Below are 516,897 nucleotides of genomic sequence, written 5' to 3'. Positions count from 1 at the left end.
TGTTTTTCAATTAAACCAGATTGTTACAGATCCCTTCCAGTCATTAGTGTGAAATCAAAATATCCAAATAAATGGATGTTGAAGTGTCTTACAGATTGTGACCTTGCTTCCCATTATGAGCTGACAGCTGCAGGCTTACGATAAAATGTGTAAACGCTAAGCTGACATGAGCAAATGTGTCTGTAGGATGTCACCTATAAACCACGAACGTTACCTCTTTTTTCACACCCTATAGACAAACTACAGCATCCAGTGTGACTCTTATCCGCGATCTCACAGAGCGTGCCTTGAACCGAAGAAAATGTCATTTAACGCCTCTACACAGGATTTGAATTGGGATTGTTTTTGCTGAATAGCAGAATTCTCATACAGTTGAGCAACCATTATTTTCTGCTGTTACAAATTAATGGCAAAAGTTTTCAAGGTGATGCTCTGTGGTGCATTACCAAGTAAAAGTCATTTGAAGGAGGGCCTCATGCTAGTACTGGGAACAGTTGAGCTGATTAAGGATAGGTTTTGCACCTGCCTCTTTGGAGGACCCCTCTTGAAAGATGTCCAAAAAAGCAAGATATAAAGTTGTAAACACAAGGGGAGGCCTGGTTAACTTTGGTCTTTATAAATCATGGGTGCCCAATCCTACAGAGTTCAGCTTCAACACATCTGCCTGTGAGTTTCTAGTAACCCCGAAGACCTTGACTAGCTGGTTCAGATGTGTTTCATTTGGGTTCAGACTAAACTCTTCAGGAAGGTGGCCTTTCAGTAGGAGGTTTGGACACCCTTGATATAGACAGACCAGAGTTCATCAGGATTTTCCTTGAATTTTTACTTTATATCTTTTTTTTTTCATCTTTCAAGATTGGTTCTCCAAAAAGGCTGGTGCCTGTGAAGGAATTTTTTAATAATCATAATTAACAACTTTTCCTCGCAGGATTAATATTTATATGCTTTTGAGACCTAAATGTCCCCAACACTTTGGCCAAAGTCAGTGTGTGTCTGACACATCTGAATATAACAAAAGGGGAAATTAAACTAGACATGTAAACTCTAAATCTAAATATATAAACGTATGACTTTGAGTAACAAAGTGAAGTAATCAAGAAATCCAGATTTGCTTTTACCTAGTAACAGAAGGGTTTGCTGAATTATATATTTGTAGAACCAATCATATTAGATAAAAATGATGTAATGATGAGTAATGTCTTGTTACCTTTGATATGCCCCTGTTCTATAAAAACTGTTGTTCTCTTTTTGCTGGTGGGATTCTCTCTGAAAATGGTCTGAGGTCCTGATTAAAGCAAATTCCAAGGCATCGTCTGGATTCTGTCTAATTGCTGCGCAGCAGGTTAGTGGAACACTAGAGATCTTATTCCCAAGTGTCAGTGTTCATAGGGGGCGAGACGTCGTCCGGCTCAGACTGAGGCTCTTAGATGGGGTTCTGATGTGGTCAGGTAGCTATAATTCTTAGGCTGTTAGTGAAAGTTCTAGAAAACTGGGACGCTTACATGGAGGTGTAATGTGTCGTCCATTCATTCATTCATTCATTCAAATCAATAACAACGATATCAGCTTACTTAGTATGTACTTGAAGTATATCAGGGTGGGGTGCACATCATTGCAATCTTTCAAAATAAACACAAAACATAACAGTTCAACAGTTCAAAAACAAAAGTTAAAACATAGGCATCTAATGCGGTCAGGGTGGGAGTCACCTGAGGATAATATTGCAGGTGTCAGGGATACCTGGTTTAACTTAAGTGCGTAGGGGAAAATCTACCACATGCCCGAGGCCATCGCAGGACCGCAGTCTGTCCTCGATTCGCTCAGCTGTAGCACGTGGCGCTCCTTCAAATGACTTTTACTTGGTAATGCGCCACAGTGCATCACCTTGAAATTATGCATCTCCTTTGGCTTGTTTCTGGGTATTGGTCCTCTCAGCTTAAGGCCCCTGGCAATCACAGGCCTTGGGCATTTTGCCCCATTACTCCTGTCCATAATCTGTCCATAGCTTATTTAGTCAAGGTATCAGCGTTTAAGTGCCTTGCAGTAAAATTCATTCTTCCTGAACCAATAACCACTGATTTCATTGATTAGCTGGTTGGAGAGGTACATGGTGTCATTTTGTTTGGTGAGGCTAAATTACTCATTGCAACGCTTCTCTAAAAAGAACCTCTGCTGAAGTATTAGCTTCATTACCTGAACTTTCCCAGCACTCCCCCTGAGATCATTCTCTGCAGTTCCTCTGTCTTTGGGTGCTTGTCAGAAACACTTCACGTCCTAAACCAATTAACCAAGCTCTTCTCAGAGTGCCCTGATCTCCTGACAGGCTGGGAGGAGAGGCTGTTGTGCGTCTAACAGGATCTCTCCCTGCTTCTCCTCCCAGTTCGCTGATTTAATTTGTTTGGTAATATGAGGATTGGCGTGTTCAGCCCAGATTCACTGCAAAGTGAAATTGGACAAGGGCATTGGAGCTTCAACATGTAAAACTGTCTCACCTTGACAGCTGGCTGAGTGGACTGGGGATTGCCTGCAGAGATACCTGAAAGGACCACACACACACACACCAATTCAGTCTCCATCGTATGGGTTCAGGGTACATCATGATGAAGGAGAAAACCTATGTTGTGTTTTTTAAAGGGAGGCATAGAGACACTTTGTAAATCTCTTGATCATTTTGGTTGCTGAACAGTGAACTTTTCCCGAATTGTCCGAAACACGGTTAATATACACTTCCTCTTGTCCATCAGCCTATAGACAAACGAAATGGAAACTGTTATTTACTGTGTTTTACTTCTCACTTTCTACTCCATAACTATGTTTAGATGGAGAAACACTGACACTGCAGCTACAAAAGATAATCAACTTTATCCAAATGTCAGTGAACATTACTTGGGTTGATTCCAGCCCGTCAGATCCTCTGCTCTTCATCATAGATCATACAACTTTGACTGACATTAATGGATTCCTGTGGGATTTTGCAGAATGCCGAGTATTTAAAGTTAACGTGTGTACATTGGAAATTTTATTTCCCCAGAAGGTGTAAACACTGTGCCACTTCCAGAACATAGCTGTTTGTTTGACCATTCTGACCAGCCCAGCAACACTGATTCAACCAATGGTGTGAGTTTGGGGCAGGGCTATCTGTTAGATTGACCAATGGCAGATAGGTTAAGTATTCTGCAAACCTGTTTGAAAACAGTTATAATTTTTGCTACTTTGCAGATGTCATTAGAGGCACATAAATTAAACACTTCACTTTTAGAAGACCCCATAAATTGGCTTAATGAGTGCAACTTTGTTTTCTATTCAAACAGGAAGTTTGGACAGGGCATCTCAAGGGGGTTGTCCGTTTTTTAAATTGCTAAAAGGCTTGAAGGGACAGTTCACCCAAAAATGAAAATTGTCATAATTTCACCATCATGTTGTTTTAAACCTGTATGAGTTTCTTTGTTCTGTTGAACGCAAAATAATATATTTTGAAGCATGTTGGTAACAATGTATTTTTATTTATTTTTTTCATACTATGGAAGTTTCATACAAACGCAAATTTCTGGTTACCCATATCTTCCTTTGCATTCAGAAAAATAAAGAAACTCATACAGGTTTAAAACAACATTATGGTGAGTAAAGGATTACAATATTTGGGTGAAATATGCCTTTAAGTTATTGTCACTGCATGAATCATGATTTGCTACTTGCTAAGTGTTTGATTGGATAAAAATATATGTAGTGCAGGGTGAGTCATCAATATTCTTGGTCTGTTTTCCTGGAAGAGAAAGACTGTATGTTTTAAATGGATCAAAAAGCATAACTATTTATATAGTAGCCTATATAAAGAGCTGATAAGTTAAGTAACAAGAATCAGCTTACAAATGTTTTTAGTGTTATATTATTGGCAAATTAAACTGAAATGACTGAATAAAATGATAATATCCAGCTGGTGGGTTAATTAGATAAAGTACATTAAACCGTGCACTGCAGACATTATTCCCAGACTCTCTGCCTAGTTGTCCTGAGAGACCGACACCAGGAGCATCTTAAGTCCGGCTCATTTCCACCTCCAGTGAAGGGAGACGGCTCCTAAGGTGTGTGTATGAGGTGTAGCCCTCAGGGAAGATAGCCGATCTCAGCCAATCCCAGCGCCCTGCAGACAGAAATGATCCTTTTGGGGACTCCAAGACTGGAGACTTGCTTTATTTTATTAATGCCTAAGTCAGAGAATATAACTTATGGTTGTTCAACATTTTTCTCTATTCAGTCTGCCATGTATTCATATTCAAAATAATTGCTTTATTCATAATAAAATCATAACATAACCATTTTGTGACCAGGCCCACATTAAATCTGTATGCGCAGAATCCACAAAAAGTTCTGCTATAATTTCCATAATCAGAATTCCCATCATTTAAAATGTTCTACGTGTCCCCATTCTCGTTAATTATAATTCTGTCAAATTACTTTATTTTAGCTACCAAAAAAAAAAAGGGTAGCTAAAAATTTTTTAGCTACCATTTTTAAACCAATTCCATAGATTTTCCTCCCAAACCAATGCTGAAAATCATCAAAATCAAAACCCTATCTGGGTTCTATATCTGGTATCTAACATCTGGGTTCTATCTATCTAATATCTGGGCCTGCTTATGAGTTTGGTTGAAATTCTAATATCATCAATAATATCATCAATGGCTGATCTTTAGTACATTGTGTCCAAACCAGATATTTAATTTGGTTTGCTATGATGAAATCCTGCTCTATTCTCTCTTAATGTTTTATGATAATCACTGGAGCAGCTCTGGAGGGGGCCAAATGGCTCTTTTCTGACATCCTGCTGTATCAGCAGCACAGCAGCATGTCGTCACCCGACCGACTGACGCTTCGGTATCCTGGGATTACAGTCTTAATGAAACATTCCCTGCACCATTTCTCTTTATGGCCTATAATGATTATTAAACAGGGCCGTGGCGCTATCAGGAAAGCACAATAAAAGCTAATGATGTAGCCAATGCTTTAGCCAAGCTTCATCAAAACACCTGATATTTCTGCATTGGGAATCCCTGATTAAATATTTAATTACATATTTCATACTTCAATTCACTGAGGACATTCATGTGGATTTGAGTGTTTGTACAAATGCTCTGGCGAGGTTCTTTTTAGTAGCCTATATTTGAGATGCATTGGGTCAGTGTGGTTGCTTATACCTTGATTGCTCAGGTTGGGTATGTGTTTTTAATCATGTAAAAATATTTGAAAGGGCTGCCTAGTTTTTTCTGAATCAACCATTTTGTCATGCAGAGAAATGATTCAAATTATAGAACAACACACAGCCGGCCCGTATCGTATGCTCTGTTAGTGTCTATGCATAAAGAAGACCTCGATTTATCCTGCTATTTGATTTCCATAAAACAAACATCACACTACATCATAGCAGCACTTGCTGATTTCTCCATATGCATAAACCATTAGCTTCCATTACAAGCAATGTGTTCAAGCTAATGAGCAAAGCATCGCTCCCTAGAGAGAAAAACAAACAAAAGGAAAATCAACTAAATCTAGTTTACAAAGCAAATCCTCCTCCTCACATAGACCGGCTGCTCTTTACAATCCGACAGACGCGGCTGGATACTGCCAACGTTTGTATGTAATGGGATCATGAGTTCAACTGTCTCAAATGAGATTTTAGAGGCTGTAACACCTAAAAATGATGTTTAATGGTGTTTAACCCTATAAAGCCTATATATCATGACGCCTTCAGGTCTCTAAATGATCAATATGATCAGAACTTTGCTGAAAAACCTGTTGTCCACAATCTACTACATGCCCTAGGAGTAACTTTTATATTGTTAGTAATATTTGAAAATGAACAGTACATTACAAACTATCAGAATTTCATCTTACCTTTCATCCAAAGTTTTTATATAAATAACAGCATCTGCACCAAATTGCACATTTTTACTTCTCACTATGAGCCATTAAAGCCTGATGCGTATGAATGTGATACAAAAACAAAACTCATATGCATAACTATTTTTTCATATATATTTTGTCTGACAAAATGTGTCAGGCTTTACAGGGTTAATAATTCAGGTGGCTTGAAATAATGTTTATGCTTTCTTAAACTCTGAAATTTCTAATAAAAAGTCATCAGCTGTTACAGAACACAATGTCATATCAAATTCTGTATTATTTTTTAAAACCATTTGCCTTGTAATTGATTAGCGCATACGATTATTATGTTCAATAAAGCAGAGGGAACAATAGAGCATACATGAATGCCTAAACAATTGGCGAATCTCTTTCCAGTGCTCCGGTTGAATTGGAAAGTACGTCTGCTTCTATTTTCATCAGCAGGCTAATGTAATGTCATGACTAATATTATCCCCATTGACATGACAGGCACAATTTATTTCTTAATACTCTCAGAGGGAAGCTATACTCAGCGGTGCTTTTCCATCTCACTGATAGCCATCAAACTGCGGCCCTCATTTCAAACAGGGCTCAGCCGTCGCACTGCCATGAGAAAAGGAGGCCTTTCGTTCACACTATTTCTCTCTTCTGTCTGTCCACCCAATCGCCTGGAGAAAAGTCAAACAAAACCATTTAACTTTGTTGTCCATTACAGCGGCATGATCTATTAACAAGAAGGCAGATGCATCCCAATGACAAATTCCAAATGTAATAGGATTCTGACTGATCATGATCCTAAATTATCTCTGAGGCGAATAGTGATTATTGCATGTTCTAACACCTTGAGCCATTGAGCTCATACAGCTATGAGATCATGGAGTCTGATTTTTTTGCATGATGATGATTAGTATTATTACATTCAGTAGTTCGGAGCTCATTTAAAAAGATCTATTAGGAAATAAATTAGGAATTAAAAAGTGTGAAGAGTCATTTAAATCTACTTTCACATAAATAAAGATAAAGACTGTACTTAGTAATTTTCTATAACAGTGTTTTTATGTGTGTGTGTGTGTGTGTGTGTGTGTGTGTGTGTGTGTGTGTGTGGCATGGAGTGGTGTTCTGAAATTAAGAGGCAAAGATTTTTTTTTTAAATCAAATGTAAATTCATCCATTAGTTTCAAAACAGAAAAGAAAGCAAATACAATTCTATTTTCTATTTTCACATTAACAATGTAATGTTCTATTTAGTATTAAATATACATGTCATCAAGTTAGTGTTTTTAAGCATTTTTATATTTATTCCAAAATAATAACTCAAGGCAATAACAATTAAAACAATATATTTGGTCACACTGTAGGTTAAGGGTCCAATTCTCACTATTAACTAACTAATGACTATGACTTTTGCCTCAGTAAACTCCTAATTACTTACTAAGTACTAATAAACAGCCAATATCCTGGTAATATGCATGCTAATTCACAATTAGTTAATAGTAAGAATTGGACCCTAAACTAGTGTTACCATATATTATATTTGTGAACTGATGTTCAGCTGTTCTTTTTAAGTCAACTTATTTTCAGATCATCAGTCATCAAGCTCGGTAAACATTGGTCACAGAAACAGAGATGTACCTGTAATTTAACAAAGCTGATTGCAAAGTGGATTTTTCACGAACTGCTCTGACAGACAGGTTGAAGATCCAAATGCAGTTTTATTGAGGCAATCCAAAATCATAATCCATGTAACAGGCAGAGGGTCTAAACCAAGGCAAACAATAACAGAGTCCAGGACATAGGCAAATAGGGAAAACCAGGGAAAACCGGGGAAAACCAGGGAAAACCAGGGAAAACAGGCAGGAGATCAAGACCATAAACCAAAGGAAACAAGAGAGTAGAAATGCAGTGTGACTTTAGCAAGACTTCGCAAAGACTGAGAGAAAACTCAGGGCTTATATACACAGACATTAACAAGCTAATGACATACAGGTGGATGTAGTCACACGATAATGAGTCTAGGCAAAGGTTTATGGGAACCGTTGTCCATGATGGAATGGCAAAGGACTAGGGAGGAGTGCCCTCTCGAGGCTATCATAGGCACTCCGGCCTCTAGACGCTCCTAAGACAGTCACATAAATCTAGGATGGAGGTCGTGCAGAGGCGGAACCAGGGGAGGGATGGAGGTCCATGGACAGGAAGCAGGACTGGGAACTGAGGAGGATTAATGAGCCAGGGCGGATCTGGCAGAGCAGGCAGGGCAGATGGCCAGGGTATCGCTGACGGGACTGAAGACCATCTCAGCGGAGCAGATGACCACCACAGTTGAGTAGACGGGACTGAAGTTCCCCACGGTGGAGCAGAGGACAACCACAGCAGAGCAGATGGGTCTGAAGACCACCAAGGCTTAGCTGAGGACCACCACTGCAGATCAGGTGGAACTGGAGAAAATAAAATAAAGATGTTAGGGTTGGCCTTTGGGGCAATGTCAAATCATGCAGAGAGTTCAGTAATGGCCTCTTTGGCCATAACAGGGCAGGCAGGACATCCAGGGGTAATGTCCATGACAAGGTAGGTAGAGTCTTTAATCGTGGCCTCGTTGGCTGCAACTCTCGAACTTAGAGAGGCCTCTCTGGCTGAGACAAGACAGACAGGAAGTTCAAACTGGAAACCAGTCTCAAACGCCTAGGAACTACTTTGGTAGCTTCAGGTGCAACGTTCATGACGGCTGGAGATTCTGGCGTGGCGTCCATGATGGCTGGAGATTCTTGAAGAGGTTTTAGGGTGGCGGCCATGTCTTGAAGAGACTCTGGTCTTGGGACCACTAGACTGGAAAGTGCTGAGAGCATCCATCCATCTTCCTAGCGTTATTCCCGCTTATTTACTGAGAGTGCTGGGGACACATTCACACTCACACACACTCCTACGGACAATTTGGCATATCCAATCCACCTAACCTGCATGTTTTTGGACTGTGGGAGGAAAGCACCCGGAGGAAACCCACGCTGAGACGGAGAGAACATGCAAACTCCAGAAAGGACTCCTGGCTCAGCCAGATTAACATGAGATTGAGTGAAAATGAGCATTTCACCCCCCCTTTAAAGGTGCAGCAAGCGATTTCTGAGAAACGCTTTTGAAAGTGGATCAGACCAAGAACCACAACCCACTTGTAGCCAATCAGCATTGGGGGCATATACACACCTGACGGGGGAGGAGAGAGAGTGATTTGAAGAAAGACTGTAGAAAGAGAGATGACTGAGAGACATTACAGAAGAGAAAAGGTCTGAGGAATATCACTGGAAAAAGAAGAAAGAGCAAGAGGCAAGAGCTTTAGAACCCACGTTAATATTATAAAGCTTTCCAGCGCTGGAGAGACCTAAGAGAGAAGGCCTGAAAATGGACGGCAAGGTTGCGTTGTTTCTGCTCCGTACGTGAGTAACATTGTTTTGCTATGTTTCACAGAACCAAGATATGCTGTTGTTGTAATGTTAGCTATAGTTACAGGACAGTTTTGAGTGTTACTGTTTTCTGCTGGTGTGCTGCTACCGACTAACAATGAACTCTTGCTTGTATACTCTTGTGAACTGTATGTTAATTTTTTGTTATACCTTGTTGTTTGTTCATCTTTGCTTTATTTTTCATGAAGCATTATTTTGCTTTGCTTCAGCTATGGTAAAGAGACTCTTGCATTGCGTGTTCCTGCATTTTGGGGGCGGGGCAATGAAGAGAGGTGTGTATTTGTTTTGGTTGATTTAAAATATCAAAGGCGTGTTTGACTTGAAGTGGCGCTGCAGGCCGATCGGTGTATGACATCAAAGTACCGCGAGAGTGGTAGCATACGGAACCGTCTGCTCTTTAATCACTTTAATCACTTACGCAATACTTTTATGTCATACACAGATTGGTCTGCACAGTGCTGCCTCAAGTTGAACACACCTTAACAGTGTTTTGCTTACTGCACCTTTAACTTGTCAGTGATGGCAATTGCCCATGCCATAAGTTGGATTATCCAATAGTTTTGGCTGTGTCTTTGTGACAGTGATGCTGTTGTTGTGTTCTCTTCTTTAGAGGCCCACCAAATTGGGGAATTTATTGATAAACCCGACTTTAAAGAACCAATAACTGATAATTACATAAAAACAAATATTTGATCAAATAAATAATACTTTTATCCTTGTTCACCCCATTTTTTAACTATCCAATTAACATCTACTATAAAACCAAATTCGGTCCCACACAGCTTTTCTATGCTGAGGCAGGCACTTTGAAGAATGGTAGGGCTAAGAGCTTAAGAGAGATAAAGAAGACCCATCAAGTCTGCTGTGTTCTGTCACATGGGTTGTTCTAAAACTTCATTCCATTAAGTGTGCTGTTCTAATGCTAATTAGCTGGTATAATTGCTTTTCAGTTCTTCAGCTGTGATTATCACCTGAGCTGTGTTCTTACGGTTCTGTCCTATGCTGCATCTCAATTCGCCTATTTATACTACGCACTAAAAGTATGTACTCTTTTTGTGAAGAAAAAGTGCATACTTTTTCATACAGATAAAATATACCACGGATAACATTATATAAATATTTTTTTTTATCTTGATTATTAGTCACTCAAACCCCTTTAACTAAACCTCTCTACTGAACTGTCGGTTGCGCATATCTGCCATGTTTTGTATTTTTATGAACACCTTTTACTTGTGTTTGTAGTTCTACCAGAAAGACTCGGGAGAATAAATACTGTGACAATTCTACATTTATTAACAGCCCAGCAAGCAATAAAGTTCTTTGGCATAGGCCCCGTCGGTAGCTCGCAATCCGAGGGTCCAGACTCTGCATATCCTGCCTGAAGATAAAGGCAGGGGCGCAGCCGACCCCCTGTGAGGTATGGGAAGGGACCATCCTGGTGGTGGTGGGGAGGATGGAGGGAATGGAAGCGTCAGCATCTGCGAACTCAAACGTGTGTAAGTACCAATCTTTTATACCACGAGTATTAGAATGTGATTGGATATGAGAAGGTAAAGTGACGTAACAATTGAGTCTTCCCGGCAGAACTTATGCTAAAGCTTTCATTTCTGAACTGGATTCTCCTCCAAAGCACAATAGGTTATGGGCAATATTAGCTGTTATGTGAGCACGGATCCACACTTCGAAAATCCACCAGAAATTTGTAGACCATCCGGGGACTTCCGGTATACTCTTTTCAACATACTATGCTTTGGGACACACTTATTTTAATCTCACATACTGTTTAGGATGGACACTGAGACGCAGGGCTAGTCTGAGCAGACAAAAGGTTACGCCTGAAATTTGCCCTTCAGTTTTCATCAACAAGCAAGTAATTCAAGTCCTTCAATGGTGTTCATTATTATTTTGTCATAGGAATGAGAGGAAAAACTCGTCAATTGTTACCAGGCACAGAAAGTAATTCTTGTCAAAGGACACATGCCAATGCCTTCAGTGTGGATTTTTTTCATAGACGGCCAACACCATGTAAATGTCTGCAGCATTATGATTAATGGACTAAATGCCCTTACTGTATCCTTCACTGAAGCTACTATACCCTCACCAGTCCTGTTCCCTACGGTGACAAATTCCTATAATTTACACATTGATTGGAAAGCCCACAGGAACGGACCATGCAGCTGGGCTAAAGCGGACTAATGACTAATGCTAGATCCTAATTGTACATTTACACAAAAGTGCTTGTGAAGGATTTGATGCTTATTTCAACATAAGCCATTAATATTCATTTTGTTCCAGATATGCTTTTTCTCATCAAACACCACAATTTGTGCACATAAGGTAGTGTATATAGTGCAATCGTTGTTAGTATTTTTATTTTTAAAGAAAGACTACCCAAATACATTTTCAAAAGAGACCCTATCATTTATACATGTGCAATACAAAGCACAACTGTGGGCAAGCTACTCAAAAATTAAGACAAAAGTAGCTAGTACAGTACACTATAAGCTATATGGAAAAGGTATATTATCTTGCTACATTTATGCTACATAATAATTTTTAATTATAAAATTATTAAAATAAAAAGCTGTAATTATTAAAAAAAGAGGTGTAAAACAAAATTATACATTAAAGGAGAACTCCGGTAAATTTTAACATTGAGCTCATTTTTTGGTAAATTTGGAGTGCTGTCAATACAGAGAACAACGACAAAAATCGGTGTTGCCTACACCATGTTATCCTATTTTTAAAATTTGCACCTTGTTGACTTCAATGGGGCAAGTTTTAAACCTGCTTTTAGCCTCTTAACATCCTTGATGTGTCATTACAAGTGCTCAGCCAATGAGAGTGATTCCTTCAGAGTGATCACGGGTGAATCTGACTGCAGTAGATATGAAAGATATTAATAAAAATGATGTTATTTCAGCCAGCGCACATACCTGTATTTACATCCTGTTTTCGGTCGAAGTCCATAGTAATCGATTGTCGAGTTCACACGCATAGGTTTAGTTACCTATGATCACGCGCGTGAACATGACAATCGATTACTATGGACTTCGACCGAAAACAGGAAGAAAATGCAGGTATGTGCGCTGGCTGAAATAACATCATATTTATTAATATCTTTCACATCTAATGCAGTCAGATTCACCCGTGATCACTCTGAAGGAATCACTCACATTAGCTGTGCACTTGTAATGACACATCAAGGATGTTAAGAGGCTAAAAGCTGGTTTAAAACTTGTCCCATTGAAGTCAACAGGGTGCAAATTTTAAAAAGAGGATAACATGGTGTAGGCAACACCGATTTTTGTCGTTGTTCTCTGTATTGACAGCACTCCAAATTTACAAAAAAATTAGCTCAAAGTTAAAATTGACCGGAGTTCTCCTTTAATTTTTTTATGCATATGTTTGAGAAGAAAATAATAATGTGACATTACATGACCGCATTCTATCAAGACAACTTTTCAAAGCAACTTTAACAGGAGTACAATGTACACTGAACAAAATTATAAACGCAACACTTGTTTTTGCCCCCATTTTTTCATGAGCTGAACTCAAAGATCTAAGACTTCTTCTATGTACACAAAGGCCTATTTCTCTCAAATATTGTTCACAAATCTGTCTACATCTGTGTTAGTGAGCACTTCTCCTTTGCCGAGATAATCCATCCACCTCACAGGTGTGGCATATCAAGATACTGATTAGACAGCATGATTATTGCACAGGTGTGCCTTAGGCTGGCCACAATAAAAGGCCACTCTAAAATGTGCAGTTTTATCACACAGCACAATGCCACAGATGTCGCAAGTTTTGAGGGAGCGTGCAATTGGCATGCTGACTGCAGGAATTTCCACCAGAGCTGTTGCCCGTGAATTGAATGTTCATTTCTCTACCATAAGCCGTCTCCAAAGGCGTTTCACAGAATTTGGCAGTAAATCCAATCGGCCTTACAGCCGCAGACCACGTGTAACCACACCAGCCCAGGACCTCCACATCCAGCATCTTCACCTCCAAGATCATCTGAGACCAGCCACCCGGACAGCTACTGCAACAATCGGTTTGCATAGCCAAAGAATTTCTACACAAACTGTCAGAAACCGTCTCAGGGAAGCTCATTTGCATGCTCGTTGTCCTCATCGGGTTCTCGACCTGACTGCAGTTCGTCGTCGTGACCGACTTGAGTGGACAAATGCTTACATTCGATGGCGTCTGGCACTTTGGAGAGGTGTTCTCTTCACTGATGAATCCCGGTTTTCACTGTACAGGGTAGATTGCAGACAGTGTGTATGGCGTCGTGTGGGTGAGCGGTTTGCTTATGTCAACGTTGTGGATCGAGTGGCCCATGGTGGCGGTGGGGTATGGTATGGGCAGGCATATATTATGGACAATGAACACAGGTGCATTTTATTGATGGCATTTTGAATGCACAGAGATACCGTGACGAGATTGTGAGGCCCATTGTTGTGCCATTCATCCACGACCATCACCTCATGTTGCAGCATGATAATGCATGGCCCCATGTTGCAAGGATCTGTGCACAATTCCTGGAAGCTGAAAACATCCCAGTTCTTGTATGGCCAGCATGCTCACTGGACATGTCACCCATTGAGCATGTTTGGGATGCTCTGGATCGGCGTATATGACAGCATGTTCCAGGTCCTGCTAATATCCAGCAACTTCGCACAGCCATTGAAGAGGAGTGGACCAACTTTCCACAGGCCACGATCAACAACCTGATCAACTCTATGCGAAGGAGATGTGTTGCACTGTGTGAGGCAAATGGTGGTCACACTAGATACTGACTAGTTTTCGGACTATTTTTGAGAGAGATAGGCATTTTGTGTACATAGAAAAAGTCTTAGATCTTTGAGTTCAGCTCAGCTAAAATGGGGGCAAAAAAAAAAGGGTCCCCCTCTCCAGTTCAGGCGGACCTAGACCTACTCTAAATGTTCCAGAGGGGAGCAGCGAAACTCTCTATAGACTGGCCATCACAGCAGACAGACCAGGGAATGGAGAGAAATCTCTATGATGGCAAGAGACTTCTGTCACGTTCCCCACCCGTGAAACAGCTCAGTCCAGCGTTCCCCATTTGTTTTTTAGAAATGAAACATTTCTGGGATAAGCCTGTTTCACACAGGGTTCTTGTAAAAGGATTTTCTAGGCCGGGTGTTAATAGCATGGAGGAGATAGGGATGTCAAATGCCCATCCTGTTGAGCTGTCAGTGGCATATCACTACTACGATCTACTGCTGTGCGCTCCATTATGGCAGCAGGCAGAGACAGAGAGAGAGACAAAAATGCACAAGTCTCATTTGTAGAGCTTAGGCTTCAAGATAAACAAGGCAAAAAAGCTGCTTGGTACCCACTAGATAATTTACCTGGGTCTCAGAATGAACTCAGACCTGTATCAAGCGTTTCTGTCGGAGGACTCTCTTCAGCTGGGCCCACGACCATCTGGCTGCCTTCATCTCAGCTTCAGTGCACAGTCTGCACCTTCAAGTATGTCTTGGCCTGCCCACTCTTCTATTTCCTTGTGGGTTCCACTCCAGTGTCTGTTTGGTGACATTTTCAGGGTTCTTGCGGAGGGTGTGGCCTATCCAGCCCCATTTCCTCTTGCATATTTCTAGATCTTTTTATGGCCATGTGATGTCTTTGTCAGTCTCCAGGTTTCAGATCCATACAACAAGACTGCTTTCACGTTGGTACTGAAAAAGCAGACCTTGGTCAGCTTGGAGAGCGCTGTTGAGTTCCAGATGGGGCGTAAGTTGTTGAAAGCATGTATGGCTTTGTTGATGCGGCTACTGACGTTCTCATCTGCTCTTCTGTCCTTGCTGACCACACTGCCTAGGTAGGTGAACTTGTCAACATCACTGATGTCCACACCACGTAGTTGGATTTGGTCCTGTTGTTTGTTTTTTGATCCTCATGGTTTCTGTTTTCTTGGTGTTTATTTTGAGGCCAATTTTCTCTGCTTCCTCCGAGAGCCGGTTAAGCTCCTGCTGTGCGTATTGTTGACTGTAGGCTGATATTGTGTGAAAATGAGATCCTCCAGCTGTTTGGTGAAGGACCAACGGATCCCTGTGTTGGCATTTTCTGTGGATATTTTCAATATCCAGTCCACTACCAGCAGAAAGATGGTCGGTGACAACAAGCAGCCCTGTCTCACTCCGGTCCGCACTTCAAAGGGTTCTGTAAGTTTTCCTTTGAAGTTTTCCATCCAATAGGCTGTCTGCTGGAAATATAGGTGGGAGTTGCTCTGGAGGAGGTCTGTTGAGAGTTTCTTTAAAATTTTCAGCCCATCTTGCTCTTTCTTGGCATTCGTTTGTGATGATTCTGCCTTCTTTATCCTTGACTGAGCATGTTGGCTGGGTGATCCTGCCTGCAAGAGTTCTGGTGATCTCATACAGCCTTTTCATGTCCTTTTTCCCTGCTGCTGTTTCTGCCTCTGTCAGGTAATGAATACATTTCCTCTTATCTGCCCTGGTGCTCTTCGTCACTCTTTGGTCGGTTTTCCAATACTTTGCTTGCAGGTTTTCTCTTGCTGGTCTTGGCAGTGGTTGATCTGCTGTTTCAGTTCTTTCCTTTCTGTGATGAGGCCCCAGGTGTCTGCTGTTAGCCAGTCCTTGTGCTCTCTGGTCTTCTTTCCCAAAGCTTATTTGCAAGCATCTGTCCATCTTCTTTAACTCTTGCTAATTGTCTTCCACCGAAACCATGCTTGCCCATAGTAAGCTCTTTGTTGCTGTTGTCATTTCCTACTTAGGCATTCAGGCCTCCCATTAGAATCTTTCAGTCTCTTCTGTGTAGCCTGTCGATGGTAGCCTGTAGTGCCCTGTAGAAGTCTTCTTTCTCGTTTTTCTCTGCGACATTGGTGGGTGCATAACACTGGATGATGCTAATGTTTGTTCCCTTAAAGTTTAATCTTGCTGTGAGGATTCTTGCAGAGACAGGTTCCCATTCCAGAGTGCCTTGGCTGTGTTTAATATCATGAGTAGCCCAACTCCATGTGCGTGTGCTTCTTCTGGGCCTGAATATATTATAGTCTCTCCGCCTGCCATTTTTGTCAGTCCATTTTCATTTCATCTTGTCTCACAGAGTCCTAGTATTTTGAGGTCGTATCGTTTCATCCCTTTTGCTACTTGCGCAGTCTTCCCACTTTCATACAGGGTCCGATGTTCCAGGTTCCAATTTTGGTTTTGGTCTTGGCTGTCAGAAAATTAATCTGCGCACTGGCTTCCTGAAAGCTTTCACCAGGGTGCGTCATGAGCTCTACTGGAGAGAAATCATCCTTGGCCAAGTTGCTATCTGCGCATGTTTCTGCAGTTTCTATAACTTTACGTTTTTTTTATGGGAATGGGTTGTTAGCCCAGTGCCCAACCCCCAACCTGGAGGACCAGGGACCACTCTTTGTCTAGTCTCTACCTTTCAACCACAAAGTGAGAGTGACGTCACTCAGCATGCAACTCGAGTCAGGGACTATGCTGGGGGCAGTTTCACTGAGAAAAGTGGTTACAACGGATGCATCACTCACAGGTTAGGGTGCAGTGTGCTGGGGCAAGATAGCGAAAGGAAATGGCCCGGAACTGTTTCTAGCATTGAAACATTTTGTGCAGTTCCTAAGGAACCACCACGTTTTGATCAGATCAGACAACACACCAGATGTGGCATCGCTAGGAAGCCACACGCTCGCCTCAGCTTCACAGTCTGGCATGGAAACTGATTGTGTGGGGCGTGAAGCATTTTCATACACTATGGGCAATGTATGTCTCGAGAATAATGAATGTGGGGATGGATCTCCTGTCTAGAGGAAATCCTCTGTATGGAGAATGGACTCTCCACCCTCAGGTAGTGAGCCAGTTGTGGGAGAGGTTTTAGCTGCCTTAGATCTCTTTGCCTTGCATGAAAATGCTCATTGCCCTCTATTCTTCTCTCAAGCGAGAGGCGGTGCGCCTATGGGTGTGGATGCTCTGGCTCAACCGCAGTCAAACAGAGTCTGATTGTGCCAACTTTAAGAAGGGTAAGATGGTCACTCAGTAATGCTGATTGCCCTGAACTGACCAGGGAAGTTGTGGCTGATGGAGATAAATCAACTCCTATGCGACCAGCCTTGGCCTCTCACATTGTGCAGGGACCTCCTCTCACAAGCAAGCCCATGGGGATAATTTTTTACCCAGCCCCAGACAAAGTGGCTCTCTGGTCCTGGCCCGTGAAAGGTTAAACTTGAGTTTTTATGAGTTTACATCCGAGGGTGATTGAAAAAATTCAGAACGTACAACAGCTTCAACGCACTCTGCATATGCTCGGAAATGTAATGTGTTTGAGCGATGGTGCGCTCCCTTTTCTCTGTTCTGTTTACCTTGCGGGGTCAAGCAAACAGGTGGTGCATGCTCTTTCGAAGGATCTTCTGCACCCAGGGGAATGGAGGCTTCACCCGGACATGGTGCAGAATATATGGCAACAGTTCAGCGAAGCAGAAGTGGATCTTTTTGCAACGGAGATGACCACTCTCTATCACTTGTGGTTTGCAAGAACAGAAACATCTAGCCCATTGGGATAGGATGCTCTATCTTCAGAGTGGCCAAACCGTCTACTGTATGCATTCCCACCTCTTCCGTTGTTGTCGGAAAAATTGCAGTGTGCTTATTGAGTGTTACTTGTAGCACCCCGATGGCCACTCAGGCCTTGGTTTCCCATGCTTCTGTCACTATTGGTGGGCAGGCTGTGGTTCAGAAACCCTCCACCTTCCCCAGCTCCACCTGTATAGATCTGCTACGGGTAATTCATGTACACTATATTGTACAGCAACAGTCCCGTACTTGCTCTGCCGCAGCAGCAGTAATAACGTACAGCAGCAGCAGCAGCAGTGTAGCAGATCTAATCCACCAAGACCAAACATACAACATTGTCATACCCATTACCATGCCAATCACTCCGAGAGTTGTCATGACAGAACTAGTGCTAGAGCTGTATCCACAAGTCTGCTCTATGCAACACATTGGAATTTCTACTCTTCATGGTACAAGAATCGTGGGTTGGATCCTACATTCTGTGAAGTTCCAAGAGTTCTAATTTTTTGGATTCTCACAAAGCAGCTTCCATGTTGAAGGTATGTGGCTGCAACCATTCGCCTTAGGCACACAGATCAGCTTTTTGTTATGTTGGTGCCCGGAAATACCCTGGAAATCCAGAGTTCTCACGAGAGCACAAGCTGAATTTGCTCAGCGAGTTTACTCTGGCGTTGAGTAATGATGCTCATTAAAAATGCCCTTGTATCTGAGCTGCACCAATCACATCGGGTTATCTGATATAGGCGGGCCAGAGGTGAGCTAAACAGATGACGACAGTGCTGTGACGTCGAAGTCATTAGTAAACATTGCAAGATGGCTATGGATGAACACCAGTTGTTTGAAACGGCTTTGGCTGCTACAATGAACCAGTTAGACTTGGCTTTTTATCTAAAAGAGGAACAGAAGACGGCGCTCTAATCGTTCCTTTGCAAGAAGGGCATTTTTGCTGTTTTGCCGACCGGATACGGCAAGAGTCTAATCTATCAGTTAGCTCCGCTGGTAGCTAAGCGTATGGGGCTTGTTGTGATTGGTCGTAGTGTTGTCCAATTGCGTGCAGTGAGATTTTCAAATGCATGCTTGGTGCCGCCCCTCGAGCTGGCCGACTTTTTTTAGTCGATGCCACACCATTAATCTTTCAGATTTAGGTCTGGATTTTCAGGATAGCCCGGAAAGGAGCCGCTATATCAAAGCAGAGGTCATCACGATGGCATTCAAGAAAGCCCAAAGGCCTCTGCCAGAATGTATCTCTTGTCATTCCACTAGGGTTGTGTCTACATCTTGGGCTGCTTTCAGAGGATTCTTTAAGGTGAATATTTGTGCAGCTGCTACTTGGGCTTCTCCATGTACCTTTGCCTGCTTCTAAAAGCTCAATGTTGCTACCCCTCATGCTGTCAGTTCAGCAGTTCTTCAGGACTAACATTGAATTTTCTCAGGTGAGTGGCATTCCTCATGTTGGTAGGAGTCATCCACTAATGCTTATGCACCACCTCTAGTGGCCAGGAGGAATGAAACAGAACGCTAGTTACGTAGGTAACTGTGGTTTTGTGAATTCTGGATGACCGCCAGACTTATTTGTCACTCTGAATGCGCAAGAAAGGCGTATCGAGACTAAATGCAGAGCTAGTGTGTCTATTATACTCGAGGCTCCGGCTATGTCTCCATGTGACTTTTTTAGTATATTATCTCGAACTATCGAGCTGGCTGCAATAATCCACTTGTGCTTAAGCACCGCCTCTGGATGCCTTTTTGATGCCTGAAATATGGTCTGTGGTTAATAACATTTTCACTTTTTATTATATAACATAAAATACATCAGTAATACCTCCTTGTGACTTTTTTTTTTATCTTCTACAGTACTTATCTTGAATTATCTTGATGAACAAAACGTGTAAGAATCATAAACTTGTTGGTCACAGTGCTTATTTTTGTCAAAGAAACCAGGGTGATGCTAATTTCCAGCTTGACCTAACTTCAGAGGTTGACTTGCGGCATCAGTTGCGTTGCTTCACTGCCATTCATAAATTGGATGTATTGTACACTTAGGAATCTCTTCGGAAGTAGTGGGTCATGCTTTCGCCTACTATTTTATTATCCTTTTCACAAACGTTTTTCAACTACTATATACGTATAAAGTTTTAAAAAATTATAATTCCATGAGAATAGGGAAGTCCATACCACAACTATAATGATAATGCTACAGAGGAACTTTATCATTGGAATCACTTTCAGAATGTTATTATTTTTCAGCTGGTGAATGACAAAAAAATAGAGAGCTAATCAGAATTCACCAACTTCAAAGAGCTTAAGCATTTAAAGTGGCAGGTGAAATATCTGCAGCGTGCACTTATAATAAACAGAGTGTTATCGTGTGTTGGTGTGGACAATAATATAGTTAGCGTTATAGTTATTTTTTAGTTAGGCCTATTGTTCATGGTGTGAAATGTCCTTAAGGGCTGTGTAAATCCATTAGGCAAGAGACAAGCTACTTTACAATAAATTTGGCAAAACTTAATTGCATGGACTACAACGCATTCATCAACAAAGATTCATCACTGTGATTCTGCCTATATATCCTGCTGGATGTCCTCTTCATGTACTTCACAAAGGTCAGTCCCTCCATATGCCTTATTGTGACGAGGAATGAAGATTAAAGTAAGAAGAGAGACTGAAGCTCTTAATATGTACAGTGTGCTCTTGCCTCAAAGGGTCAGAGCCATATAATCATTCGCAATAACATTCTTATCTACCTAGAACTGTAGTTACACTAGACACTGGGAACAATTGTCAAATTAATCAAGGTGTCAGGTTATGGTAGAACAAATAACCTCATTCTGCTTGTATGTGATTGGTAGATTGTACCTGGACTTTCTACTGTAGCTATAATTAAAAGCAGTAATACAGTTGTCAATGTCAATAAATCAATTCTCCCTCTCTGCAGGAAACAAGAAGAATGGCCTTGTCCCTGACTTTTAGTAGTAAACATATATTTTCATTCAGTTCTCACGAGAGATCTCCCCTTAACCTGAGCTGAAATAGCTGAAACAACCTTACTAATTGCTAAATATCCTGTTATTTTCTGTCATGGTAGCCCATGTTTTTGGCTGACCTTGGTCTAGACCTGACGATTGCGGCTAAAAACTCACTCATACTGTAGCTTTTTATACTCTATTTACAATAACGCAAAAGTTTAGCATTTATAAAGACTGGCTATCTGCTTTATAATCTCATTTAGAGTGAAAACAAAGATAATATCCAAAACTTTCCTCCCTGCAAATTTGACAAAAAAATATTTTTGCATAATTTTTGGGAGCCTGAAACTGTCAAGGTAAGCCATAAATGTTCCATCTGCTTCTGCCGTTGCAGTGTCTCATTTAAATGAACACACTTGACACACCCTGGCAATTGAGACAAATGAACAGCACAGAAAGTATGCAAGCGTGTTTGTGAAATGCACAAGTACAGATGGAGAGAGTTTCTGTACTGTTTTCCCAAAGTCCTCTGTGAGTGGGTGGTAAATTGACAGCCTGTAGTAATTACTGATTATGGCAGTGATAACCCTGTAGATTAAATCCCAGATTGTTTTCAATCAGCTATTTGTGAATACGCCTTGTCTCATCGGATCTGGAAGGATGCCAGATAATTGGAATTAGAGCTTCGGAGGTGTGTTGCGCCATTAAACGGCAGAATCAATCATTGGGATTGGGACACTCGACTCACACTTCAATTGTTCACATGCGGCATGTTTCATGGATTAAATATGAGAGCAGCTTTCATAACAGCGTTGGCAAGAAAAAATATTCACGATTGTCTGCTGTGCGTGAAACTTATTTCTTTACAGTGTTTTATATTGTCTGCTCATTATCTCTTTATTATATGGCTTGCTCATTATCTTGATCCTATTTTATGACACAACTTAATCATTACAGTCAGAAACCTCAGCTGGAAAGATGCTGAGCAGCGGTGCTGTTTGCTCATGCTGTCTTGGCCCCAGACATACAGTTGTATCAGGTTAGTGTTAAACAGGAAGAGTGATGAGGTTTTGCTGAGAGACAGCATCTCTATCATGCCAAGAAAGTGTGGGCTCCGAGTCTACATCAGTGTCAGCGAGAAAAGTAACACACTATCAGGGAAACAGAATGTCTGATGGATGAGCCTCGAATACTTCTAGTTCACATTAATGGGCCTGCTCTATATTAATTGATGCGAAGGAAATTGTTTTCCATTTAAGAAGTACTATTAATGTTGTAATGGTAGTTAGTGTGGATACATTATGGAGGGGAAGAAACTCAAGAAGAGGGTTTTTTTAGCATAAATTTGGTCCAATTTATAGGAAACAATGCAACAATTTTGGGATGATCAGGAGATAATGAGTTTTTATTCATTTTTTATTTGTTTATAAATACCGCAATATATACCCTTACAACTTGGATAATATAATTACAGAAAACCAGGATTATTACTGCCTTTAACATTTTTACAGGAAGGCATTATGTTAAAGGTAGGGTAGGCAATGTTTTTCATAAACACCTTTTGTTATACTGGTTGAAACTCTCTTCACATCCTGATAGCAATCAATAATAGAAGTGATCTAAATATTAAAAAACGTCCATATATCTTCTTTGTTTATATCCATTTGTTTGATAATTTGAGAAATGATTGTAAGATCAAATGTAGGAGTAGGACAGTTTCTATGTAACACTTTATAAATGAGGTCCACAGTCACAGGGCGCTGCAAAAAACAGCAGCCACAATTTACAGTTCCTCCTGAACCAAAGCAACGAGCTTATGCTGTGGTTACGCCATGTCGTAATTACTGTAATTAAGAGATGGCAATTCGTGACGTTCTACTCCCTGCGTGCTGTCATGCCTTTTTTAGGCCGATACATTTTTTTGTCACAATCAGCAAACATCTCCTCACTATCCGCCAGCTGCCTATCCCTAGCCTAGAAATCTAGACGCACCCTAGCGGCAGCAAAATGTATTTTGCAGCCAGGGCAGTCTAGCAACTCTTCATTGACTTTCGAGCTGCAAAAACCTAAATTGGGTCAGGCCAATCACATCGTGTATAGAGTAGGTGGGGCGGGCTTAACATAATGACGACAGAGTTGCGACGGTTACCTGCTACTTGAAAACAAAGAATGACGGCTGCTGCTGGCGAACAGTCTTTCGAATCGGCTTTGGCCGCGACTCTGGAGGACTTGTAGTTAGGTTTTTCTTTGAGAAAAGAGCATAGAACAGCACTGAAGTCATTCTAAAAAAAAGGAAGATGTGTTCGTAGTTTTGCCGGCCAGATATGGCAAAAGTTGAATCTATCAACTAGCTCCGCTGTTGGGAAAACGCTCTGGTTGGGTGAAGCGCTGTCCTATTGCGTGCAGAGGGAATTTGAAAGACAGCCGTTTATCACGCCCCTCGGATTGAGCCGTGTCTATGGTGAGTTGCCAGACCCAACATCTTGATGTAGGTCTGGCTTGCCAGGCTAGCCTATCCCCTGAACACACCGTAAAAAAACATGGTCTTTGTAGAGAGCCCAGGCTCCACAAACGGCAACAAAAACAAACTGGGCCAACCTGCACCACGAAATATAACAAACAGTGTTCCAGCCAATAACCGACAAGAATGATTTGGGGAGTGTGTGGGGAGTGGAGGAGAGAGAAGCATGAAGAGGGAAGTTAGCTAGAGGAGAGATGTCCTAGACAACGACTAACGTTACAATTATGTTCTCTTGAATTTTCATATGGCCGACACACGACCAAAGAGACAACGTTCCGATGAACACATAGCAAAGAAGTATACTGTTAGAAGGAAGCACGGAAGGGATAGGGAGGGGATGGGATGAGGAGGGGGGAGGGGACGGGATGTTCGAGCTATCCTCCGTTTTTTTTGACAATACTTCGAACGTCAACAAGAAGTGACGTCACCCAACATCGTTTAGAGCACCTTTAAAGTTTGACAATAAAAATGTATATTATATAACAATGTTCTACACTAACAGAGCTATGCAATGTCAATGGTATTCTTGAAAGCTAAAGTATAATTCATTAAAGGGAAGATCATTAAAAAAGATCAAACAAAAATAATTTGGTTACTTGAAAGTAATGCATGACTTGACTTTATGCTATTGTGCTAATGCTAACAGTGTTATAGACCAACTTCAATTGCGGTTTCTAATAGTAGTAACAATAACCCTTTATTTCAAATAAATTATTTCATAACATTAATAATGCAATTAGTAATCAATGATTTATTGTTTCCTTTCTATCTGTCGTTGTAAAAAAAACATTGATATAAATGTAGGTGTGGTGAGAGTATTGAAAAGTTTTAGCTGGATAAAAAGTAGTTCATTGACAAACTGACCGTGGTTATTAATTCTTCAGTATGTTGATAGATTTTCTTAGATATTTTCAAATGAATTAGCTTAGCCTCGGTGCCCTGTAAAAGTGCCTAATACTGTAATGAGTTTGATTTTATAACAACACTTCACTGCACCAATCCCAAGGCCTGGGGCGCTAATTAAAACATTGAGCTATTAGCAATAATTCAAAAGGCAAGTTAAAAAGAGATGAGAGCTCATAGAGGTTTAATAAAACATGTTAGCTTAAGAAATGTTCAATTATGTTGAAGTGAGCTGTCAAAAATACTAAACAGGCTACTGAGTGTGATATATGGTTTATATTTACAAAATTATTCTGTTGCAGTTTTGCTCAAGGGTGTAGAGAAACAATGACATGAAAAGTTACTTTCAATATCAAGTGATGAACCGCGACAGTCTAATTGTCCGAAATAACAAATACTAATGTCTTTTTTGGGGAGTGTTATTAATTTTGTGTTTATAATTTGAAAAACTCATTTTCTACTTTAAAACCGTTGTATTTTGCAATACTTCTGGTGAAGAGGGTTAACAATATGTGAATCTAATAAAACATCATCTCAAAGAGGAAAATAAAACGCAGTTAAAGAGTGATTAAGTTCTTTCACATGGAATAATAAGGCATGTACCGTTATCTCTCATATTGACTACTGGTTAACTCCGTACAATTTACATAAAGAAGATATTTCTGTTAATATTCTTCCCACGACAAGAGGAGATGATAATTTCTCAAATTACGGCTTTTACTCATAAATCTCCTCCAAATTTGTCGTATAATGAATATCTTGAGTTATTCACACTTCAAAGCCAATTAGATGATATTTATAAAAGGAGGGCAGAGGGGGCCTTCATTAGAGATGGTTGGAAAAAGGTGAACAGAATTCGGCATATTTCTTTCAATTAGAAAAATTCTGTGCAAAAACAAATACAATTTTGCATTTGAATATTAATGGTACGATAACACATGACTGAAAGGACATTGCAGATTACTGTTCAACCTTTTTTAGCACTCTTTACAATTCAGGGTTTAATGAAAATAATTCCTCTGTTTTTTATAGATAGTCCTACTAATTCGAAAGCTATAAATGAAGATCAAAAAGAACATTGTGATAGTTCTATATGTATAAAGGAAGTCCTTCAAGCTATTACAGAGCTCAAGTTAATAAATCCCCTGGTGTAGATGGTTTAAACTCAGAATTCTATAAAACTTTCTCAGAAGAACTAGGTCCTTTTCTTTTAAATCTTTTCTTACAATGTATTGAGTGTGGTAAACTCCCGCCTATGACACAAGTCAAGTCTTAATTCCCAAACCAAAAAAATACAATTTAATTTTCGACAATTTGCAACCAATTTCCCTAGTTAATAATGATTATAAAAATTTTGCCTCTATATTAGCTTCTAGAATTAAGAAAACTTTGGATTTTATTATCGATGACACAGTCAGGTTTTATGCGTAATAGACACATTTCAAATAATAATCGCTTGGTATTAGACCTCGCTGATTACCCACATCTATACCCAGACGAGAGTTTAATTCTTTTCTTAGACTTCCATAAGGCCTTCAACACTGTTGAACATCATTTCATACACTGAACAAAATTATAAACGCTACACTTTTGTTTTTGCCCCCATTTTTCATGAGCTGAACTCAAAGATCTAAGACTTTTTCTATGTACACAAAAGGCCCATTTCTCTCAAATATTGTTCACAAATCTGTCTAAATCTGTGTTAGTGAGCACTTCTCCTTTGCCGAGATAATCCATCCACCTCACAGGTGTGGCATATCAAGATACTGATTAGACAGCATGATTATTGCACAGGTGTGCCTTAGGCTGGCCACAATAAAAGGCCACTCTAAAATGTGCAGTTTTATCACACAGCACAATGCCACAGATGTCGCAAGTTTTGAGGGAGCGTACAATTGGCATGCTGACTGCAGGAATGTCCATCAGAGCTGTTGCCCATGAATTGAATGTTCATTTCTCTAGCATAAGCCGTCTCCAAAGGCGTTTCAGAGAATTTGGCAGTACATCCAACGGGTCTCACAACCGCAGACCACATGTAACCACACCAGCCCAGGACCTCCACATCCAGCATCTTCACCTCCAAGAGACCAGCCACCCGGACAGCTACTTCAACAATCAGTTTGCATAACCAAAGAATTTCTACACAAACTGTCAGAAACTGTCTCAGGGAAGTGACGAGATCCTGAGGCCCATTGTTGTGCCATTCATCCATGACCATCACCTCATGTTGCAGCATGATAATGCACGGCCCCATGTTGGAAGCATCTGTACACAATTCCTGGAAGCTGAAAACATCCCAGTTCCTGCATGGCCAGCATACTCACCGGACATGTCACCCATTGAGCATGTTTGGGATGCTCTGGATTGGCGTATGCGTGTTCCAGGTCCTGCCAATATCCAGCAACTTCGCACAGCCATTGAAAAGGAGTGGACCAACATTCCACCGGCCACAATCAACAACCTGATCAACTCTATGCGAAGGAGATGTGTTGCACTGCGTGAGGCAAATGGTGGTCACACCAGATACTGACTGATTTTCGGGTTTACCCTAAAATAGGTGTCGATGATTTCTTCATTAATTTCATTAAAGCTTCATATTCTAATGCAAATTGTTCAATCAAGCTGTGTAATGGCACCTCACCCAGATTCAATCTCAGTCGTGGTATCAGACAGGGATGCCCTATTTCCACATATTTATTTTACTTTGTTCACAACTTCTTGCAGATCATATTAAACAGAGCATTTAAGAGGCGGGCAGTGAAATCATTAGTTAATTGGCAGACCATACCACTCTTTTTATAATTGTGATCAATAATCACAATTATTGATAAAATGTTGTTCAACTTCTTATGGAAAAATAAAACGTACTCGGTTACTAACGTAACCTCGGTTCTCTCTAGAAGAGGGAACGAGTACTGCGTTTTATCAAAACGCTACGGGAAAAGTCTCTTTTCACGAAACACTGAAGCAAAAAATTATCCTTTAATTTTCATATATGTAAAACGCGTTGCGGCAGCAGCAGACAGCTATGGCGAGACGGCTTGCTCGCTCATTGGCTGCTCTGCGGCAACTGCTTAAGCCAATCGAGCGAGGCCTGGGATGACATCAGGCCAATGAGGGCGCTTCGCGCCCTCCTCGCCACTTCCCGCCGAAACGGGCGTGGCTTACCTCTATAAAAGGAGCTCGAGAAGGCTGACTCACTTGATTTTGATCGCCGAAGCGAACCAGAGTGAACCGTACGCACGGCAGAGAACGCAGTACTCGTTCCCTCTTCTAGAGAGAACCGAGGTTACGTTAGTAACCGAGTACGTTCTCTTACGAGAGTCCTCTCGTACTGCGTTTTATCAAAACGCTACGGGAACCCCTTGCAAAACGCCGTGCGTGCTGGGATAAAAACACTGATCACCGGAAGCTTTTTCAGGCATACAGTGCATAATCACCAGATTGACTCACACAGAGTCAGGGAATAAGGGTGAGAGCCTTAAATCCCTATATTTTAGCGTCGTAGAAAAACATGTCCACAGACGCAAGTATAATCATCACATAGACAGGGTAGGGAACCTGAACTAATGTGGAAAATGTGGGTCTTACACAGTTCTGCCCAAGATAGTCGGTAGCGCATAGCGCATGAGTTTCAGCGGTCTGATTAGACGGCTGAACAGATTACACCGACAAAAGCTTAGCCTGCAAGGCGGGAACCTCTAGGTTATAAAACCTGATAAATGTAGACGGCGAGGCCCAACCTGCCGCCGTACATATATCCTGTAGGGAAATCCCGCTGGACCAAGCCCACGAAGAAGCAACGCTTCTCGTAGAGTGCGCTCTGACTCCCAGAGGGCATGGAATGCCCTTGGCAGTATAAGCCAGCGCTATGGCGTCAACTATCCATCTGGATAGACTTTTTTCGAAACAGCCATTCCTTTGGAACGTCCGCTGAACGAGACAAAGAGTTGCTCTGTCTGTCTGAAGACAGCAGAGCGGGACATATAAGCTCTTAAAGCCCTAACAGGGCAAAGAAAACTCGAGTCCCCTTCCTCACTCGATGCCGGTAGGGCAGCCAGGGATATAACCTGAGCCCGAAAAGGCGTGTTGAGGGATTTCGGCACATAGCCATGCTTAGGTTTGAGTATGACTTTAGAGTCATTAGGACCAAACTCCAAGCACGCCGGGCTCACAGAGAGCGCGTGCAGGTCGCCTATGCGCTTCACTGAAGCGAGAGCCATCAAAAACACTGTTTTGAAAGACAAATGTTTGAGGCTAATAGACTGGATAGGCTCGAAAGGGGCACCTTTCATGGCCGCTAGGACCGTAGAAAGGTCCCACAAAGGAACTGAAGGAGGTCTGGGTGGATTCAGTCTCCTAGCTCCCCTGAGGAAGCGGATGACTAAATCATTCCTTCCCAGCGACTGACCCAGCGTTGAACCAGAGAACGCTGAAATAGCCGCCACATACACTTTGAGCGTGGAAGGGGATCTGCCCTTATCCAACAGCTCTTGTAGGAAGGAGAGAACCTCCGTTACCTCACATTCGAGGGGTGAAATGCTCCGAGCTGCACACCAGCCGGAGAAAACCGACCACTTCGAAGCATAAAGCCGCCGTGTCGACGGTGCTCTAGCCTGAGTGATGGTATTCACGGCTCCCTCTGTGAGACCAACGGGTATCCGTTGAGCACCCACACATGAAGGGACCACAGTTCCGGGTGTGGGTGCCAAATCGAGCCCCCGGCCTGCGAGAGGAGATCTCTCCTCAACGGCAGCGGCCATGGAGCGATATCTGCCAACTGCATCAGAACTGGGAACCATGTTTGGTTCTCCCAGAACGGAGCTACAAGCAGGACTGGGCATTTCGTTTCCCTGACCCGTTCCAGCACCTGTGGCAGGAGGGAGACGGGGGGAAAAGCGTATAACGGGCAGCGCGGCCACCTCCGGGACAGCGCGCTGTCGGTCTTTGAAAAGAACGCGGGGCAGTGCGCGTTTTCGCGGGACGCGAAAAGGTCCACCTCCGCTCTGCCAAATCTCTTCCACAACAGCCGGACTGTTTGTGGGTGTAGAGACCATTCGCCCGGGGGAACATTGTTCCTGGACAGTCTGTCTGGGCCCACATTCTGAAGCCCAGGTACATGCACTGCTCTCAGCGAGCGTAAGTTGTGCTGAGCCCATAGTAGGAGGCGTTTCGCCAGCCTGTACAGGGATATGGATTTCAGACCGCCCTGGCGATTTATGTAGGACACCACAGCCATGTTGTCCGAACGGACTATGACGTGTTCGTCCTTGATGCGGGGACAAAAACGCGTCATCGCGTTGTGCACTGCCAGCATTTCTAGGCAGTTTATGTGTAGGAGCTTTTCTCGTTCCGACCACAGGCCGAAGAACGGTCTGCCCTCGAGCAGAGCTCCCCATCCCGAGGTGGATGCGTCTGTCGACACCATCCTCACTCTCGAGGAAGTCCCCAGGCTTACACCTGATTGGTACCAGTCGTCCGCCGTCCAAGGCGCCAGGGCTGAAACACAGCTCTGATCGACCTTGAGGCGTAATCGACCGGTCGCCCACGCTCCGCGCGGTACCCGCGTTTTCAACCAGAACTGCAGCGGGCGCATGCGGAGCAAGCCCAGCCGGAGAACTGACGATGCTGAAGCCATGAGACCCAGCATCGTTTGAAACTTCCTGAGCGGGGTGACAGCGCCGCGGCGGAAAGACCTCGCCGCGCGCTGAATGATCAACACGCGCTGTGGTGACAGCCGCGCTGTCATAGACTGTGAGTCCAGAACGACGCCCAGGAACAAAATCGATTGACTGGGGTTCAATGAACTCTTTGTCCAGTTGACTGTGATACCAAGATTCTCGAGGTGATCGAGTAAAATGGTTCTGTGCTCCACGAGCTGTGATCGTGATTGAGCTAGGATCAACCAGTCGTCCAAATAGTTCAGCACTCGCATGCCTCTGAGTCTGAGAGGAGCGAGCGCTGCGTCCATGCATTTCGTAAATGTACGGGGTGCTAGGGACAAGCCGAATGGCAGGACTGTATACTGGTATGTCTGACCCTCGAAGGCGAATCTCAAGTATCGCCTGTGGTGTGACGCTATTTGTATTTGAAAATACGCGTCCTTCAGATCTATTGACATGAACCAGTCTTCTCGGCGAACATGCGCGAGAATTTTGCTGGTTGTGAGCATTTTGAAACTGCGTTTCACCAATACTCTGTTCAACCGTCTTAGATCCAGTATGGGTCTGATACCGCCGTCCTTTTTGGGGACTAGAAAGTATCTGCTGTATAGCCCTCCTTCGCTTAGAGCTGGGGGAACGCGCTCTATCGCCCCTTTGCTTATCAGTTTTGATATTTCGGCTCGAAGTAGGTGAGCTACTTCCAACGAGACCGTAGTTTCGACGCGCGCTATGAAGCGGGGAGGGCGTCGACAAAACTGTAGCGAGAAGCCTCTCTTTATAATGCCTAGCACCCAGTCCGAAACCCCTGGGAGCGCTGCCCATGCTTCTGCATGGCTGGCTAGGGGCTGGATACGGAGCGCGCTCTGATCGCCGTGCGACAGAGGTGCTTCGGGGGATACAAACATAGGCGTTATGCCTGTGGCATTTGAGGCGGGGCACGCGCTTAATACAGCGGGCGAGACGCTCGTCCTCGACCTTACTACAGTGCTTGGCTGAGTGAGGGAGGACTGAGAAAGTCTCATAGGACCCATGTGAGCGAGTAGATGTGGGCTGGGAGCGGGCACATTTACTGCTTTGGGCGCGGCGTCTGCCTGAGCAGAGCGCGCGCTCACAGTTCTCGTTTTTACAGAGAGCCTGTGATGTGTTAGACATAGTGTTCGTGGGCACTGGGAAGTGGGCACTCTCACTATGCTGGAAGCGCAACCGACCTGAGTCGATTTTATGTGCGCGGGCCCTACGTGTAGGGCTGTGCTTATGTGTAGTGATGGGCACTGAGGAGTGGGCATCGAGACTACATTTATAGCACCATCGGCCGTGGCCGGGACACCAGAAAACACACTCTTTTCGAGATTTATCTGGGTAGCCGTGAGAACGGCTTTTGCGTGCAGGCAAGCGGGCGGCAGTGCAGGCTTGCTCTCTGCAGAAAACACTGGAACAGTCGCAAACCTTGGGACTGAAACAGCGGGGCGCTTGGGTGGGAGGCCGGCCGCAACGGGACTCACACACCTGCGCTTTCCCAGGCTTGCTAGGACTTCTTCGGCACTTCCGGTTTTACCACAACCCTCGATCGCGGCCCGCACGAAGAGGGGCGCCGAGAGCGGGGCCTCGAGCTGCGCTGTTGTGGCTGCTGCGAAGAGGCGGCCGAAGGCGGGGGCTGAGGCTGAGAGCTCCGCGGGGTCCGTTTGTCACGAACCGCTGCAGAACCGGAGCGCTTCGGTAGGAAGTGCTTGAAGGCTTGAGACGCTTTCTGGGCCTCGGTAAATCTCTCCACGAACTCGGAGAGAGAAGAACCAAAAAGGCCGGTGGAAGACAGCGGGGCATCGAGAAACGCAGTGCGCTCGGAATCGGCCATCTCCGTGAGCGTCAGCCATAAGTGCCTCTCAGCGACAGTGGCGGAAGCCATACACCGTCCCATGGCTTGTGCGGCGGCTTTAGTAGCTCGGAGCGTGAGATCTGAAGCGCTCCTTAGATCCGCGATGCAGATAGCGTCAGGTCCCATCTCGTCCAGCTTACGGAGGAGATCACCCTGGTAAATCTGCAGCGTATCCATGGTGTGTAGCGATGACGCGGCTTGCCCAGCGGCGGAGAAGATTCGCGCGAGCAGCGTCGACGTCATGCGGCAGGCTTTGGAAGGCAACACCGGTTTAGTCCGCCGTCCAGCAGAGGGCGGGCAAAGGTGGGTCGCTATCGCCTGTTCCACCGGCGGAAGAGAGAGGTAGCCTCGGTCACTGGCATTATCCAGAGAGGAAAACGCGGGTGACACAGATGAGCGCGTCCGCGCAGAGTAGGGCGCGTTCCAAGCCTTCGCAACTTCTTCGTGTAACTCAGGAAGAAAAGGAGCGGGCTTAGATTCCGGAGAAGTGCGCTCACCAGGGAGGAAACTACCATCCAGCCGGGTTCGAGAGGGGGGCTCCGGTGCAGACCACTCGAGGCCGAGGCTCGCCGCGGCCAGTGCGAGTACCCGCATGAGCTCCGTCTCAATGTTGGCTCTCGTTGAGGGCTTGCGGGCAGGGGGCGCGAGATCCTCAAAGCTCGCCCAATCCTCGCTGCCTGAAGCTAGCAGAGAGCAGGAATCCTTCTCCCCCGACGCGGCCTCTGAACCGACTTCCTCTGATGAAGCGGCGGCAGACTGCGGGCGCTGAGCATCAGGAAGTGATTCGAGAGAGGCCGGTGAAGCTGGCGGGCGAACCGGCGAGCTGGGTCGGGCTGGAGCGGGTTCCGGGACCCGCTGCGAGCGGCGCTTTTTACGGCGCGGCATCGCGGCGGTGAATGCAGGCTTGGAAAAGGATGCCAGGCGAGTCCTCAGAGTCACCATCGGCAAAAGCTCGCAGTGAGGGCATCCGCCGTCAGCGAGCGCGAGCGCTGCATGGTCCTCACCCAGGCAGGAAACACAGATGACGTGCTTGTCTCCCTCGGTGAGTGGGGCTCGGCACGAGCCGCAGGAAGGCATCTTGAAAAAGACGCAGCTCTCTTAGGGGTGAGTGTTGCGAAGAACACACACACACACACACACACAGAAAAGCAATAATATGAAAAGGATATAGGCGTCGGAAAGCGCAGCAGGTACGGCTGTAGAAGGCGGCGTTGGCCAGCGGCTTCGAGTGGCTCGTCCCGCTGATGTGCTTGCCTCAACGACGCTGCTTCCGTGATCCAGCGATGCGTGCGCTTCGCTGAAGAGATTAAAATCAAGTGAGTCAGCCTTCTCGAGCTCCTTTTATAGAGGTAAGCCACGCCCGTTTCGGCGGGAAGTGGCGAGGAGGGCGCGAAGCGCCCTCATTGGCCTGATGTCATCCCAGGCCTCGCTCGATTGGCTTAAGCAGTTGCCGCAGAGCAGCCAATGAGCGAGCAAGCCGTCTCGCCATAGCTGTCTGCTGCTGCCGCAACGCGTTTTACATATATGAAAATTAAAGGATAATTTTTTGCTTCAGTGTTTCGTGAAAAGAGACTTTTCCCCTGGCGTTTTGATAAAACGCAGTACGAGAGGACTCTCGTAAGAGAACCCATTATATAAAGAAATCTGTGGTTATGAACTCAACTGAAAATGGAGGCCTGAACTTTTTAGATTTTACCACCCTTAATCACACCTTCAAAGTTAACTGGCTTAAGCAATTTATTTTGAAGTTGTCCTCATTCAGTTTGTTTTTGGTCAGATTTCTGTTCCTTTATTAGGGCTCATATCATGCCCAGCTTTCAACTGTGCTTTAAAAATGTGTTTTGTTTTGTTTTTCTCTTATGACAAATCTTATCATAAGGAATATTACCTAATTAATCTGCTTCTTCTGTTAGCTAAATTTAGTATTCATAAATGTAAATTTGGAGGAAACAAGCTGCAAAGTGCGTTTCAATCTGTAAACATTTTCACATTTTTGTTTAACTTTTAAGTTTGTCACTGTTTCTGTATGTCTTTTTATGTTTGTTTATTTGGTTTACTCATTGTATCCCCCTGACTGTAGTTGTAATTCTTAAAAAAAAAAAATTTAAAAGGTGTCTGTCCAGTGATAGACATTTACACGTAAAAAATAAAAAAAAATAAAAAAAGTTAAAGAGTGATGAGAGTGAGACATGGGCCTGTTTACACAACATGATACTTCTGAAACATAATTATCAGACAAAATAATAATATTATGTATTACACCTTGTTAAATATAAATATACAGTACTAGTTAGCTTAATTTTGCAGCCATTAGCACTGAAACAAAGGTGAATATACGAACATACACTGCTGCTGAACACGTAGTTTGCCACGTTTACAGTGAGAGCGGTTTAATGGAGGTTCCTGTCCCATGTCAGCTGGCTGCACTTCATCAGAGGATAAAATTTAATATGGGCTGTAATGAGGGCTGACAGGAAATAAATATTAATTAAATGAGATCAAAAAGTGCTCCAGCACATGCCTTGATTAAACTTTTAGCGAAGGCGTAATTTGGGGTGTACTGCAATTCGGAAAGGGGCCGCATGTTGTTTTCCTCCGAGTGTCTTCTAATCTGTTTGTGTACGTGAAATGGTGTTACTACAGGCTAATGGCCCAGCAGTCAAGTGCCAAATATCAGCTTTCATAGCTTTTATGAATTTTAAATTTCGAAATTAGCTCCAGCAGTCACATGAGTGATATCTATTTCATCTGTTTTGCGAGCGGTATCCATTTCATAGGAATGGATCAGCATTCTTCTTTTGATGTTCCCAGCGGTTTTCTGATTACCATTCGCTGTGTGGATTTTCCATTGTTTATTGATTAGGTGTTCATAAATTGTGAAAGAATATCGCAATGATGAAGTTGTTAAAAGCATTTTTAAATCGATTACTGTTGGCAAGTGGGAAAGTGCTAAAGCAGAGGAGAACTTTAAAATGAGTGAGGGCTTACTGCAAACCCCAGAGTCACATTGAGAGATTACAGGCAGAGCAGCACTGGAGCAGTCAGGATTTATTTCCTGTCCCCTTTGGTTGCAATATTGTGTTTTTAAATTGAATATGGTTATGGTAATGTTTTTGATCAAGGATGGTGGGGCTACAGATAATTGAGTTGTTTAGATTAGAAAAAGCATTTCTCCACGCCATTATGACATGCACTGCCTGGACGGCTAGCGCACAACGTGGCTCGGTCGGCTGTTGCTATAGCCGTATAGAAAATAATGTTTGAATTGTAATGCTGTTCTCGTGTGTCAGAGTCATTTGTCTTTGTTCTGTGTGCTTGTGTCTCGCTGTGTATCACAGGAAAGATGAATGCGGCTAATAGACTGTGACACAACCATTAACTACAGCTGTAATGAAAGTGTAATAGAATCAAACAGTCATTTCTCTGCAGAGCCCCAGAAGATACAGGTAAACGTCTGAAGACCGGACACAAAGGCCTATGCTTTGCCTCCACATTTCGCCCTTGAACTCCCATCAGCCTCACTGGAAACATCAAACACCTGGGGAAAAAATTGGCTGACTGATCAGCTCCTTTACATATGAAACAAATCCACTGACTGCATTATTCTTTCAGTCTTCAACAAAGGAATAAGGTGTTCTTTCATGTGTGATCTCAGCTTTTGTGAGCTTTTGTCCTTGCTCTGTAGGAAATATTGACTTTAGAGATATTCACTCATTTTATGGAAATGTTACGCATAAGGGACAATAATAAGCTCTTGTTATTAAAGGCTGCTGGCCCTCTTCTTTGGACCTGCAATAATGGAGGCACGAGTTTGTCTGGTGAACAATTGTCTTGTCAATGGGGAAATAATTCCCAGAACTAATTTTAATGTTTTTCATATCATTTACATAATATCAATATTTGTAATTACCCCTGGGTTATATCTATGTTTCATGAGATAAAATAAAACCACTTAAGCAGTGCCTTCTGTGTCCAACTGTAATAGTGAAGTGATTTTCACATTGGCTGGACAGACATACAAATGCTTATCAAATTATTAAACTATTATTATTAAAGTCCTAAAGAGATCTTCACACTTTAATCAAACAAAATATAATAAATAACTTATTAAAGATACATTACCAGTTACAATTCAGTCTCCAGAAAATGTTGCTAGACCAAATCTCAATATAATTGTCAGGTGTGTTTCGATCACTTGTTAGTTGTCATGGTTAGCACTTGAGTTGTGCACCTGTTTCTTGTGCAGTTAATCTACACACTCAGTTCTTTCTGTTCATTGTTCGGTGTTGTCTGTAGGTATTATGTAATGCTGTATTTTACTGGCGCGATCCTTCTCCTCATTGCCTTCTTCGTTCGGCGTAATTATGTGACTGTCAGAGCAGAAACGAAAGCTGATGCTCTCCGTATGTTTTCCCGTCATCTCCGAGTGTGTTCATACGTAAATTGCGCCTGCTTATTTTGTCCATTACATCAAAAGATCTGAAAAAAACATATTTACAGATCCATAAACCCTCCCCTCAAAGAAATTGGGACAGAAGTGGTTGAAAGTGAGACGGATTAAAACACCAGGTGTAAATGGGTATGTGTCTCCCTCGTCTACTTGTGATTCGATCCACCAAAACGCATCTTATTACCAGGTATAAACAGGGCCTAAGTTATTGTGTGCCCTGGAACAATAACACAATGAAGAGTTGCTTCAGGAATGGGCTGGACGACCACCTCGTGAAGGTAATGCTGGAAAGGAACCCCATCTGCACGCTGCAGCAGTACATTGATTATGCACTGTCTATTAGGTTTCTCCATGATGGTGGGGGTATTTAAAGATGAATTTAATATCACCACCTGCTTGCCCACTCCTCATGTTCCAGGGCCCATCCACCCAGAGGACGTCCTCACACCGGAGCCCACCACGGAGCCCAACAAGCATTCAGCCACGGCCACCATGGACCATCAACCAGAGCCCACTGCTGACTTAGAGCCCGTGCCCACCACAAAGCCAGAGCAAATGCCAGAGGCCATCTTCGTCCCGGAGCCCGAGCCCAGCTCAGAGTCTGACCACGTGTGAGAGCCGGCAACAACGTTCTTTATGAAGGATAGTTAGTGGAGTTTGAGGGCATGGGGTGGAGTTCCGCCCATCCTCCCGCCACTTAAGTGAGTGTGCTGAGCTGGGTCCCCACTGAAGTACTATTAGATGAGTTGGGTGATATAGTATTTTATGGTCTACAGTCTCCGCTGGTCCCGTCCAGTCCCAAGTCGTCTTCGTCGTCACTGGTTCAGCCCAGTCCCAAGTTGTCTTTATCTCTACTGGTTTAGCCCAGTCCCAAGTCATTTTGTATCTGCTGGTTTAGCCCAGCTCCAAGTCTCCTGGTCGCCACTGGTTCCGCCCAACTCCACGTCTCCTTTGTCACTGTTGGCAGTTCTTAATTTGAGCCAGATCCTGCCGGATCCTATTCAGGAAAATGTCAGATTTTGGATTTTTGTGTTACAGCATTTGTTTTTGAACGATTCGGCATAAACAAGTGCATTACATGGTGAAAGTGCGTGCAAGTGAGAGACAGAGTGAGACAGAGCGAGCGTGGGTTAATGCAGATGTATTTGAAGGTTATGTTTTGCTGGCCTTAGCATATATATTTTTATCACCTTTCTTAAGTTCAAAATCATTCTCGTTGGTTGGTTCTTGCTGCTTATTGTTTTGCATGCAGTAAAGCGTAAAGTTTGTAGAGTAACAAAGTTTGGAGAGACTGTAAATACCTGATGAATTATTCTTATAAAAATTAAGCGTAGCGTCAGTTCTGGCAGGTCACGTTAGTCAAGACTCTCAGCTGATCCACGTATACCTATAGGAATCTATAAGCTCCTTCAGTATTATCAGCAGCTAATTACCCTCCTCCATCCCCAGCTCCTCCTCTCGTCAGTCAGGATTTGGCCTTCTGAGTACCCTTTGAATCAGAATAAATTCTCGAATTATGTTGTACTTTAAAATCTTGAATTAATGATATCTGTAATACATTCATGTTGGTTCTGTTCTGTTTACCCTAAGGGGGGTTATTGCTGCACTCCCTGCTCTTATCCATGCTAGGCTGCATGGATGCGGAGGGAGTTCTTGCCCAGAACAGAACCATACCGCCAATCCTAACTATATGCTAATTGTCAATCGTATTTGACGATACGATTAATCGTATTAGTGGTCCTGACAGAAATAAGTTAATATCACCAAAATGTCAATAAGACAGTCAAGCATATTTCACTTTTTCATGAGTAAAGCTGATGGTTTTTCTGATCAAAAGAGATCCCGAAGATGGAACTGCTAGTACTAATTAGGATGGTGGGAGACACAAGCAACGGGAGTTAGATCAGTCGGAATCAGAAATTGATGTAGTGGAAAAGGCAACTATGTCATCGGTGAGAGAATATCACTGATCAACTGAATGGTTTTTGGTCTCAACATAGCTATTTATGTGACAGAATAATACACCAGGCTGTAGTTAGGGCCCTGCAGAAACTTGTGAATGATGTTCTTACAGTTGTGCCGTCACCATTTAATGACCTAATTTTATGTGGTGGGAAAACTAAAGTTGGGCAGTGTTGGTCACAGCTCCTTTTAATTGCTGTTTTTGATCCGGCAATTTTTCATTTACAATTTAAACATTGGTTGTTGGTCCCATCCAGCCTCCCACTCCCTCCTTCTCTGCCAATGCCATCCAGTTCCTCAGCCCCACCTCTGCTGCTTCCCTTCCCTTCCCTTCCTCCTTCACTGGCTCCGCCCTGCTGTTCAGATCCGCCTTGAGACCCCCAGGTCTCAAGCTCCGCCCTGGTTTGTCGATCCCCTAGCTCCACCTCAGGCCTCCGAGCGCTGGACTCAATCTCTTCAAGTTGATCCATCGGCTCCACCTTGGCTCCACACTCCCTTGGCTCCACAATGGTACGCCATCCCTCAGGCTACGCCAGGCTCTTTCAACCCTCCGGCTCTGACCTTGGTCAGTTATCACCCTGTTTGCCTCATGGACTTCCGGGTCCCAGGCTACATTTCGTCCCTCCAACCCTGTCATCCTTATAGCTCTGCTCTGGGTCACTCCTTGGCTCTTACCTCTGTCGTCTCCTCCATGCATAGTCTCCTCCCTGGCTCTTCCTCCAATTTTCTCCCAAATACTCTTCCGCTGGTCCTCCCTTGGACTATTCCTCCTGTCCCCCTCTGATGGACCTTTTTTCTGTTTCTCCCTCCTCCCACCATTAAGGTGTAGTTTCTGTTTACGGCACCAGGAGGCTCCTACCGGGAGAGGGGAGTTATATCAGATGTTTCGTTTTCATGGTGTTTGTTTCATGGTTTTCCTCTGTTTTAATCACTTGTTAGTTGTCATGGTTACTAAGCAAGTTGTGCACTTGCTTCTTGTTCAGTTAATCACGAGTGTGTATTTAAGCCCTCAGTTCTTTCTGTTCATTGTTCGATGTTGTCTTCATGTGTTATGTGAAGCCGTTGCGCTTGAGATTTGTGTTTTCTCTTTTGTAGATTACTTGTTTTTATTTTATTTTTGTTAAATAAAATTAGAAGTCTGCAGCAGCGATCTCTCTCCTCACTGCCGTTATCCTCCTCATTCACTAAACCTGACTATAATATAATTTATTATGTTTTTTATAATTTTATCACCAGCTCTTTGGAATACTCGATTCTGATTTGTCATTCACTGCAGTCAGCAGTCTGATATTTCCTAATGATATTTCTGATACGTTTTCCATAGTAATGCTCTGTAAAACCAGTGTCACACTACAGACTTTTTACTCCATTGACCTCCATTCATATGAATTTGAACATGGCAGACTTCACTCTGAAAGGTTTTGTGAAGATCTAAAAATCACATCTCTTGGCTAAATACAAAGTTGTGTATTTCAAATTTTGAATGTATTGTTTCATTTTTATCATAAAAAAACAAGCCCTAGGACATGACATAATTTCCTGTTCGGTGTTGTATCTAAAGTGATTTTGCAAGTCGTGGCTTAAAGTCTGCATGACACGGAAGTTGCATATCCAAGTGAAATGGCTTCTCAAATGTGAGAAAATGTTGGGTGGGACTTGATTATGTCTACTGGGAATTGATAGTTGGATTGTTGTCATTTGTTTGGATCATTGAAGTTAATGGTTTTGAACAAAGAGGGCACATGAATAAAAAAAAATGTATGTGCTCGGAAAAATCATTGATAATAAACACTACAACATTCCATAAAAAAACTGAAAAAGAAAAACAAACAAAATTGGCAACTAACTGAAACCCGCAGCTGCTTTCCTGCCTCTCATATACAAACATAATTTTGGATTTTAGATTGTATTGACAATGACCTGTCAGGGTTTATTTTGTGGACTGTCTAACTGGATCCCTTACTTATTATAGTCCTAAAATTAACCTCACATCTTAATCAAACAAAATCTAAATCATTGTTTAGTATCTTAATTTAGTAAATGTCTGAAGTCTAATGTAATAATTTGAAATCTTATTAAAGTGTATATACTAGTTCAACTCAACCTTCAGGGGTATTGTTGGACTATATTTAAACTTTAGTTATATTGGATGAAAACAATGATTTATCATATTTTCCATTTAATTGCATTTAATAATTGTTGAGGAGAAAAACATGTTTTCTTGCATTTTCACCTTTCCAATATTATGGATTGCTCAGTTCACACACATTTGTGTGACACATGCAGATGAAGACACATGATTCATGATTAGCATGAAAGAAGAGTGACTTGTCACTCATAAGTCGTGATACACTCGAGTGGCTGTTAGAGAAAAGGTTTTTTTTTTTTTTCTCTCTATGGCTATGAGAGCAATAGACAGCAAATTACAAATATCCAGCTTACTAATGTCATGCAACGCCAACATACTTATATTGATCTTGCCTTCGCACCGAACCCTCATGACAGACAAGTTATAATAAACATATTTACCTTCAAATGATTATCTCTCTGCTTGAACACACAAACACGCAATTGGATAGATCCAGCAATATATCAAAGAAGGGTCTGGTGATGAAATTCCAGCTTGATGATGAATCTCTCATGGTTGTATATCTGGGGAAATAAAACAACCGAATTTAGTCTGATGAAGAAGCTCGATGCACTCCACAATCTAATGATTTAATAATAAAAGATATATAATGTGCAAACGCAAAGTGCTTCAAAAGCTCAGATTCATTTCCTTTGTTTAAAATGCTAGATGATGCACCATTAAAACAAAACCATAGCGGTGACTAATTAATCATAAAGCTTCAGTACAACTGAATGATAATCTCCACTGAGAGACAGTATTTCTCATTTAAATCATGAAATGCAAAATACATGAAAACAGAAAAAACATGATAATACACAATCCAAGTGTATCAATTTCTTTGAAGGAAAGCAGCATTTTAAGGAAAGTACACTTTATAACTGAAGGACCATGTATCATATATCATATAGTTCAGTCCAGTATATAGTTATTTTCAGTTTATGGAGCTGTAAGATAGATGTGTCACATCTTTTCAAGTATTGTGGGGTCTGCTCGTCGATACCAATCCAATGTGCCAAAAATGTCTGAATTAGAGAATCTTTCTCTGGTTCTTCAAAGGTATTCTAACAATTTTCAAGACCAGCAACTTTAAAGTCTATAAAAATTGATTTGTTTGCCATGGGAGCAGACCCATTTAGACTCTTTGGGGCGTGAAATCTTTGTGAGAAATGGGTTTATCAATCAGAAACATGAAGAGATAGAAAGAAATAGAGGTTTGAGTTAAATATAGACATTGTTTGATGTACCGAGTCCCTGCAGTATAAAACAAAGAAAAGAAATACTGCGACTCCACAGAGGTAGGTCTGTCCACACTTATGAAATCCAGTAGAAGAGGTTTCCTTAGCAGGGCTAACTATCAGAAATTATTCTGCCGTAGACTGCACTTGTTTCATTCAAATAGAAATATTTGAAATAACATTATTAGAAAATACATCCCCAGGACACATGCTCTCTATTGTTTAACATGTTGAAATTGCACATCAGGTTCAGGCATCCTTATGACCCGGAGCTCTGAATTCTCATTCCATCCATCATGTTAAAGAAGAACCCGGGAGAGATGTGAACAGATAGCACATCGCAGACAACTGAAGCTGAAAATATAATTACATTTTATTGTCTTGCTATTTATAACTAATTTCAATTGTGAAGGTAAAAAACGAGACAATGTTTTGATCTACCATTAAAGGGTGTCATTGAGGTGGCATACAGTAGAGGCTACACTTGAATATAGTTGCTGAGTGAATATATTTTTGCTATACTGTATACCGTCCATCACTCTAATCTCAATCAAGGGGACAGTATCAAATGATCAAATTTAAAGATGGGCATTTATACTAAATATAACTAAATCACTCTAATTTTTTTCTAAAGTACAGGAAGTCAAATCAGTGAAGCATTTTTGTGAATTTGTTCGTAGGTCCATCCCTAAATGTAAGTTAACCCTCAGTGTTGCATTGTACAAAACATAAAATACTTACAAATTGCCATGGCCACTGTTGGAACGAACCAATTCATAGAATGAATTGAACTTTCTGCTACATATGACCCCTTACGTAAATTAAGCGTAGCGTCAGTTCTGGCAGGTCACGTTGGTCAAGCTTGCATCAGCTGACACTCAGCTGATCCACATCTACCTATACGAATACGACGACGCCTATCACTGTATTCGTAAATAAGCTCCTTCAGTATTATAAGCAGATATCGCGTTTCTCAGGAGCTAAATTACCCTCCCCCATTCCGAATTATGTTGTACTTTAAAATCTTGAATTAATGATATCTGTTATACATTCATGTTGGTTCTGTTCTGTTCTAAGGGGGGTTATTGTTGCTCTCCCTGCTCTTATCCATACTAGGCTGGACAGCGAATAAGAGCCATGCTATCCAGTTCTAGAGTTCTTGCCCAGAACAGAACCATACCGCCAATCCTAACTGTATGCTAATTGGCAATCGTATTTCACGAGTGGTCCTGACATAACAAAGATATGGGAATATACTGCAAAATATAATGTATTTCCATATGGGAAACTAGTGCTTATATTTTTCATTATATTCTGCAATATATGCATTGACCATGGCTATATACATATGACATATTTATAAATGAAGACAAAAATAGCATTACATGTAATATTTAAGTTTTATCCTTTATTGTGTAGCCTACATTGCACATACATGTTCTCATATAAATGTGAATGTTCACACACACATTCACGGAATGAGTTACAACAGATTTCTAGTTCCCAGCATGCTTTGCCTCTGACTAAAGGAGAGCAAATGTTCAAATTAAGTGTTATTTAATGTGTTTTGCTCAATATTAATATTGGGGGGAGATCTGTTTGTGTTTAATGTTCTATTATTTTGGAATTTAAATGGTTTTCTGGGATGTCTGAGTTTTTGGGGTTACTGTTGTGCTGAAGTGTAGAGCCTGTGGTTCGGTTGACGATTGGCCAAAAGCCATTAAGGCTGTAATTACTTTATTTTAAAAGTAATAGTTGTGCACCCCTCAGCACAGTGATAGTCTAATGGCTGAATACTTTAGTAGGCTACATGCAGGTGTGCTTGTGCTTTTGTTAACTGCTCTTAAATATATATTAAAAAAAAAATACATTATATAGGCCTATCTCTATGTGTGTTTATGCTGCATGACTAAATATGTCTGCAATATACATATTATATATATTACACATGCAGTACCATATATGATCACATATACATCTTATGAAGTGTATTACTGAATATACATTGTAATATATTAGTAAATATATTGTCACATATTTTTCAATAAATGAAAAGCGGCAATTCCTTATGTATTATTCAATATGTTGTAATATATTAACACAATATATTATTCTGTAGATTTTTAAATATACTGGTAAACCATTTAATATATGAATCATTCATAGGGAAATATATTTTCTTTTCATAAGGGACCATTAGGACAATCCGATTCACTAGAATGAATCTGACCTTCCAATGCTTGTTAAGTCTGACGCTACGTCAATGGTTTAGGGTGCAAATGCTCTATGAGATGCTAAAGGCAAACAAATATGCTTTTTAAAAATCATGATCCTAACTTTTATCTCCATTCCGTAATCTCAGATGGCCAGTCAGTGATTCATCTTTAATGAATCATTAAAATATTGCTGTCCGGGATGGTGTGAGCCCAGAGACTGCAATGTACACCGTGAGTTTTTAAAAGCTTAGCTTAAATGTGTGATATGAAAAATAGTGTTCATAAACGGCTGTTGAGAGAGTATTCTCAATTGAAACGAGTAGAGGCTGGAACCTGGAAACAGTTGGCTATTCCTTATGTCACGACTTAACAAGCAGATAAGGGAGAGAGGGGCCATTTAGGTGAATTTACAATTAAAACATGTTTTAGCATTTGGTTGCGCTAATGCTAGCCATTGAATAAAGTTTGTTACTGAAAAAGTTAGACTATTAGCTACTTTCATACTACTGAAAAATGTAGCATCGTTACTTTTAGATTCTCTGCCCGTTTCATATTTTTTTTAACCTTCATTAACCATTAATACATACAACAGATAAGATTCCAAGTCATTTAACTAATATATGAACAAATAGCACGGTTCAGCGGCATCAGTGCTCAGTGGGTTCTCAGATATTGCTCTGAACATTGTGATGTGTGTGTGTGTGTGTGTGTGTGTGTGTAGTGGAGGTGGGGGTTGCTAAAGCGATTTGATGAATCACATGTCATCATTTTCCATCTTGAATTTCAACCCATAAATCTTCTGATCTCTGTCGCCAGTAATTGTTGCTTCATACCAGTGTCCCAAACCTCAGCCCCTGAACTAAAAACCCAATTACTCTTGCATGAAAGCCAGAGTAATTAGCCTTGACTGATAGGTTACCATACCATTATGCTCCTAATTAGGTCCCTATCAGACCCAATAATATATAATATTGTACTTCAGACTCTACATAATCAACCCGGATGACATAACTCAGTGCATAATCATCTGTCTGCAGGAGAGATAAAGCTGTTAACTGATGCTAATGTACTTTTTAAGCAGCTTTGTGTTGACAGGGATTTCCTGTACTGTAAATGGCAACAATTTACTAAGCATATATTTGACATGTGACTGACGTCCAAATTCGAGGAAGATGGTTGTGTCTGTATCGAAGGGCAAAGAGGACACCGGTGCTATAGCTATAGCAAAAATATGTTTTAAAAATGTTTTGCTAAGTTATGAAAAAATATTTCTGAATGTTAAAAATGTCCAGTTTTAAAATGTTTTAAAAAAACAAACTCTAAGGAAGCATTCAATTTGATCATTTTTCAAACATTATTGAACATTCTTCAACTCTTGGCGACTAGTAAAAAACTGCGAGGGAAATAAACTCTCAGCTGGCTGGCTTTTAAAAAAAACGTGGCGCTCCCATTGAAAACAATTAGGGAAAAATACGTTAGCCTATAAAACAATGCTTTGGTGGACACACAGCCTTATAGAGAATTCCTTGCCAGAATTTTAGCCAAAGTTCTGAGAACGTTCCCTGTTTGCTAGGTAGCAACCAGTTCTACGCTTGCTAACAGCATTGTGTGCTTTGTGGGCACTTAGCAAAATGAGCCCAGGCTAATGTATCTCAAACGTACCCGCCTGGGACACACAAAGTCACTGTCAGACAGATAGCTTTATTAGCACAGAATTGCAGAAAGGAGAAAATTGATTTAAATTAGGGTTAATAGAACTTGCAGAGAAATCTAAAGCAGCATCCATTAAGTGTCTTTAATTCTCCTTTCATTTTCTCTCTAATCCACCTCCTGGCCTCCAGCCTCTACCCACTGACATGGAGGATAATGAGTACTGGCAGGCGTTAATTGCACCGTCCATTTTACAAAGACCTCATCCTCCAGCCTTGACCATTAGCTCCTCTCTGAGTGCGAGATAAGGCCTGACTGACTGCGTTTGGGGTTGACGACATGTTGGCCACAGAAAACACAGTATTCTGTCTTTCATGTATCCCTCAGGGTTTCTTTACATGGCAGATTTCAGGCTAATTAATACAATTACCGAGCCATTGACCATAAGTTAGACACAAGACTCTCCTCTGTTAATGAAATGCACACGCTGTGTGGAAGCTGAGGAGTCGGACCGGGAACCGCGCTGCAGGAAGATGCTGCTGATGTGATTTTCTTTCTTTTTTTCCCATATGGCACAACATTCTGTTTGGAATCTTCTTAAACATCATCACCATCTGTTTTCAAAGAATAAAAACAGTTGAGTTGCAATTTATGCACTACTGTTCAGAAGTTAGAAGTCAGGACAAAAATAAATGAATAATTTTATTCAGAAAGTATGCATTTAATTAAAACATTTATAAAAGAGTTCTATTACAAATATATACTGTCCCACTGAACTCTCAATTCATCAAAGTATCCTGAAAAAAATGTATCATGGCTTCCACAAAAAAACTGTTTTCAATATTTATATTTCATAATAAATGTTCCTTGATCAGCATATTCGAGTGATTTCTGAAGGACCGTGTGACATTGAAGACTGCAATGGCTGCTTTATTGATCTTTGCCATCATTAAAATTACATTTTAAAATATATTAACATAAAACTGTTGTTATAATATTTCACAATATTACAGTTTTTACAGTTTTAGATCAAATAAATGCAGCCTTGGTGAGCGTAAGAGACTTTTAAAAACATGGAAAAAATCTTTGAACGGTACTGTGTATTTATTTTTTACTTTTTAATCTTAATAATCACAATGACAATTATTTTTAATAAAAAGTATAGCATTGTAAAAATAGTAAAAAAAAAAAAAAAAAAGTTATGTGTATTTCCATTTGTAAGACATGCCTTTATCCTCGTAGTATGTTCCTAGCAAAAAAGTGTTCCCCCGAATCCAGTGTGCGGATCTTTGAGAGCAGATATGATTACTCTGGGATGTGAAAAGTAATGCGGGGGAACAATAACACAATTCTCTCAAAGGTCTTGAGAAAGCTCTCCACCATCTGCTTCAACCATATGGCTGTACTATATCAAATGAGATATTGCTTTTGAAACACAAATATCTCTACTGCTTCTGAACTAATTCTATTTGGCTTTGCAGCTCTATTCCATTACCACAGAGTATTCACAGAGCACGGCCGGAGTGGCTAATCAGAGAGGAGTGGAGACAATTCCCGATAGGCTGTGCCTCATTTAGGTGTGATGTAATGTAATGTGATAACCAGCTATGACGATAGAATAAAGACGACTCTCTACAGAAAGTACAATAAGAACATTTTGTGATTTTATTATTATATGATCATTGCCCAATGTGTCATAGTAGGCCATGCATTTGGCAAGCCATATTTGCAGGCTGGCTTTATGTTCCTTGGAAAATTAAAAAGCATTGTTTCAAAAGACATATAGGATTAATGTGTAGGAACTTGATCTGTTTATATACACCAATGAGCCGAAACATTATGACCACCTGCCTAATATGCTGCCAAAACAGTGCCGACTTGCCAATGCAATGGACTCTACAAGACCCCATCCTTCAAGGATGGAGCAGATCCTTCAAGTCCTGTAGGTTACGAGGTGGAGCCATTGTGGACCGAACTCGTTGGTCCAGTAATACCACAGATGCTCAATTGGATTGAGATCTGTTGAATTCGCAGCTCAGGGCAACACCTTGAACTCTTCCTCAAACCATTCCTGAACAATGTGGCAGGGTGCATCATCCTGCTGAAAGAGACATCTTCCACCAGGAAACACCATTGTCATAAAGGGGATTTGCAACAACATTTAGGTAGGTGGTATGTGTCAAATTTATGTCCGCATGAACAGCCGGACCCAGGGTTTCTAAGCAGAACATTGCCCAGAGCATCAAACTCCCTCCTCCGGCTTGTCGTCGTCTCACAGGGCATCCTGGTGCTATCACTTCCCCAGGTATTCGGCACACACTTACAAGGTCGTCCACAGGATGTAAAAGAAAATGCTTCCACTGCTGGACAGGGGTCATCATAGGCACTCTGGTAGGTCTGCCCAATAAAAGCAGCAGAGTGTGATGCAATGTGTGACAATTTTTGCTTGACTTGTGCCACAGTTGACCTTCTGTTGGCTCGGACTAGACAGGATAGTCTTCGTTGCCTTCGTGAATCGACAAGCCTTGGGTACCCAATACCCTGTTGCCGGTTTGTGGTGTGTGCCTCCTCAGTTCATTGTTGGTAAATTCTCACCACTGCTGACTGGGAGCAACCAACAAGCCTTGCAGTTTCAGAGATACTCTGACCCAGTCGCCTTTCCATAACAATTCGGCCCTTACCAAAGTCACTCAGATCTTCCTGATTCCTGCCCATTTCTCCTGTATCCAACACAGTGATTATGAAAACTGATTGTTTGCTTACCACCCATACACAAAATAAATATATTTGAAATATATTTTCAGGATATATTTTGGAATATATGCAAATATTTGAAATTGGCCCGATAAATATATTTCATACTTATATTTCATATATTGTTGTTATATTTCAGAATATATTTCAATGTATTTTTTCTGTATGGGTCCCCAAAAGTGTCAAAAATATATGTGGCATATATTGCAAATACATTGAAATATATTCTGAAATATAACAAAAATATATGAAATATAAGTATGAAATATATTTATTGGGCCAATTTCAAATATTTGCATATATTCCAAAATATATCCTGAAAATATATTTCAAATATATTTATTTTGTGTATGGGCATCTTACAAAGGACATAAGCACACATCTTATTTTTGTATACTTTAAAATATTTTTGTTTCAAATGAAATGTTTTATTGTGATTTACATCACAACAGGTCAATTTATCTTGCTTAGGAATCAGGAATGTATTTAATTTATGCATTTTTAGACACATGTATCCAAAGCAACACCAACACTATCTCACGACCAATTCGTACGAATTCGAATCGTACGAATGATAAAAAGTTGGCTAATTCGTACGAATTCGTACGACCTCACTCGTACGAATTTGTACGATTTGTCTAAACCCACGTGATGGGTAGGTTTAGGGGCGGGGTCAGGGGTAGGCCATTCGTATGAATTCATACGAATTGGGCAATTCGTAAAATATGTACGATTTTGCATTCGTATGAGTGAGGTTGTATGAATTCGTACGAATTAGCCACCTCGTAGAATTTGTACGTTTTCCCGTGAGATCAGGTTGGCAACACATACATAATTTCACTTTGTAAAACTATGCTCTTTTGCAGGGCTGGGCAACTCTGGCCCTCGAGATCCACTTTCCTGCAGAGTTTATTACCAACCCTTATCAATTTCATCTGCCTGTAATTTCTAGTAATCTTGAAGACTTTAATTAGCTTGTTCAGGTGTGTTTGATTAGGAGTGGAGCTCATATCTGCATGAGAGTGGATTTCAAGTGCCAGTTGCCCACCCATGTTCTGTTGTTTGAGCTTCAGCAGGAACAAGCATCTTCGGTCCTGAAGGGCCACTGTCCTGCAGAGTTCAAGTCCAACTCTGATAAAAACTCACTTGCCTGTAGCTTTCTAGAAATCCTGAAGACGTCAGGGGTTTTCGACTTGCAGCGGCGCTGCGCAGACCAATCCATGTATGACATTAAAATACCGCGAGAGCGATATTCAATATACTCTATTTATACTTTTAAAATGGCAAAAACACTATGTATTTTCACAAATAAAGATATAGATAAAAATCCAAGCATCATTATAAATTAACACATAAATCGCTCATTTTATTTTATTGTATTTTATTGACATTGTATTTTTGGAGGCTTGCAGTAAGTTACTTATTTCCCTGTCCACTGCCATTTATCATGTGATCAGTCACGACATATATTCCTGTAATTCAGTGCCCATAAGCAAGATGGCATCCTCCATCCGGAGAACCCTGTGCCAACTGACTGCCACTGAGATGAATGACAATGCTTACAGATATGATTACATCCTCTCCAGATATTATAGACCTCCTTGGTAATATTTCAACAGGAATTCTACACAATTTTGCACGTCAAAATTACTTGACTTCAAGTGTGAAGCCATGCCACGGACGGAGAGGATCTTAGATTTTGAAATGAGTCATCGTGAAATATGTCAGATAAGAATATTTAGCACATATCAGTGGTGTTGGACATCCTTCAAATGAGACTTTTTATCACAATGAGCTTCCCACTCAACTTTCAGTCCTCTGCTCAGTCTGTTAGATTGAAATTCAGTTGCTGATGTAGCTCCTTTTGAAGCTCATCTCAATTTGAATTTCATTTTCATGTCTTAACCTTGCAGTCTTAATCAAAACTGTGCTTTATAAGACACATCAGTGAATGAGTGAGCAGGAGTCAGTGGCCAGCAGTTAATGTTCAAGTCTCTTCTGATCCACTCAAAGGTCAGTCAAAATCACACCCCAGGCTTTCGAACCTCACAAAAGCAACCAGTTATTTAAAAGATGAGATTATTAAGATGATAATGAATACTGACATTTACTGACAGTGATTTTTAATAACCTCCCAGGATAAGTGATGGATATTTTGGCTGCAAAATTTTTTTTTTTTTTTTTTTCTCAATTTCTTGATCAAGAACTCGTGCATTACTAATACATTTATATATATATTTCATAGTTAGTTTATATTATATATCTCATCTCAATCATGGGCCATTTAGAACTAAACTAAGCTTAGAAATGACCTCATTAATCATTCAGGGTCAAAAAAGATGATATCAAAACGAACGAGGGACATTTCCTATTACGACTGCATCATCTTTGACAGTAATCTATTCCCTCTTCTTGGGTACTAAGAAAGCAAGGCCTGCTGTGGCCTCATTGACAGTAGTGTAAATGAGTTATAGATCCATTTCCTCCCTCTACACAAGATCACTGCCAGGTAATTGGGATGCCAGATCATGAAGAAAGAAAGAAAAATCATTGGCTCTCGCAAACCGGACAGCTCTGTCCCTTCCCCCCTCGTCTCTGAGAGTAATATAGATATTATTTCAGCCTCTGCTCCGTTTTCCTTTCAATGAAATTATGATGTCCTCCACCCTGTGTAAAGGGGAGAATTGGATGCAATATGAAAGCTTTATTGATGTAGACAATAACTGTTTGGGCACTACATAGGTCAGGTGGGGAGGAGCTGGGGGGTGTCTTTGTGAGTCAAAGCAACATGGGACTAGTCGGGGAAAGATAAATAATCTGCTAAATAATATTAGCATCTGACAGATACACAACAGAGATATGTAACAGTACACAGTGAGTGTGTTCAAATAATGATTGGGTGTTTCTTGTCAAGTATAAACTTACTCTTAGTTTGTTGTTAAAGTTTTTTTTTGTTTTTTTTAAGTAGGGCTGGTGATATGGCAACAAACAAAAAAATCACAATATTTTTCCCATATCATGTGATATCGATATTTACTAATAGAGAAGGAAATGCTTTCCACATATTTGTTAGACCTTGAGAATGAATGGAAACATGGAAACTTGTTTGTTCACAATTGAACTCCACAGAGTATAGCTAGCTTTTATTTCTTTCCTTTTAATTCTTTTATCTGAATAAAAGCTTGAATTATCTGTTCATCATATAAAGCGATTTTTAAACCGCTCAATTCATATGGATTAGTTTTACAATCTCCTTATGAACTTTTTGAAGCGTCAAAATGCTAGTTGGGTGAACTGTCAATGGAGGGACAGAAATTGCTTAAATTTCATTTAAAATATCTTCATTTGTGTTCCGTAGATGAAAGAAAGTCTTACAGGTTTGGAGCAACATCAAGGTGAGTAAATGATGACAGAATTTTAATTTATTGGGTGAACTATTCCTTTAAGATTTTAAGGTTTTAAAGGGTTAGTTCACCCAAAAATGAAAACACGTCACACGCCTCACACATGACCAGCGTCGGCCAATAGTGAGCCTACGTGTGACGTACAACATAGACGCGCTGCGCAAAAACACTACGTGAAATAGCTTGAGGCCCAGAGAGAAGGAAATGAATAGTGGAATAAAGTTGTTATTTTTGTTTACTTTTTGCGCACAAAAAGTGTTCTCGTCACTTTATAAACTTAAGATTGAGCCACTGATGTCACATGGACTACTTTGATGATGTCTGTATTGCCTTTCTGGACATGGACAGTATGCCGTCCATTGACTTTCAATGGAGGGACAGAAAGCTCTCGGACTAAATCTAAAATATCTTAAACTGTGTTCCGAAGATGAACGGAGGTCTTACGGGCTTGGAACGACATGAGGGTGAGTCATTAATGACATAATTTTCATTTTTGGGTGAACTAACCCTTTAAACATGACATAATTCAAATTTGCAGGAGATCTACATATTTTAAGACTGAACCGATAAAATCTATGCACAAAAGGATTTGAAAAGTAGTAAAAGTCCATTTTAATGTGATTTTCCAACACGATCTCATAACAATTCGTAAATATTTTACATTTGGTGAATTGGTAGCTATTTGGTATCAGTCTGTGTGATCTCATATGCAAAAAAAAAATTACGGTCTGCTTTCGCCTCAGTGTCAGGTATGTTTAGGTGTGGATGTTCATGCTTACTTTTTTTCTAATAATTGTATATATCATTGATAAAAATCAGGTTGGATTTTCATCTAACAAAATTAAAATGTTTTATTCTTTTAGAAAACACAAGTTTTTGTCACACACAAAAAAAATCAATACTTTGGACACTTGCTCATTCCGATGGACATCTCATGTCTAATTGCAGCAGTTTTATTAGTTACTTGAAACAAAAAGAACATTTAATTATGTAATTTCTCAAAACTCGCCCTACAATGCACTAACCTTGAATATGTTTATTACAAGTACATTCACATAAAATGCATTTTATGGAGGGGTGGAAAATGAAAATGTATGCTGCAAGCCATCATTCTGTGTTTTCATCTTACATATATTTCTCTGAAATGAGCTCCATGGCATTTGACTGTGAACGAGTTGAAGGACCCATTCTGCATTCTCTGATGGCTGATCTAATATTGTAGGGGAAAGTGAGCCTGCAGGGCCAGAGCTAACAGACAGAGGTTCAGCCCCCATGTGCAATGAGAAGTGACCGTGTGTGTGTGTGTGTGGGGGGGGGGGGGTATCTGTTACAAAGCTCTAATTGGATGTTTGATATACCCTGACCTCCTGACAAAGCACACCTCTTCAGGTGAAGAGCACAGGAGGTGCATGCAGCAACATGATAGACTAAAAGTTAAAGGTCTTGTTAAACAAAGGTGGGTATGTTTGGGCCGTTTTTTTCCCCGACTACCACATGAGGTAATGTTCTAATTGGATTTCTTCTGGAAAATTCCGCTCTCAGATTGCTGCCACAGACAGCGTGACCTTTTTGGTCTTAACAATGTGCATTGTCCTTTCATTGAAGGAGGAAGGTGTTAAGCATGAGGTAAAATGCTCCTTTTGTTTGTTCCATGTCCACTTTTGAATATTAGGTTTCAGATGTACGAGTTGTAATAAAGAATGGAGGCCTTACTTTCAATATGAAGGGCCAGTATTGTCAGGTTTGCTACTTTTGTTCAAACAGAATTCATTTTCATAGAAATGCGATACTTCTTTTTGTGAACTGACAATGTATAAGACTATAATTTGTGTAAATAAGACAATTGTATTGCTAAAATATTACCACTATCAAATTTTAATAATACTTTTAAGTATACAACATTTAATTCCAGTCCACAAATGTAATGAGGACTTTTCACTGGTTGTATCAGTCTGTGTTTGCTCATTCTATAGGGAAATTGTCCATCTGTGTATTAGCTGTGAGGATTTTTCAGAGATTTTTTTGCAGGTTACATCCTTACATCGACAAGTGATTTTTAATGTAATATTGCAATATTTTACTTTTTGCTGCCACATCTCTTATTCTCTGATGATGTGTTTACTGGCATGAGGGCGAGACAACCTGTCACTTACATGAGATCACCGCAAAAGCAAGCCACAACAGTCGGATATATGTCACAATAGGGAAGGAATTCTATCGCAACTTCCGTCTTATGCCGCTTTAAAAGCACTCAGCCGATTTGTTCAAAACAGTTTCGAAACAGGAATGAACTGCTGTGCTTGGAGATGCGCAACAAAGTTGACGTGGTTTCGTTTGGAACTAATTTTGTTTGTCAGATGTAGGTTACTCACTATTAACTTCTTGTTTATTTAACTTTTTTATATAAAGAAATATATTGTATGTTTATGTGTTGCTAACCTTATGAAAAGAAAATATATTTCTCTATAAATGAATGATCAATATATTAAATGGTGAAAATATACAGAATAATATATTGTGTTAAAATATTACAATATATTGAATAATACATAAGTAATTATATTTATATTTACAATATATTTATTAATATATCATAATGTATGTGATTTTATATACAGTAATACACTTCATTATATACAGATGTATATGTGATCAGATATGGTTCTGCATGTATAATATATTGCAGATATATTTACTCATGCAGCATAAACACACATTTATGGAGAAATATTCAATGTAATATATTTCTTATATTTTTTTAATTATTTACATTATAAATGTTTAATATTTTCAAGATAGTTAACAAAAGCACAAGCACACCTGCATGAACTAAAGTATTCAATCACTAGACTATCACTGTGCTAAGGGGTGCACAACCATTATTGTTAAAATAAAGTAATTATAGTCTTAATGGAATTCGGCCAATCGTTAACCAAACCACAGGCTTTACACTTCAGCACAACAGTAACCCCAAAAACTCAGACATCCCAGAAAACCATTTAAATTCCAAAATAATAGAACATTAAACACTAACAGATCTCCCCCCTAATATTAATATTGAGCAAAACACATTAAATAACACTTAATTTTAACATTTGCTCTCCTTTAACAGTCAGAAGCAAAGCATGCTATAAACTAGAAATCTGTTGTCACTCATTCAGTGAATGTGTGTGTATTTATATGTGTGAACATACATTCACATTTATATGAGAACATGTATGTGCAATGTAAAATATTTATAAATGAAGACAAAAATAGCATTACATGTGATATTCACGTGTTATTATTGTGTACATATATGTATTAATATAGCCATACATGGTCAATGCATATATTGCAGTATATTGAAAAATATAAACACTATGGAAATGTATTATGTAATATATCACATTATATTTTGCAGTATATTCCTGTATATTTTTGTTCCATAAGGGTATACCATGGATATTTAAATACGTAAACTCTTGAATGCCTGAGACAAATTTCTCCCATGGGAGACTGTGCTTCTCAAACAAGAAAAAATGTATGCCTCAGGACATAAATGAAAGCTTTAGCATAAGTTCTGCCAGGAAGACTCATTGTTACGTCACTTTACCTTCTCATCTATCCAATCACATTCTAATACTCGTGGTATAAAAGATTGGTACTTACACACGTTTGAGTTTGCAGATGCTGACGCTTCCATTCACCTCCATCCGCCCCACCACCTCCAAGACGGATCCTTCCCTCCATCCTCCCCACCACCACCAGGATGGTCCCTTCCCATACCTCACAGGGGGTCGGCTGCGCCCCTGCCTTTGTCTTCAGGCAGGATATGCAGAGTCCGGACCCTCAGATTGCGAGCTACGGACGGGGCCTACGCCAAAGAACTTTATTGCTTGCTGGGCTGTTAATAAATGTATAATTGTCACAGTATTTATTCTCCCGAGTCTTTCTGGTAGAACTGATTGGATCGTTGTGGTTGATAAATACTTCAATAAAAAAACATTTAAAAAATATATATTTTGTGGTGCCATTATGTGTTAGCCTATACAATATTGTTCATGTCTGTCAGTCTTTTGCTCTATTTAGAGTGAATCGGCTCTGGAGTGAATCATTCATCATGGTGGATGCAAACAATTCAAAATTGAAGGTCAAGATTTTATATTTCAAATGATTAAATAATATATTCATTAATTCTGCTCAACTAAATAAATAGATGAATCACCCTCTGTGTAAATGAGTGTAATCATAAAATCAGTGCTTAAAGGAATTGATTATGACAGCTATACATTTTGTTCAGACAAATTCTGACCATGTGGCCATTAAAAATCTGGATGGCATCTTCCAAAAGGCAGGTCTCCTAAAAGTTATGATCATGCTTTGTTTTTGAGAAAACTGCCACTTTTTAAAGGAGAACTCTGGTCAATTTTAACATTGAGCTAATTTTTTTGTAAATTTGGAGTGCTGTCAGTACAGAAAACAACGACAAAAATCGGTGTTGCCTACACCGTGTTATCCTCTTTTTAAAATTTGCACCCTGTTGACTTCAATGGGGCAAGTTTTAAACCTGCTTTTAGCCTCTTAACATCCTTGATGTGTCATTACAAGTGCCCAGCCAATGTGAGTGATTCCTTCGGGGTGAACACGGTGAATCTGACTGCAGTAGATGTGCAAGATATGAATAAAAATGATGTTATTTCAGCCAGCGCACATACCTGTGTTTACATCCTGTTTTCGGTCGAAGTCCACAGTAGTCGATTGTTGAGTTCGGGCGCATGATCGTACGTACTAAACCTATGCGCGTGAACTCGACAATCGACTACTGTGGACTTCAGCCGAAAACAGGATGTAAACACAGGTATGTGCGCTGGCTGAAATAACATCATTTTTATTCATATCTTTCACATCTACTGCAGTCAGATTCACTCGTGCTCACTCTAAAGGAATCACTCACATTAGCTGTGCACTTGTAATGACACATCAAGGATGTTAAGAGGCTAAAAGCAGGTTTAAAACTTGCCCCATTGAAGTCAACAGGGTGCAAATTTTAAAAAGAGGATAATACGATGTAGGCAACACCAATTTTTGTCGTTGTTCTCTGTATTGACAGCACTCCAAATTTACAAAAAAATGAGCTCAATGTTAAAATTGACCGGAGTTCTCCTTTAAAAGAATAATTTACATGCATGACTTTCTGCTGTGAAAAAAAGGATGGTGCCAGTCCTTTTTATTTATATTTTATATTTACTTTATTTCACATTTATGTAATATTATATTTAATATTTATAATACTAAACTTTCTTCTAATACAAATGCCTTTTAAATCCTAATGTAAGCAGTGGAAAAGAATGGAAGCTTGTTTCTGCCGCAGAATAAAAAAATAAATAAAGTTTATATCACACAATTTGTGTTTTTTCTTAGAATTGTGAGTTTCTATCTCGCAATTTGGACTTTATTTCTTACAATTCCAAGTTTATAACTCGCAATTCTAGGGCTGGTTGCATAAACCGCTAAGACAGTCTAAAGGTTAGTCATCCATTTTTTTTTTCTGTTCATAAAGACTGTTCATAAATTTTTTAAGTTAGTTACATAAAAACGTAAATGAGTCTAATCTGTTACTGAAACTGACTACCCCTAACTAACTGCTAGTTGGTCATACTAGTTCACAAGACACAACTTAATGGCTATGTTTATGGACATGGTCCCTGCTGGAGACGTGAGATAGATGTTTTTGTGAGATATAAATTCTTGAATATCTTGAATTCTGAGGAATAAAATCAAAATAACCAAATATAAACTCACAATTGTGAGAAAAAAAGTCCGAATTGTGAGGCGCACTTCCCTTTTCTATTATTTTTCCATGGTGGAAACAAGCTTCCATAGTAAAGGCAAAGGACACAACATGACATTAGATTTCTCGTGACATTTGATAAGGCAACTTGAGGACACAGAATCACAATCGCTCTTCAATAAAGCTTTTGTGCTGTAAGAGACTAGCAATGCTCCTGTTTACCCTCAGGGAAAGTCCCTCACACTTTAGCAGACAGGTCAGTCTACTTTACACTCGAGGAAAGCTCAACCTTCATGAAATCTAGCTGTGTCCTCCAATAGTCATGACATGGAACCTGCTTATATGTATTTATGTAATACTTTAAACATGCTCTGATTTTTTGACCCTTCGTTCTTCATACACATCGTCTCTTTGTAAGATAACAGATACGACACCCGCGTTAGACTTCTAGCCCATAAGACCTCACAGTGGCAGAATTAGCATTTTGTCTTCAGACTTCTATACAAGAGACTATTTTTAATCTGGTAATTGGCAAAGCACAAAACCACTTAAATATGTGTGAGAGTGAGACTATATGATCCGTTTAGAGCGGCTAGACCCTCAAAACGTCTAGTTTCTCTCAAGCAAGACATTTCACACCCATTTAAACAATGCTAACAACAGACTCACAGTATATAAAGAGAGAATACACAGTTCTCATTTAGCAGCATATTTTTATGAAATGATGAAGTACGTGCTGTGAAATATGTTAAGAATAATGCTAAAGCAAGGAAAAAGGTAATCAAGATCTGCCGAGCACAGCCGTTTTACTGTACGGCAGCTGCACGCTGAGGTCGCGAGTATTTCACTGGTTTTCTGTTGCTATGTCTGCCACACAGTGATGTACTTCATGTACTAAATAACTGAACTATGAGTCAAGACACCATGACCTGACAGCTCCCTTGGCCTAACTCAAGCAGAACAGCTCTGCCAATGCACTGTAATCTCATGTTTATGCTGGTGTTTGTATCCAGCCTCCTATAACAATACACCGTGGTGACATTTTGCAGGGAGACAGCCCTGGTAATAAAGGTCTTAGCAAACACTGCTACCTGCCACAGCCAAGTGTCTACTAACTTATAACTGCGAGAAGCTGCTAGAAGATAACCTGCCGAGTCAGCATTCATATAATTGCCATATAGGAGCTGTGAGTGGTACGATTGTAGAGAGAAGGAAACAGTCAAGACAGCAGAGAAAAAGTTTGCCTTTTCGAAAGTTCGGGGGGAAATTATAATGGCTGCACATTAAAAGCCTGCCAAAACATCCATACGGTGAGTCTGACATGCTTATCAAGGGCTTGAAATTGTTGTTAATAATCTTCAACAGAATGATTAGCTAAAGGTATAAGGTAGATCTCACCAGTCAGACCTAAGCACACGTTGCGCTATCCCTTTTCGCACAATTAGAATTTGCTAATTGATGTGCTGATAACAACAACCCCTCTTCGAATTACCATGAGATATGCAAATTAACTCTCGGATGCAACAGTAATATTCTCGGCTGTACAGTCGGATTCATGAGTGAATAAGTCCTACATTTATTCAAATCATCTAGCTGAGTTCCTTCGCTTAGCGATGCTAGTCTACAAACAAAGAATACTTGGCTGTCATTTTCAGTTGAATATATATATAGTGCTTGAGCAAAATAACAAACAGTGTGGCACAGATGACTGTTATTTGGACAGGGCAAGGAGGTTGTTACTATAATCACTGCAGACCAGCCATCCTTAGGGATGCACATTAAAACCCACACACTGGAATAAACACAAGCCTAACGAAATCATTTGAGCTAGAAAGCTTCACTGTCAAACCTCACACTCATTAAAACCATCCGCGCAGAGCTAATTATAGTTTTATATGGGGCCTGTAGTGCGCAACTTATTTCTCTGGTTCATCCACTCAAGACATAAACATTGCATGCTTCGGTTGTGTGACCTCTCACTTCTCGGCGCTTGCTTAAACAAACATATAGACGAAAAAGGTGTAGTTGCAAAATGTTGCTATAAATAAAAAAGGTGAAGACAGAAGGGAAACAGAGTGGGGGCCGCGTAAGAGTGCAGGGACAGGCAGATCTTTCATAATGTTATTGCTCTGGCTTATTTTAGTCTTGTGTGTTACCACATATCTGCTGGCCCAAGAGTACAATCTCTTCATGAGTACACTGTTTACCTCTTCTGCTATCATAAAAATCATCCTATTTCTAGATATCATAAGACTCTGTTTGTTTACTGTAGCTGACTGCATATGAAGGTTGAACAAAAATACTTTAGAAAATGTCAAAAATTATTTTTCATCTTTAGAATTGAAGAGTGCCATCCGTCTCAGTCTGAAATCTAAAATAGTAAACTTAGTCTTTTCTATGTGTATTTTTTGTATCTTTTCTAAATCGTGCTAACGTTTTTAAAAAAGGCTGTTCAAGATTGTCCTTTTATATGCTGCACTTTATGCACAAAATAATGTTTTTAAATTGTCACGATTATGTTCAGTTGGTTTCACTTTCATGGACTTTTAGTTTGTTTTTTGTCTGTTTCCTGTTTCCTTTGTTTTTGTTTTCCCACCATTCATCGGTTACCATGGATATTCATTTAATCATCACAGCTGATTATTAAGTTCATTATCATTGAGTATTTAAGTTTCTCATTTCATTTCTGTCATGGTCTGGTATTTTTTGGTGTTTGCTTTTGTTAATAAACCTTGTTATTATTGTGAAAATCTTAACCTGCCTTCATCCTATTTGGACTTGAAATGTTACAGAAATATAGTTCTAATTCAGTTATCATGTTTTGGCTCTTTTCATTTATTTAAATTTTATTTACACAATTTAAATTTGCACATTGATTCTTAAATTCCAAAGTGTTTAATTTACACATCCATGGTGTTTATTTCTTAGAACACAAGTTTTAATTCACACCCTTAAATCTGTCTTTGTCGCAACCTTGGTGATAAACTGCCTGTTTCTCCCTTTTTTGGGCTTCAAAAACAATTTTCTTTTTATAGCATTAATTGTTATACAATATGTTATACAATATTAATTGTTATACAATATACAATATTCAGTTTTTTTATAGGGACCCAGGAATAGACTTTTGTCCACTGTAGTGGACATTATATTTTAGTGAATTTATCTGACAGGTTTCATGTCTCTTTTCAGAGATACCAAATGTTTGGAGGTTTCACCATGAAAACAACATGGTGTTGTGACTTTCTGTTACAGAACAGGGCATTGATTTCATACGATACGTGTCCACTGTAGAGCACACCAGGACTTAAATCATGTTTATCAGGCATTTTGGGAGACACAACAAGTGAATATGGAAATAAATTATACATCAATATTCCTATATTAGATATTATTATGAAAATGTTGCCAATTATTACTCCAATTATTACACTTCTTTTTTCATTAAATGTTGCTCCAAGAACACATTAATGTGCAAATTAGATACAGTGTATAGATACATTGCATTGAATGGGAATATTAATTTATGGCCATTTTACCCACATATTGCATAAAGTAAAATGGTGTATCAATTCATTCCGTTATTTCTTTCATAACATAGTTGAGAATCATCTTTATACAAATTTTGGTTAAAAAAAAATCCTGAAACCCCAAAATTTATTGGTGATTGAAAAAAAAAAAAATCCCATTGTTTTTGCCTATACATATAATTTCATGTCATTTTATTTTTTAAACAACTTAGTCCTGGCGTCCACTACACATAGCATAACGTATGAATAAAATATTATTTTTCAAAATTATTATTATTATTTTTTTTTACCATTTGTTTCTTGTGCTCTAAACAATGTGATGACATAGGAAAAAAATAAATTCAAAAAAAAAATTGTCTGGGTCTCATATATTAATATAGGTATCAGACTTTTTTTAATTATGAAATTTTGTGATTTTCAGTGTATTTTTATCTTGATGCATTTTCTGCATCCATTCAGTCCTTGCTACCTCAGCATCATAGATTAAGTACACTAAAAACAAAATGTGGCAATGTGCATAAATTATGTCCGTAAATTATATAGTCTCTTCAACAAAAAGAATAAGTATGGCATTACCTAAATTGAAGTACTGTGATCATCTCATAAGTCATTATCAAGTTGTGTTTTATACATTTAAGTATGCCTTTTGGAAGCATGTAATAATGCAAGTCTCATAATATGAATAATAACTGAATGCAACAGAAACATGCTTTTGGGGAGTTTGGGAATTGTAGGTCAAGTAAAAACATATAAGCATTTTCCTGCCACTGAAACGTGTCTTACTTTAATGCTAATTTTAAGATGAAATCAATCCCATTACACCTCCTCACTGTTCCCTTCTGATCATTGACTGAAGTTGAAGCATATTGACTATACTTTAAATTAATTTCAACTTCCATCAAACCCACGCTCCCGCTCTCCATCGCTATCCGAGCAAATTGTAGCATAAATCTCTGACTAAATAATGAATAGACATGTCAGCCAAAGCTTTCATGCCCTCGCCCTATCTGTATCTGTATCTCTATCTTCAGTATAATCCCCTATCTCTGTCCACAGAACTGTATCTAATGGTCCACCCTGATACCTTGCAGAGACATACAGGAGTGGTCATAAATCTATTCAGCCTTATTTACAGCCTCTGCTGTAGTCAGCGCTTTGAAAGGAACAAATCCTCTGTGTTCCCTTTGCCATCTGTGGAGCTCTCAAGCCAGTGCCATTCTGCTGGCCTGCTCACTATGAGAGATGCAACGGAGGTGGACCGAGTGTTGACACAAGCTGCGCATTCTGGTTTGAATGACTTGTCTGTTGTCTCAGTCATTTTTGACATCCTTGCTTTTCATACGACAAATACTGTAGGCGAAGGACATGGCTGAGTTAATGTTATGAGGGAGTTATAGTTGTGTTAAGCCAGTTCTTATCATAGGAATATGATCTTATCACAGGAAATGCAATGAAAGAACAGAAGCTCTCTCATAGTGAAATCAAACCTTGTTTGAAATCAGTGATCATTAATTAGCTCTTTCCTCAGGGAAGAACCCAAACAACACTCGGTTTTGGGGTTTTGCCACAAAATTCAGCAGGGAATTTGAGAAAAACTCCTTCCGCAGACAATCAACCATTCATTGTCATCGCTGACGGTTCACTTGTCTGAAATGTGACATTTGACCTAATATATTATAATTAAGTGATTAGTGCTGTCTACATGTCTCTGTCTTGTACTGAACCTGCTCTTTGTTTGTTTGTTATTTCATTATCTTTATTGTTCCGGCTTTTATTGTTCCTGTTCATCTTTGCTGCTTATATTTTATGCTTTGTGTCAATCTTATGCATTATTTAAATACATATTTGGAGCTTTACAGCACAGAATTGTGGAGTTGATGAAATGAAGATTGCATTTAGAGCAATGCTTCTCAACCAGGGGGTCGCGACCCACTAGCGGGCCACAGCACTTCTGAAGGGGCCTAAAATTATTTCTAAACCATGGAAACAAAAAAACACACATATATATATATATAAATATATACATATATATATATAAATATATACATATATATATATATATATATATATATATATATATATATATATGTTTTTTGTTTCCATGGTTTAGAAATAATTTTATATATATATAATACTAGAAATAATTATATATATATATATATATATATAGCTCCGACGACATTTCTCTTTACAAATTCTCGTTTTAGACTTCTAATTCGTGATCGGTGTTTTGTTTTGCTCTATCCTCTCTTTATGTCATGCGTTGGTTCAGCAGTCACTCTTCAGCACTTTAATGATGGATGGATGGATGGATGCACTTTTTTGGACTTCAAAATGTAAGGTACCTTTCACTCCCATTATAAAGATATTTTTTAATATAACTCCGGCTGAAAAAAGAAAGTAAAATGGCTTGAGGGTGAGTAAATTATGGGATAATTTTCATTTTTGAGTGAACCAACCCTTTAAATGGATAGACCAACCCCCCCAAAAAATTTCATAATTTACTCACCCTATAATGTAGAAACCTTAAAAGTCGCAATACTCTATTATTCCACAATGTGTGACATATATTACGCATCTTCTGAAGCTACGCAATTGCTTTGGATAAGAAAACAAAGTCACATTGTGAGTGAATTACTAAAAATCTTGAAGTCATCTTCTCTAGCTTGTTGTGTTCATGAGAGAATAAGTGACGTCTGATTTATGAGCTAATCAATGAATCAGATGATCCAGTTCATAATGGCCTGTCTGAACAATTTCTTCACAAATGAGTCATCCTTCTCTATTTTTGTGTTTCACAGGAGGAGTAAAATCACATGTTATGATTAACAGTAAACAACATAGCTACAATTTTCACTTTTAGGTGAACTCACTTTAATGAGGGTTCTTTCTTATTATATTTTACCTCATCATTTGCAGTAGGCCTATGCCTCTTTGTCAACTGCTCCATGACATGCCACATGGAAAAAGTCCAGAAATTTTCCACCGAAATAGGTGGTAGAGAGGGGCATGCGTTTTAAATACATCTTAAAAAGTCATTTCAGACAAAAATGGGTAGTAGTGTGTGTTCAGACGCCCTCTTCTTGCACAATTTGACGCTACAGGAAGCAAGCCTGGACTGTCTGTCTTCTGTTTTCAAGCTCAGCCAATCCTCTATGTGCGAGGGGCTTCAGCATCATGATATTTAACACACCCACCCTGAACTCCGACAGAGGTATTTCCTCAAGCGCCTGTCAACGGGCAGGTATCACCTTCATACCAGCTGGATGTTCAGGATGAAACGTTGAAACTTTCTCCACAGATCACATTTATCGACGGAAGGAGCTCGATGCGATGCCAGACTTTTTCGAAACCTGCCATGCGTTCATCGCTCTCAACGACTGAACAGCCTCGATTTGTACTGGATGAGAAAAGCGAATGAACTTGTGCAGCTGCGGCATCGAGAACACGCACTTTTGTGGATAATTTATCAGATGAGCCTTGACTTAATTATATTTCGCAAATACTTGCAGCGTAACAGCTATTACATGTTAAAATAGACTATGAGCGATTGTGTCGAGACTGTTCTCGTGTCTCGTCAACTGACTGCACGGGAGGACTTTAATCGCGAGCGCACGTAAATAACTGGATTATTGTTTCGCATGGATGTGGATGAGCGCTTTTTCTAAATAAACCCCCATTTCTGCCCTTAAACTGGAACATGAAAACGAAAACGTTCCATGTGTTCTTCTCACAAAATTGGGAACCCGTGTTTTATGTACTGTTGGCGATGTAGTGCGCTTGCTCACTTTTATCCCTGCCATTCCAAACAAGTCATTTCTCGAACAAGAGACCCTGAAGATGATCCTCTTTAGAAAATTCCGCGTCTTGATTCTGATGGTGTTTCTTATAGCCTGCTCTATGCACATTATGATAGACTTGTTACCGAAGCTGGAGAGACGGAGCAGTAGCGCGTGCTCGTGCTCGCACACACCCAGCGAAGAGCCGCAGAACTGGGCAAAGCATCGAGCCAAGCCGGGATCAGAGTCCGGCTGGCCTAATAAACACACACTCAGAATACTTCAAGACTTCAGCAACGAGCCGAACTCAAACCTGTCCTCTCACTCACTGGAAAAAATCACCGTTGGGGAGAGACCTGAAGCTTTGAAAAGATTTGAGCAGTTGACAGGTGACGAGAAGAGGCACGCGAAGCGGGACTCTACCCTGAAGAACGCAGTTGTGAAGGGTTCGAGGCTCTCTGCGCTATTTGACCATCCTTTGTACAACAGGCCATTGCCTACTTTAAATGAAGATGAAGACACTTTATTCAATGTCAACACTGATATAAGATTTGACCCTAAAGCTGCACAGAACCCAGAGTGGTAGGTTGAGAATCTCAGAGGGTTTCTTTATGTTTTCCCCAATTAATAGCGATTTACTCATAACAACAACAATAATAAGTGTAGTGATAATATTATATTATAATGATAATAGCTAACTGCATGATTTGTATTATCTTAGAACTTTAACAATTTTGGACACTTTGGACACATTTTGGTCACCTCACCTCTGGTAACAGATTACTCTAAATTGTAATGTAGAAACATGCATTTTCCGTAAAGCTCCTTTGAAATGATATGTATTGTGAAAAGCCCTATAAATGTGAATTGAATTGAATTGAATTAAAAGAATTGTTATTATCATCATGCATTTGATCTTGATGATGTCAATAAACTGATGTGTTCAGACCAACATATTATGATTAATCTCTGTAATGGCTTCTGAAAAAATGCCACATTGTTCATTGCATTTGGGACATATTGTCTTTCCGCAGGAATGGGGAAGGTAAAGATGGGGATTATGCTCCTACCGGCGAGATGTCCTCAGACTCATACCCAAACTGGCTCCGCTTCCACATTGGGATCAACCGGTATGAGCTTTACTCCAGGCACAACCCTGTCATTGATGCAATGCTGAAGGATCTGGTGTCGCAAAGGATCACAAGTGTTGGTAAGACAATATTTGAGATTACACAATTAAGTAGCATTAGAGTTAAACGTTAAATGGGGAAGTGATTTTAGGATTGCAGTGGTTGTGATGCGTGATTTGAGTGCAGCGTCATCTTTCAGTGCTGCTCCTCCTAACAGATTTAAATAGATACTTTGAATGAAGTTTCTCAAAGATAATGGCTAGACTCTTCCTGCACTCTGACTGCGGATGCATCTATAAAATTGGACTGAGATTCACTGGTAGTGGATTCCAGCAGGGTAAATGAATGAGAAGAGCGTGCAATTTAGACTTAATCAAACGCCATGCTGTGGAAAAGTATCTCCTGCCATGCATTCATATTGTCAAGCAGACTTGTGCTTGATGGGCTGCATTTATGTGAAGCCCCAAGGTCAATTTCTCAACTTATTATTAACAGGCTCTCCTGAATACTTAATTCTGATTGGATGATTGTTGTATTCTGTGGTCAGAATATTTTTGTATAATAATCACTAAACTACATATTTGACCACTGTCCTTGGCAACCAATCTCACTCGTATCAACCCGCTCTCTCTTTCTTCTCGGAAGATGAATTTCGTGTCCATTTATTTACTTATTTGCTAAGTAGCTGTGTAATAAGTTACAGAATGCGCAGTGACCCGGTCATTATCACAAAATAAACCCATTTAGGATGATCCATTAAGGAACAAAGACCCCCTGTTTGGGATCTGTGTTTATTTCATTTTAAAGGAAGTTGCATGTTAATCTACGGTGATAGTGATCTTTAAAAAACCTGGTATAGGCACAGCAGCCTAATAAGTGACTTGAGGCGGTGTCCCCTTGTGTTCTTCATCTGTTTGTGATTGCCTGCATATTCATTACAACAATTCATTACAGCTTTTAAAAAAGGTCTTATCAACTTCCCGAAAAGGACAGTGTGTATGTCTTTCGTTTTTTTCAACCGTGTATAATCAAAAACAAGACTACAACCATCTGCGATTACAGGACAAAGAATTTTCACTATTGAATTTTCACATTGTTTTTGCCACTTGCATAATGAGTCTTATTTTAAATGGTTAATTGTAAGAAAGCTCAAGTTGTTTTCCTGAGACGAGTGTTTAGCGCCACTCTTGTTCTCTCTGTAGCAATGAAATCTGGAGGCACGCAGCTGAAGCTCATCATGACATTCCAGAACTATGGCCAGGCGCTCTTCAAGCCCATGAAGTAAGTGATGCCGTTATATAGGACAATGTTAATGAAATGACTCATTTACCCATGGTTAAATATTATAGATGTGTGAACATCTATAATCTCAGCATCTTCTGATTGTCTTATGGGACTATTTCCTGTAGTTCTGTTATTAAATCTTCTGACGGACACCATTGTGTGGTACTTTTAGCTCATCTGCTCAATTCTATTTGGATATGTCTGTTATTATAATCGTGTGATAACATGCTGGGATCAGAGCTATTGAAAATGGATTTATAGTCGTCTGCGTAGTGATCCACAATGGACGGATCACATCCTATTTGAAATGTAGGTTACAAAGGGAGGGAGGTTGTTTTTACGGATTTGACAACCCCTCAGCACAAATAATAGTTGCCTCCCTGTAATTTTCCAGATCTATAAATGGCAGCAAGTAAATCTTTGGTGTCATTGTCAGATTCAGAGCAGCAGCCCCTCCATCTGCATGCGCCTTAACTATCTGTTTCACAGACACTGCTTATGCTTTCTCTGGCAGATTAGTATTTAATGTCTAAGTGGTTTCATTATTATCATTGAGATCCTCTCTGTTTCCTCAATGGTTTTTCATAGCACCACCAGTTAAAGAGTAATGTATACAGGATGTGGGCCTTGGTGACTGAATCATTTCTAATGTGTTGGTCGACCGTATGTCCTGCCAGCTGAGTGCCTTTATTGGCCATGAAGCTGGTGTTCAGACTGCAGACATCCTGTATTCATAAAGACACGCTTTAGCATTGACAAACTTTAATATGAGATGCGTTTCCGTGTGTGAGCATGAAATCGAAGAGTTGATCAATATTCTTGAATTTTATATAGACAAATGTAAAATGTCCATGTTGTTTTCTGTATTCTTCGATTATGTTCTCAGAATTAAGGAAGCCAAATAGGAGGCACATGTGTCCCGTTCAGAGATGTTCTTGGTTTGTTCTTGGGGAGTATTTGAGGAGAGATGAGAACAATGGGTCTTTGGTGACAAGATGCTGATAAATGTTATTAGAGAGAGGAGGTCTGAGCCCAGGCTGTTCCTGCTATAATTAGCACAGACCAACAAAGACACATTTATTTCTTTTCCAGCCACAAGCTAAACACTTCACCCCCATCTTGCTTTTGGAGATCATCTTTTCTCTTGCATTCTCCTTTTTCACTGATAGTTTGAAACCCAGGACTTGCTCGACCTTCTTTGAGGACACGATCTCAGATGTTTGCCAGCTAGCACATTGCTAATGTAATCAAAGTCAAGATGAAACTTCAAACGTCTTTACTCATCTCTGCCTTTGTTTGTAATTACATTTTGTAAATATTGTTTTCATGAACTGATTTGTCTACGTGCTTTCCATGCCTTTTCTGACAAGTCAGGCAAGGATGTGTTCTTGCAACACTTGTGGTTGAGTAGGACAAGTTTCTTTCGTTTTGATTCATGTCCACATGTTCAAATATGCCACACACTCAGATATTCCTATATTACTGTATATAGCCTGAGGAAATTGCTTAATCAGCTTTAATTCTCTTTGCTCACCTTCATGTTGTTCCAAACCTGTATATTTTCCTTTCTTCCCTGGAGCACAAAATAAGATGTTTAGCAGAATGTTCCTGCTGCTCCTCCCAATGAAAGCAAATGGTGTCCAGAGGCTGTCAAACTCTAAAAATAAGAGAAAGTTCTTAAGCGAATAATGATTTAAAGGTCATATGGTTCTTTTTTTATAATTTTTTGGCACATTCGCTTTCATTCTATGGAAACGAGCAGCCTCAAAATCATAAATAACATCTCCTTTTATGATCTAAAGAACAAAGGAAACTATACAGGTGTGGTGCAGCATTAAATGTTTCAATCATTTATTCATTTATGGCTTGTGTTTTTGGCAGAGGAACTGAGCTCCTGAAATAGAAAACTGGTTAGATTGTTAGCAAATTCCCTATGATCATTTGATAGAATAAAAGCTGCTTGATTGGTCTCAAAAGCAGGTAATTTGGTCTGGAATTCATATGTGGTTTCTGCTTAGGCTAGTACTTAGGCTATTTAACAGAATTAATGAAACTCTGTGATGAATGGGTATGTGAGTGGATTAGTGGGTGGACAGATCAGAGGGAGTGATAGGTTTTAAGAACTTCCACAGTTGGGCTTCTCGAGGTTTAACAAAGAAAAGATACAAGAACTCAATGTAGGAGAGGCGAGCTCCTCTGAATGCATCATTACTCAAGCACTATTTAAAGATAAAGGAGATTTCAATAGCAAACAGACGCGTCTTAAAGGCTGCTCTCTGAGGCATGAAATGCTTAAAAATGGATCTTCCTCTGTTCTGAGATAGAGGCGAATGGACAACAACACAATTGTTCTCATCTGCTTGCGTTGTTTGACATATCCCTGTAAATATCACATGACAAGCACACAACACTGACTTTGAGCAGTGGTTCTCCACTGGTTTTGCTTTAGGACTCAGTTTGTGAGAGTCAATGGAAATCAAATGTCAATTCAAATACTGAAAATGTTTCTTTGACAAAAGTTTACTGGATTTTTTACTGAAAATGTATTAATATTAGGTCCAACAATATTAGGGATGCACCGATATGAAAATTTGGGCAATACTGATAACCGATAATTCTTTAGGTGAAAGCCGATAACCGATATATTGGCCGATAAATCTAAATCCAAATTTTTATATAATTTTTTAATGTTTTGATCACAAAACAAAAGTCTCACCATTAAAACCCATGTCCCAAGCACACAATTATAATGTTCTCATTATAATTTTATGTAGCTTATGTGACAGACTTGCACTGCACATAACTGTATTTTCCTTTTTTAAGTGATTCCAATCATATTTCAAGCAATTCGAAAACATCATGGTGAACAGTGAGCATCTGAATTGTCAGCTGAAGTAAATAATCCATTATTTATCGGCTTTAATATATCAGCCATATTTTCTTTTCAGGCCGATAATGATAACATTAAAATGTAACATATTTTAGCCGATACCGATATGGTGGCCGATGTATTGTGCATCCCTAAACAATATGCAAAATTACTAATTATACACAGATTATTTTAATATAGCTTAAATGTGAACATTTTGTTTTCTTTTGTATTTAGGTGTGTAAATAAAACAATTATATTGTGTAGTGGGCACAAACCAAAAAAGTAAAGCATATTAAAAATGCTCTTTTTTTACCATATGTTGTTTTGTTCTTAGTTTTTGAGGCATATTTGTCATATTTATTTTGTCATCCTAACTATGGTTGATTACACAGTTAATTGCATTTTATTATTCACATTTAGCTTCTTTTTTTTTTTTTCATGTTGTCTGGACCCACCAGTTGAGGCCAACTAGATCATCTTAGTACGTGTGCATGACTATGAGTTTCAGAGTTTGAATGAAATGAATCAGATGAATGAGTGTTTGCCTGATATCTCTCACTCATGAAACCTCCATTAGGGTTGATCCACCATGAAGCTGACTGCAGCCCCCCCACAGAAACACTGACATGCTTCATCCATAATTAGCTCCTCCCTGGTCACACTAGACAGGATTTTTGGACAAACATACTGTCATTGATTAAGCTAATCTGATGAGTCATTCTCATTCCGTTGCTGCATGTTTAGCTGTTTGACTAATGAGAGATGCTAATGTAAAATTTATTCTAGAGGTAAGAATTTCACCAAGGAGAAAGAGACAGACCACTTGTAAAAAAAATCATTTGAGAATGGAAGTCCCACCCCTCAGTTAAGAGAACCAGTTAATCAGCTTTTTGTTAGTTGCTTACTGTAGAACATCTGTGTGCTTTAGCTGGATCCCCCTGAAATATAGATTTTGCTAGATTGTTCACTATAGTTAATGATGTATAAAAGACAGAAAACAGTTCAAGAATTTATTGTAAAATAATTCATTTGATTGAATCGCATTAATTACAACCTATATTTTCAATTCAAAATGGAGAAAATTACCAAAAAAAAACAAGTAGTTTGCATCACTGGATAGTATGTTGTTTAACAGTTGTCCTATATATAATGTTTATCTTACCTCACTCTTTCACAGTTAAAACTGAAGAGTCATGCTGCAATTCACGTTTTGGCTTCTGTGTAGAGTAAAGCCCGCCTTCTATGATTTGATTGGCCATCTCAATCATTTTGTCATTGATGAGCACTGTTAGACCACTTAAGCAGACCATCTTGAAAAATCTACTTTTAAAACTTTTTGTCATCCTAAAAACAAACAGAGTGGTGTGTAATAAAGTCCATATGTTACTGAAAAGTGATCTTGACAAGCACTTTTTGAGATTTCATTATTTTCCCTTGCATTCCCATTGCATTAAAGGAACACTCCACCGTTTTTTGAAATAGGGCTTATTCACCTTCTTTCCTGTATTTAGATAGGTGGGCAAATGCATTTTTGTCTCAGTGCATGCATTGTTTTAGTTTGACAGGGTCGGCGCTAGCTTAGCTTAGCATGATGAATGGAATCCTTTGTTGCCAGCTAGCATGTCCTGAGTAAAAGTAATATATATATAAAAAAACCCCACCTAATTACTTCTTGTGGCCTGCGTATTCACAACGAATACAAATTGCGATGCAGATTAACACTAGGCGATTTCCTAGGCAGATATTGACTTGGGACTATATTAGGGGGAAGCACAGGCGAAGCACTGCTACTTGGCCGCAGAGATATTACGTCCTTAATATACAAGTCAATATCTACCTAGGAAATCGCCTAGTGTTAATCTGCATCGCAATTTGTACTCGTTATGAATACGCAGGCCACAAGAAGTAATTAGGTGGGTTTTTTTTTTTATATTACTTTTACTCAGGACATGCTAGCTGGCAACAAAGGATTCCATTCATTATGCTAAGCTAAGCTAGCGCCGACCCTGTCAAACTAAAACAATGCATGCACTGAGACAAAAATGCATTTGCCCACCTATCTAAATGTAGGAAAGAAGGTGAATAAGCCCTATTTAAAAAAAACGGTGGAGTGTTCCTTTAAAGCTACATGATCCCATTCAGAAGTAAAAAAAATATGGTAGGCAAGTGGACATTGGATCTAATCATCAAAATAAAAGCTTTTATTTCATAATGAAGTTTCAGCATTTGCAAACATGGATGTCAGAGTCAATCTTTCTTTTTATAAAACTGCAATAATCTAAAATAGCTCCCAGCCACTTCTTGACAACACTTATGCTGTCCATATACTTTGAGAATTTTCTTTGCTGTAACTAGTTAACATTAACTAGGGCTGGACTGGGACTGAAAATAGCCTGAGCCCAATCCTGGTCCATCACAAACCAAAGCAGATAATCTCCCACTAAATGTATCACTTATGCATATAATACAAACTACTGCCTGCTGTACTTTCTTGTTGATATTGATTTTGTATTGTGTGTGAAAAAGACATGTTTACATTCAAAAGGCAGTACAATTAAATTACACAACAAATGAAAAAATCTATAAAGCTTAAGTCAAGTGTGCAATTTTTTTTAATGTTCAAACACTTTCTTATATCCCAAATTTCTATAAATAAGTCATTTTTTTGTAGGCTCACTTCCTGAGAAATGTTAACACTGTGGTTCTGTGCATCCAGAACATCACAACACAACCACATTGGCTTGGGTTCGGGTGGGACTATGTTGACTGACCAGTTGGCGAGACACTCGATCTCTCCATTTGGAAAAGCCCCGGTGCCATTAACTTGTCTTTATGCGTTGTGTTTAGTCATGCTGAAAGCGTCTTTGTTATTTCATGTGGTTTATACTGATGCTTGATTCATAGTCTCAGAAGCATGTACTTCAGGGGTGTCTGTCATAAAGTATTACTGTCTGAATGATCTGAGTTTTGTGCATCAACAAGGTTAATGATATCTACCCTGGCAGTGCAGTTCTACCAGAAAGTAGAGGCAAAATAACGTAACCAAACATACATTTATTAACAGCCCAGCAAGCAAGTATTTATAAAGTTCTTTGACGTAGGCCCCATCCGTAGCTCGCAATCCGAGGGTAACGGAATCTGCATTTCCTGCCTGAAGACCAAGGCAGGGGCGCAGCCGACCCCCTGGGAGGTATGGACAGGGACCATCCTGGTGGGGAGGATGGAGGTAATTGATAGCGTCAGCATCTGCGAACTCAGACATGTGTAAGTACCGATCTTTTATACTGCAAGTATTAGAACACGATTGGTTAGATGTGAAGGTAATACTGTAAGTGACGTAACAATTGAGTCCTCCTGGCAGAACTTACGCTAAAGCTTTCATTTTCCACAGATCTGTTCCCATCCAAGATATGACTCCCATGACAGACCTTAAGTCTTCCATAAGACAGCTCAGAGCTCACTCACATTTGTAGTGCTTTTGCTTAGTTCTTGTCCTGTCTTTATCAAGGCCTTTTTGCAGGTCTTTGACTCAAAAAAAGGGATTCATACCAGCTTAATGCCCCATGAAATTCCATGTCGCTTTAAAGAATTCATTTTCTCAGTTTTGTTTGCAGTGTTAATTTATTAGAAATAGGTAATTGATTTGACCAATATTTTTTACTGATAAGTTTCTACAATACTGGGACCATCGATAAATGGCATAATTTAGTGTAAAGTCTAATTTAAAAAGGAATAATACAAATTTTATTTATAATGCATATTATATATTTAGTTGTGGTACACTGAAAATTTTTTGCTGCCTTCAATTTTTAAGTACAATCAACTTGGATGTTTAAGTCATTTCAACTTAAATAACATTAAACTGACTTGAGTGTTTAATGTATTTTGATGAGTTAAAGCAATGTAAAAACATGTTATCATAACTTATTGATCATATAATTTACAGCGTACTAAGGGTTTTGAAATGTATTATTACTACGACTACTATACTACTACTAATTATTATTAATTTTTCTCCCATAAACAAACGTTTACAAAAACAATATCTGTTGGTGTATAGTTTTAAAAGCAGATGGGTATGTAAGCAGCATCACAGAGCACAACAGCAGAAACGGATCTATTTTATAACCTGTAGTTACTATCAGTCGAGCACCTCGGGGAATAATTATCTGATAATTGAGGCACAAGGTAAAATACTGTTTTCACAGTTGTTAAAATTCTTGATTGTCACTCTTAATTATAACAGCACAGGCGTTACATGCACGATTTTATCTGTTCTCATTAGGACAAAGTCCCTAATTGGTCCTGAATGTTCCAGAGTATCTGAAACATAACCCTGAATGATGGCATAATAGGGGGACAACAGAATGCACACACCTTGGGGACAACAGAGTACTATAATACTAACTCTGTGAAGTTCTCTGCAGCGTACTGCAGCTTATGAGCAACACCGAAGCTTTGAAGACGTCTGTTCTACAGCTTCAGATAGAGCTGATCTGTGGAGGACGGGGACTGCTCGGCTGAATGGCCTTGACTTTCCTCTTTACTTTCCTCTCACTTGTGTTGGAGTAACGGTGAGGTTGGGTAGACAAAATAAATGATGTAACTGGCCTTGGATACAAATGCCCACAACTAATCTGTGTTAGCAGGCGGACTCCCTCCCTCTTACCCTGTCTCTTTCGCTTCTTCCCTCACATTCTTTCTATTTCTCCTTCTGCTTCTTCCAGGATTACCGCAGATACTTGTTTGTGTTGTGATAAGCGCTTCACTATATCCAGGAAAAGCACGGTGCATTGTACCTCTTAAGCCTCTGCATCGGGGCTCTTTGCTCCTCTCCATAGACTTTCATAGTGAAGGATCAAGAGAAAAGAGAATAACATCACAGGGTCATTCCTACTGTGCCGTACATTTTTATGTCCCCATCATATATGTCTTAATATATTGGAACTCACAATGTTTGAGGATTGAATTCATATTAGTTTGATTTTCTTTTCTTTTTTATCATGGTATTACAGTTATGTGAACAAACATGGGGTAATATTTTATTAATTTCACCAGTTTGCTTTGAGCAGATGCCACTTGTCCCCAGGTACACTAACTTCTGACATAAAAAATTTACAGTTTATTAAAAAATAGAATGAGAAATATTCTGGTTTCATCGTATGAAGTCTCTTATGCCCACCGATGCTTCATTTGTTTGTTTAAAATATAATATATTTTGAATATAATGGTAAAATATTTATTTTATTATAAATGTTTATGTTTATTCTTTTATATTTGAAACCATTTTAAATACCTGTTTTCTATTTTAATAAATTGTAAAGTGTTATTTATTCCTGTGATGGCAAAGCTGCAATTTTCAGCATCATTACTCCAGTTTTCAGTGTCACATGATTTGGTGCTCAAGAAAAATATCTCATTACTATAAATTTTGAAAACAGTACTAGCTGCTCAATATTTTTTTGTGGAAAACATGATTTTTTTTTCAGGATTCTTTGATGAATAGAAAGTTCAAAAGAACAGCATTTATTTGAAACAGTTTTTGAAACAATGTAAATGTCTTTACTGTCACTTTTGATCAATGTGTTGTATCCTTGCTGAATAAAAGTATAAGTAATATCTTTCTTGAAAAAAAAATCTCTCACTGATCCCATACTTTTGAATGGTAATGTGTATATATTTTCCTAATCTTTTGTAATAACCCATTAACTAACAGAAATCAGGTCCAGGAAGTGACATCATTTTAAGTGGAAAAACTACAGCCAAAACATCATTATTAGCTATGAATTTAAAGAAATTGCAGTGTTCTGTGGCATTTATTGGTTTCTCATTCAATCTTGGTATGTCAAATTGGTATGATAATACCCACCAACCTTTCAAAAGAGAGTTAAAAAATATGTCAAAATGAATTTAACATCGTCATATAACTATGACACGTCTCAATTCTCACTGAGAAATGGCTCTTTATTTCCACCCTGTTAGATTCCATCCTGTTAATTTTATTGCCAAGTCCAAATGAATAAAGTGTAAGTAGCTGAGCTCGACCAGAGCATTTTCTTTTTTTTTTGATAGCCTGCCATACCCTTTTCATAGAAATACTACCTCAAATTACAACTCAAATATATACAATTTTTAAAATTCAAAAGGTACTGCATAACAGGAATGACCCAACAATAGATTAACATCTGTTAAAACTGAAAGAGTGACAATTGTCTGCATCTTAAGACTATAGGCATAATTCTAATGTGCTGTTAGACTGGGAGATGTAGGCGAATAACTGAACAGCACTAGAGCAAAACAACTTGCAGAAAACCATTGATCTGTTTACTCAGGATTGCAGAAATAGGCAATAGACCTGAGAAAACATGTTGACCCCATTTGTGGTACAGCATATGCAAATATGAGCTTTGGAAGCTAATTTTTGGTTGATGCACATGGTTTTGTGTCTAATCTCCAATCATGCAATGATGCAGCCATTATAATTTGGGCATTAGAATAATGCTGTTGCTCAGTTAGAGGATTCAGAGGAAATGGCTTTTGTCATGCGCAGAATATTAACAGACACACCTTCACAAAGCCAACACCCAAAAAGCTCTTATTGAGAAACTGTCTCAAAGTTCTGCATAATCCTTGTCTCAACAAACACAGTGCCGCCTAAAAAGCATCTTAACCAACACACATTATATAAGCCTAATGAGTCATTCCAATAGTACAATGTATGAAGTTTTTTTGGGGGTGTCAGAAAGTCAATGAAAACTTGCACAACCAGTATACCTAAAAACATTATGTATGCACATATTGTATATAGAGTGAGGGAACTGCAGGATATTTCTCTATTGTCTACCCTTCCTCTATAATCTATATAGCCTGTAATCTACTCGCTCTTCAGAAAGGCAGTATGCCACGTACTTCACTCTACCAGTGGGACTGCTGAGGATTTCAGGGCTTGCAGCCTAGCAAAAGTGTTTTTTTCCTTCTTTCCCCTGTCTTTTGTGTCTATGCTCTGGGAATTATGAAAGGAACTTCTATATAGCTGGAAAATGTGAACTCTTCAAACCAAGCCAGCATCAAAAGTGCAGTTAATCCAAGCTTTCTCTCACAAACTTGTTTTTCCCCCCTCTAAAGCATCTCAGACTGTTTCTATAAATGTTTAATGATTTCGATTCTGGCACTGCTGTCCTCAGTGTGGCCGATATGTTTCCTATTGTGCTACGGCCAGCTACTGGATTCCATGTTCTCACCACACGGTCAATAGCGTGTGATTTCAGTTGAATTTTAGAGTATTTTGACCCTTTGAACGAAGCTATATTTCATCGTGTTAGATCTCAGAAGTGCTAAGCCTTTGTCTCTTTTAGTCTGTGTTGATTTAATTACAGTTGCCTGTCTGTCGTCTTTTCACAACTATAAAAGAATCAGATAAACCTTAAACGAATTTTCCAGGTTCCATATAAGTTATCAATCAACTGCATGTGTGTCAAAAACCCAAAAAAATATTTCGACTTGAGGCACTTATAATGGAAGTGAACTATGAACTTAAAAAAGTGCTTTTCTTTGTGAAGTAAAAAAAAAATCATTTAAAAAAAATGACTAGCACAACTTTACAACTCTAAGAATTTAACATGTTTAAACAAAACAAAAAATCTTATTTTTAACAAATGCTGAAAACAGTTGCCTAATGTTGTTGTGAAAACTTTGATATATATTTTTTCATGATTCTTTGAAAAAATAATAGCATTTATTTGAAATAAACATTATAAACGTATTTACTGTCACTTCCGATCAATTAAATGCAACCTTTCTGAATAAAAGTAAAAAAAATACAAAGTAGTGAACAGTAGTGTGCTTTTTCATTTTTTCTTAAAATTTTTACATTTCTGTTTTTAAATCCTCCCAAATTTGGTCCCATTCACTTCCAACATTGAACGCTTGTTACACTGATTTATTTATTTATTTTTCAGAAAATGGTGGACGAATCGAAGAGTGTTGTGTTAATCAGCATTATGCCACCCATACTATCGATTGATCTTAACTTATATTGAACTTGGAATATTATTTTTGAAAACACTCCTGAAGGGGAAGCGCTCGCGCCTAAGTGAGGAGTGAAAGCGCAATGTCTGCGAAAGCCAGTGTTTTTTTTTTCACGTTAGACTGTTGTAACCAGGGCTGGGCCTTTTCTTGCCCTTTAATTTATAGAGCTCTGCTTATCAACTCTCGCTTTACTTTTCCACCCACTAATTTACCTAATTTCATGGTGGGATGCTTACCACAGACTCAGGGAGTTTTTTTTTCCTGTTCATTGCTTACAGCTGCATTTTTACCTGGGCATGATGTTTGTTATGGGGGCTGGAAGGAATACTAAAATATTACTCTGGATTAAAGAACTGCAATTGTGATGTGTTGACTTTTTAAACAGAAAGTAATCTAACGTGTATTTATGGAGAAGAGGTTTGCATTAGTCTCCGTTAGGGAGTCTGCAACTGTACTGCAGGGGGTCTGGCAATTATTATTATTAGATATTTGTGGGAAAAAATGCATTGAATAAAATACAATATTATGTTCAACCACTTCTACCAGTTCACTATATTAAGAAGTTAACATTTAGCTAAATGTATAATTGTCCTTTAATTCAGTTTTAATTGCTTTGCAATGTGAGCATCATAGCAAAGAATGTATACGCATTAAGTTTACGCGTCGTATTATAGGCCAGGCTTAAAATGTGACACTCAATTTTATATGTTATGTAACAGGGGTCTCTGGCTGTCCACCAAAGGAGTCATTGGCCTCAGAAGGTTGAAGACACCTGGTCTAAATGATTTAAACATACAACAAAGGGATTCTGCTTTTGCAATTAAGTATGAGAAAATAAGAAAACATGTTGGGCACAAGTCAGGCCTTGCCAGCACTGTTGCCACCAACAGTCAGACCAGACTCCAGCAGTATAATTACTCTAATTGTCTCGGCAATAAATCTGAAGCCAGACATGAAAGAATTCAGGGAACATCTTTAATTATACTCAGTGGGGACCAAATAAGCACTTAGCAACAAAAAGATGTTTTATATAGAATTTATCTAGGGAATGTTTGATTTTAAAATATTTGGAGGAATGCTTCAAAAACGGTGTCTCTTCAGTTTGTTGATGTGCTAAAGCTTAAGCCTCTTTTCACTTCAGAAGACCTATTAAAACCGTGGCAAACAAGGAGACTTGTTCTCATGTCTAAATCATTTCCAAGCACAGGAAAGCTGATTGATTTTGCATTTGAAGCACTTCCAGTGCAATATGTTGTTGTCATCAAGAATTTCAGTGCGCAACCAGTCGCGGCGTCAGGAAACTGATCTTGAGGGTCCACCCCCCCTCCGTGGCGGGAGAGAAGAGCGTCTCTGGTGCAGGTGCAGTGTTCTGCTATTGTCCGTCTTCTGATTGCTCCCCCTCAGGGCCTGAGGAGTGGGTGTTGACTGCCCGCCTATGGGAAATGCACACTATGGTAGAAAAAGGAGACAGAAGGGGTGAAGATTTTAGCTCGGTTTCAAAACCTAATGAGCGACCTTGTGAGTCTACGTACATAGGCAGCAGTCTAAGTTAACTGAAATCGAACCTCATAAGTGACTAATGTAGAATGCGTTTCTTAAGGTGCTGCCACATTAGTGAACTTTCTGTGAAATTTCATGGGTCAAAAAAGTTCCATTGTCTATTGTCAATAGTGTAGCTCACACACAATTCATTTTCAAACCAAGCAGCTTTCTGTTGGTTAACCCAGCAAATTTGTGTGACCAACTTGAACCCATTTCAAAATCTGCCTGAGGGAAACTTTGAAAAATACAGTAAGTATCAGAAATACAGTAAAATACCGTAATCTTGAAATATTATTACAATTTAAAATGAATATTTTCTATTTTAATATATTTAAAATTGTATTTTATTTCTGAGGCAAAGCTGAATTTTCAGCAGTTATTACTCTTCAGTGTCAAATGATTCTTCAGAACTCATTCTAATATGCTGAGTTGGTGCTCAAGAAACATTTCATTTTGAAAACAGATTCAAATTTTTGTGGCAATGTGATATTTTTTAAGATTCTTTAATGAATAGAAAGTTTAAAAGAACTGCACTTAATGAAATTTTATATATATAACTCTGTAGGTGAGTCTGATTTCTCAAAAGGCGGAGCTTTCCCTCAAAAGTCGAAAGAGAGGAGTTAAACATGCAAAATATTTATTAATACTTTTCAGTATTTAGGGAAAAATAGGAGTATTTTTAATCTACTGTACATTTTCTTTTGTTTTGTTCACCATTGGATCCTGCTAGGAGCACAGCTGTGATGCCTTAAAATGCTTGCTAGGTTTAGGAGCATAACAAAAGATGACATGTAATAGTGTGATAATGTTATATTGAGAGCAAAGAAGTTTACTTGTCATAAACAGTACAAGGCCTCTTGTAAGAGTCTTTCTCAGCAGTGACATTTTTACCGCTGCTGTCAGAGCACCAAGGACAGGAAACAACAGAACACCCTTCTGCAGGCAGATGTTTCTTCCATTCTCAGCGTGGCCTCAGTAAATCCCTTTGGGCAAAGTAGCCAAGCTGTTTACAAGGAAAATAGAGACCAGCACCCCAGCAAAAGAGGAAATGCCTTTTAATCGCAGTCGCTCTTCTGAATTATCTGTGCAGCTGCAACTGAGGTTGACACCATCCTTCCTGACCTGAGAAAAACTCTGAAAATGTCGATAAATGTCAAGTGCTTGATCCGAAGCCCGTTGACAGGGTATTATAGAAGGAAAAAGCATTTAAACATCCTGCCGATTTCCTTTTGTTTTATCGCCGGCAATTTTCTGTTTCTGCATGTGGACGGCAGATTTCCCATCCTTAGAGCAGCAATCACTAAATGCTTTGTATGTAAGCACTATGTGACTATGCTTGTATGGCTTGCAGACTTTCAGTTTCTGTGATGCATTAAATATTGTTTATGTGAATTCTGTAAAGTAAATGAAGTAACATAGGCAAAAATAAAATGTTAAAGGCCTCCCTATTATTTCTGCTTCTTCGGGGAGAGGCACACAAACTTGTCGTAATTAGTATAATAGATAATGTCTTGGAAGCCTTAGTAATAATAGGTTTGTAATTATAAAAAAAATTGTAATCTTTTGCTGAACATGCCAATATTTTCCAGCCGAAGTGTTTAAAGCTGTCACAGAGTAGTATTATAGACATTATATGTCAAATTTCCAGAATGATAATCATATTGTACAATAGGTACATTGGCTTTTCAGTCATGTGAACTTTGTCAGTCAAGAAAGGCATCAACTATAATTACTGAATATGATTAACTTGTTTTAATCTTTTTTTGCACATTTAAAAAACATTTGACCCTTGTCCCCTTCATCTGTTGTAACACTTCTGTTTGATCCTTTCCTTCCTTCTTTCCTTCCTTTGCTCTCCTGGGTTAAGCAGTAGTTCAAGATCAAGTAAAACTAAATAATTAGGTATATGATTAATTTAAAAGTAATATTTGTGCCTTGATTTCTAGTCATTGGTGTTATCAATGTTAAAAACTTGTATTTTGAAAATACAATAAGTTGTGGATAAATACTTCCAGGTAAAAGTTCTGAGTAAGAAGTTTTTTTTATTATGTGATTATGTCTAGATGTTAATTTCTTACCATAAGATTAGAATTTTTTTTGAGATTGAGAATCACCCAGAACTTTTCCATTGTGTAACAGTTTCGTTCGCGTCTTGCGTCCTTTGCAGCATGTTGCGCATGACACCCCATTCTAAAAATGTGACACTTAAGTTAAAATAAGTTCAACTTTCCACTCTCCTGCATCTCAGATTAACAGCAAAAACGCGTTCTGTTTAAAGAAAACATTTAATGAATAGTATAAATAAATGTCTTACACCTACATAAATATGTTGTTTAAAAAACATTTTGAGTCCTAATTCCCAGTGAGAGGTCTGGTGTATGTATTTCCATGTTCCGTATCTGGTGCCAAATCTGGCTCTTAACAGCATCTCTCTATTCTCCACACCCATTCTCTCTTCCCGCCCAGATGGATATCACTGCCTTCAGAATGACCATCCCCTCCGGAGAGTTTTTTTCTTCTCTTTCTCTCCCGTGTCCCTCTCGTCCGCGTCTGTCTCGATATCTCTCGCTGTCTTTCTGCCCTCACGCTGCGCTCTGGCCTCGGATCCTGTCCATTAAGCCGTTTCCAGCAGCTCTGTAATATGAAGGAATGGAGTGCCCTCGGCACCCTGACATTCTGGCTGTGTCATCATTAACCTGCCCGTCTGTGTATCTGCCCTCTGCGGGGCTTGCGTTTGCTGCATGGCTGAGGCGGGCGCTGGAATGGCACAAATGATGTGCTTTTTATTAGACGTTGGGGTTATCCTATTAAGGCGAAGGTAGAGTGGGGTGGATATGATATTGAGTGTAAAGCCCTAAAAAGCTCTCTGAATGCCGTCTAGAGATAATCCCTACCTTCACAACACAGACGTGCTCTTTTCTAAGCCTTTTTCCCATGCACTTATACACATTTATCCAAGAGCACTCCTAAACTGCTCACTGAATGCATGGTGATAGGAGAATAATTATTGCTATTATATCAGCTAAACATTGATATTTGGCAGCTCGCATATTTTAATAATCATCCAAGACTTAAATTATTATTTCCCCCTATATAAAGGTAAAGAAAACAAAAACAAAAAGATAAGTTATGTCACAACCATGAAATATGCTACTTTCTGGCCTTTATTTATTTATTTATTTAATTTTATTGTGCCCCATTATGCATTTTCAAATATTGCCTTTCATGAAGTGTGTAATAACGCTGTTTGTGAATGTAAAAGGTCTGAAAGTTTTAAAGGTCAAAGTGCACTACAAATAAAGTTATTGTCACATTAAAGCAGGGCTATTAGAATTTCTTCGCTGTATTCTCGCTTTTTGCTCGCAGGTTTCTCTATAGAGCTCCCCCTACAGCTTCAGAATAGATATTTGACAACACTGTCGAAAAACTTGTTGGCGACTCTCAGACACCATGGCTAGTAGATCAACGACATCAAAGCAGATGGGACATTCTTTAAAACGTCTTCTTCATTCGGGTTCGAACAGCGTGAGGGAGCGCAATAATGACAGAATTTTAGCAGATTTTTTTTGCCGTAAAGCAATTCGTTACATCGCGAGACCTGATATCACGCGATGCTTCCTACGCTGAGGCGGCCCGCCGGCCCAAAGTTGCAAGGGTGGTTTTTCGGCTCACAGGCGCTTGGGGGGTGCGAGATGACCACCATTCAACCCGAAAAAAGTCATATAACTATTCCAATGACTCCGAAGCTGTTCGGTTAAGGTAAAAAAGTTACTTAGTTCACCTTTAAATAAAGAATCGATTTGAACTGTCAAAATGAGTCGTCATCAATTCCAGTCTCACTCGCTGTTACATACCTAGCATTGAGCATTGAGGAAGCCTCTGGAGCTGAAATTCAGATATGGTAATGGTCATTTTGTTTTTGTCACACGCTGTAAGCGGTAGACCAATCACAACAGACTGGGCCGTCTGACCAATCAGAGCAGAGTAGACCAGAAAGGAGGGGTTTAGAGAGACTGAAACCTCGAACAAACCTATTTTAGACTCTTTAAGAAATGAGGTGATGTGCAATGTATATTATGGGAAATTTGTATGTATGTAAACCTGTTGTAGGAGACCTCCAAAATAAAAATAGGAACCTTTAAAATTGCATTATAGGAGCACTTTAAGATAATTTGCTGGTTTTGTTTTGTTTTGTTTTCTAGACTTGACAGATGTCTTGTACAGAAGACCGAAGAGACAAAAAAAAGTTATTGGGTTCCACAGGAATTCCAGTCGGAATTCTGTTACTGCGTTAAACAGAGCTAAGAGTAGCTGAAAACGTAATCAAAATAGACATATTGTTAAATAAATAAACACAATGTTGAGATTGTGTACTAATTTCCGGCGCTTTCTGCAGAACTCTGCAGGCACAGATTCCATGTGGGTCTAGTTATTGTAAAATGTCTAGTTGACTCATCCTGTGCTGTAAATAATCGACCTTTAAATGCACACATACACACAACACATTCACAGCAGCTTATGACCATTAGGCTGTTGGAATGCTAGACATTCCTGGTAATGCCCCTTAAGAGAGTAATATGGGAATATGGGATATAAATTATGTAAAGCCTTCTCCCAAGAGCTCTGTCATATCCTGCTGTTTTGCTTTTGACTGCGTTGCAGCAAACTCTGTGTTGTTTTCCAGTCAGAAGATAACACCTAATGCTGCGGACCGATATTCGCCTCACTAAAAGGCTTTTCCACTGTAAGACAAAGGCTAATGTTGTAGCTTGTATTTAACAATAAAGCAAACGTCCCCTTGTAAAGTCAAGAGTTGGTCATCCCCTGAGCAGTTATTCTGCTGTTCCCAGGGTTAGCATTAGCATTGTTTTCCTGTGGTTGAAGAATTGCCTTTGTGTTCTCAGCTGCAGGCTTTAGTCTGAGGAGAGACAATTAAGGTGTGCTACGTGCACTGAGAGCCAAATCCAAAATGGAGGACTCAGCCTGACTAATTAGTGCTAATTGCTGTATAGGCAAAGCAATTTGCTTGTTTTCTCTTCTGTACTGTAAGTCATACATCTTAAGACACCACTTTCCTTTCAGAGTTTTGCAGTGTACCATGAGCATGCTAACACTTATGATTGTTTTGAGGCAACAGTGATTAATGGGCTTTTTAAAAAGGTGTTGTATTGTCTGATCCTTACATTTCTGTTTTATAAAGCTTTTTCACTTGACATTTTAGATACAGAATGTAATCACTCGTTTTCGGTTCTGTGTTGTTGTTCCTTTTGAAAAAAGAACATGGAGTCGATAAGATTAAGTTATGTCACAACCATGAAAGATGATTTGCTACTTGCTGCTCATTTGTATTTATTTTTATTTTTATTTAATTTTTTTTTAATTTTTATTTTTTCTTGTTTTTTTCTATGTGTACAGTATTACAGCCATCCAATGTTGAGGTTGAGCATGCTTCTATGATTGTCATTCTATACAGTTTCAATAAAGATAATAAAAATAAGTGGTCTTTGCGTGGATGGGGGCATCTATTTTTTGACAAATTTTAGGAGTACACTAGAATATAGATGGCCTCAAAGCTAAAATCTAAAAGCCATAAAAACTTAAATTTTTCATTTTATGTAGCCTGCAAAACTGTTTAGTTAAACTTAGGTCTAGATTGAGCTGTGAAAGCATGTAATGGATGCCACTACTATCAAAACAAAAGACAATAAAGAGCATGGAGGTTGCACCAGATACTGAAGTCAATCGTTAAAGTGCCTTGAAAAATGTTAAGGAGAAAACAAAAATTATATTTTTATTGAGATCTTTGTTTGATGGGAATCACAATAACCTCATTATAGCCTACTTGTTTTCAGCAAAATCTCGGCAAAATCTCAGATGATGCATTTAACATTGACCTTGTCAGGGCTTTGTTCTGTTTTTATAAGCTATGAAAAGGACATGTTTGCCTAGAAAAGCATGGCTGAGTGCCGGAAATCAATGAGAAATACTCACTGATCCCATGGGTCAGTTGTAATTATAAATGATAATGGCAGATGCTTTCTTGCTGCTGGAAAGCAGTGGCTGAGATGGAGCAGTCAATTCCAGTCACTGTACATGGAGGTGCTTGGAACTCCAGTATTGCACAAACTTGACATGGCCCATAAGCAGAGTCGGAAATTACAGGGGCTTGGCGCAAAAATGGCAAGTTTGTCCCCAAAATGTCCCTAAAATGTCCCTATTAGGGGTGTAAGAAAATATTGATACACTGGAATATTGCGATATTATATTTGGCGATACTGTATCGATTCTCAAAAACACTGTATCGATATTTATGTTACTTTAAATCCAAAATTCGTGTCAGTGGCTTTGTGGTAGGTTTAAACCCGACCGCCAGATGGCAGTGTTATCTGAGAACGCAAACTGTGAAGGGGAGATGCAAACATGGGTGAATCGCTAGCATTAGCATTAGCTCACAAGATGATACAATTATTCCGGCTCCGGCGCTGTGATTAGTGATATAAATGCAAATGCAGATCCCACTGTTTTTGATTTTGTTTTTGCTCAGGTTTAATGCATATGGTGGTATGTTCTTTATAACAATTTTTTTTTAAATTACTGTCTTACAGTATCGCAATATATCGTATTGTACCTCTGTAACGTGATACGTATTGTATCGCCAGATTCTTGGCAATACAAAGCCCTAGTCCCTACAGAATTAATTTTAATCTACTGTATTATGACTTTTGCGAACCAATCACATGCATTTCTGTTGAGCGTATGAATGTAATGATCCAATCAGAATCGTTTAGTTTAGACCGGTGATAAAGAGTTTTGTTAGTGCTCACGCTCACTGAATTACTCTCTCTTGCGGATTCTCTCATCATAAACAACGAAGTGCAGATACAATGTAAACGAGAATCGTTTAGCAATGTAGACAAAGATTATAATGGAAGTTTTTGCGAGAGTGCATAACTCATGCTAGACTGAAGTCATGGACTGCTTAAGTGATGGGGAATATGTTTGCTTTCTGTATTTATTCTCAGTAGTACGAAGAACAAACCGGTTTTCGAACTAAGACAACCAATGTAAAGTCTTAATTTTCTAATGCATAAAAAGCAATAAACTGATTCATAAATAGTTCTTAACTTGTTTTGTCTGTGTAGCCTACAAGGAAGCGTCAATTTATGTATTAATCAACATTAAAAATCATTATTACAATATCACGAACAATAATGATTTGTCAAATTGCAGTTCTGCCCTGTAATTAATTCCTGTTTTTTTATGTTTATAATTATATACTTCATTTAGGCTATTTGCATGCAATTGTCATGTAAATAATCATGCCATGTCAGATGCAGATTCTGTTCCACCTTTGCACTGTTCTGATTTTTGATGATGTTGATAAAATTGTATTGATAACAGTCTAAGTAATTAGTTAAATTTACGCATTTGACATAAAAGACATCAGATACATTTAATAAGGTGATCATAAAAATTGCCCCTGGAAATGAATTCCAGTGGACAATATTGCCAATATTAACAAAATAACAATATAATATTAAATTTAGCATGAACTTGGTTCCTTGCAGAGCATATGCCCTCTGTTTTATAATTTAACCAATTAAACAATACAGTTGAAAACAGTAGTTCGTACTGTTCGACGTGTCAACTGATTGGGATCAAGCTTAGGGAGCCTGTCATCTTCAAGTATTGTTAAAACGAGCCAATGCACATTGGCTTGCGTGAATTGCATCACACGCTCCACCCCGCAGCGTGGGTATAATGTCTCTGAAGAGTGTTGTTCTATACAACGAGCGAGTGTGTCTGTGTTCTTCTGGAAGACTCTCCCAGTGCTGGTGTTTCTACAGCGGGTGCAGGTCGGTAGCACGCCATGGCGTGAAGTGCATGAGGAGCTTACTAGGTCGTAGACAGCACCTTTTTCTGCCAGAAACCGGCTATGTAGTTCCTCCCCCCTCATTACCCTTGACGGAGGAGCTGCGAAGGGATATGAGGGTATCCCTCCAGTGGAGCGGTCTGTCGTGGAAATCGCGAGCTTCTAGGCTCTCAACTGCTGTTTTTAACAGCATCAAATTCTGTGTTTGTTGACGGTTGGTTAGAGGGTATAGAAGTGAGTGCTTCACTGTTTCAGTTCAAGCGCTGCCCCGGACGAGGCAGACCCAGCCCTGGCTTTTCTCTGTCCCTTCCGCTCCTTGCGGTTATAAGAGGACAGAATGCAAAGCCTCAGGACCTCAGACCAGCTCTAGTCTGTTACGGAAACCAGCAGAAGGGAAGGCTGTTTCCAAGCTGAGGTTGGCCAACTGTGGTTGCGATCATCTTGGTGTATATTTCCCAAGGCGCATATTTCCAAGGCTAACTCTCGGATGCACTGGGGGAACCTGTGCTAGGCTGGGCCCATATGTTGTGATCCCTACGGCCCATATGTGTATTCTTCCACGGTACGGCTCCCTCCGGCATGCCCGTGTCTTCCCTTGGCAGAGCCTGCTCTGCCGTCACTGATCGGTTGCGTCTCCCGCCTGTTATAGGCTGGAGCCACCTCAGTAACATTCCATAGGTTGTACTGCCCGGTAAATCGCCCAGTCCATATGTGTCATTCCTCACATGTTTCCTCCCTTCGGGCAGGATGTGGCTTCCGCAGCGTATTCCTTCCAACGAAAGGTTAATGCTTTACCAGTGGTCTTGTGAAACAGCAGTGACTTCCCTGGCCTAAGCCCTGTCCTATCTCCGCCTCAATAATGTGGGGGGATCAGGAGGCTTTTTTCTAGGCACTGGAAGGTGGCAGCACAAGTGGTGTTTTAATAGGGATCCCAATCAGTCGACACGTCGACTGTGTCGAACGTGAGCGACTGAAAGGGAACGTCTCGGTTACATATGTAACCCTCGTTCCCTGAAGGAGGTAATGGAGACGTAGTCCCGTCGCCACTATTGCTGGACCACCGCTGACTCCGGGCTCCGCTCGGCTCCTCAGCGAAAATCAATGAGTGCGTGCATCCACTTCCGTATTTATACCCGCGCTGCAGGGCGGAGTGTGTGATGCAATTCACGTACGCCAATGTGCATTGGCTCGTTTTAACAATACTCAAAGATGACAGGCTCCCTAAGCGTGATCCCAGTCAGTCGACGCGTCGACTATGTCTCCGTTCCCTTTTTCAGGGAACGAGGGTTACATAACTAACCGAAACGTATAACATCACTGCATGTTTTACAATATATTTTAATTTAATAAAAAGTCTTAAAATAAGTAACAACTGACAGGCGGATGTTTGATGTTTAAACTTCATTTTGACAGATGTATTGGCAGTGTTATTCATCGATTTGAATCTCTTTTTGTAACCTAGTTTATGACTGTTATTCTTGGTTAACATTCAGTGTCACGTTTGATTTTAGGTCATTACAAATCATGTGTCCCATCTCACCATTTCATCATTAACCCACCCTGGGGTTTTTTACGACCAGCAGAAAGTGATAAAGCTCGGTAATAGAGACTGACAGGGTCACAGCCTTGATCATGGATACAAAGCCCTATTTCACATCAGAGGCACCTAGGCACGGCATTCATGGCTGAACGCCCCATAGACCTGCTCTTAAACGATACACGTTTATGTTTGAATGACCAAAATAAATGAATAAAGGAGTGAGAGTTTTGATTCAATGAGGTCAGCCAGCCAATGAGAGAGGAGACGAGCAGACCTGCAGGGCAGAGATAGGAGCTATTTGTCTCTGGATGTTAGGCCTGTGTGGATCATGGAGTTTCAGTATGAAACCAAGGATGATACTAGGCAGTGGGTGAAATAGGAAATCGTATTTGTAAGCCCATTTTTAAATCAAAGACTTTAATTAACTTGTAAAATACGAGTAAGATGAGAACATTCTGGGAGTTTCTGAGACCTCCAGTTAGACTTTCAGTGATTTCAGAGAGTTTATTATCCAGTGAGGGTCTATGTGTATTGCTGCAATATTTCCACAGAGCCTTATGATATTATAAATATATAATATAAATAAATAAATAAAATTACATGAAAAAAAGAAAAAAAAAGAAAAAACAATTAACATATAATGCATATAAGTAATGCATTATCATGCATTATAATGATACATTACAGCCCGTTTATTGTTTGTATTATTTTATATTTTAACGTGCATTTAGTTTTTGGTTATATTAAGTAATAATTATATATATAGGCTATATATATATATATATATATATATATATATATATATATATATATATATATAATTATATAAGTCCTTATTTTATAATTATATATGTACTTATCTTTTTTCTTTAATTTGTATCTAGGTTATCTTGTTTTATTTTATGTATATAATTTTTATGTTAACAAACCTCAGTTATAGCAAATAATAATAATAATAATAATCCTGACATAATTTTATTATATTTTAACTTGTATCTAGGTTCTCTAATCACTAAATGTATCATATTGTTGCCCAAACCCAGGCGATTCCCTCCTCTGCCATTCCTCCACTTTGAGATGTGTGACAGCAGCCCCTTCAACATTGAAGAGCCCAGATCAAACCACAAGACTGAAAGCACACCATCCACACACTGCACACTTTAACCTGACTTTAACCACTTGTCAGGCGGGAGATATGTTCTGTGGCTCGTGTGTGTGCGCATGTGGGGGGTGTTATCCCAGACGTGCCATCATACAGGGAAGCCTGTCAGCCCAGGCCAGTAAATCTGTCAGAGATTATGTGCAGATGATGGATTCCTCTTTATGGCTTGTTGATCTGGCTGGAATATTTACACGATGCCATTACAGGGATGATGCGCATGAGAGGCTGATGCTGTGGTCTCACTTATTTAAGCCTGCCTGTCTTTCAGCTCAGTGTGTGCTCTCTTTTTTTTCTCTCTTTCTCTCTCTCTTCATTAACCCCTAGCTCTTCCTCTCTGACTCTCTCCATTTGTGTGTGTGTGTGTGTGTGTGTGTGTGTGTGTGTGTGTGTGTGTGTGTGTGTGTGTGTGTGTGTGTGTGTACTGTTTCCTGTGAGTTCCTGGGTTTTCTTTGCAGTCAAGATCTATTAGTCCATTGTCATCTCAGAAGTCTCATGTTCAGTGATTGTGAGAGCACTCAATGCTTATCTCAGAAACACAATACATGTGCAAAGGATCTGTCATTATTTTCAGCCTAGCCAAGTTTCTCATAGCAAATTTTTTTTGCTCTGTACAAAAAGCAGCCTGTTCCTGAGGGGGTGTTTTTTTTTTTGTTTTTTTTTTGTCTTGCGCGTTGTGGCCCGTATTAACGTCAAGCCATTTTTCACGCTTGTACTGGACTTAAAGAAAACAGCTGGCTCCATATCATACCCTTGAGCACATCTGTGAAAGTGTGAGAAAAGAGAGAGAGGTGAAATACAAACATTACACTTGATATTAAAGGTGATATATATTTTTTCACTCTTAAAAGTTTGATTCTAGATTCTAGATTAACCTAGCCTGGATGCCAGCCAAATTTAGCCCCGCTAATTAAACATTTTTAGGTCGGGAAGTTCGGTCTGGACTTGATCCGTTGTGGAGCTATTATGCCCAAACAAAAGCTGTTCAGACCAATCAAATTGTCAGGGCGGGCTTTATACAATGATGGACAGATGATCAACAGTAACGTAATCATCCATGTCACCAAAGAGCGCTTGGGTTGAATTTGTTTACAACAAAGAAGACTGCCGCTGGAGAATTGAGATTTCACACTTGCAAATAAGTCAGATAGAACAAATGCATATATGGCGTACTGTCCGAGGAGAGGCTCCGGGCTCTAGCCTGGTTAAAACCAGACCATTCTCAGTAGTAACTGAGTTATGGTCTGGCAAAGCTGCATTAATAACTCATTTCCAAAGGGGCGTCACCAACGGACGTCGCTCAAATGCCTTTGGGCACAATTGGATAGACCTAAAACCAATCAGAGCGATCGTCATCGTGTAAAGCCATATGCTGCGTCTTAAGTTACACTACGCCATAAAAGTATGTACTCTTTTTGTGAAGAAAAGGTATTTACCTTTGAATGTGTAGCAAAAAAGTAGGCAAGCTTTGGGACATACTACTTCGTCATCTTTATCAGACGGATCTGTCGCGTGCATCCTGTCACGTAAACTGCCCTGTCAATCATCTTGTCACAGTTAAAATCCTCTATTAAATCTAATTTAATTTCCTACCGTTTCGGAGAGAAATGTAGTAGCACGTTCATCTGCCAGTGGGTCTTTCATGGAGACTGTCCTCATGTGTTTGCAATTTGAATATAATAATGCATTTAAAAGTTGATGCGCTTCACCAACAGACGTCGCTCAAATGCCTCTGGGCGCAATTGGATAGACCTAAAACCAATCAGAGCGATCATCATCGTGTAAAGCCCGCCCCAACGTTTCTGATTGGTGCCGCGATTTCTAGGCCATGGAAATGGGCTTGAATGAGCTCTTTGCCAGACTACTTCTCGAGCAAATCTAAATTTGCCGGAAGTTGTCTGGGTTTTCCCAGGCTATCCGGGCTCGGTATTCGGCCCAAACCCAAAGTACTCCCCCCGTATTCCAGGCTGTGGAAGAATAGGCCAAGAGTGAGTGGAGGGATGCTGAAGACTGTCAAGGAATGTTTGGTGAGTTGACAGAGTGAATAAATATATCCTTCCTCTCATGCTGATAGGGACTAGACATGGTAATTGTTTGATGACAAGTTGATTGGATTGATTATTTGAACGTGCTCCTCCCGAACTTTGTTTATGAAACATCATGTGTAGATTCCGCCATCGCGTCTGTTATAGAAGATATTGACAGCGCATTAATTTGAGAAGAGGAACAGAGAACCGCGATCAAGGCATTTGTACTGCATGGTTGTAGGTCCATCCAATTGAGTGCAGAGGCATTTTCCTTCCTGGTTCGGTTGAAACACGCCGCATAATCAAAGCTCAATGGAGCAGTATCAGACTCATATTCTGACTAGAATCTGAGTTTGACGACGTCAGGCTAAGATTAACCCTGTAAAGCCTGAGAAATATAATAATATTAGTCAGAAAAATCAAATTTTTGAAATCGAACATTTTATTGAACTGTTAGACAAAATATTTTAAAATATCTTTAAAAAGTTTGCATGTGTATTTCATGTAGGGCTGCATGATATATCGAAATAATCAAAAAATGTACATTATGATTTGCATATCAAAACGGCTTGCGATAACTGCAGGATTTAAAAAAAAAAAGGTCGCCGCAGACAGCAGAGAGTAGACTGGATTCATGACTGTTGCATACGTGTGACATGCTTAATGTTATTAAATGCAATATGCGAAGTACTCACACGTACAGAAAGCCGCCTCTTAGAGAGTGCATGACCCCGAGTTCAGTTCTCTTCCACAGCTTATATGGCCAAATTCACTCACAGTAATGTCAAAGTGCCTGTCTTGGTGAGTATTCATGTAAACACAGTCAGTTATGTCTTAAGTGGACTAAACAGTTGAGAAAGGACACGTGCAGCTCTTAAAGTGAGAGCAGCCTAATAAACCTGTTTCTTTCTGTGTGCTTAATGTTAATCAAACAACAAAAGACTAAGAGAAAATCACTCACTGCTCCTGACTAAAAAACTTTTGTAGCTTTAATAAGAATCAGTATGTATTTAATTCATCCATACCTGGTTTACACAGATGTTAAAATGACAATTTTTATGTAATGCTACAGTAAAACACTGCTGTTCACTTTCAGAATTTATAAGGATTCTTTCTTCTCACAAAAGAAGAATGTGAAACATGTATGTTGGTTCTATTGTTTTCAGTTTTTAAATATTTAAATATAATTGAAATTTATTTTACACACTTAAAGCATTATCGAATATCGCATTATTTAACGAGTTATTGCATATCGCATTTTATGTTATATCATATTTGATACTGCATGCTTTTTTTGGCTCATATATTATGATATAGTGAAAATATGGAGCTCAAAACTCAAGGAATATGAAAAGAGACCTAAATTGAGCAAATCTGCAATTTGGTGCTGATATTTATATGGCCAAAAAGTAAGAAGAAATTTATTTAATCATTGAGAATTTTACAACAGTATATCAGACCACTTGCATAACATGCATATACATATCAGTTGTCAGTCTACAGTAGATTTTACAATGATATGTCTTAGTAAGATGAAATCTCTGTAGTTTTCATTATGGGGGGCAAAACATAATGCAATGCGAGACTGTTTGTCCATGCAATGGAAGACAGAGGGGGCAGAGTACTGCACCATTCAGAACTTTTTAAATACCAAGTCAAATCATATTTTTGAATTGAATTTTGATTAAGGCAAGCCCATTTGAATGTGAGGATGAAGAAATAAAATTAATTGTATGTACTAATTTTAGAACAGAAAAGTTTGTTAAAGGTTTACATATGTGAAGCGGAAGTCATTTTTTATTTCATGCCAACTTTAAAAAGCCTTGACGTTTGAATGTTTATAGCCCTTGTGGACAGAGATAATGGTAAATGGATTAATCTATTAGTTTTTGCAGACCAGGATGGAAGAACACAGCATTTCCCAGAAGGCATCACCTGTGTTGAATTTCTTTGAATTATTGTTCTGTAAATTTCTCTTCTTTTCATTCCAATTCAAATTCCCATTCATTGTGCTTCTTGTGGGTTGTGGTAATTGAATTCAAATTCACATTCAGGGAGCCAGATCTTCATTTCATTTTGAATTTTTTCCTAATCCTACTGGCGTTGATGGATAGATTGTAAAAAATAATGTCTGCTTTCACAAACACTCCCTGAAACCTCATCCATTATTTTTGCAATCTCATTAATGCCAAAACACGAGTTTCACCAAACAACAAAATACGTGTGGGAGTGACATGTAGGTGAGTAAATGATGACAAAACTTGTGAACTGGCCCTTTGAAGCTCACAATTAAATTCATAAAGCCTATATTCCAAAAAGTATATGCTGGCCTTGTGCGTAAGCAAATTTGGAAATGTAACTCAATAAACCTGTCAGAGCTTTAAAATGAAAAAAGCCGCATCCAGAGACAGAGAGAAAAGCATTTCTCTGTGGAATTTTTACAGCAGGTCTGAATATCCCCTCACATAAAGCAGGCTCAAGGCCGACGTCAGTCTCTTCTCTCACGCTCATCAACAACTCGACCGCCACTGTCAGATGCAACCCTAAATACCAGACATCCCCACTGACCTGCCAGTAGCACTTCTAAGCCAGAGAGGAGGAATGGTTTGGCCTTAACTCAGGAGAGGTCGCCCTTAAGAGATGGAAAAGCATCAACCACTTACATTTTTTAAACAAAGAAAAATTACACCGCTGTTTGCTTTGACAAGTTTCTTAAAACAATGATGCATGTCACTGGTGCAGAACAAGTAGAAAAAGGTAGAAAAGAGGCCTGGCTAAATATATAGCAGCATTTCTGCACTTTTCTGTCTTTTTTTAAACTAATGTTATTATTATGCAGTGCTGTGAGAAACAGCGACTGCTGAAGTTTGTAATGTGAGCCGCCTCTTGACATTACCCGTTACCTGTTATCACAAACAAGCCACAGAATGTAGCTTTATTCCCGTCCTGGTGCCTCCTTCTCTAATATTTGCTCCCAACGCCATGACATTCGCTCCAAAGGTCGTTTCTGCATGCTTCTGCAGTTTAAACAATGCTCCGTTTGATCATCATTCACAGTCAGTGTGGCTCTTGTGGAAAACAGCTTGGGAAGTGACCAAATTTAGTACTCGCACCAACAGTTTTTCTTTTAAGTGAAAGTTCACCTAGAAATGATCATTCTGTCATCATTTACTCACCCTCATGTCGCTCCAAACCTGTCGGACTTTTTTCTTCCGTGGAACAAAAAATATATAGATTTTGAAGAATGTCCAAGCTGTTCCTTTGTATATAATGAAAGTGAATGGGGACAGTGGCTGGTATTGTATGAAAAAGAGCAGCTTGGCCAATACTACTTGATAACTCATTTTGTGGGTTTGAAAAGATGCGAGGATCAGTAAATAAATAATGACTAATCATTTTTGAATTTTTGGGTGAACTGTCCCTTTAAGGCTCCAGAAGTGTCTGCTTGAACATTGTTTTTTCTTTATTCGCAATCGCAGTCTGACCAACACACCTCCTAAGAATGCTGGGATAAGCTTTTACAAGTGCTGCAGCCATCAGGCTTTGTGAGATGAATTTGCTTTCATGGCTATTGTGTGAGCTTTTTTCGTGTTTGTCCAGTGTAAAGCCAACTAAGGGATTTGGCAGAATATAGTGTCCTAGATACTGTGTCCTGTTTGATTCATTTGTTTGCTTCTGTGTGTTTTCTTAATAGATCAGGGTTTTATTATTTATTTTTTTGGTGGTTGTCTGTACCTTTTGCACTTTGTCCATCAGGAATTTTCTAATCTGCTACTGTTTTATTGTTTGCAATGCCAGCTTTTACATGTAGCCATGGCCTTGAAACCATATGTGTACTGTGAGAGACCGATATAGGCCTACATCTCAGATTGATCGGCTGATATTTGGCTATTTCATGCCGGGTTTGGGCTAATTAACAAAAGTTCCTAGCATCTGTTTAGTGTCAGCTCCAAAACCTGGGATGTTAATTGAATGAAATCCATTAGAAACTGTTGTACAATGACTATAAATTCTATATTACTCTAAATTTCATGTTCTGTATTTCAATATAGTTGCTTGCTTGGCATCCTCAAACAGCCAACAATTAAGTTAATGAACTGTTAATTAGTTTAATGAATAATAATAATTAGAGATGCACAATATTTACAGTATCGCTAATAGCCAGTGTTTGAGTTTTTTTAAATCTTAAATATAGGCAGACACTGGATATGTAATTGCGAGCTAATTAAATGTTCAAAATTAATATCCATTGTTAATATTATACATTAGAATGTTCTTTTTACTGTTTTATTTGCAATTCATTTACACAAAATAGTATTAAATGTCAATATCAGCCATTTATGGTTATTGGCCATAGCATAAAAATATAATAGCATAACCCAGACAGCAACATAGTGTCGGCCCAAATCCGGCCCACATCTGGTACGCGTTGAATCCACATGTACCAGATGTGACCCGGATCTGGGCCAACACTGGGTTATTCCAATATTGCTGTTTATATTGCCATTATATAAGTCGACGACTAGCGTTTATACTAGTGTCTTTGTGAGCCTGTTTGCATGAATCAATAATCTATTGGCTTGGCAGGAGTAAACAGAGTGTTTACCTTGAAGTGCAGGGTCATGGAGAGCGCTCTCTCAGCGTATTTTGCTCACTAGAGGCATTCTGCTCTCAGCTGAGTTGGTTTTAAGATCCCAGAGGGCGGACCATCTTGAGGCTCATTTAAGTGTAGGCTACTTTAAGAGTGGCCACCATTCCCATGGCGTCTTTTATGGTGAACCACATCCACCGATCACGCATTTGAAGAAAATAGAGGAAAAAAAATCACCTTGAGCTTTCAATCTATATCCCAACAACCCCCCACGCACACAGATTGCACCTGTTTTTCCTTTCGGTTTTATATTCAGTGCCTCATAAACTTGTCAATTTGTTAATTTAAATGAAATCCATTAGAAACTGTTGTTACTCTAAATGCTATGTTCTATATTTTTATGTAGTTGTCTTTAATTGTCTTTAAAGAGGGATTTTTTTCTTCTCTCCGAGGTGTAGTTAATGTCGAATGTAGGAAACTAAGCTTTACAGAATTCATCGGAGGGATTGTTTTGACCCTTTGACAGGCTGGCCTGTGTCTGGTTTCTTTTGTTATAATTTTCTGGTCCAGCAGCCAGTCGAATGTTGTTTTCCTCATGTCTCTCTGGGGTTTTACGGGAATAAATGAGAGCTCTCAAGCTCCAGCTTAACAAGGTTGTCTGGAGTGCCAGCGTGAGTGGAGGGAGTTTCGAGTTCTCCACCCACAGAACACTCCTCAGAGGGTTTTGCCATCAGCTGCGGTCTATGAGCTTTTAAAAAGCCTGTGTATTATTATTATTATTTATTTTTTTCCTGTTGGGACCATTTGTGTTATGGAGTTGATGTTAATCACTAATTTTACCTTGATGGAATCCTATTTGATGAATAGCATATACAGAATAGAGGCAGATATGTGCAGATGCTAAGTGCTGTCACCGCAGCGGAGGCCTCGGCTGGGTCAAGTCTTTGGGCACAGTGGTGCTCAATAAGTGCTTAGAGACTTAATATTACTTTACAGTGCATTAGACAGTGAGCTATCATAATAGCTGTGAAAACAAGCCTGATGCGGTTCCCAGAGTACTGAAATTATGAGCTAAAGCAAGTGGAATTGTGGTACACTGTCACACAAGTGAACAGGTGTTTCCTTCAGAGACTTTTATGTCCAATTATGAGTTTTATTAAAACAGCTTTGTGTTTTTTTCTTTGTTTGTTTTTTGGTTCTTTACAAATGTTGTATAAATGTATAGAGATACACTATCGTTCATAAGTTTGGGGTCGGTAAGATTGAAATGTTTTTGAAAGAAGTTGGCTGCATTTATTTGATCAAAAATATAGTGAAAACAATAATATTGTGTAATATAATGATTTAAAATGTGTTTTCTATTTTGATAGATATTTTAAAATGTAATTTATTTCTGTGATGCAAATCATTTATGTCTTTAGTGTCACATGATCCTTTATAAAATCATACTAATATGCTGATTTGGTGCTGATTTGGTGCAACAGTAATGCTGAAACCATGATACAGTATTTTTAGGATTCTTTGCTGAATATTAAGTTCAAAAGAACAGATTTTAATTAAAGTAGAAATCTTTTGCAACATTATAAATGCATTATGCTGAATAATAGTGTTAATTTCTTTGAAAAAATTTAACTTTTGTACAGTAGTCTATTTTTTAAATCTTAAAATTACATTTTTTAAAATTACCCAGTATTTCAAATAGACAGTGGTGTTGGCGAAGAGCTTGTGTGTGAATAAATATCTCCTATGAGCATCATTTCTAGTCAAGCTGTAATTTTGCTACACAATTTCATGTGTATAAATAAATATTTAATATGTTTTTAATCGTAAATAGACTGTCAGACGTTGCTAGTGGACAAATGAAGAAAAAAATATTGTGAGAGTGAAAAGTCTTTTAGGGGTGTTTACTTTCCACACACAAAAAAAACCCCACACATACACACTTCTCTGCCAATTAAACATCTGAGCGTCTGAGGGCAAGCGTCCAATGGGTTCATCACCAGGACACTTCTGGGTTTGTTGCAGAAGTAGGCCTGTTTCTTCCGGCAGAAACACAAATCCATTTTAATTCTCTTCATGCCTGAAAAGAGGTTCACAGTTGGCGAGTGGAGCGATATTATCCGGGGCTCTGAGGAGCGAACTGCAGAAGAATGTGAAGTTGGAGACTCTCGTTTGGCAGGTCCCATGCTGTGTTATTTAACGATCGGTGAGCGTGTCAGTCTCACAGCTGCGCCTTGAACGACTGCCGCCAGCTGAGGACGATACTGAATGCCTGATTTCGCCAAGATAAGGATCTGTTTCCATTACAGAGCTGGCACTCCTCCCGCCAGCTACCTTGCCTTCGGTTTGCCACAAAGATGTTGGGATGTGACAAGATTCAGTTCCCAGAAAAGTCATTGTTTTGAACCGTCCTTACATGATTAGGGCTGTTACGAAAGGCGAGAAACCCAGCTGGATTTAATTGTCCTGACATTCGGACAGCATTCAGAGAGAGAGAGAGAAGGGAAGAGCAAAGAGAGAAATCTCAAGTATGTTTGAAATGGAGGCTGCTGAAAACATTTCAGCGGGACCGTATGAAGTCGGCCCGGGTTAAAAATAGTTTCTCTGGCTCTTGTCTGTGGAGAAATGTTTGCCTGGAACTTGATATGTCCTCCAATGACCTACAAGTATTGATTAAATGATATTGTTTTCGTATTGTTTGGCCTGTTACTAACTGCTCATGTACAATATCATAATTTTGGATGTTTCAATGAAATCAAAATGGAAGTTCTGTGGCTTTAAGTCCATGTCAGTTAGCTTAAGAGTATGATAGTGTACTCCTAAACGCTAACAAAACTAGCCTTTAGAAATATAACATTAATGGGAAAACTGACTGGGAAATGATTGATGACTCATCCTGCACTACACAGATTTCTGTCCAATGAAATCCTCTCTTAGACAAAAATGCCCCTCCCCCTAAAACGTCCTGCAAATCCTAACAATAGCAACTATAGCTAGCAGATCATGGCCCTTTGAAGGATAAGCCATTTGAAATGTCCCTTCCAAACATACCTTTTCCAGAGGAAATAAGGGGATGTTTGCACGACACCATTTTCAACTAAAACCGTAAAACTTTGTATGCGTTTTGGCCGTTCGTTTACACGACAACGACGTTTTGGGAAACTTTTGAAAACGGGTTTTAAAGTGCAAGTGAGAACGGTCTCCGTGTAAACAAACTAAAACACGAATCTCTGAAGACGATGACGTCATGCACATGCGTATTACGTGTTCAGTCTATAGTGTTTCATCGCCATCTAACAGCCTGGCAGCTGAATACAGCGTTTTAGTCGTTTTCGTGGATCCGTGTGAATGGGAATCGTTTTGACAATGGTGTCATCTGTACGCGGAAAACTCAAAGGGAAAACTTCTCCGTTTTAAGCATATTGTTATTGTGTAAACATAACCTAAATCAAAACAGGACGGAAAACTGTTCTTCAAGCAATTTTGTGATCTTTAATATACAAGCTTTAAGGTATTAGCATGAAAATGAAAGTTATTGTCTCTGTCAATTATTTTAGGAAGAAATAAAATAAGGTATTTTTTTCAAAAATACATTTTCTTCCAGACATCAATCCAGAAATAATGGAGGGGCGTCTCTTAAAGTTTTCTTGACAGGGTGGCTTTAGTTTCAAGGGCTAGGGCTGTGATTATGGCTTTGTTGATGAAAGGGGCTCACAGCAGATTAACCTTTGCCTTGCAGGCAGACACGGGAGCAGGAGACACCCCCAGACTTCTTCTACTTCTCAGATTTCGAGAGGCACAATGCCGAGATCGCAGCATATCATCTAGACAGGTAAAGCGCCATAAATGTCAGCCTCTGGCATGAATAGAGTGTGTGGGATGTTTGTCTTCCTCTGAATGTGTACGGATACATGCACCACATGCTACTTATAAGTATGTTCCCTGCTTGTGTATATGAACCTGTGGGGCCGTGTTTGTTTGCACAAGAATGTTTTGTGTGCGTGTGAATGTGTAACGCTTGTGGTGTCCTGCATGTTTTCAGCACGTTTGAACTTGTGTTTGTATGTATGTGTGAAAGTACAGTGTGTGAGCATATCTCGGGGCAGTAAGCAGTCTGAAACCTGCAGTTTAACACTTCCAAACACCAAATGCAGAGAGAATATAATGACTCGCTCTGAATGAACGCAAACACATCCGTCAGTATCTGATCACCGATCGAGCTCCATCCAACAATGTCTGCTTATTGGTGATTACCCTTCTGATGAATGTCAGTTAGTGATTGAGAGGCTTTAATTTGTGTCAGCCGCAATAACCCATGTACATCTGTCATTGTCAGCTCATTGCAGCCGAATTTATTGGTTGTTTGCTATATGAGTCAGATTTTCCTCGATTGTGATCTGAGACTCTGGGATTTATTCCCATTATAGTTCGTTTCCATTCTCATCTCGTGTTCTCCTCATCATTGTGATGGGTGTGAACATCCGGAAACATTGTCCCAGCCCTGTCGAAGAGGAGACCCAATGGGCAAAAAACATTTGAGAAAAAAGTATAATATAATCATAATATAATTATAATATAATATAATATAATATACAGTTCAAAAGTTTGGGGTCAGTCTGAATTATTTTAAAAGAAATAAATACTTTAAGCAAGGATTCAGCAAGGATGCACTCCCACTACTGTCTAGCTGTTTTTTTAGAACAATATCCTTATGATGTTTATGCAAACCAGGAGTGCATGTAAATACATTATTGTATACAGTATATTAAGTATATAGAATACTTAATGTGAACTTTTAAGTACGGTACATTCCATCAACTCCATATAGATGTACATACTTTTTTTAATGTATATTACTTTAAGTTTTGATTTAATTCTGCTTATTTAATTCTTTCTCTCTATTCTCCTGTGTATATTTATATGTAAGTAAGTATCTAGAGCTTCTGGAAACCAGACCAAACACATGTGTATTTTTGCAATAATGTTACTTTTGAACTTTCTAATGAATGCTATATTTATTAGCGCTGTTAAATCGATTAATCGATAAAAAAAATTGTTTATATAAAATATGTGCATGTGTATTATATTATAGTGTCTGTGTGTATAAATATACAGCACTAATAAATGTGACCCTGGACCACAAAACCAGTCACATGGGTAAATGAATAAATAAGCTTTCCATTGATGTATGTATTTGTTAGGATAGGACAATATTTGGCCGAGATACAACTATTTGAAAATCTGGAATCTGAGGGTGCAAAAAAATCGAAACATTGAGAAAATCTCCTTTAAAGTTGTCCATTTATGTTTGCGATTGTGCTGCATTCACTCATAAAAATAAATGTTTTATATATTTACGGTAGGAAATTGACAAAATATCTTCATGGAACATGATCTTTACTTAATATCTTAATGATTTTTGTCAGAAAAGAAAAATCTATAATTTTGACCAATATAATGTATTGTTGGCTATTGCCACAAATATACCCGTGCGACTTGTTACTGGTTTTGTGATCCAGGGTCACATATATATAAGTATGAAAGTTAAGCTTTTCCATCAGAGGAATACATTTTAATCAAAATAAATAATACATTTTAAAATATATTATATTGGTATATTATATAACAAAGAAAACATTTATTTTAAATTGTACTAATATTTCTCAATATTATTGATAAAAATGAAGAATAGTATGTTAGATGTTAGTATAGATGTTAGTAATAATATTTATTATCTTTCACATATTTACCAGTATTATTTATCTTTATTATTTAATTATTTTTCAAGAATGCTTATTTTAGCTAGAAAACAAATACCCATTAAGAAGATGATTTTTGGAGTGTAATGTCTACTTATAGTTTCTTGGGAGAGGAGGCCCAACCATACAAATCTGAAGGCCCCTCACATGATTGGCGTGTTGTCTTGTCCTGTGCTGTTATCCAGCCGGCACTGGATCCTGCTCTCCGGCAGTGCGAGCGTGAGTCAGACTGAACCCAGCATGAGTCTTGGGCACAATATAATCATTCAGCAGGCCCAGACCGGCCTGGTCCGCCTCGCTTCTGCACATCTGGCCGGGAGTAAAATCTAGTCAGAACACACAGGCATGTGTGTGGGTAGAAAGCGCAAACCAAGAACATGAAAAAAACACCAGCTTTTCTAAATAAAGTTCATCTGGGTTAGACAAAAGTGCAGGTTGTTATTTCTATTTTAAAGCGCCATCACCCAGTGGGCCTCTCTGCCCTCGCAAGCCCACCACGGCTAAATCTGACAACGTACCATTAATTATCGGATTTTAGTTGATGGGAAACGCTTATTGTAGCGTGGCTTTGGGGAGGAAGACGGGATTGAGGGAGAAGAGAGGTTTGCAAGGACAACTTTTCATTTGCCCCACAGTTCCCACTGAGTTATGCATCGGACAGTGAAAGCGCTCCCGCACACAAACTCTCTCTGTCATCTCTGTCAGCATGACTGGGCAATTAGTAGCTTCAAGTGCTTTTATCCCTTCGGCCCCGTCCATTAGTTGTTTTCAGGGTGGGTTTTTTTCCCAAGTTGCCCTGTCAGCAGAGAGTCTACACTTGCACGCAGGGTGGACATGTTTTAAAACATGGATGAGCAGACCACGCTCACAAATAACCAGGAAGAATGCCAACACATTTATGTTCCATTCAGCAATAAATTCAGCTTCGCGCAAGGTCAGTTCCGTCAAAAGATACAGTAAATTCTGCCAAAATGTGTTATTTCCTCAGTATGAAATATGAAATATACAGTAAGGAAAAGGGTTTTGATAGGAAACAAATGTTTCATCCCTTGACAGGCTAGTGCTTTATTATTCACAATCTGTGAAGTGTATTTTATGTCGTGTACTTTGAGCGCCCTCTACTGGTGAAAGTTATTATCAATTTTACCTCCCATAGTTTCTTCCCACAATTCTCTATGAATGAGTGTTTTGATTTATTTGAGCAAATCTGTACATAACTTTTTGGGCTGCAACATTTTTTATTGGGCTTCAATCCGTATGTGATATCCATGTAAAAACTAACTTGTGTCTCCTTTGATTGATGATCAGGATCCTGGATTTCCGCAGAGTGCCGCCGGTGACTGGGCGACTGGTGAATATGACCAAAGAGATCAGAGATGTGACCCGTGACAAAAAACTGTGGAGAACCTTTTTCATTTCGCCAGGTACTCAACATCCAGCAGTCACTCTCTCATTATATATTATTATCAATTTACTGACTAAAGGGGACTTATCAAAATCAATAGTTTTGGCCCAAATAGCCCTAACTGAGGCAAGATAATTTCTTATCACCAATTCAAACTATGCTTTTTCTGATCTCTTTGATCTCTTTTGTGCTTATCTTTATTATCTAATCAGAGGATTCTGCGATTTTCTACTACTTCTACTACTGTAGGTAACCAGTAGATGGCGCTGTTGGTCAATTAATTGTCAAGTGAGAGCTAATTTGACACCAACTTCAGATTTATGACAAATAATCCCCTTGATAGGCTGCAATTAAAATATGTACACTACCTTTATTGTGAAATAGGCCTATTGTTACAATTAAAAAATAACTGTTTTAGTACTCCAGTCTTCAGTGTCACATGATCCTTCACAAATCATTCTGATTTGCTGATTTGATGCTCAAGAAACATTTCTTATCATCAATGTTTGAAACAGTTTTTCTGGTTGATATTTTTGTGGTAAATGTGACAATTTTTTCAACATTCTTTGATGAATACAAAGTTTAAAAGAAATAGAAATCTTTTGTAACATTATAAATGTTTTTACTGTCATTAAATGCATCATTGTTGAATTAAAGTATTCATTCCTTAAATTCTTTTACAAAACAAAATCTTTCCGCAAACTGTAGTGTATATTAACGTCATGACAATAGTTTTCAATTACCTAATTATTTGATGCTGCCACAGAATTTTAAAACAAAAATCATAAGTTAAAGTCAATGTGAAATGCTATTTACTACCAATACAATAATGTGATAGTTTTCCAAGTGAAACCAATATTTATTTGCCCTTAAACTGCTAGGAACCAAACAGCCAGTGTTATAAAGTAGACTTAAACAACACATTACATTTTCATAAAATTCATAGTAATCTAGACACATTTTTTCACTAAATGTTTAAGGAGGATGCATGATAATTACTCATTTCTATCTATATGACACAGCAATACTGAGCTAAACATATATTTTTAATTTTTATCATTTCATTTCTGGAAATTGGAACATGCATTTGGATTTAATGTTGACTTTAAAATCATCATTATAAATGTATTGAACTGTCTGTCTGTTTTTTTATCACGCTCTATCATCCCTGCAGCCAATAACATCTGTTTCTACGGTGAATGTTCGTACTACTGCTCCACTGAGCATGCTCTGTGCGGGAAGCCTGACCAGATCGAGGGCTCTTTAGCAGCTTTTCTACCCGACCTGGCCTTGGCCAAGCGCAGGACCTGGAGAAACCCCTGGAGACGATCCTATCACAAACGCAAGAAAGCAGAGTGAGGAATACACAGCACACCTCATTTAGAGAAATGCATCCCAATAGTGGAGCGGCTAAGTGATATAATCGTTCAGTTTATGATACAAGCGTGAAAATTGGCATGAGCAGTCTCCATGGGTCACTTGACAAGAAAATTGTCCGAGCCACTTGAAATTTCAAGATGGCGGCCAATTTTGCATGGCAATTTTCATGCTTGTATCACTAACTAAATGATTTCTTAAGCCTAATTGCTCCAAGGTGGTGGCCATCTTGAAAAATGGCCGCCATCTTGAAATTTCAAGTAGCTGTAGGTGGCTTATTGTCAAGTGACCCACAGAGACTGCTCATGCCAATTTTCATGCTTGTATCACCAAATAAACCACTATATCACTTAACTGCTCCACTAAGGTGTCGGCCATCTTGAAAAATGGCCGCCATCTTGAAATTTCAAGTGGCTCGGACAATTTTCTTGTCAAGTGACCCATGGAGACTGCTCAAGCCAATTTTCACGCTTGTATCATAAACTGAATGATTCTGCCAAACATAAGCACTTAGCCGCTCCACCACAAGAAACGTTCGTATATTTGCATATTACTGTTAGGGTGCTTTCACACTTGGTCCGATTGCCTGGTTCGGACCCGAGTTCGATTGCTCCCCCCTCCATTATTTGGGTCCAAACGATGGCGCGTTTGCATCAGCAAGGCAGCAGCTGTTTAACCCTGTCTCTTGGTGACGACGATGCAGGAGACAGAAAACAGCGTTCACGTCATCCAAACCAACACGAACTCTGACGTCAATCGAACCCGAGTGAGCACCAAAAGTGCTAGTGTGAAAGCGCCCTTAAAGGGATAGTTCACCCAAAAATGAAAATTAGCCCATGATTTACTCACCCTCAAGCCATCCATGGTGTATATGACATTATTCTTTTCGACGAACACAATCGGAGTTATATTTTAAAATATCCTGGCTCTTCCAAGCTTTATAATGGGAGTGAATGGGGGACGAGATTTTGAAGCCCTAAAAAATGCATCCATCCATCATAAAAAGTAATCCATACGGCTCCAGGGTGCCTTCTGATGAGAAGCGATAGGTTTTTGTAAGTATAATATTCATATTTAAAACGTAAAAAAAAAAAATCTATATTAACTAGCTTCCGGCAAGGCTAACCCCTGACCTGACGTATGACGCAATGACGAACGTGGAAGCGCAGAGGATAGAGCAAAACAAAACACCGGTCACGAATTAGAAGTCTAAAACAAGATATTTTAAAGAGAAATATCGGAGAATTTCGATATAAGAGAAGAAGAGCTTGAGTTTGTTGCACAGCCCTATTTGTTTAAACCGCGGCGTCAAAGCTTACGACACTCTTACATCCTGCGTCATACATCGCGTCAGGGGTTACTCTTGTGGCGCGTAGTGTATGCTGGAAGCTAGTTATTATAGCCAACAAAGTTTTAAATATGTATTTTTTTCTTACACAAACGCATCGCTTCGCTTCAGAAGGCCTTTATTAACCCCCTGGAGCCGTATGGATTATTTTTTATGATGGATGGATGCGCTTTTTTGGGCTTCCAAATTTTGAATTCCCACCAATTATTAAGCTTGGAAGAACCAGGATATTTTTTTAAATATCTCCGATTGTGTTTGTCTGAAAGAAGAAAGTCATATACACCTGGGATGGCTTGAGGGTGAGTAATTTTTAGGCGAACTATCACTTTAAAGATCACTGTTTCATTGGAAAATGTAGGACATATTCATGATAAAACTCATTAATAGTAGTGTCTCGACTCACTTCTAATCGTCCAGTTTCTCCTCAGATTATCATGATCGCCCTCCAGTGTCTCATTACATTGAGCTTCAGCATGTTTTTCTTTGTAGAGTGTGTGTGTTAGCGTGACACTAATGAGGTGTGTGTGTTTGTAGGTGGGAGGTGGATCCAGATTATTGTGAAGAGGTGAAGCAGACGCCACCCTATGACAGCGGCACACGCCTGCTGGACATCATGGACATGACCGTTTTTGATTTCCTCATGGGTAAGACGATCTCACAGAAGTGCATCATTTGTACCTGAACACAAAACTAAAGCTGAAATTCAGTCAAGGTATTTATATAATAAATGTTCATATTTATATGTCTTCAAAGGAAACATGGATCGTCATCATTATGAGACTTTTGAAAAATTTGGAAATGAAACTTTCATTATTCACCTTGATAATGGAAGAGGGTAAGACATTATTCTCTCTTTTTTTTTTACTGTCAATGAAAAAAGCTTCTTAAATTCATTACTATTAATGTGCTGTGTGTGTGTTTTCTGAAGCTTTATCATACAAATGTCATTTCTATCTGATTTGTCTCTTAATCTTCAGCTTTGGGAAACATTCTCATGATGAGCTCTCCATACTGGTGCCTTTGAGTCAGTGCTGCAGGTCAGTATTATTTATTATTATTCAGTATTTGTCATATCACTGCAAGAATCTCCAAAAGTTGTTTAGATCAAGGCTGTCAAACTTAACGTGTAAATGTGATTGTGGCGTTTCACTTTGTATTGTAGAAATTAATTATCAATTCACTAGTTCGCCTGCCCATTAATCGTTCCGAAGCTCTGAGCTTAACCCCCTATAACAGTACTACATAATGGGAGACTGAGAGAAATAGAGGAGATGGTGGAGGGTTGAGGGATGCTGGAAGACTTGTTCGTAATGAGTCAGACTTGCTCGTAATGATGATCGACAGGACTGAATGATAAGGCTCCTCCCGAACCTGCGTTTGGAACTTCATTAAAAGCTCAACAAATATCAAATGTTAAATTGAAACACAATGTTATTTGCACAAACATGAATGAAAAGAATAAGATTAAATACACAAACGTCTGTTTAAATTCTAATTGGCTGGAAGGTGTGAATTTTACAGCACAGTAGAGTCAGAGATGGGAGATGGTGCTGTGCACACACAGAAACATTCAGGAGCACAGAAACTCTTCAACGCTGCCATGCGACTTTTAGAAATAAAATAGCTTCACTTAAACGCTACATTATATTTCTCCGCAACTGTTTTTGAAGTAATTAAACTCACAGCTTCACCGTTAGTAGAGAGAGAGACGCTGCACAGACACAGGTAATTCACACACGCATCTCTCTCTCTCTCTCTTTATATACCGGTATATAATTCATAATTTATTCACATTTATTTGAATAAATGATAGCATTTATTTAGAAATAAAGAGATATATATATATATCAGTGTGTTCCATTCAGTGTGTGAAGAGTGGGAGAACAGGGTTGCATTGACATACAACACAATGGGCAGCACATTGAACACATTTTATAAGTGGTCAGAAACTTGTAAATAACTCATGAACGAATAAAGTTACGTTGAAACCAAGCACACCATTGTTTTTCTTGTGACATTACCAATAAGTTTGATGTGTCACATGGCCCTCTTCCTATTGAAAAAACAAAAGTTGTATCCAAGATGGCCGACTTCTAAATGGCCACCATGGTCACCACCCATCTTGAGGAGTTTGCCCCCTCACATATACTAATGTGCCACAAACAGGACTTTAATATCACCAACCATTCCCATGTTATTACGGTGTATCCATATAAATGGCCCACCCTGTATATATATATATATATATATATATATATATATATAGTGTATATATATATATAATTCATTCAAATAAATGTAATATTTCCACACTACTTATATCATGTTATTATTATATCTCTTATATATACACACATATATATATATATATATATATATATATATATATATATATATATATATATACACACATATATATATACACTATCATATACTATCTATTTAAAGCGGGCAGAATGCTAGTACCGTGACTGACGAAAGAACCCCTAGAACCTTAACTTACGAAAATAACAGCCTATTTTACCCTTCCGGTCAAATATTGTGCTGCAAACATCAATAACCGATTAACTTGTCAATGCTGTCAAATGACCATGGTATAAGTGGAATAATCCACAGCTAAATTTTTCCGCTTAAAGGGGGGGGTGAAACACTCATTTTCAGTCAATCTCATGTTAATCTTGAGTACCTATAGAGTAGTACTGCATCCTTCAAATCTCCAAAAAGTCTTTAGTTTTATTATATTTCTAAAAGAAAGATAGGCTGTACTGAGTCTTCCGGAAAAAAACGAGCGGCTGGAGGCGTGCCGTGTGAGCGGAGCTAAAGCTGTGCTTATGCGCGGATAACTAACAACACTCAGACATTTGAAGCAGAAAAGCAGTTTTACTCACCGCCTGCGGTTCCAACGCACGACTGTGAACCTTTATCGTTGGGATAATCCTTAAGCATTAGACGATCGTCGCGAATCCGCCGTCGAACTGGGCTTTGTTTATAAAACAATCATCGTCGAAATGCAGGGAACAAACAGTCTTGCACAACTCTGTTGATGCTCCGGAAAAACAAACTCCATCCACTGGTCCCTTAACGCCGGGTTCTTTGGGAATCTGTGCAGGGTTGTCTTGCCCTGGCAACCAAAAACACACTTCTTTGGTGACATTGACTTCCCTAAAGCCGAGCATAGCGCTTTGATGGGCGTACTGCTTTCGCTCTCTCGCTCTGGTCTACGAGTGTGCGCGCGCCCGCGTCCTTCCGGAGAAGTGCCTTAGGACCCGTATATGGAAATTCCACCCCATCTGACGTCACACATGGAATTTTTCCGAAACTTGTGACAAAAGTTCACAAAGAAACTTGTGACAAACCGGAAGGAGCATTTTTGGAACAGAAATACTCCTTCAAACGTTCAATTTAATTTTTGAAACTTTGTCCATGTTTAGCATGGGAATCCAACTCTTTAACAGTGTAAAAAACTCAGTATGTATGAAATAGCATTTCACCCCCCCTTTAATCCACAGTTAGCCGTGGATTATCCCTTACTTATTTGATCATGTTTTGAAATAGATATTTAGAAATATTAATTATTTCTATGAACCGTTATTATAAATGTTATTTGATTCATTGAAATGAAAACTATTTGATTAGTCCTAATTTTGAAATCCACAAAGAATGTCCTGATTACTTTGTAGTTGTTGGTTAGTGATTATGTCTGATCTGTTTGACTCAGGATGAAGAAGTCCACTCATTTACGGCTTCAGCTGTTGGCTAAGGAGGAGTTCAAACTGAGTGTTCTGATGGAGGAAAGTCTGCAGGCGGACACGCTGACGCCCATCCTCATTAAACCTCATCTGGAGGCCATGGACCGCCGGCTACGCCTGGTGCTTCAAGTACTTACCGACTGCATTGAGAAGGAGGGCTACAGTAACGTAGTAGAGGACGACCTGGGCACAGAGGGCTTGAACACGGGCACGGTCCCACAGAGGTAGTGGGCGCAGACTGATCACTGATCATCCTTTGAAGTCCCGCCACAGCTCTATAGACCATGAACGTCTTGCAAGAGATGACTTTTCTGAATTCAGTGAATTCCAAAGACTCATTCCTCAACCAATGGACCATGTGTTCAAACAAGGACACCGTAGACAGAGAAAGCAGTCCAGCATTTATTTGATCCAAAATGTAAGATGATCTTCACATGTAACAGCCGGTGTTATAAAGCAGTGGTTCTCAACTGGTGAAGCGGCACCTAAAATGGGGTCACAGACTTGTTCTGATGATGTATAATTATTATTTATGTACTTTCAAAAAATAAAATGGCCATTTTTCCTATTCAGCCTATATCAGGTTCAAAATGTGGCATACTATTGGGTTTATGCAGTTCTTATTAGGCCTGATAATAATTTTCAGTGTAAAAAGGATATTTTTGGTTTTATTTTTTTATGGTGAATAACTTTGTTCCTGTGTTGAGTTGCCACTTAATATGAGATGTAAAGCAAAACCAGTTGAGAACCATAGTTATAACGGATCTAAATACATAACAAAAACGCTTATATTTCCATGTCTTTGCAGAACATCATTTAACCAGTATTTGCTGTCCCTTTGGGAAAGTATTTGAACTTTAGAGATATATCGACTATTTTTTTTTTTTTTAAAGTTTGGCTGAAGTATTTGCAGCTAAAGAAGGTTCAAACTACAGCTTCACAAACTCTTTCGCCGCTGTACATGACATGTGCATCTGTCTGAATATATGTGGACTTTCATGTCTTCAAATAAAATACTTTATACTCTCTCCATACAAGGAGGAATAAGAGGGACTGTGCATTCATATAGCAACATATTTTTCTTTACCTTATTTCGGACAAAAAGCTTTGAGTGAAATATTAGTTTTCTCCCAAAACCTGTCCCGTCTGTCATGTAATGTTGTAGCTGATCAGATTATTTATTGAGTTTCATATTTATTGTTCTTTAAGCATGCCACTCATACATTCTGTTACATGAAATCAAAGAGGTAAATTTATCTGGAACATTAAACCAGTTGCAGTATTTGTGCTATAGCGAGTAGATAAGTAACAATGTGCGGTATATGTTTGAAAAAAGTTGATGGTTTACTGCATCGTCCTTAAAATTTAACAACTCACTTCATTCTGTCTTTGCCTACTCTACCTGCACATCAAGATCTGTTTTCAGTCAAATTGAAGGCGACATCAAAAATTCAACATTGTCAGTGACTGCTGCATTTTCACCCACATGTGACCTGTAAATGGAGCACTTAAATTGCACAATTAAATAATGTCAGATTAATGACTAGAATTTTCATGCTATTAAACAAAAAATGTGAAAACAATGTGAAATTATGTGAATGATGTTCTTTAGATCTAATGGATGATATACACATCTTTTTAGTCCTTGCAAAAAAAAAAAAAAACATTTAAAAATCTTCAATTCGTTTTTTTTTTCCCCATTGACACAGCTCTTAAAGAAACAGTACGTGAGAGTTAACATGCATGAACACCACTCGGTTTTGTCGTCGGCAGTAGCACAGTGGTCATGTTAGTTTTGCTGATTGAGCTTTTTTCTTAGTATCATTTTGTATATGATATGCTGCAGCGTATGTATAGACATGCATGCACATTGTAACATTCGTTGTCTTTTTAGTTCAGGGTGGGAAGGATGTGGGTGTTTATGTCCAGCTCTCTACAGCCTTTGTTGTGCTACAAAACACATTTCTACTAACACTGCTGAAAACGTTCTGTAAATACCGTGTGAATCCAGTGCCTGTGCAATTAGAGAAATACTTGAATACTCGGTTGTGGAGATGTGAGAGTAATCAGCGGAATAAATGTGGTTTATTATATTATGGCTACATTGCAATTTCATACGATTTGTTGTTTTCTTCATACCTGCAGTTAGTATTTTCACAGTTTCAAAGGATTACAGTATGTTTTGCTGTTGCTGTCATATTTTGTCTCTTAATGGGACCTTTTGTTTCAGTTTGTCCATTGGTTATGGTACAATAAACAGAGATTAAGCAAATGATGGAATACAGATAATCTTTTTTTTAACATAACCTATATAATAATTCCAGTGTAGTAATCATAGACTTTTAAATACGGACTGCATGTCATTAGGTAATGCTTTACAATAAGTCTCATTTGTTAACATTAGTTAATGCATTAACTAACATGAATTAACAATGAACACTTTGTTCTTAAAGCATTTATTAACAATTGTTAATGCAAGTTTATAAAAATGTCCATGTTCATGTTAGTTCACAGTGCATTAACAAACGTTTAACAGATAAACCATTGATCATAAAAATGTATTAGTAAATGTTGAGATTAACATTAGATTAATAAATGCTGTATAAGTATTGTTCATTGTTAGTTAATGTTAACTAGTTAACAAATGAAACCTTATTGTAAAGTGTTATCGGTTACACTTCATTTTAAGGTGTCCGTTTTACAGTAGGCCCTAATTATATATGGATTGAGTAATATGAATTAACTACATGTTCTTACTATATGGTTAGGGTTATGAATGGGGTTTGATTTAGGGTTAATTGCATGTAATTATGCATAATTTAGTACTACAGTTACTACATGTAACGTATGTAATAAGAACACTGTAAAACAAATCTTTATCACTAAAAATATTTTCAAAAAACAATTGCTTCAATTTAATAGCTACAAAATCACCTTTAGAGCAAATGTTTGTTCTAATAGCAATCAAATATAGAAATTTGTTGAAATAAGTCCAACTGATCAATCATCTACTGACCATAAATGATCAGTTAGAGGCCTGTGTAAAAAATCGGTAATAATTAAAGTGATTAGAAAATGCATGGGCTGTTAACATGACATGGTTATACATGAGCTAATAATGGTATTAATTAATGATCCGTCTAAACAATTTTAAAAGCTGTCCAACTGTACCTGAAGCCCACTGTTCCACTTTAACATGATCAGTTAAATGGGACTTAAAATAGAGCTTCAGAAATCATTAGATATAGGTACATTAATGTAAGCACTGCAGATGTTAATAATGTTTTAAAGTATTTTATGAAGTGTTACTGAGCACAGGAATTTGTTTTATTAATTAGAGATCAATGAGTTTGCTGTGTCTAAGAGGTTCCTATCTGTAAAGGTTGAAAACGTACTCGGTTACTAACGTAACCTCGGTTCTCTCTAGAAGAGGGAACGAGTACTGCGTTTTATCAAAACGCTACGGGAAAAGTCTCTTTTCACGAAACACTGAAGCAAAAAATTATCCTTTAATTTTCATATATGTAAAACGCGTTGCGGCAGCAGCAGACAGCTATGGCGAGACGGCTTGCTCGCTCATTGGCTGCTCTGCGGCAACTGCTTAAGCCAATCGAGCGAGGCCTGGGATGACATCAGGCCAATGAGGGCGCTTCGCGCCCTCCTCGCCACTTCCCGCCGAAACGGGCGTGGCTTACCTCTATAAAAGGAGCTCGAGAAGGCTGACTCACTTGATTTTGATCGCCGAAGCGAACCAGAGTGAACCGTACGCACGGCAGAGAACGCAGTACTCGTTCCCTCTTCTAGAGAGAACCGAGGTTACGTTAGTAACCGAGTACGTTCTCTTACGAGAGTCCTCTCGTACTGCGTTTTATCAAAACGCTACGGGAACCCCTTGCAAAACGCCGTGCGTGCTGGGATAAAAACACTGATCACCGGAAGCTTTTTCAGGCATACAGTGCATAATCACCAGATTGACTCACACAGAGTCAGGGAATAAGGGTGAGAGCCTTAAATCCCTATATTTTAGCGTCGTAGAAAAACATGTCCACAGACGCAAGTATAATCATCACATAGACAGGGTAGGGAACCTGAACTAATGTGGAAAGTGTGGGTCTTACACAGTTCTGCCCAAGATAGTCGGTAGCGCATAGCGCATGAGTTTCAGCGGTCTGATTAGACGGCTGAACAGATTACACCGACAAAAGCTTAGCCTGCAAGGCGGGAACCTCTAGGTTATAAAACCTGATAAATGTAGACGGCGAGGCCCAACCTGCCGCCGTACATATATCCTGTAGGGAAATCCCGCTGGACCAAGCCCACGAAGAAGCAACGCTTCTCGTAGAGTGCGCTCTGACTCCCAGAGGGCATGGAATGCCCTTGGCAGTATAAGCCAGCGCTATGGCGTCAACTATCCATCTGGATAGACTTTGTTTCGAAACAGCCATTCCTTTGGAACGTCCGCTGAACGAGACAAAGAGTTGCTCTGTCTGTCTGAAGACAGCAGAGCGGGACATATAAGCTCTTAAAGCCCTAACAGGGCAAAGAAAACTCGAGTCCCCTTCCTCACTCGATGCCGGCAGGGCAGCCAGGGATATAACCTGAGCCCGAAAAGGCGTGTTGAGGGATTTCGGCACATAGCCATGCTTAGGTTTGAGTATGACTTTAGAGTCATTAGGACCAAACTCCAAGCACGCCGGGCTCACAGAGAGCGCGTGCAGGTCGCCTATGCGCTTCACTGAAGCGAGAGCCATCAAAAACACTGTTTTGAAAGACAAATGTTTGAGGCTAATAGACTGGATAGGCTCGAAAGGGGCACCTTTCATGGCCGCTAGGACCGTAGAAAGGTCCCACAAAGGAACTGAAGGAGGTCTGGGTGGATTCAGTCTCCTAGCTCCCCTGAGGAAGCGGATGACTAAATCATTCCTTCCCAGCGACTGACCCAGCGTTGAACCAGAGAACGCTGAAATAGCCGCCACATACACTTTGAGCGTGGAAGGGGATCTGCCCTTATCCAACAGCTCTTGTAGGAAGGAGAGAACCTCCGTTACCTCACATTCGTGGGGTGAAATGCTCCGGGCTGCACACCAGCCGGAGAAAACCGACCACTTCGAAGCATAAAGCCGCCGTGTCGACGGTGCTCTAGCCTGAGTGATGGTATTCACGACTCCCTCTGTGAGACCAACGGGTATCCGTTGAGCACCCACACATGAAGGGACCACAGTTCCGGGTGTGGGTGCCAAATCGAGCCCCCGGCCTGCGAGAGGAGATCTCTCCTCAACGGCAGCGGCCATGGAGCGATATCTGCCAACTGCATCAGAACTGGGAACCATGTTTGGTTCTCCCAGAACGGAGCTACAAGCAGGACTGGGCATTTCGTTTCCCTGACCCGTTCCAGCACCTGTGGCAGGAGGGAGACGGGGGGAAAAGCGTATAACGGGCAGCGCGGCCACCTCCGGGACAGCGCGCTGTCGGTCTTTGAAAAGAACGCGGGGCAGTGCGCGTTTTCGCGGGACGCGAAAAGGTCCACCTCCGCTCTGCCGAATCTCTCCCACAACAGCCGGACTGTTTGTGGGTGTAGAGACCATTCGCCCGGGGGAACATTGTTCCTGGACAGTCTGTCTGGGCCCACATTCTGAAGCCCAGGTACATGCACTGCTCTCAGCGAGCGTAAGTTGTGCTGAGCCCATAGTAGGAGGCGTTTCGCCAGGCTGTACAGGGATATGGATTTCAGACCGCCCTGGCGATTTATGTAGGACACCACAGCCATGTTGTCCGAACGGACTATGACGTGTTCGTCCTTGATGCGGGGACAAAAACGCGTCATCGCGTTGTGCACTGCCAGCATTTCTAGGCAGTTTATGTGTAGGAGCTTTTCTCGTTCCGACCACAGGCCGAAGAACGGTCTGCCCTCGAGCAGAGCTCCCCATCCCGAGGTGGATGCGTCTGTCGACACCATCCTCACTCTCGAGGAAGTCCCCAGGCTTACACCTGATTGGTACCAGTCGTCCGCCGTCCAAGGCGCCAGGGCTGAAACACAGCTCTGATCGACCTTGAGGCGTAATCGACCGGTCGCCCACGCTCTGCGCGGTACCCGCGTTTTCAACCAGAACTGCAGCGGGCGCATGCGGAGCAAGCCCAGCCGGAGAACTGACGATGCTGAAGCCATGAGACCCAGCATCTTTTGAAACTTCCTGAGCGGGGTGACAGCGCCGCGGCGGAAAGACCTCGCCGCGCGCTGAATGATCAACACGCGCTGTGGTGACAGCCGCGCTGTCATAGACTGTGAGTCCAGAACGACGCCCAGGAACAAAATCGATTGACTGGGGTTCAATGAACTCTTTGTCCAGTTGACTGTGATACCAAGATTCTCGAGGTGATCGAGTAAAATGGTTCTGTGCTCCACGAGCTGTTATCGTGATTGAGCTAGGATCAACCAGTCGTCCAAATAGTTCAGCACTCGCATGCCTCTGAGTCTGAGAGGAGCGAGCGCTGCGTCCATGCATTTCGTAAATGTACGGGGTGCTAGGGACAAGCCGAATGGCAGGACTGTATACTGGTATGTCTGACCCTCGAAGGCGAATCTCAAGTATCGCCTGTGGTGTGACGCTATTTGTATTTGAAAATACGCGTCCTTCAGATCTATTGACATGAACCAGTCTTCTCGGCGAACATGCGCGAGAATTTTGCTGGTTGTGAGCATTTTGAAACTGCGTTTCACCAATACTCTGTTCAACCGTCTTAGATCCAGTATGGGTCTGATACCGCCGTCCTTTTTGGGGACTAGAAAGTATCTGCTGTATAGCCCTCCTTCGCTTAGAGCTGGGGGAACACGCTCTATCGCCCCTTTGCTTATCAGTTTTGATATTTCGGCTCGAAGTAGGTGAGCTACTTCCAACGAGACCGTAGTTTCGACGCGCGCTATGAAGCGGGGAGGGCGTCGACAAAACTGTAGCGAGAAGCCTCTCTTTATAATGCCTAGCACCCAGTCCGAAACCCCTGGGAGCGCTGCCCATGCTTCTGCATGGCTGGCTAGGGGCTGGATACGGAGCGCGCTCTGATCGCCGTGCGACAGAGGTGCTTCGGGGGATACAAACATAGGCGTTATGCCTGTGGCATTTGAGGCGGGGCGCGCGCTTAATACAGCGGGCGAGACGCTCGTCCTCGACCTTACTACAGTGCTTGGCTGAGTGAGGGAGGACTGAGAAAGTCTCATAGGACCCATGTGAGCGAGTAGATGTGGGCTGGGAGCGGGCACATTTACTGCTTTGGGCGCGGCGTCTGCCTGAGCAGAGCGCGCGCTCACAGTTCTCGTTTTTACAGAGAGCCTGTGATGTGTTAGACATAGTGTTCGTGGGCACTGGGAAGTGGGCACTCTCACTATGCTGGAAGCGCAACCGACCTGAGTCGATTTTATGTGCGCGGGCCCTACGTGTAGGGCTGTGCTTATGTGTAGTGATGGGCACTGAGGAGTGGGCATCGAGACTACATTTATAGCACCATCGGCCGTGGCCGGGACACCAGAAAACACACTCTTTTCGAGATTTATCTGGGTAGCCGTGAGAACGGCTTTTGCGTGCAGGCAAGCGGGTGGCAGTGCAGGCTTGCTCTCTGCAGAAAACACTGGAACAGTCGCAAACCTTGGGACTGAAACAGCGGGGCGCTTGGGTGGGAGGCCGGCCGCAACGGGACTCACACACCTGCGCTTTCCCAGGCTTGCTAGGACTTCTTCGGCACTTCTGGTTTTACCACAACCCTCGATCGCGGCCCGCGCGAAGAGGGGCGCCGGGCGCTGGACCGAGAGCGGGGCCTCGAGCTGCGCTGTTGTGGCTGCTGCGAAGAGGCGGCCGAAGGCGGGGGCTGAGGCTGAGAGCTCCGCGGGGTCCGTTTGTCACGAGCCGCTGCAGAACCGGAGCGCTTCGGTAGGAAGTGCTTGAAGGCTTGAGACGCTTTCTGGGCCTCGGTAAATCTCTCCACGAACTCGGAGAGAGAAGAACCAAAAAGGCCGGTGGAAGACAGCGGGGCATCGAGAAACGCAGTGCGCTCGGAATCGGCCATCTCCGTGAGCGTCAGCCATAAGTGCCTCTCAGCGACAGTGGCGGAAGCCATACACCGTCCTATGGCTTGTGCGGCGGCTTTAGTAGCTCGGAGCGTGAGATCTGAAGCGCTCCTTAGGTCCGCGATGCAGATAGCGTCAGGTCCCATCTCGTCCAGCTTACGGAGGAGATCACCCTGGTAAATCTGCAGCGTAGCCATGGTGTGTAGCGATGACGCGGCCTGCCCAGCGGCGGAGAAGATTCGCGCGAGCAGCGTCGACGTCATGCGGCAGGCTTTGGAAGGCAACACCGGTTTAGTCCGCCGTCCAGCAGAGGGCGGGCAAAGGTGGGTCGCTATCGCCTGTTCCACCGGCGGAAGAGAGAGGTAGCCTCGGTCACTGGCATTATCCAGAGAGGAAAACGCGGGTGACACAGATGAGCGCGTCCGCGCAGAGTAGGGCGCGTTCCAAGCCTTCGCAACTTCTTCGTGTAACTCAGGAAGAAAAGGAGCGGGCTTAGATTCCGGAGAAGTGCGCTCACCAGGGAGGAAACTACCATCCAGCCGGGTTCGAGAGGGGGGCTCCGGTGCAGACCACTCGAGGCCGAGGCTCGCCGCGGCCAGTGCGAGTACCCGCATGAGCTCCGTCTCAATGTTGGCTCTCGTTGAGGGCTTGCGGGCAGGGGGCGCGAGATCCTCAAAGCTCGCCCAATCCTCGCTGCCTGAAGCTAGCAGAGAGCAGGAATCCTTCTCCCCCGACGCGGCCTCTGAACCGACTTCCTCTGATGAAGCGGCGGCAGACTGCGGGCGCTGAGCATCAGGAAGTGATTCGAGAGAGGCCGGAGAAGCTGGCGGGCGAACCGGCGAGCTTGGTCGGGCTGGAGCGGGTTCCGGGACCCGCTGCGAGCGGCGCTTTTTACGGCGCGGCATCGCGGCGGTGAATGCAGGCTTGGAAAAGGATGCCAGGCGAGTCCTCAGAGTCACCATCGGCAAAAGCTCGCAGTGAGGGCATCCGCCGTCAGCGAGCGCGAGCGCTGCATGGTCCTCACCCAGGCAGGAAACACAGATGACGTGCTTGTCTCCCTCGGTGAGTGGGGCTCGGCACGAGCCGCAGGAAGGCATCTTGAAAAAGACGCAGCTCTCTTAGGGGTGAGTGTTGCGAAGAACACACACACACACACACACAGAAAAGCAATAATATGAAAAGGATATAGGCGTCGGAAAGCGCAGCAGGTACGGCTGTAGAAGGCGGCGTTGGCCAGCGGCTTCGAGGGCTCGTCCCGCTGATGTGCTTGCCTCAACGACGCTGCTTCCGTGATCCAGCGATGCGTGCGCTTCGCTGAAGAGATTAAAATCAAGTGAGTCAGCCTTCTCGAGCTCCTTTTATTGAGGTAAGCCACGCCCGTTTCGGCGGGAAGTGGCGAGGAGGGCGCGAAGCGCCCTCATTGGCCTGATGTCATCCCAGGCCTCGCTCGATTGGCTTAAGCAGTTGCCGCAGAGCAGCCAATGAGCGAGCAAGCCGTCTCGCCATAGCTGTCTGCTGCTGCCGCAACGCGTTTTACATATATGAAAATTAAAGGATAATTTTTTGCTTCAGTGTTTCGTGAAAAGAGACTTTTCCCGTAGCGTTTTGATAAAACGCAGTACGAGAGGACTCTCGTAAGAGAACCTCTACAGATGTCAAATAATATTAAAGAATGTTAAGGAAACATCAAGGTATTCTTTAAAATACATTTTTATTCATAACAAGTATGACTTAATTATAGAATAAACTTTCAAAGGAGCTAAAAAGGAGCTGATAATGATAAACAGTAATGCAATAAAACATTTACATAAATGTATTTCATGTAGATTTTGTAATTTAAAGTGTTAGTTCACCCAAAAATGTCATTATTTACTAACCATCAAGTTGTTTAATACCTGAATGAGTTTCTTTTTTCTGTTGGACACAAAATAAGATATTTTGAAGAATGTTTGTAATCAAACAGTTGACTGTCATTGACTTCTATAGTACCAAAAAAAATAAAATGTTATAAAATATTAGGTTATACTTTATTTTAAGGTGTCATTGTTACAGTGTAATTATATATTTAAGTACTGAGTAATATTAAGCAACTACATGTACTTACTGTAGGGTTAGGGTAGGATTAGGATTTGTTTGAGGGTTAGTTTTATGTAATTATGCATAATTTACTGTTAGTACATGTAACAAGGACACTAATAAAGTGTTACCAAATTTTATATACTATGGGAGTCAATGGGTGCCGTCAACGGTCTGGTTCAGTTTAAACATCCTTTAAAATATATTTTTTTAGTGTTAGAAAATAGAAACTCCTACAGGTTTGGAACAACTTGAGGGTACGGAAGCCCTAAGAGGCCATGGATTATTTCTATCTTGTTTTCTCGTGATGACGACTTAATTTTCTCGTGATCTCGAGATAACAACATTTGTTATCTCGAGATCACGAGAAATTTAAGTCGTCATCACGAGAAAACAAAATAGAAAAACATTATAATCCATGGCCTCTTAAGGCTTCCGTATGAGGGTGAGTAAGTGATGACAAAATTTAAATGTTGGGGGGGGGGGGTGAACTATCCGTTTAAATAAGGCTTTAAACGCCTAAACACGTTAAAAGTCTCTGACAGCTGCATATCAGTGTATTCAGTGGCAAAAATCCAAAGGCATATGTAAATGAAATATATCGAATGTTATTATAGCATACGCCTATAACATTTGATACAACAAACATTTTAAATATCTGGGGCAGTTTTGCCTCAAGCCCTGGCTAATGGCTGACCTGTCCCTGATGCACAGTGTTGTTGTGCTGGTGCAGTAATGGTCTGGTCTGGTCTGGTCTGGGGGGACAGGGACTGCAGTAATCAGAGCAGCCGCAGACGGTCCAGCAGAGGAAACGGCGTCATGGGAACGGACCGGGATTCCGCAGGGAACGTTATCAGATCGCACTCTCTGTGCACTCAGAGTCTGACAGGAAACGCCACATGAGCGCGAATATCTGTGTGATCGTTACAACGCAAAACAACTGGACTTAAATCATTGACTGTTTAATTATCACCTGCTAAAATATCAAATCACGGCCAACTTTTAACAAAGCGTAGACTAATAACAAAAGCAAAACAACGATTTTTGTCCGTGTTCAAACATGGCAGCGAGAATCGAGATCGATCTCAGGCCACACACCGACATCTCGCGCCGCGGGCTGTTTGCTCGTGTTTCTCAGTCCTTCATACGCCACTTAATGTTCTTTTGAACACACATCCCCTTTTTAGTCACGGAAACACAATTTATGGCTATTATGTCGCATTATAGATTGCATCTACAGAAGCCAAGAGTTAGTGCCGAGAGATATGTGATTCAAGGGGCCACAACTTTGTGAGAGGAACACAAACAAACTGAAAGAGTTAAGACTAAAGACACGAGAAACATGTTTGTTAATGTTTCATTCGTCGTTCAATTATAGTTAAGAGGGTCAGACTATAAAAAGAAACACGACAAAACAAAACATCCAATCCCGAGTAGGACTGGACCACCCAGAATCAAAGAGTGAATGAGTGACTGGAGTTTGTTGATCACGCCCCGGGTTCAGACGTTTACAGTAGTTCCAGTCATGTACGCCCATTACAAGAGCATCTGAGTAGCAGCCGGTCACTTACACTACACACATACACACACACTTCTCATGAGAGCTGCTTCGTTTATCTTGGCCAGCTAGAGCCTTTTTTATTATTATTATAAATCACAAAGGCTTTCCACCCTGGACGTCTGATGATGTTTGACAGCTCGCAATATCCTTATAACTGTTTTAACTATGATGGAGAAGGATATCCCTCTTGTGCCACAGATGAAGAGAAGAAAGTGTGTCGTCCGGCTTACAGGTATTTCATTATTATTATTTATTATTAGTAGTATTAATAATATTTTTTTGCTATATCAGTAAAAAATATATTTTAGCACTTTTACAATCATTTTATGTTAAGTTAAATACATTGTTGTAAAAGTTGTTGATATTTTAAATTATTGTTTTATCTTGCATTGTTTTATTATTTTATATTTCAAATTCTATTTCTTAATGTGGCGAATGGTGTTGAGCATTACAGAGGGTAATGATATTTATTATATATTTATAAGTAATGAATGAATCATTCATTACTTATATATATATAATAAATATGAAAGTTTATTATATTATATTATTTATATGAAACATTTTAAAAGTTATAATGTATCAGCTATGTAAAATGAAAACAATATGTAGTAATTATAATTTCAGTATTTTTTTATGAAATTATGACAATAAGTTTATGCTGTTGTCTAGATCAGTGAAGACTTGCAATAAAGCTTTTGCAATGTTAGCAAGAATAATAAGTGTTTCAGAACATTTAAAGCTTATTATATTCTTATTTTTTATTAATTATTTGTGTGTGTGTGTGTGTGTGTGTGTGTGTGTGTGTGTGTGTGTGTGTGTGTGTGTGTGTGAATGATTACAAACGAGCATATATCCCTTAAATTAGGGCATACAAGCCTCTTTAAAAGGACAAATCTTCGCTAACATGCGTTTTCTGTCTCTCTATTAGTTACATTGCACTAATAGCGATGGCTATACAGCAGAGCCCAGAGAACAAAGTTACCCTATCTGGAATCTACGAGTTCATCATGAAGAGATTTCCTTATTACAGATCCAACCAGAGGGCTTGGCAAAACTCAATTCGGCATAACCTCTCTCTAAACAGCTGCTTCATAAAGGTATGAGGATGGAGGCTGGATGTGTATGCTAAAATGTAAGCGTAAAGTACCTAGATAAAAAAAAAAAAAAAAAAAAAAACACTAAGTGGATGAACAATTTTCATTATACAAATATAACCAGATTGTTTTGTTATGCTGTGCAACCAGGCATGACTGGAAGTTCTGAAGTCAACAAACGTTTTAAGAAAAAGTAAAGAAACCCCATAGTTATAATTGTAAGGGCATTATTACTAATGGTTTTCTTAACTTTAGGGGTTTGCTGTAACTGGCTGCTGATTATTTGTTTTCCTCAGGTGCCCCGTACGGAAGGTAACGAGAAAGGAAAAGGTAATTACTGGACGTTCGCCACGGGCTGCGAGTCCATGCTGGACCTCTTTGAAAATGGCAACTTCCGTCGTCGGCGTCGCAGACGCAACATAAAAATGGGCCTGAAGGAGCCAGCCGAAACCTTTGTTGCCACGGACACTCATCAGGGCGTCGCAGTAAGATCCACAGAATCAGATTCGTTCTGCCCCGTGAACACCAGTCACAGACCGGCCCAAAACAACCCACCCCTCAGCAAACCTGAGCCTGAGATCAAATTCAGCATTGACTACATTCTGTCCACGCCGGACCCTCTGCCAGGGTTCAGAGCCCCTAACAGTATAGCTGGAGCTGTGATCCACCACCTGGAGCCACAACATCTCAATCTACACTTCTGGACCATGTAACCTAAACCATAGGAGGCAGAACAGATTCAGTAAATACCTGAAAAAGACAAATTAAGCTTCAATAGTGTGCAAAAAGTTCTTCCCATAATGCAAATTGGCTCGTCAATATAGGCACATGCAGTTTATTGTGTGCTAGTGCTCTCGTCAGTAAGTCTGCTGTCGCTCATGTTAGCAAAGCTGTTAAATAAGAATGTAACTTATGAATTATTTAATGATTAATAATAGGATTTTGAGTATACATATATACAGTATGCTCACTTTGAAAAGGTCACTTCGAATATCGCAATGAATTTTTGAAAGCATAGACAGCTGATTTTGATGAAATCAATCAATTAGACTGCTCATGTCAAACAAGTAACACTTTACACTAAGGTTCCATTTGTTAACATAAGTTAACATAAAATGTTTTAATAACATGGAAAATACTTCATTAATCTCAGTTAATGTTAATTTTAACATTTACTAATGCATTATTGGTTTACACTTTCTTTTAAGGTGTCCTGGTTACAGTGTAATTATACATTTAAGTATGAGTAATGTTACTTACTATGGGTTAGGATTTGGTTTAGAGTGTGTTGCATGTGATTATGCCTAATTTATAGTTACATAGTTACATACCAGGACACTATTTTACAGTCGTTACACATTCATGTTGTTAATTAATATTACTCAGTACTTAAATGTATAATTATACTGTAACAAGGACACCTTAAAATAAAGTGTAACCTAGTGTAGTGTAAGTGTAACATTATTTAATGGACCTGAACAAGCACAGTTGTATTTTATTAACTGACGTTAACAAAATGAATAAATGCTGTAACAAATGCATTGTTGAATAATGAATTAACTAACGTTAACTGATGCGACCTTACTGTAAAGTGTTAGCAATACATAACTCACAATTTAGTACAAATTACAAATATTAATTACAAATCTCATGAGGTGTGTTGGTGTTGAGGACAAGGGTTTGCTGTTAGTGAAGTGTTTGCAAACAAATGCGCTAACATGAGGTTAGTGTAATCAGCATTCCCTGCTCACTGCACAACTGCTGAACGACTCTATTGTTTACATATGTTGTTTATAATGTGTATCATTGGCCCTTGACAGTCTGTGATCCGTATCAATCACTGATAGACTGAGAATATGCTCCCCTGGGCAAAACCAGAGGCCTCCATATCTAAAGCCCTCCCCAGGGTGTTATTAAGCTTTTGATGGTTTATTTGGGAATCTGTTTATTTTAAAGCATCTTTAAACTTTGTACAAAGATGATATAAGAAGGAGAGTTTTTCAAAGGAAAAAAGTGAGATGTGCTACACTATTATCAGTCCTAATTGTTTGGCTGATTCAATTGCAGTATCACATAATTTGGTTTGGTCATTCGTTTTTAGTTCAAATCAACCTGCTTGTATATATATATATATATATATATATATATATATATATATATATATATATATATATATATATATATATATATATATATGAAGAGTTCAGATGCAAAAACCTCTAAATGCCATCTGAAATTTCCTCCTAGAATGATCATTTTTATCAAGCTCATATATTTAAGTTCAGTAATTTCACTTAAATGGCAATGAAAATGACCTATTAATTGCCATTTAAGTGAAATTATTGAACTTAAATATACAAGCTTGATAAAAATGATCATTCTAGGAGGAAATTTCAGATGGCATTTAGAGGTTTTTGCATCTGAACTCTTCATTCATATATATATATATATATATATATATATACAGTATATTATATACCATAGCATCTGCTAAATTAGTAGGTTTATAGAGCAATGCATAGATCTATGAAATATTGTTTAAATGCCAATATAAGGCAATAAAGCAGTAATTATTGAATATAAGGCCTCATTTCTTCCAGTCACCAACATTCATTATTCAAGATTTGAGAAAATATTCTATACTGTATATGTTGTAATCTCCTAACAAACAGTTATTCTGACATTAAAATAGTTTAAAACAAATTGTTAAATGTTATAATTATGATTAAACAAAAACAGGTTATAAATAAATAACTCTACATCCCAGCCAGCTTTAATAATAGTGATTCCTTTTATGTCCTATTTATATTATATATATATACACGCATTTCTATTTTCAATATATATATATATAGATTGGACTTTCTTCAGGCCTACATACATATACATACATAAGTGCCATCTGAAATTTTCTTCTAGAAGGATCATTTTTATCAAGCTTGTATATTTAAGTTCAGTAATTTCACTTAAATGACAATTCATAGGTAATTTTTATTGCCATTTAAGTGAAATTACTGAACTTAAATATACGAGTTTGATAAAAATGATCATTCTAGAAGAAAATTTCAGATGGCACTTAGAGGCTTTTGCATCTGAACTCTTCATATGTATGTATATGTATGTATATGTATATGTAGGCCTGTAGAAAGTCAATTTCACATGCCATGAAAATGTTCCTTAATGGTATAGAAATGCATTTGGCATATTTGAATAGACATAACTGAATATTAGCAAACTGTCAGACAAGTGCAGTCTAACCTTCTCCAAATCTCCCTAATCTCTCTGACTGACCTTTTCCCATTTATACGAAGTCCGACTAATGCGATCCAAACACTCTATTAGAATACATATCACTCATGAAGCTGGGAGTTTAGAACGGGAAGCCTGTTAACATTTATTTTCCTTCTAAGGTGTATCAATCATGGCTTGCATTGTGCTCAGGAGGGGACATTTTTCAATTTAACCTTTATATTACGGAGTGACTGCATCAGAAAGGTTTCAACACACTTAACATGAGTGGCATTTAATATAGCATTACACTTGCAAGGTTAGCCAGAGATGTGACCTTATTCAAATCCTGCTGCCACTACAACACCTATCCTGATGCAATTATAATTAAACGCCTTATGCCGGCTTGCAAATCCTCTGATCGATCACTGATATTAAGGTAAATATTGCACTGCCCCCAGTGAACATCTAACTCTAAAAGTGTTATGGATCAGCAGGTTTCTATTAACAGCATTGTTGATGTTGCGTTCTCTGGTGTGGATATATTTGGGTAAATTAACTTAGCATAAAGTGCTTCGAGGCTTGATCTTAAAAGGCCCAAGACACCCCCCACCCCCACCCCTCCTAAAAAAAACCTCAAAGCTCTGGCTGCATTCCTTTACCCTGCCATGGCGTACGGATTAATGGTAGTTTAAGGAGTAAACGCTCATTTTTGATTTGCTTTTTAATTAAAACCAGTTTACACTTCATAGATTAATGTGTCTCTGGAATATTGTGACGGTGTTGTTCACTTGCCTTGTCTGTTGTCGTACAGATCTTGAGATAAAAAATTGTATCTTTCCCTCTTATATTTGTAAATAAACCCTCTTTTTGTGCATATATTTATTGCGTTATACTGAAGCGTTGTCAGCGAGGTGAAATGAAAGGCTTAGGGCTAGGTAAACAGCACTGAACGAGGAAATTGGGAAATCAGTGATGTGCAACGATAATAGCACCCATATAATAAACATAAACAGCTAATTTGCTCAAAATGTTTAGCTTTCATTGCCTTTTCCCCTGTTTTAAAATTGGATTTTGGCCAGGAAATTATTACAAAAACAAGATAGCGATGAAGCCTTTAAGAAATACTTATAATGCAATAATAAGTCCCTGATTAACAATCATGATTTCCTTAAGGTGTGATTTTTAGCTAAGGATGTAGCGTTCATTGAATAACTCCCAATCTGGATGTGCACATATGCTTCTGAATAACCTGGAAGCTAAAGAGAGCTCTTTAAATAACTACGGGTTATGAGGTTTGCTACTGTATGTTTTGGACTGACACCAGTTAAAGGGATAGTTCACCCAAAAATGAAAATGCTGTCATCATTTACTCACCCGTCACCCTCATGTTGTTCCAAACCTGTATGACTTTCTTTCTTCTGCTGAACACAAAAGAAAAAAAGTCGGTAACCAAACGACTGATGGACCCCATTGACTTCCATAGTAGGAAAAAAAATACTATGGAAGTCAATGGGGACTAGCAACTGTTTAATTACCAACCTTCTTTAAAATATCTTCTTTTGTGTTCAGCAGAAGAAAGGAAATCATACAGGTTTGGAACAACACGAGGGTGAGTAAATGATGACAGCATTTTCATTTTTGGGTGAACTATCCCTTTAAATGTAAGATTTTTTTATATACTGTATATTATCATGTTTGCAAATGTAGCGATCAAAATATTTTGTGGTAATCAACATCATCTCTAAATACCTAAAAATTCACAGGAGAGCATAAACTGAACAGGCCATGTCATAATAATGTACAGTCATCATACATGCATTTCTATCAATACAAAGCCATGATTATCAAGCCATGTTTTAAATGCAATACTTAGTCATTTGAGGCATTGAGGTTATCACATTAATTACAGAGCTCAAAAAGCGAACACGTTAATGGGCCGTTGCACTTTGATCAGGAAATAATTCATTTCTATTGCCCTAGATGAAAGTGTTCATGCACTTGTTGTGAGTGTTTACTACTACAGCCTTTCTAAGTCATTTTAACCCTTAGTCAGGAATGTGCCACGCGAGCCTGATTCTCATTGGTGCTTGCATCATTTCCTCTAAATTGTGGTCAAATTTGTCCACATGCACAGAGGATTGTTGTCTTCAAGGGTTTACGAGAAACAGCGTAACTCCTTCACTGGCAGTCACGTAATTAATACTCATGAAATAAGGTGGTTATGATAAAGACACTCACCTTTTAGATCTTGAGCTGCTCTTCACTCACTTCTGTTTGAGATCATTTCCTGCTGAAAGTGGTACTTTCATTCAAACTAGATGTTTTAGTAGTCTGAAACAGGTTATCTCTTCTTCCTTCTCCTTCTCCAGCCTTTTCTAGGCTGTCTGTGTTTTGAACGGTTCAAAAGTTTGGAGTTTCACCACGATTTATTTGTATTTATTTGATCAAAAATATAGTAAAACGGTATAGTGAAATATTATTATGATTGAAAATGGATGTTTTCGATTGTAATCTATTTTAATGACCCAAGTTCAATATTAAACCATCAAAATATGAGGAAAATATTTATTTTTTTGCTATAGCAGAAGTTCTGATTGGCCGGAACTTCAAAAATTAAAATTAAATATGATTCAGAGCTTAGCTCAACAATTTAAAATCTTAATAAAATGGCTAAATGGTTCAAAATAAAAGTATAACAGCACTACATTTTTAAAAATAAAATAATAACAGTGAACTACATTTTAACGTTAAATCTATAGTGCTGGGTGGTATACTGGTTCAACTGGTAGGCTATACCGGTTTCAATTTTGCGTACGATTTGCATTTCTGAAATAGCCTACTGTCATACTGTGTGTCGCTGAAACAATCTATTCAATGGAGAGGGGGGCTCTTTTAATCGTAGCCTATATCCTTCTTTCTAATGGTTCTAACTTTATAACACAACAATAAATAATCCACACACAACTAACTTTCTATATTGTAAATACCATGTAGAGCCCAATGATTTCCACAATGCGGACACGCAGAAGGAATCACTGAATCCATTGCGACTAAGAATAGATGTTTGCCTGTCTATTATTGGATCATTACTGCAGTGATTAATATGTTTATAAAATGTTATATGTTTTTGTTCTCCTGCCTCTAATTGATGGAGTGTGTAGGCTTTTAATTTCTTAAACTGTCATTCTGGAATATTGCCATGATGTGTCTTCCCACATGGCTATGTCAAACTGTCCAGAATGACAATGTCAAATTGGCTCACATTGTGAAAGAATGGTTGAGAGCATGAAGAATCATTTTTACACATGAATTGAGTCCAGACCTTAAATCATTGAAAGTGTTTGGGATGTGCTGGAGTAGACTTTACAGAGTGCTTGAATTTCTTTTGAATTTCTCAAAGGCCCCTAGGCCCAGCGAGTTTTGTTCCGATCGACCTCCATTAACCTTGTCTGACAGCTGCTCAAAATTCATTAGCCGCCCCCGACCACGTTTTTCGTGATATGCGGAAGTTTGATGAAAATTTCTTGTTTTGTTCAAGAGTTATAGCTTTTTTAGTAAAAGTGGCTCCTCCCACTTACAACGGTTTGGTGACCCTTAGAGACCACGAATCAAAAGTTCAAATTTTTTGATAATTATTGACAATCAAGACTCCAGAGAATCAAGCTGCACTGGTTTGGCTCCGATCGGGCCAAAAACCTAGTTTGCAAAAGTAGGTTTATCAAAAAAATCCAAAATACCTAAAAATTTTGACGGGACGACGATCAAATTCGAGGCATGCATTTTGGTCATCGTGAGCCAAGGATTCCAATGATATAAGACACTTGACTTGAGCATACGCCTAACGGTTTAGGAGTTTTCGTACTTTTGACTGCTGTAGCGCCCCCGTCAGGCCGATCGGGGCGAGCCTTGGCGACGGTGTAGACTGTGTGAGTACTACCAGCCCTCAAAGTTTCAAGTCTCTAAAACTTACGGTTTGGTCTGCCCGATCACTTTTAAGGGAGAATTTATTTACGAAAGTTTCACGCGCTTGAACCCCTAATTAAAACATTATTTTTAAGAAATAGAACAAGTTTTCATTTAAACAGTAAACTGCCAAAAGGAATTATTACATTTTAAAAGGATAACTAAATTGTTTTGTTCTGGGTTCCCTTTCAGTCGCTCACGTTCGACGTAACGTCGACGTGACGACGTAATTGGGATCACTTCAGAGAGCCCTATCAACTTCGAGTATCTACAGAATAAGCCAATGAACGTTGGCGTGCGTGAACGCGTCACGCGCCCCCGCCCCGCCGCGCGGGTATAAACAGGAAGCGGGCGCACGCACACATTGTCTTTCACTTCGGAGCCGAGCTTTTGCTTTCACTTCCGAACTCTACAGGAAAAGACTGCCTTTGAAAACGAGAAAGGACTCTCCTTGTGTTGGTGTGACGGCGCGATCAGCGGTGGCCGCGAGCATTGCAGCTCACAACTGCTGTTTTCACAGCACTATTGTTCTGTGTTTGTGTGTGTGTGTGTCGGTTCGGTGGGCGTTTCCCCGTGTGTTCATTCACACCGCGGCTACCCCTGGGTGCCTCAGCACTGAGAGAGTTATTTTTCTATTTTTTTGTTTTCACTAAAAGAGCAACACAAGCGTGACCCTGCGTCTTTTTCAAGATGTCATTCCGCTTGTGCGTTTCTGGATGCCGTCGTTCCCTGGCGCCAACAGATGGCCACAGTAGTTGCCTCTCGTGTTTGGGCATTCAACACGCTGAGGCAGCTTTTGTGGATAGTTCATGTTCCCATTGCGGGAATATGACTATCGCAGCGCTTAGATCGAGACTCGCTTACCTCAAGGGAGGTGCAGTCCCCTCGCCTATGCCCCGATCTAGTGTCTATTCTGCCCCGCAGAATAGACCTACTTCGGTGCATGACCAGGGTGATCTGAGGATTACCGTGAGGGCTTCCCCGTCGAGTCATCCTCCGCGGGCCCCTCACGCCTCACAAGCGCTGTCGCCATTGGGGCTCCTTAGTGAACGTCTTGGTCCTTCTCCGGAACGGCCAACCGTTTCCTTTGGGGCTCCAGCTGACGATCAGATGTCGATCGCAGCATCGGAGGGGGAGCTGTCCTCTGGAAATGACGACTCGGCTGCGTTGCCCCCCTCGGGGTGTGTAGCGTTGTCCGAGCCGGATCCAGAATGGACTGCTATGCTTTCCCGGGCCGCCGAGAAGGTCGGGCTTGCGTGGAATCCTCCACCACGTCCCGAACCTTCTCGGTTGGACGATTGGTTTCTCGATTGGTACCTTTCTTTCCGGAAGTGCATGAGGAGCTTTCTAGGACGTGGAAGGCACCGTATAGTGCCCGAAGCCGTTCTAGTGGCTCCTCACCCCTCGCCACCCTCGACGGCGGGGCAGCTAAGGGGTATGTGGATATCCCCCCAGTGGAGCGGGCCGTCGCGATGCAGCTGTGTCCGGCGTCCGCTTCCTCTTGGCGGGGTAATCCACGCCTCCCGTCCAAGGCCTGTAAGTTTTCGTCCGGTCTAACGGCGAAGGCTTACAAGGCCTGTGGACAGGCTGCTTCCGCCCTCCATGCCATGGCGCTCTTGCAGGTCCACCAGGCCCAGGCGCTCATGGACATGAACGAGGGTGGTTCTGACCCAGAGCTCCTCCGGGAGCTCCGTGTGGCAACCGACCTCGCCCTCCGGGCGACGAAGGAAACCGCACGTTCGGTTGGTCAGGCGATGTCCACTCTGGTGGTCCAGGAACGCCACCTTTGGCTCAACCTGGCGGATATGAGGGACACCGATAAATATCGGTTCCTGGATGCCCCTCTTTCCCAGGTTGGGTTGTTCGGCGACGCGGTCGAGAGCTTTGCCCAACAGTTCTCGGCCGCACAGAAGCAGACGGAGGCCATCCGGCACATCCTGCCCCGGCGGACCCCTGCTGCTCCCACCCGTCCGCAGGCCGCAGACCCTCCGTCTACTCGTCGCCGTGGTCGGCCTTCTGCGGCGTCCTCCGCTCCCGCTAAGCCCCAGCAGCAGCAGCCATCATCCAGGCCTCAGCGTGGAGCAAGCCGCAGGAAGCCGACCCCGCCCGTCCAGGCCGCTGCCAAACCAGGAGGCAAGCGACGGTGCAAACGACCCTGAGACGGGCGGCCCAGAGGTGGATCAAGTTGCTCTTCAGGAGATGGCGAAGGCGCCACTCCTTCCCCCGGTGGAGGGCCGGGCGGAGAATCTTTTGTTTCCTTTTCTTTTTGTTCCGCCACTGACCCACGGGTCAGTGGTACCCACATTTTCAAAAAAAGAGCAATTTCTGAAACCTCTGGGCCCCAAGAGGGCGCGCTTGGCAGTCGACGACGCCGCCATGCCTTGTCACTCCCGAGCCCCTCTTCCATCGCCAGCGAGCAGCAGTGGCTGTGTTCCGGACGTGCTGTCGCCTCCTCACACTCACTCTGCCCTTCGTCGGAAGCAGGTATGTGTTGCACCACACACTCAGACCCCACTTCGGGCCGCTGTGCCGTCCGAGTCGGGTCCCTGCATTCCGCCGCGCTGCCCCACCCCGGGTACGTCTGTGGTGCCGTTAGTCCCGCTTGCTCGGTCTCTGGGAGCCTGGTTAACGCTTCCCAGCCCGTCTCGCTGGCTCATCCGTACCATCAGACTCGGCTATGCGATTCAGTTCGCCCGGCGCCCCCCTGCTTTCAGGGGCATCCTGTTCACCCGTGTTCTGGCGGACAATGCCCCGGTGCTCAGGGCGGAGATCGCAGTCCTACTGGCGAAGGACGCGATCGAGCCGGTCCCTCCAGCCGATACGAAGACCGGCTTCTACAGCCCGTACTTCATTGTACCCAAGAAAGGTGGTGGGTTACGACCAATCTTGGACCTGCGCGTCCTGAACCGGTCCCTTCACAGGCTACCGTTCAAGATGCTTACGCAGAAACGCATTTTCAAATGCATCCGTCCCCAAGATTGGTTTGCAGCGATCGACCTGAAGGACGCGTACTTTCATGTCTCGATTCTCCCTCGACACAGACCGTTTCTCCGCTTTGCGTTCGAGGGACGGGCATATCAGTACAAGGTCTTACCCTTCGGGCTGGCCCTGTCGCCCCGCGTCTTCACGAAAGTCGCGGAGGCGGCCATTGCTCCCATGTGCGAGCGTGGTGTTCGCATCCTCAACTACCTCGACGACTGGCTTATTCTGGCCCAGTCGAGAGAGCAGTTGTGCGAACACAGGGACATGGTGCTCAGTCACCTCAGCCACCTAGGGCTTCGGGTCAACTGGGAAAAGAGCAAACTCACCCCCGGGCAGAGGATCTCTTTTCTCGGTATGGAGTTGGACTCGGTCAGCATGACAGCGCGCCTCACCGAGGCCCGTGTCCAGTCAGTGTTGAACTGCGTGAGCACGCTCAAACGCAGAACAGCGGCACCACTGAAACTGTTTCAGAGGCTCCTGGGGCATATGGCATCTGCAGCCGCGGTTACGCCGCTCGGATTGCTTCATATGAGGCCGCTCCAACACTGGCTCCACAATCGAGTCCCGAGATGGGCGTGGCAGAGCGGCTCGTGCCGGGTCCAAGTGACTCCGCACTGTCGCCAAACTCTCAGCTTGTGGTCGGACCCTTCGTTCCTGCGGGCAGGTGTTCCCCTGGAACAAGTGTCCAGGCACTCTGTGGTCTCCACAGATGCCTCTACCACCGGCTGGGGGGCCACGTACAACGGGCATGCAGCTTCAGGTCTGTGGACGGGGCCTCAACTGCATTGGCACATCAACTGCCTCGAGTTGTTAGCAGTACGTCTTGCATTGAGCCGTTTCAAAACGCTGCTACTAGGCAAGCACGTACTGGTCCGTACGGACAGCACTGCGACCGTTGCGTACATCAACCGCCAAGGTGGTCTACGCTCCCGCCGCATGTCACAACTCGCCCGCCATCTCCTCCTCTGGAGTCAGAAGCATCTGAGGTCGCTTCGTGCCGTTTACATTCCGGGCCTGCTCAACCGTGCAGCCGACGAGCTCTCACGGCAGCAGGTGCTACCGGGAGAATGGCGACTCCATCCCCAGGTGGTCCAGCTGATTTTCAGGCGCTTCGGGACCGCTCAGGTAGATCTGTTTGCCGCCCCGGACACGTCTCATTGCCAGTTGTTCTATTCTCTGACCGAGGGGACCCTCGGCACGGATGCTCTGGCACACAGCTGGCCCCGGGGCCTTCGCAAGTATGCGTTTCCCCCAGTGAGCCTTCTTGCACAGACCTTGTGCAAAGTCAGGGAGGACGAGGAGCAGGTCTTGTTAGTTGCGCCGTATTGGCCCAACCGGACCTGGTTCCCGGAACTAGTGCTCCTCGCGACAGCCCCTCCCTGGCCCATTCCTCTGAGAGAGGACCTGCTCTCTCAGAGACGGGGCACCCTATGGCACCCGCTTCCAGACCTCTGGAAACTCCATGTCTGGTCCCTGGACGGGACGCGGAGGTTCTAAGTGACCTACCCCCTGCGGTAGTTGACACCATCACTTCCGCTAGAGCCCCCTCTACGAGGCGCCTCTATGCTCTGAAGTGGAACCTGTTCGTTGACTGGTGCTCCTCCCATGAGGAGAACCCCCGATCTTGCTCGATCAGAGCCGTGCTTTCCTTCCTGCAAGAAGGGCTGGAGCGAAGGCTGTCTCCCTCCACCCTTAAAGTGTATGTTGCCGCTATTGCTGCACATCACGATGCTGTTGATGGTAAGTCTTTGGGAAAGCATGACCTGATCGTCAGGTTCCTGAGGGGAGCGAGGAGACTGAATCCTCCTCGCCCACTCTCTATACCCTCTTGGGACTTGTCTCTGGTCCTTTCGGCACTTCAGAGACCACCCTTTGAGCCTCTGCAATCAGCTGAGTTAAAAATTCTGTCCTGTAAGACAGTACTCCTGGTTGCATTGGCCTCTATCAAGAGGGTAGGGGACCTGCATGCATTTTCGGTCGACGAATCGTGCCTAGAATTCGGCCCGGATAACTCTCACGTCATCCTGAGACCCCGGCCCGGATACGTGCCAAAGGTTCCTACCACTTTCTTCCGGGACCAGGTAGTGAACCTGCAAGCGCTGCCTTCGGAGGAGTCAGACCCAGCCCTGGCTTTTCTCTGTCCCGTTCGCGCTCTGCGTCTGTACGTGGACAGAACGCAAAGCCTCAGGATCTCAGATCAGCTCTTCGTCTGTTACGGAGGCCAGCAGAAAGGGAAGGCTGTCTCCAAGCAGAGGATGGCCCACTGGATAGTGGATGCCATCGCCTTGGCTTACGAAGCCCAAGGCGTGCCCTGCCCGCCTGGGTTGAAAGCCCACTCCACTAGGAGTGTCGCTTCTTCCTGGGCGCTGGCTCACGGCGCCTCGCTGACAGACATCTGTAGAGCTGCGGGCTGGGCGACACCTAACACGTTCGCTAGGTTTTATAGCTTACGTGTTGAGCCGGTTTCTTCCTGTGTGCTCGCTTCTACTAGCCGGTAACACCGAAGTTCCCGCTCTAGTGTCGGCTTGCTGCGCCACTCCCTTCCTAGGAACGGATACATGCGCTTTTTACTCCAGTCGAGTTCCCCATTGGCGAACCCTGTGAGTTCCTCCGCACCCCTTCGGCAGTTGGACGTTGCGGAGCGTCCGACGCCAGGCCTAGTGCTCGTATGCTTGTGTAACTTGTGCTAGGCTGGGTTCCATATGTGGTGATCCCTGCGGCGATCCCATATGTGTATTCTTCCACGACCAGCTCCCTACGGTGAGCCTGTGTCTTCCCTTGGCAGAGTCTGCTCTGCCGTCACTGTCCGGTGGTCTCCCCCTTCGGGCGGAGCCACCCCAGTGACATTCCATATGTCGCACTGCCCCTTCGGCCAGTCCATATGTGTATTCTCCACATGTTACCTCCCTTCGGGCAGGATGTGGCTCCGCAGCGTTCTTTCCCCTGGAGAGGTACGCTTTCCCAGTGTTATCCAAGAGTTCCGCTGTGTGGGGTATAAGGGAACAGCAGTTGAACTCCCTCTACGCAGGTCTTCCGCCTCAGCAGTTGGGGGTCTGAGAGTCTTGCGTAGGGCGCTGGATGTGGCAGCAACCGTGGCGTTTTCCATGGGATCCCAATTACGTCGTCACGTCGACGTTACGTCGAACGTGAGCGACTGAAAGGGAACGTCTCGGTTACTGATGTAACCCTCGTTCCCTGAAGGAGGGAACGGGAGACGTAACGTCCCGTCGCCACCGTTGCTGACCATCGCTGCATGGCCGTCACAAATCTCGGCTCCTCAGCGAAAAACAATGTGTGCGTGCGCCCGCTTCCTGTTTATACCCGCGCGGCGGGGCGGGGGCGCGTGACGCGTTCATGCACGCCAACGTTCATTGGCTTGTTCTGTAGATACTCGAAGTTGATAAGGCTCTCTGAAGTGATCCCAATTACGTCGTCACGTCGTACCTTCAGGGAACGAGGGTTACATAAGTAACCGAGACGTTTTTTTTATACCACTTTACAGTAATTTTATAAATTGATTTGATTACCTCCATTTTTTTAAAGTAAATTTGTTTTTGACATTGCAATGTTTTCATATTCTCTATACTCCTGACAGTAAATTAAACCACTGTGAGCTTATATAAAGGTCCAGCCATGAAAAAAAAAAATAATAATTTGATATACTGTGAAAACACCAGAATCTAAAAGCATACAGTAATCCAGATTTTTGGTCATACCACCCCGCCCACACTAGTTAGATCTGTAATTCAGTTAGAATAGAAAATACATTTTATATGACAATTTTACAATAGACAGAATAACAGATCACCGTTTTGGTAAGTTTTATTGGAGTTCAACACATGCATGAATCAAACAGTACAGAGAGCAGCTTGAGGTATAACAACAGGTAAGCACACAGACCAACACCAGTGCAATCTGTAAAACCAAGATTGACCAGAGAAATGATCACCGGTTAGAGAGTACAGCTTACGCCAGCCCTTCACACACACACACACACACACACACACACACACACACGCTGCAGTTCCACTCCCTTTATAGAGATGTGTCATGTTGGAAAGCTAGATTCTCTCCTTCCCGTCCCTTGATAAACACAGGATAAACACGGTGTCTGCAGCAGATATCAGGAGCGGTTGTTCACACACACATATAGATAGACACACACACATAACTCCAAATACATATCAAAGAGAAGAAAAGTGCCGTACCCATAAAGAAATGCTCTCAAGGTACAAAAGGGTTTCTTTACTGAAGACATTGGCAAAACCTGACCACATGCAGGGGAAAATTTTTGTCTGCCTAAAATAAGTCAGTGAAAGAGTTTCACTCCAAACTGCAACAAGAGCGGAAACTCCAAACCTATGATTCTGAGCTTTACAGTTCCTTCATACTAATATAAAGTTAACCAATACTGACTTCTGAAATAAAAGATGCTAAATAAATTTCTTTTACATTCTCAAACTGTACATTTCTGAGACTAATTTACAGCCAAAACCATTTCAAATGAAATCAAACTGTAGTGCAGCATTGAAATTGAAGTTGCTAATAAAGTGATATAACTCAAAAGTTACATCCATCCATGGATGTATAACATTATCCATGTCAAGATGAACCATATCAGCGATGGAGTCAAAAACAATAACAACAGCAATTACATGAGATGGTTAACATCCATGGGAGGTAAAATCTGTATGTTTTTTTTATAGATTGAATTTAGTGTACATATTAATAATGTGTAGGGGGATACATAAATCTCTTAAAACGAACAAATCAATTATGAAAATTAACAAGTCCCCACAATTATGTAGTGTCCCTCAAGTCTCCTGTTGTCAACAGAACAAAGCCACAATATTTTAGTATTAATGCTCGTGCATTATCAGACTGCATCCCTGCTACAGCTAACCTTTAGTTAGCTCTATAACAAACCAGACATTATTGCTGCATGTACAACAGCTTCAGCTTTTCATAGCTCCTTAAACAGTGTCCCTTAAAATTGCGGTAACTAACATTTACAAACACAGCATAATGAACTCCAAATAATTCTCCCAAAGGCGGCGATCCTCAAAAATCACCCAGTTTTCAAACTGAAATTATGAGTGCCAAAGCTTAGTTACTCAAAAAAATCTGGGGTTGTTTTCATTTGTAATACATAATTTGTGTAGTGTGACAAATCATATAAAATAATTAGCCATGCAAAAGTGCACCGTCCCTTTGATTTGTGCTCACCTATATCAACAAATAAAATCTTGCACAAAAACAAACACAACTAAAACCCATCTGGATGTTAAAAGCAATATATGTCTTAAGTTAGTTGACTTTACACTTAAATTATTTGCTAAGGTTAAACATTTGGTCCGTCAAAACAGTATTTACAGAACAGCGAGACACAGCACTCGAACTAATGATAGTGTCAGCACACTATCCTCACTAAATCAAATGTCTGGTGTGCAAACATAAGAGTACCAAACGTTACATGATCATTAGCGGACTACACCTTAAACTAGCCACAATCTGTTCTTTAAGGCAGATTCATTTCATTCCTTAATAGCAACGCTAAGCTTGACACCCTTTCTGCAGCAGTTGTGAACGTAAAATCCAATTTAAACTGCCTTGCAGTCACCATCAGTTCTCTAGAAACTCCATTTGTTTTTCGGTCTCGTAATAGAGAGCGTTGAAATGAAGGACAGCTTAAATTTTGTATTTGAACAAAAGCTCTGTTAACAGCCGAAAGGCGAATAATTCTTTCAGTGCAAATTAAATTGAAATACATACCTTTTGTTCCTATTAATGCGTTCTAATAGGCAATGCTTTTGCCAAGTAAAATAATAACATTAAAAGAATCCAGTGAAATAATAATCATATAATTTTCCCTTTGATGTGACCTATTCTGCCTTTTAAATATTCAGTTTTAATTTGAATATATTATAAATAATGCTTAAAAATTATGTCTCATTCATAATATGACAAAATTCTCAATTCTGAAAGCTGAACTGCTACCATCATCTTTCTGCTATGGTATGTCTTGTCAGAGGTATTAATTGGAAATTGTATAATAAATAATCTATATATAACATCCCTTTAAAGCAAATATTCCGGTAGATAAAGTTGAGGGGGGAAAGAAGAAGAAGAAAAACTAACAATTATTAACTCCCTTTACAGGTTATCCTTGAGGAAGGAGAAATAGGATTTTTCAGCTGTTTGCATGCAGGACCACAGTGAACACAAAAATTAGACATGGCCGGATCTAATAGACTTTTACATTAATTTTCTTGCTTTATACCACAAATATCAATTAAAAAAATAGACATTGACCTCTCGAACTCGCACGGAACGGTATGCTTTTGGGGAGTTCTCGGTGGAGCATTTTCAATGGAATGACAACTTGGTAAAGTAAGAAAATGTCCATTATGAAAATGTCTAGATCATGAAACAGTTCTGATCACTTCAGCTGTGATAGTGTTGATTGAGTTGGAGAAGCAGGAGAGAAAGAGGGGATGCTGATGGATCTGCAAAGGGACTGACCCACCACCGCCACATGAGCAGAGCTGGGCCGCCCCTGAGGATCTGACACTTATCTACAAGGCAAAGAGGGCGTCCTCGGACCTGCCTGGCTTTTTACTCGCACTGGCAGAAGCACCGGAAGCAGCAGGAAGCTCGTCGCTCGGGGGGGTCGGCAGTGTGGGCACCATCTCTGCTGCTTTGGCTCGCTCCTCTAGAAACTTGTCAAACTCTGGAAGAAAGTTTTCATAAAGTGTTTAAAGTCAAAAACTGCTGGGTCTATGAATAGATACACTACCACTCAAAAGTGGCAAAAACATATTACAATTTCAAATAGTAGTAGTATTTGAGTTTATTGCCATAGCACCACCGGCTATTACATGGCAGATACATACTAAACATTTAACAACATAATATCATGAGTACAATATAATGAAAAGAAACTGGGCAGTCCAAAAGAACATGTTTTACATGTTTGACAAGTTGGTACTACAGTATTGACATTTTGGTGCTTCTTCACCCTTCAATAAATGCCCATGAGTCAGTCTAGTATGGCCTATCCGACACCTTGTAAATGCAACTTGGTCGTGTCTTGATCTAAATGGATAGACACATCTTTTCCAAACCACAGAATTTATTTCAAATAATATGCTATTTTGATATTCTACCCATTCTAACAATTAAAAATAACTGTTTTATATTTTACAATGTAATGTAATATAAATGTAATATATTTTTAAAATGCATTTTATTCCTGTGATGGCAAAGCTGAATTTTCAGCATCATTACTCTAGTTTTTAGTGTCTCATGATCCTTCAGAAATCATTCTAATATGCTGATTTGGTGCTCAAGGAATATTTCTTATTATTTTCAAAGTTTCAAACCTATTGAACAGTAGTATAAATCAAGCAATTCTTCATACCTTCACTTGTCACACCCTCCTCTCCATCTCCTTTCTGAAGGGAAGTAGAAAAAAGGGTAAAATATTTCAGCGCATTAAGGCTTTTTAAAAAAAGGAGCACAATTTGTTTGCAGCCATATCAAACATTATAATTTCTTCCCTTCAAAATACCAATAAAAGTTCTTGAATTAACAGATTATCTAAATTATATAACCCAAAACATCCAAAGGCATTAGTATAGAATATCAAAGTGTTAAAAGCATGTCAAGCAAGGGTCTGTTCACTACGCACTCTGGGTTTTCTAAAATAACTGACAGAATATCCCAGAAAAGTAAGGAACGCAGCAAAACCATTCAAGGAGAGTTGTTAGTGACCCAAAAAAGAGGGTACAAGGTAGTCAGCCAGGAATAAAAAGGCAAACAAAAAAGAAATATGCAGTTACATATTTCTTTTCAAATAAGTGAGTTATGTCCTGAAGAAGACGAAAAAAAAAAATCAAATGAAATAAAAATAAACAAAAGGAAATCTCACCACATCAGTACAGAGCCACTCCTCAATGTCATCCATGACAGAGGACTGGTCAAGAGCTGCCTATGGGCCCAAACCATGGGCCGGAGCCAAGCAAATAAAAAATAAAAAATAATAATCCCAAGAAAACATGACAAAACAAACAAACGACAAAAAACAAAACAAAAACAATAAGACTTCAACATAAAAGTCTTAATCAAATATTAGTAAACTACCCCCATATGGACAAGTGAAACATGCACGGCGCGTCACCGCAGAAAACACTATTGAGCTGCACTGACTGATTAATATTGGTCAAGAATTACTAATAAGTCAATTATTTTAGAGGTTGCTAATACAATGCTAAATCAGATATATGTACAATAACAATTTTAGGGAAAAAAATAACATTACGATGTCTAGAAATCAATTTAAATAGCAATGTTACATTGGGTTTAATTAAATCTACTAATATTGTTAGTGCCAAGAATTTTTGCTTGTGTACTTAAATGGTCTCGTGGTTAAAACTTTTGCCAAGTGTGTCAGAGGTTCTGGGTTCTAATCCGCACTCTATAGTTTTGTTTTGTTTTTTCTCATCAAAACCGAGTATGTTCATCAGTGGTTACAGTCTATATCATGCATTTTGTTTTGTGATTTCACCAGAACGAATAGAGTCTCCGCAACGGCGATAGATTGAAGAGCGCATCCGAGTGAAGACTGTGCACGAGCCACAAGAGAACACTATCCATATATTGTATCCATGCAACTGAGAGCAGCAGCAATAAGCGATCAGCTTAATTTCAAAAACAACACATTTTAGTGCTAGATCATCTCTTATTTAATAACAAACTAAATGAATGCTCTGCTAGTTAACTGGAGATGTTTTATTTATTTGTATTAGGTACATCATAATGTTTCAAAAAGTAGTGGGGGACAATAGCGATCCTAAGAAAAAGTGGTGGGGACATGTCCCACCCACAAATTATGCCTATGCACATGATCAATAAAAATTAAAGCTCCACTTTCACATGAATGCTTTACTTTGCGTGTCAGAATGTTTGAATCACTTGTAAAGCTGCTTTGAAACAAACAAATCTGTATGGTAAAAAGCGGTACATAAATAAAGGTGACTTGGCCATCATATATTCTGCTATATAAACAGCATAAAATAATTACAGCACCATTCACTTGCCTCAAAAAAATCTGGTATTGTTATTATTATTATTATTTATTGCTACACTTCAATATTTGAATTATTCCATCAGAAAATGAACACTTTTAACGTTGTCAGACTTTAAAACAACAGAGCTGCGCACTTCAGATGATATCTCCGATTCAGAATCTGACACAGACTGATTCATGTTCCATATTGGTCACACAAATTTCAGTTCAGTTAGAACCAGATGCATATTTGTATTGATGATTCTAATTTGATTATTTTATATCCAATGGTTGATATTTGTGTTTTGACGTTTTGACTCCTATCCAATTTTCTACATTAAAAATTGTCTTTTTATTTGGGCTAGTAAAATTCATTTCGGGCTACCAAAATCTGAAGAGTGTCTGCCCGAAGGGCTCCCAGCGATTTTGAAAATTTTCAAGCCCTGACACTACATACATTACTGTGTACTACGTACTTAGAATAACAGTAATATTCAGCTTTATAAACCACTCCAAAATAAGTATCTTAACATCCAGCTCTATGTCTCCTTAACATGAAAACAAAAAGTCCATACGTACATATGCTGATGGAGAAGGCAAGAAACTGTCCGAAAATAAATCACACACACAGTCACAAAAACTTACCCCAGTGTTTTGCTGTCTGACATCCAAAGTCGGGGCCACTCCACTTGAAGCCTTTGTGTCTTCGAATGGTACACTGGGAGTTCAAAACCAGGAATGTGAGAGTTAAATGCTAACAATATAATATAATATAATATAATATAATATAATATAATATAATATAATATAATATAATATAATATAATATAATATAATATATAGTCATGGTTTCACAGGCAGGGCTTAGATTATTGTAAGTATCTTTTATAAACGTGCCTTGGAAAAAAAACATTACTGGTGTGCATCTTGAGATAAAACAATGACACTGACATATTTCAAGATGTGTCAGAGCAAGTTGCTTTCGGTTAAAACAGCTCAAACATGCAGTTTAGTCTGGGACTAACTTAAGCCTTGTCTGTGAAACCGAGGGATAATATAATATAAAACATATTTTATTATTGCCTATTTATGATTTAAATTATATAATATACTATAGGGTATGATGCCCCTCCCCCACCTTTACTGTAATTGAATTATAGTGATCTGTGAATATATAAATTATTTTAAACTAATTGGTTTAGTATTTTACATGAAATGAGACAAACACATACATACTTTTTTAAATCAATTAAAAAAACTATAAAGTAATTAGGGATAAGTTAATGCTGTGGGGTATTAGAACTAATTGGCTTAATGTTTCCATTTATTTCAAATTAATAACATACTGAATGATGTATCATCATTAAGCCATCTTTAAACAGGATAAAATTGCCATAGCACATCAAATATGATAAACACGAGAACCAATGAGGTTTGTTTTAGCGCGAAGCACACTCAATGCACACACAATCTTCCATGTTTACCATGAATTATGAGCTCCATGTATGTGCGTTTATTAAATTAAATTAAATCTGTTCATCATATAAAGCGATAGTATCTCTTCACAAGATCTGAATAAATCCGCTTGATTCAAATAGATTAATTTCACAATGCCTTTGACCTTTTTGTTTTGGTCATCTGGACTTTCATTGGAAAAACAGAAACCTCTTAGGCTTCATTAAAAATATCTTAATTTGAGTTTAGAAGATTAACCAAAGTCTAATGGGTTTGGAACGACATGAGGGTGAGTAAATCATGAGAGATAGGTGAACTATCCCTTTAAGGGGGGCAATTAACTCTATTATACATTATAATCTATTGGTTGCATGAAATTTTGATTTGTTTATACTTCTTCCGCTCAGGAATGGTACCAGTCCTGGTCTGGGCAAACATGTCAAAGTCATCTTGGGGTTGACAGGTAGTCAAAGAGCTCAAGGTGCCAGTCACACTGTCAGAACCCACATCTGTGAAGCAACGGTATTCTCACATTAGTGCAGGCAAACAAAACAGCTTCTCTCTAGAGATCAAAAATGTACAGAATATTGTGCATCCAAGGTCCGAGACTCACCCAAAACCGCCAGTCTGGAGGAGAGTGTGACTGGAGAGGCAGAGCGAACAGCAGCGACGGAGGGAGGCAGGCTGGACGGAGGAGTAGCGCTGATCCTGGGACTGACCACCGCAGGAGACCCCGGTCCCAGGTCAATCAGGTTATCCTCTGTCGCCTCGTTCAGGACCTGTTGATATGCAATACCATTTCACATAGACACATTAGTTACAGACACTTTAGGGAAAAATGAAAGATTATTGATTTGCTATCTTACCTTTACACCATGAACATTTTCAAACTGGTTTACATACTTCTACTCTTTTTACTTTTGCTTAAAGGAATAGTTCACTTCAAAATGCAAATTCTGTCATCATCGTTTGTTTCAAAGGAAGATATTTTGAAGAATGTCGGTAACCACAGTTGATGGACCCCATTGACTTCCATAGTAGGAAAAAAAAAAGTGTACTATGTACTAAATGTACTATGGAAGTCAATGGGGTCCATCAACTGTTTGGTTATTGTCATTCTTCAAAATATCTTCCTTTGTGTTCAGCAGAAGAAAGAAATTCATACAGGTTTGAAACAATTTTCATTTTGAAGTGAACTATTCCTTTAAATGTTTGCTTTAAAAAAAAAAGAGAGACCCTGCAGTCAGTTCTACAGGTTGAGAGGAGTTAAGACAAATGGTTTGGATGTATTACATACAATGTTTTCACCGGTTTCACCAACTCTTTTGTGAGAGGAAGTCTAATCTTTAACTCAAAGAATTGATGAAAAGGTGAAGTGGTGAGACTGTACAGGAACACTGACTATTAGACTGGGCACTAGAAGGACGGTTAATGGATATTCCCAGGCCAGTTATTACTCCATGTGTGTGAATGTTACTCATAGCCTTTGTTTCTTTGCCACTTAAAAAAGGTATGTTGCTGTAATTCAGAGGAGTTGTGCTTAAATGTGTTTGAATCCTCTATTTTACTTAAAAAAGAAACACCAAATAACGTCAAAAACGTAATTTGTTGATGTCGTGGCACGTTGGTACAGGACATGCTCGTGACAAGAAATGATTTATTCCAAGGCAAAAGTCCATAAATAATAATAGTAATAGACACATGCTGTCAAAATGTGATTTGTCAGAAGCCATAATACATCTGTGCTGTATTGTATTGTGTAACAAAGTAAAGAAAAAGCACATTAATAATCTGTGATAACTGGCGTCAGATTCTATAACAGTGAACTACGGTACATCATATTTAATAAGTGCATCTCGTCGCCTTTCCATAGTACTAGACACCACATGAATAAATTCAACAATTGTTTTTAACAAAAATACCCAAAATACATTGCAATTCAAAAGTTTGGAGTTTTTTATGTTTTTAAAAGAAGTGTCTTATGCTCACCAAAGCTGTATTTATTTAATAAAAAATACAGTAAAACCAGTAATATTGTGAAATATTATTACAATTTTTCTACTTTAATATATTTTAAAAATTAATTTATTCCTGTATTGGCTGGAAAGCTGAACTTTCAACAGCAAGTCTTCAGTGTCACATGATCCTTCAGAAATCATTCTAATACGCTGATTTAGTTTTCAAGAAACATTTCTTATTTTTATCAATGTTGAAAACAATTGTGCTGCTTAATGTTTTTGTGGAAACCGTGATATATTTTTATCGTAATATATATATCTTACTGACCCCAAACTTTTGAACGGTTGTGTATTTCTCTCAGGGAATAATGAAAACTACAAAAATAGCATAAAGTGGCATATTATTGCTGCATTATGCTATTAAAAATCATATATCCATTACATAAAATGCACCGTTCCTAAATCCCCATGTAGTCTATTTTATCTGAAGCAGTGGAGGAACTAGTACTAGGGTAAGCAGATGGAGGGGATGGCAAGCAAAGGTCACAGACTGCAGGACAGGCATTCTACATGCTAATGGAGGTTCAATGGATGCAACACGGGACTGGGACTGCACCGGCCAATACTGACACAACATTCTTTAGCATCTGCATGTCCAAGTAAAAAAAAATGATGACTCATACTTGCCTCCCTCAGCTAGCAATACCAAAAATAAAAATAAGAAAAACAAAATCACAAAACAGACCAAACCACACAATAAGTAACACCAACATGCAATCACATTTTCAGTTGATAACCGCACATGATGAAAGTGTATGCATCTCAAAGCAAACGTACCATGCTTTCTCAGAGCATACTGTATATTAGAGCAAAAAGCAAGCAATGAGGGGAAGAGAAAATGGCACGTGTGACTCTGAGCTGTGCTCTTGGCATGAACAATTTACCTTACATGTGTTTGGAGGGGGAAAAAACACACACATTGATGATGAACTGATGCTAGCACACAGATAAAACCACTCTCTTAAAGAAGACACACAACCCACCCCATTGTTTATGCCTTGCGCAGTTCGGCCAGATCGGAACCTCTCGTATCTAAAGAAAAGGGAGCAAACAAAAACCATTAAAACCTTACCCTCGCTTAAAACAGTCTTTTCATGAAGCTTTAAGAGGATAGTTCACCCAAAAATCATTTACTTACCCTAATGTTGTTCCAAAACCATTAAACTTTGGTTAATCTTTGATACACAACTATATTTTTCAATGAAACAGGAGATGCTTCTGTTCCTCCAGTGAATGTCCAGGTAACCAAAAAATATCCATAAAGGTCATAAAGGCAGTAAAATGAGAGAGAATTCTCAACGGGCCTGAAAATTACAACCCGACCCGACCCGGCCCGTGGCTTTTAAAGCCCGGACCCGATGTAACCCGACACATAAACATGAATTATCTGCCCGAACCCGACCCGCGGCCCGACGCTGCGTCGGTTTTTTTTTTTTTTTTCTCTCATACACGTATTATCATGACCAGCAGACGGGAATTCAAATCAACCTTTAATGTTCACGCCTTTTAACAATACAAACAACTGAAACAATACACTTTAAATATATAAATAGGCTGTAGTAGCGACGGTGAATTCACCTGCGGCAAGTTTACTTCTCACCAACTCCATCTTCTTCTCCAGGCTAAAGGCGTGCACGCAGCGGCGTCAGGTCTGCCCCCGCCCCTCTCCATGATGCACGTTACACGCAGCAGCCAGACTTTCTTTACGGTGACCAGCAGCGATGATTAATAAATGTTTTTTGTTTTGTTTTTTACTGAGCGGAAAAGATTAAGCCCGAGGTCCGACCCGACCCGAGTCATTTGATTATATTTTCGACCCGAACCCGGCCCGAACCCGCGGGTCCCGTCGGGTTTGTCGGGCCGACCCGACCCGTTGAGAACTCTAAAATGAATCCACATTACTCGAGCAGTTCAAATTCTTGTGAAGTGTTACGATCGCTTTATATGATAAACAGATTTCATTTATGCTTTTATTCACATACTGTATAAACACATAAACAGAAGCTTGTGTGTGCATCACATGCTAAAACAAACCTCGTTTTCGTGCATCAACACTCGCACATTTGAGCGTCTGTGTTTAACATGTGATGTGCTCAATGTATGTGTGTCCGTAATTCTTTAGATGTAAATAAAAGTCTAAATAAAATCTTTTCATTATATAAAATGATAATTTCTCTTCACAAGACTTGGATTAAACTGCTCGATTCATATGGATGAATTTTATGACGGTTTTATGATCTTCAGATTTTTTTTGGTCACCTGGACTATCAATGAAGGGACAGAAGCCTCTTAGGTTTCATTAAAAATATCTTCATGTTTCAAAGATTAACCAAAGTCTAATGGGTTTAGAACAACATGAGGGTGAGGAAATTATGACATTTTTCAGGTGAACTATCCCTTTAAAGAAAAGGCAAATTCATCCTGCTTGTTCACACCTCTCATATCGTAGGAAAATGTTGTTGAGGTCGTCGTTGACGTGCAGGAGCTCCTCCGTGACTTCCTCATTGGACACGCGTGAGATGAGCTCAACTATCCTCTGCTGCATGGCCCTGCACGTCCTGTTTAATTCCTTCCAACAAAGCAAACAAGCCTTGTAATACTGAATAATAAAAATGGTCAATATAATGCTGTACCAACACTCCCTCTAGTGGCCTTATGTAGCTCTTTCAAGACTCTAGCAAAATTAACATAAAAAAAATAATAATAATCTGAATGAGAAACCTGCAGAAGCTCATGATCAGATAGATCCTCTTGACCGGGAACCATCTCAGTCAACATCTCCGACATCACCTTAGTGTTCCCGCGCACAATGTCGAGCTCACTGCGCAGCTTGCAAATCTAATCAATGATATTTTATGACATCATTAAGCAATCTGAGGAAACAAATGTTGATCCATCCCATTTAAAAGAATGAAACAAGGAGGTTCTGTACCTGTTCTGGGGAAGGGTTGATGGGCAGATTGGGCATCTGTGGGGGAGTGTGGGTCACAGGGGCAGAGAAGGGAGGAGCGGAGGCAGGGTGAGGGTGAGGGTGAGGGTGAGGCTGTGGCTTGGGCTGGACTGGGGCGCTGTATTTCGGCTGGTCCATCTCTGGAGCACTTTGCAGCTATTATCAACAGAGCAAGACAATGAAAGATAGCGCAGAGATAAAGAGGGAAGGTAAAGCGATAAAGTAAGTAAATGATAAGGCCTATTACATTTTAGAGGAAGCCACCATAACCTCTGTGACAAACAAACCATAACATACCTGGAGTCAACACCTACCCGTTGTGGTGTGTGAATGGGGGACAAGGTCTCCAATTCAGACGTTGGAAACTCTATACCCTTCCTCTTCATTTCTTCATAGACGTGGACTACTCCTGTTAAATCTGGACTACTCCTGAAGGCATCTGCCCATGCCTGATGTATAGAGTACATGCAAATTAATATGTGAAAACATGACATAAAATGGATCAGAATAGCTAGCTATTAATATAGTTTAAAACTGGTGTTGTATACTATAAAACTTTTCGGTTCTATATGGTTATCCGGACCACACCTGACCACAACCGCTCTTGGTTGGTCGTAACCCCAGTGACGGGTAGGTTTAGGGGCGGGGTTGGGGTAGGTCATCACATGTGATCCGGATAACCGTATAGTACCAACTTTTCTAAAGGAATGCACGTTCAGCTGCTCAGATCTTCTCTACTTGAACATTCAATACTTTATTAAACAAGCTGTTTAAAAGTTTTGTGTTCAGTAGGATTTTTTAAATGACATTTTGCAAGTAGACTCACCAAAGCTGCATTTATTTGATCAAAAATAGTATAAAACAGTACTATTATATTATTACAATTTAAAATAACTGTTTCTATTTTAATATATTTTTAAATGTAATTTATTCCTGTAATGGCAAAGCTGAATTACTCTCTTCAGTGTCACATGATCCTTCAGAAATCATTCTAAAATGCAGATTTCGGTGCTAAAGAAACATTTCTTATTATTATCAATGTTAAAAACAAGTGCTGCTTTAATATTTTGGTGGAAACTGTGATACATTTTTTGCAGGATTTTTTGATGAATAGAAAGTTTAAAGGAATTACATTTATTTTAAATATAATTTCTTTATTGTTACTTTTAAACAATTTAACGCGCCCATGCAAAATGAAAGTATTAATGTATTTAAAAAAAAAATACTTAACCCAAACTTTTGAAAAGTAGTGTAGTAACTACAATCAGGTGACTGTTTTAAATAGTTGTTTGAATGGCAAACAAAAATGCAAAGGACTAATTTCACTTGCCTAGTTTCTTTGGACAACGCCATTCTAGAAATTCCATCTTGATAATTTTATTATGAGAAATTTCTGGCATCACATTAAATGCAACACCATGTAAATTGAAGTTACCCTTGGTCATTGGAGCCAAACTTGGTAACCTGATCCACTAGATTTTAATGAGCACAACTTCAGTGCCGACGAATCAGCCGGATCTCCTTGACTACCGAGCATCAAGTAACCAGCCCCATTATGCACCTCCTCTCTCTCCTTTTTTCTCTCTCTCCATCATGCTCTCATTCTTGTCATTTTCCTTTCCTCGTGGTATGTTTAAACCATAAGGCAAATGCATTTTTCTTGACTGATCATGAACAATCAAAACCAAAAAAATCCAGATTTTTTCCATACCTGTATCAAAGCTAGTACTTTGTCCTGCACTATGGCCGGTGGGTTGTTTTTAGGAGATATAATTTTCACCAAAACGCCATCTATGAAGTCCCGGGTGGTGACGAGTGCGTGGAACCGATAGCCACAGTTCTTTACACATGTCTCAAGAACCTGAACACATTATGAAAATCTAAATAAACAGGACAATTTAAAAAGGAATTAACAGCCGTTAGTAAGATTATAAAGAGAAAAGTTTCCATCGACTGTTGCCCACCGTCAGTGTAAGCATCACCTCCCTGTAGTTTTTATTCCCATTAAGCCTCTTCTTCACAGCTCTTATAGCATCCTTAGGCCTATAAATCAGATAACACATGCAGCTAAAAAGCAATTCATTATGGAGTTACAGTCAAACCAAAAATTATTCAGACACCAGATATATTTTTTTACTAGTGGGTGCATGACACTATAGTTAATTTATGTAAGTGAGGATAGCAAAATAAAGTAAACTGTGACATATTACCCAAATATTATTCATACAGTGGACTACCAGTAAAATTTATAAAAAATCTGGGACCAAAAATGATTCACACTTTGACCTGAACATGTTTTGCTTAAGTGTTTTTTTCTATAATTGCTTTTTACACCAAAGACTGAACAAAATTAAGCATTGCTTGGTAATTGGTTGACCTAAATTGGTATTATCTAATTGTGTACTTAAATTTAACATTTGACAGCTGACAGCTATTCAGCCTAATTCATTTGTGAGACAGTCTAACAGAAGGATGGCCAAACCCAGTGAAATATCAACTTTGAGTTCTTGTCATATTTTAATACCATTTTCAAAATAAGAAATACTGAAGGTGTCTTAATAATCTAAATTTTGGTTTGACTGTTCAATGACATGGTCAAGTGAATGAATCATGTTCTGCTAGAAAGCATTACCAGGTTCTATAACACATTGTTGAAGAATAATCATTTTATGTAACATCCTGGACTTGATCCTTCAGCCATCATTAAACATTTTATATTATGAAAATATGTATGTAACAGTTAACTATAACAATGACAGCAACTTCTGGATTTGTGTAACATGTTTATCGTTTCCTAAGGCGTACGGAATATGTCAGCAAAAAGGTTAAATGCTATGAATCATGCATCTTTCATGTCTCACCCATCTTCTGTTTCATTGATTAAGTCACATATTTCCATATTCAAGGTCCAGTCTTCACTTTGCAGGGAGCCATCTGTGGCCCTTTCTGGAGAAGATCAAAAGGCAAACTGATAAGAGAATCTGTTACTAAGAGAATCTAGAGAAACATCGGCACTGATGACATTGCACTGATCTGCAAACCGCTATGCAATATGTGCTTGATAACGCTGGGTGTCTTCCAAAGCAAGCGGTCATGTTCCTCACACAGAGTGGCCATTTATAAATGTTGTTCATTAGTATGATTCATTTATACACATTACCTCAAGCTTTAGCTATGAAACTGGGTGTGAGAGATAGACGCACTGTCCTGTGGCTAAGTTAGCAGGCTAATAGCCGCTGTAGTAACGTTACTTCAGTTTACTTAAACTCATTTCAGCATTTCGCCTCCCTAGAATTGGTCATTTAAAGAATTAAGGATATTACTATTTTGCAGCACATTTTCAGAACTAACTGTGAGTTAGACCAGCTAGCATGAATGAGCATTAGCTGTAAGACAGCTAACTGGGAGGCTCTCCATATGGTGAGCTTCTGTACAGCGGCTCGGCAAAATGCATCGCTTTAGAGGTTAACTTGTTGTGACACAATGTTTAAGCATCAATTAATTTCTGAAAAACATACCAATGCACTGTCCCACCGGAGTGCTGTATGGGTTTCCCAGCAAGAACTCCATCTTGTCAACATATCCAACGCCAAACAGTCAATGAGACAGTAAACACTCAAGCCCCGCCAATGAACGACTCCTATTGGTTGGTTTATTCAGGGCTGCAAAGCTATTGGCCGAACCTGCTGTCTGTTTTTGAGATGACACGCCAGCTACTTAAAGGGACAGTAGTGAACTCGTCGACACTACTGCTTTAAACCGCTGATTTGATACTTTATTACTAATGGTTATGTATCGGTTTGCCCTTTCAGACTATGCACTTAAGAACCAGACATTTTATATGTGACTTTGACCTTAAGGGAATTGCTTGAAAAGCATACGTCTGGGTGACCATGTAGCAAAAACAAATGAGGTGACTCGATCAGACATTTGCACATGATTGTAATTTATCAAAGAGTCTCCAATTTTTTTTTTGTTTCTAACATATTTGCCTTCACTGCTTCATTAAACTGACATTTACATACTAGGATTATGCATTTACAATTTTTCCATGCAGCAGCTGTTATAACTAAAAATACACATAATGACCTTAGACATCTTTATTATTGCTCAAAACACAGCTGGACAGCAACATTGTTTTGCTGGTTAGGTGGCTAGTGTCACCTCTGCTTACTGTAAAACGTAAACAAAGACAGATAACAAAAAAATCTGTTTCAGTCCCATAAAGGGTCTTTTTGGCCTATTCAATCCTGTAAAATTTTTCTCTTAACGGCTGTGCTTTCAGAAGACAGATGCACAAACATTGCACCAGCAGCTGTTCGTGCCTGCAACTCATACATGTCGTAATCATGGGCCCATTCCACATTTCCCCAGCTCTGGATCTAAGACAAAACAGAACAGAAATGTACAGTAATCATAAACATGGGGAAAAAAATGTACCATGCTATAATCATTAAACATTTGGAATAAAAAAGAAACCAACATACCTGGTATTCTTCCTCAAGTCTGGACAGCAGAACCGCTTGTTCCACGCTTAGGTGTCTGTCAATCAGCCCAAGGGACAAGATCAACGATTTCAACTGAGTGATCACATACTCAAGCCCTGTAGGAACATTAGAAACTGCACTGTTCAAACAGGCCCATTCACATAAGTTGCAAAAGCACCAAATATCTTTACCTGTCAGAGACCAAAAATTGTAAGAATGAAGGTGTTGACGAAATGTCTCCTTAGTCTCTTCTGGGATTTGAGGTCCCATTATATTGGAGGATGAGCCAATGACTACATTGTATCTAAAAATAACAAGATGTTCATATACACCATTTATTAAACCTGATCTAGCCAAAATGTGTAAATAATCTAGCCAAAACGACTACATATCACCTTTGTTCTATCCAGTTCATTACAGGCTCCCATTCATTTGTCTGCAGTTCCACAAGAGCTGGAGGTTCTTCTACTCTGTAACTGCAAGCAAGGTAGATCTGATTTAATGAAATCATAATACTGTCAGCAGATGTATTTAGGAGAACTAATACCATTTACCTTTAATGTAATTTTGTGGCACAATAATGGCAGAGAAGGTCTAGTAAGATCTAGGTTTAATTAATTAAAAAACGTTAAGTAATAAACCAGTGAACCTCACCAGATAGTGTCAGTCTCCAAAAACTTTAAAGCTGCTGAGATCATTTGTTCTTTCGTCCTTTGTGTTGGGTTATCAAGAGCTGTGTTGCAAAGTGTGGTCTATATGGACAGAAATAAGTCGTATTAGCATATATACCATGTAAGCCAGTTCAATTACATACAATATATATGATATCTTATTTTCTTCATGCTTTGTAGTTGCATTTAGCAGATTAGAGTTGGGCAATTTGTGACAATATAAACAATCAAGAAGTTGAAATCTGCTACATATTGTAGTATATACATTTATGTAAAAAAGAAAATACACCCTCTTTAAATTCTATGGTTATACGTATCAGGACATAATAAAAAATTGTGTCTAGTAATAAAAAATCATCTAGTTCTTCGTAGGTCTTAAAATTAGGTAAATACAACCTCACATGAATAACAACATAAGACATATTACAGTGTGTCATTCTTTATTCTACAAAAACTTGGCCAAAATGGTATGTGTAAAATTAAAAAACTAAATACACCCTTACTGCTTCCATAGGAATTAAGAGGTTGCTGTCATAGCAACAAGTCTGTTCAACCCAGCTCAACCCTGCTCAGGAGCAAGCAAGGTGATACTTAAGTCTGTCCCAGCCACTGCTACTTTCTTACAATAGTACCCTATTGAACCAGGGACAATAACATTAAAAAATTATAATATTTTTATAATATTAAGCTTGTAATAATTATATTAATATTACAATAATTATAATATTGTGTTGTGTTGTGCAGTCCAGTGATTTTAGACAACTTAAACCAGATATTTTAATCAAATCCACAAATTTGTTAGAAAGAACCAAATTAGCCAGAGATCAGTTATCACGATTAGAGGATCTGACACCTGTTAAACAATCTCTGATGTATTAAGCAAGGTTAGAAGAATGGACCCCAAGTGTGTGTTTACACAACGCCAAGGAGGAATTTGTAAAGTTGCATCTGAACAAACCACAAGACCTCTGGAACAGAGGTCATACGACGATACCAAAGTGGAGATGTTTTGCCATAATTTGGAAACCAAACAAACACCTCTTTGAGTTGACCATGAACACCTCTGTATAACAAAGTATTCTAGAGTCAAATGTGAGGCCATCTGTCCGACAGCTAAAACTTGGCTGAAATTGGGCCGTGCAACAGGACAATGATCCCAAGCACAACAGCAAATCTTTAACAGAATGGCTGAAAAAGAGAAGAATCAAGGTGTTTCACTGGCCCAGTCAAAGTCCAGACCTCAACCAAATGCTGAAAATGCTGTTGCGAGACCTTAAGAGAGCTGTGCATAAACAGATGCCCACAAACCTCAATGAACTGAAGCAACGTTGTAAAAAAGAGTGGGACAAAATTCCTCCACAACAATGTAAGAGACTGATAACATCATATAGAAAACGATTACTTCAAATTATTGCTGCTAAAGGTGGTTTTACATCATATCATAGGGTGCACTTAGTTTTTCACACATGGCTTCTCCATTTTGGCTTTATTTTTGTTAAATGACAGTAATATGTCATGTTGTTATTCATCTGAGGTTGTATTACCTAATTTTAAGATCTGCAAAAGACAAGATGATGTATTATGTCCTGATACATAAAACCAAATAATTCAAAGAGGGTGTGCTTTCTTTTTAACGACTGTATACTGCTTTATGTAGACGAATACAGTTGAATTTTATATTTAACTTTTAATATATCGCTGGGTGATAACATAGTTAATATACAATTTAGAAACCTTAACGTTTAATAATAATGGCCTACTAGGTGCATGGTGTAAAACTTCAGTGTTTCCTTCTGAACGTCCCACTCTGTTGCAACAGCTATGGCAAGAGCTTCATTGGGAACTGTGAACAGCTTTCCACCTGGAGTCTTCAGCTTTCGCTTGTCAAGGTTTATTTCAAACAAGCCCCCTGTAGACAACACAATTTTCTCTTGTTGAAAACCTACATGTATTATTATTAGTATAAGTGTTGCAGATATGTGTAATGACGCTCACCATCTACTTGAGATATCGAGACATTCTCGTAGAACTTCTTTCTTTCTGCAAAACGCGATGTAAGAACAAGAGATCATGCATCGATATATTAGGTTTGTCCTTATAGGCTATACATATCTGTAAGGATCTTACCCGTTATGGCACTGGCATATTTTGCCTTTTGTAGGTGTGTTGATAATCTAGGAACAAGATGCCCTTGAGGAAATGGCCAAATGACCAGGCCAAATTGTCTGTGATACCTACAAATATTCCGTAACATCTTATATTTTAAACTCTATGTATTCGCATTAACGTAATAGTTCGACCTGTGATCAAATTCAGTCAAGGTTAGAAAGCTGGATCAGCCGTTGAAGCAAATTTGACAAATCATCGTTACTGTTTCAGGAATAATAGAAAACACACGTTTTAAGTATAATTAAGGCTAATTCGGTTATTTAAGAAATATAAATAAATACTCTGTGACTAGGGATGTCACAGCATGCAGCAACGTGAAACCAAAGCGTGTGAAGCTGATGACTGTGATGACCTACATAAAGGACCGTAAAGGACAATTCAAAATAAAAGTCCCAGAAGCTCCACCTGTAGACTACAGGGATTCGAACATTTATTACAGTAAACACCGGTGCCACCTAATTCTGATCCAAATGAACGTCTAAAGAAATAAGAAATACAAATATTTTTGTCCATTTGCAGGCAATCGAATATACTGACTTCGTATGCCCTTCTTTTAATGAAAATATTGACGTTAGGCCTACGTGAACTAGATAAACTTAGGCTACGTTTGCTAGATTTCTTCTTTTATGAATGCCTAGGATAAAAAAATTGAACGAGCGAGAGAAAGAAAATGATTTTACAAATAAAGCCTTTATGAGAAGCTATATAATCCGAGTAATCATACATGACTCTGGAAAAAGCGGGAAAAATAAAGTTGCTCTTTAAACAAACACAGAAGCCAGAATCTGCTCTGATGTGCAGGTAAATCCCGCCTCTTCTGCATTAGTTCACTGTGGATTCCAGATATCGACAGGAGTTTTAAATATAACCTTCCTTCCCATCAGCCTGGTTTTCATCTCTCCTTTACAGGGGCTGTAAATCAGGGCAATCAAAACTGTAATGGGAATTACAATGCTTCAGATAAACAAACAAGACTGCCTGTAACCTCGTCAATAGTTTTGTTCTGTGCTTTCTATTTCATCTCCATTTAACTCTCTTTTTTTTTCTTCGAATAAATGTCTTCCCTTACAAAAAAAATTGTCTATGGAAATAAAGTTTCATCTAAAAATATTGATAAAAAAAAAACAAAGGAAAGAAAGGAAACTTGATCAAATATCGGCCTACTACAATTCAAAAGTTTGAAGTGAGCTATAGCTCACTATATTTGATATTTCAAATAAATGCTGTTCTTTTGCGCTTTCTATTCATTAAGAATCCTGAAAAAAAGTTTGCTCAAAAATATTAAGCAGTAAGCAGCACAATTGTTTTCAACGTGATAAGAAATGTTTCTTGAGCAACAATTAAGCATATTAGAATGATTTCTGAAGGATCATGTGACACTGAAGACTGGAGTAATGATGCTGAAAATTCAACTTTGCCCTCACAGGAATACATTTTATTAATTTAAAATATATTAATAAAGAAATCAGTTCTATAAACTGTAATATTTCACACTATTGCTGTTTTTACTGTATTTTGAGCAAATAAATGCAGTCTTGGTGAGCATAAAATACTTTTTGACTTTTGAATAGTGTATTTAGGCCTACCTGAAATTTAACCAAATAAAGGACATAATTTAAAAAAAAAAAACAGCCTATGATGGAGATCCAATATTAATGTATTATACAATATAATCTGGCCCTTGCTTTTGGCCTGAGATGCTGGGATAGCCTCTGGGCCTCTCGCGACCCTGCAGAGGAGAAGTAGTAGGCTATGAAGAATAGATGGATGGATCTGTTGCATCTATCTATGATATTTTGGCAAAAACAACTGCTTGTTCGGGAATTAGAAAATCAACCACAGTTTTGATGAGCACCAGTTCTATTTCAGCAGTTACTATGAAGGACCTGTGTGGATACTGTGGGAGAGCAAATTTATTAAAATGTTTAATTTAGGTTTACATTGAATTTAGCATGTTAAGGTTATAAATTATGATTATCGGAGTTTTCTAGCAAAAGACTCTGGTCAGTCCTGTTTTACTGAAACTCTTGGAGTTTGTGTTTTAGCAAGAAAGTCCAGCCAGTCCTGTACTCGGGTCTCAGTGTTTAAATAGATATGCTGAGTGGATTAGGGTGGGCAATGCTCTGTCTAAAACCGGTTCCTAAACCTGTCTTTTTCGGTTCCTGCCCCTAAATGTATATAAACTGTAAGAGAACATTCACGTCAGACTTGGTGACTGCAGCTAACGACAGCTCGTGTTCTCAAAAAAGAATCCTGCTGAAGAAACAACCTAGTCTCCTGGTATTTCGATTCTAAGTTCACAACAACTTGGTGCCGTGAACCCGGATGGAGAAAAAGGAAACTCAAAGAACTTCAAGCTCAAAGACCTGAATCCAGATTGAAACAGCAAGCTCAACAAAAGATCTGCTTTCCAGACTGCATCTTTTGGAATCCAGAGCGAAACTTCCAGCTAAACAAAGATTACCAGACTGAATCTTTCCAGCTTCCTCCAGATTGAAACTTCAAGCTCAAAGATCTTAAAGTCTGACTGAGTTCCAGAATCTTCCTTTACAACCAAGGGTTGGTGAGTTTCACTCCTCCATTCAAAGAACCGCTACAGACCAGTATAGCCTGTGTTTATCCTCTGTGCCGTTCAGAGAAGAGTTAACAGACAGCTGCAGGGTTTTGTTAACTAAGTTATCCTTTAAAAAAGTTTTTTTTAGAGATGAAAGATACCCTCTGCCCGTCAGGGAAGATTAACATTACAGGTTAATATTGTGTATCCTTTGCTTTAGGCAGAGAAGAATTAGCTTTACGTGCTAGTTATTTTGGTTTATCCTCTGTTTTTTTGTAGGCAGGGCGGTTAAGTGTGAAGTGTTGGTCATTTGGAAAGTTAACAATAGTTAAGCTGTGTTAACAAGTGTACCCTCTATTGTAGACAGTAGAGAGAAGTTTTAATGTTTTGTGGGAACAGAAATTCACAAAATGTTTAGGAAAAGTACTAGACAGATTACACCTTTTTGGACAGATAGTGAATTCAAGTCTTTGTTATCAGAGCACATGGACTGAGTCGTGACTGAGCCAGTCAGATTGAATTTAACAAAGAAATTTGGCATTGATCCAGAGAAAGTGTGGTCAATTGAAGATTGCAAGAAAGTGTTGGTTGCATGTATCAGGAAGAAAAATCTGAAAGGCATCATCTGTTGTCACCGAGAATTTAGCTTATCCATTGCACAAGAACAAGCTCATGTATTGCTACATTAAACGATCAGAACAAACAATTGCAGACTCACATGTCCTGTCTCAAGACAAAGGTGGGCCATAACAAAGCCTCAACCAAATGTGATTTAGAAGACCAACAGTCAGATGAAAGTTATCCTGATTTACAGTCTTTTGATAGTATAGAGGACAATGTCAATGCAGATGTAAATGCAGTTGAAGTGTGCGTAGCTAGACAAAAGCCTCAGGGAAAAGGTGTTGATACAGATCCATTTGCAACCCCCATATTGCAGCCACAAGCAGTCAAAACATCTTTACGTCCGAAAGATATTGAGAGAATTGCTGAAAATTTGCCATGAGTGCAAAGAAATTTTTCTGAGTTTAGGAGAGCATTGTTCAGTAAAATGCATCTTTACGACATGTCGTTGCCGGAAGTCACACAGCTGATGTCACAAATTCTAACTGAATCTGAATTCAACAATTTTGAGTCTGCTGTTACTTACGAACTGCAACCTGTCAGTAAAGGCGATTTGAGAGAAGGTGTTTTGAAAATCCTAAAGAATATCTTAGGACCGAAAATCGATTGGTCAAGAGTTACTAGCTGTGTACAAGAGAAAGAAGAAACTGTGAGTGAATATACTGAGAGGTTCTGTCAGGTAGCTGCAGTGTACAGTGGAATAGTGGATGATTCCGAAAGTGTGTTAGCTGACAAAGGAGCTCTAATCCGAATTTGGGCAGATGGTCTTGTAGCTGAGTAAAGAACAGCCTTGCCATTCCTAGATATTACGTGGGCTAAAAGAACTCTCAGAAGTAACCTAGAAAGTTTAGCTATTTGGGAAAGAGACTCTGATGTCAAAGAGAGAGTAAGAATTGCAGCAGTTTCTGTTAAGGTCAACTCAGAGAAGCAAAAGAAACGCAAAAGTCCTAGAGAAGCCAGTTGTTCTTACTGTGGCAAGCACGGACATTTTGGAAAAGAATGTAGAAAAAACAGAAATAACTTAAGACAAGTTAACAACGTTATGCAGATTTTACTACATTTGTTTGCTACTTTGAAGCAACCCCTACCCTCGTCATTGGACTCGTGGGTAAGCTTTTTGAAGTGTTAACCATTTGGGCTGTGATTGCTTAATCTCCCCAGTAACTCACAACAAAGATGAAAGACTTATTGACTGTCACAGCCTTTGTTTGGGGGAAATTCAGTAAACTCACAGCCTTAAATGTTACTGCAGAACACTACAATCAGACACCATCCTCTGTTAATGATGTTTATTAGGACTGATGTTTCACTGGAGAATGGAAATGTGCCAATTTTCTCACACACTGTACAGTGTGTACACAACACAGGGATAGGATAGGACACGGACCAGTGAGGTGCCCAGGGGAGAACTGGAAGCAACAGGCTTTCGGGGGCCAACCCTGCGGTGAAGATTCCCTTAGAGGCCCTTCCCAACCATAGTCCATCCTCACCTCACTGTTCTTTTTTAGGTGTCTCATAAATTAAGAAATAGGGAAAGAAGGAACCACAATTAGCAGACTCAGATTGAATAGAGGATACAACCCTAATGTTTGTAGTCTTTACAATGAATACTGGTCTTTTGCAGTTGTTCTTTGTTTGTTTGTTTTTAACCATATGCACTGACCTACACACCTGCATATGAAGAACAACAACTAGACCAACTGCAGAGACTACAACCAACACAGAAGAAAAAAAATACACAACGCAGACTCACCTACGGGAACTTCAGTCATCCCTCATCATGATCAAGATTGTCGTACTACTACTAACCATCATGGACATCGCACAAAGTGTGGACCCCAGAACCAGGACTCACTTGTGTTCAAACGTGGTGGTCAAGAACTCTTGAAGCATTAATCCCATGGTGTACCTGAGTGCTGCACCCGGTTAATAGATCCAACAGAGAACTTGAACAAAATCCAACAAGACATTCTTGATCTTTCAACAAAATTACACCAGATGACTGAAGACAATTCTTCATGGTTCTGAAACTTGATAGGTAAACCCTGGCTGTGGATTAAAGAAATAGCAATGCTGCTGTTATTTCTCCTACTGGCGTTCTACGTATGCTTCCACAGTATCAAGTGTTTCATTCAACAAATGACTCACGCCTCGCACAAGAAAATGACTGGTCCAACCATAAAAGAATATTACCCGTAAGAACTTCACGGACCCTAATTGCATGTTTTGTTTCTGTGTCAGCATGCAATTACAGATGAACAACACAGATCACGCTTTGTGCCTGTAACTTACACAAGTTACAAGATTGAACTTTTAAGTGTATAAATTTGTATTTTGTGAGAGTTTTTTAAGACTCTCAAAGGGGCAAATGTGGGAAAGCAAATTTATTAAAATGTTTAATTTAGGTTTACATTGAATTAGCATGTTAAGGTTAGGTATAAATTATGATTATCAGAGTTTTCTAGCAAAAGACTCTGGTCAGTCCTGTTTTACTGAAAATCTTGGAGTTTGTGTTTTAGCAAGAAAGTCCAGCCAGTCCTGTACTCGGGTCTCAGTGTTTAAATAGATATGCTGAGTGGATTAGGGTGGGCAATGCTCTGTCTAAAACCGGTTCCTAAACCTGTCTTTTTCGGTTCCTGCCCCTAAATGTATATAAACTGTAAGAGAACATTCACGTCAGACTTGGTGACTGCAGCTAACGACAGCTCGTGTTCTCAATAAAGAATCCTGCTGAAGAAACAACCTAGTCTCCTGGTCTTTCGATTCTAAGTTCACAACAATACCTTTGGTTAAAATGCTTGACAGAGGTGAGTGACTGTGGTATCACACTGTCATATAGAAAGTAAAAACTGTCACAAACTCACTTTACAGGACTAACCGCATTCTCCAGTGAGAAACAGCCTTTTCTGAAGATGCTGATGGCACAAAGGCTTTATTCCTGAAATACAATACTAGATCTGACAGCATAAAGTAATCAGGACATGTTCTCATTTGTAGAGGATACACAAGCACCTTACACTCTAAAAAATAATTCTGTGGCTTAGTAAATGTTACAGTAATATTTAACTTTATTAACTTAATAAAATCTCTGAATATTGTTTACTTGATTGTTTGAGTTAAACATACCAAAATAATTGACTAAAAATCCAGTTAATTTTATCTAAAATGTAGTTATATTTAAGTGTTTTTCACTAAAAGAATTTAATATCTGACTAGTAATAATAGTAAAACCAAATATTTATAATAGCCTACACTTAATATATTTGTGAAATTTCTATCAAAATATTTGAGAATGGAGAATTAAACTGATCTGTTTCAAGAAACAAAAATATTATTAATATATTTAACACACTTAAGAAATTGAGTAAGATTACTCAATTAAAACAATGCACCCCTCCCCCACCCTCTGACGTGACAACAACTCAACGGTTGATTGAGTGAGCGGGAGCTGTTTGAATTCTCTGCAGTCCAGAACAGTTCTCTCTTCTCAGCGTTGCAGAATTGGTGCATTTCCTTTGTGAAATTCAGGTTTGTGTATGTTTTATTTTATCTATAAAATCATTACTGTGCTTTAAATCATTTTATTTAATGCAAAACAACATAGAGGTGTAATTCGACACCTAAACAAGAGTCGCACCTGTCTTTTCATGATTGAAACGCCTTGCATAAAACACACGACTTTATTCCTAATGATAATCAATATAATTAATTTGGATTATAAAATGTCCTCAGAACTGTGCACTGTTTGTTTATTGGCAGGTTATGGAGTCAGTCGCTCGCAGTATCTTTCGGCTATGAGTGAAACGCAGGACGGCGGTCTGAAGTTAGAAGTCCGTCTCCGGCACGAGAACCAGCGCTGATCCGGTGGAAATTGGATAAAAGACTGGTTGATAACACTTGAATTAGGCTATCTGAGTGTTTAAATGTTTAATTTTTACTTATAAAATGTTTGTTAAATGACTTTAAATGTAGGCAATATTGTATACATGTTAAAACAGTGTAAAATATGCTGTATTGCTGTAGCCTACTCATCGACAATAAAGGCCAATGTCATGTAGGGGCGAACCGGGGCAAAAGTAACGCGGGACGAAAGTAACAAAACGATTTTCTCAGAGCCCTGACTATATTAGCATTTCAAGCTATGACAGCACGTTTAGTACGCAACCCTTTACGGAGCTGCCAAATATCATGTGATTTCGTCACAGTTTCCCGCGGTTAGGTCCGGAAAGCAGTTTTCGAGTTCGATAAGTAAATTACTGAAGCGATACTTTTTTTCTAATTACAAGTTGTGTTTTTCGTATCATGTCACACAGTAATGATCAATCTACCGGTTATTAAAGGATTAGTTCACCCAAAAATGAAAATTCTGTCAGTAATTACTCACCCTCATGTTGTTCCAACCCCTTAAGACTTCAGAATTGTTAATATAGTCCAAGTGACTCCAGTGGCTCAATCTTAAGTTTATAAAGCGTCGAGAATACTTTTTGTGCTCAAAAACAAACAAAAACAACGACTTTATTCCACTTTTCATTTCCTTCTCTCTGGGCCTCGAGTCTTTTCACGTAGTGTAATAGCATAGCGCGTCTGTGTTGCACGTCACCACGTATCACACACATGACCAGCGTCGCCCTATAGTGAGCCTACGTGGTGACGTGCAACACAGACGCGCTACGCTTAAACACTACGTGAAAAGACTCAAGGCCCAGAGAGAAGGAAATGAAAAGTGGAATAAAGTCGTTATTTTTGTTTGTTTTTGAGCACAAAAAGTATTCTCGACGCTTTATAAACTTAAGGTTGAGCCACTGGAGTCACTTGGACTATATTAACAATGTCTTTAATACATTTTCTGGGCCAGCAAGTTATAGTGTCCATAAGCCTGTGGAGGAGTGATCCAGCACTCAGATTTCATCAAAAATATCTTAATTTGTGTTCCGAAGATGAAAGAAATTCTTACGGGGTTGGAACAACATGAGGGTGAGTAATTACTGACAGAATTTTCATTTTTGGGTGAACTAACCCTTTAAGTGCTGTAAGACATCCTGAAGTTTGCCTTGTCAGAGTTTTTCAGTATAAAAGTAAATCGGGTTTAATTGTCAGGAGTTCCTGTCGGGATGAAAGTAACACTTAATTGTTACTTTTGTCCCGCTATAGTGAAAACATGTGTTTGTCGCGCTGCTAATTTGGTGACTTTCTCTGTGTTGCAGCATTTATTAAAACATGTCAGATTATACCAACAGAATATGGCAAGAGTGAGGAGATAGAGGTCTGATTCAACCAGATGTCTATGAGAGGGCGTTCACATTTAAATCAGCTGATTTCTGTCACCATTTTTTTCACTCAATCTGTTTCCATTTACCCTAGTCACATTTAGGTTTTAGCCATAACTTATAGCTTTTATAGCTTATACCTCCACCTATGAAGTGGGTATGCAGGTTTCCATCCTGATGTTTTTATGCAGATTTTAAATTTATGCATAAGAACAGCTTGATGGAAACATGACTATTGTTACATTATGTTGAGAATTTATATTATGGTAATTGAATTGAATTTTCATATTGTTCATGTTGAAAACACATTTTATAAAATAGATTGACATTGGCAATAAAAAAATATTCTAAACAATTCAAGTTTGTAATGCTGGGTTATTTTTGAAACCTTTAAAAGAAAGGGCACATATATGTACCTTTTAATGCTTTTTGACCCTCAAAAAGGTACATATATGTACCTTGAGATCCAATAATAAGCCCTATGGGGTACGTTAGTGTAGATTGTACCTTGGGGGACAGAAATGTACTCCTACTGTACCCCTATTTCTGACAGTGTACCTTTTGTTTTATTTAGACCTTTGTACCAGTCACACTGAGACATTTCAAATGATACCAAACATGTATGATGATAATTATAATTGATAATTACTCAATGATAATTATTCTCATTAAACTATATGGATTTTTGGGTGATTTTCATGTGATCTCAGCATGAGAGAGGGGGAGTGGGGGAAGAGGGCAAGAGATGTATTAAGAGGTGAGACTTGCGTCTCAAATGGTTATGCTAACTTCACAAGAGTGAGTTCAAATGTTAATTTCCTTTGTTCTCTCAGAGAGTAGCTCTCTCTTCCTGTTCTTCTAGTTTTTCCAGTCTTACAATGTAAACTACAAAAACATAAATTTGTGAAAATGGTGACGTCATATGCATGCATATTACGCGTTCAGTCTAAAGCATGCATTATAGGCTACAGTGTTTTTAAAGTCCCCATGATATCAAAATTGGCTTTTAGTATATGTTAGCCTTACTGTTATCTATAAGCTAGTGTGCTCCAAAACAATGACAAAATTCGCATTTAGAAGAAATAAGCTTTCAAAACTTACAGTCTCTCACTTCCGCCAATATGGATAAATTATTCTGATGACATCACTGTGCACTTCAGCTTCTCATCAGATTTTCTGTCCAATCAAATGCTCTCTAGAATCTAAAGTGTCCCGCCCCCTACACTATAAATAGACACTGAGGCTGCGGCTAAAATCGGTCACTTGTTCACACATTTACTATTTTCTACATAGTGAATGGCACATAGTGCCCAATATAAGAGATAGGGAACGATTCAGACAGTGTAAATATGCTCTCCATTGGGGCGAATGAAGTCTGGTTTCACGTTAATGTCACTTGAACCACCGCAGCGCACACACTCCGGTGTGGTGAAGTGATAAGTCCCTGCTTAGGACCCCAGTAGTATGCCTGATCAAAAGCTGTTCTCGCAATTCTTAAAGTAATCAATTAAACTTTAATTCAAGTAATAATCTTTTATTTTTATCCTGATTATTTATATAGTTTAAGTGAAAGAAATTGCATTTTTAGATATGTTTTGCAACATTGTTAATTGTTATTAATCAATAAGGCAAAGTATATATTTTTTTTAATTACAAGCATGTCATGTCATAATTAATTCTTAAACAGAATTATGTTTGTATCATATTTGTTTGTGAAAAAAACATTATCTAATAATTTCGGATAGCTGTATGCTATGCTACTATCTAAGCTAACTAAAAAAAAACACTAAGAATGAGAAATGTTTAATTTCACAATCTATAGCTTCGGTTATACACTGTTAATTATTTCCCTGTTAAATAACTGGAAATTACTGGCAGCAGGGTTACCATTATTTTCCTGTTATTTTAACAGTTAATTCCTGTTACTGTTTTTTTACAGTGCACTCCCGTAATGTTTTTCAACAGGAATTTACTGTGAATCACAGAAAAAACAGGAAACAACTGGCAGCAGTGTTACCATTATTTTCCTGTTAAATCACCATTTATTTTGTTTCCATTAAATATTGTTAATTATTTTTAGCATAGTAACGTGTACCACTGATTGTTATAGACATATTCTAGCTTGAGTTAATACAAGAATAGGCATAATCCATCAGATAACACTTAAGTGAAAGAAAACTAATAGTTCCATGTTGAAATTAACTTTTTTTTATTGTAATACAAACACTGACAGGTAAATACTTACACATGTAGGCAGACATGGATCAGACCAATCACAGAAATATACTGTATATCATGTTCATTGCTGACATCTGTGGTCGCTGGACGAAAAATAACAACTGCGTCTGTCTTAAACTAGCAAAGACACTTGCGTTTGGCTTTGCGCTGTGTTGGTGCAAGATATACACTGTGACTCCTGGTCACATAAAAATGTTACACATAGGCTTCGTGCTGTAGGTTAAAGATGTAAAAACGGTAAAAAAAGATGCCAGCCCTGTCACAAAGGTGGACTGGATCCCTTCACAAATGATTTGGCCCTCAAGGCTGAGCATCCAGCGCTGGAAGCGGCTTTCCGTTTCTCCTGAAACAGAAATGTTTTAAACTGTCAAATTTCTGTTTTAGTTTTCATTTTGAATACAGTTTAGTTTGATACCATTGAATTCACTACATACAACACCAAAGCCAAACTGTCCTATCTAAAACCAACTTACCAAGAAGTATCAGACGAGGAGTGGCAGGTATAGAGAGTGAACTCTCAAGGTCAGCTGCAGTGGCATATCCCTAGGACATAGAACAAATTAAACACAATATTAATGACATAAGACTACCACTGAGTGAGATGGATATATAGATAGAATGAGAGATGGAGAGACAGGAAAATATAGATAAAGAGAGAGGGGGATATAGATAGAGAGATAGAGAAAGATACAGAGAGAGATAGTGATGGATAAATAGATAGGAAGTGAGATAGATAAAAGAGATAGAGGGAGAGAGTTAGATAGATACAGATATAGAGGGAGAGACAGAGAGAGGGAGAAAGAGGGAGAGATAGAGGTAGAAATAGAGGAAGATATAGGGATAGATAGATAGGGAGAGAGTGATAAAACAGAGAGATAGATACAGGGTAGGTAAAGAAAAAGAGAGAGATAGTGAAAGATAGGTAAAGATAGAGGAATAGATATAGAGGCAAAGTGAGGGAGAGATAGATGGTCAGAGAGGAGTGTGTGTGTGTGAGAAAGAGAGGCAGAGAGAGGTGTGTGTCTGTTTGTGTGTAGGGTAACTTACATCTGCAAGAACAATGAGTCCTGAGACATCTTCAGAAAAGTGAGACAGAAGAAGATGGATGACCTGATAGGACCGCTCGACATCATCTGTTGTCCACAAGTTTGGCAAGAAAACATTATGCAAGCCAATTAGACTTATTGATAGATTAGCAGTAAATTGCAAGATTAAAGCAAGTAAACCATTCAAATTTCCACCTGGTTCTGTGCTGTCATGGTACCCTGCATCTGCATCTGTAATAAAATAAAATCAAATGTAAACATTAATCTACAACTCAATGATAATCAAAACAGCACAAAAACACAAAATAGGGTGCACTATGCCAATGCAATTAAAAGAGAATAACGTTAGCTGTTCACATAGCTAACGTTAGATATTGCACTAGCCCGATCAGTAGGCTATAACGTTAGCTGTTTTTACTGGATTTACCTCATTAATAGGCTAAAACCTGCACATAAAGTCGTCACACCAGCATGTCTGGTAGCCCAAACAGCTATAATCCATCAAAGACGAGCAGATGACATGAATTCATCAAATACAGTCTTTGACCAACTATCTAGCATAATAAACAGCTAATCAGTAACTTAAATAGATTGTAAGCCGTTTGATTTGACGTGCATATGGCAAGAATGCCACACAAACTTGACCACGGGAATGCTACTTAAACGTTATAGGCCTAACGTTAGCCTATTGTTTAGATTTAGATCGTATAAGTTACATAAATGGACATTAAAATAAGCGCATTGTTTCTAAAATTAATGGACAAACTATCGAAATGTTGCTAGCTTGAATCACCTTGGCTCATTAGCAGCTAGCTAGCTAGCTAGCTAAGTTACTTCATTTCATGTGGTGTAAGTCCGTGGCGTTTAGTATGTATACATCAACATCACTGATAAATGTTCAAACTATGCATGACTTTAAAAAAACGCTTTAATCTCACCGGATTATTGTGATTTTGGTCGATATCTCCACCGCGATCTTCCGACATGGATCTCCGTGTTCGTTGCAGGTTCAAATGCCGCCTTCTAACTGTTACGCTCCTTCCCAGACTGCAAAAAAATACTGTATGATCATGTTATTTCAGATAGTGGCGCCAATAGACATAATAAAGAGGCGCGGGCGCCTGCAAGCGTGCTGCGTGTCATACGGATATTTACACCGTGTTCAGAAAGAACAGGGGAGACACACACACACACACACACACACACACACACACACACTGGGAGCGCAGTTCTTCAACTAAATGTATAAGCCGTCTCGCGTAAAATCCGGAGTGTAGGGTATTAATAGGGTAATAAAAGGCTATTACACCCACGATAACAAACACATTTGCGCATGCATAAAACACCGCAAACTTTCTTATTTCTGTCTATGGAATAGGCTATGCAAGATTATTCTTGATAACATTTGCAGTAGAGAAAACAGGTGTTTAATTTGTCTAATCTTCATTCAGTAAATGCATACAATATTTAGTTTGTTAGTAATGGATTGTACCGTCGACTATTGATTGAATCAGTCGTTGTTTAGCAACCTAAAAAAATTTATCTCCAAACATACCAGACCATCATGATCTTACTCTATCCGACATCTTTGCTTGAATTTTCGATTTTGCGGTTAAATAACAAAAATGAGGTGTTATTTAACAATGAGGTGTTAAATAACAAAAATGAGGTGTTATTTAACATATATTTCCTAAATTTAACAGTAAGGCGCAGTTATTAAAAATAACAGGTTAATCATGTTGAAATTTGGGCGTAAATTAACAGAAACATTTAACAGTGTATACTATTATGAAACATATAAGTTAAAAGACATTAATGGTCGTTATAACGTATAGTTCAAACGACTTCTATAATAAAGTGATATCTGATTTGTAACCAGGCACTAAAGCAATTACCCATAAAACGTGCTTTAAACCAATCGGATTGCTTGGGTCCTAAGCTGGGACTCATCACTTCGCTGGGACTAATCTTGAGTCCCACTGAGGCACTTCAGTGGGCCTTTAATCGTCTTTTTGCGGATCCGTGTGAATGGGGAAAACTTTTCCGTTTTTAGTACATTGTTGTCATGTAAACGTACCCTAAGATTACTCATCAGATATGAGGTTCCACAATCCACAGTGATGTCAATTCACATTTATTTATATAGCGCTTTATACAATACAGATTGTTTTAAAGGGTTAGTTTACCCAAAAATGAAATTTATGTCATTAATTACTCACCTTCATGTCGTTTCAACCTATAACACATTCGTTCATCTTTGAAACACATGAAGATATTTTTGATGAGAAGCTTTCTGACCTTTTTGCCGGCATTTACAACGTGAACAGCGTCGGAGACTGACACGGAAGAGAAGAAATTGTTGAAAAGAGAAAACAAAATTATTTTTGTTTGTGTTTTGTGAAAAAGTATTCATAAAATTAAGGTTGAACCACTGGAGTCACATGGACTATATCAATATGTCTTTACTACCTTTCTGGGCCTTGAAAGTGAAAATAACATTGCAGTCAGAAATCTCTCGGATTTCAACAAAAATATCTTCATTTGTGTTCTGAAGATGAACGAGGTCTTACGGTTTTGGAACGTCATGAAGTGCTGACACAATTTTCATTTTTCAGTAAACTAACCCTTTAAAGCAGCTTCACAATAAACAGGAAATAACAGTGCTAATGTAAAAATGTATCAATTATGAAAACAAATGTAATTTCTACACAAGACATTACATTATTCAGCTCAATTTAGTTTAGTGTTGTTTCAGTTTGGGTTAATAATCAATGTTGCAAATTTCATCAATTATTTAGCTAGTTCAGTTCAGATATCAGCAGAAGGCAACAGTGTTTATTATTCAACTCAAGTCAGTTCAGTGTTCAGTGTCAATGTTGCAAATTTGTGTCATTATCCAGCTATATTCAGTTAAAATTCTAGTCTCATTTGAAAGTGTCAGTGCAGTTAAATCAAGAATATTACTGAATATTAATTGGTGTCATTTAACTTAGACTTAGTGAAGTCTTCTGACAGTTGTCTCCCAAGTGATTGTCATCAGCATCAAATCTGAGAATGATAACTGGGTGTAACACTAAAGCCATTTGTCCTCTTAAAATAGCTGTTTGGGAGGGGTTAGGGAGGAGAGCATGCCGTAACATTTCTGTGTTTAGTATGTTACACAACTACGCTTTAATTGAAAATAGTTTCACTTATTGTTCCTATGTACCAGGAAAGCAAAGGGACATATGATCGACAGCTACACATCTACCTTCTATAATTAGTCATGAGAGGATTAAAATAGCTGTTCAGCTGAGGCATTCAGATTCAGAATACCTATTAAACTTGACTAACCATTGCCATATCAGCTTTATTGGTCAAACCCTGACCCTTGCTTAGAGCTCTGCTTTGGTCAATATTATGGCATGATTGGACCTTACAGTAATTCTAGTTTGCTTACACAAGAATTTGCATTAGTTACTGAATTTCTTTTGTTTTGTTTTATTCAACAAGTATATAGGCCTATTATTTAACATCACTGAAACAAACTAAACACTTCAAGTCATACCAACATCAGGTAGAATCAGGTAGAAATAGCTCTAAGGTTACAATTGTATGTTACACTTTTTACACTATTGCACTGTAAATGAACTGTTAAGGGCCGATCACACCATGAACGATAACCATACCATTTAAATAATCATTCTAATTCTATGAGATCTAATTGGTGTGTTCAGGCTTTAACTCTGTATTAAAACAGCACAACAATGATGTTTTTAAAATGAGTCCAGTCCTTGATTCTCATTGGTCAATACAGCGTTCCAGCTATATTATTATTTTTGCTGCATCTTCATGCGGAAAGATGCCAATTAATGAGTTAGCTTACTGAAAGTTTGTGTACTTTTTTTTTTTTTTTTTTTTTTTTTTACATGTTAACCATAAGCAATAAGGAAATTAAGGCCATGTTGTTTATGGATATCACAGTCAAAAGTGTTGTAAGGTTCAATTCCATAAAATTCCTCTGCTTTAGGATGGAAATTTTGACAGAACAAATAGCCCCAATATTTAGGTGAAACTAACAGAGTAAACTATTCTGGGAAATAAGTTATATTGCTATTGTTATTATTTTGGCTCTTGACATGACCTTGATCAATTAAGCATCAAACTTGTCAAAGAAGAAAGCCCATGACTCATAGAACATTGAGAACTGCCTGCGAATGAATAAATATGTACAGTAAACCATCTGTTGTAAGTAAATTAATGACTGCAGTCAACAGCAATAATCCCACATTACAACACTGTCAAAGCATATGCAAACAATATCAATAGAGTCAACAAAAGCATAATTAAATAGATATATTTATGACTGTTGAATGCTTTGGCAAGGAGATAAAAAGAAGTGGTGCTGGAAGGGGTGAGTGAGTAAACTTTATTGTGCTCAAACAAGGAAAAAGAATACATTATATTTCTCGTTACAGGAAGAGCTTTTATCATAACCAAGAAACTGACTTCATGTTTATGACCTGTTTTTTGAAGACCCAACCTAATGGTAAACTTGAGACTGAGGTCCGATTGTAAATTTGGAATTGTGCACATGGTGTGCATACGGACTAAAACATATTCAAGCAAGCCAAGAAAATCTTCTTTTAAATTGTAATGCATCTTTGAAAATTAGCCGCTAAATATTTTCACTCATACACATCACATGGACTTCGTTCTCAGTTTGCTCCGTCTTCTCTTGTTTAGTTTGTTGTCATGGATGTTAATTTGATCACTCATTATGTTCAGCTGTGCACACACATTTAAGTTTATACTTGTTTTACATTGTCAGGTATTGTTTATGTCAAGCCTTGGTTGTGGATGCTTATTATTTGGATCATATTGTGGATTTATTACAGCCTGTTTGGGTTTATCTTAGTCTTCTTAGTCGTGCTTGTGTGTACTAGCCCGTGACAAATAGCTGTGTCTTAAAAACTGTAATTTTGTAATATGCTAATTATTGAAAATGAGCATCCTGAACCTGCATATGGGCCCTTGATGTGACTTGCATCCACTGCATTGTTCACAATTACTGTAATCACACAAAGAAATGTTGTTCAATATCCTGAATAATCAATCATGCTGACAAGCCAACATTTATTTAACCTTAAGATCCATAGAGGAAAGAAACTATGACCAATAGTTAGATGTCAAATTGAATCAAAGCGAAACAGATAAGTGGAGAGAGCTTTTTCTTTTTTTTCTTTTTTATATGCTCTCAATAGATGGATTCTGAAAGAGTATGCTGATATTGTGTTAATGTAATGAGGCATGGCATAGTCACAAAGCAGGGCATTGTTAAGTAACAGTGTTGTTAACTTGTTTTATAAAGGAAGTTCAAAGCTACTATAATGAAGTATTTTATAATGAATAAAATCATGTTGTACAACCTAAATGCACAAAAAGCTATTGTCCAAAGTCACCCAAGTTGCTCTTTCTTTAAAGATACACCCACACACACACAAAAGACTGTTATTACAAAGAAATCTCAGAATACGACTGACTGGCAATACTCAATACATTACGTTTTTTAATTTAGAGAGATTGATAAAAGGATGGACGGATGTGATATAAATGCTTTTCCCAGGAGCTTGAAAGTTTGCACGTAGTACTTTAGATAAGAAAAACAAACGTGCAAAGCTTCTTCCTTGTTCATCCCAATTTAGATGCTTGAGTGTTGTTGTCATACATTATCGTAAATGAGACCTGAGGCATTTGATGGCTCCTGAATTACGTGATCCAATATATGATGACATATTAAGTGACCTTTAAACTCGTTATGTCTTACAATTGTATTGTGGCTCAGATAAATAGAAAGTAGAAATCTTTTGTAACATTATAAATGTCTTTACTGTCACTTCGAATAATGCCTCATTGAATAATGCCCCATTGTTGAATAAAATTATTCATTTTTATATAAAAAAAAAAACATACCCCATACTTTTAAATGGTAAAGTATTATGGTTTACCCAAAAATAAGAAAACACAATATTGTTTTCAACAGTGATAATAAGAAATGTTTCTTGAGCTGCAAATCAGCATTAGAATGATTTCTGAAGGGTCATGTGACACTGAAGTTCATGTTTCCTTGAAAATAGAATGTTCCAGCAAGTCTGCTTGATCAATTACCAAAGAAGCATGTCAATATTAATCAGGAATATATATATATATATATATATATATATATATATATATATATATATATATATATATATATATATATATATATATATATATATATATATATATATACAGTACTGTGCAAAAGTCTTAGGCATGTTAATACCCCCCACCCCCCAAAAAATGGTTTTAAGTCAGTAATTTATATATTTTGCTGTAGTGTGCAGTAGGAAATATCAGTTTACATATCCAAACATTCTTTTTGCCATTCATTTTAATAATCCAGTGAGATTTTTGTATGCACAAGGAATCTGACAACAGCCGGTATCACATTTCACAAGGCAAGAAAAATAAATGTATTATAGTGAAAAATATATCAAATAATCCTTTAATGTCCTATTACTATTTTTAACATGACAAAAAAAAAAATGTAATTAAGCAACAAATTGGAAAACTATTTCAGCCGTATTTTAGAAATATTTTGGCAACTTTTATAAGGGACTTTCTTTAGGGTATTTTCCAAGTGGTCATCACATTGTTCATTACTGCAGCTGGCTCCAGATCAAGTCTGGGGGCACGTGTTGCCCAGGTTCAGTGGGTGGTGCACGAAAAGCACGTGTTTTGGGGCCTTCATCCGGACAGCCAAAACGTGCGCTTGGGCTCCTTTTCCAGGTGATGATGTGTGCATCCATGAGGCATGACAAACCCTCACTGCTGATGACCTTGAGATGATTCTGCAGAGGAGTTTTGGCGGTTCTTCAAGGCCAGTGTGACGCCAGCAGCTTCAGATCAATGTTCCAGCTGTCTGCCCTCTCATCACCCTCAGTTTGAAGACACACCTGTGAGCCCCACTTAGCCTGTCCACCCCCACAAAACCACCAGGTCATCATGGGAAAATTACTAAAGAATGACAGGACTGAATGAACTGCTCACCGGTTGTTTTGATGAAAAATCATTATCCCTTACGGGAAAGGTACTCCTTAAACCATTAAGACTAAGTTAGTCATCTTCAGTAATTTTTTTCTTTAAGACTGTTCATAAATGTTTTAAGTCAGGTACATAAAAATGTAAATAGGTTTTATTTTGATACTGAAAAGTAAGACAGATTGCCCCTGACTAACTGCTAGTTGGTCATAGTTCTTAAAGGGAAAGTTCACCAAAAAATGAAAATTCTTTCTTTCAATTCACCCTCATGTCTGTGTCACGGGTGGTTGCAGGAAGGCAGACGGAGATGAGGAAAACAGGAACAAATCAAAACACAAACATACACTGAAACGGGACAGTGCCGTTCTAAAACCGTAAGACTTTTGTTCACCTTCCGAACACAAATGAAGATCTTTTGATGAAATCTGAGAGATTTCTGTCCCTCCATTGACAGCTACGCAACTACCACTTTGATGCTTCAAAAAGTTAATTAAGGGATCGTAATCCATATGAATTGAGCGGTTTAGTCCAAATTTTCTGAAGAGACTCGATTATTTTACATGACTAACAGATTTAATTTGGTCTTTAGCTGCTTGACGCACTAGAACAAACCTCATTGGTTCTTGCGGAAGCTCAAACGCGCTGCGTAACACGAGAATGAACCTCATTGGTTCTCGCAAGTCAAGTGAACATGCTAGGGCTTCTGTTTACAACTGATGTGAGAGTTGATGAATGTTTATGAATAAAAGCCTAAATTCAATCTGTTCATCATATAAAGCGATCGTGTCTCTTCAGAAAATTGAAGCCGCTCAATTCATATTAGTTTTATGATCTCTTAATGAACTTTTTGAAGCATCAAAGTGGTAGGGACAGAAAGCTCTCAGATTTTTTCAAAAAGATATTAATTTGTGATATTTTAAAAATGAACAATTTATATCAACGACTGAGATCTTAGTTCTCGCGCACGCGTCGTGGCGCTCTCGTGAACTCACGTCGGAGACCCACACGGAAGAAAATTAAGTTGAATAAAGTCGTTATTTTATATTTTTCCGCAAAATATTCTCGTCGCTTGATAAACTTAAGGTTGAGCAACTGTAGTCACTTGGACTATATTGCGCCAGCTCTCAGATTTCATCAAAAATATCTTATTTGTGTTCTGAAGATGATCGAAGATGAATCGGCTAGTGTTGTTTGTTTTCTTGTAGCACACCACAGACAACAATGACTTTTTATCACTGACAAAATTGTGTCATAAATTCTCCCACATTGGTTTGAAAACAACACTGACGTTACATTAGGCCCTACTGGCAAAATAATGTGTCATTACTTCTCCCACCCTCTCTCACTCTCAATTTCGCACGTGCCCGCAGCCGCTTATCAGACTAGCCCCTTATTTATTTATTTATTTTCTTATCAGATTTCTCTTTCACTGTTCACTCCCTCAATTTTCTTTGATCACGTGAGATAAACAACACGCCCATGGCTTTCGGCTGGCTATAAATGAGGATGAAAGTGATGCTGAAAGAGAACAAGGAAGGAGAGATATCTTACTGTGATCTCGTTCATCAGAAACAGAGTCAGCTATGAGTGACCTTCGCTTTCCTGTCGATGTCCGTCTTATCGGAGTAATGAAAAAGGACAAGGACAAAGTAAGAATAAGATGTATCCGTAGGATAACTTTAAATACTGACAACGCTGTTGAATGTAGCGCATGATTATAATTGTTTGTTTGTTGATTTGTTACAGAAATACATGACATCTGTGCTATGGTCAGACCAGAGTGAGGTGATAGTGTACCGATCCCTCCGAGACTTCAAAACGCTCCATGTACGTTTTAGTTATCTACTTAGCACAGATCGTTACTAGAAGTGAAAAAATAGTTATTTAATTTACATTTCTTTCCATTAGAGGCAATTAAAAAAGAAGTTTCCGGTGGAAAACCAATCTCGGAAAGAGGATAGAGTGCTACCCAGATTCGGAGGTATGATTAACAGTTTTTTAGGTGATTAAAATGTAACTAATGTTGAAACATCTAAATGTACAATTTTTGGTTTGTTATGTTCTTACCATAGTAATAACAGTAAATTATTACATAATTACAAGCAACTAACCCTCAACCAAATCGTAATCCTACCCTAACCCTATAGTAAGTACATGTAGCCTAGTTACTTAATATTACTCAGTACTTAAATATATAATTACACTGTAACAATGACACCTTAAAATAAAGTGTAACCCATTTTTTTTGTTAAACATTGTTTAAGCCTGACCTATGCATAAAGTAGTAACAAATTCCTGTATTTACATACTTTACATATTGATGCTCACATTGCAAAGCCTTTCAAACAATTATTCATCATTATTATAATTATAATATTTTATGTTGGAGGGAAACAGCTGAACTTTGTCTGCATGTCTGCAGTACTCCCATTAACCCCCTAGAGGGCCCTGTTAAAGACAACTCTTTTATCCACAACTATTTGGTTTTGTTGTTCATTGTGATTTCTGTTGTTTACAGCTCAGTGCATGATGCCATCATTTCAGTTGAAAGCTCTGGCTAAGTCAGTGTCTCGTCTGAGGAATCTGGAGAGCTACTGTTCCACCCTTTTGCAGTGTGACACATCGGTGTCACATTCCACAGAAGTCATTCAGTTTTTCCTGCCAAATGAGCAGGAGCTTCTGCCAGAATATACCCAAAACAGGTAGGCCATGTAGATTATTGCCCTGCAGCAAATAATTATGTAACTACAGCATTCCAAGAATATGTAGACAGTTGGCTACAGCTCACTTCACATTTCTGATTTGATCTGTTTTGGTTGGCAGAGTTCAATATCCGTGCTAACCTGCTGGAATGTGTTTGTGCAGTAAATGTCTGTTAAAGCTGTTCTTTTCTCCCTACAAGTGTGATGATTCTGCAATCAAACAGCATCCCCACTGTCAACAGAGGACCTGACTTGGCAAATAAACGTCTGAGCAATGGCAATGTGACCCAGCCTTTTGTGTCCAAGACATATCGATGTGTGGCTCCGTATGAGACTAAAGATACAAAGAACAAGCCCTTTAAAGTAGCTGTGGATGAAAGACTGGATGTGCTCATCAAAGACAAAGCAGGTATGTCTCTTGTTCCTCAAAGAAGTGAACTAAAGTTCATAGTGCAGATCCTTACAGCTTCTTAATATTTATTCTGTGGTGTTGATCAGGTTGGTGGCTTGTCGAGAATGAGGATAAACGACTAGCTTGGTTTCCTGCTCCTTACCTGGAATTGTGTGATGAGGAGGAAGAAGAAGAGGAAGAAGAGGAGTTTGACTCACCTACTTTTGAAAGTAAGATACAGCTGTTACATAAACGTTCTGTCGTATTGAATCTCCAAAGATAACCTTGCTAACTGAACATTTTTTCGTTCCCCTAGTGTCTCTGTACTGCGCAACAAGAAGTTACACATCTAAAAAAGAGGACGAGCTCTCTCTCAGCATCGGCGCTGTTGTGGAGGTGTTACAGAGGTCCGATAATGGCTGGTGGCTTGTTAGGTAATTAAAGTTGTTTACTCCCATTGCACTGATGTTCAGAGAATTATCTAAATTATTTTAAGACAGATGGCTGCTAAACCTTATGATTGACTTGCCCTAGCAACCTATGTCCTACATTGTCTTTTGTTTGCTTCTGACATCTTATGCAAACTTAAATCTATATTTCATATCCATTTATCAATTTATTTGGCAAGCAACTTTGCGATAAGCATAATATACAGTCAGCCAGCCATTATTTAAAAAAATAGTTATAAATACATAAATATTAATATCATTTGAAAAATGGTTTTCTCTTTTAAAGGTCCCATGGCATGAAAATTTCACTTTATGAGGTTTTTTAACATTAATATGAGTTCCCCTATCCTGCCTATGGTCCCCCAGTGGCTAGACATTTTGATAGGTGTAAACCAAGCCCTAGGTATTTTTGAGAAAATGTCGTCATATGTTTGGATGTATGTTTGGATATACAAATGAACTCAAAAGTATTTTTTAGTTCCTTGATACGAGCCTCTGAAGAACCAGTGGGTTATGTGAATTTCTGATGTGTAATTGTTCAAGTTCAGATAGATAATCTTTCTCTCAAAATCGTTCAATACTGTTTATGCATCAGTAAATCAACTTCACGTCGTTTCTCTTGGTGGGATGAAAATAATCTTATGTAAACTGTGATTAAAATATATACAGAAAGTGATCAAAGTACAATCCCTTTCCAATTGCCCAAGCTGTCAATCACACAGCGCGAGTTTATCTGGACACTTGCCAAAACTCGTTATGAAATCAATGATGCTGTTACGCTGCACAACGAAGCTCTTACAGTACTTACCTCATGCTTGCATTGGTGAAATCATTAGTGAGAGTGCAGAAACTGCGTTGCAATGATAAGATCTTCATTCACGCGATCAACAGGCTGTCATCTGCTCAATGCCCATCACTGCAGTAATAGTAAAAACGTATAATAGCTGTAATAGTAAAAGTATTCGAGAGAGTTCCACATGTAATGCTAGCTATTTCATAGGCAAGCATGTCAGCCAATCACAGCAGTGGCCGTTTACACTGAAGTCTCACACAGACACTCCCCTTCAAACAGAGTGTTCAAATCAGAGGCTAAAATCATGCTAGGAAAAATGCCTTTTATTTCAAAATTAGTTTTAAAAATTATCTTAAAAACATACTAACATTATAAGGGCACCCCAGGAAACATTATAAAATAATAAAATAATGCATGTCATGGGACCTTTAATATATTTTTTAAATGTAATTTATTTCATTGATGGCAAAACCACATGCCATTTCTTCATTCTCACATGATCCTATAGAAATCAGTCCAATGTGTTGAGTTTTGACCAGTAGTGGATGGATGGATGGATGGATGGATGATTATTTCTAAATGTACATGATGTGTCTGTCCCATACAAAACTTAACCTTAAGCTTGTATTCCCTGTGCAGATATAACAGAAAGGCAGGCTATGTGCCCTCCATGTACCTGAAGCTCTACAGCAGCCCCAGCTTTGGCCTTCAGACTCTTCAGAGGAAACTTCACAGCTCTGCTATCAACCTGTCCGTCAACAACTCTGTAAAACCGGAGCCTCTGGTTCGCTCACGAAACAGAATGAATAGTTTCCTCAGCTCCAGCTCTCTGGAAATGCTGTCAGAGCCCCAGAGCCAGAACAGCGATCCGGGACCGCACGAGGAGTCTGGCAGCTTCAGCGATGATGGAACCGACTTCAGCTTCAGTTCCTCGGACACCACCTCCATGAGCCCAAGCATGTCCAGCTCAGAGGGGGAAGAGGGCCTGAGACAGCAGGATAAAGAGCCAGACAGTATTGATAGTGGTATGTCCAGTGGCCAAACCAGCCCCATCAGCTCAGACACTGGCCAACCTATGAAAGGAGTCGGAGCTCCGAGGATACCACCCCGACCACAAACTCAGGAGATCCTCCGCCGCTGCACGACCTACACCCGTAAAGTTGCTCTGGCAACCTCTGCACGCCTTGCTCCTGAAAGAGAAATCATGAAAGATGGAGGTAGAGCTTGAAATGAGTGAGAGAGTGTATGGGTGCAAATGATAATGAGAGACTTTCTGCCTATTTTTGGTCATCTTTGAGTCTTAAGATAAAACAACAATATTAATCTGGGTTCATTATAATCTTCTTGTAATCATTTTTGGGGCTAAATTAATTATATCTCAAATAAATCATTTGTATTATACATAACCTGTTAATGGAGTTACAGTGTACATATTTAAAGGTTTCAAAATTTGTTTTCATTTTTTTTTTTACTAACCTTATATTCAGACTGTTATATTGTCTTGAAGTTAATAGTATTCCATATTGGAAAAAGTGTTTTATTTGTACCTTTGCTTGTATACATATGTTTCAATAAATGTTTTGACTGCATTTTAATGATTCTGATGTCATGGGATGCTTAATTGAATGTGGTAATTTAATATATACAGACATATTTGCATGCACACATAAAGCATTATATACTATAGAAGTATATATAGAACACTGTAAAACACAATACAGAAGCAAGCACTAAAGATATGAATCATTTCCAGATCATAAAACACTGATTGCGCAGAAACTGTAGTGTAGAAAGTTTCACGTTCTATAATGTAGAAAAGATGTGTCAAAAAAATCGGTTCTGAGCATTAAGACTTGCAGTGTAAATGCAGCCTAAAGACTCCCATAGCACTTTCCCGAACAGCACTCAAACATTCCTTATATAATGAGCTTCACACGAATCACCTGTGCACATTAATTTCATTTAGGGAGCACCCATTCACATTAACCTAGGAGCGTGTACGTTAAACATCTAGTCATCATCATACTGTTCCCTGGCTTCATACTGCAAGTCTAATTACTATCAGTGTTCAGTTTGTCTTTCTGAAAATTCCCCTGTGTAATTATGACGGGAAGCTAAGTCAGCAAGTCGGTAATAAACTTTAAACATTAACATAAGGAGTGCCGAAGATTTCTTCATAGGAAGCTGCATTTCCTTGCATGAAAACAGACATTCCCGGAAACAGTTGGTCACCTTTTATTGCTTGTTTGTTTATTATTACTATTCTAGAGATGTGTACGTGTTTGAGGACACTTGTGGTGACAAAGTCAAATTCCTCTGTCAATTTCACCTTGTTATTCACCATTGCGTCAAGTCATCTTTAGTTATACAGTGCTTTATGCAATACTGACTGTTTCAAAGCAACTTTACAGTGATAACAGGAAAATGATTTATTCACGAGTTCCTTTGCCCATATAATCTTTAAGCTAATAAGGTTAAGCGTATTTGGCTTGATGTCCGCAATGGAGGGTCTCAAGGAAGCAGCTTCAGCTCGAGCTTAGATTTACCCTCAAGTGGGACTACTAATGCTTATATGATGAGTATGGTATCAAGATGCCTAAATTATGTTGGTGGAGTTGGGTAGGTGGAGGGATGCCAAAACTGATGCCAGAGCAAGGTGAGCGGCTGCTTATGTGCTCCAGTAATTAATTGAGTTCGCTCCTCCCGAAATTAAGTTGTGATCTTCACTTCATTTCGGCTGTACAGCAGCTCTAAAAGAAAATAGTGTCAGCTGAAGTCAATTCAGTGTTCCGTTGTAAAGATCATCACTTATTAAATTAGTTCATTTTCATCTATAAAAATGAAAAACAGTGATGTCATCGTCCAGCTCAGTTACGTTCTCCTCCAATAGTGTCAGTGCAGTTAAATCAATAATATGGTTGAATTTTAAGTGTTTTGGGTAACTCATTACAAGTAACTTGAGTTACGTAATCAGATTACTTTTTCAAGTAACTAGTAAAGTTACGCATACTTTTTAAATTTACCAAAAAAAATTCTAAGTTACTTTTTCAAATCAGTAATTCACATTTATTGACTGACAGCTCTCCTCTCCCCAATGTTTGAGACAAATAAAGTGATGAGGTGTGTGTGTGTGTGTGTGTGTGCGTGCGCTGTGTAAACATGATGGTTATTTTAGTTCTAGACTAAATGTGAACATGCATTTACTCATCTCACTTGCATGAAAACATCTCACAAGTATTCCTCAAGATGAATAAAAACAGTAAAATGCAATCTCAGAATTTTACGCAAAACTTTTATAATTAACTTAAATTACACAAATATACTTTATGTATTTAATCTCACTTTATTAACCAATGTCTTTGCTGCTCAGTGATCTAATTCAACCATATTAATAAGCAAAAATGACTTTAGATTATATTTAGAAATAAGAGTGTTGAACTTCCTTTACTTGTATCCTATTGTTCTTTAATCCAGAACAGCAGCTGAAAGATTTGTTTGAGCTGCGCCCTACTGTACAGGTGTAAATATGTATTTCCTTCAGCCTGAGGCTTATTCATTTCACTTTTGGTGTGAAAGGGCCTTAACATTTGCCAAAAATTGACTAACGCAGTTAGTTACTTTTTTTGGGAGTAACGCAATATTGTAATGCATTACTTTTAAAAGACACTTTCCCCAACACTGATTTTAAGTGTCCCCAACCAAGCAAGCCAGAGGCGATTGTGGCAAGGAACCCAAACTCCATCAGGTGACAGAAATGGAGAAAAAAAACCTTGGCCAGTGAATGAACATGGTGTCATTATGATTCAGACTGCATCACAAGTCAGAAATCAGAATTTGGATCGGTAACATTCAAATATTCCATCCAGTTCCTTTTGCTTTAAGATCGGATTCATCACGAAGTTGGTCATAGGTCTGTGCAGAGGATCTCTTTGGTTCTTGTGTCAACATTCACTCACTATATTGTTCTATAATGATTATTCCGCTTCTAGTTTGTCCTACATTCTAGAAATTCTTTGATTGTTTTGATTGTAAGTTTAATCTAGATTTTTTACAAATTCATCTACTTAAATATATTTATGCAAAATCTGATGTGTAATCTGCCTTACACAACTTAGCAATTGACACATCTTACCCCCATTCTCCCCTGTACATATGAATGGTGGCCAGTACAATCTGGTGTTTTCTTTAGTGTAAAAACCATTTTAGCTTTATAGCTAAAGCTATCCCAATTACAGTTGTTGACTTAGTTTAATTGTTAAAGTTTGGGACATCATTTTCCCACATACTGCATTATGATTTATGATATATTCTATTGTATATAAAGTGCTGCTGTGTGTTCATTGGTCATTCAGACCTGTGTGTTTAGAGAATAGGGCTTGTAGCCTCTAGAGCAGGCAGCCATTGAAGTTCACCGGTTTCCATAGCAATGCTTTTGTCTAATAAGTAAAACCTAGATGGTACCAAAATAGGGTCCCAGTGTGTAAAAAAGTTGTCAGGTGCTAACCACATTTGTCACTTGTGCTAGAATGGAAAAGAAGAGAAAATTGGACATCTGCAATGCATTTCTGAATGATCCAGGGTCAAGTGATCTCCTTTGGGATGTTTTGCTCTGTGTTGTGATGACAGATGTCTGTCTTTTTGCCTCTCCAGATTATTTAAAATATACAGCATATCTATTAGCCGTGTCCTCGTAACACAAGTGAAAATGGTGAGTTTTTCTTCTTTTTTTTCCCATTACATTAGATACAATTAGATATTTGTGGGGAAAAATACTTTATGTACATATTACAAGCTTTAAACATTATGTTTAAAAAGTCTGATAATATATGACTTGAATCATTTTACTATAAAAGGGTGGTTTGAAATAGTTTGATTTAATATTAGTAATATTAATCATTGAAAAAATAGTAATGATGCTAGCAGTCAGCACCCATATGCCATCACAATATATGAATGAAATGTTTGGTATTTTGGTATTAGACTGGAGGTTATGAAGTGGAGCAGTTTGTGGAAACCCCAGATGATGATCTGATTTGTGTCATCTGTAGAGCCGTTCTACGCTGCCCTGTACGACTCAAATGCAACCACGTCTTCTGCAAGGAATGCATTTTACAGTGGATGAAAAGGTAGCAATTTTCAATATTTTATAAAAACCAGAACAAAAGAGATTAGATGAGGCTGGGAAGTGTTGTAAACGGATTTCCAGGACAACAAAATAAAACATAAATAACAAAAAAGAAAAGTGAGGTAGGAAATTAACATTTCCTGTCTGGGTTATAATTTGATTTATAACTTAATTGGCATAGTGTACTCTGAATTATCTTGTTTAATTTGAAATACATTACACACATCTGTCTGTTTAAAAAAAATATCATGGCTAACCAGATGGGATGGATTGTAACACTTTCCAGTATTAAAGTATTCCAGAATTTTTTATGTGTTTGAAAGAATGAAGATGTCAAAAATGCAGTAAAAACAGTAATGTTGTGAAATATTATTACAATTTAAAACAACTATTTTAATATATTTGAAAATGTAATTTATTCCTGTGATCAAAGCTGAATTTTCAGCATCATTACTCCAGTCTTCTGTCACATGATCCTTCAAAAATCATTCTAATATTGCTGATATTGCAAGATAAACATTGATCAAATATCGTATGCTTAATATTTTATAATCTCATTTTATAATAATCTTATGCTTAAGATTTAAATTTGATAGAATATTATTTTATTTTATGCTTTTTATAATTATTTATTTTGTAATAAGATGTACTATTTTTAAATCTATTGCTTAATATTTTTGTGTGCATTCTGTGCAGTGGTGCATTTTTTCAGGATTCTTTGATGAACAGAAGCTTCAAAATACAAGCATTTATTAGTTTTTTTTTGTGACAAAAACATTCTCTAATGGCACTTTTTATCAATGTGTCCCTGCTGAAAAAAAGTATTAATTTCTTCAAAGAAGAAAAAAACTTAACGACCCCAAATATTTGAAGAGTAGTGTACAGTACTTCTGCTTTGGATGTTTGAGCAAATGTTAAAGCCAGTGTTGTTTCAGACAGGTGAAATGCCCTTGCTGCAGGCAGCCTATTGACCAGAACCAAATGCTGGTTTTGTTTAAGCTGAGTAAATCCATTGGCCGTTTACCAATCAAGGTAGGCAACATTTTTAAAGCTCAAGTCTAATATATAGTTGTGTCTCGTGCTTAAAGGGTTAGTTCACCCAAAAATGAAAATTACCCCATGACTTACTCACCCTCAAGCCAGCCTAGGTGTATATGACATTCTTCTTTCAGACGAATACAATCGGAGTTATATTAAAAAATGTCCTGGCTCTTATGGCAGTGAATGGCTGTTTCTGTCATCAGAGTGCATCCATCCATGATAAATGTAATCCACACGGCTCTGGGGGGTTAATAAAGACCTTCTGAAGTGAAGAGATGTGTTTGTATAAGAAAAATATCCATATTTAAAACTTTATTGACTAAAATAACTATCGATTTACGGCAAGGAAAGAGTAACCCTTGACCTGACGAATGACGCCATGATGAACTCGGAAGCACAGAGGATAGAGCAAACCAAAACAAAACAAAACACAACACCAGTCTAGAGAAATGTCAGAGGAGCTTGAGTTTGTTGCCCAGCCCTGTTTGTTAGAACCGCGGGAAGGCCCCATTATACTTCTGCGTCGAACTCACGCCGTAAGCCTGTTTTATACTTCTGCGTCGGACCTACGCCGAAGCCTTTACGCTGTAGGCAACGCGTTGGTTTCAAATTGGCCAATTTATACTTCTGCGTCAAACTCACGCCGTAGCTACGTCGTAGGCTGTGTGTAGCGCGCGTACCCTTCGGCGTACCCTGACGTGTACCTCTCCAAAAATGTAACAACGCGCCAACTCTACGCGGACGCAAGCGCTGTGATTGGTCTGCTAGGACCGCTCCCTCGGGTTTCACACGCTCCCTCTGCATGCGCGTCAACGCGGACAACGATGCAGAAGTATAAATGAAAACCAACGCGTTGCCTACAGCGTAGAGGCTCCGGCGTAGGTCTGACGCAAAGTATAAATCAGCCTTATACTTATACTTATATACTTACACTTCTGCGTCTAGCAGACCAATCACAGCGCTTGTGTCCGCGTAGAGTTGACGCGTTGTTACATTTTTGGAGAGGTGCACGTCAGGGTACGCCGAAGGGTACGCACGCTACACACAGCCTCAACGTAGCTACGGCGTGAGTTCGACGCAGAAGTATAAAACAGGCTTAAGCTTTGACGCCTCTAGGCCAATTTATACTTCTGCGTCGAACTTACGCCGTAGCTACGTCATAGGCTGTGTGTAGCGCGCGTACCCTTCGGCGTACCCTGACGTGCACCTCTCCAAAAATGTAACAACGCGTCAACTCTACGCGGACACAAGCGCTGTGATTGGTCTGCTAGAACCCCTCCCTCGGGTTTCACATGCTCCCTCTGCAAGTGTAATTGCGCGTCAACGCGGACAACGACGCAGAAGTATAAATGAAAACCAACGCGTTGCCTACAGCGTAGGTCCGACGCAGAAGTATAAAACAGGCTTTACGCTACTCCTACATCCTACGTCATACATGGGCGCAAGACTATGCATACGGTCGTCTGCTGGAGGCTAGTTATTTTAGTCGATAAAGGTTTAAACTTTAAATATGGATCTTTTTCTTACGCGAACACATCACTTTACTTCAGAAGGCTTTTATTAACTCCCCAGAGCCGTGTGGATTACATTTATCAAGGATGGATGCATTTTGATGGACTTCAAAACAAAAACGGCAATTCACTGACATTATAAAGCTTGGAAGAGCCAGGACATTTTTTAACAAAACTCAGATTGTGTTCGTCTAAAAAAAAGAATGTCATATACACCTAGGATGACTTGAGGGTGAGTAAATCAGGGGCTAATTTTAATTTATGGGTGAACTAACCCTTTAAACGGTGAATGTGGAACAACACCATGTGTCTGTGTTCCTAGTGTCGAAATGCCCAGCAGGGCTGCAGAACCACGTTCCCGCTCTCGAACGAGTACCTCCACATCTCCAACTGTCCATATGAGTGGCAGCTCTGTCCTCATGAGGGCTGTGGGCAGCAGGTGCTGAGGAAAGATGCCCAGGCACATGATCAGAGCTGTAGCCACTGGCGACAACCGTGTCCCATGGGCTGCGGGACGCTTCTCGTCCGAGAGAACCAGGCCCAACATAACTGCTACCGAGAGCTACATCAGCGCTACGTAGCCGAGCGGAGGAAGCAGAGGGCCATCGCTGCCAACCTACGCAGGAAGATGCAGCGCATGCAGAGCCGGATGGCACAAATAAGGAGGCAGATCAATCTGATGTGTGAGAGCCTGGAGGTCGACGATCTGGAAATTGAAGCAGGGGAGGGAACCAGCACTTGGACTGACGCTAGTGCCGCCAATCCGAGCAGCAGCAGCAGACGCCAGCCCACTAACAGTTCAAGAGTCAGAAATACATGACGGAAATATCCTTCAGGATTCAAAGAAAGCATTCGAGTTAGTTTTTTATGTGCGAGTTTTATTAAATGTATTTTTCCCTTTTTGTAATCATCTGGGATAGTTCACCCAACAATGTTTAACCACCTTCATGTCATTCCAAACTTGTATGACTTTCTTTCTCCTGTGAAACATAAAAGAAGATATTTTGAAGAATGTTTCAGCTGTCCATACAATTAAAGTCAATGTGGTACAAAACAACACTGGAAAAAAAAAATCTTCTTTTGTGTTCTGCAGATTGCAAAACAAAGAAAATCATACAGGTTTAAAAACATGAGGTTGATGACAGAATCCCTTTAAGGGCAACACAACCAACCAATTTTACAGATTTATTGTTTGTATATAGAGAAAAGCACGATAAACAGAAAAAGGTCATTTTTTAGCACATTCCTCCTAGAGCTTTGAGAGGTTAATAAAGTGAGACGTTGATGCTAATGCACAAATATTAAAAAGAAAAAACAATTACTGTAACATTCAAATGCCTGCTTAAGTTATTACAGATTACAGATATTACAATCTTGAAGTGACACTTGACAAGAAAATGTGAAATCGTACAAAAACTGTCTTTGATACTATATATTAATTCATAATGTAAAAAGCAAACACTTGTGGAACATGTAAGACGAGTTCTGACTAAAAATGAATTCTTTAATAAATTCTTTATTATTTACTATTTCCTTGTTATTACTAATGTTTATACGTCTAATTTAAGCTATTGTGGATGTTCAACAAATAATCAGTTGTCCTTAGGACATAAACACAATAAGGTAATAAAATGGTTTAAACACACATTAAGCCAATGGTATGATAGGAATCACTGTTTTGGGTTTCCAAGAAATGGGAATGTATGATAATAAATTAAGAGAGAACATGTGTGGGATGTTTGAATGAAGCTGATTACAAGTTACACCCCTAGTAGGTTTTTTAAGTTAAAGGAGCGAGTTCCTGATACCGGTGTATTGACATGTCTGTCCACAAGGAGGCACTACTGTAGTTCTGCAGAATGTTCCAGATCACACCTGTCAGTGGAGGCCACAGAGGAATGTTGGGACAGCTTTGCAGGGTGTTGTTGGGAAGCTGTCGGGTTGTCCATCCCAGAGTGCATTAGCGGCAGGTAAATGTCATCCATGTTGGGCAAAACAAAAACTTCCTGGAAAATGATTAGGAAATAGGACAAGAATTGTTATGGAGGTTAATTCAAATATTTTAAAGTACATAATTTAACTGAAATAATTAATAAAATATAATCAAAGTAAAAGCTGTCAGCAAGTTTCTAGTGAAGCTATCACAATCTCATCAAAACAAACCTGAAACTCATCTTGTAGCTTCTTTTCAATCCATTCAGTCACATGACAGAAAGTCACTTCTCGCTCTCCCAGTTTGGGCCTGACTCTAAGGTCAAGTTTCGGGGGTCCGCAGAAACCATACCTAAAAAAGAAACAACAAAACACTTATTATTCTGGTGCATGTATCCAAAAACATGTCTGCAAACCTGAATTTACAAAAATTACTTCAATATTCCATAAAAAACGTAACATACTTAAGTCACTTTGTAATTATGTAAAAGTCTTGATTTTGTTTTCAGACTGTACTAGAATATGCTTTCATGCTTGATTGTTCAAAAAACACATTATTTTTCACATATTTTACATTATTACAGCGCCTCTCTCCCCAGATTGGCCCGAACGCACAGTTTATTTCCTGTTTCGATTAAGCCCCTCCTTCCGAAATACGAAATGTGCTGTGATTGGTTTGCTAGCCCAGTGTGTCGTGATTAAGAGCGCTTAGCATGTCACGCCGCGCACCATAATCACAAGTTTCATCTGCTCAGGTGTAAATATTAAGGATGGCGTCAATTTCAAACCAATTCAAGCCTGATTCAAACTTAAGAATGTAAACAAACAAGAGGATCGTCCAGAACAGATTTCAAGCACAGACTTTGCAAGCACAGATTTCACAGGACGTTTCAGAGTGGTACTTTTTTTTTTTTTTTTTTACATTTTAGACACAAAGTTAATTTAATAATTTAATCATGATACTTGTCGGAAAACTATGGTAATACAAACAGTTAACGATCACAAAACCATGGTTCATTTTCCTACGGAGCGATGAACAACCTTACAAAAGCAAGAGCTCACAAAAACTACAGTAAACACTATATCAACACTAATTTTGTCTAGCAGGGGAGCCGGAGGCAAACAGCTTTACCCTTTTGTTTACATTGTAGCAACAAGATAAAACTTATAATTGGAACTTATAATAGAAAACGCAACTAGAAATAATAAGACATACTGACAAGTTGTGATCCACAAACAACAGAATGTCCAGACAAAGTGGTAATTGCTCCATTTCAGGAGAAGCTTTTGTGCGTGGCCGGCATTGTCACAGATAAACGTTGGGATTATAATGTTCAGGAACAGTGTTTAAAATAAATTTGACTCTAAGTTCGTCAGCCTCAGGAAGGTCAAACAAATGAGTTTTGGAAACGGGGTGGACAAAACAGTGTCTCTTTGACATAGCAGTAGCTCAACCAAGCCTTGCTCTTTGTTTTTGCGTATTCCATGGGTGTGGATTATTTAAATGAGTAACACTATGACTTCACAAGATCCAAAAAAACGCGATGTAGTCCAAACGAGCCGTTTATTGTAGTTCTTGAAGAGTGGATTCTGTTTAATAAAAGATCTCCCTTTGGAGTGGACTTTGAGCTTTGTAACCTTGCAGATCTTTTTTTATGCTCAAACAGCAACATTACACACTAACTAAAGTAGAAAAAGTGAAAAAGCATAATAATATTTTAATACTCTTTTGTCATGCTTTATTTTGATGTACTGACTAACATACTAAAGCACAAGTTAAGTATTTGATTATAATTTTATCTGTAGTGTGTTGCTCAATATTACATTAATTTAGTATATTTTAATTGTACTAAATTGCTACTTCATAATTGCAAAATGTGTCTAAACACAAGTTTTAATAGAAATTACATATTTTAGTACCATATATCCCTGTCAGTACACCGAGCAGTATAATTTAACCATATTTCAAAGACAATAAAAGTTATTACGAAACTACATATAAGACACTAAAATCCTGCTTAAAGGAACACTCCACCGTTTTTTTAAATAGGGCTTATTCACCTTCTTTCCTACATTTAGATAGGTGGGCAAATGCATTTTTGTCTCAGTGCATGCATTGTTTAAGTTTGACAGGGTCGGCGCTAGCTTAGCTTAGCATAATGAATTGAATCCTTTGTTGCCAGCTAGCATGTCCTGAGTAAAAGTAATATATATATATAAAAAAAAAAAAACTAATTACTAATTGTGGCCTGCGTATTTACAACGAGTACAAATAGCGATGCAGATTAACACTAGGCGATTTCCTAGGCAGATATTGACTTATATATTAAGGACTATATTAGGGGAAAGCACAGGCGAAGCACTGCTACTTGGGCGTGATATCTCTGCACCCAAGTAGCAGTGCTTCACCTGTGCTTCCCCCTAATATAGTCCCAAGTCGATATCTGCCTAGGAAATCGCCTAGTGTTAATCTGCATCGCTATTTGTACCTGTTGTAAATACGCAGGCCACAAGAACTAATTAGGTGGGGTTTTTTTTTTATATTACTTTAACTCAGGACATGCTAGCTGGCAACAAAGGATTCCATTCATTATGCTAAGCTAAGCTAGCGCCGACCCTGTCAAACTAAAACAATGCATGAACTGAGACAAAAATGCATTTGCCCACCTATCTAAATGTAGGAAAGAAGGTGAATAAGCCCTATTTAAAAAAACGGTGGAGTGTTCCTTTAAGCAGGTCAAAACTATACTATACTTTCATTTAATTGAAATGAACATGCAATTAAGTGTCAGGAAACATAACATTCATTTCAAACTTAAGTATATTCTTTTAAAGTATATTAATTCCATGCTATTTTTTTTTCACAAGGGGCCCCCACAGTGAAATTGCATCGGTCCACAATCCTGCTCCTCCTCTTTGCATCATTGAATTCATCACATCATGCCCAGTTAGCAGACTTGTCTCTAATCCTTAATTATCAAATTGAAATTGAATTACAACAAAAAGTTAAAGAGTGAATGACACCAATCATTAAGGAGCGTGATTGCTTTCGATAATCTCTGTAATCATTGTGTGAGCTTAAGCAAAGCTTCAATCCCCGATGCAACATTAACAGCGTGTTCAATGGCTTGTACCATATTCTGTCTGTGGGGGGAGGAGGAATGTTGACGGCCAGGGTTCCAGAGAGCTCTTTAACTTCCACCGCAAGCAGAAGAGGGGTGTTGGACATTTCTTCTATCTTCTTCTTTATGTACTCATTTTCTTTGGCCTTCTGGAAGTACTTCGACTTGGCAATCTTGTCAACAAATTTCAAAATCCGCCTGCTAGTGCTGCCTCCAGCTGCAGCCCTGCGGGGGGCAAAGTGAATTTTTCATCAGATGGCTTTGATTTATTTTAAGAAGTATTTTTGACAAAGAACTCAAAAAAGACAGAGATTATGTTTTAAAGGCATAATTCATCCAAAAATCATATCGCTCCAAACCCTCTTGGCTGGAACGCAAAAGGGGACATTTAGCCAAGCTGCTCTTTTCCATACATTGAAAGTGAATGGTGACCGTGGTTGTTTCTAGTCCCCATCCACTTTCACTCTATGGACAAGAAGCAGGGTTTACATACTCTGAAATATCTCAATATATTGCATGTATTATATTGCATTCAATTGAAGAAAGAACGGTTTGGAACGACACGAGGTTAAGAAAATTTAATTTTCCGGTGAACTATCCCTATAATGTCAGCAAGCCACTTGACAACATCTCGATGTTTAATTTACAAAGACAGCATTTCTGAAATACATCCCATCCAAATAATGCAAATAGTTGCAACATCCCAAACTCTGAGATCTCAGAGAATAACGAATTATGTTTATTGAATTATGTTAATTGTTCAGTAAATAATAATTACCCCTCAACACCAGCTAGAGCCTTTTCTGTCAGGGTTCCTTGAGTGTCAGCAGATGAAACTTCCTCCTCATCCGAGGATCCTGCACTTGAGGATTCCTCATCACTGTCAGCCAGCACAGAGAGCCTGGACCTGCTACTGCACAACACATCCAGACAGGACCTCATCATAACCAGATATAGACATAAACCCACAAATGACACTAGGATTATACTGAGTTTGAATGTTTTTTGTCTCTTATGCTCACCAAGGCTGCATTTACTTGATAAAAATACAGTAAAAACAGTAATATTGTGAAGTATTTCTTTGTTTTCTATTTAAATATATTTTAAAATGTTGTTTATTCCTTTCAGCAACCATAACTCTTCAGTGTCACATGATCTTACATCAGAGATCCTTCAGAAACCATGCTAATATTTGGTGCTCAAGAAGCATGGCTTATCAATGCTAAAACGGTTGTGCTGCTTAATATTTTTGTGGAAACCAAGATATATATATATTTTTTAATGAATAGAAAGTCCAAAAGAACAACATTTATTTGAAATCAAAAATATTTGTTGTAATCTAACAGTGTTTACTGCCAAGTATTGTTTTTCTGCAGGTCATATAGTAGACTTTATATATGCCATGCTGTTTTGAGATAATAAGTACTGGATGATGACAATTCAGAAAGGTTATTTTATTCTCCAAAAACTTACAGCACATTGATTGTCTCCAACTCTGTCTCTGCCTCAAGGACTCCCTCCTTCCCAAGTTTGGAGAGGTTGATTTTAGTCTCTAGAGTCATCTGTAGTGCTCCTGTGTACTCCACCTCCACATGCAACCATAGACCTGACACAGAAAGATATTTTTCTTTTAATAATAGCAAAAGTTACCTGTTGTTGTTATAACTGTTGTTACAAAAACTTTTACATTCAGCAATAAATATCTAGTTCAGTCATGCAACTCTTTACCACATAGCACAAGCTGCACTGTAAAATCCAACAGTGATTCTAACTAACACTTTTTAGTTAACTTTACTTAATGTCTTAACTTAATTGTAAAAATCTAGTAATCTGCACTATTCACATACTATGTTTACTAAGAAAACCCAAGTTAAGATTAATTGATTGGTTTGAGTGTGGTTTTTGAGGCGGGGAAAATCTTAATGGACGTTTCACTCATTTCCTCCACTTCTGCAGTTATTTTTCTCTGTTTGCATTCACTCATTTCCCAAAGTCATCTTGAATGTTGACATTTTAATACAAATGAAAAATTTGAGAGAACATCGCACAAGCTGACTTCATAAATTGATGTTGATTTTCCTCAAATGTTTTAGTCACCATTATGGTGATCAATGTTCCCTTTGGTTGGGCACTTGGAACTTAATTTATACTATTGTAATTCGCTTCCCATTGATGCAGCGATTGCAACAAGAAATCAGTTATTCGGTTTTAAAGGAAGAGAAGTGTATATATATATATATATATATATATATATATATATATATACTGTATGTATATATATATATATATATATATATATATATATATATATGTATGTATATGAATGAATGAATGAATGATGTATAACATAACTATATTTTATGTCAATTAATGATCTTTTATAATTTTGTTGCTAACACTTATGTCCTAAACACCTTGTGAAACTTTTAATTGGGTTTATATAATCCTTCTATATTTGTGACAATCTTGCAATTGATCATACTTGAGTCACACAGACTTCAACATTCAGCCTGCAAAACACAACAATGGTAACAATTATATGTTATTTAAAGTAAATTATCAAGTACAGTCCTTTTTTAGTTACTAGAACTCCTGTGTAAGTGAACTATACTAAGCATTTGTCAGTACCACATACTATTCCTATTTAACTTTACTTGTTTTTTTTTCGGTTTGCATGCTTTTTTTTTTTTTTAAGTAAGTCCAACTAATTAGATTTTACAGTGTGATTGGCCTTTGCTGTTTCTGCAACCAATGAGATTACTTGCTCAACAACTGAATAGTCTGGTTCAGTATTCGCTGTAGGCTAGTCCTGCAGCATGCCATCAGAGATCCATCTGGATCAGATTCTGAATGATTATCAAAACAAGATGGAGTCCATCAACACCCCTAATGCTGGCACAGTGCTATACCTCGTCCTCGGTCGACATTTCATTAAGTAACATTAAGCAGTTTTGATTTATATGCTGTTTAATGTTGATGATATGATTGCATATGATATCGCAAGTTTCTGCATCTTCTTCAAAACACTTCTTCTTCTTGTGTTTTGATATTCAGTACTCTTTCATAAGATGCATAATAGCACCCCCTACCTTATAAAAATGAAAACACGGAAAGCTGTTAAAACTCAGGGAAGCTCTTTCTCATAAAAGACGAGATAACTCGTCAATGGCAGGGAAAGAATTAAAGAAATGCTTATTCAGAAAATGCGTGATTTCTTCTTATAAATTAAATAAAAAGTAATAAAAAAGTAACAATTAAAATGTTAGATATATCAGCTCAGCTCACATATATTAATTTCCTATTTTAATATTGACTAATAATGTTGTAAGGTGCTGAAATCAAAGACTCTAAGAGCCTGTGTTACTAACCTATATGGTCAAGATCTGTACATGGATGGAAGTCCATATAATTATAGCACAGTAAAATGCCCACAAGTCTACTAGCACACATTATAAATCCATAAATGGGATGAGACCTGAGCGAGGGAGCCAGACAGTTGAAAGCCATTACATGTTACATAATGCTCACAGATCATGATGCGGAGAGTAAAAGACACACACTGTGCCCTACACAATAACAGCTTCACTTCTCGTGGGGATAATACATCCCGCATGTTCTTCACATTGAGCTCTTCACCATGCAGCTGAGCGTGTAAACAGACACGTGTACACGCAAGCTGCTATTCGCTGAGGAGAGTGAGGTGATGTTATGCGCTCTTTTGATCCCTGAGATTACAGAAGGATAATAACATCTCATCTACTACTCAGTGCAGGAACACATACGCTCAAGCAGTCGTGATGGATGAATGACCAAATGCTCTTTTATAAGAGGCTCTTAGGAGCCCCACTCACCTCTGCTGTTGATCTGTGGCAGTGAAGTGCCTGTTATCTGGGGCATACTGGAGCCCATGGCCAGTTCGGTGAGGGTCAGTTCATCCATGAAGTAAGGCAACTGTGGTAAAAGAGGGTAAACTCAGAAACACATGCACACAGGGTAGGACTATTATTATCATAATCTATTTATTTCACTTGAGGAAGATAAAAAAAAAAAATCCTTTATCCAGTTAAAGAACATGATGTAATTCCTGTCTGTTCTCTTACCCGAATTTTGCTCAGCTTTCGCTGTATTTTCTGTTGGACTTTATCAGCCCAGTACTTTTCATGGAGGAAGTCCCAAAAGATTCGACCAATTATTGCGTTCAACCAGACAGGCTTTGTTTCATCCTCACTGCAACAAAAGGTCTGCTCCTAAGAGGGTGATGAAGACACATTGTAATTTTCTACAATGTGGGGTAAGCTGCACCCCTTTTGACTTAAATAGTCCTCAAAGCAAGGAGAAATTAAATATTAAATAGGTAAAAATAATAGTTCTTCATATATTTCAAGATATTTGCTCTCAACTGAAAACACTGTGCCAAAAATATTGCTTCTGAACAAAAGTGGTCCAGTGGCACAACTTGCTCCACTTTAGGGGTAAACTGTCACATCTAGAGATATGTTGAATCATTTGGAAAATATGTGAAAGATTTGCATTTTAAAATTGAAATATGAACTTTTTATTATTATTAATCCAATTCCAAAATCCCATTCCAAAACTGTATGAAATTTTATGATTTTTTATGACATTATGAAAGTGTGCCTCAAAACAACATTTTGAAATGTGATTAATAAATTAGCTTCAATTATGTTTCAGAATATTATATGCTGTAAAACATCTTTCAGCATTTTGTAATATATTTCCTGCATTTGAAGGCAAAACTAACAGGGAAATAAGCTTAATTTAATAATTCATGGGTAATCTTTAACCAAATAATTTACCTAGTTTTATATTTACCCAGTTTTATATAGCAATTTACCATCATGTACTGTATAGGAGGATCTTTGTTGACATCTTTGTACGCATGCGCGAGTGGTTGTGTGGCAACAAATCAAACAGTATTGCGGGCTGTAAAGACGCGACGAGCACTTTCAAGAGAGTTAGCGGGCAAAATCCACAATATATAAGCACTTTAACATCTGAAGACCGGAGGAGGTTTGGAGAGAAGCTCAAAATTTGTATTGGTGACAAAATCGAAGTTATTCAAAGCCCATATGAGATCTCCGCTGACTGTGCGTGCAACTCCCCAAACAGACGAGGCATTTATACTTGAGCAACTGTTTTGTTTTAGACTGAACACCAGACCATACAACTGATTTAGACGCGCAAACTGGGTGATGATGAGATGTACTAATATCCGTCTGCTCGGGCAGATTCGGCTCAAAGTCGTGCATCTGCGGATGCGGAGGCGGAGGCGCGCGCGCTGTAAAGCCGAATCTGCCCGAGCAGGCGGATATTACTAGTTTTTTTATTACCTTCGCGCTCATGCGGACGCGTCGAGTATAAACAAGGTTTTACAGCTCAGCCACTTGTTTTTTCATATTTTTTTGCAAGTGGAAGATCTTGGTTTACATTTGGACTTGGATGTGATCTTATAGGCTTGAAAAGGTTGGTGACCACTGCATAACGCAAACCCAGTCAAACGTTTGACAGCAGTATCTTCTATTCTATGCGCCTTATAATCCGGTGCGCCCTATATATGAAAACAGTTATAAAATAGGCCATTTATTGAAGGTGCGCCTCTGCTTATAGTGCGGAAAATACGGTAGTCTGGGTGCTGTGGATCGCGGTTTGGGACACCTGAATCAGAACGCGAAAACATATGACTCGGTTGATTTGACTCAGTTTTATTATTTTTTATTTTATTCAATCTTCTATAAATACATAGTCACTAAGACTTAGGCCTACCATGAACAAAATGAGCCTCACAAACTCGATCAGTAACGTTAGGAATCCAGGCTTCGGAGCGTCCAGGTTCAATCGCCTAATTGCACACAACCATTTCTTTCGTTTTTCACGATCCTTTTCGGAGGGAATTCGAAAAAACTTTTTATCAGGCCCCCAACGAGCCGTACAATCCACCACACAGCAAGAGTGAACCATCCTCTTCTCTAAATCCTCCTCCAAACGTGCAAAACAATCAATTTATATGTATCTAGCGGTGTTTTCTGCCACACGATTCCCATGATGCAACGCGGCAAACATAAACAATGACGCCACAAAAGATCCGCCTATAGCCAACATGTTTGAGACCTACAAAATGCGCTTATACATACCTGCCATGTAGAAAATTGACTTTATGCCAAAAAAGCATTAAATAAATAGCATTAAAAAAACGCTTTTCTATTCAGCGGCACACTAGCGTTAAAATTTGTAATCAAATTTTTAAGCGGTGAGGATGAATTAAATTACTCAAAAGTTTATAACCCATTTATATTGTTATAAAAGAATTCTGTTTTACGTAAATGCTGTACTTTGAACTTTCCGTTCATCAAAGAATCCTGAAAAAAGTGAGTATATAAAACAGAGTGTCTATTTACACCAATAGCTCGCCTTGTTGGCAGAGGCTATTTACCCTAACTCCACCAACCATTTTCTGATTAAGCCAGACAAAATTGCAAAAGAAATCCCATTGAAAACAGGATCAGTTCAAACTCATTGTTCTCCCTTTTCCCATTGCATATCAGCTCGGAGAGGTGGTTAAAAAATAAATAAATGAAGAAGATATTTGAAAAGTGGAAATAAAGAGGAACGAGTGTTTAATAGTGTGAATAATGTATTTATCAGGTTAGAGGTAGTTGTAGGGGAGGGCTTTAGAGACAAGGACGATAAAAGGATTAGTTCACCCAAAAATTAAAATTATGTCATTAATTACTCGCCCTCATGTCGTTCCAAGGCGTTCATCTTCAGAACGCAGATGAAGATCTTTTTAGTGAAATCTGAGAGCTTTCTCTCCCTCAATTGACAGCCTACGCAGACTCCAGTGGTTTGACCTTGATTTTATGAAGCGACGCGTGTGCTTTGCACAAAAAAAAAACATTATTTGCCACATTATTTACAAAATATTTTGAGATTAATATTTTGTAAATAAAGTGGTAAATTATGTTTTTTGCGCAAACAAATCACTCGCGTCGCTTCATAAAATTGAGGTTAAAGGAGTCACATGGATTACTTGGATTATGGGTTTTTGGGTGAACTAAACCTTTGTCCCAATAAGTCAGCATCCATTTATGACTTTAATAAATATAATCATTTACACTGAATATGTTGTTATTATTGTATACTGTTTTATAATACACTGAGGTGCAAATAGTATCTGCCCAGTATAAATAGCATCTAACAACAATTTACTTGAAATTGACTACATGAAAACAGAGCACAGCTCATATTATTTTTAGGCTACTGTATTTTTGGTCAAATAATTGCCTGGTTGAGCATAAGAGACTTAACATTTAAAAATGATACTGACCCCAAACTTTTGAATGGTAGTCTATGATGAATCATTGGAAAAATATGTGAAATATTTGCATTTTAAAATGAAAATATGAATTTGATTGTTTATAAATAAGCAAATTCATTAAAGGGGTGGTTCGGGATTTTTGACATCAGACCTCATTTTTAAGTCAGCCTGGTTGTTATTCATCAGTGGAGACATTTTTTTAAAAAAATTATCCAGTCCTTATATTTGGACAGTTAGCCGATGCTAGGCTAGCGCGAGTCAAGGGTAGATGTTAGCCAGCCATTAAAAACCGCTTTACCCACTCCACAGTGCACCAAACGCAAATCAATTATAACACTAGACTATCGATGAAAATGTACGTTGAGAGAATAATTTTAGAAATCAAACTTACCTTTCATCACATTGCATTAGTTATAATTTGTTCCCTGTAATCATAAGCCTTGTCTACAGCAGCAGCGGAGTGATATTGATTACCTAGGCAACCGAGTGAGCCGGTACACACATGTACTGCACACACTGTAGTGCGCTTCTGTTCTGTGTTTACTTTTTGCCGCATTACTAACTGGAGCAAAGTAAAATTCCGCAGCTGCTGAGAAACTAGTTCCTTTGGGATCATTGAGATGAAAGGTAAGTTTGATTTCTAACATTATTCTCTCAACGTACATTTGCATCGATAGTCTAGTGTTATAATTGATTTGCGTTTGGTGCACTGTGGAGTGGGTAAAACGGTTTTTAATGGCTGGCTAACATCTACCCTTGACTCGCGCTAGCCTAGCTAGCCTAACTAAGGACTGGATAATTTTTAAAAAAAAATGTCTCCACTGATGAATAACAACCAGTCTGACTTAAAAATGAGGTCCGATGTCAAAAATCCCGAACCACCCCTTTAATCCCATTCCAATATTTTTTGGGGGCACATTTTCATATTGTCAGTGTCATGTTCTGTTTGTTTTGACTTTCACTCGTCACATGTGTTCCTTTGTTCACCATGGACACTAACTACATTTATCACAGCTGTTCATCCTTTAGTTAAACATCTCTGTGTATTTAGTTCCTGCCTATGGTTCAGTTCATCGTCCAGTATTGTTCGTGTGTGATGTTTGCACGCTGTCTCAGTTCTGAGCTATATAAATAAACCTTGTTGTTATTTGTCATCTTCTTAGTCTTCCTTGGATATCTGTGACACATATAATACAGCCAGTAAAAGTTTCAGGTTTCAGTAAAACAAAGGTTTAAATCCAGTAAACAAATGTATTTCCTGCATTTAGAGGCAACACATTTTTGTTTTACAGTTTTTTTTTCAATTTTAGCATCTGCCTCTAAGCATCTGACACACTTCCCACACCCACAGGAATGAAGCTTTGTTTAATAATTAATGGCGAATCTTTAGCTAAATATTTAACCTAGTTTTATTCATTAGCAATTCACCATCATGTAAAGCCAACATGTTTTAGACCAAGATAAATGTGCTTTGACATACAGTAGGCCTACCTGTCATGTAGAAGATTTACTTTGACGTGCTTTGGCAACATCTGTTTATCAGTATATCAGGCTTTTGTACATGGTCACGTGACAAAGATTATTCACAGCTTGAGCGTTTACAGGGATGACAAAGCTTGTCCACTGACACAAAGCGTTCTATGACAAAGCATGTTTGTTTAAAGCTCACCTGCTCTTTGTCAGTAGGACTGCCCTGGGTGCTGCTTTGGCAGGGGCTTTGAACAGGACTGGCGTGTGCTGAGAAGACGAGACTGGACATGTAAGAAGTGTAGTCTGGTATGTTCTCCTTTACTTTGCCAACCAGATCACTGTGGAACACATCTTCACTGCTGTCCTTGACTGAGCCGTCACCACCACGTGACAGACCAAAAGTGTTCTCCTCACACAATACAGATTTAGCTACAGAGCAAAAGAAATGATTAGAATAGTGTTTCCACTTTGTTTAATGATCATACATTTTAACTAATCGAATATTGCTTGTACCACATCTAGCCATATTTTAACCATATTCATACTGACTGGATGAATTTAACTGAATGGATGTATGTTGATTCTAAGCAATCAGTTAGTTAATAGTTAATAATAAGTAAGGGTTAATGCCCGACGAGGTGTCCATTATCAGGTATTAATGGACGACGGCGAGGCGTGAACCGTCCGACACGCAGCGGAGGCGTTCCTTGGTTACGCCTGACGGTTTATTTAGGTGTACATTATCACTTTTTAACGGACACCCTGCAGCCAATCAGAATCGAGTATTCACCCAGACCATGGTATAATAATAGTTAACAATAAATTGTTAACATGATAATCTTTTTTGAGAGCAGAAATCTTAACTTTTTCATTTATTTATGACTGACAATATGCATCACATTAAAGGGATAGTTCACCCAAAAATTAGGCTAATTCTGTCATTAATTACTCACCCTCACGTCATTTCAAACCTGTAAGAACGTTGTTCATCTTCGAACACAAATTAAGATATTTTTGATGAAGTCCAAAAGCTTTTTGACCCCCCTATAGACTGCAATGTAGTTACCACTTTCAAGGCCCAGAAAGGTAGTAAAGACATCATTTAAATAGTCCATGTAACTACAGTGGTTCAACCTTAATGTTATGAAGCAACGAGAATACTGTTTGTGTGCAAAAAACAAACATAAATAACGACTTTATTCAACAATTTCTTCTCTTTCTTCTCTTCCACATGCGTGTGATGCTGACGCAGGAGCCGGCCAATACTGAGCCGGCTTTCTGACGTAGAACCCGGAAGCGCTGCACTGTGTTCACAATGTGAACAGCGTCAGAGACTGACACAGGAGAGAATAAATTGTTGAATAAAGTCATTTTTTGGACACACAAAGTATTCTCGTCGCTTTATAAAATTAAGGTTAAAGGGGTCATATAATGCCATTTTTGTACAAGCTAATATGATTATTTAGGGTCTAAATTAAAAGTTTGTAATATACTTTAATTAAAAATTCTCATTAGTATTGTAAGAAAACGTTGTACATAGAAAACATGCCGTAATGTACCCTGAGTGTAAACAGCCGCATTCATCGTGAAGCGTGCAGCAAGCGATTTGCAAAGATTTATAAAGATTAATATAAAGGTTAATAAAACGTTACACTCACTTCTTCTTCTGGAGGTGCAGCAGGAACACGAATAGTTGGTACCGATCCTTTTTTCAGGAGCAGCTTCTTAGCAAAACCAGCTTTATAACGTTACTGACTCTCGTTTTTGTAAAGCAGTCTGGTGTGTGAAATGATTCGCGCAAACATGAAAGCATTGAAGTTGATCGTGGGGAATATTCCCTTCGAAAACAAACTCAGCCACTGCGTCTTCAGCGGTTCGGATTTAGGAACATCAAAATGACTGCTGTGTTCCTTATAACACCCAAGAACAGAACACCACAATCGCTTAGACGCCATTCTGCTCATAGCCAGTGCTCCAGCGTATCAACAATGACCGCGCCGGTCCGCGCGGACTATGATTGACAGCTCACTCACGAGCGAGGGCGGGTCTGTGTTGAAACGCTGCTGTCAATCAACAATCGTGGGAGGGGCGTCGATTTTGTGACGTCACAAAATCGAAATGGGGGAAAACATATAAGGAGATTAAAAAAAAAACACTGGATGGATTTTTATCATTTTATGATGGTTGTGTACAGGCACTGCCAACACACATTTCAGTACAATCAACTTGTAAAAGTGCATGTACCATTATATGACCCCTTTAAACCACTTTTGTCACATGGACTATTTTAACAATTTCTTTACTATCGTTCTGGGCCTTGAAGGTGGTAATGACGTTGCAGTCTGGGGTGTCAGAAAGCTCTCAGATTTCGTCAAAAATATCTTCGTGTTCCGAAGATGAACGAAGGTCTTACGGGTTCGGAACGACATGAGGGTGAGTAATTAATGACAGAAATTTAATATTTTGGTGCAGTAACCCTTTAAGTTGATTAGTTTATAGTTTATATTAAAACTGTGTTATCCAAATGAATAGAAATTTTATATGCAATTTAAATACATACATCTTAAATTTAGGCCTAATTTTTTTTGGAGTGGTGGCATATTTATTCATTCTTTGTTTTTGACTAACACAAAGCAAAGTTAAAATATTCCCTTATTAACAAAAATAAAATAGATTAAAAGAAATGATCAATAAATTACATTAAAAGCCTGATCAAATATGTTATATAAATCAAATATCATACACACATGCAAAAACATTTTTTGACATTTTGTCAAATTATGTTTTTTGTACGTACGTTGTATGTTCACTTCATCATGAATGATTGCAACTTTACCACCAAATATAGATTCAAAAAGGTCCTCTTCTTTGTGAACGGACACAGAAAACAGTCGATGGAACCATTCCTCTTTCTCCCGTCCCGTTCGTCCAAAGAGGTAAAGTGTGACAGGTTGGGAAACATTAGTCATAGATCCAGGGGGTTTCTCTACTTTCTGAACCTCGCCCGGACCCTCTACTGTCTCGTCTTCTTCCACAGCTCCTTCTCCTTCAGCCAAAATTATGCAGATAGGATACTTCCTGTTCCACACTCTCTTGTGTGCCAAAGCCAGTGGCAGAAGAAATACCTGTTACCAAGGCAACAACTTCATTATGATTATGTGACATCCATGCAACATTCTGCCACATTATAATTCAAGCTATTTGGGTTTAGAGACCATAAGCAAAACTGTGTCGCACTACCACTGAAGGGCAATGCACCTCTTTCTACTAAGGGGATACAAACCTTGCTGCCAGTGAGTCGAAATATCCGTGAGTGGGTGAATTGCTTTTCGTAGCAGGGCTCATCAAAGGCAGCCCAGCGGGGAATGTTGTTACGTGGGTAGTCAAGCCGCAAACAGGGTCCATCCAACGTGACAAACACGGAGTGCATGAGAGATGGCTGATAAGTCTCTGGATCGTATGTGTAAATCTCGTTCATCCAGCCCTGGAACACAGATACACTTTGCTTAAACTCTACTGTAATCTCTGCATCCTCGCTACAAAGTTTAACACAAAGACTGACAAATTCAAGAAGTAGGGCATCAGGATAAGAGCTGTGATGAGCAGTGGGTGTATTTTATTCTGCATCAAGACACTGAAGAGCAGAGTTTATAACACAGCAGATTGGTAATAAGGGTTTTGCTCAGTTTTTGGAGAGAAGCAAGATGCTTAATGCTTACTTTAGACACTGTGAAATTCACTGCAGTGTGTTAAAAATAAAAACTGATTCCCGAAGGACATAAGCTTTGACACATTGAAGTGCAGGTCTTGGTTTAATAGCAGTCTGCAAGTTCTGTTGCTTTTCTTAGCATTTAACCCTATATTGAAAAGACCAACTACATGTCTTCTGCCCCCTCATGGATTATCCATGCTCTTCAGGAATTAGAAGGACTTGTAACAATTTCCAAAATGTCTGCCTCTGTGTCATGAACTCGTGATGCATTTGTTTTTGCTGGGAAATTAAGTAAGAACAACTTTTATATTGTTATTGATATTTCAAAATGAAATTGTAATAAGTGGATATTCAGGATATTCAACTTATGCTAACTTGATTTTTTTCATACTTTATAAACAGAAACATTGTGTTGAAAATGGGTGTATCAAATATGGCTAAGAAATATGGGTATTATTCATCAGCTAAAAATGTCTTTAATTAAAAATCTCTTTACTAAGATACATTTATAATGGAAACTGATATTTATATGCATCAAATTAATCAAAAGTGACAGTAAAGAGTGAAGTAAAAAATACTGACCACAGAAGAGAGGATATATAAGCGTATATTGTATATATTACAGTTCTTTTTAACATATTGTCCAAAAATTCAATAGAATGTTTTGATATTCTGACTATTATTTCATACTGGGTTACATTACAAATGCATGCATTATATTAATGTATGCAAGTTTCCATTGAAAGTACACCAATTCTGTTTTAACAAATATATTTGCAATGAAAATGCAACTCACCTTGAGGGAAGGTACATTGCTCTGCGGGGTTTCAAAGAGAATGTTATTATAGGGGGTCCCATGTAGTCTATGTTGGTGACCGGTGGACAGGTCTCTGATGGAGCCCCAATGGATGAGCACAAGCCCCAAAATTAATCCAAACACTAAACCAAGGAACAGGCCAGACCAATATGCTGACAAAGGAATGATAAAATAGCAGTATGACACTAATCCAATATAACCAAGAGCCACTCCTGGCACTGGAGAGGAGCCTTGCTTTGTCAAACCTTGATCAGTTTTGTTAATGCTGGTCTCCATCACAGGTCCAATGTCTATCTGTGTGCTATGGTGGTCATGTGAGAGGGAGGATTTCTGCAAACACCGTTTACGATGTCTCACAGGCCAGTTGCACTCCGGTAGAACCTCACTTTCTACTTTCCTAGCACGTTTAGGAGATTCGGATACAGTCAAATCAGTGTTCGATTTCCCGATTCCGACGTTTTTGTAGCTTGGAGAGTCCATCGATCCTGTGCTCCTTTGGTGCTTGGGGCTTCCAACACTTTCCTCACGCATGATCTTACTGAACATGCTCAAAGGCTCCTGCATGGCCTCTGAGAGCTTGCGTCGGGTGTCCTCCAGCTCCATTTTAAAGAAGCTTGCTTTGGGCTCAGTGGGGGACAGGTTGACCGGAGATGGAGGGGCGGTGCGGGAGTCACCATTGCGGCTTTTGGGCTGGGTGAATTGCGTCCACAAGTGCAGATTGAGCTTGGAATCAGACCTGGATTGAGACACTTCAGGCTCACTGCGAGAAAGCTCGGTGGAAATCGACTTTACAAGGCTGAGGAGTGGTTTGGGCTTTAAAGAAGACTCTTTCAGTTCCAGTTCTGTAGATAATGACTTCACTAAGCTGGCCAAGGGCCGGTGAGTAGGCGAGAGGAAGCCAGACCCCGGAAGAAAAGAGTCTCCCAGGGAGCCTGATGAAGGTGGAGAGAGAGGAACTTTGAATGCAGGTGAGCTGAGACCCCACTCCCCCTCTGTCTGAATGTCGACCGAACATGGTCTTTGGGTATGGAGGGAGCTGAGTGACTTTTTGCCATCACAGTCCAAGGTGAATATGAGGTCATCGTCGTCAAGATTGTCCCATTCACCCTCGGTGTCCGTCAACTGGATCACTATTCCCCTCCGGTCCGTGTCATGCTGTGGCTGTAGACCCAGCCTCTGGATATCACTGGACAATTTGTGGGTTCCTTCATTCCCTGTCATCCCTGCCATGATTTATCTCTACACGGCACAAGTAAAACATTTTTGAGTCAGCAAAAACAAGACAATGAAACTATTTTGCCCCAGATATCTGGGCAACACAGTTATTTTGCTTCCATCAGCAGTTTTTAAAGCATTACACAGCATTATATGACTATGAGAAAGATTCTTTCTTTGGCAATGCTCATTTTGGACAAAACATTGACTGGACTTTTGTTCCACAATCAAGTAACTTCTACAACTCTTTTCCCTCTACAGCAGTGGTTCTCAACCAGGGATGACTTCAAATTATTTAAATTAATTATGCTAAAATATAAATTTACTCAAGAACTTCTTCAGCACTCCCAGTTTCTGTTAATTCACGAGTTCACACTTATACATAATCAGATTGAGTAAAAGAGTATGCGTGTTTGGCGTGCTGTCCGAGGAGAGGGTCCCGAGCTCTGTATTTTGGCCCGAACCCAGAGTACTCCCCCCGGATCTCTGGTTAAGATAGTAAGTAACCAGGCGAGTGTGAAGAGACAGGGTGGTGGAGGGATGCTGAAAACTGTCGGGGAACATGTTGATTTCAAATATACCGTCTGATAAAGGGGGCTTTCAAGTCAAAAAGCTGAGAACCACTGCTCTACAGATGACCCTCTTTGAATATGAATATTGTCTAGACTAGAGTTATAAATCTTATATAATGCATATACAGTAGTCGACATTTGAAGTGGATCAAAAAAGTTCATCAAAGTTGTCCTATAAGAACGGGCAGGGTTTTTCCTGCATAGAGAATTATGAGGTGGCCGCCTCCGTCAAATTTCGTGCCACCTCCGGCTCTCAACAAAACTCGGACAGACAGTCATGGTCAGATACATTTTTTCCACCGTGACGGTTCTGTTGCGGTTACCGCTTGTGTCCATTCTCAAACCGTATAGTGCTGCTGCTGCTGCGCGCAATGCGCGGATAAGTAATAAAACATTCAATTCCAATTAATCGAGGGTGGATGACAGATAAATAATTTTGTGTTGAGTTTAATAAAGACACGGAACTCGGTAAAACGCAATGAACGTGCGTCACTTTACTTTCGTTTTCAACAACGTAACGTTAATTCTCTTCATGGAAAACCAATCAAGGAAAACATATCAGGAGGACTCGACAATAACGCTTGTCTGGGACCATATACTTTGTCCGGGACACGTGTGTTTTTCTTTCTTTCTTATTTGAAGGGAAAAGTGAGAGAGAATTGTAGCCCATCCGGATAAATGCCCTGATTAAAAAAAAAAATAATATAAAAATATTCCGAATCGCCGAAAACGTGAGGATGATTCTGTTTTATTTAATTTTATGTAAGTGGCGATTGAGAGCCTATAGCTGATAATAATATAGGCCTACCTAATGTACTGACGGTAACACTGTTGCGCTGTTGAGGCTCGTGCTGTTATTTGTAACATATTATAGTTAAGAAACAATATATAGCCTAGGCTACACACGATCAGAGTGATGTTTTCCTGAATGCCATCAAGATTGAAACCGAGACTGATTTCATAACAGTTCAATAAACAAATAGTTAAAATTAAGTCACTTACATTTGAGACGCAATGACTGTTTTTGTTCTGTTTCTGCAGCGAAAATAGTTCCAAACAAAGATCACAGCAGAACCGTAACGTATCTCACAGCAACACTCAGCCGTGTTTCATTACTGAATGATTCAGCGTTTTGAACGAATCGATTGAGTCAAAGATTCAATTACCTATTCATAAACTGCCTCATTCGGAATGAATCAGCCTTTTGAACGAATCGTTTGAATGAATGACTCAATGACTCGCTCATTAAGACGGTCGCCTGCCGCCTCCTACTGGCGGTTTAGTTTCATATAGTATAATCTTTTCAACATTCCTTATTTGTATATTCAAAAATATTTAAAATAATCTAATTTAATACAGTTATAATTTTTCAATGTAAATTTTTTAATTTGATTGGAAACAGCCTAATGTCTTATTTTAATTGAATATATTGATCAAATTTAAGAATTTGAAATGAAAGATTGGAGCAAACATTTAGTAAAATAAAACCTTATAAAGGCACAAAAATTATTCTGTTTTCAAACAGCGATGTAATGAAACATTGACAATTTACGTTTGAATGGAGTAAAGCCTCTGTTAAGGCTATTAAGGAAATGTAATTTTGCCAAAAGAAGAACTTAATTCTTAAATTGTTCATTTTTAATTAGCCAACTTCAGTGTGATGTTACCATATTATCATGCTTAACACTGAGAATTTGAATAATTGTAATGTGATCAGATGCAGATATCTAAATCAAAGAATATGGGTGGTTTGCGGGTGGATTTTTTTATTTTTAACAGTGGATTTGGGTGACTCAAAGTGCACCAGATTAATGAATTTATCTTTAAAATGTACAAAAATTTCTCCCCCCTAGAGGTACCAACCTCCACTCACAAAAATAATGCCGAAAACACATTAGGCTATATGATGATCTATGAAAAATAACATTTAATTACCCTATTATTAAAATACATTATTAGGATTTTACCACCTCCGCCTCATTTTGAGCCAGGAAAAACCCTGAGAACGGGTATTGTTCAAAATTCATGTATAACTTTCAAAAAGGTTTTGATCCACTTCAAATGTTGACTACTGCATAAGTTTTGGGCGATAACAACTTTGAAATTCTAAACACTTTTTAAAAAAGTCAGAAAGCACTGACACTATGTTATATAAGGATTTAAGAAAGATTTAAGAAAGTTCATGCACTTTGTGCCTGATTTTATCCTATATGTGTAGAAGGCAAAGCAATGGCGCAAGAAAGATAATGCTGAATATTTGCATTTACTCTGTTAATGTTAAATAGCAGCATGTGTTTTGGTCCCTAAAGTGCTGAAAATACACTAAGATTATTGTTTAACTTTCAGGAAAATGTTCTTGTTTATACAGTAGGCCTATTTAAAAGAGGTTATGTAATACTTAAATTCAGAATACACTTTATTTGTTACAGAACCCATCTTCATTTTGTTTTGCCCATAAATTGTAATCATTTCTATATAGACTGTAGCATTCTAAAATACTATTAAGCCCATCAAGGGACCCAGAATGAGAGACTAAGCTATATATCTCTAAGTCAGGAAAAAAACGGGACTTTAGTTCAGTAAACTGACTCAATTAAAAGCAAAAATCTCCCACTATCTTTCTAGGTCAAGTAAGGCATTTAAAAGTAAGTTAAAGACGGCCTTCTGTGGTTATGTAACCCTGTGACACCAATTCTCCAGCAACTGGCAAACTCTCTTTAATCCCTACTCCATTCAAACCGGACTGATGAAATAATAAACCAACAGACTGTCCAAGGGCACATCTATGTGGCATGATGTCAAAACTCATGTGTCATCTAATATACTGAACAATCAACAATCAAGTGTATAAACAGTGTGCCAATACCATCATTTGGTGAGGTAGAATGAAATATGAGTGGCATTCTTTCAAGCTGACCATGAAATGGTTACAAATTCTGCTAAATAATATCTGTCAAATTACAGGTATGACTTGCAACAGGGTAAAAACATGATGTACAATGAAACATTCACTCCCAAAATGTTATTGATTACTAATTTAAATCTCAGACTTGGATACACATGGCCTTTAATAATCTCTTCTGAACTACCACTGGCAGTAAAATGCATGTTGATGGACAGGCTACTGGAAGACAACCATAGAAAGATCTAGACTAAATGTTGGAAATAAACAGACATAACTTTTGTAGAATGTGTTATTGATAAATAGAACAATTGCATGCTTATAAAACGTCACATAAATGCCAAATCCTTAAAATTCCTTCAAATCTGACTCGTAAAAAAAAAAATAATAATAATAATGTTTCAGATGGATTATATTCATTAATAATTCTCAGAGACACGTGCCAAACAAATACTGAGCAATACGATACACTTGAATTCATTGCAACGAACAGCAACACAGCATGAGATTCATCACAGCAGATGGTGTGTTGCTTTGCAGGATTCATGCAGTATATAAAATGATAGGGATTCTCTTATTAAAGCAAAACTAACTAGATTAAGGCAACTTTGTGACATTTAAGAAGCACTGGCAAATTACATTTTCTGTGATAACGAGATCATTTTAAAATAATGAACTCACCCAATTTCTGCACCATCGCCTGATCTCCAAAAAAAAAAAAAAAAAAAAAAAAGAGCTTTTGTGTCCCTTCAGTAACACTGAGTCGCAGTTCCGAGAATAATTTCCAGAGAGGAGACAGATTACACTTTCTTGAACCGTCTTGCATGAATCATGAGTCTGACTCTGCACACAGTTTACCATCAGACTTTATGATATAAACCACAGTTACAGACCAATGTGCGTTTGTATCGTCCGTTAGGGCTGTGCAAGATGTGCATGTGTCGGTCGGTAAATCTGGACTGTGCAGCGCGTGCAGCTACGGAGTTTTGAATTATTATAACACTTATGCAGTACATCGCTGTTATATTAGGCTACTGTGAAGCTGTGTATCCCAATAGAAACTAACTCCTCCCCCTCACAGGCTCCATCCAGATGTGATTTTGCGAACAGCAGCTCTTCAATCTGATTATAGGAAGCATGGCTGGAGTCCACTTTAATCCCGATTAAAAAAAAAAAAAAAAAAAAAACTCCAGCAGCAACACGCTCAAAGACACAACAGGACATGTCAATGACCCATAAGCACTCCACATTTGTCCTGAATCTGTGACAGTGACCACGTTTACATGCAGATTACGATTAATTTAGGCTATTCTGGTAATGCTTGTAATGTAATATGCATAAAATACAAATAAACTTTTCTCCGGACATAGAACTAGAAATGCTCACTCTTACAATATATTATTCCGTAATTTTGGACAATTTAATAAATTAATTCAAAGTCATTTAAACTCGTTAATTCTAATTAATTTCTTTATTTTTTATTTTAATGTGCTACACAAGACGGGGAAAAAAATTATCATTATATTTTTTTATGTTTGTAAAATGTAAATTTACTGTTCGCCCCAAACATGTTTCTGTCATGACAACTCTTGGAGAGATTGCCATGGTAATGCAGAACATGAAATCCATGGGGAGGAGTCGGATCCAGATCCAACTCCTCCCACCTTACATATACCTAAACCTACCCATCTCCACCCCCTGATCCCTGAACCTACCCATCTCCACCCCTTAATCCCTAAACCCACCCCTAAACCTACCAATCTCCACCCCTTATATCTGGATCCAACTCCGCCCCCTGGATCTCGTGTACTGCATTGAGGTGCTACTGATGAATGTGGCAATGTTAATGTATTTGGTCTTGGTGGAATAGATCTGCTCCTGCAGATTAAGTACAGAGACTTGCTGTAATACATTCAGACACGCTGCTGCTGCACATATAACATAACCCTCGTAGCTGTGCTAGTGGAGCTATACAGGTGGAGCTGGGAAAGGTGGAGTGTTTCTTGCTCTGTCCAAATACCCACACTTGCAGTCTTTCAATGAGCGTGAAGACTGCAAATGTGTGCAGAACAATTGATTACCCCATGGCAGGGGTGCCGCTAGCAATTTTGGGCCCTATGAAAGAATATGAGGTTGGGCCCCCATACCGCACCCATTCCATTACTAAGATCGATCCCCAAAAGCATGGGCCTTTAGAATCGTCCTAACTTTCACCTCCTTAGCAGCGCCCCTGCCTGATGGGACATAGACTTGCGAATGCACGTGTTTACAGAGATTTTCAATACTTTGCATTTTAAAATAAACTTCTAAATGTCTGTTCAGCATGTAACTAACAGAAGACACAATATTAAAATTGTGTTGCTTCTTAAGTGATAAAAAAGCAGTTGCAAATGTTGTACAAAATAAACACCCTCATCAGAACTGCATGCGTCTAGCGGAAGAACAGCTACTTCTCTCTGTTTATGTCTATGACAAGTCACGCAGTTACTGGGCTACTCCGCAGTGGTACTACCCATAGATATCATATATGATATATATGGTACTACCAGTCTAAAACAGTCTAAACCAGTCCAAATATAAACACTTATTATAGGTGTACCATTACAGTGATTCAGGGTAAGAAAAAAAAATGGTTTGGAAAATGGATTCATGATGTATTCACACATTATATCATTTTTGTAAATTTTGAACACAAATTCAATTTGTGATTTCGGGGCACATGAGTTCCCGAACATAATGCATGATGGGATACGTTTAGCGACGCGCTCTCAAGTGGCCAAGACCACAAGTGTGGGTATTTGGACAGGGCATCTGAAAGCGCGGTGCAGACTGCTGTCAACAAACAATACTAGTATTGGAATGTGCAGATGCCACAGCAAACAATCAGCTGCGTTATGTGGATAACAATGTGATCGCTAACAAATTGAGTTAAAGGGGTCCTTGATTATGATTTCACTTCTTTAACTTTAGTTAGTGTATAATGTTGCTGTTTAAGCATAAACAACATATGCATAACGACATATACGACACTCAAAGTTCAATGCAAAGGGAGATATTTTCTTTTATAGAAATCTATTTTTAAGGACTACAAACGGCTTGTAGGGACTATAACGAGCTTCTTCCAGGGTTGGTGATATCACAAACCCTAAAGTACTAGCCCCGCCCACTGATTCGAGCATGACAAGTAGTAGTAGGTATATAACAGACATGACCTTAACACTGGATCTAGTAACTAAGCGATAAACATGCCTTTGAAGAGTGCAAAATGTTGTGCAGTGCCATGTTGTGGAAAAACACAGTGGGCCCTATTTTAACGGTCTGAAACACAAGTATCAAGCACGAAACGCAAGTAACTTTGTGGGCGGGTCTTGGCGCTGTTGCTATTTTCCCGGCAGGATAAATGACTCTTGTGCCCAACGCAAATCTAAAATGGGTTGGTCTGAAGTAGCTTCATTATTCATAGGTGTGGTTTGGGCGTAACGTGAAATAAACCAATCAGAGCGACATCTCACATTCCCTTTAAGAGCAGGCGCGCTTGTTCCATGGCGGATTGCTATTATAACGGCGATTTGCCAGGCAGGCGCACACCAGGAGCGGTTCACAGCCGAGGAGACTTACATTCTCGTCAGGGCCGTAAAAGACAGAGAAGTGACATTGGGGATGGAAAAACCCACCCAAAATAACTTCGGTTGAACAGGCGTATGATAATTTGGGTAAATGTGTAAGCTAGATGTATGCTTTTATAATAAACTGTCTGTCTGTCTGTCTGTCTATCTATATATCTATCTATCTATTTATTGTAATAATGTATGATTTGCAAAAATGGAAACTGCTGCTTCTGTGTAGATGAGAGAATCAAAGTGCATGCGCGTTGTGTACACACTACATTGATTATGGCCAAGCATGTGCCCTTAAAATGGCATATGAATAACATACTTACATACATGCCACTGACTTTAGACTAGGTTTTTCCTGGTCAGTGGCGGAATTGTTTTCTAAACCTGCAAAATAGCACCAGGGAACGTTTGCGCCGGAACACGCCTCCTTTTTTCGCTGAACCGCCCCCGGGAGCGCAAATGTATTTCCTAATTTACCGACGTGCGTCTGTGGAGGGAAAAGTCCGCTGTGCGCGGGTGCAAAATAGGAATGATACATGTGTCGGCGTACGAAGTCAATTGCACTGGGTGCAAGATAGGGCCCAGTAGCTGCATTGGTTTTGCAGAGAGCCTGACATTAAAATACTATGCCGTGCCTTCTATATTGAATCCGAAAGGAATGGTGCAACACACTTACAGTTTTTACTGCAGTCACTATTGCTTTGTTACAGATCAAAGATTTATTATGTACGGATTATGTGTAGATAACTAAAATCACCAGTGTAGTGGCCAGTGATTTAAGCCTATTGATTCATGTAGGCCTACAGTCAGATGTTTTTATCTCAAAATCGTTTATTGTCATGTCAGTAAATCAAACCAGCGTCTAAACAATCAACTTCACAGTGCTCCTCTTAGTAGGATGAAAATAATCTGTTATTTAAACTGTGATTAAATTTCAGAAAGCAATCAAAGCACGCTATGTAAATCAAACCGTCATGATTTTCATTGTGTTAACACTGTTAGTTATGATGAAAGCATTCATTAGTGTGCAGAAATCTAGTTACAATGACGAGATCGCTGCATTCATGCGCTCAACATGTCCGTGATCGGTTACAATGCTCATCAATGCAACCTTTCACTCCACAATCTAAATATGATGCTATAATCAACACTTTTCACGATTAGTAAACCTTGAGAACTGTAATTGTCAAAACATACTAAACGTTTTCGAGAGAATTCCACATGTAATACTAGCTATTACATAAGCAAAGATGTTAGCCAATCATTGCAGTCTTACAGCAGACACGCCCCTTAAAACAGAACATTCAAATCAGAGGGCTACAATCAGGGTAGGAAAAATGCCTTTTATTTCTAAATTATGACCATTTTTGATGTAAAAATCATACGAACATCATACTAACATTTTTAGTGGACCCTTGGGAACATTATAAAATAAAAAATAATGCAGTTTGTTACCCCTTTAAGGACCTATCAAGCGGCACCATCTAGAGTTTCATGACAGAACTTTGTATTTTTTCAATAGCCTCAAATTCAATTTAACATCATCCTGAAATTATCTTTGTTTGGACATGTGCAGAAATAAATTAATATTAATTATGGTGAATATTCTGAATATGTTAGCATCTTATTTTCTGTCTTATTTCTAGAAACTGGAATATGTAGCCTACTGTTTCCGGTTAGGAGAATCAGATTAATCCATACTAACATAATCATAGTATGACCACACTGATTGATATAAGAATATTCTTGAGCATGTGGACGAGGTCAATTAATCGCAAAATAATAAAAATTAAAAACTCCCACAGTGCAGCCTGTCTCCGAGTCCTCACTAATATTTCTTTATCTCACACTGTGCTGAGATGGGGTAAAAGAGGACAATTTGGCCTAGATAAAGATTTGTGACGCTGTCTTAGCACAGCTTTCTCTGCACTGAGAAGAAAAATGTTAAAAGATATACATGCAAGCTCACTTTGTACTTCCTTATGAAAACCATAAAAAAACACACAAAAAAAACACTATGATCTCTAACAAAAAAAAAAAAAAAAAAAAATCTGTGAAAATTTGGAGTATTTTCAATGAGCAGTTCTAATCTGAAGGCTAAAACTCCTACCAATCATTATTCTTCACTCAGCATATCTTACCAGCTATTTAAAACCACCAATGCCACATGCAGCAGGTCAAAAATAGTCTGCCTTTCAGGACCAGAAACCCAAGGCCACAAGGATACCATGTGGAGGTATACGCTAAAAAGACAAGGACTATGCCCAGAGAAGAGGAGTGCAAACACAGAGGATAATGTAACTATTCTGCTTTAAAAAGAGTGACTGACTCATTGTTTTATCTTTAGTGCATTTGTAATATAGGCTTGAAAAACATTTCACTTATCTTGTTTTATTTAACTTGTAAAGAACTGTCAAAATGGCAGCTGTTTTTGATCAGTTTATGGAATTTCACTCAGTTCATGGGACAAATGTGAAACTGGACCCCTCGAGGACTCGGGCCACCCGAGTAGAAAGCTTTGCAAATGGCGTCTGCTTCAGTAAAGACCCTTTAAGCCCTGGCGAGATCTTCCTAGTGGAGATTGAAGAGAAAGAACTGGGTTGGTGTGGTCATTTAAGGATTGGACTTACTGCCCATGACCCACGAACACTGGCAACTGTGCCAGAATACTCTCTGCCTGATCTTGTGGAAATGGGAGACAGCTGGGTGTTTGCAATAACAAGAAACCATAATAAAGTCATTGAGGATGGAGGAGAAGCAGAGGATGGTGAACAGCCAAATATAGGTGATGAGGCAGGAAACAAGCCTAAAACATTTTTTACAGACACTCATCTGTATGTAGAAAACATGAGCATACCAAGAGACAAGTTGGTGGGACGCAGTCGACCCGGGAGGTTCAGTCACATCCTGGATGATCTGTACAAAACCAATGCTTTACCCCCAACTGCCCGCCGCAGTCGGATAGGGGTTGTCCATGTACCTAAGGGACAAGGGTATGGCGACATGCACATTATCATCAATGGTGAAGACATGGGAGCCTCTGCCAAGGGGATCCCCACCAGTAAGCCACTGTATGCTGTTGTGGATGTATTTGCAGCTACTAAATGTGTTCGGATTGTCCAGGTGGAATATGGCTGTAAGTTTCATTTTTACTTGCTAATATGATTTGACATTATTGTATGACAGACTGTAATGATTCCTCTCTCTGCCCCTTTGCTTTAGTTTCTTCATTGCAGATGCTCTGCCGAAAGACAATTCAGAAACACATCGTTCACAGAATGGCTTTGGACTGGTTGGAACTTCCGGAGTTACTTAAACACTATTGCAAATATGAGTGAGCAAAACCTATCAAACATCTGGGTAGATGCAGCAAAGACTTTTAAGACTGAGATTCAGTCAAATGTTTTTTCTCTCCCTTTTGAACACAAGAAACATGTTATCTGAACAATTTAATAAATGTTCTTCAAACTCAAGCTTTGTAGATGCAAATTATTACATCAAGAGTGGCATGAGCACTTAAAACTTGATAATTCTACTATTTCATTTTCTTTATTTAGCCTGCTATAACTTTATTATTAATTGATATAAAAAGTATAATTTATACCTGTAAAATATGAATTTATAAATGTATCCTTAGGACACAATTGGGTCTGAACCTTTCTTTTATGTTTTTAAAATGTTCATTTAAAAAGTCTTCTCTTTGTTGTTGTTTTTTAATTAGGTAAATGCAAAATACTTGCATTTTCACTTGTGGCCTCAGATTTTGGACAGATTTTAAAGATGTTGCTCATGAACATTCCATGCAACATTTCATAGCATTCTGTTAAAACTTATTATTATTATTTGATTTAATTAATCATTTGAATGAATAATTTTAATGAAATAAAGTATATGTTGTACATGTTTTTACATATTGAGGAACACTTTACAATAAGGTCTCATTTGATAACATTAGTTTTAATGTATTAACTGACATGTACTAACAATGAGCAATACATTTTGTTACAGTATTTATTAATCTTTGTTAATGTTAGTTACTAAAAATACAGTCGTTCATTGTTTGTTCATGTTAGTTCACAGTGCATTAGCTAATGTTAACAATTACAACTTTTGATTTGAATAATGTAGTAAATGTTGAAATTAACATTAACTAAGATTAATAAATGCTGTAGAAGTATTGTTCATTCTTAGTTCATGTTAACTAAAGTTGTTAACTAATGAAATCTTATTGTAAAGCGTTACCCAATATTTACCACGTAGATTTGAGTGTTCGGTTGATCTGCATTGACGCCTAGCGGTCCTTTGGGGGAAGTTCAACCGAACAGTTTTGTAATGGTCACGTGACCGGAACATTGTCTTCGTTGTTTATTCAGTTTCCCAGCTTGTCCTCGTACTTGATCTGCGCATAAAATACGCTGTTTGATTTATCTGTTGATCTCTGTCAAACAATGTCATTTTGTTCATTTTTCGGGAAGGAGTTGTATAAAGATCATTTCAAACCCGGTAAGTATTTTTTTTTTTCTAATTCATTATTTAACCTGCTCCCTGTACCTTTAGTACAGTTATGATGTAACTGTTATTAATACATTGGATGAACGAACTGATGCAGCGACAGTCCCTTTTCTATTTGCTGTACTACTCCATAGCTAAGAAAACAAAATGTTTGTGTTATGTTAATTTAAAAAGAACATTTTCCTGATTTATTGTTTCTCTGCAGGTATATATGTTTGTTCCCAATGTGGACATCCACTCTTTTCAAGCAGATCCAAATATGCCCATTCCACCCCTTGGCCTGCCTTCACAGAGACCATCCAAGAGGACAGTGTAACAAAAATGATGGAGTCATTAACAGCCTTCAAGGTTAGATCAGATTCAAAACATTACTTCATATTTAAAGACACCACAAATATGTTCATATGTGTTCATACATGTTAACATGCATGTGCAGGTTCTGTGTGGCAAGTGTGGTAATGGACTAGGCCATGAGTTTCTGAATGATGGGCCAGAGGAGGGCTTATCGCGTTTTTGAATATTCAGTCACTCGCTTAAGTTTGTCCCAAAAGGTAAGTCATCACCACCACCATCAGCAAATGTAATTTTTTGTATAATATGCCAGTATCATACTTATTTACATAACTAAGTAACCACTTGAATTCATCCTCAAACTTTTTTTCTCATCAGATAAGGTTGATAAACACTAAGCGAAGTGATTGTCCATGCTGATGAGGCTGCTGCTGCTTTGCACACTGGTAACCGGATGTTCAGCTCATGAAGTGGACAAGGGGAAAGCCCCAGATTGGGGGTCCTGTTCACAGATATATTATGACCGTCCCAGACACCACAGAGACCAATGCAAATATATTTTTATACTAGTCTGCATAAGCTAATATGAGCATGTTCAAGATTTATTATGAATGAATGAAAATACTTACTGATAAAACCAGTCTCGAATATTGTTGATGTAAAATGTTAACTGTAAACCTTCAATAAAGCAATTTACGTGTCATTATCGAGATTATTATTAGGCCTATTATCATATACTATTAACAATAGTAAAATACTTGTAACATTATAATAACCTTATTATATATACTGTTATACAGGTTAGAGTTTTGTGAATTTTTGGAATGAAACATCAAAAGGATAAACAATGCAGATTTATTTTTACAGTCATCTTTGATCATATTTACCAGGGGTGCCAATAATTCTGACTACAACTGTGTATATATATTTATATATATATATATAATGTAAATGGCCACTGATTGATGGGGTTAATAGGAAGACCAATTATAAAGCAAAAAACAGCTTAACCACTTTGTCACATCAAAATAAAAAATTGAAATGGCCCAAAAACATGGAGACTGTTTTTTTTTTAATGAGCAATCGGCTTGAGGAAATTTAAGGTACATCTTTGTGTCTGTGACCAAATCAAAGATTGATAAACTGAAAATAAGTTTACTATTAAAAAGTATAGCTGAACATCAGTTCACAAAAATAAAATATATTGTTTAATTGTTATTGCCTTGAGTTATTTTGGAATAAGTGTAAAAACACTAACTTGATGACATACTTGGTTTTAATAAATGGAACATTAATTACATATACAAAAATACAAAATAGAATTGTTTCTTTCATCTTTTTTTCCTGATAGTATAAGTAATGTTTATTTAACCAGAAAATTGTGACATTAAGTGTAAATGCACACAGCCACGAATATACGATATACGATATATATATATTTATTACATGGCTTGGCTGAATTCCAATGTAGAATGCGGTCTGTTATTTCTTGATAACAGACCGCTGCGAAGTATAACAGACCGTTGCCATGAAAAACAGCGCGTTGCTATGGACGCGGAATGGACTATTTTCTTTAGCGGAAGCAATACAATCGTTTTTAAATCAATAAACTCCTTTTTAAATAAAGAATTTGTGTCAAATTATTTATTCATTTTGTAGGTAGCCATGTAATAAGCGGGATAATGTATAGTGAGCCGGTTGTTATAGTGAATAACAACCCCTTCAGGCTGATTCAAGATCCCTCCGCTTCGCGTCGGGATCCCGTTCAGCCTGTCGGGGTTGTTATTCACTATAACAACCGGCTCACTATACATTATCCCTTACATATGTATATATATATATATATATATATATATATATATATATATATATGAAGAGTTTAGATGCAAAAGCCTCTAAGTGCCATCTGAAATTTTCTTCTAGAATGATCATTTTTATCAAGCTTGTATATTTAAGTTCAGTAATTTCACTTAAATGGCAATGAAAATTACCTATTAATTGCCATTTAAGTGAAATTACTGAACTTAAATAAACGAGCTTGATAAAAATGTTCTAGAAGAAAATTTCAGATGGCACTTAGAGGCTTTTGCATGTATCTGAACTCTTCATATATATATATATATATATATATATATATATATATATATATATATATATATATATATATATATATATATATATATATATATATACACGGTATATGTATGTGTGTGTGTGTGTGTGTGTGTGTGTGTGTGTGTGTGTGTTACTGTATTTCAACCGAATTGTTCATCCGAAATCTTATTAGTTTATTGATTCCTGCATGAATGTGTTTATTTTATTGTCTGCATCATAAATAAATTTATTGAAATTATAAAATGTATTGAAATTACATAGAAACTGTCTTTTTATTTTGGTTTCCGCTATTAAAATTTGAATTAAAACAATTATTTTTGTTTCATTTGTTGTTGTTTTTAAATATTAGCAGCAGTGACATCCATAGACTGTAGGTGACATCATGTCTTGAACCGCCAAAATGACGCTGCTCCGCTCGCTCTCGCGCTCATGTCGTAGAAGAAACGGTCACATATTTCATCATAGCTCGGAGTCGAGAGACCCTTCATTCTTCGCGCGCCCTTGACTTTGTAAGAAGAGAGAGATTTTCTACGAAGCTTAACCAATAATAACAAGTTGATTAATTATTTAAAGAGTATTTCAATTATATAACGAGTTATATAGATTACAAATGAAGTAAGACTTAGCAGCGAAACTCTTTTACCTCAGCGTTAGTTCGTCAGGTCAATAGGAATGTTGCTAGCTTTTTTGTTGTTGTTGATAAATCTCATTTGCTAAGTTAGTTGGATATTACTTATTGGAATTACATAGTCATGAGTGTTTTTCCGTTGTGTCACTGTTGTTACAGAGATGAAAATGACGTACGCTCCAGTACAACCATATGTGCCAATACGTGACCTAAACATAAACATCACACACTCGGTGAGAACTTACTGAGGCAAATATCAGAAGACTTATTCTTGAGTGCCTGGTTATGTGGTATCGTAATTTTAATGAATAATTTGGCAAATTACATAATACATTATTTATATCTATATATTCTAGGCTACTTAGTTTTGTGATGATAAATGGCTTTTAACCAAACTGGCCTTTTAACGCATGTAAGGAATGTTTTCAGTTCGAAAAATAAGGTCTTTTTTGTTCATTTTCCAGAAAGTGGTTGGAGTAATAATTGGGAAATCTGATTCAAGAGGATTTCCAGACAGGAAAAGTTGGTTACATTACAAATTTCTTGTTTTCATTTCATTATATATATATTTTTTTTTAACAGTCTTTTCTTTTGATTTCAGATGCTGGCTCTGAAAGGTTCACATTCAGCTTCACCGTAAAAGATTCACCAGAACATTTTATCAATGTGTCTGCATGGGGAAACGAGGAATACATCCAAGGACTGAGCAGTCACTTTCAGATTGGGGATTGTGGTGAGATTTAGCAGTGGTAATCATTAATTGTAGATGTCACATTCGTGTGTTAACAAAACTAACTACTAATAATAGATGAAATACAAAAAAAAAAAACGTATAATAATAGATGAACTACATTGAACTGAAACTGTGAGCCAAAATAGCATCTTCTGTTTTAGTTGTAATTGAAAATCCCCTCGTTGTGACCAAAGACTATGAGAAAGAAGAAAGATTTTGCCCTTCAACTCCCAGGTAAAAAAAAAAAAAAATCACGTCTAACTAATAAATATTCTGTATCATACTGTATTTGTAAGTGATACATAACCATATTTCATCTCAGTACCTACAGGCTGTTGCTAACAGAGACTCACTCAAGCATTAGAATATGCTCAGATTTAGAAACAGAGGCCAGGATTCTGCCGCTATTCCACATCCCAATTAAAGACCCAAGGGACTTCTATTCATTGGGAGACATTACTGCAAATGGACAGAGTCTGGATGGACACATTATTAACATTCTAGCAGCTTTGCAGTCGGTTAGATTCCAACAATGTACTGTCAGCCCTTCACACGGATGTCAGGGAAGTTAACACACCCTGACATCAGTGGCTGGTGGGCAATTAAAAAGCAATTTTCCACCCTGCAGATGTAAAGATCCTTTTCAGTGATTGAGGTTTTGTCATCCAAAGGTCGGAGAGGAGAAATTCTTCTCAAAATCTGATGGGCGCAAAGGACAGAGGCTAGAAATAAAGCTCTTTGATGACACTGGGACATCATTTCCTTTAGTGTGGTGAGTTAAATTGCATTAATTCAGTTTTGTTTTTAAAATTAACAGCAAACATCAACGCCAAACACTAAATAAAGTGATTTCATTTCTTTTTTAATCCAGTTGGGATAAAGAGACCATTCGGCTGGTACAAACACTGACTCAAAAAGAAACAGGTAATATGTTTATTTGTCTGTTTATTTTTCAATTGCAATTTCTAATATGTGGGGAATTTAATTAATTGTACTTATTTTTTCCCAGTGCTGTTTATTGCAGATGCTCGCATCACCTTTGACAGTTTTCGTAGTTGTATGATAGCAACAGCGACCTCAAAAACAATCATAACAGTCAACCCTGGTACTGGTAGTGATGTGAAATGCTAAATTAAAGAATATATTTAAAAACGTACTATTGTAATGTTTTAACAAACTGACTTTATCCTTAAAATCCTTATATTCTTTCAATTGCATTCTAGAAACAGCAGAAGCCAACCAGCTGTATACGTGTATAAGGGAACTGCTAGAAGCCGGAGGACTGGATGACCAAAACATCCTCTCAGGTGATGATGTGCCATGTAAGTCGCTTGATCTATATACATCTAGACCTCTACCATAAACAGTGCATTATGTGTGTAGCTCATACAGTAACACACAGCATTTATTTCTCAGTGGATTCCATTAGTGATGTTCTGACTGTGAACCAACTCAAAGCCAGAAGTCAAGAACATGCTGATGTCTTTCATTGCATAACATATGGATTCATCACAACTCTTGATCTAAGTTCCTCCATCTCCAAAGTCATTCGCAAGAAATGGTTAGTGTGCAATGCTTTGACAGTTTTGTGCAATGACCTAATCGGGGGTTTCCACGCATCCTGGAAAATTATAGAAATTGTAAAATCTCCTGTTTTTTTTAGCCGAGAATGAAGAGTTTATTGCTCCCTGAAACAATTACCGTTAGTTGCAAAAAGTGCTGTGTTCAGGGATGCTGAGATTTGACACGTGAGAGAAGTATTTTGAATGGTCACATAACGGCCCTTGCATCAGTTAGCTAATGTTATTAACTGTTAAAATGTTTGCAGCAAATGTCAACTGGAAAGCAGCTACCTAACCTTAACATTTAATTTATTAACTTACTAACTAATAATTTGTATGTGTAATATAAGGCAGCGGTCAGCATGGCAACCTACAGCAGTGACACAGCCTGTTTTATTTAGTTCTGATTGTTGTAAAAAGTACTTTGGTACTATTTCTATTCTGAAATGTGAAAAAAAAAAGGTCCCGGCTGATAAGTGACTATAGCGCATCAAAGGTTTCTATTTACAACATGTTTTTAGAGCATTAAGTATTGTAGCCAGTGTTGAGCACATGAACGCAATGGGTTTTTAAGAAGTTAATTAGAATCCTCTAAATAGTGCTTTTGATTATAAAGGGAGCATTCTTTGTTTGCAATCTGTACAAAACCCATTCACTATTTGAATAGAAGTTCTATTTTTAGTACACACGGCAAAGTTTCAGGAGGGACAACCATTTTTAAACGTGGGAATGAATCCAAAATTGTGTTGACTGACAGTGATAACCATAGCAACAGACAAGACAAAAAAGTCTGATAAGTCAAAATAAATGTGTGCATTAAAGGAACACTCCACCGTTTTTTGAAATAGGGCTTATTCACCTTCTTTCCTACATTTAGATAGGTGGGCAATGCATTTTTGTCTCAGTGCATGCATTGTTTTAGTTTGACAGGGTCGGCGCTAGCTTAGCTTAGCATAATGAATGGAATCCTTTGTTGCCAGCTAGCATGTCCTGAGTAAAAGTGATATATATATATAAAAAAAAACGAATTACTTCTTGTGGCCTTCGTATTCACAACGAGTACAAATAGCGATGCAGATTAACACTAGGCGATTTCCTAGGCAGATATTGACTTATATATTAAGGACTATATTAGGGGGAAGCACAGGCGAAGCACTGCTACTTGGGCGTGATATCTCTGCGCCCAAGTAGCAGTGCTTCGCCTGTGCTTCCCCCAATATAGTCCCAAGTCAATATCTGCATAGGAAATCGCCTAGTGTTAATCTGCATCGCTATTTGTACTAGTTGTGAATACGTAGGCCACAAGAAGTAATTAGGTGTTGTATTTTTTAATCACTTTAACTCAGGACATGCTAGCTGGCAACAAAGGATTCCATTCATTATGCTAAGCTAAGCTAGCGCCGACCCTGTCAAACTAAAACAATGCATGCACTGAGACAAAAATGCATTTGCCCACCTATCTAAATGTAGGAAAGAAGGTGAATAAGCCCTATTTCAAAAAACGGTGGAGTTTTCCTTTAAGTGTAAATGCAGACTAACAGACCTGCCGGTAACAAGTACATGTAATGTGTTCACGTGACTCATTTAAAGCAATGTTTACATAAATGTTTGACGGCGACATGCAAATTTTGTATCTGTTATTTATAATTATTATTGGCTTTTGTTTAATAATTGTATTTTCAGAAAGTAAAATTTCCGATATTTTTTTTGCTATGGTATTGCAATTGGTTTCGAGAATCATTCGTCAAACTGTATAATTAAAAAATATGAAATAACTGATTTTATAGTTAAGTCATGGCTATAAACTGTATGTCTTTTAAAGACTTAAAAGGAATATATTACTTTAGTGCCTGATCCTTGTGTATTATTGCCGCCGTAGTGAAATTGAAAATGTCCTAGAAAATGATCACTGAAAAAGAGTGGAAACCATGCCTAATGTTCACAAACCTGAGTTTTAATAAATCATTTCTCCACTAGTGCCAAATGCAAATTTCAAATCAGTGAGGAGATTCAGACGTGTTCCAATGATGCCTGTCCAAATCAAGGACAACAGCTCCAGGCTACCAAAGGCTTTGATCTGCTGCTGGACATCAGTGATCACACTGGGACTTTGCAGTCGTGCAACTTGGCAGGAACAATGGCTGAGAAAACCCTGGGCTGTAAAGTGAGCGCATCTAATACTTGCAGTAATGCTCAGTAATGCTCACTTTAACTTTTACAACTATTTTGTCTCTGATAAAAACCTTTGTGCGTTGATATCACAACCCTTGGGTTCATTCACCTGACCTGTGTCTAATAATATATAATAAGTAAACATTTAAATGAACTATGTAAATAATATTTTATACAGTCTCTGTGTACTGTAAAGAATAAATCAAATATTTTTTCTTGACAGACAGAAGCGTTTTTGTGTCTGTCGGAGTCTGAAAGGACAATTCTGCAGTGGAAGTTCCTTCTGGAGAGATGCAAAATTTATCTAAAGGTTAATCATGTTGACCATTTGCCACTTATTTTTAATATTGGACATTTAAGGATGTCATTTAATCTTCTTTTTAAATTGTAGGTTCTTCCATCTCCTAAAAGCAGAAGTGGAATGAGGGCAAGGATTTTGTCATGTGTACTCGCTGACCCCGTTGAAGTGAAGCAAAGCCTTGCCTCCTCTGTGGTTTGATGCTGTTTTGCAACAAAGCGACACGGCATGGTTCCTCATGTGAAATCAAATAAACTGTTGGCCAGCTTGTATTAAATTCACTTTGGTTCAAATGCATATGTAGTGACTAATAATATATGTATTTTTTGACATTTTGCTCCAATGTCGCATTTGATTTCATTGTATTGTAACTGGTCTCTATAAATTAATTAACTTGATGTATTTTTCTTTGCATGTTTGTTTCAAACTAATTTAATTTGCTCAAATGCTTTAACTAATAAAAACAATGAATACTGAGCACTGCTGCCTCGGAACCTTTTATTTAAGGATTGTTTCTGTGAGGACTGTTTTGGATGGAGCGCCGCTTTGGTTTGACATTTGTAAATAATGTTCATTTCGCTGTTGAGATCATAGTTTTGTATGTATCTAATCGAATTTCTAGTGCATTATTCGCCCCCAGGTAAGAACATTGACTCTTTCTTTTTTCGAATCAAGTTTGTCCAATTGCATCTTTCAGAGAGCATTTTAACCATATCTATGATTTTAACACCCTAAAACCATGTCAAGCTATCACAACAGATTGTTCTCTTGATCTTGTTGGCAGCATAAACAGAAACAAGTACATTAAAACGTATCGAGGTATATTCATTAATTTTCAACAGCCACAGCTAAAACGAGGCATTCTCCTGCGAAGTTGTGGTTTGGTCTGGACTGAGTTCATCATGAATGTGAATCAAGGCACCGTGGGCAGTGATCCGGTGATCCTCGCCACTGCTGGGTATGATCACACCGTGAGGTTCTGGCAGGCTCACAGCGGCATCTGCACACGAACCGTCCAGCACCAGGACTCTGTATCCTTCACCAACAACAGCCTTCACTTTCATGACTACGGGTCTTAACACTTTTACAAAGTTAACTTTGTATTAATGTCAAAATAGAAGTTTTGGTTACACTTTATTTTAGTGTCCTTGCTACGTGTACTTACTGTAATAATAACAGTAAATTCTGCATAATTACACGTAACTAACCTAACCTAAACCTATTCCTAACCACAACCATATAGTAAGAACATGTTGTTAATTAATATTACTATTACATAAGTATTATACAAGTACGTATAATTACATGCTAACAAAGTCACCCTAAAATAAAGTTATAAAAATAAAGTATTGTTTTAATAATCTTCTGTTGTGCTTTACGATTAGTTTACTAACAAACAGCACATGTAAAGTAATTGATTATGATTTTAACTGTAGTGCTTTATTCAGTATTAGTATAATATAGTTTAAATGTACTAAATTGCAACTTCATCATTACAAATGTGTAATTACAAATCTATTTAAATAGATGACACAAATTTCAATAGAAATAACAGTTAATTTCAACTTATACAAGTGTATTTTAGTAATCATACATGTCTGTAAGTACATTCAGAAGTACACTTTAACCATATTTGAAAATCAATAGATGTGTATTTTAGTCCTACTTAAGTGGGTCAAAAATTGTACACTGCAGTTCATCTAATTGCATTTAATAAAAATATAATACATTTTCATTTAATAGCAAAGAACACGTGATTAAGTTTATTAAAACATTAAATTCACTTTGCACCTAAGTCATTTTTTATTTAAAGTATAATTTTTCTGTAATAAGTACAACTTGTGCTTTCCAACGTTTACTTCTTTTTCACAAGGGACTGCTGGTACAAAAAATACTTTAAAGATGCTTAACTCAAACACCAGCAGGTAAATTCTCTTGAAGTAACGCCTGACAGAAGCATGATTGCTGCTGCTGGTAAGTTCAGCACGCACCTCATTACGCATAAAACTACAAATAGTGCAAACTGTGTTTGTTTTTCTTTTGTTCCTATACTTGTGTAGTTTTTACACTGTACTTTTGTTCTTGCATTTCAGGTTATCAGCACATACGCATGTATGACTTAAACTCAAATAATCCAAACCCTGTGATCAATTACGACGGTGTCAGCAAGAACATCACGTCTGTCGGCTTTCACGAGGATGGTCGGTGGATGTACACGGGTGGGGAAGACTGCATGGCTCGCATCTGGGACCTGAGGTAGCCGAAAGCTTTCTGCTGTATGTAGCCTATAAAGTCCGTTTTGAGATGTTTTAAGTGCTGTTTTCATTCAGGTCAAGAAACCTACAGTGCCAAAGGATATTTCAAGTCAATGCACCTATTAATTGTGTGTGTCTTCATCCCAATCAGGTCAGTTGGATAATATTTCATTATATGCTACTGATGCTCACAATCAAACCAGTCAAAAAAACAAGTAAATTTTCTCTAAATGTATTTGCTTCAGGCTGAATTAATTGTTGGGGACCAAAGTGGTGTTATCCATATCTGGGATTTGAAAACAGACCACAATGAACAGCTCATCCCAGAGCCAGATGTGTCCGTCAATTCAGTCCATATCGATCCTGATGCCAGTTATATGGCTGCAGTCAACAGCTCGGTCAGTAACCAATAACAGTCCTTAAAGGGATAGTTCTCCCAAAAATCATTTACTCACCCTCATGTCGTTCCAAAGGCATAAGACTTTCATTTATCTTTGGATGAACGGAAATAGACAGAATGTCTATCCACCCAAAACTCAGATTCTTCAAAACGTTTATAAAGACATTGTAAAAGAAATCCATTATATCTCTTTATGAACCTTTTGAACCGGCAGAGTTCAGAGGGTGAATTGACATTCAATGGAGTAACCCTCATTTGAACGACATGAGGGTGAGTAAATAACAACTTTCCCTTTAAACCTTCAGAATGCCACACTGCTAATGAAGTTGTCCTAATATGTACTGCATATATTCATATTATATCTGAACCGTTTAGTTGAGGTTGGTCAGATTTGGTTAATTTTTCCTTTCACTGTAGGGCAATTGTTATGTGTGGAATTTGGCTGGAGGAATAGGTGATGAGGTGACACAACTGATACCCAAGACCAAGATCCCAGCTCACAAACGCTACTCGTTACGCTGCAAATTCAGCCCAGACTCCACGTGAGTGTCTTGCAAAACACTAATCTGAGGAACAATGGGAGAACAGTGAAAAATGTAAATAGTTGATTCTTGTTTACAACTATTATACAAATCAGTGCTTCATTTTTCATCTCTTTGCTAGATTACTGGCCACATGCTCTGCTGACCAGACCTGTAAAATTTGGAGAACCTCCAATTTTTCTCTAATGACAGAGTTGAGTATTAAGAGTAACAACCCTGGAGAGACGTCCCGAGGTTGGATGTGGGATTGTGCCTTCTCTGGAGATTCACAGTACATAGTTACAGGTGAACACACACTTTATTTTACAGTCCTGTTCTGCATGTACATACGATGTACTTACTGTAATAACTGGGTAATAACTAGGTACTGGTCCTGAAACTACCCTTAAACCTAATCTTAACCAGTGTAGTTAACTTACATAACTCATACTTTGTTGGAAATAAAGAGCAACCAGTTTTGTGGTATGGTTAGGTTTAAGGGTGTAAGGGAAGGATCAACAGTTGTTACTAAATTAATTAATTACAGATTTAATTACATACATGTATTTTTTAAATACAAGTACAATGTAACAACATGTTTGTACACAATAAGTGCATTATATCAAACTATTAATTTAAATGTAAGTACAGAGTACCCCCAGTTTCACAGACTAGGCTTAAGGCTTGTCCCCGACTAAAATGCAATTTTTTAACTGAAAGCAACTTGTACTGACATATCTTAAAATCTGTCAGTGTCATTGTTTTGTCTCAAGATGCACACCAGTAATGTTTTTTTTCCAAGCCATGTTTATAAAAGCTACTTTAATGTCCTAATTGAAATAAGGTCTAATCGTGACCTAATCTAAGCCCTTTCTGTGAAACCAGGCCTTAATATAAAGTAGGTCCAACAACGACAAAGCAACTATTGCAAATCCATTTTTTCTTCGTGTCAGAAGTACCACAAGCACTTGAAGTACGCCAACAAATAGGAGGAAGCATAATTTTACTGTCGGGAATTTGTCGTGTCGCGCCACATCCAGTGTAGACAGCATCAGTACTGATTATAATGGCTTTTGTCGCGTCGCGTCGCTTCGGTGTAGACACAATATAAGAGATTATTTTGTGTTGTTGTTTTGATTTGGTTCTGGTTTGGATTGTTCTGTTGTTGTTGTTATTTTTGTATTCTGCCTTGAATGTTACACAAGATAAAAATACTTCATGCAGATTATTAGTCAGAAGTTTACTTCCTCTTTCTTAATAATGTTTGTTGCCTCCTTGAGCTTAAATAACTGCTGGCAGCCTTGTAATATTTGCGTATGAGTCCTGAGTGAGAAAACTGGATCTCAGCATCACTGAGCTACTGTAAGGTGAACTCAAACAGGGCAGATCATCCTGGCAAACCAAAGAACTTACAAGACCTGGCGTGAGTTGTATAATCTTAGCCACCATTTTATGTAACTGACTAAAAATTTAGAACCAGTTTTGAAGAAAAAAATGAGATCATTTAAATTAAATAAGTTTATGCAACCTCGTTTTAGTAAATCTTGGCCGCATTGTACTAATTCGTTCCCTCATTTTGATTTAACTAAAACAAGGGAATAAATTATTACAACGTGGCCACGATTTAGGAAAATGAGGGAACAAATTATTATATCGTCGTAACAAGGGAACAACTTAGTAAAACGGGCTAGCGTATGAGTAAGTCGTTGGAAACAAATTCTTAATTCGTGACTACGTTATACATATTTTTTTCCTGCATGTCGTGTGCTCTTCATGTGTCAGGACAGTGCTAAAATATGTTTTTCATTTTTCTTTCACGCTCAGTGGAATTATTTGAAGCATTCCTGCTTATATGTTAATTGTTGTGTATTTTCAGCGTCCTCTGATAACCTGGCACGTCTGTGGTGTGTGGAGACCGGAGAGATCAAACGGGAGTACAGCGGCCATCAGAAGGCTGTTGTGTGTTTGGCTTTCAATGACAGTGTCCTTGGATAGTATGCCGAAGAAACTCATTCAGCACCGACATACCACCCGACATCTGCATCTATGAACCATCCTCGTGGTATTAAATGGACTTGTTGCATTAATGATAACCCTCAATGGCTATGATGATGAAGACAGCAAAAAACTGTCAAAAAGTTGTATCCTTATCATTGCTAATTCAAATGTATGGTAGGATACATATACCTTGTTGCAAATACCCAGTAATTGTATGCATCCACACATTTTGTCAATAGATGTTACAGTAACACAATCCGAATACATTTAGCTTTTGATTATTATCCAGACATCACTGAATGATTCCCTTCTTGAATTAAAATATATGAGTGACTGAACACAATGGTGCTTTATTGTAGACCAGCAGTGTTTTCCATTACTCGTCTGCATCAGGTTACAGTCTTTGAGCCAAGTCATGTTCAAACCACTGCAAAAATGGGGCTAAATACAAGAGAGGATGAAGATAAGGATTTATCAGATAACATGACAAGATGGTTCTGGCTTCGTTGCCAGATTGGCATTAAATATGGCATTTGCTTAGCCTTTCCAGTTGCTCTCATCGACGTCAACACATTTGTTTGTTTGCCTGGCGTGTGCTGGTACACTGGTACAGGAATGTCACTCCGGCAGGTAGTAGAAACACACAGAAACGCAAATGTTGCTTGGGAAGCAGATGTCGATGCAGAAGTAAATAAGTCTTTGTTTCCCGGGACCTTCAGGGAAAAAAGGAAAGAAATCTCAAGGTTCTTATTTCTATAGATGTGCCGATGACAATCATAATCAATGTCCTGTTCCTTGTTCATGCTCTGCTGGTTGTCACTCTAAAAAGGTCACAACTCCATGCAACTGGACTACTGGATCAGGTTTCTGTCACACTGTGCTCTTTATAGAGAAACTCAGCATGTTCTTGGCTTGTTAAATGTCTTCTGTACATTTCTTGTCACAAAAATCAATTGATAACAATGTTTTAACATTTTATTTAAAAGTAAAATGTACAGTACAATTTTAGCTTAGTACAGCATTTGTGGTATTAATTAAACAAATTTATTTTCTCCTTTTCTTAAAAAAAAGAAAAGAAAAATCTGGGCTACATTGAGGCACTTCCAATGGCACTTCCAATGGAAGTGAATGGGGCCAGTTTGTAAATGACAAAGTACTCTCTGTTTCAGTAGTTTTAACATGATTTCAGTGTAAAACAAATAAATCCCTGTGTGAAGTTATACCCAAATTTACAACTTTCTCGCCATGGCAACCTAACACCTAAAACCCTAAAACAACCATAAAAATGTTAGTAATACAAACGTTTTAACACAAGAATGCAGGTTTAATGTAAGTGTTTATGGCCTGGGTTTTAGAGACAGGGCTTAGATTAAGCCAGGATTAGGCCTTCAGTTCAATTCAGGACATTTAAGTAGCTTTAATAAACGTGCCTTAAGAAAAAAAAACGTGGTGGTGTGCATCTTGAGACAAAACAATTGCACTGACATATTTTAAGATATATCAGTGCAAGATGCTTTCATTTAAAACATGCATTTCCTTGTCTGTGAAACCAGGGGTAAATGTCTACAATTATATTCACTATATTTCTGCTTTAAAATCATCCCAAAAATTGGCCACTTCCACTGTACATGCTTCACTGTAACCTCGATTTTTGCCTAAAAAAATAACTTTTTTTTGGTAATCAACATTATGCCACAAATGCTGTCATTTGATTGTTGTATTTTTTTATGTTTTAGAAAGTCTTGCATTCATTTGATCAAAAATACAGTTATAAAATGTAATACTGTGAGATGTTATCACAATTTAAAACAACTGTTTTCTATTTTAATATATAATTTCTTCCTGTGACAGCAAAGCTGAATTTCAATGTGAGTGGCGTGTCGGTTGTAGAGAACCTGCTCCTGCTTTAGTGTGCACATAGCAAAGGAAGTAAAAAGGAGAGAGAAAGAGGGAAGGAGAATTCCCCAAAAAAAGTCACACAGAGAAAAAAGGTCAGAATATGTTTCATAGAAAAGTAAAGATTTCGTTTACGGCACATGCAAATAGTTCTACATGATCCCTCATCTTAGAAACAAGAGCAAGCAGCCATTACTCTAGTATTTAGAGTCACATGATCCTTCAGGAATCGTTCTAATATGCTGATTTGATGCTCAAGAAACATTATCTATATTGAAAACAGTTGTGCTGCCTAAAATATAACTTTGATTGTTTGACATACTCTTACCATCAGATCTTCTAGTCCAGTACACAGAGGCCTGCTGACAGAGGGACTGAAGAGGTTCTTGAAGGGTGGAAGCTTCAACACGACTGCCGGGCAGCACTCCCAAAAACTCGGTGTGTTTTTCAGTCTGATTTCCCACCACCCAGACCTGACGAACCTGTGAGAATCATCACATATCTCACTGTATATCATTGCAGAGTAAATTATCCTCTAATGCTGTGATACCGACTCACCGTATTGTTCCTGTGTGAACTCATACATTGTATAACTCCTAAATGTATAATTGTGTCTTGATGGGTTTAAGTGTTTCCTCTAGTACAAAAGCCATTTGTAATTACACCACTTACTCCAATGAGAGATCAGATAGACACTTGTTAAAGCGGGGTGATGCTTGAGCGAGCCTGAGACAAGCAGTTTATGCCTCTCAATAGCTCATTGTGCACCAAAAATTGGAAATCTTGTTCAAAAGGCTATTGACCACGGATTGAGTTTCCAAAAAGTTTTCTAATGGCTTTAATCAAACGCAATGATGCAAAATCTCAACCGAGACCAACGTTTTAAGTGGTCAGCGATACTTATCGGTTCAACAACCCATGCCATTCTGCGCAGATCATAACCCAGCGCATGAATCTTGTTAAGTGCTGAGAGAAGTGTGTCCAGCGCAGGTTTGCGGACGGGAGCTCTGTCTTTCCAGTAGTGACTTATAAGAGGAAAAAGCCAACAGAGTGGCCATTGTGCACCCTGTGGTCCTATCCTGTAACGCGATCCAGCCAAGGTGGATCAGATGGTCTGTGGAATTCGGACTCGGCTACACTAAAACCCTCCCGAGCTGGTGCGGTCCATTACTCCCTTTCTGGAGTCACGGAGGAGAAAGCAGCCAAAAGTGCTCTCTAATCTTCCCAAGAGCACTGGGGTGGAGCTGCGTTCAAGTGTCAGTCAATTTGCCGGCCAGCTTTACGTTTAAATGGCATATAGGGTCTTGGCTGCTGAATGTGATCCGGTTAAATACACCGTGGCAATTGACATTCTCATTCATATGGTAAAAATACGAGACTCGACAATTTATTCCTGTGATGGCAAAGCTGAATTTTCAGCAGCCGGTGTCACATGATCCTTCAGAAATCATTCTAATATGCAGATTTGGTGCTCAAGAAACATTTCTTATTATTATCAATATTGAAAAAAGTTGTGATGCCTAGTATTTTTTGTGGAAACCGTCTTTTTTCAGGATTCTTTGATTAATAGAAAGAAAGCTTTTGAAACATTCTAAAAGTCTTTACTGTCACTTTTGATCAATTTAGTACACCAAGCTTTTGAACGATTGTGTGTATTCTATATTTAATGGAATGTATTATTGCAGGTTACCATCAGATCTTTTGGTCTGGCACTAAACTAGGAAGCTCGACAAGCAGAAATCCTTTACCTGTTGCTCCGACTCGTTTAGTTGAGATTGCACATTCTCGTAATCCAAGCTTTCCATCCGGCGAAGAAAGCAGCTGTCTTGGTTGTCAGGTTTGTAGCATACCAACCCCTGAGGAAGAGAGATAGGGAAATGTAACCGAGCTTTAGAGGAAAAGCCTAATCTGTGCAGAAAGAAAAGAGTCTTACATGTCTCATGTCAAAAATCACCGTGGAGGTGTAGTTGACATGGGAAGTCACAGAGTAGGTCACTACATTGTTGTGCTTGTCAATCAAAGCCGACTGATTGATCAGGTCCCCCATGTGATCGGGAATTCTGACAACCTGCAGGGAAGACTGTGTGGAAAAAGGTTCGTTTTCAGTGCTAACAAAGCTTGAAAACGTTCACATTTTGAAATGCTCGGACTCTTACTTGTGTCTTATGCTGAAGCCCTAGATGTGCCGTCACACTGAGAGCAATGATAACAATGAGCAGCATGGCAGTGAGACTGCACCAGAGAACTTTGTGAGGAACCCTGGAGGAGCTGATGGGACCACAGTGCTAGGAAATCCAAACACACATTCATCTCCCTCCGTGTTACATTTAAGGCCATTGCACATTCACATTAAAGAATATTTATGCACATAAGCAAGACATAAAACAGAGCTAAGCAAAACACAAACTGACATATTTGTGCTACACCCTTAAAAATAAAAATTCCAAAAGATTGGTTTTGCAGTGATGCAATGGAAGAACCATTTTGGGTTCTCTAAAGAACCGTTCAATGAACAGTTCTTAAAAGAACCATTTTTTTCTTGTTAAGAACATCTTAATAATCTAAAGAACCATTTTCCACTACACTGTAAAATTTATTATCACAACATTTTTTCTTTTGTAAAATTAACTTATGATCATTTATGTGGTTCAGACAACCTAATATTTTGAGTTCCTGTTGATTAAACCAATCTCTTTCATTGTATTAACTATTTTTTTCTATTTCAATGAACTTAAAATTGAAAGGCAACCAGGTTATTTACTTTTTTTTAAGTTAAACCAACAATATATATTTTATATAAAAAGAATTTGCACAATGGTAAGGTTCCATTGATGCTAAAGAACAATAGATTCCAATAAATAACTTTGATTTTTAAGAGAGAAGCATGTTCTCTGCTAATGGAAACAGCAATATAACCACATGAACTCTCACCATGTTCTGTGGGTCCTCCAGACTGGTTTCTGAATGCTTCCAGCACCTCACCATTCTGCCCTGTTTTACTTCTCCTCACGATACCTGTCTTACTCTTTTCTGTATAAGCCAATGTTCATGACTGAGACTGACCAGCAGAGCCTGCAGTATAGGTGTCTTAACTTCTCCCTGCCATCCTCTGCCCCCCACCTCTTGCCTCACACCAGGTAGTCCAACCCACTGGCTGACTACCCCTATACCAGACAATAGACAAAAGGGAAAGGTAGATCGGCACTGTGGACAGGGCTTTTCGTCGCAGAGCCAGTTTTAAGGCATCGACTGGCCTTGCCTTTAGGCTGCTGACTGACCAAGGTGACTTTAATAACTTCAGTTGTGGTGAGAAAATTGAAGAGCAATCGCATTACAAGGTTAGTTTACCCAAAAATGAAAATTCTGTCATCCTTTACTCACTCAAGTCGTTCCAAACCTTGCTTTCTTCTGTGGAACACAAAATAAGACCTTTTGAAGAATGATGGTAAAGGTTTTAAAACATAATTCCTTAAAATATCTTCTACACTTAAAAAAGTTGCTGCCTTAAATTTCTAAGTATAATCAACTTGCATGTTTAAGTCATTTCAACTTAAATTACATTAAACTGACTTAAAAATGAGTTGAGTCTTATAAAAGTGTAACTAATGAGTATACGTTATGAGTATAACTTATAAAAAAGTTGAAAATTGCTTAACTTATTTTGATGAGTTAAAGCAATGTAAAAACATTTTTTTACAGTGTTTTATGTTCCTCAAAAGGTTTGTTCCTACACGAGGGTGAGTAAATAATGACAGAATTTTGGGTGAAATACCCCTGTAAGTACATTATTAAGAAAAAAAGTACACTTTTCATGAATAATTCTTATTTATTTGATCTGTCACATAAGATGAACACTTTGTTCAAACCGTGGTGAGAAGTAAAATCCTACCAGGTTGATGGGAGTGACGACAAAGCTGTCATTTAAGTGCAAAATATAATAATTACAAAAATGTATAACATGTTCTCACTTATGTTACAAGTAAAGTGAATTAACAGTAGAGTTGAACAAGTACTTCTAATAAAATAAAAACAAACAGCACAATTTTGAGGGTCATTTGTTTGGTAGTACCCGAGTGTTACTGATCAGCAAACACATTACAAATGTCACAATTTTTTTTTTAACAAAACAAAATACAATAAAACAAACAATAACACTGACATATAGCCCTTATATTAACTTTAAAAACAGTGGGATATTCAAAACAAAAAAGAGGTAGGCCAGTTTAAAATGAAGCCTTGATAGTGAATCACACTGCATATTTGTGAACATACAATTTCTGTTAAACTGTAATATTAAAATAGGTTATTTTGTTCCATACTGACACCCATATATTGATAAATATTCTCTACTAAAGTAGGTAAATCTCAAGTAAATTCTCACTATGCCTGTAGTGCAGGTAAAATATCAGCAATGCTGTCTACATAGTAGTCAGGCACCATCCTTTGCCGATGTGGACATTCGCTCTTCATGTTTGCCTTGGCTTCTGCTACAGTGGAAACTCCTGTAAGGGTCAGCAGGGTCTTCATGCCACAGTTTGACCCTAGCACGATGTCAGTGTCCAGTCTATCTCCGACCATCAGACACTTCTGAGGGTCCAGGTCGAACTGGCTGGCCACACACTCGAACATGAAGCGGCTGGGTTTTCCCACCACTTGAGCTTGGCGTTGTGCAGCGGTCTCTACCGCCCGTAGGAGGCACCCTGTCCCTGTAGAAAAGCAGAAGACAAGGTCGTTGTGATAACACGACATTCAGGTGATTCATATTTGTGACGTCATTCATATTTGCTTACCGGGGACCGCTTTGCCTCCCTCCAGAGGCAGCCTCGTGTCCGTGTTAGTGCCCACGAACTGACAGTCGGGGTTACACAAGTACTGCAGAGCTCTGTTGAGCTTCATGTAACTGAAATGCTCATCAAACCCGACCAGTACAGCTCGGACCTCCTTATCGAGAGGAACGTTGGCCCAGTCGATTTGAACTCCAGAGATGGGGTCAGGCCCCACGCCGACCGACTGGATTCCCACCTCCTCGAGCTCCTGCTTCATCGCGTTGCTCCCAATTAAATAGACTTTTCCGTCGAGTTTACACATATTTTTGAGGTACATCGCCGAGCAGTACGCCGTCCCGAACACCTCGTCCGCGGTGGCATCGAACCCGAGCTTGCCTAATTTATCCGCGTACATTTGTCGGGTTTTCGTGCTGTTGTTCGTGACAAAAAACACCCGCTTTCCGTTTTTCTTCAATGTATTGATAACCTCAGGGGCTCTGGGGACTGCCTGGTCCCCTCGCCATATCACGCCATCGCAGTCAAACAGCACACTGTCCACCGAGTCCAGTAACTGTCGGCTCAGCGCGCCGCTCAGACTCGTACATTTAGATGCAGCCATTCCTCAAGTTACTCTCGTCCTGACAGCGATCTTCTTTCTTGTCCTCGCCCCGTCCTAAAATAACATTTGATCTACAAAACGTCCGCTGACTAGATCGAGAAGATGAGAGAATGACAGCGAGCCGAAGTTTACTCGTTTCTGCGACTGAACGGAACACTAGCGATTCATTCGTTTGTCAATGACACTCTACTACTGTACGTAACGTTTTATACTAGTAATACACTTCCGCGCCGGTTTAAAGGGCCAGTGACCATAAAATGGCATGATGAAATAGACCTTAAAGGAATAGTTCGCTTAAAAAAGAAAATTCTGTCATCATTTACTCACCCTCAAATTGTTAGATATGTTGAAGATTTTTTGAAGATTGTCGGTAACCAAACAGTTGATGGACTCGTATTTATTTTTTTATGGAGGTCAATTGCTCCCGTCAACTTTTTGATTACCGATATTCTTCAAAATACTTTGCTTTGTGTTCAGCAGAAGAAAGAAAATCATACAGGTTTGAAACAACTTGCGGGTAAGTAAATGCAGAATTTAAATTAAGTGAACTATTCCTTTATGGGCCATTCACACCAAGAACAATAACTATAAAGATAACCATATTAGAGGCCACACCAGCAGACGATATCATGCTGTTTATTCTAAGTACGTGCTTATCTGTCTATTTAAAATGGGATTTGTTTTTTTAATATTTTATTAGGCTACCTATATTTTAAGTTTAATACATTAAAGGTGCAATAATAGGGGATTCTCTACAGTACTTTGTTCCAAATGAGTTTCTTCTGTTGAACACAAAAGAAGATATTTGAAAGAATGTTGGTAGTCAGAAAGTTGACAGGAGCAATTGACTTCCATAAAAAAAAAAATACTATAGAAGTCAGTGGCTGCCCTCAACTGTCTGGTTACCAACATTCTTTCAAATATCTTATTTTGTGTTCAACAGAAGAAACTCATACAGGTTTGGAACAACTTGAGGGTGAGTAAATGACAACATTTTCATTTTTAGGAGAACTATCCCTTTAAATTAAATTGTGCTAAAGACAGTTAGAAAATAATGATTTTGAGTTCATTAAGCAAAAGTGCATTGATGTAGTGGGGCTTTTTAAAAAACATGGTTTATATTGTGGTTATGTTTTATCAATAGAGAAATGGAAAGACAGCATATAAGCTAAATAATAAAGAACTTCCTCTGAACAATCTGTCAAGACAGACTAAATGGTGCCAGAAAAACATAGCACCAAGTTCTTGTGGCAAATAATTTAATGATTTGTTTTGTTTTTTTACTTAAAGGTACATTTAACAGTATTTTACTGTAAAATTACACAAAAGTTAAGGTTAGATCTATTACAGTTTTCTATTTTTGCTTAAATGCATTTAGCCTATTGATTTATTTAGGAAAACATTTATGTATGCATCTTACCCCAAGTGTCTCACTTCAACCTTTCACTTAAAAATAAATAAATAAATAATAATAATAATAAATATATATATAAAAATAATTATTATTATTATTAATTTATTTTTTAAGTGAAAGGTTGAAGTGAGACACTTGGGGTAAGATGCATACATATTTACACTATAATCTAAATGAATCACAAATCCCACAATAATATAAAACTTATACAAAAACAAAAAAATACATTCACAAACCTATTGTCATTATCTAATGACAATAACATTTGATAATTTGTTGAAAATTTGTTCAGATCATGAACCTTAGTACATATACAATATATTACATTTCAAAATATAAATCTAACCCTCACATCCCAAATAATAGTCATAATATGCTTATGTTACAGTTTTCCATATCTCATTCATGATAACATGATAACTATTAATCCTAGTCCTCCAGAAATGTTAAAAAAAAAATCATTGTAACAAAAACACTAAATTGCATTAGAAATTAGATATTCCATATGACTTTAGGACATTACTCTATTGAATTGACTCAATGCATATCACTGACAGCCTCATTTTCATTAACATAAATTAAACATGGGCATCAATCCTGAGAGTACTGCAAGTTTAAGTATATATATGCTTAAATGTGAAACTATTAGAAAATTCTTATAAAAAATAAGTCAGAAAACAAAAAAGAAAGAGAAAGGATACCAATAATACATAAAGCTGAGAAAGTATTTATTAAAAATCCCATTTACCCAAATAAAATAGTTTAGTACAAATACACTGTTAAAAATAACAACAACAACAACAGTTGCTCTAATTTTCTTTTTTCTGAACAGGACATAAGGGCCAAAAGATTTCCCCCACATTTTTGAGGATTCCCCTATGATAGAAACCTCTGAATGGATTGTAAGAGGTCTGGCAGTTGTGTCCAGTGTACGGATGGCAATGCTGGCAGTTGTGACCTTTTCCTTTAAACCACTCATTGGCGGTTTGATTTATCAAAGCCAAATACATGTGAAACATACAATAACCCGCCAAGAGGAAAAAGACAAATACAAGGAAGCCCAGCATGAAGACAATCCGTGGAAACGTCAGAAAGAGATGCTGTACAAAGAATGCAATGGGAAAAGATTTATTAGAGAGATAATCCATGAACCACAGCACAGTTATTAGTAAAGAGGTTATTATTACCTGGATGATAAAGAGCGGTCCAGCGGGATGTTGCGCACCCTGCTCGTCAATGTAGTGTGCGTGCAGGAGTCCAGTTCGCAAAACAGTTTGGAGCAACATGTCTGCTGTAAGGACTGCAATGTCACCTGCCATGACGCACACACTCAGGAGGTACAGCAGGAAGTATCTGATGTTCTGGGCACCGATGCAGTTGTTCACCCACACACAATGATGGTCGAATCTCTGGACACATCGATTGCAAACCCCTGAACAAATGATATCAACAGCGTATAATGTTGATAAAGTAAAATTTTAAAACGGAACAAAGAAATGCAGTTTTCGACAGTACATTGGGCCATTATGATAATAACAACAACAAAAGTTTGTTTGCTTATAACTTAATTATTTTGTAAGGGACAAGGGAAATTATTTTGTGATACCATTTAACTTGTATTGAACGCTGAAACTTCCTTTAAATTAGTTTATGTGAGATAAAATGGGGTTAGTAATAGTTGATTCCTAACTATTCCTAGCTAGCTATTCATAGTTATTAGCTAAACATTAGTAGTGTGATGCTAGATCTTTACTGTATAAAATATGGTAACGAGTTTTATGGATTTAACTTAAATTTCATTCATCTTTTTCACTTCCAACAGTACAATAGAGTCAAACAGCGCCCGTCCCCTTTTTCAGCGGCACTGGTTCCGGAAGCATTTTTTCCATTCATTTTTCCAATTGGGATTTTAAAATAGTGTTTGTAAAAGAGTTATAAGCCATTAACCAAGCCAATCAGCTATAAGGTGAATCATAACATTACAAACTTTGATTTGAAGCAAAAAAGTTTTTGAAAATCGGGACAGGTAAAAGATTGTGTACTTAACGGTTTTAGTGAGGGAAAGAACTAGCATGAAGCATTGGAGATGGAGAAATATAAAGCTACTCATATACAAATGTTGTTTTATATGTATAAAAATACATTTTTAGTTTATTGCAAAATATGCATTTACTAACATTTCAGCATTTTGAGAGCATGGAGAGATCGCCTCGATTACGTTATTCCAAGTGCTTCATGGGAGTGGGCGGAGCTAAAGAGCTATTTTGGAGCATGTAGCTTTTTCCGAGACTGATTGGTGTAATTTTCTGTACTGCATTATGGGTAATGTAGTTTTTCACCAGGAATTCCACTGTTAAACAATTATAAAAATAAGCTGAAATAATGCAGGCTGCAGCTTCAGCAGAAGAAAATACCATGAATTAACGACCTCGTCGCTCACAGTCGAGCTCTCTTTAAAGGTTTAGAAGTTATTGTTCAAAATCTATAATCTACTGTAGTTTTTACATTCGGAAAACTGTTGCACTCTACTGTAAAAAAAGAAAAGTTGACTTAACTTAAAATTATAAGGCAACTTGCTGCACAGATTTTTTGAGTTGACTCAACTAATAGAGTGTACTCAATTGGAGATGTTTTAGTTGAGTCAACTCAACTATAGAGATGTTTTAGTTGAGTCAACTCAAAAAATCTGGGCAGCAAGTTGCCTTATAATTTTAAGTTAAGTCAACTTTTCTTTTTTTACAATTACATGGAATGTCCCACTAGATCTATTTTCGAAGTTTATAGTAAAGGATATAGTAGTAAGATAACTTACCGCTCAACAATTAACAGGTTTTTACTGTTGCAGATAATTAGGGTTTTTTTAATGTTAAAATTATGATAATTTTTTACCGTGCATGTTCTTAAGTTTAAATGAAGGATTAACAAACACTTACTACAGTGTTTAGATCGGGCAGGTTTGACCAGCTGACAGGTTGAACACCTGACTCCCTGCTGGAACAGTTTTTCATCATACTGGTAGACCTTTAGTTGTGTAGTATGGTTTGCCTTTGTCAGTGTGCCTTCAAAAGAAAAGTCAAACTGAATGGATTTGATTTTTTTATTCATGAAAATGAGACAAGTCTTCGTTTGCTTACCAGGGTCTCTGCTACAACACAGGTAGAACAGATAGGACTTCAGAGCGAGGAGGACATAGGGAATGCACAGGCTGATTGAACTTGTGCCCATATCCAAACAGAAGCCAAAGACCTCATAGGAGAATTCTCCATACACAACCACTTCAAGTAACAGGTGCAAGTAAAGGAAGATATTGTTCCTGATGTGAAGGAAATAATTGGACATAGAATGTCAGGGAATGTTCAGGAAACACAAATACTGATAAAATAATGACTTTGAATACACTGTAAGATACATTGGATCAAAGTGTCTTTTTTTTTTTTTAAATGTTAAAGTGCCACTGAAAGTGCCAACTTTAAAACAGACTAATTTGTTTGGAAGTTTATAGGTAAGTTGTATATTTTATTATAGATACAGGCAACATAATATGTTAGAGCACACACTCCGTTGGGGACAGTATGATTTTTTTTTTAAAGAAATGAATACTTTTATTCAGCAAGGATGCATTAAATTGACAATAAAGACATTTATAATCTTACAAAAGATTTCTATTTTAAATAAATGCTATTCTTCTGAACTTTCTATTCATCAAAGAATCATTACATCAAATCGGAACGTTAGAATGATTTCTGAAGGATCATGTAACACTGGAGTAATGATGCTGAAAATTCAGCTTTGCCATCACAGGAATAAATTACATTTTAAAATATAATAAAATTGAAAACAGTTTTTTTAAGTTGATAATGTATGCTTTACAAAATTATCTGGTTTCGACTGCATTTTGTTTTTGAGATGTTATGAAACTATCTGTCAGTTTTTAATATACAGTATAAAAAGATTGTACTAGCAAAACATATCTGGTGTGACCAGTTCAAACTTATGTTACCTCTGATGGAACAGTCTGTGCACAGTCCTGTAGCAAATGCTTTGGAGACATTGTGGGATCAATTGAGAGACAACCTAAAAGAAAAAAACAGTATATAGCCTAAATGACACTTTAAACAACTGCAGAAATCACTAAGTTTGCAGGACTTCTCCTAGGCTCTTACCCCTGTGAATGTGTCCAAAAGCCGACCGAGAGGAGTTTGCTGATGTCCTGAATACTTACAAACCAGAGCAATGCAGGTGAGCACTACAGCCACATATATACCAAACAGAGTGAGGAAGTCCATTTGCCACTACCTAAGCAGCAGCACAGGACTGTGAATGAATAACTGACTTCACTTATTACAGATGCTTATGTTTGTATATGTCGAGATCAAAGAGCTTAAATCAAAACCTAATGTACTCGTATGTATGGCCGAACCAGAACTCATCCATTAAACCATATACAACTGTGTTTAAAAGTTTATTTGTATACAGTACTGGACACACAGGTCTAGCACTGGCAGTGTATACAAAGAGAGGCAAGCGAAGGAAAGTTTTACCTTTTATTCACCTGAGCACCATCCTCCCACACATTTACTATTTCCGTACAGACCTAATAGCGTGAAGTAACAGCAAGAACACGAAACAGTGTTGCCAGATCTCAAAATAATAAAACCTTGCATGTCAAAACACGCCCCTACGTGCTGCCTCCCCAAAATGATATATTTAAAAATATGATTTTACATTTCAAAATAAAATAAAACGTATTGCACTTTTGTATTCTGGAAATAAATTTAACGACAACCAAAGCGACTTTTCGGTGGAAAACAACAATCCCAAAGCGGACATGGCAACACTGATACGGAACTTACTCAGTCACGACAACTGCGTTGTCAAAGTAAAAGCTTCTTTTTGATTTTTTTTTTTTTCAGACTCGCTTTTTGAAGTCGTTTCGTTTGTCTGTCAATACAGTCTGCAAATGACGTATTCTTGTTTCGAAATCGTGTCTCTCAAAATGCGTTTAAATATTTTAAATATTTATTATAAATGATTTAGCCGTGCACGTTATTATTATTATTATTTATATAATGTGCCCTCGTAATCTTTAATCAAAATAACATCCCCTTTTTCTCTCTGATGACGTGTTAACTGGCGCGAGGGCGGGACAACAACCTGTCACTCACATCAAAGCACTGGCAAACCACAACGACCCAACGATCAATCCCCGATAAAGGATTTAATCAAGTTCCGCCTACATTTATTTTCTTATTCGAGAAACCTCAATCGGATTAGGCCGCGGTCCAGTAGGGGGCCTCAGTGATCCTCCAGGGGGCCGCGAGATAACTTAAAAATATTCTCATAAATTCATTCATTTTTATGAATACGTCGAATAAAAAAATAAATTAATAAAAAAAAAAATTAAAACAAAGCACCACCTCTCTCGTAATTATTCTGTGATTGTTTCGGAGCAGCCCAAGCCGTTTCTCATCGCGTTTTTCATCGTATGAAATGCAGACTGAACGGCGTGTGAACACTGAAAACCAGTGTCACTAATACAGCTTTGATGAATGACTGTAAAAAATGACGGAAATGAAGGTAAAGACGATTACAGTGACATATCGTGTACATTAGGCACGCGCAAGTCCGTTAACTAATGCGTAAACAAACCGTGCGCTCTCGGCTTTAACATTGGAGTGAGCAGGGCACTTGTGAGCCATTATGTAGCCGTTTGGAAGGCACTTGATGAAGGGAGCAACGAAAGACAAAGTAATTTCCTATTTTTTTTTTCATCTGGGATGTTCCCATGACAATAGTATTGGTTCGGAGAGGAGGGGGGCTTGGAGTAAAAAAGGTTGGAAACCACTGCTATAGGCCTATGTCACAACAAGTAGACTGTCTCCACTCACATTTCATATCTGGATAATGAAACTGAGTGAGTACTATCATTCATCAGATGGCATACAACTTTGCTCTGCTAACATACCTACATTCTGATTACAATATACTCTTTAATTATTCTTCTGAACTTCAGCTTTTCTCCACTTTGCTTATTTTGCAAATGTTCTTTTAAAACATTAAATTATTTAAAATTGTATCATTTGTCTCAGAAGCAGATAGTTAATAAGTGTGTAGGCCTACTTGTTTTCAGTTCAGGGTTGCCATAGCCTTCTAACTGTTTCTTCTTACAGTTATCATGTTACAGACCTGCACATTCACTAGAGGTGATGCCTCAAAAGAAAGGGATACCACCAAAGCCCTTCGAGAATACTCCACCGAGCAAAGGCAGTCGGTATTTTCTTTTAAGGTATGCATGCATTTGTAAATCTATGTTAACAACATTTTTATGAATATGAAGAAAGTTTTCTATGTGTTTTTAAAGTTACTCTTTTTTTGCACCTTTAGTTGTCAGACCACAACATATAAGTAAAAATTAATTATAGAAGTTAAATGAGAGCTAACAAATTATTGAAGGCTGGAGAATGGTTTTGGATATTTCAGTTACCACCCTTTTCTTTTATTCCAAATTTCTTTTTTTAACGTCTATGGATTCTACTGTAAACAACCAAGTTAATTATGTTTAATTAATTATGTCTAATTTATTTCTGCAGTTATAATAACAGAGCTATTTGGCATTTTAAAATAAGGAAGAGAGTCTTTACTGTCAGTGCAAGAATTTCCTTTTTTTTTTTTAAGTTTTGCAATAAAATGATATTTTTTTCTATATACACAACCACTTTTCGGTTGTATTGGTAAGTGGAGATGTTGATTGAGGAACAGTGTGTTTGGAGATACAAGCATTGGCACTAAATAATTCAGTTAGCCCTGTATAACTTGTCTTTGCTTCAGTCCTACATAATACGTCTATTACGTTTTACTGCTAGTTATACAGTTTCCCCATTCAGATTGTAACCTTGAAAGTGAAACTGCACTACACACTGTTTATACTGTGGTGGCGTGTTGATTTTTTTATTATCTTCCCAGGCCAGAACTCAAAAAACAGTCTGGAAGACCTCGGTTGCGCCTGAGCTGCATGTCAGCTCACTCAGTAAATCGATTTTTTCCTCCTGAATCCCCCTCGGATGCATGACAGCATGTGTCCCTGCCATGTGGCACGAGAGATCTCGAGATGCAGCGTTTAATCTGTCTAATCCAGAACAAGGGCTTTAATAGCACTGCTCCTGTTCAAAGATGTGTGACTGCGCTCTTCAGTGCATTCAGACGTTCTAATTATCCACCATCGTCCTGCCAGATCCCCAAGCTGCTACTGGGCTACTTTTTGTCCCTTGGAGAGACAGCTAGAAGAGAGAGTATGGGAAGGAGGTATTTATAGAGAAATGGGGCCTCACTTTACCCTTTTTGGAGAGAGAATCATTAAGGATCTGTGCTAGGTGTCCCAGTTTCTTGATTTGAGCTCTGCAGGCAGGACTAGGAGGACTCGGCAGAGATGCAGAGTCAACTCATAGACAGGATCACTCTGGCACTCGATGCAGTGTCACCCTTTTTTTAAGTGGCAGCGCTCTGCGTGCCGCACGACGATGGGGGGCATTCGCAAGGCGTTTCCCCCGAAGCGCGGTGCGGTTCAGTAGGAGGATCTCGGTGACAACGTAGAAGACGTGGACCCGGCGTTTCACCCTTAGAATTTTTGATACCTGTTGAATTACGACAAAATGAAGAAATTCCTCCAGAATAAGAAAGGGAGATACTCCTTAAAGCAGAACAAGCCGGGTCCTCGCATTCCGCCCAAAGATGCTTGTAGTAAGTGTTTAGTGTTCAAGAATTTCGTATTAGTAGTATAATGTTGTATTAATACTAACATGACTTTCTCTCAGCAGCACATTTAAAGTCAATTTAGATGCACAAGTAGGCTAATACTTTTATGAATGACCTTCTATCAATCTACAGGCCTAGGCTTTGCATGGACTGACCCATAAACACAATATTTTACCAGCCGTTTAATTGTGAATGTTGATAGTGGGGTTATTTGAATGTCTTTTTGTGTTCTGGTTTCACTAGGGAGCACTTGCTATGCAATGAACTTGAGTTTCATGTTGCTGATGCTGTGTTCAGGCAAATCTGTCTTCTAATATCGGATGATTTGGGAGCCTCTGTTCTTTTTCAATGAGGTCAATGTTACTGGGAGGTCTAATGTATCAGCTGAGACTCTGTATTTAGTGAAGGTTACGTGGTTCTCTTTATGTAGGCCTGCATTACTTTGTCTTGTCAGGATAGGCAGAAATTCACAAATCTTGGCACATTGTAGCTTCCAGGTGTATTTATTTTAGGTGCTTGACATATTTTAGTGTCTGGTTTAAGCATGTGTCTGCAGTGCAAATTTCCATTTTTCTCAGGAACTTGATCATTCTGGTGTGGATAAGCAGGTCTTGGCTGATTGACATTTGGACCCTTTACATTATCCTTTTATTTGCCATCTTTTTCACAGTCCTCACCATGCCAGCATCCAACCAGAGCTGGCCAGAGGAGTTTGGCTTTCAGATAGGGGGGAACGGGCCCAGCTACATCCTGACTGTGGAAGAGGGAAGCAGTGCTCACCTGTCTGGACTGCAACCTGGAGACCAGGTCTTGGAGATTGAGGGGCAGAATGTTTCCAGTCTCAGTGCTCAAGAGGTTATTGCCCTTGCCCAGTCACAACGAAACATCCCGCCCAGTATCGGAGTGGTTTCACGCATCCAACAGGTGGGTCAATTACATGATGCTCACTTTTTGTCAGAATGTACTAACTGGCAGAGTGTCTAGTCTATTTACACCAAGTGCTAATAGACCACCTTGTTGGCACAGGCTATTTACACTAACTTTGCCCACTATTGTCTGATTGAGCAAGACAAAATTACAAAGAAGTCCTGTTGAGAACAGGATCAGTGGCACGGAAAGTAAGGCAAGTGGCATTAGCTTTTGATGCGAGTTCGAATCTGCCATTTTCCGAACTCATTCATCTCGCATATCAGCTTGGAAAGGCTTTTATTTAAAAAAAAAAAAAAAAAAAAAAATCGAAAAATGGAAATAAAGTGTCTAACGGTATTTAATAGTGGGAATTAAGTGTTTATTGGATAGGTGTAAAAGAAGGCTTTATGGATAGGGACAAATAATGTCCAAATAAGGCAGCATCTATTTATGATTTTAGAGGTACACTATGTAACTTTCGGCACTGTATCGGTTAATAAACAAAACTGCATGCGTCTTGTGGAAGAACATTATAGCCAGAGCTACTTCTCTCTGTTCATATATATGGCAAGTAATGCAGGTACTTTTACGTTTGGCGTCCAGCCTGGTCTTTAATAGTCTGATATAAATTGATGAATGATTAATGAGCGGGATATTGCTTATATTGTATATTTCCAAGTATATGATACAGCTTTCATTCTTCAGGTCAATAATACTGTATATTCATAGGGAATAAAATCAGTTAAAATAAGGAAAGCGATATTTTTATCATAGTATCCTTTCAATGGTTAAGGGGATTTAAAATGACTGGCTGGAAATGCATTTCTGGAAATCAATTTTAGTCTGTCCATTTGTTTTATTAGTATGTTTTTATTTAGTTATTTATTTACCTTTTTTACAATTTGAAAGATAATAAAGATATTGTTTGATAAGTGACATTTCTGATTGTAAAAAAATAGAGCTTGAAAAGTCCTTGAAAGTCCCGGAATTTAATTTTACAGTATCTATACGAAAATAAACACTTATTATAGGCATACCGTAGTGATTCAGGATAAGACAAAAAACAAAATAGCTTCATGCTGTACTTGATCATTTTATAAATTTGTTCAATTTTAAACTAAAAAGTTACATAGTTTCCTTTTAATTAATATAATCATGTACACTGAATATGTTATTACTGCATACTTTTTTGTGGTATTACAATAAACGGTAACACTTTACAATAAGGTTCATTAGTTAACATTAGTTAATGTATTAACTAACATAAACTTACAATGAGCAATACATTTGTTACAGTTTTTATTAACATTTGTTCATGTAAGTTAATGAAAATACAGTTGTTCATTGTTTGTTCATGTTAGTTCACAGTGCATTAGCTAATGTTCACAAATACAACATTTGATTTTAATAATCTATTAGTAAATGTTGAAATTAATATGAACTAAGATTAATAAATGCTGAAGAAGTATTGTTCATTCATAGTTCATGTTAACTAAGGTATTTAACTAATGTTAACTAATGAACCTGCAAATAGTATCTGCCAATAAGTATAAATGGCATAAAAGTACATATACAATTATATATTCTGTTTCTATCTATATCAATGGGTAAAATCTGTTGCATTTCACTGACTGTCTGCAGATGGATATCACTCCAGGCCCTGATGGTCGCTTTGGATTCACTATAGTGGGAGACTGCCCCCTGCTGGTGGAGGATTGCTCCCCCTGCTCCCCAGCGGGTCGTAGTGGTCTCCGAGCTGGAGATTATGTCATGGAGGTGAATGGGATCCCTGTGAAGCACCATGAGATGGCCGCCGCTTTGATAAAGGCCTCTCAGGGCCGAACACTGCGTCTCGGGGTGCTGTGCATGGGCAGTCGTCAGAAACGCAGCAGCGGATGCATAGAGGGGTCTCTGAAAGACACAGACGGCTTGCGTCAGGACCGCAAACACAAGGCTCTGGAGTTCAACAGGAGGGTGAGTGAGTTTATCTGACAGACTTTGAATGCGCTTTTATGAATCGGTGTACAATATCGCTATCATTCCTTTTTCAGGTTGAGGAGATTTTGAGGAACGATCCAGAGGTGAAAGAGAAACTTTTTGCTGTGCTGAAACAGTTTGCTGCCGAGAGGAAGGTAGACTGGCTTGCTTCCGTTCTTCCTGACATCTTGACAACCGAAGAGCAGCAACAGCTCATCTCAAACATCAGGTATCCATGACAACTCAATCTGCCACATACAGTGCTCATTAATTTTTGATCTCAGGTCCACTCTCTGACCCAGATGTTTTCAGCTACTGTATTTAGCCGTGCAGAACAGATTGAAGGCCACCAGAGGGCATCAGTTTAGTATAGGATAGGTTTTGCTAAATATATGAATAAGTTTTTAGTCGTGCAGAACAGATTGAAGGCCACCAGAGGGCATCAGTTTAGTATAGGATAGGTTTTGCTAAATATATGAATAAGTTTTTAGTAAATGTTTTGCTGCTTTTATTATTATGTTCTAGAAAGTCATACTATGAGGGACATATTTGCAGTGAGATAATTAATTAGCATGGCTTTCTGTATAAACTGGGTTGACCTAAAAAGGACACTGATAGATGTGTCTCCATCTGGTGCTGCAATGCAAACTGATAATCTTCTAACCCTCTGATGTATGCTGACACTGTTAATAGTGAAATTCCCTTTCCAGTAAAGCCTACGCCTCAATGCCAACTGGGTCAATAACATAAGACGGCACTGACAGAGAATTCTAGTGTTGATCCATTTGTTGGCTTGTCTCTGGACTCTGTCAAGCTGTTTGGCAAGTGATGCTTATTAGGTCAGCTTACACAGTCTAGCAAGTGATACGTTTTTAGATGTTTTCACTTAATTAGATGTTTGATTATAATATACCTTTCAAAAATGTGGGGTCTGCATGATTTTTTTCTTTGATCTTTTTTAAAAGAAGTCTCTCATGCTTACCAAGGCTGTATTTATTTGATCAAAAATAAGTGGAAAATTGTGAAATTTTATTACAGTTTAAAATAACTGCTTCCTATTTTAATATATTTTAAAATATAATTTATTCCTGTGTTGGCAAAGCTGAATTTTCAGCATCATTACTCCAGTCTTCAGTGTCACATGATCTTTCACAAATCATTCTAATATCCTGATTTGGTGATTTACAGCCAATTTCTTATAATAATATGACATTTCTTATTATTATCACAGTTAAAAACAGTTGTGCTGCTTAATATTTATGCGAAAACCGTGATGCATTTTTTTATTCTTTGATAAATGGTTGATAAAAACAACAGCATTTATTTGAAGTCAAAATCTTTTGTAATATTATAAATGTCTTAACTGCAACGTTTGATTAATTTAAATGCATCCATATTGAAATTGTTTTTAATGTCTTTCAAAAAAAAGCTTTTGAATGGTAGTTTATGCAGTTCTAAGAAATATGTGTATATTAGTTTTAGTTTGGTGAAGATGTTTGATGTGCAAGGTAAATCAAGTAAAATATTTTACCTGTACATTTTCACCTACTTCAAGTCAATTTATAAGGAAGAACATCATTAAGGTTATACAAAGGGTTTAATATCATGTTTGCTAAACAGAGACAAGCTATTTTTCTCTGCACAGTAGGTGTTGTTCCTTTGTCTTATGAGATAATAACCTTTGTCACTGCGTGTAATCCTCTTTAGAGATGAATCTGGTAAAGGGAAGTGCATGGGGATGTCACCATATGTTCAGCAGCTTGGGGATCTTGAGTTCCCTGTTATTGTTGTACTATGTAATGCTAAATGTGCTGATGTTGAATACAGGGCATTTGTGAAAAGAAATTAACCACTTAGTATTTGTTATTCAGTATGTTTTGATCCGTTACATTTGAACATTATCTGGGATGGATTTTAAGCCTATCTGGGTAGATTTAGTTTGCATTGGCCTACTAGGACATTAGCCAGTTCCCAAAACATTTGAGCTATGCTCTTTTAGTTGACAACAAATATCTATCTGGGCGCAATCATAATTTCTAGAAATCCCTCATTTAGGCCACATAGACAAGCCAGTTTAAGGTGTCATTGTCTGTTGTGCCATCCTCAGTTAGAGTAGTTAACACAAGTTTGTTGTTATTCGTTATTCAGGAAACTGAATGCTTTGAAGTGAGAAAGATAATAGAGAACAAGAGTTTGGTGTCGGTAAGATTTTTTACCAAGGCTGCATTTATTTGAAATAAATAAATAACAGTAATAATTGTGAAATATTATCCATCCATCTTCTCCCGCTTATCCGGGACCGGGTCGCGGGGGCAGCAGTCTAAGCAGAGATGCCCAGACTTCCCTCTCCCTAGACACTTCCTCCAGCTCTTCCGGGGGGACACCGAGGCGTTCCCAGGCCAGCCGGGAGACATAGTCTCTCCAGCGTGTCCTAGGTCTTCCACGGGGTCTCCTCCCAGTGGGACGCGCCCGGAACACCTTCCCGGGAAGGCGTCCAGGAGGCATCCGGAAAAGATGCCCGAGCCACCTCAACTGACCCCTCTCAATGTGGAGGAGCAGCGGCTCTACTCTGAGCTCCTCCCGAGTGACCGAGCTTCTCACCCTATCTCTAAGGGATCGCCCAGCCACCCTGCGGCGAAAGCTCATTTTGGCCGCTTGTATCCGGGATCTTGTCCTTTCGATCATGACCCAAAGCTCATGACCATAGGTGAGAGTAGGAACGTAGATTGACTGGTAAATCGAGAGCTTCGCCTTGCGGCTCAGCTCTTTCTTCACCACGACAGACCGGTACAGGGACCGCATTACTGCAGAAGCTGCACCGATCCGTCTGTCAATCTCCCGTTCCATCCTTCCCTCACTCGTGAACAAAACCCCAAGATACTTAAACTCCTCCACTTGAGGCAGGAACTCTCCACCAACCTGAAGTGGGCAAGCCACCCTTTTCCGACTGAGGACCATGGCCTCGGATTTGGAGGTGCTGATTCTAATCCCAGCCGCTTCACACTCGGCTGCAAACCGTCCCAGTGCACGCTGAAGGTCCTGGTTTGATGAAGCCAACACGACAACATCATCTGCAAAGAGCAGAGATGAAATCGTGTTGTCACCAAACAACCCTCCGGCCCCTGGCTGCGCCTAGAAATTCTGTCCATAAAAATCATGAACAGAACCGGCGACAAAGGGCAGCCCTGCCGGAGTCCAACACGCACCGGGAACAAGTCTGACTTACTGCCGACAATGCGAACCAAGCTCCTGCTTTGGTCGTACAGGGACCGGACAGCCCTTAGTAAAGGACCCCGGACCCCATACTCCCGGAGCACCCTCCACAGGCCGCCACGAGGGACACAGTCGAATGCCTTCTCCAAATCCACAAAACACATGTGGACTGGTTGGGCAAACTCCCATGAGCCCTCCAGCACCCTGTAGAGGGTATAGAGCTGGTCCAGTGTTCCACGGCCTGGACGAAAACCACACTGTTCCTCCTGAATCCGAGGTTCTACTATCGGCCGTATTCTCCTCTCCAGTACCCTGGCATAGACTTTCCCAGGGAGGCTGAGAAATATTATTATAGTTTAAACTTTAAAATAACTGAATATGTTTTAAAATGTAATTTATTCTTGTGACAGCAAAGCTGAATTTTTTTCTGAGTCACATGATCCTTCAGAAAACAGTTGTGCTGCTTAACATTGTGGAAAAGTGATACATTTTTTCAGTATTCTTTGATAAATAGAAAGTTCAAAAGAACAGCATTTGTTTGAAATAGGAATCTTTTGTAACATTTTACATGTTTTAATTGGCACTTTTTATCAATTTAAGGCATCCTTGCTGAATGAAAGTATTAATTTCTTAAACAGAAAATCTTACTGATCCCAACCCTTTGAACTGTAGTGTAAGCCTAATACAGTTTTTTCATATACATTGAATATATTTTACCACTTACAGTAGCTTGTATCCAATAAGCCATACTATCCCCACCTACTGAAGTAGCATCACACACATTATATGTGTACAGATATGTGCACATGCAAGTTTATAGTTGTTGAGGGTCAATTAATGTACAGTTCACCCAATTAAACACATGAATTGATAAAATCATATCACACTGGTATCATTTAATCTTCACTTTTAGACAAACGTCTCAGTTTCTCTTCAGTGCTGATCTTCTGCATGTCATTGTAGTGAGGCAGCGGTCTCGAGGCAGTTGCAGTCAATAGTTCTTGATGGCTCAGAGGCTGTTCAGTTGGGTTAAAGTGACACTCATTGTTCTAAATATATCGTTTAAGTAGTCACTTCACTTTCATCTTGTTCTGAGTCATGATACACTAAAAGATGAGTTGCTGTGGGTGAGTACCTTTCATCAAACTTTAATATTATTCATTATTCATCGATCTAAATGGAATTTATCTATTCAATATTATGCAGTATTTTGCTGAGAACATGATTGTGAATGTTGATTCATCTGCAAAATGGTTATGAAATGGTTTTGTCTTTGCCGTAAAACTTCATGTCTAAGATTTTAACTGTTCATGTAAAAAAGGTTTGTGTTCATGTTGTGCCAATGATATTTATTTTAGAGATATGTGGCTTGTTAATCTGATTTCTGTATTCTTCACTAGTTTAATTATTCATATTTTTACTTTTACTTTTCCCACAAACAGAGAGAACTGCTTAAATAATTTTGAAATCATTTTTGGATTACAGTGAACTGAAACAGAATTAATAATAAGTTTGTCATTGTGCGGTCAGAGTATATAATTAAGATATTAAAACAGAGCTACTCATATTAACCTTTGCTCAAAATGTTTTTTCTTAATAGCAATCGCATTTGGTTAGAAAATAGGCAGAGCATGGCACCATCTGCCCCCTTAAATAAATTTCACTTTACAAATGCAAATTCAGTCTGGCAATGTTAGTTCCGTCCACATTTTCTGAGAAGCTCAATAAATGTTAATGCACTCTGGTGTATGCTCTCATTCAGAATACTCATGCTAGTGCTGTAGTATTGAGGTGTGTAATGGCCTGTTAGGGCACTTAATGCTTTATTTATTCTTGCCTGCTGTCTAAAACTGCTGCCATTAATGCAGCGATTGTTGCGCCACCATAATAATGTGAACCTGAGGCAACTCTTCTCTCTAGAATTGTCTAATGGTGTGTTTTTGTCACTACTGTCACCCAGGCAATGGGGAGAGACAAATGTTATTGTGAAACTGTATAATTTTAAATCATATTTCCAAGTAAATTGTTATGATTGCATAGCACCTACAGATATTACAGATTGATAGAGACTGTGCTTATAAAATTATGAAGTAATTTGCTTGTATGTGAAGCGATGTGGATATGTTTTACTTAAAGGGATAGTTCACCCAGAAATGAAAATTGTCATAATTTACTCTGCCTCATGTCATTCCAAATCTGTATGAAAACAGAAATAGATATATTTTTTTAAATTCTCTTTGGGTGAGTAAGCGATGACAGAATATTCATGGACTATCCCTTAAAGGGATAGTTCGGCCAAAAATGATATTAAACCCATGATTTACTCACTCTCAAGCCGTTCGAGATGCATTTGTCAATCATTTTTCAGACGAACACATTTTCAGTTATTTTAGAAAATGTCTTAGATCTTTCAGTGGTTATAATGTCAAGTAATGGGGTCCACCTCCTTCAAGTCCCAAAAATGTGCATGCATCCTTCACAAAAGTAATCCATTCGGCTCCAGGGGGATAAACGAAGGCCTTCTGAGGGTAATCCGTGCGGTTTTGTTGTAAAAATATACATATTTAAAACTTTATAAATGAAAATAACTGGCTTCCGGCAACGGTCGACACGCGTTCACGGGAGATGGATAGCGTCGTGACGTAGAACGAACGCGACAGCGCAGCCAGAGAGCAGAGCAAAACAAAACTCCACTCAGGATTTCCGCGATTTAAAAAACGATTAAAAAAAAAAAAAAACGTGTATTTAAAAGAAAATGTCGGAGGATTTTGATATTAGAGAAGAGGATATTGAGTCGCGTTCGTTCTACGTCATACGCCGGCATCCATCTCCCGTGAACACGTGTCGACCGTTGCCGGAAGCCAGTTATTTTCATTTATAAAGTTTTAAATATGTATATTTTTACGACAAAACCGCACGGATTACCCTCAGAAGGCCTTCGTTTATCCCCCTGGAGCCGGATGGATTACTTTTGTGAAGGATGCATGCACATTTTTGGGACTTGAAGGAGTGGACCCCATAACTTGACATTATAACCACTGAAAGATCTAAGATATTTTCTAAAATAACTGAAAATGTGTTCGTCTGAAAAATGATTGACATATGCATCTCGAACGGCTTGAGGGTGAGTAAATCATGGGTTAAATATCATTTTTGGCCGAACTATCCCTTTAATATCTATGGAGCATTTGTGTAAGCAGCTCTGATATGTTTAGTATTTAAATGGTGTATGTGATATAAAGAAAAGAAATTAATTACATTCAGTTTGTGTTTTTATAACCTATTAGCCTCATCAAATAAATAGTTTGTCAGTGACAATAGAGACCTACAAATATCAAGAGAATTTATGCCATGACTCAGAAAATGAATGTGCTTTTTATTTGATCAACACACAGAAATGCTAATGTCAGTGCATCACCTTCAGAGAACAAAGCAGACAGAATTGCGCTGACGTTACACTCAAGGTTACTAAGGTTACATTTGCTGAGGTTTTTCAGTTGGGGTCTTTTTACTGTTTTTCTGGTGGGTGGCATAACAGGCTTTTCCATAACCGCCAACGTTGCATAAATGTGACAAACATGGCCTTATTTTTATACTCCATCTTATAAAGGCGAAGCTATAATCACAGTCAAAATTGGTTTTGCTTCCTGTCTGTCAAATGTTTTTCCCAAACAGTTCAAATTGTTTCACTAATTTCAGTATGCGCTGAATCTCTTCAATTATATTTCGAATGTCATGCTACAAGTGAAAGAATTTGCTAGTGCATCTAAAATTTGATGCTCTTCCCAGAGAGCATTGAAACATCACTAACAGCAAAAAGAGAATGAGGAATAAGGAGAGAGAGAGAGAGAGAGAGAGAGAGAGAGAGAGAGAGAGAGAGAGAGAGAGAGAGAGAGAGGCGGTAGTGTTATATACTCCCACACCTTTGCTATTGCTGGATTCTGGTATCTGTACCAGAGCTTCTGGAGTGGGAGTTTCAGATGAAGACAGTACTCAGAGAGGCTGCAACATGTTGGAATTCGATGAAAAATCTGGATGTCCTTCATTACTCGGCTTACTTTGAGTTTTTTCTTGCCTCTGTTACCCTTTCCTGTTCTCCATCCATCACTATTGAATATACTCATGGATTTTAAACAAGTCTCACAGTGATCCTCCTCATCCTAATAACTGCGTTGGACTCGAAACCGAAGCTTCTTCACTTTGGTTCCTGATAGAAACCATTGGATGGGAAACCTGACTGTCTGAATTGAACTAGCAACCTTTAAAGAGTCTGAACGATAATGGCTCCTCGTAGCTGATTTAAACCTTTTTTCTCTGTTGCCTTCCTGTGACCATGTTTGCCAGGATCTTCATTCCCAAGAAGCATCGGCAGCGCTTTGATGAAGCCGTCTCTCAGAGTCTCCTCAACCGTGTGTGTCGTAGCAAGAGCCTTGGCGAGCCCCAAAACAGGCTCCGCCGGAGCCGAAGTCAAGACCACCACGAGCGTCCTCAAGGCTCGAAACGGGCCAGTTCTGTGCCCAGAGATACTGCAGATGAACCGGCCCAATCCGACCGTGGCCTTAGGAAGAGCACCACCATGTCTTCCAGCCACTATGTCACTGGAGCCAACCAGAGGTATGTATCATATGCTGCCTTAATGTGGTAGCTTTTCGATGTTCCTTTCATGTTTCGGTGTTTCCTTTTCGATGTCCTATTATTTTATGTGTGAAAAAATTAGCTGTTAGATTTCATCTTCCATGCTGTTTTGAAAAGACAGTTTTATCCCAAAACACTGCAGGAAGTCTCCTCAAACGCATAGAACACTGTGTTATATGTGGGAGACTTTGTGTGTGGGTGGGTGAGAGAAGCACTATTTGTTTTCACACACACATGCACACACACATGCACAGACTGTCCACATCACGAGCACTTTTTCATATGATGATCTACTGCTTGAGTGTTTTATAATGCAGGATATATAATCAGCTTATCACACTATTTTGATCATTAAAATCGTGACTTAACCCAAATGGAAAATTGCCATCATATCACATTCAAGCCATGAAGCTGCTTATTTGAATTTCAATCAAAACAAAAGCAGATCCTCTTGTTGTTTGGTTTTTCCTCTTGTACATTTGCTTGTAATGGACATTTACAGTGTGCCTTTCTATATGATGTCATCAGTATTCTTTATTTGAGAATTGGAAATGCTGTCTTAAGTATTACTGGGGAAGTATCAAGCAGAGTGTTTAGATTATTAAATACTACAGCAAAAGTAGATCTGATGTGCTGATACCCTGTAGACTAGGCTATATTCCTCACCTGCTCTTCAATAAATAATGCTTCCTTGGCTCAGTCCTTATGTAACCCCCATAGAGGGTTTTCTATTTTTTGAACGTGTCTTTGTGTATCTGTCATCCCCTTTCTAATCCGCCATCAGTGTTTGATTCTAGCGACCCACCTTGTGTAAAATAGCTCTGCGACAAGAAGCAAATGTTTCAATTGCTTTCCTTTATCTCTGTTTACTCAGTGGTTCCAGTGTTGCCTTGAGGTGTTGCCACAGCAACTGCTAAGGCTTGCTTTACTCTAATGATATGTCATAGGTTTTCTTTAAGACGCTGGGAAATCGCATCTTATATGGCCATTCAAGTGGTGCTTTGGGATACTTGTCTGTTTTGTTTAATATAGATCATTATCAAATGAATAAATTGCTATGAATCAGTATTTGGATGTTTGGCCTCTGAAATATGTTGGCCATGTACTGTCAATAAACAAACTAGGATCAGTTTTCATTAATGGAGCTTGTTTCATAAGTCTTGTATAGATATAAAAATAGAGTTTTTGAGTAAAACCTATGTCTAGGGACTTGACTAATAGCAAACACCCAGCAATTTATAACAACCATCCTAGAACCACAACTGCTCTTTTGAATTAAGCCAGTAAGCAACCACACAGAACACCCCATCAATGCCCTAGCAACCACCTAGAACACCTTAGCAACCACAAAACAAGTCAAGTCACCTTTATTTACATTGCGCCTTTTACAATACAGATTGTTTCAAAGCAGCTTTTACAGTGATAACAGGAAAATATTGCAACAAAGCTTGTTTCGGCTGTACAGCAGATCTAGAAGAAAATAGCGATATAATCCAGTTTAAGGAAGTTCAGTGATGGTTCATTTTCATTGTAAAAAAAGTTAATAATTTAGTTCATTTATATATATATAGCCGCTCTGGACAATACAGTGATGTCATTGTCCAGCTCAGTATTACAGGTCAGAAGTCATCATGCCGGTATGGAGACAAGTTTGTTGAGGATCAGTGTCACTGGCTGTCGTGTCGGTGAGGCCTTCACAGGGGAGAGTCTAGTTGACACAATCTCTGCTGACACTTCAGGGATGCGTTGTGGTCATGTCTAGGCGCAGGTCCACCATCTGATCTGGATACGGCCAGGATCCATCTGACTACATAATGCGTTGTGGTCGTGTATAGGCGCAGGTCCACCATCTGATCTGGATACGGCCCGGATCCAGCTGATTACAGTAAACCTCGGAATAAGCAGAAAGACTAACATTAGCGTAGATGCCATTCATCTTATGATATAACGTGTACATCGGGTGTTATTGGAAGTGCTCCAGATTCCGGCTGGCCTAATTTATGCAGCCTAATAGATTTTATAGCCTAATTTTAGTCTAGATTTAAACTGACAGAGTGTGTCTGCTTCTCGAACAATGCTAGGAAGACTATTCCAAAGTTTAGGTGCTAAATAAGAAAATGATCTACCGCCTGCAGTTAATTTTTATATTCTTCTAGGTATTATCCACTGGCCAGAATTTTGAGATCGTAATGGACGTGAAGGACTATAATGCGTTAAGAGCTCGCTCAAGTACTGGGGAGCTAAACCATTCAGTGCTTTGTAAGTAATCAGCAATATTTTAAAATGTATACGTTGTTTAATAGGGAGCCAATGCAGTGTTGACAGAACTGGGCTAATATGGTCATCCTTCCTGGTTCTAGTCAGAACTAACTGCTGCTTTTTGGACCAGCTGGAGTTTGTTTATTAAGCATGCAGGGCAACCACCCATAATAGCATTACAATAATCAAGCCTTGAGGTCATGAGCACATGAGCGCATTTTTCATTGAAAGCATGTCGTTATTTAGATATATTTTTAAGATGGAAGAATGCAGTTTTACAGATGCTAGAAATGTGGCTTTCAAATGAGAGATTGGTATTAAAGAGCACACCCAGGTTCCTAACTGACGACAAAGACTTGACGGAGCAGCCATCAAGTGTTAAATAGTATTCTAGGTTAATACGTGCAGAGTTTTTTTGTCCAATAATTAGAAACTCTGTTTTTTCAGAATTAAGTAGTAGGAAATTACTAGTCCTCCAATTTTTTATATCATCTATGTATTCTGTTAATTTTGTGAATTAAGTTTCTTCGGGGCACGAAGAAATATAGAGTTGAATATCATCAGCATAAAACTAATGCCATGCTTCCTAATGATATCTCCCAAGGGTAGCATGTACAGGGTGAAAAGCTACGGTCCTAGTACTGAGCTTTGCGGTACTCCATACTGAACTTGTAAAGTTTTAGATTTCTTTAGAACAACACCACGGCAACTGCAACTTTTGACTTGAGCCTTTAAGTAACCATCTAGCGACCACACAGAACACCCCATCAATGCTTTATCAACCACCCAGAACACCCTAGCAACCACTAAGCAACACCATGGCAACTTTTTTGAATTGGGCCAGTAAGAAACCAACCAGAACACCCCATCAAAGCCCTAGCAACAACCTAAAACACCTTAGCAACCACAAAACAACACCTTGGCAACTGCTCTTTTGACTTGAGCCAGCAAGTAACCACCTACCAACCACACAAAACACTCCAGCAATGCCCTAGAAACCACCTAGCAACCACGGAACAACACCATGGCAACTGTTTTGACTTGGGCCAGTAAGAAACCACCCAGAACACCCTAGCAACCGTAAAGCAACACCTTGGCAACTGCTCTTTTGACCTGAGCTTGTAGGTAACCACCTAGCAACTACACAGAGCGCAACCGCAATGCTCTAGCAACCACACAACGGTAAAGCAACACCTTGGCAACTGTTTTGACCTAGGCCAGTAGGAAACCACCCAGAACACCCATCAAAGCCCTAGCAACAACATAGAACACCTTAGCAACCGCAAAACAACACCTTGGCAACTGTTTTGACCTGGGCCTGTAAGAAACCACCCAGAACACCCAATCAAAGCCCTAGCAACAACATAGAACACCTTAGCAACCGCAAAACAACACCTTGGCAACTGCTTTGACTTGGGACAGTAAGAAACCACCCAGAACACCTTAGCATGTGTGAAAAAACCCACTCATAGCACCTTAGCAGCTACATAGCAACCACACACTACACCCTAACAATGTGGCAGTTTTGCACAGACATGTTCTTCAGAAAGTGTAAGAATCTAAGTATTGTATATTACCACACCTTCAGTCAGTATAGTCACTAATCCCTCTTTTACTTCCTCTGCAGAACAATCCGTGTGTACCGGGGTAAGAAGAGTTTTGGCTTTACTCTGAGAGGTCATGCTCCTGTGTGGATCGACGCCGTAATGGCAGGTGCGTATGAAACTGTGATGAATAACGATAAGCACTTGCTACCTTTCAGTACTTATCAGAGTGAAAAGAGCACTGACTCGCAGGTGAATCAGGCTTTTCTTTTTCTCAAGGTTTCTGATCTGATGCAGAATTATACATCCTGGGATACAGATCTAGCTCTAGAAATTAATTTTTACCGTCATATTTTTGCCACCAGCCACCGGTTTTTGTGGCATGTTGAGGGTCATATCGCATATAGACTACAGAGACGGCTGTAATAAAAAGGCACATGGAAAGCACAGCTGTGGTCAGAGGCTTGTTTCAAGGGGATGTAGTTTTTTTTTTTTTGGTGCATTGTGAAAAAGGAAGGAGTGGGCTGCTGTACTAATGAACAAGCTTTGGGTACATTTGTACTGAAGTCTGCACAATTGTACGTTGCGAGTGGAGTGAGGGCGGTAAGTGTGTGAGGGTCTGTATGACGATATTCGCCCACTGCAGGCCTGTGCTGTGGCTAGTTAACACTGACTCAGCCACCCTGCTTATGAAAACAAGTAGGAGTCCAGCATCGTGATGAGAAAACAGATTACAAACCCTCTCAGACCCTTTGACGGAGTATCTTGTTGTGTTTTAATTACAAACAATCACAAATGGCAGCAGTATTACACATCCATAAGATTCACTATTTGTGGGTGTGTTTATTATTTACCGTATGTGTCTGAGGTTTTATTCTCAGTCACAAACCCGTTTTCCCATTACAGGTAGTCCAGCTGAGGCATGTGGCCTTAAACCGGGAGACCGCATATTGTTCCTCAATGGCCTAGACATGAGGTGAGTTTATTTTTCTCATGTTTTGATGATGCTTTAAAAGTTGCATGTCAGTGAAGTGTTATTACAGTAGATACTGTGGTAAATGTACAATTACTGTTCATTATTTCATATCACCTGAGGGGTAGATATTATTTCCCATTACATTATTAGCTTTGCCATCAAGCTTAATATACTTAAGAATTTAAGAAATTAAATGGCCTCAAAGTAGTTAAGTGATTTCTCAGAAACATAATCAATTTTACATTCCCAACCATTTTTTTATTTATACTACTGTTCAAAAGTTTCGGGTCAGTAAGGTTTTTAAATAAATTAAGACTTTTATTCAGGAAGGATGGATTAAATTAATCAAAAGTGACAATAAATCCATTTATATTGTTACAAAATATTTATTTTTCAAATAAATGTTTATTTGAACTACCTATTCATCAAAGAAATTCAGAAAAAAGTGCATATTGGTTTCCACAAAAATGTTAAGCAGCACAACTGTTTTTAACACTGATAATAATAAGAAATGCAACAAATCAGAATATTAGAATCATTTCTGGATCATGTAACACTGAATACTGGAGTAATGGCTGCTGGAAATTCAGCTTTGATCACAGGAATAAATTACATTTTAAAATATATTAAAATAGTGATATTAATATATATCATTTTAAAGTAGCCTTGGTGAGCATAAGAGTCTTCTTTCAAAAACATTAAAAAAAAATAGTTGTAAATATTACAAGTAGATTTAACTCAAATGTGCCATTTAAATTGTGTTTTAGTTAAATCATTTAAATTGACTAAAACACAAGTTAAACATTAATTGGGGCAGGGGGTTTTCATCTCCCAGCATGCTTTGTGTGCGGTTGGATGAAAATATTTGTATTTATTTAAAAATATTTATTTTTCATATGTTCATATGTTGTGAAAGTAATACATACACCTTTTAGTACTCCATGTGATTGTTATATGAGGATTTGAAGGGAGGTATTTTGAGGGTTAACAATGTTGTTTTGAGTAAAGCTGTTAGTTAGGTCAGAAACAAGCTATTATTAAATTCACTGTATTCATAATTTCATATTATACATTTGTATTGTGCATTCTGCCCCTTAACAAACCTTTGTTGATTTAGGCCTAAATGTAAATCCCTTTCCTGCGGCCATGATTTAGCTGCTTCTTGGCTGTGTAGTTAATCTCAAGAGCACAGCAATTTACCCGACTACTGTAGATGCTCAAGTTCATGCTGCCTCTGGGGGACTGACAAACACTGAATTATAGCAATACATTTTTTTCCACCAACACCAAGTGTACATTTATAAGTATTACTTAAAAAAATGCTACTTACACCCCATTTTGTCCCATATTATATAATCCCTCTCCGATCTCTAAACTAAAGTTTCTCTCACCAGTCTCACAGAACAGAAATCATATAATTAAGTCCATGAATCAACTGCGTTAAATGCAATAGGAAACATAATCTCATTGATCACAAATTGAATATAATCAACCAACTAATTCCATTAATCAATATTAATAGATTAAATAAAGATTCATAGACATTTGTACATCTTTAAAGTTGTTTATAAGTAAATGGTTTACGTTTTAGATGCTGTCGGTACGCCAGTATTGTGTGTTTTTGTGTCTATGCATGCAAACATAAGTAAACAGACGTGTGGTATAACCACACTTTACGTAAAATACATTCAGATACTAATGAGATCACTTTGTTAAAATAAATCAGTTAGGGTTAGAAAGAATTCAAAAGATCTTTATATATGAGTTAATTAAACAATAATAATTTGTAAATTACAGTGACAATGAATGCCTATTAATGTATTAACAATAGAGGCTACAATATAAACTATGATTTAGCTCTTTTGCAGGTGATTTATAAGTACTTTATTACAGTATGCATAAAGTATTATATAATGTCACCTAACATTATGTTATATGATGTTATATCATTCAAGATAATTAAATAATGAAAAATATCATTTAAGTTTGATTTGAACAAAACCTTCTCAGCTTTGTCTTGTTAACTAGACTATTGAAGAACAAATTGCTGCATCAATGCTAATAGTTAATTCATTATTTGTTCAAATTACACATGAATTCTATTCAATTTACATTTAGGAACTGCTCCCATGAGAAGGTGGTGTCCATGCTGCAGGGCAGTGGTGCCATGCCCTCTCTAGTGGTGGAAGAGGGCCCTGTAGACTATCCGCTGTCAGATACGGAGCCGGAGGAGACCCCCACCATCCAGCGCTCGCGTTCCCCGGCCCTCAGCTCCCTGCAGTGGGTGGCCGAGATCCTTCCTCCCAGCATCCGCGTGCACGGCCGTACCTTCAGCCAGCAACTTGAACACCTCCTCACCCTACAAGAAAGATACACCATTTGCAAAGCTCTGGAGACGTTCTTCCAGCACAGGTCAGGTCAAAATTCATAATGACTTGAGTGGGAGAAGACACATGACTTAGTGTAATATTAGTTGAGGTTGGCAGCACTGAGATTAAAAACAATCTTGTCTAAGTTGTTTTACCAACTTCGACCCTAACAACAGTATTATGTATACAGGTCAAAAGCTTGGAATAATTTAGATTTTATTTATGTTGTTGATAGAAGTTTCTTATGCTTACCAAAGCTGCATTTATTTGATAAAAATACAGTAACAACAATAATATTGTGAAATATTATTACAATTTAAAAGAACTGTTTTCTGTTGTAATTTGTATTTTAAAATGTAATTTATTTCTGTGATGGCAAAGCTGAATTTTCAGCATCATTACTCCTGTCGTCAGTGTCACATGATCCTTCAGAAATTATTCTAATATGCTGATTTTGTGCTCATGAAACATTTCTTATTATCATTGTTGAAAACTGTTTTTTTCTGCTAAATATGTTTTGTGTAAACTGTGATACACTGCCATTCAAAAGTTTGGGGTAAGTAAAAAAAAAATAAAAGAATAATAATTAATAGTTTTATTCAGCGGGGATGCATTAAATGCATCAAACTTGACAGTAATTTTCCAAAAGGTTTATATTTCAAGTAAATGGTGTTCTTTTGAATACTGAATACCATCATGATTTCCACAAAAATGCAGCTAAAACTATTTTCAACATTGATAATAATTTGAACCAATATTAATAATTGAGCAGTAAATCAGCATATTAGTATGATTTCTGAAGGATCATGTGACACCATAGACTGTAATGGCTGCTGAAAATTCAGCTTTGCCATAGCAGGAATAAATTACATTATAAAATATACTAATATAGAAAATATTTTCAATTGTAATAATATTTCATGAATTATTGTTTTTACAGTATTTTTAATCAAATAAATGCAGCCTTGGTGAGCATAAGAGACTTCTTTCAAAAATATCAAAGAATCATAATGTCACGGACGGATTATGATGATGATGAGGTGTAGAGCATGAAAATGCAACCTGAATTTTATTTAACAAAAACAAATGAGCATAATCCAAATTTAAGGATAATCCAAACAGAAGAAGAGCAACGTAACAGCGTGCATCACACAAACAACAGCAAACAATGAGGAACTGAAACAGAGGGCATTATATACATGTGAACAACCAAACTACTGAGGGGCAGGTGTGCTCTAATCAATCAAACAATGAATTACCATGACAACCAGTGACAAGCGGGAACATAGGAAACAAAGAGAAACAAACTAAAAGTCCTTGAACATGAAACCAAAACAGACAAAACGTGACATAATTATTCCAAACTTAAATTTCTGTTAATTAGAGAAGTAATTGTATTTAATATGTATGACTTTACTAGTGACCAATGCAATTGTTTGTCCAAAAATATACAATTAGAAATGTGTTAACCAATTCTAGGCAACATATCTAATTGACATTCATAGACTGTAACCATCTTTCCATATGATTACAAATGTCATTGCACGCTTTTCCCACAGCGAGGGATTTTTTGCAGCTTGGCAGCGGCAAGGCAAATGTGAGAAGCATTCAAAAATAGCTTCAGCCTCGAGCATAAATAGATAGGCCTACTCATAATCAGAAACAATCTGTGGGTTCTTCTAAATGTAATAAATAACGCTTGCTGGTGCGACTGCTTGCTGAGCGAGCAGGCCAATTAAATTCTAAAATGGCTTCCTCTGTTATATGTAAACAGGAATGTGGACACGCTCATTGTAGATGTGTTTCCTGTGCTGGACACTCCTGCCAAGCAGCTGATTTGGCAGTTTATATACCAGCTGCTGACCTACGAGGAACAGGAACACTGCAAGAGCAAGATCGCCCGCTTCCTGGGCTTCAAGAGTGCAGGTTAGCCGTGAGTCCACGGTGTGAATGTCAACCCTCTAGTGGCTTTCTGTCCTGAATGCATTGTAATTGTTCATGTGTATTACTGCAGAACCAGAGATAGGTCCAGAATCACACAGAAGGAGCAGCTCCATGCGAGTGTCAGGTACCTCTCACAAAAACAATGTGAGAGAGAGAAGCTCAGATGACTGCATTATCGGCACTCACCTTGGAATGGGTATGTCATTTTCCACTTGTTAGTGTGCTGGTTTTTGATCGATGAGCAGGGTGCAAAATGAACCTTTTCCACACTAAACATATACAAAAATAATATAATATAATAATATATAGAAGTCTCTTATGCTCAAGGGTGCATTTATTTAATCAAAACATACAGTAATAATAATAAATTGACATGTTATTACAAAGTTTATGTTTAAAATGTATTTTTTTTCCTGTGATGGCAAAGCTTTCAGAAGTCATTACTCTTCAGTGTCACATGATCCTTCAGAAATCATTCTAATATGCTGATTTGGTGCTCAAGAAACATTTCTTATTATCATCAATGAACACAGTTGTGCTGCTTAATATTTTTGTGGAAACCGTGACACGTATATTAAGGATTATTTGATAAATAGAAAGTTCAAAAGAACAACATTTATTAGAAATAATTTTTTATATAGATTTATTTGAAAAATGTTTTTACTTTCACTTTTGGTCAATTTAATGCACCTTTGCTGAATAAAAGCGTTACTTTCTCTCAACCCTCAACCTTTTGAATTATTATTTTGATTTAATTTGAATTATTTTGATTTTCCCCTTGCATACATGAGATAAGCTATTCTCAATCCCTCTATGAAACTACATACGTCACAAAAAAAGTCAAAAAATCAGTTTTGACTCTCATTTGATGATTGTTCATTTTGGATCCTGCTGATAATATGATATAACTAATATAGTTTATATAGAATACTGTATCTGCTACGCATCGCTTCATTTTAACATTAGTTCAGCTATAGCCATGCCATTCTGTCACTCTAGTGGGGTAAACAAGCAGTCAGAACTCCTCTCAGTCATGTTTATGATTCACCAGCATCTATTTAATAGCTTTAAACTGCTTGCAAGCGCTGTACGCCTCTCAGCCGCCCCCCTTCCAGAGCTGCTGCTAAAGCTCACTGCCCACAGTCTCTTTTTAGCTCCTAAAGGGCAGGCAGCTTTCAGTGCACATGCTCTGTTTCTGGACTGGCTCTCTCTGTGTCTCAGGAACATTCACTGACCCTGTGACTCCAGAAGAAAGACAGTGTGGGGATGGGACTTCCTTCCCAGAGTCCCCAGATCTCGACCACGTGGGTACCATTTACTGCTCATCCACAATTCATTGCACGGTCATCACTGCTATTATGAAATCATGCCTAGTATCATCTAACCACGCCCCAACCCGTAGATGTCAGGAGTGTACACGGAGCTTGGGAACGTCTATCCCGAGAAGAGCAACCAATCTCTCCAGAGTCACTCCTCACCCAGGGCTGTCGGCATGGGCCACGCTGAGAACAATACATACACTTTGTCTTTCTCGCATAATAACACAGGTATTCTGAGCTTACTCTGACATCCACAACTGACACATGGGGCCTCAGATAAAGAGACATGCAGCCATGATTATGATGACAGATATTACGATATTGGCTGCGTAGGACCTGTGTGACCATTTTACACTAAATGTGCTTGCTTATGTAGATAATTTAAGATTTTAACACAGGGGTTTTCAAACTGGGATCCAGGGAGCCATAAGGGACTGCTAGGAATTATTATTATTATTATTTTTTTTTTAAGAAAAAAGAATTAGAAAATATACTTATTTCAAAGTTAACACACTAGCTTTTTAATTAAATATTTTTTATGCATAATTTCTTTTATTATTAGCTTTATAAAGATTAGTTGGTTGTTATTAACCGTAATTATATTATTTTATTGACAACAATATATTTTAACAGTAAGAAACTAAAAATAAATATTTGAAGATTATAAGTTGGCAGAAAAAAATGGAAAAAAATATTTGTTGTGAAAATTATTATACAAAAAACTTTTCATTTTTAATCTTTCTCTTCAGAATTATACTCTAGTTCTAACATTAAAAGTGGGTTTTAAAAAAATGTCCAGATATTATTGTAATACAGTAGTTATTTTGCTTAAGTATAATAACAATATAAAAGATGGTTACAAGTACAAGTTCCTTACAAGTAGGGCTATGGAATCGACAAGTTTGAAAGTCCCTAATTTAAAGCTGCATTCCGTAACTTTTTCGGGGTTAAAAATAATCCAAAAATTTTTGAGCAAGTACATAACCAGCCAGTGTTCAAATCTATGTGCTTGCCTTATCTTGATTCAAAACGGTAAGCTTGTAATAATGTTTTTAATTCCAGTGGTACTGGTGGATTTCCGCGGGAAATTCGAGCATGTCTTTGCGTCATTACGTCACATCTGCACATAAAGAAGGAGTCTCGGCTAGTAGGATATATTGCGTGTGAGGATGTTGGAGGTTGAGATTTATAGCCTTTTCTCACAGCACTTGATATAATTAAACTTATCAATTTGACGGCGGATCCAGAAAGGTTCAAACGACAATCAGTGGACAATCAATTTGACAACTGGAGATTCACCCGTTGTAAAATGCAAAAGACTTCGTTCCGACTTCAGAGTGGCTACAGAAAAAAAGAGACTGCAACTGGGCCCATGCGAAAACAAAGATAAAGGTCGGAAGGGCATTAAATGTAGTTACTCAAAGCTGATGTTGTTAACATTGACAATTTGAGAACAAAGCATAATTTGCACGGTTTGACGTGATATGATAAGCGATCGTTAGATTTAATCAGCACGATTTACTGCAATGCTATTTTTCCCTTAGTTGGTCAGAACAAAAGTGGATGTTACTTACTTGTTCAGATGACATTTTCCAGTGAAAATTCTTATGTTGGTCCTACTTCCAAAAACTAGAATCTGTGATTGCGAATGACAGTATTCACACCGGCGCGGTGACTGACAGCCGCACATTCTCCTCAAAACATCCGCGCTGTGCCGTGCCAAGGCACAACCCACGTAAAGTTTATAATTCCGCGAATAACTGCAATTGCAGATTTCAAACAGAGATGGCGACAAATAGGAAAAACTACGGACTGCAGCTTTAATGTATGCATGTTTTAGTTCTTAGTTTTATGTAAATTGGAATCTTTTTAGAAAATTTAGCAATATCTCTCATAGTATTCCTGTGTACTATAAATGTTCCTCATGATTTTGTTCATTTTGCAGGGAGCCGTAAGTCAGGCCTCTCTCTTTCATGGACTGAACCCTTTCCTGGCTCTCAGTATGATCCTTACCAGCAGACTGTCGCTTCTCCAGACAGTGTGGAGTCTAATCCTTATGTTAGTTTGGATAGCCCCCCTGCCTCCCCCCTGCCTTCTGATGAACCTAGCCCTCTACCCCAGCGTAGGAAGCTCTTCACCTTCTCACGCCCACCTCGCAGTCGAGACACCGACAAGTTCCTGGATGCTCTGAGCGAGCAGTTGGGCCACCGGGTTAATATCGTGGATGACTTTAAGGGAGGAGAGAATGACTATGAGGAGGTTAGTGTCAGACACAGAAAGAGTTTACTATTTATCAGCTAACTTAATGTCACAAAAATATATGTAAATTATTATACACAAAATGCGCATTTTATTTTATGTATTTATTTTTATTTTATTTTTTAAACATCTTGTCCTATGTAGGTATAGCTAGTCACATTTCCTTTTTTATATTTTTAATAATTTATTTTTATTTTATTATTTAAATCTCTTGTCCTATGTAGGGTCACCTATTTTATTTAATTTCATTATCATTGGCAGTCATGGCCTAATGGTTAGGGAGTCAGACTGGTAACCCGAAGTTTGCGGGTTCGATTTTCAATACTGGCAGGAAATGACTGAAGTGCCCTTAAGCAAGGCCTCTAATCGCTTTTATTTTTTTTTATTTTTTATTTTTATTTTTTTTTTTTTTTTCTTGTCTTATGTAGAGTCACATTTCAGATTTTATTTTAAATTGTTTTTGGAAGAGCATTATATACATTTATGTACCATGTTGTTTTTTAAGCCCTAATTGTCTTTGTGACACTGTCAGATGAGTTTCCAGGATGAACAGGAAGTGAACATGCCTCATGAGTTAAGCAGTGCCAGCAGTGAAGATAACAGCTGCAGCGATGATTCCACCTCAGTCACCTATTCCTCAGGCTCTGACCACATCCCCCCTCCACCCCAGAGTCCTCCTCCCCCGCCACCACCTCTCCAGTTCACCGACCCGCCCTCGCCCCTCCCCCTCACCCCGGAGCACTTGCCCCAACCTCCTCCCGCCTTCCAGCACCACCCGATAATAGTCCCGCCCCCACCACCACCTCGCCCCTTCCTCACTAACCGCCCCTTGTTACACAAAGTGCTGCCCACCAGTGAGGAGCTCAGGGCTCAGCGCACCCTTGTCCGACGCTCCTCTCCCCAGCCCAGCGCTCAGTCTGTTCTCCAGCTGCACCAACCAAAGGCTCATCCCATCCTACAATCATCCCCGCACACCTCCCCTCAACCCCCACATCCAAGCGCACATCACACTCACCTACGACATCACACCCAGTCCATCTACCAGAGCCAGCAGACCTCTGCTCCCAGAAGCTCCCCGAGCCTGACCAAACAAAAGAGCCTCCATTCCCAACCTTCCCAGCAAAGCTTTGAAAGCACACTCTCAAGCAAGGTACCCCCACCACCGCCACCTCCTCTACCCCCACCTTGTGATCCACCACCTTTGCCCAAATCCAGTCCGAAAGCCTCTGACAACAACCACATGAGCGTGAAAAGACTGCGCTGGGAGCAGGTGGAGAACTCTGAAGGAACTATCTGGGGACAGGTTGGTAGCGATGCATAACAACCACAGAGCACATCAGAATTGAATGTTTAAGTGAAAGTGGAAGTCATGTGATGATGCATTACTGTTTGGATATGTCTGTTTGTTAGCTTGGAGATGATCCTGACTATCATAAACTCAGTGACATGGTCAAGTACCTGGATTTGGATCTGTACTTCGGCACACAGAGGAATTCCAGTAAGGTTTCTTTTCTTTTCTTTTTATTATATCCGGCTCAATGTGATATTGCATGTACATATCATCATCCTGTCATGCAGTGCTATGAAAAAGTGTTTGCCCCTGACTGTTTCTCTGTGTTTTTACACTGAATGTCATCAGATCGTCAACCAAAATCTTTGAATGTTTAAAAAGTTGTCTTCATGAACAAAAAATAAATAAAATAAAAATATGTAATTACTTAAATGCAGTTATTTGAGTGTTACAGGACACTGTGAAAGAATTTTTTATGAAAATGATTTCAAGGAATAAAATAATTTTATAATTCATAAAAAAATAATTTAAGAATATATAATTATTTCATGTAACGTTAATTTATGAATGTATTAATTTATTATGTATTTTATTCTAATAATACAGTTTATTACAAAAGTTTGGGGTCGGTAAGATTTTTAAATGTTTTTTATGCTCAATAAAAAAAAAACAGTTTTCTATTTTAATATATTTTAAAATGTAATTTATTCCTGTGATGTCAAAGTCAACTCAGGCATCACAAACTTCAAGAAACATTTATTATTATAAATGATATTTTCAGTATATTACCAACATATTATTATCAATGTTGAAAACATTGTGGAAACAGTGATACATTTTGGATTCTTTGATGATTAGAAAGTTCAAAAGAACATAATTTTTTTAGAAATAGAAATATTTTGTAACATTTTAAATGTCTTTACTGTCACTTTTGATCAATTTATAGCATCCTTGCTGAATAAAAGTATTTATTTAAAAAAAAGCCCAAAACCCAAACTTTTACATGGTTTTGAATGGTAGATATACATTATGTATGATGATTTAATAATATAATATAATATATAAAAAAATTATATGTACAGTACTACCAAAATAAATTTCAGACACATAAAATGATAAAATGGGACAAAGACTTTTTTATAAACAATTAATATGTAACATCTCATCAGTCTGTATATTGCTGTCTTCATCCACATGTACATCCTTTTTGTAGCTTTTCATTTTGCTGCTAAAAATGAACTCAATTACCTTGTCTATTTTTGTACTTTTCAGCTCATCTCTCATGGAGAGCTATGTCTCTCAGATCCCATCATTCCCATCCAGTTATTGGCATCTCACAACCTCTTTTCATTCTCATAGCCCTCCATATATTGTTTCCACTACTGGTGCAAGGAGAGCACATCCTTACATTGTTATTAAATGTGTCAGTCTCTCTTCCAGAGCCCACTTTCCTGCCCGAGAACTTTAAAAAGAAAGACGTGGTTGAGATTCTCTCCCATAAGAAGGCCTACAACGCTTGTGAGTATAAGTAGGGTTGTGTTGGAGTGCAATCATCTAGATTGAGCTCTGGGTTGAGTCAGGTTTGTTGTTTCGTGTGACGTAATGTGTAGGAGTGGGTTAAAGAGGTGCTGTAGGTATTTGCTGCTGTAGCAACTGTGTGGAGAATTTTCCCATTGTGAAGGTAAAGAATCCATGTCTTATTAAAGGGATAGTTCACCCAAAAATGAAAATTATCCCATAATTTACTCACCCTCAAGCTAGTTGTACTGTATATGACTTTCTTCTTTCAGCCGGCGTTATATTAAAACATATCTTTGCTCATCCTAGCTTTATAATGGGAGTGTCTACCTTAGATTTTGGAGCCCAAAAAAGTGCATCCATCTATCATAAGAGTAATTCATATGACTCCAGGGTGTTAATAAAGGCCTTCTGAAGCTAAGCAATGCGTTTTTGTAAGAAAAATGTATACCATATTTATAACTTGGTTTATTCACTGGCTTTCACTGGGTCATAGGTCACTCTTCCGCCAGAAATAGACTCGCATACAGCCGTTACCAGAAGCCAGTGATTATAGTTTATAAAGTTATCAATATGGATATTTTTCTTACAAAAAACACATCACTTCACTTTAGAAGGTCTGCATTAACCTCCTGGAGCCGTATGGATTACTTTTATTATGGATGGATGGATGCGCTTTTTGGATCTTCAAAAACTCAAGCTCTACTCACTCACATTATAAAGCTTGGAGAAGCCAGGATATTTTTTTAATATAACTCCGATTTTGTTTGGCTGAAACCAGAAAGTCATATAAACCTAGGATGGCTTGAGGGTGAATAAATTATGGGATAATTTGAATTTTTGGGTGAACTAACCCCTATAAATCTGGCTGCCCTGTTCAGCTATCCTCATAGCGCATCTGAAGCTGTCCCCGAAAGAACTGCGGGAAATCCTCATGACCATGAGCACCGAGCGCCTGGAACCCGCACACATTAAACAACTGCTGCTCTACGCTCCCGACGACGAGGAGGTCAAACAGTTTCTGCATTACGATAAGGACCCCGCCAAGCTCAGTGAGCCCGACCAGTTCGTCCTACAGGTGCTTTTACCTGAGACCAAGGCTGTTTTTCCTGAGTTCTGTAATTAATGTAAATAATAATTGATTCTTATGGGCTTTTTCTACAGATGCTACTAGTTCCTGAGTATAAAACCAGACTTAGGAGTTTACTTTTTAAGACCACTGTGCAGGAGAAAACAGAAGAAATGAGAGCCGCATACGAATGCATATACAAAGCCTCATTAGAGCTCAAAAACAGCAAGAGGTTGGCCAAGATCCTGGAGGTAAAACACTTATTTCAGCAGATATGCCACCAATAATGAATTATAAGTGTTAAATAAATCCTGGATCTTATGCAAAGGAGTTGGTGTTTCTGAGCCATTCATTCTTAAACATTTGCTATCTTAATTATAAATATTAATCTTACAATATGCACTGTTTTTAGTTTGTTTTAGCAATGGGAAATTATCTCAATAACGGTCAGCCCAAGACGAATAAAACAACAGGATTCAAAATTAATTTTCTTACTGAGGTATGTTTGTTTTATTAAAGATTGTTCATATTATATATATAATTTTTTTTTTTTTTTTTACATTTCTCCTAATTATGAATTTAAATACCCCCCAGCTAAACACAACTAAAACAGTTGATGGAAAGTCGACCTTCCTCCATATTCTTGCCAAGTCACTATGCCAACACTTCCCAGAACTCCTCGGCTTCTCCAGGGACCTCATAACAGTGACTAGCTGCCAAAGGTAAGCTGTCAGTACAATTTCCTATTAGATTTTTGTATATACACTGCTGTTCAAAACTTTGGGGTTGTTCAAATTTTCAAAGGGGACCTATTATGCCCTTTTTCAAAGTCTTACCCTGTAGCCCAAGATTGGTCACCCACTGAAGCTAAGCAGGGTTGAGCCTGGTTAGTACCTGGATGGGAGACCTCCTGAGAAAACCAGGTTGTTGCTGGAAGAGGTGTTAGTGAGGCCAGCAGGGGGTGCTCACCCTGTGGTCTGTGTGGGTTCTAACGCCCCCTTATAGTGATGGTACTGTCAAACAGCACCGTCCTTCGGATGAGACCGAGGGCCTGACTCGCTGTGGTCACAAAACATTCCAATCTTCGAAAGAGTAGGGGTTTAACCCCGGCATCCTGGCCAAATTTGCCCATTGGCCTCTGTCCATCATGGCCTCCTAATAATCCCCATATATATATATATATATATATATATATATATATATATATATATATATATATATATATATATATATATATACAGTGCAATGCATAAGTGAATACACCCATGCTAAAGTTGACTAAAAAGAGGAATAAAAAATCATATTTTGGAAATTGAACTTAATGCCTTAATTTAAAAAATTAGGAAAAATCCAACCTTTAAGGACACCAATTTTCTTTGTGAATGAATAATGTATCGTAAATAAATAAATGTTCTTCCTTAAAATACATGGTGCATAAGTGAGTACACCCCTATGTTAAATTCCCATAGAGGCAGGCAGATTTTTATTTTTAAGTTTTTTTTTTTATTATTTTATTACGATACATTATTCATTCACAAAGAAAATTGGTGTCCTTAAAGGTTGGATTTTTCCTAATTTTTTAAATTAAGGCATTAAGTTCAATTTCCAAAACATGATTTTTTATTCCTCTTTTTAGTCAACTTTAGCATGGGTGTATTCACTTATGCATTGCACTGTATATATATATATATATATATATATACATATATACAGTGAGGAAAATAAGTATTTGAGCACCCTGCTATTTTGCAAGTTCTGCCACTTGGAAATCATGGAGGGGTCTGAAATTGTCATCGTAGGTGCATGTCCACTGTGAGAGACAATCTAAAAAAAAAAAAAATTCAGAAATCACAATATATGATTTTTTAACTATTTATTTGTATAATACACCTGCAAATAAGTATTTGAACACCTGTCTATCAGCTAGAATTCTGACCCTCAAAGAACTGTTAGTCTGCCTTTAAAATGTCCACCTCCACTCCATTTATTATCCTAAATTAGATGCACCTGTTTGAGGTCATTAGCTGCATAAAGACACCTGTCCACCCCATACAATCAGTAAGAATCCAACTACTAACATGGCCAAGACCAAAGAGCTGTCCAAAGACACTAGAGACAAAATTGTACACCTCCACAATGCTGGAAAGGGCTACGGGGAAATTGCCAAGCAGCTTGGTGAAAAAAGGTCCACTGTTGGAGCAATCATTAGAAAATGGAAGAAGCTAAACATGACTGTCAATTTCCCTCGGACTGGGGCTCCATGCAAGATCTCACCTCGTGGGGTCTCAATGATCCTAAGAAAGGTGAGAAATCAGCCCAGAACTTCACGGGAGGAGCTGGTCAATGACCTGAAAAGAGCTGGGACCACCGTTTCCAAGGTTACTGTTGGTAATACACTAAGACGTCATGGTTTGAAATCATGCATGGCACGGAAGGTTCCCCTGCTTAAACCAGCACATGTCAAGGCATGTCTTAAGTTTGCCAATGACCATTTGGATGATCCAGAGGAGTCATGGGAGAAAGTCATGTGGTCAGATGAGACCAAAATAGTACTTTTTGGTCATAATTCCACTAAACGTCTTTGGAGGAAGAAGAATGTGAGTACCATCCCAAGAACACCATCCCTACTGTGAAGCATGGGGGTGGTAGCATCATGCTTTGGGGGTGTTTTTCTGCACATGGGACAGGGCGACTGCACTGTATTATATATATATATATACTAATTCAGCTTCATCACTGTCTCCTCTCCACCAATAAGCCGGTGTGGTGGGCGTTCTGGTGCAATATGGCTGCCGTCGCATCATCCAGGTGGATGGTGCACATTGGTGGTGGTTGAGGAGATTCCCCAGTTCTATATGTAGTGCGCTTTGAGTGCCGAGAAAAGCGCTATATAAATGTAATGAATTATTATTATTATTATTGACTTTCAAGAAACCAGTTTGAGATTATTTGGGCTCTGTGACATGGTGCGTTATCCTGCTGGAAGTAGCCACTTAAATTACCTTTCTTTCCAATTATGATGCTCAATTTGAACTTTAGCAGATTGTCTTGACCATGTCTACATGGCCAAAATACATCAAGTTGCTTTACATTTTGAAAACAGTTGTGCTGCTTAATATTTCTGTGGAAACCATGGTACATCTTTTCAGGATAGAAGAAAAGTATTCATTTCTTTACACACACACACACACACAAAAAAACCTTACCTACCCCACATTTTGAATGGTAGTGTAATTTTCTCTTTTGGTGTTGGATCAAATGGAAATGCAAAAATAATATTTGCTATAGCGTCAATTAGGCCTAAATGTACTGATGAATGATTGATGTTCACACTTGTTTTCTGAAATGCAGTAAATCAGAGGACCGTTACTGCTGATCTCAGTGACCTTCACTCCACCATCCAGGACATAAGAACTTCCTGTGTAAAAATCCCAGCTACTTCAGAGGATCGCTTTGCAGCGGTTATGAGTGTATCCACCAATCAACAGCATTTTTATGAATAAGTTTACTCTTATAGATTGAGTCAGCACATAATATGTTATCCTGTGAAAATGTATCTATGAGTTGCAATGTATCAGCCCTTGACTCTGATATTAGAGCTTCCTGGAAAACTGTCATCCAGCTGTGCAATCCCTAGACTCCTTGCAGCAAAGAGCAATGGATGAGTTTCATAAAGTGGCCTCCTACTTTGGAGAAGACAGTAAGGCCACAACCACAGAAACCTTCTTTGGCATCTTTGCTGAGTTTATCTCCAAATTTGAGGTGAGTTTTTTTTATATTTCAGTAACACTTTACAATAAGATTAACATTGGTTAATGCAGTGGTTCCCAACACTGCACATTTGAGAGGCCGTTCACACAACACTGTTTTCAACTGTTTTTAGTACATCATTGTCATGTAAATGTACACTTGGATCTCTCACTAATCAAACACACCAGATTCAACTCATCAGGGGTGCGTTTCCCGAAAGCATCGTTGGCCAACTATGGTCGCAAGTTCCGTCGTTACCAATAGAGTTCAATGGGCATTGCGATGAACTTGCGACCATAGTTGGCCAACGATGCTTTCGGGAAACGCACCCCAGCTTGTTAGTAAAGGCTCCAAGACCTCAGATGGGTGTCAAATAAGAGAGACATCAGAAATGTGGTTGGGAACACCTGGGTTAATGCATTAACTAACATTATCCGTAACACTTTACTCAAAGCCTTTATATATAATGCATTATAAAACCATTTTTAATGCATTAATTATACATTGTAATGCATTGTTTGGTCTCAAATAATTGTAACCACAGTTATGATACATTATAATATGTTATGCCTTTAGAAAGACATTTTTGATGTAACAAGGAATCTGCAATTATAATGCATTTTAACTTTGGTTACTATTATTTATTAAAACATGTAACGCATTATAACATACATTATGAATACCTTTATAACGCATTATGCAGTACGTAAAGGCTTTACGTAAAGGGTTACCACATTATCTAACAATGTGCAATATATTTGTTACAGTATTTATTCATCTTTGTTAACGATAGGTAATTGTTTGTTGGTTCATGTTAGCTTAGGGCCATTAAATAACATTACCAGATACAACTTTGATTTTAAAATGTATTGGTAAATGTTATAATTAACAGTAATTAAGATTAATAAATGCTTTAGAAGTATTTTTCATTTCATTGTTAGTTCATGTTAACTAATGTAGTTAACTAATTTTAACCAATGGAACCTTACAGTATATGCAGTCATGTGAAAAAGAAAGGACACCCTTTTGAATTATATGGTTTTAAGTATCAGGACATAATATAAAATTATCTAGTCCTTGGCAGGTTTTAAAATTAGGTAAATATAAACCTCAGATGAACAACAACACGTGATATTTACACCGTGTCATGGTTTATTTAACAAAATGCCAAAATGGAGAAGCTATGTGTGACAAACTAAGTGCACCCTTACTGCTTCCATAGGAATTAAGAGGGTAAGTAGCAGTCAGGCGCTGCTAATCTAATGCCTTTGATTAACTCTATAAAAGAAGTTTTGTCAGTTTGCTGGTACAGAGCATTCAGGAGTGTGTTAAGCCGGAAAGACATCAGCAATGATCTTAGAGAAGAAATTGTTGCTGCCCATCAATCTAAAAAGGGTTACAAGGCCACAATCTGAAGTCCATCATTCTACAGTGAGGAAGATTATTCACAAGTGGAAAACATTCAAGACAGTTGCCAATCTTCCCAAGAGTGGACATCCCAGCAAATTCACCTTAAGGCCAGACCGTGTACTGCAAAAAACCCAAGAGATACACCTCGGACTCTACAGGCCTCAGTTAGCATGTTAAATGTTAATGACATTAAAATTAGAAAAAGACTGAACAAGTATGGCTTGTTTGGAAGGGTTGCCAGGAGAAAGCCTCTTCTCTCTAAAAAGAACATGGCAGCACAGCTTCGGTTTGCAAAGTTGCATCTAAACAAACCACAAGATTTCTGGAACAATGGGTCTCATTCATTCACTAATAATTGTGTTCTCTATTCGTATTTATACACACATTTGGACTTCTCATGAGAACTTTCCGCCTAATTCACAACACGTTAGAACCTCGTTCTAAATGATGATGAATTTGGAGTATTCTGCATGCCCGAGGTAAGTGATTTACATAAAACACACCAAGCCATGTCCATTTCACCCTTTTCTTTCATCACTCTCAGCAAACATGACGCTCTCTAAAGACGTGTTTTCACCCGAGAGCACGCACAGCAAGATCCCAGAGCAATGCCAAAAGTGTCATCCTCAGAAAAAGTTCAACAGCAATAAACACCTTTTATACAAAAATTAAAGACGATTAGCCAGCTGTACATATGCATATCTGCATCTTTATGCAGAGCTGATAGGCCTATATATGATGAAATATAGCCTAATTTATGAATGGTTTCAGTTGTTCCTTCATTTTTTCGTGATTAAGAATACATTTTAGAAGGAAAGTTATAGATGAATCATGATTTGTTTGTGAAAATGTTCATACATCGATTTCACTCACAAATTCGTGTGTACGCATACTTGGTGAATGATACCCAATGTCCTTTGGACTGACGAGACCAAAGTGGAGATGTTTGGCGAAAACCAAACACAGCATATCAGCACAAACACCTCATACCAACTGTCCATCAGAATGGTGGAGGGGTGATGATTTTGGGCTTGTTTTGCAGCCACAAGACTGGGACAGCTTGCAGTCTTTGAGTTGACCATGAGCTCCTCTGTATACCAATGCATTCTAGAGTTAAATGTGAGGCCATCTGTCGGACAGCTAAAACTTGGCTGAAATTGGGCCGTGCAACAGGACAATGATCCCAAGCACAACAGCAAATCTTCAACAGAATGGCTGAAAAAGAGAAGAATCAAGGTGTTTCACTGGCCCAGTCAAAGTCCAGACCTCAACCTGATTGAAATGCTGTGGTGGGACCTTAAGAGAGCTGTGCATAAACAGATGCCCACAAACCTCAATGAACTGAAGCAACGTGTAAAGAAGAGTGGGGCAAAATTCCTCCACAACAATGTAAGAGACTGATAACATCATATAGAAAACGATTACTTCAAGTTTTGCTGCTAAAGGTGGTTTTACATCATATCATAGGGTGCACTTAGTTTTTCACACATGGCTTCTCCATTTGGGCTTTATTTTTGTTAAATAAATAATGACACGGTGTAAATGTCATGTTGTTATTCATCTGAGGTTATATTTACCTAATTTTAAGACCTGCTAAACACCAGGGGCCTCATTTATAACAGTTGCGTACGCACAAAACAGGCCCTGAAAGAGGCGTACGCCACTTCCGACGCATAAGTTGTGATTTATAAAAACAAACTTGACGGGAAAATTTGCGCACCTGCACGCAAACTCTGACCCATGCGTACGAACGTTTTGGAGATGGAGCAGTTTGGCGACACCGATGGTGAGCTGGAGTTAAGTGTCTTTTTGGTCACTTTTAGACAGAAAATCTAAAGAAAATTAAACATATACAGAAAGATAATACAAATATAATTTCACTCACCAAGCCTGTCACTGAAGCAAATATCCATCCCTTCTTAATGTCCGCGCCAGCGAGCGCGTTGGGCCGTTTAGTGAAACTGACGCAAATAACAGTTTAAATAAATAAAATAATGATTTAAACTATGTTTTACTTCTGATATAAATATTTAGATTAAATATGCCATTCAGATTAATGGAGTTAAACACTTAAACATGAAATCATTACTGAGAAGTTACAACATTTTTTATATTCAAATTCAACCAATAGAAATATTTGTTGTGGATGTGGTGTTTTTGAACACTTTTCCTCTGGCATGCTGTGTTTTAATGTTTTAACCACAGAGATAATTGCTTATCATGATAATACCAGACTGTCTGAGAAAATAGTTTCGTGCAAATAATGCAAGGCCTATCTGCTTCAATTAAAAATACAATTCGGCCAGTGGGAAAGATTGAGAAAAACTTTCTCTGAAATGTATTTTACACTATTTGATTTATGTATTCAAAAACAAGGCAAGGATAGGCAACTACTTGATTTTTATTAATGTAATGTGTCTTGTACCGTTAAACGTTATCACGTGGATGAATAATCATATGCAAATGATATGCAGATGAGGATCTGCATAGTAAAACTAGCCGTTGTAAGCTCCATATATGGTTATTTCAGGGAGGAGACGCATGTGCGCACAATCTTCCGCTGACTGGGATTTATAAAGTGAATTTTGCGCAGGTTCTGGCGTACGAACGGTTTTATAAGTCTCAATATATTTTTTGCGTACGCCTTTTTTGGCTTTCGGGCGCACGTACACTTTTAGTAAGGTTCCTACGCACAGATTTATAAATGAGACCCCAGATGATTTTTAGTATGTCCTGATGACCAAAAACCAAAGAATTCAAAAGGGTGTACTTTCTTTTTCACATGACTGTATATGTAATAGCCTATTTTTGCTTTGTTCATCATGTGCCTTATGTTTTTGCTCGTTCCCGGTTTTGTTTTGTGCAATTAACAATAAAAGTGGGGGTTTGCTGTTTCTCTCTTCAATAGAGAGCACTGAGCGAGACACAAGGAACTGAAAACCCCAGAAGCCCCAGAATAGCCTCACCGTTGGCCTGGTGAAAGCAACAGCATCTGCTGTCTCTAACCCAGAATGTGCCAATAAACACAGAGAACTTGATAGCGTGAAAGGACAAACCTTACTTTAAAATGTCTTGGATGAATTAAAAATATCTTTAGAATAAAGAATATATATATTTTATACAGAACTTTCAGCCTGTTGATTGAGAAAGTATATTAATATAGCTTAATTATTATTCATTTTGTTTTTGGGATTTGCTGCTTAGAATGTAACGGGAACATAAACACTTCAGTTGATGGTATTTTTGATGGTATATTTTTGGTACCGAGGTGAATGAATGTTTACTCATCCTCAAGCCAAATGTATTTTAACACACAAAAGAAGTTTCAAATGAGATTTAAATCCTTCACAGTATTAGTGTTTTATTGTTGAACTCCATTGTGATTCGCTGATACCACAGCCGAACAAGAGTGCACACCCTTCTCTAAAACTAGCTTCCAAATCTGTATTGCAAGACTAGTTGTACATCGGTGGTTCCATCTCGCATGAGAATCTGTGGCAAGTTTTACATCACGAAATCGTTTTTCAACATGAAAAGACGACGATAAAGCATCACATTATTAAATGGCAGAAGGGTACACAAACCATCTGCTGTTTTAACATGAGAATGTAGCTTGTCTGACTTTTTTAGGTATTATTGTTTAAGGTAACATAATGCATTTCTTCCTGACGCCTTCTGTTCTGAACAAATGCATGATCTTCCTTATTGCCTGTCTTTGTGTCATGTGTATTTTTCTTTGTCAGACTTCTTTCTCTAAATCAAAGACCATAGATGAGGAGAAAACACAATTTGCATTTGCATGTAGCAAAGTATTTCTATTTATGTAATGTATTAACGTTTTGATTGTTTCTGTATCAATTTGTTATATTGAACTTGTTTTATCAAATTAATTAGTTGTAAACTGTTGGCGTGACTAGCCTAGTGTTTTCCTGAGCAGTTCTATATCGGCTTCAGTATCAACAGGCCACATATTGCTGCGTTTTATTGAGATGTCTAATTTGTTTTGCCTGAATAAATACGCTTTTGCGAACATTAATCTCTGTGTAATTATTATGATTTATTTATTTTTTTACTGTAACTGTTTTAATGGAGCTGTGGAATCTCTGAGTCACGCTTTGATTTCTTTCCCCTCAAAATGTTGTACTCAAAGGAATTAATATTACTTTGAAAAATACTATGCTGATATTTATCTCAGTAATTTCCTGTTATTGGCATTATTCTTCAGGGTAGACGCTCTTTATTTTTCCACATATGAAAATAAGGCAATAAAGAATAAACATATGTTTGGTTGTACTGTTGATTGACCGGATAAATAAATAATGGGAAATTCTTAAAATTGTATTGTTTCTTTTTAACAGTTGCTTTATTGTTACAATTAACCACAGTTTTGCATTTGAATTAAAACGTGTAACTTCAACCGTATCTACACGTGCCAAATTGTAAAGAGATTTTTTTAAAATGCATTTATACTTTCAAAATAACATAAATCTTTTTTTTTTTCGAGGCACTTTCCACATCCGATATGAACATCATCATAACCTCCTTGTTACCAGGCAACACTATAAGTGCTTCAAATACCAAAGATCTTAGATATGTATATATATATGAGGCAACATCCTATGAGGCTACATTCTTTCTTCATAAATAGATACATTTTATAATGTTGGAATGAGATCTTGTTTATATCGGGTCCTTTACACTAATCTAAGGTGCAGAAACATCTGAATGAGGAGAAAAGCCAAACGTAACAAACAACACAAGGTCTATACACTGTAAAATACTTTTTTTTCTTTCATTAATTGAGTCAAATCAACTCAATTAATGTGGTTCTTCAGATAACAATATTTTGAGTTTCTGTTGATAAAACAAATCTCCACTGTATTAACTAAAACATTTTATTTCGATGAACTACATTTTAAGGCAACCAGGTAACTTACTTTAAAGGGATAGTTCACCCAAAAATGAAAATTCTGTCAGTATTTACTCGCCCTCATGTTGGACACCATGCTCACACTAGGGCTGGGCGATATGGCCAAAAAAAAAATATCACGATAATTTTTTTTATATATCAGTCGATATCGATAATTATCACAATCTTTATTTCTTTCAAGTTTAAAGGCAGATTTTTGCTCCTAAGTAAAAGTTGTAGAAACCAGAGCGTTAATTGTGGTTTTAAACTACTTTTTATTGTCAGAACATATCATGACAGAAACTCTTGCCAAAACAGGTGAACATTTCACAAATCTGAGGTGGAACATTCAAACATTTGTCATTTTTCCTTAACAAAATAAATATCTTTATTGGACAATTAATTTGCTAATTTTTATTTGGTAAAATGTAATATTCTGACTGTTTGAGTTTTATTAAACTTAACCATTGGTCATCCAGTATCATGCATTTAGATGACAACCACAGATGAAACCAGGCATAGCCTGTAGCACCTCTATCATGGCAAAATGTAACTTTTTGGTTTCTATGGTATTTGTGTGAAAAACAGTAGACTAAATACATTATTAAATACTGTAATTATATTCCATTAGTCCTTTAACCCTCTGGTGTCCTTCATTTCAGAGTCACACTCAAGACCTTCGGGACCAAATGGTCCGGGAGGGTGGGAATAATATTTATAAAAAAAAATCATCTTTTTTTTTTTTTTTACTTTTTTTTTTTATAATATTTTTTCTTTTCTTTTTTTGGTGTTTTGAGATAATTTTATGATTTATAATTAATATTTATGCAATAATTATGACCCATTTTTTCCCATTGAATATAATAGAATTTTTTTATATATATGATTTTTTTTTTTTTTTTTTTTTAAAGCTGTATTTCATTTTAGAGTCAAGCCTAGGCCTCATGAAATCAATTTTTTAAATGAGATGGGTGCCATCTGGTGGATACACTGAGCATTTTTATCACGCAATAGACCATTTTTACCACTAGATGGATTTACAGCTTTCTGTAGAAAGGCTTGCGAATTCTAGTGATTTTTGCATACATTTGCCATTTTTTTTTTCAGGTTGTTGATTTTAAAATATAATAACAGATTCACAAAGACTATTTTTGTATTTTTTGTTTGTTTGTTTTATACATATTATGTGTTTTCATATTTTTTACAATTTCCCATTCATTTCCTATGGGGGTCATTTTTGACCAAAGAGCAGAAGTGTGACGACCACTTAGCATGCTTGGATCATGACCTCAATATTTTTTGTGTGTTCACATACCTAATACCATAAAAGTCACATAGTTTCGTAACATTCCGAAGAAGCTGTGATTTTTAAAAATTCAAAATAGATTTATGTAATCTGAATTTATTAGTGTGTATGTGTATAAAAGTGTGTGTGTGTGTGTGTGTGTGTGTGTGTGTGTGTGTGTGTGTGTGTGTGTGTGTGTGTGTGTGTGTGTGTGTGTGTGTGTGTGTGGATGTGTCTATTTTGCACTTTTGATGTTTTTTAGATTCACCCCTTCACTGTTGTGTGCTTTTTTTCTGGATCGTGGCTGATTTGTAGATTGTACGCACAAAAAAACTCTGTATTTTCACATTTTTGCCAATTTCCCATTCATTTCCTATGGCGGACCATTTGGTCCCGAAGACCTTGAGTGTGACTATTTTTTTTACAACCACTTAGACTATTCAAATCCTGTCGCCAATTTTTTTGGGTGTTCATATACCAAGTACAAACAAAGTAAATTTCGGACCATTCCGATGAAGCTATGATTTTATACATTTTTTTATTTAAACATTTTGGGACCATTTGGTCCGAAGAACACCAGAGGGTTAATACATTGTCTACATTAATAATATAATACAATTCAATATGTATATTACTTATAATTACCTAATTATATTTAATTATAGCCTACCGGTATTACTAGGGTAACGCTACAGTAAATCCATGGTAAATGATGGGAATTTGTAGACGGAAAATCCTTCTGACTATATCGTTACGCACAGTGTTTCTCCTGTTTGTCAGCGCTGTTTCATCTGCCTTTATTAAACTGGTTTAAATCACTGAGACATTTGTGTTCTTCGCTGAATTCAAGCGCTTCTCACTGGATCTCGTGACCGAGACCGATCAGAGTAACGTAAACGCATCTGCTCTAGTCTAGTGAACCACCATAGTGAGCTCGCGCTGCGCTGCCGTTTGGACTTTGAGCCGAGCGGATAAACGGTCCGTGTGGCGCGCGGTTTAAATGAGTTTCGGCGCATAAACATTATCGAACATTTATCGAACTCTTGATATCGTTTTATCGAGAAAAATTATATCGCGATAATTATCGTTATCGTTTTATCGCCCAGCCCAACTCACACTCACCATTTCATCAAAAAATATCTTCATTTGTGTTCCGAAGATGAACAAAAGTCTTACGGGGTTGGAACAACATGAGGGTGAGAAATTGCTGACAGAATTTTCATTTTTGGGTGAACTAACCCTTTTAAGTTAAACCATTAATATTTTTTTTTACAGTGTACAGCACAATTGTTTGGGTTTATTTAGATCCAATATTAATGCATGCACATGTTTTAGAAATGTCTTGATGATGATTGGCTATTGTGTTTGTTCTGCAGTTAAATGTATTTTTATAGGAAAATCCACAACACTGCATAACTGACCAGTGTCCTCTAGTAGATAGGAAGTTGATCGCCTAAAGCTGTGCTCAGTACTTGCTTCTCATCACTATGGTTTCTTTCGTCACATAAAATAATTATTTATTTTGTAAGTAGGCATGTAAAAAGAACGTACAGTACATGAGTAGAATGTAATTATATGAGTAGAGAAGACGGACTGACATTGTTCAGATGTCCCACAATGACAGCTTCAACTCTGACAACGTACAAAAAGACTTGAATAGGTAATTCAATTAATGAGCATATAACATTTAATTCAACTGAATGTAAATGTTACATCTGAGAAGTCAACAACTAAAGACCAGTTCTTGTTTCACTTTTTTTTTATTTCACTTTGAAGCAGTAATACAAGGCATTTATTTAGCTTTTTTTATAAAGTCTTCTGACATGAAGCCTCTGAACTTCAAACGCACCATCAACATTTAGTCTCATAAGTGTGAAGTCAGTTTACTTTCCAAACCTTGGTAAAATAACTCTTGTAAGTGTACTTGGGTAAGGCAGCATGGTAAAGGCAAGGAAAATGTACAAAGAAAAGCTAACAGTGAGCATGATCGCCTACATTTTTCTCTCACTTGAGAATCGATCAGAATCACGTGGACGTGATGAATCAATTCACCAAACATCATCACATGATTGACAGGCCGATGATAATCGCCACTGGGGTTCGTTCTTGTGATCTTGTCAAAATGGTTAAGTTGCAATATCAGTAAAAACAATTTTGAATTATTTTAATACTTGTAATGGAGACTTTATAGAATATGAGACGAGGAGGAAACAATGTAAGCAATAATGTCTGCTCTTAGCTATTATACAGTAAGAATAACATCCAAGTGGCACATTTTCCCCCACTTTGGTACCATATATGGGATAAAAGGAGGGAAATACAAAGCTATCCTTGTCAAGGCCTGGTAAACATACAAACAAAGCCATAACATAAGGTTTCCATACCAGGATATCACTAAAGCACATGTTTTGACCTTTTCCATCACATAAACTGACAGCGGAACACTTTAACTCTAATTTTAGCAATCAAACGTCCAATAACATATAGCCTCTTTCACATACGCACCAGTCAGGATTACTTTGTTTTACACATAGCTGAGTGGCGCTCTACCACATATATTTAGGTCCAGTCATATTAATGCCCCAAAATTATGAAAACATCAGCTGTGAAAGGCAGAAAATGAATCATTACGCATTTGTATACTTAAACCAATGTATTGCATGTAAGTAGTATCCAAACTGGAATATTAAGGCTTGCAAATGAAAAGAAGGAATGTACTGTATTGGCTGACTGGAGACCTGCAGTCACAAGCTATACAAAAAGCAAGAGTTTTTGCATTTGATTTAGTGTCTTCACCTTTTATTTAGAGTATTTGCTTTGTTTAGCTAAGGCCACTTAAGACTCACCTCAAAGTACCTCATAACAATCAATTTAGTTTCTTGTTCACCAAAATCGCCCATCACTGTACAGACCTAGTTCCTCATGCAATTCAGGCCTTTTTTTTGTTGCTGTCATCAGCAGCTTTAAATAAACATGCTACATCTTGGGGCGTTTGCATCCCTGGTGCCACTGGGATTGTTGATTGTCTTAAGTGTAGGATATTTGAGAAGTACAGCCAAGATGATAAACACTTTGGTAATGTGAGAAGAGCAGCCCTTTAGCAAACCTTTGGTTAAGGGAAAGGGTGTCAGGGTCAAGGCCGTCTTTACAGGACGGTGCTCTCTGTGTCAAGGTCTGAGTCCTTCAGATGGGTAACAGGCTTCTCAACGGCGATGTCAGGAATAAGAGCTCGACCAAGTGCTTTAAATGTCATCCCCGAATCTGCAAGACACAGGATTAGGACGTTAGACCATACAGATTTATGGATTGTTAGTAATAAAAATCCTTCAGCTTGTTTGAGATAAACTGAACTAATGAATGGAAATGCTGTTTGACTTGCTATGATGCCATGCAGACAGGAAGAGATCAACCAATATTTTACAACCAACATGATACCCATTATTTTTAAGCTTCCAATAACCGCTACACAGAAGTGAGATTTAATAACTGATTTATGTAAGCTTTTTTGCACAACCCCAGGAAGTCGATTTTATCATGAGGATTTACAGCGGGGGAAATAAGTATTGAACACGTCATCATTTTTCTCAGTAAATATATTTCCAAAGGTGCTATTGACATGAAATTTGGACAACTCTTCTGATTATTCTTTTCACTCCTCTATCAGAAATCTTGTGAGGAGCACTGGTCGAGGCAAATTTATGGTGAAATTATTGTCTTTCCACTTCCGTATTATGGCCCCAACAGTGCTCACTGGAACATTCAGAAGCTTAGAATGGCGCCTATAACCAATGCCATCATTATGTTTTGCAACAATTAGGTTGCGAAGGTCTTGAGACAGCTCTTTGCTTTTACCCATCATGAGATGTGTCTTGTGTGACACCTTGGCAATGAGACCTTTTTGTAGGCCATCATTTGGGACTGAACCAGCTGTTATTAATTCCACGGACAGGGGACTGGATTGCTTTTTAATTACTGTAAGTTTTCAGCAGTTGTCTTGGCTTTCCATGCTTTGTATGTATGACTTACTTGGGTTGTTACCAACATCTGGTGAAAATTTCATGTCAATAGCACCTTTGGAAATATATTTACTGAGAAAAATGATGACGTGTTCAATACTTATTTCCCCCACTGTAATTCACCCTAGACTCTATATATATTTATATTTTTTAAAACTATTTCAGACCACATGGCCATATTAACAATGTTGTTTTAAAACAAGACTATACAATAATAATAATAGCAGTAGTAGAAGTAATAATAATAATAATTTATTATTAAATTATACAAGTTAAACAAACCAGTGAAGAAATATATTAATATAGCAATAATACTATTGTCCTGTAAAATAAAATTGTATTACTAATTCATTAATAACAATTATTATTATTATTTTACAGAACATTAAAATGACAAAACTAATATTCATGGCTGTCTTCATTTAAGAAACAGTGATTTTTGCAAAATGGTTGCAAGTTTGAATCCCCACTTAAATATTCTGTAACACATCTCACTAAAGCATAAATAGCTGAATTCATTAATATTTACATGAACAAATTGTTAATTAAGCCATAGCAAGCAGTGTATTAATGCAGTTTTGGACACTATTCTTTAGAAACCTATCAATTGGCTACATTTATTACTTGACATGGTGTTTTTTTTTTGTTTTTGTTTTTTAGTATTAAAGTACACCCCCTGTGGTGAAAATCAAGCTTTTAATGTTGTTTTATGTCATGTTTTTAACATGCTTTAAGACAAACCATGTACAAATTCATAAGTCAACACCATTGCTGAGTATTTTCTCGTTAAAACTGCAGTGAACCAAAGACAGTCTCAAAAACACGGTTTGAAATCACTGGTGTTTCTGACGTCACAAACTACCTTGTAACCAATTACCTCAATGTGTGATCATCAATGAGTGGATCTTTGAGCTGGTGTGAGTGAGTGGAGGCGGGGCTAATTAGCAAATTCTTAGAACTGCGTATACTAATTAAAGCAAGGGTGTAGAGTTACATGAACTTGAAGACTTTTTTTTTCAAGGAACAAACATTTAAATATGTAATTTTGGTGATCAAAGATGAGTTAAGGGATAAAATTACTGACTACAAGGGGACTTTAAGCAGAAAAGGGTAAATCTTCAGTCACTACTGATACACACCAAAACGCTCTCACAACAATGAAGCGACCAAATGTTTTCACAGCCAGGTGGTGCAATTCTAAAATGTTAGTCTGTTAACTCTTATATTGTTTTTATTTTAAACTGCTGTTAAACTTAAGAGCACGACACATTCATTCATACAGTGTAATCTCTGTATAGGCTTTCTGATGTGAAATCATGTCTAAAAAACGAGCTATCTTTATGTAAAAGCAGTGGTATTGCAATTGAATCCACTTCATCAACAAAAAAAGAATGAGATATCTTGCTGGTAGGAGAAGTGAGAATTGTCAGCTCTTTTTTGATTTAGCAACTACGTTAATAAAGGCTTATAAAGGCATCTTAGCAGACAGAATGTTGATCAAACATTGGATTCAGACTGGGTTTATCCATATCCTAACTTTCAGCATTCAGACACAGCCTTCATGTGCTCTGAAACCTCACAGAAATGCAAACAAACATGCTGTTAAACAGAAGCTAGTGTGACGGAAATAAAAGAGCTTCACCCATTGTTTTGAAGGCAGCGCTGCAAATTCCATTGCTGTCGCTTCCTGTGGCTGGAGGTTGGGGCGGAGGGGGAACAGTAGGTCTGTTGCGTGGTTTAGGCACAGGCCTCGGGCGAGGAAGCGATCCTGACTGGAACACCGGGGGAGCCGTGGGACTGGGACTGTCGTGAAACAATGCCGTGGGCGGAGGGGTGCTTGGAGGAGTGGGAGTGCTTGGAGGGGAGGGGTCTTCTCCGGGGTCACCAGGAGCGGTGGGTTGGGGAGGGGGTGTGGCCTGTGTGGGAGGCTGAGGGGGTGGATGGTTGGGTGCCTGAATGGGAGCCTGGATGTTCGAATAGCGACGAGGGTTCGCGTTTGTTTGAGCTTGTGTTTGTGGGGGGCTCAGATTGGTGGGAGAGTAACTAGAAAGTGGTCTAGGGGAGGGGCTGAGGGACTGAGGGGTGCCTGAAGAGGTTTGCTGTACTGACTGATTGGTTGGTTGGCCTGGTGGAGGGTTGGCTGGCTTAGGAGGAGCCGGGGCCGGCTTCTTTGTACCTACAAATAAAAAGAGAACTTAAAATGAGCTCTTTCTGGGGTTCTGAGCTGCTTTCATGTAAAGTCCCTGATATACTTCAAGTGAATTCGAAGAACGAATTGGTTTGACGTCATCTCGAAGTTTGTTTTGAAGTACGAGACAGCTAGCCATAGCAAACTTTACAGGGGCTCTACCTTCTTTGATGTGGAAATCTTCTTCTTTTTGGTCTGTAAAGGTCAGACGCTGCAGAGCTGCTTCATAGTTAAGTTAAGTTCAAATTATAGTCAAGTTAAAATTGTAATTCTAATTGAATGTGACACTGACACTGTTTTTTTTGTTTAATACTGTTAAGTCAGGCTCAGACTACAGGAGTTTCAGGTCGATTTACCCCTCCTGACATAAATAAATAAATAAATAAATTGCATCCAGGGGATCGGTCGGTTCTGATGTTCGGCCCAGATTATCTGGTAATGTGAGGCATTTACAGATCAAATCTTAAACCTCTCGATCTGCTCGCAACAATATAAAACATGTTTGATATTTAGGATTTTGCATCGGGATGATTACTTCCACAATAGCCAATGAGAGACAAGTCTACAAGGAGACGGAAGTGACGGAACTTTTGAAATGTCAACCGTGAAACAAGCAGCCCTACAGGTCCGGTGGACGACAGAGATGGAGGAACGGCTGGTCTTATAATGTCTACAGCAAGTTGCCGCGACACAGTATCCATTTTGTTTACATCCGCTTCCCCGTGAGGTGCAAAATCTAGCATGATAATCTTGTAGCATGTGCAGGTTTGAGATTTGAAAAAAGACAATCTGTGAAGATTCTCTTTATGCAACCAGATTTCACAATAATATAAGATTTCAAAACTTTGAGTTTGAGCCCGGCTTTAGGCTGCTATCTTTAAAGCAATCTATTGTGTAAAGTGCTATATAAATAAACGTGACGTGACTTGACTGGAGTGCCGAATCGCAGAGATGGTGCAAACATATCCATGTCACTATGATTGGATGACTTCTAAAACTGATCTTCTCACCACTCTCATTTTTGTAACATTTTTATTTTGTTATTGAGAGGAAAGCGTCCAGCGCATATTTACAGATTCAGCTAAACGCGGGTGGTGCTGGGATGTTCACAAACAATATATCACTGATCAGGCATTTCAAATGTCTTTTTAACTCCAAGGGAAGACTGAAAAAGTACTGTGCTGTAAGTATTTCAGAGCCTAAAGTCCACTGACCTCTGCGAGCCATGTGAGGACTGGGTCCTGAAGATCCAGCCACAGGCGTCCCCACACTCAGCTGTCCTGATCCTCCAGTGCCGTTTCTCTGAGCTGGAGGAGTTGAAGCAGGGTCTCGGTTCTTTGAGCTGTTAAGCAAACGGAGAGAAAAATCAACCAATAATATTTAATAACATTCCGCAACATTGACATTCCACAAAATGCATACTAATAAATACGAACTTAATCCTTTTCTGATGGAATATTTTAATATTAAATCGTTTGAAATGGTTAAAGCCATAGCCATTCAGCATTTTTTTTAAGTGAAAACCATTAAAAACCATTACTAAAATGTGAATGGACCCTTTTCTAGGTCTAGCAATATACAGTACAGAATAGTGTGACTTTATATCATTGCAAAATGTAAACTGTATTATCACACAGCTCTTTATATGAAGTTGGTTTTATAAGCATGTCCAAATTTTCCGCATACATGCAGTATACTTGTGTAGGGTATTACTACTATACAGCATTCTCAAATGCTTGATTTCGTGTAAACAATTTATACTGTGAAAAGTGCTACACTTAAAGTGTTAGTTCACCCAAAAATGAAAATTCTGTCATTAATGACTCACCCTCATGTCGTTCCAAGCCCGTAAGACCTCCGTTCATCTTCGGAACACAGTTTAAGATATATTTTCTCTGGTCCTTGAGCTATTTCACGTAGTGTTTTTGCGCAGCGCGTCTGTGTTGTACGTCACATGTAGGTTCACTATTGGCCAATGCTGGTCATGTGTGATGCGTGTGACGTACAACACAGACGCGCTATGCAAAAAACACTACTTGAACTCACTCGAGGCCCAGAGAGAAGGAAATGAATAGTGGAATAAAGTCGTTATTTTTGTTTACCTTTTGCGCACAAAGTATTCTCGCCGCTTGATAAACTTAACATTGAGCCACTGATGTCACATGGACTACTTTGATGATGTCTGTACTGCCTTTCTGGACATGGACAGTATGCCGTCCATTGACTTTCAATGGAGGAACAGAAAGCTCTCGGACTAAATCTAAAATATCTTAAACTGTGTTCCGAAGATGAACGGAGGTCTTAGGGGCTTGGAACGACATGAGGGTGAGTCATTAATGACAGAATTTTTGGGTGAACTAACCCTTTAAGTCAAACATTTAAAATTAATTTTTGCTTATTTTATCTGTCAAGACAGTGTAGCCTAATAAAAGCTGTTTTGTTTTAAATGGAGTAAGAGAATGGGGACAGACACGATTAGATCACATGACCAGTCGAATACTACTTGCTTTATCTCATGAACTCCCCTGTTATCAGACACCTATCAATCATAGCTAATTGCCATCGGTTACTGAAAAGCAAGAGAGTTAAAAGACTCGTTTTGTCCCTCCACAGCATCTCCATGTGCATGCTTGGCTGATTCATTAATGCATTGCACTGGTCCGGCACATTGCAGGAGTCTTACCTGATCTCCTCAGTATGCTGAGCTAGAAGCTGCTGTGCTGCTGCCAGGGCGGCCATCCCCAGCGCCAGCCCGGGCTGGCAGCTCTCTAAGCCCATGCCCGCATGTGCAGGCTGCTGGAGCAAGAGTTCAGTCATAGACTGACCCCCTGCACTACCTGCAGCCTCCACTGGGGGCAGCGGGGGCTGGAAGCCAGGTGAAGCGTGCTGCTTTCTAGGTACAGTATTGCCTCTACGAGGATTGTGGTCCATTAATTTATTAGCAGAGCTACAGAAAGAAAAGACAGCAAAGACACCACTAGTGCTAATAAGTTCCCAGGAGAGCGACACCACAGAAACCAAGAGGGTAATCTGCATTGGTAGAAACCCCACTCACATCACACATACTGCAGGGTTAAAAGGGAAAAGCAAGAGATTTATCAGTAGAACTGACAATACCCCAGAGGTTAATGGTGAATGTAATCTAATCCGCTGTTTTAATTGCTCAATTAAAGTGAATTGATCAATCTAAATTCAATTTAATTGCATATCTTTGTGAAGCAAGAGAAAATAACCAGTGTGATTCAGGCAATCAAACTGTTAATAAAAAATGTGTGTGAAATTTGTGTGGTACCTGTCTCTCCGGGGCAATTCACCATCTGGGCCCACCATGCTGCCAGGTCTCTTCCTCTCTATGGTGCCAGAGTCATAATCTGGTGGGGTCAGGTGGTTGACGTTGTTTGGAAGTGGTGCGGGCATCGAAAACATGCCGGATACATTAAAATCCACATCTGAAGGAATAACAAGAAACAGGTTAATCTTAAAACTGATAGCAATACTTTTTTTCATTGGAAAACACCATATATTTAAAGCTTTATGGCCCCTACCTTCAGGGAAAAACCAATCTGCATGCTGAATGATGGGTTCAATAATAGTAACCACATGGACAGAGGTTGCAGCAGCCATTTCTGCTAGACTCCTGTGGGTAAACAGAAGAGAGTTCAGAAAAAGGCACAATTAAATAAGTTAGCGTGTTTGCTGGATGTTTCAGAATATTCTGACCCCTCGGTTTTGGCCCACAGTAGATTGGGTCCAAGGACAATGGCTATGTTGCTGGGGGTCATCTTGTTAATGTCGCTTTCCTGTGCGAGCTTTGCAAGGAACTTAATAAGGTATCTGCAAAACAGAGCAAATTCCCGAATCAGAAGAATGCAATTTAAAAACAATTTTTAATCACCATCTGGAACTCCTCTGTTGTTGTAGTAAACGGGAAAGCGGGATTCTAAAGAAAATAAACTTTGCACACATGGTCTTAAATTATAATAAAAAAAAAGTTATTTCAGTGATCTGCTGGTGCCAGAACATTTTTGTTTATACACTAGAATAAAAAAATAATAATAATAATAATAATAATAATAATTATTATTATTAAATAAATAAGTATGTGTGTGTGTATATATATATATATATATATATATATATATATATATATATATATATATATATATATATATATATATATATATATATATATATAAATGTTTTATATATATCTAAATATTATAAAAAATAATAGGTTTTCACCATGTTTTTATTTCTTTTAAGTCATTATTGATCACCCTTTATGTCTGTGTGTGGGTTTTTCATACTTCTAACCAATGAAAAGCATTTAAAAGAGATTGTGACTAAACTCTATTGGATTTTTAAACTGTCAGTCAAACCTCTTAACTCTAAGCGCTTCTTTAGTGAATGAAGTGCCGCATGGAGTTCGGATGTCTCTGCTTGCTTGCAATGCAAAGGTACTGTAAATAAAGCACTGGTTGTTTGAATAAGGAGCGGAGAAGAGTGTCTTAGTCTAGCATTTGTGTTAAGTACTGTCTTAAAGGGGACCTTTCATGCCCTTTTCAAAGTTTGGATTTTGTTTTTGAGGTCTAATAGAATAGAACAAACATTATTTGTTCACATATTTTACATTGTTGCAGCACCTCTGTATTATGATGTGTACTGTACTTTCCCAGAAACAGTGCGGTTTTGGACATTTGAGGGTTCTGCCCGACAACGATTATATTCAAGATACATTCTTAAATATTAAGTCTTAATATTTTACAGGGAAAAAAAGATATTAACTATTTAGTAGTTACTTTATTTACTCTTATTTATTATTTTATTTATTTTTAATTTAATAATATTTATTTTTAATATAAATAATATCTTATTTCCTAGATCCTAGTTTCTAAACTGCGTAGTATCATGTGTCTGGGTGGCAATATGCATATGGAAATAATATGCAAATGATTTACAATAAAACTTTAATCAATCAATCAATCTAAAAACATTTGTGCAATCCCATTTTAAGATAAAATCTGTGCAGTTTTATACATAGAACCCCAGAACTTTGCACAAAATTATTACAATTCACATTCAGATTTAACTGAAACCTACCTGAAGTTTGCCTTGTTGTTTTTTGGTAACTGATCGCAGGTAACCCACAAAGCCTGTAACCGCTTGTCTGGGTCAGAGACACTTAAAGTAAAAGCACAGTAATTAGCAACACAAACATGATTCCTTTAAACCTTTATGTAAAGTACTGCAAGATGGCTCACTTGGATGCCTGTATCCACTCATCATACATCTGGTAAGTCATCAAAGGTTCAGGCAGCTCTCTGAGATACGACTTTAATGCCCCTTAAACCAGGAGAGTACGATTCCAAATTAACATTCATTAAGTGCGAATGACACGTTACTTGTACATATACAACAAAACAGGCTGTACCAGCAACGGCATGTGGGTCGGAGTAAAACTCCTCCAGCTGTGAGGTGGAGCAATCCAGAGCTGCCTTCAGCTTCTTCAGTTTAGAGGCTCCTGCAGCTATTCTGAAAAGACCCTGGAGAATGATGAAATTAAAGAGCATATTTTCAGGTATATTAAGACTATTAGAAAGCCAAGACCCAAATTCATCTTCTAACATACTATTAAATGTTTATTTTAAAGTTGCAGTAACATGATAATTAAGCCTTTTTTATGTGTCAGTACAATGTGGACACATGTAAAAGTTGAACAATACTTCTATTGTGGTTCAATACAAAACGAAAAGCATTTGCCGATATGCCTTGAACAGCCTGGAAAATATTTCTGTGGTAGATCAATTAGGGATGTCCCAATCAAGTTTTTTGTGCCTACGATCCGAGTCATCGAATGCCGAGTATCTGCCGATACAATACTTGTATTTTCCTAGTGCTTCATGCACATTTCAAGTACATTAAAGTTATTAAAATCAATCTAAACAGAGCTGTGCAGAGTTTTTCAGTAATTCCAAATAACAATTACTACAGTAATTATATTTACATAAGATACTCACTTACTCTCTCTCTCTCTCTCTCTCTCTCTCTCTCTCTCTCTCTCTCTCTCTCTCTACACTGTGTAAAGACATTGGTAGATGTAAACATCTGTTACAATGGTAAACATTGTAAACTGACTGTGCGGTCACAATTATGAAAATGGTACCACTGATATAAACTTCTTGGGCCAGATTTAGTAAACAGGATAAATTAGCATGAGTGTGCAATTCCAAAAAAGTGCCTATAGGAGCCTATGGGAAAAGTGCATATGTGCGTGATCTACTGACAATGCGCAAATGAAAGAACACAGACACAGCCGGATCATTTCCATAATGACCAACGCAATCTACCAAGAGCAGCGCAAATTAGCGTCTGGTTTAAGACATGCTTTTTTTGGGCCAGTAAATAATGGCACAAATACCAGTAAATTGACTAGCGCAAACCTTAGTCAAGTCAAGTCATCTTCATTTATATAGCGCTTTTAACATTGTAGATTGTTTCAAAGCAGCTTTACAGAGATAAACATATAATTTATGGTAACAGAGATTGTTTTGGTTTTATAGCGGTTCTTTAGTGAAGTTATTTTCCAGCTAAGGTTAGTTATGATTGATTCGCTTCCGTCGCAACAATCATATGTTATTAAATTAGGGGCCTTAGTGAATCACCTTGCATGACTCATTTAAATACTCTCGCCCATTGCCTTTTAAGCGCTAATTTTTCACTGCGTGTCTTTAGTACTGTAAATCCTGACAGTTTTGAACGCCCAAAGAGGTTTTGATTTGTATGACTGATGCATTGTTTGCTTCGGTCGTGCCGTACCTCCTCTTTCATTCCAGTCTCCAGCAGCATCATGACGCAGGCCTCTATAGGCAGTGCGATCTCTCTGCCACTGCGCTTCAGGTGTTCGTCCAGAGCAGTTCCAAACGCTGGCTTCTCAGTCCACGAATCTGTCAGGAAAACAGAAATAACTAGTTACTAGCAGCATCAATTAATTGAAAGCATCTCTTTATTAAAGTAAAAGATGTCAATTACAGAGGGAGCATTCATCTGTGATTCATGCGACACTAAATACTACATCCTGCAGTTAAGTCCACTTCGATGAACTAGGTGGGTGAGATGTGAGAAATATTACTCATGGGCCACATGCTGGGACATCAAGTCAGTTTGCCTCACGTTTGCTCGCAGGAAACCATCACAACAATTTAGAGCACTCAAGTGCCAGATTTATGGGCACAAATGAGAACGAAAACAATTAAGCGCCTCTGAGGACTGCACAGAAAAACACTGGAACACATCATCAGGCTAAATTCACATGGTTTCCGTTTGATATATCTACATTAGTCACTATGGAAGGTCACGATGTCCAAAACTCATGTAACAACCAACTAGCTGATTACTCAGTTTAATAGTTTATCTACATTTTCCTACAATATTTTTCAGCAGTAGCGCTTTAATTAGTGTGCTTGTATTTGTATGTCTTTCAAACGTGGAAAAAATCGTCTCTCTTAAGATTGACGTCTTTTTACGAAACCAGTGTAAACAGAGTTCACCCAAAAATGTAAATTCTGTCATCATTTACTCACCCTCAAACCTGTATGACTTTCTTCTGTGGAACACATTTTAAAGAATGTTGGTAACTAAACAGATCTGGTTACCATCGACTTCCATTGTAAGAAGTCGATGGGAACCAAAACTGTTAGGTTTTCAACATTCTTCACATATCTCCTTTTGTGTTCAGCAGAAGAAAGAAATGCATATAGGTTCAGAATGACATGAGGGTGAGTAAATGATGACAGAACTTTCATTATCCCTTTAATTACACAAGGCTTCCTTAAAGGGACTCAAAAATTAAAGTTGCGTCATCATTTACTCACCGTCATTTCATTCCAAACTAGTATGACACCCTTTCTTCTGCAGAACATAAAAGATATTTTGAAAATTGTCTTTTCAAAATTTCGATAATTTTTTTTGATGTTGATTTTGGACCCCATTCACTTTTAATTACATGGACAAATGTAGTAGAAACCTTCTTTAATATAACTTGTTCAATGTTCTACACAACAAAAAGTCATACAGGTCAGGAGCAACATGTGAATATGTTGACAAAAAAATTCTGTTTTGAACTATAATTAGACAACTAGTCCTCGATTCTGAAAATATGTAGTTTTGCAGATGCCTACTGGTCACTGAATTAGGTTTCATTAGTAGTTATTTCAGTTACACAGCAATAAGAAACTGTGCCGTCACCTTGTTGGGCTTGAATGGTTGGCAGGACGCTCTCGAGCAAGGTGAGAGATTTTCTGTGGTAATCAGCTTGTGCCTCTAATAACTGAGAACAGAGAAGACATCGAGGAGAGACGCACAGCAGAATGAACAATGGGACTGTGGAACTGAACATGAATATACATAGCAACTGAGTTATTGAACCCATGGATGAAAAACAAAACGCTTCTTACCATTACATAGTAGCGGGCATAGTCTGCCTCCTTTGAGAAGAAATTGTACATGTCTGCTGAAAGTTGATCCTTAAAAAAAATGGACATGATTGAAACTATTGGTATGATTCTGACTGTGCAGATTCAAATTGGTTATTACAGGAAACAAGCGAAGTGTTTAACCACATGCTCTTGACACAATCCATTATGCATTTGGCAGATACTTTTATTCAAATTGACTTGTACTCAAGCTATACATTGTATCAGTAATGCGTTCCCTGGCAATCAATCTGTACTGTACAGGAACACACACGCTGAGCCTTAATTGCTCATGCGGGCGATGCAGGTTTGAGACCTTATTTCATGTCTCCACTTACCAAAAATGACTACTCAGTCAGAAAGAAAAAATTCTCTATGATTACACATCAGATTTTTGCAGTTATAACAACCGCTGCATCATAAATCAGTCATCATATGGCTGACTAACAGCTTGATGGTTCAGCCGCCGCCAGATGAATTTTGGATTTAGCAGATTGATGTCTAGTCTTATTTGACACTGATTTGTGATAAGAAATCTCATATTCGCCATTTAACAAAGAAAAAAATTGTGGGCTAAGAGCCACGGTTTTCATTGAACAGACTTCAGAAATCAAGGTTTTAATAAAAACGAAAATGGATGTTGAATATGTAAGGGTTAATGCCCGACGAGGTGTCCATTGTCAGGTATTAATGGACGACGGCGAGGAGTGAAGTCCATTAATACCTGACAATGGACACCTCGAAGGGCATTAACCAGCTTATACCATCACTTGCCAAATAACACATTTTTAAAACATTAGTTTATATTTTAATTAGTTTTACAATCGAAATCTAAAGTTTTTACAAACAATAACTTGGTTTCCCTGGTTACGCCTGACGGTTTATTTAGCAACCGGAGATATTTATAGTCCGCTCAGCTCGTAGAACCCTTCAGTTTACTGCCTGTTGCTATGGTTACTCACAGCTGGTGTAGCCAGCGCATTTATTTATTAATTTCGAACGGTAAACGGTCAGTTTCACCAGAACTCCTTTACTAGGTGTCCTCTATCACTTTTTAATGGACACCCTGCAGCCAATCAGAATCGAGTATTCACCCAGACCATGGTATAATCACTTATAAAATATACACCTACACTACCGTTCAAAAGGTCGGTAATAAAAGAATTAATATGAAATATTAATCTTTGGTAACATTACAAATGTATTTACTGTTACTTTTGATCAATTTAATGCATCCTTGCTAAAAAGCAATTAAACAGTAGAGTAATATTACTTTTAGAAAAAGCAAAAATCTCAAGATTCACCCCCTACTTCTGAAAGCATCACTTGTATTTATATTAAACATTATATTTTGAGAATTGAATTGTGCTTGGCCGAACAATCCTCCCATGGCTACCCACTTACTTTCCTTCCAGCAAATCAATTAGAACAACTGAGCTAATGTTGTCATCTAATTAGTATTCATGAACCAAACAGAGGTGGTGTATGATGCGTCCCCCTCCCCCACACTTTTAGCCCCTGCTATCAAACGCTGGTGTAAAATCCATAACCAAGCGACTCATAAGGAGTAAGGCATGTTTAAGCTTGTTTGCACATCAGTACCTTACACAGCTCCATTTTGTTCATAGCTTCGTCGACTTCTTCTTTAAGCAAGTCTGCTTTGGCTGTCAGTGCTTGTGTGTTTGTTCCTGAGATTATCGACTTGGTTGCCTGCAACCACCTATGAAGAAATCGATTCAGTTTTGAACTGGGTAAAATTAGAGTTATGATATAATGAAACCTAGATGTATGATAGAAACGTCACCTTGCTCGGGCAGAGTCATAGTCCAGAACCAGCTTGGCTAACTGCCGCCTCTGTTTCAGGATGTTAGGAATGTCCACCTGACAAATCAATAGGATTAGGTATGCATCGATATTAAAATTCTGGCCCAGATTGATAATTATGATCATATGTCCGATAACCAATGAATGGCTTGAAATTAGCATGCATAGTCCGTACCTCTGCTAGCTGATTGAGGGGGTCTAAGATCTCCTTCTCAATGATCACCTCGTGCTGCATTAGCTCAGATGCCAGTCTGTTCTCGGCATCTCCGCACATCTCCATCATTTTTCTGCACAGAAGATACTGAATATAAACTACCATCAAAGTTTGAGGTTGTATGACTTACCAGGTTGGTAAGATTTTTTAAAGAAGTCTCTTATGCTCAAAGGATGCATTTTTTTAAATAAAAAATACAGTAAAAACTAATATTGTGAAATATTATTATTATTTAAAATAAGTGTTTTCTGTTTTAATACATTTTGACATATAATTCACTTCAGTGATGGCAAAGCTGAATTTTCAGCAGTCAATACTCCAGTCTTCAGAAATCATTCCATGGGGCCGTTTACACTACACCGTTATCAACTAAAAACTTAGACTTTTCATGAGTTTTGGCCGTTCATTTACACGACAAACAAAAAGGTGGCCTCAAAACACAAAAGCAAAACAGGTTTCAAAGTGCGAGTTTTTGAAAGCGATGCCGTTAACTTACAAAAATGTGAATTTGTGAAAACGTCAAGCGCATGCATATTTTGTGTTCAGTCTATAGGCACGTAGTTTTACTTTATAAAGTGACATCGCCAACTACTGGCCTGGCATGAATAATACAGATTTTTTTAATAGTTGTTGTGAATCAGTGAACAGATCATTTTGACAACGTTGTCGTCTGTACACGAAAAATTGTAAAGGAAAAACTTTTCCATTTTTAGTACATCTTTGCCATGTAAATGTACCCTACATTTTTTTTTTATTATGAATGTTGAAAACAGTTGTGCTGCTTAATATTTTTTCCTGGTAACGGTGAAACATTTATTGATGAATAGAAAGTTCAAATGAACAGCATTTATTTGAAATAGGAATAAAATGTCTTTAGTCACTTTTTATCAGTTTATGCATCCTTGCTGAATGAAAGTATTCATTTCCTAAAATCTTACTGACCCCAAACTTTTGAAATGAAAAAGTGCACTGACACAATAACACATGTACAAAACCTCTAATATACCGGCACTTGTGGTGATTTTTTGAAATGTGTGACTCAAGCTCAGCAATAGGCCTATGTCACACTTCCTGCTTCCGGAACGCGTAGTAGGGATTCAGAACTTCCGGTCAACAGTATTTCTCGATAAGGATTTAGATTATCAGCCATAATGTCTAAACCATCCGAGGTAGACTGACCACGCGCTATGAGGTTGTGAAACGAAGGTTTTTGCTCCTGTAGAAGCTATAAGTTCGTATGAAATCAACCTTGTTTTAAGAAAAACATGTTTTATCCGCGATCTTATAAAAAAAACTACACTACCCACAATCCTAAGCGTAGCAGCAACGTCTGCTGATTGGTCCAACTCGCTGTTACCATAGAAACGTTTACCTTACTGGCGAACGGCCCGCCGCTGTTGTTGTAGTGCACTGGGTTGCTCTGCGTTAGGACGTAGACAGCCATACCTCAGCTTTCACGCTTTTCCACTTGAGAGTTTTCATTTACCATCCGAACCACATCGTCATATGTGACTTCAGGCAGGTTGCGGAGAGATTTGGTCCAGCAGTATCTATCGGACTCCGCCATTGTAAAAAGCTAACCGGAAGAGCCGTATCCCTACTAAAAGACGTACTTCCGGTCTTCAATTTTTTCGTGACATAGGCCTATATAGACCTTATGCATAACAGCGCCATCTTTGATTTTTAATGGGAATAAAAGTGAGGCTGTGAGGGATAGACATACATCTCTTCAGAGGGTTGTACTGTTATTTAATGTGCTTTTGAATTGTTCTTTCAACGAAACACTGCAAAAATATATTTCCAAGAAACTTCAGTAGACATAGAACTCCAGACACCACGAGCAGTGGAAAACTATAAGTGATCTAGTAGCTTTATACAGCTTTTTACAGAGGATGCCATTGAAAACATATTAAGTCTATCCCTCACAGCCTCGCTTTCATACCGGTCATGGCGCTGCTCTGAATGTCTATAGTGTTCTTTTGAACAATTATCTCATTTGTATTATCCATTAACAATCTAACAATAAAGAACCAGATTTAAGAGGAAATCAATTTAAATCTATTTAAATGTTGATGTTGTCCAATTACCCAATCAGAGACTCCTCCCCCAGCTGGCTCCCACCATCCTGCATGGCCTGTGACAGCGCTGTTAGTGGAAGCTTTTTCTGTGACAGAAACACAGAGAGTTTGTGACACAACGTGCAAAGCAGATCAAATATAAAGTGAAGACTGATATTTTGTGCAGTCATAAGCACTGTTATGCCCTTACATGTCTCTTCTCAGCATCAGTGCCTATCTGCCCCTGCAAACACGCAGTCATTCTTTTGTGCGTGTTGTGCGAAACGACTCGCACCGACTCCATACGCCGCTCAATCTGTGCAGGATAAAACAAGACATCAATAACAACCCACAATTCATATTGAGCCGTGGCTACTGCTCGATGCAAAGTCTGCTTGCATTGTGGTGAAAGTAAACAGCCTGTAAAAAGTGCCTCAGGCATGTTATGTAATAAAGCAATGGATGCCTCTGTGAGATGAAACTCATAGCCTTCACCCTACAGCCTTGGAGTTTGTGTCAATTAACAAGTGTTGCTGATAGGAAGGACTTAAAAGAATTTTTTGCATAGTCTTAAGGGTGTGGTAAGGTCAAGCACGATTTATTACACCCCTCCCTTTGGAGGCATGAAAAAGATATGTTATGTTGCAGAAAGAAGACAAGTGTGACTCATCTGCCCTATTGGGACGCCTAAGATTTAGATGCGTGAGCTCAACACTGGGATGCCATAAATAGAAAATACAGATGCAGGCCAGACCCTCTTTTTCTACTTCTATCTGTTATATAAAAAAAGGGGTGCTAATGATGATGGACCCTTTTCACATTTCCAGGTTCTGAGAAGAAGTCATCGTCATGGGTAAACTTCTATAGCCGTGAATGGGAGACGATAGCAAATATAATTTTTGCATTTGCTCTAAAAAGAAAATAAATCTGGAAAAACATTTCCACGACTTTTCAAAACAGGGAAAAAAATACAGAGAGAAAGATGTCAAATTTGCCGTCACTCAGCTGTTGTATTAGAAAGGTAACATAACACAAAGTATAGTATTGTAAATGTGCTATAACTTTTTTTTAAACTAAAATATTAAAAACTTTTCTAGATTTGATGACAGAAACGCATCATCACAGTCCATGAAAAGGGTCTATAGATTAACAAAGTAAAAAGAAAACGAAAAGAGTGAACAAATAATCATTCATAATCTTAATAGACAATTTTATTTTTTACATTTATTTTTTCAAATAATTGTAGAATAATTAAAAATAAATTATTTAAATCAAAAATAACTAATTTAATAAATAAATAGAATACAATTAAAAGTGATGTGTCAATCCAACCAGCTCTGAGATGAATGAGAAGACAAAATATATGAAAATAAGAGAAAAAAAGACAAATGGTCTATCATGAGGGAATGACTACAATCCCATGAAGCACTACAAATGATGTAGTAAAAATAAACATAACTGACAGTGACAATATAAAACTACTGATTTATAGTCATTAGCTGTGCAAGTATAAACTATAAATAATAATTTTAAAATATTCATGCAAACATATGACTCGATTTCATTATTCACAATGCTTCATGGGAGTAATATGGCGGATATCACTCCCATGAAGCATTGTGAATAATGAAATCGAGTCATATGTTTGCATGAATATTTTGCAATACATTTCATGTCATGATAATCTGATTGGTGGATTTCTCTTCAGGATATTTATCAGTTTTTTTATCTGGAATTTGTAAAAAAAAAAATTTCAATGTTGAAGTTGAAAGTTGCTTTAGCTGAAGCATTTTCCATTCCACTGCTAAAAGACAAGTCATTCTAAACCAATAAATACATCTGCAGCAGAAAGTATTTTGCAAAATAAAATTAAATAGCTTGATATGATTGTTTGACCCCCTTCCAGTATACAAAGCATTTACAATTGTGTCTGTTAGAACGAATTGACGACTTCTGGCCATTAATGAACTGCTCCAACATTTATAAACTGATAAATCATATTAATAATGTATAACTCTAAGACCTGACAAAATGTGATCAAAGTACAATGTTCAGTTGTATTGATTTTGGATTTGACTGGCATTTACTTTTTAATTCATTATTTAGGCTGCTTATACAATCTACCCGCAATAAGTTCAGAAAAAAAGTGCGGGTGTCATCTTGTAAGTTTTGTCAGACCAGAGGTCCACTGTCTAAGACTTTGAAAAATAACGTCATGACAGACATGTCAGCTTTTTGATGCGAGCAGGGTGGGCCTGCTCGAACACATGTCAGCCCTAAAAACAACCATGAAAAGAATGTTACTTCAGAACTGTGAGAGCGGTATGACTGAACAAACAGTGAGGATCCGAATGAGAGAGAGAAAAATCTGACTCATGTTCCAAAAACAGCCCAGTTCAGGAATTCCACAGGCTGGGAGAGGAGATAAGCACCTCCTCACACTTCTCTGCCTCTCCTTTACGTCATAACATTCCCTCACAGCCGTCCCGACGCAGCTGGGTCAAGCGTACATTCCGCTCAGGCGTCTCCGGCATGAGAACCCCATGAGAAGGGGAATCACTGACTGTTATTGTCCGGGCTTTTTCTGCTGAGGGAGATCCTGTTCGAGGGGAGTTGTTTGGATTATCTGGTGTGAGAGGTCTTTAAATGTTTGCCTGTTGCCATCACAGACAAAAACTGGCAAGCAAACGGCAGACTAAACACAGAAACAATAAACTTTTTTTGTACTGGAACATATTATACGGGGAAACACCACTATAATACTGATTAGTCATTGGCGAAATGAAAACCGCAGGCACGTCCTGTTCGGACAAGCGATTAGGGAAAAACTGGACGCTGTTCAAATTGGAAGGGAGCCACTATCCAGATGCTCAAGATTGTCAAAAATGTCCCCAGAATGCATCTGTGAGTGGCACGAGTGTAGAAGCCCTGAAGTAACATGGGTGTCCAGACAGCTGAGAATGGGGTGATGGGAAACCGCTGTGATCCTCCCTGAGCTCCATGCAGAACCCAGAATAAAAACGTGTGTGCCACGGGGGGGATGTCAGAATAATTTGCGCTTGATGCGTCCAAACATCTCAGAGATAATTTTAGCCGCAGCCGGCTAAGAGCGATAAACAAGCTGTCAAAAAAGCTAGCGGACACAATATCGGTGGAAGTTCAGATAATGAATCGCGTTCCTAGATTTCTAGAAGGTTGTTTTGGCACAATTTCCATAGCAACAAAACTTTGTACAATTTCACTGGGGACAGTTTCACATATAAAGAGATTAAAAGACTCATGACGCAAACCATTATGCTGACCGTTGAGAAGAGAACATTCTGTCTAATGTGACAAAAATAAATTGCATGGAATGGATTTGCTTGACATAAAGGAGTTCACCTTTCCCAAGCCAGTGACTCACTAGTTTCCCACCATTTAATGCAAGATGGATAAGAGCCAAAGAACAGGAGACAGAGATGGAAAGGTAAGCAGTCACCTGTAACAGGTCATCACTGAGGACCTCTGTTTTCTCCGCTCTGTAAAAGAAGTCAACAGATCATTAGAAACGAATCCCATATTTATTTAAAGACACAGTTTGGCCAAAGTTTTGTGACAGTATATTAATAATAATAAATTAGTATAATTGTTATTTTTAAATAAAAATAATAAACAATTTCACTCTAAGAAAATTACAATACTAATATTTAAGGCTGTTTTAATTTCTTCATTTTTAAACATTAAACCATTAAGCTTTTATTTTGGTGGAAAAACACAACAAGCCCTTAAAGGCCCACTGAAGTGCCATTAAAACGTGCAGCATTATTCAATGTGTTGACGTAAATTCCACGGAAACAGGAAAACATAGATGGGACATATCAAGCAGCTCGTCCCCTTTTTTAAAATATCCAATAGCGTTTTGTTTATTTCATAGCTCGGCAAGAGCCGTTGAGCTCGGTAAAGCCACAGTTTCCTCCTAATCTCCTCCATATCGCTTTAAAACAGCATTCTGTGCAGAATTCAAATGGGTCCAATATGTTTTGTGGTCCGCGCCGACTTAACACATTGGCCTATGATCCACTCTATCATCATCTATCATCACTCCTTCGCCCCAATGGAAAGCATATATACACTGTCTGAATCGTTCCCTATCCCCTACATAGTGCACTGTGCCATTCACTATGTAGAAAATAGTAAATGTGTGAACAAGTGACCGATTTTAGCCGAAGCTTCAGCGTTTATTAGGGGGCGTAGGGGGCGGGACGCTTCAGATTCTAGAGAACATTTGACTGGACAGAAAAAGTGCAGAGTGATGTCATCAAAATCACTGATCCATATTGGCGAAAGTGAGAGACTAAGTTTTGAATGCTTATATCTTCTAAATGCGAATATTATCATTGTTTTGGAGCACACTAGCTTATAGATAACGGTAAGGCTAACATATTCATCCTAAAAGACAAAACACTTCCATTTTGATTCATGGGGACTTTAAAGCTTCTCTTTTGCTGACAACATGGAAAAATGGTTGAAATATGTTGCATTCCCAAATGCACGTTTATGTGATACAAACTCAGAGCAGATGTAGAGATGAGTTTGTATGGAGCAACATTTACTGCAAATCGAACCATTCTGAGACATTGAAAGCAAGTTAGTGCGCAAACATTAGGAGTAGTGGGTAGTGAACACACACACACACACACAAGGAGCAGTGGGCAGCCATTTTTGCTGTGGCACCTGGGGAGTGATTGGGGGTTAAGGCGATTTTCGTCCGATTTTGAGCCGAATTCTGACTCGTGCGACTCTTTTTCGGGTCGGGCCGATTTTCAGCTTTGTCGTGCGTCCTTTGTCGTGCAGTGTTCGTGCAGTGTACAGGGGGAAACGAGAGGCGATTAACCTCTCACGACCGGCAATCGGATGGTCGGATGAATTTCAGGCATGTTAGAAATTTTGGTCGCCCCTCGTGACTATATCGCACAGTTGAAGCAGAGCTACGAACCGATTGCCCTAAACTCAGTGTTTCCCTCACTGCGCCTGCGTGAAAACAGTTTCATCCGCAGCAAAAAAAGAAAAGAAAAAAGAAAAAAAGGGAGATCTTTAAGTTCTGTAGTTCAAAGCTATTACTGTTGCTTACCTCCAGTTCGTGTTGCAAAATGGATTAACCATTACCCACTTCTTCCAAGCCACCTGCGATGTACACTTTGCCTCTTTTATAAAAAAAATGTTTTGAAATAAAGCTGTTTTTAATTTTCATTGATGAATTATTGCAGTGTTCGGACATATTATAGACTGTTAATAATTAATTATATGTATATAATTCATTGTAATCGACCTAAATGTTTTAGACAATTTTTAATGAGGAGAAGTAAAGCTTCTATGTAGGCTAATATTTTATTATCCACACAGCGCGTTGGTTATGCGGTGATGCGCTATGAATTTGTCATGAATTGACAAATTGTTGCGTGGCTATTTAATTATAATAGCCTATCAGTTTAATAATAAAAGTAGCCTTCCCTAATAATAATAATAATAATACAATAATACTAGCCTACTAATAATTTAATATATAAATTGGAAATGCTAAATCTTCTTGATATTGATAGCTGATGCTTGTTTTGACAATATCTCTGGATAGGCTACATGATATCGTCCATAGGCGCAACCCGGCACAAGGATTTATCGCGCTGATTCGTGCATATTTCACACGTATAATGTGAGCAGTCAAGTCGCAGCTCGACGTTCGGACCGTACAGTGTGAGCACATAAATCCTGAGCTTTGGCTTTACATCGCATGCGATCTCGTTCAGTGTGAGTAGGTTCCTTGCTGAAATCGCAGACATCGCACAGTGTATGCTCGCCTTTAGGTGCCTCGCTCAAGGGCACCTCAGTCGTTTCCTGCCAGTATTGAGACTTGAACAACCAACCTTCAGGTAACCAGTCTGACTCTCTAACCATTAGTCATGACTGCCCCTAAACCTGATCCAACACACCTGTCTGTAATTATCAAGTGCTCCTAAAGATCTTAATTAGCTGGTTCAGTTGTTTGATCAGGGTTGGAGCTGAACTCCGCAGGAAGGTAGATCTCCAGGAACAGGATTGGGCACCTCTGCTGTAGAGTGTAGACACTAGTAATGACCAAGTCTAGGAGTAGCCAACAGCTGACAATCTGTCTGATGAAACCAGCTGTCCGAAATGGCATTTACTTCCCCAGGGAATTTTAGCAGTCCACTGCTGGCCTTGTGAACAAATAGTTAAGGCCCTATTAATAGTAAACTAACTTTGACCATGGCACTCTATCTGAGACAGAGAGAATGTGAGAGGACAACACCAGCTCAGTTCACACACACAAACATCTATCACACTACTGTTTCAGAACAATGACTCGAAGACAGGTTGTGTGACCTCACCTAGAAATAGTCCTCCTTAATTATCTTTTTACTGTTTTGTCAGTGTTAGTTACCTGAGTCAGTGTTTGCTACTGTAGATCAGATCAGAAGATCAGAAAGGATATCAAGTATGCGGGAAAAACAGTGATAACAGGTGGATGTTTATGGTCCGAATGGATTTATGATCCTACAAGTTCACATCAACATAAAAACTATCATACAATAATTTGTGACAATAAAACACTGCTGAAATGTTTCCTGTGTGTGTCGAGCTGGGCCTGTTTCTGTGTCTGCACCTTCTGTTGTGGCAACGTAATATTCGGAAGCATGCCGTGGAGGATGTCATGTTACACAATAGTGTAAGCTCATCTGTCATAACCCAGAGTATTAGATTCACTGTACACTCTTAATTGTTCTCCAAGAGGAAGACAGTAATCATGCTATTGTTTACAGCTAAGACCTTATTTTGCTAGTGTCTTGGCAGTAACTTCCCATAAATATCAAGTTTTCTTAAATTATAACAATTAGGCCATATAATTATAAACATATAATAAAGTAAATGTAAATTATAAAGGTTTGTTTCCTTTAATTATAACAAATTAATTTTAATACTACTGATTGTAATGGAACAATAACATAATTGGTTAATTGTAAAAGTTACCATTTACATTATATAGCCTACCATTCAAAAGTTTGGGATTGGTAAGTTTTTTTATGTTTTTGAAAGACGTCTCTTATGCGGACCACGGATGCATTTATTTGATCAAAAACACACAGTAATATTGTGAAATATGATTATATTAAAATAGAAAGCAGTTATTTTAAATTGTATTTTAAAATGATGGCAAAGCTGAATATGTAGCATCACTACTCCATTCTTCAGTTTCACACGATCCTTCAGATTTCATTCTAATATGCTGATTTGGTGCTCAATAAATAAAATAAATGTATTCATTTCTTTAAAATCTTACAGTGGTTATGTATAAGATGTTTATGTTACATTTTGTATTGTTTTATGTGAGTTAATGTTTATTGCATTATTTATTGTCATTGTCGTATATTATACACTAATCATGAATGCTCATGCCCAAAGCCAATAAGTTGTATTTCTTTTTATGATTATTAATTGTATTTTGTTTCAATTATTCTAAAATCTCCAGATGTAAAAGCATGCCTTTTGTCATTTATATTATTTACTATCACATCTGTTACCAGAGCTGGCTTGAGAGTTAATTGTGGTAATTTTAAGACTTTACGTTTTATTTTTGTTATCAAAAAAAAGTAATAAAACAATTATTGCCATTGTATTTATTGAGGAGCAATAAAGCAGAGACGATCAGCATTAGCTTAATAGAGCCTGACTAATGTGGTTAAAGCACAACACAGCGTCTGATTCTGTACAGTTTCATGTCTTCCTTTAGTCTGCCATGTTACCCACAAATCTCAGCCCCAGTTCCTCCTCCTGCCAAAACTGCACAGTTGTAACCTCGTGACAGTGGAGGACAGCTGCTTTCAATTAACACAGGAGGGTGAGAAAAAAGGCCTACAAGACTTCAACCAATCCAGATTGAACTCTAAACATCTTGAGTGTGTCTGAATCAAGCTCTTGATGTCACATGTAAAGAAGAACTGAAAGTAAAAGGTTTCCAGAGCTCAGCAAAAAGGATTTCTCTGCACGCCTATAGTCTACCAATTGATCAAAATACAGTAAACAGGAGTGATGCTACTTAAAACTTAAAAAATCTTGCATACAATTCATTGTTTGTATTCCATCCATTGTGTGTGTTTTTTTTCTCAGGAATATTAGCCTAAATCTGTTTTTGTGCAAGTGAAAGGAGAAAAGATACTGTTGCAGAAAACAGCATCTGTCTGGTGTCTATATTTAAGCAGCACACACATACATGTTAACACAAATGTAACTCAAATGGATAATTTCACGAAACCATTAAAAAAAAATCAAATCTGTAAACTGTATCTGTATAAGGCATTAACTAAAAGTGTTTTGCTACTTTTTAAATGACATGAATATGACAGAACAACATCACGTATACACATCATCCCATTTCACAACACAAATATTTGTCTGGAGTAAATGAGTGGGGTACTGAAGATTAGAGAGTGGTGCAGGGATGACGACGAAATCTATACTAATTCGCTATACATTTTTTAAAATAAAAGTAACACCATTTTCAATTTGCTGTGTGATTTACGTTGTAGATAAAAACGTTATGTTATGTTACGAGAGACCTTATTTTCCTCTTGTTGTATGTACTCTTTTAATCTTGTTGTATGAACTTAAATTCATTTAGTCAAGGCTACTAAAAAAATGGTGTCAGGTTAACTATACGTTTAATTTTTGTCCTGTCAATTAAATTGCCATCATTATAATTTTAGCTAATTAGACTCTACAGTTACGTCTAATTAAAGTTAAATACTTGTGTTCATTTAAATTAAAACCACTTTTTACATAGTAACAAAAAATATTACTTATGTAGGTTTAAGTGTGAGGTTTAATGCATATATTTATACTAAGTGCCCATGCCTAAACGCAGTCACCACTCTTCTGCATAATAGAAACCACAAAATTCAAAACATTACAGATAGTCCTCTAAGTTTCTAACATAACTGAACATTAAACACTAACATTGACTAACAACATCTTTCCATTTACTGAAAAACACATAAAATAACACTTTAATCCCTAAATTTACCCTCCAATTGCAAAGCATGCTGGGAACTACAGATCCACTGCCCAGTTAGTTGTCAACAAAAAATGATTCATGTTTTCACACAAATTAATTAAGTAAACTTCAGTTTTAAATATATTAGGTTGATTGAACAATTAAAATAAGTTGTAACAAAATGTTAAAAATCATGTTACTTTAGCTTATTTCAATTAATTACATTGAACAAAAGGCAAAAGTTTTTTGTGTGTGTGTGTGTGTGTGTGTGTGTTTTGTAGGGTTACCATCATGGTGAGGAGTGGAGCAAGAGCTTGGTTTGATAACAGATGTGTGAAATGTTCTATATTGCCATAATCTTTCAGCAATGTCTATATGCTAATGTTATCAAAGCATTGTGCTACCAGCTAGCAAGTAAGCATTTATTGAATTAGCTAAAGCTAGCCAATGTTTTTAAGTTGAGATGATAACTTTAAGGTAAATGTATTAAAACGTATGAATACAAAATAAAAAACTGCCAGTTCTGTTTGCTTCAAATGAGAATTTCTTAACTTACAAATTTTGATGTAACTGATTACCTCAACTTTTTTGAGTTTTGCCAACTTGTTTGGGGGCAGAAATCTCTCAGATCTCCTTAAAATTTCTTCATTTGTGTTCGGAAGATGAGGGAAAGTCTTTGAGGGTGAGTAAATGGTTGCAGAGTTTTTGGGTGAACTAACCCTTTAATGGCGAAGATTTACAAGGCAGCGAGAACAAGCTTCTCTCCCTATGTTGCTGTGTACGAGCACCATGAAAATTCATTGCAACAGCCACTAGGCAGCGAATTCCGACAGTCATGCCTGAATGTCGTGTTGAGCAGCGGAAAGGCGGCTTTACACCAAAACATCTTAAACGTGCTTTGTGGAGCTTCTTTGCTCTTTGGTGTATCAAAGTCGAAACTGTTGACGTCATTTGTAAGTTGTATAAGAAACCGCTGTTATAGAATTCACATCCCAATGTTTTCTCAAGAATGTCATGATGAGGGTCCAGCAGTTTAAACGTTTGTTTAAAACATTACGTACTTTAAACAAAGTCATGTAATTTCAACAAAATTAATTTCGATAAAAAATGCGGTGCTTGATTTGGTTTATTTGCTCACTGTTATGCGCCGTCTTATGAGCCCCTCTAACACAAAGTATGTCTTTTAGAATTCTAATATAATTCTAATATTATTATGATTTAAGTAAGAAATTCTAAATAAATTTCCCAGCCATTTTGACAGCCCTACATTAGGCAAGCATAAGATAATTCTTTTAAAAACATTCAAAAAGAGGCTAGTGCTAGTGTAGCTAAAGTGTAGCTAGTAGGCTAGTGTAACGCAAAATTTTGACTCTGTTTTTTTTTTTTTTTTTTTTTACTTTTGTTTCTCATTAACAATTTTGTATACACAGTGCCATTTATTAAATAATATTAAAACATTAAAGCCAGTCATTGTCTATTGCCCTGTAAACACAAATGTTTTACATGTGGATAAAAGAGAGCTGGAATTCTCATCTCTTCCTGAATTTATTTTGCGAACAATAAATCACTTCAGTGTGATGCAAAAAGCAGACAAGAAAGCGGTTGAGGGTCAGACGGACGAAAGGAAAAGGGGGTTGTTGAAGTGGCTAGGCGCAGGGCTCAGCTGGTCCCATGGTTCCTGTGATTGTGCGGAGGCAGTACACTGTGTTCGGCATGCAACCCCTCAAAGGAAATCTCTCCTTATTCTTTTTTAAACAGGAAGTCGTACTGAGGAAGCTTCATTTCTATGAATGAAATCAAAGAATCAACTCTGTGGCAGATCCAGCAATGATCTGGGGTTTAAACTGTGTAATGTAAGATTCTATCTGACGATCTAAACTGCACGCTTGTGCATAACACCGTCCCAAGGCACATTAGTGCCACGTTACCTCGCAATTTATCAGAAGACTAGAACCACCTGTCAGTTTGCTGATGATGCACATCTATTGTCTGCTCAGGCTTTTCACTGGCCTCGGGTGCTGTTTGTTTCAGCAAAGAGGAAAAGCAAGATTGTAGTCATTAAAGTAAAAGCGTGGCTGTTTTGATCGCCTGTTACAGAAATCAAGCAGTAAATGCAGAGATTTCTACGGTGGATACCATATCTACTCTTAATCATCTTTGATTTTTTAAACAAAAATCTGTTGACTTCAGTATGTTACGCTCAGCTCATACCAGGAATGGACAAAGTGCTTCAGGCCAATCACTAGCCATGTGTTCATTCACTGAATAGAACAGAGATAATGTAAGATAAAGTATCATTTTATGGTTGATGGGTATTCTTTTTCCCCTTCAGGACATAAGGCCGTCCACAAAAAGCCTAAATTAAATCTGTTCAGCATTTAAAGCAATCGTGTCTCATCAGAAAATTTGGACTAAACCACTCAATTCATATGGAACAGTTTTACGATCTCTTTATGGATTTTATAAAGCATCAAAGTGGCATTTGGACTGTCAAAGAAGGGACAGATATCTCTCAGATTTCATTAAAAATATCTTCATTTGTGTTCCGCAGATAAACGAAAGTCGACATGAGGGTGAGTAAATGATGACCATTTAATTTTTGGGTGAACTATCCCATTTTAGGCGCATCTCTTGCACTAACGGTGATACTCGCAGAGATGTGTCCTCTGAGCCAGGTAGTGTTTTTACTTTAACTTACATTTCTGACCGCTTTTTTTTTTGCGCCTCCAGTAAAGGAGTGGAACAGCAAGAGCCTTTATCCTCCAAACATTCACCATGGAGGAATGAATAAATGAATACAAACAATAGACGGCTGTGTATTTATAGGACAAATGGCCGCCAATAAATTTGGAGGAAATATGGAGACAACATTAAACTAATTATGTGAGAATGGTGTATTAAATGAATAATTAATAATTTATTCCTTTTAAATAACTGTGCATTTTTAAAAGTGTCAAATGTTTCTAAAAGTTGAACAAAAAAGTAATACATTTCACCTCGGGCGAACTGGTTGGATTTTGAATTTGATTGGAATATATAACTTTAGCTGGAAAATAACTTTATTAAAGAACCGCTATAAAGCCAAAACAATCTTACCTTAAATTATACGTTTATCTCTGTAAAGCTGCTTTGAAACAATCTACATTGCTAAAAGCGCTATATAAATGAAGATAACTTGACTTGACTTGACTAGTCGACCAAATCATAAAAAAATGTAGGCTACGCATCCAAAGAAAGCATACGATTGTCGCATTTTGTCCCCTTAGCGCACAGAACTTTCAAACTGCTCCTGAAGCAACCGTTACGCTTATTCACCATGATGAAATAAATGAATAATACATTTATTAATATATCCACTTAAAACAAATAACCCTCAATATAGCTGAAAGAAAATCATACGTTTTCTAGGGCTAATCAACGCAAATAACGATTTAATAATTATAAAATAATAGTAATAATAGTAGTAATGAAGTTTTATTGGAAAGATTCTTGTAATTCTCACCCCGCACTCCAAGTTTTGGCTTAGAATACATCATCACATCTGGTCAGGCGGCCACATATGATCTAGCCGCAGAAGTTCAAACATTTCAATGCATCTGAAGTTCAAATCTGATCCAAAATCTCTGTATATATGATCGGAATCCCATGCAGCTCCTGTACTACTCTGCATTGGTAATGAATGGCTTCCGGTCTGACGCTTTTCATTTGTCGGAGATAGTGGAAAGGAGGCTTAAATAAGTAAGTAAGTAAGTACCCACTCTTTTTTAACGTTCAAAAAATCAGCATGTATTTGAAGTAGAAATCTTTTATAATATTATAAATGTCTGTACAGTCACTTTTTGATCAATTAAATGTATCATTGCTGAATATAAGTATTAATATCTTTATAAAAAAAAAAAAAAGAATGGTAGTATATGTCTACCCTGGCTGTTCCTTTCAGCAAAAGGGAAGATTACAGGTCAGGTGGACTATACCTCATCTTATCAAATAATACTGCTGAAGTGTTTATGATCTGCCAACAGACTGAACACTACAGAGCGTCATACTTCTATGTAAGGTCAAATGCCATACCTAACACAACAGCTCATTTAGCTCATGGGCATATGAAAAGTTATATTTGAGGCCCAGTCACAGACATCCATAGTTGTGAATATTACTGATGTAATTGGCTTTGCCTGATGCTTGATATTAGCCTTTTATTCACGCTGCTAGGCAGCCTGGATACCATGGACCAGATTTTCCCCTCAAAAAGGGAACCAATCACAGAACGGGGAGGGAGCAGCAAGACGATGACGACGTCTATGCGACACACCGAAGCAGTTTGTTTATATCTATGGATCCAACATGGCATCAGACACGAAGTTACCTTTCGATGCAGCCTTAGATAGTGTTCTAAGTAGTTTAGAACACAAGTTTATTTCGTCTTCACGAAACATGCGATATATCGCCCAGCCCTACGCTCTACATACGTCATCTGGTATAATTGAAATGATTGGCTATGAGCTACGTACAGGCGCATTTGATAGACATTCGTAGCGCCCAATAAACGGCTATAAACCACGCCTCAAATACGAGAAAATGAACATGTGGTTCCCAGACCACGTCTCAATGAGAAGAGGTCTGACGTTAGCCAGGCTAGCTTGATATCTGAATTAGGTTGAATTCAAAACCAAATTATGCTTTTTAAGTTCATTACTAGTATGTAGATTTAAAAGTATAATTTCACACCTCAGATTTTATGAAAACACACTGGGCTGTTTTGTGGCGGTGGACGAACTGCCTTCTTTATAGAAGATAGTAATTTTCTGAGGTGACTGAGATGGCTGTTAAGTTCCTGCCAGGTATTCCAAACTGCAACAATTATAAATCACCTCTGAAAGGGAAAGGCCTCGCCCCCCGTTTGGGCTTAGTGTGTGTGAACACCAGTAAACTGTTAGCTACTGACATTTCTCTTCTCATACGGCTCTATTGTCATCAGGCTGCAAAGTCTCTGGTGGCTGATCGAATTGCACACATTTAAAGGGAATGAGGCTGAGGACATGGATGCCAAAGGTCAGGTTAACCACCAGTTAAATGAGCATAGCTAGGTAGGTGCATTCCTCCCAGTAATTGTGCTATGATATGTAAAAAGATGTGTTGTTATCTCTAAAACTATCTAATCGAGCGAGATTACTGACATGAATTCTCAGATAGGAATGTTTACATGATATCTACCTACAGTTGCGATAATCTTTTCTTCCCTATTGTGACGGATATCAGAGTGAAACAGCCTCTTGAACAAGAAGAAATGTAGGGTGGGATTGATTTTGTCCACCGGGAATTGATTGGATCATTATCGTGAATCGTGATCTAATGTGAGTGACAGGTTGTCCCGCTCTCACACCAGTAAACACATCAGAGATGTTACTGCAAGAGGGAGGGGTAGTCATTTTGTTTAAAGATTACAAGGACACATGAATTAAAAGAATAATAATGAAGTGCACAGATAAATAATTGATAATAAATATTGCAATTTTCCATAAAAAAATAAGAATGTCCATTTTCATTTCATGGTGACTTTAATTGCTTTTAGTAAACAAACTACTGTTTGGCTTTGGGGGGGGTTCACAGCAGTAACACCTCCCTGAGAGACCTGTGATCATCATCTGCCCTGCATGTTGAGAATCAGGCCCATTTACCCTCAAGCAGCCTGAGCAGAATGAAGAATGCAGTTTGAGGCTTTATCAACAGTCAGAGGAGTCAGAAGTGATGACCATGCACATATCATTTCAATGTAGGATACAAAGTATGATATGAGCTCAAAGCACTCTGCTAGATGACAAACAAAAATTTGAAAATAGAATAGGCACACATAACCTCCAAGAACAGTTTTTTTCCATAAGAGCCCAGGTGTTCTCAATGCACCTATGAACAAGCAACTTTTCTGGTATTAATGGAAGTCAGACTTATTTGTCATGGATCGGTCCTTAAAACCGGTTCAAGAAATAATTAAACAATTATAACACGTCATGATATCCCCTGTGTGGTATACAACAGTAGGCTACATGTTCCAATAAAGAAATATGTAGTCACATATTGCTGTTTGTTACATTATTTGTATTACGTTTTGATAATAGATGCGTTTATTGCGCGTGTGTGTGTGTTGTATCATAAGTCAGCTCATAAAAAGGTTATTTTAAAACCTAAATATAATTTGTAGTGAATGAGTTCTAAAACAAAGAACCGCTCTGACTGATTCATAAGTGAATCGTTCACTTAGTGAACAAATTGTTCAGGGGTGCGTTTCCCGAAAGCATCGTTGGCCAACTATGGTCGCAATTTCATCGCAATGTCCATTGAACTCTATTGGTAACGACGGAATTTGCGACCATAGTTGGCCAACGATGCTTTCGGGAAACGCACCCCAGACCGATAATTTTTTTTTTTTTTTTTTTTTGACAGAACCTACCGATTCATTGCAATGATCCGACTCAATAGAATGATTCATTCGAGAATCAGACACATCTACAGTAGCTTATCAGATACTTTATCTAACAGGATATAAATTCAGGAAGAGATTTGTATTTACAAGGCCATCGTAAATGACTGGCTTTAATGTTTTTGTGTTATTTCGCAAATGGCTCTGTGTAGCTTATACATAAATTGTTAATGGTATTGTAACGCAATTTTTCGGTCTACAGGACAAGTTAAAATAGTTTTTATTTTATTTTACTTTTGTTTATCATTAAAAGGTTTGGGGTCGATCAGATATTTGAATGTTTTAAAGAAGTCTCTTATGCTCACAAAAGCTGAATTTATTTGATCAAAAATATTATAGGCTAATTTAAAATAGTTCTGTTTGTTGAAGCCATGACTCAAGCTCAAGACTTTTAGAACTCAACAGTTTTTGTATTGAAGGAGTTTCTAGAACTAAGAACCGCTATCCATGAGTGAATCGTTCAGTCGATTCGTGAACAGACCGTTTTGAACACAACCGACCAATTCATTGTAAAGATCCGAGTCAAAAGAATGATTCGTTCACGAATCAGACATATCTAATCTTCAGTAGTTTATCAGATACTTTATCTAACATCATTGTCCCGTTAAGATTTAGTATTAAATAAACACTAACGAGGCCACAACGAATCCTACAAACAGTTAATAGCCTATTCTTATCAAAAGTAACACTGAAAAGTTGAGTCTGGTCAAACAACTGCGTGCTCTAAGTATATAATGTCAAAAAACGAAGAGAGTTTACTGTTTAGCTGTTATACTATGAGGTAAATCGAAAATATGTTTTTTAAGCAGCTGGTTAATTCGGCTACCGCCTTGACAACATAACATAACATAACAACAACATATCAAACCATGACAGAGCTGTCCGTGCCCATCCATGAGATGGCAAAACCAGATAAAAACTTAATAAAATAAAAATCTGTACTCGCCTGCCAACTGTTTGATTGGCGAGCTGTTTCATCCGATTAAATTGTTTCTTCATTTTAGTGGCGTCGGCCTCAAAACCCAGTTTTTAAGACGTGGAGAGTGTGTTCGTCGATGCCTCATGAGCCGAAAGATCCTTGAGCACGATGGCGAAGTCGTGTGGATAATTACATTAAAACAGCCCGGTGTTCGGTTAGCTCAAGCAGCTAGAAAACTAGCCGAACGGGAGAGAAAAAAACAGTAGTGTGGAAAAAAGTTAGCTCCGGTGAGTAGCGGTGCTCGTTTCATGTCACTCCGTGTTGCAACTGCTCTCACAAGCGGGAGTGAGTGGTGTTTCCACGTATATGCCAGCCCGTGACAACTACGGGAGAGAGTGGAAGTGCACGGCAGCGGGCTGATCACTCCATCAGTGTCGGGTACTGCGTGTGTGTTTGTGTGTGTATGTATCACAGGTCAGATCAGCGCAGCTCCAGGCTGATCATGATGCCATTAATGTGGTCTCAGGGGCTGTCCTGAATCCTACTGCGTTGACTATATAAACATTAAGCAGTCTGTTATGCCCAAAAAGCGTCTCTGTTTGAGAGACTACGCAGAGTTCAGTGTCCACTCATATTACCAACTGTGATGATGATGACCGATACAGAATGGACTGTAGGAATTTACATCATAGCGAATCTCTTACTGTTCAACCAAAACTGTCCTTCTTTTCTGTTTTTAGTTTTACTATATATTTATATTACATATATATTAGTTGCATCTATTTTAATATTTTAAATACTGTATATGCTTTGGCAGGCAATATTGTAAAAGCAGAAAATCATGCTAATAATTATTCTCTCTCTCTCTCTCTCTCTCTCTCTCTCTCTCTCTCTCTCTCTCTCTCTCTCTCCACAACGTTGACTCATAAGGCTTGACACCTGATCCAATCCACAACAGTCATTTTCTAATAATGCGGTCTCTTCCTCTAATTATATTTCACAGGCTTCTAAATGACAGATAAAGTGATAGAAGTTTTTATAACCCTCATATCCTTGACGTCTAATATCTACACATTTGTAACGGGACATTTCCCGTTATCATTGACTTGAGTGATGCAGGGGTGTTATTGTGAGCAATAATATATATTTAAAAAAAACATTTGCAAAATGATTCTTAATGCGATTTGCATCGGCGCAAACATCTGAAGACCAACCAATGTAAATGTTACACATAAATGTGAATTAAAATGACTGTCATGCGCAGTAAGCTCTCCTCGCCACCTCGAGATGTATTATGGGAAAGTTCCGTCAGCGGAAATAGATGTAAACATGTGATAGTCAACCGAAGCGCTTGGTGCAGTTCTGTTTATGTTATGCCGCTGTAAAAAAACAATATGCTTGTTTCAAATAAATGTGTTTGAAAAATATTTAAAGAATCTGTTGATAATCTTGGCAATGAAATATTGAATCTTTGGCTGTTGCGGTTTTCGAAACCCGGTCAGTTTAGCTAACATTTAGCCTTTGCGTTCATACGAATACAGCATGTGTATTTAACGCAGTGTTTTGCAATAATTCTCACGTTGCTTTAAATCTGCAAGTGTTCATGGCATCCAAACAGCCATATTCATATTCTGACACTGCTGATGAAGCGGTCAGAGCAACCTGCGACGACGCATCGATATGCAAAAGGTAGCACGGCTTGCAAACAGTGATCCGAAATAAAATTATTAAACATAATTTTAGTGTGTTTCTTAATGCTGTGCTTCCCTCATGATATTCTAGCACATTGTTAATGAGCATCATAGTATCACCAAATAAGCAAAATATTGTACTACAGTCGTGGTTCCGCACAATGTTGCAGACATGATTGATTTTATATAATATTACTTCAAATTCTTTCATTATTTACATATAGGTCAGCGTCAGCAACAGTGCTGTAGTTATTCATGTCGTATGCCATTTATGTGTAATAATAACAATTTTATTTATTGAATATAACCGTATAGTTTTTATTCTGTTTTATAGGTTTGCTACCAGTAAAGGTTACTGGACTGACCTCTACGCCCAGTATTTTGTGAGGCAAGTGGGTGAACGTAAAGCACCTGAGATCAACAGAGGTAAGATTGCTTAAATATCTCCACCTGCTGGCCAATGTTTGCAGCTGCGTTTGATCTAATTTGCTTTTATTAATTTTATTGTGGTGTAGGTTATTATGGTCGTGTCAAAGGGGTGAATCTCCTTCTTGATGCTTTTCTTGAGAAGACGCAATGTGACTGCCAGGTGGTGAATCTTGGGGCTGGACTGGATACCACTTTTTGGAGATTAAAGGTTGTTGTTGTTTTTATTATTAATTTCACATTTAACTATTTTGCGATCCAATAATAATAGTTATTATATATATATATATATATATATATATATATATATATATATATATATATATATATATATATAGTATATATGTAATATGTTAATAGGGAATAATGTGTATCCTTCCACAGACTCATGAAATAAATCATTCTTGATAAGCAATCAAAGAAAAGTATATCTTTTTAATGTGTATTCTTAATTCTTAGGATGAAAACATTATGCCGAAAAAGTTCTTTGAAGTTGACTTCCCAACAATTGTTGCTAGAAAAATACACCACATCAAGTAAGGTGTTGTTACTTTTACAATATAATAATTGTTTTGATTTTCAATAATTTGCTGATTGACATTAGCATGAATGATTTGGAAGCATAGCATGTTCTTTTAGTCATATTCCTCTAGAGGGAGACAGTGTCTCTAATGAGTAGTTTAGGGAACCTCTGTCTAGCAATGTCTCCCTACCAAAGCAATGGTTTGATTTTTTTTTATCTATCATCATTTTTGTGTTAAATGTATCGGTCCTTTGGTGCTCTTTATTATTTTAAAGTATCCCACCTGAATTAATACTGTTTAATTGCTGTTATGCATATGAATTACTATTCATGTGCGGAGGATGTTTTGTCATGGGTGATTTGATGTTTTTCAGCGGTCAGTGGAGACTGCTGTAGGTACAGCTGTGCAACTTACACATTTATCCCTCTTTCTCCAAAGTGACTTACAATAGAGTGGTGCAGTTATGGCATCAATGGCTTTTTTTTTTTTTTTTAATTTATGAGTAAAATAGGGTCTGTGGTTAATATAACTTGACAATATTTTGATGTTTTGTTGTACTGCACACACTCACACCCCGAACGTTCTTATCTAGTTGCTCATTAGAAACATACATTTTCAAAAATAAACAAAATTGGCTTTTTCGGTATGGGTGTGTGTAATTTACTTTGTAAAACAAAATATTATCAAGCCATGTTTACCACAGACCTTATTTTGTAAAAATATACTGCACAACAAATCCAAAATTATCAGAATAGCAAACAGCGTGGTCAAGGATATAATAAGTGAAATAATAAGCGGGAATCAAAAAATTAAAAACGCAATTAAAAAATAGCAAGCATGAATCTAAACTTTACAATTATTTTGCTCAAAACTGAAAAATGAATGCAAATCACACATAAAATTTTGTTTCCTTGGTTATATTACTCTGTTTTTTGTGCTCTGAAATGTTCTGCTCATATTAAAAATTTCCTTTCGAGGTATAGGTCTCTCATATAAGATCTCTAAACATTGCGACACTTAAGGAAACTCCTTCACCAAAAATACTGAAGACTGATTGAATCACACTATTGCTACTGCAATAGCCGCGCCCCTTCAGTAGATCACCTCAGGCGGTGTTTTGCAGAGTGCGAGCTCAATGCAATCCAGTGTAGCAGTCGAGAGCTTCCCCGTCCCCCGGGCCGTGGGATAGACGTCAGAGACGTCCTGCCTCCGGCCAGTTTACAGCCCTCGCCACAGCAGAGGCCACTGCAATCCTTGTCAGACTGCTTGAGCACGTGGCCAGCGCTGCCAGCAGTGACAGATAGGGCTGTCACTTTCTGGAAAAAAATCCTGTTCGATTTTTGAGACATAAGTGTTCATTGAATCGATTGTAAAATCGATTTTCCATGTCTAAAGACATTTCCATTTTTAACGGCAAATATGGGCAAATCCACGGACAACTAACAGGCATTAGGACGAACGTAAAGAGGGTGCTTGAGACGCGCACAAGTCAGCAAATATTCCTGATGATTTATTGGCGTGAAGTTTCGTGCACAATGACAAACAGGAGTGCAACATTCTCGAAAAACATGGACTGCCATAACATCACATCATAATATAAATGAAAAACATTACCGCAGGCTTTAACATAACTGTTTACGATTATAAATGTCAAACAAATTTTGCCTACGTAGATGACCGTAGACCGTAGCCTGAATCTGTATATGTATGCAACAGACTGTCTGAATACCGGCAGAATTCACAGTTTTGTAGTAAAAAGAGACGCATTATGCAGAAGTATAATTTGCTGTTATGCGTGTTTGTCAGAGCCTGCAGTTGCTGTGTGACGCGCGTTCGCTGCGAGCGTATCGTGACGAGATGGATGCGCTCCAAGAAAAGACCATTAAAATCGATTCCCTATTTTCGTTTTCGAAACTTGCGTTGGTTGGTCCGATCGATTGTGCAATCGATTTTCGAACGTAAAGTGACAGCCCTAGTGACAGACTGGGTTATCAATATTATAAAGACGGCTATTCAGTGCGGTTTGCGTGCAGACTGCCCCGCTTCAGCGATGTGATGTGAGAAATCAAAGTAGGATGCTCCTATGCTTTGTGCAGAGATCCAGACTCTCCTGACCAAGCAGGCAGTAGAAGTGGTATCTTTGGAGCAATGTCAGTGTGGTCTGTACAGCCACTTTCCCGTTCCGAAAAAGGATGGCGACTTGCGTCCGATTTTTTACTTTACTGTACACTGTACAGCAGATCCTCCATTGGTTTATAGCGGTGGAACTGAAGTACGCTTACTTTCACATCCAATTAGCCCCTCATCACAGGCGCTATCTGAGATTCGTGTTCAAAGGAGACGCATACCAGTTCAAAGTCCTGCCATTTGGGCTGGCTCTGGCTCCACGTACATTCACAAAGTGTATGAATGCAGTGCTTAATTCCCCCTTGAGACTCAGTGGGATGCACATTGTAAATGATCTTGATGGCTCCTCTGAAGTAATTTCAGAGACTGCTGGGGCTAATGGCAGCTGCAGCCTCAGTTTGCCACTTGACTTTGTTGTACATGAGGCCACTGCAACTTTGGTTGAAAGATCGCGTTCCGTGGAGGGCCGACGTTTGGCTCTTGGATGAGCGCCCAGAAGCAATGGCATATAAACTGCCTGGAATTGAGGGCTGTTCATCTGGCTCTGCGGGAATTTCTGTCATTCGCGAGAGACCATCATGTTGGCGGTGGTGGCGTACATCAATCGCCAGGGAGTTGTGCGTCGGCGTCCCCTCAGAGGCTGACAGAGCGCTTCCTCTTATGGGCAGACCAGCGATTCCTCTTGATACGGGCAGTTCATGTGCCAGGCAGGCTGAACTGTGAGGCGGACATGCTGTCCAGAGAGGGCGTTGTTCACAGGAAGTTGAAGCTGCACCAACAGACGTTGTGCTTGATATGGAGTGTCTTTGACAAAGCGGAAGTCGACCTCTTTGCCACAGAGGAGAATGCCCACTAGTGCCCTCTGTTCTTCTCTCTGACGAAAGCTCCCTTGGCTGGGGATGCATTGTCGAGCCGCTGGCCCAGGAAGAGAACATATGCTTTCCCTCCAGTGAAGACAATGCCGCTAGTGTAAAGTCAGAAACGATTTAGGTGCAATTTAAGTGAACTTGGAGACTTATTCAGGGTAACTGGAGGAGAGAGGTGTTTCGAGCGGCGAATCAGTTGTGTCAGAGGAAAAGCTACGAAGACCATCGAAAACAGCCAATGAAGCAAGGAAGAGAAGAAAGTTTGCACTGAAAGCTGATTGCGTGTACAACTTGGAGCCAGTGTAAAGACGTGAGGACTGGTGTGATATGTTCATATTTTCTGGTTCTGCTCAGAATCCTGGCGGCAGCGTTCTGTATGAGCTGCAACTATCTTGTGGTCTTTTTGGGAAGGCCAGTGAGGAGTCCATTACAATAATCCACCCTGCTGGTGATGAAAGCATGAACAAGTTTCTCTAAGTCTTGTCTGGAAACAAAGCATCTAATTCTTGCAATATTTTTGAGATGATAGTATGCTGATCTAGTTATTGCTTTGACATGACTACTGAAGCTAATGTCTGACTCAAGAATCACACCGAGATTCCTGATAGATTTTTAGTTGCAATGACTTCAGTTTTGTCTTTGTCTAGCTAAAGAAAGTTTTGACACATCCAACTGTTGACTTCATCAATGCATTGGCACAGGGAGTCAATGCAGCTGTAATCGTTAGGCGATAGGGCTAAGTAGATCTGTGTGTCGTCTGCATAGCTGTGGTAAGCAATTTGGTTCTTTCTTATTATTTGGCTCAGTGGGAGCATATACAGGTTGAACAGGAGTGGCGCAAGAATTGAGCCTTGAGGGACTCTGCATGTCATGGATGTCCACTCAGACTTATGGTCTCCTATACTCATATAATAACCTCTAAGTATGACCTGAACCATTTTAGGACTATCCCAGAAAGCCCGACCCAGTTTTCCAGCCTGTCAAGAAGTATGTTGTGATCGACAGTGTCAAATGCAGTACTGAGGTCGAGTAGTACCAGCACTGATAATTTGCCTGAATCAGTATTTAAGCGAATATCGTTTATTATCTTTATGAGCGCTGTCTCTGTGCTGTGATGCGGTCGGAAACCAGATTGAAAATTGTCAAAGTATCCATTCGAGCTTAAGAATTTTTTCAGCTGATTGAAGACATCTTTTTCAATGATCTTGCCTATGAAAGGAAGATTTGAGATTGGTCTATAGTTGCTTAATATGGTCTTATCCAGATTGCTCATTTTCAGGAGGGGCTTGTCAACTGCAGTTTTCAGGGAGTTTGGAAACCTCCCAGAGAGAAGTGAGGAGTTTAGCACTTCTAGGATATCTGCTTCTAAATAGTTTAACACACTTTTGAAAAAAGATGTAGGAAGTGCGGGAATTGCATCAAGGGCGCAGGTTGATGTTTTAAGGTGCTGTACGGTTTCTTCCTAAATTTTACCATCAATTTCTTCGAAATCAGACATAGTAACTTGGGGTGGAACGGTACATGTATTCGTATTGAACCAAAACGGTACGGGCATCACGGTTCGGTGCATGAATATACACGGAGAATGCGGAACTACTGTTAGATATGCAGGTTCTTTAGGGACACCTAATCTGTAGCTCTGCCTTAGCTCTGAAGCTCTGTGGCATGAACAAGGGGGTAATCCAGCACCCGGAAAGCGTACCTTCCCCCGGGGACCGCCATTGGCTAGCAAGCCATCACCTGCTGTTAGCATTCCATTGACTCCCATTCATTTTGGCGTCACTTTGCCAGCGAATAACTTTACATCTGAGGCGTTTAAAGACTCCATTTGTCCATTGTTTATTTCTAAAGAAACAAGACGATATATAAAAGGCTCCATTACCTTGTATCTTACACTATGGCCCTGTAGAAGCTGTTTTTGTAAAAATAGGCTAACGATTGCGTCATAACCACGCGACTCTCTGTCGCACAGTAGAGAAATTACAGTATAGACAGGAGGAGAAGCTCGCAGGCAATCGGGGGGACGTGGAGGCAAAATGACAAAATAATTAATCAGAATACTTAGCAAAAGTTGCTCCTGCTCCTAGCTCATGATCAGCTCCTACTCACGCTTTCCGTCTCTGCAAGATTCGGAAGGGAATGATTCAGATTTCCCTTTGCACAGCTACTAGAAGACTTACAACTGTCAGACAGGTTGCTCACGTCACATCTACGTCATCAAGCTCAGTTTGAGGCTGCGCAGTACGCTCAGCCATCAGGAAGTGAGTGCTTCTAATTGGCTTCACTTTTCTCCGTTGAAGTCTATGGGTTCGCTGTGTGTGTGTGTGTGAGAGAGAGAGAGGCGCGGGCACGATCGAACAGTGGAAACATAAAAACATACTCCGTCTTTTTGTTCATACAGCGGGGGGGGGGGGCTTGTCAGTCTCTCTACAGTCTCTCTACAGTAAAAAGAGTGTGTGTGTTGTTTAAGTTGGTGTTTATAACATTTGAGAAGACAATCTGCATGGATGCTGTCTTTGTAGATGTTATAATGGACTACAAGTTTTTTCTTCCGCTTTTCTGCTTTTGAGTTTCTCCAAGGTGCTTTTAGTCTGCCACTCTTCTTCCTGACTTTCACAGGAGCAATATCATAAACTAAACTTTTGAGTTAGAAGAATCAAGGAGAAAATCAACAGAGTCAGCAGATATGCTTGGTGTTAAAGATATAGCCTTCATAAATGGTACACTAGTGTTCTCATTTAAGCATCTCTTCTTGACAGACACAGATCTAGCTTCAATGGCTGGAGAGATCAATATATCAAAGAAAATACAGAAATGATCAGACAGTGCTACATCCTTAATAACAATCGATGAAATGTTTAGACCCTTACTGATAAGTAAATCTAGAGTGTGTCCACGATTGTGTGTGGGTTCATGTACATGCTGAGTCAGATCAAAAGTTTTTAAAACAGTTTTGATTTCTTTTGCCATATTTGTTTCTGCATTATCTATGTAGATGTTAAAATCTCCAGCAATAGCAAAACAGTCAAACTCTGAGGTAATTGTTGATAACAGTTCAGTAAAGTCATCAACAAAGACTGGAGAGTATTTTGGAGGACTGTAAATAATGATAAGTAAAATGTGTGGAGCACCTTTTAACACAATACCCAGATATTCGAAAGATGGGTAATTTCCCAAATTATATTTGCTTACATTGATAGACATCTTTAAAAGGAGCAGCTACACCCCCACCTCTTCTACCTGCTCTGCAGACACTCATAAAAGTAAAATTAGGAGGGGATGTTTCAATAGCCGCGTTTCCACTGTCGGGCCAGTGCGAGCCAGGGCTTTAAACGGGCCGTGCCGGGCTAATAGCCTCGGGCTAATAGCCTCGGGCTAATAGCACCGGGCCTGCGTTTCCACTGTCGGTCCAGAAGCTCCACAGCGCTTCACTAAAACACGCCCGTAACACGCCTCCCTGGAACAACGTCACACTAACCCATAATTTCACCAACAAATGGAAGTTTTATCAGAAAAATAATCAGAAATCACTGGAAATAGCGTTGAAAACAAACATGATAAAAGCGGCCGTTTGCTGGCATTTTTGTTGTTTACTTGAATATTTAAAACCCAAGCATCGATGTTTTACCACAGGTTTACAATAAAAAGTGATACATTGATCATAATGAATTAATTTATGTCAAAATTGCACATTAGTCACTCAGAAATAAATTACCGTTAGGTCTATTTCACAAAAGAAAGAGGACTTACTTCTTCAGTAGCGTCTGTTTCTGTTTATCTGGTAGTTACAGGACATATTTACATCACATTTAGAAAGAATGATAATTTCTACAAATATATGCCACCAAAAATACGACATGAGGAGCTTTAGCACTCTCTCGACTCCCATACAGATATTTTCAGTCAGAGAAACAGAGGAAGCTCCCGAAAAAAAAGTTGCTTTATTTTATGATAGTCCGGTATAAAGAGACTGGGCTACGACAGATGAAATAAAAACATGACTGTGATAGCCTTTATGATTGGTCTAATTTCTTCAAGCGTTCACTATGTTTTTTTTACTAGCCTATGCCTATCTTCAAGCGTTTACTATGTTTGCTATGGTAATGGTTAGCGCGCATAGTCTTTTGCATCACAAACAGAAGGCATTCAAACATGAACGCGAGTTAAATTATTTTAAAAGTCTTTAATGCTGACAGAATCTTCCAGCGCTGCTGTCTCCCGACTCAGGTGAACTCCGCCTCTGTTCGTAACCACTCCTCTAGCCCGAGCTGGCCCGCTTTGGCCCAAGGTATTCGACGGGACAGAAATCCTGGCCGTTGGCCCCGAGTAAGCCCCGATCAAGCCCCGGAAGTGACAGTGGAAACGCGACTGGCCCTGGCACGCACTAGCACGGCCCAGCCCTGGCCCGACAGTGGAAACGCGGCTATTGAGGATTGTTGCACTGCAGCTGACCCGACATATATCACTGAGAGCTGGTATCAGTTGTTTTTAGTTCACCTCAAACAGATGGGGGAGGGTGTGGGCCCTGGCGTTGTGGCAGAGGCCGAAGAGCTCTCACAGGAGGAGGGGGAGGGCGAGCTGGGCCCGCAGGCTTTGGTGTTTGCGGGCCTGATGTTTTTTGGTTGATATCTGAGGGCTCGCAGCAAAAGAGTGGGATAGTTTGGTTCCAGCATACACCAGTTCTTCCATTTTCTCTGAGAAGCACAGAAGTGGAGATGCTGGAAAGAGGGATAATGTGTCCGGTGAGAGGGCTGTTGCTCTGGTGTTAACAGAGGGTGTGATATGTTGTCCTGGTTTTCCTGCCTGTTTTTCAGGAAGTTGTCCTTGGGTGCTGAATCTTGGAGCAGTTCTAATATGTCACAGTCTGTCTGTGGTGAGCTCTGTGGGCAGGGCTCAGCTGAGATTGTGTCCGTGAGCAGAGGTTGTTGTGGCTGCATGGTGTTATGATTGTCCTTGTGTGATATGTCAACCGCATGTCCATTCAGATGCTGAAGTAAAGTCCTGTGGTCATTCATTACTGTGTCCAAGTGTGTGTGTGCCGTTCAGATTGAGTGGATTGGCTCACACTGCAGAAGGATGATGGAGGGAGAAGTAGATATTGTCGTTTAGCACTCTTGATCCAAGTTTGTTTGGGTGGTGGTCATCCTGTTGAAACAGTTGTCTCTGACTCCAGAAAAGATTGGAGTTGTCAATAAAGTTCACTCCTTTTACATTGCAGGTTTTTTGCAGCCATGTATTAAGCCCAAGCAACCGTGTAAACCTGTTTTTCCTTTTGCTGGTAGTGGTCCACTGATGAATGTCTGAACTTTTAGTTTTTTAATTGTTTCAAAAAGTTAATTGAAATCCTTCTTAAGGATCCTGCTCTTTATGAATATCATTCTTCCCCACATGAATAAGTCGATTTGCAATCTTATGTTTCATCAGAATGTTTTGAAGTTCCCTGTTTACATCAGAAGTTGTTGCTTGTGGAAGGCAGCACGTAGTTGTATCCCTGCTGCTAATGTTTCTGATTATGGAGTCCCCCACTATCAGAGTCCTGGGCTGGGCTGCTGTCTGCTCGACCTTGAGCGCCACTGCGCCAGTTAGCATCAGTGTTAGCTACTGGCTGATTCGATCTTTGTTTGATCACATTCATCACGTTTGGGGATTCCACATCTACATTCATTAATACTTCAAATCTGTTCTCAAGATGTATAGGCGGTGGTAGGAAAACAGTGTTTGTATGTAGGCAGTTGTGTTTTCCTTTCCCCAGAATGTAAGCTGATGGCTTTCAGTGGGAGGCTGGTCGGATAAAAAAATTTTTTAGTAATCCAAGCTTTGTCGTTTGAGCACTGAGCTGATTTGCTGAAGTTAAAATTAGGTGATAAAAGGAGATAAAATATAAAAATATAAAAGCGATACTAGTAAAGTGCGGAGCAATAAGCAAGAGCAATATATAATTATGTATGTATAGTACATAATTCCTTTCTATGTAAAGCTTTTGAATAACTGTTTGAATTTTCCTTGCTTTTATTTTGTGATTATTTGTAATCCTCTCTATGTAAAGCACTTTGAATTGCCATAGTGTATAAAATGTGCTTTAGAAATAAACTCGCCTTGCCTTGCCTTACTTCAAACGTCACAACTACCAAAACAATGTGTCTACACCAGACACGAGTGGTGTAACAAAAGCAAATAGAAACCATTGTAATCAGTGATGCTGCTGTCTACACTGGATGCAACGTGACAAATTCCCGACAGTAAACTGAGGCGTCTATTTTTGACACACTCAAAGTGCTCGTGCAACTTCTGACACAAGAAACAAATGGATTTGAAATGTTCGCTTGATGAGGCTGTCCAGTGCAGTGTCTAGCTGTTAAAGCGCAGAAAATAGAAAATATGACGATGCATATCTCGCCCTCAGATTCACTAGTAAATATTCACTCAAAATATTAGCTTCTGAAAGTCTTTATGTAGGTGGGTGGGGCTTGAAAATATTTTCCTCTACAAAAGGGGGTGCCAGCAGAAAAAGTTTGGGAACCACTGCAATAGAGAAACATAAGTACAAACAAAATTCATACTATAGTGCACAATGCCAGGTTTATTAGAAAACTAGTCTAGAAAACAAGCTAGACCAGAGGTGAAATGCAAATAAGAGGAAGATTTTTATGTCTGTGTAAAGTGCCTTGGTTTAAGAGTGTTAGTGGCATATAGTACATAAATACACAAGCTGTGTACAGAGGGAATTACGTAATACAACACAATCCCGACCCTCAGTGCATTAGATAACAGAATACCAAAGTGTCATCTGCAAACAAATGATACTAGACCTTTTCTCACAACCTTTTTTTTTTGCAGTTGCCTGTAACTAACTGGTGTGGTATAAAGTCTGTTCCCCTCAAGTTTAAACAAAGTGTTTAAATTGTTTGAGTAATATTTGTTTATTTTTGAGACTACACTATAATATAGGCTAACACAGAGAGATGCTAAAGGCCTATATATTATCACCATTATATTCAGTTCATGCCTTCCTTTGTTGATTTTCCCGCCACAATCTATCACCATGTCACCATTTATCACAGCTGTTCATCCTTTTAGTCAATCATCACCGTGTATTTAAGTTCCTCCTTCAGTTCTGTTGTTTGTTGGTTGTTGTTTGTGTCTGTGTTTGACACTCTGTTATGCCAGTTACCTGCTATCTGATTAAACTTCATACATATTTGTTAATACTTCATGTGACATATATATGTGCAGAACAGTTTTCAGTGTTCAAACTTGTATTTTTCATGTGGACTTTCTGCAAGTTGTTTGATGATATGAATGACTTTGATGATAGAAATCTGAAAACTGATAATGATCACTGAGATAAAAGTCCTGTTTTCCATAAAACAGTTGAGTAAATGATTAACTGAAATCTATCTATCTATCTATCTATCTATCTATCTATCTATCTATCTATCTATCTATCTATCTATCTATCTATCTATCTATCTATCTATCTATCTATCTATCTATCTATCTATCTTTTACAGGACAAAACCTCCACTATCAAAACCTTTGATTGAGACGCACTCCACTGATTCACTCCTTCTAGGTATTAAAATCGAATTATGATGTCACAGAGCATTTTACTTTACTATTGTGTGGTGATCTTTTCCACTGTAACCTCTCATCTGTTCAACTTTGTCTTTTTGACAGATGGTCATAGCCTGGACTCGGACAGATATTGTATTATCAGTGCTGATCTAAGAGACCTCCCAACTTTAGAAGACAAACTAAAAAAGTTCCAGATAAATCCAGAGTACGTACTGAAATATCACAACCTTGGCTTTAAAAATTGAGTTAAAAATGAGTTAAAAATGAATTCCATCATTTTTTTTCAGTGTTACTATTACACAATGCATATTTGTGATGTCTTATCAACATTCAAGATTAGATAGTGATGGCAGTTATAACATCAGGACGAGCCTCTCTTACCTTTATCTTTCTGAAAGGTTCACATGTTTGATTCTTTGCCTCGGTCACATGCGAGAGTTGTATAATGTTGAGACTAAAATTAACGGCTGGTGGAACGTTGTGTATCAAAACAATAGGATTTTGAGATATAATTTGACTTACTAGAAAGTGACCCTCACAATTCTGTGCATCCTACATAGGGTTGATCCATCCTGTTTGGCCTCCCAATAGGATTTGCACGCATCTGTTTTTTTGTTTTCGTGCATCTGTTGATGCCCCTGATGACAATAGTACACTTGGGAGCATTTAGAGTTTCCTTAGATGCGTCAAAAAGTGCACATTTTCTTTGATGCGATCTGATGAGACCCGAAGGAAGCCACCGTTCTAGAAGGTGTATGACATCAATGGCATCATTTCCAAGGTCTCTTACCTTGAGTTGTTTTGTTTTTTTTTTTGCTTGTTTTTTTTGAAACTTCCTTTTCAGTCCACCCTAACGTGGCGTCTTGACGTTTACCAGCTTGTCTGCAAATCCCATCAGTGTCTCACTTGCTAAATGGAAAAAAAAAAAGTCTGGAAAATCTATTGTCATTGCATGCGAACCACTCTTCCAAAAACGTGATTTCCTGCTTTGTACTTTTAGATATTACCTTAATGATTCGGCTTCGAGGAACAAACTTCTTGTTTAATGCATGAGCTGGTTAAATTGTGATGTTCTCGATAGAAAAAAAGGAACCTATCTTGAATTTAAAAAAAGAACAGTTTTAACTTTTTTTCCACCACTTAAAAATAAGATTCAATTTATTGACATTTGTTAATGCATTGGGCATATAATCAACTAACAATTTTTTATACGCTACCATTCAAAAATTTGGGGTCTGTAAGATTTGTTTTATGTTTTTGAAAGAAGTCTCTTATGCTCACAAGGTCTGCATTTATTTAATCAAAAATACAGTAAAAAAAACAGCAATATTGTGAAATATTATAATAATATTAAAATTTTAAAATAACTGTTTTCTGTTTTAACACATTTTAAAATTGTATTTATTCCAGTGATTGCAAAGCTAAACTATCAGAATCATTACTCCAGTCTTCAGTGTCACATGATCCTTAAAATCATTCTAATATGCTGATTTGGTGCTTAAGAAACTTTGCTTATTGAAAACAGCTGTTCTGTGGAACAATTTCGTGGAAACTGATAAAGTTTTTCAGGATTCTTTGTTCAAAATAACATTTTACTTTACTCTACATTAATCTTTTGTAACATTACGGGTTCTTCTCAAACAGAAGGCTGCGTTCTAGTAAGGCTGCATATCTCGGCTGGCGCTGAAGGCCAACTCAATTTGAAGGAACCTTGGAAGGCAGCCTTTGTTTTGCGGCCTGTCACCCACAATCCTTTGCACACATTCCAATTCACGGAAAAAGAGCTGATGGAAATTGAGTCGGCCCTGAGTTCAAAATAATGTTTTCAGTGTTGAAGGCATACGTCTTATCTTTTGTCTTGGTGTAAATGAATCACTTAACAACACTAAACTGCCAATAATGTAAGCCACTGGGAGACCGCAAGACGGTTGCATTGCATTATTAAGGATCCAGCCTTCTGTTTGAGCAGCACCCTATAAATATCTTTACTGTCGCTTTTGATCAATTTAATGCACCTTTACAACTTAAAATGGTAAAATGCCTCAGTATGTATGTAGACAGTAACATTATCCCAGATTAATAAATGTTGTAAAAGTACTGCTGTTCACTGTTAGTTTATGGTAATTCTTTAATATTATCGAATTGTAAAATGTTACCCATAGTTCAGTTAAATTCAGCCTCTATTTAGAGGAAGCTTAATCATAGAATGGGTGTTGTAGAGAAACACTTCCCAACCATTGATATGAGCTGAAGAATTATGCTTAATAACAGTATTCATTTCCTGCTTCTGTCCACCCAGGTTGCCCACTCTTTTTCTGTCTGAATGTGTACTGGTGTACATGACCCCTGAGCAGTCCTCCAAACTGGTGCACTGGGTGGCAGACACCTTCCCTACGGCCATGTTCATTAATTACGAACAGGTGAGTTAATATCATAAGCTGCCTCATTATAACAATCCTCATTTAAATTTTTGAAAATTCAAAATGTTCAGTTGATCTTGGTAGAACAGGGTGTCTGCGGGGCTTAAAAAGGACTTTAAAAAGTCTCAATTCATAAATGAAGGCCTTAAAAAGGTCTTAAATCAGTAATTTTGTACTTTTTTCCAATTTAAACATCTAAACATCTTTTAATCAAGATACATTTATTTGAGTAATAATATTTGTTCTTGTCTTAATTATAAACTCACTTTATTTTGATAAATTTCACAGAAAACAAGACTTCATAAATGTCATTTTTATCTCCAGTCAATGCATTTGCATTGGAAAACAAGACAAAAATACTGATAAAGAACATTACTTTTTTGCTGAGTGATCAGAAGGTACAGTAAAAGTTATTTCCATATACTAGAGTTTGAAAGCAGAGGCATTCCAGATACTTTTTTGGTAAAATGAATTAAAAAGTAACAGATATCTGTTGCAGATACAACTCATGTGTTTCTCCCTATGCACTTACATTTAGAGAACATATTAACGTATTGTATTTATTCCTTAAAGTTTCTTTACTTGGTCTTTACTAAAACCTCTTCAATATACCTTCATAAAACCTACAGAAACCTTATAGAATTTGATGAGTTCATACTGTGATCACAGATTGCTTTTTTATTTCTGCAAATGTGAGCACAGTTTTAGACATTTTTATCCAGATGCTTTTAGTTATTTATATTGCTTTCAAGGTATATTTTCCATTTTATCAGTTGTTGTTGTTGTCCCTGGAAAACGAACCTATGACCTTGTCATTGCTAGCGCCATGCCATTCTCTACTGTTTGAGCTACAGAAAAGCATGTAAATGTAAAAACATAAACTATAAAGTAGTTGTGAGCTCTTGCTAACTGTCCAAATCTTTTAAGGTGAACATGAATGATCGCTTCGGGCACATCATGATTGAGAATCTGCAGAGACGGCAGTGCAATCTGGCTGGGGTGGACCTGTGTCAGTCTTTGGACTCTCAAGTACGACGCTCTCACATTTTAGGACTGGCGTTAACTTTCTAGCTCTTCACTCATAATTTCCTTCTAAGAAATTGTACAGCAGGAGCTGTCACATTGAATGATTGTTGATTGTTCTTCTCCATACAGTAAAATAGTGTCTTGCTATGTACAATCAAAACATTACACTGGGTGGTAGTGCTTGGAATTCAAAGTTGTTTTCCTGCTCAGCATACAATGGGTCATCAAGACTCAGGAAAACAGCGCAGTTAAGCTCAGGTCATTGTGTACTGCAGCCACCCACACTTCAGTCTCACAAAAGCAGTATCAGTGCAAGTCTCAAGGTTACCACCACCACGGTGACCTTCTGTAGACACCTCAGCATATCTGCTCAGCTTACAATTAGCTGAATCTTTTTAAATATTGTATTTTCAGCTAACATTTATTTTGAGAAATGGTTTTAGTTTTAGTAACAACAATGTGTGTTTCCACAGAAAGACCGCTTTCTGTCGGCAGGCTGGGAAAGTGTCAACGCACTGGACATGATGACGGTCTACAGCATGCTTCCTCAGGAAGATGTATCTAGGTACTCAAGCCAACACTAATGCACAGTTGTAATCAAGTGTGTATTTATAACTATGCAACCTGTGCTGGGAAAGACTGAGATCGGAATCTCTGCAATGGCTTTCTTTTGTTTTACTATCACAGAATTGAACGCCTGGAGTTTTTAGACGAAAGGGAACTTCTCCAGCAGCTTCTTCAACACTACTGCATCTGCTGGGCCGTAAAAGATAAGCTCAGTTTAGGTGAGGCTTCCAGTCTACCCAATTAACGTCATTCTAGAGTTTCATGGACAGTTTGACGTCACTTGTAACTAATAGCGGACTTCTCTTTTCAGGCCTCTCTCAAATTGGGTTTTAAACGTCAATGGGGACTTGGTTGTAAAAGTTTCTTTTGAAACAACATGACCAAGAGTCAGAGGACAGGAAAAGGAAGTCATTTATATCTTTATTTCCATTTTTGAGGGCAATAAAAATGGAGACTGCTGGCATAAGTGTCTTTTCTTCTGTTTTACTTGTCTCCTCCTGTCTCTCATGTGACTGTGTCTCACTAAAGTGCCATTTAATTCAGGCCATAGCCATTATTAAACCATTGTGAAACATTCATGAGATCACAAAAATATTTATTTTACTTATGACTTATTTTGTTAGTTGGCTTCAGTATGAATATTCATGAACATTGATGATGATGATGATGAATAAAGACAATTAAGTGTATAAAGTGATCTTTAAGTGCATGATTTATTGTTGCACTTTAGGACACCTTTATTTTGAAACCAATTGATTTTTCATCTATACCTTGTGTAAACTACTGGATCAAAAAGAATCAAATTTTTGTCAGCAGCACTCAAATAAAAAAAAAGTTATGAAATGATTTTTACATAGAGAACACAAATGAAATATGAAACTGTTTGCTTGTTATATTTAAAAAACAGAATAGCAACTATTTAAATTACTTTTCAATGAGTAATGTAACCAGAAATGTCATTATAAATAAATTATATTTGAAATTATGCATGCATTAAGTATCTGAATACTATGCAAAATAATAAATTTATTATTTTAAAATGTTTTTATTTATCTATTTGATTAAAATGTCGTTATAAAGTTGACTGATATTATGGGTATAGGAAGAATATTTAAAATAAGCACATTTCTTTTCTCTGAAAGCTCATAAGTTGTACATTTTGACATGCCATGGATTTTCTTCAGACTGTACACTACTAAAAGTTTGGGGTTAGTAAAATTTCTCTTTAAAAGAATAAATAAATTAATACTTTTATTCAGCAAGGATGCTTTCAATTGATAAAAAATGACGTTTATAATGTTACAAAGGATTTCTGTTTTTAATAAATGCTTTTCTATTCATCAAAAAGAATCGCAGGAACAAAAACGGTTTTCAACATGGATAATAATAGGAAATGTTTCTTGAACACCAAATCATATTTATTAAAATCATATATATTAAAATAACAGTTATTTTATATGGTAATAATACTTCACAACTATTTGTACTGTATCTTTGATTAAATAAATGCAAGCCGTAGTGAGAATAGAGACTTCTTTGAAAAGCATTCAAAAAATCAAATGGTTGTGAATGTTTTTCAAACGTCACAAATAATCACCAGGAAGTAGTTTTAGAAAACAAAAGGCGATTAAAAGACACAAAAAAAGGAAATGTTTCCTCTTTAGCCGTCAACGCCAGGCATCCTGCAGTCTTTCTCTGTATTCATTTTTGTCAGTGAGTCCCTCAAGAGAAACATTAACCCAAAGCGACCTTGTGCTGTTATTTACTGCCGCAGGAACCTAGATTTGATGCATGAGAATGAGAGCAGATGAAATGCAGATTAAAAAAAAAAATGCTGCAGGCCATGCTGAAATGCACAGCAATCTATAATATGCCATTAGATTTCCAAAGTTTGGCAAACTGCATTAACTCTAATCAATTCTGTTGCATAAGACAGTCGAGAAGACCTTGAGTGACATGAGAGTTCGTGGTCTTTTTATTGTCCTCAGTTGTGTAATAGCGTGGTGGATGATAAGCTATATCCTGAACCCGTCACTCCCCCAAACAATGCTCTCCACTGCTGTAATTGTAAAGTGTTTTTCCCAAGCCACCAAGACTGATGACAAAGGAGACTGTTGGCCCGCCTCACCGCCACTCCACCCCATCCTCTGTCCACCTTTATCAGTAGAAAGCCGCAGTGTCCGCGTGCACAGAACACCTGAAGCTTCGGACAGACAAAATGACCTCAGTGGAGTCCAAAGCAGATCTCTTTACAGTAGCCACAGGCGATGGAGGGGACAACCATCAGAACACGCAGAAGAAGTCCTTCTTTGAGCACTACATTCAGCCGTGCCTGGCCGAGATCCTCGGCTCCACTCTCTTCATGTTCGTGGGCTGCGTGTCGGTCATGGGGAACGTGGGCATCAGCGGGAGCATCCAGCCCGCACTGGCACATGGACTAGCGCTGGCCATAGCAATTGCCATTTTTGGAGAAATCAGGTAAAAGCCTTATGTTCTGTGTTCTTGAGTTAGGAAAGGGCTAGACTTTTAAAACTATGTTGATAATATTTATATTATATGCTTGTTATATTTACAATATTTCAAAAAATAGATTTCAATTATATTTTACATTATGCATGCATTATTATGATTGCTATGCAAAATAATATATTTGATTCTTTATTGACTAAAGTATCATTTAATATTTTCATTTTTCATTGACATTTTTTCTTTTTCTTTCATGCTTGATTTTATGATGTCACCATCTTGTTTTCCAGCGGTGGTCACTTCAATCCGGCCGTGTCTGTGTGTGTTTACCTCATCGGAGGAATGGAGCTGATTCTCCTGGTGCCATACGTGCTCTCTCAGATGTTAGGTGGAGTGATTGCTGCCAGCCTTGCCAAAGTATGTGTGCAAAGCTTCTCTATCGATATTTGTATCTGTGTTTATGACTTATTGCTCAAACTGCTACAATCTTTTACACTTTTTACAATGCAATATAAACATTCTCTTTTCTTTTTCTTTAGGCTGTCACTTCGGATGAGGCATTTGGAAATGCAACCGGAGCAGCGTTTGATGCCGTTCAGTCCTCTCATGGCGTTGGCTCTGCGACTATGGCAGAGATGATAATGACGCTTTTTTTGACTATAGTTGTCAGCATGGGTGCCGTAAACGGAAGGACCCGAAGTCATCTCGCTCCCTTCTGCATTGGACTCACCGTGACTGCAAATATTTTGGCTGGGTAGGAAACTAACATTTCACACAAAGGCACAAACAAATGATATAGCCTACTGTACAGAATACTATGCCACACTAAATTTTCAAATCTAGTCTAGTTTTTTGAGGCCATAAAGAGTTAAATATTTATTTACAATTGTTTAAACATCTATATCTGCATCTATACCTCTACACCTCTTTCATATAATATTCCTATATATATCTGATACAAATGAAAGTAGTTTAGAATTCTACTTACACCTGAACTGTGCAGATTACAGTTTTTTTTTTTATTCGCTTTGGTACTGTTTTCACAAGTAAGGCGTACATTTTCAAAACTCTTGGTGCAAAACTCACAGCTAGTCATTTTTTCCAAAACCTGATCTCATGCTTTCATTCTACTTAATCATTGTTTCAAAACACAAGATCATTGTGATATGTAAAGAGAACGGTTGGTTTAATCACTGAAACACATGATCTTCTTTCAATTTAATTCAATAGCAAACAATGCAAGATACATGTTTCAAATCACCCTTGTTGATAAAATAATTACAGTAATACAGGCTACAGATGCCACATTAGAAAATACACTTACATTACCTAACTTATGTAATTGAATACATAATGTTTGTAATAGTATCTATCAAGTGTGTTATCAAAATGTGTGATTAAGTTATGACATGGATATATTGCTGGCAATATATTAAATGTTCTCACTTTGCCATATGACTGAATCTATACTATGAGTTACAGTAAAGTGGCAGTCTCTACCATGGTAATCTGTTACAGTATCACATGGCATATAATCATGTGAAATGTTGTATTTGATGCCATCTGTATCCCTTCTACTGAATTGAAAGTATGATGAAATGTTTAAAAGCTGTTGCACTTTTGATGATCTGTTTTGAGAGTTTTGAAAATTTACTAATTTACTAAAAAACCTGTAGTGTTAAAGAACAACGAGTCCAAAGAGTGTTACTGTAACACAACTGTTATACAATTATACAGACTTTTAGAAGTTGTGCATTGTAATTCAAAATGCTGATTTAATAATAAAAAAACACAAACAGGAAACATATTAAATCAAATCAGCAAATAAAATAGAGAACAAATACAGTCTAACAACTCTTAACATGTTTTGTTTGTTTAGAATGTTTACATGTTATATAGGCTTAATATTATAATTTTTTATATTATATTTTACATTTAATTACATTATAATTATCCATATTATAAAACTTGACTTGGTGGATCCTTATTGCTGAAACTTGCTATAATTTGCTTTAAAAATATATAAATCTAGAAATATTATGGCTAAGCAGACGGAGGATATACTTCTACATTCTGCCAAAAAATTAACTATAAAAATATAATATTATATAATACTATTAATTACTACGACTACTACTGATAACAATTAATACTATTTCTACCATTTAACAACCATTAACATTTTTTTTTTTTTTATCTAATTATAAACTATATTTTACTTACATTTTTTTGTACTGCTGTCCCCTGACTCCCCTCAGGGTGGCGATAATCTATGATAGTGATTTTAACCCACCAACCCCGGTAGCTCATCTCTAATCAGTGAAACGTTGAAATATTTTATCTTATTCCGTTACTCCCTGATCTCCCCTAACTGTAATCATATGTTTCATGCGCTTTTATAAGCAGATGTTATCTCATAAGTTGCTACACTTGTTTCAAAGTGGAAAATGAAGTGCTTTTGAGAAACATGGCAACCAAACAAACAGGATATTTTACAGGAAACAAAGACACCAGGAGCCTTAGAATAATAATGGCAAAAGGAAATATTAATTCCTAACACTAAAATGTGCTGATATGCTGTATTTGGGGTCATTTTTTCAGTTTTGAGAAACTCTGATTTAACTGATTTCGTCTTGCATGTCAAACAGGGGTGGAATATCAGGAGCATGTATGAATCCAGCACGGGCCTTTGGGCCAGCAATGGTGTCCGGTCACTGGACGTACCACTGGATATACTGGGTGGGACCTTTGGCTGGTGCTTTGGTCACTGTCAGCCTTGTGAGGTATCCTTGCAACTCACTTTTTCCTTACACAATGAATGATTTTCTTCATTTAGGAGGAGTATAAAGTCATTAAGTGTATCAGCTTAAACAATTTATGATGACTTGTTTAATTTTGAAGCCATTCATATTGAAACGAGTTAAAATTTGATATGGGTTTTATGTTTTTATAGCATAAAACTTTTCATCTTAATATGTGAGTATGAGAATTCTAATCTATTGCTTGATTCATTCTAGGTTGATAATGGGAGACAAGAAGATTCGTGTTATTTTCAAATGATGGAGATGAAGGACCTCTGAGGATCCTGCCTTTTTGCAAGCTTTTTAAATTCAAGATTATTTGTAAAGCATTGTATGATATTGTCAAACATTTATATTATTGCAGTTTTCTAAACTTTTCTGTATTCTGATGCTTCATTGTCTCTTTGACAAATGTATTTGTTGTTTTAGTTTTATAGCCTGCCATTATGTATTCTGATGTTTTATGTTTATAAGCATAAAGTCTTTTCTTATATATTGCCTGAATGTATTTCTTCACTTTGAAAAATGTAAATATGTAGCACCTCTATAGATATATACACACATCGACACAAACACTCCTGGGCAAAAAAAAATAATAAAAATGTGCCAAGTCAAAAAAGGCCAAATATTTAGTGGTCTTCTTATGGTCTTAACCATTTTAATCACAAATCACTGATCAGGAAATTGCACAAATTCTGTAGATAAAGTAACTTAGCACAGAATATCCTTCCCCAGCTTGCAGATGGCTTTCTACAAGAAAGAGAGTCACTGTTGTCCCACTCAGTGTAATGGCTTCAGACTGTTCTTGAGTAGTTGAAAAATGTCTCCTTGTTCATTTGAGTTTAATGTGTGACCAAATATTCACTATTCAAATCTGGATTCTGACCAGGCCAAAACATGAGCCTGATGGACTTGCTCCCAAGCCGCTTCTTGGTTGTCTCTTCTTCCTCCATGCTCCACTGTGGTTGTCACAGAGCCAACAACATCGACAGCACCAGACCTCTACACTCCACCCTCTCGTTCCCAGTCACCAGAGTACTAATCACCGTCACCTGTCACCAATCTTCACTGATCATCACCCAGCATTATATAACTCTTCCCACTGCAGTTCACCATTGTCTGGTCTCGTTGTTCCCTCGAACACTTACCTGACTCCCTACCTGACTCCTTACCTGACTCCCTCTCTGGACTCCCTACCTGACTCCTTACCTGACTCCTTACCTGACTCCCTACCTGGACTCCCTACCTGGACTCCTTACCTGACTCCTTACCTGACTCCTTACCTGGACTCCCTACCTGACTCCCTACCTGGACTCCCTACCTGACTCCTTACCTGACTCCCTACCTGACTCCCTACCTGACTCCTTACCTGACTCCTTACCTGACTCCTTACCTGGACTCCCTACCTGACTCCTTACCTGACTCCCTACCTGACTCCTTACCTGACTCCCTACCTGACTCCCTACCTGACTCCTTACCTGGACTCCCTACCTGACTCCTTACCTGACTCCCCACCTGACTCCTTACCTGACTCCCTACCTGGACTCCCTATCTGACTCCCTACCTGACTCCTTACCTGACTCCCTACCTGACTCCTTACCTGACTCCCTACCTGGACTCCCTACCTGACTCCCTACCTGACTCCCTACCTGACTCCTTACCTGACTCCTTACCTGACTCCTTACCTGACTCCCTACCTGGACTCCTTACCTGACTCCCTACCTGGACTCCCTACCTGACTCCTTACCTGACTCCCTACCTGACTCCTTACCTGACTCCCTACCTGGACTCCCTACCTGACTCCTTACCTGACTCCCTACCTGACTCTTTACCTGACTCCTTACCTGGACTCCCTACCTGACTCCCTACCTGGACTCCCTACCTGACTCCCTACCTGACTCCTTACCTGACTCCCTACCTGACTCCTTACCTTGACTCCCTACCTTACTCCTTACCTTGACTACCTACCTGACTCCTTACCTGACTCCCTACCTGACTCCTTACCTGACTCCCTACCTGGACTCCCTACCTGGACTCCCTACCTGACTCCCTACCTGACTCCTTACCTGACTCCCTAACTGACTCCTTACCTGACTCCTTACCTGACTCCTTACCTGACTCCCTACCTGGACTCCCTACCTGACTCCCTACCTGGACTCCCTACCTGACTCCCTACCTGACTCCTTACCTGACTCCCTACCTGGACTCCCTACCTGACTCCTTACCTGACTCCCTACCTGGACTCCCTACCTGACTCCTTACCTGACTCCCTACCTGACTCCTTACCTGACTCCTTACCTGACTCCCTACCTGGACTCCCTACCTGACTCCCTACCTGACTCCTTACCTGACTCCTTACCTGACTCCCTACCTGACTCCTTACCTGACTCCCTACCTGACTCCTTACCTGACTCCTTACCTTGACTCCCTACCTGACTCCTTACCTGACTCCTTACCTGACTCCCTACCTGGACTCCCTACCTGACTCCCTACCTGGACTCCCTACCTGACTCCCTACCTGACTCCTTACCTGACTCCCTACCTGTCTCCTTACCTGACTCCCTACCTGACTCCCTACCTGACTCCTTACCTGACTCCCTAACTGACTCCTTACCTGACTCCTTACCTGACTCCTTACCTGACTCCCTACCTGGACTCCCTACCTGACTCCCTACCTGACTCCTTACCTGACTCCCTACCTGACTCCTTACCTGACTCCCTACCTGACTCCTTACCTGACTCCTTACCTGACTCCCTACCTGGACTCCCTACCTGACTCCCTACCTGACTCCTTACCTGACTCCCTACCTGACTCCCTACCTGACTCCCTACCTGACTCCTTACCTGACTCCCTACCTGACTCCCTACCTGACTCCTTACCTGACTCCTTACCTGACTCCCTACCTGGACTCCCTACCTGACTCCCTACCTGACTCCTTACCTGACTCCCTACCCGACTCCTTACCTGACTCCTTACCTGACTCCCTACCTGGACTCCCTACCTGACTCCCTACCTGACTACTTACCTGACTCCTTACCTGACTCCTTACCTGACTCCCTACCTTGACTCCCTTCCTGACTCCTTACCTGACTCCTTACCTGACTCCCTACCTGGACTCCCTACCTGGACTCCCTACCTGACTCCTTACCTGACTCCCTACCTGACTCCTTACCTGACTCCCTACCTGGACTCCCTACCTGGACTCCTTACCTGACTCCTTACCTGACTCAATGGGTGCTTCTCAATATCCCTCCTCGTCTCCTCTCTCCTCCGTCCTCCATCCTATGACCTGGAAACCGATCGAGCACAGCCATCTTGAAGGACATCTCAATTCACTAATTGCACCGCGAGGAGTCGAAGATCGAGGAGTGAGGAGGCTTCCTGAGGAGTCATGAGCGAGGATACACAGTTGTATCCTATGCAGAAGACTTTTATCGACTAAAACATGACGCACATATAAATTCTCTTCCCCCTTCACATCGGTCACAATAATTTTGATTTATACTTTACTTTTGCAGTTTATATAAACCACACACCTCACATATTTCAACAGGGTATCTTTCTTTATTATTATTTATTATGAATTTCTTAAATAAACAAATTTCAACAACATAAGGGCAGATCCTCTGAGCGCTGCTGATGACGCGGTGAAGTGACGCTCGAGTGATCAAGGATTCCAATGTATAAAAAAAGCTTTCTTTCGATCCCTCCATCCGGAGAGGAAACGAGGATACACAAATAAGAATTGAGAAGCACCCCTTACCTGACTCCTTACCTGACTTAAGGTAAGGTTACTCACCTGTTTCCATCGTTGCGATCACATACTTCTGCAAATAAACCTGTTGATTACTTCACCTGTGTGAATCCTTCTGTTTCATGACAGTGGTAGAGATGCATATATTATTATTTCTCAGCAGATTTTCAAAGACACCGATCTAGATCATCCCCATGCAACTTGTGTTTCATTGTGATTGACCACTCCACACAACTTCCTATATTCTGCCAAAAACTTAATTCTGTCTTCAATGTTTTTCTGAGACAGCAATGGCTTTGTAAGTAGTGCATTTGCTTACATTTTACCAATTTCCTGACTAACATAATTTGTGGTTAAGACAATTAAAAGCCATTTTGTTTAGCCCAATTTTATTTTTATTTTGCCCAGGAATGTATATGTAAATGTATATGTAAATAGTAGTGGCCAAAAGAGATGTCCGGATATATACCATCAAAATATGACAATTTTTTTTTAAATATGAGGGAGGAACAAAACTCTACACTTGGTTAAGATATTTATCTAAACCTTAATCTTATATACATATTCTTTTTAGTTTAGAAATTAAAAATAAATTGACCCAAATATATTAATATAATTACTAATAAATAAAACAACATATATATTACATTTCAGCATATAATATGCTCAAAGTTCACCTTGAAGCGTCTACGTGCTGGTTTATTATGCCGTTTGATAGCATTTACAGCTAAGGTCAGGGAGTTATCACACACTTGACACGCAAATCAATAACACAGATGTAATAGTGGGAAAAAAAACTGTCCAAATGTGAAGCCACTTAAATCTGAACTCTAGACTGAACATGTCTGTGCTTATACCTCACAGTTATTGTTTAAACTTTCCAGATCGTTTCATTGTCTCCTAAAACTTGGTTGTACAGTATGTGGCTGCTGCGTCCTTCATAATAATCCTATGATAATATATCAGTCTTTCATGTATATAACAGTGATTTATGGTGGAACAAGTCAAGTTGGCTCTTTTATCATAGTGCTTCCCTCTGCCACACAGTCACAAAGTTACTCATTGCTCTTGATGGTGCACAATGTCAGTGGAAGTAGAGAAGCTAGAGCTCAAAGAGCTGGACAAAACCTTGCTGAAGAAGAATGAATCCTCACCCAAACCTCAGAGCAAATATGAAAGAATAATCCAGCCATGTGTTGCGGAGATGGTGGGCACAATGTTTTTTGTCTTCATTGGCTGCGTGTCTGTCATTGAAAATGTGGAGGCAGCAGGAAGACTACAGCCAGCACTCGCACATGGCTTGGCAGTGGCTGTGCTGGTGGCATGTATGGCAGAAATAAGGTAAGAATAATTTATTTTAAGGTGTCCTTGTTCATTAAAGTACTGTTTATACCAACATACTGTATACTTATTGGGTTAGGTTTAGGGTTATTTGCAAGTAATTATGCATAATATAGCCCCTGCTGTTAATACTGCATACTTACAAATAACATAATAAGGACAAATAAAATAAAGTGTTACAGATTTGTGTTTTATGCACTTCTTTTGATTTGTTCAGTTATTTTTGAGGGATGTTTCTGAATCCCTATCTGAAAGCAAGTGAGTTTATATCTCACCTGAATGATTTTTTTTTTCTCTCCATGCAGCGGATCCCATTTCAACCCTCCGTTCACCATCGCTATCTGGTTGTGTGGTGGACTTCAGCTGACGATGGTTGTTCCCTACCTTATCAGTCAGATGATCGGAGGTGTGCTGGGAGCTGCAATGTCAAAGGTGTGAATAAGAATACTAAATACAAGAACAGAAAATAACATTGCTGGTTCTTTCCATAACACAAAAAAGTGCTCAACAGAGAATGTGTTTTCAAGGTTATGACATCACACGAGAACTACATTAATGCTACCGGAGCGGCCTTTGCTGTTCTGAAGTCTGATGAGCAGCTGGGGAAGGTTGTGTTTGCTGAAATGGCCATGACATGTCTAGTAACCATGGTAGTCCTAATGGGGGCAGTCAATGGAAAGAGCAAAAGCCCCCTGGTGCCCTTCATGGTGGGCTGCACTGTTATCATCAATATTCTGGCAGGGTGAGTCTACCAAATCAAGCTCAAATTAAGTTAAGTTTTTGACCAGTGAGTTTTGGAGGCTAAGGCCTACGTGTTTTGTCCTTCATTAAACTGCCGCATCTGAGGCAGTAGTAGCTATATTTATATGTCGCATTAGCTACGTTTTCAATTTATACATTTATAAAGTTTATTGTTGCTATATGGGGCTCAGTACTCCAGTAGGGGTTCAATCTTCAGCTGGCTGGCAGGAGCCGCCATTGGCATGTCACGTGACCTGTCAGTGGCTGGCTAGTTGTCTGGCAGTCTGCCTTTGGCAAGTTTCAGAAACCATTGATTTTTGGCAGTTTTTTTACTAAATGTGGAGATATGAGGTTTCTGCCAATTTACATTTTTGTTAATTTAAAGCTACACTGTGTAGGATTTACTCCCATCTAGCGGTGAAATTGTATATAACTACCAACCAGGGGCGTCACTAGGCCCTTTTTAGGGGGGCTTCAGCCCAGCCCCCCTAAAAAATATTTGATTAAACCATTTTTGATCGCTTCAGTCCCCTTTAAAAAAACTCATTTGAAACGGCGGCAAGCTGCGTCAAGTTTCGGCTCCTCCCCTTATCTGAGTCTGCTTGGATTTAGCGCATTTTTCAATCTGCAGGGGCGCCGAGCAGAGCGAACATCAGAGAGTACAAGGTGTGTCGTGAGTGCATTTATTGATAGATTGCTATGATATTACATCTGCATCGGTGCAGTTCTTTGTCATAAATGCATTGCAGTTTACATAATGTAATGTTACTGGAGCATTGGGAGCAACACGGGACGGTTTCTCATCCAATACCAATACGTTTCGCTGCGTTCACCTTCAGCCCTTATCACAGTGTGATAGTTGTTTTTTATTCCTACAAAAATGAAGCGATTAACACCCATGAAAACATACTTTAGAAAACGATCATGATTTATTTTAATTTACTTTTTAAACTTTAAAACATATTATTTTGTATTTCGGCATTACATTATGCTGCCAGTGCCATGCACAGAAATGATTAAAGACACACATCATTGTCTGAAAGCACTAGATGGCCCAGAGAGAGAAACATCATTATTATTTTGGAGTTTTTTGGAGTTATTTTGTTTTGTATTAATAAATAGTTTTGTATTAAGTAATAATGAATCAGGAGGAGTGTACATATATTAGAGTAAAAGTAGAGTAAAGGGATTTGTGATTTTCTACTTGATTTATAGAAGTGGCAAATTGATAATTCATGTTGTTATTTTTAATAAATAGAAATAATTATAGAACAGATTAATCATATTGCCAATAGACAATTACATTAATACACGTTTAGCTGTTTAGTTAAATGATTTGAAATTAAATAGATTTTCACGGGGTAACTTGATGAATTATTCGTATTGTTGATTACAAAGGCTAAAAAGCTTAAAAAATAAAATAATTTATATTTCATTGTAGATGGACTTAGTTAGCTTTCCTGGTAGCTTTGTCTGAGAAAATGATTCATGAATCAACCTATCAGTTGACCCTATGTTTACTTTCTTCACTGACAGACAAAAATTAAAAGCCTGTATCAGTCAAAGCTCAGCTTTAGGAGGGGAAAAGACAGAGCAAGATAAAAACAAAGAGAAAAAGAGTGTGATGCTGATGAGGTGAGAAAAATAAATAGCTGCGCGCACATGGTTTTAAAGCTATTGTCATCCAATTTTTTTGGCCTTCAAAACATCTTAAAATGCACATATGTAGATCAGAGAAATCAAAATTTTCTCGGGGGAGCATACCCCCGAACCCCCCTAAATACCTCACATTCGGTACCTCAGTGATTATAAAATCATGCCATATGCATGTTACTGGATCAATGAATGAAACTAGTTAATAATGAGCATTAGACCATAAACTAACTCTTTTTTTTTTCGTTTTTTTTTTACATCATACCCTCATTGGGGGCTGAGCCCCCCTAAAATGAAAATCCTAGAATCGCCCCTGCTACCAACTGAATATTACTTTCTAGCTCCTCCCATTCCGAAGGCGTTTTAACTCCTACGGTGGCCGTATTATTTCAAATCTGCCGGCAAACGCGAGCAAATCTCCCTCTCGCATTCGTCATGGTGCCACTGCGTGTAAAAACGCGAAAGGCGAAGCTTGTATGTCCCTCTTTGTCTAATGTATTTTCAAGATGGATGCGCAACATGGCTTCCGCCATTTGAGCGACTCGCTCGTATGTATTCTAAATGGCAGATTATACACTTACGAGAATACTTAATTAGTTGGTTGAAGTGATTACACATTAATGAGAACGTATAATTTTAAAATAACAACGTGTTTTTTGCTAAAAATCAACTTAAAATATAACACAGTGTAGCTATAAATTTGTCTTACAGAGTTTTAGCATTAAGAAGGTAGAATTTGATAGGTAGATTTGTTTATATATTTATAATAAGCACTTTGGGATGTCTATGCACAGGCATTTATGCACTTTAAATAAATATTACAATAAGAACTCTATAAGGTATAGGAACTTTTAATGTTTTTTAGCTCTATATGTATGTTGTTTGTTTGTTTTTTGGTTTGTATTTGTATATGTCCGGGACTACAGATGGAAATTAGCATTGTGCTAAATCCGGCGTAGGCTATTTACGTTCAACTTTGATTGTACGTTCATGAATATGCACTGTCCCATCTAAATAAATAAATTCAAATTCATTAGAGTGAAATAATAATACAAAATGTCCCTCATTGTAATTGCTCTACAACTGTTGTTTTATTTTAATAGAGGAGATGTTTCTGGCACCTGTCTGAACCCTGCAAGAGCTTTTGGACCTGCATTGATAGCTAACCACTGGTCTTATCATTGGGTTTATTGGGTCGGTCCGATAGGGGGAGGTCTGGTGGCTGCTGCTCTTGTGAGGTTAGTTTGCCTTGATATTAAATATGTCATATTTCCTTGTTGAGGTCTTCCATGACAAGAAATTATTTTTTACAGCAGACTGTAAAGCTTTATTTATTTTTTACAGGCTTCTGCTTGGAGATGAGAACACACGAGTTATATTGAAATGATATTGGAGCACATCAGCATGCAAAGCCTCTCAATTCATGATGCCATTGTTACTTCTAAACACTCTAAATATTTCATGTCTATCTTAACTGCATATATCGCTATCGAATTTAATAATTCTGTGGCTTACTGTGCTTGCCTTTTATAACAAATGACCAACCCTTTTTCTTCTTTCCAGCAGATGTCAGTAAATTATCTGTTGATAATGTTTCACATAAAATGTTTTAGTCTATCTCAGACTGTAGTTTGGAATTTACCCGAAATAAAGTTGATTCCATATTTTTACATTATCAGTGTGTTTAAAAGTATTGCACAAGTCAACATTAATACTGTTTGTGGAGAATTTCCTGTATTTAGTTCAAAACAAGTTTCTATATAAACCATATCAATCAAATGTCTAAATGTTTTTTTTCTTCTTCTGGCAGACACCATATACCACCAAAAGTATAGGAATAATTATATATAAAAATAAGAGGAATAACAAATCATTTTAGGCTGTATTGTTATTCTTATTATTCTTATGATTATTAGATTATTATTTCGAACTGAATTATGTTTTATTGTTTTTTAATAGAAAAAATGTGGGAGACCTAGTTTTTACAAGTTTTCCCAAGGGCTATAGGCGACTCTTAAAAGATTCTGGGTTATATTTTAACCCAAATGCTGGGTTCAGTCATTTTTATTATTTTTTACTCAAGTGCAATGTGTAACTCAGCTTTTGGGTCATTTTTACTGACAATACGCTGAATCGGCGTAGCATAATAATGCTCCTGTCCTGCCACTTCCTTTTCTAAACGTTTTATGATTGTCAAAAAATTACTTGTCATTGAATAACAAATATTTTATATGAACTTTCCTTTTCCTACCTATAGTTATTATAACAGATTTTAGAGTAGCCTATAATATTACTATATTAAAATGAATAACCTTCAATATCAAGTTGTGTGACAGCACTATGTAAAACAAAAATAGGCTACAATTAATATATATTGGGTCAAAATAACCCAGCATGTTTTCTGTCCAATGTTTACTCAGCACTGGGTTGCCAAAGTGAACCCAACCATGGTCGTTTTTAACCCAGCCTTTTTAGAGTGTATATTTCAGTGATAGGCTACTAAAATTTTGTGATATTTGTAGACTATTTTCATTAAATTTTTCGAGACAATTTTTTATAGAGCTAGTTATGCCGAATAGTGCGCGTGTTTTTTGTTCCGCATGTGGCTGATGAGCGTAGTTGTTCGGTTTCTTACCTCTTTTTTTTTCAGACAATCAAGATATTAGCTTTGAATGACCGTAAATGCCCTATCCAAGACTTTCTCACGTGACTTAAAGACGTGACTCAAAGCTGCTCGCGCGTCTCAAGCAGTTGATCTCATTTCATTATTTGACGGGTTCTTGTCTTCTAGTTTTTAGTGTGCTCTATATTTTAATGTAGCTAATTAATATACATTTTATTTTATTATGTGTAATGTCTGTAATTAATTAGATTAAAAATGTCAATCGCCTCACAACCCTAATATCCTATATTTGTATTTAACATAGCCTAGGTATTGTAGGCTATATATATTAAATATATTGTATATTTGTGCATGTATATAGTATAGGCTCTATAATATATTATAGTATATATACTATATATATATATATATATATATATATATATATATAGGCTATGTATATAAAGCATAGTACGCATGCTAGTAGCCTAGGCGTAGGCATACTTAATTACATACTTAAAGTTACATTCTTAATTACATACTTAAAGTTTTAATTATTTTATAAGCTAAAAGAAACAGAATTAATTACGGTATATTTTGAACATTGCATGGTGTGCCAAAATGTGAAGATTGAAATAGGCTAGTTATTCAAGCAGTAGGCTAAATTAATTCATAGCCATGTCCGCTGCATGATTTAGTCTAATCCGAGTTTAATGATCTAAAACAATTTCATAAATCCAACAGAATTCGCATGTTCCAATATAGATTCTTACTGCAAACAAATTTAGAAATAAAAAAAAAAATGCACCAGATAAGTGTCTTCAGATTTGTTTTAATTGACATGTTGTTGACCAAATCGACAAACCAACATTCAAACTGCTTAACAAATATCAAAGAGGTTAACGATATTTGTCAGATAAAGCCAGGGCCACTCTTGCGAGGAACTTGTCCATGGCCAGGTGGGCTTCAGGTGTGAAGTCATCAGGGAAGAGCATGGACAACACCACGAGAATGTTGTGGGCCAGGATCTGTTGAATTAAGATTAATAATGATTAACAATAAGGACAACTAAAAGTACGGCGCAATTATTAATAAGTTAGCGTCAGAAACAACAGTATGTTTACCTTGAAGTTAGCAGGATCGACTCTCAGCTGGAAGGCATGCAGCTCGCTGAGAGTGAGCAGGCCACCGAAAAGGTCGTCGATCTTTTCAACAGCCAAACCGAGTCCACCGAGGACCTTCTTTCCATGCTTCCTCACCGGGGCAGAGCCGGGGCTCAGGTCGCTCCAGTGAGAGAAGTAGGTCTTGGTCTGAGGGTAGACCAACAGCATTCTGCAAAACAAAGGGATAGTGTAAGTTCCAGTTTAATCAGACCCTTACCATCTGTAAAATATTTTTTTAACGAAATTCAAGAATTTGTCTAACCTGGACAACGCCTCATTTCCGATATCCTCAGCCTTTGGGGAAATCTTGGCCCAGAGGGCCTTCACAGCGGCTTTGTCCTTCGCAGAGAGACTCATTTTGAATCGATGTCTGGAATGAATAGACGTGGTCAAATAACTTACCCACCTAGATGTTGGTCCTCTTTTTAAGCGTTTGTAGTTGAGATGGGCACACCCAAGATACAGCCTAATTGCGTGTCAGATTGAACTCCTGCCAGTGAACGCTGAAAATTGACTTGATGCCCATTTTCCCCTCCTCATTTTTGGGGTGATAAGTGATGATACTGTGCATGCGCGCGCACTTGAGTCTCAAGTCCAGGGTCAGATCCTAATCAGCTCACGTCCGCAGCTTCATGAGTAACCCCACAACCTGATTTAAATAATTATTTAATTTATTTAGTAATTTGGTTAGTTTTGTTCTTATGCAAGATGCTTCATGTGATCTTTCAATGTAACTTATTTTGATTGCTAATTTATTTAGTTTGGTTCTTGACGGTCCATCATGTAGCCTACGCCTCTAAATGCGCCACTGATTTTAATTTTAATACAATGTTTATTACAGTTTTCTCGGTTGCTGAGACACCATTCATGAAACAATTCACCATTTTCTCTCAACTAAACACAATCCCTGAACTACACGCCAACTTGTACAAAGCTTGTAAAGCCTATTTCAGTCAAAAACATATTCTCGTTGGTCGTGAATCAAACGTTGGCCTCAGATAACACACAAAACCGACCAAATACATACACAGACAACTTTCCTGCTCAGTGAACACTTAGATTAATTTATTATAACACTGTAACAAAAACGTGATATTTTTTACAGCTTATGTCTCTTACAGTAAATGAAAGAGTGAAGATACAGTAAAATACAACAATGAGCTTTAGTAAAACATGTTTTATTACATTACTGTAAAGGTATCTTACAGTACAAATAAAGTAAACTTTAAATACCTAAAAACTGAATATGAACATGGTATGCAACACAATACAGTTCATTTCAGTAAAAAATAAATAATTTCAGCATCCTCTGCACCTTTGGCCAGATTTAATTACAAAATCATTATACAATACTATCGCAGCTTCTTGGTCTTCTGACAAGTCTTTTTCTATCTCCCCGCTGTCATTTCTCAGTTTTGCAAAAGTACAGTAGTCAGTGCCACTTGTAAAAAATGGCTACAAATAAATTTTACAATTTTGAGTTTGAGGGTGTACAACGTGCTACAGTGTACTGTAGTGAAATGTCCCTCATCTAGTACTGTTACTGTATACTGTAATTATACTGTAGGCTATGTTTAATATAAAAACCGAGATGAAAAAACAAGATGCTTTCAGCTCTCTCTCCAGTGTTTGGATGCGTTTTCTAAAGCACCTGTGGCGCTAATATTACCCTGAGATTCTGATTGGTGTGTCACCAGTTTAGCTACTAGCTACCAGTTTAGAACTATTTACTAATGGATAAATGTTATTCGTGCTATTTGAGTTCACATGGTGATGCTTGAGTTAATTATATGATGTCTTTGTGTTATATGAATGGTAACATGGTTAAACACGTTGCATTTTACCTGCATTTTTGTGTGAAGTTTTGCAGAAATCATTAAGATTTTATATATCATAAACGTTTTGCGAAATGTTTTGAGAACTGAACGAATGGTTTGGGAAATTGTGCCAACTGAATCAGTTATAGTGTGTTCTTCTTCTTATTATTATTATTAGTATTATTATTAAGATCTAAAATAATAATAATAATAATAATAAACATGTAGCCTATGTTTTGTTTTTATTACAAGGCATATTGTGTAAATTAAACCAAAAGGGAACGGAAGCACAGGTTTTGATTATTCTGATTGATTTATTTTGTTTATTTTGTGTGCTAATTTACTTTAGTTAGTATGCAATAGCTGAAAGGTCCATTTGCTCATGCACGCCTCATATACACCTCTGATTTTAATATAAATACGACGTAGGCCTATATCACATTTAATTCGTGCAAATTTGCATTAGTAATAATAATAATAACAGTAACAACAATAAACGTTAACATTTATTTTCTTACAAGGCACATTAGGCTATTGCAAAGACAAAACGACTAGAAGGGAATTGAATCAGTTTTTGATTATTCTGATTTTCTTATTCTGAATTGATTTATAATCATTTATTTCATTTATTGGCTCTCAAATGTTTGCCTGGTGAATCGATAAAATGCCCACGCCCTTTTTATTTGGTATTTGGTGAGACTGGATTTTTTTTTTCAACCACTCAGTCAAATGCATTTCATTTTGAGATCTACGTAATTGAGAGTCTGGTAGCGGAGATAAGCAGAGTCGTTTTGAATGTGCGTATGTATGAATGAGATAACCAACAGCTGAGATCACGACAATATAGTCTCTGAAAGTCACGTTCACAACTGATTAGACAATGATTAAAACAATTACATAAAGATGTATGAATATTATGTTTTATCTAAAGACATGATCATTTTCAGCATATGTTGATCCACTTTCTATTCAGCGTCATACTATTATTTCCCCTTACTCTTTTCATGAAAAAAGGGGGCGTAGGTTATGCTACAAGTATTTTGCTACTTACATTAAAACTTTAGAAGATTGCAAACGTCCAGAATCACTCAGCGCCCTGCCCATGAGAAGTTTCAGCCAATTAAGTGAGCCCACTTGTGTTGGCGATGCAACCCGATTATATAAATAGTGCCGACAAGAGTGGAAAGATATGATTCTTATTCCTAACGGAGAAGAAAATCATAAACTGACAAGATGGTTGTGTGGACCGACCAAGAGCGTGCCTTTATCCAGGACATTTTCAGCAAGCTTAACTATGAGGACGCTGGCCCAAAAGCCTTGCAGAGGTAAGACCCATGCCCGTTGATGTGCTCCTCATTAACATAATTTATGCAAGTTTTCTTTGTACAGAGTATATACAAAAGAGCTGGATTCCTTTTTATTTTTCATTTTAATTTGATTCATTTGTGGATGTTATATGTTATATTGCAGGGTCTTGATTGTGTATCCCTGGACTCAGCGGTACTTCGGAGGTTTTGGAAACCTGTACAGTGCAGAGGCCATCAAGTCCAATCCAATGGTCGCAGCCCACGGAACTGTTGTGCTCCACGGGCTTGACAAAGCCATGAAGAACATGGATGATATTAAGAACGCATACGCCGATCTGAGCGTTCTGCACTCCGAGAAACTGCACGTGGATCCTGACAACTTCAGGGTATGCAAGCATAACAGCATTTAAACTCGTACACATGCTCTCAGACACTATTTAAAACATTTAGCAACCAGTTGCGTGACTCTCTTTTGCCTTTTCTGTTTCAGCTGCTTGCCGACTGCCTGACAATCGTGATTGCTGCGACGATGGGTTCCTCTTTCACCGCTAGCGTGCAGGCTGCCTGGCAGAAGTTCATCGCTGTTGTCGTCTCTGCTCTGAGCAGACAGTATCATTAAGAGCTCTCAAATATGGGGAAATTATTGTATGTCTCTAATGCAATAAAGAAGAATTGATACGCACCTGGGCCGCCTGTTTAAACTCATCATTATCCGATTCCGAATATCATTAAACAGAGATTTCACCCAAAACTGAACAATGTCGTCATTTACTCACCCTCATTATTTATTAGACTCCATGACATTTATCACAAAGTTGTAATAAAAAATGTTGTAATTGAGTGTAATGCTCATCTTGTTTGGATGTACAGAATTGTTTGGAAGAATATAGCCGCTGGCAGCTTAAATGGTGCAACATTTGTGATATAGCCTAAAAATAACGGTTCCAAAAGATTTTGGATTTTTTTTTATCAGCAAAAGCCATAAGAACCTTTCAGCGAGCAGTTCTTTTTCAATTTGTGTGATTAATATTTTAATAATCTAAAATAACATTTTGTGCAATGGAACGGAAGGTTCCATGATTGTTCAAGGTTCTTCCATCAATGTTAATAAAAATTCCATCATCTGGAACCGTCAATGTTAATAAAGTACCTTTACTTTTAAGAGTTTAAACACTAAAGAGGCTAAATTGTCTGACGCAATTAAAAAAGATACTAAAACGTGACATTTCTAGAGAGTTTACACATTCTGCTAAATACTCTCGGCGCATGTCCTCTGGCTTGGGGGCAAAACTTCCATCCTGCCCACCAGCAGATCTTCCTTGACTATCAGCAGCTCACAAAGTCAATAATAAGCTGGCCAATGGCCATGTTGGTAACCCTGGAGCAGAGTAAAACCCTGGCTGATGCTGAGGGCAATGTGTTCAAGGGACTGCAGGTGGTACAGCACACCTATCACATCCCTTATGCTGGGTGAGTCCCTCCCCTCTTTCACACGTACACACACTGGTTGCCCATTGGTGTATGTGCTGGTATTGCCTCCTTCAATTTCCCAGGCATGGTTTCTCTGTGGATGTTCTCATTGGGCATGGTGTGTGGGACCACCTATTTACTGAAGCCCTCAGAAAGTGCTTGGCTGCGCCATGACGATGCTCCAAAAAAGATGAAAGATGCTCCAAAAATGGCAGTTGAGTGCAGAGCAACATGGGGGAAAAGAGTGTGGTGATGACTGATGCCAACAAAGAGAACAGACTCAACCAGTTGGTAGGTCACATGTATGGCACTTTCAATGGCTATCCTCATAGAAGAAGCCCAAAATGGGTTGCATGAACTGGATGAACTTGCAAGGAGTCTCCTTGTCAATGCAGGAGACCAGTCCGTTGCTGATGTGGGACCTCTCATGATCTCACCTCAGGCCAAAGAGTGAATGAACAGCAATATTCAGAGTGGTGTGGATGGAAGAATGTGAAGGTCAAGGGTTAAGCAAACTGGAATTTCGTAGGACCAACCATCATTAGCAATGTTACGCCCGACATAAAGTGAGGAGATATTTGGACCTGTATTGGTGGTTCTGGAGGCTGACAGCTTGGATGATGCCATCAAAACCCATACGGCAACGGAACTGCTATCTTCACCACAACGGTGCCACAGCACGTCAATACACCCATGAAGGGGATGTTAGTTAGAATGGAGTAAATGATGTTCCAGATGCCAGAGATGATGTTCCAGAGGCTCATTCAGGGGTGACACAGATATGGAAAGCAAAACTTCTCAAAACTAATCATTGTCCTCTCAGTGGAAAGCAGAAGATGCTACACTGAAGTTCCCTTGCCCTGCATGTTAATCACCTGTATACATTTCTTCAAAAGAAACGGACCTTTTCACATCTAAACTGTCATAGTTAAATAATTCCAAAACAAGTTTTTTTTTTTTTTCACATATTGCTCTTTCATTGTATGAAACATCTGACAATAGCTTTTCTGAACTGGTCAACCAGCACAAACTTGGTTAAACAATGGTTAAATTTGAATGTCTAAGCTATATGCAACATTTGTGAACTTGAATATATATATATATATATATATATATATATATATATATATATATATATATATATATATATATATATATATATATATATATATATATATATATATATATATATATATATATATATATATATATATATGAAGAGTTCAGATGCAAAAGCCTCTATGCCATCTGAAATTTTCTTCTAGAATGATCATTTTTATCAAGCTCGTATATTTAAATTCAATAATTTCACTTAAATGGCAATGAAGATTACCTATGAATTGCCATTTAAGTGAAATTACCGAACTTAAATATACAAGCTTGATAAAAAAATGATCATTCTATAAGAAAATTTCAGATGGCACTTAGAGGCTTTTGAAAAAACAACTCATTGTATAATTTACAGTGAAAAACCGTAAATTGACATTCCCACAATTCCCTGTGACACTTGACATTTGATGTATTTTTGTTGAAATAACTGTTTGTTTATTCATAGTTTTCTTTGTTTTTTCTAATCAGTTATGTACATTAGGGGTTTATGTTACATTTAATGTTGTTAAATTAATGTTTATTGCATTTTTAAAATTTCATGTGTTAACATGATGGTGTTTAATGTTTGTGTGAATGACACTGTGCAGCTTCTATATATATTAGTATTAATTTTCTTGTGGAAGAACTGCTTGTGTTGAGCTTTAATTGATCATGTGACTCTCATCACTGCTGTAATTGGTGGTTATCAGTGTACAAAACAGATATTAATACTTCAATAGGACGGTAAATTAACATTATATCATATTACTGCACTGTAAAAAAGAATACATTGATTTTATTGATATCTAATTAATAAAAATGAGGCAACAGATTACAAGCAATATTATTAATTAAATTTAACAAATTAGAATTGAGTAATAATTAATCAAATTAATTCCTTAAAAGTTAACCATTTAAAATGAGTAAAATTTACAAAATATCTTTTATTGCCAACATTGAAGACACCTGGTGTTAACAAGCAGAATCACTGAAGGAGAAAACCATAATTAAAGTTCCCATTGTGGAGATCAGTGTGTGTTTTAGTTGGGCTCTTGACCCTTAAATTATTAACTTTAAGTTTTGTTTGGCTGCTGTAAATGAGTTATAACAGCCAGATGAACAAAGAGAAAAGGTGATCTGATGGTGTTGGTTGTGTTTTAACATAATCATTATTTCACAATCATTTGACCTGAATCACTGAACTCATAGAGTCCAATTTATGAGTTAGGTTTACTTTATTAACTATAGCAGCACTGGCCTTGTACGGCATAATATTTTTTAACTTTTACAATGTAAGGCAAATAATTTCTAAAAAGTTTCTCTGACATAAAAAGGAGACACACAGACATCAATAATCAGCCTGTGATTCTCAACAATGGTGACAATAATAAAGCATGTTGCAGTGCATTCTGGGTTCCACCAATCAAAACTCATTCATGGCTCCCATCATGCATTGCTGCATGAATAAATAATGAGCTTATGTTCAGAGGTGATCTGTTTGTCACCATTGCTGAGATTCATATGCAAAATCTTGATGTGTGTTTGTGCCTAAAAATAAAATAAAAAAAACGTATATATTTATTTATTTTTATTATTGATTTGATCATTTGGATTTCGTTGAAAAGGCTAAAAATATTATACTGCTGTAGTTAATAAAGTTAACTTAACTCATAAATTGGACTCTATATGAGGTTCAGTGATTCAGGTCTAATGATTGTGAAATAATGTTTATGTTAAATCACAACCAACACCATCAGATCACCTTTTCTATTTGTTCATCTGGCTGTTATAACTGAGGTACAGCAGCCAAACAAAACTTAAAGTTAATAATTTAAGGTCAAGAGCCCAACTAAAACACACACTGATCTCCACAATGGGAACTTTAATTACGGTTTTCTCCTTCAGTGATTCTGCTTGTTAACACCAGGTGTCTTCAATGTTGGCAATAAAAGATATTTTGTAAATTTTACTCATTTTAAATGGTTAACTTTTAAGGAATTCATTTGATTAATTATTACTCAATTCTAATTTGTTAAATTTAATTAATAATATTGCTTGTAATCTGTTGCCTCATTTTTATTAATTAGATATTAATAAAATCAATGTATTCTTTTTTACAGTGTGAAATCCAATGTTAAATATACATTTTTTTTCCGCAAAAACAACGGGAAGAAATGACCTTTTTTTACAGTATTTTTCCGTTTTGTAACAGAAATTTTCTGGCGCCCCTGCTGCCAGAAAATTGCCGTTTTTTTTACGGGTTTTTTTTTTACAGTGTATATATATATATGTGTATATATATATATATATATATATATATATATATATCATTCAGTTTTTCAACCTTTTACATTTTAACTTATGCTTGTCCCACAGCAAGCCAGCTATAATTTAACCATGATCATACTTTTCAACTGAATAAATTTAATTGTTTTCACAATGAGCAGATTTATGCCGATTCTAAGTAATTTGAGTAAATGTCTTTTTAAAGTACGATTATTTAATGGAATCACTGCAATAACTGTAAATGGTTTTATTTGAGTGCAGAAATTTCTTGACGGTTTCTTTAATGTATAACTGAAAAATGTGCATCACATTAAGTTCATTAGTTTGTTTATGTTAAATAAATAATTGAAACTAAATTGTACATGCAATTCAGATGCGTAAATCTTACATTTAGGCCTAAATATTTTTGAGCGTATTTAGAGTCTTTTACAATAAAGTCCAACTGCATTTTGGATCTTCAGTAAGAGAATTTTAGACATTAAAGATTGCAACAGTTACATATCTCTTTTAAGGTCTTGCAAGGCGTGAGAAAAGGGAGGAAAAGGGAGGAGCAGGAAGTTGAGATCATATCAGAATGAGCAAAGACCTCAAATGGCCTTCGTGATCATGCAACCTTCTTGTAAGTCACTAAAGTTGTGAAAACCTGCGTTGTGAAAAACTACCTTTTTGATTTGAAACGTAAAGACAACTCAATGGACAACGAAATCATCTCACTCATTTATTTTAAATTATGCAATAAACATTTTCAGTACAGGAATCTTCTCGTCCAGTTCACGAATCTAATAATACTGCCTTCTTAGGGCTGATATAACAACAGACAGGAACTTTTGCCAAGCAGCTTGGACGTCTGGGGTGAAGTCAGTCCTCATGCGTCTAGCGATCACCACGGTCAGACAGTCAGCTAAGAGCTGTAAAAGAAGTGGGGAAAAGTAAAGCACAGTTCCAACATAATAACCAACATGGTAGCCGCGCATTGCTTTAAGACGCCAACCTGGAAATTGCCTGGGTCGACCTGCAGTTTCTCAGAGTGAAGCTCGCTAAGGGCAGTGAAGGTGTTCTTGATATCATCCATGTTTTTGAGAGCTTTCTCCAGTCCTTGAAGCACTACAATGCCGTGCGCCGCGATTTTTGGATTAGCCATGATTGCCTCCGCGTTGTACAGGTTTCCAAACCCACCAAAGTACCGCTGAGTCCAAGGGTAGACGACCAAGCATCTTGAGATCAGACAATAAAGACGGGTCAGGAACATTAAAGGCCTTGATGGCTAATTAGGCTACAACAAATACGTCCACCGAAGAAATCAAAATACACAAATTATAAAAATTGAACAGTGGAAAGAGAAAATATTACCTCGTCAAGCTCTCGACGCCCACCGACTCGTAGTCGAGTTTGGCGAATACACCCTGTATCGCAGCGCGTTCCTCAGCTGTCCACTGAACCATCGTGTCTTCTTGTGGCTTCACAGCTGGACAGATGTTTAAATAGGACTGGTAGGCCGCCGCCCATGTGTATCAGGCAGATCTGTTCGGCCGATAGTCCGGAGGAAAAGGCGACAGTTGACCGATAAACGGAGTCCATGTGAATAAACTAGTATTGATAGTGTTTCATCACCAGAGTGTGAGGTTTCTTGCAGTTTATTCATTAAACCTGACATAGCGAGTCTACTGGTTATGATGCAAATTATATAGGTCTAAGGTAGCTATACAAAGGTCCAATCTGAGTCGAATTAAACTTGTCATATTTGCGTATCTGTCCTGTGAAAAGTTGAAATAACAGGCTCATGGGTCCTGTTTGCTAAATTAAAATGATATGCACTAGCCTATAGTGGCCAATGTAGCTACTGTGTTTTATACTGTGTAGGGCTATTCATTTTTTCACGTTCTACAATTGAATTTGGTGTTGTGTTTTAGGGTTAAAGAAAATGTACGTAAACGCAACGAAAAATGTGGCAGAAAATTAGGTAGACTACAAGAACGGGGTTTTCCAATGATAATGTTGAGATTAAAAGTACCCCATAGGCCCCTTTGGTCTTTTCAGCTGAAAAAAAAAAAGAAAAAAAAAATCATTCTGAATAATATAGGCCCCTATAGGATTATTTAAAGGGAAAAGTACTGATTTACCTAACAAATATTGGATTTTACATTATTAGGCATTAAAAGCATGGTGTGTTGTGGTTGCTGTGCATTTACAACAAATATCACATTAAAACTACCAATAATGTGGTAAAAGCATGGCAAATTTTGTGATTACTGTCCTTTACAACACCCTTCACAGTAAAAATAGGTTACTGAGGTTAAAAGCGTAAGTGTTGTTTTTATTGTGCTTCTACTACAAATTCCACTTTGGAACTAATTGTACTACTTTGAACCTATGAATATGATTAACTGATTGAAGGTCTATAGCACGTCACGTGACAGGTATTGTTTAATCACCGTAGTTTAGTAAGGTGTTGAAAGAAAGCAATGAAACGCAAAGCATCCGTGCAAAAACATATATGTGACTGAACATGAGGGAGCTAATCTGATTAATAATGACAAACAGAAAAGACATAACAAACATAAGGACAGCGTATTTATGACTACTTACCAATATCTGGCACACGTGAACTGATGCCAAATATCGCGATGTGTTCGGAATGAGACTTCTTCAGCGCGATTAACTACTGATAAAATTCGCGTCTGTTGTTGACGCCACAGGTTTCCCATTGAACTCCCAATGGAGTTCCCAATTCGTCCACAGAATTGGGAACTCCATTGGGAGTTCAATCCACCAATGGAGTTCAATCCATCAATCCACCAATACAATGATACTCTGTGGACGAATTGGGAACTCCATTGGGAGTTCAATGGGAAACCTGTGGCGTCAACAACAGACGCGAATTTTATCAGTAGTAAATGCCGCGCTTTGGCGTCTTTATTGTGACGCCGGGTGCGCTTGACCATAGTTTTTGACGCCTTGGGAGTGAGAATGGATTGATATATTTTAATGGAATTTATAACATAGACTACTGTTTACATTTTAAGTTTATATATATATATATATATATATATATATATATATATATATATATATATATATATAGAGAGAGAGAGAGAGAGAGAGAGAGAGAGAGAGAGAGAGAGAGAGAGAGAGAGAGAGAGAGAGACTATATATAGCCTATATATCCTATTGTTATTGTATTATTGAAAACATGGGCAGTGGGACGTGGATCAGTACATTAACTCCAATCTAACCAACATCCCCTTCATTAGTGTATTTACGTGCTGCGGCACCGTTGTGGTGAAGGTTCTGTTGCCGTATGGGGTTTGATGCTGTCAAACTGTCAGCCTCCAGAACCACCAATACAGATCCCCTCACTTTATGTCGGGCGTAATGAGTGACAGTATTGCACTTGATCAAGGCTGTCGGTATTAATATCTAAGGGACATGATGATTCACGTGGGTGTGGCGCTGTCCAAACTTCAGTGCTGAAATGTTGGCTAAAGTTCAAAGGGAAATGTGACGCTATCCGTTGTGCTTTAAAGCATTTAAACAGTAGGCTTTTCTTTACCTGTGGGTCAGTTACTTTCCGTATACTGGCAAAGTGCAAAAATTTAACAAAGCCCCTGATAGTGTATTATCACTAAGATGGGGGTAAGATGACCAACTTCATTTTTTTCTCTCTTGACCATAGAATAGGCATACGTTACAAAATATTTAAGTCTAAATTTAAGATTTATATTTTTGGATTGCATACAATTTCCATTCATTTGGATCACAACGTTTTAACAAACTATAAACGTGATTCATATTTGTCAGCCATGCATAAATGAAATAAACTTTTTTTGTAATGATAAAATGAATGTGTTTTAAATACAAAATAACCGATTTACTATACCTTAGACCTATATAATTTGCAGCATAACCAGTAGACTCGCTCTGTCAGGTTTAATGAATAAACTGCAAGAAACCTCACACTCTGGTGATGAAACACTATCAATACTAGTTTATTCACATGGACTCCGTTTATCGGTCAACTGTCGCCTTTTCCTCCGGACTATCGGCCGAACAGATCTGCCTGATACACATGGGCGGCGGCCTACCAGTCCTATTTAAACATCTGTCCAGCTGTGAAGCCACAAGAAGACACGATGGTTCAGTGGACAGCTGAGGAACGCGCTGCGATACAGGGTGTATTCGCCAAACTCGACTACGAGTCGGTGGGCGTCGAGAGCTTGACGAGGTAATATTTTCTCTTTCCACTGTTCAATTTTTATAATTTGTGTATTTTGATTTCTTCGGTGGGCGTATTTGTTGTAGCCTAATTAGCCATCAAGGCCTTTAATGTTCCTGACCCGTCTTTATTGTCTGATCTCAAGATGCTTGGTCGTCTACCCTTGGACTCAGCGGTACTTTGGTGGGTTTGGAAACCTGTACAACGCGGAGGCAATCATGGCTAATCCAAAAATCGCGGCGCACGGCATTGTAGTGCTTCAAGGACTGGAGAAAGCTCTCAAAAACATGGATGATATCAAGAACACCTTCACTGCCCTTAGCGAGCTTCACTCAGAGAAACTGCAGGTCGACCCAGGCAATTTCCAGGTTGGCGTCTTAAAGCAATGCGCGGCTACTGTTGGTTATTATGTTGGAACTGTGCTTTACTATTCCCCACTTCTTTTACAGCTCTTAGCTGACTGTCTGACCGTGGTGATCGCTAGACGCATGCGAACTGACTTCACCCCAGACGTCCAAGCTGCTTGGCAAAAGTTCCTGTCTGTTGTTATATCAGCCCTAAGAAGGCAGTATTATTAGATTCGTGAACTGGACGAGACGATTCCTGTACTGAAAATGTTTATTGCATAATTTAAAATAAATGAGTGAGATGATTTCGTTGTCCATTGAGTTGTCTTTACGTTTCAAATCAAAAAGGTTTTACGCACAACTTTAGTGGCTTACAATAAGGTTGCATAGGGATCACGAAGGCCATTTGAGGTCTTTGTTCATTCTGATATGATCTCAACTTCCTGCTCCTCCCTTTTCTCACGCCTTGCAAGACCTTAAAAGACCTTAAAAGATTATAGCCTAACTGTTGCAATCTTTAATGTCTAAAATTCTCTTACTGAAGATCCAAAATGCAGTTGGACTTTATTGTAAAAGACTCTAAATACGCTCAAAAATATTTAGGCCTAAATGTAAGATTTACACATCTGAATTGCATATAACATTTCTTTTAAATTATTTAACATAAACAAACTAATGAACTTAATGTGATGCACATTTATCAGTGATACATTAATAAAACGGACAACAAATGTCTGCATTCAAATAAAACCATTACAGTTATTTGATTCTATTTAAATAATCGTATTTTCAAAATGCAATTATTCAAATTGCTTAGAATCAGCATAAATCTGCTCATTGTGAAAACAAATAAATGTATTCAGTTGAAAAGTACGATCATGGTTAAAATATCGCTGACTTGCTGTAGAACAAGCTAAAATGTAAAAGACTGAAACAAACTGAATGATGATAAATATGTAGATTGGTTATTTTGTATTTAAAATAAACATTCCGTTTATTATTACAGAAATAATTGACAAATATGAATCACACTAAGTTTATTAGTTTGTTAAAACGGTGTGATCCAAATGAATGGAAATTTTATATGCAATCCAAATGTATACATTTTAAATTCATGTAAATATGTTTTAAATGTAGGCCTATTTTATGGCCATGAGAAAAAAATTAAGTTGGTCATCTTACCCCATCTTAGTGATAATACACTATAAGGTAGATTGCTTTGTTAAAGTTTGCACTTCTTTTGTGGGTATACAGAGAGTAACTGACCCACAGGTAAAGAAAAGCCTACTGTTTAAATGCTTTCAGCACAACGGATAGCGTCACATTTCCCTTTGAACTTCAGCCAATGTTTCAGCACTGAAGTTTGGACAGCGCCACACCCACGTGAAGCATCATGTCCTTAGATAGTAATACCGACAGCCTTGATCAAGTGCAACGCTCATTGATTTATTTCCTTTTGCATTAGTATTTAATAATCAATTTCACAACATGACAATGTCAAGAAGAATTTCGTAAATTCAATGACATTTTATTAGGAAGCCAAAGACTGAATTCCTGGCATGTACTATAGGCTATATAAACCATAAACAATACGGACACAAAAGAGTACAATGAGGGAGGTGCATGTTACAAGATTAGTATTATTATTGTTGTTTTTATTGAATATTCCATTGCATTACACGCATAAGACACACGTACTTTGCAAAACATTTATTATTAATTTATTAAAGAAAAACTTTTGCAGAACCATTCGATCCTTCTTCGGAGGCTCTTCATCGGAACTTCTCGGCTAAAACAGCTGAGAATGCCGAAAGAAACTTGTCTATCGCCGCGTGTGCAACTGGTGTGAAGTTGTCACCCATGTGGCAGGCTAACGTCACGATGATGCAATGATTGAGAAGCTGGAAAAATGTACAAATTTTACGTTAGTGAGTTAAATGAAAAAAAAAAAAACACATCACATAACATCACTTATTTGGATAAAGCCTGTGTATGTGTACTGGATAGTGCAATTTATACGCGAAAATGCGTTTTTACGTGCATATGATACGCAGTTTTCGCGTGCATTTGATACGCACATTATTGTGTGTCATACACACGCACACCCCACACACGACTAATCCTACCCATGCGTATACGTACCCTACCACTACTAAACCTACCCATGCGTATCATATGCACGTAAAAACTCATTTTGGCGTATAAATTGCATGATAAACACAATGCGTGCTATAGAGACGCATTTAGTGTGATCGGGTTGGTTTCATTAACACCTTGAAGTTTGTAGGATGTATTCGCAGTAGATAGGCGTGGAACCTGCTTAGTGGTGCCAACGTGGTAGCAAGCGTGCTTATGTTCCTCGCGCCGTCGGCTAAAGCCTGGACGATTTTCTTCCCGTGGCAGCGTAAATGTTCTGAATTGGGGCTGATATCTAGATGAGAGAAGTATGTCTTTGTTTTGGGGAACGTTGTGAACATCCTGTAAACCAAGGGAGAAAACAAGGTCAACAAGACAAGCACAAGACCCCTATCTCCTCCCTCTCGGTTGCTTGCGTCATCACTCATGGGCAAATATGCCAAATATAACAAGACCATCAAAAAAGACTTTTGATATTAAGAATATTGAACGGCGAACTATTAAGGATCCACCAAAGAGCGTAAGTAGCCTAAGACTTTAACTGAGATAATTCCCAAAGTTTTACATAGTTTAAAGAAAGCAGCATCCCAGCATATTGGACACTGTAAAAGTCAACAGAAAAACATCTACTGAGTTTTTATACCTGTAGAAATATGCTATTTTGTCTATAGAAATATTTGTCTGCATGGTCTCTAAGTGTTGTGTTTGATATAAGACAGCATACCTTAAAAGAGCCTCAGATCCAATATCTTCCGCCACTGGAATCATTTTGTCCCATATCAGTACAATCAGCTCTTTTTCGGTATTCGAGAGCATTACGGCGTGGTACAATTAAAAAATAGCCTAACTAACCAAAATGAGTTAGCTTCTGAACAACGCGAATAAATCGTTGGGTATAGGCAACGATTTGACCGTTTTGCGATGCAGTTTAGATCACATATTAACCACAAACTCTGCGTATCTCGACTTAATAAAATGCAAAAAGAAATATGGAAGAGAATAGTTAGAACTGTAGTTCCCGTCGGTCGCTCTCTTCAACTCACCGGCAAACGAGAGTTAATCACGTGAGAGGTGAAACTGCGCAACGTTAGTATGTTGTGCGTCATATTAGAGGAGCTTATGTTGTCATGCCGGGATTCCTACTTGTGTTTTGAGGGACTTCAGTGATAAGCTATATTTTGCATTATGTAATTATATCACAATACCATGCACAAGCAACAATGAAATGTGTAAACTGTTGTATTAAAGGATATAATAAGCTTGTCGCACTATAAGTCAGTCTAGAAGCGACATTCTCAATAATTGAAATATGCTATATTAGATGTTTGTAAATAACATTGATTTGATAACATTTAAACTTATTAATTATGCAGCCTACATACAATATGCAAATGCCTCTAGTGGATAATTAGTGTTAGAGCGCTATTGCTACCAAATTACTTTGAGAATTGTTTTTAAATGTAACTTCATCTCTTATCTCAAACATAGACCTACTCCTCATATTAAATAAACAATAAGCAGCTTTCAAAATATTAAAAACATCTGCGTTCTCTGCATGGTTTTACCATACTGCCAAATGTCACTCAAAACAACAAGAAAAGAAAATGAAACTGTGAGGTGCTTACACATTTATGATGTTAAATGACTTTGACTCTAATGTGTAATGACTATATGAGCATGCACTACTGTGACAGGGAGGGGCCATGGCACTGAATCTGATAAGCCTTCACGGCTGTCCCTATCAGTGGCTCAAGCTGCGGGCTGAAAGGGTGGAAGTTGAAGAGCAGCGTAATCACCAATCTCACTCCTGCCAGCACACACGACCACAGCATGAACTACCCATGACTCAGCTAAACTGAAGGACTGCCTCTGTACGTAATGGAATCCATATCTTTTTGCATTTTCATAAATGTGCCATACCACAGGGAGTGCATGACTGTGCTCAGGTTCGTTCTGTATGTGTGTGTGTGTGTGTGTGTGTGTGTGTGTGTGTGTGTTTGTGTGAGGCCTGGTAAACATGGCCCCACAAAGATGGCAATATCCGAAATCCCTTGGTGTGTGTGTTATAAGCTGATTTAGAGTAGTTTAATTATCATTATTTTATGGTATTTTATGTTGGCTAATCATTTACTCTGTGTTGATCATTGCTTTCAACCCTTTATGTACAGTATGTTTACTCAATTATCTTTATTCCCCGAGCTTCAACACTGCAGCTGAACTTAACTTTCTCCTGTCAAAGTCCTCCCTTTCAATTTTTATGTTTTGTTTAATTTTGTGTCTGTTTCGGTGTGGAAATTCTCCATCCTCACAACCTCAAGTGACATATCATTATCATTAATGTGGTATAAAATATTACAGTGTTAAATAAACACCAATTAAAAAGAGTCTGATCACTTTAAAACGAAAAAAAAAATGCATTTATGAGTATTTTAATACAAAAAAAGACTCTATTTTGATTAAAACAGGGAGAAAAAAGAAGAGTAACAGAATAAAGATTTTACGATAAGGGATGTTTATGAAAAAACAGAGGGGAATGATGAGTTTGACAGACAAACAGAGAACTCAAATTATAAAAACAGCTCTGCAAATGTTTTTCTCTGTATACACTGTCCTCTGGATAACCTTGTGTCCTTAAAACACATTCTCAAATGAAAGTCTTGAAAAATATAAAACTAATATATAAAAAGTTTATTTTATTGTTTGTTTCATTTATAAAAGCTTTTATGTTTATATATTATTACTATTTTGTATACTATGTTTCAACTGTTTTATGTCATGTCATGCACTACCAGTTGCTATACTTTTATCCAGCAAGGGAGCATTAAATTGATCAAAAGTGCTGTTAAAGATATTTTAGAGTTATGAAAGATTTCTATCTCAAATAAATGCTGTGCTTTTGAACTTTCTATTTCTCAAAAAATGTTGAAAAAAAAAAAGATTTCTGAAGGATCATGTGACACTAAAGAGGAATATCTGCTGAAAAAAGGCTTGCCATCTCATGAAATTTAATTAAATTTTTAATAATATTATGTTATTTTAAATTCTAGTAATGTTTCACAATGTTTTACTGTATTTTTGGACAAGTGAAGAGACACAAACATCTTTCTAAAGGTTTTTCTTTAAACACATTTACCTTCTTAAATTAAAATCCCTTCTAACAAACTGAATTTAAAGCAATGTGCCATGCTTTCCACTAGATGGCAATAGCGCACCAAAAGCAAATGTATGTTCCAGATATGCCACAAATCTTATGCAAACCACATACTAGCATATATGGGTATACATGTATGAGGAAATTACATTTGTATGATGTACTCACCCATTTATTAAAGGCTATGCTTTCAAACAATTTCATGAATAATGAATATCAAAAGCGAAGCATTTTGGTAAAGTGAGATAATATTGGGAGAAGTGCCAGTACAGCTGAATAAAGAAGCCAGTGGTTTGCCAAAGACAGAACTAGCTTTCATCTCTTCGAAGGACACAAAATACGGCAAACAGGATTACAGATTGATTATTTCCCTCCGCTTTAATCCTATTGATGTGTAGTTTGCTTGAGCACTCTCTGGTAGATCACACATGCCACCCACACTGTCTAGTCTCAGCCTGCCAAACACTCAGACATGTTATATTGTGACTGGATGGCAGCAGCGCTGATAGATATTCACTGCCGTTTACAATAGATTAGAGGATTTAGGAAGCCCATGAGTTCTTATGAGGGCTGTATAGGGGAAAGGAGAGAGGAAGCAACGTGAAACCTGAATAACTTATTTAATCTTGATTGTTCTGCACATGAAACAAAATATGTGAGTGGTACTTTGAAATCTTGCCAAACAGAGGCAATAAATCACATGCACATCTTTCATCATGACTATATTTGCTCACCTCTTAGGCCATGTCATGTCGCCTCATCCTGTGAATGCCCCCATGAGGGCCTTTAAACATTTATCATTCCATGACAGTTAATCCTCCTTCCCAGGACAAAAGTCTCAAGTGTTAAAACAGTGCCACAGACGGCCATTGTGATGTGAAGCTCATGGATGAAGACATCTGTAGTGTTATCTACAATGACAAGCATTGCGAAGTATTATGAAATATGTGCTATAAGAACCTAACTTATATTCAGCAAGGATGCATTCATTTGATTAATGTTTGTAATAGATTTATATTTTTAATTAATGCTGTTCTTTAACTTTTTATTTATTAAAGGGTTAGTTCACCCAAAAATTAAAATTCTGTCAGTAATTACCCACCCTCATGTTGTTCCAACCCGTAAGACTTTCGTTCATCTTCGGAACACAAATTAAGATATTTTTGATTAAATCTGAGTGCTGTCTCACTCCTCCACAGGCTTATGGACACTATAACTTGCTGGCCCAGAAAATGTATTAAAGACATCGTTAATATAGTCCAAGTGACTCCAGTGGCTCAATCTTAAGTTTATAAAGCGACGAGAGTACTTTTTGTGCGCAAAAACAAACAAAAATAACGACTTTATTCCACTTTTCATTTCTTTCTCTCTCTGTGCCTCGAGTTAGTTTACGTAGTGTTTTTGCGCAGCACGTCTGTGTTGCACGTCACCAGGTAGGCTCACTATTGGGCGATGCTGGTCATGTGTGTGATGCGTGGTGACGTGCAACACAGACGCGCTACGCAAAAACACTACGTGAAAAAACTCGAGGCCCAAAGTGGAATAAAGTCGTTATTTTTGTTTTTTGCGCACAAAAAGTATTCTCGTCGCTTTATAAACTTAAGATTGAGCCACTGGAGTCACTTGGACTATATTAACGATGTCTTTAATACATTTTCTGGGCCAGCAAGTTATAGTGTCCATAAGCCTGTGGAGGAGTGATCCAGCACTCAGATTTCATCAAAAATATCTTAATTTGTGTTCCGAAGATGAATGAAAGTCTTACGGGGTTGGAACAACATGAGGGTGAGTAATTACTGACAGAATTTTCATTTTTGGGTGAACTAACCCTTTAAGGATCCTGAAAAAATTGTTTCCACAAAAATAAGCAGCGCAACTGTCAACCTATTAGAATGATTTCTGAAGGATCATGTGACACTGACGACTGGAGTAATGGCTGCTGGAAATTCAGCTTTGCCATTACAATAACAATTTCATTTATTCCTTTGAATTGTAATAATGTTTCACAATATTACTGTTTTTGTATTTTTGATCAAATAAATGCAGCTTTGGTGAGCGCAGGAGACTTCTTTCTAAAACATTTTTTAAAAAAATTAAGTAAGGTAAGGTTTAGGTTCCAGTAAGGTTTTATGAGTTAACCTTAGTTAACTACTTTAGTTAACATGAACTAATGACCTACTACAGCATTTATTAATATTTGTTAATGTTAATTTCAACATTTACTAATAAATTATTAAAATTAAAAGTTGTATATTTAAACATTAGGCAATACACTGTTAACTAACATGAACAGACAATTTTTTTTATTAACTAATGTTAAAAAAGATTAACAAATACAGTAAAATGTGTATTGCTCATGGTTAGTTCATGTCAGTTATTACATAAAACCTTATGGTACATTGTTACCAAATAATCTTACTGACGCCAAATGTTTGAACAGAGTATTTAAAAAGTAATTTATTGTTATTTATTGATTATGCATTTATGCTTATCATTAACTTGTTTGTAATCAATAAATTACCATCAAATATGTACCAAAAACAGTGTCAAATATAGCCTATTTGGATCCAAAACGACTTCTTTTTGAAACATTGACTGTGGAGTTTTCCTGCTCACAGTTGCACTTGGTCTTTGCATTCAAAAAGATTAATGAATGGCCATTTGCCCTTAGCTAACACAAAAGAGAGGGGACTTTTGGATTTTCTGCACGTAGTGGAGAATTTTGGCAAGTCAGAGGCTGAAATGAAAAGTGAAAAACACCTTTTAAATGAGAACGTTTAAATGCAAACTTTTGCAGCACAATGACCAAATGAAGCCCTCAGCTCTGGCAAGTGTTGAAAAGAGAGTGTCCTTGCAAGCACTGAATTGCAGTTACTGTAATTCTTACAAATTTATTCTAGTATGTTTTAGAGTCTGATATTGAGAACACTATAGAGATATATGCAGATGATGATTTGTTAGCTAAAGTATGATGCATCACTTCAAATTGGTTTAGATCGTATTTTGTGTATATATACACATGCTTTTATCCACATTCTCCAGACTGTCTTAAATGTTGATGAACAACCTCAGCTATAAATACTGAAAAGTCACCAGGGATCTGGAACATCTCCCCTGAACTATACGTCAATGTATAGTTAGAGACAAGCAGTGGATTTACTGTCTGCACTGCTGTTTAGATAAAAACATCAGCAGCGGTCTCTCTCTCTCTTTCTCCACCCGAAGAGAAACAGAAAGAGCTCTTGTATCTGGCTGATCTTGTCTGTTAACAGTCAGTGATTTACAAGAGAAACTCCTACTTTGCTTTCAGTTGCAAATGAGTACTAGAATGACTTACATGTTACTAAAAGGAACCAATACGTGCGTTAGCTCTTATACAAAGCTATAGATACATTGTTGGAAACAAGAAGGTCTCAGAGTCAGGTTCTCTGAGGGAATATGGACATGTCATCAGGTGGAGGACTACCGTAAACTAGTACTACTCCCTTCTGGCCCCCATAAACTAGAAGGACAGAGGGGAACACGAGCAGAAGCAAAACCTTCCAGTTCTCCAGTGAAGAGCTGCCAGCTGTGCTTCCTGCTCTGGGCCTCAGCAGGGGAACTGGGAGCTTTGAAGTGGTCACGGCGTGGAGGTGAGCAGCGGGCATGCAGAAGCTGCAAAGAGGAAGTACTGGAGTGTGTGAAAACAAGGATTACAGAGTGTGATCTTTTTAAGATCTTTCATTATTGAGAGAACACAAACAAACATGCTCTTGTTCTGAATATCAGTGATTGCAACACTATCTCACGACCAATTCGTAACAATTCGTACGAATGATAAAAAGTTGGCTAATTCGGATGAATTCGTACGACCTCACTCGTACAAATTTGTACGATTTGTCTAAACCCATGTGATGGGTAGGTTTAGGGGCGGGGTCAGGGGTAGGCCATTCGTATGAATTCATACGAATTCGCCAATTCGTAAAATATGTACGATTTAGCAAAAATCGTAATAATTTGTACGAGTGAGGTCGTATGAATTCGTACGAATTAGCCACTTTGTTAAATTGTTACGAATTCGTCGTGAGATAGGGTTGGTGATTCGGCTGTATAATCAACTGAGGAAATGATTTTATGATTCACTCATAAAGACAATCCATGTGTTCAAATATGCCCACTTTCCCACTACACTCTAAAAACAACTGATTTGTCTCAACAACAACCAAAAATAAATTGAGAAGTAAATAACACAATAGTTTGCATCAATATTTTTGAGTTATGACAACTTTTATTGAAATTATATTCAGTAAGTTGTAGAGTAGTGATCCTGGAACCAATTATATACTACTTATTTAGTATGTAAATTTCGTGAACAAGTAAAACATTTCTTGTCACTAACAGTAGTTCAGTTAGTGCTCAAGTAACCACCCACAATCTAACCATGAGCACTATTCTTCAACTCAATGGTAACCACAAAAAAGAAACATAACAAGCTCTTTTAAATGTCAAACACAACTGCATTAAATAACATGTCTTTCCCTTTACTAAAAACAAAACATAAAATACAATTCAGCCTTTTCAGCATTTATTTTCCTTATCCAGTCCTATGCAAGGGACGCTGGACAACTTCATTTAAAATGCTTATTATTATCTTTTTAAATCAATTAACACAGAAATGTAAATTACACTCAATATTAAGTTCATGATCAACATTATTATGTCAGCTGAAGTGGAAAACCAGTAAAACGTTTGCACTTTGCACAATTCACTTCACTGCCTGTAAAGCCTGATCACAGAAAAGAGTGACTAGTCACTTTTTTATATAAAAGCATTGAAGGAATAATCATAACCAGATGCCACATGGTGTATCCGGGATTACACAGTCCATCCAAAGGAATAGTAATGTCTGAGGAAACAAGAAAATCTGGGATCTTACTAACAAAGGCTCATGCTGTTATGATTGATCTGATGATGATGAAGATGAAAGGCACGAGAGCAAAAAGCTGAAATTGCAAAGTATTGCCTGGCAGGTGCAAGCTTTGAATATCAAAAGGATGAAACATTGATGATCCGGGGTTTTTTTTCTGGATGTTCGAAACAAAATCAAGGTCTCTATTGGCACGCTTTTTGTGTAGTGAAATCTGCTTCCTGCTTTACTGAAATGCCTGATGATTATTGAACAATACCACCGTATTGTCAGGTGGTTCATCTTTACTTGTGTAAATCCCTCAGCAGACTCAGATCCTGAGCCCACGACCCGCCATGAAGCCAGAGCCCGTGCCAACGCCAGAAGCCATATTCGTCCCAAGTCTGAACCTGTCACTGAGTTTGATCAGGTGCGAGAGCTGGCACCAACGTCCGTTCCTGTGGGTATTTTGGTGGAGATAGATGGCATGGAGTGGAGCCCTGCTCATATTCCTACTGAGGAGGGTTTGCTTTTTCCGTTCCATACTGTAAAAGATGATGACATCGATGATGTCAGTTCTCAAAGCCTCCCATCAGAGCTGAACAACAGTGAATATTGGACTTAACATAGAAGCTTGTTTTATAAAAATGTATACGGTAATTGTGACTTTACAACTCGCAATTCTGACTTTTTTCTCAGGATTGTGAGATATACTGTAAACTCGCAATTGCAAGAAAAAAGTCAGAATTGTTAGATTGGCAGACTACACCAAATACTTTCATTAGCGGAGCACAGAAGGAAGAAGTTTAACTAGCAGGATCATGGGTCACAAGAAAATATGCTTTTTGTAGCTGAATAGGCTTCAGTAGTGACAATTCAGTTATGTATTTGAAGTTGCAATGGCTAATACAGCCCTGTCATGCATTGTAATATTATACACTAGTGTTTAAAAGAAGCCTGTCATCAGCTTTGAGAAACTCCTGGGACTCCCCGCGGGACTCCCCTCACCTTGACATCCTGGTTCACAGTGTCAATGTCCCAACATTAAATCCAGACAAAAACTTCCTCTACTCATCTTACACCACTTTACCACACCATCCTGGAACTTCATGGTGATCTAAGGTTTTTTTTTTCCCATCAGGGTTAAGATTTAGCTGCTTTCATTTAATTTCATCAGTAATCAGCTAAACTTCAATGAAGAACTTTCATCAGTTACCTTTATACGGTAACTTAAGCTTCCAAAATAATGATTCTGTACATCTTTTGTAGTCTTCTGTAGTATCTCACATTCCAAAAGCTTCCCTGAACAGTTTATGGTCACAAGATAATGAACTAGAGAGTAGAGGGATAATGAAGTATCGTCTTGTCGCCCCTGAGCTACTACGAGTTTAGCAGTGTTTAGGCTCCTGGCTGTCTTTATCTGTGGCTAATAAACAATGTTTGTGGGGAGCTATGGAAGCACTTACTCCTCTGACGTGTAATCATTTCCGTTCTCTCTCTGGTTTAGCCTGGAGAACTGGAGCAGTAGAGCTTGCCAGTGTTGGTTAGTGGGGATGCAGACACAGAAGCCACATAAACAACATTTAACCTCAAATCCCTAATACACTGTGACAGATAACTGACAATATAGAGGAACAGACTCAATGGCTTTTGTATAAGATTTCAAAATGTCACATGTGCCAGATGATTTAGTTCTGAATACGATCTTCACATTTTCTCGTTGGATGCTTAGCCACACCTGAAAAAAAAACACTATAAGTAGACAAGAAAATCTGCCATCACAACACTTTTTTTTTATATTGTACACATTGCATGTTAATATGATACGAGTCAAATGAAGGCTTTTGAAAGAGCCTCTGATGTCTAGGGCTGGGTATAGACTATACCATACAGATTTTCAGATTTTGGTCTACACTGTAAAAAGTGAACACGTTTTACGTGATAATTTAAGTTGAGAAAACTTAATTTCTTTAGGTGTTACCAATTGAAGTAATTTTTTTAAGTTGATCCAACTGTTCACTTTTTACAGTGTAGTTCACAATTTCTCAATTAAATTCTGATTCTTTTGATTAGGTTTTTATGGAAGCCCATTTCCGCCACATAAGAAAGGAAATCATACGTTGGACAAATCTTAATTATGACACCAAATGAGTGATTAAATGGCAAGTATTTTTTAGCTAGAGCATGTAACAGCATGAGAGAGTGTGAACGACAAACACACACCGCAGTGCACAAGCCATAAAGCAGTAAAGAGCACAGGGTTCAGACAGGGTTAAAACTGCAGGTCAGGACATAATGTCTTCCATATGCTGATAGAGCTATAATGACATGCATGCTCTCTCCTCTTTCTACCTGCATTCCTTCATCAACACAGAGCACTAAATCTCTGATAGCTCCCCCATGCAGGGATTGATTCATTGCAAGGGTGATTCAAAGATATCTGTTCCTTTTCTCTTCTCCCTCTGTGTAGCAAATGTGCCCTCATGTGGAGCAGCATATCTGATTTGTTCTGCTTTCAGTCGTGGGCTGTGGGCTATTATATCAGTGTGTGGAATCAAAGCTCTCACACCTCATGACAAAAACGTAAGATTGAGTGGCAAGTAGCAACTGCAGAGCTTAAGAACAGAACAGAGCTCTCCATTGCATGGCATTCCATTTCTATCTATATCAATTATAAGTCCTTTTTATTTTTGAGTATTGAGAATTTAGTAAGGAAAGAGTTTGTATGTTAATGAATGAATGTAAATGTAAAATAGGCCTAAACTGTGCATTTCGGGTCCAAAGTAAGCACTGGAAAATCCCAGCCGGAATTTTGTCCATCCTGCAGGAGGAATGCTGTTCATTTTCAGGAAGGGGAAGAGGATGCATCCACATGCAGATCCAATCAAAATAGGGATCAGCATCTTCTGGTTCTTTAGGGACAATCCTATCGTCCTATGTTTACTTTTGTTTCCTCTCATCAAATGTGGTTTTCTGTGCCAGAAGGAGGAGTGGTACCTGTCTGAATTAAAGACATGCACCACTGCCGAAGAAAAAAAAAATCATATTCATCCAGATGTTATATTCAAGAAACATGTGTTACAATTTTTTTTAGCCAAACAAAGAGAGGTCGGGTCTAATATTCTCAAACTATGTACTTTTCTTTCCTATACAGCTCTATTAGCATTACCCAGGATCTTCTGAATGTGTGTGTGAATTCCTGCTGGACATGTCCTTTTCTTTAGATTATCCTCTCATTTGGTTCATTTTCTATGGCACTTTCCAATTACGGTTGCTACAGTTACTGCGTCCAAATTCAATAGCGAATACACTGATCTCTGTTCGAAGCGGGTCTCTGTTCTGAAAAGCAATCATTGTAACTTTGAATTGAACAGCTAAACTGAATCCATGGATGAGAGATCTCATTACTGAGACATTTAGTCCATGGCGGCACTATAACACTGCATGTGGAGCTGTCAGTTTGAGTTACTTCAGTTTCCCTCACGTGCAACTGAAAGTGCAATGATAGTTACCTTGATCTTTCCACATGATAAGGCGAAAGGAGACATCTGACCCACAGATATCATCGTGTATTGCATGAAAGTCACATAATAGCACAACCAGAACATTGCTCAAGCTTTTATGTATGTATGTAATGATGACTAAACATTCAAGAATAAATATATAATAATACATGGGGAATGTACATCAGCTGTTAAGTTTGTGGTCCTAAAACCTGGAAGAGAATTAGGATTTTCAAGCTGAGGGTTTCCTCTGGAATTTCCTGTGTTTTTAAAATAGCAGTTTTGGATGCATATGTGTAAAATACAGTCTGTTATTGACTTTACTTCAAGAGATTTCATAATTGTTGTACATAAATTATACATATTCATACCTCACATGTTAAATTGGATTTGTTTAAAAAAAGAAAACAAGTTAACAATATAAATGGCCTGCCACTAATATGTAAGTTTGAATGCTTGACTAGGCCTACTTGACTAGGCCTTTATAGATAGCATGGCTTCAGAATTATATAACATGTAGAACAAAATGTGAAAGCCTCATTAAGTAAAAGCAAAACTTATTTTACTCCTAAACCAAAAACCACATTTCTAAAACCCCACTGAAAATTCCCTAGGGAACCCATGACCTACAAATTGACATCATGCCTGAATAGCTCAATTAGAAAGTCTTAAAAATGTGTTATAGATAAGAGTGGCTATTATTGTTAAATTATGTTAGAGGTTCAAATGAAGACCAATATTTTAGGACGGGGAAAGTAGTCCCAAAATAGGCTATCTTGATGTCATCTCAAGGCAATGTACAGGCATTGTATGTTCATTTTAATGCAGCACTTGACGTTCTTAGCTTTAAATGACGCACAACAGCGGTTTCTGCATCCTTTTGCGGTTAAACTAGAAGGCGTCAGTAGATTACGCCCATGGGTGCCGCTGATTGGTTAGTGACATCTGCACGTCTATGTAGTCTCCGCCCACTCAGTTTCTTTCTGAGCGTGTGGGTGTATTTTTGCAGCTTGAAACTGAACTAGACTGAAACTCTCCGCCCTGTGCTGGGCTTCAAGAGTGGGAATTTACGAGGCTGACAGCATGGTTTTTATTTACAGCGTTGTCGCAAACTTTGGATTAAGGATTTGACTATGTAAAATCACATTTCTTTCGTACTGTTTAGTTATGCTTTGACAATATATTTCTTCTGCGAAGAAGGCGCATCACACTAAACGCCGGTTAATGAACAAACCTAGTCGCTGAGATCTGAAAGTCCATCAGAAGGTATGGCTTTATTTTAATGAGACTCTTTACGTTTGGTGTTTTAAAGTTGCACAGATGTTGCATCTTTATTGGTTGAGATTATAGGATGTGTGTGTCAACTCACGTGCGGCTGGATGCATCCTCCTAAGGGATTTGTTTACATAAAGCAAACAGCATATTGCCCGGACTTGTGCAGAAGTAGGACATTATTATTATTGCACATTATTATCTAAATGATGACTGTCTTACAAACTACTGAGCTGTCAACCTAGATAGCATTTTGGGTCACCGTATTTGCCTGTTGTGGCTAAAAAAGATGTCTAGGTAGGAAGCTCACCAGGTTTTTTGACACAGCCCATAAATGTGTGCTACTGTAAAATGATTTTGCAAAGCTATTGCATGCATCTGTAATCTGGCTGCATGATAATCTGCAATTGGTGGATTAAGTGTAACGTGTCACTGCTTTAGTCACTTTAATGGACACGGATTCTCCTCAGTCTGGGGCTTTTCTCCATGTTCCAGAAGAATAAACCACATTACGTTAACAAATATAAACAACTCCAACAACATAATATCTCTGTTTTATATTTTAAACTGCTTTTTGCCATTTGTCATGTTCTCAGGACAATATTTCTCATAAATGTCAGGTTTGGGCAAGATCTCACATGTTTTAAATGTTTCAATGTTAAGGCTTTACAATAAAGTATCGTAACGTTAGTAGCCTAAGGCCTAGTTTCACATACAGGGTTTTAGACTAAGCCAGGATTAGGGCCTTAGGTCAATTAGGACATTTAATAGCTTTTTTTAAAAACATGCCTTAAAGAAAAAAACATTACTGGTGTGCATCTTGAGATAAAACAGGGATAGTTCACCCAAAAATGAAAAATGTGTCGTCATTTACTCGCCCTCAAGTTGTTCCAAACCGGTTTGGGTTTCTTTATGCTGTTGAACACAAAATGATATATTTAAAAAAATGTTGTTTACCAGACAGATGACGGGAGCCATTGACTTCGATAGGACAAAAATACTATGGAAGTCAATGGGTGCCGTCAACTGTCTGGTTACCAACATTCTTTAAAATATTTTCTTTTGTGTTCAACAGAAGATTCATACAGATTTGGAACAACATGAGGTTGAGTAAATGATGACAATTTAAATTTTTGAGTGAACTATCCCTTTAAGCCTTGACTGTGAAACCGGGGGTATATTTATCAGCTAACACTTAGGATGTAGCATGTATTAATTTCCGTTAACGTTAGTTTGTAAAAAAGCACATTGTTTGTTAATGCTAGTTCAAAGTGTATTAACAAATATTAACAACTTAAGTTTTAAAAAATGTTGAAATTACCATTGACAAAGCTTAGTAAATGCTGTATTGTTCATTGTTAGTTCATGTTAACCAATATAGGCTGTTTAACAGCAGCTTCCATTGTGACAACTTACTCCGTAGCCTATAGTATGACAACAACCCAGCTATCTTTTTTTTCTCGAGCAGTTATTGCAGAATGTTGTCTATGCAGAAATCCTTCATGTTTATGAAAGCTGAATCAAATTTTAGTGGTTACAGCTGCAGGAATGTGCAAGGTGCACATGCAAAGTCAATTCAAACATCGGATGTCCTGAAACTGGTTGTTCTTTCGTTTATTTGAGTGACTACAAATCAAAGCATACTTTTATCAGTGGATGTGGAAAGCACATTCATTTTTTTAAGTATTTGGCCTGTCTGGACACTATTAAAGGGTCCGTGAAGGTGAAAGTGTAGCCCAGGGAATTCAGGAACACATCCTTCAGTACTGCTCTGAGCCATTAGTGCTGTATATGAGCAGAGGCGCTAAGTTTCATGGTGAAAAGAACAGGTATGTCCTTCTCAGGGGACCTCAAGGAAGTCTCTTATATCATTTGTATCTGACAATTAAAATCTCTAAATCATTGATTATTCAATAGTGGACACACAGAGACCGCATGCTGCGTGCAGATTTTTGTGAAGATGATGGGCCAACATTCAACCATCTGGTGACTACAATGCTCACTGAATCTTGTTTAATAGATCATAGATTTGCATAAATAGGCCTATTTACTTTTATATCAAGCTTGGCCATTTTAGAGTTATCGGTTATTCTTATAAGTTCCTTTCTTGTGGGACTGTTGCGATTATTAAATAGTAGTCTGATCATCGTTATTCGATCAAATCACAATTATTTTAGATAACCGAAAAAAAATTTAAACGTGTTTTGCCAACGAATCTATAGATGTTAGAGTGTGAGGTAAACTCCTCTGTTGTGATGACGCTGTTGTGTGTGAGTAGTATATGATCCCATTTGTAGATTTATATCATAAGCTTGGGTGATTTGAACCCTCACACTTTTACCATAGCTTTGCGTCTCTCAATTTGGTAATAGCACGTCAGATAAATACAGCAATTGACTGTTCTTTGAATAGGTGTTATATTATGAAATCACAGCAGACCGTACGGCTTTGTTCAGCAGACTCTCACACATCTGATGTTCTACCTCTTCCTTATGCAAGGTCATATTATTGCTTATGATTTATAATCTTTTAAGATTTCAATTTTATCCCTAGCTGTTTGGTAATCACTATACACGTCAGTTTTGCATCAGATTGGACTGAATTTCCTGTCCTCTTTTTGACAGCATTGTAATTGAATTTAGAGTATGGCTCATACACTATCATTCAAAGTTTTGGGGTCAGTAAGATTATTTTTTAAATACACTGACGACTGGAGTAATGGCTTCTTAAAATGTAGCTTTGCTATTAAAGGAATAAAAGACATTTTAAAATATAATACAGTAGAAAACTTTATTTTAAATTTTAATAATATTTCACACCATTTTTATTTTATTTTTGATCCAAAAAACTTAGCCTTGTTAAGTGAAAGAGACTTATTTCACTTCTTTCATTTCTTTAATAGTCATACCACCCCCACAATTTTGAACACATCCCCAAAAATTTAACCCGCACCTAAAAATGTTCTCAACACTTAATTTAAAACTTTTTGTGAGCTTTTTTCATAAAGAATGTGCTTTTGCTTATTTTTTTTCAAAATAAATACTACTTGGTTTGATATTTTAATATTCAATGCAATGATATACAAATAATTTTCATGTCTGCAACATGCTGCATTTATAATACTGCAAGTATATGAACAATCAAGTGGACAAACGTTTTCTTGCGGCATTCAGGAAGTACAGACTAGTTCAGACCTATCCCAAACTATCAGTTCACAGGGAGTGCTTTCAATTTCAAATTTCTTTTGAGCAATCCGTTCAGTTCATTAGATAATCAACACATCATACGGATCTGATTTAGATGATTACTTTGTCAGCATCACAGAATTTTATGAGACTTTATAGAGTAATGGATGGTTTGATTTAGCAAAAGGCCTGTTAGTCAGCCATGCACAGGCAGTGTTGGGGTAACTCATTACATGTAACCTGGGTTATGTAATCAAATTACTTTTTCAAGTAACTAGTAAAGTAACGCATTACTTTTTTTAATTTACAGCAAAATATCTGAGTTACTTTTTCACATTTATTGACTGACAGCTCTCCTGTCCCCATGTTGAGACAAATAAAGTGAGGAGGTGGTGTTTTATAATTAACTATATTAAATTACACAAATATACTTTATGTATTTAATCTCACTTTATTAACCAATGTCTTTGCTGATGGCCTTCAATTATCTAATTCAACCATACTAATAAGCACAAATTACTTTTTTGGAACTTGTTGAACTTCCTTCACTTGTATCCTATTGTTCTTTAATCCAGAACAGCAGCTGAAAGTTTTTTTGAGCTGCACCCTTTACTGTACAGGAGTAAATATGTATTTCCTTCAGTCTGAGGCTTATTCATTTCACTTTTGGTGTGAAAGGGCCTTAACATTTGCCAAAAATATAACTTTTTTTTGTTGTTATTAAAAAACAAACAAGCAAGCCCAGCCCAGAAGAGAAAAAGCAATGCAAAAGTAATGTAACGCATTACTTTTCACAAAAAGTAACTAAGTAACGCAATAAGTTACTTGTTTTGGGAGTAACGCAATTTGTAATGCATTACTTTTAAAAGTAACTTTCCCCAACACTGCAGGTATGGTCAATTATTTTCTGTGGAGTTAATTGAGCGCCAGGGTATTGTGTGTGGAAATTAGAAGATGAAAAAGCTAATTCTTGGATGTTCACTAAAAGACAAAAAAAAAAAACATTATGGCATGAAGTAATGGAAATAAAAGCAAATAAAATTAAAACTGATGATACAGCTCTTGTGGAGAGTCAAATTACCTTAATTTGTGATATTTTTACCTTTGTTCTTGATTCCTTCTCTCTTTCGTTCTCTGTTTTCTGTCTGCTGAATTTGGAATAAAAAGCAGACTGTGGTAGGTAAACCCCATGTGTGCATAACCAACTCTTTCTCTCCTTCTCCGCGTCTCTCTCAATTCTGCTGGTCCTATCAGGAAACTACAGGCCCCATCCAGACTCTGTCTGTTGTGATGATATAGGCACGGTTGAAAAGACGCTACGTTTGTATTAATTAGTGGACCTCTAGACCTAACATAGGGAACGGGATTGGACTGTAATTTCTTTGTTACTGTAAGCTGATTTTTTTTCCACTTTGCTTTGGAGAAAGAAATATTATGAAGAATTAAGTTTATCCTGAATGAGCAGGGGTTTTATAATCCCAGTAGCCTCAGCAGAGACATGGGTAGTGTGTGGGCCTTAGGACATCACGTGGTAGGACAAGTTCATCTGCTCTCGGGGCAGTGTGTGCGTCATCATATATTTCAGAGGCTTTTAGGCTCTTGTCAATGACCTGAATATTTCAGATTATTTAAATAAATGCCCATCACTGATGATGAAAATGCTGCTTTAAAAAAAAAAAAAAAAGAAATTTATGTAAATTCACGAAGTTTATGTTTTACTCCCCTCCCCCCTCCTCCCACTATTTTGGCTTCAAAACGTTGTACTTTGTAAGTGTTTATGGTAAAAATGATCAGAAGTCCCTCCAAAAGGATGACTGTGTATGCATTACAGCGGCTTTATAGGGGTATCCTCCTCTTTAGATGAAGCCCCTCCTTCCGAAATACAAAATGTGTTCTGATTGGTTTGCTAGCCCAGTTTGTTGTGATGTGAGCATGTTCCGGAAATGTCATTCCCCTTACCATAACACAGAGTTTCATTGGCTCAGGTGTAAATATTAATGATGGCATCAATTTTGCCATACCAATTCAAGCCCGATTTGAGTGTTTACGAACAAGAGGATCATGCACAAGAGCCTCAGAGCTAAACACTACATTAAGAGCCAGGTTTAGTAACAGCCTTTGCCAGTGTAAACCCTTTTTTGATGTTAAAAAACTACTGCCAGGATTTACTTAAGACACGCAGTAAAGAAATAGCGCTTATACTGTAAGGCGTGGACAGGGTTATTTTTGCGGCTTATTTTTTAGTTTCCCTTTTAGATGTAAAATTTATGGGAGGAGAGTACTTAAATGCAGGTGATTTACTAAGGTTTGCACTAGTCAGTCAGTTTAATGGTATTTGTGCCAGTATTTAACGGGCAAAAAAAAGTGTCTTAAACCAGACGCTAATTTGCACTGCTCTTGGTAGATTGCGTTGGTCAAATTATCCGGCTGTGTCTGCGTTCTTTAATTTGTGCGTTGTCATTAGATAACGTGCAGATCTTTCCACTACTATCTGCGCTTTGTTGGAATTGCACTCTCACTCTAATTTGCCCTGTTTAGTAGATCTGAGCCCAACACTAATGTTAGCTAGCAGGCTAGCGGAGCCAAACAGTTTTGCACATTGTTTTCATTGCAGCAACAACATAAATTGGAACTGTTAATAGAAAACATAACAACAAATAATAAAGCATGCATACAGGTTGTGATCCATAAACAACTGATTGTCCCGACAAAGTGGGAACCGCTCCGTCTTTCAGGAGAAGCTTTTGTGCGTAGCCGCCATTGTAGTCTCTTAGGATCTGGAATCTGTCCTCTGTAAAATGTAATTGTGCACATAGATAAACACTGTGGTTCAAAATAGTGCTGGGCGGTTTACCGGTTCATACCGAATACCGGTGTTTATTTTTGTTACGATATGAATTTTTAATATACCGCAATACCGGTGTATGTCGCTTTAATCGGAACGCGGCGCTGCGCGACACAGTCTCACCCCTCATTTACAACACACGTCTGCGGCGCATTACAGCTGCGACAAGGTTTTATTCCGTCCTCCACGCGGTGCGTCAAAATAGACTTGGCGCATATATTTAGCGAAGCGGCGCGGAGAGCCGCTTCTGGGAAGCTTCGATCTGAAACACAAGCATTGACTAGAATGGGCACGAGACGTGTGGGGGTGAGAGTGTCTTTTTTCTCGCGGCGCGCGTGTTTTTATACTGTATTAACGTATCTGAAGTGAACTGACGGTCTTTAGAAAAGTTTCTTTGTTATTACGATTGAATCTTTCTTTATCTTTCCTGATAAAGCAGTGTTTATGAGCGTTGCTGCTTTGTGTACAGCCGTTACCGGGGAAACCACTGGAAAGCGCTGGAAAGCGCGTCCTGCTGGCACCTCTTTGTAAACAGCCTTGCAAACCTGTATTATTAATATTAGTGTGGATTTTTTCTATAATATTCACTCATGACAATAAAATATGGCATTATAAGTAAATCTACTGCAGTATTTCCTCTCTCACTCAGTAGAAAATGTGGTTAACTAGTTAACTATCGCAGCTTCCGTTTCATGCTGACTTTAAAGCTCACTTGAAATTTAAATTCTGTCATCATTTACTCGCCCTTATGTTGTTCCAAACCTGTATGACATTTTCTTCCATGAAAGACATAAAGAGATGTTTAGCAGGTTGCCTGAGCTGCTTGGGAACCAGCGGCTGTCAAACTCCAAAAAAGTATCATAAAAGTAATTAATTTCATATGAAAACTTTGCGTGATGAAAGTTTATTGTTTGAAATTTAAATTATTATTCATTATAAGGCCCAGTCTGTTTTTAGCCTCTCCTCCAGGTTGATGCATCAAAAAGTAAATTTTTTGAAAGATGGATGCAATTACCTCAGAGACATTCACAGTGTCTTTGACTTTTTCTTTTTCTTTTTTGGAACTGATCTAGTTTTTCCTTCCAACAATATTATAGGATTAATATTAGACCTTTTTGAAAGCATCCTTTTGGTCTTACTGCCAGTAATAAGAATTCTTTGAAGGATAGTGCTTAATGGTTATATTTACAGTCAAATCATATAAATGTACAGTTTACAATATCCAAAAACATGCGATTGCATGCATTTGCAAAAAACACACATCCTCAGGCTTTTTGATTCACCCAATAAACTTAGGATAGGTACTTTAATTGTGGTCTTATAAATGATGTTCAATGTTATTTAAAGCTTGTGACAGCCTGCTTCTTCTTGACTGAAAGACTTGCAGCTTTCCTGTTTAAATAGGGAAGAATTTCTACCGATTCCTATAGAAATAATCACATGTCTTTCTGTTAAAACCCTTGCAGAGTCTAAAGTCTTTTGGGGAGGAAACATTTGGCTTTCGTCTGATTCGAGACCTTGTGCGTCTTTATTTGATCTTGGATGTCAGATGTTTGAAACATTCCTTTATTGTCTGTTTTCCTTTCAAGCTCATGCACCATCTGCGTACAATTAACATTTTATTTTCATACAGCGTGATCCAACAGAGAAAGTGTTCATGTCAAATTCACAGTGTGAAGATGCCTCATAATGAGCACTATTGTGAAAGCAGCCACTTCTTAGACAAAGGCGGCGATCCACCCCACAGCTCTCAAATACGACACCATTTGCCCATCTGCAGGGCTACAGATAGACTTTATCATTCTTATGCTTTCCTTTGAATAGAAGCCGTTGTCAACGTTTGGTTAAAAGAGGTTTTTATATGAGCACCATTCATGTTCTGCTGTGTAATGCTGGTGCGAGGCTTAGCCTGTTTGAGTTACATGTTTCTGCATGTTGATGGAAGCTGGGATTGTGAAGTATTAAGCAGAGGAACCGCTCAGTGGCTATTAATTGGGTGTGTTGGACTCACTGGAGAGAACTGATATGTGAACACAGACGGCATTCTTTGTTATATCCCAAAGTCAAGCTCTTGGCAGACATGAGTCAGGTAATGGAGGCCAGACAAGTTATTTTTAAGAAATATGCAAAGATGATTACACATGGCATTTTTCTTAAATTTGATATATGGGTCAAAGACATGTCTTTAATTTGTTTTTTAAAAATCAATAAAAATGCAATTCATGCATAAAATTATTAAAAACTTTTCTATGATGAGCATGTTTTTAATTTCTGCATGTAAATGCGTGAAAATAAAACCTTACGTAGTTTGGCATATTTTTTTTTATATAATTGTTTTAGGAAAAAACATTTTTCCCACTGCATTCTTAAATTTCCCCAATTTTGTTATATTAAAGGTCAATAATTTTTTTTGGAGATGATCTTTGGCATCCAAGGTAAAAAAAAAAACCACTCAATTTTATAATATGCATTGCAGCATCACCTCTTTTCTTACAGTGTCTGAAACAGTTCGATTAAAGGATTCGTTCTCTCTAAACCCCTCCTTTCTAAGAGCCTACTCTGCTCTGATTGGCCAGATGGCCCAGTCTGTTGTGATTGGTCTACTGCTTACAGCGTATGTCTTGAACCATATCTGAATTTCAGCTCCGGAGACCTCCTCAGCACTTGTACACTGAAAAAAATTATTAGTTGAATTTAATCAATTTTTTTTTTATCGTAAGTTGTTGCGCACAATTGATTTTAGCTACATTTAAACAAATGCATTAAGTTGAACTAAAATTGATTAAGTTCAACTTAATGTATTTATTTAAATGTAGCTAAAATCAATTGTATGCAACTACTTACAATAAAAAAATTGATTAAATTCAATAAATTTTTTTCAGTGTTTGTGTGCAACCACTTACGATAATTTTTTTTATTAAATTCAACGAATCATTTTTTTCAGCGTATATACAGTGAAATGAACAGTCATTATGGTGTTGGTTTCAATTCAAGTCCTCATCCTTTGAAAGAGCATGCAAAGTGGATTCACAGTGCAGAAAACAGCATCTTATCGACATGTCGACAACACACACCAAACTCTTCCAGGCCTCAGCTTCAACAATGTTTGAGAGCAGGTCAAAATGTGTTCGCAAGCAGCCAATAAATAGGCTGGAATTATGCAAATTCGTAACAAACATACAGTACATAAGTGTGTAAGACTTGAATTACTGAGGACTCGTTTCAAGCAGTTCTGAAAACTGAATCTGGCCTTTCTTTTGGGAGACAATAACTCTATTTATCATGCACTTTGACCTTTTACACAGACCTCTTACAAAAACAGAAAGGTAATATCTGAATTTTTTTTATAGGGGCACTTTATTTTTTGCAAAAAGTTGTATGCTAACTCAAAGTCATGGATAATTCAGGTTATGTTAATGTCACTTCCCCGAAACCTTAATGATATTTATATATTAATTGATAGTTCACGATACTTGACGGTCCTACAAGCCTATAAAGTTTGGCGTGTTGGTGTCCGTCTTACTGGAAGAGACTTAAATCACCGTGGCTTACAGTAAATGTAAATCAGGGACTGGTTTGTGTCTCCACACTCTCTCTTACGAAGTTTTGACTGCTGTTTCCTGGTGGTTCCACGCAAACGACATCAACATCAGGTTTGCGTTTTTTGTGTGCCATTCATGTGAGTGCCAGGTTTACTCATTTATGGTTGTGAGACTTGGCCTGTTTTTGCTCATACTCTGCTACAGTTGTCAGATTAACCGAGCGTCTTTCTGCCGGTTCTTCAATGAATTTGGCTCAAAAGTTCCCTCCATTTTCAACCATTATTACGCTGTCACAATCACAGCATATTAAGTATAAAACAGTCTGCCAGACGAGCCACTCTTTTAAAGGGTTGTCTGTTTTTAGAGTTGGGAACTATATTATTCTCAAACAGCTTTGGCAGTTGCAAAGACTGATTCACGTGGGAGTGAATGCATAATTGAAGGGATTTTCCAGAAGTGAATTGCTTTTGTTTCTGAAATATTGCAATTTTCTTCCCTTAAATGATGTTATGGAAGTGTTGAAGCACTTGTGTCCATCTGAATTAATGACACATAGTGACTTTATTAGCACAGTTTTAACGTTTCCATCAAAAACCAGTGAGGATTTTAACAGCAAAATTCAAATCAATACAGACAGCCCACACAGCGAGTCCTCTCCAGTGGGAAATGCTCCAGGCGGCCATCACCCTGGAAAGTATTTAAATGGAGATCACATGCTGTTTTGGCACGTGCTGCAGAAAGTCCTCTTGGCTGGCGATGGACGCAACTGAGACAGAAAGATGTTTGCTGGCAGGTCAGAAGATGGATCTGAAGTCTCCTAGCAGGAACCGTTCAACACCTTTGCTCCTCCCAGCATGCACTCTGGGATCACCACCAGTGCCACTCTGTCAGCACACTGAAATCCAGGCATACTAACTCTGATGTTTTAAAGCTGCATCACTCTGAAGCACAGCCACGGAGTTTTAATGGACCGTTTTGTTCATTTAAAGAGCCGTAAGTGTGTTCAGTCTTCAGCCAAGAGAAACAGACGAGCTCTACTGGCCTTGCATAGATTAGTTTAAATTAATTTCAAGATGGTTTATTTTGGTCTAGCGTCTTATACTCACCAAAGCTGCATTTATTTGATCTCAATGACTGTAAAAAGATATAGTAATATTGTAAAATATTCTATTTTAACATATTTTAAAATGTAATTTATTCCGGTGATGGCAAAGCTGATCTTTCAGCATAATTTCCCCAGTCTTCAGTGTCAAATGATCCTTCAGAAATCATTCTAATATGCTGATTTCATATAATTATCACTGTTGCAAACAGTTGTGCTGCTTAATTACACCCCCCCCACACACACCATTTAAATAACATTATGAATGTCTTTAATCTCACTTTTGATCATTTTAATGTATATTCGGTGAATATGTATTTTTTTATCTTACTGACCCCAAACAGCGATGTACATTAAAATACAATTCATATGTACAATTCTCTATGAGCATCTTTTTTCTGTATTAAAATTCACTTTGATATTAATTTCTCCTATATGATAAAGAAAACAAAACTTAAAACAATGAAATTCTTTATTAATGAATACTTTTATTCTAAGCATAATCTTTAAATATTTTCATCTAAAAAAATATAATCTATCAACAATACTACAGAATTACTTATTAATATCTGTATTATATTATTCACCATATTTTTTTATTAATTTTTTAATAAAAAATATTTTTTCTTTTAATAAAGGTGACTGATCATAGAAATCTTGCTGCAAGGTTAAGCTAGCTTGCTGGTGAAAACGCGGGAGAGTGAGATCTCCATCATATGAACACTAGTTGAACAAGTTAACTCTAAGATCAGGCTGACCCATCATGCAGAGGTCAGCTGAGTCATTATAGCGCACTCTATCCATATTTAACCTCACTGGCCAACCAAAATAAATGCGATGAAACAGTGCAGAACGGCTCTAGCAGTCCAGTGGTATGTGCGGCATTTCCCAGAATGTGCAGGGAGCGCTCTGCCCGGATCAGCCGGATTCATGCCCAATCGCTTGGTTCCTAAAGGTGCATGCGAGTTTTTCAGCATTTATTGATGCCAAATGCGCCATTAGGTAAAGTTTCTTCACCTCTGTGCTTAATGCACTGCACAGAGATTATCATTGGACATGTCTTTCTTTGTTTAAAATATTAACCTGGAGCACAAATCAGAGTAAATATCACAGCAGCGTTTCAGTTATTAGAGTTGAATGAATGTGCCTCTTTTGTGAAGGTTTCTATTGACGTCAAAAGGATGAAAAACACAGATCAGATTCCTGTGGCTTCTGAATGTCTTTGTCGTCCCTCTTTTCTGTTAGGAACTATTGTGTCAAATTGTTGCTCATGGAATAAATTTGTCTCAGTCGAGCCAGTGTTTCGAACAAGACCAGCAGTTTTTAGCCATCTTTTGCAGAAAAAAATGTGCGTGTCCCATTAGTCAGTCAGCAGTCAGTTTCTTACTGGAACCATTTTGACCTTCTATATTAAGAAGTGTCCCAAAAGTGTCCCATTAGTCAGTCAGCAATGGGTTGTTGAGTTTCTTACTGTACCATTTTAAACTTCTATATTAATATATTTAAAGATTTGTTTGAAAATGAAATAAGTAATTGCGAGAACTACAGATTGCATCCACAAAATAAGGAAAATGCTACGGTGTTGAATCCAGAGCACATCTTTTCATAGAATCGTGTATGTGAGAGTGAAAGCAGAGAAAAAGCATCCCTGCTCAGGAAGGAAGTGCTTTCCAAATGAGGTCATTCATCATGTACATCTGCCTTCTAGTCCTTTCTACAAAAACTCAGTGTCCCATTTGGAACATCTGGCCCAAGTCAAAACATCACCCATGTCCTTTCCAGCACAGACCTCATGTAGGAGGACCTCAGGAAGGAGAACTATGATTACAAAGGAGGAAACTCATTAATTGCGTCAGAGTAAAAGAGTAATTTGGTTTCGTTACAAGTTGAGCTCAATCGACATCAAAAAATCGAATGTTAATGGAGAGTCCCTTACAATGTGGCCAGTTTTTGAAATGTGATGTTTATAATTTCATAGAAATTGTGTAAATTATTTGTTAAATATTGTGTTTTATTTGAGCTGTAACACTCTCGTAATATTGTACGGTTGCTTTTGATGTATGGCATTTTACATTTTCATGGCAACAGTACCGTTAAAAAACAGGATTTCACTTTACACAAAACAGTTTGCATTTGGAAGATGTTCTGACGTACAGTGTTTCTCATTTCTACACAGATGTTTCATTTGTTCCCAGTAAGCAAAAGTTTATTAGTCATAATACATTTTATTAGTCGTAATAGTCTTGTTAATTCCACATTCACATTTGTGAATCCAGTACAAAATACCTCATTTGGTGGATTGATTGCGGGTGCATTTGTGAATTTGCGCCTCAGATAATGAGAGAATATTGAGGCCCCTGATGTGATTTGCTTTTGATTATAAATGTTTTTATTCACCTCAGTGCTCTAAAAGACTCAGTATACACAGTATTTTGCTGTAATAACAAACTTTACAAACACAACAGCCTACTCATGTGGGCTCCTTATGTCATTTCTTCTGTATGAGAAACAATTCTTTTGGATCACTATCATTGAACGGTTTGACCAAGCTGTGATGAATTAAAAACAGAGAATATACAGTATACTGCTTTAGAAACCGTAATTGTTTTATATTCTTGGACAAATAGCATATAAACAGCTGTGTTTTCTTGTAATGAATGTGAAACGGATCACATCTGTGTGTAGGAGTCATTAAGGGAAGGAAAATAACCCCTTTAGTGTCAATATAACTAGTAATCCATATTTTACATCAGTTCATTTGAGTTCAGATTGTGTGCCTTCCGCATAACCTGATTAATATTTTATAAAGTGTTTGCTGGGAGATGTATATCAGGCCAGATCTGTGCTAGTTTTTATTGCTGTTTGCTTGTTGCTAACAGCTATGAGCTGAAAGTCTTTATATGGTAACTAGCAATTAGGTTACTGGATTCAAGTGGATTTCTGGGAAATTCTTGGTTCCTCTAATGTCCAGTTTCTGTTGTGGTTTTAAGTCAATCGCTGTGGTTTTATCAGCAGTTTAGTATGATTGGAAAAGAAAGGCTATCATTTCTTGTCAAAGGTAGAGAAGATACAGTAAATTCATCAAGAGCTTATAAATGCTTGTATCTGTGACCTAAGCTAATCGTTTGCCAGTTGTCACATTTTGCTCTAACCTGTGCTTCCAATGCACATTGCAATGGAGTCAAGACATGAAATAGTTCTGGGAAATACTGAAAGTCAAGATATAAATATAAAGAAATTTTCTTTTGTCGGTTTATAAGGGTCAGTGCTACTCTCTTGCGCAAACCTGAAATTTACAACCTCATTTTAATGTGTTTGTTTGGATAAAAATGTGGTCTGCGCTAGGATGTGGTGGGATTCCCCAAATAACGCATAGGGTGTTATTTGAAGGATTAAGTTTAACTTTTAGTAAAGTAAGTGCCCTAGTTTTCTTAAGCAAAAAAGCGCTATTCATTCATGTTTCTGCAATGCTTCATGATCTAAACTGTCTGTATAGTCACTGAGAGTAGGTGTCAAATAGCACTTTGGGCTGATTCTCAAGTCATTTCAAATAAAGGCAATAAGTTCAATAATTATATTACAGAGTCTATATAGTATTCAGCCACAGACATTTAGAAAATAACATTGAAAACTGAACAGAACAACAGGCTCTGATTTGTCCTGTGTGTGTTGCTTTGAAAAGCTATATTTTCACTTACAACCAAGCACACATAAAACTATTTTGTAGTCACATTTTTTCATTGCTTTCATGAAATCTTGAAGTCTGAGGCTCTGGTAATCCATCAGAAAACAAATTCTCTTTATGACTGTATCTATATTTACATTGGTGTAATACAATATTAAAATATTATAATAAATAAATTATATAATACAATAATAAATCATTTTTATTATTTTATTTGGCATTACAAAAATAGATCTGTTTTTATAATTAATTTAAAGCTGTTAATATTACTATATATATTGCAATTATTACAAGTCTCGGAATTGTTTTAGCTATTGTATTAGCTATTTAGTTATTGAATATGGCACTGTTAATATTTGGTTTTGGTAGACTAGATCTGCTACACTGCAGCTGCTGGAGAGCAAGCATGGACTTGCTAATATATACACAGACACATTGCCGTGAGCGTGTAAGATATGCTGCTGCACAAATAGACATACTTAAAGGAATAGTTCACCCAAAAATGAAAATTCTGTCATCATTTACTCTCCCTCAAGTTGTTCCAAACCTGTATGACTTTCTTTCTTCTGCTGAACACAAAAGAAGATATTTGAAGAAAGTCTGTAACCAAACGACTGATGGACCCCATTGACTTCCATAGTAGGAAAAAAAAAAATACTATGGAAGTCAAAGGGGACCAGCAACTGTTTAATTACCAACCTTCTTTAAAATATCTTCTTTTGTGTTTAGCAGAAGAAAGGAAATCATACAGGTTTGGAACAACTTGAGGGAGAGTAAATGATGACAGAATTTTCATTTTTGGGTGAACTATCCCTTTAAATCCCCTAGCAGATTTATGCAGGTGGAGCTGGGGGAGGAATTCTGATAACATGTTGTTGTATGAGCTTGAAACTATCAACAGTTCTGGAGCTGTGCTGATATGAAACATTTTGGTTATGCATTTTCTGTTTGTTTGCCTGTGCTTTTTAAAGTTAGCAGCTCTGGGAAATGTTTTTTATCATCGGTATTGACCTGTAGTGCACTAACAGCAGGGACAGACCCACTTGAGTTAAGTGCCTCGATAGAGAAAGACTGTGATGTTACTCCACTGTTCTAGTGACCCCAATTTGAAATTGAACAGTGTTTGTGTTAGCACCCCAGCCTATCTGACCACCCCATCACACATCTTTCAGGAGTTTTCTTTTGTTTAAATTAAAACATTCCTATAGGATTACAAACTGCTCTGCTTTGAAGGGAAAAACTATACATGGGCAAAGGCACACTCTTGAAAGAAAAGGTTCATGGGATCATTTTATGGATTTATTAATTTTGTTTTAATTCAGTTTTTCAAATTTAATTTAATTGTTTGAATAAACAGCTCATAAACGTACTTTGAGTAGAAAAAAATAATGAAATAACATGTTAAGCAAGCATGAAGTATTATGCAATCAAGGGTTAGTTCACCCAAAAATGAAAATTCTGTCAGTAATTACTCACCCTCATGTTGTTCCAACCCCGTAAGACTTTTGTTCATCTTCGGAACACAAATTAAGATATTTTTGATGAAATCTGAGTGCTGGATCACTCCTCCACAGGCTTATGGACACTATAACTTGCTGGCCCAGAAAATGTATTAAAGACATTGTTAATATAGTCCAAGTGACTCCAGTGGCTCAATCTTAAGTTTATAAAGCGACGAGAATACTTTTTGTGCGCAAAAACAAACAAAAATAATGACTTTATTCCACGTGCAACACAGAAGCGCTGCACAAAAACACTACATGAAAAAACTCGAGGCCCAGAGAGAAGGAAATGAAAAGTGGAATAAAGTCATTATTTTTGTTTGTTTTTGCGCACAAAAAGTATTCTCGTCGCTTTATAAACTTAAGATTGAGCCACTGGAGTCACTTGGACTATATTAACGATGTCTTTAATACATTTTCTGGGCCAGCAAGTTAAGGTGTCCATAAAAGCCTGCAGAAGGAGTGATCCAGCTCTCAGATTTCATCAAAAATATCTTAATTTGTGTTCAGAAGATGAACGAAAGTCTTACGGGGTTGGAACAACATGAGGGTGAGTAATAACTGACAGAATTTTCATTTTTGGGTGAACTAACCCTTTAAGACATATAGAACCTTTTTTGGCATAAAGAGTTCTTTATATTGAGTCAAGGACCCTTTTTTTCTAAGAGAGCTACAAACAATTTCAAATAGTTAAACTGCAGAAAAAGCAGGACATTTGCATCCTCTGGTGGAGAAGTCAGGAATACACTTTTCTCACATTTGATATTTTTAAGTGAACTGAAGCATTGTGACAGGCTACTATGAATTACTGTATTAGTGTTCATACTGTATGTGCATAGCTGCCCATTTCATAAGACGATTAATTAAAATAATTAAAATATGTCTCATCTGAGCATTGACACTGTGAGTCCCAGGAGGACAAAAGCAGCTGTAGTTTTACTCTGATGTGACTGCAGTCTCAGCAGTGCATCATCATGTCTCAACAACCAGATGGAAATGCGGATTATTTTGGCATGTGTCTTATGTAAGGCAGCAATGTTGTGTGTGTGTGTGTGTGTGCATTGTTCACCCATATCTGTGCATTTATGTGTGTTTGAGCTGTTTATCTGACCCTGTTTGATCCTACAGCTGGCTGGCGAAGGGAGGGGTGGCAGACATGGCCGACGCTGAGGACGAGAGCACGAACAGCAGCCTGCAGAGGAAGAAACCACCCTGGCTCCAATTGCACATCCCCACTGTCCCGAAACCCATGGAGGAACAGAATAACTTTCTCCAGGTGGGTATTTGATGCTAGACTTTTGCTCTAGATCAAAGAGATATTGTTTTACTTTGAAACACTTGTGTTTCCATGAAATAAAAAAGAATTGAAATATTTTACCATTCACCTGTCCTACAGCCCGTCATGCGTAATAGCTTGTACCTGCGGAGTGCCAGTGTACCCACTGAAAACATTCAGCTCAGATGCCCGCCGGTCGACCCCAATGCCTGCCGCAGACCCTCGGTCCTACGCAAACCCTCCATCTCCCAGACCATCAAGAGGTAAAATTACACATCCACAAACTCTACCGTTCAAAAGTTTGGGGTCGGTAAGAATTTTTTTTTTTTCAAATAATACTGGATCAATTGATCAAAAATTACAGTAAAGACATATTTCAAATTTAAAGCTTTCTATTTCAAATAAATGCTCTTCTTTTGAGTATTATTTTTAGTTTTTTACTGTATTTTAGATCAAATATATGCAGCCTTAATTGGTGAGTATAAGAGACTTCTTTCAAAAACATACAAAAAATCTTATCAACCCCAAACTTTGACCAGTACTGTAAATCTAAGGTAAAATGTAGAATTTCACTCATGGAACTAAATGTAAAAAAATAAATGAAGATTTAGTTCAATAGTTTTCAATCTGCTTCAACTGGTTGGACACACTGATTGTCCCGTCCCAAACTTACAGAGCCAATGTTTTCCTAGCGCTGCAAAAGGCATAGCATTTACATTTTACTGGCTTACTTGCTTGTAGTTAAGTGTCTTGGCAGTAGGAAAAGAAATGTAACAATGAAGATATTAACTTTATTTACTGTTCTCTTGTACTTTACAATTGTCTTTGGTGTGTACCACATGTTTTGCATAGTTGTGTCTTTTGTGATGCTGTGTTGTGTTGAGTCATTTTCTTGACAAGCTCATGGTGGCTAGCTAATATGCATGCAGGGATGTTAAAAGTTATTTGAAGTGTCATTACATCTAGTCAAATTCACTAAACAAACAGATACACCCATGCAAATCCACATATAATAAAATCTGCAGTAGCATAATGCTGGCTGGCACAGTAGCAAAACTGATAACAGTTTCACAACCTTGTTTATTTCAGTGTCATATTGGAGTTGCTCAAAACTTGTTTTAATGCCAGGTTGGCACACTGACTTTATGTGTCATTGTGTATTGCTGTTTGAAGTAGAGATTAGGAGTAAACGTTTTTTGGCCACCGTTGTCTTATTTCAGTTCCATGGGGGAAAGATGTTTCTGAAAAAGATGCACAACTTCTTCTAAAATATATTCTTCATTTAGTACATATACTGTCTTTAATGATTCATTAGCCTTTTGGCCTCCTGGAAAATCCATCTTGAGCTTTTAGCTGAGTTTATAGCTAGTCCAAGCTGGTCAATTGGATACTGAATTGCAAAAACATGTTTGACCACCTTAAAGTGGAATGGCCAGTTGGTCCAAAATGGTCTATTAGGGTCAATGACTGTCTGAAACCAGTTAAAAAACAGCTACATGTTCCAAAACACTAGAGCTGGATTTTCCAACAAAGGCATTCTAGTCTCTTAAAAATGAGTAGTTTTACTGAAAATTTAAACTTTAAACTGAAAATTACCTCATGATTTACTCACCCTCAAGCCATCCTAGGTGTGTATGACTTTCTTCTTTCAGACGAATACAATCTGAGTTATATTAATGAACACCCTGACGCTTCAGAGCTTTATAATGGCAGTGGATTGCAACCAACAGTTCGAAGCTCAAAAAAGTGCATCCATCCATCATAAAAGTGCTCCACACGACTCCAGGGGGTTAAGAAAGGCCTTCTGAAGCAAAACCATGAGTTTCTGTAAGAAAAATATTCATATTTAATACTTAACTATAAAATAAAATAACTAGCTAACTAACTAGATTTGCTAACTAACCTATGCAAGTAATGTGACGTACTGCTGATATTTATGCTACGCCATGACGCACTACGCTACTTTCGATGTCATAAGTTGCACTTTAGGCATATGTTCGTTTTGCAGGAAGCTAGAATTTTACTTTGTAACGTGTTAAATATGAATCTTTTTCTTCTGATGGTTGCAGTGGTTGCAATCCACTGCCATTATAAAGCTCGGAAGCATCAGGATGTTTATTAATACTAGTGCAGTGCCTGTGCAAAATCAGTTAATAGTTAAGAACATAATAGCCAGTTTTAGCATTGAGATCAGGCTATGTTTGACTTGTTGACTACTATCCAGTTAACGACCGATAAAACAAGGTTAAGCACAACAAAGGAGAACACATAAACAGCTAACTTGGTTGTTTCAATGATGAAAAGTATGGATGGCTTACACTGGAAAGATGGGGATTCGCCGTCACGATTGGTAAGAGGAGAGTTAAGCTCGTTTAAGCCTGCATTGCCTACATGAGCTATCCTGTTGAATAGGCAGGGCAACAATTTAACATAGCATATTCAACATCACATAGTTACAGGCTAACTTCAGCATGCATGACACAGTAATAACTTAGCATTGAGACTATGCTTGAGCAAACAGTTTGGGAATAAGCTACTACAAATGATGGCCGTGAAAGAGATGGTGAATAGCATAGGCTGCTATTAAAAAGTAGCGATAACGTTAAGCGCACCAGAATAAAATATATTCAGAAGTAAACAGTGTAGCTGACTTACAGATTCAGTTAACATCCACAAATGAATAAGCATGACGATTCAGGGAGCAGGCTACACAGTAAACTCGGAAAAAAAACACAAACCTCTAATGTCAGAATGTTTATTTTTAAACCACAACCTTCTAAACATCTTCAATGTGTGTTTTTTTTACCAATATATTTACCGATATCTTTTGCATTTCTAATCCAAACATTGTCAAACTTCGCACTGCACTTACTCGTGCCCGTAGCGAGACACCTGTCAAGTTTGAAATCCATCGGACTAACGGTTCGAGAGATATGCGAATAACAGACACACACACAGACAGACAGACAGACGTTCCTGTAATTTATAGATAGATAACTCCGATTGTATTCGTCTGAAAGAAGAAAGTCATATACACCTAGGATGGCTTGAGGGTGAGTAAATCATGGGCTAATTTTCGTTTGAAAGTGAACTCCTTTAATAACATACAATCTAAAATTCAATTTAGGTGACCTGTTGCCACAACTTAAACAAATGCATGGATGCAAGATAAAAATTCTAGATGCAAACATTATTTTGATAAGTTCTGTTCTGTTGACATAATGTTGATCAATACATCAACTTAAAGGAACACTCCGACTTTTTGGGACTTTAACTTATTCACAGTATCCCCCAGAGTTAGATAAGTCCATTAATACCTTTTTCATTTCTGTGCGTTCTGTAAGTGTTATTTGACGCACCCACCGCTAGCCTAGCTTAGCACAAAGACTGGATGTAAATGGATAATGGTAGCATACTAATCCCAATAAGTGCAAAATAATGCAAACATTTTCCAATTTACATGTTGTGATCTGTATAGTCACAGCGTGTACAAATAACAAGGCTATATGAGACAGAGACCATTTTTAATGGTATTATAAATACTGGGAACTATATTCTCACTAGGCGTAGGAGCACAGCTACTTGGGCGGAGCAGCTACTTGGGCGGAGTGATTAGCGCAGCACACGAGACGCCCTGTTGTTGATTTAGCAGTGCTCCTACGCCTAGTGAGAATACAGTATAGACTTATCTAACTCTGGAGGATACTGTGAATAAGCTAAAGTCCCAAAAAGTCTGAGTTTTCCTTTAATATTGTGTATAATTTAAGCTGATATTTCTTATTTTTTTAATTATTTGATTATGAATGAATGAATGAATTTAGTAACTTAAATGAAATTATCTTGATATGTCTAGGGCAGTGGATTTCTATTTTACAGCATACTTTGCATTAGACTGAATAAGGAGAATAAATGTTATTAACAATTATTGATGTTTGATGTGTTTTTTAGTAAAGGGAAAGCTGTTAGTGTTTATTGCTGTTATTTTTGACATTTAAAAGACTTTCTGTTATATTTCTGGTTACATTACTACCAAGAGTAGTGCTCGTGGTAAATAACTTGCATAGTATGTGCTATGCAAACTCTGTTCATTTGAACTGAAATAAATACAATTTAATTGGTTCCAGGGTCACAACTCAGTTATATTAAAATTAGTTGGAACTAGAGCTGCACTATTCTGGATAAATTGAGAATCATGATTTTTTTTTTTTTTTTAAATAGAGATCACGATTCTCCCACGATCCTGAAAGGACACCTAAACAAAACATGTAATTTACTACAAAAATACGACAAAATATGTATTACTGCAGTCTATTTAAAAATGTTTAATTAATTTTACTGAATTATTTGTTTAAAAAAAAATGGGTTGATTGAATGATTCAGTGACTCACGAATAAATACTTCACTTAATTGTTTCATTACTGGATTACTGGCGTTTTTGAATCAGCAGGGTGTTTTTTTTTTTTTTTTTGCCGTAACAATTTAAGCGTTATTAAACTATCGTTATTTGAAGCACCAAGTTACGCTTTTTTGATCGCTACCGTAGACATTAGTGTTTATATCCAAAATAGAAACTTTTATCTCAGTAGGTATTTCTTTAGTAATTTTAATATTTTAAACACAGAAATAACGATAATGTGTGATTGAAAATACGGTTAGTGAAGTTGTTTCATACCTAAACGTGACTGCTTTCTCGAACTGGGTCAGCGGTAGTGCAAACACATTTGAATGTTTAATAGACAGGCAAATTATTTATTAAGATCTTGTTATTGTTATTTAGGAATAAGATCGCGTGGGTGTTTGAATCGATATTGCGATCTTTTAACGCTTAATTCGCAGCTCTTACTTTTTTTAATAATCAACTTTTCAAAATTGTATTGCTAGAAATGATTAAGTTCCTCTAACTAAATGTAGTATATTGGTTGCTCATACTTTGATTAGAAGTTGCATTAATCTTTTTAGAGTAACTTATGCTGTGACTAAGCTAAAAGGCCAATATGCATTACAGGTACTAAATAAAGATTTTTTTTTTATCTGTATTCTTTTTAAATCTCTGACTGCTCCTTAGACTCAGTAACTAGTGCTGTTTATCTTAATGGCTTGCGATGTTTTATGAATTCTTTATGTATGGATGAAGTCCTCCACTGTGAGGAGACACAGCAGTAAATCAAACTAATGTTCGTTTTGACTGCATGTGTGCATCTTTCTCAGCATCTGTTCTTGTGCTCAAATTTTGTATGACATAGAGTCTGTCCTCTTTATTAACCTCCTTTCTGCTTTTCTACTGCAATTAAGATGACCCTGTCAACTTTTTAAATGCATCAATTTTTTTCCCATCTCTGCTTTTCTTCTGTAACCTAACTGGTTGCTTTTCTATCTTTTCTCTTCCCCTGTTTTCTCATCTGCCTTTCCTGATCCTCCTCACTTCATCCCCTCCAGTCCCACAGGGAAGAGGGTACACTTTGAGCAGATGAGCACCGTCCTGGTTAAAGGCCAGTGTTTATCACGTCTGGAACCCCCCAGACGTCAGTCACTGCCGCAAATCGTCCTCAGGTACCGTGGAACAATATATATGGAACCAATATATATGGAACCAATATTTTTAAGTTTTTTAGGAGTAGTAGTTTCAGTGTGTAATTTCAGAATGTGTCGTTTTTTCGAATTAATTATGTGATGGGGGGCATTTTTATTGTCTTTTAACACTCTTTCATAAAATAAACAAATAAATAAATAATAATCTGGTTTTCATCAGTATTTTGAAACATTCAAGACTTTTTAAATCCAGTTCGCCCACACTAAGTTTAAGATGAATCATATAATATAGCATAGCCCCTCTGACAGCTATTTGCCGCTCCCTGATCATCCATAATACTTCATTTGGCTTTGAAAGAATGTCAGAACACACACACACACACACACACACACACACACACACACACACACACACACACACACACACACACACACACACACACACACACACACACACACACACACACACACACACACACACACACACACACACACACACACACACACACACACACACACACACACACACACACACGTCAGACTCCTACACTTACTTGAAAAAGAGTTCCTTTCTTCCTCTACACAAAAACAGGAGCGAATCAAAGCCTTCACATCTGTGTCTTTGGGTTTGGCTGTGTTCTAAGATAATCAACTGATAGTGTATTGACTCTTGAGTCCACCATGTGTCTACCATCAAAGGAATATCTGAGCTGTGGGAGAAGAACATGTCACGGCAGAAAGTGTTATTCACAATGCTGTAAAAATTGCTTATGTGGGCCTCTTTCGGCTATTTTCAACTCTGCCGCTGTTTGTGACTCATGCTTTATTAATGTAAACCTTGTCTTGCACAGGTTTCTGGAGTGTAGTAGGCTGAAGTTGTGGATGTGTTTTGTCTATATTATTACTGATTCATTTGGGGAAGAAATGATTAATCATTGTTATTTTACTGTATTGACACCATACAGCCCTAGTTTCTACCAGTAAGATATAAAAATACTATGACAGTTGTTTAACATAACTGTTTTCTATTATTTATTTAATATATTATTTAATAAAAAAGTGTTATAGGCCTACATGAAAAAATATTTAATTCAGGAAACATATCTTAGCTTAATTTTATCTAACAAAGTGGGTCTTTATATGAAGATATATAGCTGCCTTTATAGTTTATTAATGGGATCATATATTTAGGGGTCCTCAACTTGTTTGAATACCCCTGCTCTATAAACGAGTTTAACCGTACCATATCCCCATTCAAATCCTCTGCCACTGACAAAACTATCCACAAGTTAATTGATTGACTGTCCAAACTCATAACTGTTAAAGTCCACTAATGTGCACAGTGCCTATAGTGCATTTTGAGAATTGCATGTCAAATTAAGATAATTTCTTTCCCTCCACCGGGGTATTTGAAGGATGGAGTCCTTTGTCTTGCAAATGTGTTGTCTTTACCCTTGTAGATGAGGATTTTGTGTTATTCAGGATTATTGCCTGCTCTGTGGGACATAGTATTATTGCTTGAGGCATGTGTAATTGTATGTGTGAGTGTATGGTCATGATTGAATTGTGCAAACTGAGTCTAGTCCCAGTTCTCACACTTCCCTCATGTTTCGACACGTCGACCCTCTCTCTCTCTTCTCTCTGTCTCTCTCTTTTAGTCAGATGAGCTGGTATTTTACTGGATGTTTACACACACTCCTCAAACACTATCTGAGTAGGCGGCAAGAGTAAAGTGGAGTTGCTGCCGGGATACATGTGAATCACTGCTGTATGGTCTCAGACACGTTAAGGATCTGTTTAAGTGTTTAAGCGAGTCTTGATCCTTTGGATTGAAGCAGATTTTCTGCTTGAGCTCTGGCATCAAGGAAATGTCTTATTTGCTTCTATGACTTCATGTGATGTAGAGGGTAGAAGGAATGAAAAGCCAATATTTCACTCAGTGTGAAGGCTTCTATTCCTCCTCTACCTCAGACATGACCTTCCTTGCCTCCTGGGATGAGTTAGACAGGTAGGTCAATGGAGTGTTTTTTTATGTTGCACCGTGTCTTTATGATCGAGGAACTTCTAATTGTGGATTTTTGTATTAAATATTTGTGCTTTTGGATATTTTCGGAATTTAAGGCATTTCAACTTTTATAAATTGAAAATGTAATTTAATTTAACCTTGTTTTTGAAGAGTGTTTTTTAGTATCAAAGCAGGTCTTCTTTATTATGGTTGTTAGTTTGGTTTATTATGGTCTGGTTTGGTTTATAGATCATCTCCATGTGTTTGGTTTTAATCACACAGCTCTCTGGAATACTTGGTTCTGATTGGCCAACAGCTGTAGATATATTTGAAAAAATGTTCATAGGTTTAAGTTTCCCACATAGTTTGCTAGTTTTAATGGAATAAAGATTGCGTTCCTTATTAAAAAATAATGTGCAATTACTTTGCATCTGAAGTAAATTAATCTTGTTTAGGAATGTTTATTTTTAGTTGAAAACTTAACATATTTTTGTGTGTAATGGATGAGCCCAATGATTTATTTCATCACCATATTGAGTGTTTACAGTAGATGAGTTAGTTCAGTTTTTCAGTGGATAGCAGAACAGTTTATCAAGTTATTTTCTTATATTTCATGGCTGATGTTCTTTCTCAAATCATTCCTCCAAAAAGAGGGGGACAATACAGCGGTGACTCCCCCTCTGCTGCCTTAAAAGGCCTCCCCTCAGCTGGCCTTCCTTGTAATGATGCACAGCCGACTCTGTTATTACTATGTGGCCTTTACTCTAAACACTGCTGATGTCCTAACTTTACTACCAGCATTTGCACACACTTCAAACACTTAAAAAAACAAAACAAAAAAAACCTTACAGGCTCTGTCCTAGGTTGTGTTTCAGAGGGGTACACACTAATGTGTTTTGGTCTTGTTTGCCAGTAAAGTATCTAGACAGGCTTAAAATAAGACACATTTACTTAAGATATTAATGCAATTAAGAGATTATTATTTCTTGAATTAAATGTATTTCTTAACACATTGGTGAAAAGTTGGTCTTAAGCATAAATAAATTTAGTGAGAGCAAAATAAACTTAATGCAAGGTTTATTATCTGAAAACAAATCATATTATTTAACACATCACAAGTGAATTTATTGAGTTGGGTAAGAAATTTCAGAGAGTTATAGCAATCTAGCATTGAAAGCGTATGACCCCAACCTCCCTTCAGAGCGTCTCCAAAGCCACGGCTCCTTCAAATCACATGAATGCACACAGCAGAGTCTGCAAAGCGTCATAAGACCAGAGACGGCGTTAAATTACCTCATGTCTCAAAGCACATAACATTACAATAATGAACGTAAAAAACTTACAGAGCTCTTTCTTGGACCACCTGACTGCTTCAGATTCATTTTGCCGTTGATAGTGTTGCCAGAGAAACGAATAAATACAAGTCTGAGGACTTGAACAGAGCCCCGGGTATAGAACATCACTCCGTTGCCATCTTATAGGTTGCCATCTTGTAATTACGGTTACAACATGGTGTGAACGCAGCATAAGCTCGTTGTTTTGGTTTAGGAGGAACTGTAAAAAGTGGCTGCTGTTTGTTTGTGGCGCTCTGTCTTCAACTCTGCATAGCCTTAAGAAACTGCTGATGATGTGTGATGTCTGCGCGAAGGTATGGAAATACATATGTTGACAGGCAGGTAGCGGCAGAAAAAAAATCCATCAGTATTAGATATTTATGAGTGCTTACAAATCATTCACTCAGAAAGAGTTAATGCACTCAGTCGGAATCGACCATGGATGTTTTGGATGTCTCGGTTAGTTAGTTTGTTGTTTTGGCTCTTCGCTCAGATTGCCCAAGTGGATTTTATTATGTTTTTCCATTCTCTCTTGAGGGCCTATTAGTTTGTACGCTTGGTGTGGTAAAACTGCTGTATTATTACTATAAAAAATAATGATGTGACTGCAGAGGCACAGCAGACTGGTTTGGGGTCAGCAATGATGTGGATGCCACCCAGAAATGGCAGCGGAAGAGCATCCGCCACTGCACCCAGCGCTACGGCAAACTGAAGCCTCAGGTGATACGCGAAATGGACCTGCCCAGCCAAGACAATCTGTCCATGACCAGTACAGAGACCCCTCCTCCTCTATACGTACCACCCGCACAGCACGGCATGCAGAGGGTAAGCTGGACGCATTCAGTACATGCATACAGATCCCTTTAACGGTACAATCCAAATGGCTTAAACTGTTCTAGGGAAACCACTGTTTCTATAAACATGGGACTTCAATAAACAATTTACCATCAGCATTTACTATAGCTGATGCACACTATTAAGAGCTGATGGCTTGTGATACACAGTCACACAGGGTGATCATGACTCACTGTTTAGGTTTGTTGTTGTCGGTCTCTGCAGATCGTAGACCCGCTGGCTCGGGGTCGAGCATTCCGTAACGTAGAGGAAGTGGACGGCCTCAGCATACCTCAGACCCCCATCACCCCCTGCGCAGCTTCCCTGTGCTCCTTCACCAGCTCCCGCTCTGGCTTCAACCGACCTCCCCGCAGACGGAAGCGCGAGTCTGTAGCCAAGATGGGCTTCAGAGCAGCTGCTGCTCTGGTGAAGGTAAGACCAGATAGAGAGACTACAATGTTAAGCAAGTTACATTAGCACTGCATATGATTTATAACAGTGATTCCAACCAGGGGTCCTCAGTAAACTTCCTTAGAATTGATTTAATTCATTTAAATTTTGATTTAAATGAATATATATATATATTAAATGAATTTAATTCATTTAATATATATATACACACACATACATATAAATTACATACATATACATATATATATATATATATATATATATACATACACACAGTATAGAAAAAAAATATATATATAATTTCTTTCTTCAATAATTATTAAAAAATAATTTACTAATACAATTAAATTAAAATCCTAAACAAACAAACAAAAAAATTTCTTTTCAGTATCTATTTGTTCTTATTTTATTAATCATCTGGAATCACTAAAATAATTGTGGTTAATTGTTTTTAAATATAAACACTACCAGTCTCAAAACAAGGAACAATAGCATAATTCCAGTAGAAATACCAGAGGAGAATATCTTCGATTATTATATTAGACAATGGAGGGCCTTCAAGTCAAAAATATTGAGAATGTAGATGGTCTATTTTAGTTGCATAGAACTGAATAGCCCCAAAAAGTGATTTCATTCCCCAGATTTCCTGTGAAGTCATTCTCTGGTTTTATTATCATCCTCCGGACATGAACAAAACAAGTTCCCAGGCAGGAACAAACAACAGGATAAAGCGGCAGACTCATTTCTGACAATTGCTAGAAAAATATCAAATCACCTTTTGATTTGAGTCAATAATCATTCCTTAAAATTCGGAAATCTCCTTTGAGCTTGAGTGCCCCAAATGTCAAAGTGACGTGAATGCAGTTGGAACAAGGCAAGGGCCGTCCCATAAACCCAGCCGTAGTGATTATCATAGATTACTTCAGAGGCTCACTTTGACGTCCTTGTAAAGATTGTAATAAACAAATATCACCCTCCCCCTGATAATCTGTTATGTAAAAGTTTATCTCTGGCTTGACTTGTTGGCCCAGGATTTGGCCCAGTTCCATTTAGTGCCTGAGCCCAGATGACCAGGCTAAAGGCCTGGGAACAACGCTAACAGATGGCTATGATAATTCCACTGGAATGTTCAGCTGTTGGTCTGATAGAATATTCTGGAGCAGGTTGAGGTAATCTCCTGCTTGGCCTCAGAAACACAGCACAGCTGCATTGCAAAGGGCATTAGATCTCACCCATTGTTTTGATGTATAATATGTATATCTAGATGTTATGTACCCTTGTGCTCGTACATGACTATAGTACTAGTAAACATGATGCTGTTGATGAAGATGACTCTGGTTTTAGGGGCGCTCTCTGCGGGAAGGGACCGTTCGGCGAATGCAGAGGCGCAGTTTTGCTGCAGCCAGTTTCCTAGATGAGGACACTGTGGATTTCCCAGATGAACTGGACACCTCCTTCTTTGCCAAGGTGAAACTGACGACAAAACCTGGCGTTTACAGCCCAGACCACCTCAATGCTGCCACCTAGTGTTGGAATATGTAAAGACCATTGAGGTGAAATATATGAATGCACCACTAGCATCAACTGAACAGTTAATATTAGTTTACCTATATACTGCCCGTCGTCCATTGGTCGACAAACAGATATTCCCGCCCCAAACTTACACTGATAAAGGAGGTGTTACTGTGTCTAGATGGTTTGAGATATTCAAACAAACTGATCAATGTTTTTGATAGGGTCAGAGAGTTACAGTCAGTGACATCCTGTCAGTCTACAAATGGGTTACAGTTGCCTCTACATATTAAGAGGGATTAGTATTATTTATATATTATTATAGTATTTTCTTATATTTAGTATTATCTTTTATTTTTATATTTTCAGGTTTCATTTTAGTTTACGTTTTATGTCATTTTGTTGTGTTTTTGTCATTTTTATTAGTTTTTGTTTAATTTAATAGTAATTTTACGACTTAAATTTTTTACTTAAGTTAGTTACCAAGGCAACATTTCTAATTTTTGTTTAAAGTTATTTGTAATAGTTTTAGTTAACAATAACAACACTGGCTTGAATAGGGAAAATAGCTGGGAAATATTTAAAAAAAAGTAAAAAAAAAAGACACATCTGAGAAAACAGTCATCCAAGAAATTAAACATCAATAATGTTTTTGTACACCTAAATGTGTCTGATGTGGCCATTTGTTCCTTTAGGATGGGTTTACACACGAAGAGCTGTCCACATACGCAGACGAGGTGTTTGAGTCGCTTTCTGAAGCTGCCATTAAAGAAACTGATGCCAGTAGAGCTGGAGATGAGAGGGACTTGACGGGCAGTGCCCTAGAGAAGACAGAACTGGAGCGGAGCCATCTTATGCTGTGAGTTACATATGCACTTGACAAATATTTTTGAGTTTGTAACGTTATTCTGATGCTCTTAAAGCTCTTACAAACACACTTAACAACTGTAAGGCTGATTATGAATGTAATTTGATACTTATGACTGATCATGCCCAAACGCGCTGAGTCAGAGACAGCGGTGTTCAGTCGGTGTTTAAAATCTGCTCCAGTCATTGGAAACAGTCTGAAAGTTTGTTCAATTCAGTCTTGTTTCAGCTAGTTGTTAAGTGTGTCCCCGGCTTAAAGGGATAATTCACCCGAAAAATGAAAATTAGCCCATGATTTACTCACCCTCAAGTCATCCTAGGTGTATATGACATTCTAATACAATCTCCTTGGCTCTCCCAAGCTTTATAATGGCAGTGAATGGCTGTTTCTGTTTTGAAGTCCATAAATGTGCATCTATCCATCATAAAAGTTCTCCACGCGGCTCCGGGGGGTTAAAGGGATGGTTGGGAGTAAATTCAACCTAGGGTCCTTTGCACCATGACCTCGAGCCAAACCATGCATAAGGATGTAGTGTAACGACGCCCATTTCCATGAATGCACTAATATTTTGTTGGTAGTACCAGTAACGATTATTAGTTCAGACTAAATTGTCAACACTTCGTTTCGCTTCAGAAGGTCTTTATTAACCCCCCGGAGCCATGTGGAGCACTTTTATGATGGATAGATGCACTTTTAAGGACTTCAAAACAGAAACGGCAATTCACTGCCATTATAAAGCTTGGAAGAGCCAGGACATTTTTTTATATAACTCCGATTGTATTAGTCTGAAAGAAGAAGAATGTCATATACACCTAGGATGGCTTGAGGGTGAGTAAATCATGAGCTAATTTTCATTTTTGGGTGAACTATCCCTTTAAGTGGACTATTCTCTGTCTGTACTATAGAAAAGCTCATTTCTATGTCTCTCCATGTCTCTCAGGCCTCTCGAGAGAGGCTGGCGTAAGGGAAAGGATGGTGCTCTGGTTCAGCCTAAAGTGCGCTTACGGCAGGAAGTGGTTAGTGTGAGCGGTCAGCGGCGTGGACAGCGCATTGCTGTGCCCGTTAAGAAACTCTTTGCCAAGGAGAAGCGTCCTTACGGGCTTGGCATGGTGGGCAGACTGACCAACCGCACCTACCGCAAACGCATTGACAGCTACGTGAAGAAACAGATTGAAGACATGAATGACCACAGGTATTTAACAGCATTGTGTGTGGGTGCTTGGTGTTGACTATTGAGATTGCATGATGGTCTCTGGATAGATAGATGCATGTTGTGCATTTACGATAACTGGATGTTATGAGTCATAGGTGTCTGTACAGGGTGATGAATTGAGTTATTTTATCCCACAGGCCTTTCTTCACTTACTGGATCACCTTTGTCCATTTGCTGATTACCATCTTGGCAGTTTCTATCTATGGCATTGCACCTGTGGGCTTTTCACAACATGAGACTGTTGATTCTGTAAGTAAAATGTGTTTTCGGTTTAGTTGCAATTTGCTTGTGTTTATTATGGTGTATAATAGGTTGTCATCTGTTGTAGGTCTTACGAAACAAAGGGGTTTATGAAAATGTCAAATTCATGCAGCAAGAAAACTTCTGGGTTGGACCAGACTCGGTAAATATATTTAGAAAATTTAAACATATGGATTTGCCTTAAAGTTTGTGTATATTGTAATTGTGCTGCTATGTCTGTATTTATAAAACTAAATAATCTTACCACCTTGGGACCCGAAAAACAACTAAAAATGTCCTTAAAGAGACGCCTTTAGCCCTTTTGTAGGTTACCAATATTCCTTTTATGTTGTTTAAGTGCATGTGTAATATTACTATAAAATCATGTTTTTTAATATTATTTAAAAATACTTAAATTTATTATAAAATGCCTAAAATTGTCTTATATCAGTGTTGTTATTAGTAACTATAAGTAATACTGACAAAAATAGATGGTAATACTTTACAATAAGGTATCATTTGATAACATTGGTTAATCTTATATTAACTAACATTTAGCAATATATTTTTATACAACATTTAATAATCTGTGTCGATGTTAATGAATAAAAATGCAGTTTATTTTAATTTAGAGTGCATGAACTAATGTTTTAAAATTTTTAAAAATGTATTAGTAAATGCTGAAATTAACATGAACTACGATTAATAAATGCTGTATAATTATTGTTAATTGTTATTTCATGTTAACTAATGTAGTTAACTTTATCAAATGAAACCTTGTGTAAAGATAGATAGAAATATTGGTAACACTCTACAATAAGGTCATTTGTTACATTATTTATTCGTATAAAAATACAACAGATGTTGGCTCAGGTCTGTTAAATAATATTAACAGATACAACTTTTGAATTTAATAATGTAAGTAAATGTTTTAGTAAATTTAGTGTATTGGTACGTTTATGAATGCTTCACAAGTATTTTTCATTGATAGTAACTAATGTTGTTAACCAATGTCAACAAAATGAACATTATTGTAAAGTATCAACGAAATATTAAAATAAATAAATAAATAAATAAAAATGAAAAAAGTACACAAAATATTAAAGCTAAATACATAAATTAACACTAAAAAATATGAATAATAATAGATCAATAAAAATAGTAATAAATACTATAATAGTATATAAAAACAATACTAAAATAATTGTATTTTTGTTTGAGTTTAGCGCGTTACGCTCTTGCCTAATCTGCAGTTGTTTGCCTGTCCTGCAGGAGGCGCTGATTCACCTCGGTGCTAAGTTCTCCCCCTGCATGCGTCAGGATGAGGAGGTGCACCAGCTCATCCAGGAGAAGAAGGACAGCGAGCGGCACTCGGCGTGCTGCGTCCGTAATGACCAATCAGGGTGCTTGCAGACCTCTCAGGAGGAGTGCTCGGTCAGTTCCCGTTTGACCTCGCATGTCTACATTAATGTGTGCACTCGACCTATTTTTACACAAATGTCCCTGTAATATTCGCAGAGTACACTGGCATTATGGGTAAAGTGGCCTCATCACCCAAGTGCTCCGTATCTAGAGGGGAAAGTGCGTCAGTATGGCTCTGTGTGCCATCAAGACCCCAGGTACAATTCAAACCCTTTTTACCCATTCACACTGCCTGCGGCCTGAATAATCTTATTTCACACATTTGTGATGTTAGGATTTGTCTGGAGCCTGCCTCGGTCACTCCTCACGAGTGGCCTGATGACATCACCAAGTGGCCGGTGAGTGACGGTTTCTTAACAGATGACTAATATGAACACTCATTATTGCTTCAGTTTAATACTGTTATACACCATTTTGCTCTCTGTCAGATATGCACCAGGTACAGCACAGGGAACCACACTAACCTGCCACACATTGACTGCGTCATCACTGGCAGACCCTGCTGCATCGGAACCAAAGGAAGGTGAGGAGAACCTGCAACACACACCATTAGATATTAAGTGATTCAAATGAACTAACAAAGACTGATAGCAGTGACAAATATGAATCCATTTCATTCTTTTAAGAGCCTTTAAAAAAATGCAGCACTTCAATGGTAAACATCTACTGTAAATAGGGCAGTCCAGCGTTTAAAATGTTTAAACCGATTAATTAATTTACTTAATTGCACATCAAATTTGGCTGAGAAATTACACCCAAAAGATCATTTAAAGTCATTATTGTGTTAAATGAGAAAAGCATCTGGTAGACATTACAGAAAGTATCTTTAGAAATAAATAATTTATTTGATTCAACATAACATTTACTACACAAAACTTTAAGGCTTCAATGGCCATGATTTCTTTTTCAGAAGCTGCCTCTGAATTGATATTTAGATACAGTATATTTACAGACCAAAACAGTTTGGTTACCAACATTCTTCAAAATGTCTTCTTTTATGTTCCGCAAAGGAAACAAAGACATACAGATTTGAAATGACATGAAGATGAAATGTATATAAACAAAATTTTCTTTTTTTTTGGGCAAACAATCCCCAAAATATGAAATGCATTTTTTATTGAGATGATCTAAATAAGAAACTAAAACTAGTAGGTGGCGGTACATTTTTACAAAATATATAACAATGTTCTAGTGTTTGGATATTTAAATACAAAAATCTTACATATTGTACATTTAAGTCGAGTTAATTTGTCAACCATTTGGCTTTTCCATATTGTATGGTTTTGTTTATTGTTTCATTGTATGTATTATTACAGAGTGACTGTATATTGTAATATATTTATTTTATCCTATTATTATAAGTTTCTTTTATGAACTTTTAACAATGTGCAAAGGAATCATCACATTTTGTACTGGGTTTCAAACAAACAAATATCTCCAAAATAAATGAACTAACACAACTTAGAATTGACATTTCAGCTAAGCCACGTTCCATTTGGAATTATGATCATATATAGACTAGATCGGTGGCTACAACTAAAAGAAGTAAGATGAAATACTGATAGCTTGTAATGTAAATCAGTGAGACTTTATAACAGTATAGCAAACTACATAAAATGCATATAAATATCATTTGCCACTCCATATCTCCCAATAATGTCTTAGTAAGATGATATTTAAATGCTTTAGTTTTATGATAAAGGCTCTTTAGTTTTTACTGTGGGTGGCAAAATATATAATGCAATACAATACAATGATGATTGAGAGATGTTCAAATAAACATTCTCAAAAGCCTGTTGTATCATTTACCATGATTTTTCAAAGAAATGTTGTATGGATAAGTCAACCTAAGTTGCTTATAAGTCCAATAAGTGTATATCTTGAAATATTACTAGCAATATAAAAGTTATTCTTTTTTACTCTATAAAAATGTTCACAGCAAAAAGACGTGTACCACAAGCTAAAAGGCCTTTTACTGTCTAAAAAAGTATAAACTATCAATCAGACAACAGAGGGCATGTAGATTAGATTATAACAGGGTTTTAGCATATCATTCATCATGTTGATCATTTAGAGGCCTTAGAGATTTGCAAATCAAACATGATATAGTAGGCTTTATAGGGTTAATAACCCTCTCGTCATGTTAATCAGACAAAATTTGACCCCTTGCTTGAGTTGTGATGCACTATTCATGAAAAAACGGAAGGCCTCATCTAGCTTGGGATGGTGTTATGAACGGAAAAATAAATCTTTAGTGTTGAAATAGGAAGGAAATCAAGCTCTGAATTAGCAGATGATTTAGGTTTTAAGATAATGAAAAGTTATCCAAATTTAAAATAGTGTCAATTGTGATCTGCATAGGTGTGAGATTACATCAAGAGAGTACTGTAACTTCATGAAGGGATACTTCCATGAGGAGGCCACATTGTGTTCCCAGGTCAGTGGACATTTCTTCTTGCTGACATATAAGTTTAGATCTTATACATTCTGTTGATTTATCTAGAGCAGTACAGTAGTGCAATATGCCGTTTTATAAATTGCCAGCAGGGGGTGTAAAGAGCCACATCTGTGCAAGTGCCTATAATTAAAGTTTACAGACATTTAGCTATAAACTGTAATTTGTGTAATTATGGATAAAACTGATTATCCGCTCTCAGGTGCATTGTATGGATGATGTGTGTGGCCTCCTGCCTTTCCTGAACCCAGAGATCCCGGACCAGTTCTATCGGCTCTGGCTCTCTCTCTTCTTGCATGCTGGGTGAGTAGGAAGTGTGATCCGTTGCAGGGGGCCCATTGTGAATTTCGCAATAAATGAAATGCAGTGTCAGATTACTTATCCTTCCTGACTGCTCTTTCTTGACAAAGGTAAAGCCTTGTTTGATTGATTGTGAAAGTCTCTTCCTCTCTGCAGGATCTTGCACTGCCTGGTGTCTGTGTGCTTCCAGATGACCATTCTGAGGGATTTGGAGAAGCTAGCGGGCTGGCTGAGAATCTCCATCATCTATATCCTCAGTGGGATTACAGGAAACCTCGCCAGTGCCATCTTCTTACCGTACAGAGCAGAGGTACAGCCCCATGAGTCTGGATCAGGCGTCTTAAAATCCACACATTCAGTAATGAGATAATTTAATATAAACCCTCAAATGGTTACGGTTAAATCCAACCTAAAAATCAATCTCACTTTTTGCATTGGCCTTTAATGTTATCCTGTAGTTATTGTAGTGTTATACAGTATGGATATTTACATTTATTTTTCAAATAAATGTTATTATTTTAAACTTTCTATTCATTAAAGAATCCTGATGCATCATGGTTTCACCAAATACTGTAGCACAACTGTTTTCAACATAGATAATAATAAGAAAGCACCAAATCCGCATATTAACTTTATTTCGATGGTCCACTTTAGACATTCTAGCTACAAGTAACTTTGCAACTACATGTTAACTATTATTAGAGTACTAGTAGACTGTGTTTAATATTAGCTAACACTTTATTTTGAGGCTTCCCCAACATACATTCTACTAACTATAAGGAACTTTGCAACTACATGTCAACTAACTCTCATTAGAGTATTAGTAAACTGTAGTATAGGCCTACTGTTAGAAGACTTGGTAGAAATAGCAGACATGTAGTTGCAAAGTTACTTATAGGTAGTAGAATGTCTAAAGTGGACCATCGAAGTAAGTGTTACCGCATATTAGTATGATTTCTGAAGGATTATGTGACACTGAAGACTGGAGTAATGCCGTTGAAAATTCAGCTTTCAAAAACGCTGACAAAATCTAACTGACCCCAAACTATTTTTTCCCCCCATGGCTTATTACAGGCCTAAATCACGGGTGTAAACGTGCAATTGCAACCTAGATGATGACAACTTCCATCGGTCAAAAAAAAAAGTTACATGCATGTGCATTTAGATGTTAAGTCAAGTCAAGTCATCTTCATTTATATAGCGCTTTTAACAATGTAGATTGTTTCAAAGCAGCTTTACAGAGATAAATGTATAATTTAAGGTAACAGAGATTGTTTTGGCTTTATAGCGGTTCTTTAATAAAGTTATTTTCCAGCTAAAGTTAGTTTTGATTGATTTGCTTCCGTCACAACGATCATTTGTTATTAAATTAGGGGCCGCTAAGACGACACCATTCTCTCTACATAAACTTTAAACGCGAACCTGTGAGAAACGCTGATGGGCATTGCGCATTTAGAATGGGTTCTATAGTTATGTGCGTTTGAATATACGTGCGCAGGTTTGGAATTCCCTACAAGCCAAGCCTAAACAAAGTACTTGTCTTTCCTTATAAATTTTGATAAAGAATTTTATTTTATTTTGTCGCTTCGGGGTAGGAACGCAAAACGAATTTTCCCGACAACACCTTATCTGTAGAGTGGTAAAGGGATCCTCCATAGGGAGAGACTAGTTGGCACTTCAGCACTGCGAACAATGTTCTATAAGTAGTGTGTAGTATGTAAATAATCTACCAAGTTAGAATTGACATGTGATCTAGTTGTCACTGGGATTTAACGGATAGTACGTGTCCATCCGATGTGTCGTTTGCAGAAGTATGTTCACTTTTAGGAAAACAGCGTAAACGAACATAATACTCAATTGAAACAGCTTTTCACATATTATATAGCACCTAAATAGGCATTTTCACCTGGTTATGGCCAACCATGTTAGATTTATATCCCTGGTTTAGTTGCACCAGCGCAGGAACTCGTTCAAGCCATAGTAACCCCTTCTCTGTCTTTCCAATGCCAGGTGGGTCCGGCTGGCTCTCAGTTTGGCATCTTGGCCTGTCTGTTTGTGGAGCTGTTCCAGAGCTGGCAGATCTTGGCACGGCCATGGAGGGCCTTCATCAAACTCTCATGCATAGTGCTGTTCCTCTTCGCCTTCGGCTTGCTGCCCTGGATAGATAATTTCGCCCACATCTGCGGCTTCTTCTCAGGCTTCTTCCTTTCCTTCGCCTTCCTGCCATACATCAGCTTCGGCCGCATGGACATGTACCGCAAACGTTTGCAGATCCTAGTGGCACTTACTCTTTTCCTGGGCGTCTTCTCCGGTTTCGTCGTTCTCTTCTATGTTTACCCCGTTAAGTGCGAGTGGTGTGAGCTTCTCACCTGCATCCCGCTGACGGACAAGTTTTGTAATAAATACGACCTCAATGCTCACCTCCACTGAGGCCTTGCAGAAGAAGGGCTGCAATGGAGGGCAGTTGGTCGCCAACTCCAGCTTTTCTGCAGGCCGGGACTGATTTCATTATTTTTATATAACATCCTTTATAAAGAAGGTTTTATTGTTTTTAATTTCTCCGGCTCAGAGAAGAGCCTGCCCCAGGAGGGAAGAATATTAGTTACGCCCATAGTGCCTTTTCACACAGTACCAGCTACTGCAATATCTGAGTCCTGTTAGATCGGAGACAAACCTGTAATGTCTGTAGTGCTACTGCAGTGGTAATATTCGGTAGTGTTATAGCTACCTGATCACATGTAACACAAAATACAATGTGAAGAAATCACTAAGTCTGCCTTCGTTTTTTTTTGGGTCATTTTTTCTGCTTAAAATAACGGTTCTGTTCTAGCGAGCTGCCTACGTAGTCAACATTTTTATTTGCATTGGGACAATACAAAAAACATTTAATTTAAAAAGTCTAAAAAAAATTATGCTAATTTGCATCTCAAGTAGTTCGCATAGGCGTCCAATCCAACGTCTGTTCCAAATAGGAAGCAGCATAATTATGCTGTCTTCTAGGGGAGGATCACATGTGTCCTTTGTGGGGAAACCAGTCCCATAATGCATTAAAGCAAGCTAATTTCTATACTAATATTCATTTGATACTAAAAAGTATCAACAAAAAGAGTTAAAGCTATTTAAAAATATATAGAGGAGATGAACAAAAGTGACAGTTAAGAAGACATTTACAATGTAAAAAAAAGATATAAAAAAAAATGCTGTACTTTTGAACTTTCTATTTATCAAGAAACCGGAATTTTCTTTTTTAGTTTCCACAAAAATATTAAGAAGCATAACTGTTTCCAACATTGATAATAATAAGAAACGTTTCTTGAGCACTAAATCAACATATTAGAATGGTTTCTGAAGGATGATGTGATACTGAAGACTGGAGTAATGATGTTGAAAGTTCAGCTTTGCCATCACAGGAATAAATTACTTTTTACTGAATTTTTGATCAAATAAATGCAGCATTGGGGAAGATAAAACACTTCTTTCAAATACATAAAAAAAGACATACGGACCCAAAGTAGGCTATATAGTTACTGATCAGAATTATTGGCACCCCTGGTAAATATGATCAAAGATGGCTGTAAAAATAAATCTGCATTGTTTATCCCTTTGATCTTTCATTCAAAAAATGTGCAAAAAATTTACTTTTCACTGAAGTAAAAGAATTGAAAGTGGGGGTAAATCACAATATGAGATAAAAGTTTTTCTTCAAAACATGTTGACCACAATTATTGGCACCCCAATTTTTTAGGAGTAAAATATCTCTGAAGTATATTCTGATACATATTTATATTTTTGGCACACCAGGGTGACTAGGAACATGAAATTGTCTAGCTATTTCCCAGGACTATATATATGAGGAAACACAAATTCCCTTAATCATCCATCACAATGAGTAAAACCAAAGAATATAGTTCTGGGGCCGTATTCACAAAGAATTTTAAGGCTAAAAGTAGCTCCTAACTGGCGAATTTAGGAGCAACTCCTAAAAATAATGGGCGTGTCACTCGTAACTTTAGGACTCCTAATTTTTTTCACTAAGAGTAATTCACGAAGCATTTTAGCCCTAAAAGTAGCACCTAAGTCTGGGACAGCTTAAAAGAAGTCGAGAGGACTCCTAACTCACTAAGACCTATTCACAAACCGCTTTTTGTGGCATTTCACGTTGCGATGTTTTGAGATGCGCATGCGGCGGCTACAGGAGCTTCCAATCGCGAGGGAAAAATTTGCTTTGTAGGCATAACTAGGTATGCAATAACGCCACCAACAACAACCAAAACTAGGCTACTCATTGCATGTAAACTAATTGTAACGTTTCATTGTGAATCAAATTAAAATGTTCTTCTCTTTGCAAACGTAGGCAGAGGCATATAGTGACAGATTAATTCAATAATGTTGCAAAGATATTGCATCAATCCATATGTTTCATTAGGCTACTAGGCTTTTTGTTTTGCCTTACTCTTTATTCATTTAGACTATTTATTCAGTTATTCATCATCTTCCGTCCTTCGCACTACACCGCACGCATTCTCAGACCTGTCACCTGTCACTCATCATCTTAGGGGAGGTGTTTGGAATCATTCCCGCGTTACAATCATCAGCCAATCAAGGTGGTCACTTCAGTCAAGCTCGTGCATGAGTAATGACGTCATCCATGGCAACGAAGACTCACTCTTAGTTTAGGAGTTGTCATTTTTCTTTACTAAGAGTAGGTCTGAAAGGCGTTGTGAATAACTTTTAAGAGAAAACTCCTAGCTAAAATCTTTTAGTGCGATTTAGGAGTACTCCTAGTGGTAAGATAAAATGCTTTGTGAATACGGCCCCTGATGTGCAGCAAAATGTTGTTGAGCTTCACAAAATAGAAAGTGGCTGTAAGAAAATTGCTTAAGCATTGAAAATTCCTATTTCCTCCATCAGGGCAAAAATGAAGAAGTTCCAGAGTTTGAGTGGCCAAAGACTCTTCAAGGATCACAGATGGAGAATTGCAGAGATTAGTTGAGTCTTGGGGTCAGAAAGCCTAAAAAAAAAAAAATGTATAATAAATCAAACAACCCCTACATCACCACATGTTGTTTGGGAGGGTTTCAAGAAAATCCTCCTAGCTCATCCAAAAACAAACTCAGTTGCCAGACACGACTGGAACATCAAAAGGGATGAGGTTCTATGGTCAGATGAAACAAAAAAAGAGCTTTTTGGCAGCACACCCACCAGATGGGTTTAGTGCAAACAAAGATAAAAGGTACTCCATGCCCATGGTTAAATATACCACTGGATCTTCAATGTTGTGGGCCTATTTTTTTGCTGGAGGTCCTGGACATCTTGTTCAGATGTACACGGTATCATGGATTATAGCAAATACCAACAGATAAAAAATCAAAACCGAAGGCCTCTGCTAGAAATTTTATAATGGGCCATGGCTGGATCTTCCATCAGGACAACGATCCAAAACAAACACAAAAATGTACCACTGTGTGAAGCTTCACAGAAATCCCTAAATGAAGCTTCTGCCATGAACGTCCCAGTCCCCAGACCTGAACCCTATAGAAAATAAGTGTGGTGAACTGAAGAGAAGCAGCACCAAAATGGAGCAGGGAATCTGAAGGATCTGGAGAGATTCTGTATGAAGGAATGGTCTCTGGTCTCAAGTCAGGTGTTCTCCAAACTCATCAGGCATTATAGAAGAACACGCTCTGTTATTTTGGCAAAAGGATGTTGCAAAAAGTATTTAATAAAAGGGTGCCAATAATTATGGCCAAGGTGTTTTGGAGAAAAGCATTTATTTCATATTGTGATTTACCCCCCACTTACAATTCTTTTACTTCAATGAAAGGTAACATTTTTACGATTTTTTTTTATTAAAGATCAAAACCATAAACAATGCAGATTTATTTTTACAGCCATCTTTGATCATATTTACCAGGGGTGCCAATAATTCGGACCACAATTGTATATACACAATATAAATAATATACACATACAGATGTAAATGGCTTTTTATGAAACTACGTAGATACCTTTATATTTTAGGGAGAGGGCCCTTTGCATGGATCATCATATTTGAGGGTCACTGCCATCAATAAGTTTGAACATCACTATGTTATAGTGTTGCAGTGTTAGCTTAGCAACATGCTAATGTCAAAGTCAGTTGAAATGTATTGTGAGTCGTGCCTCGGTTCACTTTGTGCAAGCAACTTAATTTGTAAGAATTGCAGGATCAGAATCATTCCATTTCAGTTAGGAAGCTGTCTGTGTGCACAGTAAACAACAAGTGCACTCCCTTTGTTTTGTGAGTGATTATGAATAATAATGTTGATATGAATGAACAATAGATGTCATGTCCAAACTCTCCTCAGTTGAAAATCAAAGAAATATGATATCAAATATTCCCTATATCGTTTCTGTTCCTGCAAAAAGCATGGCTTTACGTACCCAGAGCCTCGACGCGTGTGCTCACACGTCTGTTCCTCAGACAGCTGCATGTGTTTGCATACTCATCTGTGACAGAGGATGATTGGCCCTGATCTCAGAGCAGCTCTTTGTGCCGTAAGTGTGTGGGGGAGGTTCACGGTTCGTGTGCTCCGCGCTGCCTGCCATCAGCCTGAAGGATCTGCAGGAGTCTGGAGAGCGCATCACTGCATTAATGGAGCTCCATCTTCACGGTCCAATGTCTCTCCTCCACCTCCTGTAAAAAAAAAAAAAAAAACAAGAGAAAAGGCTCATCTATTGTGGACTATGCTAATTACAAGTCTCCCTTCCCCCGTTTCCCTAATGTAGCAAACACAAAACAGCGAACCCTGTGTTAGTTTAGCCGAAATGGTAATTAAAAGCTAGCTAATTAATGTGTGCGCTGGGCTCCGGTTTGCAGTGGTCGCTCAAGTGCTCTTCTGCTGCTGTTCACAAACAGTGCCACTGTGGCATAAACTCTTAGATCTGTCACAAGGAACAATTCCCAGCATTCCATGCCATCATACAGCATGCGTTTTTAGTTCACCCGAAAATAAATTATTTTATGAATTACTCACCCTCATGTCGTTCCAAACCTGTAAGACTTTTGTTCATCTTCAGAACACAAATGCAGACCTTTTTGATGAAATCTGAGCGCTTTCTGTCCCTCCATAGACAGCTACGCAACTGACACTTTGATGCTTCAAAAGTTCATAAAGAAATCATAAAACTAATCCATATGTGAGCGGTTAAAGCAGGGCTATGCAGTTTCGGGAATTTCTTCGCTGTATTCTCGCTTTTTGCTCGCAGGTTTCTCTATAGAGCTCCCCCTACAGCTTCGGAATAGATATTTGACAACTCTGTCGAAAAACTCGTTGGCGACTCTCAGATACCAGAGGCTAGTAGATCAACGACATCAAAGCAGATGGGACATTCTTTAAAACGTCTTCTTCATTCGGGTTCGAACAGCGTGAGGGAGCGCAATAATGGCAGAATTTTAGCAGATTTTTTTGGCGTAAAGCAATTCGTTACATTGCGAGACCTGATATAACGCGATACTTCCTGATACCTTCCCGCCGGCCCAAAGTTGCAAGGGTGGTTTTTCGGCTCACAGGCGCTTGGGGGGTGTGAGACGACCACCATTCAACCCGAAAAAAGTCATATAAATATTCCAATGACTCCGAAGCTGTTCGGTTAAGGTAAAAAAGTTACTTAGTTCACCTTTAAGTCCAAAATATTCTGAAGAGACACAATCGCTTTATATGATGAACAGATTGAATTTAGGCTTTTATTCACATATAAACATTCATCAACTCACACATCATTTGTTGTAAACAGAAGCTCAAGCATGTTCGCTTGACGTGCGAGACCAATGAGGTTCATTCTCGTGTTACGCAGCACGTTTGAGCTTCCGCAAGAGGTTTGTTCTTCCAAGTCAAGCAGGTTCGGTTGACCTTCTGTTTATGTTCGCTGAACAATGTTTATATGTGGATACAAGCCGAAATTAAATCTGTTTATCATATAAAGCGTTTGAGTCTTTTCAGAAAATTTGGACTAAACCGCTCAATTCATATGGATTAGCTTTACAATCTCTTTATGAACTTTTTAAAGCATCAAAGTGGTATTTGCGTAGCTGTCAATGGAGGGACAGAAATCTCTCAGATTTCATAAAAAAAAAAAAATCTTCAAGTGTCCTGAAGATGAACAAAAGTCTTACGGGTTTGAAATGACATGAGGGTGAGTCAATTATGACAGAATTTTCATTTTTGGGTGAACTAACCCTTTAACTTCTTCGCTAACCTGTCCGCTTCTTCCCCGATAAGGACAAAGGAGCAGCTGAGGGAAACACTGCAATCAGATCTTTTTAGCAGCTCTATAACCTCACTCAGGCACTTCAGAGGAAATTAGCCATCTCTCGCCCAGCCCCCGTCCACTGGCCTATAGACATGGTAATTTTAAGGTAAGAGGGCCATATCGCAAATCATTGATCATAATCAAATCAACATGCAGGGGGATCCTCTAATCCCACTACTTCAATTGTGCATAACAGCTATTTGCTGATTAGCGGGTCGCTTTCCACCAGAGGGAATATTTGAGATACATATGACGTCTTTCTCTCTATCAATCTCTCTCTCTAATCTCCTTGATTTCTGGTGTACTATTTTTTAAATAGTGCTTCTTAAATTGACTCCAGACAGAAAATGTGAATACAAACGTCTTTCTATCTGATTTACGCATGTATTTTTTTAAATGGAATAATACAGAAAAATACAGTGGGTTCAAAAGTCTAATGGAGCCTACAGCTATGGAAGTCAATGGGGCCATCCACTCTACAAAATATTGTCTTTTGCGTTCAGCAGAAGAAAGAAATTCAAACAGGTTTGTAACAACTTAAGCGTGAGTAAATGATGGCAAAATTTTCATTTTTGGGTGAACCTATCCCTTTAATCCTGAGGCCTCCTTAGAAAGTTAGGTTCCGGCCCCCTGGTTGAGAACCACTGTGTTAGACGCACTAAGATGTCTCATACTGTTTGGCTTGGCTGATTATGAACATTTACCCGATTTAACAGTTGACCCCTCTGGTCAAAGAGGGGACATTTTTGTCTTCCAGCTGTTGACAGATTAACCACACTTCTGATCAGTGAAATGAGACATCCTGTAGTCCAGTAGGCAATAAAAAAAAAGAAGAAGCCAATTATTGGTTTGACCTCTTCTTGAATCTGTGGCACAGTGGTTATCTCATGCTCCAGATGCAGCTTGTCTAGCTCCAATGTTATCTTTTTCAACATCTTTATCAAATTAATTTCCCAAAATATAATGTTAAAAACAAAATCAACTTTCTTTCAGACGAGGCTAACCACAAAGCATAAAAAATGGCCATTTTGTATGTATTTAGGTGTTAGTATGTTTTGATGTTAAAATTATGTCTAATAAGCCAATAATTGTCATATGGCAGACATTAAAATGATTAAATATAAAAATGTGTCTGATTAAATTACAAATTAAACACTATCTAAAATCAACTAATTTAAATGCTAAAAGTCAAGTCAATTCACCTTGATTTCTATAGTGCTTTATACAATACAGATTGTTTCAAAGCAGTTTTCAAACAGAGTTCAGCTCTCAAAGAAAAGTGTCATTGTTGCAGCTGAAGTCAGTTCCGTTGAAAAGATCATCAATTATCAAATTAGTTGTAGATCTACTCTGCAGAAATCAGTGATCTCATCATCCACCCCAGTTCCGTTCTCATTAAAAACTGTCATTGTTCAGCTGAAGTCAGTTTGGTGTTGATTCAGTTCCGTTCAAAAACTGTGTAAAGATCATCAATGAAATGGATGTCCAGTTCAGTTCAGTCCTTATCTGATAGTGGCATTGCAATCAGATCAATAATATTGTTGAATATTGAATCAATACACTCAATACAAAATATATATATTTTCATGATTTATCACAACTTTTCTTATTTTGTCAAATCAACTTAGATAATTAATGTGGCTTCAGATAACATAATATTTTGAGTTTCTGTTGATTAAACCAATCTCCTACTTTGTATTTACTCAAATTTTTTATTTCAATGAACTTAAAATTAAGATAACCAGGTTACTTAATGTTAAACCAACTTAAATTATATTTTTTAGTGTACAAGCAACAATACAAGTTACAAGTCAATTTGAACATCACAACACTAAGATGTACAGTATAAATAATGGATTTTCATGTTGAGATTTGCTAAAAGAGTGTTATTATATTATTAGTGGGTTAAAGATTAACTTTGAATGTTAAATAATGGCAAAGGTAATCTGAATGTAGAGGAAATTGAGCAGGCACAATTAAATATTCAAAACAAATGCCAATAAATAAAATCTAATATCAGCTGTTAACCAATCTGGTATTGTTAGCGGGTGAATTCATCGTTTATCGTGCATCTCTAACTGTAAGTCATATTCCAGCACTGCTGTGATGGGGATGATAAATGGCAGCGTGTGCCACCGTACCTCCATTCGATCAGGCAGAGGAGTCATACTGCAGGCAGAGGGGTAAAGGATGGGGGGGGGGAGGGTGCTGAAAGCCGATTCTGAAACAGGAACCTGGCAGCTGCGCAGCAGGTGGTCAGTGACAGGCTGTCTATCCTCATTGTCCCTCAGATGAGCACGTAGGCCGCAGCAGACCCCCAGAGCCACGGCTGCAAGTCAGGGCTTACAGGTGAACGAGTCGGGGGGAGGGGAGCTGGATGGATACCACGCACCTGCTTCAGACACCGCAGTCATGCCTCAGTGGAGAGAGAGGAGCCCCTGCTCACAAAATGTGGCCTATCTGCCACCTGTGCCTTGCCCCCGTCATTTTAGAGGGGGCGAGAGGCATCAGGTAGATGAATTTAAAGAGTTATCTGTCAAAACATGCTAAATACAGTCCATTGAAATCACTATGAAAATTAGTTTATTATATGATGGTAATTAAAGCCAATGAAAGTGATTGAAACCACAATTTTTAAAAGCAAGCACGCATCACAAGTGCCATTTAGGTTTATGATAATTTATGGCTGTCATTCATAGGTGTTTTTTCCGAGTTGACTCGAAAAGAAATAAATAGTACTATTTACTAAGTAAATACAAAGTAAAGCACAGACTAAAAGTCATGAGAGGACAATGTAAACAACGCATAGATCTCTGAGTGACCCTTTGAACTTCATGACACATTATCTATTTACCAAGGAATTAACTAATCCAAGAAGAAGGTAACTAGGCAAAAAACTGTGATTATATATATGATAAAATGCATCAAGTTGATGAGACTATGATCTGACTTGGTTATAGTATGTTAACATAAATTATAGTAGAGATATTATAGTTTTGTTGTTGTTGATGCTGCTGATGATGTAAAGTAAATGGTGTTCTATATACACTACCATTCAAAGGTTTGGGGTCAGAATCTTTTTTTCAAAAGTCTCTTATGCTTAACAAAGCTGCAATTTTGTGACCAAAAAATAGTAAAAACTGCAATATTGTGAAATATTATTCAAATTTAAAATAACAGTTTTCTATTTTAATATAGAAACTTTACTATTTTTAATGTTTTTAAAAGAAGTCGTGTATGCTCATAAAGCCTCAATTTATTTGATCAAAAATACAGAAAAAACAATGATATTGTGAAATATTATTACAATTTAAAAAATAATGGTTTTCCATTTTAATATACTTTAAAATGTAATTTATTCCTGTGAAGCAAAGCTGAATTTTCTCAAGATTCTTCAGATATCATTCTCATTCTTTAATATTTTTTTGGAACATGAGACACTTTTTTCCAGGATTCATTAATGATTTATTCAGCATTTATTCAAAATAGAAATCTTTTCTAACAATAGAAATCTTTACTATCACTTGTTATCAATTTAACACATCCTTGCTGAATAAAAGTATTATTTTCATTCAAAAAAAGAAAGAAAAAACATTACTGATCCCAAACTTTACATAGTATTAATATTTCACAATATTACAGTTTTTTTCTGTATTTTTGATCAAATAAATGCAGGCTTGATGAGCGTAAGAGTCATCTTTCAAAAACTTAAAATGTAATTCATTCCTGTGGTGGCAAAGCCGAATTTTCAGCTTTTGCAAATATTTTGCAACATTATAAATGTATTTACTGTCACTTTTGATCAATTTAATGCATCCTTGCTGAATGAAGGTCTTAATTTCTTTAAAAAGAAAATCTTACTGACCCCAAACTTTTAGTGTACCTTTAACCAGGAAAATGTATAAACATCAATTCATCAAACATCTATAATATGATTTACCATTTACACTCTATTCTGTGAGGCAGCCCAGTCAGTTTTCTTCCTCCAGTGCTTAACTAAAGAGTTAACCGTCATGCTTTCTATCCCCTCTGGTTGTTTCATTTGCCTGCTCAGCTGTCAGATCCAGGCCTCAGACTGTGAGTGTGAGGGCTCTGTCTCCCCCAGCAGCACTGATCCTCAACCCTTCATTCTTGGCTCCACAGCCCTCTGTTTGTAAATTACATTTCTGCTAGTTAGGGATGAGCTTAACGAGCTCCTCTAAACCCACACAATGCCCTCTCCAAGAAAAATCAGTGACCTCAACGGAGCAGATGCACAGCTGGTAATCAATTCTATTAAAACCAAACTGATGTTTGTGTATATACATCCAATTATCCATGCACATATTCTGACCCAAGAAAACATGCATTAAATATTTGACAAGCAAATATGCGAGTAAATGTTAGACCAATTAGACAGCTGCATTCTTTGTTTTACTCAGTTCCTTTTTCTAAGGAAAGAAAGAAACATGTTTTAGAGATGAACTAATATTACTTTTTATGATTGAAATGTACAAAAAATGGTTTTAAGTGTCTGATAACTGATATGCTGAAACAATTATAAATATATTATAAACAATTATAATATATATATATATAGTATGTGTATATTTATATAACATAAATTTGTATCATTTAGTATCATAAGATTGTAATAACTTTAAAATCAATAATAATATAATTATCTATCTATCTATCTATCTATCTATCTATCTATCTATCTATCTATCTATCTATCTATCTATCTATCTATCTATCTATCTATCTATCTATCTATCTATCTATCTATCTATCTAATAGCATATTTTATATTTAATGGTATAATATTATATTTTACATCCTGATGGTGTCTGGAACAAACGATTACTAAATGTAATACTGGTTCAGCAACATGTCAGTGGTTACCAGTTACCACCCCCCACCCACCCAAAAGTGGCGATTCTAATTATGCATAAGTATCCATTTTCCTAACCGGAAAAACAGAAAGTATTATGAGCTGGACCTCCCGAATGCTGTTTGACCCATTGTGTTGAGGAATGGTGCATTGTTCTACCTCACAACTAGCGTGTCTAATCAGTAAACAGAACATGTGTGGACTTGCCTGACCCGAGGTGCGGCTTGTGTCTCAGGTTATTCTGTGCTGGATCAGCGTTATGAAAGGATTGGTTGGAGCATGAGGTTGTCAAAGATATTGGAGTGTCTCACTCTGAGGGGGTCATGCTGAATAACTTCATACAAACAATTGTTCTTTAGATATGAAGAATGCCACAACTGTCCATAACACTGTAGTAGATACTAATGCTAATGCTGGTGGTCATCCATGAGCAGTGTAAAGTCATGGATCCCAAGCTAGTTTGTTGTGAGTTGCCTGATTAACATTTAGATTAAGAATAGTCATCTCATATAACCCCTTCAAGTACTTCATTAAGGCTCATCAGCTGCAATGAGAGATCTGAGACTGGAGCGTTTTGATATGAATAACCACACAGATTTTAAGCCAACTGCTGTTTCCCCTTTACATTTAAATTGGCTATTTATTAAATTTGACACATTCAGCTTTCACCTTTCTCCTGCAAGATGTTTCAGTAGGGCCCTCATTCAGCTCTTCATTCATCAGACCTCATGAGAATGTAATGGGTTCAATCACAGTGATTATAGGTTTTCAGTCAGCTCTACTGGAGCAGTTGCACAACACACACACACACACACACGCACGCACGTGCGCGCGCGCGCACACACACACACACACACACTTTGTGGGGACTTTCACAAATGATTTTTATACTGTACAAAGTGTACATTCTATCCCCTAAACCCATCACAGAAAACATTCATAATTTTGACCTTTTCAAAAAACATAATAATGTCTATTGGTATTTCTATCCTTGCGTAAATAAAACCAGGACCACTACACACACACACACACACACACACACACACACACACACACACACACACATCCATCCATCCATCATCTGTTTATATCTATTTCTTTCAATTATATGACTTATACTTCTACAAAACTATCACAGTTCTATAACACAGTTCTATGCTTTAGATTATAATCAATAAGTCAAACTTTCAGTGAACATGAATTTCCCAGCCTTCCTTGCACCAATTCATACAGTTGTCCACCTCAACAGTTTAACTCAAGCTGAATTAATCTCCAGATGGAGATAACAGAGCAGAACAGCATTTCCTGCTTCAATAAAGGACATTTCTTGGAACCACGTGATTTTGCATGCTATGTCAGTTAGATGTACTATGATTTCGTTGACCATCCACTGCAAGTCAAGGTGAGATGGTTGATGCGGGCATGACATCGCCAGGGCGAGTTCAGACATGTTTGAGAAGCCCTCCCAAGGACTAGGCACGTGGACCGTTGTACCAGGAACAGCTCTCATCCAATCACAGCCAGTCTCAGTGAATGGCCTGCCAGCTTAATTACAGCTTTGCTGATTTGAGCTGGAGTGGTTTTCTAAACAGGATAATCTAGTGTTGCCTTCAAAGCTGACAGATCACCTCATAACGAAACTCAAAGTTCGGAGGAAGACTGCTTCAGCAAAATCACAATTCTCTATTCATCAAGAACCCTATTTAAAGATGCACCAATTGTTTGCCATATAAAAAGCTCAAGTAAAAATATAGAGTCCAGGAAAAGCTGGAACAGATTGTGAATATTTCTCAAGATAGGTGTACAATTGGACTCAAAACCTTATAGTTGCTGAGATTTAACCCTTTCTGTTTGACAACTAACCCCAGTCTCTTCTACACTTTAAAGGATATCCTGTCACGCACCCCAGACAGTTCATTCTTGTCCATTTCTTTCAAGTGTAACACATCCAAAACAGTGGACCTCTCCTTTGAAAGCGCCACACAAAGTTGAGCCATCTCATAAAACTAACAGGCGTGCCATCCGCTGCACGACCGTATGGTAAATCAGGCATGCATTGTCCCCGTTTAAAGATGAGGCTCATCCGTTCAGTCCAGACTCTTAACAAGAGCTTTACAATGCGGTGTGAGTCGCTCGAGTGAATGAACACACCGGTGGATGAGGCTCAGCCTTGGGAGGTTGCTCAGCAGGCCTCCATTGTAATGCTAAAACAGAATCATGGAGCCAGGATACACATTTAAAGGATAAGAGACAACACAACAGAACAGCAGAAACTCCCCTTCCATCAGAACCCACCCTGAGAGGGACACCAACAACATGTTCAAGGAGCTTTAAGACAGCAGCTTTTAACTGAAACATTTAATAAGCTGTGTAGCAATTGCCCATGTCCCTAAATAAAGGAAAATCCTCACCTACTTTTTGCAGTGATAGAAAATAAAGGGTTTGTAAGCAGCACAATTTATGTTCATACGGCATTTTGTGTTCTGACAGAACATTCATTTCATTTATTAAACCGCTCTGCCACAATCAGATGAGAACAAAATTAGAACCGAATTGAGCCGGATAATGACAAGTTTGTAACATCAACACTGTTATTGAACTGAACTGAATCAACATTGAACTGACTTGAGCTGCTTATGGCTAAATTGAACTTGTTACATAATTAACTTTGAAACACTGAAAGCTATTGAACTGAATTGAGCTGAATAATGACTGTTCGTAAAGCTGCTTTACTGCTGAAATTGAATTTGCTTCTTAATTGTTTAAATCTGCAGCATTAACACTTTTTTATATATATATTTGTGCACCATAGCAAGGAGTATAATGCTTATTTAATTAAACTTTCCGAATGACCCAGCAAAGACCAAATTAACAATAAGATTTGCATTAAGAATATTTGTGTATATTTTTTTTTCAATTGAAATTTGACTGTACTGGCAGAAGAAAGTCATTTTGCAAATAGTTACTAATCAAGCGCATTAAATCCACTGTGAGAAATAGTTCTCATCCACACGAGCAGCACATATTGTACTGTACTGCAGGACTGCATGGCTTGTGTTGCTCAAGTTTATAGAGAGCAGTCTGGGCACTATCTATCTGATACTTCAATAAGCCGTCATTCGTCATTCCCAAACAACAAGTTAAAAGTCTATACACACATCTTTTCTATGACCTCAGTTGGCCAAAAGGTCAGGACAATTAGCAGATTGTCACAGGAGCTCTTCAGGAACAGGCTGAACTTTATGAAGGCATGTACATTGTGATCACTGTTTAACAAACATCTTTGTCCTCAAGATTGCAATGGACGTGGAACGGAAGCTTTGGCATCATTTTGAGTATCTTTTGCATGTTTCCAAGTGTTTTTGAGACTGTGTTTAACTGGCACAGGGCAGCAGGCTGGTTTTGTTTGGAATGGAGTCAATTCGGCCCATTATGAAGAACAGAGAGGTCCCCATAGTCCTCTTTGAATTGGAGAGTGTGAAGCTACACTTCCAAGTGTCCTGGAATTATCTTTTTTTTTTTCTGCGGCTTTTCCAGACCTAGGCGAACAAAATCCGCATGTCAGACCAACAAAACTGCATCTTAGAGTCAATGGCTGCTTTGACAGTTTCAGCTTGTTGGCTCAAATATATCGCAGTTGTTTTGCTGCATCTGTTGATTCCCAGAGTAAGGACCACTGCTGTGGTGTTAGCAGTCAAATGACAGATCTTGGATGGTCTCTAAACTCTTTCGCTAAAGCTGTGGTGGTTCTGTCTTCTTCTATACACACTGTTCTTTCAGTTTGGCTTGTGCAGCTATTATCTGGCATCAAGTCAGACCGTATGGCCTTCTGTTTTAGCGGCCGGTCTTACCTGGTCAGGGAGAGGGACGTGGTGTAGCTGTCCTGTGTGAAAGCTGTGATTGGAAAGTACAGGACCCACAGGACTGTCACTCCTGTTCACCTCTTCTAATGATACCTCAACTATCATTAGACTGGCCCAATGCATGTAATTTTCTCTCCTCCTTACCCATCCTTCTATCCCCTGGCCTCTAATTATGCATCTGTGCAACAAACCTGTAAAGCCCACAGAGACATCTCAGCATCATAGGGCCCTTGCAGCCGATGACAGAATATATAGTGAAAACCCTCTCACGTCAACAATACACCTTTCTGATTTCTGCCATGTACTTAAAATTCATTGAACTGATTAAAGTCCCCCTGTAGTCAATCATTTTATCTCTTAACACTGATCTTTGATCACCAAAATGACATATTTAAAAAAAATTGCCTTAAAATAGCTTGAATGTAACTCTACACCCTTGCTTCATTTAGTGCACGTGGAGGCGTGAATATGCAAATGAGCCCCGCCTCCACTCACTCATAGAGCGTCGTCTACTAGTCTATAAATCAGAATGGTGATGCGTTTAATGTATCGCCTTTTGGTTGACTACGTTATCAAACAGCTAATGTCGCTAATATTACACAAACCATGTTCCCTTTCGCATCTCAGAGTCAGGCAGCTGCCTTCTAACCATCAGCATCCTTAGAAACGCTTTGAACAACTTTGAACGTCAGTGGAGAAAAGCATTTTTCATCATCGTAATATGCATCATATACATATTTCACCGGCTATATTGCTAAATGCAACAGATTTTTCACATCAACAGAAAAAATATGTCTGCATGCATGTTGTTTAAGAAAGTCAAGCAAACAAATGATACTGCGGTGGCTGTTAATGACTATTTAAATCTAGCGGGTTTGGTGTCTCGTGTTGAAAATCCAATGGCGCTGGTAGTGAAAATACTTGCTGACCAATCAGTGATCTGCAGTGTTTGCATGTGAAGTTTCAAGTTTATTTATTTGTCATATTTACAAATGTTAAAGACAATTTGTACATTGAAATGCATTTGGTTGAGGCTCAGGCATTCAACAGTAGTGCACTACATACCATTCAATACAATTTAGAGAGAAAAAAAGTAGATATTTACAGTTAAGTATATAAATATGCAAAACAAATGTATGTTTGTATGTTTGCTTTGTATATTAAATAATAAAATGTATAGTATGTGCAGTGTGTTTTAAAGTGCAAAACGCTTTTTGTAAAGGAAAGGTTTGTGTGCAGAGGTACTGTATGCAGTGCAAGAACCTGAAGTAGACAGTAGAAGAATTTCTGTCATGGTATATGACAAGACGGAGTTAAGTCTGCATTACAGTGTGTTAAGAGTTCTGATGGCCTGCAGGTAGAAGCTCTTCAATCTGCTGGTTCTGGATTTAATACTCATTAAATCCATGATTTAGTTCATGCATAGGTTACTGTTATGCATTACTAGCTGGTTGTCCTGCATCCTCAATAAACAAGCTACAGTTAGTCCAAAATGCAGCTGCTAGAGTTCTTACTTGGTCAAGAAAATATGATCATATAACACCAATTTTATCATCTCTACACTGGTTACGTTCTGTATCAATTACAAAGTATTGCTATTATTGGCTCCTAAACTCTGGAATAGGCTTCCTGATAATGTCCGGGGCTCAGACTCACTCTCCCAGTTTAAATCTAGATTAAAGACGCATCTCTTTAGCCAAGCATTCATAAAATGCATTGCATAACCTACAGTTATATCAGATCAAATGCACATGATTATCCTTGCTTAATGTTATGAACAGCAGCTATGCTAATTTTTTTTCTATTTGCTTCTCTGTTTTATCTTGGGATGCCAATCCTGAGGTAACTAAAGAGTGTGTCCGCTCCAGTTTGGATCCAGCATATTATGAAGACTTCAGACGCCCCCAACACCTATAAAGAGACGGCTCCAACTCCTGCGAAGACTTCAGATGACGCAAACCCCGAATGAACATGCACCAATGCTACATTTTTCTAAATGTCATAATCATTTGTTAACAAACAAGTATTCATTCCTTCAATAAACTCATTGTTTCTGCCTTAAATTATTGCATTGTTTAAATTAATACATTTTTAGCTAACTGTGATTTTGTATATGTACATTTTTGTACATATTGTACAAATTGAAATGAAATGTGAATTCTCCTGTACCACCTGCCTGATGGCAGTTTGTTAAACAGGTTGTGTGCTGGGTGACTGGGGTCAGCAATGATTTTGGGAGCCTTCCTCAGACATCGCGTGTGGTGTGTCCTGTAAGGTAGGGAGTTTGGTGCCTATAATCATTTCAGCTGCTCTCACAACTCTCAGAAGGGTCTTGTGATCGCTGATAGCGCAGCTTCCATACCAGACAATAAGGCACCCTGTCAGGATGCTCTCAATGGTGCATCTGTAGAAGTTAGTGAGGATTTTGGGGATTTGGAGCCTCCGTAGGAAGTTGAGATGAGCAGACTTTACTACTGATGTGGTGCTGGGCCCAGGACAGGTCATCAGAGAGGTGGAACTTGATGCTCCTGACTCTTTCCACAGCCGTTCCGTCAATGTGTAGGGGGGCGTGACTTTCCACTTGCATCCTCCAAAAGTCCACAATCATCTCTTTGGTTTTGCTGATGTCGAGGCAGAGGTTATTTTCATTGCACCACTTAGTTAGTGTTTTTACCTCATCTCTGAAGGCCTTCTCATCGCCGTTCGTGATGAGGCCTAGGATGTAGGTGTCATCAGCGATCTTAAAGAGGATGTTGGTGCTGTGTTTAGCAACACAGTCATGCATGAACAGGGAGTACAGTAAGGGGCTGAGAAAGCAACCCTGTGGAGCGTCCGTGCTCAGAGTCAGCGTGGAAGAGAGCCAGTTACCAAATCTCACCACTTGGGGTCTGTTCATCAGAAAATCCAAAATACAGTCGCATAGTTATCTGTTCAATCCTAAGTCTTCAAGCTTTACAATAAGTTTGGCCAGGATGATTGTGTTAAATGCAGGGCTGTAATCGATGAACAGCATTCTCACAGGTGTTTTTCTTGTCCAGGTGTGTGAGAGCATTGTGCATCGCAAGACTGATGCCATCATCTGTCGATCTGACTTTCCAGTATGCAAATTTGAGAGGGTCCAAGGTGTCCGGCAAGGAAGAGCAGATGTGGTTTTTGACAAGTCGCTCAAAGCACTTCATGATGGTAGAGGTCAGCGCTACGGGGCAGTAGTCATTCAGGCAGCTGACAACAGGCTTTTTAGGGACAGGGACAATGGTGACTTCTTAAAACAAGAAGGGATCACAGACAGTTTAAGAGAGAGATTAAAAATATCCGTAAAAACCTCAGCTAGTTGGCTGGCACAGGCTTTGAGGACACGGCCCTGAACCCAACGCATTCTCTTCCTAGGGCGTCATATACTGACGCTTTTGACATTTCGGCTACATCCAACGCACATGGCACCCTTTATCGTCAATATGAGACGCAGATAGCTTTGTTCGGTTATGGGTAGGTTTAGGTCTGGGGTAGGGTTAGGGTTAGACCGCTAGGAGGCGCCTTCTGGCCCATATCTATCTGCGTCTCATATTGACGATAAAGGGTGCCATGTGCGTTGGATGCAGACGAAATGTCAAAAGCGTCAGTATATGATGCCTTGGGATGAGAACGGGCTGCTGAACCCCATCAGGGCCTGGTGCTTTTCGTGGGTTGACCGCCCTGAACGATTCAAACATGTCAGGTAGAGAGTTTGTTAGAGCACCTTTGTTCTCGTCTGCTGTAAGTTTCACTTCAGGGAAGGTATTGCTATTTTAAAAATGTCACATTTTAGTATTGGTACGGCTCGCTTGGAACCTCAACTGAGGTGGTACAAAAAAAAAGTACCATAGCTGAAAACCCCCCAAAAAGTGAGCCGTACTGAGCCATACCATGCAGTGGAAAAGCGCCATATGCTAAAGCCCATCCGGAAGCAGAAGTCGTCATAGTTGCGTAAACTTTATTAGCGGGGAATGAGAGACTACATTAGATATATATTTTTTTTTTGTGTTCTCATTTGCTCAAATAGCAAAAGAAAAACTTCATGATAGTGTTTTCACAACTTTCAAAAAGAGGAAAAAATAGAGAGAGACTGATAATGGTTGACAGAAGAGAGAAAGAAGTCAATTTTACAATCTCATAGCCACTGTATTAGAAACACAATTTTTAATGTAATTTGATGCAAATGTAATATAATACAGCCCATTGACTTCCTCTGTATGAACAACAACAAAAACATTTCTCAAAATATATATTTTTTGTTCCACAGAAAAAAATTATTTCATTCAGTTTTGGAACAACATGAGAGTGAATAAATGATGACAAAAAAATTTTTTTTGGATAAATCCCTTTCAAACAAACTGTCTTTAAAAAAAATAAAAAATAATAATGTATGCAGAATAATCACCACAAAGCATCATAATTACAAGCAACTAACCCTAAATCAAACCCTAACCTTGACCTTAACCTTGTGGTAAGTACATGTAGTTAATTAATATCACTTAGTACTTATTTGTGTAATTACACTGACTACTTCAACTTAAAATAAAGTGTAATCTATTCTACAAAAGAAGTTACTTATTACTGTCTTTTAAGCAAATGTATCGTATTAAAGCTGTTTAGATATTATTACTGTAAAACAAGAACATTTTTGCAATGTAAACATTTTGTACATTGTTCATATGTTTATACGTCACATTACATATTGCTGTTTCAAAAAATAAAAAAAACGTATTCTTAATTTCTTTGTCTCCAGAAACAAACATCCTTAGAACAAGATATCTAAGAATATTTAGTTATGTTTTCAGAGAATGTGTACTGAGTGCATGTATTTTGTCCTGTCATATGGCTGATTTTTTCACCTTTTTTTACTTACATTCTTATATCCATTCAATATATATTCCTTGAAAGTATGTTTCAATATTGCATTACCTATCATGTATGTTTAAAAAAAAAAAAATTCTTCTTAAAAGTATCAATTATTTTACCTTTAATATATTGCACAGTACAGAACAAGCATGCATGTGTAGAGGGAACGGGACAAGACTCAGAGCAGCTTGAAACGTGGGTATCCATGAGCCAATAATTCCTTGTAATATGTGCCATCATGTGAGCCAAACGCTATACAATTCCTTTTTTATTTGGCAGACACTGTTAAGCATTGCAACCTTCGGGGCATACATTTTATCAGTGTGCGAGTTCCCTGGGAATCAAACCCTTCATGCTCTACCAGTCAAGCTAAAAGATAACAGATATATCACAATAAACAAAATACAAGCTGGCATAGTGGTAAGCCAGTTAAGTTAACATTTTAACCCGGTGTTTGTTTCCTCTCAAATGACTATACAGTAGCATTTCTGTTTCTTGTCAGTGTGATGTGTTGTCAAACAACATGTATTTAATTATAAACAGTGCAGTACTTAACACACGGGTACACACAAATCACATATATTTCCTTGCTTCAGAATCCCCATCTTTCTCCCCCTCTACTTCTCATCTCCGTCCCGCAGGAGAACTATTATCCACCTCAGTCCTCCTGGGCCCAATTACGAGCCTCTGAGTCGTCAGAGGTGTTCACTTCTACCCTACTGTCCTATTGTACTGACTGTGCGTTGACTGTGTTTATGACTGTACATGTGAATCCATGTGTATCTATATGTGTGTGTTTAAAGCTTGAATTAAGGGGAAATTCTGTAATTTATTCACCTTCATTTTGTTCTGAACCTCTGACTTTCTTACTTACTGAGCTCTTTTTCAAAATATATTATTTTGTTTTCCACAGAGGAAAGGAAGTGTACAGGTTTGGAACAACATGAGGGTAGTAAATGATGACAAATGATGATGACGCAACTGGGCTAACACACGGTTCCAACAGAACCACTTTTTGTCATTGTTTATTGTGAACTAGCCTATAGATACACATAGCTTTTAAAAAGGAGTCAAAACAAATACATTCAGTGTTCGAAGATTTGTGTGCCTTCCTAAACAGCATATGGAAAATTCCCAATATATATATATATATATATTTTTTTTTTTTTTACTGTAGCACACTTAACTTATGGTGCGTTCTCCAGAAGTTTATATTCCTCCTGAAGTTCGTATTTAAGAGTAGTAATTACCACATCAGATGCATTCAAGTCACTTCGGTCAGAGCAAGACTAAAAATTCAGCATTTTTTTAAATACAAAGTTCTGACATGAAACTCTAGATCAGAGGTATTCAATCCTGCTCCTGGAGGGCCACTGTCCTGCAGAGTTTAGTTCCAACCTGCTTCAGCACACCTGCCTTTGAAGAGCTTGATGAGCTGATTCAGGTGTGTTTGATTAGGGTTGGAACTAAACTTTGCAGGACAGTGGCCCTCCAGGAGCAGGATTGAAGACCTCAGCTCTAGATGGTGATAATCACCTGTTCATAATCACATCGTTATCTATAGGGCGCAGATGATTGGTTCCTGCCATATCAGTAGCCAATGAGCTCGCTGCTCAACCTTCAAATACTTGGGTAGTATTTACCCTAGCAGTGCAGCGTGCTTCAGAAACCCTCCACCTTCCCTAGCTCCACCTGTATAGATCTGCTACGGGTAATTCATGTACACTATATTGTACAGCAGCAGCATGTCTTACTTGCTCACAGCAGCGTGTCGTGTATGTATTGGCAGTAGCAAGTCCCGTACTTGCTCTGCCGCAGCAGCAGCAGCAGCAATAACCTACAGCAGCAGCAGTGTAGCAGATCTAATCCACCAAGACCAAACATACAACCTTGTCATACCCATTACCATGCCAATCACTCCGAGAGTTGTCATGACAGAACTACTTCTATGAAATGATGAATAAAGAATGTACATTTGCTGTGTTTTTGCGTCTTTGTGCTTTTATACAATTTATAAAAGTAATGTAAATTGAATCTTTAAATATTCCACTGTCATTTTACAATACTGTTATAATTCATACAAGCAAAAATTTCATTCACTTCAACAAAATCTATTGAGTAGTGCGTATTTTCTCACTGACACACCCTCAAATCAGAAACTCTGGGCTTAAAGAAAGTTTACCACTCGTAATTATGACATTGTGGTGGTGTTTGTGTGCGTTCTCTTCGTAAATACGATCTTTCCAACATGACTTGAATTCATCAATGCTATGTAAGGGTGTCATGTGACCAGTGCACCCTAATCCACCTGCTGTCAGCTTGATTACAGGAAGCCGGATGAGTGTGAATTGCGGGAAACATGGAAGTGCGGGGAATATCCATGCAGTGCACTTTCCAGAGATTGCCACTGCTTCTGAGAATCCAGAGTACTCGTGTTCTCCTGATTGCGTATTTGCAGTGTATTAACCCAGTTCCCCTGAAAGCTGAAGCCACGGAGCATGTGTGTGTATGCGTGTGTGGATCCCAACCTGCCCGGAACAGGTGTGGTCCCTGTGGGTCCAATCAGTTTTAATGAAGCCCTGGTGGTAGTGTTTGCTCTACAGGAATAGGCTGATGTTTGCTCTACCCCTCTCTCAGGTATCAGCAAGTATATCTGCACTGCACCACCTCTCTGATTCAGCTCTGAGCGCTAGCAGTTTTATAATCTAATTTACAGAGCATTTACATATCAGCTGTGCACTGCTCGCACCCGAGGCTCAATTCAGCGAGCAAACGGACAAGAACGTCATGAATAGAGTGATTAGTGATTATTCTTTGTTTAATAATTCACACACACATTGTCATTGTAAGCTCTCAATAGTCACAGAAAGAGAACAAATGTTCTGAACTGATGTTTTTACATTCTAAATGTCATAACACGGTTCTTTTCCCAAAAGCACCGACTCCCATAGCATTCTAACAGCCACAGGGGTGTAGTATGTATGCAAATGATGCATCTCCAGAGAGCTTTTATGTGCCTCTAAAGAAGAAATCTTTCTTTTTGACAAACAGAAAACACCGTAGCTCAATGACAAATGTCAGACCATCACCACAAGGGTGAAATCACTAACAACTATGTATCTCTGTTTACAAATATAAAGAATTTACAGTATAAATACAATATTAAGTTCTGTTATAATGTGATTTGCAACCAGATTGATGCATTCTAAATGACAACTGTGTTATCTGAATCAACAGATCCTCTTGTTTGATTTGATAATATTTTCTCAAAACTTTCACCTAAAATATTTACAAAAAAAGAAAAAAAGAAATGTCTGAGCACAGTGCAAACCCGAATAAGTTGGTAAAACTAAAAAAAATTAAGGTATTCAGTTACATAAAAAAAAATTTAAGATAAGAAATTCAAAGTTTAAGTAAGCAGAACTGGAACAGATTTTTTATTTTGTACTTTCACAAGTTCCTTTGCCCACATAATCTTTAAGCTAATAAGGTTAAGCGTATTTGGCTTGCTGTTCGCAATGGAGGGTCTCAAGGAAGCAGCTTCAGCTCGAGCTTAGATTTACCCTCCAGTGGGACTACTAATGCTTATATGATGAGTATGGTAACAAGATGCCTAAATTATGTTGGTGGAGTTGGGGAGGTGGAGGGATGCCGAAACAGCTGATGCCAGAGCAAGGTGAGCGCAAAAAAACCCAACATAACAGAAACTCTTCTAAATTAGCATAGCAAAACATTAAACACCACTAAAAACATATATACCACTTAATTTTAGCATTTACTCTCCCTTTCGAGTGTAATGGCAAAGCATGCTGAGAAACAGAAATCCAAGCCCAGTTTCAGTTAAATTTAAGTTTGTTTCAATTAAAAGAAACTAGTTCATGAATCTCAAAACAATAAAACAATTCAGATTACTTAAAATGTGTCAGTTTATGTGAACAACTTTGTGAAAAAAGAAAGTTCTAAATACTAAAATTGTTAATTTGACTGAACTAATGTGTTTAATTTAAGTTTACCCTACTCAAACCAATTAATTATTTTGAATAAAATGTATTCTGTTTTACTTTTTTTATTTTTATTAAAGTTGCTCTAAGCGATGTTGGGTGACGTCACTTCTTGTTGATGTTCAAAGTATTGTCAAACAAAACTGATGCTATAGCTCGACCCTCCCTCCTCCTCATCCCGTCCCCTCCCCCTCCCTTCCGTGCTTCCTGAAACAGTCATGAACCATTTAAAAAAAACTAACTGGATTTACCCACCTGTCCAGCAAAAACAGAGCCACCTGAATGTCGGATTGGAAGCCCTTCTGCCGGCGGAGCTCTCGCCACCTTTTGAATGCTTTTCCGATGTAAATTCAGGACTTCGCCTTTTCCCATTCTTTGTTATTTATTCATCGGAACGCCTTCCCTTTGGTCGTGTGTCAGCCATATCAAAATTCTCAAGAATATAAAATTTTAACGTAAGTCGTTGTCTAGGACATCTCTCCTCTAGCTAACTTCCCTCTTCATGCTTCTCTCTCCTCCACTCCCCACACCCCCCTTCATGTGCATGCGCACTAACCCCCCAACCCCAAATCATTCTTGTTGGTTATTGGCTGGAACACTGTTTGTTATGTTTCGTGGTCCAGGCTGGGCCAGTTTGTTTTTCTTGCCGTTTGTGGAGCCTGGACTGTCTACAGAGACCATGATTTTTTTCAGTGTGTTCAGGGGACAGGCAGCTTGGCGGATTGTGAGGAAATGTTTGCTGTATGTGACAAAAAATGTTTTGGCGTCACGCGTCACATCGCTTAGAGCACCTTTAAAATGGAAATGCTTAAAATAAAATGGTATGTAGTTGGGGAATTACAATAACAAATAGTAATAATTTGACAATTTTGTAAATAGATTCGCTACAACTCACTGTAATAAGGAAAAGGTTGTAACAAAAGTACTCGATACTTTACATTAATTCACAGTTTGGGAAAAAGTTGTAGAATTCAAAACAACTTGAATTTGTAGTATAGGCTATATATACATATTTGAACTTTCTATTAAAGTTTGAGACAAATAGCTAAAACAAAACCTAATTGCAGACGTTTAAAGCTTAAAGCATTACACCCATTCCCGGTCAAAAGCCTACACAATGACTGCACTCAATTAGCTGGACTTGAAGGGGACACAATACATTGTGGGCTTCTGTTCTGAGCCAAGTGTCAAGTTCAAGCTCATTTAAGCTTCTGGACACCTCATCTCGGCACGGAGCCCGTACACGCAACGTGCGGGTCGGTCATCAATTATGAAGGAGAGGAGCGACACGTTCGACGGAGGTGTCGAAGACCGAGGCTCACATTTCCCCATGTGGAGTCATGCTTATGCAATCAGGTGCTATTTCTCTCACTGATTTAGTGTGAGTGCTAAAGCAAATGAGATTTGCTCCCAGCCCACTCGCCCAGACAGTGTAGGAGGAGAGAGTTTGAACAGGGCCGAACCAGCAGGCAGGTGATAGGAGCTAAGATCCTTGCAGTACGTGATTAAGGAGAGGCAATGGCATACAGCTGTCTTTAATGAGAAAGGGATAAGCGCAGTTTAAAAAGTGCTAAATGTGATCACGCACAAGACAAAGCTCAGCTAATCATACAAGACACTAGGGGTGTAACGATACCCACATGTCACGATTCAATACATATCATGATACTGAGCTCACGATACGATATTATTGCGATAGTCCAAGACATATGGTAAAAGGTTAACAAAAAATGTACTGTTGATTAAAATGACAATAGTGACAAGAATAAAAATATTCATGATTCTGAAGCTGAAAATACAGAATTATTTTAGACGAATATGCTTGCACTCTGTCACTGACTTGATTACTTTTTACTGGTAACATAAGACATTTGGCATTATCAGGACCCAAATATTCGCCCATTGCATTATTATACATTATATTCAACATCATATATAGTAGTTTACAAAAGTAATTATAGTTCTGACACTAAAACTACTTTTTATTTTGGATGAACTATACACAATACCAACATGTTCACTATCCACAATATATATTATTGCATTTTTGTATTGCGATATATTGTGACACGATATATTGTTACACCCCTGTAAGACACAGATAAATCACATCAAATCATCCCCCTCCCCCCCAACTTAGGTTGCATGCGAAATTGCATACTTCTCTAATAGTAGGAGAAAGAAAAGAGCAGCATGTCAGAATTTATAAAACACTAGGCGAAAAGTACCAGATGACCAACTACTACTTACACAAGTGCACATCCACACTTAACTATCCCATGAGGCCACGGGAGAGGATTTGTGGATGGCATGGAAGCTACACAACTGATGCTGGTACAGGTGAATGATAATGACAACATGATGAATATAGTACATCCATATAATGTTCATGCTACACCGATTCAGACTATATACAGTAGAACATACTTTTTTAACAGTCGTAATTACTTATTCAAAAGGAGAATATGATTTTTAGATAGAAAAAAAAAAAACATAAGACAGGAAATGATATGATAGAGAGGACACCCTGCAGACCCTCATGACATAAAAGTCATAAAATATCAGATTTAATCTTTTTACAACAAGGCAAGGCTGTAACATGTCATGTTGCGACTCCCTGATACTTTTGTTTAATTTTTCAACCAATATTTTAAGTGTCGTTTGTCACACGACTTACAATTTAATGTAATATAGTGCATGAATATGGACCAATTTCATTTTATGGAAAAGAGCAGTGCAAACATTCTTCAAAATGTCTCCTTTTGTCTTCCATGGAAAAAAGGAAGTCATATGGGTTTGGAACAAGTAATTAGAATTTTTGGGTGAACTATCCCTTTAATAGGACACAGAAATGTCAGATTCTTACGGTGTTTGAGTGATACCCAAATAATTAACAGATCTATATCCTCAAACTAGAGACACAAAATATCTCCCCAGTATAAATGGAGTCTGAACGAGCTGGTTAGCTGGTAGTGGATTCAGAGAATGGCACTGCATTTGTTTTCTCTCTTTGCTCGCTGGCATAAGGCAGAGTGTGTGGCGGGGCTCCAGGGCACTGCCTCTGGTTCTGGGCGTCCCGACACTCTGCCCTCTGGCTGCTCTCTCTCGTTCAGCCACAGAGATCTAAGAAACCCCTGAGGAATGCTTTTCACCAGCCACCCTGCCAACCCATCCTGGGCCTGCACCATGCTTTATAGCAACCCACAAAGGATATGGAGAAGAAATGAAAGGAGCAGGCAGGAGTGACATTTAGGAGGACTGTGTTGACTAATTCTGCATTCCAATCACGGCTGTGGCTCGTACCCAGAGAGCCATATTTTCGGTACGCTGCATTTGTGAAATGCACTTTCTTTCCGCAACGTGAATTTCAGCACAGTTAAGATAAATGAATACGATAAATTTTTTCATATGACCTCCGCAGCCAATAACCTGAAATCTCACCACAACATATTACAGGAAAATACGACATTATGTCTTCATAATGCAATCAAATCATTATGCATAAAAAATTGATCAGGTGTTATTATTCTGAGGTGAGCGAGGTAAATCTACAGTGACATATTTAGGAGACAAAAAGAGGCTATTCGACGTCTGCCTGCAAGACGGCCTCTGAATGGGCTCTTCATCCATCTGAAGTGTCCCTTAATAGCATCTCCATTCGTTCAGACATCAGTGAAATTACCTCATCCAAAAGAGACGTGAACAGTGCAGCGTAGCACAGTTTATTGCGACATGTGCCTATTTGCGGGTTTCCACACAATTACTAAAATTAGCACATCAAGGAGCACAAAATAAAGCTGCCAATTGTAGCAGAGATGTAACAAAACTAGCCTGTATAGAATGAAATTACAAGTGAAAGTACAACTGAATGTATAATGGTATAAAGTGAAATTTTACACTATCTATTTTCTAAATTCATATTTTGAATCTTATTGTGAACAAGTCATCCGTGCAAATATTTCATTTTTATTTTTTGACCTTGTAATATTTAATAAAAATGTCACAAAATGTCTAGTGAAAATTACAGACTTCTTTCTGGTGATGTACGTCTCCAATCTAATAATCCACTTAAACACACCTGCAAGCTCACATTCACTCAGGAAGGCTTCTTAAAGAAAAACTAACAGGTCTGTGAGAGCCGGAATTCTTACTGGTTGGTAGGTGATCAAATACTTATGTCATGCAATAAAATGCTAATTAATTATTAAAAAATCATACAATGTGATTTTCTGGATTTTTGTTTTAGATTCTGTCTCTCACAGTTGAAGAGTACCCATGATAAAAATTACAGACCTCTACTTGCTTTGTAAGTAGGAAAACCTGCAAAATCAGCAGTGTATCAAATACTTGTTCTCCCCACTGTATATCCTCATACTAGAGAGGATTTAATATTTAATAAAAATGTAATATTTAATAAAAATGTCACAAAATGTCTAGTGAAAATTACAGACTTCTCTCTGGTGATGTACTTCTCCAATCTAATAATCCACGTAAACACACCTGCAAGCTCACATTCATCATCGGTCTCCACTTTTGACTGCAACGTCATTACACATCTTACAATCGATGCTTAAACCAAGTCCCTGCCTTACATTTTTCTTTTAAAATGATAATCCATAAGATCTCTTGCTACGTCTATTTCATCGCTATTTTAAAGGGGTTATGACATGGATTTTTATTTTTATTTTAATATGTTCCTTGAGGTTCACTTATAATGTTAATAAAGTTTTTTATAATCCATATGAATTGATCGGTTTAGTCCAAATTTTCTGAAGAGACACGAAGCTCTCAGATTTCATTAATAAGATCTTTATTTGTGTTCCGAAGATGAACAAAAGTCTTATGGGTTTGGAATGACATGAGGGTGAGTAAATGATGACAGAATTATCAATTTTGTGTGAACTAAACTAAACTGATATTTACATCAGGGGTGCATGTACTGTAAATTAGGGGTGCCAAACTCAGCTCCTGGAGGGCCACAGTACTGCAGGGTTTAGTCCCAAAACTGCTACAGTTACACAGAAACACACATACCTGTAGTTTTCAAATCATTTTCAAGGACTTTGATTAGCTGGATCAGATGCATTTAATTAGGGTTGAAGCTAAACTCGGCAGGACTGTGGCCCTCCTGGAGGTGAGTTTGGCACCCCTGATTTACATGAACTGCATAAGCCAATCAATAAGCGAAATGATTAGCATCAAAAATATATATTTATTAAGGCTTTTAGCAATACTTAAAAATAAGTATTTGTTAAGAACCATATTTCACTTCTAATCTTGTAACTACAATAAATAGTTTCTAATTCTGATTCAAAATAGTATTAAATGCTCTATGAAAATGTTTTACACTCATAGCAATGCCAATGTTATGTTTGCTTTTATGATGTTCAAGCACACAAAAGGAACATTGAATTGGCACATTCTCACTAACACAGATCCGTCAGAAAATATCATCCCACTGCTCTGTAGTTCTGTGAGATAAGAGTAATTTTATTACCTTTGCCCTTTAACCTTGTTCTGTTGGTGACCAATCCAATCCAGCCTGGAATGAAAGGGTTTGTTTGGTTAAGTAAAGCTTTAAATAAGATTTAGCCATAACGACTCACAATCTCTATGGGGCTCTGTGTATTCCAAATGTTCATTGGCTACATCTGTGACAGCCAACGATATTAACAGAGAAAATAAATTCCTTGTAAGCTTTTAATGAATGAAAGGAATTTATAAAGAAGCCCATGAAATTAGTCAAATGTATCACAATATATATACATCGTTTTAAAGCAGCTTAATAGAAAATCATGATGTTAATGTTTATAAAATCTTAATATCTTCATTTCTAGTTGCATTTAGCAGATTAGAGCTGGGCGATAATATAGTCCACATTTTGTGGCGATACAAGCAGTTGTGATAAGCTATAATAATTAATATCATCCTGTGTGAGTATGCTGCATGTATGCAGATAAAGTTATGTCCAACTTAGCCTTCAATGTAAGAAATTTGGTAGGATGTTAGGTCATGTTTGCCTCATCTGAAAGGTAGACAAAATAAAATAAAATAAAATAAATGACTCTCTCCCACTTTATTTAATCAAATCAAGAAGTAGTATTACATTATGATTTTATTTATATTTGATTATTTGAGTATATTCATTGAACGACGCAACTTTGATTTGGTAGTCAAACGTTTTTCAAATATTAATAAGCAGTGAGGCAGTTTTGTTCAAATATTTTTTTCTAAGATTATGACTAACTTAATCTTGCAAAAGCTTGCTTTTCAAGAATTTCATTCTTTTAAAGGGGCTATATGTAAGAATTGTATTGCAAGTAATAATCGCTTTTTTATTGCCAATGTGTGAACAGCTTAGAACGAAACTTAGAAAACAAGAACTTTCCTGACTTTAGGTTGTCCATTAAAGCCTGTGCCCAATCCTGTTCCTGGAGATCTACCTAACTGAAGAGTTCAGTTCCAACCCTGATCTAACACACCTGTAATTGGCAAGTGTTCCTGAAGATCTTAGTTCAGTTGTTTTTTCAGGGTTGGAGCTGAACTTTGCAGGAAGGTATCCAGGAACAGGATTCGGCACCTCTGCTGTAATCTGATTTTTATGTGAGGGACTCAGGAGGTTTTTGCCAGGAAAATTAAAAGGAAGATATTTAAAGGGTTAGTTCACCCAAAAATTACAATTCTGTCATTAATTAGGCCTACCGTACTCACCCTCATGTCGCTCCAAACCCATAAGTCCTTTGTTCATCTCGAACCACAAATGAAGATATTTTTGATGATATCCGAGCACTTTCTGAAAGAAAAAACAAAAATAATGACTTTATTCAACAATTTCTTCTATTCCGTGTAAGTCTCCTAGGCTGTTCACATTGTAAACACAGTGCAGCGCTTCCGGGTTCTACGTCAGAACGCGGCTCTGTATTGGCCAGCTCCTGTGTCAGCATCACAGCATATGTTGTCAGAGACTGACACAGAAAAGAGGAAATTGTGGGGTTATTTTGTGCACAAAAAGTATTCTCTTCACTTTGTAAAATTAAGGTTGAACCACTTTAGTCACATGGACTATGTTTAACGATGTCTTTACTACCTTTCTGGGCCTTGAAAGCAGAAAGCTCAGAAAGCGCTAAGATTTCATAGAAAAATATCTTAATTTGTGTTCTGAAGATGAACGAAAGTCTTACGGGTTTGGAACGACGTGAGGGGGTGAGTAAAATGGCATGCTGAAAGAGCAAGTCTGTGCTATGATGTCATGCAAAGAAAAGGGGTTAATTTAAACATATAGGCAGATCTATATATTGTCTCTAAATATACTTTATAATCAAACTATCATACCAGTGTAATTTTAATAACCTCACCTGTCGACATGATGCCGGTGAATTGCAGAGCTTGTGCAAACATATCCACATCGCAATGATCAGAGGCTTTCTCAACAACTTTCTCAATGCTCTTATTTTTGTTTCATCTAAACGTCACTCTCGACGGAGTCAATGTTCGTAAACAGTAGCCTATATTGCTGCAAAGGTATTTCCACCTTACTTTTACTTCTAAGCAAAGAATGAAAAAGAATTTCGCTGTGAGTATATTGTGCTATTGAATCACGTTCAGTCTAGTTACTTAGGCTATGTGTGCACGAGCAATGATTTTCTGTCCGCAGTTCACTTAACGGCCACCGGTGTCGCTAATAACAAGGGTTTCTGAATTCTACAAAGCCCCTTAAAGGGATAGTTCACCCAAAAAAGAAAATTCTGTCATCATTTACTCGCCCTCATGTTGTTCCAAACTTGTATTAATTTCTTTGTTCTAAACCTGTATTAATTTCTTTGTTCTGTTGATCACAAAGGAAGATATTTAGAAGGGTGTGGGAAACTGAGGCACTATTCTAGGGCACTATTGACTTCCATAGCATTTTTATTCCTACCATGGAAGTCAATGGTGGCCCAAAGTGTCCTGGGAACAAAGAAATGTATATAGGTATACAGAATTTTCATTTTTAGGTGATCTTAGGTTTTTTTTTTCCTTAATGATGTTTTCAGGACAGTTGTATCACCCTGTCTTTTTTGGACCAAAAAAATCTAATTGAATTTTATTGTAAAAAATGAAAACCAGAAGAGTTGTAGACCCACTTAAGTCATTTTAATTCATAAATTAATGATTTAAAAAAAAAATAATAATAATAATGAATAGATCAAACAAACAAACCAAAAATGTGCATTATGTTATCGACCCAAATATAAATTTGACATAGTCCCACCAAATGATTTTCTAGTAGGTTTCAGTGTGAAAAATACACACACTGAATGAGTGCTGATGCTAGTGTTTTGCTGACTTTTCCAGCAGAATGGCTGACACATCTCTCTGTGTGATCTGGCTGACATGCCCACATAACACCTGTAATCAGGGTCTGCCAGCAGTGCCCGGGGGGACATAAAGCAGCATGGCAATGCCCCGCCGTGACAGCCATCCTTGTTCCCGCTGACAGGTCCGCATGAGGGGCCAAAGCGGCGACAGAACCCGTGTAAATACAGGCAGGAGTCTCTGCCTCGGGGGAGATAGTGTTATCTCCAGCGTCAAGGAGTTCTCCCATCCCTCCTCCACAAAAACCCATTCCCTGAGAAGCACACAGCTCCTCGCCCCCGCACCTCCCCTCCCACCCTGCCTACACTGCAACAACGGCACTAACTCACCTCTGTCTTGTCCACAGGGACACAGGAGAACAGAACTCGTGACTTAATGGTCGCTTGATGTATGTGAGTCTGTATGAATATGTGTCCTTGGCATTGTGGGTCACAGTTCTTTAGGATTACCATCCCTGCTTCTCCCTGATGTTCAAGGAATGTGATTTACTCCACTGATTCAGAAGGGTCTCTAGATATGACCTCCAACAGAAGGAGGCAGAGCCGATGAAATTGACTAATCCTCCCTTTCCTTTTTTCTTTTTCATTAAAAAGAGATTTTAAGTGTGAAAGTATTATTTTTTTTCCCTCAAATGCAGTGGATTTTCACAGATATTCAAGTCAGCTGGATTTTTCAAGGTGGGAGGCACAGCAAGGAAATTAACTCGAAAGAAAGTGAAACACTACTGATTAAAACTCAGCTAACAAAATATGTTCTTTTCTTGGTTATGCGAATGTAAATGAAACATTCCATTTGATAATTTTGCAAACGTTATATGAACGTTACTTATGAATGTTTTTTGAACAATCTGAAACATATCATTTAAAAAATGTCAGATGAATGTCCAGCTAAAATGTTTCAGAAAAAAACCCTCCCATGAACAATGTATAAATGTTTTTGTGCTGTAAAACCCAACAAGTTAACTCAACTCAAACCGATTGAGGAAACTGATTGCGGCAAACCATTTAAGTTTAAAAATCAATACATATGAGTATTGTGAACTTATTATATGATGCAATATATTGATGACTCAATATATATAAGTTCACAATACTCATATGTATTGATTTTTAAACTTAAATGGTTTGCCGCAATCAGTTTCCTCAATCGGTTTAAGTTGAGTTAACTTGTTTGGTTTTACAGTGTGACGTTTTGAGAATATAATCAAAGACCAGATAACTTTGAAAGAACGTGTAACTATTAATGTTCCTAGAAGAATGTTTGTTCGAAACGCCTTTAAAACAAGAAACAATGCAAATGCAAAATATAATATATAAACTATAAACTATACTAAATCATTGTCAACATTTGTCAATATATGTATAGATATAGACATACATACACATGGTAATTTACCACTGATTGTCAATTCAGATGTTGTTCAATGCTTGACGTTCTTTCACACCTCATGCTGATGCAGTAAAGGTAAATTTGGAGAGTAAAGAGTAAAGATCAGTAGGCAAACATCTCTCGTGAAGCTAAACAGTATTACAGTTATTTAAGTGAAACGGACTTCAATTTGAGAAATGCAGGCCAGTCTGGGCATGTTTTTACTGTATTTTCCGTGTCAATGATCAAACCACTCTGACAATAAATCACAAATAGCCACATGAAAAGGGTCATGGATAATATTGATGCCTGTTTAAGTGTATGTGGTGTGAAAGCAGTTTTTAATTAGACATCTTTAGGAAAATATGAGTAAAGACCAGAATCAAAATACAGTCTGAATACAATAATATCCAGCGAGCGAAGTCAATGGGAAATCATTAGGAAATCTTTACCTTGAAATGGATCGGCTAAATCATAGAGAACACAAACACTGTGTACTCTGTAAAGTACTAAATGTAAACTAAAAACTTTAGCAATTATATATATCAAATAATTCTGAGAAATTGGTCAATTTATCAATACTAAAGTAGAATTTTCAATATAAGTATCAATGACTGGAAATAAGTTTGAACATAGAGAATGCTTATTGTTTTCATAAATGGCTTTATACTGTAATCACTAACTTATTTGTATGGAATTTTTAATGGAATAGTCTTTAATGCAAACATGAATGCTAAAGAAACAATGCGCATGTATTATTAATTGTATATAAATAACTCATCACATGTAATATACAAAAATCAATAGCAATAGCCTGAAAAAAAGTTGTACAGATTGATCTTTTTATTCAAGAACAGAATATATTTTGTTTCATGTTGCATGTTTTAGTCCATTTCTCAAAGAATCGATACAAGTACACTTCTAGAACAGTCATTGCCTCGTGAGATTGCCACCCACAATTCATAGTAAATCTTAGACTAATTACATTACATTCTGAAACATTGAAGAGCTTTTGTGGGACAATTTGTACTTTTGCAGAATATCAGCATAAAACAGAGAAAATAAATTATGAGGCTAAGTCACTGGGCAACAGACTGAGCTAATGTTTCAAAGTGCTTGTGCCTTTTTTTTCCTCTCTGGAAATGATTTTGCGAAGCACTTTGGCTGGTTGCATCCCTTTTCCCACAAATATGTGATTTATATGTATTTGTATTTTCTGTTAGACTAATATAAAGCATAACATTGCCTAAAATATCAAGTAAACTAAAATGAATATATTAGATTGATTAATCAATACAGGAACAAAATGCCACTATCCTAAATAACTATTTGTCCCACAGCAATATTTAATCATCCAAAAAAAAAGAAAAAAAAAAGAACTCAAAGGTCAAGGGTAATTATAAATGAATCAGAATAGGTTCTTAAAAATGCAAAAGAAGTACAAAGAAACAATTACATATAACCTTCCACGTCCTCAGTATTTCATTATGCTAATGTAGCAAAACAAAAGTCAGTAGGTCTCCAGACCAGCAAAGACATGTTCACAGATATGACTCTGCTCTTTCCCAGAGTTGCATCTCCGAGAAGAATCCCTCACAAAGCCCATAGCCATGATCCAGGGAAATTGGGATGACTTGGACTTCCTCTTTAATCTCCCAGGGGTGCTGCTGATGCTGGTGAACCTGATCTGAGAACATTCCCTCATAATATTGCGGATGGACCTGTACTTGCTGCTGGTGCTGTTGGTGAAAGTCCTCCATGTTGCATCCCATCATGCCGTTCGCCTCTAGGTAAGCACAAGCCTGCTCGTCCTCGTTGCTGTAAACAGACCCGTGCTGGTTCTGTGAAGATAGCTCCATCTCGCACCCCAGAGAGCTCAGCGCTGTGTTGATATCCAAATCTTCAAACGTGCTGTCGTTCCCACTGAGCACATCGTCGAAAACAGACGCCAGGTCAAAATCTCCTCTCAGTATGTCTGAGGTTTTGATGTCGGTGGTTAACAGAGGGCTTTTGGAGACTCTGGCCAGCTTGCTGCCTCGTTTGGAGAAGACTTGCTTGCGTTTGTTTCCCGGGACAGGTCCTTGGAAGTGGCCCATTCCCATTTGTTGGCCAGTCTGGTTGCACTGAGAGCCGTACGAGGAGCTGGGAGAGGATAACATTTTCCTCTGTCTCTGGGTATTGAAGTTTGTGGCAGGCATTCGCCGCCGTTTGAAAACGCCATTGACAAACATGTCAGCGTACTGCGGGTCGATTTGCCAAAAGCCTCCTTTTCCTGGCTCGTCTTTCTGCCTGGGCACTTTAATGAAGCACTTGTTTAGGGACAAGTTATGGCGAATTGAATTCTGAAAGAAAGGAGAAAAATCAGCAAGTTTTTAGTATTTATTTATAGGTTTAACAATATATCATGTCACAATATATAGCAATAAAAGAATTGCGAAAATGAATCATGGCTTTATTATAGTAAAAGTAGTAACCATGTTTTTTTTTTTTTTTTTTTTTGGCTAATTGATTACCATTTGTATAACCACAGTTTTACCACAAACACCATGGTTAAACTATGGTAAGATCAGCAAAACCATGGTTAATTTGTGGTTACCACAGTTTAACTATAATAACCATGTTTCGTTTTTTCGTAACCAATGTGTCTCATGGATAGCAACCATATCTATTGCGTATAGTTCACCCAAAAATAAATTTTAGACATTTAATTTAGCATCAGATTTGGTAATGGAACATCAAAAATGGAGGACCAACTTATTCAAGTCCATTTCTGATGTAATACCAAATTAAATTTGAGCTTTTTGTTAACTGTTTATCATATATCTTAGAAGTAATAATTAAAAAAAACGACCGTTTTAACTCTTTTGTTAAAAGTATTGAGAGAATATTGCATTGTGAGATCAGTATTGTGATTTGAAACGAATCGTGACATAAGTGACTTGCTACGTATAAATAATTATTCCTAGTTCGCGCTTTTATCCTTTGGTAATTATTTCATGTGCACTATAAAACATCATTTTTATGCAAATTAAATTAAGCTGTTTGAATGTAGAGCAACATTATGGTTTAGATTAGAACGTAGAACATAAATGCAATTACTTCTAGAGGCAGAAGAAGACAACGCGTAAAAAAGGCTCCTATAAAATCCCACTGTGCAACAGGTAGAGGTGTCCTGTTTCATTGGCTCACTGTGTGTGTGTGTGTGACAGAGACAAAGGGGGGAGGGGAATGTTGTGTGTACAGGAGAAGAAATGCTGTGAATAAGGCTCTCTAGTAATGCAGCACGCCTAGATTCACATGACCAGTGGCTCCCTTAAGGATCCCTCATTATGGAAGAAGGCCTCAGGAAACCTATGCTTTTGGGTACAGTGGTCTCAGCTTTCATCATTAGTCACCCTTCCTTAACACATCTCAGATGAGTGCACAGGTCTGGCTATTTGCTATTTGGTTTAATGTTTTGATAGTGCTGTATTGACAGACACCAGCTAATACTGTTAATTTGATTCTCGAACGAATGACTCTTATGAATTGGTCCTTTTGGGTGTATTAGACACATACAGCATGTGAGGGACGATTACCAAAAGAACGACTTTTGTGAGCTTGTTCTTTTTAGTGAGAATCAGAAAATACAGAGCTGGGTGTATTCTGATTCCCTAACAAATGACTCTTATGAGTCGTTACTTTTCAATGAATCAAAAATGAATTGGTCAGAGCGGTTATAGTGGATTAATTCGACTCCCTAACTGAACCGTTTTGTTTGATTCCAAAAAAGTTTAAAAAGTAAACACTTCTTTAAAGAGGAGCTATTACTCTCTGGTTTGTTGTCTGTTAAAATCTGAAAATCTTATTTAACAATAGTCTGAATAAGATTATTTCAGATTTTAATACAAAGAATGGTACTCATAGGCTACTAAAATAATCGTTATGGGACCGTTAAAGGGACCGTTCACCCAAAAATGAAAATTCAGTCATCCTTCACTCAGCCTCAAGTTGTTCCAAACCTGTATGAGTTTCTTTCCTCTGCTGAACACAAAATGAGATATTTTGAAGAATGTCCGTAACCAAAGAGTTGATGGACCCCATTGACTTCAATAGTACCCCCCCACCCCACCCCCCTGAGTGTAAGGTGCACCTGTTGCACAAAAAAAGATACAATTTTCTATCTCTCCTGTGAAAATCTACAGATACTGAATTTCAATGCAGAAAAAAACATCAAGGGATTCTCAAAGACAAATGAACGATCGGTGAAATTACCTGCCAACTTGGCTCCGCGTATCTGTAGTAGCAGAAATTCTCAGTGATCCAGCTGTATATGGCTGACAGGGTGATTTTGGTTTTGTTACTAGCTTTCATTGCCATGCAAATCAGAGTGGCATATGAATAAGGTGGCTTCACGTGGCGGTTTGTTTTATAGTCGATCTCCTCCGAAGGATTTGTTTGCGCCGTTATGTAGTGTCCCGCTTGCTGGTGCGTGTATGAATTCGCCAAACTGCTGCTGGACGTTGTGGGATTCCCAGGTGTTTGTGGCATCCCTGTGGCGGCGGTATCTCCTGCAGGAGGGCTGGAGGGCGAGTCGGTGCCCCCCAGCTGGTTTTTGTGGTAGCAGAGGTGTTGCGGGTGGCAGCCGGAGCTGGGAGTCCTCTCGAAGTTGGCACTGAGGATGGAGAAGTTCTGCAGCCAGTGCAGACTGGTGAGACTGTCGTCAAAGTGAACAGAGCCGCTGACATTGTCCTGGTCCTCCGGATGAAACATCATCCATCTCTCTTTGAATTTATTCGCCATCTCAGGACTCATTAACACTGGCATAGTGGACGCGACTTTATTTGGTGTTTCGAAGAAACAGTTTCTGTGAAGCACAGACACGTTGCTTGAGAATTCAAAAATAACGGCTGATAAAAACGTAACAGAAAAAGTGGATTTTTTTTATAACGGTATAATCCACCACAGGGTTAGGCCAATTAAATCCCTCAAATGAAATGCCTACCTGCGAAATGAAAACACGTAGACTTCGTCGGTCTGTAGCGGTGAATGAATAGCTTATCTCTCAGTCCGTTAGATTCCGTCTGTTTGCTTTAGACTTAGAGCAACAAGTGCAGCAGATAAACGAACGCATCCACGAAATCGTACATGTCCTGATATCTACTGCGAAAAGCAGCATTTCAATCCCGTCTGAGAAAAAGCCATGTAGGATCAAATTTAGTGTCTCGTAAGCGAATGAATACGATAGAAATGAGATGCGGGCTTTGCACTCCGCCGTTTTGCCTGTTTCTTAATAGCCCTTTAAATGTTGACGCCCTCTGATTGGCTGAGACCTCCAGAGTTGAACATGTCATTGTTCCTGCGCGAGGAGTGTATTCAACCACAGATCCGCGCGAAATGTGACAGGTGATCATTTATTGAAATTATAATAATTTATTAAATCATTGTGATTTTAAACCTTGTGAACTGATAAATGTCTCTCGATTAAAATGTAGCCTCAGTCTGAACTGGTACATTTATAACTGTTTTTGCATTCTATCTACTATTATCGCCTTTATTATTTTTTTAATCTGTTTATTTTATCGCGAACTCAATTTTCCTCTTAACATTTCTCCATGCCAGGGGTAAGTCGTTAAAAAGTCGTTGGTTATATTATACACGCGCGCGCCAAGAGTAGTAGAAAGGCGCACAGATGAAAACAGTGACGCGCAACGAAAGGAGCGCGCCACTCATCCCGCCTGAGACCTGCCCTCTTTTCACAAAGTCCAGCTTACATACCACATTATCATAGAACCGTTCTCTCAGCACGCCTACACAAAGTTGGGCGCTGTATTTGGGTATGAATACACCTAAAAAAAACTTTAGGTGTCAGGAGCAACTACACTAAATGCCGTTTCGTATAACTAAATGAGCGAGTGTATTACTAATAGTGAATACACTGCCATCATCTGGATAAACATGGTCTCTACAATACAATGAGCTTAGCTATTCATCCATCTATATCCATCCATCTATCTGCCTAATTAGTCAAAATATCAATAAAATCAATAAAAATATATACATAATTTATACCTTAAAAAAACCACAGTGACTCATATTAATGCACAACACTTTATGATAAAACGATTTGACTACATACAAATATACATAACTTTTAAAGGTGCCTGACATAGATAAGCAGCAGTGAATTCACTAAAAAGCATCAGATATGTCACTGTAAATGATGGCAGATCCCTCTATAAACTACTCATTAAAGCTTCAAAAAGTGCTACAGCTTCCCACTTTGTATGTTTCAACGGGAGGACGAAGGGACAGCCAACACAGTACTGTAAGGCACAAAACAAATATATAAGATACAGACATAGATGATTACTTCAACTGGGTAACTGATTATACTATGCGTCCAGTATCAGACTGCAATCTGATGCACTTAGTGTTCACTTGCTGATTACAGAAAACAATAAAAACGTGTCAAGTACACAGTCATAAAACACCATGAAGCTGCATACTTCAAGAAAGCTGGGTATCCATTAAAGGAAACTGAACCATTCAAAAGTTTTGTACTCTCACAGCATAAGCTATGACGGCCCTATAAACGTCTTTTCTTTATAAAGTTTTCTAGAAGCTAGTGCGTTAAACTCCTGTGTAATGTTTCTACTTCACAGAGAAATGTCTTGGACTCTTCAACATAAGACTTTGATAGTGATAAGAAGTAATCGTCTGAATTGGTGTGTTGGATTGGGAAGAGATTGAATAGCGTAGAGGAGATAGAGACAGCGGGTTGATGAAACTGGCACAGCAGGGGGCGTTTATGAAGCGAGACGCTCATCTTCCATGCGGAGGGTGCTGGGGATGCAGAGCAGAGGCTGACTGGAGCTGCTGGTGCTCTGACTCTTCAGGCTTTCTATGGACTCTGATGACCCTGAGGAACGGTGAAGACAGGAGGCGTGAGAATGAGCAGAGAATCTTTTGGAAACACTTGATTACATTTATTTATCTCATGAAAACCTTTTGATTTTAAAAGTGCTTATGGTTGAAATTAGTTTTATCAGTACAAATGAGTTCTTTACAACTGATTTAAAAGGGATGAGTTGGGCCAGATCGTGTAAAAGTGTGTTTAATAGATGGACACTTAAGGCCCGTTCACACCAAGCACGCTAACTAAAGATAACGATAAAGATAACTATATATATGCGTCCACACCAACGACCGATAACGGTCTTTTTATTCTAAGCACGCGCGCGCCCGGATGATCCAGATCCATTTTAAATGCGCGAGACCTTTAAATTAGAATGGATTCTGATTGGCTGTCAGTGTTTTATTTCGTTCGAAAGCTGGAAAAAAATCGTTCTGAAAGTGATCCCAACGATATCGTTCCTCATATCTTTATCGTTATAGTTGTGGTGTGAACTCTGTTATTCTTTAATATGGAGAACGATTTTTAGAATTATATCTTTATCGTTATCTTTATAGTTATCGTCCTTGGTGTGAACGGGCCTTTAGGGTGTGTTCACACTTGTAGTTCGGTTTTCTTGATCCGGAACAAAAAAGAAACCTAACCGAACCTTAAGATACAAAACAAATAAACAAACAAAAATAAAATGGCTTTTATGATGTATATTTTGCGACAGAACTTAACGTACATCCAAGATAATGCTGTGTTCTGGGCTAAATGTGTTAATGAATGTGCGTACATATGATGGTATTTTTACCAGCTGAGGACTCACAAAGAGCTTAGAAAACATAAAGAGGTCAAACCAGCGGTAGGATTTCCTGCAAGAAGATCTGGAGCGAGGAGACGCGATTCTGATGCCTGTACTGAACTGTGATGGGCAACTATGTGACTATGATGAGAAAAATCAGGTGTGCTCGAGCATTCTGTCTTTTTTAGGGTTGCATCTTGTGACACCACATCCTGTCTTTGGTCCGTGTTCTGTTCATATTTCAGTCGAACCGCTCGAGTTTGTTTGAAACTGGACTGAGACCCATCTTTTCAGGGATCAAATGAACCGCACTAAGAGAACAATTGCGGCAAGTGTAAACACACCCTTACAAAACCATGTCTACATAGATCCATGTGCTATTTCATGGTTTTATTGAGTCTACTATTAATTCTAAAATGTGTAAAAGTAAAGTATGAAAGGTGTTCAAACTTTTCTAAATGTGACTTATGAATAAATTATGAACTGACTCTTACAAAGTGACTGGCAGAAAAAAAAAAAAGGAAAACAACAGTGAATTATTCATTGATGACCTACCAGAGTCAACATTCCTCTACCGCAGTGGACCATGACTCAGACGCTATGTGTGTTAAGAGCAAAGCCAAGTTAGAGTAAGAAAGAGAGAGAGTTAAGAGACAGCACAGCATTAGACATGCAGACACACAGTATAAGTACGGAAGCCCGTTTATGCCACATAAAGGGGTAAAGAAATCATGCTTTGGTAAATCATAATTATGACATGAAAAGTCAAAATTATGAGATACTAAGTAATTGTGAGATTTATGAGATAGAAAGTCTAAATTAATGATATAAGTCAATGTTTTGTCATAATTGACTGTCAATTTACCTTTCAACTTCAGTAATAATTTCCATTATTTAAAAACTTAATTTTAACTTCTCATAATGATGACTTAGTATTTCATGATTTAGATATTTTATTTCATAATTATGACTGTTTATGTTATAGTTATGATTTACTAAAGCTGCTTTTTCCTTATGTGGTAAAAATGGACTTCCATAGCACCAGAGATATTCTTCTTCATTACATGTAAAATTACTAGGGGTATCATGAAAAGTGATGCCTTAAAGGGTTAGTTCACCCAAAAATGAAAATGATGCGAGTAATTTCTCACCCTCATGCTGTTCCAACCCTGTAAGACTTTCGTTCATCTTCGCAACACAAATGAAGATATTTTTGATGAAATCTGAGAGCTGGATCACTTCTCCATAGGCTTCTATGTAATTGCATTTTGCCGGCCCAGAAAAGTTAGTAAAGACATTGTTAATATAGTCCAAGTGACTACAGTGGCTCAACCTTAAGTTTATTAAGCGACGAGAATACTTTTTGTGCGCAAAACCCCCCGAAAATAACAACTTTTCAATATCAACACACAGAAGAAAATGAATAGTTGAATTAAGTCATTATTTTGGGGTTTTTTTGCACACAAAAAGTATTCTCATCACTTGATAAACTTAAGGTTGAGCCACTGTAGTCACTTGGACTATTTTAACAATGTCTTCACTAACTTTTCTGGGCCGGCAGAATGGAATTACATAGAAGCCTATGGAGAAGTGATCCAGCTCTCAGATTTAATCAAAAATATCCTAATTTGTGTTCCAAAGATGAACAAAAGTCTTATGAGGTTGGAACAACATGAGGGTGAGTAATTACTGACAGAATTTTTATTTTTGGGTGAACTAACCCTTTAAGAAGAAAATTTCAAAGCATTTATTTAACTTAATGTGGTTTAAATGACTACAATTAAATTCAAATACTAAAATAATAAACAAAAATTATTCATTCTTATTGAAAATGCAAACACTGCGTTCTATGTTTCAAATAATATTCCATTATGTGGTTAATTACCCCTCCAGTTACATTTGTGTATGAAACATATTTTTAAACAATTTATTTTAAATTAAAATGACCTATTAGAACTGATAACATTTCAGATTTCATGATTTTACATCAAGAATCACAAATAGTCAGAGGAAATATTTACAACCCTATTGAGTACATCTTAAAATCCCCCTGTGGCGAAAATCAAGTTTTAATGTTTTTTATACGTCTATGTGGTGTTTTTAATTTGCTTTAACACAAACCATGTGCAAATTCATAAGTCAACAAACACCACTGCAGAGTATTTTCTCTTTAAAACTGCATTGATCTACAGTGGGGGAAATAATTATTTGATCCCCTGCTGATTTTGTAAGTTCGCCCACTTACAAGGAAATGAAGGGTCTATAATTTTTATGGTAGGTTTATTTGAACGGATAGAGACAGAATAATCAACCAAAAAATCCAGAAAAACACATTATATAAAGGTTGTAAATTGATTAGCATTTGATCGAGTGAAATAATGATCCCCAAACAACCAGCAAGAATTCTGCCTCCCACAGATTGTTATGTGCCCATGTGGAACACAAATTAGTCCTGTCACTTTTAGAAAGTACTCCTAATGTTCTAATGTCAGTGGACACCTGTCCACAGAATCTGTATCTTCCATTCCAACCTCTCCACCACCATGTTCAACACCAAAGAGCTGTCAAACATCAGGGACCAGATTGTAGATCTTCACAAGGCTGGAATGAGCTACAAGACCATCAGCAAGAAGCTTGGAGAGGAGACTTGTTGGTGTGATTATTCAGAAATGGAAGAAATACTAAATGAAAAATCAATCGCCCTCGTAGCGTCTGTAGCTCCATGCAAGATCTCACCTCATGAGGTAAGGATGATCATGAGAAAGGTGAGGGATCAGCCCAGAACTACACGGGAGGAGCTTGTTAATGCTGGTCCCCCTGCACATGTACAAGCCCATCTGAAGTTTGCCAATGAACATCTAATGATTCAGAGAAGGCTTGGGAGAAAGTGCTGTGGTCAGATGAGACCAAAATCAAGCTCTTTGGTATCAACTCAACTCGTCATGTTTGGAGGAAGAGAAATGCTGACTATGACCCCAAGAACACCATCCCTACAGTCAAGCACGGAGTTGGAAACATGCTTTTGGGCTGTTTCTCTGCTAAGGGAACAGGACGACTTCACTGTATCGAGGGGCTGATGGACGGGGGCCATGTACCGTAAAATCAAGAAGAAGCACATTGAGTCATGGAGTGGACTAGCCAGTCTCCAGAACTTAATCCTATAGAAAATCTGTGGAGGGAGCCGAAACTTTGAGTTGCCAAGCAACAGCCAAGAAAACTTAAGGATTTAGAGAGTATCTGTAAAGAGGAGTGGTACTCCACAAGAACTAAGGCATGTTTTGCTTGGGGATTAAATACTTATTTTACTCACTGAAATTCAAATCAATTTAGAACCTTTATATAATGTGTTTTTTTTTCTGGATTTTTTGGTTGATATTCTGTCTCTATCCATTAAAATAAACCTACCATAAAAATTATAGACCCTTCATTTCTTCAAAAGTGGGCGAACTTACAAAATCAACAGGGGATCAAATAATTATTTCCCCCACTGTAAAAACACGGTTTGAAATCGCTGGTGTTTATGACGTCACAATCTACCTTGTACCCAATCACGTCAATGTGTGGAAAGGCTTTAGCATATCATTAGCTATGACCGCTCTGAAGCAGGGGAGTCTTAAGAGAAGTCAGGTTATCCCGGTATATTTTTCTGTTAATATGACAAAATCGGGTAGATTAAGCAATATAGCAGGTGAATTATGTACATGATGTTTATTATGATAATATGATGAAATATATGCCTTTCTCTACTGACGTTCTATGATGTTCAAAGCTTTTCTACGATGCTGATGGTTAGAAGGCAGCTGTCTGACTCTGAGGTGCGAACGGGAACATGGTTTGTGTAACATTAGCAACACATTATTAGCCGTTTGATAACATAGTCAAGCAAAAGGCTAAATCACATTAATTACCGTTATGTGTCCGATGTTGTAAAAAGAGCGATACCATTGTGCAGCGTTTACCTCAGTAAGTTGAGCAAGTGAATCTCTGAGCTGCAGTGAGTGAGTGGAGGCGGGGCTAATTAGCATATTAATGGTTCCGTGTATATTAAATGAAGAAGGGATGTAGAGTTACATTTAAGCTATCTTAACAAGGCATGAAGAATTTTTTTTTTTTTACAGGAAAAAAACTTTTAAATATGTCCTTTTGGTGATTATAGATGAGTTTTAAGGCATAAAGTTATTGACTACAGGGGAACTTTAAGTAATTCACTTGAGAAATTGCTAGTGTTAGAAGGCAAGTAGATACTGTAAGAGAAAAGTAAAAATGCATTTCAAGAGATGCTTTACTGGGTAAAAATTGCTGGGCAAAGCAGCAGCAATAATAGAGAAGGTTCACACAGCACAGCATTAGTTCTGCCAAACATGCTAAAAAAACCTGCTTCTCCAACTTTGCTCTTTTGCATTTTCTCAAAGTCAACACTACAAGGGTTTATCAGAGCATGCAAGTGGACTTAGGGAACAATTCCTATAATATGAGTTTTGGCAGATTAACTCAGAGTGTCAGTGAGGATTGAGGAGTAGTGAGTGTGTGTTAGTGGCTCACCAGGCAGGGCCAGATCTGCTGAGGGGTCACTTTCTGTCCGGCTCAGGCTGCTGCGCTCACTGTGGCAGTCCTGTAGAATTTCACTCACAGACACCCCCAGTGATCTGCTGTCTGAACCTGCCAACATGACATGATTAACATGGTTTCTTCTCCAACACCAAAGCCCGACAAGCCTCAGTCAGAATGTTCATATTATATATTTTATATCATACAGTATATATTATATAATACATTTTTTTGCATTGCCGCATTACCGTTGCCCATGTTATTTTGAAATGCTTCATTTTAATACAGATTTGCACATCGAGTTTGCTTACCTGAATTTGGGAAACCAGGATTGGTGGACACACCTTCTGCTGTGGCCTTTTAGGAAATAAAATAAATGAGCAGTTTGTATAGGTTATGGGAAATGATATACTAACACAACACTAGTTTGCATTTCTTTATCAGTCAGATGCCACCAGTTAAATAAAACCAACAGATCTATGCAAAACTAATCCATGATCAGCATTCCATGATCAGCTCATTGAAGTCACACACATACGCAACAAACGTTTGCAGGAAATAAAATTTTAAAGAAACCATTGTACAGTGTTTATGTCACAGACCCTCAGATAGGTCATTTTAATACCAAGACTATGTTCGTAAAATATAGTAGTTCCTCTTTGCCATTCCTATTGAATAAAAGCCATTAGCTCAATGGCTTACACTTTATTTTAAGGTGACGTTGTTATGGTGTAATTACAAAGCACTGAGTAATATTAATTAGCTACATGTACTTACTGTAGGGTTACTATAGGGTTAGGGCTTGGTTTAGGGTTAGTTGCTTACTATACGTTAGTTCATGTAACGTGTAACTACTGTACGTCACCTTAAAATAAGGTGTTACCATTTACTGGCTTGTCAGAGGGCATCATTTAACAAATGCAGGTAAGGAAGTGATAGTGTCTGACCTCAGTGGGACTGAGACTGCAAGGCAGAACAGACTGAGGCTGGGTATCAGAGAGTTCTGACATTCTCTCCTCATCTTCCTCCTCCTGTATGGGGGACGAGGGAGAACGTGTAGACCTGGAAACATCACACATACAGTATCACTAGAAAAAAAAAAACATTACTTGAGCATTTTCAGAGACTATTTTCACAATAGCGACTTACCCGTCTGGTGACTTGCTACCTTTGCCCTTCATTGATGCGGGATCTGCGTTTTGCTGCCGCCCAGTCAGGTTGAGGGGATCTCCCATCTCCCCCGAAAATTGGATCTCCTCATAGAGAGGTGCTGATGGGATTGAAGGGGACATGGGTTGCACCCCATTCAGGGCTTCAAGCAGGGAGATGGGCTCATAGCCGGGAGGGATGTTGTCGGCATTCTGAGATTCAATAAGAAAGTAAACTTCAAACTTATTTCCATACATAATTAAAATGATTTAGTGCTTTTATTTTTTTAAGAGTGAAGTTTGTCTGGCAACATACACCTCACCTACCGGCTTGGGGTCAGTAAGTTTTTATTTTATTTAAGAAATTAATACTTCTTTTATTATATAAATTGTACATTAAATAAGTTGATCAATAGTGACAGTAAAGACAGACAATTTTATTTTTATTTCAAATTAATGCTGTTGTACTTTCTATTAATCAAAGAATGCTGAAAAAGCACAAAAATATTAAGCAGCACAAATGTTTCCAACACTGATAAGTGTTTTTGAGCAGCTAATCAGCATATTAGAATGATTTCTGAAGGATCATGTGACTGAAGACTGGAGTGATTATGCTGAAAATTCAGCGTTGCCATCAGTAATAAATTACATTTTAAAAATATATTAAAACAGTAAACAGTTATTTTAAATTATAATAACATTTCACAATATAACTGTTTTTCCTGTATTTTTGATCAAATTAATGCAGATCTGGTGAGCATAAGAGACTTCTTTTAAAAAATCTTACCAACCCCAAACAATTAAACAGTGGTTTAAGTGTCGCCATATGCCAAGAAAAGGGAAACCAAATTTGTCCAATATACTGGTTTATGTGCCACTGAAACCTAAAACACCTGTACTGGAGTCAAATGCGAAGCAAAATTCCACTGGACAAAATCAATACTTCTGTAGCAACACAGTTAAAATGGATCCATCAAGTATTAATAATTTGAGTACAGAATGAAATATGATTGTGAATTTTACCGAATGCTCAGTATGGTCAGAGCTTTGGGACAGAACTGGGCTAAAGGAAACCGGGGAAAGAGCGGCGGCTGTTTTCTTCCTCACGGCTCGGATCTGGAGCAGGGCTCTGAATGCTGGGGCAGTGACAGCAGAAAGGAAGGTCATGTGGGGGGAAAAAGGACACAAATGCAGTGTGCATAAACAAACACAGGTGCTGCATCTTCACATAGACATGCTTAAGTGTTACCAGATTCATTTGGCTACAAAAAGGGGGTAAATATTTGCACAGCTGGTCTAACTGTTAAAGCAAAATCAGTGCACATTCTCTCAGTGCAGAAGTTCTATAGAGCAGCAACATTCTTTACACAAGTACACAGAAGCTTGACCAAGTCACAGCAGTCCTGTTATATATGGTTTCGTATTAGCATGTTTCTGCTTAAATTATATAGCAAGGATGTGTGTTATTTTTAACTTTTCCTCACTCTATAACTTCACATAAGAAAAGCCCCATAATACTAAACCTAATAATCATTATTACATGACAACCCCAGCAGATGGCACTGTTCTTCAACAGTCACATGATCTGCACTGCATGCGAGATCAATGATGCACTAGGGCAGGGGTCGGCAAGTAACTTTGGCCGAGGGCCAATATTTTTTTTTGCCAGTAGGTGGCGGGCCAGCTACACAGAGTAGGCCTATGGATACAAATTAAATACTCTTATATAGGCCTATAATCGCAGAATATGATGGGTCCGTCACTGTCCGTGGATCATTCGTTCAATCGTTTTTTCAAATTAAAACCAAAAATAAAAAGATGAAAAACTACTTGTTTTTCCATTATTTATTTCCTGAACTAAAATGAAAAAACAAATAACGACGGGTTTTCTGATTGTACTCAGATCAAAAATAGAAAAAAATTATTACTGGATTAGACTAATTTTAATTTTGATTTTTTATTTTGAATTTAACACCTTAAGCATATATCAAGGAAATAATTTAAAACAGATCAAGTACTATTGTGGTAACAGATTACAGCCATTTTAATAAAGGTGTGAATCATGCCTCATTCGCTTACAGTCCGACTTTGGAACTTTATTCCTTTTTTATTATTATTATTTATTCGGGACACACACATACACACCTAAGGTTTAAGGAGGTCTGTCAATATAAATATTACGCTATTTTAACATTGTAGGCCTACTGTCAGCAGAGAAAAAAATGCCAAAGAAAAAAATTATGAAATATAAATAACATAAATTAAATAGGACAAAAGCAGCCTATCACTCAAATTTCTAAGCAACCTAAACGAAAATCATATTGCCCTACTGACAAATGAAGTAGGCTATTTTCTGCCGAACTATTTCAAACATCCTTGCAAAAAAAGAATGTTGTTGGCTGACAATGGTTTCAGTACCAAACAGCTCCTCAGAGCTAGGTGTAGCCTACAGGTGGTCAGAATTAAGTGCGGATACGCTGTCAAAAGGTGTTGGAATGGGCTATTGTCAGTCAGACCGCCCGCTCCGTCCAAAGTACACCAGAGTTCTGACCGCTACAGTCTTTTGACGCGCGAATGGACACAAAGTGGTCAAGCGTAACTAGACGTGGCAGGCGCGAATTTGACGCGCTATTCGCGTCCGGTTTGAACGTACAGTTATACTTTAAAATGTAATCCCGCGCCGCATGATTCCCTATGTGTGTTTCACACAGTATGCGGCGGATAAATCGCCGCGCGACTACGGCTTTTCTCAAGTATTGGAAGAGTTTTGTGCAGCATTTAGGACTTCCATAATAATCCGGCGGGCCAGAAAATATTGCTGGCGGGCCAGTTTTGGCCCGCGGGCCGCCAGTTGCCGTTCCCTGCACTAGGGACTGACTATTCATCTCTAAAAAAAACAATAAAAAGGGGAATAAAGGCACAATGGTAAATCAGTCCATATCAGATTAAAAAAATAATCACTCAGCCTTTTATCTTTATGGCCATACCCACTTTAAAGGTTCGACTCATTTAGTGGAACAAATCTGAATAATAATGGGGGAACAATAAAGGAAGCTCAGGCATTGATTAATGAGCACTTACGCAGTCTGCAGATAGGGCAGTTGTTGGCCTGGTAACGCAGTGTGTCAGCACAGGCATTGCACAGACACAGGTGCCTGCAAGGGAGAATCAGTGTGTCACGCAGGTCTGATAAACAAACCACACACTCGCTGCTGTTGTCACTGTTCTCATCCTCTGTGGACTGAAGAGAGGAGACAAAGAAAACATAGTAAAATAGTACATGAAATCAGACACAGGAAATGGCAGGATGGATATTGTATTACCAGGAACCAGTCAGGCACATAATCTCATTTGCCCTAAATTCTCTGGCGTAGTGACATGATTTACCTTTGTCTCCAGATTGTTCCGGTTTTCAATGCCGTAAATCTCCTGCAGCAGATAGCTCACACGGTCCACCTAAAAGATGAGCATGCGATACGCAAGTGAAATGCAGATTACTGGCTGGGGAAACACCACATCACCGATCAAAATGATCATTATCTTTTTCATGAAGTGACATGGCCTGGGGTCTCATTTATAAAACTGTGCGTAGGAACCTTACTAAAAGTGTACGTGCGCCCGAAAGCCAAAAATGGCGTACGCAAAAAAATATTCAGATTTATAAAACCGTTCGTACGCCAGAACCTACGCAGAATTCACTTTATAAATCCCAGTCAGCGGAAGATTGTGCGCACATGCGTCTCCTCCCCGAAATAACCATATATGGAGCTTACAACGCCTAGTTTTACTATGCAGATCCCCATCTGCATATCATTTGCATATGATTATTCATCCACGTGATAACGTTTAACGGTACAAGACACATTACATTAATAAAAATCAAGTAGTTGCCTATCCTTGCCTTGTTTTTGAATACATAAATCAAATAGTGTAAAATACATTTCAGAGAAAGTTTTTCTCAATCTTTTCCACTGGCCGAATTGTATTTTTAATTGATTTATATTTTTAATTGAAGCAGATAGGCCTTGGGCATTATTTGCACGAAACTATTATCTCAGACAATCTGGTATTATCATGATAAGCAATTATCTCTGTGGTTAAAACATTAAAACACAGCATGCCAGAGGAAAAGTGTTCAAAAACACCGCATCCACAACAAATATTTCTATTGACTGAATTTGAATATAAAAATGTTGTAACTTCTCAGTAATGATTTCATGTTTAAGTGCTTAAATCCATTAATTTGAATGGCATATTTAATCTAAATGTTTATATCAGAAGTAAAACATAGTTTAAATCATTATTTTATTTATTTAAACTGTTATTTGCGTCAGTTTCACTAAACGGCCCAACGCGCTCGCTGGTGCGGACATTTAAGAAGGGATGGATATTTGCTTCAGTGACAGGCTTGGTGAGTGAAATTATATTTGTATTATCTTTCTGTATGTTTAATTTTCTTTAGATTTTCTGTCTAAAAATGACCAAAAAGACACTTAACTCCAGCTCACCATCGGTGTCGCCAATTCCCTTTGTCTCCAGAATGTGCGTACGCACGGCTCAAAGTTTGCTTAAAGGTGCGCACATTCTCCCGTCAAGTTTGTTTTTTATAGATCACAACCTTTGCGTGGGAACTGGCGTACGTACGTTTCCAGCCCCGTTTTGTGCGTACGCACGCTTTATAAATGAGACCCCTGATCACTGCTTCCACATATGTGGCGTGGATAAGAATGAATGAGTAAATGAATTAAAGCTTTCAATCTGTCTGCTTAATGAGGGATCCAATTACGCAATCATACAGCCACAAACACAGACATATTGGAAAGTGAGATTGTTCTGTAGCTACAAGGCACAGATATCACACCCTTACATTTAATAATTAGAAATATGAGCTGCCAAAATACTTACGATTTGCTTCTGTTTCAAAGGCTTCACAGAGAAACTGCCATCAACATGCTGTAAATGAGGGAATACATATAGTATTAATATAATAAAAACAACAGAACAAGCTGGCAAGGAAAAAAAAAAGAAAAAAGAAAAAAAAGAGAGTGAGAGATCAAAATTAATCTTTTATCTTATCTTATTGGGAGATGGCTTATTAAGAAATCTGTGCATATTTCCATTAATAATATTAGTACTGTTCGGAAAAATAATGTTTTTCACCTTAGACAACATTTAACATCATATTTACATCAGAAAAGTGATTAAAAATTAAGCAAAGTTGAATCAAATCTCTTCGAATTAAGTTAATAGTTCTTAAAAGTTTATAGTTCTTAAAGGGTTAGTTCACCCAAAAATGAAAATTCTGTCATAAATGACTCACCCTCATGTCGTTCCAAGCCCGTAAGACCTCCGTTCATCTTCGGAACACAGTTTAAGATATTTTAGATTTAGTCCGAGAGCTTTCTTCCTTCATTGAAAATGTATGTACGGTATACTGTCCATGTCCAGAAAAAGCGACGAGAATACTTTTTGTGCGCAAAAACAAACAAAAATAACGACTTTATTCCACTATTCATTTCCTTCTCTCTGGGCCTCGAGTCTTTTCACGTAGAATAACTGCGTAGCGCATCTGGGTTGTACGTCACATGTAGGCTCACTATTGGCCGACGCTGGTCATGTGTGTGATGCGTGTGATGTACAACCCAGATGCGCTACGCAGTTATTCTACGTGAAAAGACTCGAGGCCCAGAGAGAAGGAAATGAATAGTGGAATAAAGTCGTTATTTTTGTTTGTTTTTGCGCACAAAAAGTATTCTCGTCGCTTTATAAACTTAAGATTGTCTGTATTACCTTTTCTGGACATAAGCAGTATACCGTACATACATTTTCAATGGAGGGACAGAAAGCTCTCGGACTAAATCTAAAATATCTTAAACTGTGTTCCGAACATGAACGAAAGTCTTACGGGCTTGGAACGACATGAGGGTGAGTCATTAATGACATCATTTTAATTTTTGGGTGAACTAACACTTTAAATCTGTGAAGACAGATTAATGCACTACTTTTAAACAGCTCTTCATATTTTAGTCTGACTATGCCGTGTTAATAAAAATGTCTGAAACTTTGTATGATGTACTATGGGAACTTTTGTTCTATGCAATAAATCTAAATAAATGATGTTGATTCAGTCTACTTTTATTTTCTACATTGGCTACAAAGCATTTTCCAGGGTTCCACAACTCCTTTTGATCAATTAACTTTTGACCATGACTTTCAAGATTTTATAAATTTACATGACTTTTTCCAGGCCTAAAGAAGAATCACAATTTTAAAATTCCATGAGTCCAGGGTTGAGATTCATGAATCTCAAACTGACTCCATAAAAGTCTGCCTGGTTAATGACTTACTCAATATTATAAAACATGACCGAATGCTTGCGAGCTTTCAGACCAGCTGACATTCTTGAGCAGAAAACAAATCCCAAGAAATACACACCCTTTCAAAAGCTGCCAAAAGAACATGTGCATGCCCGGTAACATCTGTAACAGAAAATAAAATGAGAGACAACAGTGAGTAATGATATTACATAATTATAACTGATTTTATTTTATGATCAACATTTTTCACCAACCATCTCCATCATCCACTATTGCTTGGATCACCAAAGGGAAAACGCCTTTGTCCAGATCAAAGTTCAGCTACAGATAAATATGAATGTTTAATTCTAAAAATTCATGACACACCTAACTATTCACAATTGTTTTTTTGTTTTGTTTTTTAAAACATAGTTCTTTTAAAATCAATACAGCAGAAAGGCCTTGATGAGATGGTACTGATGCAAATGAGTCTCTACAAAAACAATCACCTCTTCAGGCTTCCATTTGGTGAAATCAATCTTGAAGGATGGCAGACAAAATTGCTGATTAATCCCTCTCTTATAATGGACCGTCTCAGACACCATTGAAGGGCTTTTGGGGCTGTATCTTTAAAAAGAAAATTGTAGTGATTATCACCAACAAGTCTGAGCATAACTGAGGGTATCAGGTACTAGTAATGTACATTTCAAACATGGTGACCAATGTAAACTAAACTTATGTTGTTTTCAGAGATGAGAGACCCAGAGATGATTTTTTTTTTCCGAGAATGTTAATGTTATCGCATTGGATTAAAATGTACTGACTTCGCTCACACAGGGTATAACTACTTCCCAAAATGTTTGGATAATTTTTGCACACACACACACACACAAACAATTTTGAGTGTTACAGGCTTTTTTTCTCAGAGATTAACTTTATCCTCAGATCAATGAAGCCTGCAATCAATCAGTTTAAAAAATAAATACAAAACATGTTCTTACTGAAAGAAAATAAGTTGACAAAACCATTGAATGCAATATTTGGTGATAATATAGCATAATGAATGACTTACAAGCAATTTTTAAAAGGCTGGTCATTTTTGGCCAAAGGTGTTAACAGCGTATGGGTTAATCTTTTGTATTTAGACCAAGGAGAAAAAGTTTGGTCAAATGATTTTGAATTTAGACCAAGTGCCACTGTTTTCAAGAAAGCTGCTGTCTAGATGCCAATGGGTTAGGCAATGTTTCTTTGGGATCAAATGGCTTAAATGGGACTTTAAAGCAACTGAGGCTATCAATCACAAGACACTCAAGTTTCTACATATCATCAAAAAAAATTTTCCTGTAAGAAATTCACTTAGCTACAAAAGTGAGCACAACAGACTCGCTGATTTAGCATCATTCTGCAGAAACTTTACACAATGGAAACTTACATTGCCATCCCATTTGCAAACTCCTCAAAGGCTTGACAGTATAATGTAATAGCCACTCTGGCATCAGTATCAAAGCAGAATTCAACACTGTAAAGGACCTTGGGATCGCCTGTGTCCTCTGGTGTGCTGTCAGAATCATCCTTATACCTGCAAAATTAGAAAAGCAAAAGTTTGTTGGCACGGCTCTCTTATTTTAGTAAATACTCTACATTGTGACGTCACCAACAACCCCTTCAAGCCATGACTATATTCACAATAAACCTGACAAGACGTAAAGAATCCTTCCTGATGTTCACCAAACTCCTCAGCGTCTTGACAGGCTCATGTGGTGCTGGCGTCACATAGGGAAACTGTGGAAAATAGGACAAAAACTAATGTGTGAGGATGACAAAGTGTCAGACTCTTGAAAGGTTTGAGGAGGAGGTTTCATTTGGTCACCTGCACAGGTCTGTTGCCAAGGAAATTCAAATCCATATTTTCCCCAAAAAGATATCCCTCTGGATGGGGTGTGTCAAACTTTTCTCCACCCATGAAAAAATGACTGGTGAAATAATTTCCTGCAATAAAGACATTAAGGAGATTATTATCTAGGATGGATGTGGCCACTAGAAAGAGTTGACATTAAATTAAATTAGTATATTTTCTCTACACAAGTCAAACACTGCCAAAGTAGATTTCAAAAGCAGAAAACATGAGACATACAGAAAATAAATGTAAAAGTACAAAATGTAACAAACATAAAGAATAGGTAACGGTCTATGAGTGACAACAAGAATAGTAAGATACAAACCATATACATTTTGTAATGAAGCTAACGTTTGTTAACATTTTACTTAAGTGACATTTTACCTGATTTTGGGGGATATCTGTACGCTGAGTTGGCTTGAATATCGATGTCTTCAACTCCAGCAATCCTTCGACTCAGTATTGAACCCATGTTTAAGTGTAAATGGCTGTTGAAGACTGCTATATGAAGATAAAATAAGGTTTATTTTGGACAGTTAGCTGGAAACCGTTTGCTCCCTCCGCTATGGAAACATTCCCATCTCTGGCGATAAAAAGAGCTGCGAACAAAAGATATCAACTTCCGTATTACGTTCTAGCTCTTCTGATAAATCAGACTGACTTATGTCAAATCTGTTAACTCGCAAGTAGACGTCAAATTATCGACGTTTCAACGGTGAACAAAATAAAAACAAAAACAAGACTATAGGAAAAAACTGTCTTTTGAAGAACCCATATTCTCGCGAGATGGGATTTTCCCGAGAGCAAAGGATATTGGGATATGTTGTACCTGTCTACCGTCCATCGTAGTCTCAGCCTGGTCTCAGCTCAGATATGCACGCCACAAAAGAAACATTAGTTCGACACTAAATGCCCTTTTAATTTACTGTTAAGTACATACACTGAGTTATGTTTTTGATTCACGTGATAGTTTTTAAATTCAAACGCCAGTGCTGCAAATGGTAATTTCGCCTTTTGTCTAAAATCTTATTTTATAACACCTAAATTTATTTCATGGATGGAGCGAGCACGATTGAATTTGTATATATTTTGTTTATTCAGTATTTGTGTTGAAGATGCGTGTTTTTTGTTTTGTTTTTTTTCTCAGTCATATTGTCAAGCGGTCACGCACTGTTATTAAAAGTAAAAGCAACATCATGTAAAAGTTGACGTCATATGCTTACTATTAACAGTACAGGACTGTGCCCAAGTACATCAGATGGTCTTCTATAAAGATGCAAGTGATTTAATTGGTGTTGGAAGATTTATTTACCATATTTGGGAAAGTAGTGGCATAGCTCGAATGGGAATTGGACGGGAGCGACCGTCATTCATAAATTCTGCCTTCTAGAACTTAACAAACAAAGCGTTGCATGCCGGGATATGGAGTTTTGGTGTTTAAAGAGCAACTTAAACACGCACTATTATCCTGGTCGTGTAGTTCATATATTAATTTTTTCTCTGTTTAACAGTGAATGATTTAACTTTGTATAATCAAAATCGTAAACATCTATCTCGAGCGCTTCAACACACACGTCAAACGAATGCAGTATCATCAGAAACACAACAAACGTGGAATCCTTACGCATACAATTCCCATGACCTCCGCCCCGCTCTGATTGGCTGCTTCACGCTGTCAATCATCTGGCGCTCGTTACGCCAGCGCTCCTACAGTAAATATTTGTGTTTGCTCAACCGGCTGTAATGGTGGACGACTGAAAGAGAAAAGCGGAGAGACTAAATCTCAAAAATCCTGTCCCGGGTAAAGCACTATCGTTCGTGGCTCGGAAATAAACACCAGCGAATATGGATGAACTCAAGCATCAAGTTATGATAAACCAGTTCGTCCTGACAGCTGGATGTGCCGCAGACCAAGCGAAACAGCTTTTGCAAGCGGCACATTGGCAGTTTGAGGTGAGCGCAATGGACAGCACACTATGCATGCCTACGCCAGTGCATTGTTTATGTGATGTACTGTATACATTGTCGCGCGGCTAGTTGCCATTTCTAGGAATGACTATTAACAATGACCCAAACCAGTTTTATTTTCATCCTTGGGCATTTCAAATCTATGAATGTGTTTTATTTTTGATATAAAAATGTACTTAAATACACCCTTTAGTAGGCTATAACAATTGCGAAAAGCTCAACAAAGATAGACTACTATCCAATTAGAGTTTACTCCAGATTAAATACTATAATCCTTCCCCATGACACAGTGTACTAGCTTCCCTTACTATTATGCAATGAAGATGACCACTGACAGATTACACTACAGCAGAGTGTATCAATGTTGAGCTTTCGTTTCAGCTCGCTAAAAATAAGTGAAACCCCATCAGTTCCCCATTAGGCTATGAATGGGATATGAATAATGTTTAAATATTACTTTACAGCATGTGAAGTAATGTTGTGTTATGATCTCTCACTCACAGACAGCCCTTAGTGCCTTCTTTCAAGAGACAAATATACCCTACGGTCACCATCATCAAATGGTGAGTAAGAAAGCCGCCATCTCTGTTTATAAGCGTTTACTTTAAAGAATTTAACTTTTTTTCTGTTGCACGTGTTTGTTATGCTAATGTACGAGCTCAGTTTATATCGTGGCTGCAACAATAACAATGTAAAGCTGTAGCCATAGTGTCGGCCATGTTGCGGAGAGACGGGGCTTCCAGAAATAAACACACACACTGACACACACAGGCGCTGTGTTCACTGTTATTACTGTAGTGTGCCGAGGTAGGCAGTATTTCTTTGTTGCAGCATAATTGAAATGAAATAATGGCCGCAAGGTTAAAGTATCACGGATGTGGTTTCATCAGTCAAGCAAAAATCAGTGTCTTCTTGACTAGGGCTAGTGTTTAACTCCTTTATTAAAAGGGAACATATGATATATGTGCATCATGATGATGGAGTTCTGGAATATCCTATTGTCACTGAAAAACCTTGAAATATTAGGTATTAACACTAAGGTCCCAATACACTAATACAACAAGATCCTCTTAGTAAATGTTTAGTCTACTGTTCATTGTTCATGTTAGCTGGTGTCCATTAAATAATGTTAATATTAAATACAGCTTTTGATTTTAATAATGTTTTAGTGAATTATGAAATTAACTTAGGGGCAGCTTACACGAAACTAAAAACGGAAAACTTTTTATGCCTTTTGGCCGTTCATTTCATGACAACAGTGTTTTGGGGGCCTGAAAACACAAACTTTTGAAAATGGGATTCAATTCAATTCAATTCACATTTATTTGTATAGTGCTTTTCACAATACATATTGTTTTAAAGCAGCTTTACAGAAAATGCATGTCTACGTTACAATTTAAAGTGTTTTATTATCAGAGGTGACTGTGTCCAAGTTATGTATTTCAGAAATGTGATTCAAAGTGATAGTTTTTGAAAACTACACCATTACCGTTATCATCTCTATTTAAACTACAAATACTTGTATTTGTGAAAACGATGACATCATGCGCATGTGTATTGTGTGTTCAGTCTATATGCGCAAAGTGTTTCTTTACAGAGTGACATCGCCAACTTCTGGCTTGGCATGTATAATGCAACGATTTTAGTCGTTTTTGTGGATCTGTGTGAACAGGGATCGTTTGACAACATTGCCGTCCGTAGGGGCTACGCCAAAAGTGCAAGGGAAAAACTGTTCCGTTTTTAGTGCAACGTTGTTGTGTAAACCTACCTATAGTAATAGTAAATAGTAAACCTATAGTGAAGATACATTTTTCTAGTTATGCTTTGCGGTAAAATATTTCATCTAGTAACTAATGTTCTTGTGTAGATCAAAACATGCTTGCAAGTCATAGAAATGTTCGAATTGTGAGTGAATCGTTCTTTTGAGTCAGTTATTTTTAATGCCAGTCAGGCTGGTTCATAAAAATAATAATAATTATTATTTTTATGTAATTAAATTTGAAAATCTTTGATGTTCAGTTACATATTACACATCAGCACACATACACAATGTTGTGCAATATTTCAGATATCAGTTGACCCCATGTTTGTTTGAGGTTTATTGATGTGAGAATGGGATGGGGGATACAAAAGTACCTATGGATCATTGCTTGAGACTGAACGCAGGATAGTTTGTCCACTGCCTCATAATTTAAATAGATCCAGGTGAAAACACAAGAAGCAGAGGTGTGATTTTTGTGGCATGGCTACCAACACTTACTAATGTTATTAGTTATGCTCTCCTAATCAAGTTTGTGCCACAATTTCCCTTGCGCTGGCACACTAATTTTGATTGAAAGTAATTTTGAAGTCATAAGTGTATTAAAAAATACTTGTGTGCTTAAGTCACAGAGTGTTCTTTTATGTTGGTTTGGTCCTGCAGTCTTGTTTGGAGGGGTCCTAAGTAAACAGGATTTCAGAATTGGTTGTTGTAAATTAATCACTGATGTTGACTGTAGTCTTAACATAAAATCATTTACTCAACATGAGTGGTTTTTTTTTTTTTTTTTTTTTTTTTGCATGAACTACTCATTCAAGCGTTTATTTTAAAGCACAACATCACCGCCGCAATTAAAGTTGACCACATGTTCATGCCTCCCTGAAGCTTAACATCTGAATGCATTGCTGTTCATTCATTTTACTAATAAACGTTAATTATTAGGAAGTGATTGTTGTGAATGGGCAAGTCGTCAAGGGCTGAGATCATGCTCTGGACAGATGTAATGTTAGATGTTTGTCTCCTGCGGAGTGACCCTGCGGCTGTAGTCCTACAGTAATTGCTGACCACGTTAACTCATAACTCGCACGCTGAGCCCAATACTCAAAAAAGAAATTTGGATGTCACACTGAAAAACTTAACTATGAATTTATTATAATGAAATCTGGGTTTTGAAACACAAAAAAGTAATTCACAGTAAAATGTGTGGTTCATTACCAAAGGATACAAATGTAAAAATCCACATTTTGACAAATAACGTTTTATTTTGTTAGTGAAGCTCTGACCATGCAGTCACCTCCAGTAATTAAAACAGGATTTAACACACAAAGAGTAGAAAAGGCTCTTTTCCTGGCATTGGGGCTGAGAGGGAGGGGTTCAAGTTCTGGTAACTTTAACTGTGGTTTGTTCCTGGGTGTGACCTAAGAAAGAATAGGCAATATTAAAATGTTTAGATACAATCTGCAGTGTAGACAGAGTTGAGAAAATGTTAGAGTATTGACGAGTTTATGGCAGTTAACAGACAGTTTGATTAAAATGATCATGGAGCGAAGCTCCTTATCTTGATGACCTTACAGTCATGTTGCCAATAAAAGAGAGCAGATGTTCTCTCTTGTGGAGGCTGTGAATTGGGGAAGTGGGATAATCAGACCTTGTGAAACATTATAAAGAAAAAATGTATAATGTTTTTTTTTTGCTGGAATGTCAAAAGTCAATGTATGCAAAGTATTTCACTCTGAGACAATGATTCTGTTTGAACTGAAGCATCTGGCATTTCATGCTTTGTGTTATTAGGGTGCCAGAGAGAGTCAACCACATAAACCACATTTACAGGCATTGTTTCCCAGCATGCATTGCAAATGTGCGAACAAGAAGTAACTTGTCATGCACATGTCAAACCAAGACATCAAGGTTTGGAAGGTTAGCAAGCCATGGCCCAAATTACCCTTGCTGGTAGAGGCCGTTCCATAGAGGATTCCATTCCCCTGAATCAAAACCTCTAAAAACACATGCTATGCTAGCTTTTCTTTTCTTTTTTCTTGTATGCTAGCATGCTCTTGAAACTTATCACTGCAGAACTCCACCCCCGCAGCTATAGCATTAGCGTCAGAAGAATAATATCATTGGAATGAATTTCAAAATGATTTTTTTCTAGCTGATGAATGATAAAGACAACCAATCAGAATCCACCTGATTTTAAAGATAATGTGTGTTTAAAGCGACAGACGACATAACATCACATGCAAGCTTAAAATTAACTGTAATTTATCGTTGTTGGTGTGGACGTGGAGTTATCATTATAGTTATTTTTACATTCTTGGTGTGAACAGGCCATTAAAGTATAGAGTATTTTGTCATAGTTATAGTACAAACATCCATGCCTTTCTGTTTCATGTATTTCTGTTCACATACATACTCAAGGACAAACAGTTTAAAGCACGACATGAAAATTCACAATCCAATTAACATAGAACCAAGTCCCAGTACATTTTTATTTTTCAATAAGCTGTTTGATAAACGCTCGGATGTACATCAAAATACGGAAGAAAAAATTTGTCGCTACTTCTGTTCATCGTGCTGAAAAAAGAATGTCATAACTCTCCATGATGTCTTTCAGTTGGATGCCTTTTAAACTGCTCTGATTGAACAACTTTAGCTGTTTTACGATGCACATAACTTGGCAGAGGACTCTGCAGCCAGCATTGGCCAGTCATGTCCTTGATTTGAGCATACAGTAAGTGTTACGTCTTGTTTTCACCATAAAAACCATCCATTTTCAGACAATATTTGTCTATTTTTTTTTTGGCTCTGAAATCACTCTGTACTGTGCCAACACTCAGGTTAATAATCAAGCCTCAAACAGAGAGATCATTTGCTCACATATGTGCAAACACTTGAACAGACGCACACGATAATAGAGTGCAGAGATCAGGAAAAACCTCTGCATCTCTGCAGTATGTGATTACAAATTACAGTTCTAAAAATCAAAGCAGCTCCTGAAGGCATTGTCCACACCTCCCAGCGTCTCTCTTTCTCACAGAGACTCACAGATATGCGTGCAGCAGATCAGGCAGTGCAGTTCTGTTACAATGGAACACTGCAGTGAACAGTTAATTATCTCATTACAAACCTTATTATTATATTTCATACTCCATCTGCTAACAATGTTATCACTTTCCATAATTCCAGTCATGTATACATGCGTGAGGATGTAAAACAGTGGTTGTAGTAGAACCTCCGAGCTCCGAGTTTCACTGGTTCAGTTCAAAGGAATTTGAAAGCTTTCCTTTGTTTTGCGTTAAACATTTTCAGCTATTCCAGTGGAATGGAGGAGCGTTTTTCTCAAGCTCACGTGAAATCCGTAAATCCCCCCCACTGCTTGTTTCTGGATTGGAACAGTCTGGCTACTTGAACAATAGAAAGGGAAACATAATTGATGCTCTTCATTTATTTTTCCTGATGCCCATGCAATGTTTACGGATGCGCTTGGAATACCAAACACACTGTTTAATAATGTTTAACACATGTTTTTGCATTGGTTCATGTTGGAAATGGGCACACAACACAATTATGTCCATTTTGGAGTCAAAATATTATTGATTCAAAACAATGTTTTTTTCCAAGTCCCACATTTGACCTGGATCATTGTCAGTGTCTTGTAGAGTCAAACAGTTGGGTTCAGGAAGTAAAAATCCCATTAATTTAACGATAATTTATAAATCTAAAGCTATGAGTTTGTTAATCGATGGTATATGCTGTGGTATATATCCATGTGGTCCTGTTTGGTATGGCAAATTGACATGTCTAGAAATGTAAACAAGCTTTAACCAGCTGTAAACTGTATACATACTGTACACTAAATTCCGAAAAGTTTTGGTCTTTTTTTTGTTTTGTTTTGTTTTTGTGTGCTTTGGTGTGCATAAATGTATGAATTATATGGACACCTTATATCATTTGGTTATTAGGTGTCCTTTTGGAGTCTCCAAGTGTCCGTTTTTGGAAAGACACCCATATATATCTTGAAAAAAAGCTTGCAGAAATGATAGTTTACTTTGCTGGATATAGCAAATGATTATTTTTCTATCGTGTTTAATTCAGTTGTTACTAACGATGCTTAATGGGATTGTAGTTATTTCTGTCACTGAAGCAGTGTTATACCTTTGTCATTTTCACCGATTTTCAAAGTTTCAAAGAAATTTCAAAGTTTGTATTGTTTCGATTCACCTTGTAGCTGGTGTGTTTGGTTCATGGTTATAACTCTTTATGGGAAAAATACTTTCAGAACCAAGGTTGCTAAAATATTTAGCTGGCACTGTTGCTCTCCATTGGTCTTGTTTTAAAAAGAAACCACTCAAACACCTTATTATTTCAATGTTAAAAACTTTTTTTTGATTGAATTTAATATGTAGAGAAAAAATACCCTATGTAGGCCGTTTGTTAGTGGATTTCTCTAAAAAAAAAAAGAATTAACGTGGGTCTGTACAAAAAAATATGTTGAAAACCGGAAAAAGTAGTGCTAATTTTCTGCCAGGACATAATCCTTTAAGTTTACGTACATTTCCATTAACCCTAAAACAAATCACAATGCAATGAGCAATTTAAAATACCTGTTAAAAAAAAAAAAATCGTATTTCTATCTAAACATTCTTAGAATTCCAACCAGCAAAACTGCAACATCGGCTCATCCAATGGCGTGAGTTTGGGGCTGGCCTGTCCTTTTGTCCAACCAGTGAAAGACAAGGGGTGTGTTTAGAAGCCGTTTTCTTACAGTTCTGTTGGTAACACACAGCTTTAACAGTGTCCCGAAACAGACAAAACAGTTAAACATTCACTAGGTTTCCAAGTAAATGAAGTGTAACAAACAAAAAATGCAGTGTAACAAAGTGGACTGGGCTGTGCACCACAGGTTCTGTTTTTCTACGCCAACTCTGACCTCATTTCTCATCAACAGATCTGTCCTCACAACCAAAATATTTCCACAGCAACCCAGCTGTTGACCAGAGCGTGTTTGTTATGTACACTGCATCTCTTGTCGATGTTTCTGAATTATGGAGGATCTGCAGATGCATCTGCTCTCGGTTTGACGGCCGTGTTAAGCCACTGACCTTCTCCACATCTGCAGCAGCTGTCCTGACGGCTGATGCATTATTAGATGCCATTTTGTGTGACTCTCAAAAACGCCCCCTCAGTGCCATTTGAAGCCTGTTTAACAGCTTCATAGCTTTTTTTTATCTCTCAGACTTCCTGTTGTAAACACTTTTGTGAATTAAAGCCATCTAGGGACACTGAAGTCCATTTGAGACTTTTGACCAGCCACAATAGGGTGATTTGTGGTTTTTGGCGAGATATCCTTACTGATGGGTCAATAAAAACTGCAGATGGCAGGATTCAAGGTTGCTGACAGGATGGGACACAGATACGGATTTGATCGCTGCAGTAAGACAATATGGGCATGTTTCTCATACGGTACCTGTGCAAGGGCACATCAGGAAGTATCCCAATGAAACGCTGTCCATTCATTTACCTTTCATTCACAAAAATCTCTAGATTTCCCCCCACATATTAGTCCTAATTCAACCCACAGACTGCTCATGTGCGCATTTGTGGCAGCCTTTGAAATGTTGTTTATTCTGGTGATGTTGCTCTCCCGCCAAAAACAATGCAGGATGGCGGGGGTGCTCTCATGAGGCCTATTGTGTACCTCTGTAAATGTGAGTTTTGCTGTGGACAGAGGACAGCGAGTTTAGATAGGACAATGGGAAGGTCACCGAGGTAATGGAGTAGCCGAACATCACACAGAGGAAGGCAGAGCGGGTGATGCCTGAGCATAGATGAGAAACAGGAAGTAGAACTGTTCGAAGAGCACCAATCAGCACAGGCAGCAAGAATGCGAAGGAAGGGAGGGAATGTCGGGATGATCTGCTGGGACACCTTAGCAGAATTGAATTTTGCCACTGTAAAATATTTTAGCTGCTTGTCAGATAGTTTAGAATGTGTTCAACATGAAATGCTTTCGCAGCTTAATTTACTTCTGTAATCTGTAAAAGATGGGACCTAATTGCATCCATCAGGAATTGATTAGATCACGGAAAGCTGCCTTTTTGTGATATTATCAACATGACGGGTTTGTGACATCAGCCAAAAAGGAAAGTCATTTTAGAGGTGGAGCAAGATCTGGTTAACTGATTTAATTTGATTAAAGTGTATGAAGTAAAAAAAAAAAAAAAAAAAAAAAAAAATATATATATATATATATATATATATATATATATATATATATATATATATATATATATATATATATACACACCTGTTCAAAAGTTTGAGGTCAGCAAGATGAATAAATACATTTTATATTCATGATACATCAGAAACTATATGAAAGAAATTTATGAAAAAAGATTTGTATCAAAAATGTTAAGCAGCACAACTGTTTTTAACATTGATAATACTAAGAAATGTTTCTTGAGCAACAAATCAGATTTCGGAAGAATCATGTGACTGAAGACTGGAGTAATGGCTGCTGAAAATTCAGCTTTGCATCAAAGGAATAAATTCTATTTTTAAAATATATTCAAACTGTTACTGTACAATCTGTAACACTTTATTTTGATGGTCCCCTTTGAACATTCTGTTGACTATAAGTAACGTTGCACCTATGAGTGAACTAGAGTCATTCGAGTTTTAATAGACTGTCTGCTTAATATCTGTTTATTTTGATTGTCCCCCAACAGACATTCTACTGACTATAAGTTTCTTTGTCAACTTATTCTAACCCTAACACTACCAGTCTACTAATACTCTACTAACACTCTAATAAGAGTTAGTAGACATGTAGGAGCAGCGTTACTTCTAGTTAACAGAACGTGTAAAAGGGACCATCAAGATAAAGTGTTACCGTACAATCTTGCCGACCCCAAACTTTACAACAATAGTGTAAGTTTTGTGCATTTGTGCAATTATGTGCATCATCAAAGAACACATTTGTGATTCTTTCTTCATCCGTTTGTTTTCAGATGTGTACTCCTGCCAACACACCCGCGACGCCACCAAACTTCCCAGACGCCCTCACCATGTTCTCGCGACTCAAAGCCTCAGAAAGCTTCAACAGCAGCAGCAGTCCCAGCATGGCCACCTCGCCCCCTCCACCTCCGGTCAGCTGGGGCATGACCCCACCCGTGCCCAACCAGCAGGGCTTATGGACTCAGGGGCCTTCCCCGCAACAGGCCCACCCGCCCCCAGGTTGGCCCTCGGCTGTCAACCAGCAAGCGGCAACCGAACAGAAGGCCAGCGTCGCCATGGAGGCCGAGAGATGAGGGCCTGGACTACACGGCCCACGGGAGGGGAGCGAGGGTCAGGGGAGGGTCAGGGGCACTGGTTTTTCTCTCTCACTCACCAAACATGGAGGGGGAGAGAGCGCAACCAAGAATAACCAAGCAACATGGACATTTACAGAAGAGGAGCGAAAGCCAACACAAAGGTAATAAGAAAAATAAAGAAACAAGCGCACATTGTATTACTAAGAAAGAAAGCAACTGAATTTTTTTTTCTATAATAAAAAAGTAGTTTAACATATATGGGACTATGATCATTGCGCCCTTGGATTATTTCTGGTATTTTCTCAAAGATGGACATCTAGCACCTGAGGCAGCAACTTTTCTCACGTTTTACTTTTTATCCTTTTATCTGATGTTCTTTATGCAAGACGTTGCATGTGGATTAGCAATCTGTTTTTGCGGTTTTTAACTAACTAGTAATGCAAGCGTTCATGTGTACAGTGTGTGAGACTTACACACTTAAACATTGTGTATCGGACTTACATTTTCTCTTTCCCCGTTGGATAATGGGACTTTTTTCGTACCTCACTGGTCATCTGACTCTACTCAACCAATCAGGGAATCTCACTAGTTGAACACACTTTTTTCGAACTCGAAACGGATTTTCCATGATGCTTTGCTTTGTCCATTATGCAGTAACTCATTGATGTCCTCAAAGATTGTAAAGATTGGTCTGAAAATTTATTCTGAAAGATCTGGATATTTTATACTCATGGTTCACAGTTTTATTTAAATCTGTTTTTGGGGGAGCTGGTTTAGGTGTGTTGTTTCTTAGTTGGGGAGAGTAAATCCATGCCGCTAGAGCTACATTAAAACAGACTACTATACAACATGTTTGTAAGCAGACTTGCCACTTTGCATGATGCATTCATATGTATATCATATTTTGTAGTTTCTTGCTTTTTGGGGGAATTCTACATGAACGCTTTTCGGGAATTCTGTCTCATTAACAGTTATTGAAAAAGTATCTCCTATTCAAGTTGTAATCCTGGCCCCATCTTCTTTTGTATTTCTATTTATGTAAAAATTATACATCTAAAATAAATATAATTTAATTTCTTATTGGATGAAAACAATCATTATCAAGAAGCAGTCAGTAACCTATTTTAAAAATTCATTTGTTTTATTTTACATTTGCACCAATTCTGATCAAACTTTTCTTTTGGGGTCACTTGTTCCCAATGGTTTTCCATGTATGTTTTCCCCCGTTTGACTGTATTGATACCATTCCCACAATATTTGTGGACTACCTGATAATTAACTTATCATTGTTTGTGTTCCTGAATAAATATTGTATGTCCTATGGTGTGACTTCTGTTCCTGGATTGATTGTCCATTGTTTGTTGTTGTGATACTGTGATTGTACAGGTCAGTTTATAAGAACATTTTAACATTACTTAAAGGGCACCTATTATGCAAAATTCACTTTTAACAGTGTGTGTACACAACCACCCTATAATGATAAAAATCCACCCAGTGCTGTTTTTTTTTAATCCCCATAAATCATAAGCAGTGTCTCAGAACAACCCGTTCTCAGATTCTGGGCAATGCGACGTACTTTTGCACAAGCCCCTCCCACGACTGTTGATTGACACTGCAGTTTGAGCATAGACCCATCATGAGTGAGCTCTACACAGTCCGACATTGTTTCGACCCCGGAGCAGCGGTAGACAAGAATGATTGAGGTGTTTTGTTATAAGTTGTAAGAATGAACATAACAGTCGCCATTTACCCTCGTTGTTATTCGAGGATGGATCTGTACCAACTGTTCGTGACCCAGCTTATAGTCTCCGGTGTGATACTGGTCACAGCAGTAATGGAAGGGAGAGCGTGCACTTTATTACAGTTCATAGGAGTTTTTTTTACGGACAAGTTTACCAGTTTATTAAGCACCCACTGAAAAGATGTGTATATATATTTGTTTACTGTTATTTGTAACAAGTGTTTTGTGTAATTCACTGTGTTTGTTGATGACAATGAAAGGGAGAGATGGTTTATGGATAAGACTTTAATGCGCACTTCTTATACTGTGTTTATTCAGCTCTTACAGTGATTCTCTGGAGTAAAACTGACGCTTCATCTTTTGTGTGATGTATAAAAAAATTCATTAAACTCATCAGTATATTTTGGCCATCATTCGGACCGGTCCGCAACAGCAGGCTTGTATTAATAGTGGATAAAAGCAGATGATAAATAAGTTAGCCTACAACCGTAATTAAACTAAACTATACCTGCATCTCCATATAGCATATACTCTCTGGCTCTGTGGGCATTATTGTCTGACTCCGGGTGAAATGAACATGGTATTGAGAGTTTCTGCTTTGATATTATCATTCCCTGAGATGAGATATTCCTGACACTGAGCGCGAGCTTGTGAGGCTCCGCCCAGCAGCAGCTCATTTGCATTTAAAGGGATACACACTAAAACGGCGCGTTTTTCTCAGCCCCAAAAAGTGACTATTTAAACATGCTGTAAAAAATTATCTTTTGGGTATCTTGAGCTAGAACTTCACATACACAATCTAAGGACATCAGAGACTTATTTTACAAATCTTGTGAAAAGGGGCATAATGGGTGCCCTTTACTTTGCAGTCACGTGATATCTGGCGGGCAACAAACGCGATAAGTACATCCAATTGCACAACAACTATCTGGCATGTCATGTACACCTCAAAACACCAACTTTTGTATATTAAAACTGGCAACGTCCTGGATTAGTTTACTGGTTTTCGTTGCTAGGGAATGACGTTTTTGCCCGCCAGCCAGTACAACTGACATCACGTGCAAAGTATCAATAAAGTTGTTGTTATTGTTATTATTATTTAATTCTCATTATTTCTACTTACAAGATGATACAAATTACTTAAAGTGAGACTGAAGTGGGGATTTTAAGCCTAATCGGAGAAAAATATTTTATTTAAAAATTTTCCCTTTAACGGCGTCAAATCATCACAACATTATGAACTGGCTACAAATCTTTACATAGGATCATTAGGATCTGAGCAATTTTCCTAATCAGTATTTTGTATTCAATATTCTGGTTTTCCAGTTATTCTCTGAACAGTTTCAAAAGGGTCAAAGAAATTAATACTTAATTTCTAGCACTTATTTTCGAATTAATGCCAGCAAGCATGCATTATTGATCATATATATAGATCAAATATTTTTGTTTGAAATAAATTCTGTTCTTTTGAACTTTTCATTCATCAAAAAATCCTGAAAAAAGTATCACAATTTCCACAAAAATGTTTTCAACATTGATAAGAAACAATAAATGCATTTAAGAATGATTTCTGAAGGATTATGTGACACTGAAGACTGGAATAATGATGCTGATGATTCAGCTTTGCCATCACCCATCATGGGAATAAATTACAAGCAAACGTATCTTATTTTTAAAATGTTTAAATATACAAATTTACATTTGTAACAAAATTACTGTTTACGAAAATTAATATGGCCATTTGGATTACATGGAAATATATGATATACTAGGCATAAAGCTACAGCAGGTATTTCGAGAGACAATATCGCCTGCTAAACTCATGGCCACTTGAGGAGTGTGGAGAGGTCAGCAGGTTCTCAAGTTGGATGTCCTTGTTTCACCTCTGAATCAGAGAGAGAGAGAGCACGGCGCTACTGTTCTCTGTGTTTGTGTTTTTCAGGGCGTGACTTGGAAACCGAAACGTTGCCAAGTAAACCGGCGTTAGCGAGCATGGTGCTGTGGTTTGCCAGATGAACCTTGGCATAGGCCCTCAGACTTCGAGCCATCAGCCATCTTGATTTTGATCTATAGTCAAATGTAAAGTCCGATCACACTGACTAAAGCACTCTTTATTTTGGCCTCTGAAATGGTCGCCCATTCTCTGTTCTGTTCCCATGTTATCACTGGCACAGCTCGAAGTTCAAAGCCCAATGTTCTTCATAGCAGGGGAGAGGGAAAGCGCAGATGTCTTCCTGCTAAGTGTGAACATCGTGCTGCATTTTGAAAAGGAGTTTGTGGTAAGGTTACGATGAGGTAGGGGAGGGGTCGCATCTTAAAGAATCAGAAAAGGTTTAGGCATTCTGGTTTTAAAAAAGAAAAAAGATGTTTCACTTAATTTCTAATACTTATTTTTTACCTAATTTACCTAAAGGGTTTTAAAAAATATATGAATCAGCACAACTGTTTTCAACATTGATAATAAGAAATGTCTCTTGAGCAACATATCAGATTTCTGAAGGATCATGTGAGACTGAAGACTGCTGAAAATTCTGCTTCGCCATCACAGGAATGAATTACATTTTAAAAATGTAAAAACACTTGTTTTAAATGATAATAATACTTAAAAATACTACTGTTTTTACAGTATTTTGATCAAAGAAATGCAGTCTTGGTGAGCATAAGCGACTTCTTATGAATCAGAAAAGGTTTGATATCAGATGACTCACACTGCCACTCCAGGAGCCTGTGCCTCCTGTCAGGAGTTTAGGCTGGAATGAATGAGTGGGCATGAGTCAGCACAGGATATTATGGGTAAAAGATTTGATAGCTGCATTAACACCTACAACACTCGTTCAGCTCAGTGGCCCATCTGGAAACTGGAAGCATGTCTCCTTCCCATGACCTTCATGTTGGTATCTTTGCTCACGGCTGTCAGTTCTGAGCACTTTTGTTTTTAAAGGGTAACTCTCACCAAATTGAAACCTAGGCTATTTTTGTTAATCTGCCTGAGTCAAACATTCATGTAAAAGCAGAATTAGAATGGAACGCCACTTTTAAGTTTGACTGTATTTTCGTTTTCGGTCAAAATTTCTCTTTGGTCGTGTGTCGGCCATATAAAAATTCTCAATAATATACATTTTTAACGTTAGTCGTTGTCGTTGTCTAGGACATCTCTCCTCTAGATAACTTCTCTCTTCATGCTTCTATCTCCTCCACTCCTCACACCCCCCTTCATGTACACGCGCACTAACCCCCCAACCCCAAATCATTCTGGTTGGTTATTGGCTGGAACACTGTTTGTTAAGTTTCGTGGTCCAGGCTGGGCCAGTTTGTTTTTCTTGCCGTTTGTGGAGCCTGGGCTGTCTACAGAGACCACGTTTTTTTACAGTGTGTTCAGGGGACAGGTAGCTAGCGGATAGTGAGGAGATGTTTGCTGGATGTGACAAAAAATGTTTTGGCCTAAAAAACGTGTGACATCGCTTAGAGCACCTTTAAAGGTGGTCACAATACATCTGATCTACCATCAGCGGCTAACTGGATCATGTTAACTACTCAAAGTCAGACAGAGCTGAAAAAGACAGAAAACTGAAAGAGAACAAACATCTGCAGTATACGCTCTCATTATGCAAAACATATTAAGAATAATTAGTATTACATTACATTTATGCAGAAAAGCTTTAATGCAAAGCAGCTGGCATTGCATTTAAGGCATTGTTTTTAATCAATTCATGCATTAAACATGGCCCACCACAAAGAATGATACAATTTTATATATTTGTAAGAATATTTGCTTTATGAAAGAATTTTTAAGAGAACATTTGGAAATAATTTACACTATACCGCTTTAAAAAGTTTGGGTCGGTGAGATTTTTAAATGCTTTTGAAAGAAGTCTCTTTATGCATGCCAAGGCTGCATTTATTTAATCAAAATGCAATAAAAACAGTAAAATTGTTGCATATTCTTACAACTGAAAGTAACAATTTGCTGTTTTCATATATTTCAAAACATGATGTATTCCTGTGATTCATCAATTTTCACAAATCAAACCCATGACCCTGACCTTGCTAGCGCCATGCTCTGTTTTAGCCACAGGAAAAATAATATTAAATCTCAAGAGAGCATCTGCTTGCTTAACACACAGTCGGTTTACAGTAGCCTACGTCTGAGTGTAGGCTACAAATGAGTTTGTGTTTGGTCTGATGGGTGTAATGATCTATTGTCTCTCTGATTTGTCCGCTCTCTTCCTCCCCCATGTTCATACGCACACGTCCGTTCCCTCCTGCCCTCCTGGCTTCTGAGGGTTTGCGCCGACTCACTCGCTCGCAGCAGATTAGAACAACGTCACAGACAAATGAGCACAGCTGCCTGACCAGCACGCGCTCACAGCACTGTCTGCAGTGATTCTGTCTGCCATCCGTCAGGCTGCAAAGACTAATCAACTCCAATCAATTGCATTCCAATGAGCTGTTTTGTAATCATATGCAAATTTGAATGACTGAGTTCACAAATCATTGGAGTATTATGCTTTTTTTAAGGAGGACAGAAACTAAAACAAGTTAAAGCTGCAGTCCGTAACTTTTTTGGGTTCAAAATTATCCAAAATAATTTTTTGAGCAAGTACATAACCAGCCAGTGTTCAAAACTATGTGCTTGCCTTAGCTCGATTCAAAACGGTAAGCTTGTAATAGGGTGGTTCTTCAACTACGGGCACTTTTGGCCTTGTGAACTTGATGTAAAAAAAAGTGTTCAAATCAAAATTGTCACAGTCTTACAGTTAAATATAACTAGTCTAGTTTAATGATCCATAAGAGAACGCACTTACATTATAAGACAAATTGGTGTTTTTTGACATATTTTCCGATCCGCACTGAACAAATGTCATTTCCATCACATGCAAATATTTGATTATTATTTAAAATTCTTATGATATACATTATTTCTCAACAGTGTAAAACCACTTCCACACATAGTTTGACCAATTTATACCTATATTGCAATTACCATAGATTTGTGGATTAAATTAATTAATTGTCATGAGGCCCAAACACAAAGCTTACATCCACCACAACCTGAAATATAATATTGCATTGGTTAGATACATTTCAGAAAAATAACTACTTGTGTTATTACATTAAGTGGAACATTATCCCATAAAATATGCAGAATTTTTTAATGAGTGATTAGAATTTTGTACATATTTTTAAAAAAGTTATGAGGTGGTGGAAATGACTGGGTGTTGTGGAAATGACAATGAATGGACGTCCATGTAGAAAAACAGAAAACATTTAGTTGAAACCCATTTAACAAATCATTAGTCATTAGTCTGTTTGGTTCCATAACCAGATGAACAGTTACAGTCTTACTGTAAACAACTTTAACCACAAATAGTGAGACCTTTATCCAGTTGACCTCCGCAGCATCTTAAAAATAGATGAAAAGGCATTTAAACAAATATACAGTCCCCTCCAAAAGTATTGGAACAGTGAGGCCAATTCCTTTCTTTTTCCTGTAGACTGAAAATATATGTGTTTGACATCAAAATATGAATATGAGACAAGAGATCAACATTTCAGCTTTTATTTCCAGGTATTTACATCTGGATCTGATACACAACTTAGAAGATATAACTTTTTGTTTGAACCCACCCATTGCTCATGTGACCAAAAGTATTGGAACAGATTAACTTAAAATAGATTAAAGTGAATAAGACTTAATATTTAGTTGCAAATCCTTTGCTTGCAATAACTGCATCAAGCCTGTGACCCATTGACATAACCAAACTTTTGCATTCTTCTTTTGTAATGCTTTTCCAGGCTTTCACTGCAGCCTCTTTCAGTTGTTGTTTGTTTTGGGGGGCTGCTCCCTTCAGTCTCTTTTTAAGCAGGTAAAATGCATGCTCTATAGGGTTTAAGTCTGGAGATTGACTTGGCCAGTCTAAAACCTTCCACTTCTTGCCCCTGATGAACTCCTTTGTTGTTTTGGCACTGTGTTTTGGGTCATTGTCTTGCTGCATGATGAAGGATCTCCCAATCAGATTGGTTGCATCTTTCTGTAAATTGGCAGACAAAATGTTTCTGTACACTTCTGAGATCATTTTGCTGCTGCCATCATGTGTTACATCATCAATGAAGATTAATGAGCCCGTCCCAGAAGAAGCCATGCAAGCCCAAGCCATGACATTACCTCCTCCGTGTTTCACAGATGAGCTTGTGTGTTTAGGGTCATGAGCAGATCCTTTTTTTCTCCAAACTTTAGCCTTTCCATCACTTTGGTAAAGGTTAATCTTTGTCTCATCAGTCCATAAAACTTTGCCCCAGAATGTTTGAGGCTTGTCTCTGTACTGTTTGGCAAATTCCAGCCTGGCCTTCTTATTCTTCTTGCTAATGAGAGGTTTGCATCTTCTTGTGTAGCCTCTGTACTTTTGTTCATGAAGTCTTCTGCGAACAGTAGATTGTGATACCTTCACTCCTGCCCTCTGGAGGTTGTTGCTGATGTCACTAACAGTTGTTTTAGGGTCTTTCTTTACAGCTCTCACAATGTTTCTGTCGTCAACTGCTGATGTTTTCCTTGGTCTCCCCATTCGAGGTCTGTTACTTAGTACACCTGTGGTTTCTTTCTTTCTCAAGACATTCCAAATGGTTGTACTGGCTATGGCCAATGTTTGTGCGATGGCTCTGATTGATTTTCCATCTTCTCTCAGCTTCACAATTGCTTGTTTTTCACCCATAGACAGCTCTCTGGTTTTCATGATGGTTACACGTCTAATTATAAATGCACTCTGCACAGGTAAAACCAAAATCTGAAACTGAGCGCAGACATTCAGTGCTATTTATTGTTTGAATAATCAATGTAATAGGACACACCAGGGCAAAAAAAACACACCTGCCAGTCACATGTTCCAATACTTTTGGTCACATGAGCAATGGGTGGGTTCAAACAAAAGATTGTATCTTCTAAGTTGTGTATCAGATCCAGATGTAAATACCTGGAAATAAAAGCTGAAATGTTGATCTCTTGTCTCATATTCATCTTTTGATGTCAAACCCATATATTTTCAGTCTACAGGAAAAAGAAAGGAATTGGCCTCACTGTTCCAATACTTTTGGAGGGGACTGTATATTTGAATAAATACATTAGTGTTGTACATTTCAATAAATAAAATATTCATATGTAGCCACTCAATCTAAGAATTCCACCTTGTAAGCATAAATGTCATTTCCACCACACCTTTGTCATTTCCACCCAAGAATAATGTGGTGGAAATGTGGTGGAAATGACCGTGGTGGAAATGATAATCCTACAGTATTTTGTAAAAAAATCCAAGCTAGTATTACATATTAGCTATGAATTGGTAGTTAGCATTGCATGCCTACAAAATACATCTATTTGTGTTAAAAAATTAATTTATTTACAAACTCATTTATTGTTACGCCATGTTTGGAAATGACATACAATAAAAATATTTTCATTTTAAGCAACATTTACCTTGAGTTTTCTTATCCAAGTTGCTGAAGAAATTTAAAATCTCCTCCATGTCAGACATGTGCTGTGATGTCATTGTTCATCTCCATTGAAACTACCCAAACAATCTTTCAAAAAAACTTTTTAAAGGGACATTACAGCGTTGTGGTGGAAATGACGGCAATACTGTGGGACAACTACATTTTGTATATAAAATCACATTAATAGTTGTCTGACCTTAAATACCTCAATTATGTTTTGATTCTTTTACTGAAACTTTATTCAGTCATAATAAAAAAAAAAGATAAATAATTTTTTTACACTTCTTTTTCATTATTGAAGATCAAAAGTCTGGGTGTGGGACAAGCACAAAACAGCAATATTTGCATGTATAATGATGTTTAAAAAGGTGAAAAAATCATCATAGACTACCGGTAAAAAGTTCCTAAAGTACTTTCATTGTAAATTTAACTATGAAAGTGTTAATTTTTCAAAATTAAATGTTTTTTATAAAATATGATCAAAGGACATGAAAGTGCCCGTAGTCTAAGAATTGCCCAATAATGTTTTTAATTCCAGTGGTACTGGTGGATTTCCGCGGGAAATTCAAGCATGTCTTTGCGTCATTACGTCACATCTGTAGGCTACACATAAAGAAGGAGTCTCGGCTAGTAGGCTATATTGCGTGTGAGGATGTTGGAGGCTGAGATTTATAGCCTTTTCTCACAGCACTTGATATTATTAAACTTATCAATTTGATGGCGGATCCAGAAAGGTTCAAGACAATCACTGGTGACAACTGGAGATTCACCCGTTGTAAAATGTAAAAGACTTCGGAGTTCGGAGTGGCTACAGAAATAAAAAGACTGCAACCGGGCCCATTGGAAAACAAGGAAACATATCGGAAGGGCTTTTGAAAGGTAAAAATTTGATTATATTTCAGTTTTAAATATGCATCTGATCACAGATGTTTGTATTTCAAAGAGAAACCATTCTAAGGAACATTAATTTGTTGCTATGACTATTAGAAATTAGACTGCACAGAAATGGAAACTGAACTATATAACAGGTAGCCCTAATACACATTAAATGTTGTCACTCAAAGCTGATGTTGTTAACATTAACAATTTGAGAAGTATAATTTGCATGATCGTTAGATCAGCGTGATTTACTGCAATGCTTTTTCCCTCTTAGTTGGTCAGAACAAAAGTGGATGTTACTTAGGCTACTTGTTCAGATTACATTTTCCGGTGAAAATTATGTTGGTCCTAGAGCCCGACCGATATATCGGCAGGCCGATATTATCGGCCGATATTAGGCATTTTCAAAACTATCGGTATCGGCATTTATAACGGCCGATAAATTAATATTTCAAAAATAAAATAAAAACGGACGAAACACTCTTCAACCATGTTATGAGGGTTGCCGTTGTATAGTTTGTCCACCAGAGGGCACTCTACACCGTCCCTGTTGGCAACACTCGTGTATAACGCGCCACACATTCTGCAACCTGCTGATCCAGCCAGAGTCGGGCAGAGAGAACCGCGAGTGAGATCAGCAGTGAATTGTGTTCATGGTGAGTTGGTAACGACTCACGAGACATACATTGCTTGAATAACAATTAAAAGAACATCCCTATCAGTTCTCTTAACTCAAATAAGGATGACAAAATTCGTGACTCATGTCCAGTTTTGCTGCGGTTAAATAAGCCGAGAGTGAAGCGGAACAACGCGACGTAGGCTATATTCACATAAAATGTTAACACTGCAGTTCACAAAAGTTCATAATGTGCATGTGCTTTAATGCTTTGTCGGTTAAACATTTAATTTTAAATGCTGATGCGCTGTTCTAACGTGTGCGTTTCTCAGCGCGTACATGTGAAGCTCACATGCACTAAAAGCCTTTCTAGTACCAGCGCCTGGATACTGGACTAAGTTATCTTTCGAGTATTATTGTGCTAATACTGTTAAATACACTCAAGATTTACATAAACAATGTCGGTTGTCCGCTTGTCAAATGCGTGTACATTAGACGTGTCGTGCTCAGCTCTTAAAGAGACAGTAGCAAATGTAAACACATTGCCGCTTGTCCTTAAAGGGATAGTTCACCCAATAATAAAAATGATCTCATTATTTACAGGCACTCTAATGTTGTTCCAACTGTATTAATTTCCTTCTAATATTTTTCTAATATTAATAGTTTGAAGAATGTGGGTAACCAAACAGCTGGTCCCCATTGACTTCCAAAGGAGAAAAATATACTATGGAAGTCATTGGGGTACATCAACTGTTTGGTTACCCACATTCATCCAAATAACTTATTTTCAACAGAAGAAAAAAACAACTTGAGAGAGTAAATTATGACAATTTGAATTTGTTGTCAATTTGAATGTGAAATTGTTGTTTTTGTTCAAAGGACTAAACGTTTAGTCTTAAAAAAAAAATCTTAAGTTTGTATTTTTATACATTTTATTTATCAGAACTTTAATATATTTTGATGTTCCTCTGTTCTGTTGTGACAATACAAGAAACAAGTTTCTTTTTAAAATGCATTATCATATTAGTTTAGTTAAAACTCATAAATAACTACAAATAACTAATGTTAGGGAAATTTGTTAATGTTTTGTTGCGCGTTTCTGAAAAAAAAAATATATATATATCGTCCGATATATCGGAATATCGGATTTTAAAACCAACAAATATTTGTACCGGTATCAGCCTTTATCAAAATCCTTTATCAGTCGGGCTCTAGTACCCATCAAAAGTTTGTACACACCAATTGTAAAGTGTGTCCAAACTTACTGTACTATAATACACATAAATAATATTGCTACTGTATTATAATATACACATAAATAATATCGGCCGATATATCGGTATCTGGCTTTTTTTTATCGGTATCGGCATCGGCGCCCAAAAATCCATATCGGTCGGGCTCTAGACTCCTACTTCCAAAAAGTAGAATCTGTGATTGCGAATGACAGTATCCACACAGGCGCGGTGACTGACAGCCGCACATTCTCCTCAAAACATTAATTCATCCGCGCTGTGCCATGCCGAGGCACAACCCAAGTAAAGTTAATAATTCCGTGAATAACTGCAATTGCAGATTTCAAACAGAGATAAATCAAGAATAAAATAAAGCCTGTAGTTAACATAGCTTGACAATACTTTGTCGTTTTGTTCTATAACGTAGGCTACAATGCACACACTCACACCCCAAGCTGTCTTAGTTCAAAAACGTTGGCTACGTTTTCAAAAATGAACGTAACTGCATCAAAATGAACGTTTTCACTATGGGTCTGTGTAATTTACATTGTTGAACAAAACGTCAAAGTATAGTCAAGTTTACCACAGGCTTTATTTTATAAATAAAATAAAATAAACTCCAAAGGAAAAGCGCAAAGGAACCAGCAGCGAATTGGGCGAAACGGCTTCTCGAACAAGAAAAAATAGGGCGGTACTTGATTTAGTAAATTCCTAAATTCAGTCTGTTCATCATATAAAGCGATCGTGTCTCCAGAAAATTTTGGACTAAATCACTCAATTCATATGGATTCGTTTTACAATCGATCTCTTTATGAATTTTTGAAGCATCAGTGTGGTAGTACAGGGACAGAAAGCTCTCAAACTTAATCAAAGATCTTCATTTGTGTTCCGAAGATGAACAAAAGTCTTACGGGTTTGCATTGACTTGAGGGTGAGTAAGTAATGAAAGAATTTTCATTTCTGAGTGAACAATCCCTTTAAAGGGGGGGTGAAATGCTATTTCATGCATACTGAGTTTTTTACACTGTTAAAGAGTTGGATTCCCATGCTAAACATGGACAAAGTTTCAAAAATTAAATTGTACGTTTGAAGGAGTATTTCTGTTCCAAAAATGCTCCTTCCGGTTTGTCACAAGTTTCGGAATTTTTTTTCCGAGTATGGGCATGTGTGACGTCAGATGGGGCGGAATTTCCTTATACGGGTCCTAAGGGCACTTCTCCCGGAAGGACGCGAGCGCGCGCGCAACCATAGACCAGAGCGAGAGAGCGAAAGCAGTACGCCCATCAAGGCGCTATGCTCGGCTTTAGGGAAGTCAATGTCACCAAAGAAGTGGGTTTTTGGTTGCCAGGGCAAGACAACCCTGCACAGATTCCCAAAGAACCCAGCGTTTAAGGGACCAGTGGATGGAGTTTGTTTTTTCAGAGCATCAACGGAGGTTGTGCAAGACTGTTTGTTCCCTGCATTTCGACGATGCTTGTTTTATAAACAAAGCCCAGATCGACGGATTTGCAGATCGTCTAATGCTTAAGGATCGAGCAGTCGCAATGATAAAGGTTTGCGGTCGTGCGTTGGAACCGGGCGGTGAGTAAAACTGCTTCAAATGTCTCTGTGTGTTGTTAGCTCGGCGCGTTAGCACAGCTTTAGCTCCGCCCACACGGCCCGCCTTCAGCCGCTCGTTTTTTTCCGGAAAGACTCTGTACAGCCTATCTTTCTTTTATAAATATAATAAAACTAAAGACTTTTTGGAGATATGAAGGATGCAATACTACTCTATAGGTACTCAAGATTAACAGGAGATTGAGTGAAAATGAGCATTTCACCCCCCCTTTAAGTCTAATCCCAGAATAAAATGCATTTTCGAGCTGTTTTAACTGAAAGCAGCTTTCGCTGTCATATCTTAAAACATGTCAGTGTCTCAAGATTCATTTTAACTGAAGGTACGTTCACACTACACGCGACCAAGCGACGCGATACCATTCATTTTCAATGGGGAACGGGCGACTTCCGGCGACACGCGCGGTCGCGACCGTTGGCGACTGGATGGGGCGTGTCTGGCGACGCGACAAAGTTGAGAAATGTTTAACTTTATGCAAATGAAGAGCGACTTTCGCGAGCGACAACCAATAGGAGTGAAGTCAGTGGAGCAAACGTGATCCGTCACTCTTCAGTGCAGCGTCTGACCGAGGCAAGATGAATGAGAAGTTTATTTTAGCAGTCAGAAACTGTCCAATAGTTTATGATATGTCTCTGTGTACATACAGTTGTACTCGCCGTGCTGACTCCGAGCCCGAATGGTTTCGTGAACTCAGAAAGACCAGTATTTGCCCATTTTCTGCAGTTAAATAGCCGCGATAGCACAGGGCACTCGCTGTTTCTCATTCATCTTTAATATTATGCATTTTATGTACTGATCCCATTTATATTTAGTTCTTACCTTCCAAAATGTTAGCTTGTAGCGCAAGAAAACAGATTTGTTGTCTACAACACGTAACATCCGTGAATGTCACTCACAAACATTACCTAGGCAACCAGAAGTGAGAACGCCCACTAACGACCTCATCGCCAGCCACTGGCGACATGCAGCGATAAAGTCGCTTCTGTAGTGTGAACGGGGCTTCAGGCCTACTCCTGCCTTAATCTAAATCCTGTTTGTGAAGCCAGACAGAATAAAGACTGCAGCAACTTTGAGCCGTGCAACAATATTTGCATAATTTCTTTCTGGCCCTTTGCTCACTGATTTAGTCCCCCTTGCCCCTCCCACCCCTCTTCATCCCATTGCCTGTTAAAGCACCACCCCCCATACCCACCCCTGGTGATGTCATCATCCTAGATCACATTTAGCACATGTGCCTGCAGCAGGGGTCTGTCTGTGACATATTATGCAATTCTATAGATAGAACAGAGAAAGAGAGTTGAAACAATACGATAGATCCGAGGATAATAGAGCAAAAGGAAGAGAAACGGTGGAGGTGGGGAGGAGGTTTGGACTGTTAATAATAGAGGGAGAAGGAAGGGTTATACAGGGGTTTGCAGTGCCGTCTCATGTGTCAGGTCTTTCATTCCCAATCCCCACTCACGGCTCAACTCCAGCTGCTTCCTCTTAAACAGGAAGTGGATATCGATGTTTCACAGACATGCTCAATGAGCACCAATGGACATATGTTTGGACACACATCGACCGCCTGAACAGAGCTCACAATGACTCCAACACTGGGAATACAGAATTTAATCAATTACTATCTTTCAATTCAGATTGATTCGCCTACTAGAAATATCCTCAACACTTTTGTTTATATCCTCAACAGGGTTACTATTGTTAAAACTATTAAAACTACCACTAAAACCATAAAAAAACAAAACACAAACAAACACATTTTCATTATGGAATAAAATAAACATGTACTGAGAGCAAACAAAGAATATATGTATTTATGTATATACAATATATATTTCAGGCAACATTTCTTATACGTTTAAAGTTGAAGTAGGCCTAAAATAACTAAATAAATCTAAACTTTACTAAAATTTTAACTAAATGAAAACAAAAATATTAACAAAAACTAATAGTATATCAATGATACTAATCATAATAATAATATTCACTTAATATAATATTATTAATCTGACTGCATTGACACCATTGTATGAGAACTGAACTGAACTGAGCTGAGCTGGACGATGACAGCATTGTATTTTTCAGAGTTGATGTATAGATAAATGAACTAAATTAATAACTAATTTTTTAACAACAGAAATGAATCAACACTGAACTGACTTCAGCTGGACAACGACACTATTTTCTTCTAGAGCTTTTGTAGCCGAAACAAACTTTGTTGCATTATTTTCCTGTTATCACTGTAAACAACCTGTATTGTAAAAAGCACTATAGAAATAAAGGTGACTTGACTTGACAAAAATAACACTGCTTTAGACACATTTATCTAAACTAAGATAGTCTAGTGAATCTGTCAAAACAATCAATAAAGCAGATTTTATTTGTATATGGATTACATTTATTTTAACTCTAATTCTTCAAGTTCACATTCAAAACCAAATTTGCAAATTCAAATGAAATCAGCAGTCCAGAACACCTCTCTCACCACAGCGTTTACTCTGTCACTGTGAAAGTCTGACCTCTACAGGTGACCGACAGAAAGAATGAATCAACTCTTTATTTTAGTCAACTTCTTTTGGAACACTTTTCAATGAAGTGTGTCCTAATTAAAGGTAACAAGATGTCGCTTAAAAAAACACCTAATAAAATGTAAAAATGAAACAATAATTTATGTTATGACCTAAGAATAAATGATGTGCTCGTGCTTTTTCATGGGTTTCCTCATCAATTAAAAATGCTTTTAAACCAGACACAGTCAAACAAACATATAAATCTATAAGGAAGAGCATTATTCATGTTAAAAGCATACCATTTAACCAGTAACCATTTACCATACACATACAAACCAGTTTACAGTCAGAACGTCACCTCTTACTGCATATTTGATTATGAAAATTCATTCAAACCAATATGAAAATCGTATCGTTGCTTGTTTAGTTCTCACAACAGAAACGGAGAAGGATAGGTGAATATTATCTGAACGATTGGATGTAATTTACTGAAGCTTTCTGCAATATTTTAGGATTATTCATTTAATTTTTGTTGTAATCTGATATTATCACTGACATTCATAACCAATATGAGGATGAAGGCATAAGGAGTCATGGGGAAATATTCAAAGACTGCAAAATGCTCCAGCATAAGGAGAACTGCTGAAGAACGACTGAGAGAGGAATAAATAAAAAAACGGCTTCAACATTTCCAGGACTGGAGGACTGTGACTCGCCAAACAAACACAATATCCTATTGCCTACAGGTAATGTGATGTGCCCAACATTTAGATATTAAACCGTTTTCATTTTATAATCAATGTTTTTTATTTATCATTTAAATGTGCTTATGTCCATCATAAATGGTGCCTGATACACTGAAAACTGAACATGAAATATATAGACTTAAGATGCAAAAGCCTTTAAGTGCCATCTGAAATTTTCTTCTAGAATGATCATTTTTATTAAGCTTGTATATTTAAGCTCACTAATTTCACTTTAATGACAATTAATAGGTCATTTTCATTGCCATTAAAGTGAAATAACTGAACATGAATATACAAGTTTGATAAAAATGATCATTCTAGAAGAAAATTTCAGATGGCACTTAGAGGTTTTTGCATCTGAAGTCTTCATATACACATACTGTTTGTACAATGTAATGACGCACACAAATGCCTAAACACCTTGTTGCTTTACAAAAAAAAGTGAAATCTACATCAACATCTAATCATAATCTGCTGCAGGTTAAAGGGACATTGACATTTCCGGTAAGCATGATTGTGATCAACAGAACGTCAATTGACTAAAATAGCAACAGTGTATTACATAGAAGATCAAAATGTTGATTGCATATTTTGCCCGGCTTTACTGTACATTCTTGAGCAGCAGTGAAGTGAAGGCAATGATGAGAAAGCCTGGGTTGCATACTTCAGAAAAGATCTATATCACACAACCGCAAAGAATTCAATTGAAATTGGCCGGGAAATGTTTGTGGCATATTTTTTAAGCAAATTTTCACTGAGTAAAATATCACTTTAGATTCCAAAGTCTTGTAGGCTGTATGTGTGTAGTTAAAGATATATTTAAGTGAACTATCACTACCACACCTGAGACAGCAATATTTAACAAATCAGAGGTTATATTTTTGACATTTTAGTATTAATATTAAAGTTTGAAAATGTGTGGATTTCTGCATTGATTATTAGCGCTGCACGATCAATCGATTTATATCACTATGTGCGATGTCAAGTATAGTTGATCTGTACGGACAAGGCACCAAGGTTCGAAACGCACGTGATTCTTGGGTTAATTGCAAAGTTTAACCATCATAGTGTGAAACTTTATCATTTGCACATGGTTTAGGTCCGTTCAAGCAATTTAAAACCATTGGAGCGCAAGAAGACATGAAAGAAAACTCATTTCGGAAGTCAGAATTCAGTATTCTTCCGCCTCTATTTCTGCTTGAACGGACAAATACACGCAAAATAACATTAAAAAACCCGTCTCAGCAAGTATCCTCGTAAACACAGTCACATGGCTTACGTGAACGGAAACAAATGAGAAAGAAAACGGATGCGTATCAATATATGGATTAAGAGCTTTAGCTCTTAAAGTGACAGCAGCTTAATAAACCTGCTGCTGTCTGTCACTAATGTTAATCAAACAACAAAATACAAAGAGAAAACACTTGTTGCGTTAACAAAGATTAATTGTTTAATTAATACAGTGAAGACTGCAGTGTTATTTTACATTTGATTATTCAATGAATACTGTTAGACTTAAAGGGATAGTTCACCCAAAAATGAAAATTCTGTCATCATTTACTCTCCCTCAAGTTGTTCCAAACCTGTACGACTTACTTTCTTCTGCTAAACACAAAAGAAGATATTCTGAAGAAAGTCGGTAACCAAACAACTTATGGACCCCATTGACTTCCATATAGGAAAAAAAAAATACTATGGATGTCAATGGGGACCAGCAACTGTTTAATTACCAACCTTCTTTAAAATATCGTCTTTTGTGTTTAGCAGAAGAAAGGAAATCATACAGGTTTGGAACAACTTGAGGGAGAGTAAATGATGACAGAATTTTCATTTTTGGGTGAACTATCCCTTTAACTGAAAAACTTAAAGCACTGTTTATTTCATTTGTATCTTTGTTCTATTGCATTTATCTCATGGTTGTACTTTTTTTATTTTCTACACAGACGCACTCCCCTACAAAATCACCTCAATCATTAATTCTTTCCATATAACCAAAAACGAAATCGCAATGTCAGTTTTTCAAATATCGTGCAGCCCTAGTAATTACTCATAAAATGCAATATGATCTTAAAGTCCACTTGAAATCAAAATTGACCATATTTACTTTGTTTGCCTAAATTGATCGTTTTGTGGTGAACAATTCATCCATGCAAGTCAATCCACACAAAAAAATGTTTTGGCTTCATAATCTTTAATCAAAATCTGAAAATGCCCCTCCCCTCTGCATTGGAGGACCTTCTCTGATGACGTAGGTTTGAGGAATTGGTTTGGGAAACGCTTAACCACTCCCCTCAAACCGTTATGAGCAGAGATGGAGAGGAGGAGCGCTAGAGTAAAACCCTGCCCTCTGTTCAATATTCCGTTTCACTGGGAAATGCGTCACTACACTGGAGAAAAGTCGTTTGCAACTGCCGGTTCACGCGGACTTTAAAGACAAACGCAATCTGTTTTACTAATACACACAAACAGACATTGGGTGATTATTCACAATAAAATAAGTGAACCAAAAGTAACCCCCAAAAGGTAAATTGGAGTAAATTAAGGAGATGAGATTGGAAGTGTTGGTCACGCAGGTGCCCTGCCATTTAAATAAAGGCACAAAAAAGGTTACTAATAAATCTGTCCTCAAGAAAGATTGGCTAGTGCTTAACACAGAACCCTAAAACACAAAGCTACAAAAGCTTTTCTAAAGACCTGGGAGTTCATAAATCCCTGTCAACAAATGTGGAAAATTCTGGACTGTTGCTTCTCTCCCCAGGAGTGGGAATCCTGAAAAGAACACTAAGAACATAATGAACAATCCTGAAAGAGGTGAGAAAGAATCCAAGGACAACAGCAAAAGACCTTCATAAACTCAACAAACTGCTATAGTCATTGTTCATGTGTCCAACATCAGACAAAACACTGAACAAAACATGGTTTATGAAAGGACAACACCACTGCAGTCTAAAGCAGGTGTGTCTCAAGTTTGGCACCTGGATATTCCATAATGCTTCTGGGAAAATGTTCTTTGGACTTCTGAGATGAAAGCTGAACTTTTTGCCAAAAATACACAACCCTTTTTTTAGGGGAAAAAGGTGTTTGATGGAGGATTTTCTGCTGAAGAAGGATCCTCAAGGGTTCACTTACTTAAAAATTGTGTTAATAGTATAGTCAGATTGTGTTTGTCAACAAGCGTGACTTAAATTAAAATCAGACCACTTTTTTTTTTTGGAGTAAACAATGCAGAAATCCAGATCATTTTAAATGGCTTGCTAATCTATTATTGCGGCTGCAAATCCACAGAAGGCTGCAAATGACGAACAGTTGGACTCTGTGGTTGTTCCCTTATGGCAAAATGTAAATATGTACAAATTAGATTGTAAAACCGATGTAATTTGGCCTGCAGGGAGGCAATACTATGACCGCAGTGCTGCCACAGGGCTCTGAACAGGATGAAGAAACCACAGAACTGTGGAACATCCTCTTCAGACAACAACACCTCCAAAACCGGCTTCAGTTCCTACAGGAGATCCAAAAGAGGAACTCCAAAATAGAAGGTAACTCTTTAGAAAGAATGTTGATGATGAAGAAACGACTGACCATTAAATAATAACAATAAATTGGACCTTGATTAGTTCGATCAATGGGAACATTACTGGAGGTATTCAGAACATGTGGCTTTTTCCCTGCGCAATAAAACATGCAAACAATGGAGTGCAATTACCTGTTCTCTCTTACCAAAGGAGCTGCACCTTTGCCAGGAAATGAGCATTCAAATTGCAATGAATTCACCCTTGTCATTCATCTTCACTTACATTTGACTAGTTAGTAAAAACAATAATTTGGTTGTTTTTTTGCTTTTAGGAAACCTTGCAAACGAAGAGGGCCCTTCAGAACTGGACAAAATAGAGGAGGAGTTGAAGTTACTGGAGCAAAAACAGAAGGATCTTGTTCGGAAAAAAAGCCAACGTTTCACAACACAGTTCACAGACAATGGCATGTGTCTCTAGATGATTAAAAATAAAGTTAAAAGCTTGTGCAAAATCTCATGATTTCTTATATTCATATACATATACAGGACATTTTAATGAAACAATATGCTTTTAAAGGGTTAGTTCACCCAAAAATGAAAATTCTGTCAGTAATTACTCACCCTCATGTTGTTGTTCAAACCCCGTAAGACTTTCGTTCATCTTCGGAACACAAATTAAGATATTTTTGATGAAATCTGAGAGCTGTCTCACTCCTTCATAGGCTGATATGGGATCGAAACTTGCTACTTGTTGTGCGTCAGAACGTAGGCTCACTATTGGCCCGCATCACACACATGACCAGCTTCGGCCAATAGTGAGCCTACGTTCTGACGTACAACGCAGAAGCGCTGCACTGTTACACTACGTGTATAAAGTTTATTTTTATTTTTTCGCACAAAAAGTATTCTCGTCACTTGATAAACTTATGGTTGAGCCACTGTAGTCACTTGGACTATTTTAACGATGTCTTTACTAACTTTTCTGGGCCTGCAAGTTTCGATCCCATAGAAGCCTATGGAGAAGTGAGCCAGCTCTCAGATTTCATCAAAAATATCTTAATTTGTGTTGCGAAGATGAACGAAAGTCTTACGGGGTTGAAACAACATGAGGGTGAGTAAATACTGACAGAATTTTCATTTTTGGGTGAACTATCCCTTTAAGAAAAAGAAAAATAGGTACACTAGATGCACAAAAAGCATTATGTTACTATTTCTTTTATGGATCATTTCCAGTCATTAGTATGCAAATGTAACGTTAGTTATCTTGTATGGTATACTCTCTGTGACAGATCCGATTCAGACTCAAGTCCAAGGACTCTACATTCTTCCCATTTCTCCAACAGAAATTATGTCTCCTGTCATTGCTCTGCAAAAAACAGGTAAAATAATATGTTGCAAATGTAACATGAATTATTTTGTATGATATACTCATTATGTCAGATGGTAAAGCTCCAAAATCCACAAACTACATTCTTACCATTTCACCAACAGAAACTATTTCCTCTATCAATGCTCTGCAAGAAGAAAACGCAGGTAAGATAAAACATTTATGTTGCACAATCTTCACAACTGACACGTTGCAGGGCAAATACTTCTTGACAAATGTCTTGGATTAAGATGGCCATAGAATTTGTTCGCATATGATGAATAAATAAACAAAATGAACGTGTTTCGCCTTCCCAGAGACTGCAGTAAACCTTGACGATGTCGCCATGTCCCCTGCCATAGTGAAATGCCCTTCTTGCCAAAAGACTGTCACCACTGAGATTCGCTATAAAGTGGGCAGCAATGCCTTCCTCTTTTGCTGTCTCTTATCTGTGGTGGGGTGAGTATCTACTCTACAGCGAAGAATCAATCCCTGACCGAGCAAGAGCGCTGTTGTTCCGTATATAGCAAGTAATAACAGTCGTGTTGATATTCAGACTAACAGCACGATTGCGGATGTAATATAGTTTTGATGAAAGAGTCATTCTACGAAACGGCTGCCATTTCCACTTTGCAATTTTCCAAATTTTCATTAAGAACAAACTTATTTTTGAAAAACTTACACCTTTAAAGAATGTTAATGTTAATCCTCCAAAAAAATATATTTTCCCACCTCAGGCACAAAATCCTTAATAATATTATCCTTTTTATTCAGGCATGGGAGTCTTTCTTGTACCACCCCGTCACGGACAATATGTATGCCTTTAGAGTAGTAAAACAAGAAATATATTTTTAAAATGTAATGTTTTCCTAATAGTAAACTGTCCCTTTTTTGCAAACCATCAACCGAAAGTCTGTAATTTAATCCATTATTTTTTTTCTTAGTTTTTTAATCTTGAAATATGAATTCGACATGTCAATGGCCTCATTGTTTGTACTGAAAAAACAAATTCACTTAAAAAATGCAAATAAAGTTACATTTATTTGATTAGTCCTCACAACAAGAACACCATTCAACATTAATTTATGCAAAATTGTATTTCCTTTCCCTAAAATTTTAACAAAAATGACCCCGTGACGGGGTGGTAACTGATGTCACGGAGTGGTTCACTGTGACAAGGTGGTATGGACAAAGTGTTTCTCTATATGATCTGTTGGTTTTAAACTTTATAAAACATATATTATATATTTATAATATACACATATTTATAATATACACATATTTATATAAATATTATAATTCTATAACATAATAATTAGAGATTTAATGGAAAACTTTGGTCATGCTCTGAAAAAAAGAGCATCATATTAGTATTAGTAGACTGTCTGCTTAATATCTGCTAAAAATGTATTGGTCTTTTACTTTTACAACTACTTGTCAATTTTACTAACTCGTACCCTGATCTGACAGTCTACTAACACTGTACTACAGTCTACTAATACTCAACTGAAAGTTAGTTGACATGTAGTTGAAAAATTACTTTTTTACTTTGTAAAGTAAATTGTACAGGTGAACAGTAGTGAAGTATTTTTACTTTATCAGTGTTTTTCTTTGGAAAACCTTTACTTCACTACATTCCTAAGCATAATGTCATAATGTCATACTTTTTACTGCACTACATTACATAAATAAAAGTATATGGTCCAATTTTTTTTAACCTTTGATACTTAAGTACATTTAGAAATTTAGTACTATCTTGTACTTGAGTAAAACTTTTAATTACTATTACTCCAATGTAATTAAGTATTAAATGAAATTCAATATAAAACGTAGTGCAGTAAAAAGTACGACATTTTGTTTTGGAATGTTGAAGTAAAATTTTCCCAAAGAAAAACACTCTGATAAAGTACAGACACTCGAAAAATAGTGAGCGAGTGAGTGAAAGCGATATAGTGAGTGAGTGACATGTTGAGTGAGTGAGTGAGTGACATGTTGTGAGTGAGTGAGTGAGTGAGTGAGTGAGGGAGTGAGTGAGTGAGTGAAAGCGATATGTTGAGTGAGTGAGTGAGTGAGTGAGTGAAGCGATATAGTGAGTGAGTGAGTGAGTGAAGCGATATAGTGAGTGAGTGACATGGTGGGTGAGTGAGTGAGTGAAAGCGATATATTGAGTGAGTGACATGTTGAATGAGTGAGTGAGTGAGTGAGTGAAAGCGATATAGTGAGTAAGTGACATGGTGGGTGAGTGAGTGAAAGCGATATAGTGAGTGAGTGAGTGAGTGAGTGAGTGAGTGAAAGCGATATAGTGAGTGAGTGACATGGTGAGTGAGTGAGTGAAAGTGATACAGTGAGTGAGTGACATGGTGAGTGAGTGAAAGCGATACAGTGAGTGAGTGACATGGTGAGTGAGTGAGTGAAAGCGATATAGTGAGTGAGTGACATGGTGAGTGAGTGAGTGAGTGAAAGCAAACAGTGAGCGAGTGACATGGTGAGTGAGTGAAAGCGATATGTTGAGTGAGTGAGTGAGTGAGTGAGTGAGTGAGTGAAGCGATATAGTGAGTGAGTGACATGGTGGGTGAGTGAGTGAGTGAAAGCGATATATTGAGTGAGTGACATGTTGAATGAGTGAGTGAGTGAGTGAGTGAGTGAGTGAGTGAGTGAGTGAGTGAGTGAAAGCGATATAGTGAGTAAGTGACATGGTGGGTGAGTGAGTGAAAGCGATATAGTGAGTGAGTGAGTGAGTGAGTGAGTGTGTGAGTGAGTGAGTGAGTGAGTGAGTGAGTGAGTGAGTGAGTGAGTGAGTGAAAGCGATATAGTGAGTGAGTGACATGGTGAGTGAGTGAGTGAAAGTGATACAGTGAGTGAGTGACATGGTGAGTGAGTGAAAGCGATACAGTGAGTGAGTGACATGGTGAGTGAGTGAGTGAAAGCGATATAGTGAGTGAGTGACATGGTGAGTGAGTGAGTGAGTGAAAGCAAACAGTGAGCGAGTGACATGGTGAGTGAGTGAAAGCGATACAGTGAGTGAGTGACATGGTGAGTGAGTGAGTGAGTGAAAGCGATATAGTGAGTGAGTGACAAAGAGATGGTGAGTAATAGGTGTGTGAGTGATATAGTGAGTGAGTGAATGGAATAAAACAGGATTAAGTTAACAGTAAAACAACATTTTGATTAGCCTATCTTAGAATCCTTGATTTCACACATCCTCACATTCAAATGGGAAGCAGAACCACCCCGTCACATCCCTTACCACCATGTCACAATAAAATATGTTACGGGGTGGTATGTGACGGGGTGGTAAATTTCATCCCAAAATGGCCACAGATCTTTCATGTGGTCAAGTTCCTCACCTAGCATACATGCATTCAATCTGAAATACAATTTTCTTTGCATTAATAATGTAAAAAAATAAAATAAAAATCAGTTTTCCCTCTTTATTTTGCGTGACGGGGTGGTTGATTTGAGCTTGAAGGAACCTGCCTAATATGAAAAAGGAACAAATAACGAATGTAAAAGAATGTCAGTACTTGCCTGCTTTTGTTCTTGGTGGCTACAAGGCTCAAATGATGTCACTTCCACTTTGTGATGTAATTTAAATCAACAGTCCATGATTTATAGATAAAACAAGTTGTGACGGGGTGGTAAGTCAAACTGAGGGAGGCACACAAATCATAAAATATTTACAAAAAAATAAGGTTTATTTTGAATAAATATATCTTATGTAAAAAGGGACACACATATAATCCTGAAAATAATAAATGTTTTATAAAAAACAATAACTTATTTGGTGATATTTTAGATGCAAATGTCACGTTGGTCAACACGGACATGTGAAATTGGCTATGTACTAATGAAAAAAGTATTAAAAATAGTATGTTAATCTTTAAGAATAGTATTTTATCATATATCATGTTAACAAGAACACTTGAATTAATAACTTTAAGCTTTGGAAACACATTTTGGGACATTTTTGTGCCTCATGCATCTCATCAAATGTTGCGGACCCAAATGGCACCCGTTTCGTAGAATGACTCTAAAGGTAATAACTCACGTTTTATTCAGTTTTGCCAGTTCATGTCTATTTTTGCTCCGTCAATGGAAATATTCAGACAGGGGGAAAAAAAACACAGCAGAAGTAAACGTTGTGCATCACATCGCCGACACGGAGCAACACAAACAGGCTGAATTAACGTTTTTATCCAATTTGAGTGGATGATTCAACGACTCACTCATAAACACAGTCACTTAAAGGAATAATTCACCCAAAAATGAAAATTCTGTCATCATTCCCTCATGTTGTTTCAAACCTAAGTGACTTACTTTCTTCTGTGGAAAACAAAAGAAAAAATGTTTTAAAAAATCTGGGTAACTAAACAGACCATTCTTCGAATAATGTTTCACTGAATGAAGATGTTCAAAGAGATTTGTAAAGACATGAGGGTGAGTAAATGAGGACAGAATTATATTTTTTTTTCCACTATCCCTTTAATTTGTTGCTGAATGAATCAGTTTTTCTTGAACAAACCGATTTTATGAATGATTCAAAGACTCATTTGTCACCACTTATGTATCAATGTAACCAGCAGAAAGAATCATGAAAAATCCCCATCACTGATTATGGACAATAAAATAGTGAGGTTTCTAAAGCTATCAAAGACTTGTTTACTGTATTCACATGACTTTTGCAGTTTGATACAAGCTCCGAACACTGATCTGGCAGTGTGAATCTGATTCAAGAACCAATACTCTTGTTGTTATTCCTCACATACACAAGTTGTTTTGTTCATAATTGAATAACTGTTATTCATTATTCAAGGAGTTCCTCTCAAGTGAATCTGCTAAGCAGGCAATTTAACAAAATTTCTGCAATGCCAGAATAGTAAAGAACATTTTCATTGTCACTTTTTTGTTTCTGGCACAGGTGTCTGGCCGGATGTTGCCTGATCCCCTTCTGTATGGATCGCTTCAAAGATGTCACCCACATGTGTCCGTCCTGCCACAAAGACATCTGTGCAGTACATAGGCTTTGAGCATAATGTTCCTGATCTGTGATACCGTGACTATAAAAACATCAGAAGAGCCTGAGCACAAGACACTGTCAAGGCTGTTTGAGCCTGTTTTTCAGAGAAAGGGATTTTTATATCTATTCTATTGACAGAATTGTTTGGGAAGTCAACGTAGGCTTTGAGATGTGGCGAAACTATATACAAATGAATTCCGTAGTCAAGCAATTAATAACTGTGCTAATGGCCACCAGTCATTTGTATTAACCTCTTCCAATAGACATGCTTGTAGGGTGATATAGTCAGTCATGAGTATGGAAGAAGTACACAAATTGTGTAGCATATTGGCTCATTTTGAGTCAGGTATGACCAAATCAATGGTTTTTTAACCACTCAAGACTCATTCCTAAAAGATTGAAACAGAGTTGTTTGCTATTATATAGTTGAATGGGTTAAACTTAGTGTGAATCGCTTCAACCAGTTGAAAAGATTAATTAATCAATTGAACATCACTATCATGCCTTGGAGTGGGTCTTTATTTCTTCATTTCATTTTTTTTTAAATGTAGTGCATTAAAAGTTTCCCACTCCTAAAGTACCCATATTTGAAATATATACAGGCATGAACAATGTGGACAGTAACAATGATCTGGATAACAATCCAAGCCCTTGAGACATTAGATGTTTATCTTTTTTAACAGCATAATATATTCAAATAGAAATGGTCAGGTTATTCTCTTAACATATCACTAGTTTTCATTTATGTAATAGTCAGCTAAATGAGCCTTAAGGACAGTTATAGGAAATATATTGTATTAAATGTCACTATTTTTGTACATGAAACTTTCTAAATACATCAAGGAAGACCCTAAGAGTCCAATTACAATTTGAAAAGATGCGTCATAGCCTATATATTCAGAATAGAAAAACATATCTAGTGGCAAATAAACAATAACAGACACAGTTTCTGCATGTCATTCCTCTGATATATTTAAGAGACTCTAAAACATCCTTTATGACAGTATTTTCACAATACATACATTTTCATTGACACGTGATGGCGTATATACTCATATCTTTAAAACGATTCACAAAATATAGCTCATGGATGCGCCAGACATGTATAAAAATATGTATTACATCCATTAATATATATACACAATGTGCAAAACATATGGCATACAAATGATGATAGATCTCCCGCTTTGGAGGATGTTCAAAGGCGGCGGGAAATATCGCCCAGTGTCATCACCACTGATACATAATATACATTTAATATTTGATAAAGAGCATGACATCTAGATGAGTCCAGCAGACGCTGTTGAAAATGAGGAACTAGGAATCCTAAATCTACATGAAGCTTGACAGGAGCTGAGCTTTGACATCCTAAATGGCAAAAACACAAGCCACGGGTTTCTAGATCTCAGCCACGACAGGCGTCCGTGCAAATGGATGGTGTAAAACTGAAGTGATGCTCTGACATCTCATCTACTGCATATACTGTATACAATACAGCACTGTATATAAAACGCAAGTTATTGCTTTACTCTCCAACTGCACTATTAAACAGAAGAAGGGACACTTGTATTGACTTCATCTCTAACCTTTTTACAATCAACTAAATTCAATACAGATTATCGAAGAAAAATCGAAAACCCGCCTACAATAACCTAAAAAAGTTTGGGATCAGTAAGATTTTTTTCAAAGAGGTATCCTCTGCTCACAGGAGCCGCATTTATTTGATCAGCCTTTACTGTAATAATATTTCACAATATTACTATTTTAAATCACTTTAAATAACCCATGATGGCAAAGCTGAATTTTCAGCAGCATTACTCCAGTCTTCAGTCTCACCGATCCTTCAGGATATTCTAATATGCTGATTTGGCATTATCATCAAAGTTAAAAACAGTTGTGCTGATTAATATTTTTGAGGATTTTTTTCAGGATTCTTAAATGTCTTGTAACTTTTGATCAATTTAATGCATCCTTGCTGAATTAAGGTATTCATTTCTATTAAAAAAAACTGACCCCAAACTTACGAAGGTAGTGTCTCTATCTACATGAAGTGGCATAGTACAATATTTGGCCTCTTTGGTCATTCGAACCGTTAAGTTTTAATCCCACAGAAGCTCTAAAACACAAGAGGCATCACATGATGGAAACCTAGGTCAGTGTATCCTATTCTTTCTCCTTCACTTGCTTGTCAGAATAATAGTATGATAGGGTACATAAAAATTGCATCAGGCTGCATTATAACAGCGGTCAGTAATGCCAAAAACGCCTCCGAACAGTCAGACAAATGCATCATTCCTTATCGGACTACATCTGTCCCCATATAGCAGTGAATGATTATACTAGTTGAGACTAGTATTTGGCATTTTTTCGTCCCTGGAGAGGCCACAATTTGGACAGTATGCAGAGCAAACAGTACAAAGCCTTAAAAATAAAGCAGATGGACATCGATGATCGTCCGACTTCTGAGCAGACAACGCGTAAAACTGAAGCTTTTTTCTTTTCTAAAAGCTCCTGTGATGAGCAGTTCATCACTGCGGCAGAAAAGTGCTTATATACAAATAACATGTAGAACTGAAACCCCCTTTGGATCAAACAAAAACTCGCTTCACATCTGAGAGAGGTGAGTTCAAAGCCAGTGGACACGTATTGCCTCGCTGAATGGGAAGGAGTCACGTCAGAGCAGGATATACACATATGAATAAAACGATTTTTTCCAAAGAAAAGCATAGATACAAGGGCTAAACAGAAGAAAAACAAGAGGAAGTTTCTCTGAAAGATATCAAATCAATTTGATTATTCACATGCTGCCAAGATATTTGCATATATACATAATGTTGTTTGTTTACACAGATATTTCATTTGGATGGTCTTATTTTCGAACAGTATAACAAGACAGAGACACTCCAGCATACAAACACATGCACCCACACAGATATTTACTACAAGAACCTGACAAAACAAAACCTACTAAAAACTTCAGAACAATGAAAGCAGACAAATCTGGATCGTGCTCTATGGAAGCTTGTTTCCGCCACAAAATAATAAAAAAAGATAATTGCGACTTTTTATCTCAAATTGCGAGTTTACATTTCTCAGAATTGCGAGATATAAAGTCAGAATTGCGTGAAATAAAGTCGCAATTGCGTGTTTTAGTCACAATTGCGTGTTATAAAGTCAGAATTCTGAGATATAAAGTCAGAATTCTGAGATATAAAGTCAGAATTGCGAGATATAAAGTCTCGCAAACTTTATATCTCAGAATTCTGACTTTATATCACGCAATTGGGAGATATAAAGTCAGAATTGCATGATATAAAGTCGCAATTGCATGTTATAAAGTCAGAATTGTGAGATATAAACTATTCTGTAAAAAAAAAAAATATATATTCTTTTTCCCCCCCCTTAGAATTGGACTTTATATCTCACAATTCCGAGAAAAGATGTCAGAATTGCGAGATATAAACTCGCAATTATGTGTTATAAAGTCAGAATTGCGTGATATAAAGTCAGAATTCTGAGATATAAAGTCAGAATTGCGAGATATAGTCGCAATTGCGAGAAAAAAAGTCAGAATTCTGACTTTATAAGACGCAATTGCGACTTTATATCTCGCAATTCTGACTTTATATCTCAGAATTCTGACTTTGTATCTCAGAATTCTGACTTTATTTCACGCAATTCTGACTTTATATCTCGCAATTCTGAGAAATAAAGTCAGAATTGCAAGATGTAAACTCGCAATTGTGATAAAAAGTCACAATTATCTTTTAAAATGTTTTATTCAGTGGCGGAAACAAGCTTCCATAGTTCTCAGACTCCCTCAACAAACGAATTATTAAGCTGCCAGTGACATTTAACATGCAGTCTGGTTTGCTTGTGAAACAACCCCAGAGAGCTTTGCATTTTCAAAACTCCAAGTACAGGAGGAATAAACAGTATGTTCATACACAACAAATAGTGAGATCATTGTATTTAGTGTCAGTTG

At 38.2% G+C, this 516,897-nt stretch overlaps 28 protein-coding genes across 41 annotated transcripts; 16 read left to right on the top strand and 12 right to left on the bottom strand.

The window, feature by feature from the left end:
• Nucleotides 1–64,109: 64,109 nt before the first annotated feature.
• Nucleotides 64,110–112,680, top strand: fam20cb (FAM20C golgi associated secretory pathway kinase b). The gene is made up of 10 exons (XM_081392658.1): nucleotides 64,110–65,309; nucleotides 65,762–65,937; nucleotides 67,060–67,138; nucleotides 100,513–100,605; nucleotides 103,841–103,956; nucleotides 105,112–105,292; nucleotides 107,197–107,306; nucleotides 107,416–107,497; nucleotides 107,640–107,699; nucleotides 110,381–112,680. The coding sequence occupies exons 1-10, from the start codon at nucleotides 64,789–64,791 to the stop codon at nucleotides 110,637–110,639; spliced, it is 1,677 nt and encodes a 558-aa protein (XP_081248784.1). The 5' UTR covers nucleotides 64,110–64,788; the 3' UTR covers nucleotides 110,640–112,680.
• A 9,546-nt stretch (nucleotides 112,681–122,226) lies between these two features.
• On the top strand, nucleotides 122,227–123,914 carry foxl3 (forkhead box L3; the record flags this gene model as incomplete). Its single annotated transcript, XM_081392398.1, has 3 exons — nucleotides 122,227–122,336; nucleotides 123,036–123,204; nucleotides 123,498–123,914. 3 exons carry the CDS (start codon nucleotides 122,227–122,229, stop codon nucleotides 123,912–123,914), a joined length of 696 nt encoding a protein of 231 aa, XP_081248524.1.
• A 13,269-nt stretch (nucleotides 123,915–137,183) lies between these two features.
• On the bottom strand, nucleotides 137,184–152,559 carry tom1l2b (target of myb1 like 2 membrane trafficking protein b). 4 transcript variants are annotated; one of them, XM_081392456.1, is made up of 15 exons: nucleotides 152,386–152,492; nucleotides 151,729–151,813; nucleotides 150,832–150,910; nucleotides 150,579–150,728; nucleotides 149,182–149,316; nucleotides 148,850–149,023; nucleotides 148,639–148,755; nucleotides 148,353–148,486; nucleotides 146,892–146,949; nucleotides 144,513–144,678; nucleotides 144,294–144,408; nucleotides 143,090–143,162; nucleotides 141,308–141,367; nucleotides 140,798–140,831; nucleotides 137,184–140,107 (listed from the first exon to the last, which is right to left on the bottom strand). In XM_081392456.1, the coding sequence occupies exons 1-15, from the start codon at nucleotides 152,435–152,437 to the stop codon at nucleotides 139,953–139,955; spliced, it is 1,587 nt and encodes a 528-aa protein (XP_081248582.1). In that variant the 5' UTR covers nucleotides 152,438–152,492; the 3' UTR covers nucleotides 137,184–139,952. The 4 variants fall into 4 exon arrangements, with proteins under 4 accessions (XP_081248582.1, XP_081248583.1, XP_081248585.1 ...); XM_081392457.1 differs by having other exon boundaries at nucleotides 146,901–146,949; XM_081392459.1 differs by lacking the exon at nucleotides 141,308–141,367 and having other exon boundaries at nucleotides 146,901–146,949; nucleotides 152,386–152,559.
• Nucleotides 152,525–156,562, bottom strand: atpaf2 (ATP synthase mitochondrial F1 complex assembly factor 2). Its single transcript, XM_081392460.1, has 8 exons — nucleotides 156,153–156,562; nucleotides 156,021–156,065; nucleotides 155,786–155,934; nucleotides 154,009–154,106; nucleotides 153,750–153,830; nucleotides 153,546–153,658; nucleotides 153,355–153,470; nucleotides 152,525–153,249 (listed from the first exon to the last, which is right to left on the bottom strand). The coding sequence occupies exons 1-8, from the start codon at nucleotides 156,277–156,279 to the stop codon at nucleotides 153,112–153,114; spliced, it is 867 nt and encodes a 288-aa protein (XP_081248586.1). The 5' UTR covers nucleotides 156,280–156,562; the 3' UTR covers nucleotides 152,525–153,111.
• Nucleotides 156,563–176,506: 19,944 nt separating this feature from the next.
• noxo1b (NADPH oxidase organizer 1b) lies at nucleotides 176,507–180,914 on the top strand. The gene is made up of 8 exons (XM_081392573.1): nucleotides 176,507–176,631; nucleotides 176,729–176,809; nucleotides 176,891–176,963; nucleotides 177,501–177,684; nucleotides 177,885–178,093; nucleotides 178,183–178,305; nucleotides 178,392–178,509; nucleotides 179,957–180,914. The coding sequence occupies exons 1-8, from the start codon at nucleotides 176,566–176,568 to the stop codon at nucleotides 180,543–180,545; spliced, it is 1,443 nt and encodes a 480-aa protein (XP_081248699.1). The 5' UTR covers nucleotides 176,507–176,565; the 3' UTR covers nucleotides 180,546–180,914.
• A 1,006-nt stretch (nucleotides 180,915–181,920) lies between these two features.
• Nucleotides 181,921–187,814, top strand: rnf151 (ring finger protein 151; the record flags this gene model as incomplete). The annotated part of the gene is made up of 5 exons (XM_081391941.1): nucleotides 181,921–181,973; nucleotides 183,968–184,025; nucleotides 184,298–184,443; nucleotides 185,378–185,474; nucleotides 187,317–187,814. 5 exons carry the CDS (start codon nucleotides 181,921–181,923, stop codon nucleotides 187,812–187,814), a joined length of 852 nt encoding a protein of 283 aa, XP_081248067.1.
• A 47-nt stretch (nucleotides 187,815–187,861) lies between these two features.
• Nucleotides 187,862–206,613, bottom strand: tex2l (testis expressed 2, like; the record flags this gene model as incomplete). The annotated part of the gene is made up of 11 exons (XM_081391992.1): nucleotides 187,862–189,000; nucleotides 189,158–189,278; nucleotides 192,061–192,273; nucleotides 192,827–192,961; nucleotides 193,522–193,654; nucleotides 195,900–195,999; nucleotides 196,149–196,292; nucleotides 201,054–201,283; nucleotides 203,691–203,979; nucleotides 204,138–204,338; nucleotides 205,363–206,613. 11 exons carry the CDS (start codon nucleotides 206,611–206,613, stop codon nucleotides 188,836–188,838), a joined length of 2,982 nt encoding a protein of 993 aa, XP_081248118.1. The 3' UTR covers nucleotides 187,862–188,835.
• Nucleotides 206,614–215,891: 9,278 nt separating this feature from the next.
• On the top strand, nucleotides 215,892–221,757 carry neurl2 (neuralized E3 ubiquitin protein ligase 2). Its single transcript, XM_081393592.1, has 4 exons — nucleotides 215,892–215,986; nucleotides 216,098–216,825; nucleotides 216,912–217,023; nucleotides 221,700–221,757. Exons 2-4 carry the CDS (start codon nucleotides 216,108–216,110, stop codon nucleotides 221,713–221,715), a joined length of 846 nt encoding a protein of 281 aa, XP_081249718.1. The 5' UTR covers nucleotides 215,892–215,986; nucleotides 216,098–216,107; the 3' UTR covers nucleotides 221,716–221,757.
• msrb1b (methionine sulfoxide reductase B1b) lies at nucleotides 218,059–219,574 on the top strand. The gene is made up of 4 exons (XM_081393593.1): nucleotides 218,059–218,192; nucleotides 218,407–218,549; nucleotides 218,638–218,752; nucleotides 218,871–219,574. Exons 1-4 carry the CDS (start codon nucleotides 218,138–218,140, stop codon nucleotides 218,888–218,890), a joined length of 333 nt encoding a protein of 110 aa, XP_081249719.1. The 5' UTR covers nucleotides 218,059–218,137; the 3' UTR covers nucleotides 218,891–219,574.
• Nucleotides 221,758–221,909: 152 nt separating the features above from the next.
• Nucleotides 221,910–226,302, top strand: meiob (meiosis specific with OB-fold; the record flags this gene model as incomplete). The annotated part of the gene is made up of 10 exons (XM_081391940.1): nucleotides 221,910–221,968; nucleotides 222,291–222,486; nucleotides 222,640–222,740; nucleotides 222,840–222,892; nucleotides 222,978–223,073; nucleotides 223,192–223,290; nucleotides 223,385–223,529; nucleotides 225,508–225,694; nucleotides 225,926–226,012; nucleotides 226,094–226,302. 10 exons carry the CDS (start codon nucleotides 221,910–221,912, stop codon nucleotides 226,199–226,201), a joined length of 1,131 nt encoding a protein of 376 aa, XP_081248066.1. The 3' UTR covers nucleotides 226,202–226,302.
• A 188-nt stretch (nucleotides 226,303–226,490) lies between these two features.
• mlst8 (MTOR associated protein, LST8 homolog) lies at nucleotides 226,491–231,605 on the top strand. Of its 2 annotated transcripts, XR_014032149.1 has the most exons (10): nucleotides 226,508–226,640; nucleotides 226,843–227,031; nucleotides 227,923–227,974; nucleotides 228,094–228,256; nucleotides 228,331–228,406; nucleotides 228,501–228,653; nucleotides 229,073–229,197; nucleotides 229,319–229,482; nucleotides 231,053–231,317; nucleotides 231,568–231,605. XR_014032149.1 is itself a non-coding variant. In XM_081393589.1 (9 exons), exons 2-9 carry the CDS (start codon nucleotides 226,903–226,905, stop codon nucleotides 231,169–231,171), a joined length of 981 nt encoding a protein of 326 aa, XP_081249715.1. In that variant the 5' UTR covers nucleotides 226,491–226,640; nucleotides 226,843–226,902; the 3' UTR covers nucleotides 231,172–231,507. The 2 variants fall into 2 exon arrangements, 1 of the variants encoding a protein (XP_081249715.1); XM_081393589.1 differs by lacking the exon at nucleotides 231,568–231,605 and having other exon boundaries at nucleotides 226,491–226,640; nucleotides 231,053–231,507.
• Nucleotides 231,606–231,792: 187 nt separating this feature from the next.
• On the bottom strand, nucleotides 231,793–236,055 carry bricd5 (BRICHOS domain containing 5; the record flags this gene model as incomplete). Its single annotated transcript, XM_081393591.1, has 6 exons — nucleotides 231,793–231,887; nucleotides 233,399–233,552; nucleotides 234,819–234,926; nucleotides 235,004–235,150; nucleotides 235,227–235,355; nucleotides 236,002–236,055. 6 exons carry the CDS (start codon nucleotides 236,053–236,055, stop codon nucleotides 231,793–231,795), a joined length of 687 nt encoding a protein of 228 aa, XP_081249717.1.
• Nucleotides 236,056–236,880: 825 nt separating this feature from the next.
• On the bottom strand, nucleotides 236,881–238,679 carry pgp (phosphoglycolate phosphatase). The gene is made up of 2 exons (XM_081393590.1): nucleotides 237,861–238,679; nucleotides 236,881–237,776 (listed from the first exon to the last, which is right to left on the bottom strand). Exons 1-2 carry the CDS (start codon nucleotides 238,453–238,455, stop codon nucleotides 237,451–237,453), a joined length of 921 nt encoding a protein of 306 aa, XP_081249716.1. The 5' UTR covers nucleotides 238,456–238,679; the 3' UTR covers nucleotides 236,881–237,450.
• A 1,023-nt stretch (nucleotides 238,680–239,702) lies between these two features.
• On the bottom strand, nucleotides 239,703–244,733 carry zdhhc4 (zDHHC palmitoyltransferase 4). Of its 2 annotated transcripts, XR_014032045.1 has the most exons (8): nucleotides 244,411–244,733; nucleotides 244,033–244,165; nucleotides 243,870–243,943; nucleotides 243,004–243,182; nucleotides 242,803–242,928; nucleotides 241,057–241,301; nucleotides 240,052–240,969; nucleotides 239,703–239,870 (listed from the first exon to the last, which is right to left on the bottom strand). XR_014032045.1 is itself a non-coding variant. In XM_081392291.1 (7 exons), exons 2-7 carry the CDS (start codon nucleotides 244,153–244,155, stop codon nucleotides 240,679–240,681), a joined length of 1,038 nt encoding a protein of 345 aa, XP_081248417.1. In that variant the 5' UTR covers nucleotides 244,156–244,165; nucleotides 244,411–244,733; the 3' UTR covers nucleotides 239,981–240,678. The 2 variants fall into 2 exon arrangements, 1 of the variants encoding a protein (XP_081248417.1); XM_081392291.1 differs by lacking the exon at nucleotides 239,703–239,870 and having other exon boundaries at nucleotides 239,981–240,969.
• A 2,785-nt stretch (nucleotides 244,734–247,518) lies between these two features.
• Nucleotides 247,519–284,201, top strand: grid2ipb (glutamate receptor, ionotropic, delta 2 (Grid2) interacting protein, b; the record flags this gene model as incomplete). Its single annotated transcript, XM_081392772.1, is given in 24 exon segments — nucleotides 247,519–247,603; nucleotides 248,292–248,545; nucleotides 250,172–250,504; nucleotides 250,582–250,736; nucleotides 258,065–258,334; nucleotides 262,242–262,327; nucleotides 263,065–263,134; nucleotides 265,253–265,546; nucleotides 267,278–267,429; nucleotides 267,518–267,643; nucleotides 268,669–268,751; nucleotides 268,850–268,994; nucleotides 270,712–271,025; nucleotides 271,558–272,328; nucleotides 272,436–272,523; nucleotides 273,757–273,834; nucleotides 274,716–274,912; nucleotides 274,999–275,154; nucleotides 275,316–275,402; nucleotides 275,498–275,610; nucleotides 275,612–275,625; nucleotides 278,255–278,373; nucleotides 278,501–278,665; nucleotides 282,972–284,201. Coding segments are annotated over 24 exon segments (4,227 nt in total). The 3' UTR covers nucleotides 283,044–284,201.
• On the bottom strand, nucleotides 265,382–322,015 carry arhgap17a (Rho GTPase activating protein 17a). 3 transcript variants are annotated; one of them, XM_081392773.1, is made up of 21 exons: nucleotides 321,495–321,954; nucleotides 308,506–308,545; nucleotides 305,239–305,343; nucleotides 305,058–305,134; nucleotides 302,932–303,043; nucleotides 302,737–302,813; nucleotides 302,535–302,652; nucleotides 300,915–300,983; nucleotides 300,706–300,787; nucleotides 299,278–299,405; nucleotides 297,893–298,004; nucleotides 297,723–297,804; nucleotides 297,562–297,642; nucleotides 296,182–296,295; nucleotides 296,007–296,098; nucleotides 295,754–295,910; nucleotides 295,145–295,408; nucleotides 293,676–293,803; nucleotides 291,916–292,449; nucleotides 289,364–289,518; nucleotides 265,382–265,493 (listed from the first exon to the last, which is right to left on the bottom strand). In XM_081392773.1, exons 1-20 carry the CDS (start codon nucleotides 321,545–321,547, stop codon nucleotides 289,403–289,405), a joined length of 2,541 nt encoding a protein of 846 aa, XP_081248899.1. In that variant the 5' UTR covers nucleotides 321,548–321,954; the 3' UTR covers nucleotides 265,382–265,493; nucleotides 289,364–289,402. The 3 variants fall into 3 exon arrangements, with proteins under 3 accessions (XP_081248899.1, XP_081248900.1, XP_081248901.1); XM_081392774.1 differs by lacking the exon at nucleotides 265,382–265,493 and having other exon boundaries at nucleotides 287,343–289,518; nucleotides 321,495–322,001; XM_081392775.1 differs by lacking the exons at nucleotides 265,382–265,493; nucleotides 295,145–295,408 and having other exon boundaries at nucleotides 287,343–289,518; nucleotides 321,495–322,015.
• Nucleotides 322,016–322,737: 722 nt separating this feature from the next.
• Nucleotides 322,738–339,681, top strand: lcmt1 (leucine carboxyl methyltransferase 1). 2 transcript variants are annotated; one of them, XM_081392777.1, is made up of 12 exons: nucleotides 322,738–322,964; nucleotides 323,066–323,156; nucleotides 323,493–323,584; nucleotides 323,674–323,795; nucleotides 324,044–324,120; nucleotides 334,613–334,674; nucleotides 334,779–334,881; nucleotides 336,976–337,096; nucleotides 338,024–338,125; nucleotides 338,596–338,687; nucleotides 338,810–338,907; nucleotides 339,000–339,681. In XM_081392777.1, exons 2-12 carry the CDS (start codon nucleotides 323,071–323,073, stop codon nucleotides 339,020–339,022), a joined length of 978 nt encoding a protein of 325 aa, XP_081248903.1. In that variant the 5' UTR covers nucleotides 322,738–322,964; nucleotides 323,066–323,070; the 3' UTR covers nucleotides 339,023–339,681. The 2 variants fall into 2 exon arrangements, with proteins under 2 accessions (XP_081248903.1, XP_081248902.1); XM_081392776.1 differs by having other exon boundaries at nucleotides 322,786–322,964; nucleotides 338,983–339,642.
• Nucleotides 339,682–340,459: 778 nt separating this feature from the next.
• On the top strand, nucleotides 340,460–344,449 carry aqp8a.1 (aquaporin 8a, tandem duplicate 1). Its single transcript, XM_081392779.1, has 5 exons — nucleotides 340,460–341,167; nucleotides 341,446–341,572; nucleotides 341,695–341,909; nucleotides 343,804–343,938; nucleotides 344,173–344,449. The coding sequence occupies exons 1-5, from the start codon at nucleotides 340,908–340,910 to the stop codon at nucleotides 344,213–344,215; spliced, it is 780 nt and encodes a 259-aa protein (XP_081248905.1). The 5' UTR covers nucleotides 340,460–340,907; the 3' UTR covers nucleotides 344,216–344,449.
• Nucleotides 344,450–348,792: 4,343 nt separating this feature from the next.
• aqp8a.2 (aquaporin 8a, tandem duplicate 2) lies at nucleotides 348,793–352,872 on the top strand (the record flags this gene model as incomplete). Its single annotated transcript, XM_081392780.1, has 5 exons — nucleotides 348,793–349,052; nucleotides 349,358–349,484; nucleotides 349,580–349,794; nucleotides 352,550–352,684; nucleotides 352,791–352,872. 5 exons carry the CDS (start codon nucleotides 348,793–348,795, stop codon nucleotides 352,831–352,833), a joined length of 780 nt encoding a protein of 259 aa, XP_081248906.1. The 3' UTR covers nucleotides 352,834–352,872.
• A 1,844-nt stretch (nucleotides 352,873–354,716) lies between these two features.
• hbae5 (hemoglobin, alpha embryonic 5) lies at nucleotides 354,717–355,735 on the bottom strand. The gene is made up of 3 exons (XM_081392587.1): nucleotides 355,474–355,735; nucleotides 355,173–355,380; nucleotides 354,717–355,076 (listed from the first exon to the last, which is right to left on the bottom strand). Exons 1-3 carry the CDS (start codon nucleotides 355,566–355,568, stop codon nucleotides 354,948–354,950), a joined length of 432 nt encoding a protein of 143 aa, XP_081248713.1. The 5' UTR covers nucleotides 355,569–355,735; the 3' UTR covers nucleotides 354,717–354,947.
• Nucleotides 355,736–357,873: 2,138 nt separating this feature from the next.
• hbbe2 (hemoglobin beta embryonic-2) lies at nucleotides 357,874–359,082 on the top strand. The gene is made up of 3 exons (XM_081392352.1): nucleotides 357,874–358,353; nucleotides 358,499–358,721; nucleotides 358,826–359,082. Exons 1-3 carry the CDS (start codon nucleotides 358,262–358,264, stop codon nucleotides 358,952–358,954), a joined length of 444 nt encoding a protein of 147 aa, XP_081248478.1. The 5' UTR covers nucleotides 357,874–358,261; the 3' UTR covers nucleotides 358,955–359,082.
• Nucleotides 359,083–363,959: 4,877 nt separating this feature from the next.
• LOC308706436 (hemoglobin subunit beta-like) lies at nucleotides 363,960–364,622 on the bottom strand (the record flags this gene model as incomplete). The annotated part of the gene is made up of 3 exons (XM_081392071.1): nucleotides 363,960–364,088; nucleotides 364,172–364,394; nucleotides 364,531–364,622. The coding sequence occupies 3 exons, from the start codon at nucleotides 364,620–364,622 to the stop codon at nucleotides 363,960–363,962; spliced, it is 444 nt and encodes a 147-aa protein (XP_081248197.1).
• Nucleotides 364,623–367,310: 2,688 nt separating this feature from the next.
• Nucleotides 367,311–367,971, top strand: hbbe3 (hemoglobin beta embryonic-3; the record flags this gene model as incomplete). Its single annotated transcript, XM_081392353.1, has 3 exons — nucleotides 367,311–367,402; nucleotides 367,539–367,761; nucleotides 367,843–367,971. 3 exons carry the CDS (start codon nucleotides 367,311–367,313, stop codon nucleotides 367,969–367,971), a joined length of 444 nt encoding a protein of 147 aa, XP_081248479.1.
• A 748-nt stretch (nucleotides 367,972–368,719) lies between these two features.
• On the bottom strand, nucleotides 368,720–371,522 carry hbae4 (hemoglobin alpha embryonic-4). Its single transcript, XM_081392612.1, has 3 exons — nucleotides 370,601–371,522; nucleotides 370,014–370,218; nucleotides 368,720–369,641 (listed from the first exon to the last, which is right to left on the bottom strand). Exons 1-3 carry the CDS (start codon nucleotides 370,690–370,692, stop codon nucleotides 369,513–369,515), a joined length of 426 nt encoding a protein of 141 aa, XP_081248738.1. The 5' UTR covers nucleotides 370,693–371,522; the 3' UTR covers nucleotides 368,720–369,512.
• rhbdf1b (rhomboid 5 homolog 1b) lies at nucleotides 370,309–421,376 on the top strand. Of its 5 annotated transcripts, XM_081392608.1 has the most exons (20): nucleotides 370,309–370,396; nucleotides 371,571–371,747; nucleotides 399,677–399,824; nucleotides 399,945–400,087; nucleotides 405,261–405,374; nucleotides 409,304–409,517; nucleotides 409,752–409,958; nucleotides 411,282–411,404; nucleotides 412,145–412,308; nucleotides 413,258–413,509; nucleotides 413,668–413,779; nucleotides 413,859–413,933; nucleotides 415,043–415,204; nucleotides 415,289–415,389; nucleotides 415,467–415,530; nucleotides 415,621–415,715; nucleotides 417,554–417,629; nucleotides 417,850–417,950; nucleotides 418,104–418,257; nucleotides 419,958–420,721. In XM_081392608.1, exons 3-20 carry the CDS (start codon nucleotides 399,705–399,707, stop codon nucleotides 420,375–420,377), a joined length of 2,697 nt encoding a protein of 898 aa, XP_081248734.1. In that variant the 5' UTR covers nucleotides 370,309–370,396; nucleotides 371,571–371,747; nucleotides 399,677–399,704; the 3' UTR covers nucleotides 420,378–420,721. The 5 variants fall into 5 exon arrangements, with proteins under 5 accessions (XP_081248734.1, XP_081248736.1, XP_081248733.1 ...); XM_081392610.1 differs by lacking the exon at nucleotides 405,261–405,374 and having other exon boundaries at nucleotides 419,958–421,376; XM_081392607.1 differs by lacking the exons at nucleotides 370,309–370,396; nucleotides 371,571–371,747 and adding an exon at nucleotides 382,399–382,681.
• Nucleotides 421,377–454,397: 33,021 nt separating this feature from the next.
• On the bottom strand, nucleotides 454,398–458,866 carry foxj1b (forkhead box J1b). Of its 2 annotated transcripts, XM_081392387.1 has the most exons (3): nucleotides 458,562–458,866; nucleotides 457,832–458,423; nucleotides 454,398–455,919 (listed from the first exon to the last, which is right to left on the bottom strand). In XM_081392387.1, exons 2-3 carry the CDS (start codon nucleotides 458,381–458,383, stop codon nucleotides 455,119–455,121), a joined length of 1,353 nt encoding a protein of 450 aa, XP_081248513.1. In that variant the 5' UTR covers nucleotides 458,384–458,423; nucleotides 458,562–458,866; the 3' UTR covers nucleotides 454,398–455,118. The 2 variants fall into 2 exon arrangements, with proteins under 2 accessions (XP_081248513.1, XP_081248514.1); XM_081392388.1 differs by having other exon boundaries at nucleotides 457,832–458,866.
• Nucleotides 458,867–459,655: 789 nt separating this feature from the next.
• On the bottom strand, nucleotides 459,656–476,550 carry mgrn1a (mahogunin, ring finger 1a). Its single transcript, XM_081392617.1, has 17 exons — nucleotides 476,461–476,550; nucleotides 475,533–475,649; nucleotides 475,122–475,240; nucleotides 474,945–475,033; nucleotides 474,684–474,830; nucleotides 473,761–473,878; nucleotides 473,527–473,593; nucleotides 473,391–473,434; nucleotides 471,861–471,908; nucleotides 470,343–470,411; nucleotides 470,037–470,196; nucleotides 467,979–468,091; nucleotides 466,957–467,168; nucleotides 466,755–466,869; nucleotides 466,119–466,164; nucleotides 465,802–465,918; nucleotides 459,656–460,478 (listed from the first exon to the last, which is right to left on the bottom strand). The coding sequence occupies exons 1-17, from the start codon at nucleotides 476,516–476,518 to the stop codon at nucleotides 460,366–460,368; spliced, it is 1,752 nt and encodes a 583-aa protein (XP_081248743.1). The 5' UTR covers nucleotides 476,519–476,550; the 3' UTR covers nucleotides 459,656–460,365.
• A 322-nt stretch (nucleotides 476,551–476,872) lies between these two features.
• ubald1a (UBA-like domain containing 1a) lies at nucleotides 476,873–487,512 on the top strand. Its single transcript, XM_081392667.1, has 3 exons — nucleotides 476,873–477,101; nucleotides 477,620–477,679; nucleotides 485,889–487,512. The coding sequence occupies exons 1-3, from the start codon at nucleotides 476,994–476,996 to the stop codon at nucleotides 486,186–486,188; spliced, it is 468 nt and encodes a 155-aa protein (XP_081248793.1). The 5' UTR covers nucleotides 476,873–476,993; the 3' UTR covers nucleotides 486,189–487,512.
• Nucleotides 487,513–516,897: the final 29,385 nt, after the last annotated feature.

This window comes from Scardinius erythrophthalmus (assembly GCF_964197995.2).
Source record: "Scardinius erythrophthalmus genome assembly, chromosome: 18".
Taxonomy (NCBI): domain Eukaryota; kingdom Metazoa; phylum Chordata; class Actinopteri; order Cypriniformes; family Leuciscidae; genus Scardinius; species Scardinius erythrophthalmus.
This window is presented reverse-complemented; position numbering and strand designations above follow the sequence as displayed.

What these genes read in the sequence shown, in the direction of transcription:
- fam20cb (XM_081392658.1), top strand. Translation starts at nt 64,789, where the DNA reads ATGATCCTCTTTAGAAAATTCCGCGTCTTGATTCTGATGGTGTTTCTT. An exon ending in GCAGCATATCATCTAGACAG is followed by an intron (nt 100,606 to 103,840) that starts GTAAAGCGCCAT and finishes ATTGATGATCAG; the next exon opens with GATCCTGGATTTCCGCAGAG. An exon ending in CCTTTGAGTCAGTGCTGCAG is followed by an intron (nt 107,700 to 110,380) that starts GTCAGTATTATT and finishes TGTTTGACTCAG; the next exon opens with GATGAAGAAGTCCACTCATT.
- rhbdf1b (XM_081392608.1), top strand. Translation starts at nt 399,705, where the DNA reads ATGGCCGACGCTGAGGACGAGAGCACGAACAGCAGCCTGCAGAGGAAG. An exon ending in CACAGCACGGCATGCAGAGG is followed by an intron (nt 409,518 to 409,751) that starts GTAAGCTGGACG and finishes CGGTCTCTGCAG; the next exon opens with ATCGTAGACCCGCTGGCTCG. An exon ending in TCTGGGTTGGACCAGACTCG is followed by an intron (nt 413,934 to 415,042) that starts GTAAATATATTT and finishes CCTGTCCTGCAG; the next exon opens with GAGGCGCTGATTCACCTCGG.
- neurl2 (XM_081393592.1), top strand. Translation starts at nt 216,108, where the DNA reads ATGGCAGCTGTTTTTGATCAGTTTATGGAATTTCACTCAGTTCATGGG. An exon ending in TGTCCAGGTGGAATATGGCT is followed by an intron (nt 216,826 to 216,911) that starts GTAAGTTTCATT and finishes CCTTTGCTTTAG; the next exon opens with TTTCTTCATTGCAGATGCTC.
- foxj1b (XM_081392388.1), bottom strand. Translation starts at nt 458,383, where the DNA reads ATGCCAGTGTTAATGAGTCCTGAGATGGCGAATAAATTCAAAGAGAGA. An exon ending in ACGCGGAGCCAAGTTGGCAG is followed by an intron (nt 455,920 to 457,831) that starts GTAATTTCACCG and finishes CCTTTCTTTCAG; the next exon opens with AATTCAATTCGCCATAACTT.
- hbbe2 (XM_081392352.1), top strand. Translation starts at nt 358,262, where the DNA reads ATGGTTGTGTGGACCGACCAAGAGCGTGCCTTTATCCAGGACATTTTC. An exon ending in GGCCCAAAAGCCTTGCAGAG is followed by an intron (nt 358,354 to 358,498) that starts GTAAGACCCATG and finishes GTTATATTGCAG; the next exon opens with GGTCTTGATTGTGTATCCCT. An exon ending in TGGATCCTGACAACTTCAGG is followed by an intron (nt 358,722 to 358,825) that starts GTATGCAAGCAT and finishes TTTCTGTTTCAG; the next exon opens with CTGCTTGCCGACTGCCTGAC.
- noxo1b (XM_081392573.1), top strand. Translation starts at nt 176,566, where the DNA reads ATGAGTGACCTTCGCTTTCCTGTCGATGTCCGTCTTATCGGAGTAATG. An exon ending in TGAAAAAGGACAAGGACAAA is followed by an intron (nt 176,632 to 176,728) that starts GTAAGAATAAGA and finishes GATTTGTTACAG; the next exon opens with AAATACATGACATCTGTGCT. An exon ending in TGACTCACCTACTTTTGAAA is followed by an intron (nt 178,306 to 178,391) that starts GTAAGATACAGC and finishes TCGTTCCCCTAG; the next exon opens with TGTCTCTGTACTGCGCAACA.
- zdhhc4 (XM_081392291.1), bottom strand. Translation starts at nt 244,155, where the DNA reads ATGGACTTCCTCACTCTGTTTGGTATATATGTGGCTGTAGTGCTCACC. An exon ending in TTTTGGACACATTCACAGGG is followed by an intron (nt 243,944 to 244,032) that starts GTAAGAGCCTAG and finishes TTTTTCTTTTAG; the next exon opens with GTTGTCTCTCAATTGATCCC. An exon ending in CACAGACTGTTCCATCAGAG is followed by an intron (nt 243,183 to 243,869) that starts GTAACATAAGTT and finishes CCTTCACATCAG; the next exon opens with GAACAATATCTTCCTTTACT.
- ubald1a (XM_081392667.1), top strand. Translation starts at nt 476,994, where the DNA reads ATGGATGAACTCAAGCATCAAGTTATGATAAACCAGTTCGTCCTGACA. An exon ending in CGGCACATTGGCAGTTTGAG is followed by an intron (nt 477,102 to 477,619) that starts GTGAGCGCAATG and finishes TCTCACTCACAG; the next exon opens with ACAGCCCTTAGTGCCTTCTT. An exon ending in ACGGTCACCATCATCAAATG is followed by an intron (nt 477,680 to 485,888) that starts GTGAGTAAGAAA and finishes GTTTGTTTTCAG; the next exon opens with ATGTGTACTCCTGCCAACAC.
- hbae5 (XM_081392587.1), bottom strand. Translation starts at nt 355,568, where the DNA reads ATGAGTCTCTCTGCGAAGGACAAAGCCGCTGTGAAGGCCCTCTGGGCC. An exon ending in GGAAATGAGGCGTTGTCCAG is followed by an intron (nt 355,381 to 355,473) that starts GTTAGACAAATT and finishes TTTGTTTTGCAG; the next exon opens with AATGCTGTTGGTCTACCCTC. An exon ending in TCGATCCTGCTAACTTCAAG is followed by an intron (nt 355,077 to 355,172) that starts GTAAACATACTG and finishes TTAATTCAACAG; the next exon opens with ATCCTGGCCCACAACATTCT.
- aqp8a.1 (XM_081392779.1), top strand. Translation starts at nt 340,908, where the DNA reads ATGACCTCAGTGGAGTCCAAAGCAGATCTCTTTACAGTAGCCACAGGC. An exon ending in ACTGCAAATATTTTGGCTGG is followed by an intron (nt 341,910 to 343,803) that starts GTAGGAAACTAA and finishes CATGTCAAACAG; the next exon opens with GGGTGGAATATCAGGAGCAT. An exon ending in GTCACTGTCAGCCTTGTGAG is followed by an intron (nt 343,939 to 344,172) that starts GTATCCTTGCAA and finishes GATTCATTCTAG; the next exon opens with GTTGATAATGGGAGACAAGA.
- lcmt1 (XM_081392776.1), top strand. Translation starts at nt 323,071, where the DNA reads ATGGCATCCAAACAGCCATATTCATATTCTGACACTGCTGATGAAGCG. An exon ending in GACGCATCGATATGCAAAAG is followed by an intron (nt 323,157 to 323,492) that starts GTAGCACGGCTT and finishes TCTGTTTTATAG; the next exon opens with GTTTGCTACCAGTAAAGGTT. An exon ending in GTCAGTCTTTGGACTCTCAA is followed by an intron (nt 338,126 to 338,595) that starts GTACGACGCTCT and finishes GTGTTTCCACAG; the next exon opens with AAAGACCGCTTTCTGTCGGC.
- tom1l2b (XM_081392456.1), bottom strand. Translation starts at nt 152,437, where the DNA reads ATGGAGTTCTTGCTGGGAAACCCATACAGCACTCCGGTGGGACAGTGC. An exon ending in AAGTACTAGCTTTGATACAG is followed by an intron (nt 149,317 to 150,578) that starts GTATGGAAAAAA and finishes TCTATACATCAG; the next exon opens with GCATGGGCAGATGCCTTCAG. An exon ending in ACCATTCCTGAGCGGAAGAA is followed by an intron (nt 143,163 to 144,293) that starts GTATAAACAAAT and finishes TTGAACTCCCAG; the next exon opens with TGTACCATTCGAAGACACAA.
- arhgap17a (XM_081392774.1), bottom strand. Translation starts at nt 321,547, where the DNA reads ATGAAGAAACAATTTAATCGGATGAAACAGCTCGCCAATCAAACAGTT. An exon ending in CTGTGGGCCAAAACCGAGGG is followed by an intron (nt 296,099 to 296,181) that starts GTCAGAATATTC and finishes GTTTACCCACAG; the next exon opens with GAGTCTAGCAGAAATGGCTG. An exon ending in AGATTGGTTTTTCCCTGAAG is followed by an intron (nt 295,911 to 296,006) that starts GTAGGGGCCATA and finishes TTATTCCTTCAG; the next exon opens with ATGTGGATTTTAATGTATCC.
- atpaf2 (XM_081392460.1), bottom strand. Translation starts at nt 156,279, where the DNA reads ATGTTACGGAATATTTGTAGGTATCACAGACAATTTGGCCTGGTCATT. An exon ending in ATATGCCAGTGCCATAACGG is followed by an intron (nt 156,066 to 156,152) that starts GTAAGATCCTTA and finishes CGCGTTTTGCAG; the next exon opens with AAAGAAAGAAGTTCTACGAG. An exon ending in TTGGAGACTGACACTATCTG is followed by an intron (nt 153,831 to 154,008) that starts GTGAGGTTCACT and finishes CCTTGCTTGCAG; the next exon opens with TTACAGAGTAGAAGAACCTC.
- mgrn1a (XM_081392617.1), bottom strand. Translation starts at nt 476,518, where the DNA reads ATGACGGTCGCTCCCGTCCAATTCCCATTCGAGCTATGCCACTACTTT. An exon ending in CTTTGAAACAGAAGCAAATC is followed by an intron (nt 470,412 to 471,860) that starts GTAAGTATTTTG and finishes CTCATCTTTTAG; the next exon opens with GTGGACCGTGTGAGCTATCT. An exon ending in CTGACCATACTGAGCATTCG is followed by an intron (nt 467,169 to 467,978) that starts GTAAAATTCACA and finishes ATTGAATCTCAG; the next exon opens with AATGCCGACAACATCCCTCC.
- mlst8 (XM_081393589.1), top strand. Translation starts at nt 226,903, where the DNA reads ATGAATGTGAATCAAGGCACCGTGGGCAGTGATCCGGTGATCCTCGCC. An exon ending in AAGCATGATTGCTGCTGCTG is followed by an intron (nt 227,975 to 228,093) that starts GTAAGTTCAGCA and finishes CTTGCATTTCAG; the next exon opens with GTTATCAGCACATACGCATG. An exon ending in TGTGTCTTCATCCCAATCAG is followed by an intron (nt 228,407 to 228,500) that starts GTCAGTTGGATA and finishes TATTTGCTTCAG; the next exon opens with GCTGAATTAATTGTTGGGGA.
- hbae4 (XM_081392612.1), bottom strand. Translation starts at nt 370,692, where the DNA reads ATGCTCTCGAATACCGAAAAAGAGCTGATTGTACTGATATGGGACAAA. An exon ending in GGATCTGAGGCTCTTTTAAG is followed by an intron (nt 370,219 to 370,600) that starts GTATGCTGTCTT and finishes CTTGGTTTACAG; the next exon opens with GATGTTCACAACGTTCCCCA. An exon ending in TACATCCTACAAACTTCAAG is followed by an intron (nt 369,642 to 370,013) that starts GTGTTAATGAAA and finishes ACATTTTTCCAG; the next exon opens with CTTCTCAATCATTGCATCAT.
- pgp (XM_081393590.1), bottom strand. Translation starts at nt 238,455, where the DNA reads ATGGCTGCATCTAAATGTACGAGTCTGAGCGGCGCGCTGAGCCGACAG. An exon ending in GGGAGGCAAAGCGGTCCCCG is followed by an intron (nt 237,777 to 237,860) that starts GTAAGCAAATAT and finishes GCTTTTCTACAG; the next exon opens with GGACAGGGTGCCTCCTACGG.